The sequence below is a fragment of the Ambystoma mexicanum genome, chromosome 7p, assembly GCF_040938575.1.
Source record: "Ambystoma mexicanum isolate Mex_15411 chromosome 7p, UKY_AmexF1_1, whole genome shotgun sequence".
Lineage (NCBI taxonomy): Eukaryota > Metazoa > Chordata > Amphibia > Caudata > Ambystomatidae > Ambystoma > Ambystoma mexicanum.
The window spans coordinates 645,316,044-645,892,759 of record NC_090939.1 but is presented as its reverse complement, the minus strand read 5'-3'; the positions used below and the strand labels follow the sequence as shown (position 1 = coordinate 645,892,759).

Genomic DNA, 576,716 nt, shown 5'->3' with positions numbered 1-576,716 from the left:
AGCTTAAGGTTCTTGGATTTCCATGGCTTAAGTGGGGCGAGAGTCGCAATAGCTTTTGGTAAGCATAATATTGTAGTGAGAAACAAGTGCCTTGGAGTCTAGGTTTGTGGGTATGTGGATGGAAAGCAATGGGACAAGTAGCTCTTTTGTCAGATTGCGGCGGCTGCAAACTAAGGTCGGGGGCAATGACCGGGGCCTTTCTGGGCGGCTAGAGGAATCGGGATAGAGAAGCTAATGCAGTGGTAGTCAGTCCAGGAGAGGGTGTGTGAGAGTGGATGGAGATGTTACAATTATGGTCGAGAATCCAATCAAATGTTCAGCCATGTATGTGCTTAGGGTCTAGGACAAGTTGGGTGCATCCAAAGGCCAACATGATTCTGGTAAGGGATGCCGCTTCTGAGTCTGTGGGGTCATTGTAACCTAGATTGAGATCACCTGGCATGGTCAGCTGGTTGGATGGCTTTCAGTTGATCGGGAAGAATTGGATAAGGTCTTCTTCAAATGAGGCTAGAGGGTCTGGTGAAGTATGATGGTGGAATTAGGTGAGCAGGCTAGTTTAGCTCAGATGATTTTGCAATGTGGTAAAAAAAAGGGGGGATATAGGACGAAGGGCTAGGACACCTTTGTGAATGAAGGCAACTCCTCCTCATTTGCCTGTGGGTCTATATTCTTGGATGATAGTATATCCAGATGGTACTGCGATGGATAAAGCTGGGCCGAATGTAGGAGTGAGCCAGGTTTCGATTATGGCGATGATGTCAGTATAGTTGGATGTAATGAGGTCATGGATGTCCACAGCTTGGGCAACAATGGATCTAGCAATGATCAAGATGCTAGAGAGTGTCAAGGAAGGTGGATAGGTGGTGGATGGAGTGAGGTTGGTGGCATATTGCATGGTGTGTGGTGGTGTGAGATATACAAAAGGGTTGCCCCAAAAAGTGGTACAGCTATGGTGGGGGTCTATAATATATGACAAGAAATCCAAAAAACCTGTATGAAGTAGTAGTACCTGGATCCTAAATTAAATTTCAATTCGTATTCACATTTGGTATCTCAGATAGCCATACTTAATCAACCTTGGAAACCGAAGTACAATCAAGAGAAGTAAATAAAGAAAGATGAAACTTATATAGCAAATGAATTCTGTATTTCATAATTGGGAGACTGGAGTTTGAAAAAACACCATAATAATGATTTGATGCATTGAGTTTCAAACAAAATGGATCATATAAAGAAAAAGATCTAGCATTCTTAAATTCAGAAAATGCATAAATAGAGGATGAACAATAAATGTACAGAACAAAATAGTGAAAAAGGAATTGTCACAAATAAAGAAATGTGTCACACATGTTTGACAAACACAAACAAGCAAACAAAGTGATAAATACAATTTCACAATAATATGCCTACGTAAAACGTCACAATTACTAATGTCAAGCACGGTCAGAGATGCTGTTAGTTCGGGGAGCAAAGTATTCCATCTAGCATTGACCTGGTTACGTTTCGGCGAGCCACCTGTGAGGCCATCAATATCAAAAATGCCTTCCTTAGGGCAGGTAAGAGGTAGTAATCCCTGTGGGGAAGCAGACACATATAAGAATACTAAAAAACCTATAAGGGGATTAAGTTATTGTACACTTCTAAATTGATTGTGTTCAGTTGGCAGGGTAGTTATGTGTATTTTTTAATGATTAGGTATGACTACTTGTTTCAAGTGTCCTGAAAAATCCTTACCCAACGTGGTGCTAGGGGGATTTCACGGACACCCTTTCTTGACAGGAGCCCACGACATGGCGGGCAAGTATGCGACAGCACGTGGAACAGTCGAGACCAGCGCTCAACTACAGCATCTGTAGATTAACAAAATAGTCCACTCATAAAGCACTCCATTGGTAATGATTATTTTGTGTGCCTGAGAGTCAAAAAATTTTGAAAATGAAAATGGTCAGATGCATACCTGGTCTATGCCAGCGTAATGTCCTTAATCAGTGGAATATCCGCATGGCACCTGGTATGAGGGTGGTGCTCCAGCACGGTATTCAATCTAGTTGAATAGAGTGCTTTAACAGTTAAACAAAAGGGGAGTGTTTAACCTGTGATGCATAGCGTTCCAGGGTAGAGCAAAGTAAAATAGCAGTGCTAAGATTTCTTACTTGCCATGGAGAGCCATGCGCAGATTCTCCAATTGGTGTGGTTTTTCAATTGTTAGAAACTCACAGTGCCAGCCGCTGTGTTATTCAGAAATGGATTAAAGCTGGCGAAATGCTGTATGGAAATGGCTAACCTATGAGAAAAAATAATAAATGGAAAATGGAGCTGGAGTCACGATTCGCAAGATGGATTCATGTGGCTAAACTAATGGATCTATGTAAATCGAATCCTGTGCTCGTCTCAGGTGGTAGCGGTATCTGCCTTGTGGGTGGTGGTGTGGGATCAGGAAGGTGGCATTGAGTTGTGGTGTGATAACAGAGGAAGGAGTTGCGGGTCTGAAGGTCCTAGGGGTAGGCTAGGTGAGTGGTGGCAGGGGCATAAGTCTGACTTGAGAGATGAGCATGTCGTTTTTTTGCCTGTGTGTGACATGGTGAATGTAGGTGTCTGTGTTGAGGCATGTGTTGATAGCGCTATCAGTGGTATATGTGTATATAGAGTGGGGTTGCCAGGTAGTGAGCGCTCTGGTAATGTGTAAAAAAAAGGGCAGAAAATTCTAAGAAAATAGTCTGCTGCACCCCCGTACAATTGCAGGAAAATCCCAACCTGCAAATAACACAATTTTAAATGGAGGGGGTTTGTATAGGGTCTGTGCTGACATGGAGATCAATATCAATGAACTTAGAAAACCAAAAAGGTACAACAACACCTGTTAGGGAGAATTCCCTGTTTAGGCTGAATTTCCTAACCTAATGAGTCCCCCATCAGCTTTGCTGGATTTTTGGGGTTTATTTTTTTCTCCTGCCAAGAGTGAGACTCTTTTACCCTCATTCTTGGATATGATTTGAGTGTGTTTCTTTGAATCTAGAAGTGTTTAATGGGCTATGGGGTCTTTTACTCCATAGGGTTTCATGTGTTTTTGTGATGTGTGTTAACACAGAGGTGTCATAGTGACCCCCCAGTATAGACTCCATACCCTGGGACTGACTACTGTCTCCCAGGGCATGTAAAGTCACCATTGACTTTACTAGTCTTAAATTCTGAACAGAACCAGTACAAACCATCATATTGTGGACGTACTGGCTGGGGCAATTCGATTGCCCCAGGGTCTGTTAGTCGAGGGGGCACGTCTCCGTCCCCCCTGATCGAGTTTTGGCTGGTGGCAGTGGATACTACTTTTTATATTCAACCGCGAATATTTTCCTATGGGATTTCCCATTGTTTTAGGCTACTATCTTTATTTAATTATTTACGGTAGCCTCGAACATACCGCCGGTTTATTTAATTAATATTAATTCTCCGGTTGGTATTTTTTGCCAAAACTTGATTCTAAAATGGCGTTTGTGTTCTCTTCTGTGACTCCAACACAAGTCGAGCCCTTTGTTCCACTTTTTGGCAAGCTTCTCCACAGAAGCCCTCCAAAGTGGTGCCACTCTGTCTGGGGTACTTAGGAGGGGTGGAGGGGAATTTAGGCACCCTGGACTGAGTTGCCTAGGAAACTCAAGTCGCACTCCATCCTGATTGGCCCAAGTGGTGAGCCGGCCGGCTCACCACTTAGCATGTTTGAGTGACAGCTAGGCTGAGTGAATGGAGGTTTGCTGCATAAAAGCAGGGCTTTGGGGACTGGAACTTCAGAAGTCTCTACAGGACCTAAGAATCCGATGAGGGAGAAGCTGAGCCAACCTGCCACGACACCACCACCGGTGGAGCCCTGCTGGACCGCCTCACCACTTTTCCCAACGACAGAGGAGATCTCCCGCCGGAGAGTCTTCTTCCTTTGACTGGTGGGGATAACCAGTTTCACTGTCTTTTCACTTTCCCGACATACCTCGTGGCCGCCTTGCCCATGCCAAGCACCCCGGCAACCGGGATACCACGTTTTACCACGACCGCGAAACCAAGGTACCACCTTTAACCGGAAAACTCTGCGGCTAGTTTCTTCCCTGGTAGTGCAACGACCTTCATCTTTCCTCCAAGTCGAGATCTTCTCTTCCCCTGGACGACGACGCAACTTGCACCCACTACCAGGAACAACTGCCACCGCTGGAGGATCTTTCCCACTTAAGGTACCGTGTCCCGCCTGGCTCTGGCTTCCCTTTCTACCGACTGTATGGGGTAGATTTAGCCCCCGGCTTTCGAACCTGGGTTAGCCTGGGACACCTTGGCTAAACTTTTCTAAGCCTCTCTAAACTCTTCTTGAACCCTCTGCAAGACTTTCTAAGCCTAGTGTAACTGTGTGATCTTGGGCGCATTTGTGCTCTGCTCCCTCTAAGAGTGGGCCCAGCCTTTGGACTTTGGCTCACCAGTGACTTTTTGCTCTCTGCCTTGCTAACAGTGTTCCTGAATCATAGAGTGGTGTACCTCTTCATATTCTGTCTTTCTCCCCCCCTTTCTCCCAAACTTATAAGAGTGAAATCTAGTTAAGCGCTCACCTCTGTATGAAAATAAGTGGTGTTTTACTGTGATGTATCTAATAGGGAAAAAGGGGTGTATATATCATAATAGTAACTGTGTTTAGAATATTTTTCAATAAGAGTGCTGGAGTGTTTCAACTGTGTGTTTTTAAATAAATAATTATATACTTTGATACCAAAGCTCTGGTCAGTGTTTGCTTGTATTATTGTATCTGAGTGCCTATTGAGTATACTTTGCATACTGCCTAACTCTTCTTGAGGGAAGTCTGACTGCTCGGCCACAGCTACCAGGTAAATCTGGGTGGTGCAGACTGCTACCAAGTGGGTTTACTGCCAACACCTGTAGTCTTAAATCGTTTGCAGTGTTCCCTAAGGGAACTGCACAGGTTTCTGCCTAACAACACCAGAAGAAACAGTTTACGCCCCAGCTGGGCTAATTATTTAATACAACACAAGAAAGTCATGTGTTCAGCCCGCTTGGTAGCCAACACGTGTTTCGACCCTCTTGGGTCAACGCTTTATTTATAAGTGTGACGAGTATCCCTGTTCCTTGAACCTGCCCTTGACCTGTTTACATTCCTGATCAAAAGCTGCCTGTGTACTGCAGTTCCTTTTGGCCCTGTAAAACTCCCCCACGGGGATATTGGTAATCAGTGATCTTTTGTGACAGCTGGAAGCTTGTAATGTCGCGTTGACCGATGTTATTTTCCTGAAGGTTCGTGTATGTAAAGTATTATCTTGTATTTCGATCTTTAAATCCAAAAATTATAAAGAGGTGTTACTAACATTGCCTGAGAACTCACTCCCAAATTGATTGTCATTCAGGTATTGTGTAAAAGCCTCAAAACGTGCTGGTGTCCCATTCCAGATGATAATGATGTCATCTATATATCTCTTCCAACTAACAATTTCTGAATTGAAATCATGATCACCATAAATATGTGTGTGCTCGAAGAAACCCATAAATAGGTTCGCCAATGATGGAGCATACTTAGCACCAATGACAACTCCCTGTGTTTGTAAAAAATACTGTCCATTGAACAAAAATTGGTTGCGATTGAGTGTAAAGTCTAAGAAAGCTTTTTTCATATCTACATGTTGTCGATAAGAAGCCGAATGATTACGGAAAGTAAAGTCAATCGTATCGAGTGCCAGGTCATGTATGATAGACATATAGAGAGCTTTAACATCCAAACTGGCTAGTTTGTAATGAGGTTGCCATGTGATTGATTGTAATATTGACAAGGCGTGTGTAGTGTCCTTTAATTAGGCAGGAAGCAGGGGGACCAAGTTCTTAATAGCAGTATCAATATATTGTGCCAGTCCCTCCATTGCCCAACCCAATCCGCTCATGATACGGCGGACCTCCGGTAATTTGAGAAAGGCCTTGTGTATCTTCGGAAGAAAATAAATAGTTGAAATGGTGGGGTGAGGTTTGAATAAAAATCGCCTTTCATCCTCAGAGAGTAGACCATGTGAGTGCCAAAGTGAAATTAGGATGTTGAGTTCAAACACTGTCTCTGTAGTGTGGTTGCCCATGAGCTTCTGATAACATCCGGGTGTGTTGAGATGTAAATTGCCCATTTGGGGGATTTTGCATAATGGTGTATGTACTTCCAGGTACTGCATTGGGGTTTGGCATCCACCCAGTATTAGGTGTTAGACACCTGGTTGTCAGGCTCCAATCTTCAAGCGCAGGAGTGGTATGAACCAACCACCCCCTCCGCGGTCTGGGTGCCTGCAAGTCACAGCTTACACAGACCTCCAAGACCCCGGCGGGGAAAGAAGGTTAGGGAATCGCTGGTTGGATATGAACAGGTTTTCAGGATAACCGGAAAGAGGGCGAGGAGAGGGAAGGTGGATAGGACTGGGGATGTATGGTTAAACATGATACCAACAAAAAAACATGCGCACCAAAACCAGTCTGTCATCAATGAGGCAACGAGAGCAAAAGGACTTATCTCTGGTTTTGAATGCTGGCCTCCTGCCTGCGCACTCTCATGTCCGGTCTCCGGAGCAGATAAATGCTGCAAAGAGAGTTTTGAGTTATTACCTTGTGGGTGTTTCCTCACACACACAACATGGTGCATTCAGTGGGTAAATGACATTTCATCATGCAACCCACACTCGTCTCCGAGCTGTCACGTGCTAACTCGTATGCCCCCTTGAATGGGTTTAGCCCTGATATGCGGTTAAGCCGCACGTGGCTCCGCAGTAAACACGACTCCACGTGTTAATAAACACACGTAGACTAAATAGAAACGTGCAGCTAGCCGCACGTGGCGCAGTGCGACTTCAGTACAAGTCACGCCGCCTTCCCAATTGCGGTTCTCTTAGGTGGCGCACATGGCTAATTGTGCATGTTAATGATATGCACTGCTCGTGGGATCTCTGCGCTTCAGAGTGGCTCTTGCGCGGTCTTTAGGTGTGGATTTAAACGCTGCTGCGTGCTGCACTTATCTTTACAGAGCAAGGGGACTCAAGAGTATGGGCGGCGCCCCCTTGCGTGTGCCCCGCTTCGCGTGGGAGATTCCTGGCTGATCGTCTTCTGAACGCGGCTCGCTGGCGAAGACGTGTGTTTCCCAGCATATGCCTAAGCTCCCCTGCGCTTGCGGTACTTATCTCAGGCGTATGAGGGGCCCGGTTGAAGGCTGGCTGGGGGGTGGCCCCTCGCGTGCGTCCCCTTCCTCGGAGCTCCGGAATACACGTCCTCTTCGCTCGGGAGTGTAAGCACAAGCCCCGTGCTGTTGTGTGCGTGTGCGTGCGCGAGCGTGCTCCACCCAACGTGGGTGGGGTTTTGTAGTTTCTGGTCCAGAGCCTGCTGGGTAGTGTAGTTTGCAGGTCCTTGTTCCTGCAGAGGGGGCACAAAAGCCTTCTATAAGGCCTAATTCGTTTTTATAGGGGCTTTTCGTGGATCCCCATGCGCGGACCACGTCCACACTTCACTCCGGGCCCCTGACCACACAACCCCAATGCCTGCACCCTGACAGTACTCCCCCCCGCACAGAAGGCTCTGGGTTTAGGTTTGTTTGGGTAGTTTCGATGAAACGCTTTAATCAATCTAGGTGCATGCACATTGCAGGCCGGCTCCCAAGACCGGTCCTCTGGGCCATATCCCACCCAATCAATAAAATAATACAAACCATTTTTCCGGTGCTGAGAATTTAGGATTGCCCTAACCTCGTATTCTGGGTGTCCCTGAACTAGTATTGGAGGTGGCTTTTCAGTAGGGACAGTATAGGGTGCTGGTTTTAATAAAGACACATGAAAGGTGGGGTGGATCTTCATTTGTTTTGGCAAGGCTAGCTTTACTGCCACCGGATTAATCACTGCAGAGATGGTAAAGGGACCCAGATATCGTGGTTGCAATTTACGTGGACCGGACATTCGAATATTGCGTGTGGATAGCCAAACGCGATCCCCTTGTTTATATGGAGGGCTTTGTCTTCTTTTCAAATCGGCGTAATGTTTGTATGATTGCTTTGCAGCATCCAAATTCGTTTGTATACTAGACCAGACTTGTTGCGCATAAACATGATGCCCCCTGAGTGTGGGTATATCTTCCAGGGATGGACTGGGAGCTGTGGGCAAAACCCTAGGGTGGAAACCATAGACCCCAAAAAATGGGGTATGTTTTGTGGAACTATGAAGAGCGTTATTGTATGCGATTTCTGCTAGCCATACATACTGCACCCATGACGTTTCGGTGTCTGCAGTAAAGCAGTGCAGATACTGCTCCAGGCCCTGGTTTAACCTCTCGGTTTGTCCATCAGTTTCTGGGTGGTATCCCGAGGATAAATTTACTTCCATACCGATTAACTGGCAAAAAGCGTGCCAGAAGCGAGAGGTGAATTGTGGGCCGCGATCAGTAATTACTCGTGTTGGAAGGCCATGCAGCCGCTCTACATTTTGTAAGAACAGTTCTGCTAATTCCCCAGCTGTGGGTACACCTTTACATGGAACAAAGTGACCCATTTTTGTGAGTGAGTCAACCACTACCAGAATGGAAGTGAATTTTTGGACAGGTGGTAGGTCCACAATTAAATCCATGGTAACAGTGTGCCACGGGGTAGGAGGAGTTGGTAAGGGTTTTAGTAACCTTGCCGGTTTGTGATGGCTGGACTTTTGCCTCCCACAAACGTTGCATTCTGTCACGTATTTGCGCACATCCCGAAACAATGTAGGCCACCAAAAATGCCAAGCCACATTCCGTTGGGTTTTGGCTACACCTGGGTGGCCTGCGGTAGTGGCATCATGGCACCATTGCATAACTTCCTTTGGAAGCACTTCTGTGGGCAGATATAATGCTTTAGCATAATAAGGGAGACCATTCACCAAAGAATGTTGCAATCCCTTCCCACACCAATCCTGCAACTCTTGTGCAGTCATGGCTGCTAGTATATCTTCAAATATAGTAGGGCGTCCGACTACCCCAAATATTTGCGGAGGGGGTACAATAGGCCGACTTTCTATAGTTTCCTTATCGTCAGAATCAGGGTATCAAGACAAGATATCTGCTTTCTTATTATCTGCTCCTGGCAGATAGGTAATAAGAAAATCATAATCGGCAAAGAATAACTCCCAACTTAATTGGCGTGGACTGAGTGTCTTAGCAGTTTTGATGAACTGTAGGTTCCGACGATCGGTGATCACAGTCACCGTATGATGAGCCCCCATGAGGTAATGTCTCCAATCCTCAAAGGCCGCCTTCACTGCTAATAGTTCCCGATCAGCTATGGTGTAATTAGCTTCGGCAGGGAATAATTTGCGGGAATAGTAAGCCACGGGATGGAGCATCCCTGTCTGCACATCTCGTTGTGAAAGAACTGCACCGATGCGAGGGGAATACGAGGGGGATCGAATTCATTCAACGGTTTGTAGGTTTATAAACCATTTAAGGAAATGTAGGCTCGTATCACATTTTAAAATGAACAATGTAAAAACATGCTCAGGGGCGATGTCCTTTTTTATGAATAATACTGATGAAAAATTCTTATCTGATGCAGCTAATTTTATTAAGGATGCTTTTAAAGTAATTAATGTATTACAGAGTCATGGAGTTTAGTTTTGTGTGAGGTTTATCGCTAATTATTTTAAAGTGTCAAGGCTGTTGTATATTTTGTGGTTATGTTTTGTTGTGTTTTCAACATTTGTTAATGGATGCAATATCCGAATACAATTTTAGTGACTGACTGTAAATATGACAGCTTTATTCTTTTTCTGCATATCATGCACCAGCAGAGGGCAGTGCAATGGTCGGGTTACTTGACAGAAACCAGATTGCTTCTTTTGACTTGTATCTACATGGATGTAATTGAAGGCCATGAAGAAAAGCCTCTGAAACAGACATTGGGCCTCATTACGAGTCCAGCGGAAACCGAGGCGGCAAAACCGCCTGGTTACCACCAGACCCGTATTACCATTCCGCCTCCGTGACTCCCGGAAATACCAGGGCATTACGACCCTGGTGTCCCGGGGATTCCGGAGGCGGAATTCGGTAAATCCCCATTCCCATTGAGTCCCATAGTCCCATAGGACTCAATGGGAATGGGGAAGTGGAAACACCGGCACCATCTCGTGATGGTGCCGGTGTTTCCACGTCCGCCTGCAGGCGGGCGATGTTAAACCCTCAAGGCCAGACCTGGCGGGAACATCACCGGGATCGGGCGGTCCGGAATTAACAGTGGCGGCAGGTTTACCGCCACTGTTATTTCTGGACCGCCCGACCTGTAATGAGGCCCATTGTTTTCTCTGAAGCCTTTCAGAAAAAAAACAGCACACAGTCATATAAAGAATGATTTCTCTCTGTTCAGCTTCTGCTGTGCTTTGTGTCCAGTTGCTCAAGGAGCAAACAGAAGTGTTGTGCATATTTATTTTCCTAGCATCTTGGGATAATATAATTATTAAGCTGGAAAACTGAGTTACAATTAAGATTTTGAAAGCAAATCAGTAATGCACAAAAGTGTTTTTCAGAGTTCCTGTGCTGTGTGCATTTATCACAAAGATGCATCTACGTGGTTTGTTCATACACATTATTGTCTAAGAGAGGTTTTTCCACAAATGTAATACATGGTTTGAAACCAGATATTATTTCCTGAACAACAGTTTTGTTTATGAAGTGTCCTATTCATTTTCAAGTTTTATCATGTTTTTATTTATTTTATTTGTCAGTTTATGTCGCGCCATAGCCCTCAGGCATCAGCGCGCAGAAGTAGAAACAAGAAGCCAGAGTCATATCGACAGAACAGTTTATTAAAAAAGAAGAGTATTCACACGTTTTCTGAAGTTTAACAAATTTGTTTCTGTACATATGTCCTTCGGCAGTTTGTTCCATGCCGTGGATGTTTGCACTGGGAAAGCTCTCACAGCTCCTCTGACACTTTTACTATATGGCACAATCATACGTACTTCCTCACTAAGGGGCTGATTCATGGAATTTGTGCGCCGAAAAACGAGGATTTGTGCGCCATTCCGCCCGCAAACCCCCATTTGTTAAACAGGGATTTGCGGGCAGAATGACGCACAAATTCCCGTTTTTCGGCACACAAATTCCATGAATCAGCTCCAAAGTCTAGTGGTTCTTTTGGCAGCATGTATTTTCATTCGGTTTTTCAAATATCTAGGCGCTTGTCCATAACAGCAACTGTGTACAATAGACAGGGCCTTAAAATGGATCCTGACCTTTACTGTGCGCCAATGGAGACTTCTCCTGTGCTCTGAGATAGGTTTACGTCTATTCAAATTTCTTTCCAGACTGTTGCATCATTTTGCAGAACTTGAAGATTACCCACAGTACCTTTATTTGTGCCTAGATCGCAATTTGGTTCTGAAATGTATGGATTTATCAACCGTAACAGTCTCAGATGGTACTGAGTTTTATTCACAGTGTGTTGAATGTGGGCTTTTGAGGTATGGGCGGCTTCCAAAATAACCCCCAGGGTTTTGACCTTAGAAGTGACAAGAATATTATTATCAGTGGAGAAGCCGGCATACAAAGTCTTAAGCTTCCCACTAGCTTGAGGTTTTCCAAAGATCAGGAGCTCTGTTTTCGCAGCATTTAAACACGTCATTATGTGTCATCCAGTTTTGGATTTCTTCATAAATTTGTGTCACTCTCTTCATGTCAGTTTCATAAATGCCACTTAATTCTATGAGCAGCGAGTATCATCAGCATAGTTCGAAAAGTATACACCAAGTCTTTCAAGAAGAGCACATAGAGGTTGACAATAGACATTAAAGAGTGATGGTGACAGACAGGAACCTTGCAGGACCCCACACGTCTGAATTTCATATGGAGAACAAGTGTCACGCCAGACCACTCTAGAAGTTCTTTTTATCAAGAAAGGATGCAAACCAAGTGGTTGCTTCCTCTGTTCATTCTCAGACTGATTTTATCCTCTTCACGAGTTGTTCGTGGTCCACTAGGTCAAAGGCTGCTGAAAGGTCTAATAATATCAGTAGCCCGCTTTGCCCTTGTTTATCAGAAGGAGCAGTTCCGTCTGTAGGTTCAGGAGAGCACTTTCAGTGCCATGATGGGCTCTGAACCAGGATTGTCTCCAATGCAGAGCCTGTGTTTTTTCCAAATGTTCTCAAAATTGTGCCGTGGCAAGCTTATCAATAACTTTCAGGAGGAAAGGGGGTGTTTAAAATAGGTCTTAAATTAGAATATTCTTTAGGATCCATGCCTTTTTTTGTTGTTAGCAGAGTCACTGCCATCCTTTTAACGTCAATGAACACCATCCACAAGCTCTCATTACAAAAGTGGGTTTGATCATTGACTTGCAAACGGATAAGGAAACTTCAGAGAGGGATTAAGTTTGATTAATAAATCGATGATTATTGATAACAATTAATCTATGTCCCACCTCCATTGTGGGTTGTGGCCACGCATGCCCTTCTTGAAAAATGACTGGCTTTTGGACCATTCTGCCTACAGCCACCTTCCATAGGTGTGGAAAGTCTGCCTTTTCCAAGACTTACCATAAGGACACCACTGCTCACACCCTTCACTGGAGCAATGATGCCCTTGCCAAGCTGTGTTATAACTCAGAGAGCATGTTAATTATGCAACCAGTTTAATAATTTGATTATGTATGCACCTATTCATTGTTACATGGTGGTGTTCCCTATAGCAGCCCTCAGTGAACACACACACACCTGTGATGAAACGATGAAAGTGCTCCGAATGTAAAGAAAATATATCATACTCTTCCTTCACATCTTTTTAAACAAATTCGCCCTCCTCTTTAAGACCATGTAGAACGCTGCTGCAGCCCTGCAGGTAATACAGCCACTGAGAGTTAACGTTTGTCAACCCGGGTGTGTTTGCACGTTTTAGGTTCCTACACATGCATGCAGTGCTAGAGGTGAGCTGTTTAAATGGGGAAAGGCAGCTTGAAGTACTTCACAAAAACCATAATAGATATAGCAAATGACAATAAACGCCACTGCTTACACCACACGACTGAGGCACAAAGGCATATTTCAGAAATTCAGCAGACCTCCGTAGTCCACATAATTGTTATAGGACTGAGTAATGCAGCAAGGTTATTTGTGCCTGCCTGCAAAAGAAACTGATCGCCCCGCTGCTCCAGCTTGCAAACTGTGCTATGAGTTCTCACCTGAACGAAGAGGAGACTAACTTCACACTCAGATCAGAGTATAGCTCTTAGAAGCTGGAGTAATGCAGCATGAAGCCCTAGAGAAATCACCACATTATTATAATTATAAATTATAGAGTCAGAATCCTATAAATGTCACACCAAGCCATCTATGGAATATCACTGCAAAACGTCAAGACACAGTATTCCTTTGCCACTCCATCCCATCACTGGCCCATGCTGACTCCCAGAAACAGCCCCTCTACCTCCAAATTAAGGAGAGGGACTCCTCATTCTGGTGCAAACCATCCTCCTTCTGTGACAAGCACCCAGTGGCACTCCAAACGTCTTTTCTTATTTTAGCATTAAGGAAACACATTCCCCTATCCAGAGTTAAATCCAGAGACTGGCCTCACTGGTCTCCCAGCACCAATGGGCATGAAGCACTCAATAACTGCATTGACAGTAAGTGCCAAGACATCACAAAAGTGGCAACAATTGAACTACCTACACACACCTGATTGGCATAACAGAAATATCAGAACACACAGAATTGGAAAACAAGAGCATCTGCATTAACCCCAGGATTTTAGGGTATAGGTACCTCCTTACAAACCTATTCAGATGTGTATTTAAGAATGCAAAACAGTATGTGCCCCAGTGTAATCAGTGTTGTTAAAGAATGAATATTTACATATACAACAGGTATTTTAAAAAATACAATATTCTTGTAATTACATATTGGCATTCGCCTGTGTGTTCAAATATGCTTCTTTTTTTATTTTTTTTATTTTTATTTTTTAACTTTATTTTTGAATTTTACATACCCTCAAAATACAATCGCACCAACAAGGTGCACGAACAAAACTTGAGGAAAAGGAAACGGGGAGGTGTAAAAGGTGGAGGGTTGGGAGGAAAGGAAGGGAAGAAAGAAAGGGAAAAAAAATTAATAACATTACCCATTAACTGTTCCCCCCCCCCGAAGCCACCCTTTCCCCTCCCGCCCCCGCATGAAATTAGAGCCCAATTTAATTCTTCATTAGTGCCCGAAATTTAAGGTTCAGAGGGATGTGGGGGATCTCAGTTCCATAGTCTCCTTTCAGGTGCCAGACGAGTCAGAGCCTACAGATTCATTACTATTTAGCAGATATGCGATATACGGTCCCAGATGTCTGGAGGGCGTGCATGCAATGGTAGGGTTCTTATAAATTCGCTTTCCACATTCTGGCAGTATATTATGTCTCTTTTCCAGTCATCAAGTTTGGGTAGTGGGCCTCTGCCCCATGATATGGCGATCCTCCTCTGGGCCAGCACCAGAAGAAGGGCTGCTAATTTACGTGATGCAGCTTGAAGGTATTTAGTGAGACCCAGGAGTGGCCCCAGCGGAAGCGGGGTCACCTGTTCGCCTATGATGTCACCAGTTATTTGTAAGACTGAGTTCCAGAAACGTCGTATTCCGGGGCAGTCCCAGGCTAAGTGGAGGAAGTCCGCACGAGCCGCTGCGCATCTTTCGCATTGGGGCGACGTGTCTGGATGATGTTTGTGCTTCTTGACTGGGGTATAGTATATTTGGTGTACAAAGTTAAAATGTATTTATTTGTAACGAGAATTCAGAGCGACTTTTTGGGTTTGGTTTAAGATATAAAACCAATCTTCTGTGGATATCGTCTCCTGAATGGCCGTCTCCCAATTTCGCTGGGTTTTAGTGTTGGGTTTCCCAATATCAGCCACCATGGATTTATATAACCGCGAGACCAATCTCCCTTCTCCCTGCGCTTGAACTGTGTTATGTAGTAACTCCCAGGTGGGGGGTTGTTTAGGAAATGAGGGAAATAGCTTGTGTAAGGTATGGCATAATTTAAAATAAAGGAAAACATCTAGGGAAGTATTACCCCCCCTATCTTTGGCCATTTGTGGGGTTAGAAAGGTGCCCTCAGGGAACAGGTCTCCGAGTGAGTGGACATTGACCTTGTCAGCCCATATTAGAAACACTTTTTCATTTGTGAGGGTAATTCCGGGAATAAATCTGATTGGAAGTAGAGGGGAGAATCTCACGTCTACTCCGTATTTGCTCGCCATCTTTTTCCAGATTGCGTATGCAGACAAGACTGTGTTAAGCGTGTTATATGGGACTGGGATTTGGCTTATAATGACAGCGCTTGGCAGGTCGGGTGAGGCCAGGGCTCGTTCCACTTGCACGTGTGGGCGAACAAAATGATCTGCGTACCAATAGCTCAGGAAGTGAGCCTGGGCCGCCCAATAGTATTTTTCTATATCTGGGAGCACCAGACTCCCTTTGGATGTTGGCAACATCAGAGTGCTATACGCGACACAAGCCGGTTTACCCGCCCATATGAGCTCTAGAACTGCGGTCCTGATTTTTTGGAGAAAGGATTTGGGAAGAAGAAGTGGGATGTTTATAAATAAATACAGAAGTTTAGGAAGAATGACCATCTTGATCAAGGATACTTTGCCCCATATCATTAACAGAAATGATTTCCACCTATGGATACGTTCTTGCATTGAGTTTATAGAGTGGTGACATAATTATCTTTGTAAATCTCATGATGGTTACGTGACATGTAAATGCCCAGATAGCGCACCTTTGAGTGCTCCCATTAAAAGCCGTGATCGTCAATAAATTCAGTTGTATTGGGGGTCAAGGGAAACACTACCGATTTGGAATGATTAATTTTTAGCCCTGACATTTGGCCGAATCTTATCACTTTGTGCATTACAGGGTTAAGATTCTCTTAGGGGTCACTGACAAACAATATGACGTCATCAGCGTAAAGAGAAACAATCAATATGTGAGGACCTAGTTTAAGCCCTCAGTGCAGTTGGTTTTCTCGTAATATCGAAGCCAAAGGCTCCATGATGAGGGCAAATATCAGTGCAAAAAGTGGGCAGCCTTTTCTTGTTCCATGCTCTAGTGATATGCTCGTGGATCAAGTGTTACCCAGAGTGACATATGACCGCGGGTCGTTATATAACAGAGACACTAACTTGATAAAGAAATTACCAAAGCCCATCTGTCCAAGCACTGCCATCATGAATCGCCATTCAACAGAGTCGAACACCTTCTCGGCATCAAGAAGTACCGCAATCGCCTGTTGTGTTGGATCTATGGCCTCGATGACTCTGCACAGTCTTCTGTGCCGTATGTGGTACTGCGTCCTGGAATGAATCCGGCTTGGTCTCCAATCACCAGGGCCGGCATGAGAGGGAGTAGCCGTGTTGCAAGTATTTTGGCAAGAATTTAATTGTCCAGGTTGATTAAGGAGATCGGCCTGTAAGATGCGCATTCATCTGCGGGTTTTCCGGCTTTATGTAGTACCATAACATTGGCTTTGCGCAGTGTGGGGGAAGGCTTCCGTGCTCAACTGCTTCTTTGTAGACGTAGAGCAGGAGTGGGGCGAGGATGGATGTGTGGGCTTTGTAAAACTCTCAGATGAGCCCGTCTGGTCCTGGCGCTTTGGAGTTTGGAAGGGATTTTAGTGCCTCCAGAATTTCTTCCTCTGTTATCGGAGCGTTTAGTGGGTCTCGCTGGTCTGCCTCCACCCAGTACAGCTCAGTGTCGTTAAGATACTCCTGTATAGAGTTCGGATCTGAGTTACCTTTGGAACTGTACAGGTTCTGATAGAAATTCCGGAACGTGAGAGCGATTTCCTCCTCAGTATATACCCGCTGTCCTTGAGCGTCTTTGGCACATTGAACTCGTGTCAGGGTTTTGTCCATTGACAGTAGGCGGGCCAGCAAGGTGCCTGGTTTCTGACCCTCCCCATATTGCCGGATCTGGCAACCATGACCCAGGAATTTTATCTCCCGTTCGGCCATTTCCCTGAACTTCAGAAGTTCCTCCTTTAGGTCAGCTTGAGTGAGAGAATTTGGAGCAATGAGAACTTGACGCTCTAGAGCTTTCAAACGCTTCTCACTACTTGAGTGCTCTCTCCGGATCAGTCTTAGTATGCCGTTTTCTTTGGCCAGACATATGCCACGTACAAAGCATTTGAGAGCTTCCCAAATGGTGCCGGGGGACTCGACAGAACCCACGTTTGTCTCGATGAAGGCCATTATTTCCTTGCGTAGTTCATCTGCAAAGACTGTGTTGGCGAGAGAGCCATGTTTGAATCTCCAGTTGAGTCCCAGAACTGTTGCGCTGATCCCAGAACGTCGAGTGTGACCATTGAGTGGTCGGACAGGGTGCGTGGCAAGATTTGACTCGACCCCCAGACTAATGGGCTGTGGGAGGATGCCATTATATAATCAATCCGGGAACTGGTGTTGTGGACGGCAGAGTGGAATGTATAGTCCTTAGCGTCACGATTATGCTGCCTCCAGGTGTCAGTTAGGCCAAATGTCTGGCAGATCTCTTGAACTTGAGTGCTGGCTTTGGACGGGTTCCCCTCTGTGTTGTGGGATTTGTCTAGTCTGGGATCAATTGGTGTGTTGAGATCTGCTCCCCATATAATGGTTGCCGCATTAGTTTTTCCTAGTTGGGACATCACCCAGTTGAAGTTGTTTGGACCATCGGAATTTGGTGCGTAAGAGTTCACAATTACTACTTCCTTTCCCGCGATTATCCCCCTCACCAATAGGGCTCTTCCCTCAGAGTCTTTCTGCGAGTCTATTACACTGAAGTTCGTTCTCCTATCTATTAAAATAGCGACTCCTCTGGCATAGGATGAGCATGATGAGAAATACCTATGGCAGCCCCAGGATCTGGCCCAGTGCAGTTCCGACGATGGCAGGAGGTGTGTTTCCTGCAGTATGGCAATGTTGATATTATGCCTTCGGAGATATTGGAAGACTTTCCTTGTTTTCGCCGGCTGGTTACCACCACGAATGTTCCAGGTGGCGACCTTAAGTGTTGTCGCTGCCATCAGGGAGGTCTGGTGAATTTATATTTGATGGGTTTGGATGATGTGACTGATGAATAGATTCATGCGAGATTCTGGAGAGCTTGGCTTCTGTTCGGGCAGCTTTGAGCTGCGTGCTCATTGCGGGGTGGGGGTGCGGGGTGAAAGGCGGCTGTGTTGAACTCGATTCCCTCCCTTGGGTGGGCAACCCCCAATAGGCCCACGACAAACAAACCCTTATAAACCAAACTGTCAACATTGCTGTGCAAGGGGCGCTAGTAGCCCTCCAAGACGAGGTTGCTCCCTCCCACTGTAGCATTTCTACTTTGTGGAGATTAATGTGTTGCGTCGGCAGAGAGCGGGTGAATTTGATTTGTGTTAGCTCCCGGCGATAGCTTTATGGCGGGTCTCTCCTCTGGCGGTTCCCTCTCTGTGGGAGACCATTGTTATGGGCAGGCCTACAGCCATTACGATCCAGATAGTCACTTGTCTCTTCGGGAGTGTTGAAAAATTGGGTCTTTCCTTCGAACTGAATGCAGAGTTTCGCCGGAAATATCATTGAATACTGAATTTGGTTTTCCTGCAGTCTGCGCTTCAGAGCTGTGAACGACCGTCTTTGTGTCTGGACTGCTTGTGAAAAGTCTGGGAAGAACTGTAACTTATCACCATCGTATTGCAGATCTCCTTTGTCTCTTGCGGCCCTGAGGATTGCGTCACGATCTTTATAGTTCAGCAGCTTAGCTATAATGGGACGTGGGTTCGTCTCGGGGATAGGTCTTGAGTTAGGTATTCTGTGAGCTCGTTCAACTACAAAAAGCTTGGACAGGATATTAGGGCCGAACAGGTCAGTGCAGATCTTCTCTAAGTGGTCCTCCATCTTGGTGGTCAATTGGTGCTCTCTGACTCCGACAATCCTTATATTATTGCACCGGGAGCGACCTTCTAAATCCTCATTTTTGGCCGTTACTATTTTCATCTGCGCTTCGAGTTAGGACACTCTGGTAGCCATGGCTAACGCCCCGTCGTCAAGGTCTGAGACCCTCTGCTCGACTGCGTCCAGTTGGTTTGCATGCTCGTCCAGCCGGTGTTGGAGCTGGTCCACTTTGGAGGAAAGTGTGTCTAGTTTGCCACTCAGGCCTCCTATGGCGGCTTTGAGGTCAAGTAGTAATTCCCTGATATCGAAGTCTTGTGATTCTTCTCCGTCATGAGGTGGAGCCTGGGTGGGGGATTGAGACCTACTGCTAGGGGGGGGGCACTTTGGTAGAGGAGCAACTTTCAAAAGGCAGCTTTCTCTGCGACCTATCTGGTTTCCCCATTCTTGTTGTGGACAGGCGCATCCGCGACTCTGGAAGCTGTGTGGTGCTGGTCTGTGCGATAGGGCAGGGCGATTGTATTTATACCTTGCCAGGCCAGGCGGCGAAGCGAGCTGGCCTGGAGACAGGGCCTTGTGTCACCTCCTATGATATGGCGTCTTCGTTATGCACCGGATATTCGCTGCTGGGTTGAGGGGAGGTGACAGTGCCGTTGGGAAGTACGCTTCTGGGTTAGCACCGGGGGCCAGGCGCCACAGGAAATCTATAGCAATTCTCAGGGCTCGGGTCCATATGGGGTGCATCTGTATGATGCCTGGAGTTCCAGGGCCAGCGAGGCGTCCCAGTGTGTTTCAGCTCTGGGGCCCTGGGGTGATGCTCACTGCCGAATTCTTCTCCACGGACCCTCTGACAGGCGTGCCCGGGTCGCGCCTCCTGTCGCTTTCTGCTGCTTTCTGGACTGGGGGCAGCGGGGTTCCAGGCCAAGGTAGCCTCTGGAGTTATGCCTTGTGGTCGGGGGTCAGCGCCGTTCACTCCCGGCTCGCTGTCACGCGACCCGTCAAGGCCCTGGCAGTTCCGTTGACTTGCCCGTCACACGGGGGAGCTTGGGGATTTGCTGCCGTTCTGCCGTGCGTGTGTATGTGGCGAGGGGAAGCGTCGGGCGCTCGTACCTGGGTTGCTGCTGGTCGCGGGCGGCTGCCTCGACTTTCTTCCCTGCACCGACGCTGGTTGGGTCGCTCCTCTCAGGCCGCTCCCAGGCGCCGTGGCCTCGAGACCGCAGGGCTCATCCGGCAATCTCGGAGCCCGTCGCCTCCCGGATGTTGCAGTCGGGTGACAGGGACCTCACCGCGAGCGATTTTCCATGCTCCCAGTCCTCCGCGCCCGAGCAGAGGCCGCGACTCTGGGCCTGCACGGGAAGAGGGTGGGGTTCTTCTCCGCTGGGAGTCTCAAGGCGAAGCATCAGGCAGCAGGCAGAATAATTGTGGATCTGGGTTCGAAAGCGCCTCGCCTAGATAATGCCGGCGTCAGAGCTTAGTTTCAACAACACAATAGCAACGATTCATCAGGATTTCGTGGGAGCTTCACAGAGCTCACAGGTAGTCCGCCATCTTGGACGGCTCTCTAGCGCCCTCTCCTTTCTCCCACTGCTTCTAAGAATACTGTAGTGTATAGCAATGTAGTTATTGGCAAACAAGTTTGCCATGCTCCAAATTACTAGGCTCATTGCAGCCTGCCAAATTGCAGGCCGGGCAGATGTTCCTCTGGTGTCCCTGCGTGGGTACACGTGTGCATGTGTGCAGGAACTCCAAAGGAAGGTCACAACATGAAATTACAGCAAATGAATAGGACACACACAGGACCTGTCCTTTCTGCCCTAGTTACCAGCAGTTGGTGGGAATCCAATAGATGTTTTTTATTGAGGAAGATAAACTACAGCTTGATGGCCACATCAAACACGGGGCACAATACAGGTGCGAGCAATAGCAAAAGGCTACCCTCAACGCCTCCCTTTTCTTTCAAACGTCCAGCGGGTATGTGCAAAGGTCTAATCAGTTATTCATCAAAGCAGCTGATACAGTTCACTCTACACAAACAGCAGGGCTACGCTCAGCCCAGTGATGCACTACCTAAATGACTCTTCCCTGCTGTACTCGGTTATTTCTACTTTTCCAGCCGTGTACTGTTTCTTGCCTAAAACTGAGAGTTTGTTAAACCATCGTCCTTGCTTGAGAGAGTTAGTAACCAACAATACAATACAACTCAACCTCTGGTATGAATGTGTGATGTATCAGCTGTCCAGTGGGTTAACATGGGTAAGCTTATTATGAGAACCAACACACCTGGAGAAACGAATTTCGAGAAAACGAAAGCAAGTTGCTGTAGCATCAAGGAAACAGCACACACAAACCCCTCACCAACCAACCCAGTATACTAGAACTACAGTCCTGTATAGAGCGGGCAGATCACTTGTGACCCCTGGCGACCCCAGAATGACGTCCCTGCTTCTCACTCCCACTTCTCTTCACACAGGGCATGGAGGTTCCAGTGTCAATAAACAGTTAATTACCGGCTCAAAGTTTCAGTCTCTAAAGAGCAAAGCGCTGTAGGACGAATGCCTCCTCATGAGCTAAAACTGAAAGTAGGTGCTGTAGTTATGCTATTACGCAATCTTATGCCATCACAGGGACTCTTCAATGAACAAGGTTGCCAATCACACGTCTACAAAGACAGATCACAAAGGCCCATTTGACTGATGGAACTTAGGTACTATTCTTATACTTATCATTCCATCGGACACGTTTAGCCTTTTCAATGACCATTAAAAAGTCCCAGGGACCTACGCCCCCTTCCTGTAAGTGATCAGTGGTAATTCCGATATTTAAGAAGGGGGACAGAAGTGACCCAATTATTTACTGACTGATATTGACCTTTAAGATATGCTAGAATGGTGTATGTTATGCCAGGAATAGCTAGTTGATATAGAATTGGTATAAAAATAATTTATTTTTCTAAGGCTCAATTCCTTCTAATGATGGTTTACTGAATTTCAACTATGCAGAGCTTTTCTGATTCGAGTAAGTCTACTTATTTTGACTATCAACGTTATATTAGTTCTATCGTTGAGGATCTTGCACTGCTGAAGCAATTAACTAATTCTGTTGCATGGGTGTGGTTCTCCCACAGCTGGATTGGTGATGCAAATGCTGGGCATGTTCTTTGTGATAGGAATTTGGAATGCTGAGGCCTATGATGTTCAGGTTATATGTGAGTGTAGCTTGCACTGCTCTGGTGAGGCCCTTCATTTATCTTATCAGGGTGGGGGTGCTTTTACTGCTCCAACCCATGCAGTTCCTTCTCTATGGAAGTTGAACTTATATTGTTGTGACACACAATGTATCTGTTCCAAGTGTGGTAATCTTGAATTGTTGAGATCCACAGCGTTCCTGTTCTATGTGAGGAAAGCATGATCTACTGAGATCGCTGGTATATCTTTTCTATACTAAGAGTGGAGTGTGTACTACTGAAGGCTATGTTACACCTGTTTTAAATGAGAGGAGCTTCTACTGCGCAGACAATTTCCTGATCTCTTCCCTGTGTGGGAATCTTCTATTTTTGCTTTACCTGGCACTGATCCAATCCACCCCTTCTACATGATGAAAGTTTGCATTGTGGTTGCCCTGATTCATCTTTTCTGTTTGTGCAGGGGAAGCCTGCATGCTTCCTACTCAAGCTGATCTGCTCTGTGTGAGCAAAGTGTTAAAAAACATAAAGAGGACAAATACTCATAGAGACCGTGCGCCAAGAACATTTCCATCACCAAAATGTAATAGTAGGTTTCGTTGTGTCCTTCCGATTACACGTATTTCTGCAGTTTGCCTTTATCGAATCAGGGCATATTTCTCTATGTGTACCTTGACAACAAAACTGTATATGACTACACTGTATCAATCACAAGGAAGATATGCAAACATAGTATTGTTAAATAGTTAATAAGAATCATACATGTAAATAAATGGCATACATTGAAAACAAAAGTTAGCATAAGAAACGTATGTGACAGACATTTGGGGTTGGTGTAAGGGAGGATTCATGGGAGTTTGGAGAGGAAAAAACAAAGAAAAACTATATGAGATAACCTTCAAATAATCCAAGTTGTGTGTACCAGTCATTAGTTGGTTTAAACATTTAACATTTAAATTATGGCTGAGCAAAAACACTTATGAAACAGTTAGTATTATTATTCGATACACTCATATTGGCACATTACCAAATATCAAGGGTACCAGTCCATATTGCGCCTGATATATGCTTAAAATTGTCATATATGTATTTGAACTTAAAATAGTAATGTTATTAATATTAGAGATTCCATATTGATAGGTTACAGTAATCTTACCATTGGTCATTTTATGTTCCTTAATTGCGATTTTGATTTTAAAGGGTTAGATCCCTGAAAAAACAAGTAAGTTACACATTGGTTTTCGTGTGTGCTACCCTGTTAGATCCTTGGTTCGGTTTATAATACTAAAATGGTCATTCTTATACATCGTTTTCTCGTGTGCATCACATATGCTAAAGTTACTTATAGCTTTACTGCTCTCCTGCTTCACACTTACATTGTTAGTGACTGTGTTCTATTGCAGGGCGCCCGCTCATTATAGTGTGTGCTGGAACGCATGTCTGTGCCAGAATACTGTGTCTTCTAAAACCTTCAGATTGTTTTAATTTACTAAGTAACACTTAACTTGTGTAGTATCCCAAATATTGGTTCCACTTTACAAATAATCAGGATCTCTTACCGTTGTCACTGTATCTCAATCATACGCGTTGGCTCTTCCTAGTGCGCGAGAAGCCATCGCCATTGAACTAATGTTGTATTCTGCTGTCATGGTAACCGTGGAACAGACTCTCTGTCTTCTCTTTCCATACTCTAGTTAACGTCGCCATGTTTTGGGAACACATTCCCTGTCCGTGCTTGAATGCAATGCTCTACAGCCCGATCTGTTAGAAACTTGATAATTAAGAGTTAAGCGATTGAGCGCGCTCTTTCGGATCCGTATTGATAATGTACCTAATTGCATTCTTACATCTTTAACTGTTAGTCAAAGTTGCTGTGTGGCATCTGATTAGTTAAACCTTTTCTCACAATATATGTGAATTAAGTGTCAATATTACGAGCTGAGTTTGATTATTTGAAGGTTATCTCATATAGTTTTTCTTTGTTTTTTCCTCTCCAAACTCCCATGAATCCTCCCTTACACCAACCCCAAATGTCTGCCACATACGTTTCTTATGCTAACTTTTGTTTTCAATATATGCCATTTATTTACATGTATGACTCTTATGCACTATTTAACAAAACTATCTTTGCATATATTCCTTGTGATTGATACAATGTAGTCATATGCAGTTTTGTTGTCAAGGTACACATAGAGAAATATACCCTAATTTGATAAAGGAAAAACTGCCGAAACACGTGTAATCGGAAGGACACAATTAAACCTACTATTACATTTTGGTGATGGACATTTTCTTAACGCACGGTCCCTATGAGTATTTGTCCTCTTTATAATTTTGAGTGGTTATCTGGCTTTTCACCACCATAACTCACTGAGAAGCGACAAGAATGAGATCAACAGATTTATATTTACACCAGATACACAGGAAGCTTCAAAAGGAATAAAGCAACTATAGAGGTGTCGCCAAGCGGACCAGTAACAAAGATAAGACCCATTGCTTTCTGTTAAAAAAACATACACTGCTGTTTTATTTATTTATTTATTTTATTTATTGTCTGCTTGTTAGGCACTTATACAATAAGACGATACTGTTTCAAAGCACCCAGAGGGCAGGGAGGGAGCGAGGGTGGGAAATACTTTACAACACAATATTTAAGAGCAAAGGCGGAAGAGGGAGAGGGTCGAACCTACTATGCCTTGTGAGTATTCAGAACGTGCAAGTGCATAAAGGAGAGGGAAGAGGGGGTAATTGCTGGGGAGTACAAGCTCATGGGTGAGCCATAAATGAAAGTGCTAGGAATGATGAGTGCTACACGGCCTGGGCCACGGGAGGTGTAAGTACGAGCCTCCAGAGTGGAGGGTGTGCAGATAAAAAGTGCTGTGGATAGTTAGGAGCTGGGAACAATTGGTGTGGGAGGTCAAGGCCCTGAGGATGAATAAGGGCCAAGAACACCGATTCAGCAACTGTGAGATTAGCAGAGGGAAGAAGGAGGGAAGGGGGAGTAAAAGAGGAAAGTCCTACCTGTTGTACCCTTTCTTTGTATGCAAGGGAAACTCAAAGTGTTAGTGCTCATGTCCATTTGTTCCATTTGTGAAAGGCAGTTTGTGCAACTGCACCATGTGCTTTATCTGTTAATTGTGAGAGAAACTTGCTTTTCTGTCATGATGCAGAAAGATGCTGCATATTAATGATTTCCATACAGGTTTGACTCTTTGCACACGTCGGCTGGATGTCATACTTTTTACTCTCTTGCCAGGGAGAAAACTCATTTTTACTCTCTTTAAATCACATTTACTCTCAAAGCTTAAAATCAAGGAGTAAAATACTCCCACCTAAAAATCTTATCTGGAGCACTTGTATCATATATCATATCCACTGAGTGGTTCTGCATCAACGGCGGCTAATAACATCAATCCCAAGGACCTTGTTCCTGGTTGTTGTATTATGCCAGGTCTACACCCTATACTGCCCTCCCCCTCACGAATACAGGCTCCATCCCTTTGACTCTATCGGCGACATAATACCAGTTAATGCTAGTCTTGGTTACCTGCTCTTTCAACTGCAACTAGTGTCAGCCCCCCACAGTCCGTGGTTGTTGGAACACACAGGTTGGGCAGTACACGTGTGTAGTGGTGGGGTGGGTGTGCAAGTGAATGTCACCTGAGGGGATGTGGGTGGGGTGTGTAGGAGGAGCCAGTTGTGCCTTAGCTTAGCTTTCTTTATATTACTGTGCACATTGATGCGTTGTTATGCCTTGCCTGCCTTAAAAGCCTTGTTGTAATGTTGTATGCACTGCTATATGTTGATATATTGACTGTGCACTCTTCACTAACTTGCTCAACATTCTACTTTCCACCTCATACTGCACACATTGAGTAAGACCCCAGCACATAGCAGGTGAGAACCAGTTAGCAGCCGCCTCCGAGTACACGCTAACACCTTCATAACTCTACACCCATGCCACCAGCTTGAAGAACACATCCCCATGCCACCCATCTCCCCTTTTAGGCACACAAAGCTCTCTTCTGGGTACACGTATTAGAATTGCCCAAGCCACAACTCACCTAGAAACATCCAGCATGCATAGCCCACTTCCTGTTATGCATCAACACAACAGCAAAACATCCTTACACTATTCCCACTGTCCCAACTAATTAAACCAAAGCCAGGTTTTTTGCAGATCCCAACACACCTAGGGGCCGATTCATGGAACAAACGTGCGCCGAAAATCTACGCGCAAGCAGGCGCAAGCAGGCGCGTGTCTTCCTCGGGATGTGCGCCAAACCCGTGCATGGCGCACACGTCACTGCAACATCCCGAAAGACGTGCGCGACGCGCACAGTGAAAGCGCACAACCTCTGCGCATACACTAGAAAGTGGGCGGAACACGGGGCGTAATGCGCGGAATGGGGAACAACTCGCGAAAACAAGGGCGTAACTGGGGATGTACTGCAGGGAAGCAGACGGAACGCCCACACGCACCCGAACCACACGTATTCATGGAATCGAATAGGGCAAAGCCACGCACAGCGAAAGACACGCACAAGCCCAAACACGTCCGCCACACGAAGGCAGGCGGTAGCGTCCGTGCGCATTACAAAAGTGGCAACATACAGCAATAGTGCCTGTGTGAGCAGGGTACCCGTATCTCAGGGGTGCGCGGGAAGTTCCACACGCGATTCCATCAGGGTACGTGTATTTCGGGGTGCGCGTGAAGTTCCACACGCGATTCCATCAGGGTACGTGTATTTTGGGGTGCGCGTGAAGTTCCACACGCGATATCAGCAGGGTACGTGTATTTCAGGGTGCAGGGGAAGTCACACACGCGAAATCAGCAGGGTACGTGTATTCCAGGGGTGCGCGGGAAGTTCCACAAGCGATTCCATCAGGGTACGTGTATTTCAGGGTGCGGGGGAAGTTCGACACGTGATTCCATCAGGGTACGTGTATTACAGGGGTGCGCGGGGAGCACCACACGTGAATTGCACGTGTGGGCCCTCCCAGGTGTTCCCTCTACACCCTCCACCGCACCTGCAGGTGGCTCACACCACAGGGGCCTACCCTGCACATGTCCTGCAGGCACCCCATCCACCATGGTCATGCCCCCCAGCCAACCCACATGTCAACTTGCACTACTGCTCACCAACGCATGTCCCCCTGCACCCCCAGCCACCAGGGGCACCAACCACCAGGCCCCCACCCATGTCTCCCACCACCCCCCCAGTCACCAGGGGCAGCCTCCAGCAGGCCCCCACCCACGTCTCCCACCACCCCCACCCCCCAGCCTACCAGGGGCAGCCTCCACCAGGCCCCCACCCATGTCTCCCACCACCCACACCCCCAGCAGTGCAGGGGCACCCACCACCAGGCCCCCACCCATGTCTCCCAGCACCCCCACCCCCCAGCCACCAGGGGCACCAACCACCAGGCCCCACCCATGTCTCCCACCACCCCCACCCCCCCAGTCACCAGGGGCAGCCACCACCAGGCCCCCACCCATGTCTCCCACCACCCCCACACCCTAGCCTACCAGGGGCAGCCTCCACCAGGCCCCCACCCATGTCTCCCACCACCCACACCCCCCAGCAGTGCAGGGGCACCCACCACCAGGCCCCCACCCATGTCTCCCAGCACCCCCACCCCCCAGCCACCAGGGGCACCAACCACCAGGCCCCCACCCATGTCTACCACCACCCCCACCCCCCCAGTCACCAGGGGCAGCCTCCACCAGGACCCCGCCCATTTCTCCCACCACCCACACCCCCCAGCAGTGCAGGGGCACCCACCACCAGGCCCCCACCCATGTCGTCCAGCACCCCCACCCCCCAGCCACCAGGGGCACCAACCACCAGGCCCCCACCCATGTCTCCCACCACCCACACCCCCAGCAGTGCAGGGGCACCCACCACCAGGCCCCCACCCATGTCTCCCACCACCCCCACCCCCCAGCCTACCAGGGGCAGCCTCCACCAGGCCCCCACCCATGTCTCCCACCACCCACACCCCCCAGCAGTGCAGGGGCACCCACCACCAGGCCCCCACCCATGTCTCCCAGCACCCCCACCCCCCAGCCACCAGGGGCACCAACCACCAGGCCCCCACCCATGTCTCCCACCCCCCCCACCCCCCCAGTCACCAGGGGCAGCCTCCACCAGGCCCCCGCCCATGTCTCCCACCACCCCCACCCCCCAGCCTACCAGGGGCAGCCTCCACCAGGCCCCCACCCATGTCTCCCACCACCCACACCCCCCAGCAGTGCAGGGGCACCCACCACCAGGCCCCCACCCATGTCTCCCAGCACCCCCACCCCCCCAGTCACCAGGGGCAGCCTCCACCAGGCCCCCACCCATGTCTCCCACCACCCACACCCCCAGCAGTGCAGGGGCACCCACCACCAGGCCCCCACCCATGTCTCCCACCACCCCCACCCCCCAGCCACCAGGGGCACCAACCACCAGGCCCCCACCCATGTCTCCCACCACCCCCACCCCCCCAGTCACCAGGGGCAGCCTCCACCAGGCCCCCACCCATGTCTCCCACCACCCACGCCCCCCAGCAGTGCAGGGGCACCCACCACCAGGCCCCCACCCATGTCTCCCACCACCCCCACCCCCCAGCCACCAGGGGCAGCCTCCACCAGGCCCCCACCCATGTCTCCCACCACCCCCACCCCCCAGCAGTGCAGGGGCACCCACGACCAGGGCCCCACCCATGTCTCCCACCACCCCCACCCCCCAGCCACCAGGGGCACCAACCACCAGGCCCCCACCCATGTCTCCCACCACCCCCACCCCCCCCAGTCACCAGGGGCAGCCTCCACCAGGCCCCCACCCATGTCTCTCACCACCCACACCCCCCAGCAGTGCAGGGGCACCCACCACCAGGCCCCCACCCATGTCTCCCAGCACCCCCACCCCCCCAGTCACCAGGGGCAGCCTCCACCATGCCCCCACCCATGTCTCCCACCACCCCCGCCCCCCAGCAGTGCAGGGGCACCCACCACCAGCCCCCACCCATGTCTCCCACCACCCCCACCCCCCAGCCACCAGGGGCAGCCTCCACCAGGCCCCCACCCATGTCTCCCACCACCCCCACCCCCCAGCAGTGCAGGGGCACCCACCACCAGGCCCCCACCCATGTCTCCCACCACCCCCACCCCCCAGCCACCAGGGGCACCAACCACCAGGCCCCCACCCATGTCTCCCACCACCCCCACCCCCCCGTCACCAGGGGCAGCCTCCACCAGGCCCCCACCCATGTCTCCCACCACCCCCACCCCCCAGCCACCAGGGGCACCAACCACCAGGCCCCCACCCATGTCTCCCACCACCCCCACCCTCCACCAGGCCCCCACCCATGTCTCCCACCACCCACACCCCCCAGCAGTGCAGGGGCACCCACCACCAGGCCCCCACCCATGTCTCCCACCACCCCCACCCCCCAGCCACCAGGGGCACCAACCACCAGGCCCCCACCCATGTCTCCCAGCACCCCCACCCCCTCAGTCACCAGGGGCAGCCTCCACCAGGCCCCCACCCATGTCTCCCACCACCCCCACCCCCCAGCCACCAGGGGCACCAACCACCAGGCCCCCACCCATGTCTCCCAGCACCCCCACCCCCCCAGTCACCAGGGGCAGCCTCCACCAGGCCCCCACCCATGTCTCCCACCACCCACACCCCCAGCAGTGCAGGGACACCCACCACCAGGCCCCCACCCATGTCTCCCACCACCCCCACCCCCCAGCCACCAGGGGCACCAACCACCAGGCCCCCACCCATGTCTCCCACCACCCCCACCCCCCAGTCACCAGGGGCAGCCTCCACCAGGCCCCCACCCATGTCTCCCACCACCCCCACCCCCCCACCCCCCAGCCACCAGGGGCACCCACCACCAGGCCCCCACCCATGTCTCCCACCACCCCCACCCCCCAGCCACCAGGGGCACCAACCACCAGGCCCCCACCCATGTCTCCCACCACCCCACTCCCCCAGTCACCAGGGGCAGCCTCCACCAGGCCCCCACCCATGTCTCCCACCACCCACACCCCCCAGCAGTGCAGGGGCACCCACCACCAGGCCCCCACCCATGTCTCCCAGCACCCCCACCCCCCCAGTCACCAGGGGCAGCCTCCACCAGGCCCCCACCCATGTCTCCCAGCACCCCCACCCCCCAGCCACCAGGGGCACCAACCACCAGGCCCTCACCCATGTCTCCCACCACCCCCACCCCCCCAGTCACCAGGGGCAGCCTCCACCAGGCCCCCACCCATGTCTCCCACCACCCACACCCCCCAGCAGTGCAGGCGCACCCACCACCAGGCCCCCACCCATGTCTCCCACCACCCCCACCCCCCAGCCACCAGGGGCACCAACCACCAGGCCCCCTCCCATGTCTCCCAGCACCCCCACCACCCCAGTTACCAGGGGCAGCCTCCACCAGGCCCCCACCCATGTCTCCCACCACCCCCACCCCCCAGCCACCAGGGGCACCCACCACCAGGCCCCCACCCATGTCTCCCACCACCCCCGCCCCCCAGCAGTGCAGGGGCACCCACCACCAGGCCCCCACCCATGTCTCCCAGCACCCCCACCCCCCCAGTCACCAGGGGCAGCCTCCACCAGGCCCCCACCCATGTCTCCCAGCACCCCCACCCCCAGCACTGTGGGGCACCTGCCACCAGGCCCCCACCCATGTCCAACTCATGTTCCCCACCACCCCCACCCCCCAGCACTGTGGGGCACCTGCCAGCAGGCCCCCACCCATGTCCAACTCATGTTCCCCACCACCCCCACCCCCCTGCACTGTGGGGCACCTGCCAGCAGGCCCCACCCATGTCTCCCACCACCCCCACCCCCCCAGTCACCAGGGGCAGCCTCCACCAGGCCCCCACCCATGTCTCCCACCACCCCCACCCCCCAGCAGTGCAGGGGCAGCCTCCACCAGGCCCCCACCCATGTCTCCCAGCACCCCCACCCCCCAGCACTGTGGGGCACCTGCCAGCAGGCCCCCATCCATGTCCAACTCATGTTCCCCACCACCCCCACCCCCCAGCACTGTGGGGCACCTGCCAGCAGGCCCCCACCCATGTCCAACTCATGTTCCCCACCACCCCCACCCCCCCAGTCACCAGGGGCAGCCTCCACCAGGCCCCCACCCATGTCTCCCACCACCCCCACCCCCCCAGTCACCAGGGGCAGCCTCCACCAGGCCCCCACCCATGTCTCCCAGCACCCCCACCCCCCCAGTCACCAGGGGCAGCCTCCACCAGGCCCCCACCCATGTCTCCCACCACCCCCACCCCCCAGCCTACCAGGGGCAGCCTCCACCAGGCCCCCACCCATGTCTCCCACCACCCCCACCCCCCAGCCACCAGGGGCACCAACCACCAGGCCCCCACCCATGTCTACCACCACCCCCACCCCCCAGACACCAGGGGCAGCCTCCACCAGGCCCCCACCCATGTCTCCCACCACCCCCACCCCCCCAGTCACCAGGGGCAGCCTCCACCAGGCCCCAACCCATGTCTCCCACCACCCCCACCCCCCAGCCTACCAGGGGCAGCCTCCACCAGGCCCTCACCCATGTCTCCCACCACCCACACCCCCCAGCAGTGCAGGAGCACCCACCACCAGGCCCCCACCCATGTCTCCCAGCACCCCCACCCCCCAGCCACCAGGGGCACCAACCACCAGGCCCCCACCCATGTCTCCCACCACCCCCACCCCCCCAGTCACCAGGGGCACCAACCACCAGGCCCCCACCCATGTCTACCACCACCCCCACCCCACCAGTCACCAGGGGCAGCCTCCACCAGGCCCCCACCCATGTCTCCCACCACCCCCGCCCCCCAGCAGTGCAGGGGCACCCACGACCTGGCCCCCACCCATGTCTCCCACCACACCCACCCCCCAGCCACCAGGGGCAGCCTCCACCAGGCCCCCACCCATGTCTCCCACCACCCCCCCCAGCAGTACAGGGGCACCCACCACCAGGACCCCACCCATGTCTCCCACCACCCCCACCCCCCAGCACTGTGGGGCACCTGCCAGCAGGCCCCCACCCATGTCCAACTCATGTTCCCCACCCCCCCCCCCACCCCCCAGCACTGTGGGGCACCTGCCAGCAGGCCCCCACCCATGTCCAACTCATGTTCCCCACCACCCCCACCCCCACCACTGTGGGGCACCTGCCAGCAGGCCCCCACCCATGTCCAACTAATGTTCCCCACCACCCCCACCCCCCAGCACTGTGGGGCACCTGCCAGCAGGCCCCCACCCATGTCCAACTCATGTTCCCCACCACCCCCACCCCCCAGCACTGTGGGGCACCTGCCACCAGGCCCCCACCCATGTCCAACTCATGTTCCCCACCACCCCCACCCCCCAGCACTGTGGGGCACCTGCCACCAGGCCCCCACCCATGTCCAACTCATGTTCCCCACCACCCCCACCCCCCCAGCCACCAGGGGCAGCTTCCACCAGGCCCCCACCCATGTCTCCCACCACCCCCAGTCACCAGGGGCAGCCTCCACCAGGCCCCCACCCATGTCTCCCACCACCCCCACCCCCCAGCAGTGCAGGGGCACCCACCAACAGGCCCCCACCCATGTCTCCCACCACCCCCACCCCCCAGCCACGAGGGGCACCAACCACCAGGCCCCCACCCATGTCTCCCACCACCCCCACCCCCCCAGTCACCAGGGGCAGCCTCCACCAGGCCCCCACCCATGTCTCCCACCACCCCCACCCCCCAGCCACCAGGGGCACCAACCACCAGGCCCCCACCCATGTCTCCCACCACCCCCACCCCCCCAGTCACCAGGGGCAGCCTCCACCAGGCCCCCACCCATGTCTCCCATCACCCACACCCCCCAGCAGTGCAGGGGCACCCACCACCAGGCCCCCACCCATGTCTCCCACCACCCCCCAGCCACCAGGGGCACCAACCACCAGGCCCCCACCCATGTCTCCCAGCACCCCCACCCCCCCAGTCACCAGGGGCAGCCTCCACCAGGCCCCCACCCATGTCTCCCACCACCCCCACCCCCCAGCCACCAGGGGCACCCACCACCAGGCCCCCACCCATGTCTCCCACCACCCCCGCCCCCCAGCAGTGCAGGGGCACTCACCACCAGGCCCCCACCCATGTCTCCCAGCACCCCCACACCCCCAGTCACCAGGGGCAGCCTCCACCAGGCCCCCACCCATGTCTCCCAGCACCCCCACCCCCCAGCACTGTGGGGCACCTGCCACCAGGCCCCCACCCATGTACAACTCATGTTCCCCACCACCCCCACCCCCCAGCACTGTGGGGCACCTGCCAGCAGGCCCCCACCCATGTCCAACTCATGTTCCCCACCACCCCCACCCCCCTGCACTGTGGGGCACCTGCCAGCAGGCCCCCACCCATGTCCAACTCATGTTCCCCACCACCCCCACCCCCCAGCACTGTGGGGCACCTGCCACCAGGCCCCCACCCATGTCCAACTCATGTTCCCCACCACCCCCACCCCCCAGCACTGTGGGGCACCTGCCACCAGGCCCCCACCCATGTCCAACTCATGTTCCCCACCACCACCACCCCCCCAGCCACCAGGGGCAGCCTCCACAAGGCCCCCACCCATGTCTCCCACCACCCCCACCCCCCAGTCACCAGGGGCAGCCTCCACCAGGCCCCCACCCATGTCTCCCACCACCCCCACCCCCCAGCAGTGCAGGGGCAGCCTCCACCAGGCCCCCACCCATGTCTCCCACCACCCCCACCCCCCAGCCACCATGGCCAGCCCCCACCTGGCCCCCACTCATATCCCCTATCACCCCCACCCCCCAGCCATCAGGGGCACCAACCACCAGGCCCCCACCCATGTCTCCCAGCACCCCCACCCCCCCAGTCACCAGGGGCAGCCTCCACCAGGCCCCCACCCATGTCTCCCACCACCCCCACCCCCCAGCCTACCAGGGGTAGCCTCCACCAGGCCCCCACCCATGTCTCCCACCACCCCCACCCCCCAGCCACCAGGGGCACCAACTACCAGGCCCCCACCCATGCCTACCACCACCCCAACCCCCCCAGCCACCAGGGGCAGCCTCCACCAGGCCCCCACCCATGTCTCCCACAACCCCCACCCCCCAGGCACCAGGGGCAGCCTCCACCAGCCCCCCACCCATGTCTACCACCACCCCCACCCCCAGCCTACCAGGGGCAGCCTCCACCAGGCCCCCACCCATGTCTCCCACCACCCACACCCCCCAGCAGTGCAGGGGCACCCACCACCAGGCCCCCACCCATGTCTCCCAGCACCCCCACCCCCCAGCCACCAGGGGCACCAACCACCAGGCCCCCACCCATGTCTCCCACCATCCCCACCCCCCCAGTCACCAGGGGCACCAACCACCAGGCCCCCACACATGTCTACCACCACCCCCAACCCCCCAGTCACCAGGGGCAGCCTCCACCAGGCCCCCACCCATGTCCCCCACCACCCCCGCCCCCCAGCAGTGCAGGGGCACCCACCACCAGGCCCCCACCCATGTCTCCCACCACCCCCACCCCCCAGCCACCAGGGGCAGCCTCCACCAGGCCCCCACCCATGTCTCCTACCACCCCCACCCCCCAGCAGTGCAGGGGCACCCACCACCAGGCCCCCACCCATGTCTCCCACCACCCCCACCCCCCAGCCACCAGGGGCACCAACCACCAGGCCCCCACCCATGTCTCCCACCACCCCCACCCCCCCAGTCACCAGGGGCAGCCTCCACCAGGCCCCCACCCATGTCTCCCACCACCCACACCCCCCAGCAGTGCAGGGGCACCCACCACCAGGCCCCCACCCATGTCTCCCAGCACCCTCACCCCCCCAGTCACCAGGGGCAGCCTCCACCAGGCCCCCACCAATGTCTCCCACCACCCCCGCCCCCCAGCAGTGCAGGGGCACCCACCACCAGGCCCCCACCCATGTCTCCCACCACCCCCACCACCCAGCCACCAGGGGCAGCCTCCACCAGGCCCCCACCCATGTCTCCCACCACCCCCACCCCCCAGCAGTGCAGGGGCACCCACCACCAGGCCCCCACCCATGTCTCCCACCACCCCCACCCCCCAGCCACCAGGGGCACCAACCACCAGGCCCCCACCCATGTCTCCCACCACCCCCACCCCACCAGTCACCAGGGGCAGCCTCCACCAGGCCCCCACCCATGTCTCCCACCACCCCCACCCCCCAGCCACCAGGGGCACCAACCACCAGGCCCCCACCCATGTCTCCCACCACCCCCACCCCCCCAGTCACCAGGGGCAGCCTCCACCAGGCCCCCACCCATGTCTCCCACCACCCCCACCCCCAGCCACCAGGGGCACCAACCACCAGGCCCCCACCCATGTCTCCCACCACCCCCACCCCCCCAGTCACCAGGGGCAGCCTCCACCAGGCCCCCACCCATGTCTCCCACCACCCACACCCCCCAGCAGTGCAGGGGCACCCACCACCAGGCCCCCACCCATGTCTCCCAGCACCCCCACCCCCCAGCCACCAGGGGCACCAACCACCAGGCCCCCACCCATGTCTCCCACCACCCCCACCCCCCCAGTCACCAGGGGCACCAACCACCAGGCCCCCACCCATGTCTACCACCACCCCCACCCCCCCAGTCACCAGGGGCAGCCTCCACCGGGCCCCCACCCATGTCTCCCACCACCCCCGCCCCCCAGCAGTGCAGGGGCACCCACCACCAGGCCCCCACCCATGTCTCCCACCACCCCCACCCCCCAGCCACCAGGGGCAGCCTCCACCAGGCCCCCACCCATGTCTCCTACCACCCCCACACCCCAGCAGTGCAGGGGCACCCACCACCAGGCCCCCACCCATGTCTCCCACCACCCCCACCCCCCAGCCACCAGGGGCACCAACCACCAGGCCACCACCCATGTCTCCCACCACCCCCACCCCCCCAGTCACCAGGGGCAGCCTCCACCAGGCCCCCACCCATGTCTCCCACCACCCACACCCCCCAGCAGTGCAGGGGCACCCACCACCAGGCCCCCACCCATGTCTCCCAGCACCCCCACCCCCCCAGTCACCAGGGGCAGCCTCCACCAGGCCCCCACCCATGTCTCCCACCACCCCCGCCCCCCAGCAGTGCAGGGGCACCCACCACCAGGCCCCCATCCATGTCTCCCACCACCCCCACCCCCCAGCCACCAGGGGCAGCCTCCACCAGGCCCCCACCCATGTCTCCCACCACCCCCACCCCCCCAGTCACCAGGGGCAGCCTCCACCAGGCCCCCACCCATGTCTCCCACCACCCACACCCCCCAGCAGTGCAGGGGCACCCACCACCAGGCCCCCACCCATGTCTCCCAGCACCCCCACCCCCCCAGTCACCAGGGGCAGCCTCCACCAGGCCCCCACCCATGTCTCCCACCACCCCCGCCCCCCAGCAGTGCAGGGGCACCCACCAACAGGCCCCCACCCATGTCTCCCACCACCCCCACCCCCCAGCCACCAGGGGCACCAACCACCAGGCCCCCACCCATGTCTCCCACCACCCCCACCCCCCCAGTCACCAGGGGCAGCCTCCACCAGGCCCCCACCCATGTCTCCCACCACCCACACCCCCCAGCCACCAGGGGCACCAACCACCAGGCCCCCACCCATGTCTCCCACCACCCCCACCCCCCCAGTCACCAGGGGCAGCCTCCACCAGGCCCCCACCCATGTCTCCCATCACCCACACCCCCCAGCAGTGCAGGGGAACCCACCACCAGGCCCCCACCCATGTCTCCCACCACCCCCACCCCCCAGCCACCAGGGGCACCAACCACCAGGCCCCCACCCATGTCTCCCAGCACCCCCACCCCCCCAGTCACCAGGGGCAGCCTCCACCAGGCCCCCACCCATGTCTCCCACCACCCCCACCCCCCAGCCACCAGGGGCACCCACCACCAGGCCCCCACCCATGTCTCCCACCACCCCCGCCCCCCAGCAGTGCAGGGGCACTCACCACCAGGTCCCCACCCATGTCTCCCAGCACCCCCACACCCCCAGTCACCAGGGGCAGCCTCCACCAGGCCCCCACCCATGTCTCCCAGCACCCCCACTCCCCAGCACTGTGGGGCACCTGCCACCAGGCCCCCACCCATGTCCAACACATGTTCCCCACCACCCCCACCCCCCAGCACTGTGGGGCACCTGCCAGCAGGCCCCCACCCATGTCCAACTCATGTTCCCCACCACCCCCATCCCCCTGCACTGTGGGGCACCTGCCAGCAGGCCCCCACCCATGTCCAACTCATGTTCCCCACCACCCCCACCCCCCAGCACTGTGGGGCACCTGCCACCAGGCCCCCACCCATGTCCAACTCATGTTCCCCACCACCCCCACCCCCCAGCACTGTGGGGCACCTGCCACCAGGCCCCCACCCATGTCCAACTCATGTTCCCCACCACCCCCACCCCCACAGCCACCAGGGGCAGCCTCCACCAGGCCCCCACCCATGTCTCCCACCACCCCCACCCCCCCAGTCACCAGGGGCAGCCTCCACCAGGCCCCCACCCATGTCTCCCACCATCCCCACCCCCCTGCAGTGCAGGGGCAGCCTCCACCAGGCCCCCACCCATGTCTCCCACCACCCCCACCCCCAGCCACCATGGCCAGCCCCCACCAGGCCCCCACTCATGTCCCCTATCACCCCCACCCCCCAGCCACCAGGGGCACCAACCACCAGGCCCCCACCCATGTCTCCCAGCACCCCCACCCCCCCAGTCACCAGGGGCAGCCTCCACCAGGCCCCCACCCATGTCTCCCACCACCCCCACCCCCCAGCCTACCAGGGGTAGCCTCCACCAGGCCCCCACCCATGTCTCCCACCACCCCCACCCCCCAGCCACCAGGGGCACCAACCACCAGGCCCCCACCCATGTCTACCACCACCCCAACCCCCCCAGCCACCAGGGGCAGCCTCCACCAGGCCCCCACCCATGTCTCCCACAACCCCCACCCCCCAGGCAACAGGGGCAGCCTCCACCAGGCCCCCACCCATGTCTCCCACCACCCCCACCCCCCAGCTTACCAGGGGCAGCCTCCACCAGGCCCCCACCAATGTCTCCCACCACCCACACCCCCCAGCAGTGCAGGGGCACCCACCACCAGGCCCCCACCCATGTCTCCCAGCACCCCCACCCCCCAGCCACCAGGGGCACCAACCACCAGACCCCCACCCATGTCTCCCACCACCCCCACCCCCCAGTCACCAGGGGCACCAACCACCAGGCCCCCACCCATGTCTACCACCACCCCCACCCCCCCAGTCACCAGGGGCAGCCTCCACCAGGCCCCCACCCATGTCTCCCACCACCCCCGCCCCCCAGCAGTGCAGGGGCACCCTCCACCAGGCCCCCACCCATGTCTCCCACCACCCCCACCCCCCAGCCACCAGGGGCAGCCTCCACCAGGCCCCCACCCATGTCTCCTACCACCCCCACCCCCCAGCAGTGCAGGGGCACCCACCACCAGGCCCCCACCCATGTCTCCCACCACCCAGCCACCAGGGGCAGCCTCCACCAGGCCCCCACCCATGTCTCCCACCACCCCCACCCCCCAGCAGTGCAGGGGCACCCACCACCAGGCCCCCACCCATGTCTCCCATCACCCCCACCCCCCAGCCACCAGGGGCACCAACCACCAGGCCCCCACCCATCTCTCCCACCACCCCCACCCCCCCAGTCACCAGGGGCAGCCTCCACCAGGCGCCCACCCATGTCTCCCACCACCCCCACCCCCCAGCCACCAGGGGCACCAACCACCAGGCCCCCACCCATGTCTCCCACCACCCCCACCCCCCCAGTCACCAGGGGCAGCCTCCACCAGGCCCCCACCCATGTCTCCCACCACCCACACCCCCCAGCAGTGCAGGGGCACCCACCACCAGGCCCCCACCCATGTCTCCCACCACCCCCACCCCCCAGCCACCAGGGGCACCAACCACCAGGCCCCCACCCATATCTCCCAGCACCCCCACCCACCCAGTCACCAGGGGCAGCCTCCACCAGGCCCCCACCCATGTCTCCCACCACCCCCACCCCCCAGCCACCAGGGGCACCCACCACCAGGCCCCCACCCATGTCTCCCACCTCCCTCGCCCCCCAGCAGTGCAGGGGCACCCACCACCAGGCCCCCACCCATGTCTCCCAGCACCCCCACACCTCCAGTCACCAGGGGCAGCCTCCACCAGGCCCCCACCCATGTCTCCCAGCACCCCCACCCCCCAGCACTGTGGGGCACCTGCCACCAGGCCCCCACCCATGTCCAACTCATGTTCCCCACCACCCCCACCCCCCAGCACTGTGGGGCACCTGCCAGCAGGCCCCCACCCATGTCCAACTCATGTTCCCCACCACCCCCACCCCCCTGCACTGTGGGGCACCTGCCAGCAGGCCCCACCCATGTCTCCCACCACCCCCACCCCCCAGTCACCAGGGGCAGCCTCCACCAGGCCCCCACCCATGTCTCCCACCACCCCCACACCCCAGCAGTGCAGGGGCAGCCTCCACCAGGCCCCCACCCATGTCTCCCAGCACCCCCACCCCCCAGCACTGTGGGGCACCTGCCAGCAGGCCCCCACCCATGTGCAACTCATGTACCCCTGCACCCCCACCCCCCAGCACTGTGGGGCACCTGCCAGCAGGCCCCCACCCATGTCCAACTCATGTTCCCCACCACCCCCACCCCCCAGCACTGTGGGGCACCTGCCAGCAGGCCCCCACCCATGTCCAACTCATGTTCCCCACCACCCCCACACCCCCAGTCACCAGGGGCAGCCTCCACCAGGCCCCCACCCATGTCTCCCACCACCCCCACCCCCCAGCAGTGCAGGGGCAGCCTCCACCAGGCCCCCACCCATGTCTCCCACCACCCCCACCCCCCAGCCACCATGGTCAGCCCCCACCAGGCCCCCACTCATGTCCCCTATCACCCCCACCCCCCAGCCACCATGGGCAGCCTCCACCAGGTCCTCACAATCCCCAATCATGTGCGTTATGGTCAGCCTCCACAGCCAAAAAGCCCTACCAAGTAACCCATTCACCCACATGGAAATGGAAATTACATGTTACACCCCCAATGTTCAGAAAGCAAATTAACCCATGTCCGTCACACACAATGGTTGCAATTGAATGGGAAAACACCCAACATGACATGCATGAAACCAATGAGATGATACCACACAGTGAAGTATGAAAACAAAATTGTAAAAAAAAAAAGAGAATGCAAAAGAAATGAAACAAACTACAATGGCAATGAAAAAAAGATAAGCTGCATGTCCGTTTAAAAAATTAAAAACACCAAATCCTAATCCAAAAAAATGTTGTCCAAAGTCAAATGAAAAATAAAATCAATCCAATGAAGAACTATGTACAAAACTTCCAAGGGTCCATGAGCCCAACTGAACAAAGGAAACCTACAAAAAACCCTAACTAAAATGCAACTATATACAAAAAGTGGAGCAGTGTCCGTCGACTCCAAATCATAAGAACAAACAAAGGAAACCTAAAACTAAAGAACTATATACAAAGGCGGCGGGCAAGTCCAGCGGCTCACTCCGTGGTGTTCCGGGCCAGGGCATCATCGAACTCCTGTTCGATGTCCCGGAGGCGGTCCTGTTCCATGGCCCCGAGGGTCCGCAGGGAAGACGCCGTGTCCTCCTCCAACCCCCTGCGGATTGCCTCGAGGCACTCGGCCCACCTCAGGGCCCTCCGCATGGAGTTCTCTGCCCTGACCATTGTGAGCCGTGCCACTTCCGCCCGCCGCCGCTCCGCATCTATGGCGTGGCCCAACCGCTGCCATACGAAAGACACTCTCTGTCCTGGGTCCTCCTGCCCTCCGGCCGATGCCTGCCCCTCCGATGTCGAAGGCCCTGAGCCTTCATGGCTCCCACCATGTTGCTGCTGCTGCTCTGCCTCTGCCCGTGCACTGCCTCCTGCTGCCTGCACATCCTCCGCCGGCTGGGGTGCAGTCGTAGATGTGGCCACCCCTGCTGGACGTCCGACTCCCGACTGTGGCAGGGATGCCTCCTCCACCAGCCTGGCCGCACCGTCAGAGGCAGCTCCACAGGGCACCCAGGTGACTGATGGGTGGGAAGATGGCACAGAGGACAACTGGCGCGTAGGGGGTCCAGTTGAGGAGGGGGTCGGAGCAAGCCCCATCAGACGGAGGAATCCGGCCTGGGTGACCTGTCCCAGCAGGCTGACGTGGTCAACGAGCCATTCGAGATGACGTGCAGTCTCTCCATGAAAAGACTGCAGGTCACCTCGCAGGGCCTGTTGACGCAACGCCACACCAGCCAGGACAGGCTCAACCCGGACCTGGATAGCCACGTCCGCAGGCAGAGGAAGGCCAGTTGACGTCAGCTCATCCCCTGCCTGAAAATGGGTCTGGGCGTAGGCATCCCTGCTGGTGCAAGATGATGCAGGGACAGGATCGGGGACAGGATTGCACACAGGCACCTCCGCGGCGGCCTGTGCTGCCTCCTGTCCCTGGTCCTGCACTGCACCACTAGCACCAGTGGGATCCCCACCTCCAGACCCCGTCTCTGGTGCTTGCACGGCCTCCTCCTCCACCAAACCCCCCACCAGCCTGGATGACTCCGTGCCATCTTCCCCTGTTGGGCCCTGTGGGGTCCCAGCTGCCCCTTCTGCTGCCGAGGAGTCCAACTCCAACCTCCGCCTCTTGGACCTCCCCCCGGCAGCTGCGGCCTGGGACGCGGCACCGGACTCCTCACTCCCCGACGAGATGACAACACGGGAGGGGAGCCGGGCCTTGCGTCTCCGGCTGGCGGTGGGATCGCCGCCGCTGTGCTCCACAGCACCTTCTCCGCCCTCTTCATCAGTTGACGCTGCAGACAGGGAGAAACAAAACACAGGCATCAGGGCACTGTACAATGGACACATACACACATGACAGTTGCACATGAGTGGCATTGGCAAACCTCAGACATGTCATCACAATCCCCAACACACATGTCATTACAACTCGCACACATGAGCCATACCACAGCCATATCGCAACTGCCACCACCATCCATACACATACAACAGCATGAGCAGCCAAAGGTGAGCCAGACATCACATGCAACACAGGAAGTGCACCACACATGTACACACACCACCACACTTGCATGCATGTGTACACCTCTGCCAAGTGTCGCACTGTTCAGACGGGCATCCATGTCACATCTGCCAATCAGGCTTCCACATACCGCTGTGACATGCATCCATGTTGCATCACTGTTGCACCCTTGTCAAATACACACACATGCACATGTACACAGTGCTGATACATGCTGCCGAAAACAACATACATGCGTGACATCACGGTCATGTCTACTTACATACACATTCATCCAAACATGTGTGCCCACACAACTGCATTTGGCATGCAAGCCTACACACACAAGCACCATCCATGTCTCACACATTACAGCCCTCGCATGTGTCAGCCCCACGGCCCTGTACACCCCCACCCATACTCGACCCCATACAAACAGATGTGCAACCTGCACACTACCGAATAATCACCACACGCACTGCTCACAATCAGGATGCATGTACACTCACCGCTCGACTCCAGACGGGTCTGCTTCTCTAGGACCTGGACGTGGAGTGCTGGGGATATGCGTTCCAGGACCCTCATCTGTTCTTCCGACAAGTGGCCCCGGCGCCCCTTGGCATCCGCTGCCTTCAAGAGGCGCCGGGCCTTGTTCAGGGTCCTGGACCTGAAGTCCTCCCAGCGCTTCCTGACATGTTGTAAGTCGCGGACTGCCACCCCCTCCGCGTTGATGGCAGTCAAGATGTCAGTCCAGATCCGAGTCCGTCCTTCCTTGTCGGCGCGGGAACTTCCGAAGAGGGCATCATACTGCCCCAGGACTTGCTCCACCAGGACACCAACTTCGGTGGCACTGAAGCTGGTGCCCCTCTGCCTCTCTGGCCGGGGGTTGTCAGTGGTCACAGATGGTGTTTGCCCCGACATGACAACCCCAGAGGCAGGAGTGGGTGGGCAACTGGGTCCTGGGGCTGGGCTGTGGAGCGATGGAATCCCAGTCGGGAGTCTTCGGTTCCAGCAGGGGTGGTCACAGCAACAGCACCCCTGGCTGATGTGCAGGCAGCAAATGGCAGTGCACGTGGGCAGCAGGCAGTCAGGCAGCAGCAGATGGCAGGTGGGAGCGTGCTCGGGGCTCTGGGGGGCAGTAGTTCGGCCTTCTGGGCAGGAGCGTGGTCTTCCGTGTGCATACGCGTGGCCAGCTTGATATGGAGTGATTTGGCACGTGAAAAATCTGCACGTCAGCGTGTAATTCGAGGAAAGGCCCTTAGCGCATAAGCGCGTCTGCACGCATACGCATTTTCATTGGACAGAAGGCCCCTCAAGCGCAAGCGCCCCTGTGACGTGACGCGTACAGATGTGCATGCGCATTTCAGCGCGCGTGAAAAACTGCACGTCCGCGTGTAATACGAGGAAAGGGCCCATGCGTGTAAGCGCGTGTGGAAACTGCACGTCCGCGTATAATACGTGGAAAGGGCCATGCGCATAAGCGCACGTGGAAACTGCACGTCCGCGTGTGATACAGGAAAGGGCCTATGCGCGTAAGTGACGTGACGCGCGCATGCATTTCCCTCAGCACGGGTTAAAGGTGAGCGGGCCCAGCAGTTCGCTGTACGTGCCTTTCGTGGAGACCGACGTGTGTTGCTGCTTCCTGTTGTTTCGCGCGCCATCACAACTTCACAGCTATCAAGGACGTATCTCTTCTTTTGGCGGGGGTATTGGCTACGCGTGTTTTTCTGCATCGCGCTAGTCAGACGGTGAGTCACACACGCTATTTTTCCCACTGCGGCTGCCCCTGTGTATCGCACCCATTTTCGATGTCATAGTAGTCTGCGTGTCCCACGCGTATGCGTTATTCGTGTTACTGGGTGCCACCGCGTACTGCGGGAGGTTGAATCCACGCACGTAGGCTGCACGGTTGCGTGCACGGTTTTACTGCAGTTTTGGGGTGCTTGAGCGTTGCGTGACCCGTCACCACATCACCGGGGTCACATACAGCCTTGCAGGTGCAGGGGGGCTGTTAACATCTTGCTTCCCAACCCCTTCACCCCAATTGCCCAGGTCAATTGTGGTGTATACCTCCCATTGGCACCACTCCATCTGTGCCAGCACTACTACATCTGTGCCATGGTTGGGAGGCCACCAAAGGTGAGGGGCGCCTCAGCTGGGCGTATTCCTCGTGGCGGGCGTGGTCGGGGACGTGGCCGTGGTGACCAGGGAGTAGGGGGACTCCAGGGTGTCCAGGGCAGCCACAGAGGGGGAAGAGGCAGGGGTGCGCCACTTGAGCACAATGTTGTGCCATGTGTCGGTGCAGCCATGCCACCACCCCCTGTGGTTCCGGGGGATGCAGCTCCTGCATCTGGCACTGGCACCCATATGACCCGGCAGTCCGTTCCATCGACTGCCACGGGCCCAAGGGTGGTGGTAGCTGCAGGTGCAGCTGTGGACACCGTCACCCAGGCTCAGGGTCTGCCAGCGCAGGCTGCGTTGGCACTTGAAGAGCCCTTGGTAGATCTCCAACAGGCAAGGGGGGAAACCATAGGGGCAGGCCGGGCTGCTCAGACCAAGACACGTGTCCCTGGGGCAGTCATGTCATCTGCTGCCCCGAACAGCCGGGTGTTGGCAAGTGCAGGGACAGATGCACCCAACAGCACCCCGGTTGTGAGTCTGCCAACCAGGACCGTTGCGGCCAACCACCCTGCCACAGCTGATGTTGCTGCGCAGGGTCCATTAGTGGGCACCCAGCTGCCACTGACACAAGTCAGGCCTCTGGTCATCCCTCCACCTGCCACTCCCTTGTCTCAATCCACCGAACCCACTGGCCATGCTGGTCAGGGCGGCATTAGCCAGCCAGGGTCTGTGCCACAGTCCAAGAGGAGGAAGGTTGCTCCTGCAGCACAGGCTGGGACCCCACACACAGCCACGACCTCCTGCACGTCGAGGAAGAAGCCTTTCTGTAAGCAGGAACTGGACTTCCTCGTGGACTATGTGCGGGGCCACAGCCGTGACATGCTAGTGGGTGCCAATAGTCAGACCACGGCTGCCCAACGTGACACCCACTGGAAGCATGTTGCGGAACATGTCAGTTCATTCGGCCATGAGGTGCGCACGGCGCAGGAGTGCAAAAAGCGTTGGAATGACATCAAGCGCAGCACTAAGGCCAAGCGTGCCTCAAATTACAACTTGACTCTGGTGACTGGCGGTGGGCCTGCACCAGAGGAGGAAGAACTCACTCCGCATGAGGCTCTCGTTGCGGAGTTCATACCACCTGAATTGGTCGAAGGAGTGGGAGAGAAGCTGGACTTTGATGCCTAGTCCAGTGAGTGTTGATGCGTGTTTGTTGAGGACGTGTGTGTTTCACTTGTGGGATGTGTTGTGCATGATTGCTGCTACATGTGACGTGTACATGGTCCTGATGTGTAAGTAATGCAATGCTACCGTCATGCATGTCTCCTCTGCCTGCATGTGGGACTCCATGTAGGCATGCTCCCTTGCCCCTCCTCCGCCACTCTGCACCCCAGTTCCACCTTTGCACTGGTCTGCTCCAATCTTGCCAATGTGTAGTTTCTTGTTCATGTGTCCTGTGTAGATGCTAACTTCCAGCGTAGAATCTGCCAGACATATGCCATGTGGTACAGCCTTAGTACTCGATGCAGGGAATCTCACTTGTACTGTGCATGGGTCAGATGTCCCGCAGGGACATGAGTGCCCATTCATGCTCCATGTGCATTGCATGCATGCCCCTATGTGTCCTTGACTGGATGATCACTGTAATATAAGTCCTTGGTTACATACATTGCCTGCCATCTCATCAGCCTTCCCATGTCAACTGTGGCTCAGTCCTGCGTTGCACACATGTTTAGGCTCTGACAATCTGTGTGGCTCACAGGCCTCAGCCTGTTCAATGGCCAATGACTCTGTCCAACTCTTGTTGTGTCTTCTTCACACGTGGGCGGCCTCCGGAGTTTCCATCATGTGTCCTGCCCACTGTCCCAGCATCATTTGCAGTGTTGTAATTTGAATCACATTAAGCTGTTGATGCCAGTCAACACTGCCTGTCAATACACAGGTGTATGGTCAGCCTTTTGATACCATGCTAGGCATCCCTGCTTTGGTACTGGGGTGGAGGGGTGCTTGGCTTCTAGACATGGTACACATTGAATGCACAATGCATGTGATGTCTGATTTTGACATTGCACTGCATTCACATTTCCTGGCACACACCATGTAGTGCTTGTACATGTAGGTAGTGGGTGGCGTACACATTTTCTGCACTGCATAGACCCACTTCCATGGAAACTGCCACCTTTCAACAGGTCTGATCACAGAAGCTATTCAAAGTAGACCCAGCATGCATGCCAGGTCATATGTTGTGTGTCACATGTCTGCCTGATGCCTTTGCTGTCGGTGTGTGTGTGTGTCGTGTGCTTCTGACATGTGTATTGACCTTTTCCTCTCTATTTTTCAGGTGATGATGCAATGGAGGCAGAGGATGGTGTTGTCATGCCAGACACAGGGTTGGTAACGCCACATCAACCCGGCACTAGTGGGGGTCCTGGGGTGGTAGGCCACGAAAACCCCCAAGTGCTGCAGTCCATCTTGTCTCTGGCTGCCTATGAGTCCAGCCTTGATGACGACTCTGACGTCCATGTTGAGTTGGATGATCATCAAGTCCATGTGTCAGGGGTGAGTGATTCTGATGTGGACACTCCTCTGTCTGCGACCCCTGCACTGAGGGATCAGACAGTCTTGGTTCCTCCGCCCGTGGTGGATCGGGACGCAGGGTCACCCTCCACACCAGTCACTGATGTGCCTGGGACATCACGTCGACGGGGGCATGTAGTCGTGCAGCCGCAGGCGGTGCCAACACAGCGAGGACCCCCGGTCCTTGGGTCCCGCAGGGGTCAAGCCCGGCAACGCGGTCGCAGCGCGCAACCGCTGTATACTGAGTGGGAGCAAGACATGACTGCCAATTCCGAACGGCAGGGGGCAGCAATGGAGAACATCGCTGAGAGCATGGAGCGTGCGGCCCGATCTGTGCTCCCCACTGCTAGGCAGGTGCTTCTCCAGCAGCAGGTGGCACGGTCCACGGCCCGCTCGCTCAGGCTGGGCATGGCGGCCTCAGACAGGGCACACCAGGCTGAAATGTCGTCTCTGCGTCAAGCGATTGCTGCTCACGCAGAGGCGCACATGGATGCCTTGAGGGAGGAGTATGCTTCCCTCAGATCCACTCTGGGTGTCCTTGTGATGTCCCAGAGGCAGCGGGCAGAGGAGAGGTTTGCACAGCTTGAGTGTACCATCTTGGCTGAGCTACAGCCTTGCCGGGAGGTGCAGCGGTTGTCCAGCCAGGCCTTGCAGGAGGAACTCCGTGTTACACGTGCTACCTTGCAAGAGGAAGCACGTGTATCACGGGAGGTTCTGCATGCAGACCTACGTCACATCGCCACACAGAACCAGGCTCACCCGTCCGGCAGACTTGCTGCTGACGAGGGGCAAGCTGCGGCTAGGCGTGGCCAGGCTACTGTGCCACGTCCTCCTTTCCAGGATGAGCCAGACTCGGACGACCATCTATCTCCCACATAGGTCGTGCTGTGCAGGCGTTGAGCCCATGGAGGATTTTGTTTTGGCTCAGCATCATCGCATGTGGATGTTGAGCAGCACCCTGTACCTCCCTCCTCCTGGGTGCCTCCCCTCCCCCCCGGGTCGTATGTGGCCATTTTTGTTTTTTCTTTTAGTTTAGTTAGTTAAGTTTCTGTTTGATAGTTAGTTTAAATAGGTAATGTAGGTTTTCCATAGTTAGTGTAATTAGTTAATAGTTGATTTAGTTTAAAATTGCTAGTCTATTGTGCTTTCATGTGACGGTGCGGTGCTTTGTGGCTTTTGAAGGCATCCACTGTCTGTTCCAGCTGGGCCCATCATGGTTGTCTTGTGTATGTGTTTGCTGCTTGGGTTCCTTGACTCACATATGCCACTCCTGCCTCCCTTATCCATGGGCTCGCAAGGATGGTTCGGTGTTACAGCATTTTACACAAGGGCATTGGACTGTCATATCTGTGGCATGTCTGGTGCTGTGTGACTTGTGTTGACACCCCTAGTGGGGATGATTTAGGTGTCATTGTCCACTGTTCAGCTTTTGCTAGATGGGGTGTGTCATGATTAATGTGGACATTGATTGCTATGCATTGTGTAGTATGTTTCATTTCTTTCCTGTACATGTGCTTGTTGCAATTCATGCTGTAGATAGTGTTCCACACTTTGTAGGTGAAAGACGGACTGATGGTGTGATTTGTGATGTGACTCTCTGACATGGTCAAGTAATGAGATGCCTGATGAGACACACACAGATGACTTTGAAGCATTAATCATGTGTTTCATGCCCTTTCTGCAGGGGGATGAGCCTCCAGAGCACCTTTGCCAGCAGACATGTCCCATTGGACGACGGAATTCTGGACCCGTTTGTTGGTGCCCACATGCACATGTGTGGAGAAGCAGAGGCACAGTGATTGCAGAACCACATCCTAGAACTGCTGACATGTTCCAAGGAACTCCAGGCAAGGTGAGCATCACAGGGGGGCCACGACACAGCAAAGCTTGCACCAGGCGAGTTGCACATGCAGGCTTAGTCACAGCACTGAGGGTGAACTTAGACGAATATTGGTGTTGAAGCACACAATGCAGCTCAGATGTGTTTGTGGACTGATGGCTGCTGATAGTAGGGTTGTCTGGGACACATGCAGGGGCAGTGGCACATACCCTCCGGTACACCAAGGTCCATTGAGGCACTTGTATCAACCATGTAGCCTTCCGAGACATGGAAAGGAGCAGCTCACAGGGACATGCAGCAAGGGACATACTCGGGTGCAGTGCATGTCTTTTCCACGTACTTCATGATAAATGCACTGCCAACTTTGTTTCGGTCATGGTGGTACGCAACTTGCTCTGTAGTCATGGCTTGCTATATGGGTCTGTCTGCTTACCCAGGGAACATTGCATGTTGTGTGAATTGTGACACATTGGTGTTCCATTTGCCACGCACCCAGCAGCGGCTGCCTTACTGCATTGACTGTGTATGACCCGTCACAGGGGTGATGTCATATATGGGTACGAAGCATCAACCACAGATTGTCTGTTTGTAGAGTAGTCTGTTGCTATGGGGCATGTTTGGTGTTGTGTTTTTGTGCAATTGGCACCTACAGGTTGTTGACTGTGTCTCTCTTTGCAGCATTGCAGTGCTCCTGTAACCAGACCTGAGAGTGCGCAGGCAGGAGGCCAGCACTCAAAACCAGAGCTAAGTGTCTTGTTGTTTTTCTTACAAACTGCTCTGCATAGGCTTGCTGGGGAGTGTACTGATGCATGGATGTATGTGTGGTTCAATTTGGTATGTTTTTTTCTCCCTAATCACCCGTGATCCTATGCAATTTTGAAACCTGTACCCTCTACCCGGTGTTCCTGCTTCCTGTGCCTATCCAAGCAACGTTCCCTGACCCTCTTTCCCCACTGGGGTTGCGGATGCCTGTGTAAGCCCCGAACTTGCAGGCGCCAAAACCCTAGAGGGGGTGGTTGGTTCGTACCACTCCTGAGCCTGGACTACAGAAGGCCATGACAATGATGTCCAAGTCTGTTTGGATTGTGTATGTGTTCATGCAGGTTGTACATTTTCGTGCATTCCCTAGTTTCATGTGTCATTCCTCCTCCCCTCTCCTGCCGCTCATTCCAGTCATCCAGTGTGTCAACACCTGTCCCGACTGCATATCCCTGAACCTCCTTCCCCACCAGGGTCTCAGGGGCCTGTGTGAGTTTGACCTTGCAGGCACCCGGGACATGGTGGGGGTGGTTGTTTCGTGACACTCCCGCGCCTGTATAGGGGACCTCTGACAGTACACATCCATTCATGGTGCATCATCCTATGTCATGTACCACACATGTCTCACATCCTGTCGTGACATTGTTTTGCTGTGCTACCTTGGTTGTTGCATCATTGTGGTAGTACTTGGCCTTTGTGAGGTACTGCTACGTCAAGTCATCTACTGGAGGGTGTTTGGGTTCGTTTTTATGCCTTGGATTTTGTGATTTCGGAAATGAGTGTGGATTCTGAGGGTTCAGGCATCTTTTTACACACAAGGTGGGAGATGGTGACGAAGGGTAAAGGTGATCCTGTGTCCAGGTGGAATTGAGGTTTGGAGGCTCCATGACCCAGGTGCAGTTGTTCAGTGGGTCATGGTCATTTGTGAGGGAGGGGGCGGGGGTTGTTGTTGATAGTTGCCTTGCCCTGCAGTGTGATGGGAACTCTGACATAGTAATGGTGGTATCCCATGTACATGTTGTGTTCTGCTGATCAATGCCTGTTCATGTGTTGTGTTTTCCTTTCAGGTGCGAGGGGATAGTTGTGGTTTGACATGCTGGGGTGTACACATGGTGGATGTTCACATGTGATGTGTAGGGAACACTGATGGTCACTTGAGTGCACATGCATATGTGGAGTGCATGTCCTTGCAGAACCACACACTTGCACTCTGGTGCACTACATGTCCTCCCACCCTTGCATATCCACGTGTACACTGTTTGCCTTCTGGTGCCCACTGTGTCCCGGCAGCACATGTTCTGTGACCGATCATGGATCCAGTACATGCCTAATTTGATGTTTGACGTGGTCTGTCACTTAGATGTGATGCTCAGGGTGTGCATCACACACAATGGCTGTTCACTGTGCTGTGCGCAGAGCAGTGTGATGCAGAAGTAGGACACTGCACACATGAGCTGCAGTGTTGATTTTGCAATGCATAATGTGCATGTAGACAGGCATTCATTGTGATGTTACGTCTACGACTGTTGTAATGCATTTGGAAATGACTTATTTTGGGTGTGAGGTTGTTGGTCTGTCATTTCATCTGATTCCGGGTCAGGCAGCAGTGTCCGATGCCACTGTGCATTTAGGACATGTCAATGTGTACCTTATCGTTACTGCATTGGTGTATGGGTATTGCGTGCCATGTCATGTTGATGTTTGGGAGGGTTTGAGTGACATGACAGTGATGGCCATGGCCTGGTTTGCAGGTGTGTGTGATGCACACCTTGCATGTCCGTGTCATCCGCTTCTCAGAGCAACTAGCTGGGGGTAGATTTCTCTCCGCAGCAGGGCCCTCCCCCTGGAACAGACTTCCGGCCTGACTTGAACTTGAGGGGAATCATCTCCAGTTCTGGAAGCACCTCAAGACCTTCCTCTTTGCTTCTGCTTACTGTCTGCCTCTCCCTTGCAGAATTCTCCACTGGAACTGCACAGGAGCTGCAACTGGGCCACTCTCACCGACCTCGGTCCCTGGCCCAGCCACTCTCCACTTGCACTGCCTCCCTGGCAACCCCTGCACTGCAGTACTGTCTCTCTATCCCTACAGCCCTCCCTTCTCAGCACTTGTCTGCACTTACCTTTGTAGTTGCCACCAGGCGACCTATGTATTATTTTTTTGGGCTACTTCCCCTGTACTGGACTCCCCCCCACCTTTCCCCTTGCACTTTTCCCATTCCCCCTACCCCTGCACTTGCACGATCCCAATGACACCTGGCCTAGTCCTACCGTTCTCTGTGTTCCCTTGTTCCCCCCTCCCTGCCTCATTGCGCCTTGGAATACTTGTGTATGGCCCATATCATGTCATATGTCATATGTGTGCCTTTTGGTCACACAGGATAGCTTGTGTTTAAGTAGCTAGGGATGCAGACGATGTGGCACTTCCATGGAAACTATCTCAGGGTGGTAAGGTTGCGACAGTTGACTGTCTCTTTGTCATCATCGATTGTCACCTGGTATGTGCCAGGCCTGTGTGCACTCCGCAGGGGTGGGAGTTTAGGTGAAAAATGTGGCCACAAGCTGGGTCTGGGCTTCCTCGCCACGTGCCCTGTCCCCTCCCATGGGCAGCGCCTGTGGTTGGGGATGTGGGGGCACCACCATGTCCACCGGGACGCCCTGCCGTGTTGCAACATTGTGCAGGACACATGCTGCCACAATGATCCTGCACACTACTGGTGGTGCATAGAGTAGTTGCCCACCAGAGCGGTCAAGGGAGCGGAAACGTGACTTGAGCACTCCGAATGTGTGCTCCACTATGCCCCTGGTTGCAATATGGGCAGCGTTGTATCTTACCTGGGGTGGTGTGGTGGGGTTCCGGATTGGCGTCATCACGTGGTTGCTCAGAGGGTAGGCACTGTCCCCTGGGGAGATGATAATAGTTGAGATTATTAGGGTTTGGATATTTGTCTGTGTGTGACTTGCATGCATGTGCAAGGGCATATGTACTGACCTAGGAGCCATGTGTCGCCATGCTGCCCAGCTTCCAGGGCCCGGCTCAGGGCGGACATTCTGTATATGAAACTGTCATGGGTGGAGCCAGGGTAGTTTGCATAGACAGAGGTGATGATTCCCTTTGCATCACATACCACCTGTACATTGATGGAATGCCAGTGCTTGCGGTTTCGGTAGATGTGCTCAATGGCCCTAGGTGGACGTAGGGCCACATGGGTGCAATCTATGCCACCGAGCACTTTGGGGAAGTGTGCCACCCTGAAAATATCCAGGACAACGGCCTGCCTTTCTGCGGGTGTTCTGGGCATGTATATGTGCCTGCGGACTGAGGGGCGCGCTGTCATGATTGCCAGTACCTGGTGTAGGCAGCGTGACTGCGTGGCCTGTGAGACCCCCCCCACTATGGCAGTGGTCCGCTGAAATGACCCAGTGGCCAAAAAATGCAGGACATTGAGCAGCTTCTCCAAGGGGCTCAATGCTTGGGAGCAAAGGGTGGGGGATGTGAGGTCATCTTCCCACTCCCTGACCAGGTCTAGGATGATATGGGGTGGAAACCTATACCTGCCATTGACCTGGTCGTCAGGCATCCCAAAAAGGCTTGTCCGTGGTGCGAAAATGCGTGCCCTGGCTATTCTCCTCCTCCTGCGGTGTCCCACGATCAGTGCAGTGACAAATGGGGCATTCATCGTAGCTGTATATACGCGTTTGTTGTTTGCGCGCACTTTTATGCTGTGCGCGGGGACGCTTCCGCCTGCCTTCGTGTGGCAGACGCGTTGACACCTCTGCACGTCTTTTGCCGTGCGTGTGTTTCCCGTATTCGGATACGGTCCGAGTGTCATCGCGTGTGATCGGAGGGGAGTGTGCGTACACGCAACTGGCCTGGGTATGTGTGTTCCGGGGTGCCGGGAACTTTCACACGCGATTGGTGGAAATCCACATGTGTTCTGTCATCACGTGCAATGAGGGAAACACCTGCGCGCGTCACGTCACAGACGCGCTCACGCGCTAAGGGCCTTTGGTCCAATAAAATCGCATATGCGTGCTGCCGTGCATACGCGCATGGCCCTTTCCTCGTATTACACGCGGACGTGCAGTTTTTCACGCGCGCTGAAATGCGCATGCACGTCTGTACGCGTCACGTCACAGGGGCGCTTGCGCTTGAGGGGCCTTTTGTCCAATGAAAATGCGTATGCGTGCAGACGCGCTTACGCGCTAAGGGCCTTTCCTCGAATTACACGCTGACGTGCAGATTTTTCACGTGCCAAATCACTCCGTATCAAGCTGGCCACGCGTATGCACACGGAAGACCACGCTCCTGCCCAGAAGGCCGAACTACTGCCCCCCAGAGCCCCGAGCACGCTCCCACCTGCCATCTGCTGCTGCCCACGTGCACTGCCATTTGCTGCCTGCACATCAGCCAGGGGTGCTGTTGCTGTGACCACCCCTGCTGGAACCGAAGACTCCCGACTGGGATTCCATCACTCCACAGCCCAGCCCCAGGACCCAGTTGCCCACCCACTCCTGCCTCTGGGGTTGTCATGTCGGGGCAAACACCATCTGTGACCACTGACAACCCCCGGCCAGAGAGGCAGAGGGGCACCAGCTTCAGTGCCACCGAAGTTGGTGTCCTGGTGGAGCAAGTCCTGGGGCAGTATGATGCCCTCTTCGGAAGTTCCCGCGCCGACAAGGAAGGACGGACTCGGATCTGGACTGACATAGTGACTGCCATCAACGCGGAGGGGGTGGCAGTCCGCGACTTACAACATGTCAGGAAGCGCTGGGAGGACTTCAGGTCCAGGACCCTGAACAAGGCCCGGCGCCTCTTGAAGGCAGCGGATGCCAAGGGGCGCCGGGACCACTTGTCGGAAGAACAGATGAGGGTCCTGGAACGCATATCCCCAGCGCTCCACGTCCAGGTCCTAGAGAAGCAGACCCGTCTGGAGTCGAGCGGTGAGTGTACATGCATCCTGATTGTGAGCAGTGTGTGTGGTGATTATTCGGTAGTGTGCAGGTTGCACATCTGTTTGTATGGGTTCGAGTATGGGTGGCGGTGTACAGGGCCGTGGGGCTGACACATGCGAGGGCTGTAATGTGTGAGACATGGATGGTGCTTGTGTGTGTAGGCTTGCATGCCAAATGCAGTTGTGTGGGCACACATGTTTGGATGAATGTGTATGTAAGTAGACATGTCCGTGATGTCACGCATGTATGTTGTTTTCGGCAGCATGTATCAGCACTGTGTACATGTGCATGTGTGTGTATTTGACAAGGGTGCAACAGTGATGCAACATGGATGCATGTCACAGCGGTATGTGGAAGACTGATTGGCAGATGTGACATGGATGCCCGTCTAAACAGTGCAACACTTGGCAGAGGTGTACACATGCATGCAAGTGTGGTGGTGTGTGTACATGTGTGGTGCACTTCCTGTGTTGCATGTGATGTCTGGCTCACCTTTGGCTGCTCATGCTATTGTATGTGTATGGATGGTGGTGGCAGTTGCGATATGGCTGTGGTATGGCTCATGTGTGCGAGTTGTAATGACATGTGTGTTGGGGATTGTGATGACATGTCTGAGGTTTGCCAATGCCACTCATGTGCAACTGTCATGTGTGTATGTGTCCATTGTACAGTGCCCTGATGCCTGTGTTTTGTTTCTCCCTGTCTGCAGCGTCAACTGATGAAGAGGGCGGAGAAGGTGCTGTGGAGCACAGCGGCGGGGATCCCACCGCCAGCCGGAGACGCAAGGCCCGGCTCCCCTCCCGTGTTGTCATCTCGTCGGGGAGTGAGGAGTCCGGTGCCGCGTCCCAGGCCGCAGCTGCCGGGGGGAGGTCCAAGAGGCGGAGGTTGGAGTTGGACTCCTCGGCAGCAGAAGGGGCAGCTGGGACCCCACAGGGCCCAACAGGGGAAGATGGCACGGAGTCATCCAGGTTGGTGGGGGGTTTGGTGGAGGAGGAGGCCGTGCAAGCACCAGAGATGGGGTCTGGAGGTGGGGATCCCACTGGTGCTAGTGGTGCAGTGCAGGACCAGGGACAGGAGGCAGCACAGGCCGCCGCGGAGGTGCCTGTGTGCAATCCTGTCCCCGATCCTGTCCCTGCATCATCTTGCACCAGCAGGGATGCCTACGTCCAGACCTGTTTTCAGGCAGGGGATGAGCTGACGTCAACTGGCCTTCCTCTGCCTGCGGACGTGGCTATCCAGGTCCGGGTTGAGCCTGTCCTGGCTGATGTGGCGTTGCGTCAACAGGCCATGCGAGGTGACCTGCAGTCTTTTCATGGAGAGACTGCACGTCATCTCGAATGGCTCGTTGACCACGTCAGCCTGCTGGGACAGGTCAGCCAGGCCGGATTCCTCCGTCTGATGGGGCTTGCTCCGACCCCCTCCTCAACTGGACCCCCTACGCGCCAGTCGTCCTCTGTGCCATCTTCCCACCCATCAGTCACCTGGGTGCCCTGTGGAGCTGCCTCTGACGGTGCGGCCAGGCTGGTGGAGGAGGCATCCCTGCCACAGTCGGGAGTCGGACGTCCAGCAGGGGTGGCCACATCTACGACTGCACCCCAGCCGGCGGAGGATGTGCAGGCAGCAGGAGGCAGTACACGGGCAGAGGCAGAGCAGCAGCAGCAACATGGTGGGAGCCATGAAGGCTCGGGGCCTTCGACATCGGAGGGGCAGGCATCGGCCGGAGGGCAGGAGGACCCAGGACAGAGAGTGTCTTCAGTGTGGCAGCGGTTGGGCCACGCCATAGATGCGGAGCGGCGGCGGGCGGAAGAGGCGCGGCTCACAATGGTCAGGGCGGAGAAGGCCCTGAGGCGGGCCGAGTGCCTCGAGGCAATCCGCAGGGGGTTGGAGGAGGACACGGCGTCTTCCCTGCGGACCCTCGGGGCCATGGAACAGGACCGCCTCCGGGACATCGAACAGGAGTTCGATGATGCCCTGGCCCGGAACACCACGGAGTGAGCCGCTGGACTTGCCCGCCGCCTTTGTATATAGTTCTTTAGTTTTAGGTTTCCTTTGTTTGTTCTTATGATTTGGAGTCGACGGACACTGCTCCACTTTTTGTATATAGTTGCATTTTAGTTAGGGTTTTTTGTAGGTTTCCTTTGTTCAGTTGGGCTCATGGACCCTTGGAAGTTTTGTACATAGTTCTTCATTGGATTGATTTTATTTTTCATTTGACTTTGGACAACATTTTTTTGGATTAAGATTTGGTGTTTTTAATTTTTTAAACGGACATGCAGCTTATCTTTTTTTCATTGCCATTGTAGTTTGTTTCATTTCTTTTGCATTCTTTTTTTTTTAATACAATTTTGTTTTCATACTTCACTGTGTGATATCATCTCATTGGTTTCATGCATGTCATGTTGGGTGTTTTCCCATTCAATTGCAACCATTGTGTGTGACGGACATGGGTTCATTTGCTTTCTGAACATTGGGGGTGTAACATGTAATTTCCATTTCCATGTGGGTGAATGGGTTACTTGGTAGGGCTTTTTGGCTGTGGAGGCTGACCATAACGCACATGATTGGGGATTGTGAGGACCTGGTGGAGGCTGCCCATGGTGGCTGGGGGGTGGGGGTGATAGGGGACATGAGTGGAGGCCTGGTGGGGGCTGGCCATGGTGGCTGGGGGGTGGGGGTGGTGGGAGACATGGGTGGGGGCCTGGTGGAGGCTGCCCCTGGTGACTGGGGGGTGGGGGTGGTGGGAGACATGGCTGGGGGCCTCGTGGAGGCTGCCCCTGGTGACTGGGGGGGGTGGGGGTGGTGGGGAACATGAGTTGGACATGGGTGGGGGCCTGGTGGCAGGTGCCCCACAGTGCTGGGGGGTGGGGGTGGTGGGGAACATGAGTTGGACATGGGTGGGGGCCTGCTGGCAGGTGCCCCACAGTGCTGGGGGGTGGGGGTGGTGGGGAACATGAGTTGGACATGGGTGGGGGCCTGCTGGCAGGTGCCCCACAGTGCTGGGGGGTGGGGGTGGTGGGGAACATGAGTTGGACATGGGTGGGGGCCTGCTGGCAGGTGCCCCACAGTGCTGGGGGGTGGGGGTGGTGGGGAACATGAGTTGGACATGGGTGGGGGCCTGCTGGCAGGTGCCCCACAGTGCTGGGGGGTGGGGGTGCAGGGGTACATGGGTGGGGGCCTGGTGGAGGCTGCCCCTGCACTGCTGCGGGGTGGGGGTGGTGGGAGACATGGGTGGGGGCCTGGTGGAGGCTGCCCCTGGTGACTGGGGGGGTGGGGGTGGTGGGAGACATGGGTGGGGCCTGCTGGCAGGTGCCCCACAGTGCTGGGGGGTGGGGGTGGTGGGGAACATGAGTTGGACATGGGTGGGGGCCTGGTGGCAGGTGCCCCACAGTGCTGGGGGGTGGGGGTGCTGGGAGACATGGGTGGGGGCCTGGTGGAGGCTGCCCCTGGTGACTGGGGGGTGGGGGCCTGGTGGTGGGTGCCCCTGCACTGCTGGGGGGCGGGGGTGGTGGGAGACATGGGTGGGGGCCTGGTGGAGGCTGCCCCTGGTGACTGGGGGGGTGGGGGTGGTGGTAGACATGGGTGGGGGCCTGGTGGTTGGTGCCCCTGGTGGCTGGGGGGTGGGGGTGGTGGGAGACATGGGTGGGGGCCTGGTGGAGGCTGCCCCTGCACTGCTGGGGGGTGTGGGTGGTGGGAGACATGGGTGGGGGCCTGGTGGAGGCTGCCCCTGGTGACTGGGGGGGTGGGGGTGGTGGGGAACATGAGTTGGACATGGGTGGGGGCCTGCTGGCAGGTGCCCCACAGTGCTGGGGGGTGGGGGTGGTGGGGAACATGAGTTGGACATGGGTGGGGGCCTGGTGGCAGGTGCCCCACAGTGCTGGGGGGTGGGGGTGCTGGGAGACATGGGTGGGGGCCTGGTGGAGGCTGCCCCTGGTGACTGGGGGGGTCGGGTGCTGGGAGACATGGGTGGGGCCTGGTGGTGGGTGCCCCTGCACTGCTGGGGGGTGTGGGTGGTGGGAGACATGGGTGGGGGCCTGGTGGAGGCTGCCCCTGGTGACTGGGGGGGGGGTGGGGGTGGTGGGAGACATGGGTGGGGGCCTGGTGGTTGGTGCCCCTGGTGGCTGGGGGGTGGGGTGGTGGGAGACATGGGTGAGGGCCTGGTGGTGGGTGCCCCTGGTGGCTGGGGGGTGGGGGTGGTGGGAGACATGGGTGGGGGCCTGGTGGAGGCTGCCCCTGGTGACTGGGGGGGTGGGGGTGGTGGGAGACATGGGTGGGGGCCTGGTGGTTGGTGCCCCTGGTGGCTGGGGGGTGGGGGTGGTGGGAGACATGGGTGGGGGCCTGGTGGTGGGTGCCCCTGCACTGCTGGGGGGTGTGGGTGGTGGGAGACATGGGTGGGGGCCTGGTGGAGGCTGCCCCTGGTGACTGGGGGGGTGGGGGTGCTGGGAGACATGGGTGGGGGCCTGGTGGTTGGTGCCCCTGGTGGCTGGGGGGTGGGGGTGGTGGGAGACATGGGTGGGGCCTGGTGGAGGCTGCCCCTGGTGACTGGGGGGTGGGGGTGCTGGGAGACATGGGTGGGGGCCTGGTGGTTGGTGCCCCTGGTGGCTGGGGGGTGGGGGTGGTGGGAGACATGGGTGGGGGCCTGGTGGTGGGTGCCCCTGCACTGCTGGGGGGTGTGGGTGGTGGGAGGCATGGGTGGGGGCCTGGTGGAGGCTGCCCCTGGTGACTGGGGGGGTGGGGGTGCTGGGAGACATGGGTGGGGGCCTGGTGGTTGGTGCCCCTGGTGGCTGGGGGGTGGGGGTGGTGGGAGACATGGGTGAGGGCCTGGTGGAGGCTGCCCCTGGTGACTGGGGGGGTGGGGGTGGTGGGAGACATGGGTGGGGGCCTGGTGGTTGGTGCCCCTGGTGGCTGGGGGGTGGAGGTGGTGGGAGACATGGGTGGGGGCCTGGTGGTGGGTGCCCCTGCACTGCTGGGGGGTGGGGGTGGTGGGAGACATGGGTGGGGGCCTGGTGGAGGCTGCCCCTGGTGGCTGGGGGGTGGGGGTGGTGGGAGACATGGGTGGGGGCCTGGTGGTGGGTGCCCCTGCACTGCTGGGGGGCGGGGGTGGTGGGAGACATGGGTGGGGGCCTGGTGGAGGCTGCCCCTGGTGACTGGGGGGGTGGGGGTGCTGGGAGACATGGGTGGGGGCCTGGTGGTGGGTGCCCCTGCACTGCTGGGGGGTGTGGGTGGTGGGAGACATGGGTAGGGGCCTGGTGGAGGCTGCCCCTGGTGACTGGGGGGTGGGGGTGGTGGGAGACATGGGTGGGGGCCTGGTGGTTGGTGCCCCTGGTGGCTGGGGGGTGGGGGTGGTGGGAGACATGGGTGGGGGCCTGGTGGTGGGTGCCCCTGCACTGCTGGGGGGTGGGGGTGGTGGGAGACATGGGTGGGGGCCTGGTAGAGGCTGCCCCTGGTGGCTGGGGGGTGGGGGTGGTGGGAGACATGGGTGGGGGCCTGGTGGTGGGTGCCCCTGCACTGCTGGGGGCGGGGGTGGTGGGAGACATGGGTGGGGGCCTGGTGGAGGCTGCCCCTGGTGACTGGGGGGGTGGGGGTGGTGGTAGACATGGGTGGGGCCTGGTGGTTGGTGCCCCTGGTGACTGGGGGGGTGGGGGTGGTGGGAGACATGGGTGGGGGCCTGGTGGTTGGTGCCCCTGGTGGCTGGGGGGTGGGGGTGCTGGGAGACATGGGTGGGGGCCTGGTGGTGGGTGCCCCTGCACTGCTGGGGGGTGTGGGTCGTGGGAGACATGGGTGGGGGCCTGGTGGAGGCTGCCCCTGGTAGGCTGGGGGGTGGGGGGGGTGGGAGACATGGGTGGGGGCCTGGTGGAGGCTGCCCCTGGTGACTGGGGGGGTGGGGGTGGTGGGAGACATGGGTGGGGGCCTGGTGGAGGCTGCCCCTGGTGGCTGGGGGGGTGGGGGTGGTAGTAGACATGGGTGGGGGCCTGGTGGTTGGTGCCCCTGGTGGCTGGGGGGTGGGGGTGGTGGGAGCAGTGCTTTAAGTGGGCCGGGGCCAGTCTCCAGAAAGTGGGGCTGAGCCGGGGCCCAGCCGGGGCCCCCCGTCCCACACAACATTGGCGGGATGCATTATCCCGCCGCAGCCGCGACGGGAGATGCGCTCGTCATTATGTCGGCCAAGCTGACAGAAGTGCCAGCCAGCCAGAGCAACGCTGAGGCTGGCGGCACTTCTGTCAGTTAGTGTAACTCCCTCTGATGACCCCTCATCAGGGTCATCAGAGGAAGTTACTGTCCCTTTGTTTTCCCTCCCCAGGTCACTGACCCCCGCGGGCTCCGTGATCTAATATGCAGATTAAATCACAGAGCCCGCGGGTTCGCAGAGGGTGAAAGACGCCTCGGGCTCAGTGATCTATGTGCTCTGAGCAGATAGATCACAGAGCCCGAGGTGCCTTTCTCCGCCGGCAAAGCTTTATAAAAGATGCCTTGAACTGTGTACGTTTCAAGCCATCTTTTATAAAGGTAGAAATATTTCTATTTTTATAAAAGACGGCTTGAAACGTGCACAATTCAAGGCATCTTTTATAAAGCTTTGTCGACGGACAAAGCCACCTTGCGGTTTGTTTTGTCCGTCATCAACGCTTTATAAAAGATTCCTTGAATTGTTTACGTTTCAAGCCATCTTTTAGAAACATAGAAACATTTTACAAATATCTATGTTTATAAAAGGTGGCTTGAAAAGTACACAAACCATAGTAAGCTAAGCACACAAGTGTGCGTAACTTACTATGGTTTGTGCACTTTTCAAGCCACCTTTTATAAACATAGAAATATGTAACATTGCTATTTTTATAAAATATGGCTTGAAAAGTACACACACCATAGTAGTACGCATACAAACATATAAATGCTCACATAAATTTATATATTTGTTTGCGCACCTTACTATGATTTGTGCACTTTTAGGCCATGCCCACAATGAAAGCCACGCCCCCAAACGAGGGCCCCACCTCAATTTCTTACCCCACTTAAAGCACTGGGTGGGAGACATGGGTGGGGGGCTGGTGGAGGCTGCCCCTGGTAGGCTGGGGTGTGGGGGTGGTGGGAGACATGGGTGGGGGCCTGGTGGAGGCTGCCCCTGGTGACTGGGGGGTGGGGGTGCTGGGAGACATGGGTGGGGGCCTGGTGGTTGGTGCCCCTGGTGGCTGGGGGGTGGGGGTGCTGGACGACATGGGTGGGGGCCTGGTGGTGGGTGCCCCTGCACTGCTGGGGGGTGTGGGTGGTGGGAGACATGGGCGGGGGCCTGGTGGAGGCTGCCCCTGGTGACTGGGGGGGTGGGGGTGGTGGTAGACATGGGTGGGGGCCTGGTGGTTGGTGCCCCTGGTGGCTGGGGGGTGGGGGTGCTGGGAGACATGGGTGGGGGCCTGGTGGTGGGTGCCCCTGCACTGCTGGGGGGTGTGGGTGGTGGGAGACATGGGTGGGGGCCTGGTGGAGGCTGCCCCTGGTAGGCTAGGGTGTGGGGGTGGTGGGAGACATGGGTGGGGGCCTGGTGGTGGCTGCCCCTGGTGACTGAGGGGTTGGGGGAGGTGGGAGACATGGGTGGGGCCTGGTGGTTGGTGCCCCTGGTGGCTGGGGGGTGGGGGTGCTGGGAGACATGGGTGGGGGCCTGGTGGTGGGTGCCCCTGCACTGCTGGGGGTGTGGGTGGTGGGAGACATGGGTGGGGGCCTGGTGGAGGCTGCCCCTGGTAGGCTGGGGGGTGGGGGTGGTGGGAGACGTGGGTGGGGGCCTGCTGGAGGCTGCCCCTGGTGACTGGGGGGGTGGGGGTGGTGGGAGACATGGGTGGGGGCCTGGTGGTTGGTGCCCCTGGTGGCTGGGGGTGCAGGGGGACATGCGTTGGTGGGCAGTAGTGCAAGTTGACATGTGGGTTGGCTGGGGGGCATGGCCATGGTGGATGGGGTGCCTGCAGGACATGTGCAGGGTAGGCCCCTGTGGTGTGAGCCACCTGCAGGTGCCGTGGAGGGTGTAGAGGGAACACCTGGGAGGGCCCACACGTGCAACTCACGTGTGGTGCTCCCCGCGCACCCCTGAAATGCACGTACCCTGATGGAATCGCGTGTGGAACTTCCCGCGCACCCCTGGAATACACGTACCCTGCTGATTTTGCGTGTGTAACTTCCCCCGCACCCCGAAATACACGTACCCTGCTGATATCGCGTGTGGAACTTCACGCGCACCCCTGAAATACACGTACCCTGCAGAAATCGCGTGTGTGACTTCCCCTGCACCCTGAAATACACGTACCCTGCTGATATCGCGTGTGGAACTTCACGCGCACCCCGAAATACACGTACCCTGATGGAATCGCGTGTGGAACTTCACGCGCACCCCGAAATACACGTACCCTGATGGAATCGCATGTGGAACTTCCCGCGCACCCCTGAGATACGCGTACCCTGCTCGCTCGGGCCCAATCGCGTGTGGAAATTCCCGCGCACCCCTGAAATACACGTACCCTGCTGGAATCGCGTGTGTAACTTCCCCTGCACCCTGAAATACACGTACCCTGCTGATATCGCGTGTGGAACTTCACGCGCACCCCGAAATACACGCACCCTGATGGAATCGCGTGTGGAACTTCCCGCGCACCCCTGAGATACGCGTACCCTACTCGCACGGGCCCAATCGCGTGTGGAAATTCCCACGCAGCCCTGAAATACACGTACCATGATGAAATCGCGTGTGTAACTCCACCTGCACCCTGAAGAACACGTACCCTGATGGAATCGCGTGTGGTACTTCCCGCGCACCCCTGGTATACACGTACCCTGCCGATATCGCGTGTGGAACTTCACGTGCACCCCGAAATACACGTACCCTGATGGAATTGCGTGTGAAACTTCACGCGCACCCCGAAATACACGTACCCTGAAGGAATTGCATGTGGAACTTTCCGCGCACCCCTGAGATACGTGTACCCTGCTCGCACGGGCCCAATCGCGTGTGGAAATTCCTGCGCACCCCTGAAATACACGTACCCTGCTGGAATCGCGTGTGTAACTTCCCCTGCACCCTGTAATACACGTACCCTGCTGATATCGCATGTGGAACTTCACGCGCACCCCGAAATACACGTACCCTGATGGAATCGCGTGTTGAACTTCACGCGCACCCTGAAATACACGTACCCTGATGGAATTGCGTGTGGAACTTCCCGCGCACCCCTGAGATACGCGTACCCTGCTCGCACGGGCCCAATCGTGTGTGGAAATTCCCGCGCACCCCTGAAATACACGTACCATGATGAAATTGCGTGTGGAACTTCCCGCGCACCCCTGAAATACGCGTACCCTGCTCGCACGGGGCCAATCGCGTGAGGAACTTCCCGCGCACCCCAGTGATACACGTAGCCCGCTTGCTGTGCTGGTACAGGGTTAGCGCAGCCCTTTGCGCTGGATTGGGTATATTGATGGCTTTTCCCTGCGCGAGAGGCGTTCTTGGGGGCGTAACTGGCGCTGCTGCAGGGTCGCTGCGCCACTGTGTGCCACGGCTGGTTTTGGTGGCTGGAATCCATGAATACACTGTGCGCAGAAATTGATTCTTGCGCACGCGGCTGGCGCAGGGATTCGCACGCGCACACTGTGCGCCAGCCGCGTGCGCCACTTGTGCGCTGAATTCTATGAATTACCCCCCAAGAGTCCATGCAAATGGCAGCAGCGCACTACATTTGACGAATTAGCATACCATAACATGTACCCTATTTCTGCAAGTTTCATTAATGTGCAAAGGTTCTGCTGCAGTTCATTGGTTGCAAATCATAGTCAACCACCCCCAACCCCTTTGCCTGGTGGCTAATTGAAGGCCCATTATACTTATTCTCTCTTCCCTTCAGTCTACTTAATAGCCTTTCAGGAAGTTCTTTCTCAGCTTCCTGGCTCCAAGGTTGAATGCCTTTGATCAGCCCTGATTCCCATATCATTATGGCTACATTGTTGCACTTCGTATCGTAATGGTCTGGCCCGCTTAAATGCTTCAGCATCTCAGATAGCTTATGGAAGCGGGGCCTCCCCAGCGCTGCCTTTCAAATACATATCACAAAGCATTACTATGATGGGGAATTCTGCCTGCAGGACCAGACAAAGGGATCCTAGAGCGAACCTGTCTCCGAAAAATGGATGAGAGCCACGTAGTAATGACACAAATAACTTACAACCAGACTCCGTGCTCTCTGCTTTTGTGTCTGGTGTTAAAATCCCCTTGCCCCCCATATCTTCAGCATGGGCAGTTAATACTCTGGAGTTGCTGCACATGCTAAGGGCAAGTAATCTTCACCATGGGTTCAATACAAAAGGACATGGTCTCCTGGAGCAGTCTTTCTGGAGAAAACCACCTGCCATTGCTCCCACACTTATACCAATATATGTCCCCTGTACAACAGTGAAGCAAAGACAACCTGGCATCCCCCGCTATCCAGCCAGCCTAAGAGATTGGTGGTGGGTCATATAGAAGGGTAGCAGAGATGTTTAACGTATAGGAGCACTCTAGGGAAAGAGAAGGGTTATCGTAGACACAGTTGTACCAGTGCCTTAAACTTTCCTAATCCATAAATCACCTGTTTAAACTAAGGGGGTACTAAGGGAAAGATCTCATAGGGGCATGTGAACATTGCAATCTTGAAAGGATTCACGGCTTCTTTGATACCTTTGCCCATAATATTGGTTTCTGTTGTTGTTGGGATCTCTCTTCTTTGGTGGAGTGATAATAGCTAATTCAACAAACGGAATTAATCTATCTCATCTTTTGGAGCAAAAATAGCATTGTACTTTGTCAAACCCTGAGGAGCTTTATAACAAGATAGGTTGCAACAACAGAGTGTATTTCATTCATATATTTAATAATCTAAAACACACAGAATCTATTTCTCACATTTTCCATTATTAAAACCAAGGCATTCTATTCGCACTCATCCCTAAACAATGCCATGTTACATAAATGAAAATGTACAACATTGTAATACATTTACAAGTTAACACTATAGTCAATGCACAAACTTGTTCAGGCAATAGGGTTGACACATCATTATTTGTTATCCCTAACACTAGCTCATTTTGCATTCGTAAACATTCTTTCTATTGCTATACAGTGCCCATCATATCGTCTCTAGCATTCTTGTAATTGCCAACTAGTCATGACATTGACCACAAGACTGCTGGTCATCTCTATATAATGCAACAAAACTCGTTTTGACGATCTCTTCTTGATATTCTTAGAACGTCTTCATCGGGGCACATTCATAAAAAACACGGGTTGACATCACTGGCCACTTCACCATCTCACATTAAAGGCCACAGTTTAGACATCTTGTTGGTGAGAGGAAATAGTATAACTGTGTCTGAGACACTTCTTATTTAATGGTCAGATCACTTTGCCCGATTATTCTCCCTGAACCATCCACAGAGAAAGAAAACATTCAATACAGGTAGGCCTATGTTAGTATCTTGTAAACATTTCAGGATCTGAAGTGATTCGTGCCTTAGCTACTATTGATCTTTCACTACAAAGTGATGATTTTTTCACTTCTGGTGCTGTGATTAGGGAAGAAATATGTTCCAAAACAGCACCACTGAAACCTAATAAGAAGAAATCATCCAAACTATGGTTTACCCAAAATGTAGTCCCTCTATGTCAACAGGTCTGAATAATATACCGGAAATGGAGGACAGCAGATTAGACCTTCAGGCCAAAGTCGCCTTGAAGGAATGCAATCAAGCCATTTTGAAGCTAAGGCGGATTTCCTCCACAAGGAAGTTGGTGCAGTGAATGCTTTTGTTATGCCACTTCTGTAAAAACTCATTTTAGATCCAGCTATTTTTCAGAACTACCGTCCGGTAGCTGGTCTCCCGTGGCTTGGGAACATTCTAGAGAAGGTGATTACCCACCAGCTGCAACAGTACGTGGAGAAGGAGTTGTTGTTGGACTCCTTTTAATCCAGCTTGTGGCCTAAATTCAGAACTGAGACAGCTTTGTTTGCTGTACAGGATGATCTGCTAAAGATCGCGGATTGGAGAAGACGTATCAATGTTGGTAATGCTGGACCTATCCGCGGCCTTTGACACAGTAGACATCACATCATGATCAATCTCTTGAGTGAGATAGGTAATGTCTCCAAGCAAGCAATCAAATGGTTTGGATCCTTTCAGGTCAAAATTGGGGTTTCATTTCGGACCTCATATCTTTGGGCTGTGGAGTACCACAGGGCTCCTCGTTATCGGTCCTGCTTTTCAATCTTTATTTGCAACCCTTAATGGATATCCTGAGGAGTCATGGGGTGAACTTTCATTCTTATGCTGATGACACCCAGGGCTTCATTAAAATAGGAAAAGTTGAGGAAACATTCCTCAGGGTTAAACAGTGTCTCGATGAAGTGAGTAAGGGGATGTCGGAAAACCTGCTCCAACTGAACCCAACCAAGACTCAGGTGGTGTTATTTGGACTGAAACACTTACTCTCCATAGCAAAGTGCGTCTATGTCCCCAGCTGTCTGGGCACCAAACTCATGTTCGCTACCAAGATTAAAAATCTGGCTTGCATCTGGCAGTGAAAGCCAGGTTAGTGCCAAAGTCCAGGCCAAGGCTCAAGACGAAGGTACACGCGAGTGGATGGAGTCCACCCACTTTTTTCACAGGGTGGACGCCATCCCCCTGGGTATTTCAGAGAGCGTGTGTAAAATAAGCACACATTTCCTGTCTTTCTATAAACTTGTGAATGTACGCTGTTCTTGTGACTGGAACCGTGGTCACCAGGTTCACAGGTGAGGCACTTCTCCACAGCACCATATAAGCTGATGAAAATTAGCAAACAACATTGTTATTGATTCTTGGAGTTTAAAAGATGCACACCTTTTAACATTTTCAAAACACTATTAGAAGAAAATATCCTCTTGGTTTTTTGTGTGTGTTGATTTTATGAAAGGGAAATGCCATTCGTCCTGTGCAATTTGTATGGTTTGCAAAGCCAATTGAATGAAATGTGCATATTTCCCCTTGATATGCTAATTTCTGGTGATGTCACATGCAACTGCGTTTGTTAATGATTCCCACTTTCTTTTAGGACTTGACCCTTGGTTCAGGTGATCTTTTACTCATTGCATTTCCAGGCGAGGCCCATGCGATTGTGGTGGTGCTCTTATGAATGCACACCCGGGGCTCGGCCTGGAGGAGTGGCGTTGTGCTGTGCCCCCCCTCTGCTGGAGACGTAACATCAAGAGTTTGAAGACACGGTAGGGGGCCTGAGGGGAACTGGGGGGGCTTGGCGGGGCCCGTTGGGGTGAGCCCCCATGCTGGAAGACACACGCATTGCTGACTCGGAGGCTCAGTCAGGGGGACTTTTAACATTACAATAACTAACTGGCTGCAGCCATTACTCACCCCCACGGCCACCGCTGGAAGCGGCGCCATTTCCATTATATTAGCCCTCCCACAGTTGCGTGCTGACTGCTCATAGTGCTGCAACCCGAGTACTCCATTCAAGTGAGTCTGATCTCAGCTGCAATTTTCTACGGTTGACCACAGAGTGTGGTGCGCTACGCACCGACCCTCCACCACATTGGATACAGTGCTGTCCTGCACTCGGTCGGGTGAGGCTTTTTGCCCCAGCACCTGGTACTAACTCCCCCCCCTCAACAGAGGGCGGAGACACTACTTCTTCAGGAAAACGCTTGTTGCCCCCTGGAAGGTCTGGAATGTACCCTGCCTGAGTGGTCCTAATACAGCTCTGGTAGTGATTTGACCAGGGAATCCTTAGAAATCCTGCTGCATGCCGGGTAGCGTCAGAGCTCGGACATCTCTAGCCACCCGCTCCTGCCCATACTCCCGGAGACCCCCGCCACTGACACCATGACCAAAGGGGCTGGTGCAGGGAAGAAGCAGAGCTCCCTTAACATGTTCACGAAGACCCCTGCTAAGACAACACTTGAGATTCTGCATGAGGCCCCAGCAACATTGACCACACCGACCCCAGAGGACTTGCAAAAGATGCTAGAATATATTCGTGAGGGGTTTACCACTCTGCACACCAAACTTGATGATATGAATGGCACCATTTCATCTATAAAGGCACACATCGAAAAGATGGATGGCTGGGTGGTGGAGATTGAAACAAGGGTGGGGGCCACTGAAGATGAGTTGTGTTCCCTACGAGCCGTCTCCTCGCTCTCCAATTGAGTATTGGCGGTAGAAAAAAAGAACAATGATCTAGAATCTCGCTCGAGACGCAATAACCTACGCATAATCGTTGTGCCGGAGGACAATATCAACAAACCCATGGAAGACTTTGTCGAACACATGCTGCTGACAGTTCTAGACTCGCCTAAATTCTCCCCGCAGTTTGCAGTAGAAAGAGCCCATCGATCTTTAACAGCAAAGCTTAAGCCTGGCGCACCCCCGCGACCCATCATAGCCAGAATCTGAAATTTCCGTGACCTTGATGCTCTCCTGAGAGCTGCTAGAGTCAAGGGAGGGGATTGGGAGATATGTTAAAAAAGTCTTGACAACCACGAATGATGCCACACATACCGCAGTATCAGTACATACACATACGGTCGGGACGACATGTCAGCCCCAGTTGGGTTGGCATTGTCCACCGCCACCCAGTGGATCAGTGCGCATTCTACACCCCCAAATAAATGGTGGATAGCAGTTTAGCATTCATGAGTTGGAATGTGAGGGGTCTGGGTAACCACAAAGAAATGTGACAGATACAACTCTATGCTGAACGCCACAGCGTTAAAATCCTATGTCTGCAGGAGACCCATGCCCGCTCTAAACAATGTGAAAGGTTCGTTAGGCAGTGGGGACCCCAGAGGTACTACACCAATTACTCCACCCAAAGTTGAGGGGTCATGACCTTGATACAGAGAAGCCTTACATTTACGGGTGGTCACTCCATGGTGGACCCGCAGGGGAGATATATACCAACCATCGGCAGATTGCAAAATCAAGAAGTAGCTATTTTAAACATATACAGCCCAAACATTGACGACCCAGATTTTTACCTACAAATGGCCTCCATGTTGGAGAGTTACCCCCTAGCTCCGATCATATGGGGTGGCGATTTTAATACAATACTTGACATTAACCTAGATAGATCTGGCTCCAAACCCTGCCAGCTCTCCAAGGCAGCCTATACTATCTAAACTATCCTCCCTCGCTTGTCGGTCGTGGATACCTGCAGGCCCATGTACTCTGATTCCCGCACATACTCATATTACTCCTCAGTGCACGACTCACATTCTAGGATTGATAGGTGACTCGCTTCTGACATACTGGTCAGGTCTCTCTCTCACCTAGCAATTCTCCCCAGGACCCTATCCGACCACTCCCCAGTAATTATCTCCTTGAACTGGGGTCAAGACTACAACAGAGCGAGACAGTGGAAACTGAGGCCTCATGCCCTACTCGATCACGCCTTTGCCTCTGAACTTGAAACTTCCATTGAGGAAGTCTTTGAGTTGAATACTAATTCGGTATCATCACTAGCCACCCTCTGGGAGACCTTCAAGGCATACATCAGAGGTATAGCCATCTCCAAAAGTAGCGGCATCCTGAAAGGAATCCGCTCAGATATTGCTAGCAGCGAATCGACCCTAGCTACACTTGAGTCCAAATATGTCCTGGATCAATCCCCCGAAACATTAACGCTATTAGGGAGAGAGCTAGATACATTCCGCAGTCTGGCCGAACGAGAAGTAAAATTCCTGGAGGGCCCCATCTGGTAAGGAAATATGGCGAGGGGGAACGACCAGGCCGACTACTGGCCAGGTTGATGCGCAGAGAATTCTGAGCCCCCAACATACCGGCGATAGAGAGGCTTGATGGAACACTTGCCACATCACCACAAAACATTAACGCAGAATTTCTAACATTCTATACCTCACTGTATTTGAAAGTTGATGGGGCTCAGACATCTGAGATTGACTCTTACTTAGATAGCCTCCCCCTCTCGGTCCTCTACACTGACACCAGTATTCTACTTGAGAGACCGTTCACTCTTGATGAACTCACAGAAGCCATTGAATCTCTAGCATCGGGCAAAGCCCCTGGTCCTGATGGCTTTCCCATCGACTTCTAAAAACGTTTCAAAGCTCTCCTGGCTCCACATCTATTGGCCCTGTGGGAGGAGGCATGCGAAGTTGGCATTCTGCCCCCATCACTCCGAGAGGCGATGATAACTGTCCTCCTCAAACCTGGCAAATCCCCCACCCAATATGGCTCATACCGCCCCCTCTCGCTAATTAACTTTGACATCAAAATATATGCCAAACTATTAGCCATACGACTAGCCTCATACATGCCCCACATTATTCACCAAGATCAAGTGGGTTTTGTCCCTGGCAGATCCACCACCCTGAACCTGAGGAGACTCTTGTGATCAGCAGGATCGGTCCGGAGGTGCAGGCAGTGGCAGTCACTTTAGATATGCAGAAGGCATTTGATTCAGTGTCGTGGGAATATCTGTGGTGAGTTCTGGAGAAATGCAAATTTGGCCCTAACTTTAGATCCTGGGTTAAGCTGCTCTACACCGGCCCATCGGCTAGGGTCCGCACTGAGGATAGGTGTTCCACCCCCTTCCAGATAGCCAGAGGAACTCGACAGGGCTGCCCATTCTCCCCCCTAATTTTTGCAATAGCTATGGAACCCTTTGCTGACATGATGCGCCAGTCCCATGCTCATAGAGGCTTGCGCACCACAAACCAGTCCGACATTGTTTCCCTATAAGCCGACGACGCCCTCCTGTACATCCACTCCCCAGAAACCAACTTTGCTCTGATTCTAGAGGATGTGATCCGGTTTGGTTACATATCCGGGCTGAAGATAAACTGCTCTAAATCTATCCTATTCCCTCTTACAGACTGCACGCACCCCCCTCTGACCTTGGCGGTTTTACATGGTCCCAATCTAGCTTCATTTACCTTGCGGTGGTGGTTTCCCATCAAACTGTGAAGTTGCGCGAGGACAACTACCGGAATTACCTCACAAATGTGGCCACTAAAACCACTAGCTGGGCTAAACTACCTATTTCCTTAGCGGGTCGCATAGGAATACTTAAAATGGTTGTACTGCCCCAATTACTTTATCGATTCACCAATCTCCCCCTTTGGCCAGGCGATGATTTCTTCTGCATGCTCCGCCATATAACCAACACCTTCCTCTGGCACTCCGGCGCAGTCCGCCTCAAATTAACAACATTGACCACACCTATGGAACTCGGCGGGTTTAGCGCTCCCGACTTTTCCAGGTACTGGCTGGTTTTCCAATCCCAATTTGCCTCCTACTGGTTTAATAGCGTGGACCCCCCCCGCATGTCCGGCTGGAGAGGCTGATGGTCAGCGATCAAATACTTGGTTCCCTTATTCTCAAGCCCATCATAACTGACCCGGATTCGAGGGACCCAGTTAATAGTACATCCCTGGCTCTCGCTAAAATCTGGAGGCTGGTGGACACGCCCCATCCCTTCCATGGGGTCCTTCCCCTCTAGAACTTCTTTCCTGATGTCCCACACGTCCCACAATCCATTGTATCCCGATGGGCTGACACTGGTTTTTTGACACTTCGTAATGTCTATGACCAAGGCAACTTTATTGAATGGGCAGACCTCCCACTCTCCCTCAAACGAAGGCCACCAGCATCGTTACAATACTCCTCTCTCTGGAGGAATCCCAAAGCCAGATACCCCAACTTCCCCACATTACCACAGGATGAACCCATAATTGCTGAACTTTGTTCTTTTGATTCCTTTAGAGGGAAGGTCTCAAGGCTTTACACCCTGCTCCAGACTAGCACTGTCTCCTCCTTCACTAAACTGAGAGGCAGAAGGGAGGAGGATCTGGGAATGGAGATTACGGATGAACGCTGGTCCCGAATGTGTGCTCGCACCCACAACGTATCCTACAACTCTCGATTTAAATGAATACAATTTAAGGTGTTACATAGATATCATCACACTCCGGACAGGCTACACCGTATGTTCAATGATTTGCCCAGCAGTTGCCCCAGATGTGGAGCCGACCAAGCTCCCTACATCCATATGATCTGGTTCTGCCCTCACTTAATGCAATTCTGGTCCGAAATATGTTCCGCACTATCTGCCATGCTGGACTATACTATAGACCCTTCCCCTATGCAATGCCTCTTCCATGACCTTCCCCAGTTGGGCCGCGATTCTAGGAAACTAGCTGGACTCTGCATGCTACTAGCTGTTCGCTGCATTTTGGTGAACTGGCTGCGGCCTAGAGCACCCACATATGCGTAGTGGCTTAGGACAGTCACATGGGCGCATGATAATGAGAAGGCCTGGGGTGTGCTGCAGCATCCACAATCGAGACCGAGAGACATTTGGCAGAATTTCCCAGCTATATGTCCTTAATGAACTCAAACTCATACACTGCCTCCTCTAGCTCTACCCCTTCTCCCCCTGATGCCACCCTGTGAATAGTGACGCCTGTATTCTATATCTGTTGCCCCACCCTGACCCTTACTCTCCTCGATGGTCATGGAATCTCAGCACTGTACTGTAAAGTATGCATCGTGTAAAGCCATTTAATGTTGTAACGCTGTGAGCGTCTCTGTTTAATCGTGTGTTGTCAAGTCAAATAAATAAAGTTTTAAAAAATTTAAAAAATAGGTGCCTTAACCATTTCCTCTGAGACAGCCCTTTTTGCCAGCAAGAAATAGGTGATGCAAATGATCTTGACGTGACAGTAACTGGCACACCACAGAGAGAACGTGCCGCTGCCAATGCAAGCGGCTGCATGGATCCGCACAGAAATTCCAGAGCAAAAGTGCCAAGTCCACACATGCTCTCTCTACCATTAGCCTTTTCTCGGCAGGCGCCTAACGTAAACTCTATGAGACAGAACTCACACGGATTCTGGTGAAAAATATAGGTGTGGGTGTCATGAGAAGGTAATTAGCTAGTCAAGTGTTGTTCCTGGCTAATCTTGTTGTGCGTCAGCCTTCCGTGACTGAGGAAATATACCAGAGGAATTCAATTAAAAACATTAATGGCAAAAGCATGGATTGGGTTATGTCACTTTGTCACATAAGAGTATGTTCAATTGAAGCAAGATATGCACATTATTCAGGAATTGAGAGGTACTTACCGCAGTATGGTAGATTGTCTTGGCTTGCGGTGAGGCAACTAGCCCCAGTGGTGGGAACATCCATTATATTGCCGTAACAGCCAGATGCAGCGGACAGACCTAGGGAGAGTAAAAAGGAGACATAGTGCCCACGTGACTAGAGTTTCAGCTGCTTTGTGTGGTCATTGATGTGCCATAAAGAATACATGTTTATCACGCTGAGCCTCCCTGCTGTTTTCAGTCTGTGACTTGCTGACTGATCGGAAACTTCGTTCTGGCAGTTCTGTAATGTGCACTGTGAGGCCGAGCTTCCCACAGCAGATTCCTTCCAGATACTCCCCGCCCCACCCCCATCTTAGCTCTTCATCGTTTGAAACTGTCTCGTTATGCCTTTGGCATAAAATAGGCCTCTTCTTGAAGTTCTTACTGACATTATTCTTCTCGCACAGGAGGGCAGTGAAGATGATTTATTTACATAAACTTAAGATCTTCAATATGCCCCATCAGCCTTGTCCAGAGCTCCTTTTAGCTGACCAGATCAACACTGACCTTCTCATTCCACCCTTGTCAGCCCCACATCCACATATTACATATACATCATTCCCAGTAGCATCACATGTGCATAGACGTCAGGGTTCTTATTCACACTTTATTTAAAACCTCTATACTTCAAAAATCAACTCTATTGAATGGAAGTATGTGGAAGTCAGCTCTTAGGCCTGGCACTCATGGCGTCTGCTTCGGTGACAGTAAATCCAAGATGGCAATCCCCATTCTTAATTGTCTGGTGCACTGACCGGTGTGGTAGTCAGCAGAGCCACTCCCACCTGGATGGGGTGAAGTCATGGCCCTGCTCAGCTAACCTAAAGGAGCCAAAATCCCTGCATGTGAAAACACTTCCCCCCACTTAAGTTTCCAACTACCGGCTTGTCATGCCTATAAAAAAAGAGAACGCAAAATGAGGGCACTGAGGGTGTTTGGAGATGGAGTTCATTGGAGAAGGCTGCAGGAGACAGCCGCCGTAGCAAGTCGGGAGACCAGGAGTGGGAGAGAAGAAGTAGAGGGTGAGAAGAGAGGGAGGAGTGGAGGGGGGCATTATGAATTGGGGAGAGGAGGAGGGTGAGAACAGAGGAGAGGGGTAGAATTTAGAGTTAGAGAGAGGAAGAGGGTAAGAAGGGAGAGGAGGAGGAGGGGAGGAAAATCTGGAGTTGGAAAAAAGATGAGGAAAGTGAGAAGAGAGGAAAGGAAGGTATGATGAGCATTAGGAGTTGAAGAAAAGAGGAGGATTGTTTGGTTAGGACAAGGTGAGAGGGGATGCCACAGGATCTAGAGAGATAATGAGGAGAGTAAGAAGAGAGGCAGGGTAGTGAAGGGGAAGATCAGGAGTTGGTGAGAGAAGGAGGATGGTGAGGACGTTGGTAAGTAGAGAGTAGAGGACCTGAGGAGGGAAGTCAGGAGTTGGAGATAGAAAGAGGATAAAAAGGCAACAGCAATAGAGAGGAGAAGGCATGCTAGAACCAGAGAAATCTACAGTGATACTGTGGAGGAAGGCGGACCCTGAGACTAACAGGATATGTATAACGCGTTTAATACCCAGAAGTTTCTAAGCGCTGGCCCAAGGATCGAACCTCTGTTGCTCTGTGTCGTTGTGCCTCCAAGGCAAGCACATTGCCCCTGAGCTATCCTCCCGAGGTGAGAGCCTGTCAGAGGAGGAGGATTGAGGGTGAGGCCAAGCATGGAGGAGGTGCCGGTGAAGCGCAAGGACACAGAGTAGGGGAAGATGGTAACTAGACAATGAGGAGGAGAGAGAGAGAGAGAGAGAGAGAGAGAGTGATCTGGACCCTATAGAGCTAATACTCAGAAAAAGGGAGACGGCGAGAGGCTTGGTGAGAAGCCAGTAGAGGTCCTAGCGTGGACTCTTTTCGGCCCATGGGACTTTTTGAAGGACCAGCTCGGTTGCACCATTGGGCACAGATCCAATAGGTGATTACCACTCCAGACCTGAGACCTCAGAGGGAGGTCTCCCTAACCTACACGAGCCATAGGAAGACCAAACAAAGAAAGCAGAATGTGTGCTTTACTGGACACATGATCATGCAGATAGAAAGAATGTAATTCTAGCCAAGGCGCACACCTAACTTGCATGTTGTCGACCTGAATCTGTGAAAATAGGATAAAACACTGGAAAAAGGGAGATCATACATGTAACACTTACCAATGGACCCAGCAAGGCACAGAGCGACGAGTCGAACCAACATTGTGGCAGCTATGTTCAGTCACCTGGAACGATTAAGCACATCATACAAAACCAAATGGTATAACAGACGGAACTGAACGTATAGACACTAGTCCCATGTGTAACAAAAACCTAACATGAAAAGAGAATGCGTGGGTGTTGCTACTTGCTTAAGTGTGTGTGTTTCATGTTAAACAGATTCTTTCTGCAGACATTTAAAAACTCAAACATATGAAGTAAGGCCTCCAGGGTCCCAAAGACCTGCCCCTGTGATTTTATTTTGGAATATTTTTCTAATAAGAGGCAAGGCGCTCATATAGATGGTTATGGTTGGATGTATATGTGTTTATTGTACCCAGTAAGATGTGTCCGCCCAAGGTCAGAGGTTGCATTAAGATAGCGCACCTGTTTGTCAGCTCAGGTGTTCAGGTTGATGGGTTTAGGGCAAGTTTTCGTCATTGCTGTTTATCCTTTGGTCATGATTCAAATAAAGCGCGCGTGCGTTCTGACAACTGTTCAGACGGCTGTGTGAAATGAGTTCCATTCCCAGCGGGCAAACGTCTAAACAGCTTATTTTGTGAATAGGTCAAATGAGACAGAGGGCACTGCCTACCTTTGCACTTGGATCCTCTCCATACAGTTTTAGTCATTTGTGCTCCGAAGTGCAAAGAAAACGTGTAAAAAGAGGCGCATTCACAATTACGCCGTCTTTTTGCACTTCATAATGCGTACACCTGCCATTCATGCACTGTCAGGCAGCATTTGCAATGTACTATTCTTGGGAAACCCCCTGCTTTTAGCAGCTACACAAAGCAGGCGCAGCCCAAGGGAATGGTTTTACACCAGCATAAATATGTCATGCTAGCATCAGTCCAACTAGTGTTTGGACTGGTCGGTAAAGGGAAGCATAAACGGTACTCCACTTGCGTGCTGCCATTCTACCCCCAAAAATCCCCCAAATCCCCCAGAGTATAAGCAGGTGTGCAACGCGTTTCCCGCCCGGAATGAAACAATCTGCCACATGTGTCTAAAACTTAATGATGCAGAGCAAGTATCCTGCACGTATAAGAGGCATGCGCAAAAATCAGAGTCAATCTTTTTATTCCTAATTTGTTTACTTTAATGTTTAAGTCTTAGAGCGAACTTTCTTCTGAGAGTTCTGCAGGCGGATACGACTCAAAATAAAAATCAGTGTATTTCAAAATGGTCTTTCATTCGTAGCAAATAAATAACGTTAAATCCAAAAGCAATAGATCACTTTATTGGAACATTCTCTTCATGATCCAGTTTTAGAGTTTGATATACTTTTTTATTGACTCGTTTCATGGTTCATATACTTTTCCCCTTGTATTAAACTGCCATCTTGTAACTGCTGTTTCGTCCTGTGCTTTTCCTTGCTCAGAGTGTGCTTTCGTGCTCTGGCCTTTAACCCGCATGGGGAAGCAGAATGGAAGTCAGGTGTATTTAACGATCCGTAATTGCCTGACCTTGAATGACCATAGTGTTGGGACATGTCAGGTATACGGCTCTGGTGTTAGTCCGTTGTCGCTCATGGTGAGTTGTCAGTGAGAAAGTGTTCATTTTGGGAAAGGGGTTGGGGGTTCAAGTTGAAGAAACTTCGCAATCACTACCTCTCTTTCAACATCGACGGCAATGACATCAAGGTGGCCATGGAGGTAAAAACCTTGGGGTTCTACTTAGATTCTGCCTTGAGCTTGTGCAAACAAGTTAGTGCTACAGCATCAGTGACAGTTTACACTTGTAAACTGATCCATGCTTGTAAACCCTTTCTTTCCACAGAAAGTTGCATAACGCTGGCTAGGGTTCTTATACTTTATAAACTCGATTATTGCAATGTATTGTACCTACGTGCCAGCAAAAACATGGTCAATAAAACAAATACTTCTGAATAATGAACTTAGAACAGCCTTAAGCATCTCTAGAAGACATCATATCTCAGAGGTCAGATGGGGTAATCACTGGCTCTCTATCAAGGACAGAATACAACTCAAAACAGTCTCCCTGACTTAGAAATGTCTCAACAACTCAATATCTTATTTAGAAAAATGAATCGAAAATAACTCCACACGACCCACTAGGACTGCTAACTCCTTCTCCCCAAGAGTCCCTAGGTTCAAATAAAAAAAAAAGCAGGTGGCAATGTAATGTAACCTTGAAATGTTCATGTAATGTAACTAAGAAACTTAATATTCTTTTAATGCGCCCAGATAACCCAGGGTTGGGAGCGCTTTAAAAATAAACAAACTAACAAACAAGGAAACAGAAGACATGCAACTGTCCATGTATATGTCATGTATTCATTTTGCCTTCCATGTACGTGGTAGCACCATTCAGGATTTATGTTTCTAAAATGTCTTTGCATGACTCACATCAACCAAGGTCCTGCATATATCTAAAAATTCATCAAGGTCTACCAGCCAGCAAGACCCATCACATCAGACTCTGCCCTTCTGAAATTTCACCAGATCTTCTAAGCAAATTCTCGATGGCTATTGGATTTCTGTCCAACTCCTACCCACTGGATCCCCTTTCCCTTCAATGCCCAACAAGAAGAAAATAAGTGTCACATCGGGCAATCTCTCAAGACTCTACTCTTCCCTCTTACATTCTAAAGTCTATTTGTGTTCTTTTGCTTTGTAGCCCGGCACTTCTCTCCCATCATTTTGGCCACAAGCTTAGCTTTCCCACATGATCTGAAATAATCTTCTGGTTGCATGGGTGAGCTACAAGAAACGTAACTTAATAAATGAAAACATCACAAATTGCACTTTGGAGAATCTTGTTTGTAGTATCAGCAGAGATGGTTGAACAAGGCTGAAGGCAAAACAAAATCAGCACCTGGCTAGTGGGGTAAGTGGTTCATTCAGAGGGGTTCCCTACCCTACCATGCTACCATACGGTACCTGATCTGCCAGACCCAGGCATGGCTCCAAATTCCAGAATTGTCACTGTTGTGTGCCTAATACAAATCAGAGACTAAACAAATGACTAGTAATTTCAAATTCCGGTGCAGTAAGTAGGCTAAGAGTACCCCTCCCGAATGCCCTAGTTTCCTGAGATTTCTGAGTCAGATTCCTTTCCCGTGCTATTAAGAGTAAAGTTCGGTCAAGTCAGGATTTGTTCCAGGGCAAGTCCTATGAGTACAAAGGTTTGGTTGTAGCGGTCTGCACGCTAGGGTTCAGTATATTGTGACCGTGGCAATAAATATCATGACTTTGTACCTTGTGTCTGAGCCCGGTAAGCAGTGCACTAGCTATATTGTTTCAACTTTCTTTCTTAGATTGATGAAAAATCGTACCACATATTAATTTCAAATTGAGTGCATAGGACGCTCTGGACAACCGTATCCTGGGAATCCCCCGTTTACAAAGGGAACCAATTAATTGGTAAAGAAGAATCCAAAAGATTGGAATTGCAGCACTAAAAACAACCAACCCTCAGAAGAATCCAACAAGACAAGCAAGTAGGCTTCTCTCCTGAGGAACCATGGATAGAAATCCATGGAGAAACACGTGTTGAGAGAAGGGTACTAAGTATGGTACTAAGGACACTTATAAAAAAACCTATCAATGTAAACACAATTCGTGGATGGTGCAAATACCTAAGGCAACAAAGGAAAGTACCAATAAGAACTTAATCACCAATATAAATATGACAAATGGGTGTATACTAAACCACTAAAAAAGAAAGACAAACCAAATCAATGAAGACACAATTGATGATGGTAATAAGGATTTAATGATAAGGATGAAAGACAGTTATGGATGCATGGTGACTTGTGAATTAACCAGCAATTCAAGAAAATATTGGAAACTATCCTTTCCCGTGCTATCCTCCATGCGTTTGTGGATGGGGAAGGTTGGCTAGGATACCTCTCCAAACACCCTGTAGCTTGATAAACCTAGGAATTGATTACCTGCATGTGGTCTCTGTGATATATCTAGGATGAAGGTACCCCTCCCGAATGCCTTAGTAGCCTGAGATTCCTGAGTCAGATTCCTTTCCTATGCTACCCTGCATGTGTTCTTGGATGGGGTACCTAGGCTAGGATACCCCTCCAGAACCCCCTGTAGCATGATAAACCTAGGTATTGATTACTGGCATGTGTTCTCTGTGGGATATCTAGCATGAAGGTACGCTTCCTGAATGCACCAGTAGCCTGAGATTCCCAAGTCAGATTCCTTTCCTGTGCTAACATGCACGTGATCTTGGATGGGGTACTTCAGCTAGGATATCCCTCCAGAACACCCTGTAGCTACCATGTAGCTTGATAAACCTAGGCATTGAATACTGGCATGTGTTCTCTGTGGGATATGTAGGGTGAAGTAACCCCTCCTGAATGCCTTAGTAGCCCGAGATTCCAGAGTCAGATTCCTTTCCTGTGCTAACCTGCATGTGTTCTTGGATGGCGCACCTAGGTGGGGATACCCCTCCAGAACACCCTGGTAGTTTGTTAAACCTGGGTATTGATTAATGGCATGTCTTTCTCTGTGGGATATCTACAATGAACGTACCCCTCGTGAATGCCCTAGTAGCCCGAGGTGCATGTGTCAGATTCCTTTCCTGTGCTGACCTGCATGTGCTCTTGGATGGGGTACCTAGGCTAGGATACCCATGCAGAACAACACCTTGTAGCATCATAAACCTAGGCATTGATTACTGGCATGTGTTCTCTTTGGGATATCTAGGATGAAGGAACCCCTCCCGAAATCCGTAGTAACCTGAGATCCCTGAATAATATTCTTTTCCTGTGCTAACCTTAATGTGTTCTTGCATGAGGTACCTAGGTTAGAATATCCCTCCAGAATACCCTGTAGCTTGATACACCTAAGTATCGACTACTGTTGTGTGTTCTTGGTTGGGATATCTAGGACAATGTTACCCCTCTTGAATGCCCTAGTAGCCTGAGATTCCTGAGTCAGATCCATTTCTTCTGCTAACCTGCATGTGTTCTTGGATGGGGTACCTATGCTAGTATACTCCCATAGAACCCCTTGCAGCTTGATAAACCTAGGTAATGATTACTGGAATGTGTTCTCTGTGGTATATCTAAGATGAAGGTACCCCTCCCGAATGCCCTAGTAGCCTGAGATTCCTGAGTCAGATTCCTTTCCTGTGCTAACATGCACGCGATCTTGGATGGGGTACCTCAGCTAGGATACCCCTCCAGAACACCCTGTAGCTACCTAGGTATTGATTACTGGCATGTGTTCTCTGTGGGATATCTAGCATGAAGGTACGCTTCCTGAATGCACCAGTAGCCTGAGATTCCCAAGTCAGATTCCTTTCCTGTGCTAACATGCACGTGATCTTGGATGGGGTATCTCAGCTGGGATACCCCCTCCAGAACACCCTGTAGCTACCTAGGTATTGATTACTGGCATGTGTTCTCTGTGGGATATCTAGCATGAAGGTATGCTTCCTGAATGCCCCAGTAGCCTGAGATTCCCAAGACAGATTCCTTTCCTGTGCTAACATGCACATGTTCTTGGATGGGGTACCTCAGCTAGGATATCCCTCCAGAACACCCTGTAGCTACCCTGTAGCTTGATAAACCTAGGCATTGAATACTGGCATGTGTTCTCTGTGGGATATCTAGGATGAAGTAACCCCTCCTGAATGCCTTAGTAGCCCGAGATTCCAGAGTCAGATTCCTTTCCTGTGCTAACCTGCATGTGTTCTTGGATGGCGCACCTAGGTGGGGATACCCCTCCAGAACACCCTGGTAGTTTGTTAAACCTAGGTATTGATTAATGGCATGTCTTTCTCTGTGGGATATCTACAATGAATGTACCCCTCGTGAATGCCCTAGTAGCCCGAGGTGCATGTGTCAGATTCCTTTCCTGTGCTGACCTGCATGTGCTCTTGGATGGGGTACCTAGGCTAGGATACCCCTGCAGAACACCTTGTAGCATCATAAACCTAGGCATTGATTACTGCATGTGTTCTCTTTGGGATATCTAGGATGAAGGAACCCCTCCCGAAATCCGTTGTAACCTGAGATCCCTGAATAATATTCTTTTCCTGTGCTAACCTTCATGTGTTCTTGCATGAGGTACCTAGGTTAGAATATCCCTCCAGAATACCCTGTAGCTTGATACACCTAAGTATCGACTACTGTTGTGTGTTCTTGTTTGGGATATCTAGGACAATGTTACCCCTCTTGAATGCCCTAGTAGCCTGAGATTCCTGAGTCAGATCCATTTCTTCTGCTAACCTGCAGGTGTTCTTGGATGGGGTACCTATGCTAGTATACTCCCATAGAACCCCTTGCAGCTTGATAAACCTAGGTAATGATTACTGGAATGTGTTCTCTGTGGTATATCTAAGATGAAGGTACCCCTCCCGAATGCCCTAGTAGCCTGAGATTCCTGAGTCAGATTCCTTTCCTGTGCTAACCTGCATGTGTTCTTGGATGGCGCACCTAGGCGGGGATACCCCTCCAGAACACCCTGATAGTTTGTTGAACCTAGGTATTGATTAATATCATGTGGTTCTCTGTGGGATATCTAGGATGAAGGTACCCCTCCCGAACGCCGTAGTAACCTGAGATCCCTGAATCATATTCTTTTCCTGTGCTGACCTGCATGTGTTCTTGCATGGGGTACCTAGGTTAGGATATCCCTCCAGAATACCCTGTAGCTTGATACACCTAGGTATCAACTACTGTTGTGTGTTCTTGGGTGGGATATCTAGGACAATGTTACCCCTCTTGAATGCCTTAGCAGTTGAGATTCTTGAGTCAGATTTCTTTCCTGTGCTAACCTGCATGTGTTCTTGGATGGCACACCTAGGCGGGATACCCCTCCAGAACACCCTGGTAGTTTGTTAAACCTAGGTATTGATTAATAACATGTGTTTCTCTGTGGGATATCTAGGATTAAGGTACCCCTCGTGAATGCCCTAATAGCCTGAGATTCATGTGTCAGATTCCTTTCCTGTGCTGACCTGCATGTGCTCTTGGATGGGGTACCTAGGGGGGGATACCCCTCCAGAACACCTTGTAGCATCATAAACCTAGGCAGTGATTACTGGCATGTGTTCTCAGGTGGGCTATTTAGGATGAAGGTATCCCTCCTGTATGCCCTAGTAACCTGAGTACTCTGCATCAGATTTCTTGCATGCGCTAACCTGCATGTGTTCTCCGGTAAGGTACCTAGGCTAAGGATACCCCTCCTGAACTCCCCAATAGCCTGTGACCCCAGAGTCAGATTCCTTTCCTGTGCTAGCCTGCATTTGTTCTCCTGATTTGCCTTGTTGTCATATTTGTGTGTTCCTGTTCACCACTGTGAACTGTTTTCGTATGCGACATGGACCAGGATCCATTGATGAGCCTCCTTCATCGTTTTCCTAATCCCAGATTTGAAATAATTCCTAAACTGTATAAATGAGTAGTCAACATCAGCTTAAAATCTCAGTAAAACCCACTCACTCAGATTGGCACATAAAATGGTGGTTGACTTCAACATAATTCAAATAACGTCAACCAACACCATTTGAAAGGAAAGTAACTGCTGTATTGTTTGGCATTCTGTGTAAATTAACTCACACATGAATTATGCAGAGATAAAAAGTAAATGCAAGCTTTAATTTCAGATCTTACTCAACCCACTCCAAATGGTTGTAATTGGGTGTGTTTGTGAACAATCTCACAACATGTCCATATCCACTATAGCACACACTGCCTATTGTGATCACCTCAGACTTTCTGTGAACACGTTCACCTTTGATTATCATGATAACGTACGGGTTTCCTTCGGACTTCTGATGAATTGGATCCCCATTCAATCAACCCTGCCCCTTTTACCTGTAACAGAACAACAACTCAAACATGCTAGACTCAATTATCCTACCCGGAGGACACACTTTCTGCAGCTGTTTTAGGTAAGCAGAAGGTAGAGCGTAATATACTAAGTTGGCTAACGTCACCCGGTGCCACTTATCGAGTTGATAAAGCAGACGTCTTGTTTTCATAGAGTTGCTGATAAGAATGGCAAACATCAAGTTTGGATCCTGCCCCAAACTCAAGCTTATCTGTTTGGTATTTGAGTGGTATTGGTTCCACACACTGCCAATATCTTTCACCTCTCCAGTGGATAACCTTGCCAATGCAGATCAGATTGATGTTTTTATTTATTTATTTATTTGTTTATTTATTTATATGCAGTAGGAACAATGCTATTTTGATCACAAAAGAATATACAATAGCTAAGAAATCAGATTTGACAGGAAGCAGTGAGCTTCTCGCATGGGGTGAGTTTTAGGGACATTCTGACATAATTCCACTAGGCGCTCGCTCCCTACCACGAGTGAGGGGCTGCCAAGTGGTTCCAGCATGATTCCAAATGGGCCTCTGACCCGTGAAAAGATGGCCACCATCGCTCCCACCCCGGCACAACAGCCTCTGCCTCCTTGGGAGGCCCTTTCCCTGCCTGGGCCTGATTGGCCATGTGGCGACCAACCACTTTGCTCCGTGCACTGCCGGCAGGCTGTTCCGGCTCAGTCCCTCGCTGAAGGACCAAGCCGAAGGACCGCTCCTGTCTGTGTGTGTCTGGCAGTGATGGCCGTGGGACCCATTGCCCTGTCCAGCATGACACCACCCTCCAAATCCTTTGATGCAGACCTAAGCACTCTTATAAGGAAACAGCATCATATCCATAAGGTAAGGAGAGCCCCAATCCGGCGCTCCTTGCTTGTATATGCTCTGTACCTTTACTTTTATCAGCGCAGCTAGCTGCTAATCTACTAGCCCCCCACTCCCTTCCTCCCCCATCTGAATTCACCACTGATGGCCAATTGTCAGCTATGCTCCCTACCTCCCCCACGACCTCTTGAAGGAAACATTCGACCACCCCCCATTGCCACTATTCAACAATGCACTGTAATCAAGTCCCTCAGACCAGCTCATCACTGTTGCACCACTCTGAACCACCTTGCCAGAGGCACACAAGTTTAGCTCCCCCAAACTTGTCTCACCAGCCACATCCTCCTCTCCTGATCTATCCCCACTACATTGATTCTTTCCTAGAAGCAACGCCACTGAACCACCTGGTGCACACCCATTAAACCTCAACAATAACACGCTTCCACACACTCATCACTATTCCGAAATCACCAAGAGAAAAGCTATTGTCTCCACAGATGCAACCAGCCCTTGGCACCACTCCCCTATCACTATCATCACCTCCCAAAGAAGCAAGCATACCAAGCCCTCTCACAGACCATGCAAACAAGCCATTAATGAGCCCTTACACAGACCCCACACCCCACACACAGAGGTAAACATCCCACTGTTTATCACAAGTCCTCGGCCTCACACCACTCAATGCTTAGGCTACAAAGGTGTAGCTAAAGCCTGCCTAGGGTCCATACTTTGTTCTCGATTTAGAGCAAGAACCTTCTCCCTCAGAACTCACACACCCTCCACTACACTCCCCAGATTAGACAGACTCATCACATGCATCCACACTCAAAATATTACTTCGCCAGATGCTCCTTACTTCCAAACCAATGTGACACCTCTGCTGCAACTCACTTCCCACAAAGCCACTGAACGCCATCACACCACATTTGTTGATCCACAGTTGCAGCCCTCCAGCAAAATATCCCATTCACTTCCCTCTGCAACCCCTCTGCCAGAACAATAACTCCTAAAATGTGCCCTGATCCACTCCTGTTTCTCTAGGAGCTTATGTGATTGACACCCACGACCTGCTGCTTGAACACCAGCTAGACTTCTTAGCTATCACTGAAACCTGGTTTCACCCAGCCTCATGCCCAACCCTCACTTCAGCTGTCCCACCTGAGTATACTATCCTTAGAGCGGAGCGCCTTGATGCCCCAAACGGAGTGGTTGCGCTCACAGTGAAAACCTCTCTGCAAATCAGACCCTACCCCAATCCCACTTCATTAGGATATGAATTCCTACTCATGAAGCTAACCACCAGCCTCAAAACCACCTACAACATCCTATTAGTCTATCGACAACCTAACAACTCCAATCGACCTGTCCTTGACATCCCGCTACTTATCACACCCCTAATCAAGCCCACTATAAAATTCATGATCCTAGGTGATAAGTGAAAAAGAAATTGGGTAGTAGTTACTCAAATGCGACAACCTTTCTTCAATAATATGCACAGTGAGTCATTCAATTTGTGTCAAAACAAATTCCACTTTAATTTGATGAAAGAAAAATGTTTCCAAATCGATAATGTTGATAGTCTTCAAATTTTAATTTTTTTAATTTTTTAGTTTGCTATCTGGTGTTAACTTCACACCTTATATTCTTGCATCAAAGAACATGTGTAGATTCTTACTTCACTTCAAATTTTGTATCTATAACTCTCTTTTGTATCTATAACTTCCTTTCTCCAAGCGCTCCATAGCTGACATTATATCATTACTCTTTCTCTTCCCCTTTTAGTGCTTCTGATCTTTAAAAATCATATATTGATTAGAAGGCAATCTCGGCAAACTTTAATTAAAGAAGGATTAGGACATAACAGCCATTCACCATTTACTTGATGCAACGTTAATCATTTGGAATTTGACTCTGGAAAAATCAGTATAAACAACAGGGTGAGTCATATATAATGTTTATTGTTTAAACTGCAAATGGAACTAATTATTGATTTGAATGTGTAAACACTTTTGTTAGTATTGTTTCGCCTTTACAAGTATATCATTTTTGTTTGTTTTTTTAGAAAGTATCTCTTCTCCTGATGAACCATTGATAATTTCAATGGGGAAACACGTTTCGAGAGTTAAAGATACAGAGAGTTAAAGATACAGAATTTGAAGTGAAGTAAGAATCTACACATGTTCTTTGATGCAAGAGTATAAGGTGTGAAGTTAACACCAGATAGAAAACGAAAAAATTAAAAAAATAAAAATTTGAAGACTATCAACATTATCGATTTGGAAACTTTTTTCTTTCATCGAATTAAAGTGGAATTTGTTTTGACACAAATTTAATGACTCCCCGTGCATATTATTGAAGAAAGGTTGTCGCATTTGAGTAACTTCTTCCCAATTTCTTTTTCACTTATAATATACCTGTGTAGTAGCCTCACAGTCCTTGGGAAATACTCATGCTGACAACTTAACAAATGTACTCCTAGTTATTCAACACTTGGCTCGTTTTAAGTTTATATTAGCAGTCGCCAAGGGAGTGCTTTTTTTGGCTACAACCTTAAATATTTTTCTACAAATGATCCTAGGTGACATCAACCTCGGCTTTAAAGACCTTAATGACGCTAAAGCCGCTGTGTTAGCACCAGCCCTTGTTGTCATGATCTCTGCTTCCAAAAGGTCAGGGTTTTCCCAACTCCCTTGGAAGCAGATCCATAACCCAGGTTCCGAGTGCCAACCAGTCCCAATTGGGACCTTTTGGACCCAGTCCTGGCGCCAGTGGCACCAGGCTCATAAATATGCCCAGTCCCAGCGCTGGAAGCGCCGGGCTCATAATGCTTGGGTGGACTTACCTGCAGCAGACCATGCTGCTCACTTGCCTGCCAGTTGAGCCTCTGATCCTCTTCTGTTTGGAACTACTTTTCCTGTTGGGTGGGGCAGGAGCCACTCCCTAGATTCAGAACACTGGAACTCTTCTGGAAAGCAGGAACTCTTTTCTTACTAGGCGTGGCTGTGGAAGGAGACACCTAAGCACTACAGGAGGCTATTTAAACCACACCCGATGGATGAATCTTGCTTTGCGTTATTCTGCATCCTCTGCAGCAGAACGCTCATCGTGTCTTCTGCATCTGATCCTGGGCCGAAGGAAAAAGGCTTACCATCCTGAATCCAGTCTTCAGCAACACCTATAAAGACAAGAAAGAACAGGTTAGCATTACGGTCTTCAGTGACAGCTCTTCACTTACCTGGTCCATCGGCTGTCACCAACGCCTCGCGGTGCATTCCGGCATCTGAAGGACAAAGGCTTACCTACACTTCGTGCGCTCCGGAGGTCTTCACTCTGCATTCCGGCATCTGAAAGACAAAAGCTTACCAACTCTTCGCACGCTCCGGAGGCCTTCGGCGCTGCATCCCGCATCTGAAAGACAAAACAAGGTGCGTTTAAAGACATTGGGGAACTTTAATACTCACGTGCCATTACTCCTTTCCACATCTAACCCAGTGGGTATTCCGGCACCCGGCAGCCGCTCCGAACTTGTACCTGCAAAATAAAAAGACAGTTAGAGCGCATCGTGAAGCAGGCAACAAGCGCTTACTTACGTGCTTCCAGGCGCTTCCATTCATCACACGGGCTCCATCTTCAACTCACTTCAGCCCGTCATCCGCCATCGCCGGAACCCTGCAAAACAAGAAACATCATTACTAAAGACTTTAAAGACATTAGAGTTACTCGAAACTTACCGTTCGTGCAGTAAACGACGGACAGCAGTCCTCTGAAGTCAAGAGGCCTGCTCCCCTTATCCAGTGAAGAAACTGGTTACAGCACCCTGCCCCGAGGCAGATGGAGAGCACGGCGTTCACTTACCTAAGGTGAGAGCGTTAACCTTTGGGGTTCTACAGGAGAAGAGAAAGGGAAGAAGAGAGAGACATTCAATAACCCAGTTCCTTAATCCCATATTTTCTATCTGCAGACATCTCACCCTTCAAGTCAGACATACAGTGCACAGAGGTCCAGCCCAAAGAGCCAGCCGTGTGTTGCACATCACCTTTGAAGATACGGTATACGCCCAGTCAAGACCGGCGCCTCTACGGGAATCAGGTGAGCGTTACAGAACGCAAAGCCTACCACAAAACTCCCGTCCAGGCGCTATGGAAACCTCGGATACCGACCAGCTAGCCCAGTTACTTGGGGAACTAAGGGCAGAAGTGCATGCCGCCCGTCAGGAAACAAACGCTCTAAGAAGGGAACTGATTATTTCCAAGGAGCTAACAGATGATCTCGCTAGACAATTGCTACAGTCACAAGCGGGACAGACCCCGTTACCCGCATCTGGGGGAAATCTTCCTTCTACATCCTCTATGAATCCAGTGCAGATCAACCTACCTGGGAATGTACCTCTGGCTCCGCCCGAACGATTTTCTGGTGACCCAAAGAGGTTTGCAGTATTTATCAATCAGTGCCGGTTGCATTTCTTATGCCGGCCAGCAGCCTTTCCAACTGATCAAGCTAAAGTAGCTTTCGTGCTTTCGTACCTTAGTGGCAATGCGGCAGACTGGTCGATCCCTCTAGTGAATCAAGATGATCCGGTCCTCCATGATTTTCAAGCTTTTCAGCTCAGTATGGAAAAACTGTTCGCAAGACATTCACAGGGGCAGGCCTTGGACAATGAGCTTCTTTCGTTGTGACAAGGTAATCAAGACCTTTTGGCTTATATTGCGTCTTTCAACAGACTGATAGTGGAAACTCAATGGCCTAAGGACAAAAGGATTACGCTGTTTTATAGAGGTCTACGTGGAGAGCTCAAAGATGTGTTAGCCCAAGTAGTGAATCCCCCACAAGATTGTTCGGACTATATAGACTTAGTCGTTCAAATAGATCACAGACTGCAGAACAGGAAGGCCGATCGTTCCAAGTTTGATGCTCGAGTATTTTCCAAACCGCCAACTCCTTCCAAAGGAGTAGACTCCGGGGAACCCATGCAAATAGGGGGTCTGAAAGGTCCTCTAACACAAAAGGAGCGGGAAAGGAGAAAACAGTTGCAATTATGCCTCTATTGCGGAAACTCAGGGCACTTTCTTCGAGACTGTCCGGTGAAACCTGCCAAGAAGGCAGTAGGAGCTGCAGTTACCAAAGTTACAAACTCTGAGCAGGGAAACAACCTCGCCCGACAAGAATAGAGGTCCTCTTGCCGAGCGTGAAAACCAGTTCCGTGACCTCGCATTTCGTGATACCTATGGTCCTCATTAGCCCTGATAATCCGGATCGATTACATGCAATTGAAGCTTACGTCGACAGCGGTGCCATCGGCAATTATGTGGATCACGAAATGGTTTTGAGGATAAATCTAACTGTTTGTCCCAAGGCTGTAAAGGACGTCATTACTACGGTGGATGGTACGGAGATAGCCTCCGGGCCAGTAACGCATACCACTCAAGAGGTGACGCTAGTAAGTCAAGATGGACACCATGAGAAGATCGTGTTCGATGTGATCAAGGCCCCTCAGTTTCAGATTATTCTAGGAATACCTTGGTAAGAGAAACACAATCCTCTGATCGATTGGCGAGCAAGAACGGTCCAGTTTCCAGAATGTGTCTCTACTTGTCACCCTCCACCTGGTGTGGCACTGGCAGCAATTTCTTCAGAGACTCCCCAGTTACCTCCCGAATACCTAGAATACCAAGATGTTTTCCGGAAGGATCAGGCTAACTCTCTACCTCCTCATAGGCCTTATGACTGCCAGATAGACCTGATACCTGGATCTACTCCTCCTTGTAGTAGAATTTATGCCCTCACCGAGCCTGAGAACCTTCACCTTCGACAATACCTGGATCAATACCTGGCAAATGGGTTTATTCGTCCTTCCAAGTCCCCTGCTTCTTCAGCTTTGTTCTTCGTTCCAAAAAAGGAAGGAGACCTTAGAACTTGTATAGATTATCGCTCCCTGAACCAGATCACCGTTAAGAATAGATATCCGTTACCTTTGATCCCTGAACTCCTGGACCAAGTCAGAAAAGCATGCATATATAAAAAGCTGGATCTTAGAGGAGCTTACCACTTGGTACGAGTAAAAGAGGGCGATGAATGGAAGACGGCCTTCCGCACCAAGTATGGGCTATTTGAATATCAGGTCATGCCCTTCGGACTTTGCAATGCCCTGGCCGCCTTTCAATATTTTATGAATGATGTCCTCAGAGAGCTCATAGATGTGTGTGTTGTTGTTTACATTGACGACATCTTCGTTTATTCTTCATCGGAATCTGAACATCGGAAACACGTGAAAATGGTCCTCGAAAGATTGCGTCAACACAAACTTTTCGCTAAGTTGGAAACATGTGTTTTCAACGTGACTGAAGTTGAATTCTTGGGATTCATATTATCACCTGGCGGAGTGCGTATGGATTCAAAGAAGGTCGATGCAGTTCTCAAATGGCCATCACCATCCTCCGTAAAAGGTGTGCAAAGCATGTTAGGCTTCGCTAACTTTTACCGCAGGTTTATCCCCGAATTCTCTCGAATAGTCCAGCCCATCACTGCCTTGTTAAAGAAAAACAAACATTTTGAATGGTCTACCGAGGCGGAACAAGCTTTCCAGGATTTGAAGACTAAATTTATCTCTGCACCAATCTTAAAACACCCTCGCCCCGAACTCCCCTACATCGTGGAAACTGATGCTTCAAGCCTTGCCATGGGGGCAGTCTATCACAAAAGGACCCGGTAACCAATCAGTTGCATCCCGTGGCATTTTGGTCCCGCAAATTCTCGCCTCCTGAAATCAATTACACGATTACTGACAAGGAACTTCTGGCTATCAAGTCTGCCTTTAAGGCTTGGCAGCATTATCTGCTGGGGGCCCGACACACCGTTACTGTGATTACGGATCACCGAAACCTGCAATATTTGAAAACCGCAAAAGCCCAATCCTCTAGACAACTCCGTTGGGCATTATTCTTTGCCGAGTTTGACTTCATAATTACCTATCGACCTGGTACAAAGAACGGTAAAGCTGATGCCCTTTCTCGGATGGGAGTGGAAGAACACTTGATCAACCCTAAACCTGTACCAATGATTCCCGAACAAAGAATTCTGGGTGTAATCGCCACAGAATCCATAGAGGAAGTTAAGGATAAAGCCAGGCAACTTGTAACTCCAGCAGACATACAGAATTGGCATCTGCAGGGAAAGGACTTTGCAGTAAAGGGCAACTTATTGTATTTCCAAGAACGATTATACCTACCCAGCACAGATTTACAGAAAAAAGTAATCGCTTGTTATCACGATTCTTTAATGGAAGGACATCCCGGTATGGCCAAGACCTCAGAAAAGATCAAGCGCTACTTCTGGTGGCCGTCTTGGAAAAAAGATATCAGAGACTTTATAATGTCCTGTGGAGTATGCGCCCAAAACAAGAGTCAAAAGGAAAGACCAGCAGGCCTCTTACGCCCTATTGACATCCCACCTCGCCCTTGGCATACGCTTTCTATGGACTTCATCACCGATCTACCTCCATGCTCCGGATACAATACGATTCTAGTAATCGTGGACTTATTCTCCAAGATGGCGCATTTCATTCCGCTCAAAGGCTTGCCAACAGCAGCAACTATGGCCCGAGAATTTCTCGAAAACATCGTCCGACTGCACGGTTTTCCTTCGGTTCTAATTTCGGATCGAGGTAGTCAATTTATTTCTCATTTTTGGCGAAGTTGCTGTCGGTCGGCTCAAATTGATGTGAGACTATCGACCAGTCACCACCCTCAGACCGACGGACAAACCGAGAGGACCAATCAAACTCTGGAACAGTATTTACGCTGCATGCTGCAACAAACTGAAAAAACTTGGAAAGACATCCTTTAGATAGCCGAATATGCCTACAATAACTCTGTCCATTCGGGAACTGGGAAACCCCCGTTTTTTCTTTTGTACGGCAGTCACCCTCGAACCTCGGAGTTGGATCCCCTCCAAGATCTTGAAACACCAGCAGTAGGCTACCTGCATTCTACAATCACCCAAGCCTTTAAGGAAGCTGTTTCTCACCTTCAAAGGGCTAAAGAACAATACAAGAAAGGAGCAGATCAACATCGGAAGGAAGCCCCTCAATATCAAGTAGGGGATCAAGTCTGGTTATCCACCAAACATCTACCTCTAAAAGGGCCACGCACATTCAACCCAAGATACCTTGGTCCCTATTCCATCACTACCATAGTAAACCCAGTAGCGGTCAAGTTGGACTTGCCCCCGCACATGAAGATACATCCAGTCTTCCACGTCTCTCTATTAAAACCCGTGCAACCTCAAACCCGACTAACTAAATCTCCAAAACCTATCCTAGTTGATGGAGAACTCGAGTTTGAAGTCAAAAGCATTCTGGACTCCAAGATCTCCAAATCTAAACTATTTTACCTAATTGACAGGAAAGGCTACGGCCCCCAAGAGAGATCCTGGGAACGAGCTGAATATGTCCACGCTCCTTGCCTAATCAAAAGATTTCACCGAACATTTCCTGACAAGCCAAAACCCCCGGAGGAGCCCGGTTTGGGAGGGGCCTTGAGGGGGGGTACTGTCATGATCTCTGCTTCCAAAAGGTCAGGGTTTTCCCAACTCCCTTGGAAGCAGATCCATAACCCAGGTTCCGAGTGCCAACCAGTCCCAATTGGGACCTTTTGGACCCAGTCCTGGTGCCAGTGGCACCAGGCTCATAAATATGCCCAGTCCCTGCGCTGGAAGCGCCGGGCTCATAATGCTTGGGTGGACTTACCTGCAGCAGACCATGCTGCTTACTTGCCTGCCAGTTGAGCCTCTGATCCTCTTCTGTTTGGAACTACTTTTCCTGTTGGGTGGGGCAGGAGCCACTCCCTAGATTCAGAACACTGGAACTCTTCTGGAAAGCAGGAACTCTTTTCTTACTAGGCGTAGCTGTGGAAGGAGACACCTAAGCACTACAGGAGGCTATTTAAACCACACCCGATGGATGAATCTTGCTTTGCGTTATTCTGCATCCTCTGCAGCAGAACGCTCATCGTGTCTTCTGCATCTGATCCTGGGCCTAAGGAAAAAGGCTTACCATCCTGAATCCAGTCTTCAGCAACACCTATAAAGACAAGAAAGAACAGGTTAGCATTACGGTCTTCAGTGACAGCTCTTCACTTACCTGGTCCATCGGCTGTCACCAACGCCTCGCGGTGCATTCCGGCATCTGAAGGACAAAGGCTTACCTACTCTTCGTGCGCTCCGGAGGTCTTCACTCTGCATTCCGGCATCTGAAAGACAAAAGCTTACCAACTCTTTGCACGCTCCGGAGGCCTTCGGCGCTGCATCCCGCATCTGAAAGACAAAACAAGGTGTGTTTAAAGACATTGGGGAACTTTAATACTCACGTGCCATTACTCCTTTCCACATCTAACCCAGTGGGTATTCCGGCACCCGGCAGCCGCTCCGAACTTGTACCTGCAAAATAAAAAGACAGTTAGAGCGCATCGTGAAGCAGGCAACAAGCGCTTACTTACGTGCTTCCAGGCGCTTCTATTCATCACACGGGCTCCATCTTCAACTCACTTCAGCCCGTCATCCGCCATCGCCGGAACCCTGCAAAACAAGAAACATCATTACTAAAGACTTTAAAGACATTAGAGTTACTCGAAACTTACCGTTCGTGCAGTAAACGACGGACAGCAGTCCTCTGAAGTCAAGAGGCCTGCTCCCCTTATCCAGTGAAGAAACTGGTTACAGCACCCTGCCCCGAGGCAGATGGAGAGCACGGCATTCACTTACCTAAGGTGAGAGCGTTAACCTTTGGGGTTCTACAGGAGAAGAGAAAGGGAAGAAGAGAGAGACATTCAATAACCCAGTTCCTTAATCCCATATTTTCTATCTGCAGACATCTCACCCTTCAAGTCAGACATACAGTGCACAGAGGTCCAGCCCAAAGAGCCAGCCGTGTGTTGCACATCACCTTTGAAGATACGGTATACGCCCAGTCAAGACCGGCGCCTCTACGGGAATCAGGTGAGCGTTACACTTGTAGACATGAATCTCTCCCAACTCATCAACTCACCCACCCACAAAAAAGGCCAAACTTTGGATTGAGTGCTTACTTCTAACTCTAGCATCAACATCACTTCTATTTCAGAAATAGCATGGTCTGCTCACTTCCTGACTGAGTTCAACCTTAGTATCCCCAATCTACAGGCCACTCCTGCCCACGAACCCAACCCCATATTGGTCAGAAACACCCGCAAACTTACACTCGACAACCTCGATCCTACCCCTGCGGCATCACTCATGAACCATGACCCATCTAGCACTAACTCTGAAGACATTAACAGTCTCTACCACTCACGCCTACAACTTACTTCAAACACACATGCTCCTCTTGTCCTAAAAAGCCTGAAAACTAACAAACCTGTCAACAATATGAGGATCTCACCACCTTACGTCACAAGAAAGGTGCTCTAGAACATCTGTACAATAATAATCTTTCTGCTACCAACTGTAACACCCTAACCTCAGCCACCAAAACCTATAAATCGTCAGTTGTGGTACACAAAACTAAATCCTACAACTCTTGCATCTCCAATGCAGCCTCTAAAACGAAAGAGCTGTTCTCCATACTCAGAGAATTGGAATGACCCTTTCCTTCCCCGCTCCTATGCATGTCGACAAAGCCTGGTGCACATTCATCCAAAACGCCATGACCCATAAAATTGATTCCCTCAGGGTAAAATCCAAGCCAAAAGAGATTCACTTGCCTCTAAACCCACTTCTCCCCTCACCTCGAATCATACCAACCTTAACCCTTAACACACAATCCCCCTGTTCAAATTCAATAAAGTCTCTCAATATCAGGTACTAGCCACGATCCTTGCCTTACAACCTTCTAATTGCAAGGTGAGAATCTTACAGCATGCCTAATAAAACTCTTCACCCCCACACTGGCCCCCATCATCACTCACTTTATCAACGCCTCCTTTACCACAAATACAGTACCTACCAATATCAAAGCAGCATGGATCACCCCCTCCTCAAAAGACCCACCCTTGACCCCACCATACCACCCAACTGCCATCCCATTACCACGTCCCCTTTCAGCTGAAGATAATAGATTGTGTAGGCTACTCTCAACTCCAACCCTTTCTTGAGCACAACCACCTACTTGGTTTAAGACAATCAGGCTTTCGACCGAAACATAGCATGGAAACAGCCCTCCTGGACCTCAAAATCCAGATGGACAGCATCCGGCACTCAGCGAACCTAAGCATTCTCCTCCTTCTAGACCCATCGGCCGCCTTCGATTTAGTCAACCATGAGAAACTCTGCCAAACCCTGAGACAAAACTTTCATTTCTCACCAGAAGCCACCCTTTGGATTCAATCATTCCTTTCTGAGCACTCCACTAACGTCTTCATTGGTGAAGCGGCAGCGGGTCCCATTTCTGTACCACTCAGGGTCCCCCAAAGACCTTGCCTTTCACCTGTGCTCTACAAAACCTATACGAAAACCATCTTTGATGTCCTGGACTCCATGGGTATCACATACACACATTTTGTGGACGACACCCAAATCCTTATCCCTATCTCTGGCAACTACATGCAGGACAGAGCCACAAACAACAAAGTCTACAGCACCATCCAAAACTGGATGGCTGCACATAGCCTCTGCCTTGATGATGAAAGAATGGAGCTCCTCCTCGTCGGTTCCCCCGCCCTTCTGAAATCTCTCAATAACAACTACTCATCCATCTGCATTGCTGGTGCAGCCATCTCAGTATTGATACAGGTAAAAATGAGTGCAGTCTACCTAGAAGATGATCTCTCTCTATGACTAGGCACATCAACGCCGCCAAACTCATTTTGCTGAGCAGACAGTTCCTGTCACCAAGCAACTGCCTGGCGCTATCGTGCGCTCTGATTCTTTTCAAATTGGATTACTGCAACGCTCTCCTCCTGGGCACCTCAGCTACCAAACTCTCTAAACTACAACTACTACAGAACAAATCCTTATGAGCCGCTCTTGGATTAAAACGCAGCGACCACATTTCATCCACCAGACGAGACGCACATTGGCTGCCCATAAAAGCGTGAATCGACTTTAAGACTCTAACCCTGGCTCACAAGTGTATCTACTTTGATGCAACAACTTACCTCAATTACTGTATCTCCCAAAAAACACTGCAACGTACCTTAAGATCTGGCACCAGCATTTCCCTTGACATTCCATGTTACAAGAGTAAAAGGGTGGGAGGTTCCAGCTTTGCAGTTACTTCCCCCACTCTATGGAACACTCTGCCGTCTTACATTAGAAATGAACAGTCATATTCAGCATTCAAAAAACTTGTCAAAACCTAGCTCTTTGACAAATATGACTAATGTCCTTAATGCACCTGATTACTGTCCTTGTATCTGTATGAACAAGTAACAAACTCTGTGATACCCCTGGGTTTGAGAGCTTTATGAATTCTATAAATAAAATAATAAATACATAGATTAAGGACAATCAACATTGGACATTTGTAAGGTAGATAGGAGGTACGGCCAACTGTGCTCGGGATGTGACCATGATGGGTGAAGTGCTAGAGTGGAGGCACAGGAAGTGAGGGACCAAGGCAGGTTAGAGGTGAGTGAAAAATGTTAGCTAGCAGGCAGATGAGAGGTAGGTTAAGAGGGTAACTCAGAGGTAAGAAGGTAGGCTTTTCGTTTGGTTTTGAACAAATCCGTGTGGCCTATTTCTCAGATGTCCGGTGGAAGAGAATTCCATGCAAGTGGAGCAAGAAGAGAGAAAGAGCAGAAGCAAGAGGAAGAACAGGGAGTGTGAGGAGCCATGGGGGCAGTTGAGGAAGCAGAGCACAGATTGCAAGAAGGCTTGTAGAGTTGGAAAGAGGGGGATAGATAAAGTGGTACCTTACCATGGATAGATTTGTGAACCAGGCGAAAACATTTAAATCTGGCCCTGTTTTGCATCATCAGCCATCCAACCTGGTGACGGTACAAGGAAGTAGGTGTGAAGGGAGGGAATTCAAAGAGAGTTCTGGTGGTGAAGCTAATTGTCTTGTCAAGAGGACAGAAAGCATAGATGGAGAGACCAAAGAGGATGCTGGCACACTAGTCCAGTTTAGAGAAGACAAGTGTGGTTAAGAGATGCTTGGCAGTGTTGAAAGGAAGGAGGTGCCTGATTTTCCTAATATTTCAGAGGCAAGATGCTGTTCCAGTTTTGGAGATGAATGTAGAGAATGTGTGAGAAGGGTCCTAGATGACGCAGAGGTTTCTAGCTGAAGAAGAATACAGGAGAGTGTCAGGTGGGAAATGGAAAGGCAGAGGAAGAGAAGAGAAAGAGCTTTTGACAGGGAAGAAGAGCACCTCTGTTTTGGTAGAGAATTGGCGAGGTGCAATGTAGGATTCAATTCAGGCAATGGTTTGATCGCAAATCCCATAGAAGAAATAGAGTATTAAGAAGATTAGAGTGATTGACAGTGTCAAAGGCAGCAGACAGGTCAAGGAAAATTAGTAGGATAGAGGATAGGTTGGAGTGCTTAGCAGAGGCGATGACATTGGAACAGTTTCCCTGGAGTGACAGGAGCGTAAACCTGCTTGTAGGTGGTCTTGAAGGTTGTGGATGTATACGAAATTGGTAAGATGGTTGAACACAACTCTTTCGAGCACTTTTGAGTAGTGCAGAAGGAGAGACACAGGGCAAAGGTTAGCTGCTAGGTTGGGGACAGCTCCTTGCTTTTTAGAAGAGGAATGACCGTGGCTCTTTGTAAAACATAGGCAAAGCAAGCACAGTTGAAGTGTATAGCTCCAATGGGCAATCACATGTGGGAGGACAATTGTTTTTCAAATGTACTGGTCATGCTGAGAGCACTGAATAAGAGATCACTTCTAGTTTGCAAATGAGACATTTAATCAGTGTATTTTTAATAGACTACGAGAAGGAAAGAAGTTGGAGGTAGGTTTGCTAACTCATGCATATGCCTTCATTGCACAAATGTGTAGCCCATCAGTTGGGAAACAGGGCAGCCACTATGCCAACCGTAACATCTGTTTTTATTTGGACAAGATCTGCAACCAGCACAGGCAATCATTGTTTATGTGAAAATGATTGCTTTCATGTGACAGGTCAAAGCTCACAAACAAAACCTAACAGACTACAACTCTATGAAAGTGCCACTATGCATAACATTGTAGCCCCTCCCCATACCCTTCTCTGGACAACCAACACTTCACCAAAACCCTCCCTCTTTTCCTTTTTGTCAAAACCTACATTTGACCCTTTTCTCTTCTCCATCAAACCTGTTCCCTTCTGCCTGGCCTTTTCCTTCTCACTACGAAACTCTCCTTCACCAGGTATTTCCCAGACTAGCCAACCTATACCCACACCAGACTAACCATCCATTTGAATGTATCCACTCTTCTGGACAAACCAATTGAAACAAAAAGCAAATACCAAAACCTTCAAAAACCAGGATCCATGAAAATCCCTACGCTGCTGGAGCTTTTCTGCCCCAACCCACAACTTGTGCAATTCACCCTTTCATTTTCCGGCTTCTACAGTACGAACGAAAATAGGGTCAGATTCTCAAAAACCAAAAAGTGTGCAAATGGGAGATGCTCCAGAAATGCAGAAGGAATGCATTATGCAAAGATACACCTGATCCACAGTGTGCATCTTTGATATGTCCCATTTAAAAAAAGACGCCAAATAGTGTGCAAAGTATGACCAAGTGTTCGGAAAGCATGCAAATCATACCAGTTAAGCATGCAAGAGTGGAAAAGATTGAAAAATGTGTCATCACGCAAACCCACAAAACCTACATGGAAGATTTGCTCAAATAAATGCTCTTCTACACTTGCCTCAATCACAGAGTGGAGCATAGGCCATGAAAAGGAGTGCAACTGACTACCCACCAGAACAACAGACCTTGGCTACTCCCGTCACACCACACAACATATATAAGGCCACCATAGCAGCATGAACACTTCAGAAACATGGCTGATCTACTGGGCTTGATGTTGCCGGGAATCCTGATGAGGTAGGAATTAATATGTAGGAGAAGGATATCACTATTTCAAGCAGCTGGGTGATGTCTCCCCTTATTCTCTTCCCCTTCAGGCCTTCTGCACTGCACTGGCCCCCTACTCCTCCACCAAAACTCAGTACATCCTGTCTGCTCCTCTACATCGCTCGCCACCCCCCTATGCTCCTGGCTCCCTTGGCTCCCATCTCACCTTACACCATTCTCTCCTCCTTCTCTCCCATTATACTGGATGAGGTCCCTACAGAAGTCCTCAACTATCAACCTATCTGCAACACCCCTTTCTTGGGCAAACTCCTGGAGAAGATGGTCATCCCCCAACTGAGCAGAAACAGAGCTGTGTATTGCTACAGAGCAGGCCCAAATGCACTCTTCAGGGAAGAAAATCCATCTATTAAGGTAAGTAACTCTAATAGTTTTAGCGCCGTATAAGCGAATTTCTGGGTACTGGGGTACCTGGTTGCATGCAAACATTTAGTATTAAAAGGTAAATAGCAATACCTCATTAGTTAACAGACATGACATTTAGAAACTTCAGTACAAAATGTACTTATAAATCAGAGCTTGAATTATGGAGCTAACTCTTGAATTTATAATTTGTCAAATCCAATGAGTTATTAGAAGTGATAGGATCAAATTTACAGTGTCCTCTATTAAAGCCATAGGGAGCACATTAGTTCATGTAGCATACAATGTACAGAACTTTTATCAAACATAGGAAATGCCTTACAACGACTGCCATTGTTTAAATCAGTCACAGGAATTAATACAGAAAAGTGTCACATTCAGAATCAATAATTTAAAACAGCATAAACTTCCAGTGGAAAAGTCTCCTTTTTTTTTTTTTGGGATGTCAGAAAAAGGGAGATGACCGACGCGTTTGGGTTCAAAGAACCATCTTCAGGGTATCAACTTTCACTGTTCCTATTTCACATCAATATTCATAACATGGACCCTGTAGGGTAATGGAGAAAAGGCACTAATCAGTCTAATGTCTTATTTCATAGAGTCTGTTAAAGTGATTGGGAGGATAGAAAACACTAACCTTGCTGATACAGAAGCGAGGCGTCCAGTCAAAAGCCAGCCAACTGGTGAAAAAGCCAGAGGACAGAGCCGAGGTGGGACGCGGCCAATGGAGTATCTAAAATAAAGATCATAAAGGACCCATATATCAGAAACAGAAACCAGCCTAGCGGGCACAGGCTACTGGTCAATACGGAATAGTGGAAAAAGAGATACTGCATGTAAAGGGACATATATTACTGCAGTGCTGGCAGTTGTAGCATGAAATGGTACCCTTAAATCTCCAGAGCCCTCGTTCTCTCTAGGCTGGCTTACTGCAACAGTTCTTCCTCAATCTGCCTCTTTCCTCCCACTGCACTCTTCAACAAATCCAGAATAGGGCTGCAAGATTTATCCTTGGCCTCAAGCCCAGGGACCACTTTTCTCCAGCCCGGAAATCTCTCCACTGGCTCTGCGTGGCTGCAAGAATCAAATTCAAGACCCTCTGGACCATCCACAAGTCTTTCTGGGGCCTGGGACCCCTCTATATCCAACTCTCTCTCCCTAAATAGCTCCCTGCTAGAGTCCTTCGGACCTCTAGCTCCAACTCTCTGCAGATCAGACATTTCTCCAATCAGAGAGTGGGGGTAGATCGCTTTCTTTGGCAGGAGCCTCCCTTCCTGCCCCTCTCAGAATTCAGCCATATCTCCTTAAGTTCTGGAAACATCTCAAGACTTTGCTCTTGTCCTCCTCCTTCCCTCTCCCCCTTCATTGCTAAATGTCCCTCTGCCTCTGTGACTGGCACGTGGTCCCTTGTATGCCCTACCAGGGAAAGGCCCTCCTTGTCCAGTCTACCCCAGTATTCCTTACCAGCACTTTCCCTTGGCACCCTCCCAGACTAGCCTAATCTGATCCACACCGTTTGTGCACTAGCTGATCCTACTGCTGTCTCCCCCCTGCACTGGCCCTCCTGGAACCCCCTTAGCACTTGCCTAGCCCCTGGACCCCTGCCTTCCTGCACTTCTCCCTCCCACCGGCCCTCATCTCAGCCCTTCCGCCCCGACATGCCACCTCCCAACGGCACTTATTGTCACTGTGCTTGCATGATCCGAATGTCACAAGGCCTAGTAGGACCGTTTTCAGTGTTATTGTTTTCTCTCCTCTGTCTCCCCCTCCCATTGTCTTGTGGCGCCTGGAAACACTTGTGTATAGGTGCCATACAAATGTCCAATAAATAAAAATAAATAAATAAAATACATGTATTATGCACCTTATTGGGAGACAGATGTAGGCGGGCATACAATATATATCTTATGACTTACATATAACTTGATCCACCTCTTACCTGTCTTCAGACCCTGCTCTTCTGGGCTCAAGATCACCCCAGTGAGCCCCACCGGGAGGGTGATGATGCAAGGGGAAATCAGGAGCTTAGGGCTTAGTCCCCAAATACTCCTAAGAGAAAAAGACACAAGGTTAGAGTAAATGGCACACAAAAGGAACAGTGGACAAAGGAATGCTGGTGTATGGTTCTTTTTAGTTTTTATAAGTTTACGTTTCCTTTTGCGGTGCTCCAACAGGGTTTTTGTGAGTATTTGTGCAAAAGGGAAAATATTCAAACATGTGGACGGGGTGGTTTTTTCCATCACGTGTAGGCCTCGGCTGGTGAAAGTGACCGTTCTCATCTCACCGTTGGCCTCCTGGTAGAGAACAGGTATCACTCCCTCTAGACTTGCATCCACATGCAGGATGTGAGGCAACTGTGAATCTGCACAAGCTAGGACTGGTATGTTGTGAGAGTCTGCTTGAGCTCCTCAAAGGCCTGTTAGCATTTGTCAGTTCACCGCTCACAGAAGGGCTCTGTGGATGATATAGATGGTCCACCGAGTTGACAGTATTCATTTGACTCCTCTGGGTAGGTGGGTATCCTTTGGTGGGGTGCACAAGTGGTCAGGTGATGTTGGGGTATCCCCGATGAACCTCCTGTAGTAGTTACAGAATCCCACAAAGCTCTGTAATTCCTTGAGGGTCTGAGATCTTGGCCAGGTGAGGAGGGCGTCCTTCTTTGCCGGATCCAGAGTAATGCCATCGACGGAGATGATGTGTCTCCGATGTACTTGACAGTTGTCCGGCAAAACTGGCACTTGTACACACTGTCCTCTAGCCCTTGCTCTCACAGGCAATCCAGCACCTTCATGAGCCTACTGTTGGGTTTTTTCAGGGCCCTCCCAAACACAATGATGTCATCCAGGTACGCCAGTACCTTTAGGAGGTTCCTGTTGCTGACGGTCTTCTCCTGAGGTGCTGGAAAGTCGCTGGCACACCAGAGATCCCCCTCATGAACTGGTAAAATCCCAACAGATAGATGAAAGCCATCTTCTCACGATCTGCCAGATGCATCACAATCTGGTTGTAACCACCCAGCAAGTCTTGGACCAAAAACCATGTTCTCCTAGTCAGGCAGTCCAATGCCTCATCCACCCAGGACGTTATTATACTGGTCCTGAATAGTGCGGGTGTTAAGTTGACGGTAGTCGATACACATCCAGGAATCCCTGTTCTTCTTCTGGGCAATGATGATGAGTGAAGCACAGGGGCTCCTGGACTTTCGGTCAATCCCTGCCTGAAAGAGATCATCCAGATGGTGGTATACACCCTCTACTTTTCCTGGGGCCAGGCATCATGACCGCTCCCTGGGAGTGTAATCAAACACCCAGATCAGATGTTCTACTCCATGGGCCTTGCCGATGTCCCAGGGGCTTGTGGGGAATGCGTCATGAGCTGCTCCCTCAAGTGGTCTTTGCTCCTCTCAGAGATCGGGGAGTCTCCAGAGTCCAAGGTCTCTGGATCCAATGCTGTCCCAGATGGTCTGGTGGCCACACTCGCTGGGGATACAGAAGCGGTGAGGTGGAACTGTGCGATGATGGTGTATCCTTGTATGCGTATGGTCCTATTAGTCACATTAATGAACAGTACCTTGATTGCCTTCAGGTCCATTCCATCCATTGTCACCATGTTCTGCTGTACCAGTAAACACCTGGGGAGCTCCCCACATTCCGATGCTTCCACCAACAGGCGTCTTGGTTGTTGCTCCCTGCTGAATCGCACTCTGCCGGGAACGATCACAATGATGTGTGCCAGGATTGTGATCTGCCTGAACCAGATGGTGCAAATTTCGTCAATAGGTGCATCAGGTGGAGCTGTGCCCTGGATCTCTCTCCGTAAGTATGCCTGTTGGCACATGGGGTGCATGGACAACGTGCTGGTATATTCTGATCCAGCCATCTCCCAACATAATGCTGCCAGTGCGTCCAACATCGAGGAGTTGGTTTCAATCACCACCAGTGTTGCAGGATCTTCACTCCGACTCCTGCAGACCAGAGCCAGAGTGTTGATAGGAATGCCGACTCCAGCTGCATTGTACGGAAACTGCAGTCTGACCTGGATTTAACCCAGATATTTGTAAGTGTAATCTCCAACACTGAGAAGGTTCAGTCCTGCCAAGGGCTCCAGTGGGATATGCGCCAGGTGTTTTCTGCAGAACAGCTCATAAAAGATGGTCAGCTGTGAGCTGTTATGTTATCCAGAAGTACTTGTGCCTGTCATCCAGTGATGGCAATTGTCACGGTGGCTGGTGGTCCTACGAGCTCATCAGGTATTGCCCATGATGTTCGGGTGCTGCACTTGCTAGTAGTTTGGCTACAGGTGATCTTCCTCTCGGGTGGACTAGACTATCTGGGTGGATTCTGGTTCCCAGATGACTTGCCCACTGGTGGTGTCACTGCAGCCTTGGGCCTGTCTGGTGGCGCAGACTTGTTGTTTGTCTCTACTCGGTCAGCGCATAGCAGTATTCCTGGCACTCGCTAGCATTTCCCACCATTGCTTGAGTTGGGGTGTTCAAGGCCTGGAACCTTGATGCGACTTAATCTGGTGGATTTGTGCACACACAGAAGGTGTGGCCTTCCTGTCCACCTGTGCCAGAAATGCCAAGCCTGGAGCGGTGCTGTACACCTTTGGTCCACTTGGAGCTGCCATGGCTCTTGAGCACGGCAGAGGAGCTGGTGTTCTCTCCATGCCCATTGTAAAGCCAGCTGAAGAATCAGCTCGATCCTAGCCAGATATTCTGAGAGACGCTCACCCTGTTGGAGGCAGGTTGCGTAGTATTTCACCATCAGCTCTGCACCAGACTCGGCAGCTCCAAGCACTTCATCCAGGGTGTACATGATGTCCTTCCTTGTGGGGTCGGGATGAGTGGCAGGGAAGGCCTGGATAACTCAAAGTAGGACTGCGCAGACTCTCAATGGTGCAATGCCTCTTCTCCAGGACTGTAGCTCTGCAGTTGTGTATTATCTGGTTGGTCTTGTCCACCCAAAGCTTGTATTCTTCTTCACCCCTCTGGTAGAAGGGTCTTAGGTGGACTTAGGGGCCATGATAAAATGGTGTGACAATGGCCTCATGTAACACATCCTTGAAGGCATCCGTCATGGAGGAAGCATTTGTGTGCCTCTATCCTCTGGTGTAACACTAGTGCATGTTCTACACCCTGGTAAAATAGGGGTTCTTACAGGGGCAGTCATGATGGCACCTACACTGGGCGTTGCAGGATGACTGGGCCCAGTGCTGGGGAAGTAAGGATTTGGGTAAATCATAGGTGATGTGACTGTTGTGTTAGCATGCAACACTGTCCAGGTGGTCAATGCCCAGAGAGGATATGATGCTATAGGGTCATACCATGAATGTTAAGGGGCAATGTCTCAGGGTCGACTTCCTTAGGCCCATAGCAAACCAGGATACTGATTCCTGCTAGGCCAGGGGCTAAATTCAGGCATTTGACCTGGCCGGTGAGGGACTCAGTCAACCTGAGTACCTGGTGTAGAGGTGTGCTCCAAGGGACGTCACCTATAATAAAGCAATGGCCAGGGTAAATCTTGTCACCCTCTGCCCAGCTGGCTACCTGAAGCTGATCCATGAGGATGGTGCCTGTCTGTCGGATTGGGTGTCAAATCCGGTAAAATCAAACAATGATTATAATGCTATATACAAATACCTATCCAAAGCTTGCACAAAAAAACTGATTGGAAAAAACACAAAATTACACTAGCAAACTGTACACTACCTAAGGAATGAAAAAAGGTAGGTATAAGGTAAGTAGGTAGGATAGGGAGGGTATAGGCACATCAAAGAAGATCTCGGCACTGCCTCCCAAAAATGTAGCAGGGTGAAGTATTACGCTCCTTATTGGGAGACAGGTTTAAGTGGGCAAACAATATATATCTTATACCTTACTTATAACTTGACCCGCCTCTTACTTGTCTCCAAACCGCTCTCCTGGGTTCAAGATCACCCCGGTGACGTGAGCCCCAATGGGAAGGTGGTGATGGTAGGGGAAATCGGGAGGTTAGGGCACGGTCCCTAAATACCCATAAGGGGAAGAGAGATAAAGGTTAGAGTAACTGGCACACAAAAGGAAAGGCAGACACAGGAATGCTGGTCTACAGTTCTTTTTAGTTGTTATACGTTCACTTTTCCTTTCCCGGTACACCAGCAGGGTTTTGTGAGAATTTGTGCAAAAAGGGGAACCACAAGACACTATATACAAATTAAACTAAACCTAGCAGCTGTTATACAATATATAGAAAGAGTATTTTAAATATTTAAGAAATATAACAGGGTCTTTAAAAAATATATACAAAGTCCATACAAATTAAACTAAACCTAGCAGCTGTTATAAAATATATAGAAAGAGTATTTTAAATATTTAAAAAATGTAACAGGGTCTTTAAAAAATATATACAAAGTCCATACAGGACACTGTATAAAAGAAATAATATATAAAGTAACCTTACCTCTGAGACAACATGGCCAGGGCTGTCTCAAGGTCTCTGCTGCTGCTCCTTCGCGATGTTTTCCAATCTTGGCACACTCTCTTGATGGTCCTGGTAGGCAGACAGCAGCAAGCAACAGCAATAGTGTGTGGAGACCCCAAAGTCTTTTCTTGGACTGGGCTGCGTAGGCAAAGAACAGCCCTGCAATTGTATGCTGAGTGAGCGGGGGCCCCACAACGCTACTTCACCTGAGCCACGTCTACCAGGTGTGGCACAGGGAGTTTTGATGGGCCACCTGTCAGGGGCATCTCCCTTTATGTATATACAGCCCAAAGAGGGTTGCGGGGAGCGCTGTTAAATGAATGTGCCCAGGCCGGGCGGTGTATGATGTTCACCTGGGTGTGGCAGTGCTCTTGCCGCTTCCCTCCCTGTCAAGTGAGTACTTAAAGGCCTGGACAGCAGCAGTGAGAGGGCAGAGGGTTTTATCATTATCATCCACTCGCGCTTCAATGTTGTTTTCCTCTCTAAAGAGTAAAGGAACCCCCACGTGACCACGCGCAAGGGCCCCGTATTCTTTTTTTCCGCATCTCAGCACCAGGTATCCTTTATTTCATGACCCACGCATGGGTTACATACAAGATTTCACCAGATGTTATATTGGAGGTGGTAAGACCGCGGGAGGGGCATCTAACATCAGCTACAATGCAAGGGCATGCCTTACCACTAATAGTCAAGCTACTTTCTGCCCTGTATTTGTTTGGCACATGCCCCTTTCAGAGGATCAGTGCCATGACAACATAGTTTTCCCAATCGGCACAGTCAAGGGCATTACACCAGGTCCTCACCATGAACCGTTCATCTGCTAGACAACACATAGCTATATGCCCCATGATGCCCCCACATGGGCAGTCGTGGTAAGGGCATTTTATGACATTACCTGCTTCCCTGGGTTATGTGGTGCCATAGATTGCCCCCTAACCCTCGCACACACAGAACACCTGTACAGGAACAGACAACACTAGCATTCTGTGAATGAAAGATAGTGTGTGGTGCTTCCAACAACATCCTGAATGTCAATGCCAACTTCCCTAGTTCCACACATGACAGCTACATATACCAACTCTCTTCCACTGCATTACAGTTTGAAGCTGGATTTAACAGGGATATGTGGTTGCTTGGTAAGTCGAAACACACAATCCCAAATACACATCCCTATGCAACATGGTAATTGTAATTGGCTGTTTATAATGTGCTTAATACCCAGACGTTTCTAAGCGAGGATCCTGGAATCGAACATGCGTTTCTCAGCATCCACTCACTCCTGAATGCTCTTCCCTGTGTACCCTGATCCCCCCTCTGAGAGTCCTCTGCTCCCCCGGGTACCTCTGGCCTCCCGTCCATGGTCTGCTTGCCGTCAGTCACTTCCCTATTAGACCCGTATGCCAGCATGCTGTGGATGGCTGTCAGATCTATATACGCAGTCTGTTGATGCATTTCCATACCTTACTTCCATGATGTGTATGGGCTCTAGTCTTGCCTGTTGGTGTGAGTGTGGATGCGCCTCCCGCTGAGGCTGGGTGTTACAGATATATGTGGCATGGACCACATTGTCAGTGGTACTGTCATCCTGTGGCTGGAGTAGAATTACTGGCTCAACTGTGGCAGGAGCTGCTGCCTGGTATGTAACAATGTCTACCTCCACAACTTCGTCATTGCCCTCAAGTGGTGGCATCTCAGGGTCGACAACTGGTGCCTGTTTTCCGCATCTGAGGAGGTAGTAGATATGGAATGTCAGCAGCCCCTCCAACGTAGCTCAGGTATGCATCAGGGCTATGTCTACACAGGTTTGTGGGAGCATGCAAGTGGTTCTGGGATGGATCACCATGGATGCAGCCGGGCAGTGGTGGGACCATATTGTCTACAAGGCATTGTTGACCACAAGGGCACATAAGGGATCCCCACATTTTCTAATTGGGGAGATAATGTGGGCATAGTCCATCACATGCATTTACACAGTTAGCATAATTCAGCTGTACAGGTTTTGGGGATATTTATTAGAAAGGGTCTGCTTACATGATGCAACATATGCCCTGTGATGTACCCACTTTTTCTCACTGCTGCTGTAAAGTTCTCTGCACATTCCCTTTCAACCGAACATCAAAGGCATGCACTGCTGTACGACAGAAAGTGGGCCGACTTACCTGACTCTGGTGCTACTGTACCAGGTCTCCCGACAACTTTGATGGTGAAAATGGACAGCAGGACTGCAGGTCTGCAGCAGCCTCCTCAGCTGTGGTCCGGGCGATCTCTGCAGGTGTATCGCCCACTTTGCCACTGACTTGGGGCGGATGATCGGCACATGTCTTCTTGGTTCACCTCTTGATGTTGGCCCGTCACTTTTTATTTCCTTGGTGGTGGTGTGATTGGCAACTCCCAGGGCATTGGCATTTGCAGTCAGTTGAGCTCAAAGGGCATTTGTGACCGCTGTATTGGCCCTTTGGCCATGTAGGCTGCAAAGGGTTGACTCATGGTCAGCCATTCAATTGGTTATGATGTCCCATTCTGCTTTCGTAAAGTCTTTCCCTGTCTCCTAACCAGCCTGGTGGCCCTCGGATGGCATTCTGGTATAGTGGATGCAGGGCCGGATTAACCATGGAGCAAAAGGTCAGTCAGCACTTTCCATGTTTACTTTTTATTGAAAGACACTTTCGTTCGTAAAAACCTTAATGTGATGCTTTCTGTGCAAGCGAAAAGACACCACCACCGTCTCATAAATTGCGCAAATACAAGTCCACATTGCTTCAAAAACCCAACTCTGAAAGGTAAAATACGAGGCGTGGCAACCCTTGATGTCCTCGAACGCCGACTGCTCCAACGGGCCCCACTGCCAGGCTGTATCCTTCTTTGTCAGGGCCCTGAGTGGCTCCGACCTCGAGGCGAGGTTCCGGATGAAGCGCCCGCAGTATGTCACCATACCCAGGAAGCTTCGCACGTCCGATGCCGACTCAGGCGGTTGCGCCGTCTTGATGTCACGGACCTTCTTCGGGTCCGGCGATACACCGCCCTCCTTGAATATGAACCCAAAGAACTCAATGGTCGGGCGGAGGAATTCGCACTTGTCCTTGTGGAGGGTGAGCCCCAGCGACTGCAGCCTCTCGAGGGTCTTGGCAAGACGTTTCAGATGGTCCAGCTCAGTTTTGGCGAAGACCAGAATATCGTCACTAATGTTGAGGACGCCCTCCAGATCTGCGAGGGCGCCTCGAATTATGTTTTGAAATACTTCGGCTGCTGATGATACTCCGAAGCTCAGCCTCTTGTATCGATAGAGCCCCCTGTGAGTAGTGAAGGTCGTGATGTAGCGGGACTCTGGGTGGAGGACAACTTGATGGTATCCGGCTCGTAGGTCCAATTTGGAGAAGAACCTGGCCCCCTGCACTTCTGCAATTATGTCATCAATGGTCGGGGTTAAGTGCCGTTCTCTCCTGATGGCCTTGTTGGGCAACCTCATGTCCACACAGATCCGGACAGAGTCCGGCTGTTTCGGTTTCCTCGCCACTACGATGGGGGACACCCAGGGTGTTGGGTCCTCCACCTTCTCGATTATGTCCAGGTTCACCAGGTTGTCTAGTTCCTTGTCAACCTGGTCCCTCAGATGAAAAGGGATCCTCCTATGTTTCAGAGCCACCGGCTGCACCGACTCATCAATGTGGAGCCTCACCGGGTCACCATTCATTCTCCCAATCCCCTTAAAGATGGCAGCATACTTGTCCAGCAAGTCGTTTATGTCCTCTAGGTAGACTGAGTATGCGAAACTCACGATGCCAAGAGCCTCCGCTGCCGCACAACTCAACAGGGTGTTGCCGCTCACTGGAGTCACGTAGAAGCGGGCCTTGATCATGGACCCGTCATGCTCCACCTTTGCAACGAACGCACCGTCCAGTGGCAAGGGCTCCCGCCCCCCAAATGCAAAGATGCGGGCTCTCGGCGTCGCCAGACTCGGTGGTGGTTTGAGCGCGGCATAATGCCCTCTCGCCATTACATTGACTGATGCCCCAGTGTCGACCAGCACCGGGACAGGCGAGCAATTCACTTCCACGACGCATCTCGGCTGTCTCCTGCTCCTCCCTTTGAGGACTTCCATGCTGGAGATGAAGAAAATGTTTTCCTCGTCCTCCTCCTCAGCTTCCTCCGCCGGCGCATCCTCTTCCGCCTGCTCCACCTGAGATACATTGGGCGGGCGATTCTGGCGAGGAGTCCACAGTCGAGGTTGTCCTCTCGGAATCAGTACAGGTAGGGTCGCCCTACACACCCTCGAGAAATGGTCGGGTATCCCGCAGCGTCCACAGATCTTCCCTATTGCCATACACTCAGATGAGTGGGGGAGGTCATAGCCGCACTTTTGGCATGACTCCACGGGTTTTCCTGCTCTGTCTCTGGGAGCTCCACCGGGCCTTCGCACCCCTCTGCCGCCCCGCCAGACGGTGCACACCTCTTCAGGCCGCGCGGCGCGGGATCCGGCTTCCATTTTGTTGGCACGGGCCTCGGCCACCTCATGACACCGCCCCAGCTCCAGAATGCGGGGTAGGGTAAGGCCGGGCTCTCTCAGGACCTGCCGCCTCAGTTTGCCCGATGAACAAGCCTGGATTAGCATGGTCCGCATCATGTCCTCCGCATCCCCCCATGCACACCCTTGGGAGAGGCGGCGCAGGCGACCATAGAAGGTGTCGAGAGTCTCATCTTCCTTTTGCCTGGCGACAGCATGACGAATCTCTCGTAATCCACGTTGGCAAGGGGAATGAAGTGTGCGAGGAAAGCGGCTTTAGCTTGGTCGTAGGAGTTGTCCACCGGAGTCAGTGATTCAAATATCTCTTGGAAGGCGACTCCGGCTGAATACAACATAGTAGCCACCATACTATCATTGTCCGTCACCTGGGCGGCCCGGAAGTACATGTCCAGGCATCCGATCCATCTTCTCCACCGGGGGCCCAGGCTGGACGGGGGACCCGCAGTGTCAAATTCTGGAATGGGCTGCAGGGCCGCTTGCGCCCTGGCCTGGGCCATGGCCAGAGGGGGTGATTGAGCGTCCTGTAAGACCCCAGGCCCTGGCTGATTCGGGGGGGCAGCGGCACCTACCGTGGGTCTTGGCAGTCCAGACGTCGCAAGTTGTGGGGGTGGCTGTGGGGGATTCTGCCGAAATAGATCTGCCAAGCCTTCGCCCTGTGAATCCTCCGAGGTCGTGGCAGCCGCACCCTCCAGGGCGCCGATATCACTCATAGGCCCAAGCGCACAGGCACCCTCGTTCCAGTCCTGAGGGCCGCAACTTGGACCACTCCCCACACTGCCACCACCCTCGTGATGATGAAGGGGTTAAAGAAGCTTTCTTGAACCGGAAGTTCCAAAAATTGAGCTTGAAAAATGGAGTGGGCTGAGAAGGCCCAGCCACCTCAGTCCGTCTCCCAGCTACTACACGACGTCAGAGATCCAAAATTGGTCAAAACATCAAAACCCAGGCATGGGCCTGCAGGTTAGGCTGCCCACAGTCAGCATATCCAAAAATTTGGCTCGGATCACCTTCCGACTCCAAACCGTAGCTCCTGGAAGTTCCGCAACCACGTGTGCAAAATGGCCACCAGCCACGTGTATGGTCCGCGGCCACGGCGTGAGACGAAACATCCGCGGATGTTCCGACGTATGGAAAAATTATCCTGGATGACTCTCACCGCCGGGCCCGGGCGTCCAGTATCACTCGTCGCCACTGTTGGGGGTCTCAGGATGCCCCCATGCGTGCCCGTGAGCCCCTCCACCTACAGACCTCACGCAGGACACGTCCGTGTGTTTCGGGCTCCCCGGTCGCTCTGTCGCGGCCGGGAACGCCCCGTTTATTTAAGCCGCACGCGGCGACGTGCAACATCACGCCGCCGCGCGCGCATACCCTCACGGGGCAACGCCACAGCAACTAAGGTATCTATAACAAGAGGCATTTCTAGTCTTCAGCCACGAAAGGTTGTACAGATGTATTTATCCGATTTTAATTTACTGCAGCTCCTCTGAAGAGTCAGCAACAGCACCTATATCCAAGATCCTCAGGGTGACACACGCATTTGGAAACAACTAATATTTCTCTGTATGGTGATACATTGCAACAAAGAAATAATTCACTTTCCACATCCCAAAATTGTTGGTTTTGCCAAAAACTATAGTCTAGTAACCTTGTGTGAGGTTTTTTTTAATAGTGTGCACTGCAACCTGAACCACTTCCAGTGAATCCCAGTGTTGTTATGTAAGGCGCAGTGACGTTAAATGAGGTTACATGGTTTGCCCACAATCATACACTTTGGTTACGTGGTGAAGCTGAGATTGGAGCACAATCTGCCATTTTTAGGCACTTGACCACATTCTTGCCAGCTCTAGTTTGTCAGGATGTATGTGTTAAGGGGAGCCTTTAAAATCTTCCCTGGATCTTACAGCAGTTCTATGGAGGTTGTAAGGATGCAGTAGGAGGAGACTGACTGACAGTTGGCATAGTGAGTGCTATAAACTTTTACTCAAGGTAACAAAAAAAGAGAAAACCTTTCTTTCCTTATATCTATGAGGGGTTTCCCTGCCACAACTAAAGTGCTAATGGTTCTGTCAGCATGTACCTTATAAGGTATGGAGTCCAAACGTCCCTATCTCTTCCCTTTAGCCATATAACTAAAGGGTTTGCACCAATGTTCTTGGACCAAGAGATAACCCCCTCCTCCTGGACTGGATGGGACAGTTCTGGTTGTAAATTCTTCTCCAGGGGGAACGACTCCCTTCCCCTGGTTTTAGTATTTCACAAACAATGGATTATTTATCTCCAAATAATTTGTATCAAATGTTCAATCTTCTTCCCACTAGTGGGAATGACTACCTTCCCCCTGCATCATTAGTTTGATCCTCTGTATGTGTTTATTTGCCAGGGGAATGGCTTCCTTCTCCTGGCTTCCTCAGCTTGCTTTAGCATGGATCTTACAGTTCAGCACAGCAGCGTAATGACACCCTTCCCCTGGTCTTTTTCAGATGTATCTTGCTTCTGACAATTCACCACACCAGGGTACTGACTCCCTTCCTCTGGTCCTTCTCAGACTTAGATTCACAGTTCGCACCGCTTTGTCTCACAGTTCACAGCAGCAGGGGGAATGACTCCCTTCCCCAGACTTTCCTTACACTTTGTTTAACAGTTCACATCACCAGGGCGAATGACTCCCTTCCCCTGGCTTTCCTTCACAGCACCAGGGGGAATGACTCCCTTCCCCTGGTCCTTCTCAGACTTAGATTCACAGTTTGCACCGCTTTGTCTCACAGTTCACAGCAGCAAGGGGAATGACTCCCTTCCCCAGACTTTCCTTACACTTTGTTTAACAGTTCACAGCACCAGGGGGAATGACTCCCTTCCCCTGGCTTTCCTTCACAGCACCAGGGGGAATGGCTCCCTTCCCCTGGCTTCTCTCTTGCTTTCAGACTTTCCAGCAATAGAGATCACATATTGGTAGGGTCATCCACCTGTGTTCCTCCCCTGTGGCCCACTTGGTGTACTATCCTGCTAAGTACTGCCACAAGGAAGATGGCTTGTATTTTTCTTCTGTTTTGAGTGCAGATCCTACACCCGTACCTCTATATTTCTTTGCTTCTGCAGATTTGGTTTAATCTCCTGCCAAGTGCTGCCACAAGGAAGATGGCTCATGTCCTCCTCTTCATCTGTATCTTTAAGGTTAGGGTCCTGCTCCATGCCCCAGATTGGGAACCACTTCACCTTATGGTTTTCTGGGCGCCTTTCCAGCTCAGGAATCGCACCTCAGCACCTGCATTCTAGAGCTCTCCTTTCTTTATGGTTATCCGGTAACCCAGCCCGCCTGGTAATCCCACCGGCCAGCCCATTCAGTCCTGTACCTTCCGGGACGTCTCTTGTGGGCTCCAGTCTGCCCCAGGGTTTATCTTCACTCTGTTCGGGTCTCTCTGGTCTTCTACCGGTTGCTCGAGTACTGCAGCGGCTCTGCAGCTTCTGGCCTTCCGCAGTACGCATATCCTTTACAATCTGCTCGGTCCACCTTCCCTGCAAGGTCAGGTTACACCAAGGGTACTTCAGCGTCAGACCCACTGGATATGCCGTCTGTGCCTTTTCGGCTTCCTGGACTGCAGCCATTTGAATTTATTTCCTGCAACGAGCAGCCTCCTGGACCTCGGTTCTTCCTGGGATGGCTGAGTCCTGTTGTAAGACCTTCATCGCTTCTTATTTGACCTTGCAATGGATAACTAAACTGCTCAGTTCAGTTACAATGAGCGCTTTTCATGGCTCTGCACTTCCTCCTCGTCCCAGTACTTATCTGATACACTTCTTTTTGGTTAGCCCTAATCTTCCTCGTCTCAGTATCTCTGAGAGTCACAGATGTGCACAGTATATGGGAGTATTGGAAAAAGCATGAGAATCTATGGGACATGGAGCTGTGTGGGGTGTTGGGTGAGGGATGTTATACCGCAATCTCCTGAGATTGTCTCTCGTTTCCCAAGAGGGGAGATCCCCTCCCATGGGATCCTCGTACTGATTACCACCCGAGGGGGACTATCGGGTCGTGGCCTCATGTGAAGGGGCTCCCCCTTGGTGAAAAGTGACAACATCTTGGGATTTGTTACAAGATTTAAAGTCACACAGTGAAATTAAATGCTAGATGAGGTCACCTGCTTGTAGTTATTGTTTTACACAGCATGGCGCTTATAAGTCACCACTCTTTTTGCTAATCACACAATATTTTACACTTCTTAAGGGACATGCCACTAACCATAGTGACTGTGAATTATCCACTCACAGTTATGTCTAAATCTACATCTAATTATGCCATATTCAAAATACTCAGCTGACAACAATGGCATATACAAACATATTTGACAGGCTCTCTGTCATTCTGTTTCTTTCCTTCTTTGTGTTGAGATGCAAAGTTAAAACAAACAGGCAAACAGGAACATAACTCATGAATCAGTCTGAGAGTGCTGTCTGGGAACAGATAATCCTGCGCTCTCAAAGTAACAGCATCCTGGGCAGTGTTATATCCTCACCCCAGATGGTCGGGGTAAGGATCCGCACTCACGCTTGCATCCACACACGCACACCGGGCACACATGCAAGGACTACGCGGGACGCATTGTTGCCTGGTCCGCGTCCCGGCGGGAACTGCCGCACGGGCGCCGTTTATTCCTCTGCGCATGCGCGACCCGGGAACGAGGCTCGCGCATGCGCCGCACACTACGGGGACGTCACATCCCTTCTTTTTTTTGTAACACCAAACAGCAGTGTAGTACGAACATAACTTGTACTCACGTGATCAAAATGTAACAGTAATACAAAAACATGGCATAACCAATGTAGGCTTCAGGACTTCCTCGATCAATCACCCGAGTCCATAACATAGTCTCTGAAGTGTTCTGGAAGTCTCCGTCCCCCTCGAACTGGATATCTTGGCACGACCGTGGGCACGAGACAGTTAGCGCCCCAGGTAGGGTCCGGATCTCTCAACGGCTCGCTCTCCTGGATCTCTGGGCTTGAGGCCCGCATTGAGGACTCCTCTGATGTCCGAGCTTCAGGCGCGACGTCCACTTTCTTGAAGAACGATCTATTGCGGGTGACGGTGCCGCTTTCACTGGCTGCAGTCACCATCGTGCCTTTCACATGGGTCACCTTCCAGGGCCGTGGTTCAAATGGCAAGGACAGTTTCCCTTCCGGGTGTCGATTCTTGACGAGCACGGAGACTCCGACCTGTACCTCCTTCTCTTGCAAACCCCTCCGTTCGCTCTCCTTTTCGTTGCATTCTGCCCTTTCCTCTCGGACTTTCTCGTTATCTATAACTCCGGGACTTCGGTTGTCCACTTCCGGTATCATCCCTCTCGGGCAGCGCCCGAAGAGTGCCTCTGCTGGGGCAACCCCGGTGGACTGGTGAGGGGTTGTGCGGTACACTCGAAGGAACTCCACAATTCTCCTTTGAAGGGGTTCTCCCTTGCTGGCTGAGATTCGCATCACCTTATTGAGCGTACGCATCATTCTTTCGGCCTCACCATTTGCTCGCGGCCATAGTGGGGACACTCTCCGATGTTTAATCCCCCTCTCACTCAGATACTGGGCAAATTGGCGACCGGTGAAATGCGGTCCGTTGTCTGAGCACACAATGTCGGGAAACCCATGCGTTGCGAACATTCTTGCCAACGCCGCCGTGGTGTATTCGGTCGCCGTCGACTCGACCACCTCCACCTCGACCATTGATCCACTGCCACCAGAAAATACATTCCTCGCCCCGTCGCGCCAAAATCCATGTGCACCGTACCCCACGGCTTTGTGCTGCGGTCCATCGAGCTGATGGGTGGTGCTTTGTCCCCTGGCGTGGCAGCTTGGCAGACCAGACATCTCTTCACATAGCGCTCGACCCTTTCTTCCAGGCCTGGAAACCATACTTTCGGCCTCAACCTCGCCTTTGTTTTCACGACCCCCTGGTGGCCAATGTGCGCCAGCTCCAGTACCCTCAGCCTGAGTTCCCGCAGGATGACGATCTGTCGGCGCCTGAGCAATAGTCCATCATCGGAAATCGACAACTCCTCTCTCACTCTCCAGAGTGCCTGTAGATCTTTCTGGGCCTCTTCCTGGCGCCGTGAATTATTGCGCAGTACTTCCCTCCAATCTCCGCTTCTCACCGCAGCCTTGATGATGTCGAAGACCTCGTCTTTGCATGACTCCGTGGCGATCGCCAGTCTTGATAGTGCTTTGGGAAGCGCACCTTCCCCTATCTGGCAGAGTAGGCCGTTGCACTCCATTTCACCGCCGTCACCTTCTGCATTCACTTTGTTGGGATGCCTTGATAGATAGTCCGCGGGGTTATTGGTCCCGGGTCGGTATACCAACTTCACCTACATCCATCTCTCAATGCGGGGTGGGGGTTTTGATGATGCGCCCGCGAGTATTGGCAGCAGCGGCTTGTGGTCGGTGACCACCACTACCGGTTTGCCCAATATGTACAGGCGAAAATGGCGACATCCCCATAGGATGGCCAGGGCTTCCCTTTCTATCTGGGAGTATCTCCTCTCTGTGCTGGATAGTGCTTTGCTTGCGTAGGCAATTGGTCTCATGTCTCCACGCTCATCTGGTTGTGATAGCACTGCCCCGACCCCGACTGGGCTCGCATCCACCACTACCTCTGACTCCACCGCTGGGTTAAAATATGCCATGGTGTCACCATCGGACAGAGCGTTCTTTAGGGCCTGGAATGCTTCTTGCTCTCGTGACTCCCATTTCCACGCCACCTCATTTTTTGTCAGTGCCCTCAGAGGTTCCGCCATCGACGCCAGTCCTTTTATGAAACGGCCACAGTACGTCACCATCCCTAAGAAGCTCCTCACTTCCGTAGGGGACTGTGGTGCCGCCGCTTCCCGAATGTCTCTGACTTTATCCGGATCAGGAGATATTCCTGCGGCCTGAAAGATGAAGCCGAAAAACCCGATCCGGTCCTTGAAGAACTCGCACTTTTGGCGATGTAACGTGAGACCCAGGTATTTCAATCTCCTTAGAGTACTTTCCAGACGTTTCAGGTGCTCTGCTTCTGAGTTTGCAAATACTAAAATGTCATCACTCATGTTTAGGACACCTGTCAGCCCCGCCAGTGCTTCTCTGATCGTGTTCTGGAACACTTCAGCTGCCAAAGATATCCCGAAACTCAAATGTTTGAATTGGTAGAGGCCCTTGTGTGTTGTGAAAGTTGTAATGAATCTTGAGTCCGGGTGGAGCTCCAGCTGGTGGTATCCTGCTTGTAGGTCCAGCTTGGAGAATACACGTGCCCCTTGAAGCTCGCCTACGATGTCGAGGGTTGGCGTAATGTGCCTCTCCCTCTTAATCGCCGCATTGGGGAGGCGCATGTCTACGCAGATCCTCACTGCTCCCGGCTGCTTAGGTTTGGGGGCGACTACTATTGGTGAAACCCAGGGTGTGGGCCCTTCCACCCTCTCAATGATATCCATATTAACGAGCGACCGCAGCTCTCCTTCTACTTTTTCCCTGAGATGGAACGGAATACGCCTGTGTTTCAGAGCGGTCGGTCTGATGGTGTCGTCGATGTGTAGCCTTATCGGGGGCACCTTCAGTTTCCCTACGCCTTCGAAAATGTCAGCATATTTGTCGAGCAGGCACTCGATGTCTATTTGATGCACCTCCAGTGCGAAATGCACCAGTCCAAGAGCCTCAGATGCGGCGCAGCTGAGTAGAGAATGAAGACTGATGTCCGTGACAAAAAAACGTGCTTTGATTGCTTTATCGCCCTTGGAGACCGGCGTGACGAACACGCCCTTAATGGGTATCGGGGTGTCGCCTCTGAACGTAAATATATTCGCCGCAGAGTTGTCTAGCGCCGGAGGTCCTGGAAGTTTTTGGTACTGCTCTTCGGCCAATACACATACAGAGGCTCCAGTGTCAATTAGAACCTGTGTTGGCACGCCTTGTATGTCCACCATGCATTTGGGTTGCCTCTTCTTCCTGGTTCCTGAAGCTAAATTAGATATGAAGAATACTTCTTCATCCTCTTCTTCCTCTTCCTCCGCTAGCTGCAGTCTTTGTATTTCTTGTTTGAGAGCCGCAATGCTTCGTAGTCTTCTGGATCCGCCACCGCGACTTCTTGCAGGGCCTCTCTGTACAGATACGGGGGCTGGAGCACGGCACATACGGGCATAGTGCCCTGGTTTATCGCACCGACCACACGATCTTGATTTGGCCGGGCATTCCTCCGAGTGTGGCAGGTCATAACCGCAGTATTGACATATGGACTCCGACCCTGGGGGATTTCGAGTTTCTGGCTTCTTCTGGTCCCACTTATCTTTTGTGGCCCTCCGTCTGCTAATAGCATACGCCTCGTCCGCCATGCCAGGGCGCCTGGCTGCGTCCATCCTTGCACCCCTCGCCTCCGCCAGTTCAAACATCCTGCCACTGTCTAGTATTTGCGCCAGCGTCCACCCCGGCTCTCGCAATACTTGTCTCCTTAGCTTGCCCGAGCAACAGCCCTGTATTACCTGGTTCCGTATCATAGACTCATCATTGTCCCAGCGGCATGCCGTGGCCATCATTCTCAACCTGGCACAAAACTGATCAAGAGGTTCTTCATCTTTTTGCTTCTCCCAACAGAACAGGAATCTCTCATAGTCCATATTCGACTGAGGTATGAAGTGGTTTTCCAAAGCCGTCTTGACCGTAGCATATGTGACTATCTGTAGATTGCAGGCCTCAAAAATGCGAATGACATCCAGCCCTGCCGAATACAGCAAGGTTGCCCTTTTCGCGGCATCATCGGTGATACCGGTCGCTGCAAAGTACATTTCGAGCCTTTTAATCCAGAGCAACCATCTTGGCCCCAGTTTGGATGGGGATCCCAACACGTCAAACTCCTGCATCGGTAACAGAGACCCTTGTTGTGGCCCCGTTGTGCCACGTGCAGTCTCCGCTTCCCCATCGCTGTCCGCCATTGTTGCAGGTCGCACAGACACCTCTAGGTCTCACAGAGGCCGCAAACCTGGTATGTGGGGCTCCAACGCCGTGTCTTGGCCACTCCTTTTCGTGTAACAGTTGAGGGTCGTCCCCAGGTGGGTGGGAACGACCAGGGTTCCAAAAATTTGCCGTGAGGCAGAAGCGCGACAGCGCACGAGCACCTGTGCAGGCTGCTACTGTCGCTCAATCGTGGCGTTCACGCCGGGTCCGTGTCGTGCCACGATACGCAGCACCGCTGATCCGACGTTCGGTGCGTGTCGGGGCGAGCGTAATCGTGGCGCTCCTCCTCGTCGCCAGTTGTTATATCCTCACCCCAGATGGTCGAGGTAAGGATCCGCACTCACGCTTGCATCCACACACGCACACCGGGCACACATGCAAGGACTACGCGGGACGCATTGTTGCCTGGTCCGCGTCCTGGCGGGAACTGCCGCACGGGCGCCGTTTATTCCTCTGCGCATGCGCGACCCGGGAACGAGGTTCGCGCATGCGCCTCACACTACGGGGATGTCACAGGCAGCAACCCCCTTTTCCCACCACAAGAAACAGCTCTGACACCCATGTAGAGAACCAGAAAGCTGCAAACATTCAGTAGTCAACTGTTAGACACGTTGTTCATTGTTGATTCTGGTTTACAATCACTGTCTAAAACAGCCCACAGAGTATTCTTATGAGATTATTGTTCTAGGTGGGTCGCTTTATGGTTTGTTTACAGCACTTCTTTAAACCTGCTCTGCCCCATTGCCGATCATGCTCCCATAGTCGCAATCTCCGGAGGCCCTCCTGACAATGAAGCATTGAGTGCCTTGTATGGCGCAGGCTGGTGAAGTGGAGTCAGATCCATAGAGATGGCATGGGGCTGATACTATTTACTACAAACACGAGAGCTCTGCGTAGGTGGCCCGCTAGCCAACTGTGACTTTACCTTATTGGCTGTGCCACTGTATTCATAACTCGTTTCCAGTTTTGTTTTTTTTTACTTGCCAACTCTATTACAATGTGTGTGATGTTTTCAAACTCCTCAAAAATCAACCTTTCGTTCTTCACTGGGAGTAAAATGAGTACAATTATGGTGGTTACTAACACCTATTAGGTTAGGCTTCATGGGAGTTCCCGTCAAATGTACTTCACAGTTGCTATTTTATCTGACTTTATCAGTGTGTCTATAACGTGCTGCATAGCATGCTAGTAACCAATAGCCCCCAGCCCTAGTAAAACAAAGAGGACTAGGCACCTTATAAAACAAAAAAATGGTGGGGGTGATGAGATAGCTCAGCAGCTGATTCCAATCCTAGTAGGCAGCTCTGTATCTTAATGCGCCTGCTGAAGACATGTGTGTAGCCTGCTTGTTACAGATTTGAAGCCTAATCAGATAGCTCAGCTGGTTAATGTGTTTGCGGCAGAGCTGCTCTTACCATCCCCCTACCCCCCCAAATGATTGCACACTGGAGCCCACAGAAACGTAATCCAGCCCTGGCCAATGGTACATTCATGATATTCATGAATGCACGTATGTGTTCATTGCAAGACATCTAAACGTGTTAGCTATGTTTTAAAGAGCGACTACAATTCTCAATCTGCCTGGCGAGTGGGTGGCCTCTTGTGCTCTGCTATATGCATAATCTCGTGTATGTGCTTGTCAGTGTACATTCTGAGTCCAAGGAAATCACGTTCCAGCGCAATGAGTGGAACATTTTATTTTTAATCACCTAGTCACGTGTATCCAACATTACAGGTTGAGGTGCCATGGAGTCTTGCACGTGCAGCTATTTTTTTAACTCACCTAAGTACTGATGTAGTGTTTAATCTAGATAATAGAATACACCCAGCCAGTGTACTTTTGATATGACCAACAGACAAACAGAAATGTGATTACAAATCTCCTTGGGGAAAACGTACAAAGGAGATTTTGTTTTCTTCAAACTTTTATTTATTTAATTTTCAGTCGATGCAGGGACAGACAATAGACAGTACATTATTCATTATCAACCTGGACGCTGGGAGACTGGCGGAGTGCATCAGTGCCAAAAGGAGATCCTAAGAGTACCATATTGGCGTGCCCCAGGACCTTCCCCGCCTCTGTTCCTTGCCCACATTACCTACTTAGCTCCCGTGTTCCTTCTCGGTGTTGCCCTGCTGAGTGTCCGCTTCGGGAGCCCTGTTCTTGTGCATTCTTTTGTTATCGCCTACTCCTGTGTTCCTGCTCGGTGTCGCCCTGCTGGGAGTCCGCTTCGGGAGCGCTGTTCTTTTGCGCTCTTTTGTTATCGCCTACTCCTGTGTTCCTGCTCGGTGTCGCCCTGCTGGGTGTCCGCTTCGGGAGCACTGTTCTTGTGCGCTCTTTTGTTATCGCCTATTCCTGTGTTCCTACTCGGTGTCCCCCTGCTGGGTGTCCGCTTCGGGAGCACTGTTCTTGTGCGCTCTTTTGTTATCGCCTACTCCTGTGTTCCTACTCGGTGTCGCCCTGCTGGGTGTCCGCTTCGGGAGCACTATTCTTGTGCGCTCTTTTGTTATCGCCTACTCCTGTGTTCCTAATCGGTGTCGCCCTGCTGGGTGTCCGCTTCGGGAGCACTGTTCTTGTGCCTTCTTTTGTTATGCCTACTCCTGTGTTCCTGCTCAGTGTCGCCCTAATGGGTGTCCGCTTCGGGAGCACTGTTCTTGTAAGCTCTTTTGTCATCGCCTACTCTTGTGTTCCTTCTCGATGTCGCCCTGCTGGGTGTCCGCTTCGGGAGCACTGTTCTTGTGCGCTCTTTTGTTATGCCTACTCCTGTGTTCCTGCTCGGTGTCGCCCTAATGGGTGTCCGCTTCAGGAGCACTGTTCTTGTGCGCTCTTTTGTTATCTCCAGGCCATTCCTATTCAGGGATGGCTTATTAACCAGTTGCGAATAATGCTCAAGTAATTCAAGAAGGGGGACAATGTTCGCAAAGGCGTCCTCCAGCAGACCTGTTATTTTTTCCGCTGCCATCACCTCCCATATTTCGCTCCACCACAATGTTTACTACCAGCCAACCCCTCCCTGCGCCCCCTACCCCCCTCATGCTGCCATCCTCTGGCTGGGGCTAATTTCGCAGCCGTCAGCAGGTGTGTGATTAATTTCGTGTCCGAGTCCCCCAACGGGTATACGCCATCTCCCATACCCCCTAAGATGACCATCAGTGGGTCCATTGAATCCCCACTATATCCATTATCCTCGCTAGCACCTCATTGCCGCAACTGTGCGTACTGAAATCGCTCCCCTTGCCCCAGTTCAAAGTCCGCTTGACTTTCCGCAAAGGATTTGGCTTAGCCTTCTCTGTACAGCTGTGAGCGATCAGCCTGATCCCCCTCCAGCCAATGCTCTTAATGAACCTGTTCATTCCTGGTGAAAAATCTGGGGTTCCCAGGACTGGTGACAGTAAACCCAGGCCCCTTTTATGGCCCGACAGCGGCCCCTCCTTATAACAGTAATAGAGCAATGTTCTCGTGGCATTAAGCATCCTGCCTCCATCTACTCTGGGCTATGAGTTTAGGAGTGGTAGTATGCACAGATCGCAAGAAAAGGCCTAAGCAACAAGCCTGCAGTGAGGGCTGCACACCCTAACAATCTGAGGTTACAACGTGGTCATTCAAGGTACATTACAGATGCTATATGTACTGAAATACAATACCTAATGCACATAAAGAGTGTAATCAAAAAGTTACCAACTTAATTAACAAATAGTGACAGATGCCAGTGGCCAATGCATTTTGGACTCAACCAGTCCTTCATCAGGACATTATCTGTCAATCCTAGTGCTAAATATCAAGGTCACGTGCAACAACCAAACTGGGGGAGTTATCAGAAAATGATGCCCAGTTCGGGTGTGCCCAGATAGGGATCTGGCCACAATTGTAAAGTCAGTCGGAAACCGGAACTAGCAATCAGTTAAATAGATGGCACAAAAACAATGAGGTCATCAAAACCGTCAGTGCCTGCCAATAAAACGGTTAGCGACGGAAACTTTAGGCACCAACATAGTCAACCGATGTCAATGATGCATGCACAGATCAACCTGGAGTGCTTCCTGTTCTAATTCCATCCATCCGGTCTATGGGTGCGTTCTTTCGATCTCAGTATCGGGGCTAGCTGGGCTGCCCCGATATATCCTCTGACATTAGGGACCCCCAGCCGCTCTAGGAATGTATGTCTCTTCATTTGCTGTACACTGATTCTCGGACGCTTATATGAATTTATACATTTTTATTTGTGGCCGGGCTATTACTGTTGCTCCATTTCTTATGGGGAGAGCCAGACCCACATATAGCAGGCAAGGTATTATATTTATCTTTTACAGCATTTATGCTTCCCAGCCATGAGATCTCTTGGGCTGCCCATCGTTCCATGTCCTGCATAAGCTCCCGGAAGAGCGGTTTTATATTTACTGGGCAAGGTCTTTGAGGCACAGAGTGATCTTTATGGCCAGATAATCTAAGGATGTTAGCCCACTAAAACGGCTCAATCTTCTCCAGGTCGGCTTTGTGCTTCACTGGCAGATTTATACTCAAGCATTTCAATGTATCAATATTAATGGCGAACCCAGTAGCCTCCTCAAAGATTCTCTATTCCTCCATGTCTCGGGAGGATAACTCAGGTGCACACGCTTGCCCTGGAAGCAAGACGACGTGGAGCAACACAGGTTCGATCCCCGGGTCCGTGCTTAGAAACCTCTGGGTATTAAGTGCGTTTTAAATAACCAATAATAATTACAATAACCAATTACAATTACTTTGGGCAGCCTCCTGGCGATGTCGGTCATGAAAAGCAGGAAATCATCTGCATATCATTTATTATTTATGTATTTATTCACTATGGCTATTGCAGCAACTTCTTCCTTTGAGGAACCAGGAATGAGACCCGGACACAGAGGACTTTTATTAAACAATAAAGGGGTTGGAAAATGCCTCCCTGTCCCTATTCTAGGAGGTATTTGCCTACCTCATCCAAAACTAAGGGTATGTCCTATGTCAAGATGTCCAAAGCAAAAATGTCCTGTGTCCAAAATCCTATCCTAGCCCTCAAATTCTAAAACTAACTCTCGGGGGTTAAGGGTATTGTCTCTAGCCATAAAAGTGCACACATGTTCAATTTCAACAAAAAGATATAATCCAACACAAGTTCCAAGTGGATAATGTTCACAGTTCCTTGGAATGGCTCCCTTGCTCAGGTTTCTCTCCACCAAAACAAAAGTTCCAAAGAGTAACCAAGCTGCTCTAAGGCCCAAGAGGATGTCTACCCCCTCTTGGTTTTACGATCCACTCCATGGGAAAATAATTCCCTTCCCCAAGTCTTTTCCACAAAGACTGTAGTTCAAAACCCAAGGGGCATAACTCTTCCTTGGGATTCTCTTTACAAAGTAACACAATTTGTGTGCGGGTCCTAGACTCCAAACACACCTGGCATACTCTCCTGCCAGGCTCTCGCATGTAACTCCTTTATACAATTTGGGTGCGGATACCAGACTCAGCAGACTCCTGGTATACTCTTCTGCCAGGTCTTCTTTTTATTCCTCTATTTCTTGAATTCATAGTTCCAATATTTTGTATTGTTTTCATCAAAATACTGGTTCTCAAACCCACTTTCATTTACTTTCTTTGTCAAATGTCCAAACATCTGGTATACTCCCCTGCCAGGTTTTCTCTTTATTCTTGTATTTATTGTATTCACACAGTTCCAAAATTCTGTATCACTTTTATTAAAGTATCAGGTCTCAAACCCACTTTCATTAACTTTCTTTGTTAAATGTTCCAGTGACCCAACCTACTTGCTCGGGGTCAACCGACTCATGTAACTTGCACTTATCAATAGTTGATGGAGCTGCTGCAGCACTATGGTGACCCAGCTGCCCTTCTGAGGGCTCACCGGCTTTCTCTGGCATTCTTCGGACCTCTCACTGCAAACACACAGAAGCGCGCCAGCGTTCAGCCTTCACTTCACAGGCTTACCAGCTTTGTCTGGCATCTTCCACTTCCTTCGCGGCTCATGCTTCACTCCTGAGCCCTTATCTGTGTTCAGGCAGCATTGGTACTGCTTCTCAGTCCTGTGGTTGCCAGAAAAGTCCTCTCCTCTTCTTGCTACGATACCAGCATGGCAGACCAACTCCTTCAGTCCTTCCTCTCTCACCATCTCCCTGCTCGCCTGTGGGCTTCTCAGCTTGGCTTTCCCAGCAGTAAGAGCCAATTTCATCAGTTTGTTACGTTCAGCTGTTCCATCTTTAAACTCCTGCTTCAAGGAAGGGAGTTGCTTGGAGCCAATCGGCTCCCTCCAAGCACTAGACTGCTCCTTCTGGTTCTGCTGACTTTTTTGGCATTACTCGGCCCCTCTTCCTCATCTCAGTCTTTTTTATTCTGTTGGTTACAGAATATTGAGGGATACTATCAGGCTTTAAGTGTTGTTGAAGAGGGTGATCACATTATACCATCAAGGTATGAGGAGTGGAAGGGGTATCCCTAAAAGGGAAAGGGGCATTCCATGTCTTATCTGTTGATGCTGGGCCCTCCCCCTAAGGTTCCCCTCCCCTCGTGTGATCCTCCCTCAAATAGCCATCCCCAGGGTCAGGATCAGGTAACAGCTACCGTCCCCATGGCCACATGAGGAGAGGCTACCTCTGGGAAAGGAGTGATGACATCATCAGATTCATCCCATTCTGTTTGTTCCTAATGTTGATTATGTGGCAGTACTGGCAGCCTTAATTCATTCACAGTTGGATTATTGTAATAACCTTCTTGCAGGCATCCCTGCCAAACAATAACAGAGATTGCAGAGAGCACAAAATGCTGCTGTAAGATTGGTATGCCGGGTGGGGAAGTCCACCCCCATCTCAGCATTTCATCTTTCTCTTCACTGGCTGGCCGTGAGGGATAGAATTGACTTCAAGGTTATCTGCTTGATATAAAACTATCTGAAGAATCTTGCTCCCGCATACTTGGTGGAAAGAATCAGCAGATACCAACCTACAAGTGCTCCTCATTCAGCGGATCAAGTGCTCTTGACAATTTGATCTTCAGCTTGTGTTTCCAGGGGAAATAGGAGATTTGCAGTATATAGTCCCAGATTGTGGATTAGTCTCCCTCTGAAGATTAGAACATTAGAATCTTGGTGTCAGTTTCGCAAAGCACTCAAAAGCTATCTCTTTAAATAAGTAAAGGGAGTGGCACTAGGGTTCTGATATTGGTTGCTTTTTGTGTGCAACACCCTGCATGTGTTGTTCCTGTGTGAATCATATGCGCCTTTATACGGTTAAGTCTATCATGTTTGTGCATTATAAATGCTCAAATCAAATCAAATAATGCTATTTTGTGGTCCCTGCCTGGGATTTCTCTTATCTCGACATTCGCTCGCACCCGTCTGGCAAGTGTCTCAATAGAGAGTGCAAAGACAAGTGGTGATTGGGGGCAACGCTGTCTTGGCCCCCGTGTGATTAATGTGCTCTCAGTTAGGTCCCTGTTCAATCTTAGTTTTTCAGCCAGCATGTGAAAGCTTGCCATAATGTGTCAGAGAAATCGTGGTCCGAACCCAAAGCCTATAAGTGTTTTTTGCATGAAGCTCCAGTCGAGCCTGTCAAAGGCCTTGTGTGGCTAATGCCAGGAGGCCTACCAGGATCTTCTTTATTTGGCTAATTTCGAGGAGGTCCAAAACTCTCCTAATATTGGCTTGCCTGCTTTGCTCCAATATAAAGCCGGTTGATCTGACTGTACCATGGCCGGGAAGACTGGTGCCAAGCAGTTAGCTAGCACTTTAGAGTACATTTTTGCATCAACATTTAGTAGACTGATCTGACGGTAAGACATGCAGTCTTCCGCCAATTTTCCGGTTTTCAGGAGTGTTGTGACCTCCTCCGCCATGGTGAGGAAAACCCTAGACAAGCTCGCAAAGGAGTTAAATACCTGTGCAAGCGGGCCTAAGCACAGATTTTTGAATGTTTTGAAGAACTGGGCGGAGAACCCATATGGATCCGGAGCCTTATTGTTTTTCAGGCCTAGAATTGTTGTATTAATCATACATAAAGCACACCTGAATCATAAGACTTAAGCTGTACTGAGAAGGATGTAATTCAAACTGTATCTACAACAAATAACACCAAAAGAGATTTTCTGGAAGAAATAAGAGTTCTCTCTGCAGATAACGGAAGTCAGCACAATAGAAACAGAGAAAATCCCACAAAATCAAGAGAGGCGGCAAGGGGACCATACAAGCAAAGAGGGAGGGGAAGAGGGAACGGCAGAAGCAATCTTCCACAGACATACCTCAAAACTCAACCATCAATATTTACGAGATCACGAACAGGACAGCCCTAGAAGTAAAAAATCCTGCAGTACTAACTGTTGCTGATAAACATCCCAGTCCAGGTATTATCTAACTGTTGGAAAAAGGTTTATCATTTGTACCTTCCCATAATCTGGATTTAATTGATGCTTATATTGATCTATTAAAGTGTTGTTGTAAATTACATCTTCTTAAATACCTTAAAATGTTTCTACATCATCTGAGAATCTTATGCCTAATACTAATATGCTAACTATCAGAGTATGAAGCTATGGAATGTTTGGAAATGTTTTCCTCTGAGAGTCAAGTCCAGACCTCAATGATCTTCCCATGTACCCACTGAGCCATGAGGCTAAGCACATGAGTAATTTCAAACCTAACCCAACCTTTGTACCTTCCATCATGGATGATCATAATATTTCTATTTTTGAAATGCCAGTTAAGAAAGATCTAACTAAGATAAATTGTCACATGAAAGGCAAATGAAACATCTCCAAACAAGATGAAATTATTATGAAAGAACTGATTAACAACAATGATTGGGTTATTAAATCTTCTAATAAAGGAGGCAATGGTGTCCTTTGGGGACATGATAAATATACAGGAGAGGCAATGAAACAGTTAAGAGATGGATCTTGCTATCTTATATTGAGAGAAGACCAAACAACTACATACAATGAAGATTTAATGTCAGGAGTCAGGGGTTGTGCAGGAAAAGGCGTATTATGTATAAATGCGTTGGGAACTACACTTCCCAGCAGGCATAGGGAGTATGTGTAGTTCTCTAAGCGCGCCGTGCTGCAGACAATCAGGAAGGCGCATTTATAACGGCCATCCGCCCGTGCTTCGGTGCTGATGATTAATGTTGGAGAGCACAGGCGGCGGGGAGGCAGCAGACGCTGGAGGAGGCTGGCAGGCAACACGAAGCGCTGGAGGGAATGCTTGCAATGGAAGTCCTCAGGATCACGAGTCGGGATGTGGCGGTGCAAAACTGCTCAGGTTTTCCTACATTTATTCTTCAGGTCCGGGGCAGCCGTGGGAGGTGCCCGGACAGCCAGTTAAGTGTTCCCTGTATGTGGTTGTGATGTGTGATAAGAGCCTGATAATACCCGGGTCGCAGAGATGATTGAGGCGGCCAGACGCTACCTTTTGGCTTCATTCTCTTTGGGTCCAGACGTCCGCAGCAGACGTCCGGACAAGCAGTTAAGTGTGCTTTTATAAGCATTTATAAGTCATGACTTGTGTGAGGTGATGCTAGCATCTCATTAAGACCTGGTTACAGCGTGTTACGGCACCCGTGGGGGTGATATGCCTTCTGAGGCTTACCAATAGGCATTTGTGGTTAAGAAGGGCTCCTGTTACACGAGGGGCCCATGAAAGACTTTGGTATCCATCCACAAGCAACAATGACGTTCCCAACACGTGCAGTGTTATGTTTCATGTATTGTTGCTTGTGCTTGCCCTATTAGGCTCATTTTGTCTCAGTCCTTATTCTGTCATGACAGTTCTATGTGTGTACCATATGCTGCGCATTGTTATGTTACATGTAAGAAGATTTGGCTAGGGATGTTTGTTGCATTCAAGTCCTTATCACTAACATTTACGGTCTATGTATTGTGCTTTGTGAGTTTGTGAGAATTATGTCATGCTTTTCAAGTTCAAGTGGGTAAGTTAAGGCTCAGGGGTGTATGGTTGGATTTCAGAGGTATTAAGTCAGGAATTACCAGGGTAAGCCTAAATTGTGTTTAGTTCAGTTTCTTTGCTATGTATGCATATTGTTTTACCCTTCCTTCCCTTTGTCATTCCATCCCCTTTCCCTAACACCGTCTTCCCCCCATTGGCTGCCACGTGGCTTCCTGTATTTTATATACTCAGGCGCCCGTGCCAACCACGGTGGGAGGGTCGATCTATTCAGCTTCTGTGGTTCGGGAGAGGGGATTGATATCCTCCTCCTTTAAGCTTTATTGACAGAATCATCAGCCCCTGATTTCGGGATTACTGAACCACCCAGGCCAAATGGAGAACCCTCTCTCGTTAGCGGAAGTGCTAAATCACTACAGACATTCAGGTGGAATTAGTACATGTGAGACAGGAATCCAGCACGCTGAAGCCACAAGTGCCGGGGTTAGTAGCACAAGGGACCCCGTTGGAGGAAGCAGGATCTTCTACAGGAAGGGCAGCAGCTAGCCCACCCACGGTAATTGTTCAACCTCTAAGTAGGGTGCCTTTGGCTGCACCTGAAAGATTTCAGGGGATCCCAGGAAGTTTATGATGTTTTTGACGCAGTGTAGATTGCATCTCTTGTGTAAACCCTCAGCATTTGAGACTATTCAAGCTAGGACCGCATTTGTAATATCATACTTAACAGGAGATGCAGCAGCTTGGGCGATGCCATTGGTGCAGAAAGATGACCCGTTATTATATCACTGGGACAATTATTTGGCGGAATTTGGTCGATTGTTTGACCGCAGAGAAGTTTCGTTAGCACAAGACAAAGAATTATTGGCGTTAAAACAGGGTACACGAGACTTGGCTTCTTAAGTCACACAATTTAATAGGCTGGTAATTGAAACAGATTGGCCGGAAAATAAGCAGACACTTCTGTTTTATCAAGGTTTGAGAGAAGAATTAAAGGATGCTATGGCACAGGTAGAGCCCCAGCCCAGTACTTATACGGCCATGATTGATTTGGCGTTAAGGTTGGATCATCGGAAGAGAACATGGCCTGAAACTGTGTTGGAGGAAGAATTAGTCGCCACCATAGATGTGATATATGACATAGCTGAGGGGGATCACGAGATTTCCAGACTGTACGAGATGTTGATGTCTAAAGTGGGGAAGGAGGTCACGCAGTTGAGACTAGACTGGGAAATGGAGGTCGGGCCCCAATGGTTGATGGGATGTGGGAACGGGTGCAAGGGTATCATAAGAAGGTGTCCAAAAACGCAAGGCTGAAACAGATACAGCTGTATATAACACACAGGGCCTATATGACGCCTTGGAGGATATCGAGGTTTGAAAATGCAGGACGGCAAGCATGCCCCAAGTGCGATGAAGACAACGTGGGCATGGTGCACATGTTCTGGCCATGCCCGATCATAGAGGGGTTCTGGAGGGGAGTGAAAGAGAAACTAGAAGAAAGAGGGCTCAAGATAGTAGTGGATACGGTGTGGGCTTGTCTGCTGGGGGGGTTCCCCAGACCACAGAAGCTCAGGCATGTAAGCAAGCTGAGGGACCTGGCTTATGTGCTTGCAAAAAGAAGGATTGCCATGGGATGGAAGTCATGCCATGTGCCAAAGATAGAGGTGTGGTGGAAAGACTTGCAAAAATGGGCAGAAGCCGAAACCATGGCATGGCAAGAAGCGTGTAGCAATGGGGGGAGGAGGAGAATGAGTCCCTGATGGCCTGGAAATCACTGATAGCCGAACTGTTTGGGTTATTAGTCGACCTGGTTGAGCCTGTGGAGGAGGAGACCGAACCACAGGATGCGGAAACTGAAGGTTTAACGCAATAGACTCGCAATGGGGGGTGGGTTAGGGGGAGTAGTGGTTAGGAATTAAGAAAAGTGTAATGAAACTGTTGGAACATGCACTATTTGTTTGGTTTTTATTGTTTGTTTGTTTGTAAAATTTAATAAAAACTTTAAAAAAAAAAGGTTGGATCATCGGATGAATGAGCGCAAGGGAGACAGGAAAAGACTGGTGGTGGTACCATTTGTAAAATTGGATAGAGGAAAAATGAACAGAAATGGTGATGGAGAACCAATGCAGATCGGAGGGGTTAGAGGACCACTATCGGCAGTAGAAAAGGAGCAGAGAAAAGCTAATAATGTGTGTCTGTACTGTGGGCAACCCAGACATTATATCCATACTTGTCCAAACACACCAAAGAAGGTTGCTGGTGGGGAAAAGAGCAAGGGGGAGTCGGGAAAAGGATTGGGCCAGCCTTAGGGGGAACTCAGGTGTCAGGCTCAGTGGTAGGAAGGTTCCCCACTTGGGTAGCAAATACTACACGAAGGGGTAACTCCCATTTGTATATTTTGGTAACTTTATTTTTTGCATGTACAAAACAGATCGTGTCAGCTATGGTGGACTCTGGAGCATCCGGGAACTTCATTGACATTAGTTTGGCCAAAAGGTTGGGGTTACCGTTAAGAGAGAGACACAGGTGGAAGGGGTGCAGTCGGTGGATGGTTCCCCTTTAATTTCAGGCCCATTTGTCAGCAAACTCAACCTATAGGAATGAGGTGTGGGTCAGGACATGTGGAGCAGATAGTACTGGATTTGATAGCAGCACCCCAGTTTGGCTTTATTTTAGGCATTCCTTGGTTAACACAGCATAATCCAAGGATTGATTGGGTTACTAGGGTGTTTTTTTTTGAGAATCGGGAATGTATGGGTCATATGGAAGAGGAGTTGGGCCCTGCTTTATTTTTGGCGGACCAGCCATCTGCATCCAAAGTGGTGGGTGCTGTGGGGTTAAAGGTTCCTGATCAATATCAAGATTATGCGAATGTTTTTGATAAAGGAGGAGTGGAAAGATTGCCACCCCACAGACCCTATGATTGCGTAATTGAGTTAGAACCAGAGGCCAAATTGCCTTGTAGCAGAATATATGCGTTGACAGAAACAGCAGTGGTGTATACAAAACTTGATTTACGAGGAGCATATCATTTGTTTCGTGTTAAAGAAGGGGGTGAGTGGAAGACTGCATTTAGGACTAAGTTTGGATTATTTGAATATTTGGTTATGCCTTTTGGGTTATGTAATGCTCCTACGGCATTTCAGTATTTTATGCAGGAGGTATTGAGTGAATTTTTGGACATTTTTGTTATTGTATATATTGATGACATTTTGATTCACTCCAATTCAAAAGAACAGCATGTGAGTCATTTGAGGGCAGTGTTAAAAAAATTCCAGGACTCAGTTATATGTAAAATTAGAAAAATGTGCCTTTCACGCGACACAGGTGGAGTTTTTGGGGTTCATATTGACCCTGGAAGGAATAATTATGGACAAAAGTAAGGTGCAGGCAGTTCTTGATTGGCCCACACCCCAGTGTGTTAAAGATATTCAATCTTTTTTGGGTTTTGCTAACTTCTATAGACGGTTTATTACCAATTTTTCAGACTGTGGCACCTATAACAAAACTATTAAGAAAGGCAACATGTTTTTGTTGGAATCCAGAAGCTGAAGGGGCTTTTCGGGAATTGAAGAAGGCGTTCACGTCAGCACCAGTATTGCGACATCCTAATCCTGAGAGAATGTTTCAAGTGGAAACTGATGCGTCAAATGTGGCGGTGGGTGCAGTGTTATCTCAAAAGGATCAAGAGTGGATTTGGCATCCAGTGGCTTACTATTCACAGAAACTCACTCAATGTGAGCAAAATTACCCAATCACAGATAAAGAACTACTAGCCATAAGGGCAGCCTTTCTGGAATGGAGGCATTACTTACTGGGAGCCAAGCACCAGGTGTTGGTGGTGACGGACCATTAAAATGTACAGTATTTCAAGACAGCCCATACATTGAGTCCCAGGCAATTACGTTGGTCCCAATATTTCAAAGAGTTTACTTTGTGGTGACCTTCAGGCTGGGGAAAAGAAATGGGAAAGCAGATGCCTTATCTCGCCAGCAAAATCTAGAGAATATGGTGACGGAGGTAAAGCCCATAATCCCAGCAGAAAAGGTGGTAGGAGCTGTGGTGACCAAGTTATTGAACAAGATGCAACAGAAAATGAAGAAACAAAAGAATCGGAATTGGGGAGTGAATGATCCTTTGGAAACCTTCAGGGAAAAACTTCCTTATTATGATGGATGATTATATTTGCCCACTTTGGATCTACAAAAGAAAGCAATGCATTGGTGTCATAATTCACCCTTGGCCGGTCATTCGGGCAGTAAAAAAACACAGACTCTAGTAGAGAGATATTTTTGGTGGCCCAATTTGAGACAGGAGGTAAATAAGTATGTGCAAAGATGTGAAACATGTGTACGAAGTAAGGCTGATCACACGAAGAAGGTAGGGCTACTTAAACCATTGCTTACTCCGAGTAAAGTATGGACACACATATCCATAGACTTTATCACAGATTTACCTCCGGATGATCAGTATGACACCATATGGGTGGTGGTGGACTACCTATCTAAACAAGCTAATTTAGTGCCTTGTAGAGGCATTCCAGGAGCAGGGAAGTTGGCGGAATTATTTTTGCAACATGTGGTCAGGCTCCACGGATTACCTCGTAGTATTGTATCAGATAGGGGTCCGCAATTTACATTTAGGTTTTGGCCACCTTCTGTCAGAAGTTAGGAATTAATTGTGCCTTGTCCACCAGTTATCATCCTCAGATGGATGGACAGATGGAAAGAGTCAATCAGAGGCTTGAACAATACTTACGGTGTTATTTACATGAAGGCATGGAGTCATGGGTTCAGGCATTATGGTTAGCTGAGTTCAACTACAATAATACGGAGCATGCATCACTGGCGATGGCTCCCAATGAGTGTTTGTATGGGCAGGTAAAGGAAACGTTGCCTGAGCAGTTACCTGAGTTGAAGAACCTTCCAGTACTCCAAGACAGAAAACAATTGCTTCTGACCATCAGACAGAAGGCTCGAGACAATCTTGAACAGGCAAAGGCACAATATAAAATATATTCAGACGAAAAGAGAAGGAAGGCCCCTCACTACAAAGTGGGGGATAAATTATGGTTGTCCACACGAAATTTGCCCTTAATCGGATCTCGCAAATTTGCCCCCAAGTTTATTGGACCCTATGAAATTGTAAAATGTGTGTCAGAAGTTGCTGTGAAGTTACAATTGCCTAAAACCTTAAAAATCCACTCAGTATTCCATGTGTGTCTGCTTAAACCCACAGTGCCTGGGACACGTGTGCAGAGACCTCCAGCCATCCACAAGGAGGGTCAGACAGAGTATGAGGACTCAAGGAGAAGACAGCAAGGTTTGTGGTATCTTATCCAATGGGCGGGATATGGTTTGGAAGACTGCTCCTGGGAACCTGCCAGTTTGGTTAATGCTCTGTGCCTGGTAAAACTGTTTCATTTACAACATCCTGAAAAGGCAGGTCCTGGGAAGAGCCCTGGGAGAGGAGATACTGTCAGGAGTCAGGGGTTGTGCAGGAAAAGGCATATTATGTATAAATGAGTTGGGAACTACACTTCCCAGCAGGCATAGGGAGTATGTGTAGTTCTTTAAGCACGCCCATCAACAGCTGCAGGCAATCAGGAAGGCGTGTTTATAACAGCCATCCGCCCGTGCTCCGGTGCTGATGATTAATGTTGGAGAGCATGGGCGGCGGCGGCGGTGAGGCAGCAGACGCTGGAGGAGGATGGCAGGCAACACGGAGCACTGGAGGTAACACTTGCGAAGAAAGATTTCAGGCTCACGACTCGGGCCGCGGCGGTGGGAAACTGCTGAGGTTTTCCTGCATATATTCTTCAGGTCCGGTGCAGCCGTGGGAGGTGCCCAGACAGCCAGTTAAGTGTTCCCTGTATGTGGTTGTGATGTGTGATAAGAGCCTGATAATACCCGGGTCGCGGCGGTGATTGAGGCGGCCAGACGCTACCTTTTGGCTTCATTCTCTTTGGGTCCGGACGTCCGCAGGAGACATCCGGACAAGCAGTTAAGTGGGCTTTTATAAGCATTTACAAGTCATGAGTTGTGTGAGGTGATACTAGCATCTCATTAAGACCTGGTTACAGCGTGTTACAGCACCCGTGCGGCGGTATGCCTTCTGAGGCATACCAATAGGCATTTGTGGTTAAGGAGGGCTCCTTTTAACACAAGGGGCCCATGAAAGACTTTGGTATCCATCCACAAGTAACAATGATGTTCCCAACACGTGCAGTGTTATGTTCCATGTACTGTTGCTTGTGCTTGCCCTATTAGGGTCATTTTGTCTCAGTCCTTATTCTGTCATGACAGTTCTATGTGTGTACCATATGCTATGCAATGTTATGTTACATGTAAGAAGATTTGGCTAGGGATGTTTGTTGCATTCAAGTCCTTATCACTAACATTTACGGTCTATGTATTGTGCTTTGTGTGTTTGTGAGAATTATGTCATGCTTTTCAAGTTCAAGTGGTTAAGTTAAGGCTCAGGGGTGTATGGTTGGATTTCAGAGGTATTAAGTCAGGAATTACCAGGGGAGGCGTAAATTGTGTTTAGTTCAGTTTCTTTGCTATGTATGCATATTGCTTTACCCTTCCTTCCCTTTGTAATTCCATCCCCTTTCCCTAACTGTCTTCCACCAATTGGCTGCCACGTGGCTTCCTGTATTTTATATACTCAGGCGCCCTTGCCAACCACGGTGGAAGGGTCGATCTATTCGGCTTCTGTGGTTCGGGAGAGGGGATTGATATCCTCCTCCTTTAAGCTTTATTGACATTTAACAGCCAAATGAATGTATTGGTGTGATGAGGGTCTTCTAAGCAAGGAGGAATTCAATTACTTACACATTAAACATTCTACAATTCCAGTTCTATATATTTTCCCAAAATTGCATAAACATAAAGATTGCCTCCATGGAGACAATCTTTGTTAGCTCATTCAGATCCCTTACAGAAACCATTTCAAGTTATGTGGATTTTTTCTTGCTGCCTTTTCATGTCCAGTTTTCCTTCATATGTCAAAGACAGTGGAGATGTGTTTAATAGATTTGTGGACATCCCATGGGAATCAGATCAGTTGTTAGTAAACTTGGACATCGTATCCTTATACACTGCCATCTCTCATGATCAAGGCATTAATGCCGCAAAATTCTTTTTTAAGAAATCGATCAGCATCATTTCTATTACTTACAGAAATTATATTACAGATGATTTCGTTTGTCTTGACACCTAATTATTTGTGTTCAATCATATTTTTTATTTACAAAAAGGAGGTACTGCCATGGCCACAAAATGTGCTCCTTCGTATGCCAACCTCTATATATACTATTGGGAAGAGACTTGTATCTTCCAAAGTGAAGAAAATGTTTGGAATGACAACATAATATTATGGTTAAGATATACTGATGATCTTTTTATCTTATGGAATGGTGATGAATCATCATTAAAATACTTTTCTGCTATGTGAACAAAAATAATGTGAACTTCAAATTCAGTCTGAATTTCAGTAATTAATCAATTGAATTCTTGGATCTAATGGTGTTGGTTCAAAATTCTAGTATACATAGCAAAGTTCACCGTAAAGCTACAGTGGTCAATTTCATTCTAGAAGCCTCTTCTTGCCATCCACCACATAATATTCGACATATTCCATACTCAGAATTATTTAAGGGCAAAAAGAAATTGTTCCAAATAAATAGATTATGTACATATATGTCCTGAGATGTGCTCTCGTTTTATTTCAAGAGGATACTCAAAACAAAGATTACAAAAAGCCTTTTGCAAGATGGAGAAAAAAATCCAGGTCAGAATTACTTAAATCCAAGGACAATTCTGAACAAACTAATTATTTATGGGTTACAGACTAAGGCAGTAAACAAAGTCATTAAAAAGCATTGCCATTTTCTTTTTAAATATCTGAAACTTAAATCAGTTCTAAATGATGTGCCACAGTTCAGTCTTAGACGAGGTACAAATCTGGGAAAGCTTTTAACACACAGTCTTTATCTCCCACCAATAAAAAATAGAGCATCACATACTTCCAGTGGTTCCATTCCATGTGGCTCATTCACAGTTTGTACTATTTTTTTTAAACAAAATGCATTTCAGGTAAGTGGTATCAATTGGATTCATCACATCAGAGATCTCATTAATTGTAATTCAAACCATGTGTTGTATGGCCTTATATTCCCACCTTCAAAACTGTACATGGGTAGTACCACCAGAAAAGTTAAGATACATATATTGGAGCATATAAAAACCATCAACAATAAAGACAAAAGCTACCCAGTAGCAATGGATTTTCAGGAAATACATAACAGTGATAGTAATCTGCTAAAATGGGTTACTTTAAGTACTATTAAAATGAACCCTTGAGGGGGAGACAAGGGATTGTTACAGTGGAAATTTGAAGCCAGATTCATTTTTCAGGTTAAAAACTAAAATTCCATATGGCCAAAATGTAACTGAGGGATACAAAACAGGGAGTGGGGGGGGTCTGGGAAACTCTCTACCAGCACAAACACAGCCAATTGACTTGTTCTTGGGTGGATGGCCCCTGGGAGAGTCTCAACCAAGTCTTTAGCTCGCTGTTCTTTTCACAGAGAAGACATTTCCCCACATATCAGTCTTTGTCCTGTCCAGGGGCAGTCCAGCACCGAAATGCTAGGCAATTCTCCTCTGAACAAGAGTACTACAGCAACCCCATACACGTGTTTCAACCCTGTTGGGCATCATCAGTGAGGTGAAGCTGTGTCTCTCTAAAAGCAGTGAGCAAGGGGTCCACGTCTGGAGTGCCCTGGTAACTTAGGGTGAGACCCAAAGTTACTTGGTATGCAAAAAAGGGGGGGGTCTGGGAAACTCTCTACCAGCACAAACACAGCCCATTGACTTGTTCTTGGGTGGATGGCCCCTGGGATAGTCTCAACCAAGTCTTTAGCTCGCTGTTCTTTTCACAGAGAAGACATTTCCCGACATATCAGTCTTTGTCCTGCCCAGGGGCAGTCCAGCACCGAAATGCTAGGCAATTCTCCTCTGAACAAGAGTACCACAGCAACCCCATACACGTGTTTCAACCCTGTTGGGCATCATCAGTGAGGTGAAGCTGTGTCTCTCTAAGAGCAGTGAGCAAGATGTCCACGTCTGGAGTATCCTGGTAACTTAGGGTGAGACCCAAAGTTACTTGGTATGCAAAACAGGGGGGGGGTCCGGGAAACTCTTTACCAGCATGAACACTTTTTTTTAGATAATTCTTTATTGTTTGTTATATTCACTTGTGTACAGGCGCGTTATAAATTACTTATATCATATCATATCTTTCTCTCTTTTCATCTTTCACTAATTGTAATTTTGTATTACTCAGAAGACCTATTTCTATTTGTTTGTTATTTTATATTGTAGTAGATATTTGCTGATATTTTAAGAATTAAGTAAAAAGTTCAGATATGACTTTCATTGGAAAAGTCATTACATTTCTACTTTTAGATCAAGTTGTACTTTATGAGCTATTTTGCACAGTATAGTAAAATCAGCAAGAAGTGTTCTCTATATACTTTAATAAATTCATTTGATGGTTGACCAGCAAATATGTAATAAAGCATTTAATATGATGTAGATGAGGTCCCAAATAAAGCCTGCACACCAGTCATCCCTTTTGAAGTACCATGAATGTTCACACCAAAATATGTGACGTATGATGAGCAGATGAATCAGCAGAGAGCTGCAGTAGGGCTCTGCCCAGTACCTATCAGAAGACCAACACCTATTGAAGTATCGATACCAAGCAAGAAAACCATGGATAGTAAGGTATCCATTAAGGAAACCTTACCAGCAAATGAGACGAAATGAAGATTGCCTAAGTAATGTCACGGAAGAAACCAAAAAGGTCTTAATGGAAGACGACGGGTGATGTCACGAGGACCCGAACTGACGTACAAATAGAAGAAATGACAACCCGAGAATGACACCCAGAGACGAAACGCCTTGAATAAGGATGTCGTGAACCTGAAAGGGGGGAACGATGTTGAAATACAAAGAAGCTTAAATTGTAAACAGGATGAAGATATTAAACCAGCTAACACCTGTACATATGCTTGGAACCGCAAGAAAGCTAAGAAAACAATGCGGCTTGCAATGCTAAGTAGAAAGATAGTGCGGCAAGCGCCGTTATACATAATCTACCTCAAAACGAAGCACAGTGTTATAAGTATAATTCCACTTTGCAAACAAAGCAGAATCAACCCAGGTTACTTAAGGCCGAATGAGCAGAGATTCATATTCTAGCAAAACGAGAAGAAACGGCTGAATCGAAACTCGGCAGATGCAACTAGTGCCAGGAGAGCCAAGATCATACCAATAGTAGGAACGAACAGTAGCTACATATAATTGAAACTTAAGAACAGAATATCCTGTCTCTGAAAGGTCAAGATAAGTAGGTGTAGGCAGGTGGCAAGCTGAATAAGAATCAAATGCACAAATTGAGAGAAACTAGACAAATTCATGGTGTGGGAAGCACGTGACCAGCCGAGCGAGGAGAAGCACAGGCAGAGATATCACAACTTTTCCAGACAGAAGATGCAGTTTCGAGGCCAACCACAGTAAAATAATTGACACATAGTTGCTGAAGCGATGGTTGATTTTAACCGTAATTGGAGGAAGGCCGGGTAACTAGGGGGCCCCCTGCACCTGGCTGACCATTCTGCGTGCTGCTAAGCAAAGTGGAAATTTATGCCTGGGGTTGGTGCCAACCCAATCACAATGGACCAAATAATCTAGGGTCCTATAGTTAGTAGAACCAATGGGACGTCGTACTTTTAGTGACGTCTACAGTAGTCATCTTTGAAGGAAGGGCTTAGACGCCCACCTGACAGTGTTTACCCAATCCCCTCACTCCGTTACCATATACAGATATAGTACCTATATTAAAGTTACCTTTTCCTAACCAATAGAATTGCATATTAACTTTTGAGTGTTATACGTCAATTATGACGAGTTTTCAGTATAAATGCCATGATTTTTATGAAGTTCGTTGGAGTTGAAGCGAGAAGGATGATCACATCACTGCTGATTTCCATGACTCCCCGTTTTTTGTACTTGTCATTAAACAGACTCCCTTTGCCAAACCATTGAGTTGTCCTTATTGATTGGTGTAGGAGTAATAGATCTGCACCCGCATCCATCGCAAGGGTGCAGCTATCTCGTCTTAAAAGTACTTAGTCAATAGTTTGCCATTGAATTGCCATTAATCAAATTCCAGATTTCAGCCTGTTGTTGCCTTGCCAGCATCTGTTGGTAAGTCTGTAACCCATGTGCAACTTCACAGAACACGCTAAGACTGAACTCAGACCTAATGCTTTGTAGACAACTGTCTTATCTCAAACCTAGATGCTACCAATGTACCACAGTCATTCTGTCTGACGTTAAATCTAGGTGTTGCCCTTAGTCATACTGCTGTACTTCAAATCTAGGTGTTACTAATGCATTTTTGCCCTGCTGCCCGATGTTAAATCTAGATGTCACCTAATGCCTCCAGCCATACTGCTGTACCTACCTGAATTCTAGGCGCTACCACAGGACACTGTACGGCTAAGCGTCTCCCCAGCTCATTGTATTTTGATCTAGACATGCTGACACAAACCTAGATACGGCCACAGGGCACTGCACTGCTAAGTGTATCCCTAGCTTACTATATTTTGGTCGAGAAGTGATGACCCAAACCTAGATATCACCACAGGGCACTGTACAGCTAAGTGCCTCCCTAGCTCATTGTATTTTGGTCTAGAAGTACTGATTCCAACCTAGATTTTGCCACAGGGCTCTGTATGGCCATTGCCTCTAGCACTCCCACAATGTACACTACTAGGAGCCCATTGACCTGCATGACCCTTGTCCTAGCCAACATGCTGTTAATAAACACATTGGTAAACTATTACCATCCCACCATCATAATAGCACTACACCCACTTGGGATCAATGTAGAAAGGCCTTCCAAATTAACCATGCAAGAATCACTGTTATCTCTACCGTGCACGACCCCTGTCAGAAATAGCAAACTCCGGGCAAGTTGCCTAAACTGTATGAACCTCTTGCCAGAACACTAGCACCTAGTAACAACAGATCCTGAATCTCACCTGTCACCAATATTAGTAAAGCCAAAGGTAACCAAACACAAATAACACAGACCACAGCACCAGCCGGCCTACCTTGCCATACTCTTAAAGGAGCTTTAATAAATGCTAGATCCCTGGTAGCACATGCCATCGAGATATTGGAGATCTTACAGCTAGAACAACTAGACCTATTAGCAGTCACTGAATCCTGGTTGCACGCCGCGGCAGGCCCGGCACTATCACTAGCTATCCCTAAAGGCTACACTATCCTTAGATCAGACAGAACTGAGGCACGAGGTGGTGGAATTGCACTCATTGTAAAAGATAACCTACCTATCAGACTTATACCACACCTGGATACCAATTCGTGCGAGAACCTATCAGCCAAACTTAACTTAAATTGCACCCAAACTCTTACAATCCACCTAATACACAGGCCTCCAAATTCCATTGGTACCTTCGAAGATGACTTATCTAATATCATATCAAACAATTTAAAAAACTCTTCCCAAGTCATTTTATTAGGAGACTTTAACTTAGGATATAACGACCCAAAAGACGCACATGCCTCTACTGTGGCAAATATCCTTAAAGAACAAGGTCTCACCCAAAAAGTACTGGACCCTACACATTCTAAAGGAAGAACTCTGGATTGGATAGCGGACCATATATGTAATGCGACCATCTCTTCCAACTCACCTGTGCTATGGTCAGACCACCATCTGATAACCTTCACCATCAACACTGAGAAAACTATTGCCCCGCCCGCTCCCTCAGTCCCGACTCGCAACAAGAAAAACATCACTTGCGATAAACTACTCCCCCTCATCTTACCCACCCTCAATGCCCTCCCAGAAAACTTGGGACCAGATGCCCTGATCAAAATCTTCAACAATACCATGACCACCTCCCTGGATACAATTGTGCCACTTAAACTCAGAAAAAGCAAACCTAAGGCGCACCTCAACTCTTGGTACACACCCCACCTAAAAACATTACGTACCAAAAAAAGATCATGCCAATTACTATGGAAAGCTCACCCTTCTGAAGAAAATAAAACTAATCTGCGCGCTATCTCTGCCCTCTACAAAAAAGAAATTCTCTTAGCCAAACGTGAATCTTACAATTCAAGAATAGCCCAAGCTAATTCCAGTACTAAGGAACTCTTTGCTATCCTCAAAGAACTTGAAGCACCCATCCCCGTACCTGAAAACTGCATTAAGGACAAACCTTGGTGCTCGAATATCCAACAAGCATTGACAGGTAAAGTTGCTACTCTTCAAACAAAAATTAAGAATAAAAAAGCCTCACTATCAACCAACTTGCCCAACAATACCATTATAACCCCGCCCACTATTTCTGACACACTAACACGATTCAAATTCTCAAAAGTTACTATTCTCGAAACAGAAAAGACAATACTCTCACTCAAACCCTCTAACTGCCATGGTGATCAGTGCCCTGCCCAACTCATAAAGGATGCAGCCAGAGAACTGTCACCTTTTATCACTAAATTGATCAACGCATCATTTAGGACCAACAGCATCCCCACTAACCTTAAGGAATCCTGGGTGCTCACTTTACTAAAGAAACAAACTTTAGACCCTCTAATTCCCACGAACTACCGACCCATTACCATTCCTCCTCAAAATCATAGATAAAATAGCCTATCTACAAATCCAAAAACATTTAGAATCCAATTACCTGCTGGGATCTAGACAATCAGGCTTCCGGCCCCAACACGGGACTGAAACTGCGTTTATTGACTTGAAGGCACAGATCGATGACCTCAGTGACAGAGGCGATCTAGCTCTCCTCTTGCTTCTGGACTTATCGGCCGCGTTCGACCTGGTCGATCACCAGGTCTTGTGCAGCCACTTGGACTTGGCAGCACACTTCTCCCCAGAAGCTATAGCTTGGATACAATCTTTCCTCAGTGATCGTACCATGAGAGTATTCTCTCCCATTGCTTCAGCTGACCCTATCCCTATAACATGTGGTGTTCCCCAGGGTTCATGTGTCTCGCCTACCTTATATAATATTTTCACCAAGCCCCTTTTCGATGATTTGGATCATCTGGGTATCACCTACACTAACTATGCAGATGATACGCAGATCCTCCTACCAATTACCGGTGATTATGAAAAGGATTTGGCCTTGGTAAATAAGGTTCACCTCATCATCCAGGCATGGATGGCCTCTCATGGACTATGCCTGAATGATGACAAGACAGAGATCATCATCCTGGGTACACAACTATCGTTAAAGAAACTAAGCCCAAATTATTCTTCCGTTAGCGTCGACAATAACATTATTACAACTGCTAAGGAAGTAAAAACATTAGGTTTTTACTTGGATTCTGCCTTAACGTTTAACAAACAGGTAAACACGTTGTCCTCGGCCACAGCCTATACCTGTAAATTAATCAGAGCGGGCAGAGCCTTCCTCTCTAATGACAGCTGTATCACCCTTGCTAGAGCTCTTAAATTATCAAGACTTGATTACTGCAATGCTATGTACATTGGGGCGAGTAAGCATACCAATAATAAAATCCAACTCCTGCAAAACAACGCCCTTAGAGCCGCGCTCGGAATTGCCAGGAGAGACCATATCTCAGACACCAGAAGAGCTTACAACTGGCTGTCGACAATGGACAAAATAAAACTTAAAGTCGCCTCCCTTACACATAAATGCGTAAACAAAGCGGCCCCTCGATATCTTATGGACAGAATCATCACTAAATCTGAGACAAGACTAACCAGACAGTCAAATACTAATTGCCTCCTGACCCCTACATTAAAACTGGCCAAAGTGGGAGGTAACAGCTTCCAGGTCAAGGCTACCCAACTATGGAATTCACTCCCTACCCTACTCAGACTAGAACCATCCTTCACAAAATTTCGCCACATCCTTATAAAAATGTTCAAAGACTCTGATGGCTAAGCGTGATTTTGGCGTTCGCCCTCTTCACCTAGAACCTACCCTCCTCTACTCCGGACCCCATTCGGTATGCCGCTTGCAAAGTTTTTGCATAAATTCATTTTGTATATAATGTATAAATATTCTCTGTGCTATTACCATGTAAATTGTAAAAACGTGTAAAAGTGCATTTTGTATATAATGCATATTGTATTGTATTGTATATTATGTACAACTAAGCTGTGAGCAATCTTATATGATGCGCCCGACTACCTGTGGGTTTGGTGCGCAATACAAGTAATAAACTAAACTAAACTAAACTAAAGTTCGGAGCAAACGTCGGCTCTATGGGCCGGCCGGGGGTCTCCGGAGTGCACTTGGTAGCAGAGGATGGTTTATCGATTATTGGTTATTGATTAGAATAAGACACCCATTGACCGTCGACATAAAGTAACTCTAGCTCTTCGGCAATATCACAAGTCCTTTGCCATTTGGCTGAGTAGACCATGAAGCTCCCCGTAGACAGTGGTAGTGTAAGAAAAACTGCAGACCAGGGCCTGAAGGGACCCGTGTTCGCCACTCTATCCCTTCCCATTCCTACGGGCAGCTGAGTGGGTTAAAAGCCAAAGAAGGCGGTAACAAAGGCGGTGATCCCGAGGGTCCAGAGAAGAAATATGAGAACGGTGAGTAAAAAAGAATGAATGTTTTGGCAAAAGTGCATGCCATAGAACAAGTAAAGGGAAAAGGTAACGGAGGGAGGTGGGAAAAACAAAATATAGTTAGAAGTAGAGAAGAATGTATATATATATATATATATATATAAGGGGATAATGACAGAGAATAATTAAGTAAATAAAGGTTACCGGGGAGGACACCAGAGAAGAGAGAGGATTCAACTTATTCCTTCGCTTTTAATACAAGCGTCTACAAGAAATGTGTACCCAGAGTCCCAGCTAAAGGGCGAACGATTAGACTACTACAACGGTTAAAGACGTTGTGAAAGGGGTACTTTTAGAATCTGTGAAGGGGTAAGGATTAGAGGCAGAGATACCTGTGACCAGCTGGTGTTCGTCTAGTCTGTTAAGCATTTGTCTTACATGTTTTTTTGTTGTGATGTCATACATCGAAACATTTTCTTGGAGAAAACTAATTTCAATTTTATGTGATTGAATAGCTAAGATAATATCGCATATGAATTGATGTTTTTTGAGTAAAATAGAAGGTATGAAATTTGGTGAAAATTCAGGATTGAAGCTTGTGGTGTTTGGTGCTCGCTCATATTGTTACTGTTTAAGCCACACAAAAGTGTTGGCAAGTGTTACACAAGAGGAAAGGGAACAGATTTAAGCATGGAAGACATAACTCCATTGACACACTTATGCAAAAAGTTGCCGAAACACGCACCCAAACTGAAGAAATGCAGTACAGAGTGGGTTAAAGAAACCACACACAAGATGTTCATGCCATAGCCACAGGGCGGGTCCTTATCTAAATCTGTCTTGCAACACATGACGACATATTTGCATGCCACATACACGGGCAAAAAGTTAGACAAACGCCTCGCTGTTCTAGAACTTTGGAAAATGTATGGACAGGGAAAGGAAGAGGAGCCGCCAATATATTGGATGCTTAATATATGCTCAGAAGGTGGTGAGATGCCTACCGCGCCACCTGCCGCATCCACAACAAAGGGTGAAGAAAGTAAGGACGAGGGATTATACCCGTTGAGAGAGCTTAAAGCAGCCACAGGATCCAGGAACCCGGCATATGAGTCACCTACGCATAGTAGTGACGAAAATCAACAGAGAGATAAGGATAAGGATATTGCCTCCACGATCCTAAGGGACAAGGGGAGACGCGATGACAAAAGAAGGGTTCAAGCACAGACAAGCGCATCTCTCGACAAAGAGAGAGAAGCGAAGAGAAGGAAGGGAAACAAAGATTGAACCGATGAGATAGCATTTGCAAAAAACGAATGGATAGGAGGACCAATTTTATTGAAACTTGACGGCAAAGGCATTAATGACGTGAAACAAAAGGAAAGGATAGAGGATGTACAGAGAAAGGGAAAAGAGAAGGAGCTGAGAGATGAAAAAATAACAAAGAAAGACAGTCAAAGGCGAGAACAGCTATATCACGAAGAGCAAGAAAGACAGCTCGATCGCAAACAAAGAGCAGTAAATGATCATGACAAACAGGAACAGCAAAGGTCAGAGGAAGAACAATGAATAGGAAAGAAAAGAATAAAGCGACGAAGAGATGAGGAAATTCAAAGGACAGATGAACATAGAAATGAAAAGAAAAAGAGTGAGAGAAGAGGCGAGGAAGCGCAGAGAATTCGATGACCACATTGAAAGTAAGCGGAGACAAAGGGCACGTGACCTTGAATATCTAGGGAGAGAGGTTAGAAAACCCGCTCCAGTAGTAGATTGGAAAACATAGAAGAATGTTTTCCTGCATACGATTCAGTACCAGGCACGTCTAGGAGAAATATGGAAGATGACTTTGACACTAGAAGCATCAGAGAAACGATCGATAAAATATATGATGAAATGGAGCTGGAACAAACACCCCGAGGGGAGGGTAAGACGAGCGCCTGGAGAGCACCCAGCTCTACGACACTGAGGATGTCACCCGAAGTAGTGGGAATAGGCAACTATCCCTGGATAGATTAGAAATCAGTAGAAACAATGAAGATGCAAGAAGTTACACAAATTGGGGACAGACGATCTCTGACTCGGAAAGGGAGGAGCGCCAGAAAAATTAGGAAGGGAGACGGAGCGAAGGACGACTCCCAAGAGAGAAAGGAATAAGATGGTTAGACACTAGTGAATCTCTACCAAGGGCATCAGAATCAGCAATGCAGTCAGACCAGCATGAAGAAGTATCACATGGCCAGAGGGGGGTGTCTTCACCGCCCTATGTGGACAGACTTAAGTCCCTACCAGGCAGGTGACGATGCAGGAATAATACCCCTGCCATTGAAAGAAGAACCATGAGGGAAGAGAGCTATACATCCCAATTTCCGTTGCTCCACAATGGGGGAGTAAGACCACAATATATTCCATGACCACACATGGATCGAGAACATTTGGAAAACAAGCTTCCAATGCTGACATTGGGAGCCGGAAAGTGGATACATGAGTTAGAAAACATGACAGGAGGGAACACGTGAGCTATAGGGGATATCAAAGGTCTCCTAATCGCCATACTTGGTGAGAGAGCAGACGATGTGTGAGCACGAGCAGGCTACCCTGGTGTAACCACAATTAATACCTCGCATGACGGAGCTCCATTTAACAATTGTAGAGCTGCAGTATGGAAAGCGCTACGAGTGCTATACCCAGATACTTCGGATATGGGAGCTATAATGACATGAAAAATGAAGGAGTCTGAGGATCCGTTAATTTATATACAGAATTTTCAAGACGCGTATATGCTCGAAACTCATGAATCTTGGACGAAATCTATACCTGTGTTCTATCATAGTGCCAAGGGTTGCCAGAGCCGGTGCAGAAACAGCTCAAGAAATTGGTGGGAATTGAAGCCAAGCCTTGGGCTGAAATACAGCTGACCATCGCACACTATTGCAGATTTCTGCAAGAAAAGAATCGCAACAAGGAAGCTGCACGTAAGGGTGATGAAGCGAAATTGGTGCAGAAGAAATTGTCAAAATATGCTCTTGAGGGAGCCATGACAACCAGCGCAGCTGAATCAAGCATGCAACAGGTGACTAATCCACAGCAGAATAATCAGGGCAATGCAGGGTTTTACCCCAGGGGAAGAGGATTTAGGGGAAGAGGATGGCAGAGCAATCAGGGAGTTTTCCAAAATAATCAATGAGGTTTTCAAAATATGCAAAATGGTAATCAAGATATTTCAAATGGGCAAATGATATGACCACCGCCAGTATGTTGGTTGTGTGGAATGACAGGGCACTTAGCTCGCACATGCAGAAACCAAGGCATGATGCAGAATGGCCAAGGAGCAGTAGCAGGCATGGCGAATCCACATGCAGTTTTACAGCAGGGTATTGCACAGAATTACACGGTGCAACACCAAGCGCCAGGAGCGCAACAAGGTGTGCAACCTCAGAGCATGGGGAATTTTCCACAAGGACAATCCCAACAGGCACTGTTGCAACTATCACAGACGATGAGCACAGGGCAGACCATGAACCCTGGAATGGGAAGTAACAATGGGAATGGGGGAAATCCACCAGCACACAGTGGGCCAAATTTGTATATGGACTAGGACAGCTCACTGGGAACCCTGATGTGTTCTATCCTATCAGTGACACCAGACCCTCACAGGGAACCTATGGTGGATGTCGTTATAGGGGATAAAGAATATTCCTTCTTAGTTGACACAGGTGCAACACGCTCGTGCATACGTGAAGGCAAGTTTTCCTTATTCGGCGAGGCCATAAATACTCTGTGTTTTACAGGAGCTACAAGTCGTGTTCCCTTCACAAATGCACTTCCAGTCTGCATAGGAGAATGTGAGATGAATGTGCCTTTACTTTATTCACGTCAGACCCCAGTAAATATTTTGGGTTGAGATTTAATGACAAAGTTAAACATGACAATCTCATTCACGGAGGAGGGCATAATATATTCAACTCCAGGAATGCACTATTAAATATATGCAAAATGATCAGAGCGTACGCAGGACACAGTCATGAGGGCTATACCATTAGAGCCAGAAAAATTTGCATATGGTATGTGTGTGCTTATGGCAGGATTGCCAGGCCTTGCAGACAGAATCATGAGAACCCCTAATGAATTCCTATTCAGGCCAAGAATACCGATGCATGAGGAAAAGGGACAAGTATTTCCCTTGATGATACACACAGCTGCAATACGAGGGAGGGTGGCCTTGATTGACGGTTATAATGACGAGGGCTGACAATGGTGCGCAGTGATTGCCATTGAAGAAGGTTATCGAATGACTGACGTCACCGATGACGATCTGTTTGAAGAACAGGCAGATATGGGAGAGACAATGGTGGAAGTGAGTCTCATCTTTTGGGTAAAAATGATCAAAAGAGAAGTACCTCAGAGAATGATGTTGGCACGAAACCGTCCTGAATATTTTGATGACGACATGGCCCAAGTGCCTGTCTCAGTATGGACTACAGGACCCTATGATGTAGGGCTTTTGAAGGGGGTTGGAGAAGTGAAGATTAAACTGAAACCAGGAGCAATTCTACCAAAAGCCTGACAATATCCCATGTCCAGAGAGGCAGATGAGGGGATTTTTAAGACAATTTCTGCAATGATAGAACAGGGCATTTTAGTGACGTCAGATTCGTCATGCAATGCTGCGGTTTATCCGATAAAGAAATCAAAGGGAGGGTCTTGGAGGCTAATTCAAGATCTAAGGCCAATAAATGATATTGTTGAAGCCGAGTTCCCTCTAGTCCCTAACCCGTCTACAATTCTATGTAATATACCCGTTGAGGCAAAATATTTCACGGTGATTGACTTGAAACATGCATTTTTCTCAATCCCAAAGCTAAAGAAAGATGTAGAACAATACAAAGAGACCAGAACATACCCCTACCTCATAGAGACTTACTATGATGATATACAAAAAGCTAGTCAGGGGAGACATACAACACTGGGAATAGAAGAAGACCGTTCTTGAATTTTTCTAATTCATCAAACGCATCAACAAGCAGGGGGTCAGATACAGGTCAGCAAGGACCTACAGGAGCAGTGGAAATGCGGCCGGAACAAACATCAAGGCCCTCCTCGGATGCAAACGAGGAATTGGCAGGGTCCTCCTCCACAAACCTGGTAGTCCCAATCTACAATCTAACTTCGTACGTCCTCTCCGAAACTGAGATAAGTGTTCTCTGCAAAAGATTGTCCTTTGTTCCAACTATGAGAGCCAGACCCTTTGAAAAAGAAGTATAACTACAAAAGTTCTACAGAACAATACACCTAAAATATTTCTTCAGAAACTCTACGCCGTCGAGGAAAGAACCGACGATTACAGGTCTTAAAACTCCTTCTAAATTTATCCCTACAAATGCAATGGTGAGGCCAGCTATTGTAGCATTCGAACAAAGAATTTCTCATGAAATTCAGGGTGTGATAAAAACCAAAAACAATTCAAAAGACAATTTGACTAAAGCTGAAAGAGAAGCATTGAAAACCCTACAATTGAACGACTCCTTTATAATTAAGACCGCCGACAAGGGGGGAGGGATTGTCTTGTGGGAAAAAGGTGCTTATGAAATTGAAGCTATGAAACATCTAAATGACACAACTGCTTATAAAGAACTGGCACGAGACCCCACACCCAGGCTCCAAGAAGAAATAGAAAGTCTCATGAAACATGCAGTGGAAGAAGGCTGGATAGATCCTGATGAAAAAGATTTCTTGGTTAACCAACATCCAATTACGCCAGCTTTTTATATCCTCCCAAAAATTCACAAAAATTACCAATTACCCCCGGGAAGACCAATTGTGGCCGCCATCAATTCCATTCTCGAACTACTGTCAATCTACTCTGACTGGCTCCTCAGACCCTTTGGGCCCAAAATGGCATAATATGTGAAAGATACCACTAGCATGTTAAAAAGATTGGAGACTATCCATCAGACATCTTGGATGTGGTCAGTCTCTACACCAGTATTCCTCAAAATGACTGTTTAAAGGTGATGGCCAAATATCTGGACACACGCACCAATACACTTAACCAAGTTCCAACTGCATTCATTCTAGAATGTATTAGGCTAGCACTAACAGAAAATGTGTCCTGTACAATGAACACTTCTACAACCAACTACAAGGGACCAGTATGGGAGCGACATTCGCTCCAGACCTTGCAAACTTGTACATGGACGACCTTGAGCAACAATTTATTTTCAGTCCCATCAATCCATTTTCCATCTTCATCAAAAACTGGTTACGGTACATTGATGATATCTGTTTGATCTGGAGTGGCACATATGACCAACTTTTACTGTTCCACAAGTGGCTAAATCTTCAGAACCCTCACATTCAATTCACAATACATATGGACTTGAACAAGATACCTTTCCTAGACCTTGAGATACAAAAACAGCTAGAGGTAACATAGAAACTGTGTTATATAGAAAACCTACGGATAAAAACACTCTCCTTAACTACCACAGTTTCCACCCATTAAGGAGGCCCACAAAGAAGGCCTACCATATGGCCAATTTCAGCGAATTCGCAGAAATTGTACGCAAGTGGAAATGTATAGACAACATGGAAAAAACCTCAAATCCAGACTTAAAGATAGGGGGTTCCTAAAACCACTGTACAAAGAGCGTATAAAAGAGCATTACATACGAATAGAGCTACCAGCTTGGAACCGGTTCACCGGTATAATGAGGAGAAAATAACATGTGTTAGCACATACAGCCCGATCAGTAATAATCTGAGAAAGATCATTCCAAACATTGGAAAATGATCCAAACGGAGGATTTTAATCCTTCAGTTCCTCGGTGTGCATTTAAAAGACAACGAAACATTAAAGACACCTTAGTACATACATACCCCAACACCAGGACAATGAGAACATCACAAACATCGCTATGGGGATTACCCGCTGTAGAAGGTCACCACCATTGTGGTCAATGTTCAGTTTGTGCACAAACTGCCACGATGAAGAACATCACCCTCTGTAATACGGTAGTCCAACTAAAAGAATTCACTAATTGCCTAACCCAATGGGTTGTGTACGCCATTAAATGCCCTTGCGATTTGGTGTACATCGGAAAAACTAAAAGGCAAATACGCCAAAGAATTTGGGAGCAGAAGTCCTGTATTTGCAACAAAATCGAGAACAAACCGCTCGTGGCTCATTTCACTATGAAACAACACAAATGCACCGACTTGTTATGGTGCGTCATTCAGGTCATTAAACCATCCCCAAGAAGGGGGAATAGAGATATGATCCTCACCAGAAGCGAGCAGAAGTGGATTTATAATCTCAAGACAGTGAAAAGCAGGTTAAATATTGCCGTGGAGTGGACTGCATTCCTTTGATTCAATCTGATTAGTTTACACTTTTTCGCTGCACCATGAAATTTGGGCTTGCTATCACCCGTGGCTTTGATAGGTTTTCCACCCAGTCCGGGCAACAAGCTCTACCACAGAAGCCTTTTCATCATCACCTAGGCCCCATTTAAAGTTGTTTGTCCACTAACTATTGAAGAAGTAAATAAGGCAAGGGACACAGATATCACCAGGTGGGTATTCATTCAGTGTGTTTCACCTTTATACCCTCAACCCGTAAATATGTTCAAAGGTTGTTCCTTTTCAATGCCACATCAATCATGGAAAGGACCACTAATAACAGAGTACTTATTCCGATAAAGTATGTGCCCATTAGTATTTTTTGTCACACTTTAATCACATAACGGGAAACATAGAGCACTATCAGCTGTTTGTTAGATATTTAAACAAGCAGACGAGTAGTAGCGTACATACTGCATCGCGCTCCGTCACGTGATTTTTTACGTTCAAACACCTTTAATCAGGTGACCTTCAAAAGGGCCTGTGCGCCATCAACAATCCGTTGCGTGTATGGAAGACACCACGTCCGTCTTGCCGACTGCAGCGAGCAAGTTACAAACGAGTGGAGTTTCGGAAACAGATAAGCCCTCATGAGTGCGTGAAATTTAAAGCGTATGCTGCAAATCAATCTTGTCACACACATACAAAAAGACATGCAGTAACTAAAATTAGAATAAGCAATGCTTTGCACGTTTAGCTGACTGCCATTAGAAAACAAGATAAAAAGCCGATGGTTATGTCTGAAATTTAATTTGCATACAACAACATAGAGCCCTCAAAATATGTCGGGGCTAAGTTACTAGTTAGAACACTTCTATAGAAATATTACACAGCAAAATGCTGTTAGATAGTCCGAATGGCGACTTGGATACATCCCGTGAAAACATAACATAACCATTATTTAGTTAAGTTAGATGCAGTAAGGCAGCACGACTAATATTTTGAAAAAGCAGACATGGAATGTTATATAAAAGTCCATCCAAATGCCCAAGCTAACAGGATTATTCCTGCCATTTGTCAACAGGCATCATCACAGTTACCAGCAGTGGATCGAGCCTCTAATCAGGGAAGCTGTCCACTACTTACCGTCACTAAACTAAGAGTGGCATCGAAGATACACCTACAAACAGGTGTCCTCCGCAAGTTCCCCAGTCATTAGGAAACTTCTTTCACAGAAGTAATAAATAGGCAATTAATTAGGTCCTTATCTCTTTCTGTTCCCTTTGATGTAGGGTCCTGGACACTGGATGATAAACTATACACCCAGCAGTCCCAGCTCAGTGGTCCTAACTATATGGTGCGGATCACAGGTGGGTACAGTGCACTTGTCTAGAATAAAACAAACTAGCCATCACCTTTAAACAATCAAACTGGGAAACACTTTTTCACATTGTAATATATGTGTAATTTATGTTTTAGATCTGGCACTTTATGTGAATGGGGAACAAAATTAATCTTCTAAGAAAAAATGAATGTCCTGAAGATGGGCCAACATTTGTTTTACTGACCACCACAGACAACGGCGGTACACCATCAAGGGCCGAAACATATGTCGACCTAAAAGGAAAACTAAATGTTTTTTCCTATGTCATGCATATCAAAAATAATTACTATGCTGGAAGAAAATTTGAGTTGTAGAACCCTGTTTTTGTAAAAAGTATGAGTGGAATGAAAGGTATGACTGGTTCAAGTAGAAGTCAATAATGTGTTTTAAGATGCTTTTATGAATTAACATTAAAGAGATTCATGCTTTTGCTACATTGCATTCAGTTGAAATAATTTTTTCCCACAAGGTGTTCAGTCTGCACAATATGTAAGCAGTCTCTCTGTATCTAAACCTGTGTCCACACAGGACTTCTAGAGAGGGGTAGTCAGTCTGTCATGTATTTTTTCTCTTCATAGACTCTCCCTTCCAACAGACCTGACCCCCTTTAACAAAAATAAGGGAGTACCCACTTACATAGCCCATCATTCACATTCAGACAGATGCATCTGAAAAGCACGAGACTACCCCCTGGGTATTGTGAGTCTCCATCTATTTTTAACAGAGTCCTGCAGATGGACTTGCGCAATATTGCACTAAAAAGTGTCGTCCTGCAATACGTGGATGACATCTTAATTTGAAGCACCACAGAAGAGCAATGCAGGTACGATTCTGTTCAGCTATTGACTACACTGGCTGAGAAAGGATATAAGGTTGACAAGGAAAAGTTACCATATTGTCAACAAGAAGTGCTGTACATAGACCAGCTGATCTCACATGAAGGAAAGAGAATGACCACAGAAAGGGCTGAAGCCATACTGAACACGGCTAAGCCACACACGATAAAACAGATGCAGAGCTTTCTAGGCCTATGCAACTACGTTAGGGCATGGGTCTTCGACTATAGCTCTTACACTAAGCCTTTACTTCAGGCCCTAAAGAAGGTCCAAGTGACGAAAGAAAAGATTGAATGGTCTGAGAATATGGAGAAAGGATTTGCTGAACTCAAAAGAGCTATTTGCACAGCACCAGTTCTAGGGATCCCCAATTATGCAGAGGAATTGTACCTGTTTTCACACACGAATGGCAGCGTTATGACGGCAGTACTCACACAGAGAACCACGTTGGAGTACAAGCCCCTAGCATAATACAGTGGGAATTTGGACCCAGTAATGAAAGGTCATTTTCCTTGCAAACAAAGTTTAGCTGCCTCAGCGTTCGCCATAGAGAAGGCTACAACCATTTTGATGGGATGCTCCATGACGTTGTATGTTGAGCACTCACTATTTGCCAGAGAGATTCTGCTTATGAAGTGATCATATCAAATTCATTGATTACGGTAGTCCAATGTAAGATAGCGAACCCAGCTATGTTCATAGCCGAGCCAGTCACTGAAGGAGAGCCAATACATGACTGTGCGAACTATGAAGAATTCTATGATGAAATCCCCAGGGTGAAAGAAAATGCCTTGGCAGAAGGAGAGATCGTCTTCATTGACAGATCTTCGAGGATCGATCAAAGTGATGAACAAAGATATACTGGCATTGCTGTGGTGAAGCACACAGCAAATGGAGAATTTCGAGTGCTTATTAGTGCGCGAATACCATCTCATTACTCAGCACAGGCTACAGAATTATTGGTGTTTATACTTGCCATTGAGAATCACGCAGACCAGGTAATGGTGTACAGTGACTCCACCTATGTGACGTCAACAGTGCACGCAGCCCTAGCGTGCTGGAAAAGGAGAGGCTACCTCTGAGCGGACAGCACGCGAGTGCAGCACGCAGCCTTATTGGACAGACTCATCAAGGCACTACAGCTCCCAGTGGGCATACCATTCGTGAAATGCGCCACCCACACAAAGGGGACAGATTTGATCTCACACGAAAATCAAGCAGCAGACACAGAAGCCAAGTGTATGGCATCCAAAAGTGAAACGATCATGGAAGTGGAAGTTAGCCATGCCAATGAGCGGATGATGGTTACACGAACTGCACCTGACAGTTACAGTAATTTGGGGCTAACACAGCTAATGTTTCCAAGCGGAGTCACCATGGGAAGAAAAGAATATTTGGAGACGTTGAGGGTGTTCTTTAAACCCCTCTGACAGCTTGTGGCGACAAGACAGCACTGGTAAACCAGTAATGCCTGTAGCCCTATTAAAGATAGCGCTGGAGCAGTTACATTATCAAGCACATATGACAAAAGAGAATCTAGCAGCAACGCTCACTGAAGACTGGTTCATACCGAATTTAGCTGAGCCATTTGCATTCTTTATAGTGAACTTCATAATCTGCCAGCAATTCACGGCTGGGCATACATTAAAATTAATGAGAGGAGTCATCCCAAGGCCAAATGGGCCTTTTCAGCACTTGGATGTCGATTACGTCGACATGATTCAAGTATGTAACGGATACAGATACTTAATTGTTGTGGTGTGTCCATTCTCTAGATGATTGAGGCAGGTCCATGTACCCACCCAGACTCTACCTGTGTGGTCACATTTTTAGTGAGAGAGGTTTTCCCCAGGTGGGGGGTGTGCGAAGTCATGAAATCAGATAACGGAGCTCATTTTGTAAATGAAACATCTTAACAGATTAGCTTGCTGCTTGTTATAAAACACAATTTCTCGTCGGCGTATCATCCGCAAGGTAACGGACTCTGTGAGAAGCTTAACGGCTTGTTAAAGGAAAGGATAGCCAAGTTGAAGCTGCCTCTAAGGAAGGGATGGTTGCACTGCCTTCCTTTGGCACTATATGCACTTCGGAACCAACCCGGTTCTGACCATCATCTTACGCCACACGAGATAGCCACAGGAAGAAGAATGAGAACTCCCTTGACACCCCGAGATAGAGCTAGATGTAATGAAAAAGGAGTGGGGATTTGCAGAGCCTGGGTGATCACTGGACTCTACAAAGAAACTGTTGACATTGTGGCCGAAACTTGCAAAACTATTGACATGGGTCGGAGACAGAGGAGGACCCTTGCAGATAGTGCCACTAGAAAGCCCAAAATTCTGCTTCAGGAATAATGGCACTAGAAAGATGGGAGAGAATAAGAACTGTGGACGAGTTTTTGACGCTCCAGGAATGGTGCATGGAACTGCATTAATTATGGATCATTATTGGGCATGTGAATCCAAGGCATACATCAGACTGCCAAGATACTGGGGAAGTATATGCACAATAGTGAATGTCCACGTTCCAGCATTAGTGATCCCGAAAAGTGACCTGAATATTGACAGTTTCCCGAAAGCAGATGCTCACCTGAGGAAGAAGAGATCTGTGTAACTGGTAACTCGGATGAAGAGAGAGAATTACTTCTCTGCTAAATCGGAAGAAGCCTTTCATGTGATCCCATATGAACACAGGCTGTTCAGCCTCGCCTAATCAGTGTTCACAACGTTTTTTATACCAAGAATCCAAGTTAGAGTAAATACTAAATGGTTGCAGATAACCAGATGGGAGTTACTGCAGACCATCAACACAACCATAAAAGGATTCAATGCGATTAAGGAAGAGTTAAGAGACATCCGACTGATGACTCTGCAGAACAGATATGTCCTTGACATGATCACAGCCATGGATGGAGGAGTTTATGCAAAAATCAGAGAATCATGTTGTACATTTATACCATTTCACAATGAGGAGAATGGAACCTAAACTGAAGCCATAGGTATGCTGACAAACCTGCAGAACCAGATGATCAATGAAACTGACAAAGTTGATGATGACAGCTGGTTTGGATCACTGTTTTCATGGGTTGCACAATGGATGGCAGATGCATTCAAGTTCTTGGGAGCCCTGCTAGTGATGATATTGCTTGGAGTTTGTGTTATCAAGATAATAATCTCGCAATGCCAGAAGACTGCGAAGAGAGCCATAGGGATGAAGATCATGAAGAGATATGGAAGCCTAAAGACATGACTGATGAAGAAATAAGAGACTTTGTGAAGACCAGTATTTACGCACCAGAAGGAGCAAAGTTTCTCTATCCCAGGAAGCACAGAAGTGATGTGGGAAGATGGGTTTACTGCAGCCCAAATGGACAATGTCAACTAGTGACATGGAATAAAGATGAACATGTAAGGACAGCAGGAAGCCTGAAAGGAGTAATAAAAGTATGGACTCCAAAGAGACACTTCTTCAAACCATCATGTATAGACCCATAAGATGAAGAAGGGATGAACCCAGGCGATGGACTGAAGAGAAGTACAGAAGAATTGTGTAAATTGAATCCAAAGATGGAGGTGAAAGTGGTTGATGAATCGCCCAGAGGGGGGAGTGTAGAGGAGGTCCCAAATAAAGCCTGCACTCCAGTCGCCCATTTTGAAGTATCAGGAATGTTCACACCAAAATATGTGATGTATGATGAGCAGATGAATCAGCAGAGAGCCGCAGTAGGGCTCTGCCCAGTACCTATCAGAAGAGCAACACCGATTGAAGTACCAATACTCTTGTGTCTTGACTGTCATGTAGCCGAAGAGTCCTCTTTCCACAAGTGCCGCACAGAGAGAATCAAGGTCACTCTCTGTGCCGCCTTTGAGGCCACAGGTGGGAGATGTTCTTTCCGGAACTGCGGTACTCGTGGAACCCCGAACCACTGTAAAGGAAACACCGGTTAAGTGTCAAGCCAAAACAGAATCAACAACCAATCAACAAGTAAGTGGAACGGTCTTACCAAAAGGTGTCTGTGGAGTGGCGGTTGTACCTATGGGGGAGGTTCCGAGACCCACCAAGGCAGTTCTTTCAGTATGTAAGTATCCCAGCAAGGTTGCAAGTGCCAGGCCCACCTGATGCCAGAATCCGCACAAGAAGGATGGAAAGTAGTAGGAGTCCGTGAAGCAGTCCGTGGTCGTAACAATGATCCAAAAGCAAGTACCAAAGCCAAGGGTTATCCGTTGCCAGTCCGTGAAACAAATCCGAGGTCAAGATCCAAAAGGCGTGAAACAAAAGGTATGTAGCGCCGTACAGAAATCTGAAGAAACAGCTGTGAAGCACCGAAGCACCACAACAGAGCCGTTTAAATACTGGCGCTGCTATTTCCTCCCGGTCACATGACCCGCGAGCGCATCACGTGAGTGTAGTCCAGAAACACGTGAGCGAAAGGCGGCGGTCATGTGACACGGAAGAAGTCGGTCTAGCAGCCGCCACGGAAGACACCAAGGGGGCAAACATCTCCGCGGCAAAGAGCATGCCGACCCAAGCTTTGTGGCAGTCGGCGCCGTGGCAACTGGGGCGAAGAGAGAACCTGTGAGTCCCGGAACCGGGCAAGGGGGCGAGGGGTGTTCGGGGCACGGGGAAGAGGAATGGGATCCCCAGAGGGAGTGGAATGCATGACAGAGCCCCCCCAAAGGCCCACGGCCCCGTGGGCACGAGGGATGGTCCCTATGGAACCGTGCCACCAAACGGGGAGCCTGGACATCAGTAGCCGGGACCCAGGACCGCTCCTTGGGGCCATACCCGGACCAATCTACAAGGTACTGGAGACACCCCCTAGAGGTACGGGAACCCAGAATGGCAGAGACCTCAAAAACATCCGGAGTGGATAGAGACACCGGGGCCCCAGGAGAGCGAAGCCGTGTGGGAGCGGGACAGGGCTTGAGCAGAGAAATGTGGAAAACAGGGTGAAGCCACCAGGAACCCGGGAGAGCAAGTCGATAAGACACAGGGTTGATAACACGAGTAATCGTATAGGGACCCACAAAGCGAGGTAGAAGCTTGCGACAACCCACCAAGTGCAGATGTCGGGTGGATAACCAAACGCGGGATCCTACAGTATACAACGGGGCCATCACCCGTTTCCTGTCGGCCTGCGCCTTCATGGACGCCTGGGCCTCGACAAGATGAGTCGACACCCGAGTGTGGACGGAGGCCAGGTCCCTAATACATGCAAGGGCAGCTGGATTGGCAGAAGTAGGCAAATCCGTGAAGGGCAGAACACGAGGGTGCTGACCATAAAGTACATAGAACGGGGAGAAAGCAATGGAAGAATGGACAGCGTTGTTGTACGCGAATTCCGCAAGATGCAGTACGCTCAACCAGGAAGACTGCAGCTGTAGGGTCAGACAACGTAAGTACTGCTCCAGCGTCTGGTTCAGTCGCTCGGTCTGACCGTCCGTCTCAGGGTGATATGCTGAGGAGAAACGGACGTCCATTCCGAGCAACCTAGTCAGGGCCCGCCAGAAACGCGAGGTGAACTGCGAACCCCTGTCCGAGACGAGAACCGAGGGAAGCCCGAAATGACAAAAGACATTCTCGAAGAACAACCGGGCCAGTGTAAGCGCCGAGGGGATGCCCTTACAAGGGATAAAACTAGCCATCTTAGAAAAGGAATCGATGACCACCCACAAGGTATCGAAGCCCCGGATCCGGAGTAGGTCAGTGACAAAATCCATGGTCAAGGTGTGCCACGGTTTGGGAGGGACAGGTAAAGGAAGCAAGAGACCTACAGGACGACCCCTACAGTGCTTACACTGTGCGCAAACCGCACATGCGTTAACATAAGATTCAACATCCTTTCTCATAGGCGGCCACCAGCACCACCTTCTCAGCAGAGCCAAAGTGCGTTTCTGACCAGGATGACCATGAACCGTAGCGTCGTGAGACCATTCCAAGGCCATGTTGCGGGTGTCTACCGTGGGCATGAATAGACGATCAGAAACAAAGGGAAGACCATCGTGAACCACCAAATCCCAATCGGACAACTGGCCTGGGTGTGAAGTAACCCAACCCCTTATTGCGTCAATTAAGGGCAGGGTTGGAGTACACAAACAAACCACCTTGCCGACATCCAGAAGGGTGTCTGGAAACATCGGCAAGGCCACTCCCCCAGGGGAACGCGATAAGGCATCGGCTTTGCCATGGGTATTAACCGGGCGATGTTTGATCACAAAGTCGAAGGTCGCAAAGAAGAGATGCCACCTGACCTGCCTGCTGTTGATACACTTCAGAGATGCCAGGTCTTGCAAGTTCTGGTGTTCAGAATAAACCGTGACACGGTGCTTAGCACCCAAGAGGTGATGCCTCCAAACGCGGAAGGCGTCCATGACCGCCAGTAGTTCCTTTTCAGTCACGGTATAGTGGGATTCAGCATCTGTGAATTTACGGGAATGGAAGGCCACAGGGTGAAGGTGACCAGAGGTAGGGCAAGTCTGTGACAATACAGCACATAGGGCAAAGGATGAAGCATCAGCTTCCACTATGAATGGCAGTTCTGGGTTTGGGTGCTGCAAGATGGGAGTAGTAGTGAATGCTGTCTTTAAAGCCGCGAAGGCCTGTTGATGTGTGTCCGTCCATAGAAAAGGTATGCGAGGGCTAGTCAGGGAAGTGAGGGGAGCCACCAAAGAAGAAAACCCAGAGATGAATCGCCTGTAGTAATTAGCGAAACCAAGGAAAGACTGGTGCGCCTTCAATGAATCGGGGACCGGCCAATCCAGCACTGCGCGAACCTTGGAATTGTTCATGGCTAGCCCTCCAGACGAGATGTGAAAACCAAGAAACTCTACGGAGTCGGCATGGAACTGGCACTTCTCGGGTTTGGCAAACAAGGAGTGCGTCCGTAGACGAGACAACACTTCTCTGACGTGCTGTACGTGGTCCTTCATGGTCTGGGAGAATATCAGGATGTCATCCAATTAGACCACCACAAAAACGTCCAGGACGTCAGAGAAGATATCGTTCATGAACCTCTGAAACGTGGCCGGAGCGTTGCACAAACCGAACGGCATGACCGTATACTCATACAAGCCATAGCGAGTACAAAAAGCGGTCTTCCATTCGTCCCCGGAATGCACACGAACCAGATTGTAGGCACCGTGGAGGTCTAATTTGGTAAAGACCGTGGCATGTGTGAGACGGTCCAAGAAGGGCGTGATTAGTGGAATGGGGTAGCGGTCTTTCTTGGTGATGGCATTGAGTCTGCGGTAGCCCACACAAGGCCGTAAGTCACCCTCCTCCTTGGGGACAAAGAAAATGGGACTCGCCGCCGGGGATGTGAAGGACGTATCTGGCCCAGACGGAGGGACTTTTGAATGTACTCCTTGAGGGCTAGATCTTCAGTAGGAGACAAGGAGTAGATACGACCTGTGGGGATAGTGCTGTCCGGAACCAGATCTATCGGGCAGTCGTACAGGCGATGTGGTCGTAGAACTTCTGATGAACCATGGTCGAACACTTCTAGATAGTCTTCGTATTGGGCCGGAATGATTGTGGAGACCAGTCCAACCATGTGGTGTTCTGTGGAGGGGACAACGGGATCCTCTAGAGATAGTTGAGCCATGACCCCCAATGCTTGAGCGGGTGTCTCAATAGTGGTGGCTGCGGTTAGACAGAAATGTTGACAGAGATCGGATTCGAAATGCAACGAACCCTCTTTCCAGTCAATTAAGGGGTTGTGCTCCCGTAGCCAAGGTATTCCCAATATTACACCAAACTGGGTCATTGAGATGAGATCGAAACTCAGGGTCTCCCTGTGTATAGCCTGTATGGTCAAGAGCATCAGGGCGTTCTGCTGTTTGATTGGTCCGGAAACCAGAGCAGTCCCATCCACTGCCTGTACTGGTTCCGGCCGGGTTTTGGCTAGAAGAGGTAGGTTCAGGGTTTGGGCCAGTGTGATGTCCATATAATTACCTGTAGCCCCGGAATCTATGATAATCGTAACTGGGTGTGAGATGTCAGGTGTGGGTTGTAGAATGGCCTGCACATATATGGGGCTGATGCGGCTGAAAGCAAACACAGGGTTCGGGGTATGACAAGGAGCGCTCAACCCGAGTTTAGGGTCGAGCACTCCGAAAACCTGATGGTTTTAGCTTGGGGCGACGGGGACACTCCTTCACGTAATGGCCAGGTAGACCACAATAATAGCAAGCATTGTCCACCCTCCTACGTTCCCTTTCTATGGGTGTGATCGGGCTCCTGATGCCCCCGATTTGCATGGGTTCGGAACTGGTGTTTGAGGGGGCCGAGGTGGAAGGAGATGGGGCAGTGGTGTGCAGGAAACCGGCCTCAGCCCTACGTTCAGAACGTCTGGCGTCCAATTGCAGAGTTAAATCGACTAGATCATTGTAAGAGGTCGGTAATGAGGGAACAACCGCAAGGGCATCCTTCATGGCGTTATTTAAGCCGCGATAATACACTACGGCTTTTTTGGATTCAGGCCAGGAAGTCTCGGCTGCAAGCTGATTGAACTTAGTAATGTATTCGATCAAAGACCCCCTACCCTGCACCAGGTCCAGGAGTTCCAGGTCTCGGGACTGGACTTTATGGCGTGTATCGAACACTCGGGACATCTCAGTGACCAACAAATCAAAGTCGTAAAGGGCTGGGTTGCCGTTTTCCAGGAGTGGATTGGCCCAGGCAGCAGCAGTGCCTGCTAAATAAGAAAGACTAAAGGCTGCCTTAGAGGTGGAGTCTGGAAAAGCCATGGGTCTACACAATAAATGCAATTTGCATTGATTCAAGAAGGTTCTGAACTTGCCTGGATCCCCATGATACCTCTCAGTGGCAGCCAAAGGAAAAGGAGAGGGCAGTACTACAGGGATGGGGTTAGGAATGGGTGGAACGGGAGGTTGGACGGGCGGGGGGCCTGGTGGGGTATCCCCAAATTCAGCATCTGAGGGTAGAGGATGTCTAGCACTCTGGATGGTGTCCAAGCGTTGGTGAATGGCTGTATTTGCTGCGGCCATGTCTGCACGTAACACGGTTATGGCCTGAACCATAGTGGTCAAGGGGTCATCCGCAGCTCCCTCCATAGCTACACAACAGGATGGCTTCACAGTCTGTTGTGTCTTGACTGTCGTGTAGCCGAAGAGTCCTCTCTCCACAAGTGCCGCACAGAGAGAATCAAGGTCACTCTCTGTGCCGCCTTTGAGGCCACAGGTGGGAGATGTTCTTTCCGGAACTGCGGTACTCGTGGAATCCCGAACCACTGTAAAGGAAACACCGGTTAAGTGTCAAGCCAAAACAGAATCAACAACCAATCAACAAGTAAGTGGAACGGTCTTACCAAAAGGTGTCTGTGGAGTGGCGGTTGTACCTATGGGGGAGGTTCTGAGACCCAGCAAGGCAGTTCTTTCAGTATGTAAGTATCCCAGCAAGGTTGCAAGTGCCAGGCCCACCTGATGCCAGAATCCGCACAAGAAGGGCGGAACGTAGAGGGAGTCCGTGAAGCAGTCCGTGGTCGTACCAATGATCCAAAAGCAAATACCAAAGCCAAGGGTTATCCGTTGCCAGTCCGTGAAACAAATCCGAGGTCAAGATCCAAAAGGGGTGAAACAAAAGGTATGTAGCGCCGTACAGGAATCTGAAGAAACAGCTGTGAAGCACCGAAGCACCGCAACAGAGCCGTTTAAATACTGGCGCTGCTATTTCCTCCCGGTCACATGACCCGCGAGCGCATCACGTGAGTGCAGTCCAGAAACACGTGAGCGAAAGGCGGCCGTCATGTGACGCGGACGAAGTCGGTCTAGCAGCTGCCACGGAAGACGCCAAGGGGGCAAACGTCTCCGCGGGCAAAGAGCATGCCGACCCAAGCTTTGTGGCAGTCGGCGCCGTGGCAACTGGGGCGAAGGTAGAACCTGTGAGTCCCGGAACCGGGCAAGGGGGCGAGGGGTGTTCGGGGCACGGGGAAGAGGAATGGTATCCCCAGAGGGAGTGGAATGCGTGACAGATACCTAGAAAACCATGGACAGTAAGGTAGGCATTAAGGAAACCTTACCAGCAAATGAGACAAAATGAAGATTGCCTAAGTACAGTCCCGGAAAAAACCATAAAGGTCTTAATGAAAGACGAATGGTGATGTCACTAGGACCCGGACTGACGTACAAATAGAAGAAATGACAACCCGAGAATGACACCCAGAGACGAAACACCATAAATAAGGATGTTGTGAACCTAAAAGGGGAGAACGATGTTGAAATACAAAGAAGCTTAAGTTGGAAACAGGTTGAAGATATTCAACCAGCTAACACCTGTACATATGCTTGGAACCGCAAGAAAGCTAGGAAAACAATGCGGCTTGCAATGCTAAGTAGAAAGATAGTGCGGCAAGCGCCATTATACATAATCTACCTCAAAACGAAGCACAGTATTATAATTGTAATTCCACTTTGCAAACGAGGCAGAATCAACCCAGGTTACTAAGGGCCGAATGAGCACAGATTCATATTCTAGCAAAACGAGAAGAGACGGCTGAATCGAAACTCGGCAGATGTAACTCGTGCCATGAGAGCCAAGGTCATACCAATAGAAGGAACGAACAGTAGCTACATATAATTGAAACTTAAGAACAAAATATCCTGTCTCTGAAAGGTCAAGATAAGGAGGTGTGGGCAGGTGGCAAGCTGAATAAGAATCAAATGCACAAATTGAGAGAAACTAGACAAATTCATGGTGTGGGAAGCACATGACCAGCCGAGCGAGGAGAAGCACAGGCAGAGATATCTGAACTTTTCTAGACAGAAGATGCAGTTTCATGGCCAACCACAGTAAAATAATTGACACATAGTTGCTGAAGCGATGATTGATTGTAACCGTAATTGGAGGAAGGCCGGGTAACTAGGGGACACCCTGCACCTGGCTGACCATTCTGCGTGCTGCTAAGCAAAGTGGAAATGTATGCATGGGGTTGGTGCCAACCCAATCACAATGGACCAAATAATCTAGGGTCCTATAGTTAGTAGAACCAATGTGACGTCGTACTTTTAGTGATGTCTACAGTAGTCATCTTTGAAGGAAGGGTTTAGACGCCCACCTGACAGTGTTTACCCAATCCCCTCACTCCGATACCATATACAGATATAGTACCTATATTAAAGTTACCTTTTCCTAACTAATAGAATTGCACATTAACTTTTGAGTGTTATACGTCAATTATGACGAGTTTTCCCTATAAATGCTATGATTTTTATGAAGGGCACTGGAGTTGAAGCGAGGAAGACAATTGCATCACTGCTGATTTCCATGACTTCCCGTTTTTGTACTTGTCATTAAACGGACTCTCTTTGCCAAACCATTGTGTTGTCCTTATTGATTGGTGTTGGAGTAATAAATCTGCACCCCCATCCATCTCAAGGGTGCAGCTAACTCGTCTTACAAGTTCTTCGGAGCAAACCTCGACTCTATGGGCCGGCCGGGGGTCTCCGGAGCACAATGATATTGGCCGTCAATTCTTGTTTGGTTACATTAACATACATACTATTAAGGTATCCTTGATACAGCACTTTATTGTAATATTTGCCATAAATTACATGCAAGGCATTTTTATGAGCAGCAAGGTTCTCTGTATAATAGTCACTATGTCGCTTTATGGACTAATGGTTGCACTGACTCTATGCACTTTGTCACTTTAAATGTAAACTTCCTGTTATTTACAATTGATTAATATCATGCATGACATATGATGTATTTCTTTGCAGTTGCTAGTCTTATTTACATGTTTACTGGCGGAAACAGGAAATGTAAAAAAGAGAGAAGCATTTAAACATTGTGTCCTCTCTTTATGTTTATGGAGCTCTTCTTACCCTTACCTAAGCTGTGGAGGCAGCGAAACATTGGTGGTACGACAGAATGATCTTAATAAAATGAGATCTTGCAATTCTATTCAAAGTCCATTGTCTGCTCTCTTTACCCCACAAAATGACTAAGCAGGCTGTTCCGTTGCAACATGCGCCCGTCCACTTTTGCCGTACATCACCTGGGGAGCTGTTGGTTTCAGTTTTAAAATGATAATATATTGATAACATTGTAGCATACTTTTACATACTTTACATACTTACTCAATTTCCTGTGATTTTGATTATGGTACTCAAAACTATTTTGAAGAACTACTTAAAGGTATTTATAATATAACATGTACAGTAAAAGAACCTTTAGTTGGTATTTTTTTCAAATTTAATGTCCATAAAGCGTACACAACTGAGGGTGTTGCTATTTAAAGTCGGGCTTTTTCTAATTAAACTAGTTCTTATTAATATTGGAGTTATGGGGAAGCAGATAGTCCTGGTAGATCTTTGGCCAGGGTGGTAAGGGCGAACAGCAAGGCACAGTCAAATACTGGCATTTTCGGGGAGACTAGGGAAGCATTGATGTCTGAGGAAGGCATAAACACGGAATTCTTCCATTTTTATAGGATTCTATATGCTAACGCCGACAGGTGCACTGATCCTGACCTGGACCAGTATCCTGACTCTATATATTTACCACGTCTGCCAGAAGAAGCTTCCCTGGTTCTGGACCAGCCTGTGTCGGTAGAAGAGATTAGCACTGCAATAATGTCATTGGCGTCTGGTAAGGCGCCTGGATCAGATGGGCTAGAGATAGAACTTTATAAAGAATGTAGGCATTTTCTGGCACCACGACTGTTACAGGTGTGGGAGTAGTTGCTTGAACTGGGTTCACTCCCACCGTCCCTTAGGGAAGCGATTATAACAGTTGTTGAAACCTGACAGGCCGCCCCACGAGATGCTCTCGTATAGATCATTGTCCCTAATTAATGCAGATGCTGAGGTGTTTGCAAAGATAATGGCCGCTGACTTCTTCAATATATGTCCTTGTTAGTGCACCTGGATCAGTCAGGTTTTATTCTGAACATGTCCACAGCTCTAAACATAAGAAGGTTGTTCTGTATCATTTAACAAATTAGCCTGCAGGCCAGTGCAGTGCAGTGTCCATGGACGCTGAAAAAGCTTTTGACTCAGTGTCCTAGAACTACTTGGTATCACGGCATTTTCACTTTGGCCATTACTTTCTCAGCTGCATATGATTGCTTTATACAGGAGCGGTAGCTAAGGTCTGCACTAATAACACCCTATCCCAGTCCTTTCACCTCAGATGGGGAACATGACAGAGTTGCCCCCTATCCCCTTTATTATTTGCTCTCACGATTGAGCCCCTGTGGCAATCATGAGGCAAAAACATGGACACAGGGCAATCCGTATGACAGGGACGCCTCAGTTAATCTCGCTGTACGCTGATGACACTCTTCTATATCTTTGTGACCTGGAGAGAAATACCCCCCCCCCATTCTGGATGAGGTGTCTGATTTTACAAGACACTCAGGTTATAAGGCAAATAGTGCTAAGATGGAATTGTTTCTCCTTATAGAAGCTATGCTGGAACCGGGTGACCTCCTGGGTTTTTGGTGGGTTCCCCTTCGGTTCAAATATGTAGGTATAATGGTCTCCAGGGTAATAAATTAACTATACGCCGACAACCACAAAAGTCATCTGCACCACCTTGCCAGAAGATTGAATGTGTGGGCTGGACTTCCCATTTCAATGGATGCATGGCTTTCCCTTCTGAAAATGTCTGTGGTCCCGAAATTATTATTTTCATTTTTGATTCTGTTTATTGTTTTCAACAAATAACAATACAAAAAAAGAAATAACAGTGCTTCAGTGAGCCCCCCCTCCTATTCTCCATACTCCATGTATTTCCCACTTCCTCAAAAACAATATCAATTCCTCCCATAAACACCGGCCCTCCTGTCACAAAATGCTCAACCCATTACACTTTTTCCGATTGATGTTCACTCTCTTCCCTCCCTCTACCCCTTCAATTCACCACTCCTCCATAAATCAACCTCTCAGAGTGCCACTTCTCGAGGATCGGCCTCTGTCCATCGTGCCTGCGCAGTTAGATATTATTTAGAAGGGACCCACATGTCTTAAGGCTTAGCACAAGGATGAACAATCATTCCGTATTCAGCCTCCATCTCGTTACAATAAAGAATATCTTCTTTCCAACCTTGGAGCCCACCCCCACAACATCGCCACCCAAAACCGATGCACTGGAGGAAGCCTGCTGGTATAGCCGCACATCAAACACATTTATCTGCGGTTTCAGGGAAGATTTTATGAAAAACCACAGGAGTATGATAAAATGGGTACATGTATTTGAAATGTATCAATTTCAACCTACTATTAAGGGCTCTTTTCTTAATCTGTACACAGCAATACCGCCACATTACATCAGTTATAGCAATACCCAGTGTCATCTCCCACTTCTCTCGAGATGAATCCGCCCAGCCCCCACGGCTCTCTAACACCTTATGATACAGAGTAGACCCTATATTCCTGGCATCCTCCGTTTTCATCATTCCATCCAGCAAGATGGCAGTCTCTGGTTCCCTCGGAAAAGCTGGAAACAACCCCTTCAGGGAGTCCCGAGCCGGTAGTATAGGAACACCTCCAATGAAGTAACATTCCCCCTACTCTTCCAGCCATCTACCGACATAAACTGGCCCTCTGGGAATAGGTCCTGAAAACTTGAAAGGTCCAACCGCTGCATAAACTGCACATAACCAGGCTCTCCTGTCAGGGGTAAACACAGAATATGAATAACCGGCAACTCAGGGGAATAAAGTATCTCACCCTTCCTCTTCACATTGATATGCACCTATGCCCTCCAAGTTTGCTCCATCATATTCCGTGACTTAGATGATCTACCCGGAGTCATCAGTATGACTGCCCGGAGTAGGGAGGGCGCTGCAAGGGCTCGCTCTAACTCCACATGTCTCCTGTCCGTCCCCCTTACCAAACCAATATACCAGAAATCCAGCCTGAGCGGCTTCATAATATACTTCCAGATCGGGGAACGTTAACCCCCTCTCTCCAATGGCGTGACCAGCTTCTGCCAAGCCATTTGAGGTTGTTTACCCACAGGGACGTCATTTAGGGGTTGCCAGAGGTCGCAAATGCGACCTCTGTGGTCTCCCTTGTGACCTCTAAAAAATAAAAAATAAAATAAAAAAAGGGTTTTTTGTTATTTTTTTTTCTTTTTGTAATGCAAGCTCCTGGGCTCTGGCCAGCACCATGTGGCCCTTTACTTCTGGAGTGGCTGGCTTTCTTGTTCAGGCCCCTTTAAAAAAAGAAGAAAAATAAGAACAGGAGTGCCACAAGTCTAACACTTTCAGCACTGACCCTAAATAAGATAGAATAAGAATACCAAATAATGTGTCTTTCTGGAATTCTATACAATAATTGCTAGACTCATTAAAGGTTTATTTCAGGCACACTTCAGGGGGTGAGTCACTGATTTAATCTGTTCTTAAACGCCTCAACCCAGCCTTTCATCCTTCTGAGGTCGATAAATGAGTACCAACACAGGTTGGGTGATATTGGGTGTATATTTTTTCTATATAAAGTGCTTAAGCGTAAGTGCTATATAATAACACTTCATTATCATTTAGTCATGGGTGTCTGCTTGCATTCACAGTAATTTGGTAATATGGGCCTATACACACTGATCTTAACAATACATATGGCGATCCATTCTTGTATGAAATGTACATCACATAATAGTGGTATCATACCCATATTTTTCGTAGTGCTATGCTATGTGATGCCACTTCCTGTTTTATCAACGGGTGAAAGATTGTGTTCCATTGCTTCAGGGTGAGGTCAAATGACATCACTTCCTGTGATGTCATCACGGTCAAGAATCTTGTGATGTCACTTCTGCTGCCCCTTGCATTTTGGTGAAATGACGTCCCTGTTTACCCACTAAAATAAACCAGGACAACGCCTACTGTACATCACGAAAATAGGATTGGGGCACCACCAGTGGCACATTAAAAAAAAACCATACAAAAACCGAGGTAGCAACACCATTTTCAACAGTGAGATCCTACCATACCCACCATCCTGGCTTTCAACACCCTTATGTAATTACGTTGGTATAACACTGCTGGGGCACGAGCCACATGAATCCCTAAGTACCGCGTCCAGTCTGTGTGCCACTTAAACCCCAACACCTCATCAAACTGCTCAGTAGAGTCAGTGAGAGGGAAGATGTAATCCGGAAAAATCTCCAAACTCCCTTACATCCGCCACAATCGGCCAGGTTGTCCTGTGTGTTCATAACAAAAATCACTTGTCGTCTGCATAAAGAGAGTCCACAACCTTAGGACTATAAAGCTGTATCCCTCTGGGTATGTGGTTATCTCTAATAATTTGTCTAGAGTCTCAATTGCTAATGCACACAATAAAGGTGAGAGAGGACCCCCCCCCCACCCGGCCTGGTGCCCCTCCCCAAGGATATCTCAGATGTTAACTGGCTGTCAAGTCTGATTCCGACGTTAGCCAAAGTGTTAAGCAACGATACCATGGATATAAACTCGCTCTGCAGCCCCATCCTCCACAAGACTGTGAAAAGGAAGGGCCACTCAACAGAGTCAAACACTGTCTCAGCATCCAGCAGCACTGCCACCATGGGGTCATCCTGACAGACTACTGGCATCAAACCAAACATGCGTCACAACCCATAAGAGGTAGAGCGTCCTGTGATAAATCTAGCTTCATCCGACCGCGCAGCTAACAGTTTCGACAGTACTTTGCTATCTAAATGAATAATTGAAATTGGGCAGTAGGAAGTGCATTCATCAGCGGCCTTCCCAGATTTCAACAATAGTGTGACCACAGCCTCTCTCATGGTATCTGGTAGGTGCCCAGCCTGCAATTTCTGTTGGTATACCTTCAAAAGATGCAGAACCAACTGGGTCACAAAGTACTTATAAAATGTGGCTGTAAAAACATCTGACCCATGGGCTTTCCCAGATGACAACACCTTAATTGCTACACGAATGTCCTGCTCCGTGATGGGCCGGCAAAGCCTTTCCCTTTCTACCCGCTCACACCAAAAGGGCGCCACCCTCTAAAGTAATTCATGTTCCTCAGTCTTCGAGACATACAAGCAGGTGTAGAACGCCTGTATAATATCCCTGTCCGCATATTGCAGGGTCCCTTGTTAATCCTAAATAGAGGTAATGTGTGATCTAGGAGCATCAAGCCTGGCTGCCTTCGGAAGTAATTTCCTGGGGCGCTGACCTTCCCTGTACTGTCCTGCAGCCACCTATTTGGATAAAAACGTCACCTCCCTTCAAGCCGCATCCTCAAATTTCATCAGTTCTTCTCCAACCGTAATCTGCTCAATCGGGTATTGCAGTAAACCTATGTCCCCCTGTAAGGCCCGCATGCGTGCCTCACTGTCCGCCAGTTCACCTTGGAGCAGTTTGACATCCCAGACTCCTTTGCGGTAAATTCCCCCTGCACCACGCATTTAAAGGCTTGTCACAGGACGAAGTACAAGGTGACCAACCCTACATTTTCAGCAAGAAAATCATCAGTAACTTGTGTGAGCTCCGCCAAGAACACCATGTCAGACAAACCCTCAGTCTTGAACACCCAAGCTGGTCTCCCACCCATTCCCCCCGGAACATCCAGCACCAACACTACCGGTGCCTGGCCGATCATTGTATGCTCCAATATAGTGACCTCCTCCACCCACCCTGTAATGCTCTACGGGATAAAAAAATAATCCAACCGGGAGGTAGACTGACGAACCGAGGAGCTAAATGTATACCCTTGCGCATGCCCATGCCTAGTCCTCCAAATGTCGTTCAATTCCCATTCCCAGCACAATTCTTGCAACTTACTGGTTGATTTCTGGGGGGGTTGTAGTACCTCCCCCATAGTTCTGTCTAGGTCTGGCTCCAGCGCTGGCCTAAAATCCCCTGCCCAAATGAACTGCCCTGAGGGGTTCTGATCTAGTTGTTGAGCTACCCATTCCAACATATCCTGAGTGTCAAGGTTGGGGCCATAGTAGTTAACAAACTAATTGCCTGACCCAGATAAGCACTAGCACCCATCCCTCTTCATCTTTAATCGTGCGCCTTAGGCAGAAGTCGACGGAACTATTTAACAATATACTAAATGTGGTCCGGGCAGCCCAAGGCATTGCAAAAAGAGAACACATCTCTGAGGCAGGAAAACTAGCCCACTGGCTCCCAATAAAAAGAAAGGATCTTATTCAAAGCCCGGACACTGACCCACAAGTGCATCCACCTCACTGCTCCTGCATACCTCTCACAAAGGATACACCCCGTTTCCACTACCAGACCAACCAGATCACCATACACCAACATGCTCTTGGTGCCACTAGTAAACAAAGTAAAAGCGGGCGGATCCAGCTTCCCTTATCTCGTGCCCTCTCACCGGAATGCCTTACCACCCACTATCCGTGGCGAGGCCTCCCTCACCACCTTCCGCAAAACGCTGAAGACTACCCTCTTCACATAAGGCCAGACACACCAGCACGAATACTTTTCATGTATACTGTATTATATGACCAGAAGCAATATCTGTAACAACAGTATGTTTTCCTGTAACATTCACAATGTGTCAATAACCGCTATCATGCCTGTACCATGTAACTAAGTTATTGCAAGTAACAGCACCTCAATGCCCGTGGGCTGCTTGCACGCTATATAAATGTAAATAAATAAATAAATAAATAACTCCCCATCGAGTAAGAGGAGTAAAAAGAGTAGTAGCAATGGCATCCCCATCCTTGCACAAAGTGTGCCTTCACTTACGCAGTCAATTGCATCTCCTGCAAAGATTCCACATCAACGTGATGACGTCTCATGTACAATAACACCTTGCAGGCTTTAGATGGGCAATTCATCCCCCCTAATATTCCAAGTCATACATTTCAGCCCTCTAGCAATCCAATACAGGCTATTCACATTGTCACCAGGTTTGCTATAACACAGCTCTTCATAACCTCCCCCCTGAAAATTAGCCACATCCCCTCCTAGCCCAACAGTGGTCATCCCCTTCTTGACTATATCACCTGGAAAGTAAGACCCAAGTATCAATCGAGGATAACCCCCCGAACCACCGATCTGCCCCCTTAACAATTCCAACCACAACCCCCAACTGCCCCCCTCCCACCAGCAACCCAAACAAGCCAGTCCTGTCCCCACTCCCCACCCCATTAACAAACTTATGCTTCCGCATGAGAGGCAGCTTAGCACCCAGCCGCCCACCCCTTGCACCCATAGTATGGTAATAGTCGCCTCCCGGCCACCACCAACTTATATATCACATCACTTGTCATCTGCTGTCAGTAAATAAGCTCTCTGGATGTGGATGAAGACTCATCCTTAACTGTGAAAATATGCCCTTTAACCTCATCCAGCCGCTCCACATGTTCATCTAGGCAGACCTGCATGTGGTCTAGTTTACATGTCAGCATGTCATCTCATCTAGTGATTGTATGCTGGCCTGCTGCTGATTAAACATCACCTTAAACCATGAAACGTCCCAGAGGCCTCATGGGAGGAGGTCTGGGATATTACGCCTGGAGAATCCGCCATTGTGTTATGACCTTTGGTCTGGATGGGTGTGTCAAATTGTAGTTTAGACTGCTGTTTCCCAACTTTGCTCGCTTTGGACATCATGCTATGTTTCCAACCCAATGCCGGTGGGACACCCCCAGCATACTGCTGAGTTCACATAGGTATCGACCCCAAATGCATAGACAAAGATCACATTACTCAATGCCGCCACCCACCGGTCCGCAGCTTGTGCCTGTGACTAGTAAGTAATCCTTCCCACTGACAGTGCCTGGGCTAGCCCGGCCAGGAGCATGCCGCCTCGGGTCCACCACCTTCCGTGCCTACTCACTTCACCAACCTGCTTGTCCTTTCAGGAGGTGCCTCAGCTTATGGACCAATAAGGGCGACTGACTGCAACACTCCTACCTGAGCAAGAGTGTCCACACAAGTACCAGCTATCTGAGAATCCTGATTTACCTGCCCTGCAGTTCCAGAGACCAAAAAGATATCCCCTTGACAAGTCACCCCTCGCCCACCACAGCCCAGTTGGCAGTCTGCAGTTGGAGCTGTGCTGCAGTAGCTTCCGAAATGACCCTCGTCCACTCCGCACTGCCGCAATCTGGGAGACGACTCCGTCGCACTATGCCACTACCGTGATGTACTTGGAAAAACAGCAGCCTCCCTAATATGTCCCCAACTATATGACATCCATCACACTGCGCCACCTTCAAATGGTCACCATGAGAAGACAATGTTAAGAGCAGAGGAAATTAAAGTACACTTCAAGCAGCAGCACCGCCCTCAACTCTGAAAAAAAGCTCTTGGCACACCCCCTTGCTGTTCTTCCGAATGTAGCTCCCCCAACTGATTTTCGCCACCCCTGGTGGTTCCACAGTGCCCAGCTCACCGGAGTACACTGCAGGTTTCAAGGAGATGCCCAGCTGCACTCCAACGCCCCACACACGCAGGTCACGCCCACAGGTACCATCCAAGACCTCCCACAACTCAGTGAAGTGGACACATGGGGAACAGCCTTATGTCCTCCTGTACTCCTTGCCCTCAAACTTGTGGCACATGAAAATTCTGGTCTTTGGGATAATTGTGAGATATGTGGGAGCAAAAGGGTAAAGCAGGCACCAGGAACCCGGCAATCACTTAATATATTGCAGCTGCGAGTGAACACGTACCAGAACTGCTGCGAAATAATCCGGGAGGCGCAGGAAAATCCGTCTCAGATAATGGCAGTACTAGGCTGCAAAAGTCCTTTCCCACATTCCTGACACTTGAAGAGCTTTTCCGTGGGGTAGACGTACCTGTGGTCAGTTAGGTGGTCCTGCCTTCGGAATGATTGTGGCAAATGTCAACGTTGTAAGGCCTGTCACCTGAATCAATGAATTAACAGGTTATAAGGACTATTAAAGTGTCAGCCGCATAAATGACACACAAACTCATTTTGAATCTTAAAAGGCTGGTTTCTTCTCAGATGAGAGTTTGCATCTTGAAATGGCCGTCTTGGGTAACTGGCACCAGTTCAATCAAGCTGTGGTTCACTTCAAGAGGCCCTGGCAGACTCCTGCTGAATGTAAATCAAGTGCTGGCGAGCGGCACCGCCTCCGAGCAGGGCCGCCCCTGGAAGACGGCAGCTGTAGTCAGCTGACACCAGGACCCAGATCAGCGGCAGCCCTCTGCCTCTCAAATGCTCCCGCTGCAGCTCTTTGCTCTGCAGCCTGCAATGGAGCGCGCCCGGGCACTCCTGGTCGATCGCTGCTTGGAAGGCTGGAAGGCTGCTGCGGCCTCCAGAGCGATGTTGCTGGCACTGGTAGCTGGAGGTATCCTCCGTCCCTCACCACTGTCTTGGCAGTCCCCCTCAGAACAGGGCCGGCCACCAGATCACACCTGCAGGAAAGGCCCAGACATGGGCAAGCCCATCCACCGTAGTATCCTTGCTCTGTTCCACGCCCACCACCTGAGGCCCTCTTTCCCCTGGGCCAGCGCACAAACGTGTGGACTGCCCATTCAACCAGCAGATATGCCCATATCAAAACACCAGCGTGCCAGGAAGCACTGGATCATGACCGGATTTGTGTGAAGCGTTTAGGAGCTCACAGGCCCATGGCCATCTTGGCTGGGCTCTCTAGCATCCCTCCATGTTCCCTTAATGGTTGTATTTATTTTGTAACATCCTGATATGTCTTGGTCGAGTGTTCTTCACCAAATTGGGTTCTCTGGCCTTGGAGTTTTTGTGGGGATCAGGGCTAGCCAGGATTATTTGGGAGAAACTTGTGGAACCCTATGAATGTGGGGGGCTGGCTGCACCGGATTTTGAATTGTACTACCTGGACGCACAGGCACAATTTACTGGACACTGGTACTCTCCAATTCTAGGGTCGGTGCATCTGCCGCTAGAGCCATATGGGGTGGAGCCGACAGCCCTTAATGTGGCAATATTCAGTGACCGATATGTAGACTCCTGTACATTCAACCCTGTTAGAACCACAGTAAATGCATGGTCAAGACTGTTCCGACAGCTGGATGTGTCGCCCCGAATAATGGCAAGGTGCCTTTATGGAACTTTCCTGGTATCCCCTCATCATATGATGCAGATTTGCAATCAGCCTGTGACGCTGAGGGATGACTAGTTCTAGGGGATCTGTTCCCTGAAGGTAGGTTTGTGTCATTAGCAGAATTTACAGACAAACTGGGAATTAACCCTATCAAATTGTACAATACTATCGTGTGAGAGCGGCGGTCCATCCCATATGGCCGTCGTTTCCACAAGAACCAGAAACGCAGGCTATCATTGAAGCTATTTTGGCGGTAGGTGAAGCCAGGCTTTGTAAAGTGGTCCAGTTTAGGCAAACCCCCAAGAACGCGGCGCGATTGAAGTGGGAGCGAGAACTTGGCACCGAGTTGCAGGCTATTCAGTGGCAGAAATGTTGTCTTGTCACTAGGGGGGTCTCAATGAACGTGCGACAGTTCAAGGTGCCAAATCAGCTATATTATACTCCAGCCAAACTTGCAAAGTTTTCTCCTGACATGAGTGATGCGTGTGTAAAGTGCGCAAGGGCCACGGCAGATTCGTGTCATATGTTTTGGGACTGCCCACTGATTACGCAATTCTGGAAAGATGTAGCTGAACTGTTGTATGAGGTAGTAGATATTCCCCCTGTGCTGTCTCCCTTCTCCAATACCTACTTGGGGAGCACCCTCCATCTGCGCTGGACTGACAATCACACGGCGCTATGCTGGGGGTAAGGTATCTGGAGACATTATCATTGACTTTGCGTGGCAATGCGAGTGACTTTTCATCTTGGTCGGAATGCTCACGAATCGATCGTGAATTTGAAACATATGGCTGCTGTGTCCAGCATGATGCGTCCATCTCACTAGTTGCTGCCTGCACCTTTTGTTTCATGTGTTGCCCTGCTAAACGCCACCTTGCCGAGGCCCTCCAAGATGGCCGTTCTTTCGTTTTGTTTGCCATTTTGAGGAATATGTGATTTGTTTCCTGCTTTGGTGGGCCAGCCCCTGCCCCCTCTCCCATTGGTTGCAATTGGCCCCTTTAGCCAATGGCTGCAACCGGGAGGCGGGAGCCGGCCGCACCACCTAAGGCCCACAACGGGGCCCTGCCTCCATCCCTCTTCCTCTCCCACTCTTCACCTCGAGCTGGAGCCTTGCCCTCTGCCCTCCAGCACCCTCCATCTGCGCTGGACTGACAATCACACGGCGCCATGCTGGGGGTAAGGTATCTGGAGACATTATCATTGACTTTGCGTGGCAATGCGAGTGACTTTTCATCTTGGTCGGAATGCTCAGGAATCGATCGTGAATTTGAAACATATGGCTGCTGTGTCCAGCATGATGCGTCCATCTCACTAGTTGCTGCCTGCACCTTTTGTTTCATGTGTTGCCCTGCTAAATGCCACCTTGCCGAGGCCCTCCAAGATGGCCGTTCTTTCGTTTTGTTTGCCATTTTGAGGAATATGTGATTTGCTACCTGCTTTAGTGGGCCAGCCCCTGCCCCCTCTCCCATTGGTTGCAATTGGCCCCTTTAGCCAATGGCTGCAACCGGGAGACGGGAGCCGGCCGCACCACCTAAGGCCCACAACGGGGCCCTGCCTCCATCCCCTCTTCCTCTCCCACTCTTCACCTCGAGCTGGAGCCCTGCCCTCTGCCCTCCAGCACCCTCCATCTGCGCTGGACTGACAATCACACGGCGCTATGCTGGGGGTAAGGTATCTGGAGACATTATCATTGACTTTGCGTGGCAATGCGAGTGACTTTTCATCTTGGTCGGAATGCTCACAAATCGATCGTGAATTTGAAACATATGGCTGCTGTGTCCAGCATGATGCGTCCATCTCACTAGTTGCTGCCTGCACCTTTTGTTTCATGTGTTGCCCTGCTAAATGCCACCTTGCCGAGGCCCTCCAAGATGGCCGTTCTTTCGTTTTGTTTGCCATTTTGAGGAATATGTGATTTGCTTCCTGCTTTAGTGGGCCAGCCCCTGCCCCCTCTCCCATTGGTTGCAATTGGCCCCTTTAGCCAATGGCTGCAACCGGGAGGCGGGAGCCGGCCGCACCACCTAAGGCCCACAACGAAGGCCCTGTCTACCGCTGTCCACCGCGGTACGCCGGATCGCAGGCCCCTCCGTGAGTGCCTGTGTGCCCCCCTGCCCCTCTGTGAGTGCCTGTGTGCCCCCCTGCCCCTCCGTGAGTGCCTCTGTGCCCCCCTGCCCCTCCGTGAGTGCCTGTGTGCCCCCCTGCCCCTCTGTGAGTGCCTGTGTGCCCCCCCGCCCCTCCGTGAGTGCCTGTGTGCCCCCCTGCCCCTCTGTGAGTGCCTGTGTGCCCCCCTCCCCCTCCGTGAGTGCTTGTGTGCCCCCCCGCCCCTCCGTGAGTGCCTGTGTGCCTCCCTGCCCCTCTGTGAGTGCCTGTGTGCCCCCCTGCCCCTCTGTAAGTGCCTGTGTGCCCCCCTGCCCCTCCGTGAGTGCCCGTGGGCCCCCCTGCCCCTCTGTGAGTGCCGTGTGCCCCCCCGCCCCTCCGTGAGTGCCTGTGTGCCTCCCTGCCCCTCTGTGAGTGCCTGTGTGCCCCCCTGCCCCTCTGTAAGTGCCTGTGTGCCCCCCTCCCCCTCCGTGAGTGCCCGTGGGCCCCCCTGCCCCTCTGTGAGTGCCTGTGTGCCCCCCTGCCCCTCTCTAAGTGCCTGTGTGCCCCCCTCCCCCTCCGTGAGTGCCCGTGGGCCCCCCTGCCCCTCTGTGAGTGCCTGTGTGCCCCCCCGCCCCTCCGTGAGTGCCTGTGTGCCCCCCTGCCCCTCCGTGAGTGCCCGTGTGCCCCCCTGCCCCTCCGTGAGTGCCTGTGTTCCCCCCTGCCCTTCCGTGAGTGCCCGTGTTCCCCCCTGGCCCTCTGTGAGTGCCTGTGTGCCCCCCTTCCTCCCCTGAGTGCCTGCTCCACCCTCTTTGCTCTGCGTTCAACACCCCTTCCTGCCTCCTTCCCTTCCCACCTCCTCACATCCATCCTCTTCTACTACCTTTCCTACTCCCCACTCCTCCTCTCTCCTCTCAGACTTCCCCCGCCTAGCACTTACTCCTATCTTTTGTTCCGTGACTCTCGATAGCAGCTTGTCTGACCCCCTCCACCCCCCTTGTTCTCTTCCTCCCCCCTCCCCTACTTTCAAATTTGTCACCGACATTTTTTTTTTCAGTATCGTGCCTTGTTCTCCTTTCCCCTCCGTACCCTTGCCCCCCCTTCCCACCCCTCCTCTTGTTACCACCTGCACTGCGTAAATTGTCGTCAGACATAGTAATGTTACTGCTTGCTTTGTTCTCCTCCTATCCATTACCTCTTGCCTTACTTGTTCTATGCACTTGCACTATCAGAAATGTCGACAGGCCTATTATGATAGTTATTTTTACATTCTATACTGCTTCAAGGACTTTGCTGAATGTAACTGTATTTTCCTTTGCTCCCCTCCCTCCTTGAAGCGCTTTGAAACACGTTGTGTATAGGCGCTATATAAATAAACTATCATATCATATCATATCATATCATATTGGAAAGGGATCGATATCTGTGATATCTGTACGCAGGCTTTTCACTACAGCCTGTGTAGTAGCGAAAAATGTATTTTGAGACACTTGAAATGAAAACTGGCTCCTACGAGCACGGAATGACTTGGAGATCTAGTGTATGCCAGTGAAAGGGAAGAAGGGTGTGTCGTCATGATGGTGTCGGCCTGCAGGCCAAAAGACATTTGGAACCCTCTTCGCAGTTACTTGTCCCAGGCTGAGCACTAGAGGGTGGCGGCCCAAGTGTGGTTTACGGTGGTATGTTGGACCCACTCTTTTATGTGATGTTACACACCTGTTTGGGTAATGCTGGCTGTCATCCCGCACTTCTTGTCTGTAACACTGGATCATTTGTGGTAAGCTGTGTGGAAGTGCATTGTACGGCATGTCTGTCTATGTATTAAATACAGTTTAGATACTGAAGTGTATTGTTCAGAGGTGGACATGTGCCTGGCAGATCAATAATGTAGCAGACACTGATTCCCACTGGGAGAGATTCCATAGATTGGCTCCAGGTGCAGAGGCAATACCGGAGAAAATGCCTGCAGAAATGTGGTCCTTTGGGGAATTAAGGGGTTACTTATTTCAATTTTTTCAAATTTTATTTTGTTAGTTTGTTACAAACTTTAAAAAAACAAAAAAAAGTACACACAATCATTACGATTTCTCCTACCACCAATGGTCTATAATTCTAAGCCAGCTTCCAGTGATTTTGTTTCCTTTCCAGCATTATCAAGGGGTTACAATTGATAGAGAAACAGCGCCATATTTTCCAAAAAGTATAGGGAAGTTTTGGCTCATTTTCTGGAAAAGGGGACAGAGTGAAACGAGCAAGGCCCGGCCTATGGTAAGAAACAAGAGCTCACTGTGCAGTTCAAAATGGCCTTCAGCAAACACTATTACAGGGAGGTTGGCCAGCAGTGCTTTCTATCGGAAATGGTTTCATCATTGAGTCATAAGTCAAGTATTCCCCATAGACCTGACCCCCTGCACATTCTGTCTTGGAAGCTCAATCTCAGCTGTTTCCCTGCATGAATTCCTGCTAACTACAGTATGGAATGTCTGGAATGTTTGCAGATCCAGATTTCTGGCATGTCACTGGTTGCCCCCAAACCAACTTCTGTTCATGAGTGCAATAACATAAAGGACGGAGGTAGAGAGACATTTCGATAGTGGTCTGCAACCAGTGGCTCTCCAGATGTTTTGGACTACAACTCTCATGATACCCCACCTTTGAGTACACTGGCTGGGTTAATGGGAGTTGTAGTCCAAACATCTAGACAGCCAAATGTTGCAGACCCCTGCATTAGGGAATCAAGCACCTAAAGATGCAACCGTTTTCACTTAAAGAATAGGTGTGTTTGTTAATAGCACCAACTTGTCAAAATAATGGGTTAGTGTTCTGATCTACTGCACATGTGTATAATTAGGGCATCTGCATTTTCCAACATGACTTGGTAAACTTGCCTCCCATTTCTTTGCTTCATGGAGTGTATTAAAAATACATTGAGATAAATGCTTGTTTTCAGACAGAACTACTTTGCTGTTTAGTGCCCTCAACATGCCCATTTGCCATGAAAAAACGACTTTGCCCCCAGAAGTGATTACCCGTATGGGCTATACATCAGTCTGTCTGCGCTGGCAAGGTTATCTGCTTGAGAGGTGAAAGATATTGGCAGCGTGTGGAACCACAACTGCTCAAATGCCAGATTGATAAGCTTGAGTTTGGGGCAGGCTCCAAACCCGATGTGTGACATTCTTATCAGCAACTCTATGAAAACACTTATTAAGAAGGCTCTTTTATCAGCACAATAGGTGGCACTGGGTGATGTGCGCCAGCATAGTATATAAGGCTCTACCCTCAGCTCATCTAATGCCGAAGGAAGAACAGGTGCAGAAAGCGTCTCCTACAGGTAGGACCATCCAGCGCTCAAGCTGCTGTTCTGTTGTTCTGTTAGAGGTAAAAGGGACAGGGCAGATTAACTGGGGATCTCAGAAGTCGGAAGGATGCCTGTATGTTATCATGGTATGGTAACCAAAGGGGGATGTGTTCACAGAAAGTCTGAGGTGATCACGATAGGCAGTGTGTGCTAGAATGTATAGATACACTTTTGTCAGATATCTCACTTCACAAACACAACCCATCACAATCATTTGGAGCGGGCTAAGTAAGATATGAAATGAATGCTTGTATCTACTTTTTATCTCAGGATAATTAATCTCTCAGGTAAGTAACACAGTTTGCCAAACAATACTGTGGACTACAGTTTTGGATGCCATTTCAAATCTGAGATTAGAACATCATTAGGCAGGTCGACAGTGGATCTGTGTATGCGGCATACAAAGAAAGGGTGCTTTGGGGAATAGAAGACGAACGACCTGACAATAGGGCTAAGCAGGAGAAGACATGCAGGTTACCACAGGTAAGGACTCAGAACTCCTGAAGGTTAGCAGAGGCAAGGAATCTGACGTGGGGTTCTCAGGCTACTAGGGTTTCAGAAGGAGTACCCTCAGCCTAGGCACCTGAACCAAAAAACACATGTAGGTTACCACAGGTAAGGACTCAGAACTCCTGAAGGTTAGCACAGGCAAGGAATCTGTTATGGGGTTCTCAGGCTACTAGGGTATTCAGAAGGAGTGCCCTCAGCCTAGGCACCTGAACCAAAAAACACATGTAGGTTACCACAGGTAAGGACTTAGAACTTCTGAAGGTTAGCACAGGCAAGGAATCTGTTATGGGGTTCTCAGGCTACTAGGGTATTCAGAAGGAGTGCCCTCAGCCTAGGCACCTGAACCAAAAAACACATGTAGGTTACCACAGGTAAGGACTTAGAACTCCTGAAGGTTCGCACAGGCAAGGAATCTGCCATGGGGTTCTCAGGCTACTAGGGTATTCAGAAGGAGTGCCCTCAGCCTAGGCACCTGAACCAAAAAACACATGTAGGTTACCACAGGTAAGGACTCAGAACTCCTGAAGGTTCGCACAGGCAAGGAATCTGCCATGGGGTTCTCAGGCTACTAGGGTATTCAGAAGGAGTGCCCTCAGCCTAGGCACCTGAACCAAAAAACACATGTAGGTTACCACAGGTAAGGACTTAGAACTCCTGAAGGTTAGCACAGGTAAGGAATCTGCCGTGGGGTTCTCAGGCTACTAGGGTATTCAGGAGGAGTACCCTTAGGCTATGTACCTTCCTGCGAACACATGTCGGTCAGCACGGGAAACTACCTTGGCTGGGTGTTCTCAGTCTACTAGGGCATTCAAGAGGGGTACCTACACCCTAGGTACCCCATCTGAGAACTCCTGAAGTTAGCACCGTCAAGGAATCAGACTCAGGGTTCTCAGGACAGTAGGAGATCCCGGAGGAGTCCGTTCAGCCTAGGTATCCTGTCTGTGAACACAAGCTGGTTAGCACAGGCAAGGAATCTGACTCGGGGTTCTCAAGCTACTAGGGTATTCAGGAGGGGTACCCTCAGGCTATGTACCTTCCTGAGAACACATGCCGGTCAGCACGGGATATGACCTTGGCTGGGGGTTCTCTGTCTACTAGGGCATCCAGGAGGGGTTCCTTCACCCTAGGCACCCCTTCTGAGTACACATGGAGGTTAGCACAGGTAGGAAAAAGGATTATGGGTTCTCGGGCTACTGTGTAATTTAGGGGAATATCCTTTATTATAGGTCGCCTGTATTTGAAATGACTATTTTCTAGATATGTATCAGATTTTTGTGAAATACACATGGGTGTCACTGTCTGAATTCTAGGGAATGCATGGGTCTGACAGATCAGGAACGGCATAGTAACTGGTAGGGTAGAGACCCCCTCTGAGTCCACCACATACCACGTACCAAGGTGACAACTGTGTTCTGATTCCATCCCATTCAGTTCTCTCTGCTGATACTGGCAACAAGGGTCTCCAACCATACAATATGTGATGATAGTTTCTATTTATTTAGGCTTCTTGGAGTGCACCTACAAAACCAGACAATCACTTCAGATTGTGGGAGCAAAAAATGCATACGGCCAAAGAAATGAGACAGAAGTGCAGGGACGGGAAGGAGAAGCAAAGTAACAGAAATAGACGTTATGATGCAAGAGAGAAGAGTAGAGTCTTCGGGGTCATCGGATGTGGCAGTAAATGTCTTCATGTCGGTGATAGGAGGATAAGGAGTTTCATAGGGTAGGAGTTGGGCAGCAAACCATCTGCCTCCCAGGTATTGCTTTGAGGCTCTCGCAACATTTAGAAGGGCCGAGTCTGATGATATGGGGGGTCTTGCTGGCTGGTGGGCCCTGAAGAATTTCTTAAATATGCAGGACTTTGAGGGTGGCGTAGCTTTGTGAGTCACGCTAAAATGTTACCCTTAAAGTAAGAGGAATACATTATATATATGGACTTGTCTTCTGCTGTAGAAGAGTTTCTACATCTTGAAATTAGTTGAGATAAAAAGAACATCCAAATCTGATACTGGATCACAGGAACACTGTTCCAGTTAAATTATTTATTGTTTTTTGATTAAACATTGTCTGTTTGACACTAATCAAAGATTTTTTTGAACTGCATTTTTAATTTCATTTTAAGTTTGTTATCAACTGAAGTGATGAACACTCAGAACAGAGTTATTAAATTAAACAATTGAGGAATAACAAATGCAGTCAGATTTGCGCACATGCCTCTTATTGGTGCAGGGTTCCTGGGGTGCATTCCATCGTTGTAGACACTTTAGGGCTAATTTTCTAATTCCCTGGAGCATACAAATATTCTGAAAGTTAGGTATACAGTTTACAACTGTATTAAAACCTTGTACATGCTCTGGTGGAGTTTGGTGACTTTTGGAGACAGAACTGGGGCTTCCGACGGAAATGCCTTCCCACTGGCCTTTTCGGTGCCACATCCGATAACCAGAGCTGGCTTCACACCAGCATGCATGACCTTGTCATGCTGATGCAAAATCAATTGCTTCCCATGGAATCCGCCTGTTTTTCCATGGGAATTCATTTAAAATAATTTCTGCCAGTGCACAAACGGCAATAAGAAAATGCAACAAAACATGTCCATGTGTGATTATACCTGCTTCTATACTTTTTCTTTGACATTCATAGAGCAAAGAACTCACACCGCCTGGGGGACCTTTTTGCATGCAAGGGATAAGGGCGGCGGCCCCCTCCATGCAATTCCACTCTTTGCAAATTGTGCTCCGTGGATCTTGGTGACATAGACTCAGACGCGCAGCTGATTTCACACAGCTGTTTCAACAGTCGCTAGATGGCCACAACAAGCCCGGGGGTTGATTTGAATCACGACGAAAGACTAAGCAACCATGGAACACACTGAGACAACCACTTTCCCTGAACAAGAAACCCATCCACTTTAACACCCGTACCGACCAATGCCAATGTGATCTTCTACCAGAAACATCTGTACAAAACACAATGAACACATGTACATCCGACCAGGACCACCTTTGGATGATGACTTCCTTGTATAACAAAGATAGTGAAATACAAATTCAAAGGGGTGGAGTTTTTCAATGGAGAGCGAGAAAGAGAGACTGACATGAAACCCACACATTCAAGTGCCAACACACATGCATTCTATTTTCATTTTAGGATTGTATTGGTATCTATACTTTTAGTTCAGTATATTATAACATCTAGGTTTTGTTTTATTTGCTGTACCATTATAGGTGATATTTAAAGAAGCTGTCACGATGCTGGCTCTACTCAGCGCTCTGTGTCTAGCTGGGTCCATTGGTAAGTGTTACATATATGTACTAATTATTTACCAGTGTGTTAGCTTATATTTTCAGGTTCAGATCAACACCATGCCATTTAGGGGTGGGCCTTGGCTGAATTATCTTTTTTCTATGTCTGCATGATGATGTGTTCAAAAAAGCAAACATTCTGACATATAGATTTTAAGAGGATTTCCTTTTGCTGTAGGTTGAGCAGACACTCGCCTCGTGACATGCATTGAGTCATACAATCAGAGCATCTTACTCACTAAGAAATGGTTTGAGGCGCAGCCATACACACATGGTGGCAATTGTTTTTTGGCATTCATTTTCCTATGCATTCTGGGAAGGATACGTTAGCTATGGAAGGGGTGAGCTGTTGCGACAGCCTACTTTGCCTGATACAATAGAGCCAACTAAGGTACCTCCATTGCCAAACAAAAGGTGATAAACTCAGTCTACTATTATTTCAATGGTGGCAAATGGACCCCATTTGCTCTTACTACAGTCTCTTTGAAATACTACCTTTTCCAAGTATCATCACTGAACCATTAATTCCCTTTCCTCTGCTCAGAGATAGGCTCCCACCGTGACTGCTGCATCCTCTTTTTCTGTTACTACATGGGAAGGTGGTACTCAGACTCTGTTAATGTGGGGGCTCTCAGTGCAACCATACTGACAGCATTCTGTCCTACACCATCCTGAAGGTCCTGTGTCTCTATAGCTCTAATTGTTCAAACTGTGCTATGTCACGAAGCGTACATGGATTAAATATAGGCCAGGCATGAAAGATCTCTCCCAAAACCGCGTTATTAGTATTTCCTCTCAGGGTAACACAAACTAATCTCTTGGAGGCAAAGATATGTAAAAATATAAACTTAATTTTAATCCAGACAGTGGTTCAGTTAAAGGTGCTCCAAAACCCTGGTTAAACTCCAGAATGGTTTAACAGATCAGTGTCAATGGATGAGGGTCAAAGGGTCAAAAGCAAACATCCTCTCCTCACCCGGGTCCTGCTCTCTTTAACTCTTGTTAATCCTTCTCTCATCTTCCACCTCCTCTCTTGAACTCCTGCCACTCCGCCTCGCCTCTCTTCTCGCCCCTTTTCTCCAACTCCTAATGCTCCTCGTCACCTCCTTTCCTCTCTTCTCACACTCCTGCTAATTTTTCAATTCTTGATGTTCAGTCATCCTCTTCTTGCCCTCCTCCTATCTCCAACTCCTGGTGCTCGTTACCGCCTTCTGTTCTCTCTTTTTTCCCTCTTCCACTTCTCTCCAACTCCTGGCCACCACCCCTCTTCTTCAGCTTTCTTTGAATAAACTCCTTCTCCAAATACCCACTCTGCCCTGATTCAGCTTTCCCCCTTCATAGTCCTGACGCGCCAGTGATTGGCGGGCTAATCAGAGTAGCGTTTTCACATGTGGGATTTTTGCTGTGGAGCCTTCGGATTGGCAAAGCGGCACTGTGACTTAATTCCATGTAGATGTGCACGGCTCTACTGACTTTTGCGTCGATGGTCAGTGGAGCCAAAAACTTGGACTGGTCACCATCTTCGATTAACTCTCTCCTGCTATAGAAAGCTGAAGCAGACATCATGAGTTCCAGCCTCTAAGAGCTGAATCCTACATACTTGCATTTAATAAAGTTGTATTTTTGAAGTATAGTAGAAGTCAAACATAAAGTGCAGATACAAACTCTATCTTCCAAGCACATGTGGGTAAACGCATCATAAATGGCCTATTTTATGCAAAAGGCAAGGATGGGACGGTCGGCTGGGCATGCTGAAGGTGTGAAATCAAGGGGCATCCAACAGGAAGGCGCTGTGGGCAATTCTGCCTACCGCTGCACTTTCCAGTCACTGAGCAAGCTGGTACAAGTGTCCCACAGACTCCCAAAAGCAGGAACTCATAACAGTGGTGAACATGTATCGCTCAAATGCATTGCCATACAGATGTGTCACTTCATGACCAGTGAAAGAAGTTTTAACTCTGACACTAAGTTTCCTTTTTACTCTCCCTAGGTCTGTCCGCTGCATCTGGCTGCTATGGCAATATAATGGATGTCCCCACCACTGGGGCTAGTTGCCTCACTGCAAGCCAAGATAATCTACCATACTGCGGTAAGTACCTCTCAATTCCTGAATAATGTGCATATCTTGCTTCAATTGAACATACTCTTATGTGACAAAGTGAAATAAACTAGTCTCTGAATAACACAAACCTAGCCATATTCCACATGTTTGAATTGAGTTTGTCTAGTATATTGCCTCAGTCCATTGAAGCTGATTTACAACAAGAATAGGCAGGCACAATATTTACCTATCTTATTACACTGCAATCACACCCAACATAATCCCTTTTCAGTACCTATCCTCTTTAGTTCTGTCTCTTGGAGGTGGCTTCAGCCACCTGCAAAGAAAAGGATAATGGTATAAATGAAATGTGGCACGTTCTCTGGCAGTTGTGTTGGGATCCATGTGGCCATCAACGTCACCAATGGAGCATTGCCTATGCTATCTAAACGTTTGCCACAGTGAGGTCATTTAGAACACCACCTCTGGCTGGAAAAACAGCTGTCTGAAAAGGAATGGTCAATTGCAGCTTCTTGATAGTCTGCGTTACCTAAGTCTTGTCATACTAAAATGATTTAGAACAGCCATCGCTTCCTGCAAGCGCTGCTCTTTGAAAGGTCATGCGCCATGAAGCTGCTCCTGGGGTAACAAATAAAACGCTTCCTAGCCAAGCGTCCCTTTAAGCAATATAGTATCGCCACAAACAACACTGAATGAAAGTAGTTAGCTTTACTTATTTGAGGTGAAATATTTTTAGTTCCAATTTATGGATGACTTAACTTTTTTCTACATAAACATGCATGAAGATAAAAGAAAAGGTCCCACCTGTCTAATCTGCAAACAACGTGTTTCTCTCGTGCTTGTTAGTACGGTGATATGTTGCACTGCAGTACAGGCGTATAATTACAAACTCACTGATTCAAACACACATGAGGCAGCAATTAAAGCAACCTAAAACAAGTAATCTAAAGTAATCTGAAATAAACAAATGTCACCCAAAGTGATCAGAATCAATGTAAATGAGTCCAAATGCAACTCAAAATAATTTCATGTGAAGACATATAAAGTAACCTGAAGTAACAGAAAATACCGAAGTAATTAGCAATAAAAAAAAGGTAATCAAAGTAATAATCGACAGTAACCCAAAGGAAATTAAGTGATGCACAGTATCTGAAATTAAATTAATATGGATACTCATATTCAATGTCAAATATGGTGTCCGTTACTCAGAATAGACTCCACCTCAATAATCTATCCTCTGCTGCGAGCACAAATTCATTGGCCTGTAAATAGTGATAAGGATTGGCAAACTCAATGTTTTTGCCCTAGCTATACAGCCTTACCCATTGCAAATGGTATTAAAAATGTAGGTAAAAGGTGATTAGATTGGTTATTTTTTTGTAAAGAAAAGGTAAAGACTATAGGTACCATATCACTTTGGTTTGTAAAGGAAAGGTCAAGACCTGTAGTAAGATGTTGTTATTATCATTTGGATTGTTCATAGAACCTTTGAAAATGCAAAAGTTGTAATGTGAAAAATATATGAATCGGGGGATCGTGGCAAGTCTCAGGTCTGGTCTGTCCACTCCCCCTTTCTTTCCTGCTCTTCACTCGGGCCCAGGTGTGTGGTCTCGCAAGCTCTGCCTCCTTGGATTCTTGAAGGTTGTGATGACAGATCAAGCAACTAATCCCAATTAGCATTTGAGTTTAGAGCAGGTGATGTCTCTGCTTCCGGAAACGGTGGCCGGCAAGGTGTGGTTCATGTTTTAAGAACGCTGTAGCGCATCTTGACGTGCAATACTGTCCCTCATTTATGTGTGCTCAGGCTTATGGTCCTAATTTCCAATTTTGACCCATATTTTGGAAATGGGAACATAATAGGACATATAAGGCCTCATTCCAATTCTGGCGGTAGCCGTGCCGGTAAAACCGGCAGGCTGCTGCTGGACTTGTGTTTTTTTCCGGCGCCTGGCTTCACGGAAACACCAGGGCATTACAGCCCGACGGTCCGTGCACTCAGGCACCGGAAAATGTTACTCCCCATTCCCATTTCAGTCCCATAGTACTCGGGCGGGACGCAGCCGCCCGCAGACTCGGAGTGTGCCGGTCCGGTAACAACGGTGCCGGTAGGCTTACCGGCACCGTTGTTACCAAACCGGCACACTCGTAATGAGGCCCATAGACTGCATACACTGTGTGGTCTATACCAACATTATAACATACACATAAAATAATCACATTGCTTGGACTGTGGTCAATAACTTGCCAGATATTGTAATTGGTCATTTATAACAGCTTAATACCAAGAGATCTCTACGCGTGGATGCAGGGATCAAACCCATGTTTCTGCACGTCATCTTGCTTCCAAGACGAGCGTGTTGCCCCTGAGCTATCCTCCCAGATGGCTGCATAGCAAGCACTCTTCCACCAGGAGGGAGCAGGCAGGAGGGTTTCTCAAACAGGGCATTGCAGGTTGGAAAGTATGCAGAGGTGTCCCTTCGTGTGGGTGATTCCGATGGTAAGGAGATGAAATGGCGAATTCCCTGATGGGGAGCTACTGGTAGGAGGGGGCCATTCAGGGAATATCGCATGCTGGGTGAGATCTGATGGTGGGAGAGACCAGTGGCTTTCCCCTATGGAAAGCTGGCAGTGGGGAAGGAGGGGCAGTTCCTAGTCAGGAGCTACTGGTGGGAGAGAGCATCCAGGAGGAATTCCCTAATGGGATGCTTTGAGTGTGAGGGACCACGCGAGGGATGGTTAGTGAGAAAGAAGAGGCAAAGCTATTCCCAGATTGGGAAGATACTGAAAAGAGTGAGTCATGAGGGAATTTTTTCTCCAATCACCTCCTCTGCTCAAATCACAGGCGCAGTCTTTGAGATTACTGAATGTTGTGTCTGTATAGACAAGGAATAATTGGCCTTCCATTCTCATGGTGCCACCACCTGCAGCTCCTATCATCTTAATCCGGGGAACAGTTGATTACCAATAGTGTTTACTAATGCAATTATGAAAAATAGTACTGCACTTATGTCATCATTTCATTACTTTTGATATCACAGGCGTTGCAGCGTCCCAACAGATGGCAGCAACTGACCTCCCTGACATGAACCAGTACAAAGAAAAGATTTTGGCTGTTGCACAGAACTTGTGCATGGATGGAGCAGTGATTGCCGGGATCATTTCCCGTGAGTCGCGTGCGGGGGCGGTCCTGCAGAATGGATGGGGCGACAACGGACATGCGTTTGGTCTAATGCAGGTCAGAAACAAAAGGAAACTAGCCCTGACATTGGTTACATATGCCGACCCCACTGAACGTGCACTCGTTGCACTTCTCCACTTTTGTCTGATGGGATTAGTTGCCTGTAATATTAACAGCCTTGCCTTGTGTTCTAGATCGACATTCGTTGGCACTCAATTGAGGGGGCCTGGAACAGTCAAGAGAACATCAATGAGGGCACAGGGATCCTGATCAACATGATTGTAGCAATTTCAGACAAGTTTCCAAGCTGGTCTGTGAATGACAACCTGAAAGGTGTGTATCCAGGACAGAGAAATCTATGACTGTTGTTGCATTATTGACATTGGTAAAAGTCATGAACCCCTTCCTACCTGGGTATTAAATAATCACACTGTTGTCCAGTCCTTTTCTTCCCAGGCCCTTCCCCTTAAGTGTCCTTCCTTAAATCTGCCATCTTCCATCCTCCTTCCATTCTGCTCTCTTTTCTGCTCTCGATACTGGCACTATATTTGATCCCTCTCTGTCTTTCTCAAATCATATGCCCTTGTCCACACATGAAGATTTGCACTCCATAATCTTCATGAAATAAGTGCTTTTCTTAGGTTTTCAATCACTACCACTCTGATTCCGTATTATCCTTTCGTCTTGACTACTCTTCCTATCTTTTATTTATTAATTAATTCATTGGAATTTTTGTTCAACACTGATCCTATCCAGAGGCTCTCAGGGCACCTTACAGGGTTCAGAGTTTGAAAAGGTGGAGAGTGGCACAGATGCTACAAAATATGTTCAGGATAGGATAGGAAGATTAGGCTAGACACTCAGTAACAGGGGAGATGGAGGGGCAGGATTATGTGCGGGAATACAGGTATGTCTTTTTGAAAGTGATGATGGAGGGTGCAACGCAGATGTAAACAGGTAGGGTGTTCCATACCCTGGGTGCCCGCTGGGTAAATGCTTGTTTTTGTGTTCCTGTTAGTTTGCAGAGTGGAATGTGTAGGAGATGATCGGTTGCTTGTCTGCTCTTTGTGTGGGTGATGGGTTTGTGTTTGTCGTAAAGGTAAGATGGAGTTTTGTGGTGGATGGCTTTGGAAGCAATGCAGAGTTCTTTGAAGGCAATTCTTTGGGGCACTGGGGGTCAGTGGACCTGGGCAAGAACTGAAGTGAGGTGTGAATGTTTGGGTAGATGCAGGATGAGGGGCATGGGTGCTATTGGGGAGTACAGTTAGTAGAGCATTTCCGTAGTCCAGCTTCGAGAGTACCATTGCTTGGATTGCAGTGTGGGAGTTGTGAGGAGGAAAGATGTGTCTGATCTTTCGTAGGTGGCGTAGTTGTAGGATGCATGTTCTGGTGAGTTAAGAAAAATGGGGGTAGATGGTGAGCCCAAGGGATTTGGCAGGTGTGGAGAGGGATATGTGTGCGTTGTCCATGGCGAGTTCTTTGATCTAGGGTGTGAGTTTGGGTTCGTGGCTAGGGGGCAGATGAGGCGGTATTCTGTTTTGGAAGGGTTGAGCTGAGGAGGTGGTTGGCCATCCATGTGGAGATAGTGGAGAGACAGCTTTTGAGGATGTGGAGTTGTGAGGGGGATACGATTTGGAAGTATATTGGTGTGTCATCTGCGTACTAGTTGAAATGGGCATTGTGTTTCTTAAGGGTCTGTCCAGGGGATTCAACATATAGGTTGAAGAGGAGTGGAGATAGTGAGGAGCTTTGCAGTATGCCATACTTGTGCAGGGTGGGCTTGGATCAAAAATGGGGCATGGAGACACATTGTGCCTGTCAGTAAGGTAGGAGGTGAACCAGTCAAGGACGATGCCGTAGAGTTTCATCCCGTGGGCTAAAATGTCGGGTAGAATGGTGATGTTGATGGTGTCAAAGGTTGCACAGAAGTTAAGGAGTACTAATAGTGCTGTGTGTCATTTATCAGTGATGTTGTGGAGGTCATCGAGGATGTGAAGCGTAGCTGTCTCTTTGCTATTTTTAGGACGAATGTCAGATTGGAAGGGGTTGAGTAGGTTGTTTGTGGTGGTGCTAATGCAGTTGGGTAGTGACAAATCATTACATGATTCTGGGTAGGTATGGCAGGATAGAGACAGGGTGGTAATTTCCATGGAGTGTGGGGTCGAGAGAGGTTTTTACATCCCTCTTATGATCTCTCACCTCTACAATCCACTTCTGATTCTGCCATGCAATTATGTTTCCTTCTTCATCCAAACTCCTCTAATCCACACTCTTTGCTCCACCAGGTCTTTTGCCCTGGCCAGCTCAAATTTTGTTATATCCGTAATGTATTCAAATCTGTTCATGGCCTTGATCGTTCTTATTAATAATCTCATCACTTTTTTACTAATTTTCTTTGATTGTCATCTCACCATTTGATAACTGTCTTTCATCCCTCAATTACACTTCTGCTCGTTCTCTCTATTTGCCACCACACGTTGGAATGCCCTCCCCTTTCTTCATTTTCAGTCTCCAACACTGAATACATAACTTACTTAAATCTGACCTTCTTTCTTATTCCCACCTCTAAATTTCATAAGCTCTGTTACTCTGTTTTTAATTTTCTCCACAGCATTTTAACAAAAGCACTGTATACATTAAAATACATAAATAAACATTGTAGAAGTCATAATACCCTGTGTTGGTGCATACAGGCCTTCACATTGCTCACACATGTTGACTTGTGCTTACAGTCGTATCCTTGGGGTGATTAATGGCTCGATAAAGATCTAATTATGGCCCAGTCTGGTTATTTTCTCTTTGTAATGCAATGCAATGAGTCACACATTGCTCACCGAAAGATGGGTAAGAACTCTCCAGAATATGTCTCCTATTTCAATTAATGTTAGTAGTCAATATGATAAGATTGACGGAATGAGTTTGGAACGTTGCAATGATTTGAAGAACAACATTATTTGAAGTGGTACGCATCCTATTTGCATGACTGAAACCATACCCCGGAAGCAGGCATAGTATCGGAAGTGTGTGGTTTAGGTAAATGTTTGCATGCCATACCACCACGTGAGAGACCACGAGCAGAAGATCGCCAATCTGCATGACAGTGAGTGATTTCTTACACCTAGTGTATAACAACGCTATTGGCATGAGAGTGTAGACTGAGAGAAAAGGGCTAAGAGGAAGGTTACAAAAGGTGCTTTTAGTAAATACAGCAGACATTTTGGAAAGGAGAGTTTCCCAGCCTGACTTAATGGGGAATTCTCTATCGTAAAGCATCTAACACAAAAATGGTGTTAAAATATGCGTCGCAACACCTGGAAATGCTCTTCGTACCTCGCCAAATGATGCCAATTCCTGCAATATGACAGAAATACCAGCCAGTCATATTCCATATGATGTCAATATCTGAGAAAATCATTAACATACCTAGAAAATGCTGGTAGCCAGACAATGGCAACAACTGATATATTGTGTAAGTACATGGCCATATAATTGTATTGTCGGGCAAATACCTACGCAAGAGTCACAACCGTTGCCTTTGCCAATGTTTGTTTCACTCTATGTATCTCTAGAAGAGTGGGCATTTAACAAAGCAATGCCTCAGTTATGTATGTCCATTGGCTAGGAGCTCCCAAAACTGTTAGCCAGAGAAAGTGGTCAGCAGTAACTCTGGATCTGTGGCCCTTTCTGGTTTGCCCCGCTGGGGTGCCCAAGTTGTTGCAGGATAAGAGGCTACACCCTTCATTTGTGTAGGTTCAAGAAATCACAGAGGCAAGAAGTGGGCTCAAAGAACTTAGGTTGCTCACTCGTACCTGTAGGCAGGGCAGGAGTTGTGCCCCTGATTTGCCTCAATAGTGCCAATTTACAGCAGTAAAAGAGCCTGCTCTATTAGCAGGTTTGCCTATAAAGCCAAGTGAAGCTGCTAACATTGGGCCCCATTAGGAGTTTGGAGGTAGCCATGCCGTTTTTTAGCGGCATGGCTACCTCCAAACCGGGTACCAGGTCCGGGTCCCAAAAATAGGGAATTACCGGGCCATGCCGACTTCAGCGGGGCCGGTAATTCCCATTCTCGGGACCCGCTACATTCCAATTCCCATTTGAGCCCCCATAGGGCTCAATGGGAATGGGGAGAATGCTAACAATGGGCCCGTTAATGATGGGCATGTTGTTAGCATCCTGGTCTGCTAGCGGGTCCCGCTCTGCACATCTGGTCTGACCAGGCGTGAAGAGCAGGACCCGCTGCAGACATGGTAATGTGGCGGCCCAGAATGAACGGTGCCAGTCCCTTACCGGCACTGTTCATTCTGCGGCTGCCAGCCTCGTAATGAGGCTCATTGTTTTAATATGTATTTTAGGTCTTGGTTTCATATGCTCAAACCTGGAGGTCCTATAGCACTGTGTCATAAATTATAAAAAAAAAAACTCTCATGGGCGATCTGTTTGCCTATCCTGAACACACAGTAAATCACAAAAAGTAAAAACATTTTTTGCAATTCAGCTTGTCCCTGTTTCTTTGGCTAGGAGATTAGATAGTACATTAAGCAGTGGTCCCAGAAGGATATCTGTGATTTGATCGATAACGAAATGTCAGAAGGGGAATAAAACAAAAGATATTTGTTCGAAAATAACTTTCGTCTTTTGTCACCCATGGACATTTCCAACAACCTGCTCCCTACCCCCACACCCTTCCTAACCTTTAGGCGGCACACCTCTCTGTGTGCGACGCCTCTGCCATTCCTCTGCAACGCCAGTTCCCTCCACTTCGTGCAGGGGAACCGGCGTGGCAGGGTCCTTTTTTCTCTTTTACTTTATGTCGTAGGCCACGGGGCACACCCCTGCAACCTCTGACGCGATTACAGTGAACAAGAGAGAGGGAGACACCCCAGTAATAGCAGCGAATGGTAGAGGTATTCACATGTTTTAGCTTTAAGTAATTATCATAAATATGAAATTCAAACACATTTACGATTCAAATTATTATTTTTTTCATTTTTTTACGGATTCCGTCCCAGAAATATGTGTGTAATCTAAAGTCACAGTTTGAAATCCTAACTAGGCTGCCTCAGCCCTTTATTCTTTCGATGTCAATAAAATGAGTGCCATTAATTTGGGTAAAGTGACTATTACGGCTTTTAGAAGCAGAGCAAATCTAGCACGAGGTGGTATACAAAATCCTTAAAAAGCCTTAAAAAGCAGTGTGCCACTCAGCACATCAGGTGCTACTCGATTGACTGATCTTGTCCTTGGTCTTCCCACTTACATGGGCTAGCCGAACTACACTCAAACAAACCCACCCAACATAATTAACACTTTCATAGTACAAACCGTCGCAGGCACTGGACCTTACCCCTACGGGTACAAGAAGCCAGTGCACATAATTGACCCATCTGCAACCCAACACATACAGATGCCAGTTTCTCCTGGTTCTGGACCTATCCTATCCCTCTACCCTCTCTAACCAACCCTGTCCTCGTTCTTACAGAGCCACATGAGCGCCGGGAGTCTGCCCCTGTTTGGTAGCAGTATAAGTCTACATAACATTACATAACAGGGTGTTCCTCATTCCCATCACACCACTTCCTTCCCGCCTCTGCCTTTAGCCACAGTGCCTCTGAGGTACTGCAATGTGCTTTCAACCTGACAGTAGTGTGGGCACAAAGCCACCAAGCTTTGATTGCTCGGTGGCAGTATTTTTATGGCTTTTTCTAGTTTGACCTTCAGTCTTCCTAAAGTTAAGGCAATTGGTAAGCACCCAGCCATGCAGCTGGGTCGTAACAGAGTTATACCTGCAGTCCTGCTGGCAACATGGGCAAGTATGTGCTCTTTGAATTCCTTATGTGCATTCAGTGAGGTCCCAGAAATCGGGCTTCAGGGTACATAACTGTTCATACTGCAACGCAGGGCCGCGCTTTAGCACTTAAATAACGCAACACACTCGACTTCTGCGCATCAATCTGTTATTTTTTCCAGGCAAAATTCATCCGAGAAGGGGAAGAAATATAGGCCCTTACACTTACTTTACCCATATACCCAAGTTAGCTTATAAAGAGGCAAGTGTTATCTGAATCCCTCTGTGTGCCCTTATTAATCACTATCACACCTCCAATCACAACGCTTTATTAAAAGTGAAACCTGGCCTTTATTCTAGAAATACCTCGTTTGTTATAGGATATTTGACTGCTACTAACTGCCAGAATACTCGGTAAAGCAAGTACGCCCGCTGGCTATTAAAGAGCAGAGTTGGAAACTCCTTCATATAGACTTAATTGTGAATGTGAGGTACAGGGCAGGTTCACTGAGCAGGTTCCACTGTAGTGACGTCATAAACCATCCAGGTGCAGCTCAAGTTATTTACGCTCTCTTGGGAATTTGAGGGGGAATTCAGAGGCCCCAGTTCTAGGTGCAAAATAACATGAAATTCAATAGCCTATTTGAACCCTTGTGCAGCTCCCCTCCCACTTCTTGAGCTCTCAGAGTATTGCAGTGAGTAAGAAGCAGAGGAGAACAAGCAGTGGATGAAATGTACCTGAGACCACACCCACTTCCCGGCTGATCTCTACCCCTGGCCCAGCTCTTTCTTACTGGCCATTGATTCTCTGGTTTCTCACAATGGAGTTGGGGGGAACAGTGGGCACGACAGGTACCTGTACTTGTGTGTGAACGGCTTACCTGTGGCAACCGGTTTTGGGGTCTCGACCACCAGCCTCCAAGAAAGCCACTGGGGCCAGGCTGCAGATGGTTACATGTATCATGGGTCTGGGTAAGACAGTGCAGACAGCAAAAGCCAATGAGTCAACTTTATGCAGAAGGGAAGGCCTCAAGGTGCAGTGTGTGTAGCATGTGCATTGCTTATTCTTGGGAAAATCATTGAGTTCCTGCTCATGTTCTTTCATCTCCCTTTTTATTTTTAGGAGGAATTGCTGCATATAATGCTGGTCCTGGGAACATCTACAGCTACTCTCAAGTAGATCAGTACACAACGGACGGGGACTACTCCAATGATGTGGTTGCCAGAGCCCAGTATTACAAGACTCAGGGTTACTAGATGCTGATTTGACATAACCTTCCCTTTCTGAAAAGCCATAATCTACTTATTACTTTACCATGAAAATGATTTAAAAATATGATTTTCAGAATTCACTTAGAAAGTCTTAAGTACTGTCATCAAAAATGCTAACACTTTTTTGATCATTCCTTGTTAATACTCTCAACCAATAAAAGTTATTTCTGCATTATTGTTGGTGTGATTGGCTGGCACTCCACACTCTCTATTTATTGGTTCCATGTAATAATGTCCCCTCAAAAATATCGGCATGCAAAGAAATCACGGAAAATTGCAGTTTTTTGGGGGGACATTATTACATGAAACATGCGGGGGACACCCCCGCAACCCCAAACCCTTTTTTATTTTTCATGGGAAGCGGGGGACACCCCCGCAACCCCTGTCCCTATATATATGGTCACCTATATAATGTCACCACAACCTTTTCCCGGTGACATTATATACAGCGACCATATATAGGGATATTATTACCTGATGCCTATTTATTGTCGTGCAACTTCGATAAATGATTTTAAAGAATTGTCAAAGAAAAAGCTAACATCCTGGTCAAATCCACGGGGACATAACTTGGAAGGTTCCCTCAAGTTTTCTTATAACTCCTGTCCAACAGTACATGTTGTACGCATTTCGATGACACTAGGTTGCAAACCTGCTGTAGCTCATCAGAAGTAGAGAAGGTCTTCACTTCTGTCCTGTTACTTTATTTGTATTTGTGTTTATTTATTGAGGATACTGGTGTTTCAAAAGGAAGCATGTGCAAAAGGATTAACACTCAATCCTTAATCAGAAGCCATACAATTTAGGGAGCGAAAGATGGTGGCAGGCCATTGGGTGATGCAGGGCATGCGTTAGAGAGACTTCAGACAGGAAAATCCATGATACCAATTGGATATGAACAGGCTAGAATACATTAATAATTGGAGAGCAGAAGGGTTTAAGCTCAAAGAGGAGGAATAATGTTAAGAATGAGGAGCTAAAGTGCGGTTTTGAATGAGTGGATAATGGGAAAGTTTTCACATGGAGAATGTCGTTCCTGTAAAATGGGACAAGGAGGGAGAAGAAGCGGAGTGTGCGGGAACAGAGGGAAGATAAGGACAGACAGATTAGGAGGTGAAGAAGGCCAGCGGGTGCTCAGCAGAGCGGTTTGAATGGGCCTCATTACGAGTATGGAGGTAGTCATGTCGCTTTTAGCGGCACGGCTAACCCTATACCGGGTACCGGGTCTGGGTTCCAGGAATGAGGAATTACTGGGCCCTTCCGACCTTGGAGGGCCCGGTAATTCCCTTTCCTGAGACCCGAACCCGGTGTATCCCCATTCCCATTTGAGCCCCCATAGGACTCAATGGGAATGGGGAGGATGCTAACAACGGGCACATTAATGACGGGCCCGGTGTTAGCATCCTGGTCTGCTAGCGGGTCCTGCTAAGGACGCCTGGTTTTACCAGACGTCCTTAGCGGGACCCGTGAGCAGACCTTGTAATGAGGCGGTAGAGGGTTAACGGCGCCGGCAGCTCTACCGGCGCCGTTAACCCTCTACCGCCTTCCTCGTAATGAGGCCCAATGTTTGCAAGGCTGTGGGGAACAAGTCCATGTAGGGATCCAAAGACAAGCATTAGAGATTTGTAGAAAGATGCACTCGCATAGAGGGCCAATCCACATCAGGACAGTGTTAGTAGATGGCAGAAGAGTGGAGGAGAATATATGTTTAGCTTTATCTTGGCTACATGGGGAGACCTCGTACTTATGCTCCCCTGACAGCTTGCAAAAATCAGTTATTGGACTCAGGTAGGCAAAAAATTACACATAAAACGTTGGTTATAATTACAGTATAAATGGTGTGTTATATAGGCCCTTTATTCACTCATAACATACATCAAGAAAAATAAACACATAATCAGTTATACATAAAAGATTAAAAGCATCACTGTTAAGATAGTTGCTGAAGACACCTTAATCTCGGCCACTATGACACTGCTTAGTCCCACAGCAGGTAGGCAAAGAGACTGCTCGTCCTAACAGGATCTGGAGCAGAGCGTCCGCCTTCTCAGAGAGACTGCATCACCCGGGGTCCAAATTCTAACTGCTTTCCCAAGAGGAGAACCTCTTTTCTTTATGGGGCTACTTTCGATCCCCGCCCCTCATGGGTTACCATGCTGCCCTCGGTCGAAGAGCAGACAATAAGCATGAGGTGCACAAAGAGTGGAATATTCCATCTAGAAGCGGAAAAAACATAGCTTCCCTCCTTGCTTTTGTTCCCATTACCCCTTTTCACTGCACCTGCAGAGCGCTCCGACTCCCTTTCTGGCTCGTACTTCAGTGGACAATACAACTATTCTCCCCAGCGTGGTCATCTGACATAAATATGTGACCTTGTCTTCCCTGCAGAAATACATGTTTACTTGCTGAACCCACGAAAACGTAGGCTTTCATTGCTGTTTCATTGCGGTGAAAGGAAGTGAATATACAAGATGGCCGCGCATGGACGCCATGTTCTCTGGCTCATTTCGCACACGCACTTCAATATAGAATGTATGGGTGGCAAAGCTGAGTACCTTGTCGAGTGGAGAGAATGAGTAGAGCAGGAGGAGAAGTAGGAGCTTCTCACAGGAGTCGAGGTGGCTAAATACCATTGTTAGAATAAGGATTTTAAAGAAGTAGTAAGTAAGGAGGGGCAGATTGTTTGCAATTCTAAGTAGGTTGATCCTAGCTGCAGATGAGGAGGGAGGGGAAATAGAAGGTGAATAGTAAGGAGCCAAGGACAGAACCTTGAGGGACTCCAACAGCAAGAGGAATTTGTCCAGGGGTCTCCATGTTCCAATAGATAGAGAAGGACCAGAGGTAAGAGGTAACACACGCAAGAGCAGTTCCCTGAATGTCAAAGTCTTTGAGGTTCAGGCAATGAGGAGTGTGATCGGCCATATCAAAGGCAAGTAAGGAAATACTGCTATCAGCTGCATAAACATTGAACATAATCAGATGCAGGCACATAATTTCCAGAATGTATTTCTTGAAATGTTTGACAGGACCATCACTTCAGATATGTTTTACTAAATCAGGAAGAAAGTCAAACTTTTGAAAATTGAAACTAAACATCAGATTGAATAAGCAATGTTGGGAGATTCCCTTAACTTTGATGGAATGCACACATAGATAAGAAAAAGCTGTTGGACTCTATCAAGCACCTTCGTTTGGCCTCTGGAAACAATATTTTGGGGAAAGATTGAGTCACATTTTAGGCACACACCCTCTGGAACTGCACATGCTGGCCGCTACACCTTCATGCTCTTGCTAAAGTTAGTTGAAGGACTGAAGATTTACCTCTTATGACTCTTGTGACAGTTGTAGAATCTAGCTGGACCCCAACTAATATCACTGCCACAGAAGTGACTCTTTCTGCGCCTAGAAGAAAGGCTCCTCTTTAAATGGCTCGGAATCTACTGCTATAGAGAACATTAAATTAATAAATAAACATAAACACGGACTTCAACATCCCAAAAACATTTTACATTTGTGACTATTTCCAAACGTCTCTTTAAAATGCACAATAGCATCCTACAGTTGTGCTTAATTTGTAATGTCAGACCTTATGCACGTATTTATTTATTCATTTATTGCAATTGTTATACGCCCAAACCTGGGGGTGTCACGGCGTAGTTACAGACAGCTTGAATATACAGTTACAAAAAGGGATTGACATTATATTTCCAAAAAATTGTACAAAGTACAGTTAAAATAAGGTAGAACATTCTTACAAAGTTAGAGAGGTGGGTGTTGGTGAGAGGCAAGTTGCATAATAAGTCTCTGTGGTTGATATGGTATGGGGAGGAAGGACTAGCATTAGGTTAGAATTTGTTGAATAGACAGGTATTTAGCATCTTTTTAAAGCACTGGTGGGTTAGCTCATTTCTAGCATGCGGTGGGAGGGTACTCCAAAGTTTTGGTGCCATTACTGAGAAACTGCTTCCCCCTGCCCTAGAGCTTTTATAGCGTGGTACAAAGAGTTGTGCGTTGTTATTCGATCTCGTGGTCTTATTCAGTGTGACGGTGAGTTTGATGTATGTGGGGGCCTTCTTGGCGAGGCATTTATGAGTGACGCAAAGTGTTTTAAATATAATTCTAGCTTTGACTGGTAGGCAGTGGACTTTCGTTCTAATAATAGAAATATGGTCAGATTTTTTTAAGCCAAGGGCTGCTCGCAGTGATTTGTTTTGCAACAATTGTAGTTTGCCCATGTTGGCGTTCGAGGTGCCTAGCATTAGTATGTTACAATAATCTAACTTCGACAAAATGAGAGCACGGGCAAGAGTAGTACAGTTATGCGGCACAAGGAATTGGGAACTTAAGGCAATCAGTTTGGATGTGTAGGAGGTGGCCGATGAGAGGGTGTTCACGTGTTTAGTCATTTTTAGATTTGCATCTAGATGAACACCTAGGGTTTTAACCTGCTTGCGGACTGGACTAGAAGCTCCATCAATGGGAATTGATGAAAAGTCGGAGTGGAGGGCATTCATTTTGGTCGGAGAGCCCACGACGAGAATCTCCGTCTTATCATCATTGAGGCAGAGGCTGTTGATAGCCATCCAGTTTTGAATTATCGCATAGATTTTGTTAACGGTGATTGTGTCCTGCTCGTAGTTACCGGTGATGGGGATGAGGATTTGGGTGTTATCAGCAAAATTCGTGTAGATGACACCCATAGCATCCAATGCAGCGAATAGCAACTTAGTGTAAAAGGTGGGCGATAAACAGGATCCTTGCGGTACTCCTAGCAGTACAAAGATAGGATCTGCAGCTTCCTTTCCAATGGTGACTCAGGATGTGCGATCTGCAAGAAGGATTTGATCCAGAGGGTGGCTTCATGCGAGAATTGAAAATCATTTGCCAATGTGGTGCATAGTTTGTCATGCTCCACTAGGTCAAATGCAGCGGATTAGTCTAATAAGAAGAGGATGTAGGGTTTGCCAGCGTCCCTTATGGATTTTGGGGTCCAGATGTTGCCATTTCAGTGCTATGGTTAGGCTGGAAGCCGGGTTGTCTGGCTCCTAGAAGATGTTTTTTTTCGAGATGGGTTTGTATTTGTGAATATGCTATTTTGTCAATTATTTTCAGCAGGAAGGGAACAGTGGTTATAGGGCGGTAGTTTGTAGGGATCGTCGAGTCCAAGGAGGGCTTTTTTAGAAGAGGGGTGGCCCAAGCTTCTACTTGCAGGTACAGTATTTGTGCTAAAAGAGGCATTAACACATTTTGTAATAATTGGTGTAAGCGTGGGAGCACACAATTTGGCAAAATGTGCAGGGAAGCTGTCTCCTTTGCAGTTAAATAGTTTTAGCTTAGAGATGATGTCTAGCACTTGGTCTTGGCTTACTGGAGTGAATTTGAATTGGGTGTTTTAGTTTTCATCGATTCTGTCCATAATTGGTGGAGGCATGCTTTTATTGGGCAAGAGCGTTCTTTTAGGTGAGATTTTGCCTTGGAGCATGTCCATTTTTGATGCTAAAGCATTCTGGATGGTGGTACACCAGGCTTTGCTAGAGTTAACTGGGGTAGTATATGGGATGGGGTTTTGCAGTTCTCTAATTATTGTAAAGAGTTCTTTGGAGTTTGAGGAGGCATTACTCATGCGGGTGTTCAGGGTATTAGCTTTCTGCGCTATGATGGCTGATTTGTTTGCTTCCAGAAATGCTTTGGAAGAGTCAGTGGTGAGAGATGTTTTAAGGATGTGTTCCAAGGATCTTTTATTATGCCTGTGTAACACAAGTTCTTTGTAAAACCAAACGTTTGTGCGTTTGGCTGGGCGCCGTGTTTTAGTTGTAACTGGGGCTAAGGAGTCAATGGTGGTTTTGAGACAGTTGTGATATATTTTTGCAAGACAACTGGCAGTAGTGTTTGAGGGAGTGTTGGTGGAGAGGGCTAGAGGACTTCCTTCAGAACAGGGGTAAGGCTGTCTACTGTAAGGTTACAAATGTTTCTTATTTCAATAGTAACCAATGTGATAGGGGTGGGGAAGAGTGTTTCTTTACTGTTTAGTTTAAAACGGATTAAATGGAGGTCAGTCAGTCAACTGTTGTGATGGAATCTATTGAGATGTGGCCATTTAGTGTCTAGTATCCTACCCTTATCATGTGTGGGTGCATTGGCCAGCTGGGTGAATTTCATATCCGTAAGGGAAGAATGGAAAGCACTTGCTTTGAGGTCTTGTTTATCATTAAAGCCTAAATTGATGTCACCTAGGATTATGAATTTGGTGTTTGGCTTGAGGTGAGGAGTAAGGAGAAGTGGGTTATCCGATTCCGGGTGGTTGTTGTTATTGGGCGCTCTGTAGATGACAAGGATATTGGTTGTAGTTTTAGGGTCTGTTGTGATTTTGACAAGGAGTAATTTGTAGCCTTCCATTGAGTCAAGTGGGCAAGATCTGAGTTGAAGGCAAGTTTTGGCTATGATATCCACACCTCCTCCCAGTGCATTTAGTCTATCAGTCCTAAAGATGCTGAATTCTGGTGGGATAGCCAACGCAAGTAGGGGTCAGAGGCTTGGTGCAGCAAAGTTTCAGTAACAACTAATAAATCAAGTTGTTGCTCTATAATAAGGTCATGAATCTCAATGGCATGGGCTCCAAGTGAGCGTACATTGAGAGTGCACCTTTAATGCTGGGAGAGGGCTCTGGAGGAGGAGATGGGGGGACTGTGACCTGAGACCGGGAGGCTCTAGGCAGTGTGAGTTGTTTAGTGATAGGATGATGTTGTAATGTGGTCTTGTTAAGTTGAGGTGCAGGGTTAGCCAAGATTGGCTTCTTTGTAGGAATAGTTATGAGTGGCTTCTGCGGTTGTGAATGGCGTGTATGCCTTATGATAGTATTATCAGGGTAGTGGTGGGAGGTTTGTGGTGCTAGTCTGCTTGGCCTAGCGATTCCTAAAATAGGGCTCATGGTGGTGTAAAATTGTGATGTTGGGTCTGGATCTAGGTTGCATGCAACAGGAGGATGTATGAGTGGGGGTGGTCTTACACACTGTAGTTAACATACTCTTATTGTTGGCAATTTTGTTTGTCAAAGTTTTCATGTTACTGTAGTTGTTCTGAGTGCTCTTCTGGGCTGTAAAGGGCTGATAAGGGGAAATTTTAGCTAAGAAGGGGGAAGGGCATGAGAGAGGGTGGTGCCAGTGGCAACCGTGCTGGCGAGGCCATTGCCCACTGGGGTGAATGCGCCTCCTGTGCAGCATATTGAATCATCTGTAAGGCGGTATGGGTCATATTGGTAGATATCATACCTAAGTGCCTTGGGGCAATTGGGTGGGTTGTTTACAGTGGCAATGGTATGCAGCACTAAAGGCTGGTTAACCCTACCCACTAGCAGCAAATGGATGAAAGAGGCCAATATTGACTGGATGTCGGGGGCAACTGGCTGCGAGCTCAGGGGGTGAGGTAATATGTCACAATCCGTCAATTGTCAACATACTAATCATAAAATTAACATGGGAGGGAAATGTACTAGTTCTCGAGCGCGGAAAACCGTTTACTAACATTGGGCATTGGGTTCGGCAACAGAGTAAAAAACAAAGTGCGCATTTCCTGGCTAGTGTAATAACGAATCATACATTGTTCCACAATAAAGTACAGTGGTATAAGAGGAGGGTAGCAGCATAGTGGTGATTAGCTTTCTAAGCCCGATCCTATGTACACCAGATTTGCTAGGAGCACGAATTAGGGTTTCTAAACAGTCCTAAATATAACTCTGTTAGCATGCGAAAGCACTTTTAGATCGAAAAGGTGGGGCTCAGTGACGACTGGTCCCATAGGTCCTATGGTAGAAAGCTTTTCAATTTTCGAATCGCAGCGGTGCAATGAAGATCAACGTAGTGGCGCGTGGGGGCCTGGGTTGATAACAGGGAAGCCGCGCACTTTATAGCAGGCAAAGCATGCACAGATCTATTCAATACTACAGCCAGGCTAACAAGAGCATAAATTCAATACAGGCATAGCAGAGGCAATGGCAAAAGCGAGAGTTCAGGGGCTAAGCGGCGTAAGAGTGAACATAATAATGGGAACTTTGTGTTAACAGAAAGAGCTTACAGTGCATTGCTACAAGTCTGGCAAATCAGTGGACATTCAATGCAAATAAACGCTAGTGTTTGCACAAAAACAGAGTGGGAGTGGAAAACAGGAAATCTGCTCAATGATGCTAAGAAAAATAAAGAAAATTATTGTTTATGAAGCTATAGCAAATTACAAGGTCACATGTGAAATTGCACAAATTGTAAAAGAGTGCAAGTCTTTTCCAGGGAGTGCCACTCTCAAGAAGCACCATACCATTGATGTAACCCTTACGTTGTAAAATCACACAGAGACCATGTGGGGACCAGTCCTCCAGTCTCCCTTCACATGCCACATGACGGCAAATGTCCCAGGTGCCACCAATACAAACATTTCATTCTCAGCACATAGAATACAGCTGTCATGGCCAGCATTGTGAAGGCAGTAAACTCAATAACGCAAATAAATCTGTAACATGGAGCCACTGGACATCTCACTCTGCAACATGAAAAGTGGTGGCAAGCTGTTATTCATCAATGTGTTGGGTAGCCCAATGACTCGCATGGTAGATGGGCATCTATACAACTAAACAAGGCTTCCCGTTCGAGGGGGAAGTACTGGTAGTACTGGTTGTAATACCAGTGCTAGTGATTTTATTTATTGAACATTTGTATGGCTCCTATCCAGCAAAAAGTGTTTCCATGCGCCGATTCAGGAAATCGCATCCCATGGAGTCCTATGGGAAACTTACCGGTGTCTCTGCTGCCTGTAATATCCCTGTGATACCGGGATATCGGGTGGCGGAGACGGTAGGGCCAGTCTGCGGGTACCCGGCCGGAATTACCGGAAAACACGTGATGAGAGCTCTTGGGCTGTTCCTTGATTATTCCCATTTCCTTTACCTTGCTGTGTATCCCTTAAGCAGCATGAAGCAAAATAGCTAGTTTTGTGTGCAGCACAACTATACACAAATCATAATTAAATAAAGCCCAGTGTTTATAACTCTATGAAAAAACATTTACAATAAAAATGTATGATGACTCACAAAGTCGGAGTGTAAACTCTGTAGGTTAAAGCAAAGTGAATTGCATTTACTGAAATGGAGCTCAGTGTGTATATACAGATATGCTGCAGTAGTTGAGGGCCCCATAAAATAAATCAGTGTTAAAACATTTAGAACTCAAAAAGCATAATGAAATACCGTTTGACATAGCCTTATGGGCTCAGAAAAAGAGAACAGGGCATTAATAAAAACAAAATACTATTAGACGTGTGTATGGCACACTGGGAAAAATAACTTTGGTATATCGGATCAGACCCTGGTTGCCAAATGATGGTGAGGTTTGCCACAATCGATCCCTGGTGCCCAGTTTATTCAGGGGTTTACCCGGCAAGTGCTCTGACTTGGTTACATGTCTTTATACTGTAAACTTTTATAAAGAATGAACATATATCGAATATTTTATAACTTAAAATCTTATAGAGAATGCACATATTTTTGGGGAGGAGGGAACCCCGAAACTCCTGTTTCCCCATCCCTAAAAACCCACCCCAACCGTTTCCCCAAAAAATGTAACCCTTTACCCCACCCCTAAATGCATTCACTGTAAACATTTTCGTTATCAAATATTCAAAAAATGTTCATTCTATATAAAAGATTCGATATAAACACTGTATACCTTCTGACTTCAGGGCCACCAACGCTACGGGGCAAGGCACATAGCTGAAGGCCTGCCTGAAACGGTTTATCTGTTATGGAAAGGGCACACAGGGGCCTTTTGACCCTTGCTGACTGACAAAAAGACACATAGTAGGGAAATGATAGACCTAGTCTCAGGAGGCTACATCGGGCATGCACTGAAGATAAATTGGGCCAATAGGTTTCTGCAACATAGAAGCGTCAAAGCCGGCAAGATAACATGCAGGTTTATTTAAGTTCCAGCGATAAGCACCACAGCACAGTGGCCGAGTGGAACATTGGAAGCACACCTTCAACTAGGTGTCCATCTGCTCAACCGTCACTGCTGGAATGCCTAGACGTAACCATTCTAAGTGACATCATGGAAATAAGGACATTAATAAAGCACATAACATGCATGTGCATGCATGGTACACACAAGCATACAACAGATGGGTTAGGGAGATGGCCAGTTCAGCAGATAAAAAAAGAGTAATATGTAAATATGTCCCTCTCAGGACCAGTAGTACCTGTGCAAGTGAGGGTCATTTGTAAACCTTGCTGGCCTAATTGAAGAGCAGCCCAGGCATATTTGACGAACATCATTGGCATATTAAGCAACCATGGCCTCTTTGAGCAGGGCATACCTGGGACAGCCTAGCACACTGAGTAGAATAGCAGGCTGGAAAATTGAGGGGCATTTTATGAGCAACTGTAACAAATATCTGGGTACAGCCAGCTATTTCCAAATTCACTGAATGGGTGGAGTTAGCAGACACATTTCCTCCATTTGATTTCAGAGATTTCCTTTTTCAAATACTTAGGGTCCTATTCATGAAAATGTGAGCAGAAATCCTGCAAGGGGCGCATGCCGAGAAGAACACTGCGCGAGCCAGCACGCAGAATAGTAAATGCGTGCCCAACGTATTCCTGGGATTCACTGCGCAAAGTAACTGTATTCGCAAGTCGCGCCCAGAATGCCCCCGACACGCCCACGAGCAAAGCATTAACAACCAGAACAGCTACCTTTGTGCGCACCCCTGGACACGAATACATGCACCCTTCAAACAGTGTGTGGGGTCCCCCGCAAGCAGGCCTGCATCTCAGGGACCCTGGGCAGGGTCCTCCGTAACTGTTGCTGGCACACCAACAACATGCGTACGAAAAATCATAACTCAGTCTAAACTCAGAAAATCTGTGTGCAAATCCTGTAAACCATTACTGCACCCCGTTACACTGCTTACGCGCACCCCTAAATTAGATCAGAACCCCGGTTTCGTACATGCACCCCTAAATCCGACATGCAAACACACCTCCGTGCTGTGAATCCATTGCGCAAGTGTACTTATGCCTGCCTTCAGGCAGTGTAGTAATTGAGGGATTTGCATTGCTATTCCTATGCCGAGAGGCTGCGTAGGTGTTTCCATGAACACATGTTATTTGGTGCAAATGTGGGCGTGCGAGGGACTGCTTGTGGGCCGTCCCTTCGTTACACCCACTTTTTCGCATGTTCTTCCCCATTCTCTGATTTCCCAGCCCTCTGCGTAAGCCATGCACATGCTCTGCGTGGTGTCTCCTGCAAGGCACCCAAAGGCACGCACAGACGTTCCGGGCCTGCGCGAACTCCACTCAAGTGCCAAGAAGGTCCAGCGCAGTCGGTTACATGAATCAACGAATGAGAGTTTGGTGCGCAAATTCCCTATTTCCCGTGCAGATTATTCCATGAATCGGGCCCTAAGCGGTCAGATTCTCCAAAAGAAGCGCGGATAAAAGGAGTGCAGAGAATGTGCTTTTTCATTTGCACTACTTTCACAAATGCTCGGGTCACCGTATTCTCAAAGGAGATCTGAACATTTCAAGAAAGGCCGGACATTCAGCAAAGAGATGCCGTCCCTTGCACTAAATTAGTGTTGGCGGCGTGCTCCTGACACTAATGTATGAAATGCTCCAGCAACCACGTAGTTGCTGGGAGCGCATTTCACAGAGACAGGCGGTTAAAGGGCCCTTCTCAGTGAAATGCTAAAAAAAAAAGCATTTCCATTCCTGTTTGGGGGTGGAAATGCAAGAGTGATTGCGGCTGCCACACTTGGAAAAAAAAAATCATGACAGGTTCAGGAATTACAGGGGATGACCCTGAAGAATTCAAAAAGGAGGATGTGCTTTTAAATGCCCAGAAAGGGCTCCTGGTATGCACAGATGTGCAAAGGGGTGAAACGAGCATCTGAACTTTGAAAATAGGCCAGCTTCTTATTTTTGGCTCGAATGCTGAGAAACGCTGCACATCTCCATCACTTGTGCCGAATAATGTTTGAAGATCTGGCCCTTAATGTCAGTACTGCTGTCCTGTCACCTTGCAGATCTGTGAGAGGAACTAGTGACAGCGTTGCTGGATCACGCCCAGCCCTGTCCTGCCTCTGTGGGATCACTCCACTACTGTGATGCTACTTCTGCTTCTGATGCTCAGGGCTATCAGCCCGGCTCCCTTATCGCACGGCTCGCGGTGTTCTTACTTAGCTCATTGCCTTCTGTTCCGTAAATCAACCTTTACCTTATCGTAGATCTTTTGTGTTCTGTAAAGCGTACAAACTTGTCTGATTTTTATCTTGACAGCAGGACGTTGTGTTTCTGATATTGGTGTTTTAAGGTTTGGGATTTTATTTCGTTTTGGGGAGTAAATTATGATTTCACTTCCTTCCCTGCCTCCTTCATTAAATCTATTTGCCCTCTCTGCAAAGGATCGACGTGCACTGGGAGGAATCCATGGCAAATGTCATGTATACACCATCATCATCCCCGGTGGATTATCAAGAAGCCCTAGATAACAGTGGCTTGCCAAATATCCTAATAAAAGGGCCACAACATGCTGGGACGCCGAACTCCCCTCCCGCCTAACATCTTTGCTCTTCCAAGGAGCATTTCCAAAACCCAAAGCCCATATATCTGGCTTTCTTGACGCGTATGCGTAATGTGCATGCATACATGAATAGTGGGTGAATGTGTGTTTTGGGGTCTGTGTCATTGTTTGGGATTTTGTGTGTATGTGGGTGGGATCCGGAGGAGAGGTTGTCCTAATGGATGGGTATGTGGTTGAGGTACTCACTAAAGGAACATGCAGGTCATCACACCGTATGCAAAGAATTACCATCATTATTTGAGCATACCCGTTCTAGGGTCTTCATGCTGTAACACAAGTCGGCTTATTGATCTAGGCCTGCATACCGTGACCCCATACGTGCATTGTGACCCACTAATGTGTGTCTTTCGGATATGTGCATATTATCACCAGTAGATGCCTATTGTCACCATCAATTAAACATTGTGATCTTTGCCTCTGTGCACACTGTAGTTTATGCATGTAGATTCTGATAAAGGTTTGCATTTCTTTCAATTTGCTGTGGATATTGAGATCTGTGTCTGTATTGGTTGTGCCCAGTGAGCTTTTTGTGCCCTGGGTGTAAATAATTCGCGAGATCTGTCTCTGCTTTTACATCTACGTGCATAACGTGATCTGGGTGCACGCTGCTTCACTTATCAGAGTTTTATGATCCATGATTGTATATAGTGACTTATGTGCAGGATGTGATTTGTGTCTGCTTACTATAGTTTTTATTTTTGTAATTCTTTTATTTAAAGCATTCAGCGTACAAAAAATACAAGCTTTTGCTTATGTACAATTTCCCTCCTCCCCATGCACAAGCCAAACCTCTCCTATTTCTTCTTTCTTGTTTCTACGTTGGTTTCAGTCCAGGTTTGGCTGTGTGTTTTCGATATTCCTCGTTAATAATGGTCTTAATTCCCTTCCAGTCTCTTTAGCATAGATTCCAAGAAAATACCCAAGCCTTTGATGGTTTTCTTACTTGGGTCGTCATATAGAGCTGACCACCATAAATCAGGATCCAGATCGCATGATGGTGACAGTATTGGTAGTAATAAACAACCCCTTTCAGATCTAAGTTCAGGGCATAACAGCATTAAGTGTCGAGACGATTCTTCTTCTTATTTGCATAGTCTGCATAGTTTTTCCTTTGCCAGGCCATATCTGAACAGGTTGATCTTTGTTCTTAAAATGTTCAGACGAAAGCACATTATTAAGTCTCTATGATTCCGATTGGCGATTTTTTCTAGATATCCAGGCAAAAACTGTGGGCATCTAGTTATCTTATCAGATAAGGTTTGATAGTTCGAAGCTACTGTCGCTCACTCTGTTTCTGCCCAGTCAATTGATAATAAGAGTAATTTTACCCTCTTTGGGTGTTTCAGAAGGGCTTCTGTCGTAACTTTTAAGTTTTGCAACAGCTCATTACATTACACTTTCCATTCATCCAGTGTCCAAAAGGGCATTTTTCCTGCTTCCTTATTCAATATTTGGTATTGAGGTGGACAATTTTCCAGAGTTATTTTTCTGTAGGTGGCCAATGTTTTCCAGACGATTCGAACTTGCATAGAGTACAATCCCAGCTCATGTCGTATAATGCTTATCGGAACACATATGGGAATTTTCAGCAATTTACGCCAGAATCTGGCTTCAAGTTTATCCCATGTTTCCCAAGGGATTCTCATGGACGTTTCGCCAGCATATGTTACAGTGAGGATTACTTTTGCATTATAGAATTCCACAATCGGGCACATAGAAAATTTACAAAACTTTCTTTTCAATATTAATGCCTGTGATGTTAGTTGATCGATTTTCCTCTGCAAATGCTCAATCCACAGTTGGCCACTCCAGTTGGCACTTACAATTGCTCCCAGATATTTTATATTTTGTACTGTTGTTATCGGGTCATTCTCTATGCGCCATCTAAAAGCTTTTTTACTTGCAGGACCTGCTTTTTTAATTATCATTATGACTGATTTTTCTGGATTGATTTTTTGTTTGATTTCTTTTAGATGTATATTTAGAGCTTCCAGTTTTTTCTGTAGACCCATTTGAGTTTTGTCCATCACTATGAGATCGTCAGCATATAAGAGATGACCAATTTTCATTTCTCCTATTTTAGGCGAACACGCTCTTGGTGGTTCCAAGAAGTCTTTTACTTCTAAAATATAGAAGTTATAGGGCCTCATTACACGGAAGGCGGTAATCCAGGGTGCTATTAGCACCCTGGACCATGCCGGTAAATTACCGGCACCGCCTTGGCGGAAAGGGGATTTACCGCCCCATTCCAAGGTTGGAGGGGCGGTAAATCCCCTTTCCGCCATTGCCCTTCCCCATTCCCATTTCTGCCCCATAGGGCTCTATGGGAATGGGGAAGGCGCTAATTACGGCACCGCAATTTTGCGGTGCCGTAATTAGCTCCGAGGTCCCTTAGCGGGTTGGTTTTTAACGCCTGCAAGAAGCAGGCGTTAATTCCTCCAACCCGCAAAGGGACCTCGTAGTACGGCGGTAAGGGTTAACGGTCACCGTTGCCATTAACGGTGACCGTTAACCCTTACCGCCGTCCGTGTAATGAGGCCCATAGAGTATGGACGCTAGTGGGCATCCTTGTTTTAGCCCACAATTTGTTGCTATTGCCTTCGTTAGGTTTTCCTTTTGGTCCAGTCTCACTCGCATCGATGTATTTGTGTGGAGAGTTTTGATGGCTTCTATCAGGTCTGGTGGACAACCTTTTTCTTTCATTTTGGTCCAGAGAATTTGGCAGTCTACTCTGTCATAAGCTGCCGCCATGTCTATTGAGGCAATAAACAGTTTTTGATTTTCACGAATGGTCTTTGCTTTTAGAAGGTTGAGACTGCAGTCTACGTTTTCTACAAAACTCGCTTGTCTATGATCGAAGTTGCCAGATCTTTGTATCCATTCCTTTAATCTTTTTAAGAGTATGCCAGCAAAGAGTTTGCCTAAAACGTCCAGCAAGGATATTGGACGATAGTTCTGCGGACAGGCTCTGTCTCCTTTTTTATGGATCGGAATAATAATTGATGTTGTCCAGGATTCTGGGATATGACCCATTTTTACTATTCGTATAAATAGTACAAAGCACTTGTGTGCCCATACCTCTGGTGCTTGCTTTAAGATTTCATTCGTGAGGCCATCCGGCCTTGGGGCTCTCGATCTGCTTGCTTTTGTGATCAATACCAAAATTTCACTTAAGTTGAATTTAATGCCCCAACCTTTTTAATTTCTGAAATCTTGGGGCAGTAGATCTGTTGCAAGCTCGCGATTATATTTTTCTTGAAAGTATTGTTCCCACGTTGTTTCATGTATAGGGTTAAGTTGTTCCTCACTTTGTTGATTTCCTTTTTGGTTTAGCAATGTCCATAGATGTTTTGCATTTTTATTTCGAATCGCCATTAGCATATGTTCAGAGTCTTTTTGAAATAATAGGGCTCTATGGGATTTAACCCAATTTCGATAACCTTTTTTCAATTCTTTTCTTTTTGTTTGCATGTCATCATAGGCAATATTCTGTTTTTTCAAGGCTCTTAAATCTCTAGCCAGCTGTCGTTTTTTTTCCGCTATATCAGTATTGAAGTGATGCGCCCTGATTTTTGTGGTTCTTCTATTTGTTTCGGTGGTCACTTTAAAGATTCTGAGACAAGATTCATACTCCACGTCTTTTCCTGTTGAGGTGGCCCATTTGTTTATTGAATTTGTTAGCATGGGAATCACTTGTGTTGTTAATCTCAGTCTGTTTCGCCCCTCATTTGAACTAACTTCAGTAGGCCAAGTACTCCTTGGTACCACGTCCCTTTTATGCACTGTTGCTGGGTCTGAGCATGTGAGGATTAGAATTTTATGATCACTACTTTTTGTTGGTGTGATTTCTCGATCAACAGAAAAGTAGTCTAATGTTGCGCATGAATTATGCGATGACCATGTAGGTTGTCCTTCTAGGTCTCCTTGGACATTACCATTTACTTGCAAGAGATCACGGTTCTCCATTTCCATCTGCCATTCTCTTGCTCTTGATTGTTTTTGTCGATTGTAACTGGACGTATTTGGCTGTGAATTCTTGATTTTTCCAAAGGAGATGTTTAGATCACCACACAGAATTAATGCCGGGTTATCGTATTCTGACCTCCATTGGTCTATGTGGTTGGTTAGTAATTCCAAGAATATTTGGCCGTCTTTTGCTTTTGCATTCCAGTATAGGTTACAAATGATTAGTGTATTTTTTTCTTTTTGTGTGTCGCTTCCTTTTGGTTCTTGTTGCATAATTTTTATTTGTATCAATAGTGAGGGGTGGATCGTGCGAATTACATTTCCACCATATGTATTCTTTATGATAGTTAATAAGCCTGCGGAAGATCTGCCTTTTTTTCCTTTGAGAGCTTTATTCAAGTAACAAGTTGCTCCATGTATGTATGGCTGTTCTTGAAGCCAGCACTCTTAAATGCAGATAATATCTGCAGTTAGAATGTCTTTATTTAACTTTTCAATCAAATGATCTAAAGCCTCTTGTGTTCCAGGAAGCAAAGCTTGTTGATCCTCGTAGCCCTAGTGCTTCGGTCTAATATTTTTTTTCATTTGTTTTTGTGTTCAGTGTTTCCGCTAACCAGCCCCATGATCTTTCTGTATCGATTTTAGTTACAATAGGACGGTCATTATTTGGTTGATGGACCAAATTCACTTTCTCATTTCCTTTGATTTTCATACATAGAGCATATGGGCCCCGTAATACTGTTGGTGAGAACCGTATAGGTCTGTAGTCCACTTCCTCTTCACTTTGATTCTCACAGGCATTTTTTTGTTCTTCAAGGCTTATTTTCTTGATTGTGTCCTTTTTTATTTCCTTTTCTCTCTGTTGTCGACATTCTGTTTTAACATCAAAACCCAATACCCGGAGGTCATCCGCAGCTAGCCATATTGAGTTCATAACTGCCTTTGAGTTAAAGTGTACGCAAATTCTATCTAAATCTTCTTCATTTGGAAATTCCAAGATTCGGATGTCTTTTGGTTCAATCACTCTCAATTGAGGCACGTTATGCAAGAGTTTCATTAGGTTTGATCTGTTTAGGATCAGGCCATACTGTGCTCTTACGACTCTCTCCATTCTTAATTTGAAAGTGTTGTTCTGATTGCCATGAGGCTCAGGTTTGTTCTTATCACTTCTTCTGTCATTCTTTTCGTCACGATTGTTCCTGTTTTTCATTCTCGAGCTCTTAGGATCTTGTGTGCTCCAGCTTTCTCATTCTTGATTTGATTGTTTAATCATGGCTTTAAGCACATGGCGTTGCTTTTTTTCCAAGTCCTTTTTTGTTGCAATATGCATTCTTTTTTCTTGCAGAGTTCGGAAGGTCAAGGCTGGAACTTCAAGACATTCGGGAGCATTGTTTTTCTTGCTCACAGACTCTTCACATTCCTCCGTTGACTCTTGCTAGCTGTCATCCTCATAAACAGATAAGAGTAACAAAGACTCTTGACCATAGGACTCATTTATGGAGCTTTCTAATGTACTCTCTAGTTCCACGTCTTTGATGTATTCTCGTGCTTGTTTCTTTGTTTGACATACATCATCCTTTTTTTTAATTAGTGGTACTTGTTGAGTGGGCTTCGTTATCTCTTTTCCCATAGGCTTTAAGTTTCTAATGAACTGCCGTGTTCCTTCACTTGTCATGCATTTTTGGTTGGGCAAGTTTTTAGACTTTTTATTTGATTGTTCCATGGCATCTTTTGATCTTTTGTATAATTTTTCTGAAGTTTCGTTTAGTTTTTCCACCTTGTCTGATCTGTTTGGTTCTTTTAGATTATCAATACTGAATAATGGATAAGTACTATTAGGCTGGTTTTCGCAGTCATTCTTAGGAGTAGGCTGTACCGGTTGACTGTTTACCAGGGACTCTCCCTGTTTTCCCTCTGTTCTCTGAGTGCCAGGTGCCAGTGCTCGACTGACTGTAGATTCAGTCTTTCTTGTGTTTTCTGTTTCAGTTTTTTTACTCCGGTCAACCATCACATTTGCCTTTCTTTGTTCCTCACTTGGCCTTGACTCTATGTCCATTGTATCTGTTGAGGTACTTTTAACCTTGTGTTGGACATTGTTTTTGTAGCTCTCTGTTTTAAATAAGTTGATAGTATCACTGAAACAGTGCAAAAACGCTCTCTTGTCTTCCCGAGCCTCCTCGATTAGCTCGATTAGCGTCTTAACTATAACATTTTCTGACGCTTTTTCATGGATCCTTCTTTCTTTTTCAACCTCAAAGTGTTTTTCTACACATGTTAGCTTGGATGGATTTGAGCCAGTAGATGGGATTGGTCCCTGCAGTTTTCGTTAAAATATGGTGCAAGTGCTATGGTCATCATAGATCCTACTGCAGCTTGCATATTTGCACAAATGTCTGTAATTGGCCAAGGGTTATGTGACAGAACTTGCTCTCTTCCAAGATGTTTTTCTTTAAATTCGGCCGAAATGGGGCCGGCACAGTTTGCTCCTCGTCTTCCAGCTGCGAGTCCGGAGTCAGGGTACTGCTTAGTTCCTGAGGGACATCTTCCTTTGCTTTTTGGGGATGCAAAGTTAACGCCCCTGGATGTTCTGAGATTGTTTTTTCACTTGAAACCTCTTCGATACTTATAACTCTTGTTTTTCTATTTTGTTTTTTTTTCCTTTTTACCGGGACCATGTTTGCACTAGATTTGTTTGCATCCACTTCTTCGAAGAATCTTTTTGCTCGCGGTATCTGCGGAGTTGAAGTACTTCTTGGTTCCTTAAAAGACAGCTTCTGAGATTCTTCCAGTTTTTCTGAATGTTTTTGTTGAGGAAAGATTACAATTGTTGCAGGGACATTTGTATTTCCAATGCTTGCTGTAGTCGTAGCATCCTTTGGTGAGTTGCTGTTACCGCTTTTGTCTGGTTCTGTCTGTACATTGTGGGAGCTTAACTGCTCACATCGGCCAGACACTAACAGAAGGTCATGATCTGACATTTCCATTTCGTCTAGTTATTGTTTGGCATCCATGATCCCAGTTGCCAGACTCATGTCTTTCTGTAAAGTAGGTAAGTCTTTCTTTTTGAAGTGCCATCTGATGGTTCTTATCCCTGAAAGGGACTTGGCACGCGGTCTAAATTTCTGAATGGAGGGTGGTTTCAGAAGGTCACCTGCCCCATTTGATGGATTATTTGTTATTTTTGTTTTTCCTTGTGTCAACGTTTTTTGTGTATTAACTTGTGTGTGTCCCTTTTCAATGTCACACATTGGGTCTTTGTTGTGGGAGGACAAAGTATTTAGTTTATCGTTTTCGCGAGATTTCTGTACATTCTGTTTTATAAAGGAAGTCTTTGTATTTGGGGCTTGTGAACTTTCCATGCCGTCCAAGATGACTGATGCTTCAATACCCTCATAGAGTATGCTTGGTATAAACGTTTTTGGGGCTTTGTTTTTTAATTTGTTTTTGCTGATCATTTCGTGGCAGGCAGAAAGCATCCTTGTTTGCCGCATTTATTACGGGCGCTGCTTCCCTCCAAGGAAGCGAGTCTCCCGCCTGCAGTGGCCTCCCCAACATACACGCTGGCTCCAGAGTTCCGCCTGACCCACTCGACGGGACTCCGGTGCCGCGCGCATGCGCAACTCCACAATGCGCATGCGCATCGCAGGCGTCCCCGTCACAGCCCGCAGCCCGCGGCGAGCCCCGGTCAAGCAGAGACCCGCACCGCGGCGGACTGCGGAGCCCGTCCACCACGGGTAAGAAGTTTTCTGGGAATGTAGGAGAAGGGAGGGCGGGTCTTTCATTTGGGGGCTCCATGCAGTCATCAGGCCAAACGGAGGGCACACCAACTAGCCTAGCATCATCGTACGTACTACTCACCGCCTCTGCTTTATCCCCTGTAGAGCCCCCAACACCAGGCAATTTCGAGCGGCTACGGGTACGGTGTACCTGAGGAATTGCTGCATCACCAGGGATCATGGCGGGTGTATGGTCCATGTTTGTCCTTCTGCCTTACACCACGCCGAACACTCGCCAAAAACTCCGCAAATGCTCTGCTAGGAGCTGTGGTATTATAGGGGAGGGCCCGCCTCCAGTCCAGCCTCCCACTGGTGAGAATGGAGGTAGTAGAGCCACTCAGGTGCAGGCAGCAGAAAATGGAGTGGTGGCAAGTCCCAAGTCCAAACACTCGCCAAACACATAGTACCCGTCTGCATACTGCTACACATGTGTGCATATTGTGATCAGTGTGGTGTGCACATTGTGATCTATGCCTATAGCATGTGGTTACTCATGGGCATGTTGTGATCTGTTTCTGCATATTGTGATATGTGTTTTTGGGACCCATATTTTGACTTGTGTGTTTCTTGTAGTCTGTATGCCAATACTGTGACACATGTGTGCATTCTGTAGTCTGTGCACAGATCTTGTGATCCATTTTCACATCTTGTGATCCATGATTGTTTTTAGGTGAAGAGGCCTACTAGGAAATCTCCATACTTCCCTACAGGCCAGTCCACTCATGAGTGTGGGAAAGGATCCCAGCCACCAACCCACCCACCCACATAAATCTGCAATTATCACTAGTCCACTTCACAACACACATCACCACTACCATTAGAATGCAGCTAAGTCCCAGGAAAAAGTGTGGTCCAGCTCTGCACGTAATCAGTCTCCTTGACTCGCCTACTCCCCTGACTGTTCACCACATTACCCATCCACTACTCAGATATCCCTGGGTCGCTAGCAGGGACATAGCACCCTTCCTACCTTGGTACTGGCTAAAAATGCACACACGCATTGTATAATCCTCCTTCAAATCTCACATCTCGGACTTCGGTCCTCCAAGGGCGGTCACTCCACAGCACTTTGAGGCCATACCAATGGCAGTAGGTGCTATACAAATATCACATAACATAACATAAACACGGAAGCAGTGCTGGTTTCACTGTATGATACACCTTCCTCCCATTCAGATCTTAAAGATATACACTTACCTGCAGAAAACTCGGATTTTCTAGCCACAGCCCCAAAGTCCCTTTGGTCTAAACATGATAACAAAGTGGTATGTATTCACAAAGCGATATCAGAATGAAATAAGGTACCCCATTCAAAACAGTTACCCAGAATTCCCCAATATCAACTGCACCCAGAATCTAGAGAGGGTATAGGCCCAGGTATACTCATTGTATATTTGCAGTGCGCCTAACATCTTGTGATTCATTTTCTTCAATGACAACGAAAAGGTTTGGTTTCAATGTTTTTCGTTTCCATTTTGTTGCAATTTTTCTTTAGGAAAAACATCTTTTCTTTAAAGAATATTTTTTCTCTACAAGGAAAAACTTCCACTGTGAAACACACGGATACCATTCCAAGATGGCAGCACTTGAGCAACATGGATGACATAGACGTTGCCATAACGTTCATTGGCAGCATTATCATTAACTCAAGTAGGCGTATACAGTGAAGCTTTTGGTGAAATGGGATTATTTTTCAAGAATTAAAATATTGTGTAAATGTACATTTTCTTACGAAATAAAATGATTTGGGGCCTCATTACGAGTGAGACGGAACGGGTTAACGGGCTCCGCGAAAGGTGGCGGACCTGTTAAACCCGTTCCGCCTCATTGCAAGCTCCCCTTGCGGGACCCGGTAAGTAACGCCTGGTCAAACCAGGCGTCCTTACCGGGTTTCGCGAGGGGAAGAGGGTGCAAACAACGGGACGCTCACAATCGGCCCGTTGTTTGCACCCTCTCCCCTTCCCATTGAGCCCTCTGGGGGCTCAGATAGGAATGGGGAAAGTACGGGCCCGGGTTCCTGGAGGGAGGAATTACCGGGCCCTCCAAACTCGGAATGGCCCGGTAATTTCCCATTCTGGGAAACCGGACCCGATTTCAGCAGCAGCCATGCCGCCAATAGCGGCATGGCTACTGCCGAAGTCGTAATGAGGCCCTTGATCTTGCACAAAATAATGAAAAAAATGCAATACGGTGGTACGGAATCGATGGATAGTACATAATCACGTAGGCATTGATGAAATAGTTTGTAGAAATATGGTTTATTAGAATGGGATCAGTATTTGTGCAGGTTTTGTAACAACCCTAACGAGAGTGAAACTGCAAAGCATCTTTCGGTGTATTGTCCAGCCCTCCATGGGAAGAAAATCACTTCATTTAACTTTGTACACTGGTGTCTAAATAGATTGTGAAGTATTTTGGGACAGATGTCTGTCAGAGACTTCCAATTCAATTGTTTTGGCAGTTGTGGATTTTATGAACTCTTTGAATCTGGTTTACTGTTTCGAATTCTTTTTCTGTTTGTGGGATGTTATATTTTGTTGGTTTTAAGACAGGTTTTTTTTTCTTATTATGTTTATTTGTCAAAGATTGTGTTTTAACCAAATGACAATAAATGATAAAAGTAAAAAAGAAAAATTAAATAACACCATATCGCACCAGCCACAATGAATGGTGATGAGTTCTGGCATTCCACAACAAAGGCAGTACAGGTATCTGATCAGCTATTTCTGAACTATTGGTCAAAAGCTCAAAGCACCACAACTAGTTAGCACACAAATCTGTTGGGAGGTGGGAGTAATTTTCCCATCCCAATATAATTTACCATTTCTTGTGTTTTCTTACCAGCAGATGGATGCTAAGCAAATCACAGACTAAGGGCCTCATCACGAGTTGGGCGGTATCCCAGCGGTATTACTGCCGGTACACCGCCGGGGCTAATAGCATTACCGCCAAACCCCCTGGCGCTATTAGCACCAGATCACGGGTTTGGCGGAAACGGGTAATTCCCCATTCCCCATTGGGCCCAATGGGGAATTTTCAGCACAACTACAGTCAGTGGTATTGCCACACGGTCATTTGCACAGAAAATCAGCAAATTGCCGGCGGATTTACCCCCAGCTAAGAGATGGGGGTAAATGCTGCCAAACCTGTGATTTGGCGGACGCTTAAATGCAGCAGTAATATTGTTACCGCCACATTTAAGGCTAACCGCCAAATGAGGCTGTAAGAATACGGCCACCTCATTCTGTTGAACGTGGGTTGTTCTGCTCTTCAACCCATTTTTCGGTAATCCAAAGGTATCAAATATAAGCTATGAATATATTGCCTTATAATTACAAATTTTAGAGAAAGCTTTGTTTGTTTCTTATGTTTACCTCTAGAATAAAAGGAACGACACAGATCACTACAGCAGAGTAAATAAAGTAACTGCACTACACCTACAAATAAAACGCTCCCAAAACAAAGGATGGTGAAGGTTCTAAAGAATGCGATTGACTAACTGGTATTGCAGAAACTGGTTGACCAAAAAAATCAGATATATCCTGTCTTTGCAGATGATACCCTGAAACTGTAAATATAAGGAATTCATAAAGGATTGATGAGAGCTCCCTCTTTTCCTTTTTTAACACCTCACAGGAACATTGTTTTTGTTTGTCCAGCCAATGCAGCTTTAAACTTATTTTGTATATTTGGAATAGCTGGTGTACAATAGTAATGGTGCTTAGAGGCAGTTAGATTGATTTCAATTCTCTTCTATACCTGTCTATATAGGTCACACACCACTGCATGCTAGGGAAGACTCATACCCAATAGGGATAGTTTAGCACCTTTCTTCAGGGACACAGTTAGTGACTCTATGCACCATTTACTATCCAAAGTGATTCTTTCTGAGACGCGTTAAGCCAGTCGTATTCAAACATTTTTGTACTGAGCCCCCCTCCTTGAGTACAAATATTGTTTCTGGGTGCCCCACCTAGTGGTTGGCTACACGTAGGTGGCCCAAAAGATGCACAGGGGTGCGGTGGTTCAGGCTCTTTAAAATATAAGCGTATTCTCTACTACTTATATTTTTATATAAGCAGGCCCCTTAATCCTTTTTTATATTTAAAACAGTCATTTTAATCCCTTTTTAAAGAGTCTGGGCCACCCCCTGGAAACCCTCTGGGCCCCCATAGGGGGGCCAGCTACCCAGTATGAAGACCACTGCGTTAAACTAAAGATTTCAAACATTGGAAGAATCATAGGAATTGATTGGCCTTTTTTGTGTTGATTGCTTAAGGTCAGTTTACAGCCAGATATGCAATTTGTTTACCCCAGGTAGTAGTAGAGAGTGGTAGGCTACCCAATTTGCATTCAGAACAAGAAGCAGAATTGGTTGAACGTACACATGCTTACAAGCTTGCAGAACAATAGAGCCCCTATTTGTTCGGTGTGGCACAGGGTTTTGGAAGCAAAGAGACTTCCTCACAGCCTCAGGAACCCTGATTAAAATCCATCGCTATAATAGCCCTTTTAGATGCCATAATGCTTCCCAGTCAGTAAGCAATCATGAAGTATGCTTCACACCAACTGGTTAATGATGAGATTACGCATGGAAGCATCTTAACAGACACTGCTGCTAAAGAGCCAGCTGTTTCTGATTCTCAAGCTGAATACATCCTTTGAACTAGGAGTAACACAAAGCCTTCATCGTTCACGTTAGTAGAGGAATCATTAGGCATTCAAGATGCAGCCATAGACTCAGAAAAAAACATTTGTCACCGAGAGATTGTTGTCTACACTCTGATATCCTTTGTCGAGATGAACTTATCTTGCTAAAGGTACTGTTATCCTATTTGGCTTGTATTTATCATGGACGCGCCCATGTAGGAAAGGGGGCTATGACTGCCACACTAAGACAAGAATGGTGTACTCCACATTTAATCTACTGTAGCACAGGCTTTTTGTAGACGGCATATCATTTGTCCACAAAACAAAGTTGGGAAATCCATAAAAGGGATGTCAGGAGTACATTCACAACCTTATGGTCCCTTCGCAAACCTGCAATCAGACTAGATCCAGCTTGAGAAATGCAACATTTACCAATATGTAGTTGTAATAGTGCACACCTTTTCAGGTTGGATCGAGGCATATCTGCGCCGTCAAGCAGATACCATACTTGTATCTAAAGTATTGATAAAGGACTGTATAGCATGATTTCGGGTACCTGTGAGTATAAACAGCAGTGATAGGAGCACCTACTTCACTAGGGAAATGAAGGAACTGTACACATCAATACAAATAAAGCACAAGCTACACTATGCACGTTACACCAATCTACCAGGACATTGTAGAGGCAGAACAGGATCTTGAAGAATAAATTAGATAAGATGAGTGCAGAGACAGGCCTTAAATGACCTGATTCCCATTGTTTGATAGTGTTTAGTATGTACAGCACAGCCAACAGAAGAGAAGGATTCAGCCCCCATGAGATATTAATAGGCTGTCTACTGTGTCTTCCCTCATCACCACCTGTCAGCAGTGCATATTCTAATATTCATGTGAGTGATGATATCATGATGAATTACTGCAGTGGACTCTTATCTATTTGTAAGCTTTTTCATTCACATGTATGTGAGGTGCTACTCAAAGTACCCAAAGAGCCCTCCCACTTCATCAAGCTTGGGTATTTTGTTTTTGCTAAGGAACACAAGAGAAAGAGAGTGCTGGCTCCCAGTTGGCATGGGCCTTTTCAGGTACTACTTGTAACTAGAGAAGTAGAGTATAGGTGCATGTTTGTGGATGCCACACTACAAACTATCACCTTTTCATTGCCTTTGTCTCCCTCTCAGGTTATTTCTTAATTTCCAAACTGCTCCCGAGGTGCAGCAATATGACTAAAACAGCAGAAATAAGTAAAGGTGTCACTAAAATGTAAGCAGGATTTGGGGGGATCATGTGTGGGATGGAACAAACACTGCCCTTGCAGCATAGAATATTCACAGGGGCCAGTCAATTAGTGACTGCTTGTGGAACCTAGAAAAGGCAAATGCACTTATCACTGGGGCACAAATGACCAGGACGGATGCAAATATTGTTGAATTGAGAATAATATCTGCCATGAGCACAATGACTAAGATCTTACTGGTGAACCTCATGTGGAATTTAACCTCAGCTGGGAAAGCCCTAGAGTCACACTTTACCTGTGCAAAAGTCCAAGACTTCGTAAATGGACAGATACTCAGAAGCTGTGCGGACTGTGACAGAGTCAAGGACCTGACCCAATCTGGTTGCACAAGGTCAAATAGGGTGTCTGCCAGAGCTAGTCCTCTCACAGTGGCGAGGCGAGGGAGTTGGGAGGGCACCAGTCTCTGTCCCTTCTACCTGTGCCTTGCTGCAACTATCAAGTACCAGTTGTTATCACCCCATACCTGCAGTGCCATGATCTGGCCATTGTTCTTTTTCCTCTCTTCCAGAACTTCAGAGCCCAGAAGACCTTGAGGCAGAGGCAGGAACATGTAAGGCAAAGGCAAAAAAGCTGGCAGTGAACAGCAGGCCAGCTGAATGGTATGCACTGCAGACGGGAGACCAGGAATCTCCATACGACATACATAAGAACTTTGAGAGCGACTGAGTTTATTGTACGTCACCAGTGCAGAACTCCAGCAGACTCACGTTTGAGGTGGGGTGGGGCTTCAGAAGCACTTTAAAGACTTGCACCTACAAGACACGACCACAGGGAAAGAACAAGGTAGTGACCGGCATGAGGAACCAGGTAGGTGGAAGGCCCAATGGGAGGGCAAGCAGGAGTATAAAGGGGACACAGGAAACAGGGCTAAGTGGGTTGTTCCGGTGAGGTCAAGGGAGAAACCAGTGTCAAGCTCAGTCGGAAAGTAAAGACAGAAACAGCAGCAAACCCAATGGTGCTCCCATACAGCAGAGCTTGTTCCCTGACTTATCAGCCTCCCAGATTACAACTACGTAGATGGCCAATGAGTCAGGTAAAAAGGCTGGTGAACAAAGCCAGTCGGGGATGCTGTCCATTGATCTGAAAAGAGGGGACACAGGCATGGTAAACACAATGGATAACAAGGGTCTCACTACCTTCCCTCCTCTCTTGCTCTAGAAAAAGTACATTTACTTCACATGGCAGTAGAAAGGTGGAAGCACTAACTTCTTTCTTGAGGAATTACGATAAGGAAGATTCAGAAAAAACAAGATGGACTCTAACCCAGGTGGAACGAGGGCGACGGCCTTACAGAAAAAATCCATGAATCCAAATGCGAGTCTCAGGTAAGTTTTGATAAATGTACATCAAAATCCAACAAAGCACAAAAAAAGGAAGGCACGCAAAAAGAAGTTCACCTGCACCAAAAAAAAACACTCCAGAGAAAAAACCCAAAACAAAGAAAATAAATCATAGTAAAAAAGAAAATAAAAAGCAATCCAACGCAAACCAATCAGAGGGATGTTCAAGGGGCAGTCTGGGAAACAGGCAGGGTATCAGCACGCATGAAAGGCAGTCAGACAGAATGTGATCCCAAGACAGGAAGAGAAGAAGACAATGGCCCGAGGTCAAAGAGAGGGAGAGCAAAAGGGGGGTAGGAGGACATATCAGCAGAGAAACGGGATACACAGCAATGTTGAGAAGCGCAGAGGTATGTTTCTCCAGTTCTTTTATTATCATGCCATGCTGCAGTAACCATTCCAGATGGAGACATGATGATGTCATGATATGACGAGCATCGTTGCAACAAGGCATAATGGGAAGTGTATTCCGCAGCAGTCCGTGATGCCTGAATTGCCATGGCAACATCCAGCAAAAACCATGGGGGGAACCAACCCTGCAGTGGATGCAGGGGTGAACTCTGACAGTACCCCTCCAGAAGAACCACATCCCAAGCGATGAACCTAGTCACCAAAAACTGATGCAATAGTTTGAGTGCATGGATATTGCGGGCAGGTTCTCAAGTGCAGTCCTCAGGGACAAAACCCTTACAATCAACCAATAAGTAACACAACCCCGAGCCACCCGGTTGTCCAGGATGGCCTGTACCTCATATTCATCCTGTACAACTAGGCATGGAGGTTTCTTGGGAAGATGCGAGTCAGGGGCATGGTTTCATGAGAGTGACATGAAACACCGGGTGAATGCATCACCATTGCAGGATTCTCATCTGAAAAGTAACTAGGTTCATCACATGCGTGATCTCATATGGTCCAACATAAGTAAGAAGGAGTTTCTGTTTGCCTGGTATGGTGCCAGGGATCTATGGAGGTCAGCATTTTGTTTGGTGGTTCTCTGGGCATCTCTAAAGGGAAAAATCACAGAGTCTCCGATCCATTTCAGATTTGAGGTGCACTCAGTCACTTCTAGAACATTGCTAGGAATCGGTAGTTCCACAGGTAGGAACCTAGGATGTGAGACATAAAGAGCAAAGAAAGGTAAGCACCCAGTGGAACGGTGTATGGGGTTATTGTAGGCGAATTTCGCAGCTCCAATGACTTCTAACCAGTTTGCCTAATGTTGCAGGCATAAACAACAAAGGTATTGTTCCAGAGTGGTATTACCCTTTCAGTCTGGCCATCCGTCTAAGGGTAATAGGTTGAAGGTAACCTGGTGTCGATTCCTGTGCCTTTCATTAATGCACAACAAAAAAGTGAGGTGAACTGGAATGCACAATCCTTTATTATGATGGATGGGAGACTGAAGAAATGAAAGACATGCGTGAAAAACAAGGCTGCCAGGGCTGGAGCCAAGGGCAGGACACAGCAGGGGACACATCTGGCCTTTTTTGTAAATGCATCGATGACCACCCATATGGTGTTGTGGCCATTCATCTCTGGATGCTCTACCATGAAATCCATGGATACCATGTACCACGGTTTGTGGGGTATAGGCATGGCTTGCAAGAGACCATGTGGATTCCCACCAGAATGCTTGCATTGGGCTCAGGTCGCACACTTTAGTACACAATCCACCACGTCAGGCTTCATATTAGGCCACCAACACCACCGTCTCAACAATTCTAGGATTTTCCTCTGTCCTGTATGGTCGGCTAGCTTGGTATCGTGACACCATTGAAGAGCATGTAAACGAGTTTTGTTAGTAGGCATAAACAAGCATCCCTACATGTAAGGAAGTCCATCCGTTACTTCAGCTTGCATGTCGTCCAGTTCTACTGTATGATGGCAGCCCAGGTGTGCGTTTCCTCGATGAGCACCACGTTATGCGTGCATGTGCACACGACCCGATGAGAGGCAAGAAAATGACAAACTCATCTTGTTTCAAGGGAACCATATCTCCTCCCTGTCTAGAGAGAGCATCCGCTTTTCCATTTTGTGCTCCAGGTTTATAAGTAACTAGGAAGCTGAAAGGAGTTATAAGGGTGCAGAAGTAAAGCTTGGACACAATGGTGGCATGTTTTTGGATATACACTTTTATTAAGTAAGAAAGGGGTTGGAAAAATTCCTCTCTCTCACCCCAAAGCTAAGAGAGGTTTCCCTACCTCTAAGAAAATGAGTGAAATTGTCAGGAAGTCTGAAACTAAAAAGCCTGTCACTGTCGTGTCTCAAAACCTACCTCTGTCTCTAACACTAATAATCTAAAGTAATTGTGCAAGTATGATCTCTGCTCAAAGTAACAAGAGAAAAGTTCCCAGTCTCTCTGGTAATAAAGTGTTGCAAAACAATGTTCCAAAATACAAGATTGCAATGCTAGGGTGTGTGCTCCTTTCCCCTAGATTTCCTCTTATCTTATGCCTATCCCTTTAGGGCTTCTGAGACCCTTTTCTTTTAGACAAAATGTAACTCGGCAATTTACAAGGTAATGAGCCTTGTATTTGTGCTTCTTTATCCTACCAACTTGGCACAGTTCGCTATCAAGCATAGTATTTCTTTTGTCAGTTTCAGGGTTCTTTAGCCTCTTGTTTTCAACCTCTCTCATCAGTTCAAATCCCAGACTTGAAACGGCTTGTTTCACTCCCCTGTCAAGCCAGTGTTCTTTCATGGACGGTCTTTCTTTCACTCACAGGGTCCCAGACCCGCTTCACTTTAAACTCTGGTTTCTCATATGGGTGCAGGTCCCAGACTCGCACTGCAGCGTAGTGCCTGCTTGCTTTACTTCATTGCCAAGCAAAAACCTCTTCCTGCTTTACTTCTTTTATATTCAGGGTCTCAGACCTTCTTGACTTCTTATTTGGGTGCAGGTCCCAGACTCGCACTGATGCATTGTCTACGCTTGGTGCCCTCTCCTGCCAAGTATACAACTCTTCTTTATTTATTTTTGGGTCCCAGACCCTCTATTTCATCAGGGTCCCAGACCACCTTATTCTTGGGTTCAGGTCCCAGACTCGCACTGTTGTGCTGTACCTGCTTGGTTCGCTCTCCGGCCAAGGATGCAGCTCCTCCTCGCTGGTTTCAGGGTCCCAGACCCTCTCTTTCAATCTTCTACATTCACCCCTGTGCTTCCCCTGACCACCAGCAGCTCCCAGGCAACCCACATATCTATTTCCTTCCTTCTCGCAGGTATCAGCGGCTTCCACGCAGCTGCATCCCTTTCTGAGGCTATTGTAGCGTGCGGGTCTCCAATGTGGTCTGCAGAAGCTCTGCAGCCTTCCATCGCTTCCTGGATGCATGTTCTCTCTCTCTCGCATGCTTCGTTGGTGCCTGGGGTACTTGGAGGATTCACTCGGCGGCAGCCCGAGTAGTCCTCGCCTTTTGGACCACATTCAGGTTCTCCCATTCTTCCGGTTACAGCTTTCTCTCTGGCCCATGTCAGCTGCTCCCATTGTTAATCCTCAGAGGACTGCTCTCTCCTCCCTGTGTCCTAGCTGATCTGCTTACAAACTCCCGCACGGGCTTGCTGTACTGCTTTGGGACAATCACTTGCATTGAGAAACCAGACCACTCACCCTGCTTCTACCGAGGGATCCTTGGACTCCCAGTCATCATCTTCTTCACAGTACCAGTTTTAAAACTATATGTACAACAGTTTGAACTTTCTGGGGTTTCAATCTTGTCATGACTTGGCAGCAAAACATGTTGGTTCTATCTGAAAAGAGGGAAGGGAGTTTTAGGGTTGGAGAAGGGGTTAAGTATATTGAAGCAAGGTTATACCGCATTCTCTGGTGATGGTCTTCATCAATCGCATAGAGGGGTTTGTGTTGAATACGATGGTGTCATCACTCCTTTCCTAGCAGTAATCTCCTCCCATGTGGCCAGGGGACAGCAGTTGCTACCTAATCCAGACCCAGGGGGAGGCTATATGAGGGAGGATCACATGGGGGCAGACAATCTCTTGCGAAGTACCACGGCATCATCGGATGAGACATGGTATCCCCCTTTTCCTTCTGAGGATATACCTCCCATCCCTAATGCCATATTATCATCCTTCCCCCTCATCTCCCTACAAATGGTATTGACAATCTTCCTCCAAGACCCATGGGTCAACCTTCAACATCGGACCTGCATCAGACTCTACATACCAATCATCCAGGACTGACTTACCCTTGAACCCTAATAAGAACGCTCACCCAAGTTTTCCATGCAAGTTATCAGGAATGGAGTTCCATTCCCATAACTGCCACAATACTGGGACGAGGAAGAGGAGTAGACTAATGCAGGGCAAAGGAGGCCACGAGCGCAAGCAGCGCTCTGGTTGTTGGGAGCAGACACCTGTGGCCGGCAAATTTAAACTGCAGCAACAGAGAATGCAGGTATGCTGCTGCCGGGAGATAGGTGCTCTTCTTGGTGTGAACCGAGATACTGGAGGCCTGAAGGAAGTGCAGCAGAGCCGACCAGCTCACGGAATAGGAGAAAGGAAGCTGCTTTGGGGAGAAGACATGCTGCAGAAATGCCAGAAGTCAACGGAGGACTCCAGGGCATTCGCAAGTGTTGAAAAGCAGCCCTTAACCTACCGGAGTCTGAAAAGGAGCAAGCAAGCCCAGCAGAAGCCACAGGAAACAGGAACAGAAAAGTTCAGCAGTTGCAAGAGAGAAAACATCGAAAGATCGTCATCCGAGAAACCAAACATGCCTGCCAGTGAGTCCATAAAGGTACAGCGGAGACACTGAAGCGTTTGGGCAGCTACACCGAATGCAAATAAGTGTAAATGAAGGAAATGGGAGAGACTTAGCGAAGAAGCCTTTTGTTGAAAGGGAAATGAAACCAAAAAGGAGAGACTTTGAACTTTGCTAGTGTAGGCAATACGTGTGTTTGGGAAATCATGGCAAAGGGATATATTCAGCAGATAAATTAGCAAACCAAGCAAAGGTGCAGGACTATACGATTTGGAAGTGTGCACAGAGCCCATGTATGAAAAGCCCTGGCAGGAGACTATACTGGCCAGTTGCAAGTATGCACATGTGAGGAAATCCCTGACAAAAGAGTAAAAAAACAGTCTCAAGTGTGTGTTTTCAAGAAGCCCTGGCAGGAGAGTATACCTGGCATTTACATGTATGTAATGTGAGGAAAGCTCTGGCAGGAGAGTAAACCAGTCAGTCTCAAGTGGGTTTTTTCAATAAGCCCTGGCAGGAGAGTATACCAGGCAGTTGCCAATGTGTGTCTAAAGGAAGTCCTGGCAGACACATGTACCAGGCAAGGACAAACTGACTAATCTACAGAAAACATAGATACTTAGGAGATTTTGAGAAGGATGTGTCAGGGACAGAAAAGAAATCTGTGTTAATCAAAGAAAGGGGAGCAAAAGTCCTGGCAGGAGAGTACACCAGGTATCCTGTCAAGATAAATACCAAGAGGCAGCCAGTTTTGCATACCAGTTTTGTTGTTGGACAAAAGAAGCACAATAATCTGTTACTTGTGAAAATACAAGGAAGTAGAGAGGAATCCAGAGGAAGGGGACCTCCCCTCCCCCGGAGCAAGGATCCTTATCCTTATGAAACCTTTGTGTTGGAGTTCTGCATCTTAATTTGTGAACATTTCTAATCACACAAGGCCAAAAACATTACCCCTTTTCATGTTAGACTTCATGTTGTTAGAGTGTGAGGGTCAGAATAGAACTGTGGACATAGGACAGTTTTGTTGTGAACATTCAGACATCGACAGATGCTTTAGTTTTGGTTTAGGTTGGGAAACACCTCTAGAGCAGGGACAGTGAACCATTTCTCTGCCACCTTTTCTTTTGAATAAAAGTCTTTAGCCAAAACCATTTCTACCTTGTGTCCGAGTTTCATTCCTGACTCCTCACATGTTCCTTCCTCATGTGATCCTCCCTCTGTGCACCACCCCCAGGGGGAATATTGTACTGTGGCCTGAAGCACCACCCTGGCCCTAATAGAAAGGTCTCCCCCTAGGGGAGAAGGGATAAACATCCTCAAATTCATCACAGAGCAAAAAACATATGCCAACAGGCTTGGCAGGTGCTGGTGCTTTTTAGAGAGGCTAATGCCTGGAGGTTACAATAGTCAGTATAGACCAGCAGTTCATGACGTGCCACCAAGAAACGGTGGTGCCATGCCTTAAAAGCGACCCGTAGAACCAACAATTCCATTTCCATGATAGTGTAGTTGCATTTCGGTGGTGTCAAGATCCTAAAGGAAAAGCTACTGGATGCAAGACCTGGGTTGCTGGACATTGCTGAGACAGAATAGCGCCTATGGCTACAGAAGAGGCATCAGCTTCCACTATGAAAAGTTCATGTAGGTTGGGATGTTGCAAGACAGGCAATGGATGAAAAGAACCAACAAAGGGCCTATAAAAATTGGCGAGACATAGACATGATTGCAGAGCTTTTCTCACAGCATGAACAGGCCAATCAGGAACTGCCTTGACCTTGTTGGAGCTCATTTATATCCATTTTGGTGTGAGGATATTTCTCAGGAACTCCACTTGCAGGTTATGGAGCACTCACTTTCCTATTTTAGCATATAGCGTGTTTTCACATAGTCTTTGCAGGATTGACCAGACCTGGCGTACATGGTTCTTCACAGAGTCTGAGAAGATGAGGATATCATCCAAGTATTCCAATGCATATTGGTCTATCATGTCTTTGAAGATATTGTTCATAAAGGTTTGAAATGTGGCTGGGGTATTACAAAGAGCAAAAGGCATGACTTTATATTCGATTAGCACATACTGCATTTTAAAATAAGTTTTCCACTTATCCCCCTCTCTCATGCTGACCAAATTATACATGCCGCATAGATCTAGTTTTGTACAGACCATGGCCAAAGAGAGCTGGTCCAGCAACACAAAAATTAGAGGTAGCGAGTACCCATTCTTCACTGTGCCTGCATTAAGCTCCCTATAATTAATGCATGCAGTGGTAGTCTTCCTGCGTAGAGTTTGTCAAAAATCTCAAGGTAGTATGTATATTCATCAGGAAGTGAAGCCGGGCCCTCTCTGATAACTGCACCTATAGCTGTAACCCCAGATACCAAGGCTTGGCAAGGAGAACAATTTGCAGTGATCCCTGCACTATATTGTATTAAACCATACAGTGTCTGTTGTCCAGTCAATACTGGGCTTGAGTTGTTGGAGCCAAGGGCTCTCGGAATCCCTCCAGACTGTGGTGCTGCAATGAGATCGTACAAAATGGTTTTTTGGTGCCCAATGAGCGTACTGTGAGGAGCCAGGAATAAGACACACACACAGGGGATTCATGGTTTGAGACAAAAACGTTTCTCTCTTTCCCTATCCTAAGAGGTGTTTCCCTACCTAAAACCAAAACCAAGGGTCCGTCCAATGTCATGATGTCCAAAGCAAAACATCCTGTGTCCAAAGAACCATTCTAGCCCTCACATTCTATAAATCAACTCCAAGATGAAAATGAAAATTGCCTTTGGCCTTGTGTAGTGTATAAACAACTTGGTGGTTAGTCTGTGTCTTGGCAGAATACCTGGTACACTCTCCTACCAGGTTTTCTCTCCTCTTTGAAATGTTTTAACTTCAGCCTTTTGCCAGACCTGCTATGGCCTTATCAGGACTTTCTCGGGTGGTGTACTTTTACACACTGTATGCTTCCTTACAATGGTTTTTCTCACATGAATACTTTTGCAACTTGCATCTACCTGGTATACTCTCCTGCCAGGGCTTTTCTTTTGGGTCTTGAATGTGATTGGTAATTCTCCTGCCAGAGATTTCCTTATATGCCTTGAATCTGCCTGGTATACTCTCCTGCCAGGACTTTCCTCATATGCACACAGCGTGCACTTACAAACTTAATAGTCTCTTATATTCACTCTGTTCTGTCTTGATTCTGCCTGGTATACCATCCTGCCAGGGCTTTTCTTATAGGTATACGGCATACCGTTACAAACTTGACAGTCTCTTATATTTTCTCCATTCTGTCTCTTCAAGTAATATTCACTTGCTTGCTCTTTCTCATATACTTCATTCAATGTTATTTGCTTTCAGCAGGATTGCCCATATGCCCCAGTATCCCTGCTTCGCTGGGGTGGACTCACCAGCTCTTGATGGCCTGTATAGGCTTTCCCATAGCAAGCCTGCAGCTCTGCAGCATTCCGTTCCTTCTTGCTGCCTCAGCTTTGCAGCTTCTGTGCCCCTTGCTGCTCCCGCTCTTCTCTTCTGAGTCTCTCTGGGCTCATGCAGTGTGAGACTGCCTTTCGGTACCTGCGAACATTCTGAAGATTATCTTCTCCTTCTGGCATCCTCGCAGCATACCACCCCTGCAGTCATATTCCTTTGGTTCCTTCGGTGCGCTGGTTGGTTCCACAAACCTTGCACCAGCCCTGCAGTCCCTTGGTCGGCAAAGAGAGGTCTAGAGTTCTCCAGCCAGCATCTCCCTGTCAGCTGGTCTGCCAATTTAAATCTCCCAGCATCAGTTTTTTTATTTTTTATTTTTTATTTCTTTATTTTCCTGCAACAACTAGAGTGCAGCTTGTGCTCTTGGCCTCCATCGATCTTTATCACTTGGTTCATCTTCCTATTTACAGTACTTTTTTGTTTAAGGAAGGGGAAGTCAGTTCTTGATAACTTGTATGAAAAGTCTGGGAAAGTGCTCTCACTAGTCTTGAAAGGCAAGTCAATTTTTGATGATTTGTATACAGAATTAGGGAAAGTGTTTACAGTAACGTTCATAGGTGGGTAAGGGGAGGTATGACAATATGCCATTATGGCATGGGGAATAGCTGGGATATCCTCAAAAGAAGGAGGGGGATACCATGTTTCATTCGATGTTGTCATGTCACTTCCCTGGGTTTTGCCTCCCCATGTGATCCTCCCTCGTATAGCCACCCCCATGGTCAGGATCAGGTAGCAGGTGGCATCCCCATGCCACATGGGGAGAGGTCACTGCTGGGAAAGGAGTGATGACTAAAGGGAACTAAACTAACTATAGGGAATCTGGGGTTGCCATGCCTTTCCGTCATTCTGGATTCGAGTTGTATGACAAGGTCCAACATCTCTGGGTAAGTATTGGGTACTACTGGTACACTGGATAGTTGTCAGGTTACTATGAATGACTTCTGCAAGGATTGCCCTACCCATCCCTCCAGACACACCCTGGGAACACCAACGGAAAACATAGGTTTCCCAATGTAAGCCAAAAGGACGGGAGGAAAATTGATACCAATGACGAGTAACCCCCAGGCTGTGAAAATAAAGGAGGACAGTTATGAAACAATTACAGTGCAGTATGTAAGGAAAACAACCTACCGATGGCAAGTACAGCAATCAATGAAGAACCTAACTGTTATCAATGTTCCTCCCTGAGCAATGAGTCCAGAGAACCCGCACAACGACACACGGCATGACAAAAATCAAGAAGGCTGTGGGACCAGACACACCGACACGTGGACGATTTTAGGGAGTGAAGGGGGAAGTACTAGTAGGTATTCCATGTTATGGAGAGCAGGAGTAATCCGGGATCCTTTGAACACTGTAATAAGGAAAGGAAAACACAATTGAATTCCAAAACGAACATGTAAAAATCCAACAAGAAGCATGCCAAAACCCAGGAAAAGCTAGAAGAAAGCATAGATCAGTACACAGAAGAATCACCAGGAAAGGATATTCCAATTCAAGGTAATAAGCAGGCACGGGTCGGTACACAAGGAGCCACCAAGAGGCAGGTAGGAGGCAAGGAGCGAAGGGCCCAAAGGAAGGAACACACATGGGAAGGATGGATATACAAGGAACAGAAAAGAGGTAATACCAGGCAGCAAGAGGGGATCCAGTCAATAGAGGAACACATGGAAACAAAGGGGCTCAGACACTTAAGGGGATTGGAGAGCGCCGTCCTTACCCTGCCAGTGCTTCTTATATTTTTTTTGCGTCCCGTATTGCATGGTACACAACTGCAACCTACCGCATCACGTGAAGGCTGCATCACAAAACAGAGGCACTGTGCGGCTCGGCGTAATTGCCCCTCAAGCCGCTGGGATATGAAGTCCCTTCGCGCCCGTAGCTGCCACAGCAGTTGTCAATGCCGAGGACGGTTGCTTCTGTGCGGGGTCATGACAATAGAGCATCCTTCAAGTCATCAGGTCATCAGATAAAATATCTCAGATTTTTTATTTTCAGGCCAGTTGGTTTCAGCTGCCACCTGATTAAAATGAGCTAGATACGAAAAAAGATCATCTTGCCTTGGGTGAGGCCCAGCAATTCCAGGTCTGTGGCTTCTGCTTTATAATGGGTATCAAACCCCCTGTTCATGGTGGAAAAAAAGTAATCGAAGTCAAAGTGAACAGGGTCATTGGTCTCCAATAACCGGTTAGCTCATGAAGCGACCATAAAACAGCATAAAATCTGCTTTTGTAGCTGTGTTGGGAAAGGCCGCAGGATGCCACAAAAAGTGCAATTTGCACTGATTCATCAATGTGCGATTTTTCTTGGTGTCACCAAGAAAATGTTTGAGTGCAGCCAATGGAAAGGGCAGTGGTAGCATAAAAGGTACTGGTCCCGGGGTGCTGTGAAGGATTTAGGAGTGGGGCTGAGCAGCAACAGCTGCTCCTGCGAACGAGTTTCCCACTGGAATCGGATGGATCCTGCTATGCAAGCATCCATACTCTGGTTAATGGAGGTGTGGGCCGCACTCAGAGCTGACATGGCTTATATAAGGGCGGCTGCCACTGTGAAATTGATCTAAGCTTCCTGGTTTCATAGAGTGTGACACACACTTTGCTACTCTTATTAACTGGTTTGATCTTGATTAGTATTGGAGAGATTTTTTGTTTCTTATGACTAATTCTTCTTTCATAGGACGTATGACTAATTTTGCTTAAGGGTTTGATTGTATGAAATCAAATGCAAATTTAAAAAAATATAGATAAGGGCGGCTATTGGATCGGCTCCCGTCTCAATTCCTAAGGTAGGCTTCTCAATCTGTTGAGCTCCGTCGGGAAGTAGAGACACAAGAAGCAGCATTCCCAAAGGGGCTCCCATACAGGAGGACTTTTTCCTTGACCTACAACCTCTCAGATTATAACTACTTAGGCTGCCAATGGTTCAGGTAAAAAGGATGGTGAACAGAGCTGGGGCGGGGGCGTGCCGTCCGTTGATCAGAAAAGAGGGAAAGGGGACACAGTGAACACAATGACTAACAAGGGTCTCACCATCTACCCTCCCCTCTGTCTCTAGAAAATGTAGATTTACCTGACATGGCAGTAGGTAGTGGAAGACCTAACTTCTTTCTTGAGGAACTATGGGAAAGAAGATTCCGAAAAAACCTGGTTGGACTCTAACCAGGGCGCAATGACAGCACTGTCCCTACCGAAAATATCCAGGGAGTGTCAGGTAAGTTCTGATAAATGTACATCAAAATCCAACAAAGCACAAAAAAGGAATGCACGCAAAAAGTAAGTCCATGCGCACAAAAAATAAACACTCCAAGGAAAAATCCCAAAACAAAGCAAAGGAAAACAAAGGCGAAAAGAAAAATCAATCCAAGGCAATCCATTTAGATGGATGTTCAAGAGGCAGTCCAGGAAACAGGCAGGTTATCAGCACACATGAAAGGCTGCCTGACAGAACGTGATCCCAAAACAGGAAAAGACAACAATGGTCCGAGGTCAAGTAGAGGGAGGACAACGGGGAGTAAGAGGACACACCAGCAGAGAAACAGGCTGCTCATGGGATGCACTAGCGACCTTGAGCAGCACTGCAGTATTTTCATTCAGCGCTTTTATGATCACGCTGTGCTGCTGTAACCGTTTCGGGATGGAGCGTATTTCGCACGTGCTGACATCATGAAGGCATAATGGGAAGTGCAGTCTGCTACAATCCCCATGCTATATTCGCCACAGCAACCTTCAGCTAAAACCATGGGGGACGCCGGCCCTGCAGTGGACGTGGGTGAACCCTGACAGCCGGACCGAGAGACCAGGCAGAGGAAGGACGGTGTAACAGAGTGTGAAGGAGATAATAGAGTGCATGTGGAAGATGAGGTATTGGCTGGTGAGAAAAAGTGGTACTTAGGTGTCAGAATATTAGAGTGCGTGTTGTGAGAAACCAAAGGGTCTCTCACCGACCAAACCCCTGGGATCTGTCATCCAGATGGCCGGGGCACGGCCATCACTATTGGATCCAGACCCCGGGAGTGGACCAGTCCGGGAAGATCACCTGGATAGAGGGCCCCTGTGAAGTGGGAGTGGAGCACCCAGGGGAGAGACCCAGTATCCCTGTTCCCATTTTCCGGTAGAACATCCTCATTCCATTTTCTAACTAAGAAGTTTATCTTCCCCCCTCCTTTCCTACACACACTCTGCTACACGGACCAAACCCTTGAAGGGAAGACAGACTTACACACAGCCATTCTGGTTGACATGTCCCAGTATCAGGGGCCGGAAGAGTCAGGCACTTGATCCCAACCACTCACACCTGAATTCTGTTACCTTTCCCCACTGGGATAAAAGGCAGAGCATGAGAGCACCCGTAGAGCAAGACGAGAAGGGCAACCGAAGCGAGCAAGACCAGCAGAATGGAAGGGCAGGAAATCCCAGGAAGGTGACGCGACCATGGAAGCAGAGTAGAGGTGACCAGGAGGCGAATGAAAGGATGTGGTCCTACCAGCTGCAGGGTGAAGGTCGCTGCAGAATCCCAAAGGGGCAACTCCCTGCTACTGCAGAAAGTCACAACGGTACCTCCTTCATGTGTGGTGTGAGGACATGAAAGGAGGCGAGCAGCGCTGGGCCAAAAGCCTTGACTAGACAAAAGGACTTGATAAACTGTATCAGCCACTGCCAATGAGTAAAATGGGAGACCAGCTTGTGTTGATAAATGAAAAGGACATTAACGTTTGAAGTGCTCGTTGGGTCCAGAAATCGCTAGCGAAAGCACATTTTAGCAAGAATGAAGAATGCTGAGATTGTGCGTGTGAGAGAAGCAGTGAAAGAAATCTGAAGCACTTGAGAGTGCAACCGAGAGAGGAGGTGAGTAGTCAAAGTGGTCATATGAGGGTAAAGTCAAGGGTACAAACCCCCCTCGTACAGTCGAAAGTCATTGACAAAAGGTGAAACAAAGTATAAAGCTAACCTAAGGAATTATTAGCCCTGTGATGCTAAGAACTGCAGATACCAGAAGGCCTTGGGAGAGGAGGCCAGTATAAACCTTTGCACTGTATCCAGTATTGTGTGTTGAGCGTAGGACGGCAGTCATGAAAAAGAGAATCCTGATTATTGAAAGTAAACGCACTTGACGCAATCGCCTATTGGAAGTCTCTGTATTGAACTGGCAGGTACTTTGAAGTGAAAGCGCAAAAGATTGCAAAGTAACAAGTGTGATACTAGTGGGTTGAAGTATTGCGCCCGATCGAGGGAAGCTAGAACTGCCTACAGAGGAAGGTCTGAGCCCGGAGGAGGAGGACCTGAGTGAATTGGTGAAAGTGAACCAAATATTTGTTTAAAAGACATCAAGAGTTCCTGAGTGTTATAAGCTAGCAGAACTGGTCAAGTTAACTGAACTGTGATTTGAAGGCCACAGTGAACCTGACGGACTGATGCCAAGCAAAAGACACTGGCCCTCATTCTGAGTATGGTGGTAGTCATGGTGCTATTTGTGCCATGACTGCCTCCATACCGGTTCCGACTTCGGTTTGGTTCAAGGGGGACTTACTGGTCCATTCCGACCCTGGAGGGACCGGTAAGTCCCCATTTACCAAACCATTCCCCATTCCCATTTGAGCCCCCATAGGGCTCAATGGGAATGGGGAGGGCGCAAATAACGGGCCGGCGTATGCCAAGCCTGTTATTTGCGCCCAGGTCCCTTAACAGGTCCCGTCCTTAACACCTGGTCAGACCAGGCGTTAAGGAAGTTACCCGCTAAGGGACCTCGTAGTAGGGTGGTTAGGGATTACCGGCACCGGTCTCATTACCGATGCCCAGTATCCCTTACCGCCCTACTGGGAATGAGGGCCATTGAATCGAGGGATCCTGCCTTTTCTGAAGAAACTGCTTCCTGATATATATAGACTCAAGGGGTGCTCACAGTCATGCCACTGTTCCGCCTTGTCCCGTGGTGTAAGGTGGGGAAGGGAGTGAACTAGTTCAGCAATCCTGAACTAGCAAAACCCTTTTGGACCTTTCAGTTTGCACTACACTCTTTTGTCATACATATCATTGTCCCACAACCTTTTGTTATATAGAGTAAGGATTTGGTAATAGGTTTATTAGTGTAGGCCATTTTGTTTTGACAAAAGACCACTATTACAGCGTTTTCTTTACTTTGATGGTCGTGGCTTGCTCCCATCTTAAATTTAGGTTTAGACTAGGCGCTGTTCTCACCCATATACCGTTCAATAAACACCCTTGAATTGTACTCCTTGTTTCTGGCGTACTTCTGATAACCATTCCTTCCTTACATAATATGGTGGGGAAGTTGAGTGAGTGAGACTATGTCTAAGTGTAGCAGAGTAGGTGAGGCGGAGTGAGAAAGGTTATTGAAAGAGTGAAAAGAGGTTGACTGTGGAAGTAGGAAGGGGTGGTGTGTGTGTGTGGAGTGGAGAGTAGTGGGAGTAGAAAAGGGAGATTAGTAGAGTGGAGAGTAGTAGAGTGGAGAGTAGTAAATGGGAGAGTACTAGAGAGGAGGGGGAGTAGTAGAGAGTGAAGGAGAGTAGCAGTAGGGAGAAGAAGATCAGAGGGACAGAGAGAAGAGAGAGTGAGAGAAAGAGGAGGGTGGGAGGACGAACAAGGAAGAGAGTAGAGGGAAGGAAAATAAAGGAAACATCAGGTTGAGGAGTACAAGAGAGTAAGAGGTAAATCCTAAGTCAGACCTGTGTGATTGAAAGCACCACTTACCGATCATTGTTCCTTATTTTGAGACCCTAGGTTAGGTCCCACCTCGAAAATTCCAGGGAGAGAATAATAGACATAAGGCAATTGCTTTAAGGCCCTCATTATTCGCCAGCCAGATCAAAGATAGTTGGTGTTACCAATCTCTATTGCCCACCTTGGGGTTTAGGGAAAAACCTACAGGAGACAAAACAGAGAAGGATGGTCCTTAGTGAGACCCTATTCAAACCTTTTCATTAAAATCCTTGTAACATATTTTGAGAGCTGGTGTGTTCCCGAGGCCATCTGTGACAGGATGTGTACCATCAGGCCTGGCCACAAGAGCTAAGAAAAAGATCTGGAGTTCCTGCAGAGCAGTGGCCATTAAGAAAACTATGTAAATACAAAAGCATGAGCTGTCAAATGATGCTGTACTAATCTCAAGCTCGGGGCCATCGACTGAGTCTGGGCCCAGACAAGTCAGATTCTGCCAGAACTTTGGAAAGGTGGTACTTGAGTCTGAATGACACCCTGCTATGTGTGGCTCAAAAAGGTGCCCGGACTACCAAGCTGATTCTTGTTCAATGTCCCAGGCAAAACTCTGGATGTGTGAATAGGATTAGAAACCGACTGATTGTTATGGTCCCTCAAACCGTCCCAGCTGAATTGTATAAGAAAATCAAAAACAAATCAGGTGAAGCTGGTAGGAAATATAATCTGTTGGGATGGGTGTGTAACTGGGGCCTCTATATGAGGAGTTTAAACTATTAGATACCAATGATAGCTGTGTCTGGATTAATGGGACACTTTCCGTGGACATACACTTCTTGTTAGGACTAGCACTAGGATGCATAATGCCCTCTGGCCAATGAAGAGGAATAGGTTGGTATGTCTGGAGTATGAAATACTAGTGAGTTGGTCCACGTTGTTGCCACATAGGTTTGCAAATCTTCTAGAGGTTTTACCCCCAATTCCAAAGGATTATTTACATAAATTGAATTCCTTCTGGAGAACCAACTGTATCATTTATTTAATAGGTTAGAGCTTCTGAGGAAGCAGTTCTGTGCCAGGCACCACATGATATGGATATTTCAGACTGAGGACTTGCGCAGGTAATAATGGAGAGTTGGAGCCAAGTGTGTGATGAAAGACGCTGATGTTGTTGTCTCTCGGGTGGGAATCGTTCAAAAAAATCGGAGTTATGTAATCAGGGCAACAGAGACATCTGCGTAGACAACAGATTTGTGGGTCTATCCACTATGAACTGTACAGGGAAGGAAGGCTTCCTCTTAGGGACCGGACAGTATATTTTGATTCTCGAAGGACCTTTGGTGGCTTTGGTTTGGTGACAATCATTCCCTATATAGGTGGAGGTCTGGTGGGTGGAGCAGACTGTTGCAGTATTGGTCTAGCACAGTGAACATGTATTTCTGCAGACTTGTTTTGCAAGACAAAGCTGTCATAGTCTTTGCTACTACCAAAATTATGGTATGAGGTTTGTTGTTCTGACAATTGCCTAGATAGCCATAGAAACTCTGCCAAGGGCTACATTGACATTGAATAACGCAAAGGTGATAATGGGCATTCTTGCCTGGTGCTTGAATATAAGCTAAAGGGTTGGTATGTTAAACCATAAGTGTTAATTATTGTACAGGGTGCCTAGTATAATATTTAAGATCGAGATTAAAACATTAATTCTGCCAATTACACCAAAAAGGAACCCCTATTTGACAATATCAAAAGCTATTTCAGCATCAAGTAACAGTATTGCAAGTTCTCTTTCTGTTGTATTGCTAATAATGTTTAATAGACATCTGACATTATGCATGGAGTGTCTGTGCCTTATAAAGCCTGCCTGGTTCTTGTGGACCAGTCCAGGTACTACCCTCTCCAGTATTGTTGCTAAGCATCTCGCAAAAACTTTGCATCAGAATTTATCAATGATATTGGTCTGTAGAATACACATGAAGGAGGGTCTTTGACGTCTTTAGGAAAAAGGACTAAACTTGCGTGGTAAAATGATGGTGGCAGTTCCCCAGAAGTTAGTGCATCATTGAAAATAAGTGTCAGTTTCAAGGCCATTTCTTTCTTCAGTGATTTAAACAAGTCCGTAGGAATAGCATCTGGGCCACTCGCCTTCCCCTTTGCCAGGAAAGAAATTGCTGCTATGTCTTCCACAGTCAGAAAAGCTGGTATTTAAGGCTGACACCTCCTACCTTTAGACCTTGGGTAAGTTAATAGCTTCTAAAAAGAGTTCTGGTGACACTCTCTTTACCAATTCTATTGGGCAGTAAAGGCCCTTATAAAATTCTACGAATTGAGAGTTCATGTCATAATCATCTGTTACCAAAGTTCTGTTGGTTTTCTTAATTTAATGAATTACATTTGTTGTTGCAATTTCAGTTTGAAGGCCACCCAGCTGGCAGATCTAGCCCCTGTCTGAAAAAACCTTTGTTTAGTTTCCGGAATATATGTCTCTCCTTTACATTTATGTATTTATGTATGTTTTGTCTGAGCCCTATCTAAATTGCATAATGTTTTATAGGATCCCCTCGTTTATGTATTTGTTGTGAGTATGATTTTTCTCTCAATAGAGCAGTTCTCTGTTTGGTTGCCCATGAGGAAATACACATTCCTCTCAAAGAGGCCTTCAGGGCATCCCATTATAATTTGCAGAGAAAACTCAGTGGAACCCTTCATGGTCAATTATTCCTCTATCAATACACAGAGTCTATCCATAATGTCTGGGTATTTAAGTGTTGCCAGTTTTAATTTCCACCTGCATAGGTGTCTGGTGGACCCCAGGATTAGCATGGATAATATTATAGGCAAGGTGTCAAAAATTGCTTTTGGTAACATTTCACAATGAGTCATATTAGGCATCATGAATAAACCCCATGTCTAGTCTTGAGTAGGTCTCATGAGATGAGTAATAGAAAGTATAATCCCTAGTATTGGGTTTCAATGATCTCCATCTATCCACCACGCCCACTCGCCTCATCAAGTCTCTCAAACACCTTACCCCCCTGGAGCAGTGTGAAAGGGATGGGGGGGTCTTGTCTATTGTGGGAGAAAGTATCACATTGAAATCCCCACAAATCAAGGTCATATAGGAGAAATATTGGAAACATATCAAACATTATTTCACAAAGAAGGAGGGGGTCTATGCCCTAACGGGATATAAACATTAGGAAGGGTCACTTTATGTGTTTTTATCGAACCGCATAGGAACAGGTTTTGTCCTTCCGATCTTTATTCTCAATTTCCTTAGTAAATGTGAACTATTGTGCTATTAGTATTGCCTCTCGTGAATGGTCTGATGTAAAGACATTGGGCCTCATTATAAGTATGGCAGTAAGGCAACAACGGTGCCGGTAGCGATATCAGCACCGTTGCTACCGTACCGCCATACTACGAGCTGTGCTTGCGGGTGCCTATCAGCCTTCCAGGTCTGACGTGGCGGGTTGTGCGGCACCCGCGAGCACAGCATGTCGGATGCACCGGTACATTGTAAAAGGTGCCGGTGCATCCGACATCCCCATTCCAATTGAGCCCTATAGGGCTCAAGTGGGAATGGGGATGTACCGGGCCCGGCACCCGCGAAAGGGCAATTACCGGGTTCGGCTGGCCCGGAATAACCCGGTAATTGCCCATTCGTGGGTGCCGGGCCCGAATGCGAGTTTGGAGGTAGCCTTGCTGATTTTACCGGCAACGCTACCTCCAACCTCGTAATGAGGCCCATTGTGATAAAACTGGGATATCAAGACCTTTGAAGCACTTGGTGGATGTATTTCAGTGTCATGCACCTCTTCAAGGAAAGAGCAGCCCACCTTATTTAATTTCATGTGTCAGAGCGCTCGATCTCTTTGGCAGGCTACCCAGACCCTTCAATTTGCTCAAGGAAAACTTAAATTCAGCCACAATTTAAATGTTTCATATGGGATGTAGACATCACCTCTTGACCTTGTGTGGCAAGAAGCAAACAATCATCATACCTGAAATAACATTGCTTATATATAACACACGATTACACTCCTTTAAAATGGACCCAGGATCACTATGGGACTGTAACACAGGATGTGTCACTTTATGTTAAATCAATGTATTAACATTTCTGGAGCTGAGAGGTCTGTTTCTTAGACTTCTTACAGACAGGAGGAGGTGTTCTACTAGTGGCACCATAGAAATTAAAAAGTTATGTACTTAACAATGGCTATAGACTAATGGGCTTCAAACACAACTCTCGATGCATCCCACATCAAAATAATGACTGTGAAACATTTAATATGCCCTTTTTAGAGGGTAGTCTTCATACAAGTAGGTCAGAATTTTAACAATCTATTAACATAAACCCATCATATATTTATTACCTGACATTATTTGTCAGAAAATTATATGATGACTTTCACGTTGAAGGAAGGTTGACACTCCCGCTTTCGTGCAAACCAACTTTAACTGCCTGACCCTGTCCCCGATCATCAGGGATATCCTCCTCTTCTTTGATTGGCATATTTTTCCTATTCTCTATAGTTTTTGCATCTTTGAAGGACTCATCCATCACTGACTTACCTTGTGTCCATGAGCTGGTACTAGAGAAAGATTCTTCCAATGAGTTCTCTGATATATCCTTGGTGAGATCACACGCTTTTAAACAGTCCTGTGCTGCTTTGGGTTCCTCAAACCAATGCAATTCCTGTTGAATTTGAATATTAAATACCGCTCTCTCTACCCTCACCCACGCCCCCACCCCACTGTGTCTACCCCCACCCATGTCACCCCACAACATGGCATTTGTGATGTGTGAAGCGATTATATTTACTACATGTCCACAAGCCTTATGTTCTTTTGTCCCTCCAACCTGACAGTAAAAGGGACTGACTCCCCACACGGGCAAGCAATGAGGCAATGGGAAGAAGTGCAACCTGCGCATGTGCAAATGCACCAGATTCAGACAGCTGTAAAGGTTGGGATCCACTTGCGCATCTTAAGCCACGCTTGCTTAACTGCCAATGAACACACAAGGGCAAGTAGGACAAGTGTAGAGCAGTGAGACGACCACACCGGCACAAGAAAATGGCTGTGCCAGGCAGTTCAAATGAGGGAACACCTTATAGAAGAAGTCTTACTACCAGAAAAGGTTCTGGTTAGCAGAAGTGCACCGAAGGATTTGGTCCGATATTCTATGATTCCAAACCTCCCCTGTTCCGAGCTGGAATAATGTGTCAAGAGCGCCACTATGTCTGATCCGGTCAGACACCCAGGCATGATGCAAAAGGTAAAGAAGGGCAATGATGGACATCATTCTGAACATTAAAAGTATGAATTCATCATTCAATCCAGTGTTATTGATTCCAGGAGAAATGTATCTGTGTTGCTTCAGAATGGGTTGCTAGCTGACAACATGGGGTAAGCATGCAATTCGCAATTAAACACCCTGCAGGACTGACTTAGCTCAAAAACATCCTGAGGTCGATAAAGTGAGTTCCCGTAAACTGGGTAACAAAACAGCTATCATTACAGTGTTTAGAAATGGGAGGAACCTGGAAGGGACCTGGAAGGGAGTACTATACAAAAAAACAGATATTATAATCATGACCTTGCTTTCCTTCTGTCTGTCGAGGAAACATACGTCAGACTCTTGTAAGGGTCACTGTTGATGACGGTGACTGTCGATAAATGTGCACGTGTTATAGCGCATTAGGGGAATAACACAACTGTTTTAGGGTGTCAAAGAAGAAATGGGGCTAGTGGAAAAAAGATGAAGTGTGGGCTTAATGTTCCTCCAGGCATTTTATATGCTCTTTTTGAGAACAACTCATATAGTTAAACAAGATTATAAATGTATAAATACTTCAGCTAATGGTTTTAAAAGTTTGTTTTACTTTAGCATCAAAGTGTTCCTTTGTTTGGAGTATTGCAATGTTTTTGATTTGCAGTACATCATTTTGATGTGTTCCAAAGTGAAGATATGCCTCTTTTCCATCAAATGTACACCAGAATTTGAGAATTAGCTATAATCGTTTGAATGAAATTTCATAACAGTCAGAGTGATAGTGACATATAAATGCACATACACCCATACATTATACTACAGTTAGGGGACAATTCAATGATAATGGGGTTCCTTTTTCAAATTCTGTGAGTTCACTAAATGTATTGATGGTGTGTCCTGATTGTTAGCTTTATTTTTTTGTCAGAGTGAATACTACTGAAGTCCCCTTTTAGTTGCAACTCCGTTTTGATGTGCTGCCCTTAGTAGCCCATATGGCCACGAAGGCACAGCACCCCACAGCACCCCACTTGGCCCATTGGGTGAGTTAGCACCACGAAATGTGTGTTGGGGTAGGCTGGTGGCAGCTCTACGATGAAGCCTTTTTCAGTTATCATCTAAATGCTGATATATGGTTGCCACATGGGATGGAAAAGCATTTTAGTAGTCCTGTACCCAATCTCGTTTGTGGTCTTTGTTTATTTGGACTACGAGGAACAGCCAAAATGGATATCCTGGCGATTTAGACTCTTTTAGAGCCCACAAGAGCTTTTGGTTGGCACAATATACAGTTACACCTGCATAAATGTACTTCAGACACCTCAATACACATCGGTGTGGGTGTGTCTGAGTGTACGTACGTTTTCCTGGTCAGCCCTGCTAGACGCCCCACCAAAAATGTTAATGCTGCACAGATGCGGATTGCTGGGCAGGATTATCCATGCATCTTCATGAGTATATATCAGGGGTTACCAGGGGTGTTGCTAGGTCTGGAAAAGATCTGGGGCTATGCTAATGTCAGGACTGCCTGAACTTGGGGCTAACTAGCCTTTTGGTTGCAGCCCCTGAGATTCTATCTGGGGCTACAACCAGAAGAGCCAGGGCTATAGCCACCTCATCCCCCCGAGCAACACCTCTGGGGGATACCCTGTGCCATTGGCAAACGATCTGCTAAAAATGACCTGGAAGCTGCTGGCGACATGGACTGCTCCTAAATATCCTGCCTTTGCTGTTTGCTGAGCCCCATCCTTTTGTGGTTGCCTCTATGCCACCCAGTGCTGCAATAATCTCTTGCTGGGCTCATCATCTGCTTCTCTTCAGTGCTGTATGTCAGCACTCCAAATCTGTGGTCACTGTTGCTCTTTTAAAGTCTTCAAGTCTCCATTGCAGTTGCTGGACTGGAGATGAGAGCCCATCTGCTGCTTTGTTGGGACTAGAGGGGCTTTCTGCTATGCCGCCTTGGACTTTGCTGCACGGTGGGACACTTTGTTTCACCTCCTGCGGTTGATCTTCTTTAAAGGATCTTTCCTGCTGCCTGGCTGATCGTTGTATCCATTTGAAGTACATGGGACCTGATACACTCAGAGAGAAAAGAGGTAATTTGACCAGGGGGTCGGTAGAGAGTAGCAACAGTGAGAGAGTGGTTAGGAGAGAGGGAGAGCCTGCAGACAAGGCATTCGAAAGAGGAGTAAATCTGAGTGGGGATGATAGAGGCAGGAATCCACTCAGGTAAGATCAGGGCTATACCCCCTCCAGGCCGGTTGGATCTGGGGCAGAGAGGATCTTGTAGCCGTCAGGGAGGAGAGTGTCAAAACCTGTGACAGAGATGGCCGCGAAACAAGTTTTGGTAAAACCAAGAACATGAAGGTCAAGTTCTTCTAGGAGGTGGCAGATGTCACAGGAGTGTTTGACAGCAGAAAAAGAGTTGAGAGTGGCAAGATGAAGAAGGTTGCCAGCCTTAAAAAACCTTCCAGGGAGGGGTACAAATCAGGGGTACGCCCTGCAGAGGTGTGGAGGGAGCTTGAGATGGGCCACAGACGGAAGGAGATGAAGGCAAGGTAGCCAAGGGAGGAAGGTAGGGGACAGCTGGAGATGAGAGGAAGTTGATGAGGTGGTGGAATTGTCTATCAAAGAGGAGGAGATTAGCCTGAGGGCCTTGCACCATGACAGTGCCATTCAGGTAGACATTAATGATGAATCTGGAGGAGTTAATGTTAAGCAGAATTATATGCAGTACCCTTTGGAAACACTACACACAATTAAGACTACAAGTCACAGTACAATTACACCTTTGGTACAAGCCTGTACTACACAGTTATAGTGGTAGCATTAGCGGAGAAGCCAGATTTAGCTCAAGAGTAAGTGAGCAGTACAAATAGTTACACAAAGGACAGCAATTACTATGATTCAGGCAAACACTGACTCAAGGTTTCTAAGTAAAAGAATATATATTTATTTACTCAACAGTTGTATAACATTTCACTATTCTAAGCAAGTTAAAAATCACAATCATAAATACACCACACCACTTCCCTTCAATTCCAGACAAGTTAAGCTCACAAAATGAAGTGGGAGCAAAATGGCACTCCAGCAATTTAAAAGGGAGGGAAAGACAAAGTTATTAGAAATTAGGCAAAACCAACAGGTAACTAATCAGAGCAATTGAGCAAAAGAGACTACAGTGAGGAGATCAGCTAGAAAAGGCTTAGGGCCAAAGTTAATGGGTTAGAAGTCTTTTGCTCAAGATAACACAATTCAGGGTAGTTTGCGGTAAAGTTTGTGGCACAGATTCCGGACGAGGTTGGTTCCCATTTGTCCTGCAAGGCCCTCTGGCTTGTTGGCACCATAACTAATACAAGCTGGTCTTGAGAAAACTCAACCATGCTGGCCTTCTGGTCATGCCAATGTTTGACCAGAGCCTGATCTGCTTTCAAGTTATCACTTGCTTCTGCCATCTTGTGTGACATTCTCCTCACTCTGACTGGCTTGGGGGAAGGAGCACCCTCCAACCTCTCCTTGATCAGGGCCAATGGACCTCTGACTGGATGGCCATAGAGACATTCAAAGGGACTGTAACCAACTCCCTCCTCAGGGACTTCTCTATATGCAAAGAGAAGGCATGGCAGTAGAAGGTCCCACTTTTTCTTAAGGGGTTCCTCTAAAGCACCTATCATGCTCTTCGTAGTACAATTAAACCTCTCTACCAGTCAATTTGTCTGTGGATGGTAGGCTGTAGAGAACTTGTAAGTGACACCACAGTTTTCCACATGGCTTGCATGTAGTGGGACATAGAATTGGATCCCATGTCGGATATCACTTCCTTAGGAAACCATACTCGGGTAAAAATACCAAGTAGAGCCTTAGCCACAGCCTGAGCCGTAATAGTTCTCATAGGTATGGCTTCTGGGTATCTTGTATCATGGTCTACTACAACCAGTATAAACCTGTTCCCTGAAGATGTGCGAGGGTCAAGGGGACCGACAATGTCAATGCCCACCCTCTCAAAAGGAACTCCCACCACTGGGAGAGGCACCAGGGGTGATACATTCTTGGCTCCACTCTTGCCAGAGGTTTGGCAAGTGTGACAGCTCCTACTGAATTTGTCCACTTCTGAACCCATCTTAGGCCAGTAGAAGTAGAGAGAGAGCATGTCCTTGGTCTTCTTGAAACTCAAGTGACCAGCCAAAGGTATCTCGTGGGCTAACTGTAGGAACTGGATCTGTTGGCAAGGGGCTCTACAAGTCTTTTGCAGTCCCCAGGGGTAGACTCACTTGGTTCACTGTAGAAGAGGCCATTTTCCCAGCTTAACCTGTGCTTCCCAACTTCATGCCCATCAAGTTAGTTAGCAGTCTGCTGTCGAAGACTTTCGACAGTAGGACACTCTCTCTGTCCTTTGCTAAAGTCTGCCCTGTTTGGTTCACCTTCTGCCAGTAAAGACTGCAGCTCAGGATGTTCAACAGGGTCAAGATCTCCAACTAAGACAGTGTCTACTTCCAGGTCTGACTCTTCAGATGCTTGTTCAACCAGAACCATACAAGGTTTCCACTTGCCATAGGTACTTCTTCCTCTGAGGAGAAGGCTAAGGAGACAGTGTGGACCCCTGAAGGTTTACCCTTACATCTGGGATCCCCTTTCACATGGTCAGTTGACCCAAAAACATAACATTTCCCAAATGTTTTGATGAATGAGGGTTTGCTCTGACCTTGATTTGGTTTGGGTCCCGATGGTGCACTAGCCTGATTTGGTTTCCCTTGTGGTTTACCCTTATGTTGTTGTTTGTGGCCCTCTTTTGGATTGTCGGTATTGGAATTCTCTTTGTTGTCTTTCTTTGGCTCTTTCCCCTCATCCTTTTTCTGAGTAGCTCCCAAATCCTTGTGAGTAGCCCTGTTGGCAACCCACAACTCAGCAGCCTTAGCTAACTTCCTGGAATCTAATTCCTTTGAATCAGCCAAGTGCTGTCTGAGCTCAGGAGAGCAGGCATCAAAAATAGACTCCAACATAACAAGATTTCTCATTCCTTCATACGTGTTTTCTCTGTAACCCTTAATCCAACCATCTAAGTTTTTCAAACACTCACATACCCAGGTAGCCCAAGGGGTACCATCATGCTTTTTGAGGGGCCTAAACCTCATAAGGTACTGGTAAGGGGTCCTCCCAAATCTAGCAATTAAAGCTAGCTTCACACAATCATAATCTATCCTATCCACCTCCCCCAACTCCATTACAACATCAGATGCAACAGTGGGTAGCCTACAGAAGAGCCAGGGAAGCAATTGATTCCCTGTGAGACCTTGAATACCATGGTTATATTCAAACATTGCCAACCAACAGAAGCGTTGCTAGGGGGGGGCTTAGGGGGCTATAGCCCCGGGTCTTTTGGTTATAGCCCTGGATAGAATCTCAGGGTCTACAACCAAAAGGCTAGCTAGCACCAAGTCCCGACAATCCCGACATTAGTGAAGCCCCGAATCTTTTCCAGACCTAGCAACAACCCTGCCAACCAATCTAAAATGTCAAGCTTAACTTCATACATACCCACAATTTCTTTAGGCATACGGGGTCTCTTAGGACTGGAAGACCTGGAAGACTCTGGGAGAGAAGCATTTTCAAGAGACAATATTTTCATTTCAAGTTCATGATTCAATTCCATTTCTCTGAGCTTAAGTTCTTGGTGTTTTTGTTCAGTTTGAGCATTTAAACGTTTGAATTCCAGTTCAAGCCTCCTTTTCTCTAGAGCAATGAATTCAGGGCTGAGTGTAGGACATGTGGGGGTCCCAGTGGATAATGGTTGAGGTTGTTGAGCAGGCAAAGGAGCAGAGAGACCTACATTAAGAGACACATCTACCTCTTCCAACTCATCATAAATAGACATAGTATCATCCTCAATACTTTCCACATTTGCTAGAGAGGTGTTTCAGACCCACTCCCTAGACGTTGGTTCTTTAACAACTTTTCAACTAATTCAATCTTTTTTCCTTTGGCAGAGTTTCATTTCTTTACACATGTTTCTTAACTAATCAGCAGTGTAACTCAAGAGGGTCTCCTGGCTGTGGCTTTCCATATCAGACATGATTAATGTTGCTTTTTATTGATGTTAGCCTTGTGGTTAGTTGATCCGAGGTAATAGCAGCACTCTAAGTGTAATTATTATACTTTTATCCTCACCGCTGTACACCAGTTTTAGGGAGAATTATATGCAGTACCCTTTGGGAACACTACACACAATTAAGACTACAAGTGACAGTACAATTTCACCTTTGGTACAAGCCTGTACTACACAGTTGTAGTGGTAGTGGTAGCAGTAGCGGAGCAGCCAGACCTATCTCAAGAGTAAGTGAGCAGTACAAATAGTTACACAAAGAACAGCAATTACTATGATTCAGGCAAACACTGACTCAAGGTTTCTAAGTAAAAGAAACTATATTTATTTACGCAACAGTTGTATGACATTTCACTATTCTAAGCAAGTTAAAAATCACAATCATAAATACACCACACCACTTCCCTTAAATTCCAGACAAGTTAAGCTCACAAAATTAAGTGGGAGCAAAATGGCACTCCAGCAATTTAAAAGGGAGGGAAAGACAAAGTTATTAGAAATTAGGCAAAACCAACAGGTAAGTACTCAGGGCAATCGAACAAGAGAGACTACAGTGAGGAGATCAGCTAGAAAAGGCTTAGGGCCAAAGTCAATGGGTCAAAAGTCTTTTGCTCAAGATCACACAGTTTAGGGTAGTTTGCGGTAAAGTTTGTGGCACAGATTCCGGATGAGGTTGGTTGGTAGAAAAGTTAGTTCAAAGAGAAGAGAAGGACAAGCCCTCGGTTTGGAGAAAGGTTTCAAACACTTTCACTGCGGTTGAACGAAATGGACAACCGGATTTGCACAGTACCTTGAAACGGAGAGGGAGCTGTAGCTGAGGCAGACGTTCCTGGTGGTTTCTGCAGGCTCACGGTTCCTGAAGTGACTGTCGGATTGACATGAAGTAGGAAGACTGGAGGGTCCTGCGCCACCCAGGGAAGAAACCAGCAGCAGAGCAAAACAACAAATAAAAGGTGAGCTCCTTAAAACCAAAGCAGGGTCTGACCTTCCTGGCTATCCGGCCCACTGTAGCTCTGTACAGCGAATTCGACCAAGGAGGGGTCCTGGCTTGTAGCTTGGGTGAACAGGTTGGTCCCACCAGCTCAAGCGAAGAAGTTTCCTGGAGGATCTTGTCTGTCGTTGGATTCTGGCAATTCGGACCTGCAGCAGGGCTTCACCGGGTGGTTCAGTCGTGGTAGGGGTCCTCTTCTTCCAATTCCTCATTGGTTCTTTCGTTCCAGTGGTGACTCTGCTCTTCCAGAACTGCTTTTTATGCAGTTTTTCCCCAATCATACAGCCTGGCTATCAATCACACAGCAGGGTGGCTGGCCTGGCAAGGCCAGTCCCCCTAGCCAATCAGACAAGTGTGCGACTTGGGTTACCAAGGGAACCCATGGCAGGGGTCCGAAGATCCCTCCCTCACATCCTGCCTACCTAGACTATCAGGTGCCTTAAGGAGGGCTTCTGTGCAGAAGCCCACGAAAAGACAGCGAACAAAGGAGTGATCCCCGGTTTGACACGCAGAGAGAAACACGAGAAAGACATTAACAAAAAAAATGGCGAATAAACCCAGCCGGAACCAAAATAAAATGTATTTGGTCAAGCGGGTTTATGTTTGAGGCTAATATAATAGCCTAAAACATTACCACGTTTATATCAGATAATTGCGGTAGAAAGGTTAGGGTAGATACCACTGCCACCAACCAAGTCTTAATGTTAAGGGAGCGAAACAAGGCTCCAAGAGGCACAGGCAAAAAGGGATGAGAGTTAACCCTTTCCAATACTCCATGTAAGATGGGGTGTACTGGGTGTGTGGTTTAAAGTGACTATATAAAGTTAATGGCAACTTTACCTGTTTCTGGGGGACAGTAGTCAGCCCCAGAAAAATGGAGTCAGTAGGAAGTCTCAAAGACAACCCTGTGTCACTGCTCTGAAGGTGCTGTATGACACACACAAAAAGTGGTGCACATGGAATAGGTGAGGCTCCAGTGCCCAAGATCACACAGAAAGTAGAAATGCACATAGCAAAACACATGTAAGAGTGGGAAAAAACGCTCACACTCTTACCAAGTGAAAAAAATAAATCCTAGAAATCCAGCAAAGCTGCTGAGGGACTCATTAGGTAAGGGAGATCAACCATTTATGAGAATTCTCCCTAACAGTCAAAGAAAACCATGTGGACTTCTCAGTGTGTGCCACCATTAATGGGAGAGGAGGAGACAGGACAGAGCACATAGATCATATGAGGGGTCCATATATCTGGCGAAGGATCGAAAAAGAGAATGTCAGTGAGGGTTTGTCTGGCAGATATGCTGGAATAGGTATCAGCAATGGGAGGCCTGGGTTGGAAGCCAAGATATCCTTTTTGAATTTCTTCTTGCCAGACTTAGTGAGAAGGGATGGATAGTTAATAGAGAAGCAGTTAGAGTAGATAGGAGAGACAGATAGCGCCATGAGCAGGTAAAGAGAGGAGGCAGTAAGAGAAAATATGCAAGTACAGCGGTATGGAACAGTCACTGGGCTAGCAGGTGCAAATGAGGGCCTAGCTAATGAGAAAAACAACCCAAATTTGACTTTGAAAACACACCCAAAGTTGGATTACAAAACACGCCCAAATTTGAATTACAAAACACACCCAAATTTGACTTTCAAAACACACCCAAATTTGAATGACAAAACACACCCTAATTTGAATTACAAAACACACCCTAATTTGAATTACAAAACACACCCAAATTTGAATTACAAAACACGTCCAAATTTGAATTACAAAACACGTCCAAATTTGAATTACAAAACACAGCCAAATTTGACTTACAAAACGCACCCAAATTTGAATTACAAAACACGCCTACATTTGAATTACAAAACACACCCAGATTGGACTTTCAAAAGACACCCAAATTTGAATTACAAAAGACACCTAAATTTGACTTTCAAAACAGCCCAAATGTGACTTTCAAAACACGCCCAAATTTGAATTACAAAACACACCCAGATTTGACTTGACAGAATTACCTCTTTTCTCTCCAAGTGGGCAGACCTCTCCTCCTCCGTCCTGACCTCAACCACTCAACTCATCCTCCTTGGTGACCTCAACATCCATCTTGATTCTCCCTGTTCCTCATCTGTGCTCTTTTGTGCTCTTTTGTGACCTCTGTGATTCACTCTCCCTCTCTATCCTCCCCTCTTGCCCTACTCATTCCACAGTCACACACTGGATGTCTTGATCTCCTCTGGCCTCCCCATCTATACTCCCCTCACCACTGCTCTCTCTTGGAGTGATCACTGCCTCCTCTCCTCTCATCTTTCCATCTCCTCCCCCCAAGCCAAGTCTACCCCAAGATTGTCATCCACCTTCTCGGACATCTGGCCCATTAAGCGTGTGTCAATCAAGGTTTTTGCTGCCACCTTCTCCCCCCTCCTCCACCTCAGGCTGACTCACACTCTGACAAAGCACTGCCCCTGCTATATTCCTATATTTCCACTACTCTTGATGTTCTTGCCCCTGTCATGAGGATCCGTTTGAAGTCCAAAGCCAAGTGTAATTCCTGGTATGATTCTGACCTAGCTACACTTAAACGTAAGTGTAGGGCGGCAGAGAGGAAATGGAGGGCTTACTGCTCATTCTCTGACAAACTGGCCTGCCGCCTGCTCCAAAGGCAATACCGTCTCGCTGTCCGCTCTAAGAAGAGAGGCCACATTCAAGCCTGCGTCTCTGCGGCATCAAACAACTCAGCCAAACTCTTTAAAATCTTCAAGGAGCTGGCCAACCCTGCTGCAGTCTCCACTCCTCCTCTTGCCTCCCAGGCTCTTTGCAACTCCCTTGTCTCTCACTTTAATTCCAAAACTCAGGACATCTTCTCCACCCCTTCCACTCCCCTCTCCGTCCCAGCCAACTGACCCTCCCTCGGACACCCCTCCCCCACCCCCTTCTTTTTCCTCCTTTCCTTTTTTCTCCTCAGATGAGATTGCTAGACAAGTCCCATCTAGGAAAGCCTCATCAAAACAGTTTCATCCCTGTTCTTCTAAAACTATTAAGGACCAAATCGATACCCATGCTCCAGCCTTGCCTATTTCTGTAACCATTCCTTTGCCTCTGGATCTTTCCCCTCCCCTCTCAAGCACTCCCTTGTGCATCCTCTCCTCAAGAAACCTACAGCTGAGCCCTCCTGTCCAGCTAACTATCGCCCAATTTCCATTACTCCCTCTTTGGGGCAGCTCAATGAAATGCTGGTCATTTCATAGCTCAATCTTCATTCTGACTCTGTTGGCTCTCTCCATGACCACCAATCTGGTTTCAGAGCTGCCAGAAGAATGGAAACTGCTCTCCTGAACATCCGTGAAGACCTGCTCTCCAACCTTGACTCTAGCATTCCCTCTGTCCTCATCCTACTTGATCTCTCCTCTGCTTTCCACATGGTCAACCATACCATCCTGCTCAATCGTCTTCGTGACAACTTAGGTATCACTGATCAGGCTCTGGCCTGGCTGACCTCTTTCCTTTCTGATCAACCTTCCCAGGTACAACTTGGGTCCTTCCTTTCCTCTCCTATCGCATTTCCATTTTCTGCTAAAACTTCCAGTGCTATGCTGATGACACCCAATTCATTTTCAGGCTTCCCTCAGAGACTGCCTCTCCTTTCCTCATCTCCGCCTAATCGCCATTCAAAATTGGTGTGCCGCCAACCATCTTTGTCTAAATGCCAGCAATCCTGAGATCCTCCTCATTGGAACACCTGCACCATTCTTTCCCCTCACTCTCTGGCTGACCTCCCCTGGCCCTCCTCCTACCCTTTCCTGCAAAGCTAAGAATCTCTGGGTCATCTTTGACTCCACACTTTCTTTCTCTGCACACATCTGTGACGTCTCTAAAAAGTCAAACTTCCTACTGCACCTCCTTAGAGGTACTCTGCCTTTCCTCTCCTTCCCACAGAATCTCACTGTCTCCCAAGCTCTGGTTCTCCCTAGGTTGGACTCATGTAGCAGCTTCTTTCTAAATCTACCTGCCTCCACTCTCTGCCCTTTACAACTAATCCAGAACAGGACTGCGAGACTTGTCCTTGGCCTCAACCCCTGGGAATGTATCTCTCCAGCTATGAAATCCCTTCATTGGCTCCCGGTGAACGCAAGGATTACATTTAAAACCCTCTGTATTGTCCACAAGGCTTTCTGGATCTGGGTTAAAAATACCTTCCACTATCCCTCCGTAAATACCTCCCCTCTCGAGCCCTTCGTTCCTCTACTTCTAACTCCCTCAGGGTCAGTCGTTTTTCAAAGAAACGAGCTAGGGGCAGATCCCTGTCTTCGGTGGGGGCATCTCTTTGGAAAAGCCTCCCGGCCACTTTGAAACTTGAGGAGAACCATCTCTGGTTCCGGAAGCACCTCAAGACCTTCCTCTTCGCTTCTGTCTTTGCCCCTCTTCTTCCCTGCTGATCAGTTTTCTCTGTTGGCATCATTCATCCAGCCTCCCTCGGGCCAAGGTACCTGCTCTCCCTCCTGTACTGCCTCTGAGCCACCCCTTGCACTGAGATCTGTATCTGTACACATACAGTCCCCCATTTTTTCTCCTGCACTTATCAGATATACCCTATCCTACAAATCACGCACTTGCCGCTGCCTTGATTTATTTATTGCATTTATTTATTGATTGCACTTATTATTTATTGTGTTCTCTCTTTTGTGTCGCACTTTTCCACTTCTCCTCCTTCCTCGCACTTTCCCCCTTTTTCCCTTTTCCATGAACTTGCACGTTCTTAATGTCACTGGGCCTAGTAAGATCGTTGTTTTTATTCTCCCTTGTTCCCTTCCCTTTGCTTGGTCGCTCTCTGAAACACTTGTGTATGAGCACGATATAAATATTATATCATATAATTTCTGGCTCCTTCTCGAACACCTTTAGTGCAGTCACAACCCTCCATCATCAAGGGTTATCTGCAGGAGGTCCTCCATCTAGGTTCTCGCGTCCTGGTCAGCCATCTTCTGGGGCTTTAACCTTCATAACCGTCCAGACCCATTCCCAAACCTGAAACCTACCTCTGCACCTGCACTTACTAGGCCATTTCCAATGCACCATCTCGTTAAAAAGGGTCAACCCTGTGTGCCCGACCCTGATTCCATCACTGGTCCTGTCTGTTCTCCAGGCTCTGAATGTAGAGTGTTTTCTGTGCCAAACAGGCTGCGACCATGTGACTTTTTGAGCTTGAGCCTAACAACACAGGCATCCTTCCCCAGGCCTCTGGTACTGGAATTAGGGTCTAGTTCTCCTCTGCTAGGTGCCCCTGAGACTCTGCAACATTGTAGTCGCCACCTCCCTTGCACCTATGGACTGCAAGCAGTATTTACTTACCTCCTCATCATAATAGCCAGAGAACGATTAGGATTGTCTCATTAAACCTTATATACAAACCTTCGGTGATACTAAAATCTCTGAAAGGATCAATAAGTGCCACTGGGGCCGATTCATGGAATAAACGTGCGCCGAAAATCTTCGCGCAAGCAGGCGCAAGCAGGCGCAAGCGGAAAAAAACAGGCTGCGCGTGTACACCTCGAGATGTGCGCCAAACCCGTGCATGGCGCACAAGTCACTGCAACATCCCGAAAGGCGTGCGCGACGCGCACAGTGAAAGCGCACAACCTCGGTGCATGCACCAGAAAGTGGGCGGGACACGGGGCGTAACGCGCGGAATGTGGAACAACGCGCGAAAATAAGGGCGTAACTGGGGATGTACTGCGGGGAAGCAGACGGAACGCCCACACGCACTCAAACCACACGTATTCAGGGAATCGAATAGGGCAAAGCCACGCACAGCCAAAGACACGCACAAGCTGAAACAGGTCCGCCACACGAAGGCAGGCGGTAGAGTCCCAGCGCATCACAAAAGTGGCAACATACAGCAATTGGGCCTGTGCGAGCGGGGTACGTGTATTTCGGGGGTGTGCGGGAAGTTACACACGCGATTGAGTGGGGTACGTGTATTTCGGGGGTGCGCGGGAAGTCACACACGCGATTGAGCGGGGTACGTGTATTTCGGGGGCGCGCGGGAAGTCACACACGCGATTGAGCGGGGTACGTGTATTTCAGGGGTGCGCGGGAAGTTACACACGCGATTGAGCGGGGTACGTGTATTTTGGGGGCGCGCGGGAAGTTACACACGCGATTGAGCGGGGTACGTGTATTTCGGGGGCGCGCGGGAAGTTACACACGCGATTGAGCGGGGTACGTGTATTTTCGGGGCGCGCGGGAAGTTACACACGCGATTGAGCGGGGTACGTGTATTTCGTGGGGGCGCGGGAAATTACACACGCGATTGAGCGGGGTACGTGTATTTCGGGGGTTTGCGGGAAGTCACACACGCGATCTCATCAGGGTACGTGTATTTCGGGGTGTGGGGGAAGTATCCCACGCAACATCAGCAGGGTACGTGTATTCCAGGGGTGCGCGGGAAGTTCCACACGCATTCTCATCAGGGTACGTGTATTACAGGGGTGCGCGGGGAGCAGCACACGTGAATTGCACGTGTGGGTCCTCCCAGGTGTTCCCTCTACAGCCTCCACGGCCCCTGCAGGTGGCTCACACCACAGGGGCCTACCCAGCACATGTCCTGCAGGCACCCCATCCACCATGGCCATGCCCACCAGCCAACCCACATGTCAACTTGCACTACTGCCCACCAACGCATGTCCCCCTGCACCCCCAGCCACCAGGGGCACCCTCCACCAGGCCCCCACCCATGTCTCCCACCACCCCCACCCCCCAGCCACCAGGGGCACCTGCCAGCAGGCCCCCACCCATGTCTCCCACCACCCCCACCCCCCAGCAGTGCAGGGGCAGCCTCCACCAGGCCCCCACCCATGTCTCCCACCACCCCACCCCCCAGCACTGTGGGGCACCTGCCAGCAGGCCCACACCCATGTCTCCCAGCACCCCCACTCCCCAGCACTGTGGGGCACCCTCCACCAGGCCCCCACCCATGTCTCCCAGCACCCCCACCCCCCAGCAGTGCAGGGGCACCCAACACCAGGCCCCCACCCATGTCTCCCAGCACCCCCACCCCCCAGCAGTGCAGGGGCAGCCTCCACCAGGCCCCCACCCATGTCTCCCAGCACCCCCACCCCCCAGCCACCAGGTGCACCCACCACCAGGCCCCCACCCATGTCTCCCACCACCCCCACCCCCCAGCAGTGCAGGGGCAGCCTCCACCAGGCCCCCACCCATGTCTCCCAGCACCCCCACCCCCCAGCCACCAGGGGCAGCCTCCACCAGGCCCCCACTCATGTCTCCCACCACCCCCATCCCCCCAGTCACCAGGGGCAGCCTCCACCAGGCCCCCACCCATGTCTCCCAGCACCCCCACCCCCCAGCCACCAGGGGCAGCCTCCACCAGGCCCCCACCCATGTCTCCCACCACCCCCACCCCCCAGCAGTGCAGGGGCAGCCTCCACCAGGCCCCCACCCATGTCTCCCAGCACCCCCACCCCCAGCCACCAGGGGCAGCCTCCACCAGGCCCCCACCCATGTCTCCCACCACCCCACCCCCCAGCAGTGCAGGGGCACCCACCACCAAGCCCCCACCCATGTCTCCCACCACCCCCACCCCCCCAGCAGTGCAGGGGCACCTGCCAGCAGGCCCCCACCCATGTCCAACTCATGTTCCCCAGCACCCCCACCCCCAGCACTGTGGGGCACCTGCCAGCAGGCCCCCACCCATGTCTCCCACCACCCCCACCCCCCCAGTCACCAGGGGCAGCCTCCACCAGGCCCCCACCCATGTCTCCCAGCACCCCCACCCCCCAGGGGCAGCCTCCACCAGGCCCCCACCCATGCCTCCCACCACCCCCACCCCCCCAGTCACCAGGGGCAGCCTCCACCAGGCCCCCACCCATGTCTCCCAGCACCCCCACCCCCCCAGTCACCACGGGCAGCCTCCACCAGGCCCCCACCCATGTCTCCCACCACCCCCCCAGTCACCAGGGGCAGCCTCCACCAGGCCCCCACCCATGTCTCCCAGCACCCCCACCCCCCATGGGCAGCCTCCACCAGGCCCCCATCCATGTCTCCCACCACCCCCACCCCCCAGTCACCAGAGGCAGCCTCCACCAGGCCCCCACCCATGTCTCCCAGCACCCCCACCCCTCCAGCCACCAGGGGCAGCCTCCACTAGGCCCCCACCCATGTCTCCCAGCACCCCCACCCCCCCAGCAGTGCAGGGGCAGCCTCCACCAGGCCCCACCCATGTCTCCCACCACCCCCACCCCCCCAGTCACCAGGGGCAGCCTCCACCAGGCCCCACCCATGTCTCCCACCACCCCCACCCCCCAGCAGTGCAGGGGCACCCACCACCAGGCCCCCACCCATGTCTCCCAGCACCCCCACCCCCCAGCCACCAGGGGCACCCACCACCAGGCCCCCACCCATGTCTCCCACCACCCCCACCCCCCAGTCACCAGGGGCAGCCTCCACCAGGCCCCCACCCATGTCTCCCAGCACCCCCACCCCCCAGCCACCAGGGGCAGCCTCCACCAGGCCCCCACCCATGTCTCCCACCACCCCCACCCCCCAGCAGTGCAGGGGCAGCCTCCACCAGGCCCCCACCCATGTCTCCCTGCACCTCCACCCCCCAGCCACCAGGGGCAGCCTCCACCAGGCCCCCACCCATGTCTCCCACCACCACCACCCCCCAGCAGTGCAGGGGCACCTGCCAGCAGGCCCCCACCCATGTCCAACTCATGTTCCCCAGCACCCCCACCCCCCAGCACTGTGGGGCACCTGCCAGCAGGCCCCTACCCATGTCTCCCAGCACCCCCACCCCCCCAGCAGTGCAGGGGCACCCACCACCAGGCCCCCACCCATGTCTCCCACCACCCCCACCCCCCAGCAGTGCAGGGGCAGCCTCCACCAGGCCCCCACCCATGTCTCCCAGCACCCCCACCCCCCAGTCACCAGGGGCAGCCTCCACCAGGCCCCCACCCATGTCTCCCAGCACCCCCACCCCCCAGCCACCAGGGGCACCCACCACCCGGCCCCCACCCATGTCTCCCAGCACCCCCACCCCCCAGCACTGTGGGGCACCTGTCAGCAGGCCCCCACCCATGTCCAACTCATGTTCCCCACCACCCCCACCCCCCAGCACTGTGGGGCACCTGCCAGCAGGCCCCCACCCATGTCCAACTCATGTTCCCCACCACCCCCACCCCCCAGCACTGTGGGGCACCTGCCAGCAGGCCCCCACCCATGTCCAACTCATGTTCCCCAGCACCCCCACCCCCCAGCACTGTGGGGCACCTGCCAGCAGGCCCCCACCCATGTCCAACTCATGTTCCCCACCACCCCCACCCCCCACCACTGTGGGGCACCTGCCAGCAGGCCCCCACCCATGTGCAACTCATGTTCCCCAGCCAACATGTCATCACAATCTAGATCCCTGGTCCCTATGGTCAGCCTCCAAATGCAAAACACCCACCCGAGTATTGCATCCACCCACTCATAATTTGCAATTACATCACAGAACACCAATTGCAAGTTCCGAAACAAACACATTTCCCTCACATACACCCAATGGGTGTCAGTGAATCTCAAAACACATATCATGAAATGCATGAAACCAATGAGATACCACACATTGAAGTTCACCAAAAAAAATATGTATTAAAGGAAACATAAATAGAATAAAAAATGAAGAAACAGAAATGTGAATGTACAAAAATTAAAAGAAGCATGTCCGTGAAAAAAAGCTAAACCAAAAATAAAATTCCAAAGTAATGTTGTCCAAAGTCAATGTCCACAAAACAAAATCCAATGGGAAATAAAAAAGAAAGCCATTGCTGCATAGTTAAAAAGTGAAAAAAAAATACAATCCAACAGTGAACTATGTACATGGGAACAAGCCAGGGTTCATTATCCCAACAAAAGAAAGGAAACCTATCTAACTACACTAACTAATAAAATAAACTATATACAAAAATGTGGCCAATGTCCGAAAGGTCCAAATAAAATCAAAACAAAAATGAAACCTAACACTACCTACATAACTATGTACAAGGGCAGCGGGCTAGTTTCACGGCTCACTTGTGGATGTCCTGGGCCAGGGCATCATCGAACTCCTCATCAATGTCCCGGAGGCGGTCCTTCTCCATGGCCCCGAGGGTCCGCAGGGCCGTCGACGTCTCCACCTCCAAACCCCTGCGGATTGCCTCGAGGCACTCGGCTCGCCTCAGGGCCCTCCGCATGGAGTTCTCCGCCCTGACCATTGTGAGCTGTGCCTCTTCCGCCCGCTGCCGCTCCGCATCTATGGCGTGGCCCAACCGCTGCCACGCGGAAGACAATCTCTGTCCTGGGTCCTCCTGCCCTCCGGCCGATGCCTGCCCCTCCGATGTTGAAGGCCCCGAGCCTTCATGGCTCCCACCACGTTGCTGCTGCTGCTGTGCCTCTGCCCGTGCACTGCCTCCTGCTGCCTGCACGTCCTCCGCTGGCTGGGGTGCAGTCGTAGATGTGGCCACCCCTGCTGGACGTCTGACTCCCGACTGTGGCAGGGATGCCTCCTCCACCAGCCTGGCCGCACCGTCAGAGGCAGCTCCACAGGGCACCCAGGTGACTGATGGGTGGGAAGATGGCACAGAGGACGACTGGCACGTAGGGGGTCCAGTTGAGGAGGGGGTCGTAGCAAGCCCCATCAGACGGAGGAATCCGGCTTGGGTGACCTGTCCCAGCAGGCTGACGTGGTCAACGAGCCATTCGAGATGACGTGCAGTCTCTTCATGAAAAGACTGCAGGTCACCTCGCATGGCCCGTTGATGCAACGCCACACCAGCCAGGACAGGCTCAACCCGGACCTGGATAGCCACATCCGCAGGCAGAGGAAGGCCAGTTGACGTGAGCTCATCCCCTGCCTGAAAAAGGGTCTGGACGTAGGCATCCCTGCTGGTGCAAGATGATGCAGGGACAGGATCAGGGACAGGATTGCACACAGGCACCTCCGCGGCGGCCTGTGCTGCCTCCTGTCCCTGGTCCTGCACTGCACCACTAGCACCAGTGGGATCCCCACCTCCAGACCCCGTCTCTGGTGCTTGCACGGCCTCCTTCTCCACCAAACCCCCCACCAACCTGGATGACTCCGTGCCATCTTCCCCTGTTGGGCCCTGTGGGGTCCCAGCTGCCCCTTCTGCTGCCGAGGAGTCCAACTCCAACCTCCGCCTCTTGGACCTCCCCCCGGCAGCTGCGGCCTGGGACGCGGCACCGGACTCCTCACTCCCCGACGAGATTACAACATGGGAGGGGAGCCGGGCCTTGCGTCTCCGGCTGGCGGTGGGATCCCCGCCGCTGTGCTCCACAGCACCTTCTCCGCCCTCTTCATCAGTTGACGCTGCAGACAGGGAGAAACAAAACACAGGCATCAGGGCACTGTACAATGGACACATACACACATGACAGTTGTACATGAGTGGCATTGGCAAACCTCAGACATGTCATCACAATCCCCAACACACATGTCATTACAACTCGCACACATGAGCCATACCACAGCCATATCGCAACTGCCACCACCACCCATACACATACAACAGCATGAGCAGCCAAAGGTGAGCCAGACATCACATGCAACACAGGAAGTGCACCACACTTGTACACACACCACCACACTTGCATGCATGTGTACACCTCTGCCAAGTGTCGCAGTGTTCAGACGGGCATCCATGTCACATCTGCCAATCAGGCTTCCACATACCGCTGTCACATGCATCCATGTTGCATCACTTTTGCACCCTTGTCAAATACACACACATACACATGTACACAGTGCTGATACATGCAGCCAAAAACAACATACATGCGTGACATCACGGACATGTCTACTTACATACACATTCATCCAAACATGTGTGCCCACACAACTACATTTGGCATGCAAGCCTACACACACAAGCACCATCCATGTCTCACACATTCCAGCCCTCGCATGTGTCAGCCTCACGGCCCTGTACACCACCACCCATACTCGACCCCATACAAATAGATGTGCAACCTGCACACTACTGAATAATCACCACACGCACTGCTCACAATCAGGATGCATGTACACTCACCGCTCGACTCCAGACGGGTCTGCCTCTCAAGGACCTGGACGTGGAGCGCTGGGGATATGCGTTCCAGGACCCTCATCTGTTCTTCCGACAAGTGGCCCCGGCGCCCCTTGGCATCCGCTGCCTTCAAGAGGCGCCGGGCCTTGTTCAGGGTCCTGGACCTGAAGTCCTCCCAGCGCTTCTTGACATGTTGTAAGTCGCGGACTGCCACCCCCTCCGCGTTGATGGCAGTCACAATGTCAGTCCAGATCCGAGTCCGTCCTTCCTTGTCGGCGCGGGAACTTCCGAAGAGGGCATCATACTGCCCCAGGACTTGCTCCACCAGGACACCAACTTCGGTGGCACTGAAGCTGGTGCCCCTCTGCCTCTATGGCCGGGGGTTGTCAGTGGTCCCAGATGGTGTTTGCCCCGACATGACAACCCCAGAGGCAGGAGTGGGTGGGCAACTGGGTCCTGGGGCTGGGCTGTGGAGCGATGGAATCCCAGTCGGGAGTCTTCGGTTCCAGCAGGGGTGGTCACAGCAACAGCACCCCTGGCTGATGTGCAGGCAGCAAATGGCAGGGCACGTGGGCAGCAGGCAGTCAGGCAGCAGCAGATGGCAGGTGGGAGCGTGCTCGGGGATCTGGGGGGCAGTAGTTCGGCCTTCTGGGCAGGAGCGTGGTCTTCCGTGTGCTTACGCGTGGCCAGCTTGATACGGAGTGATTTGGCACGTGAAAAATCTGCACGTCAGCGTGTAATTCGAGGAAAGGCCCTTAGCGCGTAAGCGTGTCTGCACGCATACGCATTTTCATTGGACAGAAGGCCCCTCAAGCGCAAGCGCCCCTGTGACCTGACGCGTACAGACGTGCATGGGCATTTCAGCACGCGTGAAAAACTGCACGTCCGCGTGTAATACGAGGAAAGGGCCCATGCGCGGAAGCGCGCGTGGAAAACTGCACGTCCGCGTGTAATACGAGGAAAGGCCCTTAGCGCGTATGCACGGCAGCACGCATATGCAATTTCATTGGACCAAAGGCCCTTAGCGCGTGAGCGCGTCTGTGACGTGACGCGCGCAGGTGTTTCCCTCATTGCACGTGATGACAGAACACACATGGATTTCCACCAATCGCGTGTGAAAGTTTCCGGCACCCCGGAACACACGTACCCAGGCTAATCGCGTGTGGAACTTCCCGCGCACCCCGTAACACACGTACCCTGGCCAATCGCGTGTACGTTCCCTCCACCAGATCACACGCGATGACACTCGGACCTACAGTCTTACCACGTATCCAAATACGGGAAACCCGCGCACGGCAAAAGACGTGCACAGGCGTCAACGCGTCCGCCCACACGAAGGCAGGCAGAGGCGTCCCCGCGCACAGCATAAAAGTGCGCGCAAACAACAAACGCGTATATACAGCTACGATGAATGCCCCATTTGTCGCTGCACTGATCGTGGGACACCGCAGGAGGAGGAGAATAGCCAGGGCACGCATTTTCGCACCACGGACAAGCCTTTTTGGGATGCCTGACGACCAGGTCTACGGCAGGTATAGGTTTCCACCCCATATCATCCTAGACCTGGTCAGGGAGTGGGAAGATGACCTCACATCCCCCACCCTTTGCACCCAAGCATTGAGCCCCTTGGAGAAGCTGCTCAATGTCCTGCATTTTTTGGCCACTGGGTCATTTCAGCGGACCACTGCCATACACCAGGTACTGGCAATCATGACAGCGCGCCCCTCAGTTCGCAGGCACATATACATGCCCAGAACACCCGCAGAATGGCAGGCGGTTGTCCTGGATTTTTTCAGGGTGGCACACTTCCCCAAAGTGCTCGGTGCCATAGATTGCACCCATGTGGCCCTACGTCCACATAGGGCCATTTAGCACATCTACCGAAACCGCAAGCACTGGCATTCCATCAATGTACAGGTGTTATGTGATGCAAAGGGAATCATCACCTCTGTCTATGCAAACTACCCTGGCTCCACCCATGACAGTTTCATATACAGAATGTCCGCCCTGAGCCGGGCCCTGGAAGCTGGGCAGCATGGCGACACATGGCTCCTAGGTCAGTACAAATGCCCTTGCACATGCATGCAAGTCACACACAGACAAATATCCAAACCCTAATAATCTCAACTATTATCACCTCCCCAGGGGACAGTGCCTACCCTCTGAGCAACCACATGATGACGCCAATCCGTAACCCCACCACACCACCCCAGGTAAGATACAACGCCGCCCATATTGCAACCAGGGGCATAGTGGAGCGCACATTCGGAGTGCTCAAGTATCATTTCCGCTCCCTTGACCGCTCTGGTGGGCAACTACTCTATGCACCACCAGTAGTGTGCAGGATCATTGTGGCAGCATGTGTCCTGCACAATGTTGCAACACGGCAGGGCGTCCCGGTGGACATGGTGGTGCCCCCACATCCCCAACCACAGGCACAGGCGCTGCCCATGGGAGGGGACAGGGCACGTGGCGAGGAAGCCCGGACCCAGCTTGTGGCCACATTTTTTACCTAAACTCCCACCCCTGCGGAGTGCACACAGGCCTGGCACATACCAGGTGACAATCGATGATGACAAAGAGACAGTCAACTGTCACAACCCTACCACCCTGAGATAGGTTGCCATGGAAGTGCCACATCGTCTGCATCCCTAGCTACTTAAACACAAGCTATCCTGTGTAACCAAAAGGCACACATATTACATATGACATGATATGGGCCATACACAAGTATTCCAAGGCGCAATGAGGCAGGGAGGGGGGTACAAGGGAACACAGAGAACGGTACTACTAGGCCAGGTGTCATTGAGATCGTGCAAGTGCAGGGGTAGGGGGAATGGGAAAAGTGCAAGGGGAAGGGTGGGGGGGAGTCCAGTACAGGGGAAGTAGCCCAAAAAAATAATACATAGGTCGCCTGGTGGCAACTACAGAGGTAAGTGCAGACAAGTGCTGGGAAGGGAGGGCTGTAGGGATAGAGAGACAGTACTGCAGTGCAGCGGTTGCCAGGGAGGCAGTGCAAGTGGAGAGTGGCTGGGCCAGGGACCGAGGTCGGTGAGAGTGGCCCAGTTGCAGCTCCTGTGCAGTTCCAGTGAAGAATTCTACAAGGGAGAGGCAGAGAGTAAGCAGAAGCAAAGAGGAAGGTCTTGAGGTGCTTCCCGAACTGGAGATGGTTCCCCTCATGTTCAAGTCAGGCCGGAAGTCTGTTCCAGGGGGAGGGCCCTGCTGCGGAGAGAAATCTACCCCCAGCTAGTTGCTCTGAGAAGCGGATGACCCGGACATGCAAGGTGTGCATCACACACACCTGCAAAACAGGCCATGGCCATCACTGTCATGTCACTCAAACCCTCCCAAACATCAACATGACATGGCAAGCAATACCCTTACACCAATGCAGTAACAATAAGGTACACATTGCCATGTCCTAAATGTACAGTGGCATCGGACACTGCTGCCTGACCCGGAATCAGATGAAATGACAGACCAACAAAATCTCCCACCCAAAATAAGTCATTTCCAAATGCATTACAACAGTCGTAGACGTAACTTCACAATGAATGCCTGTCTACATGCACATTATGCATTGCAAAATCAACACTGCAGCTCATGTGTGCAGTGTCCTACTCCTGTATCACACTGCTCAGCGCACAGCACAGTGAACAGCCATTGTGTGTGATGCACACCCTGAGCATCACATCTAAGTGACAGACCACGTCAAACATCAAATTAGGCATGTACTGGATCCATAATTGGTCACAGAACATGTGCTGCCGGGACACAGTGGGCACCAGAAGGCAAACCATGTACACGTGGATATGCAAGGGTGGGAGTACATGTAGTGCATCAGAGTGCAAGTGTGTGGTTCTGCAGGGACATGCACTCCACATATGCATGTGCACTCAAGTGACCATCAGTGTTCCCTACACATCACATGTGAACATCCACCATGTGTACACCCCAGCATGTCAAACCACAACTATCCCCTCGCACCTGAAAGGAAAACACAACACATGAACAGGCATTGATCAGCAGAACACAACATGTACATAGGATACCACCATTACTATGTCAGAGTTCCCATCACACTGCAGGGCAAGGCAACTATCAACAACAACCCCCCCTCCCTCACAAATGACCATGACCCACTGAACAACTGCACCTGGGTCATGGAGCCTCCAAACCTCAATTCCACCTGGCCACAGGATCACCTTTACCCTTCGTCACCATCTCCCACGTTGTGTGTAAAAAGATGCCTGAACCCTCAGAATCCACACTCATTTCCAAAATCACAAAATCCAAGGCATAAAAACGAACCCGAACACCCTCCAGTAGATGACTTGACGTAGCAGTACCTCACAAAGGCCAAGTACTACCACAATGATGCAACAACCAAGGTAGCACAGCAAAACAATGTCACGACAGGATGTGAGACATGTGTGGTGCATGACATAGGATGATGCACCATGAATGGATGTGTACTGTCACAGGTCCCCTGTACAGGTGCGGGAGTGTCACGAAACAACCACCCCCACCATGTCCCGGGTGCCTGCAAGGTCAAACTCACACAGGCCCCTGAGACCCTGGTGGGGAATGAGGTTCAGGGATATGCAGTCGGGACAGTTGTTGACACACTGGATGACTGGAATGAGTGGCAGGAGAGGGGAGGAGGAATGACACATGAAACTAGGGAATGCACGAAAATGTACAACCTGCATGAACACATACACAATCCAAACAAACTTGGACATCATTGTCATGGCCTTCTGTAGTCCAGGCTCAGGAGTGGTACGAACCAACCACCCCCTCTAGGGTTTTGGCGCCTGCACGTTCGGGGCTTACACAGGCATCCGCAACCCCAGTGGGGAAAGAGGGTCAGGGAATGTTGCTTGGATAGGCACGGAAAGCAGGAACACCGGGTAGAGGGTACAGGTTTCAAAATTGCATAGGATCACGGGTGATTAGGGAGAAAAAACATACCAAATTGAACCACACATACATCCATGCATCAGTACACTCCCCAGCAAGCCTATGCAGAGCAGTTCGTAAGAAAAACAACAAGACACTTAGCTCTGGTTTTGGGTGCTGGCCTCCTGCCTGCGCACTCTCAGGTCCGGTTACAGGAGCACTGCAATGCTGCAAAGAGAGCCACAGTCAACAACCTGTACGTGCCAATTACACAAAAACACAACACCAAACATGCCCCATAGCAACAAACTACTCTACAAACAGACAAACTGTGCTCGATTCTTCGTACCCATATATAACATCACCCCTGTGACGGGTCATACACAGTCAATGCAGTAAGTCAGCCGCTGGTGGGTGCGTGGCAAATGGAACACCAATGTGTCACAATTCACACAACATGCAATGTTCCCTGGGTAAGCAGACAGACCCATATAGCAAGCCATGACTACAGAGCAAGTTGCGTACCACCATGACCGAAACAAAGTTGGCAGTGCATTTATCATGAAGTACGTGGAAAAGACATGCACTGCACCCGAGTATGTCCCTTGCTGTATGTCCCTGTGAGCTGCCCCTTTCCATGTCTCAGAAGGCTACATGGTTGATACAAGTGCCTCAATGGACCTTGGTGTACCGGAGGGTATGTGCCACTGCCCCTGCATGTGTCCCAGACAACCCTACTATCAACAGGCATCAGTCCACAAACACATCTGAGCTGCATTGTGTGCTTCAACACCAATATTCGTCTAAGCTCACCCTCAGTGCTGTGACTAAGCCTGCATGTGCAACTCGCCTGGTGCAAGCTTTGCTGTGTCGTGGCCCCCCTGTGATGCTCACCTTGCCTGGAGTTCCTTGGAACATGTCAGCAGTTCTAGGATGTGGGTCTGCAATCACTGTGCCTCTGCTTGTGCACACATGTGCATGTGGGCACCAACAAATGGGTCCAGAATTCCGTCGTCCAATGGGCCATGTCTGCTGGCAAAGGTGCTCTGGAGGCTCATCCCCCTGCAGAAAGGGCATGAAACACATGATTAATGCTTCAAAGTCATCTGTGTGTGTCTCATCAGGCATCTCATTACTTGACCATGTCAGAGAGTCACATCACCAATCACACCATCAGTCCGTCTTTCACCTCCAAAGTGTGGAACACTATCTACAGCATGAATTGCAACAAGCACGTGTACAGGAAAGATGTGAAACATACTACACAATGCATAGCAATCAATGTCCACATTAATCATGACACACCCCATCTAGCAAAAGCTGAACAGTGGACAATGACACCTAAATCATCCCCACTAGGGGTGTCAACACAAGTCACACAGCACCAGACATGCCACAGATATGACAGTCCAAAGCCCTTGTGTAAAATGCTGTAACACCGAACCATCCTTGCGAGCCCATGGATAAGGGAGGCAGGAGTGGCATATGTGAGTCAAGGACCCCAAGCAGCAAACACATACACAAGACAACCATGAAGGGCCCAGCTGGAACAGACAGTGGATGCCTTCAAAAGCCACAAAGCACCACACCGTCACATGAACGCACAATAGACTAGCAATTTTAAACTAACTCAACTATTAACTAATTACACTAACTATGGAAAACCTACATTACCTATTTAAACTAACTATCAAACAGAAACTTAACTAACTAAACTAAAAGAAAAATCAAAAATGGCCACATACGACCCTGGGGGGAGGGGAGGAACCCATGAGGGGGGAGGTACAGGGTGCTGCTCAACATCCACATGCGATGATGCTGAGCCAAAAAAAAATCCTCCATGGGCTCAACGCCTGCACAGCACGACCTATGTGGGAGATAGATGGTCGTCCGAGTCTGGCTCATCCTGGAAAGGAGGACGTGGCACAGTAGCCTGGCCACACCTAGCCGCAGCTTGCCCCTCGTCGGCAGCAAGTCTGCCGGACGGGTGAGCCTGGTTCTGTGTGGCGATGTGACGTAGGTCTGCATGCAGAACCTCACGTGATACACGTGCTTCCTCTTGCAAGGTAGCATGTGTAACACAGAGTTCCTCCTGCAAGGCCTGGCTGGACAACCGCTGCACCTCCCGGCAAGCCTGTAGCTCAGCCGAGATGGTACGCTCAAGCTGTGCAAACCTCTCCTCTGCCTGCTGCCTCTGGGACATCATAAGGACACCCAGAGTGGATCTGAGGGAAGCATACTCCTCCCTCAGGGCATCCATGTGCGTCTCTGCGTGAGCAGCAATTGCTTGACGCAGAGACGACATTTCAGCCTGGCTTGCCCTGTCTGAGGCCGCCATGCCCAGCCTGAGCGAGCGGGCCGTGGACCGTGCCGCCTGCTGCTGGAGAAGCACCTGCCTAGCAGGGAGGAGCACAGATAGGGCCACACGCTCCATGCTCTCAGCGATGTTCTCCATTGCTGCCCCCTGCCGTTCGTAATTGGCAGTCATGTCTTGCTCCCACTCAGTATACAGCGGTTGCGCACGGTGACCGCGTTGCCGGGCTTGACCCCTGCGGGACCCAAGGACCGGGGGTCCTCGCTGTGTTGGCACCGCCTGCGGCTGCACGACTACATGCCCCCGTCGACGTGATGTCCCAGGCACATCAGTGACTGGTGTGGAGGGTGACCCTGCGTCCCGATCCACCACTGGCGGAGGAACCAAGACTGTCTGATCCCTCAGTGCAGGTGTCGCAGACAGAGGAGTGTCCACATCAGAATCACTCACCCCTGACACATGGACTTGATGCTCATCCAACTCAACATGGACGTCAGAGTCGTCATCAAGGCTGGACTCATAGGCAGCCAGAGACAAGATGGACTGCAGCACTTGGGGGTTTTCGTGGCCTACCACCCCACGACCCCCACTAGTGCCGGGTTGATGTGGTGTTACCAACCCTGTGTCTGGCATGACAACACCATCCTCCGCCTCCATTGCGTCATCACCTGAAAAATAGAGAGAAAAAGGTCAATACATATGTCAGAAGCACACGACACACACACACACCGACAGCAAAGGCATCCGGCAGACATGTGGCACACAAGATATGACCTGGCATGCATGCTGGGTCTACTTTGAATGGCTTCTGTGATCAGACCTGTTGAAAGGTGGCAGTTTCCATGGAAGTGGGTCTATGCAGTGCAGGAAATGTGTATGCCACTCACTACCTACATGTACAAGCACTACATGGTGTGTGCCAGGAAATGTGAAGGCAGTGCAATGTCAAATTCAGACATCACGTGCATTGTGCATTCAATGTGTACCATGTCTAGAAGCCAAGCACCCCTCCACCCCAGTACCAAAGCAGGGATGCCTAGCATGGTATCAAAAGGCTGACCATACACCTGTGTATTGACAGGCAGTGTTGACTGGCATCAACAGCTTAATGTGATTCAAATTACAACACTGCAAATGATGCTGGGACAGTGGGCAGGACACATGATGAAAACTCCGGAGGCCGTCCACGTGTGAAGAAGACACAAGAGTTGGAGAGAGTCATTGGCCATTGAACAGGCTGAGGCCTGTGAGCCACACAGATTGTCAGGGCCTAAACATGTGTGCAACGCAGGACTGAGCCACAGTTGACATGGGGAGGCCGATGAGATGGCAGGCAATGTATGTAACCAAGGACTCATATTACAGTGATCATCCAGTCAAGGACACATAGGGGCATGCGTGCAATGCACATGGAGCATGAATGGGCACTCATGTCCCTGCGGGACATCTGACCCATGCACAGTACAAGTGAGATACCCTGCATCGAGTACTAAGGCTGTACCACACGGCATATGTCTGGCAGTTTCTACGCTGGAAGTTAGCATCTACACAGGACACATGAACAAGAAACTACACATTGGCAAGATTGGAGCAGACCAGTGCAAAGGTGGAACTGGAGTGCAGAGTGGCGGAGGAGGGGCAAGGGAGCATGCCCACATGGAGCCCCGCATGCAGGCAGAGGAGACATGCATGACGGTAGCATTGCATTACTTACACATCAGAACTATGTACACGTCACATGTAGCAGCAATCATGCACAACACATCCCACAAGTGAAACACACACGTCCTCAACAAACACGCATCAACACTCACTGGACTGGGCATCAAAGTCCAGCATCTCTCCCACTCCTTCGACCAATTCAGGTGTTATGAACTCCGCAACGAGAGCCTCATGCGGAGTGAGTTCTTCCTCCTCTGGTGCAGGCCCACCGCCAGTCACCAGAGTCAAGTTGTAATTTGAGGCATGCTTGGCCTTAGTGCTGCGCTTGATGTCATTCCAACGCTTTTTGCACTCCTGCGCCGTGCGCACCTCATGGCCGAATGAACTGACATGTTCCGCAACATGCTTCCAGTGGGTGTCACGTTGGGCACCGTAGTCTGACTATTGGCGCCCACTGGCATGTCACGGCTGTGGCCCCGCACGTAGTCCACGAGGAAGTCCAGTTCCTGCTTACAGAAAGGCTTCTTCCTTGACGTGCAGGAGGTCGTGGCTGTGTGTGACCCAGCCTGTGCTGCAGGTGCAACCTTCCTCCTCTTGGACTGTGGCGCAGACCCTGGCTGGCTAATGCCGCCCTGACCAGTATGGCCAGTGGGTTCGGTGGATTGAGCCAAGGGAGTGGCAGGTGGAGGGATGACCAAAGGCCTGACTTGTGTCAGAGGCAGCTGGGTGCCCACTAATGGACCCTGCGCAGCAACATCAGCTGTGGCAGGGTCATTGACCGCAACGGTCCTGGTTGGCAGACTCACAACCGGGGTGCTGTTGGGTGCATCTGCCCCTGCACTTGCCAACACCCGGCTGTTCGGGGCAGCAGATGACATGACTGCCCCAGGGACACGTGTCTTGGTCTGAGCAGCCCGGCCTGCCCCTATGGTTTCCCCCCTGGCCTGTTGGAGATCTACCAAGGGCTCTTCAAGTGCCAACGCAGCCTGCGCTGGCAGACCCTGAGCCTGGGTGGCGGTGTCCACAGCTGCACCTGCAGCTACCACTACCCTTGGGCCCGTGGCAGTCGATGGAACGGACTGCCGGGTCATATGGGTGCCAGTGCCAGATGCAGGAGCTGCATCCCCCGGAACCACAGGGGGTGGTGGCATGGCTGCACCGACACATGGCACAACATTGTGCTCAAGTGGCGCACCCCTGCCTCTTCCCCCTCTGTGGCTGCCCTGGACACCCTGGAGTCCCCCTACTCCATGGTCACCACGGCCACGTCCCCGACCACGCCTGCCACGAGGAGTACGCCCAGCTGACGCGCCCCTCACCTTTGGTGGCCTCCCAACCATGGCACAGATGTAGTAGTGCTGGCACAGATGGAGTGGTGCCAATGGGAGGTATACACCACAATTGACCTGGGCAATTGGGGTGAAGGGGGTGGGAAGCAAGATGTTAACAGCCCCCCTGCACCTGCAAGGCTGTATGTGACCCCGGTGATGTGGTGACGGGTCACGCAACGCTCAGGCACCCCAAAACTGCAGTAAAACCGTGCACGCAACCCTGCAGCCTACGTGCGTGGATTCAACCTCCCGCAATACGCGGTGGCACCCAGTAACACAAATAACGCGTACGCGTCGGACACGCAGGCTACTATGACATCGAAAATGGGTGCAATACACAGGGGCACCCGCAGTGGGAAAAAGAGCGTGTGCGACTCACCGTCTGACTAGCGCGATGCAGAAAAACACGCGTAGCCAATACCCCCGCCAAAAGAAGAGATACGTCCTTGATAGCTGTGAAGTTGTGATGGCGCGCGAAACAACAGGAAGCAGCAACACACGTCGGTCTCCACGAAAGGCACGTACAGCGAACTGCTGGGCCCGCTCACCTTTAACCCGTGCTGAGGGAAACGCACGCGCGCGTCACGTCACTTACGCGCATGGGCCCTTTCCTCGTATTACACGCGGACGTGCAGTTTTTCACGCGCGCTTACGCGCATGGGCCCTTTCCTCGTATTGCACGCGGACGTGCAGTTTTCCACGTGCGCTTACGCGCATGGGCCCTTTCCTCGTATTACACGTGGACGTGCAGTTTTTCACGCGCGCTGAAATGCCCATGCACGTCTGTACGCGTCACGTCACAGGGGCGCTTGCGCTTGAGGGGCCTTCTGTCCAATGAAAATGCGTATGCGTGCAGACGCGCTTACGCGCTAAGGGCCTTTCCTCGAATTACACGCTGACGTGCAGATTTTTCACGTGCCAAATCACTCCGTATCAAGCTGGCCACGCGTAAGCACACGGAAGACCACGCTCCTGCCCAGAAGGCCGAACTACTGCCCCCCAGAGCCCCGAGCACGCTCCCACCTGCCATCTGCTGCTGCCTGACTGCCTGCTGCCCACGTGCCCTGCCATTTGCTGCCTGCACATCAGCCAGGGGTGCTGTTGCTGTGACCACCCCTGTTGGAACCGAAGACTCCCGACTGGGATTCCATCGCTCCACAGCCCAGCCCCAGGACCCAGTTGCCCACCCACTCCTGCCTCTGGGGTTGCCATGTCGGGGCAAACACCACTGACAACCCCCGGCCAGAGAGGCAGAGGGGCACCAGCTTCAGTGCCACCGAAGTTGGTGTCCTGGTGGAGCAAGTCCTGGGGCAGTATGATGCCCTCTTCGGAAGTTCCCGCGCCGACAAGGAAGGACGGACTCGGATCTGGACTGACATTGTGACTGCCATCAACGCGGAGGGGGTGGCAGTCCGCGACTTACAACAAGTCAAGAAGCGCTGGGAGGACTTCAGGTCCAGGACCCTGAACAAGGCCCGGCACCTCTTGAAGGCAGCGGATGCAAAGGGGCGCCGGGGCCACTTGTCGGAAGAACAGATGAGGGTCCTGAAACGCATATCCCCAGCGCTCCACGTCCAGGTCCTTGAGAGGCAGACCCGTCTGGAGTCGAGCGGTGAGTGTACATGCATCCTGATTGTGAGCAGAGCGTGTGGTGATTATTCAGTAGTGTGCAGGTTGCACATCTGTTTGTATGGGGTCGAGTATGGGTGGGGGTGTACAGGGCCGTGGGGCTGACACATGCGAGGGCTGGAATGTGTGAGACATGGATGGTGCTTGTGTGTGTAGGCTTGCATGCCAAATGCAGTTGTGTGGGCACACATGTTTGGATGAATGTGTATGTAAGTAGACATGTCCGTGATGTCACGCATGTATGTTGTTTTTGGCTGCATGTATCAGCACTGTGTACATGTGCATGTGTGTGTATTTGACAAGGGTGCAACAGTGATGCAACATGGATGCATGTGACAGCGGTATGTGGAAGCCTGATTGGCAGATGTGACATGGATGCCGTCTGAACACTGCGACACTTGGCAGAGGTGTACACATGCATGCAAGTGTGGTGGTGTGTGTACATGTGTGGTGCACTTCCTGTGTTGCATGTGATGTCTGGCTCACCTTTGGCTGCTCATGCTGTTGTATGTGTATGGGTGGTGGTGGCAGTTGCGATATGGCTGTGGTATGGCTCATGTGTGCGAGTTGTAATGACATGTGTGTTGGGGATTGTGATGACATGTCTGAGGTTTGCCAATGCCACTCATATACAACTGTCATGTGTGTATGTGTCCATTGTACAGTGCCCTGATGCCTGTGTTTTGTTTCTCCCTGTTTGCAGCGTCAACTGATGAAGAGGGCGGAGAAGGTGCTGTGGAGCACAGCGGCGGGGATCCCACCGCCAGCCGGAGACGCAAGGCCCGGCTCCCCTCCCATGTTGTGATCTCGTTGGGGAGTGAGGAGTCCGGTGCCGCGTCCCAGGCCGCAGCTGCCGGGGGGAGGTCCAAGAGGCGGAGGTTGGAGTTGGACTCCTCGGCAGCAGAAGGGGCAGCTGGGACCCCACAGGGCCCAACAGGGGAAGATGGCACGGAGTCATCCAGGTTGGTGGGGGGTTTGGTGGAGGAGGAGGCCATGCAAGCACCAGAGACGGGGTCTGGAGGTGGGGATCCCACTGGTGCTAGTGATGCAGTGCAGGACCAGGGACAGGAGGCAGCACAGGCCGCCGCGGAGGTGCCTGTGTGCAATCCTGTCCCTGATCCTGTCCCTGCATCATCTTGCACCAGCAGGGATGCCTACGTCCAGACCCGTTTTCAGGCAGGGGATGAGCTCACGTCAACTGGCCTTCCTCTGCCTGCGGACGTGGCTATCCAGGTCCGGGTTGAGCCTGTCCTGGCTGGTGTGGCGTTGCGTCAACGGGCCATGCGAGGTGACCTGCAGTCTTTTCATGAAGAGACTGCACGTCATCTCGAATGGCTCGTTGACGACGTCAGCCTGCTGGGACTTGCTACGACCCCCTCCTCAACTGGACCCCCTACGCGCCAGTCGTCCTCTGTGCCATCTTCCCACCCATCAGTCACCTGGGTGCCCTGTGGAGCTGCCTCTGATGGTGCGGCCAGGCTGGTGGAGGAGGCATCCCTGCCACAGTCGGGAGACGGACGTCCAGCAGGAGTGGCCACATCTACGACTGCACCCCAGCCAGCGGAGGATGTGCAGGCAGCAGGAGGCAGTGCACGGGCAGAGGCACAGCAGCAGCAGCAACGTGGTGGGAGCCATGAAGGCTTGGGGCCTTCAACATCGGAGGGGCAGGCATCGGCCGAAGGGCAGGAGGACCCAGGACAGAGAGTGTCTTCCGTGTGGCAGCGGTTGGGCCACGCCATAGATGCGGAGCGGCAGCGGGCGGAAGAGGCACGGCTCACAATGGTCAGGGCGGAGAACTCCATGCGGAGGGCCCTGAGGCGGGCCGAGTGCCTCGAGGCACTCCACAGGAGTTTGGAGGTGGAGACGTCGACGGCCCTGCGGACCCTCGGGGCCATGGAGGAGGACTGCCTCCGGGACATTGAGGAGGAGTTCGATGATGCCCTGGCCCGGGACATCCACAAGTGAGCCGTGAAACTAGCCCGCTGCCCTTGTACATAGTTATGTAGGTAGTGTTAGGTTTCATTTTTGTTTTGATTTTATTTGGACCTTTCGGACATTGGCCACATTTTTGTATATAGTTTATTTTATTAGTTAGTGTAGTTAGATAGGTTTCCTTTCTTTTGTTGGGATAATGGACCCTGGCTTGTTCCCATGTACATAGTTCACTGTTGGATTGTATTTTTTTTCACTTTTTAACCATGGAGCAATGGCTTTCTTTTTTATTTCCCATTGGATTTTGATTTGTGGACATTGACTTTGGACAACATTACTTTGGAATTTTATTTTTGGTTTAGCTTTTTTTCACGGACATGCTTCTTTTAATTTTTGTACATTCACATTTCTGTTTCTTCATTTTTTATTCTATTTATGTTTCCTTTAATACATATTTTTTTTGGTCAACTTCAATGTGTGGTATCTCATTGGTTTCATGCATTTCATGATATGTGTTTTGAGATTCACTGACACCCATTGGGTGTATGTGAGGGAAATGTGTTTGTTTCGGAACTTGCAATTGGTGTTCTGTGATGTAATTGCAAATTATGAGTGGGTGGATGCAATACTCGGGTGGGTGTTTTGCATTTGGAGGCTGACCATAGGGACCAGGGATCTAGATTGTGATGACATGTTGGCTGGGGAACATGAGTTGCAGATGGGTGGGGGCCTGCTGGCAGGTGCCCCACAGTGCTGGGGGGTGGGGGTGGTGGGGAACATGAGTTGGACATGGGTGGGGGCCTGCTGGCAGGTGCCCCTGCACTGCTGGGGGGGTGGGGGTGGTGGGAGACATGGGTGGGAGCCTGGTGGTGGGTGCCCCTGGTGGCTGGGGGGTGGGGGTGCTGGGAGACATGGGTGGGGGCCTGGTGGAGGCTGCCCCTGGTGACTGGGGGGGTGGGGGTGGTGGGAGACATGGGTGGGGGCCTGCTGGCAGGTGCCCCACATTGCTGGGGGGTGGGGGTGGTGGGGAACATGAGTTGGACATGGGTGGGGGCCTGCTGGCAGGTGCCCCACAGTGCTGGGGGGTGGGGGTGGTGGGAGACATGAGTTGGACATGGGTGGGGGCCTGGTGGAGGCTGCCCCTGCACTGCTGGGGGGTGGGGGTGCTGGGAGACATGGGTGGGGGCCTGGTGGTGGGTGCCCCACAGTGCTGGGGGGGTGGGGGTGGTGGGAGACATGGGTGGGGGCCTGGTGGAGGCTGCCCCTGGTGGCTGGGGGGTGGGGGTGCTGGGAGACATGGGTGGGGGCCTGGTGGAGGCTGCCCCTGGTGGCTAGGGGGTGGGGGTGCTGGGAGACATGGGTGGGGGCCTGGTGGTGGGTGCCCCTGCACTGCTGGGGGGTGGGGGTGCTGGGAGACATGGGTGGGGGCCTGGTGGTGGGTGCCCCACAGTGCTGGGGGGGTGGGGGTGGTGGGAGACATGTGTGGGGGCCTGGTGGAGGCTGCCCCTGGTGGCTGGGGGGTGGGGTGCTGGGAGACATGGGTGGGGGCCTGGTGGAGGCTGCCCCTGGTGGCTGGGGGGTGGGGGTGCTGGGAGACATGGGTGGGGGCCTGGTGGAGGCTGCCCCTGGTGACTGGGGGGTGGGGGTGGTGGGAGACATGGGTGGGGGCCTGGTGGTGGGTGCCCCTGGTGGCTGGGGGGTGGGGGTGCTGGGAGACATGGGTGGGGGCCTGGTGGTGGGTGCCCCTGCACTGCTGGGGGGTGGGGGTGGTGGGGAACATGAGTTGGACATGGGTGGGGGCCTGCTGGCAGGTGCCCCACAGTGCTGGGGGGTGGGGGTGGTGGGGAACATGAGTTGGACATGGGTGGGGGCCTGCTGGCAGGTGCCCCACAGTGCTGGGGGTTAGGGGTGGTGGGAGACATGAGTTGGACATGGGTCGGGGCCTGGTGGAGGCTGCCCCTGCACTGCTGGGGGGTGGGGGTGCTGGGAGACATGGGTGGGGGCCTGGTGGTGGGTGCCCCACAGTGCTGGGGGGGGTGGGGGTGGTGGGAGACATGGGTGGGGGTTTGGTGGAGGCTGCCCCTGGTGGCTGGGGGGTGGGGCTGCTGGGAGACATGGGTGGGGGCCTGGTGGAGGCTGCCCCTGGTGACTGGGGTGGTGGGGGTGGTGGGAGACATGGGTGGGGGCCTGGTGGAGGCTGCCCCTGGTGGCTGGGGGGTGGGGGTGGTGGGAGACATGGGTGGGGGCCTGGTGGAGGCTGCCCCTGCACTGCTGGGGGTTGGGGGGTGGGAGACATGGGTGGGGGCCTGCTGGCAGGTGCCCGACAGTGCTGGGGAGTGGGGGTGGTGGGGAACATGAGTTGGACATGGGTGGGGGCCTGCTGGCAGGTGCCCCACAGTGCTGGGGGGTGGGGGTGGTGGGGAACATGAGTTGGACATGGGTGGGGGCCTGCTGGCAGGTGCCCCACAGTGCTGGGGGGTGGGGGTGGTGGGGAACATGAGTTGGACATGGGTGGGGGCCTGCTGGCAGGTGCCTCACAGTGCTGGGGGGTGGGGGTGGTGGGGAACATGAGTTGGACATGGGTGGGGGCCTGCTGGCAGGTGCCCCACAGTGCTGGGGGGTGGGGGTGGTGGGAGACATGAGTTGGACATGGGCGGGGGCCTGGTGGAGGCTGCCCCTGCACTGCTGGGGGGTGGGGGTGCTGGGAGACATGGGTGGGGGCCTGGTGGTGGGTGCCCCTGGTGGCTGGGGGGTGGGGGTGCTGAGAGACATGGGTGGGGGCCTGGTGGTTGGTGCCCCTGCACTGCTGGGGGGTGGGGGTGCTGGGAGACATGGGTGGGGGCCTGGTGGAGGGTGCCCCTGGTGACTGGGGGTGCAGGGGGACATGCGTTGGTGGGCAGTAGTGCAAGTTGACATGTGGGTTGGCTGGGGGTCATGGCCATGGTGGATGGTGTGCCTGCAGGACATGTGCAGGGTAGGCCCCTGTGGTGTGAGCCACCTGCAGGGGCCGTGGAGGGTGTAGAGGGAACACCTGGGAGGACCCACACGTGCAATTCACGTGTGGTGTTCCCCGCGCGCCCCTGTAATACACGTACCCTGATGGAATCGCGTGTGGAACTTCCCGCGCACCCCTGAAATGCGCGTACCCTGCTCGCACGGGCCCAATCGCGTGTGGAACTTCCCGCGCACCCCTGGAATACACGTACCCTGGTGGAATCGCGTGTGGAACTTCCCGCGCACCCCTGGAATACACGTACCCTGCTGATGTCGTGTGTGAAACTTCCCCCGCACCACGGAATACACGTACCCTGATGAGATCGCATGTGTAACTTCCCGCGCACCCCTGAAATACACGTGCCCTGCTGATGTCGCGTGTGAAACTTCCCCCGCACCCCAAAATACACGTACCATGATGAAATTGCGTGTGGAATTTCCCGCGCACCCCTGAAATACACGTACCCTGCTGAAATCACGTGTGGCACTTCCCGCGCACCCCTGAGATACGCGTACCCCCAATCGCGTGTGGAAATTCCCGCGCACCCCTGAAATACACGTACCCTGCTGAAATCGCCTGTGGCACTTCCCGCGCACCCCTGAGATACGCGTACCCTGCGGAAATCGCGTGTGGAACTTCCTGCGAACCCCTGAAATACGTGTACCCTGCTCGTACGGGGCCAATCGCGTGAGGTACTTCCCGCGCACCCCAGTGATACACGTAGCCCGTTTGCTGTGCTGGTACAGGGTTAGCGCAGCCCTTTGCGCTGGATTGGGTATATTGATGGCTTTTCCCTGCGCGAGAGGCGTTCTTGGGGGCGTAACTGGCGCTGCTGCAGGGTCGCTGTGCCACTGTGCGCCACGGCTGGTTTTGGTGGCTGGAATCCATGAATACGGTGTGCGCGGAAATGGATTTTAGCGCACGCGGCTGGCCCAGGGATTCGCATGCGCACACTGTGCGCCAGCCGCGTGCGCCACTTGTGCACTGAATTCTATGAATTACCCCCACTGTCTCTTCGTTCCCGCTGGGGTCCAGAGCAATTCCTGTATTTTTATATATATATTAGTGCGTACATCATTGCATTTTATTCCGTCTGTAACTTTCAATGTAAGTAATATTTCGTAGGAATGTACTTTTCTGTTCCCATTGGTTTTAGTAGTGACCATGGTCCTTCATAGACTTAGCACTGTATTTATAAATACCTTTTTTGATTTTGAGTGTCTTATTACTTAATCACTACTGCTCAACACTTGCAAGCCTGCGGATATTATTTTACTTAAATGTACCTGTGTGAATCTACTGACTTTAGGAGTGAGTTGGGGCTCTGTTGAGGGCAATTTGCTGTTCCCCTACTTAGCTTACAGTACTTATTTCAACTGTGGTCTTAATGCAAGTTTGTGTTGTTTAGTTTCCAGTGTTCTATGTCTGGCGTACAAATGTTATGTTATTTGATATTTGTATAGCGCCTACTGCCATTTTTATGGCTACGACAAGCTTTGGGTGGAAGGCCCTTCGGAAGACTGTAGTCTGTGCAAGTACGGAAATAAAAGAGCATTACATTGCATGCAAATCGTAATTATACTTAGATGACTATTCCATTACTAGCAGAGATGAATAGTTTACAACATTAGAAAATCATGCAAGAGCATTGTGTTCCGGTGCAGAGATGACTGCTATGTCAGTGACTTGTATTTTTGTGTGGGACTCAGCTGTTTTTTCTGTGTTGCATGAATGTGTGATGTCAGTGCTGTGGTGTTCTGGTGATGTCACTGAGGAATGTGTGTGTGTGGAATGGTATTCCCCTGGAGTTCTGCCCAGGAAAGTTGTTTCCTGGGTAGAGGTGGTGGGCACCAGTGGGTCCATGTACGTAGTTACACTTATTTGTAAAATATAACAGAAATAAATGACTCACCTCTAAACTGGATGTTTACTTTTAGTTAGGCAAGGTGATGGGCACCCTGAGTACGCACAACGGGAGTGGTCTTCTGAACGCCTCACCAGACGGATTCTGAGAAACCTCAAACCTCTCTAAAAGGAACTCAACCTAACTTTTCAAATTCTGCTGGCGGAGTTTCAGCCTAAAATGAATCAATGATTCCAATATAGTGCAAGCACTTACAAACCCAAGAGCACCACTAACTTCAAAGGACTCTTCAGAGAGCTTCCAGTTAAGATCTCCAAGCTTCCTACATCTCAGTCTGTCTTTCTTGAGGACTCAAATATTCTGCGTGCATATCATATGTCACTAGCCGGCCAATCGAGGATAGCCTCAAAGACATACGGCAGAATACAATACGCGACTGATCCCTTATCTACTTGCGTGGTATGATGGGTTCATATTAGACGAGCAGACACCTAACATCATCTTTCCAAAGCCTGCTGACTCGGAATTCAGGGTGATAAAGCAGCAACCCGATGGAAGTCTCTACCTCTTCTGGTTGCCCTCAAAGCTGACTTTCTCAAATTTCGCAGGGTCTGACAATAGTTCTTTTCAGTCAAGGGTTTGAGCCAAACTGTGCCTAATGTTTACACAGAAGCATGCCCCCCTACATTTCAAATCACTGGCTACAAACATTCACCCACTGCACCCCTTCCCAAAAATCAGCTCAAAGCAGTTGTCCAAGAATGAGAGTTCCTTGCAAAACCAACTAATACAATACTGTAAAATAGGAAAACATCAGCCAAGGCAATCACTGAAGTCAAAGTGTGTAACAAAGTAATGAAATAATATCTTTTTCTTTATAGAAACAGTGCAATAAACATCCCCTACACCCTATGAGGGGCTTCTTGCACAGCATTTTCACCATGATCAATGCTCTTGAAAAACCTAATTTTACGGCTGGGACTTTGCCAGCCTAGGTTACACATTAATCCGTCCCAGCAAAGGTTTCAGCTTTAGATCTAAACAGGATTGTCGGTGTGCTGAAATCATTGCCACACAAGAAGGGGGCGGATTAGCTTATGTACTTAGCCGAATCCAAAGGTGATATTGCAAATTCATATCAGAGACTTCAGGAAACCTTTCACGGATCAGGTGTCTTCACTAAGCAGGTACGTGGGGCCAGTCAATAAAGTATTTAAAGCCACTCTGTCCTAGAGGGAGAAAAGCACAGACCCGAGTCACAGGTATGCCAATGCAACAATACATTCTTGAACTCTTGCCAGCTTACTAGGTAAGTACCATACTGGAAATGTAAATGTACCATTCTTAGGAGCTATTAGTTTGGACTGTGAAAGAAAATACTCTGTCATCATTGCGAGCAGTGTATTTGATAATATATTCCATTGTTATGATGTTTCCCTTAATGGTCAATCATTTCCAGCGCTTATAGTACAGTCTACCATTAGCTTTGATCTCATCTTTTATTTTTTTAGAATGCTCATATCTGGCATTATTTACATAAAACACCAAACAATGCAGATATTCCTTCTCCATCAATATTGTATGTAGTCGCCATTTTCTAAAGGATGCTGAGAAGAACCTCAGTTGATTTACATAACTGTTGCTTGGAGAAGAGACCTGAGATTTCTGATGTGTTTTTGTCTTGGAGGTGGCAGTCCAGCTTCCCTAGGAATGAAGAAGCAGTGCCAGGAAGAAGGGTTATTATTCTCCACTCCAGAATCGTCTCTATTTATGCCGCACAGTGTTATGCATTTAGATGTGGCAATGCTTTCTTTACCTCGTGGTTTATAGTGTGCTTTAACTTTAATATTCAATGTTATCTTATTGTAAGCTCCAGTTTCTAGCCTGAGAGCATCCCCCAGACCCTCATCCCTGCTCTCCTGCCCCATTGATTCCCTCGATGCCGGAACCCCCTGCCTACCCTACCCAGGCTTGATTCTTTTGTACAAATATGGAGTGTACAAATATAATTTCATACTAGGGCACAAAATGTATATTACATTTATGTATACTCCCTTGTCACCTATGGTCCCTGCGATATCTCTGATGGCATCACCCCTTCACCAACCGATCAACCGATTTGCTCTCATATTTGTTTACCTTGTAAAGGCAACCCACCCAGAGACTGCCTCTGCCATCTGCACTACTGCTGCTTTATACGGCAGTCTTGTCAAAATGTCTGCCAAACGTTTTGAAAGACTACAAAAACAATTATAATAACGTGTTTTGTTTAATTGCTTTATGTTTTGTTGTACTGTATGGTGTTATGTTGTGCTGTGTTGCATTGGGTCGTATCTTTTAAATGTTATGTTACATCTGCCCTTCTTTGTGTCGTACTTTCCCTGCTACAAGTACATTCATTGAATAACACTTTCCTTACATGACCTCACAACAAAGGATGACTTTGCATTGATAGATGAGCTTCACGATTATACACTGACGATTTATACGAATAATGGGATGTGTTGAATGTGTACAATTGCCACAACAGTGGATGTAATGTAGAGGGATGTGTCACACATCCATCCTCATCTATTACATACAGTATACAAGGAAACAATGGAATTTACAAGTAGTGAAACAGTAGCTTGTTCAATGAAACAATGCAGCTCTGTGCACTCGCCCATCCAATGAGCAGATCTTTGTGTAACCTGGTCACATCACTCTGCAAATGGACAAAATAAAGGCTGTTCAGTTGGGTAATAACATAGCCTTACAGACCGAGGGAGGGGTCATTATCATGGGATTATGATTAGCCTCGGGCCATATATTTGGGAACAGTCATTATCCCAAGAGATAATGACCTCTCGCAAAGTCTATAAGGCTATTTGCACTTAGTGGTAATAGCAATACATGTTTTGCAGTTTTGGTGGTGAAGTACAAATGTTACTTTAATAATGAGTAAAGTAAATATACAAACTGAGTTAGTTAAGTAAATGAGTTTTTATTTTGTAATAACAGCATTTAATTGCAAACCTGGTAAAACAGGAGCGGTGTAACATGAGCATGCATTATGTGTCATGTAAAAGAAAACAGTTTCTCTGTAAAAAAGTAGACGCATCTTTCCATGTTTAAGCTTTCTCTTTGGTGTGTTAAATAGAATGTTGGCGAGAAAAGAAATGTAGGCCCTCCTATATTCTTGCCTGGAAATTGAATTATTGTTTCCCAATTTGCTTATGAAGACAAAGGGCTAGATTCTCAAAAAAAGTGGGCATCGCAATGAGATGCCCCCTGGTGCAAAGATACCCCTGCACCAAAAGGCATCTCATTGGAAATGGCAAATTCATAAAGAAAAACCCAAAAATTCCCAGCATGCAAAGATGTGCAAATTGTAGCGCAAAAGAGGTGCAGAAAAGTGAGCGTTTAATGGTGCATCTGAGGAGATGCACACATTTTTGATGCATCTGTCAGATGCCCATTTTCGTATGTGCAAATGCTGACATGAGCATCACTTTGCACCAAAAACGTGTGCATCACTTTTTGCCAAAAACATGTACATCTCATCAGATAAACCAAAAATAGTGCATCTACCCTAAAAAACACAAGCAAAGAATTTTGGACAATTTTTTAATGTTCATGCTCTTTTTTTGTGTGCCTTAAGCGAATAATAGGTCTGAAAATAAGGCAATGCGTTTTTGTTAACTTCAGCTATGTGGTGAGTTTACTTTGCAAAGTGGATCACTTCCCATGGGACTAAGTGTATACCATTTAAATTTCACAGGTGGTAGTTTTGCCATGTGATTATATGATTGTGTTGATGTATAGCTGGATTATGCATTTCATTCCCATAATGGAGTGATTGCTAGACAGCCACATGGAAAGTGTTCTACTTACTAGTGTCTTCTGACTCCTGTATGAGTGTTCTATGGCTGAAGGGATATGAGGGCCACATGGGTGCAATCAATGGCAATGCAAATGCATAGTACCCAACTATGTAATAAAATGCCCTTACTAATCCTGCCCTGCTACATGTATAAGGAGGCATGCCTATATACACCCGGCAGATGTAAGGATCATGTTGAAGACCTTGCAAAGGGCCTGTGACTGTGACGATTATGATATCACCACAATGATGCCACTGGTGGTCTGGAAGGAGCCTTTTGAAAAGAAGGAGAGGCCCGACAGTGCATTGACTAGTGGTGGTATGGAATGGGCTGCCAATGGTATGGTAAGGGCTCCTCTCACTGACTCACCATCTCCGTTATGATATGGGGTGGGAAGTGGTACCGCTGGTACTAGCATTTTTTTGTCCATAGGACTCCATGGAGAGTTTGGCGGAATAACCGTCTTCAGTAATTGGCCGAAATGTGGCCTTAAAGTGGGAGATGGACTTCCAGCATGATAAAAATGGCAGTAATTCCGTTACCACCATACAAAATGGCAGTAACGAAATTACCACCGTCTCCTACACCCCCCAATTTTCACACAGTGTTAATGCTCATCTGTTCCACTTTGAGAAGGTGTCTATTCTGCTGATGTGGACCACTGCCGCATAATGACGATTTCCATACAGTTTTAACTTTTTGCATGTGTCGACCACATGTCACATACAAATGACTCTCTTGTAAAAAAAACATTAATTTGTACTCCCTTGAAATCACATTTACTCTCAAAGTTTAAAAATAGTGAGTACAATACTCCCACCTTAAAATATTATCTGGAGAACTGTGAATACCTGTCTGTTTGTGCTGTGCTTTTATACTGTGTTATTGATTGTGATTGCGGATAATTGTCTTGCACTCTTGCAGCAAATGTTAAAGGGCATTATTTTAGTAATTACTGTGGTCTGGGTTTTATAAATCAGGATTTTGGTGCATCTTTACTCACTTTCTGCGGTCACTCCCCCATTGCATGCTTAATTTGATATATTTGCATTCTTATCTCCCACTTTGTGCATCTTTTACCCACATGTTGCACTCCTTTTCAAAAGTGGTGCATATCTTAGAGGCCCACTGCTGTGAATTTGGAGCATCAGTTTGTGGCGCATTTGTGGTGCATCTCAGATTTGCCCACTTTTATATTTTTGAGAATCTGGCCCAAAAAGTATCTACTTCATAGCTTTACATTTGTATTCTTCTTATAGCACACATGCATGTTTCTGTATGAGACAGAACACAGTCCAATGGGGATGTGGGGAGATAACAGTAGTGTGGCAGGAATAACACCAAATAAAAAAAAAACACGTGGAGTCCTAAAAAGGGTGGCTTTCGGTCTTTTGCAATTATTGAATATAATCAGCATTGCAGGAAACAATGCAAAATAGTTCATGCAATGCATAGTCCAAATGAACCCTGCTGCATCTATGTTAATGAATTCCTCTTATTTCCTCATGCTTTTTGGTTGTTTGTCTTAATTTTGGTTGCATTGCCCCTTTACATTTCATCATGTTAAGGATAAAGGCTTTTTTTGCTTCTTTCTCAGTGGTGTTTATGAGCAATAGTCCAGGCTGGAGGATAGTTGAACAAACCAGATCTGGGTCTTCATTATTAATCCCTTTTAAGAGATGTAAGTCATTACTGACCTCCTCTGAGCTAATCAAAATGCACCAAATGCAGTCAATACTACTGTTATTGGCTGCTTTCCGAGCATTCTGATTTCAGAAGCCCACTGGGAAACCGCAGACAGCACTTCTATGCATTAAAGAAATAGTCATTCAACTGCCCAACAAGACCTCTTTCAACAAGGCAGTCACTTATCTGCATGTGTCTCATTGAACCTATCAAGTGATGGGCAACATGCAAATTAATGCACCAAACTGAAAGCTAAAATGTGGAAAATGTAGTGCATGCTCATGTTTAAACAATTCCAATTCAACCAACCCTATAGTTAAAATGTGTTCCTTATAAAGGCAACCTTGTTACTTAAATACTACAAATTAAAAACCACATGTAATTTACTAACAACGTTTGTCCATTCGCTGTACTCGCCATTAAACACGCATTTGTACTTGCCCACAACTCTAAAACCTAAGTACTGCTATCTGCTTATAGCGATATAGGCCTTGGGGAAGGTCAGTACTTAGAGGTGAGTTATAATCCCCCAATGATAGCCCGTCTCTCAGTCTATAACATTATAATATCACTCACCACCATTCTGGTAAAGCAAAGGTGGGGCATATAAGGATTGTGCCAACTATCAACCATCTAAGAATGCAAGTTTGAAATAGTCGGGTGATGAAAAGAAAATGTAATTGAATCCACTTGGGTATATAAGCAATTGATTGTGTCATCAAAAAAGAAAAGGTGAGACACAATAGTTTCCATAACCACAAAAATATTTGCATAACCTCAACACGTGTTTCTTCACAATCCTTCTAGTGCGTCATCAGGAGGTATTGTCAAACTACTATTTTACATGTATATAAAGGAAAAAAACAAAAAGCAAATAGACACTGTTTTAAAAATTGGATAAAGCAAAACCATTTGGATCACATCTGTGTGCTTACATTGGCCCTCATTACGACCCTGGCGCAAAGCGAAAAACGATGGCGGTAAACGATTACCGCCATCGTCTTCCGCTCGGGCCGATTACGACCCGTGACCGTAAACTACGATGTCACTAGCGGCATCGTAGCTAACGCTGCCGCTGACTGCGCCAAGGGCGCGCGCACGCGAACATCCACACCGTACTTAGCGCCATGGCGGAAAGGTGCGGGAATGCCGACCCAAGCGGACATGCCCCTAACGCCATCACCCAGGCCGTTAAGTACCTTACCGCCATGGTGCAAATTACGCCATCGCGAACCAACCGTAAAGGGCCATGTAAAGTGAATGCAGCTGCCACAGGTGCACAGAAACAGCACAGGTGAAGGCAATACAGACACAGGAAGTACAAAAAGAGCACACCCCACCCCTTCCCACACCCAGTCACACTCCACAATGATACCAATAGGACTAGCAATGTTGGGGCTGGAGGACCTGATAGCAATGCGAGTGCTACAACAGCAACTACAACAACCACAACCACAACAACAACAACCACAACCACAACAACAACAACAACAACAGGCTGCACAGAGGAGACGCAGGAGGAGAAGGAGGGCAAGGCAGGCCCAGCAAGCCCCACCAGCACAGCCAGTGCCACCACGCAGGCAGCCCCCAATCCCACGCATCAGACCCAGCCCATTCAACCTCACCGCTGAGCAGATCCACACCCTGTACCGACTGGACCGGGACACCCTCACCACCATTGTGGACATGATACACAACAACATCGTCAGCATGATTGATACACCCACTGCCACCCCCCCCCCTACTGAAGGTAGTGTCCGTGCTCCACTTCCTGGCCACAGGCACCTACCAGCACACAGTGGGGCACTTGCATGGCATATCACAACCATTATTCTCGCGGACACTGATGCAAGTGCTCGATGCCCTCCTCAAGCACACAGATGACCACATCTCATTACCACGGTCTGCCCAGGAGATTGCCAACACCAAAGTGGGTTTCCATGCACTGGCCGGCATACCTGGTTGCATTGGTGCCATTGACTGCACCCATGTTGAATTGGTGGTCCCACATGCCATGGAGGTACCGTACCGCAACCGTAAACATTTCCACTCAATCAACGTGCAAATGGTCTGTGACTCCAACAGGATCATCACACATTGTTGTGCCAGATTCCCCGGATCAACCCATGATTCTATGATCCTTCGGAACTCAACAATACCACGCTACATGGAGCGACATGCAGGCCAAGATCCTACCTACTCGGTGAGTCTAATGACATGAGCATGGAAATGCAAAGTGGGTGTTGAATGACGTACCAATGCATATTACATCTGGCAGATACAGGGGGGTGGGTGCAACTAGCAGTAGCCAGATCATTCCCTGTGGCAGCACTGACGTCAACAGAGAAGTGTACACATCATGCCTGACCTAATCATCCCAACATGTGAATGAAAGTGCATCCCAAAAACGACACAACCATTTGCAAGTGCATAGTGCAAATTGTGGCCGCATTGACCCTAAAGAATAACACCAACATGCACGTCACCATGCACCAACTACTGAAAGGCCTGTCCCCCACAACTGCGCACAAAGGAGGCACATGACAGACAGGGACATCAATGCACCACTACAAGACCCACAAACTGTCCCCATTGACACCAGTAATGCTCACTGGGGTCATAATGAGCCAGACATCGATGTTGCTATCATGTGAGCTTCAAGCTCACAGGACACGTGCAAGGTCACATGAATGACGGCCTGAACGGACACAGTGGATGGCCACTCACAAGGCAATCGTCCCCCCTGCATTGTGTTTTAGCACGCAAAACAGTACATGAGAGCCATGAACACATACTGGTTGCACAGCGTAAATCCATAACCACAACTCCAATTGGTGCACAGTAACAGTCAGAATCAAGGCATGGTTGTGCGTCATGTTCACATATCAATCTCGTTCCTGACACATTCTTTTCTCACATTTTACAGGTGATGCGGGCTATCCCCTGAAGAGGTGGCTCCTCACACCAGTCCGGAACCCATCGAACCAGCATGAGGAGGACTACAACCATAACCATGCACGTACCCGTGTGGTGATAGAGCATGCTTTTGGCCTACTGAAGGCACGTTTCCGCTGCCTCAGCAGGTCTGGCGGGGCACTCCTGTACCGCCATGAGAAGGTTGCAAAGATCGTCATGGCATGTGTCATGCTGCACAATATGTGCATCAGACGAAACGTGCCTCTGCCCCCTGACGCAGAACCACAACCACCTGATGATGGGGATGATGATGATGGGGATGGGGCAGCACCTCAGGGAGGCAGCGATGCACAGGAGGGCCATATCATGCGTCAGAATGTCATTGACCGATACTTCTAGCACACACAGCGAGTGTGTGACATATGGATGGCACTTGGGGCACTGTGTGTGTCTGGTATGTCAACACTGTGGACTGTAACAATAAAGCACACATACGCAATGAGCAATGTCCACACTTTTAGTTTGTGAGAAAAGAAAAAGTGTATTGTACTACTGAATAGGTATAACAGTGCCCCTCCCCCTCCCCCTGAACACTCCAACACACCCAATACCCCCCTCCCCCTCCCCCCTGAACACTCCAACACACCCAATACCCCCCTCCCCCTCCCCCCTGAACACTCCAACACACCCAATACCCCCCTCCCCCTCCCCCCTGAACACCCTGCAAACATGTGACAGTGCCCGTGGTGAAGTGAGTATAGTTCAGCACACTATTGACTGCCCCCTCTCCCGGAACCTGGGGCCCCCCTGCCTGTGCTCCTCAGGGTCCTGGATGACCTGCGGACGGGAGAGGCTTGTGCTGAACTTGCAGCCGAGGATGTACCGGGCTGCTCAGTACGGCATGTGTCCAGAATTGTCTGGATGAGCTGGCTCATCATCTGCCGCCCTGCAGCAAGTTCGGTGCAAATGTCCCTGCTGGCAGTTTGGATGGCAGCCCTGATGCCATCAGCACTCCTCTCCATGGCTGCACTGGTACTTACACATTCTGCTACATGCTGCGTGAGGAGTGTGCCCAGTGCTTCCTGCCTGTTGGCAATCTGCTCCAGCGACAGCTGGAATTCTGGCCCAATGGGGGGTGCCAATGGGGGACCAATGGGACTACTCCCATCTTCCACAACTCCCACTGGGCTTGGAGTTGCTGGTCATGAATTAGCTGGCGATGGGCCCAGGGTGTCATCTCCATGATGGCTGATTGGGGATAGGTGTGGTGAGTGCAGTTGTGTGTTGTGGTGAAGTCCGGTGTCATCCTCCACATCACTGTCGGAGCAGGCAGCGATGGCTGCAGTCTCCCCAACAGTACTGCTCCCTGCTGACGCATTGCCCTCAGTGGGCAACAGTGGGTGTGGTTGGGCTGCAGGTGCTGTCACCACCCCTTCCTCGGGGGACTTTGCTGCCCTGGGCTCTTCAGCCTGGCGTGGATTCTGCCTGGGTCCAGCAGAGGTGGATGCATGGTTCCCCTCTCCCACTTTCCTGGCCTTCTTGGCTGGGGTGCTGGTGCTGTCGTCCCTGCCAGTGTCCGATTGCGAGCCTGTGGTGGAGCAGAGGAGGGTGACTGTTATTGATGGTTCAGCGGACATTGAGCAGGCATTGTGAAGAGTGAAATGGATAGATGGTGGAGTTAGTAGCCCGTGACGTACAGGTTGCCTCCCTTTAGGTTCGGTTTTGCATGCAGGTGTGTGTCTGCCTACTGTACAGTGTACATGCTGCATGTGCGCAGGGTGTGGCTCATCTGCTGATGTGTTGCGTCTGCCACATTGTGATTGTCACGTGCAAGTGTATCAGGGTGTCTTGCAAGGCTGGATATAAGGCACCTACCTGTGTCTCCAGATCTCGGGGCCCCTCTCTCCATCTCGCCGACACCTTCGATGCACTCAATGCCAATCAGAGAGGCACATGTCTCCTCCCATGGCTGCATCTTCAGTGGGGAGTCTGCTCCCCCGCCAGTTCCCAGGGCCAGGTTACGGTTGGCAGACATAATGCCCCGGACCCTGATCCGCAGGTCGTCCCATCTCTTGCGGCACTGTTTGGAGGTGCGTGGGGTGGTTCCAACAGCACTGACACGTTGTGCCACAAGTTCCCACACCTCCTTTTTGCGGCCTATGGCTGTTCGGGTCATCTCATTGGAGAAGACAACATCAGCCTTCTCCTGGAGCGTGTCTGCAAGCATTTGCAGTTCTTCTCGACTGAAGCGCTCCTGCCGCTGCCTGTCACATGCCTTCTTGACAACTTTAGGCATGGTTGGCTGTGGAAATGGGTGGGTTATGGGAATGTCAGGGTTTGAGGGTTGGTTGTGGTGTGGTTGGGTAGGATGGCAATGGATTGTGTTTATTAAGATGGCCGCTGTGCTGTTTCCCGTTCCGCCGCGATTACGCTATTTCCGGTTCCGCCTAATTGCGGTCACCGCTAATTACGGTGACCGCTGACTACGGTCGGCGCAATGATGGGTGGCGGTAGGTCACCCTGCGCTGTTAACGAGGGCGGTAAGGGCTGTTTACGGCATGGCGTAGTTTACGTTACCGCCATGGCGTAATGCTCGTGCGCGATGGGTCGTAATGTGGCGCTCTTATCGCCATCGGACCATGGCGTTAACGCTCATTACGCCATGGCGGTAATTTCAATCACTTACCGCCTGAGTCGTAATGAGGGCCATTGTGTCTTAAAAAACAATATTTAATTAACAGTTTCTGGTAGTTGCTCACCCTTTGTTCTGGTTCATCAAAAGCAGATTAACTTTTAGATTGTCCTCTGAAGAGATGTTTCATTTTAGGTATAGCGTTTCCTATAAATAACACAGCTACATCTATTTGTCAACGTAGCAGTATGGCATTATACAGACTACAGATGCATTCTTAGTTAACAATAAGTCAAACCAGCATGTTTCCCTTTTGGTTACGTAAGTGTCTGGGAACATAATGATACAGTTGTCCTCCTGGTGTCTAGCAACGCCGACCCGTGGAAGGGATCAGCCTATCAAAATGCCCACAGTTTTGTTTACCTTCTCGATTACGTCATTGCACATGTAGGTGGAAAAGACTTGATTTAACTACCAATTGCAACTATAAATTTGTCATGTATGGCATTCAGTCCCTATGCGACAAATTCTACATAGGAAGCACAATACGTGCTTTGAAACTAAGAACAATGGAAAATGTTTGAGCTATTAACAATCGGGACCCCAAATATCCCTTGGCCAACCATTTTCATACAGCCCATCCTACTGGCAAATTAGAAGCAATCACCTTTATTGGAATAGAAAAATTAGAGCTTCCACAAAGAGAGCAACTCCTTAGAAGAAGAGAAGCCAGATGGATACACCTTATGGATGTTTGTATGACTGGCCTTAATCAGGACAGTGAAATGTGCAGTTTTCTTTAATACTCTTTTTCTGAACTCAACTTAAAAACTGAAGATTAAGGACACCATCCCAAAAAGTAATGCCTTCGCATATTATTGCTAAGAAGTTTTTGTCAAACAAGACATTCCAATATTAAGTCTATATTCATAGATGATGTGCGCGAATTCGGGACTTTTTCTTTCCCTTTCTTTTCTTTTTTTCAACATTATATTCGCATTAGGCAAATTACTACATTTAAGGATGATCGTGTACGTGCGCAATGGCATAATCGCATAGGTAAACAACACGGCAGCCATTTTGAAATGCCTGTCCCTTCCCTGGGTCGGTGTTGCTAGAGACCACAAGGACAATTTCATATTTGTCAGTTTTCCATCTCAGATTATTCAACACTGAGGTAGTGGTTAACTTTGGACACTCACTAATTCTGTCACTAGGGACCCTTGATACAAATGAAGAGAGATGTTTATTATGAAAGCCTATTTCCTTAATGACATGGTATTGAATAGAGCTGGTTCTTGTCAAACTGTATTCCCCATTTGCTAAAACCTTTCATGGGATGATCTATCAATCTTTATGATATTCAAAGACTGGGCTGCATCCACTAAATGAGGTATAGGTTTGCAATCCGGGCACAATTTCTCAACAGTTAATGCCGTAAAAGACAAATAGTCCCTATTCTGGTGTAACGACTATAAAGTTCCCAATGTTGCGCAGCTAGCCTCCATAGCTGCAGCCCTATCTGTTAAAGATCTAAACAGAACGTCATTAGTCTGCAGAGTTTTCAAATTCCCCTGTCCATATGAAAGACCCCTAGTAACAGTCATAATTATGAGCCACAGCCACTGATTCAGTAAAATGCTTTGATATTTTACCTTTAGCTATTCTTTTCATGGGTATTTACTTGGAATTCAAATATTAGGGCCCTTAATTATTTTTCCAGTCATTTGATTAATATCAGCTGTATTTGAAGTTTCTGCATTAAAATGAGCTATAGCTGAACTACCAAGATGTATAGGGTGCTGTAATGGAGGGTAGGTGAGATACATAAGGACGCCTTTTGTAAAATGTTTGCATACAACATAAACTCGCACCATGTGTGTTACCTGGACAAAGGAGGGAGAGTTTCCATCCCATAACAAGTTAGTTCATGAGCCCTCTGTGGAAACTGTCACAAAACTCTTTGCTGGCCCAAATTTCAACAGTGGTTCTAGTAGAATGGACATTTGCCCACTGGGAAATGGACCAAGAAATAACACCAATAACGCCTTTCCTATTAATTTCTCTGAATAGCTGCCTTATTGTGATTACGAGGCTAATCTTAATTTGAATCAGCAACAAAGTAATAAAAGCCCAAAGCACCCTGTACTAAACTACGGAGGCAAACAATACCCAGAAGAAGATCCAAATCTTCTATGTGAGAATTTTATTACAAAGTTTGGAACTGCCCTCAAACACAGGTTTACTAAAGCAAACAGGAATATATCCACCCATGACCTGAGCTCTACATTTAGGATGTCCTTAACAAGTGCAAAACATGCATGATGAACAGTTTCATTTTAAGTCAGTAGTGATTTCTTTAATGTTATGACATTTTATAACGTATTGAAGAGACTTCACTTTTAAAAGCTTTATTTCAGGAATACTGGTGTCTCCCTTTCAATATCATGCCATGTGTTGACATGTTTAGCTCAATTGTTACAACTACCTTTTGAACTACTAATGTTTTAATTGCTGTTTTAATTGTCTCTAGTATTTTTAGGTGATTGAAAAAGAACCACCCCAATGTTTGCTGCACTCATGTGTCTGTGTTTAGCTGGCTCCATTGGTAAGTTCCATCAATCCTTTCTGATCTTGCATGCCACCTTCATTGGTTGAGATCAATATGTACACTTGATAGCAGTTCTTAACTTTATCAACATTATCTATTGGTTGACTGATTGCTCTGACGTTACCCTAGAAGTATTCTGAATCAAAACTGTCGCAATAGAAAACGTTCATAACGCCAAAGATCATTTAGTTGTCAGAGGAAGATCCATCACAGTTCCAATTTAATAATAGGGTTACAACCTGCAGCAAAAATCCCCACCACAAACTTCACAGCATCCAATATCCACAACACAAAACATTTCTGAGGGGTTATTCACCAAGAAGCATTTTGAAAAATACCAATCCCACGATTTGAACCTCTGATCTTTGTGGTTATCACTGGTACCGAAAATATCACCCACCTCTTTCAGAAATGTTCATTATATTCCAAATCAAATGTTGGTATTATTATAGCCATGTGATTACAACCAGATTTTCCACATGTGTGATGGATAAATGTTGTAGGAGCAGTACATTGTAATACATTATCTTCCCGTATGATGACGCACCATTGTTGGGAATCGGGTGAGTGCAAACTATCAAAGAAATAACATGGATCATCCTTTGAAAAGCCTTACACACATTGGGGCTTTAGATAGCTAGAAACATTGCGTGAGTTATGCATATAATATTCTCCCATGAAGATGTTCATGTTTGTTCAGGGCTGGTGCAAGGATTTTTGGCACCCTCGATGAAAGGTAATTTCGCCGCCCCCACCACCAACCCCATGTGCCCTGACTATTCAATCCACTCACCACTTTACATGCATGTCTGGCCCACCATGTTCACAAGCTGCGGTTTCTCCATCAGGCGCTAGATTTTTAAATAACAAGGTAAAATTAAATCACTCTCTCCTTCACAGAATATATAATATACCGGTCTGAGTAAAAACTATGACTAGATCAGGAAGGATGAGAAATACAAAAATGCAGAAGCACGACAAATCTATGATATCCGTAGAAAAGAAAATAATGACACTCGGACATCCTCCTTCTTCCCCACACACACACACGTGTGGGCCGCACTGAGGCAGTTTTCTTGGCCGTGGAAAGGGCTACCATTAGGGTCGGATACGAAAACGGGGAAGTGGCTCCGCCTCCTGGCCAGGCCGCCATAAGATGGAGGGAAGATGTGGTGAAAGCTCTGCTTACACCAGGTTTTTTAAATAGAGGCGCTAGTGCTAGAAAAGCTAAATAATGCTTGCAGCTGCAAATTCACCCAGGTATAAAGAAATTCAGCTTTCAAATAGCGTGTGTGGCCAAAATAAGGTCTATTTATTCATGGTGTAGTTTTAAAGTTGCATGAACAAATATGCATTACTTCCACTTGAAAGCAAATGCTAAAGAAATTAATTGTGGGGTCAGTACTCAGAGGCAGCCCTTCCAGCATTGCTTAAAAAGTGGTATCTATCCGGTTGATCATGCTAACGAAAAAGTGTGAGTAAATTTGCTGCAATCCCAGCACACCTTGGCCTATTCTGAGATGTTGTGGATAAGGCCCCTTACCCCTGTTGCTGAACTTGCATGAGACGCTTCACCCACCCCATCTCCCTTCTGCTCCTACCTGTGAGGTGTACTTCACCTGGCCCATGCTCTGCCGCCAGAAGTTCCAGAAGGGTTCTACCAGCACTTGTGACTTTCCCGGTGTGAGTGCCCTGGTTCTGAGCATGTTGTTTTATCAACATTTCTTCTTGCTAGGCCACAGTGCTTTTATTTGAGCCACACTAGGTACTGTGCTACTCATAAACATGTGTTAATAGGCAATGGCTGTGCTTCCACTACCATATTAGAGACTCTTAGAACTGTGAGCATTGTGATTTGCAGCAAGGCACTCCCTAATTGCATAAACACATAATGTAGCTACTTTAATTAGGATTGGCTCACATCGCTTTTGTAATTCATGAAAGCAGAGGGTAAAAACTGGTCTTTGGTGCTCCCTACTGGCGAACACAATAGGCAGCCACCTAGTTTGCCTAGTTCTTGCACCTGCCCTGATTGTTCTCTCCCTGCTGGTCTTTAGCCCTAGGCTTCCAATAATAATCAATTGGAACTTGTGGAAATAATGGCTCAGTGATGTGATATATGCATAAGCAGCCACGAAATGGAGATGATCCTTAACTGCAAGTAGAACAGTCTTGTTTATTTAGCAATGATGCCCAACTCAGATTCCACCTCAAACAACACGTTTTGCCCCAGCAATCACTTAGCGCACAATGGACGTTCCCTTTGGATGGCAAACCGATTCTGCAAATCATCGGAGAATAACTCCGACTATAAACATGAGTGGAGAGTTGACACCCCTTATGGGGCATTGCCAGAGCCCCAATTCCATGATTACAGATCCAGTCCATATTCCTACAGAGGATCTACACAAATGGAGTGACAACACACGCAGTTCCCAATCGTGCTAACATCACACTGACTGTGTGCCACAAAACAGGACCCTGTCTGCCCCCATTCTGCTCAGAGAGATTAAAACAGTACATAAGAATCATTTACACAAAACCTACAACACTGCAGAATCAAACAGTCTAAATACATGGAACCATGATGGCTTGCGAGAAGCCATATATCACAGCATAACAAAGATGCTCAGCCGAACCGTTCCCCTACCAGAAAGAAAATAAGAAGTGCCAGCGAGTAAAGCTTGTAAACAATTGTACAGTTCAAAGCTCGCAAAACTGAAAAGCCTACCATCCTTGCGGTGGGCACTGTACACCCCCATGTAGTCTTACTTGGCACTTCCTGAGCTTACTGGTGCTGGGCTTTACACTAGGTTTTTAAATTCCACATTATTCTAATTTAATATAATTAGCTTTGTTTTCTTGGATCGCCTGGAACGCTGCTTAGACTGACAGCCACGATTTTTGGCTCCCTGAAACCAAGAGACTTAGGGCCTCATCACGAGTTGGGTGGTAACGCGGGGGCACGCTAATAGCGCTGGCGTTATTAGCCCTACCGCCAAACCCACCGTCGCTATTAGCACCGGATCACGGGTTTGGCGGAACGGGTATTGCCCATTCCCCGCTCAGCCCATTCGGGAATTCCCCATTCCCCATTGGGCTCAATGGGGATATTTTGCGCTTTTACCGCCGGCGGATTTCCCACCGGAGGTAAAAGCGCCGAAAATCGGCAAAATCCCCGGCAGATTTCCCCCCAGCTCAAAGCTGGGGGGAAATCAGCCGAAGCTGTGATTTAGCGGACCCTTAAATCCGGCAGTAACAGTGCTACTGCCGGATTTAAGGGCAACCGCCAAACTCGTGATGAGGCCCTTAGTGTGGTGTTGGACCTATTTTTGACTTTGCCGTCATTTATTAGATTTATGGAATCTGCTGCAAATATATTATATTCACTTGACTTTTCCTGGCACAGCACTCTGTTGGTTACACTGGAAATGTGCAGTGCATTTCCACTCAAAGTTGATTGAGAGGTTGGTGAGCCAGCATCAAGAGGATATTCTATTGCTAGGTTTTAAGAGCTACCACCCCCGACAACTTCATAAGGAGTTCAAGGCAGTGGTTGAAGTGTACAAACAGAAGTAGAGGAGCTATGCTCCCTGCTGGCTTGTCCCCACTCCATGGCCACGCCCCCTCCCACACACAATCCAAACCCCCAAACAAACACACCTGCTATTTAAGGGAATGTTCAGTGCAATGCACTGAAGTGCAAGTTTCAACTTCTTCCTACACTTTTATTTTAGAATGCAACAATTCCAGAATGGTTCCTTTTTCAAATAAAAGTATAGGAACAGTAAAACGTTTTTTTTTTTTTTAAAGTAGAGGAGCAATGCTCCCATCAGCTCCCGCCCACTTCGACCACTGGTTCAAGGAGAGAGTTTGTGAAAACCTAGCAATTCAGTGCTACTTTGGAAACAGACCAGGGAGGCAAGCTAAGAGAGCATCCTCTTCTAGAAGTTGGGGATGGCTTACATCTGCCCTCCTGGCCACCACGGGCACGAGACCCGGCTTTACGAGGAAGTAAAAGGGTTACTCTATGTTGGAATTCACGAGGGTTGAATTAATTTATGAATTAAAAGGTTAAGGAGTTGTTTGACGAGTTTGATTACATTCTCTTGCAGGAAACGTGGCTCAGAGAAATGCCTACGATCAATGGTTATATGGTCAATTGTAAAACTGCTAAGAAAGGTGTACGAGGGAGACTGCTACTCTCCCTCCAACGCCATCTTGGCTACGCAAGTTGTTGACCAAAGTAGCACTAATAACATCTGCATGTTATAACTTAATATTTTTAATCCAGCTTGTATGAAAATAGATAATGTACTGAACGATCTTGAAGATGTTTTATCAAGGTGGCAAAGGGTAAATAGCTGTAACTCCATAACCCTGGGGGGAGATTTTAATTGTAGGTGTTAGGTGAGCGAGTATGAGTATGATGAAAGTGAAAATGTCAAAAAAATAATTGATCTGTCAGAACGGGCAAGGAATTAAAAAAGCAACAACGGGAGAGTGTGGTCGAACTTTTCATCTAGATGGCGGTTCCTACAGACCAATCTGTTGTTTGGCGAAGGGCTGACAAAAGAACCGACGCGGTGTAATGCAGTGACCTCATCCACTATTTACTATATTTTTCTTAAAAATACAGGCAGTGAGACCGTCCAGAACCTTGAAATAAAAAGAACGGAGTCAAGTGATCATGTAAGATTAGGATTGACACTATGGGAGGATGCGCAAGAGGACAGCCCGGCACAGGGCCCGCAGTGCTTAGTTGCAGCGGAAGGTAGAAACAGGGTAGCCGTGTTTTGTAGTAACTTTGAAAAGGTGAATCATAGCTTGGAGACGTGGTGGGACGACCTCTCAGCGGAGGAGAGCGATCGGTATTGTGTCCCATTGCAGTACCCAGGAATAGAAGCCAGATTGGGACAGTGGATTATAGAAAAACCTGACTGGACACAGAGACCATTTACCTCGCACAAGAGGAAGAAAGATGATAAAGATATGAATCTCAAAAAATGTACATTTCATAAAGCAATAAAATCACTGAATAAACGTTCGGATCTGTCCTGGGAAGAAAGAGGGAAAACAAAAAAAAGGTTAAAACAAAAATATAAACTTGATATAGGAATCATAGACTCCGGAATTATATCAATAAGAACCAGGATATATTTGTTAAAATCATTAGGGAAGACTCAAGGGGAATTTGGTGTATTGTAAACAATACAAGTGAATCCCAACTTAAATACCAATTCTGTTGTGTTTCAGAAGAGGTGGGGGTGAACTTCTTTACAAATAAATTCAAATGCAATATAGATCCACAAGCATTACATGATTTGGATAGGAGTAGGCCAACTGTGTGAGCCTTCAAGTTCGAGAGGTAGGACATTGAGACTGTTATCACTAATCTGAAGAATTCACGACCCTGTGGGCTGAACAGTGTGGTGAATGGGATCTATAAAACAGCCCTCGTCTGTGGGCTGACATTTTGTTTAGTTTGTTTTCACACATTGCTGTTTTTGGGCAATGTCCAGAATCCTGGTTAGAAGTGACCCTAGTACCCATATTTAAAAAAGGTAGCACAGATGACCCTATGAGATACCGTCCCATTTCATTCATTGATTGCTCTTCAAAGTTTTTTGCCACGCTGGTATTGAAGGAGCTTAAGTTTTGGGCAGAGAAGACCCAAAGATTTAACCCGGGGGTGGGAACGCTTCTGAATGGTTTCTCTATTTCGCCTTGTATCTCGGATATAGGAGGTAACTTTGGCCAGTCAATATATGTTGCAGAGATACATTTATCGGCTGCCTTTGATAGTGTGAACATATCACTAATATGGAAGAAACTAAAGTGTTGGGGGATCGACTCAGGTCTGCTACACATGATACAGATGCTCTACAACAGGAATACTGCTAAGGTGTGATTAAATACGTTGGGAGACTTGTCACACAGTTGCGCTCCCGGGGGGAGTCCTCACCCCAACTCTGTTCAATGTATACTTATACAGGCCGATTCATGGAATAATTAGCGCGGCGCAAGTGGGCAAAAAAGTGCGAATCGCAGTGGAATAGCGAAAATCGCAGTGCAATTGCGAAAATCGCACGAAAAGCAGCGCACGTCGATTCATGGAAGGCCGTGCGCGAGAAAACCAGCGGATGTGCGATAAAAAAGTGCGCGGCGCACGTTGGCGCACAGGCCATCTAACAGCGTGCGCCAGGTCACAGCGAAAATCGCACAGGCCACAGCGAAATTCGCACATAGCGCGGCGCACGCAACAAAAGTAGGCGGAACACGGGCGTAACACTCGGAATGGGGAACAACTTGCCAAAACGTGGGCGTCACGGGGGAAGTACAGGGCACAAGTGCGCGGAACACCCACACGCTCGCCTACAACACGTATTCATGGAATAGAATAGGGCAAAAAAGCGCACGCTCAAACCAGCGCACAGGCACAAACACGACCGCCACAAGAAAGCAGGCGGTAGCGTCTCTGCGGCTGTAAGAAATGTGCGCCAAAAGGTGCGCCAACAAATAGCACCTATATACTGCCATGATGAATGTCCCATACTGTGGCCCTCCAGGAAAAATGACGTGCAAAGGGGTACCCACAAATACGGACACCAGCTGACAAAAAATACGTGTGCGTGTATACCGGGGTGCGCGGGAAGTCTAACACGCGATTTCAGCAGGGTACGTGCATCACAGGGGTTCGCGTGAAGTTATTCACGCGATCGGGCCTGGGGGAGCGGGCTACGTGTATTTCAGGGGTTCGCGTGAAGTTTCACACGCGATCGGGCCTGGGGGAGCGTGCTACGTGTATTTCAGGGGTTCGCGTGAAGTTTCACACGCGATCGGGCCTGGGGGAGCGGGCTACGTGTATTACAGGGGTTCGCGTGAAGTTCCTCACGCGATCGGGCCTGGGGTAGCGGGCTACGTGTATTACAGGGGTTCGCGTGAAGTTCCTCACGCGATCGGGCCTGGGGGAGCGGGCTACGTGTATTTCAGGGGTTCGCGTGAAGTTTCACACGCGATCGGGCCTGGGTTAGTGGGCTACGTGTATTACAGGGGTTCGCGTGAAGTTCCTCACGCGATCGGGCCTGGGGTAGCGGGCTACGTGTATTACAGGGGTTCGCGTGAAGTTCCTCACGCGATCGGGCCTGGGGGAGCGGGCTACGTGTATTCCAGGGGTGCGCGTGAAGTTCCACACGCGAATAGCCTGGGCGCGTGTATTTCAGGGGTGCGCGGGAAGTTCCACACGCGAATAGCCTGGGGGCGCTTGTATTCCAGGGGTGCGCGGGAAGTTCCACACGCGAATAGCCTGGGCGCGTGTATTTCAGGGGTGCGCGGGAAGTTCCACACGCGAATAGCCTGGGCGCGTGTATTTCAGGGGTGCGCGGGAAGTTCCACACGCGAATAGCCTGGGCGCGTGTATTTCAGGGGTGCGCGGGAAGTTCCACACGCGAATAGCCGGGGCGCGTGTATTTCAGGGGTGCGCGGGAAGTTCCACACGCGAATAGCCTGGGCGCGTGTATTTCAGGGGTGCGCGGGAAGTTCCACACGCGAATAGCCTGGGGGCGCGTGTATTTCAGGGGTGCGCGTGAAGTTCCACACGCGAATAGCCTGGGCGCGTGTATTTCAGGGGTGCGCGGGAAGTTCCACACGCGAATAGCCTGGGCGCGTGTATTTCAGGGGTGCGCGGGAAGTTCCACATGCGAATAGCCTGGGCGCGTGTATTTCAGGGGTGCGCGGGAAGTTCCACACGCGAATAGCCTGGGGGCGCGTGTACTTCAGGGGTGCGCGGGAAGTTCCACACGCGAATAGCCTGGGCGCGTGTATTTCAGGGGTGCGCGGGAAGTTCCACACGCGAATAGCCTGGGCACGTGTATTTCAGGGGTGCGCGGGAAGTTCCACACGCGAATAGCCGGGGCGCGTGTATTTCAGGGGTGCGCGGGAAGTTCCACACGCGAATAGCCTGGGCGCGTGTATTTCAGGGGTGCGCGGGAAGTTCCACATGTGATTTGACAGTGTGGGTCCTCCCAGGTGTACCCTGTACACCCTCCACGGCCCCTGCAGGCAGCCCACACCACAGGGGACTACCCTGCATCCCTGGTCATGTCCCGCAGGCAGCCCACCCACCATGGGCATGCCCCCCAGCAAAGGCACATGTCTCCTTGAACTAATGAACACCAACTCATGTCCCCTTGCACCCCCACCCCCCAGCACTGTGGGGCACCTGCCAGCAGGCCCCCACCCATGTCCAACTCATGTCCCCCACCACCCCCACCCCCCAGCACTGTGGGGCACCTGCCAGCAGGCCCCCACCCATGCCCAACTCATGTCTCCCACCACCCCCACCCCCCAGCCACCAGGGTCAACCTCCACCAGGCCCCCACTCATGTCTCCCACCACCCCCAAACCCCAGCAGTGCAGGGTCACCCTCCACCAGGCCCCCACTCATGTCTCCCACCACCCCCACCCCCCAGCCGCCAGGGGCACCCTCCACCAGGCCCCCACTCATGTCTCCCACCACCCCCAAACCCCAGCAGTGCAGGGTCACCCTCCACCAGGCCCCCACTCATGTCTCCCACCACCCCCACCCCCCAGCCACCAGGGGCACCCTCCACCAGGCCCCCACTCATGTCTCCCACCACCCCCAAACCCCAGCAGTGCAGAGGCAGCCTCCACCAGGCCCCCACTCATGTCACCCACCACCCCCACCCCCCAGCCACCAGGGGCACCCTCCACCAGGCCCGCACTCATGTCACCCACCACCCCCACACCCCAGCAGTGCAGGGGCAGCCTCCACCAGGCCCCCACTCATGTCACCCACCACCCCCACCCCCCAGCCACCAGGGGCACCCTCCACCAGGCCCCCACTCATGTCACCCACCACCCCCACCCCCCAGCCACCAGGGGCACCCTCCACCAGGCCCCCACTCATGTCTCCCACCACCCCCAAACCCCAGCAGTGCAGGGTCACCCTCCACCAGGCACCCACTCATGTCTCCCACCACCCCCAAACCCCAGCAGTGCAGGGTCACCCTCCACCAGGCCCCCACTCATGTCTCCCACCACCCCCAAACCCCAGCAGTGCAGGGTCACCCTCCACCAGGCCCCCACTCATGTCTCCCACCACCCCCAAACCCCAGCAGTGCAGGGTCACCCTCCACCAGGCCCCCACTCATGTCACCCACCACCCCCACCCCCCAGCCACCAGGGGCACCCTCCACCAGGCCCCCACTCATGTCACCCACCACCCCCACCCCCCAGCCACCAGGGTCACCCTCCACCAGGCCCCCACTCATGTCTCCCACCACCCCCACCCCCCAGCCACCAGGGGCACCCTCCACCAGGCCCCCACTCATGTCTCCCACCACCCCCACACCCCAGCAGTGCAGGGTCACCCTCCACCAGGCCCCCACTCATGTCTCCCACCACCCCCAAACCCCAGCAGTGCAGGGTCACCCTCCACCAGGCCCCCACTCATGTCTCCCACCACCCCCAAACCCCAGCAGTGCAGGGTCACCCTCCACCAGGCCCCCACTCATGTCTCCCACCACCCCCAAACCCCAGCCACCAGGGGCACCCTCCACCAGGCCCCCACTCATGTCTCCCACCACCCCCAAACCCCAGCAGTGCAGGGTCACCCTCCACCAGGCCCCCACTCATGTCTCCCACCACCCCCACCCCCCAGCCACCAGGGTCACCCTCCACCAGGCCCCCACTCATGTCTCCCACCACCCCCACCCCCCAGCCACCAGGGGCACCCTCCACCAGGCCCCCACTCATGTCTCCCACCACCCCCAAACCCCAGCAGTGCAGGGTCACCCTCCACCAGGCCCCCACTCATGTCTCCCACCACCCCCAAACCCCAGCAGTGCAGGGTCACCCTCCACCAGGCCCCCACTCATGTCACCCACCACCCCCACCCCCCAGCCACCAGGGGCACCCTCCACCAGGCCCCCACTCATGTCTCCCACCACCCCCAAACCCCAGCAGTGCAGGGTCACCCTCCACCAGGCCCCCACTCATGTCTCCCACCACCCCCACCCCCCAGCCACCAGGGTCACCCTCCACCAGGCCCCCACTCATGTCTCCCACCACCCCCACCCCCCAGCCACCAGGGGCACCCTCCACCAGGCCCCCACTCATGTCTCCCACCACCCCCACACCCCAGCAGTGCAGGGTCACCCTCCACCAGGCCCCCACTCATGTCTCCCAGCACCCCCACCCCCCAGTCACCAGGGGCAGCCTCCACCAGGCCCCCACCCATGTCTCCCACCACCCCCACCCCCCCAGCACTGTGGGGCACCTGCCAGCAGGCCCCCACCCATGTCCAATCCATGCCCCCCTGCACCTGGGTCCCAACATTCCCCAATCATGTCCGTAATGCCCATCCTCCCCTGCCAAAAGGCCCAACCAACTATCACACCCACCCACATATCAAAGGCAATTACATGTTACACCCCCAATTTAAATAATGCAATTGAACACATGTCTGTCACACACAATGGCTGCAAGTGAATGACAAAACACCCAACATGACATGCCTGAAAGCAATGAGATGATACGACACATTGAAGAATAAAAAAATAATATGTATTGAACAGCAAGTAGAATGGAAATGAAATAAGAAAAAACACAAAGCAAATCAAACAAAACAAGATGAATGTCCAAGAAAATAATCTGAAAAATTAAAATAAGCCACTGAAGAACCATGAAGAAGATCATCCTAGGTCCATGAGCCCAACCAAATTAAACCTAACTATGACTACTAACTAAAAACTGAACTATATACAAAAAAGTGGTGCATTGTCCAATCGCAACCAAAAAAAAATTCAAAAAAACAAAGGAAACCTAACCCTAACTATACAACTATATACAAAGGCAGCGGGCTATTCGGACGGCTCACTGGTTGTTGTCATGGGCCAGGGCATCATCGAACTCCTGGTCAATGGCTTGGAGGCGGGCATGTTCCCTGGCCCCGAGGTCCCGCAGGGATAACGCAGTGTCAAGCTCAAACTCCCTGCGAAGACCCTCGAGGCACTCAGCCCGCCTCAGCGCCCTCCGCATGGAGTCCTCCGCCCTGACCATCGTGAGCCGTTCCTCCTCTGCCCGCTGCCGCTCCGCACCTATCCGCTGGCACAACCGCTCCCACACGGAAGCCACTCCCATTCCAGGGTTCTCCTGCCCTCCGGCCGATGCCTGCACCCCTGATGTTGATGGCCCCGAGCCATGATGCCTCCCACGTTGAGCCTGCTGCTGCCTCCGACGCAACTGCCTGTGCCAGCACGACGGCATCCAGGCTGATGGAAACCACCGACGCCGTCGTGCACGTGCCCTGCCCGATGATGCCGTCACATCCTCCATCTGCTGGGGTCCAGTTGCTGTGGTGTCCACCCCTGCTGGATCTCTGACTCCCGACTGTGGCAGGGATGGGATCCCCACCGAGCTGGCTGCATTGGTCGGGGCAGGTCCACAGGGGGCCCTGGTGGCATCTGGGCTGGAAGACGGCAAGGAGAACGACTGGTGGATAGCCTGCGCAGAGGAGGAGAGGGCCGCCACATTGGCCAACACATGCAGGAAACCCCCGAACATGGCCGATCCCAATTGGGCCACGTCGGCACGGTGCACTTCGTGATGACGTGCGTGCTCCTCCCGGGAAGCACGCACGGCATCACGAATCACAGCCGTGCGCATCGCGACCCCAATCAGGACCTTCTCCGCACGGCCAGGGGTTCCCTCGTCCGCAGGTGGAGGGGAGTCAGGTGACATGGACATCCCCTCTACCTGCGGACAGGCCTGGGACGGGGCATCCCTGCTGGTGCATGGTGGTGCACTCACAGGGTCAGGGACAGCGACATGCACAGGCCCCTCCACGGTGACCTGTGCTGCCTCCTGCCCCTGGCCCTGGACTGCACCACTTGCACCAGCAGGGATGCCCCCACCAGGCCCCATGTGTGCCCCAGTGGCGGCCTCCTCCTCCTCTGTGCAAACCACCAACCTGGATGGCTCCTCACCATCTCCCACCGTAGCAGGCCCCTGTGGGGGCTCACCCACCCCTTCCGCTGCAGCCGTGGGGGCATCCCCGCCGCCTTGCTCCACAGCGCCGTCTCCGCCCTCTTCTTCACTAGCCGCTGCGTAGAGGGAGACAAAGAACACAAGCATCAGGGCACTGTACAATGGTCCCCTAGACAGGAAGCAATAGCAGATGAGCACCACTGTCAAAGTACACTTCCATCATGTCCCTCCACAACACATGGGTCAGTCCAGGCAAAACACACACAGTAACAGGCATGGTGCATGCCATGGACATTTCCATGCATGTCCAATGGACTCTTGAAACCTTCAATGATATGTAACTCACATGCATCATGGCTCATGCCTATCACATGCACACACTTCACCTCAGTCACATCCATCTGGCCCCAAACACACCAAACACAGCGGATACAAGGGTAATTTGGCTGCTTTACTGAATCTGTGCATTGTCACACACATGTGTCATGCATCCATGGCATGCACAAGTCACAGACACGCAGGTCAGGCACACAGACATGGCTACCATATATGTACCTGGCATCAGCACCCATCCCTCACCCCCACCCATGTCCAGGTAGAGAGACTGGCATGCTCTCATGTTCAAAATCTGCATAGGGCTCCCCATGCGGCATTTCAACACATGCAACAACCATGTGCATCACACATCACTGGTCGCACATGCATTACCATGATGTCCCTGCACACATACATGCATACATGGCCTATGGCACACATACAGGCAAGTATCATAGAACCAGCACACCGCAACATGCCCTGTCTCACACAGTAATGCATGGACACTTACCGCTCAACTCCAGACGGGCCTCCCTCTCAAGGATCTGGGCGTGGAGCGCTGGGCGTACGCGTTCCAGGACCCTCATCTGGATGGAACTCATGCGGCCCCGGCCCCCCTCCACGAGGCGCCGGGCCTTCACAAGGGTCCTGGACCTCAAGTCCTCCCAGCGCTTCTTGATCTTCAGGACGTCGCGGGTTGCCACCCCTGGCTGATGTGCAGGCAGCAAATGGCAGGGCACGTGGGCAGCAGGCAGTCAGGCAGCAGCAGATGGCACGTGGGAGGCTGCTCGGGGCACTGGGGGGCAGTAACTCGGCCTTCTGGGTGATTTGGCACGTGAAAATCCTGCACGTCAGCGTGAAATCCGAGGAAAGGCCCTTAGCGCGTAAGCGCGTCAGCACGCATACGCGATTCTATTGGACCAGAGTCCCTCAGCGCGTAAGCGCGTCTGTGACGTGACCCGCACGGGTGTTCCCCACTCAGCACGTGATGACGGGGCACACGTGGAGATACTGCACGTCAGAGTGTCATCGCGTGTAATTGGACAAAAGTGCGCGTACACGCGATTGGCCTATGTACATGTATTTAATGGGTGCGCGGGCACTTACACACACAAGTACGTCAGCGAACCTGTATCCCGTGGTGCGTGTGAATTTCCACACGCTATTGGACTGGGAACTGGATTCCAGGGGTGCGCGGGTCACACGCTGTATCCCGTGGTGCGTGTGAATTTCCACACGCTATTGGACTGGGAACTGGATTCCAGGGGTGCGCGGGTCACACGCTGTATCCTGTGGTGCGTGTGAATTTCCACACGCTATTGGACTGGGAACTGGATTCCAGGGGTGCGCGGGTCACACGCTGTATCCCGTGGTGCGTGTGAATTTCCACACGCTATTGGACTGGGAACTGGATTCCAGGGGTGCGCGGGTCACACGCTCGCCTAGAACACGCGCAAAGCATAAATTTGCGGACTTTAACAATAACAAGCTCAGACGCCAGGATGAACATACCGTTCCTAGCAGCAGTGGCAGTGGGCTACCAAAGGAGGAGGAGGAGGATAGTCAGGGCCAGAATATTCACACCCAGAACCAGCCTTTTCGGGATGCCTGATGACCAGGTGTATGGGAGGTACAGGTTTCCACCACACATTATACTGGACCTGGTGAGTGAGTGGGAGGATGACCTCACATCACCCACCCTGTGCTCCCAAGCACTCAGCCCCCTGGAGAAGGTCCTCAATGTACTGCACTTCTTAGCCACTGGATCATTTCAGCGGACAAGTGCCATAGTGGGTGGGGTGTCACAGGCCACCCAGTCACGCTGCCTACACCAGGTCTTGAACATCATCACTGCACGCCCATCAGTCCGCAGGCACATATACCTGCCCAGAACACCTGCAGAAAGGCATGCTGCCGCCCTGGATTTTTACGCTGTGGCACGATTCCCCAAAGTGCTAGGTGCCATCGACTGCACCCATGTGGCTCTACGTCCCCCCAGGGCATCTGAGCACATCTATAGGAACCGCAAGCACTGGCATTCCATCAACGTGCAGGTAGCATGTAATGCCAAGGGAATCATCACCTCAGTATATGCCAACTATCCCGGCTCCACCCACGACAGCTTCATTTACCGAATGTCCACCCTAAGCCGGGACCTAAAAGCTGGGCGGCATGGCGATACATGGCTGCTTGGTGAGTATGTATGCCACTGCACATGCATGCATGTTGGATACTGAGCAAGGTCACAACCCCACCAATTATACCAATCACCACCTCCACAGGGGACAGTGCCTACCCTCTCAGCCCCCACATGATGACGCCAATTCGGAACCCCACCACGCCACCCCAGGTAAGATATAACACAGCCCACATTACAACCAGGGGCATAGTGGAGCGCACATTCGGAGTGCTAAAGTCACGCTTTCGCTCCCTTGACCGTTCTGGCGGGCAGCTGTTATACGCTCCCCCAGTAGTGTGCAGGATCATAGTGACAGCATGTGTCCTGCACAACGTTGCAACACGCCGGGGCCTGGCCGTGGACATGGTGGTGGCCCCACATCCCCAACCACATGCACAGCCGCTGCGCATGGGAGGGGAAAGGGCACGGGGGGAGGCAGCCCGTACACAGCTAGTGGCTAATTACTTCACATAGAAATCACACCCCTGTGGAGTGCACACTGCCCTGGCACATTCCATCTGACAATCAATGATGACTCAACCTGACACTGATCCTGAATGTCTGGAGAATGAACCGGGAATACCATGTCAGCCTGAGATTGTTCACCTGGAAGTGTCACAATGTGTGCATCCCTACCCACACAGACACCACCAATGCAGTTTTGTGAAGTTACACATTGAAGCAGCTAAAATGAATACCCACTTGCAAAATGCAACAAGAGGACAGTGCCATGTCAGCCAACCCAACCCCAGCACCGCCACACGACACACCGTGCCATGTCATGCTAATTGCAGGTAAACAAAGTAATCCCCACAACATGACATCAGTCTCACTATGTACAGTGGCACTATTAGAAACCTGCAACACCTGAAATGCTCACAGCAATGCCGGACCAACAACATACTTGAGCACGTAGTACCATTAACATGACATCACAAATGTTACATATTAGTAGTCTCACCACCTGGAAATGCCTGCACTCCCACCACTACCAACTGTGCAGTGTTGTCGCCATGTAGAGTTGTAGGTGCACTGCTGCCAACATGGACCCCATCTCCAGACTAGAGGTCCTTGTGTGGACATGAGGAAGGGACCTGCAAATTGGGAGGTAGACACAGAAGAAGAGTTACACATCAATGCAACATGCAGTGTACAACACAACAGCAATATGCACTAGGAATGTATACACAGTATTGACTACAGACTGCCCACACAGCTCATGGGAGTCCAACGTCACTGTGTAATTCACTGTCACTTGGGCACACCCTTTGCAAGCCCATGGAAACGGGAAGCAGGAGGGGTGTGTGTGACTCAAACCCAAGCATCTGAACCAAATACATTACAAGCCTGCATGTGCCCAGCCACAATGCAGCGTATGCCCACAGGAACCACGGAAGCCAACAGATCGTCCCAAAAAAATTGGGAATAAAAGAATTCAAAATAAAAATAAAAATAAGAAACAATCAAAAATGGCCATTGATGGGCCCGGGGGGGTTGGGGAGGCCACCCAGGAGGTCCGAGGACAGGATGCACACCAGAACCCACCTGCGTGGATCCTGGGAAGATAAAACACCTCCATGGGCTCATGGCCCACACGGCTACCCTATTGTGGGAGTATCACTGCTGTCGCTATTATCACCCTGTGCAGCTGCATCCGGAGGTGGTTGCACTATGGGAGGCAGCCCACGCAAGGCCCTAGTCTGCTCCTCCATGGCTGCAAGCATGCGGGTGTGGTAGGTCTGGTTCTGGAGGATGAGTGTGCGGAGGTCCCCATGCAACAACTCACGGGATGCCCGGACCTCCGCCCTCGTTGCCTGCATCTCAGCTGAGAGCGTACGGGTGAGATGCTCCAGCTGCTGTTCTGTCCTTTGGTGTGTTGAAGCCTCAAGCTCAACAAGAGTCGTCCTGAGGTGAAGGAGCTCCTGCCTCAGGGCTTCCCTGTGGCCCTGGGACTCAATGGAGATGGCCTCCTGCAGAGTCGCCAGTGCCGCCCGCCTGTCCCTGTTGGACCCCAACATGTCCTCCCTGTGTGACTGGCAGATGGAGTCGGTTGCCTGCTCTAGTCGCTCCATCAGCCTTTCTGGGGGGACAATGGAAGTGGCCACCCTATCCATGGCCTGAGCCATCATCTCGGATGATGCAGCCTGTTGGGTTGCCATACCGTAAATGGATTGCTCCCATGCGGTATTGCCGGGTGGCGTACGGCCACCACGTCGGCGGGCACCACACCTGTCTGGGGCAAGGCGAACTGCGCCTTGCTGTGCCGGCACTGCCTGAGGCTGCAGGACTGCATTCCCCCTCTGATCTGCTGGCCCAGGAACAGGATCAGATGTCGCGGAGTGTGACCCTGCATCCGTAACCACCGAAGGCGTAGCTGCCAACACTGACATCCCCATGGAGGGTTCTGACCCTGGTGCAGGTGGGTGAGACAGAACAGAATCCCTCCCTGGAACACTCACCTGCGACGGCACGTAGGTCTCATCCGAATCAACACCTGAGTACAGCTCGGGGGAGGTGCAGCCAGAGACACCCCTTGAGAGCACGACCTGCAGCACTTGTGGGTTCTCCCCCACCACCACACCACGTCCCTCACTGGTGGTTGGTCGGCCCTCGGACCCCTCCTGGGTCTGCACCATCTCCACAACCCCAGCAGTATCAGGTGCGTCTTCCCCTGCAAAGACATGAAAACAAAGAAATGGAAACAGGCATTAGCACCATGGCACACATTGAGGGCTGAGAAGCAAGAGAACCAGTACTTGATTGACACATGTCCCACATGACTAAAACCCTCCCATGCATGCACCCTCACTGCGTATGAAGTGCAGGCAAATGGCACACACTGATGACACCAAGATGGAAGATTAACACATTTTCTGCATGCTGCCTGGCAGTGGCATCACACATTGGCCTGTGATTGGCAGGTGAAACACACATGCCATCACACAGATGGCATGTACCATTGCTATTGAGTGAAGATGGGGAGGAGGGCAGCACCTATTCATTCAGTCCAGTTCCCGCATGTAATTGCTTTTCTAATTCTAACAGGTCAGATTTTTCACCTGGAGCTGCCAGTCTGAAATGGTCCAATTGCACAGGGACATGTGTGTACAAATGATATCCAGGTGACAAAGTCACTCCACTTTACCATACCCATGTCAGACATGTGACTAGTGGACAGCGACATGCCTAGTGAAAGTGGTGGAATGCAAACAAACTGAATGAACAGTGAAAAAGAAGCAAATATGTTGTGGCAAGGTGACACTTCAAGGGCAACTGGCGTGCAGTTGGGCTAGATGTCTACTGTTGGCAGAAGGGATACTGCTATGGCCAAATGCAGCTGCGCAGGAAGGATTGCATGAAGCACATGGCTGACCCATACGACTCAGGCGCACACACTCTCACCTGGCACCCGAACAGAAGCCCTCACACACACACCATGCACATGGATGACACACACATGCATGTGCACTCACCGGACAATGCCTCGTAATCAGCCAGATCTCCCACGCCTTGGATCTGTTCCTCCGTGACGTAGGTCCCAGCGACTGACTCATGTGGAGTGAGTTCCATGTCTACTACTGGAGACCCACCTCCAGTCACTAGAGTTGCGGCATGACTTGAGGCCAGCTTACTCTTTGCCCTGCGCTTTAGGTCATTCCAGCGCTTATAGCAATCATTGGCTGTGCGCCTCACGATTCCAAGGGCACTTACGATGTCCGCAACGGTCTGCCAGTGTGCCTGGCGTTGTGCAGGTGTGGTCTTGGATCCTGCAACAATGACCATCTCGTTGTCATGTCCGGACACATACTCGACAAGTGCATTCAGTTCGTCATCCGTGAAGCTGGGCTTCCTGGACGGGCCGGACTGTGTAGCCGTGTCTGGGGCATCAGCCTGTGCCGGACGAGCACTCTTCCTCTTCCGCTTGGAAGGTGGTGGTGATCCTGAGTGTCCTGCGCCGCTCTGGACACTAGGGGCAGGAGCCCTGGTGGACTCTGTATCAGGAGTGTGGGATTGCACACTCAGCATGGGAGTTGGTGCAGGCATTAGCTCTAGTGTGATGGTGTCAGGGGGAATGTCAGCAGCATGGACTAGGACCGACACTGTCCTGGCTGGGTGTGTGAGGGCTGGGGTGGATGGAGCCGCAGCTGCCCCTGCAGCCTCTCCGCCCTGCCTCCTTGGTGCAGCAGATGACCTTGCTGCCCCAGATCCACGTGGCATGATGGCATCAACGTGCACCAGTGCACGTGTCGTAGCCCTGCTGACCTGGAAGTCAGCCATGGAGTCAGCCAGGTCTGGTGCCACAATGGGCTGGTGCAACAAGGGCTGAGCATGGATGGTGTCAGCCACATCAGCCTCAATGGGAGGGGGGGAGGGGGGGATTATGGGTGCCCGTGACTGGTCCTCCACACATGGGGGGACAGGCTCACCCTGCAAGTTACGACCACGTCCCCTACCGGATCCACCACGGCCACCACTTGTGGCTCTTCCACCTTTGCCACCCTTACGGAATCCTCGCCTCCCAGCCATGGCACTGATGTTAATGTGCGTATGGGAGTGGATGTAGACTATTGTCCTGGGCAATTGGGGGTCAAAGGGGTTGGGTACCAGATGGTAATTGTACCCTAGTGCTCTAGCAAGGCTGAATGTAACCCCTAGGGAAAGATGACGGGTCACGCAACGCACAGGAGGCCCAAAAAAGGGAGATGACGTGCACGCAACCCCTCCTAGACCACGTGTGCAGAAAGAAAAACCTGCACTACGCTGTGGCACCCAGAAACACAAGAATGAACGTATGCGTGTCACACGCAGCCTAGAATGACCTCTGAAGGGGTAGGCTACACACGGGGCAAGCACAGATGTTAGATACGTGCGTGACTCACCGTCTGCCTGGTAAACGAGCGTGTAAAAGGAGCACGTTTGGTTGGCAACACCCCCGCCAAAAGAAGATTTGTACGCTGTCTGAGGAGACAGGACAGCAGTAGAAGGGAACACTGTTTGAGGGAACAGGCCCAGGTAAACCAGTAAAAGAGAAAAAAGAGAAAAAGCTGTCAGAGGTAACAGGGAATACGAACTAGAAACGCCGTGAAGTAAATCGCGTGTGAAACGACAAGAAGTACAGAATTCACCCACTCGCTCTCCACGAAAAGCACGTACAAGGAAAACGTGTTCTACACGTACCTTTTATACAGGCCCACACGTCCAGCGTCACTTACGCGGCGTGTACGCGCTAGGGCCATTTCCACCTATTACATGCTTTGTCACTTCTGCGTGTAGGGCCATTTCCACCAATCACACGCTTTGTCACTTCTGCGTGTAGGGCCATTTCCACCAATCACACGCTTTGTCACTTCTGCGTGTAGGGCCATTTCCACCAATCACACGCGATTACACTCTGACGTGCAGTCTTTCCACGTGTGCTCTGTCATCACATGCTGTGTGGGAAACACCTGTGCGGGTCACGTCACAGACGCGCTTACGCGCTGAGGGCCTTTCCTCAGTTTTCACGCTGACGTGCAGGATTTTCACGTGCAAAATCACTCCGTACCAAGCTGGCCACGCGTACGCACACGGAATACCACGCTCCTGCCCGGAAGGCCGAACTACTGCCCCCCAGAGCCCGAGCACGCTCCCACCTGCTGCTGCCTGACTGCCTGCTGCCCCTGCACTGCTGGGGGGTGGGGGTGATAGGGGACATGAGTGGGGGCCTGGTGGGGGCTGCCCCTGCACTGCTGGGGGGTGGGGGTGGTGGGAGACATGGGTGGGGGCCTGGTGGAGGCTGCCCCTGCACTGCTGGGGGGTGGGGGTGGTGGGAGACATGAGTGGGGGCCTGGTGGAGGGTGCCCCTGGTGGCTGGGGTGTGGGGGTGGTGGGAGACATGAGTGGGGGCCTGGTGGAGGGTGCCCCTGGTGGCTGGGGTGTGGGGGTGGTGGGAGACATGAGTGGGGGCCTGGTGGAGGCTGCCCCTGGTGGCTGGGGGATGGGGGTGCAGGGAGACATGAGTGGGGGCCTGGTGGAGGCTGCCCCTGGTGGCTGGGGGGTGGGGGTGCAGGGGGACATGAGTGGGGGCCTGGTGGAGGCTGCCCCTGCACTGCTGGGGGGTGGGGGTGGTGGGAGACATGAGTGGGGGCCTGGTGGAGGCTGCCCCTGGTGGCTGGGGGTTGGGGGTGATAGGGGACATGAGTGGGGGCCTGGTGGAGGCTGCCCCTGGTGGCTGGGGGGTGGGGGTGCAGGGGGACATGAGTGGGGGCCTGGTGGAGGCTGCCCCTGGTGGCTGGGGTGTGGGGGTGGTGGGAAACATGAGTGGGGGCCTGGTGGAGGCTGCCCCTGGTGGCTGGGGGTTGCGGGTGATAGGGGACATGAGTGGGGGCCTGGTGGAGGCTGCCCCTGCACTGCTGGGGGGTGGGGGTGGTGGGAGACATGGGTGGGGGCCTGGTGGAGGGTGCCCCTGGTGGCTGGGGTGTGGGGGTGGTGGGAGACATGAGTGGGGGCCTGGTGGAGGCTGCCCCTGGTGGCTGGGGGATGGGGGTGCAGGGAGACATGAGTGGGGGCCTGGTGGAGGCTGCCCCTGGTGGCTGGGGGGTGGGGGTGCAGGGGGACATGAGCAGGTGTGCAGGGTAGTCCCCTGTTTTGTGGGCTGCCTGCAGGGGCCGTGGAGGGTGTACAGGGAACACCTGTGAGGACCCACCCAGCCTAATCGCGTGTGTAACTTCCCACGCACCCCTGTAATACACGTACCAAGCCAAATCGCGTGTGAGAATTACCGCGCATACCTGAAATACACGTACCCTGCTGAAGTCGCGTGTAAAACTTCCCGCGCACCCCTGAAATGCATGCGCCCAGGCTATTCGCGTGTGGAACTTCCCGCGCACCCCTGAAATACACGCGCCCAGGCTATTCGCGAGTGGGACTTCCCGCGCACCCCTGAAATACACGTAGCACGCTGGGAGACATGAGTGGGGGCCTGGTGGAGGGTGCCCCTGCACTGCTGGGGGGTGGGAAGGGTGGTAGACATGGGTGGGGGCCTGGTGGAGGCTTCCCCTGGTGGCTGGGGGGTGGGGGTGCAGGGGGACATGGGTGGGCGCCTGGTGGAGGCTTCCCCTGGTGGCTGGGGGGTGGGGGTGGGGTGGTAGACATGAGTGGGGGCCTGGTGGAGGCTGCCCCTGGTGGCTGGGGGGTGGGGGTGATAGGGGACATGAGTGGGGGCCTGGTGGAGGGTGCCCCTGCACTGCTGGGGGGTGGGGGTGGGGTGGTAGACATGGGTGGGGGCCTGGTGGAGGCTGCCCCTGGTGGCTGGGGGGTGGGGGTGGTGGTAGACATGGGTGGGGGCCTGGTGGAGGCTGCCCCTGGTGGCTGGGGGGTGGGGGTGGTGGTAGACATGAGCAGGTGTGCAGGGTAGTCCCCTGTTTTGTGGGCTGCCTGCAGGGGCTGTGAACACCTGTGAGGACCCACCCAGCCTAATCGCGTGTGTAACTTCCCACGCACCCCTGTAATACACGTACCCAGCCAAATCGTGTGTGATAATTCCCGCGCACCCCTGTAATACACGTACCTGGCCAAATCGCGTGTGATAATTCCAGCGCACCCCTGTAATACACGTACCCAGCCAAATCGCGTGTAAAACTTCCCGTGTACCCCTGTAATACACCTACCCAGCCAAATCGCGTGTGATAATTCCCGCGTACCCCTGTAATACACGTGCCCTGGCTAATCGCGTGTAAAACTTCACGCGTACCCCTCTAATACACGTACCCTGGCCAATCGCGTGTTAAACTTCCCGCGTACCCCTGTAATACACGTACCCTGGCTAATCGCGTGTAAAACTTCCCGCGTACCCCTGATATGAACGTTACCCGCTTTGCGTTCCTTGTTTGGCAGCCCTGTAAACTGGTCCAGGGTTAGCGCAGCCCTTTGCGATGATTTAGCGATTTTGATGGCTTTTCCTTGCGCGAGGGCGTTCTTGGGGGCGTTACTGGCGCTGCTGCAGGGTCGCTGCGATACTCTGCGCCACGGCTGGTTTGGGAGCCTAAAATCCATGAATACGCTGTGCGCGGAAATCGGTTTTAGCGCACGTGCCTGGCGCAGACAATCGCACGCGGACACTCTGCGCCAGCCGCTTGCGACACTTTTCTGCGAAATTCTATGAATTACCCTGATAGTTTTTTGAGATGTGGCCTGGCCCTGCAGGTGTACTCGCCCGAATGGTCCAATTTGAAGGTCAACTGCATAGCTTATGCGGACATCATTAACTGGACTATACCCCGGTGGGGCTGAAAAGAATGATATGTGGCATCAAGATTTACTTTGAGACTAATCAACTGGTCATCAATGAGAGTAAATCCTATATCATGACCTGCTCGAATCAAAGGAAAAGTAAGTCTTGTGTGTGAAAGTTAAATAACGTGAAAATATCAAGAGTTAAGTCACTGTATTATTTGGGGTGCCATTGCCGCAAAAAAAGAAAGGGAAAAATGTAAACTTAAGATGGAGGATAAGACTCACTCATATAAATCTATGATGAAGATGGTAAAATGTAAGCTGTGCGCGCAGTCACTGAAACCTCTGTCCAAATTCTATAAGTTAAAGGTTTCAGCCATAGTCCCATATGGGAGTGAATTGCTGAATTTCAATACATCGTAGAATTTTCTGTTTTTAGAGGGTAGAATTCTAAAATACACACTAGGGATTCCAACATCACTTCCAAACAGCGTTGTTAAGCTAGAGCTAGGACTGACCTCATGGTGGGCACAATATGTTAAGCAAAATGTGTCACTACAGAATAAGTTAATGACAGCCAATTAAATTAATGGGTTCTCATCTAAAAGACATTTTATTGAGCAGCTCTAAACCCTGTCTAAGGAAATGTAAAAAGGGATGCGATTTATTCTCCAAGGTGGCGGATATAGAGGGTTAGGAATCAGACTATGTGATAACGAGTAAAATAAAAAGATGGGGCAAAATGATGGATATTCAGGATTTGGGTAGATTGAACCTATATAAAGACAAAGACTATACTCTGTCACTTTTAACTTAAAGAATATACTTTAAAAAATGCCCACGCAGGCGTATCGGATTGGTATTTTAAGTTTCGCTTAAACTGTTTTCCAACGTTGGATGCCATTGGTCCTAAACGGGGTGTACCCAGAGAATTGCGCAGGTGTCGGATGTGTGGTATGACCCCCCACCTTGAGTCTTTGTTTCATCTGGTATTGGAATGTCCAAAGTTTGGGAACGACAGGATCTTGAGATTGGGTCCATTTATATACTAAAGGGAACAGGCAATGACAACAAACTTATGGTAGAGGCTAATGTTGCAACTTGCTTTGATTTTGTCACTGGTAAAATTTCTGCAAATTTCTTTTGGTTATAGCGGAACTGTGATGAAACAGGGTGAAGATGAGCTGTGTAATGGATGGGATTTATAATGAAACAAGTTGCACAGTGAAACGGTATCGGATTCCGAGCATTGTCTGAGAATTGTATAATTGATTTGAAGTTCCTTTTTATCTTATGCTGGACTCTGTATGAAGTTGAAGGAGTAATTTGAAGGTATATGAAATCGATTATAAAATAATCGTTGATTTTAGGGATTATAAATGTATTTTAGTGTTTGTATTGTATGATCAAATTTGTGTAAGGTACTATTTGTACCAAAAACGCAAAAATGAAAAAAAATAAAATTATTAATTTATTGGATATTTGTAAGGCGCCTATACAACAAATGGTGTTTCCAGGTGCCACAAGACAAAAAAAGGGGGGGGGGTGACACAGGAGAAAGATAACGATAATGGTCCTACTAGGCCTTGTGACATTCAGATCGTACAAGTGCAGGAGGTGGGAGGGCAAAAAGAGCTAGAGGAGTGTGAAGGGGAGGCCAGGAGGGCAAGTGCCTGGGAATTGCATGAGGTGCAGGTGGAGAGAGTCCACATGCTAAGTGGGAGGAGCGGGGTGGCAGGAAAGGGGGGCCTGGTGCCCTGTAGAACTCAGAGGGAACCAGGCAACAAGTCACTTCAGCAGGCAGGGGTGTTAGTAGGGGACGGGGAGAGAGAAGGAAGAAGATAAAAGTGGGTCTTCAGAAGCATCCGAAACTTAAGGAGATCCGGCTCAAGCCTGAGAGGGACATGAAGGGACGGAGACCATTCCAGAGGCAGGCTCCTACAGAGGAGAGAGATATACCCCCCACTCTCTGCTTAGCAAAGCGTCTGATCTCCAGAGAGTTGGAGCTCGAAGACCAAAGGTCTCTAGCATGGAGGTACTTAGGGAGAGAGAGTTGGATGTAGCCGAGTCCAAGGCCCCAGGAAGCCGTGTGGATGATGTAGAGGGTCTTGAATTTGATCCTAGCAGCAACCCGAGCCAGTGGAGAGAGTTTAGGGCTAGAGAGATGAGGTCCCTGGACTTGAGGTCACGGTTTAGTCTTGCAGTGCAATTCTGGATGAGTTCAAGGGGGCAAAGGAAGGATAAAGGAAGATTGAGGAAGAGGATGTTGCAGTGGTCCAGCCTAGAGAGGACTAGAGCTCTGGAGACATTGAGTTTCTGAGGGAAGTTGAGGAAAGAGAGAATGCCTCTGAGGAGGTGCATTTGATAGTGTGCTTTCTTGCCATGGTGCGCAATGTGAGGGGAGAAGGAGAGAGAGGAATCAAAGATGACATCAAGGTTTTTTGCCTCAAAGGAGGGTGAGGGCGGACCCATAGAGGGCGACCAGTGGGCAGGGGGGAAGGAGGGATCAGGGGTCTCAATGAGAAGGATCTCAGTCTTACTGGCATTAAAGCAGAGATAATTGGCAGCACACCATGCCTGAATAGAAGTCAGACAATCAGGGATGATAGAGGAGGAAGAGGAGGCAGTAGAGGGAAGCTTGAAGGAGAGCTGTGTGTCATCTGCATAACACTGGAAGTGAAGATAGAAGGAGGAGATCAGATGGGCCAGAGGGGAGAGGTAGATGCTGAAGAGCCACAGTGAGAGGATAGAGTCTTGAGGGACACCGCAGGTGCAGAGTGTGATAGGAGCGAGAAAAGGGCCCAGTTGAACCTGGGAGGGACGGTCAGAGAGGAATGAGGTCAACCAGTCAACTGCGAGGCCCGTGATGCCAAGGGTGTCACAGAGCCGATTAGTCAGGGTGGCATGATTGACCATGTCAAAGGCAGAGGAAAGATCTAGAAGGATAAGAATGAATGAACAGTTGGAATTGGGATTTCAGAGCAAGTCATCACTGGTGTTCAGTAGACCGGTTTCTCTGCCTCTGGCTGCTCTGAAGCAGACTGGAGGTCGTGGAGACAACCAACAGATTCAGTGTGTTGGATCAGTTGGGATATGACCAGCTTCTCCAGGAGTTTGCCCAGGAAGGAGGTTATGGAGATAGGGTGGTAGTTAGCAGGGGAGGAGGGGTTGGCAGGGGGCTTTTTAAGGCGACAATGCACATTGGAGTGCTTGAGGGGTAGCGGAAAGGAACAAGTGGCAAAGGAGTGTTTACAGAAATCAGCCAAGGCTGGTGCAAGGGAGGCAATGTTGTCCTTGATGGTCTTGGAAGAGCAGGGGAGCAACTGTTTGGAGGAGACGTTCATAGAGAGGACTTGTCTAGAGACCTCATCCAGTGCTATGGGTGGGAAAGAGGCGAGTAGGAGGGAAGGGCAGAGGGGGGCCAAGGGAGGCCTAAGAGCAGCGGAGGGAGGAGAGTAGAGGAGAGTGAGGACAGGATGTCCTGAGTTAAGTACAGAGGGCCAGGGATAGCAAAGGAGAAGTGGAGACTGCAGTAGGATTGGCGAGTTCCTTGCAGGTTTTAAACAATTCACCCATGTTGTTAGTAGCCCCAGAGATGCAAGCTTGGATATGGGCCCTCTTCTCTGAGCAGATGGTGAGTCTGCATTACCTTTGGAGCAGGTGGCAGGCCAGTCTGTCAGAGGATGTGCCTGATGTCAAAGCTGGCACAAGAGAGGCAATGTTGTCCATGAAAGTTCTGGAGGAGCAGGGGAGCACCTGTTTGTAGGAGACCTTAATAGAGAGGACTTGTCTAGAGACCTCATCCGGTGTGATGGGCGAGAAAGAAGAGAGAAGGAGGGAAGAGGAGAGGGGGGCAAAGGGAGGCCTGAAAGCTGTGGGTGGTGGGGGAAGAGTGAAGAGAAGAGTGAGTTTTGGTTAAGAAGTAGGAGGCCAGTAATGTACAGAGGGTCAGGGATGGCAGGGGGGAGGAGGAGACTGCAGTAAGATTGGTGAGTTCCTTGCAGATTTTGAACAGTTCACCCATGTTGTTAGTGGCCCCAAAGGTGCAGGCTTGGATATGGGCCCTCTTCTTCGACCAAATGGAGAGTCTGTATTGCCTTTGGAGCATGAATCAGGACACTATGTCAGAGGATGTGCCTGAAACTCACTACTTCCACTCAGCAACTGTGCACTTGCATTTCAGATAGACTAGGTTGGAGTCATACCAGGTGTTATAATCGGAGGCAGGATGCATGCAGATCCTCATGATAGGGGCAAGGATATCCAGGGTGTTGGTGATAGCAAGATGACGATTAGTAAGGTCAGAGTCAGTGTGGGAGTCTGAGGAAGGCGTGGAAGGGGGAATGAAAGTGGTTGAATGATGGAGAAGGGGACAGGCAGTGCAGGCAGAGGCTTAGTCAAGGGACCTAAGAGATCCTGGTGAGAAGACAGGAGAGCATGGTCAGACCATGAGAGTGGTGTTGTGAGAGGGTTGAAGATGGGGATGTCTGCTGAGATGAGAGCATCCTAGTTATGTCTTGCTGAGTGCGTCAGACCGGAGGGATGAATGGGGAGGGAAAGAAAGTCACAGAGGCTGTGGAAGAGTCCAGTACCCAAATCAGGAGAGTCAATGTGAATATTTAAGTCTCAGAGGAAGAGAGGTTTGGAGGTGGAGGCAAGAAAAGAAGAGGAGAGATCAGACCACTCCAAGAGGAAGAGGGAGACCGGACCAGGGGTCCTGTGGATGGTGGCGAGAGGGTTGGGGAGACACCAAGCCTGCAGATGAGTCACTCAAAGGAAGAATAGGTCTGAGTGGGAATTATAGTAGCAGGGACCCATTCAGGGAAAATCAAGGTCCCTCAGTCTCCAGACCGGTTAGGCCTGGGCTTGAAGAGGATCGTGTAGCCCTCAGTGAGGAGTGTGTCAAAGCAGTGACAGAGCTGGCAGTGAACCATGTCTCAGTAAGAACGAGTACGTCAAGTTCAAATTCTTCAAGAAGGAGACAGATATAAGAGGAGTGTTTATCAGCAGAGCGAGTGTTGAGGGTAACTAGATGAAGCTGGTTGCCACCTTTGAAGGTCTTCCGAGGAGGGGTACAGGGATGTGTAGAACTATCGGTGATAGAGAAGGGGTAATGGGGGTGGCAGACAGAGGAGAGGCAGGTGAAGTGAGAAAGTTTATGAGAGACAGAAGACACCTATCAACAAGGAGAAGGTTGGGCTGAGAGCACTGGGACATGACAGTGCCATTCTGATAGAGATTAATGATGCACCTAGAGGATGAGAAGCATGTCAAGAGTACTTCCCATCTGGTGCCACCATAAATGGATGACAAAGAGAAAGGGGAGGGGACAGAGACCATTTGTGGAGTCCATAGTTTCGGAGAGGGAGCGACAAAGAGGATGTCTCTGACAGTCTGCCTGTAAGAAGTATTGACATAGGTGTCAGCGATGGGCAGGCCTGGGTTAGAGAGCAGGAGATCTTTCTTGAACTTTTTCCTTCCAGACTTCAAAAGATGGTTAGGATAGCTGATGAAGTAACAGTTAGTGTAGATAGGGGAAATGGAGAGCTCCGTGGAGGGAGAGGGCAGGGAGATGGGAGAGGGATAGAGAGAGAAAGGAGACTGCACACAGCACAATGAACACACCAGGTGGCCTAGCAACAGGACAGGCGCAGACAAATCAGGTGCACAACATCAACCAGGTCACAGTGGGGTATTGCGCAGCTCCAGCAATAGAGGAGGAAGGCCGCAGTTGGGGGAACAGGCAGCTTATCATCATGGCAAGAGCAGACGAGTCAGGAGCACAAGAGGGACATCCTGTGCAGTGGAGAGAGTCAAGCGTAAGGTTTAAGAATGCAAGAAGCAGGGGGGCCATCAGATCCCTGGGGGATGAATGTGATACCAGGCCCTAGCATCAAGCTGGTTCTCCCCAGACAATACAATCCCCTCCAACAAGACAGCCAAGATGCTTCCTACTCCACCACACCAATCCTGAAAGTAGCACAGACCCACTGCACACACAGGTCTGCAGATAGCAGGTGAGGCACTACTTTCAGCCACCAGGACTCCAGGGGGAGCCGGTATACAATCCACTCCAGACCTCTCAAGGATGTGCGCTGCAGCCAACTCTGTGGCCAATATAAAGGAACTGCATCTCCCACAAGGTAACTAATTGTGTATGACTCAGAGCGCTTCACAGCAATCAGTCCCTCTCTGTGAAATTATCCTCAGCTGGGCACAGCATTGTCGGCTCCCTGCTGTCTCCCTCCTATTTCAGATCTGGAATGCAATGCCAGTGGGCCGAGTGGGATCAGGCTTCAATACCGCCTTAACAGCTCTTCCAGGAGATGCGGCTCACGTTCACGGCCTCCATCTCAGCCTCAGACCCAGAGTGCTCCTCCTCCGAAACTCCTGGCACCAGTGTCACCGAAATTGCGGGGCTGGGTCTCGGCCCTTAATAGACCCCCGGGTGCCTCTTCAGATGACCAGTGGCATGTCTCCACCGATCCTTGCCAGACCAGTTTTGCCACTGTAACTTTCTCCACGCGTCCCGACCACAGTCCGCAGGCTGAGATGGCTGTCAAGCCGCTCCGGGGGCTGGGACGACTCCTCGCCCGGCACACTCCCCGCACTTCACAACATGAGGCAAGCTGTTACTGGGTGTCTCATCGACCATCCTGTGGCGGGCTTGACCTTTTACGGCTCTATACAATGGCGATGGTGACTCCCCTGCAATAACCCTCCTCCGTAGCACTAAAAAGGCACCTCCAGCCCATTGGCCATCTTGTATCCACCCTCTGCATTCACTGGGATTATGGATATCACGAAGTAGTCACTTTGCAAAGATTCTTATCACACAATGCGTTTCCCTGACCTTCTTGAATATTCAATAGTGCTGTGCTTTATCCTGTAACACTGTTGGAGCTAGCCAACGCTTCTTAGTACTGTGGTCTCATGCTTGTGTCTCACCTATCACATGACCATCACGTGACATTTCTTGTCACTCCCACCATTATGACCAAAGGAAACTTAAGGTCCCAAGCCAATGCCTACTGGTCCTCCACATATTTTGTCTCAACTCATGTCCCAAGCCCGCCTCATCAGGAATCTCTGTCCACAATATAACTCCCCAACCACTGCAATCCATAACATGTTCTCCAGTAATTGCAGCTATAGCTTCTAAACATAATAGTAATTATTCACTTTGCATGGAATTCAGAAAAAAGTGCACATTATGTTTGTCGTGGAGTTGGCCTAAATTCTACTTGCTTATTTTCTATTAGCACACTGCGGGTTGGAGCCAGACAATCAGGAGGCTGAAAACGCAGGCTGATACTCCCTATCTAGCCCGAGTTCCAAAACACCTGATGGCAGGCTCTGCAGACTGCCATCTTCCCTCCACACTCTGTTCCCCTTTTTTCTATCCCAACCTTTCTTTTTATCCCAATCCCCCTTTACCTGATTGTGGTGGCGAAGAGGCACGATTGCCTCTTCCTTTTCCAGCTGCCATGCTAATGGAAGAGGGGCTGTCTGTGGAGCCCCGCCTTCTACTACCATGGCAGCCATCTTGGTAATGAATTTTCATTAATTGAACACGGCGTGCGCAGCATCCCATTAAATGAATGAAAATACTTTTTTGTTTTTAACACCCCGGGTTACCGCTTTGGTAACCGAGTGCTAATAGCAGTTTTAATCCGTTCCACGTTCCATACCAGGAGGTATGTCCCAGTGCCCTCATTAACAGCCCTTGCATCACTCAGACTGTTAACTTGGGCTGCCAGGCTGTTAACCCTGGTATAGCCCGTGGAACGGGCTAAAGGTGCCATTTTATAGACAAGACTCCCGATGGATCCAGAATGATCAAACTCTGTCAGGCTTGTCACAGTGGACGCCCCTAATTTTTTTCCGCCATGCATTCTCATTCCCCAAAGTTTACCATAAACCTAGCATTTTCTGTGAATCCTTGCTTTATAACTATTTTGTGGCCTATATAGTCTTACACGCTTCTTTTATTTCATGCTTAGTCTGCTTTCTTTATTGATTCTCTGACATGCTTTCCAACCATCACAACCAATCATCTCACAATCTCAGGTGAAAGAAATGTTCTGGAATAATTGTACAGCTTGCCCTAACACTAAGCTACTACTGAAAAGAATAAACCAATTAGTTGGACCAAATTGGTCACAGGTCTGATGCATCCAAAGTTACATACTGTCGACTTGACCTTTAACAGCGATGATAAGCTTTTAGGTGGTCTGACGTTGCCATTTCACATGGTCAGACCAGTACGCAATCTGATATACACTATATTTAACTAATCCACATACCGGTACAGCATATTTTGAAGCCAAGACAGCAACATGTGTTTGGAAACATATCATTTTGAAAACTGCTGCAGAATTTCTCACTCTAAGTACTCTTGATTTCGCTTGTCTGCATGACTTCAATGGATTGGTCATGAGAGCCTTTGACAAAATTACCCAAGCAAAACAAATGTACTGATTATGCCACTTGTAGCCTTCCTTTCACACTAAGCCCAAAGATAGCCCTTACTTACCAGCTCCATGGCCAATTAGTACCACCCTCCCTCACCCTCTTTGCTTCTAAAATCAATCTTGCTTATGGCAAAATTGCCACAGAATCCTACAAGGTAACAGGCTTCTCCATCCCATCAAGCCCATTCGGAATCATTCTTAGCCTACCTTTCATGCATAAAGCTCTTGCAAACCAACACATAAGAGGTGATATTCCTTGGGCTTTTTCAGCAATGCCCTGACCACTGAAAACGTTTTATGTGAACTCAAGAAGGTTGTTGTTCTTCCACTGGTGAAAGAACCCATTTGGATCTTTAAAAGTTGTCCAACCACAGACCCATTACAAATATGTCTTTACTGGGATAATTGCTGAAGAAAGGAATTATTTATCATTTTCAGCCATTCAAGAAAAACAAGAGTTTCTTGGATTCCACTGAGGTAGGCATTAGGTCAAGCAAGGCAATGCATCTGTGATTGTTTCAGGCATGGATTTTATAAGGATGCAGGAACATGAGGAAGCATGCCAACTTGGTGCTCCTTTACCTCTGCAAGCTTCAACATGATGAAACAAGTAATCTTACTAAGTTATTTCCTTCATGCATGTGCTACATCTAGAGCTCGTCTACTTTCCATCCTTTTCTCTCAATCTCCAGAACTATCATTTGGCCCCTTCCAACCTGCATTTGTCCTTGCCACATGTGGTGTGTAATGTGGAATCCAAACTGATTGGATTGTGATGCTCCATTCTTTTCCAGGTGAATTGTGGAGTGACACTGACTTTAATGATATGTCAGCTTCCATTGTTTTGCTTCTGGTGTCTACTGTTATTATTGTCCTTCTTCCAGTAATGAATGACTTCAAGGTGGTTGCCAGTTGGTTTGCCTAATTTGGCGCCCATTTAAAAGACTGCAACTGTTCAGGCAACCAGTTGTATTACACCCCCTTCTTAAGCATCCCATCAATCAATTCTGCAAAGTTGTGCACATATTTTGAATATAATGTGCGTGAGAAAGGGTTTGCCGCTGTGTTAGTCAAGTTGTAAAATCATGCAAGATCCAGGTTTTGATACTTTTTATTGGACAAACGACATATTATACTAAAATGGTAGTTCCGAAGTGCCAGAGATCTTTTAATCTTATGGTAGTCACAAGACAAATGAGTAACAAAAGAAAACACACAGAGTTGGACAAAATGTATGGCTGAGCATTATGCAAAAGAAGCTAAAAATCTATTTTTGACGCGGTTAAGAAAACAGCACTGATGCACACTTTGCAGCTAAACCTATGCATGGAAGAATTGATCCTAAACCCGAACAAAGCAATTACTTTAAAAAAGAAAACTTGAGACTTTGTTATGAGAACCAATATTGATAAGCTGGCTAAATTGAAATTATGTAAGGAGTATATGTGGCAGGGCATTACGCAATTGTCCCCACGTTCATCTCTAAGTTGTATTCTATCAAAATACACAGATATATCACATATTTACGGTTTAATATCTTACCTATGCTGGAGCATACGGGGAAATGGACAAAAATACTCTATGTCGATTATGTTCATTGGACATTGAAACTGCCCGCCATCTCCTGACTCAATGAAGGAAATTGGATAATATATATGTTAAAAATTACTCTAGATTCATTGCACACATTGAATGTATCGAAAATAATCAATTTTGGAGCACTATCTATTGTGCAGACTCCATTGTCATAACGGCAGCAGCTTTTCACATGGAAGAAAGTCTATTTCTTGTGAAAACTATCATTGGACGTTTTTCAAAAATATTGCCATGTGTTGGAGATTGTTATGCTACTCTTGATATTGGTTTTAATCCTGTAGAGTGTATCAATCCTATTCATTATTTATTGCCTTATCTACAAATCACTGATCATGTCTACTATTGGATAATAATGGACTATGCTAATCTTATTTTAATTCTTTTTTGCTTATGTTTTTATGAAATGTGCAAAATTTTGTTTTAAATATAAGCACAATAAATACATTTTAAAAGAGAGGTGGACATACCTTTTACATGGAAAAAGGCAAGGGATTCTACCACTTCAAACTCTATTGGCTGCAGGAAAAAGCATGCCAGGAATTGAGTCTGGCATGGCCCCTGTCTCTAATGGGTCATAAATTGGAAATCAAACAGACACATGTTCAACCACAACGTGTCCAAATGTTCAAAAAGTGTAGTGTCTAAATACGGTAATGCTATTGTGGAGGAATTCCAAAATGTTACATTCAAAGGCACACAGGTTGAGAAGAGAATTATATGTTTCTTCACAGCATCCTTGCGCAGTATGCTTCTTCAAATATACAGTGGAACGCATTTTCCATTGTTATAAGCAGACTGATGTTTTTCCAATTACAATGTGTATAAGCATCTTCCGTGGGGGGGTCACAGCCAAATTATTTCTTGCAGTGTTTGCAGGGCTCAAGTCGAGGGTACATGCGGGGGGACTGAGTCCCCCCACTTTATTCAGAAGGTGGACTCAGTCCCCCCAGCTAAAAGAGAAACATTACATTGGATGTCCTCTTTGAATTTATGAATTAAAACCGACCTTGGGGATCAAACCGCAGTCTTCAGGTTTGTAGCCGGACACTTCACCACTGCACTATATAACCTGATCAAAAATAACAAACAACTAAAGGTGAAATATCCCATTTCGGTACTGCAAGACCCAGGGGAAAACATTTGTATTGGTTCTTGGAGTTTAAAACATGCACGCATTTTAACATTTTCAAAAACACTATTAGAAGAAAATATCCTGTCTTGGTTTTGTGTGTGTGTTGATTTTATGAAAGGCAAATGCCATTCGTCCTGTGCAATTTGAGTGGTTATGCAAAGCCAATTTAATGAAAGGTGCATATTTCACCTGGATATGCTAATTTATGGCAACGTCTCAACCGATTGCGTTTGTTGATTAGTCCCCCCACTTACATTTTTAGAACTTGACGCTTGAGCGATTGTAATACCCTACCTCACTAAGAAAAACACTGTGCACCTGTCTATGGGCACTAAACACTGTCAGAGTTTGCTATATGTTTCTGCAGCCTCCAGGCTGTGCTAGGGTGGTACAATAGGTTAACTTGAGTTACTTAGGCCTACCTTTATGCATATGGTAGAACTAATACAGAAATAACCCCTGAGCTTCCAAGGTGCTATGTCCAAAGGTAGCCTAGTTGTGCCTCATATTTGAAAGTGCCTTAATGACTCACACACAAAGTGGCAAATAAAAAAATACTGTACAGCTTTTCCAGTGGTGAAGTTTCCACTGTTTGCTGAGCATGCCTCTTCTTTAATAATGTAATAATGGGTACCAATATTTTCGGCTCAGACATCCAAAATTACCATACATGATGCCTGTGTCCTTAACCATTCAAGGGTCTAAATATTGTGACTAAATGTTGTATCTGAGAGGTAGTAGCGACAGGTAATATTTTGGTACCATCGATGTGGCTATTTTGAAGGTATCATCCTCAAAGTAGGCCATAGTGTGTCATAAATCCTGTGTCTATGTTCAGACCAGCATTTTCAGGTTGAGAATCTTTAAGTACTGTTGCATCTCCTAGCATTTCATGGGGATGTTGCCTGTCGTCTCTGTTCTTGATCTGGTAGAAATGTGCTTCTGGTGAAGGGTCGTGCAAGGTTTTTGGTTGTTTGTATGCAATTAAAGGGGTTTCCTTGAAGATGACACCAAGCTCCTAATGTCTGTTATATATTGATTGTAGGTCCTTAACAATTCTATTCCGTTGTGGTAGTGTTGGATGATATGTGAAGATCAAGGGTGTTTACATGGTTTCCTTGCCTCAGTATTGAAGCAGGTCATTTCTGGGTATTGTCAATGCCCCATCAAATTCCCTGTCAATGTGTCTTGCTGAGTGGCCATTTAGCAAGAAGTAGGTACAAAGTGTGGCAAGTTTTTTGTCCCTGGTCTTCCTGTTGGCACGTATACATTGTGGTATTGAATGACTTGGCTGTAGATGATAGATAATGTTGTGTGGCTTGGGTGAAAACTTGTCCTGTGTAGGTTTCCTGTATACAGACGTTTCTAGGCAGCTGTTGTCCCCAACAGAAATGGGTTTGCCCAGGAAGCATATGCTCACCTTGGAGTATTCCATGGCGAACTTAACACAGTGGTGGAAGCGATTTAGGGATTCATAGAATAGTTTCAGGGAATATTTGCCTTCTGTCCAAATCAAGAAAATGGGCCTCATTATAAGTTTGCCGGTCCAGAAACAACGGTACCGTTAAGCTTGCCGGTAGCGATGTTTCTGAACCGGCAAACTATGAGTTCTGCGAGCGGGTACCTTTCATCCCGCCAGGTCTGACTTGGCGGGCGGAACGGCACCTGCTCGCAGACCTTGACGGATGCACCGGTGCCACTCATGTATCGCACCCAAGACTTCACAGAAGGTATGCTAATGTTCCTGAATAGTCTTTGTAAAGATGTTAATTTCACTTTGAAAAATTGCCACTTCATGTATGTCTTTTCCCATCATTTTCTGTAACACAACCACTGCTGGAGCGAGCCCAAGAGGCACGTGTACAAAATTAAACGCCCCAAACAGTGTTATGAAGGATGTTTTACACCACGAGTTAGGTGTTAACGCAATCTGTTCATATACTGACGTCAAGTCCAGGAAGGAGAACATGTTTGCACTAATGAACATGCTGACCATCTCATTTATGTTGTGAACAGAGAGGAAGTCAACTAGAATGCTGCTATTGACACTTCTTAGATTTATACACAAATAGATGTCTCCAGGTGCCAACCTACGACTCTGAGGATCCTGCACTCTTTTCCTCCTTACAGACCCATTAGAAGTTCTACTCATTTTCATTTGAGCTTCAATAGAACCTTGAGTGTGTGTTTCATTGGTGTCACATAAGGTTTCAATATTACGTATTGCTTGACACATATCTTTTCCAGTTCTTTTGAGAATACTATGGGATAATTGTGCACCTGACTGTGTACAAGACCATCAGCTGATTCTTGTAAATCATTGTGTAGCAATGTTCAGGTTTGCTGTTGTTATCCAGAATGTAATGTGATTTTAACATTCTCCGAGTGTTTCCAACCCAGAATTGACACAGTTTTAGAGGCCAGATAGACTACCCCAGTTATTTGACTTCAACTGTAATTCTGTTCTTATATTCCATCACTGAGTGCAACTGGAGAAAAATCCCAATGACCACATATCCTAAGTATGCAGAGGAATGTTGGTGGTGCAAGCATATGCACCACATTCCGATATTTTTATTCAAACAACATGTTCAGTGTCACTGTGTACAGGGAGCCTGGGCCTGCAATGTTAACCTCCGCTTTTAGTTAGACTTTTTTTTACTTTAGTTGTCACCAGCAGGATCATTCCCTTGCAATGCTCTACACTCCTGGGAAATCCCTTTTTTACTATGCCATTTTTGCAAAACATGGGCAAAATGTTTGGGATTGCCAGAAGATGAATACTTTTCATATGTGTGTGGCTTTATATAGCACGAACGTAGCAGTGCAGCAATATTGCACTTAAAGAGAAGGGCAACAAAAGGGTGTACATCCAAGGTATGGTGGGAGGAAGGGGCGTTACACCTATATCATAGGCCAGGCAGTGCTTCTCACAAGGTAGGAGCTAGGTATTTCTGATGTCTCTTGAGCATTCCTTAATAAGCAAAGACTTAAGCCTTGCCTGCAATGAAGGCTTGTTGGAGCTGTTTTAATGGAACCCAACATGGACAGTTAACTTGCTGAAGACTTGTTCAATTTACTACCATGCGCGCCTATCACATTGACTGACAAGGTCCTGGGTCTGACTCGTGAATGTAGTTCTGACTTGGAATCTCTCAGGCTGTGGTTTCAGTTTCATATTCTCTGAGGCGGATACCAAACTGTAAGCTTCCAAGGACCCTTTCAGCTCCTTGGCTGGGATTCAACCAGTGTAAGGGGTGTGCCAAGGAAAGTAAGGGAGCTGTGGCTCCAGGGAGTTGGGGGTTTGGAGGCGTGGGGGGAGCAGTGTAGGCATCAGGAAGCAGGGTGGAACACATGTTTTAAGGGGTTCTGGAATGGCCAGGCTGACAGCGAAGTGGGTTGTACAGACAACATAGGGAGGAACGCTCTATTGTTTCTTTCAGTTGGTCAGTCTGTTGGAACACTTATATATGGCCTTTGTAAAATAAGTTCTCTCTACTCACTGATATTCCCATAAGCAATGTTCTTCATAATAGTTTTGCACACTGTGCACAAATAAAGATAATTTTACAATCAGATGCAAATTGCACCTGCCGCCGTTTGTTGCTTTTAAGATCTACATTTAGAAGTAAGGCATAAGAGAAGAGATCTTTGACTATTAAACTTAAGTTAGAATACACATTAGCTTAGTCGCATGATGCACATTCACTTACAGGACGCTGCTAAGGAGACCTTTGCACACTCACTGATAGGACGCAGATAGGACGCAGATCTGGAAAACTCTGCTGCCCGGATCTTCAAACAATAAATAAAATATAGTACTACTACTGATCGGACAAGAAATTTGCTGAGATTTGGATCAGGATCCCATCTGGGAATTGAGAGAATGCCAAAACAAACCAAAAAGCAATACAGAATGGAGGACCTTGCTGCTGCTTAAGGTTCAGAAACAGAGCTGGGGAACCTCTTGGAGTGATCCAAGAAGAAACTGCTGGGGAGAGCCACAGACAGTGATGCTGCTCCAAATTCTGAGCTTCCCAGGGTATTCACAGAGCGGCAAGGAATGAAGGCTGTGTTGTCAGGGAAGGTGGATGCAGTTAGTACTAAACTGGACCTAGTCCAAACCAAAATTGATACAACGGTGACCAGCATTTTAGAATGTAAAGCATGCGTCGGCAACGTAGAAGATATGGCCATGACTCTGGAGGAAATGAATAACCTAACTAGAAATATGAAAACAGCAAGGAGGGAAGATCAAGAAAGTCGTTCACATAGAAATAATATAAGAATACTCAGATTGGCTGAGCCAGCATCTAAACTCAAAACCAAATCAGTGTCTTTAAATAACGGACACTCCCGTCCCCTACACACCTTTATTACTGATGTATGATCAGTCAAAGGTTAGTCTCATTCATATCTCTCAATCTTCATAGTTCAGAAATTGTATAGTCAGTACAGATTTCACATATATATTATAATGGACCTCATTACGAGATGGGCGGAATGGGTTTAATGGCACCGGTAAAGGTGCCGGTGCCGTTAAACCCATTCCGCCCTATTACGAGGTTCCCTTTGAGGGAACCGCTCTGGACGTCTGGTTTTACTAGACGTCCATAGCGGGTCCCGCAAGGGGACCAGGGAGCTAGCAACGGGCCTGTTGTTAACGGGCCCGTTGTTAGCTCCCTCCCCATTCCCATTGAGCCCTATGGGGGCTCGAATGGGAATGGGGAAGGTCCGGTCCGGGTTCCCTGAAAGGGGAAATACCAGGCCCTCCAAGGTCGGAATGGCCCGGTATTTCCCCATTCAGGGAACCCGGACCCGCGTTTGGAGGCAGCCATGCCCTTGTTGAGGGCATGGCTACCTCCAAACTCGTAATGAGGCCCAATGTATTTTAATTTCACATAATCCATAAAAGATCATCAACAAAAAGTGCTCAACGCATTTCGGGGTATCACTTCATCAGGAAAATAATTCACTTTTTAGCTTTATACTCTTCTGTGTGCTTCAACCATCTGCGAAATAATCAGAAAATAACCATCAATACTTCTTAAGAAATTATATATATATATATATATATATATAGATATATATATAGATATATATGTATATATATATCTATATATATATACATATGCCCAACTTTGGAGTGCCTCACTGTAGGCTACTCCCCCCCTTTCCCCATTTATGGGATTGGGTGTGAGTTTGCTCCTTGCAAACCTGATGACTACAGCTACCAGAAGTCCTTGCAGCAGAATTATCACTAAGTGTTAACACCTGCACTTGCTGTGAGCTGCAAGTTAAGACAGCCTCCCTGATGACGTGTATTGGCACAGAAACCGGTCGGAGGAGAACACCTGCAGCTGAGAAGGTTTACTGTGCAGGGAACTGGAGTGCGCCCCTCTCCTCTTTTTCATCACATTTGCAAGTTTTCTGAAGGGTGGAATCTTCAGAAATCTTATAGGGTGCTGCACCGGGGTAACATATGCCCAACTTTGGAGTGCCTCACTGTAGGCTACTCCCCCCCTTTCCCAATTTATGGGATTGGGTGTGAGTTTGTTCCTTGCAAACCTGATGACTACAGCTACCAGAAGTCCTTGCAGCAGAATTATCACTAAGTGTTAACACCTGCACTTGCTGTGAGCTGCAAGTTAAGACAGCCTCCCTGATGACGTGTATTGGCACAGAAACCGGTCGGAGGAGAACACCTGCAGCTGAGAAGGTTTACTGTGCAGGGAACTGGAGTGCGCCCCTCTCCTCTTTTTCATCACATTTGCAAGTTTTCTGAAGGGTGGAATCTTCAGAAATCTTATAGGGTGCTGCACCGGGGTAACATATGCCCAACTTTGGAGTGCCTCACTGTAGGCTACTCCCCCCCTTTCCCCATTTATGGGATTGGGTGTGAGTTTGTTCCTTGCAAACCTGATGACTACAGCTACCAGAAGTCCTTGCAGCAGAATTATCACTAAGTGTTAACACCTGCACTTGCTGTGAGCTGCAAGTTAAGACAGCCTCCCTGATGACGTGTATTGGCACAGAAACCGGTCGGAGGAGAACACCTGCAGCTGAGAAGGTTTACTGTGCAGGGAACTGGAGTGCGCCCCTCTCCTCTTTTTCATCACATTTGCAAGTTTTCTGAAGGGTGGAATCTTCAGAAATCTTATAGGGTGCTGCACCGGGGTAACATATGCCCAACTTTGGAGTGCCTCACTGTAGGCTACTCCCCCCCTTTCCCCATTTATGGGATTGGGTGTGAGTTTGTTCCTTGCAAACCTGATGACTACAGCTACCAGAAGTCCTTGCAGCAGAATTATCACTAAGTGTTAACACCTGCACTTGCTGTGAGCTGCAAGTTAAGACAGCCTCCCTGATGACGTGTATTGGCCCAGAAACCGGTCGGAGGAAAACATCTGTAGCTGAGAAGGTTTACTGTGCAGGGAACTGGAGTGCGCCCCTCTCCTCTTTTTCATCACATTTGCAAGTTTTCTGAAGGGTGGAATCTTCAGAAATCTTATAGGGTGCTGCACCGGGGTAACATATGCCCAACTTTGGAGTGCCTCACTGTAGGCTACTCCCCCCCCTTTCCCCATTTATGGGATTGGGTGTGAGTTTGTTCCTTGCAAACCTGATGACTACAGCTACCAGAAGTCCTTGCAGCAGAATTATCACTAAGTGTTAACACCTGCACTTGCTGTGAGCTGCAAGTTAAGACAGCCTCCCTGAAGACGTGTATTGGCACAGAAACCGGTCGGAGGAGAACACCTGCAGCTGAGAAGGTTTACTGTGCAGGGAACTGGAGTGCGCCCCTCTCCTCTTTTTCATCACATTTGCAAGTTTTCTGAAGGGTGGAATCTTCAGAAATCTTATAGGGTGCTGCACCGGGGTAACATATGCCCAACTTTGGAGTGCCTCACTGTAGGCTACTCCCCCCCTTTCCCCATTTATGGGATTGGGTGTGAGTTTGTTCCTTGCAAACCTGATGACTACAGCTACCAGAAGTCCTTGCAGCAGAATTATCACTAAGTGTTAACACCTGCACTTGCTGTGAGCTGCAAGTTAAGACAGCCTCCCTGATGACGTGTATTGGCACAGAAACCGGTCGGAGGAGAACACCTGCAGCTGAGAAGGTTTACTGTGCAGGGAACTGGAGTGCGCCCCTCTCCTCTTTTTCATCATATATATATATATATATATATATATATATATATATATATATATATATATATATATATATATATATATATAGCACAATATCATTAATCCTCAATGGGTGTCTGTTCCCATTTACCTGGCTGGCTCTTGGTATATGTGAATTTGTCAGTTGATCAGCCTCAAATTCTTAAGTGGCTCTCCCACAAGCAGCATTAATCTCAATCTATATGGTGATAGAGTATGACATAAGCTTACTCACAAATTAAGCTGCTGTCTATAATATCCACAGTATAGCCTATATCTTACCTCACTTGAGATAAAGTTGTAGATCCAGGAGGAATCTCCAAAATTCTATAATCAGTATTCTTAGTATCAAACCTCAGTCATCTATAAAAATATATATACAACATCTATATGCAGAAATCTGTATCTTTAAAAGTACCCTGGATGTATAATATACTCACAAATGTATCTAAAGGGCACCTGGAAGGGTCCTGTTATGCCCAGGTGGGTACATATATGAATATCAAATGGAATCAGGATGTGAGATCACCATACAGCTATATAGTATTGTAAACATTTATTTTAATCTCAAAACAATTTTTTCACAAATAATGTTTTAGGTATTTATATCACTTTCGATAAGCACGAAGGTGACACGGACAGGTTTGGTATTCTAAAAATGGGGGGTACAACTACGTACCAACCTCTGGAATGTGGAGGTAAAGTTCCCAACAAGATGCACAAGTAGATACAACAATTAAGTCAAACAGAACTTGAGAAAGTGCTACCCGAACTGCTTTTGGTCCAGGGGTATTTAACAGACAGTGTACACAACACTATGGGCCTCATTACGACCCTGGCGCTAAGTGGTTAATGGCGCCGTTAAAGGCTGCGGCGCCGTTAACCACTTAGCGCCTTACTACGAGGTCCCTTTGCGGGACCCGACCTGAACGGCTGGTCTAGACCAGCCGTTAAAGTAGGGACCCGCAAAGGTACTCTCGACGTAAGTACGGTACCGCAATTTGCGGTACTGTACTTACCGCCTTCCCCAGTCCCATTGAGCCCTACGGGGCAAAAATGGGAATGGGGAAGGGCCAATGTTTAATGGGGAATTACCACCCCACCAACCTTGGAATGGGGTGGTAATTCCCCATTGAACATTGGAGGACTCGTTACGATACCAGCACCAACCATGGTGCTAATAGCGCCATGGTTTAGCGCCAGTATCGTAATGAGAGCCTATATATAAACATACAAGAGGGGTTAAACAGTTGTGTCACAGATCATCGACACTGTAGTGTTTCGGCCAACGGGGGCTTGATTCGAGCACGTTATTATGGCGGCCTTCATTAGGAGAGACGTGAAGCGTGGTTCTGACCGTGAGTGTTATCTGTAGGGGAAAGGATGGCTGTCAGGATCTCGGAATTTTTACAGTTTCTTATTTAAGGTTACTTAATAATGGCTGAGTAGTGCCTAGAATGCACACATTTGTGTGTAATGAAATACATCTTACCATCAACGGAGAGTTCGGCGGTGTGGCTGTGCTTGAGAGTCCCTCATTTCATCGTGGAGGACTGTCGTGTAATGAATACACTGGAGCGAGTTGACCTGGGGTTCCTGGATCAAAGGTTTCAACAGGATCCTCAAGGCTTATTATTGGCCTTTTTGGGTCTCAGATCTGTATGGGGGAGGCAAAATGATGTCTGTATGTCGAGACTAACTGGTACCGTGAACAGGAGGGTCAGGGCATTAGTTGAGCGTGACAGTCATGTCTAATGCTCTAGGTGTGGAAGGAGGCAGTGAATTCTACTCTAAAAACACATGGTGGTGTGTTTTATTAAAAGAAATAGCGCCATATCAATTGTTAGCTATGCCTGAGAGGCATGTGACGGTCGTCCCGTACACCCCCAGTGCGCGTATAAGTGAAGCAAGGGTACGGTAAGGTGCAGGCCCCTAGTAGTGTGATCGGCCTCTCGTGTTGTTGGCACTTACCAGCATAATGAATAAGGCGATCTCGCTGCAGTCACGGCGTGTGTGGAATGATGGTTGCCATGAAGATCCAGGAGAAAGCTAGTGCTAAACCACGCCCATGGGTTCGCGTGGCATATGGCGAGTATCTCGTGGACCAATAGGATTGGAGGTGTGCGTGTCAAATGACGTGTGAGCACTCTGTGAAACCGAAACCTGGCTGGATAGGCTAAAGAATCCGCCAGTAGCAGTGGGTCAAAAACTGTGTCCCGCCCTAGGACGACATAGGCCAATAAGTGTGGAGGTGTGCGCGTTGGCAGGCATGTAGCCGCAAAACAAAAGTGAAACCCGACTTGATGGGCTCACGGCTCTGTCAGTGATCGCAGCGCTGGGGAGCCCGGGAATGGGCCTAGCTCCGTGTATCCTGGGGAACGTAGTCAGATACGATGGTCCTCGCAATGGAGATGCGCACTGTGTGTGGGTAGTGCTTGTGACTACTGTGAGATGCATACGTGATGGAGTGTTAAATAGAAGCAATTCCATGGTAATTAAGCTATAATACATCAAGTGCAATTTCGAAAGCAAAAGTATAGTCCCTGAACACGCTGGATGTTTTCCAGCTATACATGTCTTGTGCTGCAATGAGCAAAACACAAACCTTGGTAAACCATGGTACATCTAGACATCCATTCACTGAAACATTTTTGAAACATTTTTATGCTGATGGTCGACAATGTTGGGGATGTGATGTGACAAGTTATATAGTGTGGGCCATAATGTGCACAGTCTTTAGTTTGGTGGCTAAGGCAGGAGCATATGAATGTTGGTGATTCATTGAAGAAGCCCAATTGCTTTTATATTTGAGACAAAGAAGATGGTCTCAAGGGGATAGGATTAGTCCCAAAAATGCTTCCACTCGACTGTAATATTCAGTCCATTTTTTACTGTGTCAAGTTTGTGGACCCATTTCTGTTCGGATCTGGTATGGGCTAGGTTAATGTCTCCTCCTCTTTTTGGTGGAAGTAGTTGGTGTAGGATGGTCCATGAGAATTGCTCATGGGTGTGTTCTTTTTTGCTAAAGTGCTTCACAAGTGGTTTGTCTTGTATGCCGTTTTTTATGCACGATCTATGCTCATTTATCCTCTGTTTCATGGGCCTGATAGTCTTGCCAATGTATATGAAGTTGCAGGGACATCTGATGACGTAGATGACATGTTTACTTTCACAATTTGTGAGGTTTCTCATTATCCAGTTGAAATCCTTATAGCTAAAGGTTTTGCTGGTTTCAGTGTACTGGCATGCCATGCAATGGCCGCAGCTGTAGTGTCCCACGACAGGGGGTTAATTCCATAGCGTTGGTTGTGCTTTTGCAGGTTCAAGGAAAGTATGTACCAAAGTATCTCTTAAGTTTTTGTTTTTTCTGAACGCAAAAAGTGTTTTTTTGGATAGGCTTCCTTTGTTCTTGATTAGGTGGCAATGTTTATTGATTGTTATCAGGTTGTTGATGGGATTGAAGGTGGTGACACAGACGGGTCCTCTCTATGGGATCCTTGGTTTTAGCTGTTAGACTAATGGTGCGGTCGGTGTTGGCTGCTCTTTTCTTGGCCCTTTTAATAGATTTCTTAGGGTAGCCTCTTTCTACGAGACGTGTTCGCAATTGTTTGGTGTGGTGTTAAAATTTCTCTTTTTAAGTACAGTTTCTACGTATACGGAGAAATTGCCCATAAGGCAGGTTATACTTGAGTCCTTGTTGGTGGTAACTGGCAAAATGGAGGAGGCTGTTCCTATCCGTCGGTTTTCTGAAGAGTTCGGTTTTCAGTAGGTTTCCAGACCGGTATATATGCAGGTCCAGGAAGTTGATAGATTGAAAGTCCCATTCAATGGTGAATTTGATGTGTGTATTTCGTAGATTGAGCCAAATGTGGAATGCTGTCAATAGCTCCATGCTGCCTTGCCAAATGAGGAGAACATCGTCGATATAGCGACGCCATACTCTGATGTGATCTTTGTAGGGATTGCTGTCGTGGTATATGTGATCTTCCTCATATTGGGCCATGCATAAATTGGCTACATCTGGCGCAAATGTAGCGCCCATGCTCACACCTTTGACTTGTTGGTAGATTTGGTGTTCAAAGAAGAAGAAATTCTCGTACATTGCTCGGCGGATGCATTCAAGAATACAATTAGTAGGTGTCGAGGAAACGTCAGCTCTATTGTTTAGACAGCCAGCAAGTGTTTCTAGCCCTTCTTGGTGTTGGAATCGAGGTATACAAAGCCTCTACATCCATGGTGACCAGGATCGAGTTTGAGGTCAAGTCCAAGGTTTGTAAGATTGTGATGGTGTCTGTGCTGTCCTTGATGTACGATTTCATTGTGCAATGAAGGGTTTCATGAAGTGGTCAGTGTAGAGTGAAAGCGGTTCAAGTAATGAATCGCATGCTGAAACAATTGGTCGGCCAGGTGGTCTTGTTGCATGTTTGTGTATCTTGGGCAAGATGTAAAATGCCGGTGTCCTTGGGTGTGTTTTGTTGAGGAATTTGCATTCGTCCTCACATATCCATCCCTCGTCCTCTGCATGTCTGGTAAGGCTAATGATCTCTTCTTGTAGTCGTTGGGTAGGGTCTCTGTTTAGCTTCTTATAGGATGTAGTATCTGCTAAAAGCTGCAGGCATTCGTTGTTGTAATATGTAGTGTTCATTACCACAATCCCACCGCCCTTACCGGCTGGTTTGATCGGGATGGATCTGTCCATGTTGAGTTCACTGAGGGATGTCCTTTCTTCTTTGCTCAAGTTTTCTTGATAAAAGTTTTTTTGTGCTAGTCCAGCGGTAATGGTTTTGATTACTATTTTCTCAAAGGTGTCAAACTCTCCAGGAATGGTGTGTGGAGGTGGCATACAATTGGACTTTGGTTTGAAGCCAGTGGTGTTGTCTCGTGGCGTTTCTGGTTCCTGTGGGATCGCATTTTCAGAGTCCCGTCTCTCCGGTATATATATCTCGAAGAAGTATTTGAGTCTGAGGTTCCGAAAGAACTTTTTTAATTCTGCTTCTGTTTTGAAACAGTCTGCTTTGGTGGCTGGGACAAAGGATAAACCTCTTTCTAGGAGTGTCTGTTCTGAGTTATTCAACATTCTTGATGATAAATTGAAGATGGGGATTGATGTCACGGCTGGTTGGAATACCACTGTCTCGTGCGCATGTACTGGGCTGTCTGTTGTGGTCTCCTTTTCGGTCTGCCCCGTTGACCTCCCCTCTGAAAAAAAGGGTGTTGTGGTGGTGGTCTAGTCGTCCTATTTCCGCCTGGGGGACGTGGGAGGCTTCCACTTGATGAGCTGGATCCTTCAGAGAAATTGACTATTCGGTTGCGTCTGTTATAGGTGTTGTGCTGCTGTTGTTGTAAATCACTGTAGTAGGTGTCTTTTAGGTAGGGGTATGTTTTTTCCTCTGCATAATTTGAAAGATCTTTCCTGAATTTCTGCACCTTCCTGTCTATTGTGATCTGTTTAAGTCCTGTAGGACTCCATGGGGATGGGGACAATGGAAACACTGGCTCCGTCTATGACGGAGCCAGTGTTTCCATTTCCGTCTGCAGGCAGGTGCCGTTACTCCCGCCAGGTCAGACCTGGCAGGAGTGACACCTCCCGCCTGCAGAACTCGTAATCTGCCACTGCGGAAACAACAGTGTCGGTGGGTTTACCGCCACCATTGTTTCTGGACCGGCAGACTCTAAATGAGGCCCAGTGTCTAAATATAATGTTGGTTCACTCACCCTTAATCAATTAGGTGGTGAGATGTTCAGATGATGGTGATGGTTAGTTCTTGTTCAATGGGCTAATGCTTATAATGCATGTGCTGTCAAAACATGTAGACAGTATTGGAAACATGACTCCATCTGGTAGTTCTAGTGGTTTGAATATCAGTATGTTAAGTTTAAGCAATGGGAGGTTAAAAACCTCCACATTTAGATAATTTTGTTTTCCCTCTAAGCGTCAAAAGTCCACATGGTAAACTTTGTGGAGATGATGCTGAGCAAACTATTACCTAAATCACAACTGCCTGATGTCTTTCTGATGGAAAGTGCATGTGCAGCATTAGGTCTGAAGCCACCACCCAATGCCACCACCAGGACAATAGTAGCTGGCATCATGCACTACAGTAAGTGCAGGGCCATCTTAAGCATTTTTGGAGCCCGGGGCATGGGCATCTTTGGGGCCCCCTCCACCAAATCAAAGGAATTAAGTGATTAAGAATATCTGGTGGCACCCACCCTCCCCCTCCACCATGCGCATAACCTATAGGTTGATATGCTGCCTCGCAGCATTCAAAATAAGCGTGTTTACTCCCTTTAAGTCCCCTTACCCTCTTCATTCTTGCTCTAATCAGAAGGATAAACAAATAGCATTTGAAGGCCAACATTAGCAATCTACGAAGAGTTTACTTCTCTTCTTGTATAGAAACAGGATACTTTTTATCAAGAGCATCAGGAAAGGTATGCAGCCTGTAGTATTAATGCAGGACTGTATGTAAAAGGTACATGCAACACAGAATAGGCAGATAACTCACATTAGCTGCCTCAGAGAATACAAAAGTGTTCAAGCATGGATAAAGTAGACCAATTGTAAGGAAGGAGAAAGCTACACATAGCATAGCATGGATAGGGAATGCAGATTAGAAGATACCAGGAAGGTGTCTCTATCCAGACAGACTGAGATTAGAAGTGGGACATGCTTTTCAAATAGTGTTGCCTTTAGAGATCAAGGGAACAAGTGCCTGTGGTATGCAGTATATCAATGCTCACTATTATATTGGATGCAACCCTATAGCCAGTGAAACCATGAGTAAGGATTTTATGAAGATCATACCCTGAGAAGGAAATCACTCTGAAAGGCTGATAATTTTAAAAGGTTTAGGGACTGGCAATTCTGAGAGATTAGGCAATACAAGATTAAATTAGATGTGCCGGATCACACATTGCTCAAGGAGTGAAGCTGGGATTTGTGCCAACTCTGCAATTTCTGCATTTGAACACTTTCTTTTCTAGCTCTTACCATGTACTAAACAATCTAATTTTATAAAACTGACTTGCAAAGTACACAAATCACATTTCCAAACCTGACATTTTTAAAACCAAAATATTACAGAAGGGTTTTACACAAAATGGGAATGATTCTAGCGTCATTCTCTCCATCATCAAGGGAAGTATACAAATACCAGCATACCAATCGATGTGAATTAACAGATTTAATCTAGGTAGTCTTTTGTCATTTTAAGCTTTAAATACTTCCAATACAATGGCTTGTGAAATTGTCATTCATAAAAGTGCAGAAAAACCTTTGAATTTTAGAAAAAAAGCAAAAGTTTTTTGTATGTCAAACGGGCAGACCTTAAAATATGCTTGCCAAGGCCTACAACATCTGGTCCACGCTCTCCTGTCTACCACCCCTTCCACTCCAAAGGCCTACATAAGAAGAAAGATCAAGTAATGAGCTAAACAATGCCACCCTCATGCAAGAAGGCAAACCTCACAGAAGACAGCACAGTAATGCAAGAGATATTATATGATCTGACCAGTATCACTGTATCTTCTGCTGGCACGCCAGGATACCAGCATGAACACTTTGGTTCTGCAGTCTGTTATTCACCTCTTGGACTAATTGTTTATGCTCATCTTTGGAGGGGATTGTCTAGGCTTTAGAACGCCCCATCTGAACAAACCAATTTCTAGACCTTCACCATACGAATGACATGTTCGTTTTTACAGCAACCCCTATCTGGTGCAGGAACATTGCTGATAATAGCACCTCATACACTGCAAAACCAAGTACATATGCAGGCAGGTTTATAAACGTCAGATGTAGGAAAGGTTCAGCCAGCCTTGCTGGAATGTTCTCTTCTAATCTTTCATATGAACACATATCTCTGCAATGAGTGCTTAACACACTGAGCTAACTTCTGAACGACTGTGGCACTCAATTTATCAATATGGATTACAACTTTGGCTATTGCACATGATCAACCTAATTGCTGCAAGAGGGAAAGAATGCTACAGAACTTGTGTCACATGGAACACATAAACTATGTATTCCACAGTGAACACAGAAAGCATTAAATGATTAATTGATGAAGGCAGAATGTACTTGTCAAAACAGACAGGCAATAGTATAGCGCCTTAGCAGCATGCCATAAAATCTCCTGGCTTGTGCTGTTTAAATCTGGTGAACAATGTAATTTTACTTTACATCAGACAGCCTTGTGGGGGCCCCCTCCAAGGTGGGGGCCCTGGGCAAGTGCCCCTTTTGCCCTCGCATAAAAACGTCTCTGCCAGGGTTGCCCTTCTGAGAGCAGAGAGACAGGAGAGCTTGCACATGGGAATGACTTAACCCTGATGATGAAAAGGGGGAGAAATGAGTTTGCAGGAGGGAAACACGCACTGCAAGATGGCGGCCGGAAATAAGCAATCTGCAAAGTTAAAAATAATGGTCAAGTGTAAATCCTACTTGTATCTGACTCTTCAGCTGCCCTGGACTATGTTGAGTCAGAAATCCCAGTCACACGCATGACCACTGGCACCCTACAATTCCCAGTAAATGGGGCAAAGAGCAAAGGATTTCAAGATTTGAAGATGTGCACTGAACATTAAGCAGTACGTTTGTATGCGTCAGGAGACATGATTTGGGCATGCAGGCCATATAGAATAGATGGGTTAGTGTATTTGATGATTGAATGGGCCGATCATTGTTTGCCCCCACCCCTTTCTTTGTGGTGGTGACGCAGCCCATGGTTAACTATATGGGCAATCTGTATACGGTGCACTGCCATGGCCGCCACAGTTTCTACCGAGCTGGATCATATGGGATAGCACATAGCAATGGTGGAGGTGGTCCCTGGTCTTCCATTGGGCCAGAAGGCAAGGGTATTTAGGGGAATGACAGGAGGAAAGTTCAAGGTGTAGAATGACAATATTGTGATTACCGTGGCACTCCATTACTGTTTTTCTTTTCTTCACATTCGTAGATGAGGGCATTCCGGGAGGAGGGTGGGGTGTTTGCCTATACAATATACAAGGGGCTGCCCCTGCACAAAACATGCAACAACAGTAAGGTTTGCTCAATATACCCAACAAGTATAGAGGGTGTGACAGATGGCAGTGGTCATCAGTGGACAAAACATGTCAACACTGACTTGTTGCAACTGCGGTTCCCAGTGTTTCCCAGATGGGGGCACAAGATATGCTGAAAGCTTGACCTGAACTCCCAAACAGTAATTTCAGGGACCCCCGCTGCAACAGACCAGCCGTGAATAGACACGACTGTGCAGGACATGGATCAGAACAAAGGAAACACATGCACAGAAGGATTTCTAAGCAGCTCAACTGGCTTGATTGAGTCAGGCTAGTGTGAAAGCGGATCTGCTAAAATGAGATCCCGCTGATTGCAAGAAGGACCAATCATCGACTATTTTCTGGCAAGCAGAGAGCATGGGACTTGTAATGAAGGGTATGACTAAACATTCAAAGTGTCAGAGTTATAATTATGCGAGTAAGAGGAGAAGTTGGTCCGCTCTTATCAGACACCAGACTCTTAATGGCGTCATGCCTAGTAGGGGAAGTAGTGCCTGAGGCACGCGGAGTGTCACATGCACAACTCCAGTGAATATTCATGTTAACTTGAATAGTCTATTTGGATAACTGTTGGGTTAGGGAGGTGAGAGGGCACCTCTGAAGAGCTTGGATTCGGATAAGGAGTGGAGATTGGGAAGGGCAAGAGCAATGTTATGATCCACTCAGCAGTGTTACCGGATTTACCCAAAAGCAACTTCCAGCATACTTTGTGGTGCAACTTAGTAAATTCTTTCATTAACATTCATCTCCACCATGTGCAGCCATTCGCTCGTGCAGATCGCCATACTCCTTGCGTGATCTTCCTTTTGTCGAGCTCTCACCAGACTGCACATGCTTTTTCTTTCTTCATGCAGAGCTCAAGAGACACTGGTAATTTGCTGGTTCATCCTGCAAGACCCACAGCCACGTTCCTCTTTTCCTTTGGAGAAGACCTTGAACCTCTCAGGCCCCCTTCTGATTTGTAGCAGTCTGTATTTTTCAGATCCGGAATTGCTGTTGTTTCAAGGGTATCGCACCTAAGAAAGCAAGCTGCTTTTTAAGGTTGACCCCCAGACTCTTGATTCACTTGTGGGCCTTCCTTTTGCAGTACCCTCTGTCTCAAAGGAAGTGATGTTGTCTGCAGGTTCTTCCTTGGCTGCAGTTGAGTCTCCTACATCTAAGATTCCCTCTGCCCTCTCAGAGATTGCAGTTTTTGCATCAGTTCCTGAAAACCCTGCCATCTGTTCCATATTCCACTTGCGCCCATCTTCAGTACAAACGTGGTTGGCACCTTTAGGTCATACTCTTGCTGGTATGCTGAATTTGGACCCTATGACTGGGTCTCTATCATTCATTTGAATTTCTACCAGGTTTCCTTCTCAAGGTCTCCATGCCTCTTCATGGCACTCCTCCCGTCACCACCAGGATTGTTTTTTGTCCTTAGATGTTCTCATTCTCCACACCAAATACTCCATCATGATTGTGGCATCTTCTAGCAGGTTTGGTATCATACAGGAACAATGGTGGATGCTGCATGTTTGCCCCACATCTTTTAAAAAGGGGACACCACAGACGTAGCATTCAGAGTCAGGCAATGAGCAGCTACAGCTTCAAGAGCTGTGTCAAGGGTTCTCAGCAAGCTATCCGGACCAGCTGAATACTTTTGTGAATGTGTTCAATTGCTCAACCTGACCCTGCTGACAACTGCATATCATTATCTTTAACAATTAATTTGTGTAATCCTTCTCGTATTGATACTGTCCCCTGGCGTTTGATGACTGTCATTGCGGTAATATCGGCGACAAGATCCATCCATTTAGATAAATTGTCCATGATGGCAATGCTGAATCTGTGCTCTGAATTCAGACCTTCCGGTGGGCCAATAAAGTCCAACCCTTTTTTCTCGCATGCTCTTAATGGTATTTCAGTTTTTGGTAAAGGTGCTTGCCTAAGTTGCAGGTGCTTGATACTATTCAATCATTTGTGACAGTTCATCAATGCAGTCCTGATTTCTGTGCCCATTCGGGGCCTCCCGTCTCTTAACCTTCATTTTATTTTTGAGGATCCTGGGTGGGGACTATTCACGGAGGTGGTATTGCTTCGTCAGCTCGGAATAGCACATCTCCTTCCAAAAACAGTCCTGGGGAAACCTTCCAATAAAGACTTAAAACTTCTAGAATGAACATTTCATCTGGCCAACTAGTTTGGATCCATTGTTCTAGTCTCACCATGGATGTGACACTGTCCATTTCTTTAATCCAATGTCATCTCTTTACAATGGGAATCTCTTCCCGCAAACATTTTCCAATGAAGCCACTGAGCATTCCAAAATATGTAATTTCCTGCCCGTGAGGGCATCCTGGTCATGCCATAGGCTTTCTAATTTTTCCAACGTGAAATGTGAAGTATGGCGCAGGTATATTTTTGAAGTTTGCTGACAACTTGTCCAGCCTTGGTGTCATCACCATCTTTGTAACCGCATAGATTAAAATATGAATCAGGGGAGTATAGTCCATGACCAAGAAGAACTTTATGCCCCGCACATATGTGCAAAGGTATTCTGTCGCTCAAGCCCAAGCAAGCTTGTCTTTTTTATTGTGGAGCCATTATTTTCAGCTTTTGTTACAACTTTCAACACAAACGCCACAATGTTCTCCTATTTTCTGTGTCTCTAAATCATAGTGGCACTAGGGCCATATGTTCTGGCATCTGTGGTGATGTGCATATCCCATTCTTGATTAATGGCCCAATTCACAGAAAAGTCTGCATTGATCCTGCAAAGTCCTTGTGCCGAAAAAATCACTCTGCATGGCCCTACGTGAAAAGTATACAATGTGAATCGTAAAGCAACCCGATCTGCAAACAAAACCTAGCTGCGCCAGGAACGCCCACAACACGACCCAGGCAAACCAAAACCATAGCCATACACCAACCTTTCTGCAAACCTCCGCATCCACCGCTGACCCAACATCCAGCACTTAGACGGTACTGCGCGAGGTCCCCGTAAGTAAAGGCTGCACCCCAGCTAAACTGCACAAGTCCCCAGTGTGTAAAGGCTGCACCCCAGCTAAACTGCACAAGTTCCCCAGTATGTAAAGGCTGCACCCCAGCTAAAACTGCACGAGGTCCCCCTGTAAGTAAAGGCTGCACCCCAGCTAAACTGTGCAAGGTCCCACGTAAGTAACAGCTGCAACCAAGCAATTCTGCGCGAGGTCCCCTGTAAGTAACGGCTGCCCCCCTGCGATTCTGTGCAAGGTCCCACATAAGAAACGGCTGCACCCCTGCGATTCTGCATGAGGTACCATGAAAGTAACAGCTGCACCCCTCCGAATCTGTGCAACGTCCCACATAAGTGACGGCTGCACCCATGCAAAACTGTGAACCGTCCAGCCTACTCCCAACGCACCCAAACTGATGGCTACTACACAGCAGCCCCCTCAAGCCGAGACACCACTCACCAGCCCCCCTCAACTCTGCCACCCCCCCCTAGGCAGCCTCTCAGGTCCTGACACCCCCGCCAGTAACCCTCACCTCTGACACTACACCCAGGCAGCCCTGCCACCACCCACCAGCCCCCCTCACCTCTAGCACCACCCCTAGGCAGTTCCTCAGGTCCTGACACCACCCACAAGCCCCCTCACCCAGGGAGCCCTGACACCACCCACCAGCCCCTCACCTCTGACACAACCCCCAGGCATCCCCTCAGGTCCTGATACCACCCACCAGCCCTCCTCACCTCCGGAACTACCCCCAGGCAGCCCTGACACCACCCACCAATACCCTCACCTCTGACACTACCCCAGGCAGCCCAACACCACCCACCAGCACCCCTCACCTCCGACACAACCCCAGCCTGGCCCTACCACATTACACCCCTACCAGTCCAATGTTGACCAACAACTTACCTCAATTCCACTGGCCTGCCTCCAACCTTAAGCACACCAGCCACATATCCACCCCCAGCCTGAACAACTGGGGGCACTGCTGCAGAATCCATGTCCGTAGCTCATCACAGGACTCCCTGGTACATCACAACCAGTTGTACAGCAACAGAAAAGCAGAATGTAGCACCAGCTACACTGTGAATGCACCATGTACATGTGACATAGTAAAGCAATGTAATGCAATGTGATGTATCATTGTGCCCATGTGCCATTGCAATGGCCTGAAAGTGCTGTAGGCAAATGACCTAGGAGGACACAAGTCCAAGATATCACTGATATGACAGAGTCACATGTAATGTGTGTGTGCATAGTAGCATGTACAAATCAATGAATAAAGGCAGTCAGGAAGGAAGGTATAGCAGTCAAAGCCCCTGCAACTAACACAAGTTGAACGGCATGTGTTTGGGTGATGTGAAGGATGTCAGAGTGTGTGAGCCAAGGAGATGGATGATGTGTACAGTCAGACTTAAACTCTCACGTGAAGATGTAGCATTTGAGTGGCAGATGTGTAGCATGACATGAGAGCATCTACTTGGTGATAGCTGATATGTGCAGGTGAGGGGGCCATTCATGGGGAGGGACACATCAACTGAATAACGACTGCACAAGTGATGAGTGAATCCCACACATCCACAGTGAGGCCCTCAAACTATGAGACAGTCACAGAACAAATGCATTCCAAAATCATAGTAAACCAAATTCAGCACATGAACAAAGAGACAGCAACAACTGTGTGATCAACAAACTTAAATCTGTATTCAAAATATGTGCACTACAAAAAACAACTATGTGGAAGGGGAAATGTCCATGGTTCAAAAATGAACAAAAGTCAAAAAAGAAAATCCACACAAAGAGCTATATACACAGGTAACAGGCTCAATTGTTTCTCATCATGTCCTCTAGGGCATAGTCACATTCCGCGTCCTTGACATGGAGGTGGGCCTCTGGTCTTTCCTGGATGGCTTGTAGGCCCCCTAACATCCTCCTCCGCATCCCTGCAAGCCTCCTCCAGGATGTCAACCTGCCTCAGAGTGCATCTCTCCACCACCTCTGCCCTGGCCCTAGCAATCCTTGCCTCCCTAGCCCACTGCCTCTCTGCCATCAGCTGGCTTCTGAACTCCATTCGGACGCACACCATATTGCAGAGTCTCCTCCGTTCCTAACTGCCAAGTGTCAGAACTGTCCCGCCTGACTTGCCTCCTCAATGTTGAATGGCCCTGCGAGGGTTGCCCCTGGGCACTCCTTATCTGCTGCTGCCTGGCTGAGCGTAGGCTGCGCAGGTACCCCCGCCATCTGGATGTTACACGTTGGGGGGGGGGGTACATTGCCAAGCACTGTCCTGACGCGCCAGTTGTCCCACTGCTCCCTGTCCCTCTGTTGGTGTCTGGGCAGGCACAGTGACCACCCCTTCTGTAGTAGGTGGGACTTCCACCGGAGGCAGGGACGTGCTTGCCACCAGACTGCGCGGTGTGGGTGGGATTGGTGTAGAGGGAGCCTTGATATTAACCAGCACACAGAGACCACCCAAAAGTAGTGCACATGCCAGCTAGCCCAGGCAGAGGCACATTGACTGGTGATGCTGAGACAGCTCCTCAAGAGTAGCGGTCACAGCATCACAAATCGTGACTGTCCGCTTTGCCAGACTAGCCAGCAGGCCGCGCATCAACTCAGGGCTGGTCTTCTTGGGCACAAGGGGGGGCTCGGTCTAGAGAGAGGCATTCACGAAGGTTGGCAGTGCTGCAGCAGATGTACCAGGGACTGGAGGTTGTGCATCTACCTCCACAGTGCACTGCACATCCTCGTGTCCCTGGCCCAGGGGTGTAGCCTGAACACTGTCTTGGATGCCCCCACCAGACCCCGTGTGCTTGCCTTCACATGTCTCCTCCTCCACCAACCCCCATCTCCATGGATGACTCCCAAGAGCTTTCCTACCTGGATGGCCCCTCTGTTTCCGCACCCTGGCCCACAGCCGCTGAAGAGTGCCCCACCACAACAACCTCAAGTGACGTACCCCCAGCAGCTCTTCCCGATGTTACTTGCACTCCCCTAGCCAACTCTCCCTCAGATTAGGTGGCCTCAATGGTGGCTGGCAAGGGTGTGCGCTTCAGTCTGGTGGCCCAGTCCCCACCCTTCTGCTCCATAGTGATGCCTCCGCCCTCTACACGTGCTGCAGCAACTGTGGAAAATGGGACAAAAGACATTAACATCAGTTATCGTTGTCAATGCATGAGTGGCATACACACCATTAACATCACCAATCATGTAGCATGTTGCAACCAGGAACTGACACACACACAATGCACACACACATGCATGTGCCCATACAAACTGCATGTCAACTGCTGCATGACTGTAGTGTGAAGGTTGAATCACAGTCATGACACATGCATATGTCAACACTGCACATTGTTGAGTGGCCACCAACACATCACCAAAAACATGCAACGCCACCATACCAATGACCAACCAACACAAGTATGACATCCAGCCAGGGGCATGGGAACTGCACCAGGGCACCTGCCCACACAAACACAGACAACAACATGCATAAGTGACAGCATGACCTGCAAGCAAGCAACATGTACCGCCACACATATCTGGGAATCAATTGCTCATGTTGTGTGACCCAGTATACACATATTGCGTGCACACACATACACTTGTGCTCCAAATGCAGTGGGATGAGACATCACATCCCTGTCCTGGAGATGTCAATGCTACAACTTGCCATTCACAGACATCCATGCACATGTGTCACACTCAACAGATGTGTCTGCAAGGATGCACTTGCAGGTGTGCCACACATAGAGGTGTCCATCATGCAAGACCCTCACATGCCCACAACATAACATGCCTACATCTTTACTGTCCCTGCACTTGGTGCATGATCTCACACAGTATGTGCCCGAGTCCAACAAGTCACTGAGGAACGATTCAGCCAATAACCATGCATATGCCAGTACACAATGTCTGACGCCACATATGCCCAGCATTGGCATGAAGCAGCAAGCTGCTGCGTCTCACACCTACACACAAGCTGCAAACAGAATGGGGCAACTGCAAACATGCATGCCACACATACAGTATAGAGCATTGCTCCACATGGGTACTCACCAGCTGCTTCCAGAGAACTTCTCCATGCACAGAACTGACCATGAAGGTCTGGATAGAACCTCTCAAGGGCCTGCAGCTTTACCTGGGAGAACCGGTGGCAGCCCGCATGGTACACCTCCATAGTGGGCTCCTTGGCCAGTGCTGCCACCACCTTGTAATGGCTACGTGACTTGAGGTCGTCCCAATGTTTCTGGACCATCTTCATCAGGTAGTCTACCACCTTCCCCCGTGTTGATGACAGCCATGATGTCGTCCCAGATCTGTTGCCTTGCGTCGTTGCCCAGCTGAGTTGCTGGGTTGTAGAGCGCATCATAGGCTACCAGGACCCAATCCACTAGGATGCTGACTTTGGTGGAGGTGAAGTTGGCAGCCCTCTGCATCAACGCGGGGGTGCTGCACTCTTCCGAAGATGTCGATGGTCCAGACATGGCATCCCCAACGCAGGTACGGCTTTGCTGGGTTCTGGGAAGGTGCTGTGGAGCTGTGGCAGGGAGGGGTGGAAGTCCCAAATACAGAAGAGGAGGTCACAAGCCCAACACAGGAGTACAGGCAAAAATAGGATAGCTGGCACTCTGAGACAGTGCTGGTTGCAAGCAGGCACTCACACTCAAGCAGGCAGCAGCAGATAAGGAGTGAGTGAGGCAAAGCAGAGCCAGAGGAGGCACAATCAGCAGTTTGTGTGCAGGAGGAACTCTGGTGTGTCTCTCTCATCCGTACCAGCCGTAAACAGAGTAAAGGCCCTTAACGTGTAAGTTACGTCCTACGTGCTGGATGCAGTGCACCTATGCAGCATGCCTACGCGGCTCACAGCAATGACAGTGTAATATAAGGCACGCGAGGCGCATCACTGATACTGCGCACAAAGACGCATGAGACAGGTGAGTATCGCATATACGTATTTGGGAGTGCTCAAAAGCCATTTCCTTCAGGTAACGCATACTGCAGTTTTATTATTTGGGGTTGCCTCTGCGCATACACGGATGTAATGATAGAGGGCTACCGAGTGTCGTAAATTAAATCGTTCTGTTTTGGGGTGCCTCTGTGTATCGCATATTTTTGCTTTTGGGGAACATTGGAGCCTTGCTGACCAGGCATCTACGTCACACATCACATAGACTCCTCCCTTCCCCATATTGCCCAGAATAATAACATGGTGCGCTTTCCATTTCTACTCTACATCTGCAACATTAGTTGAAAGGCTCCAAAAGGGAAAGGAAGTAGACAGGATTGGGGACGTGGAAGGAGCACATCTGTCCCAGCCACATCTGCCCCAACCCTTGGACGTGGAGGGCATCAGGCCACAGGTGACCAGGCACATGGACATTGACGTGGCTGCAGCCAGACAGGTGATGCACCACCACCTAGGGCCACTAGAGCCAAGGTGCAACGCCCTTCTAAGCAAAAAGAGGCTCTGCCACAAAACACGGCACAGGAGCCGAGTGCGCAGAGGAAGAGGCACTTCACTGATGAGGAGCTCCATATCCTCATTGAGTATGTAACTCATCACCATCGTGAGATGGTCTCAAATGCGGGGGGCATGTTCACAACAGCACAACGATTGGTGGCGGCATGTCAATGACCTCATCAAAGCCTTATGTTTGGAGAGGTGCAATGCTGAACAGGTCCAGAAGCGATGGAATGATCTCCCTTGGAGGACCAAGCACAAGCTCAGTGCCAACCTGGCTTCTGCATGGCAATGGAGGGGGGCCAGCAGAGGAGGAGGAGCTGACTCCAATTGAAGAGGACACGCGTCAACTCCTCAGCACTGAGCAGGTGCAAGACGTGAGAGGTGTGGAGACCCATGAGGACACATCTGGTGACATTGTGTGAGAAACCTGAGGGTATTCTCCCAGTAAGACCCCGGAAACCCCTTATTCAGGTGGCCAGGATACGGCCATCACTGTTCCTGGTGGTGGACTAGTGGGGGGTACACCTGAATAGGGGAGCACAGGGTTGTGCCCGGGTAAATACCCTGGGTGAGACACAGTATGGCACAAGCCAGGGAGAAGGAGAGGAGGGCAAACTCCCTCAAACCTTTATAGGCTATCATACATCTGCCCTGTTTCCTCCATTCAATCCCTCCTGTCCGGATCCAATGATCTCTCTGCACCAAACCAACACCCCGTTACATCCAAAAACGATCCCCCCAGAATCCCTGTTTTGCTGCGTTCGGCCCGAACATTCCCAGACAATCTTCTTCACGTCCCCATGATTATTCCCATCGAAATACTCCCAATCATTCCTCTTCCTGTCCTTTTGATGGTCATTTTTTGCACTCCCATCCTGCTCAGGTAAAATACTAAACTTCCTACAATCCCCCTTTTTTATTTTTGCCCCACAAACCTTACCAATTCTGTCACTCTGATTATCACTTTCCGAAACCCCAGGCTGCTTTGACAACTCACTACCGTTCCCACAATCTCCTCTGTTCTGTTCACATCCCGGTCATTCTCGTCCATTTTGTAACCTTCCCCATCATATCCCATAGGTCAATCAGACCCTCCAACCCCTCCCTTTTTCCGACTCACACACTTTTCCCAGATATGAATATCAAAGGACTAATCCTAAAGTTGTTTACCTATCATGTTCCAACCCCAGTGTCAGGCAAGGGCAGGTAGTTAACCTGAATCACACACACCTCACAGCCCTTATCTCTCCCCACTGGGATAAAAGGTGGAGCAAGAGAGCACACTACGAGCAAGGCGAGCATGGCAGACAGCACTATGAGATGGCTAGCAAGGTGCAACAGATCAAGAGAAGGAGAAAGGCGGAAGGAAGCGAGAGAGTGACAAGGAAAGAAGAGACCTTGCCCTTTTCGTCCCAGACCACCAGAACATGCAAGGAAGAGAGCCTAAAACCGCGTGTCTTGCAGCGGAATTCAACGGTACACAGAGCGTATCGATGCTGATAAGCGAGAGCGAGGTCAGATCCTGCTACCGTGGTACCGGCCTTGACTCCAGTGAAGCAGAAAGCCAAGCGGTTCATCAGAGCGGTTGAGTCGAGGGGAGAACCAATAGGAACCGGGCTGTGTCGAATGAGGCCCGCAAACTGGCAAGTTTGAACCTAGTTCAATGAACTGTGAAAGAACTGTGAAAGTGTTGAGGGGAGACCAGCTGCATAGGGAATCGGCACCACGTGGGTGTTGCTCTGAGAGACTCTGGTCGGTCCCCGTGTAAGTAAAACTACAGAAACCAGAAAGCCGTAGGAGAGCCGCCAGAAGAGGTCAAAGTGGTATACTGGAGGTCTAGTAAAATCCTTGTACCATCAAAAGACTTTGATCTACAAACTTGAGAAAGCAAGGGAAGTGAATTCCGTATGGTGAAAGTAAAAGGGGAAGTGAATCCCATGAATATTATAAGTGAAAGTGAATGTGAAGTTGGCAAGAGTGAACCCAGAAGAGGGGGCTAAAGAGAAGGAGCACAGTCTAAAGCCCTGAGAAACAGTGTGTTCACAAAGGCAAGGAATGTCCACTATGAACTGTTTGAAAAGACATTGAGAAGTTAAGGAGGGGACAGGAGAAGTACACTGTCCCGCTGGTCATTTTGGAATCCGAGCCCGAAGAAGGGCGAAACCAAGAGACGCTGTAACACAGGAGAAGTACACTGTCCCGCTTGTCAAAGAAGGGTCATTGCACAGAAGAGGGGTGCCCAGGGGTGAGCCGTTATAACCCTGATCACGTGAACCTGAGAAAGGGAGGTTCACAGCAAACTATTGAACAGACTTTTGTGAGAACCATAGCATAAGACTTTTGAACCATAGGGAACGCAGCGGAGGGAGGCCAACAGTCGAGATGGGTCCGAGCCCGAACGATGGAGATCCAAGGGTGAAGACATCACCCAAAACCTATTAAGAGAAGGAACTGTTTTTGAAGAGTCAGCCCTAGAAGAGGGGGACCCAAGGGTGAAACCATCACCGACATGAACTGCAAAGAGAACTTTGTGTTTGTTTGCGAATACATCAGGCCCTCGAAGGCAAGGGACTTTCAAGAGGAACAAGACTTGGCCATCGACGGTCCTGATTACAGCTATTGAAACTGTGAACTTGTGCTGGGAAAGCTTGAGTGTGTGCTGTGCTCCAGACTCCCACCTTACCCTGTGCATAAAACGTGGGGAAGGGAGTCCCCAGGGTACCGCATCCTTACATATTATTTAAAAACACTTCTTTCTTCTCCTGAAAACTATCCCACACCCTTTTTGTATTAGTTGTGAGGTTTGGCAATAGGTTTTTTACTATAGGCCCTTATTATTTAGCATGACGCCACAAGGAATGCCTTATTTTTTAATAGATTGGCGATGTTTGTTCCCATCTTAGATTTAGGTTTAGAGAAGGCGTTTTTCCAACCTGCATACAAAATTAATTGTTAAATAAACCCCCTTGAACGGTGATAGCTTGTGTCGGTCTTACGTGTTGCCACCATGAGTTCCTCACAATTGTATGTGTGGACAATCATGGTTGACCTACCCATGTTTGTGTAGCATTACAGCAGGCTTCAGTTGTTAGCCATCCTTGGACAATGCATGTTTGCAACCTGTACACTTCTGCCACATGGCCTGTGTACAGTGAGTTTCCTGTGTGGACCACATGTGTGGCACATGTTAACGTGACTTTTCACATCACCCTCTGCTGGCCCACATAGCCATGCCAGTATGTGCATGCAGTGTTTAATAGCTCGACACATGTGCAACTAGCAACACCCCATGACGTGCACCCCTGACAGTCAAAATCACCCACAGGGCACACCTCTGTGTCATGCAAAACAATGCCAAATCCACATGTAGCGTTCACTGTCACAGTTTTGGTGCCTATCTCATTGCATAGTACATCATGTACATGTGATATACGTCGACCACACACATCATGTGCTGCAGCGTTTCATGTTTGTGTTGTCACCTGCTCTTACGGAATTCCTTGTCAGGATGCATATCCAGGCTTCCTGCCATGACACTGTGTGGTGTGTCCAGCCTGCTAGGGAATCAATGCCCACAGACCAATGCCCTGTGTAGCAGGCATTGTGAATATACAACTAGACTTTTGTAATGCAAAGGGCAACAATAGACAAAACATAGTGAATAATAGCTGATGGTGGGTCATCATGGTAAGGTGGGCAGTCAGTTACAGTCCAATAGATATGTCTGTAGACATCCCATGCAAAAGGTTAGGGGCATGAATAATGCCAATGAGTGTGCCTGTCAGCATTGCATGTCATGTAGGTGCATGGCCGATTTATAGATGTGTTAATATAGTTCAAAACAGTAATACCAGTCTCACATGATAGCCCTGTATGTGTCTGTCAATCGATGCCTGACAGACGCATGCCTTATCCCTTGAATCATTGTGTCCACCGCTTCAGCACATCTGTGTGTCCACAAACGGCATGGACTGGACCAAGGTTGGGGAGGTGCTGCATGTCAGCAAATGCCATATAGCCATGGCTTACAGCTCACAGTGGTCCAGGTCACGATTTCAGATGCATGGGTGTCCTGCCATTTTGTGTCTGTCTGCCCTTTGATGCACATGTGCATGTCAGTCAGGACACACATGACTCCAAATGTCAATCTCTGTCCATGTGCAAGTGATGATGCAGCAGGTTCAGAGGAGGAGGTGAAGGAAGAAGAAGTGGTGGTATGACAGTCCACCAGTTGAGGCCGTTGTGTAGTACAATGTGAAAACCCACAGATGCTACAGGCCATTATCAGCCATGTCCCAACCTCTTCAGATTCTTCTAACGCTGCTGATTCGGACACATAACCAGACATGGAGGACTCGCTGAGGGAGAAGATGATTGCCTCAATGGGCAGGTCATTTTAGGCTGTTAGTTCTGTGGCGGTGCTGCTGGCTTCATAATGCCAATCAATGGTGGGCCCCATGTCTGCAGTGGTTACAGCTGCAAGGCCACCCTCCCATGAGTTGGTGTCAGGTTCTGGGGCTGACGTCCAATAGACGGTTGCAGACCTGCAGCCAACGGCGGAGGCACCACAGCAACGGGCTTGGTCCCTGGCATCACACCGCCGTGGGCCCTGCACACATGGTGGACGTGTGCAGGCTGGAGAGACAGTGTGGGTGAAGCAAATGTTGCATAACGCCATCATGGAAAGCAATGTGTTGGAAAGAATTGCAGAGGGCATGGATCAACTGGCCAAAAACATGATCCCACTAGCGGCCAGGGATGCGCAGTGGCTGCAGATCATGTGGTCCTCAAGCTGCTCCCACAGACTCAGTGTGGAGGCCTAAATCAAGGGCCAACAGGCTGATCTGAGATGTCTGCAGGAGTCCCTGCATGCAGATGCTAGGGCACAGAGAGGCCCTGAGGCGTGAGATGTTGGCATCTCGTAGATCGAATCCCAGTGAGATGGAGAGCTTAAGGACTGCACTGCATGATGAACTCTCAGCCACAAGGACACAGCTCCACGAGGAGATGGATGCCTTGAGGCAGACACTGTCCCAGCAACTCAATGCATCACATGTGAGCGCGCATACAGACTCTGCAGCCATTCTTCAGCAAGTGCATTGTGAACTCACCGCCATTGGGATGCTGGTGCATGCTTCAGTGTCACGGCTGGCCCTGGCCAGTAAAGACTAGGCATTGACACTGCGTGGGTTGAATCCACCACCACAACCACCTACAGATCAATCGCAGGGTGGGGGGTCCAGCACACCCACGCCTCCTCAACCACCATTGCGTGATGTCCATGAGCCCATGGAAGGTTTTTATTGTTATCACTCATGTGGATATTGACATGCACCCTTCCCCTGCCCCTCCAAGGTGGATTTTTTTTTTTTACCCCCAGTCCAGGATGGCCATATTTCTTTTTTACCTGACCGGTGTGGTCTGATTTTTATTTCACCCCTTGATCAGGATGGACCCATTTTCTTTGTTTTTTAATACCCCTGTCCAGGATGGAGGCATGTGTTGTTTTTGCCCCAAATCCAAAATGCGCTTTTATTTGTTTCTTCCTTGAGAGATGTGCTGTTGCCCTCTCAATGGAATGATGAGTGCAGTGCTGGAGATGCAGTGGTGTTAACTGCCATGGCAGGTAACAATGACTTGATGGAACTTTCCCACATATGTGCTGGATGCATAATTTGCTACTATGGATGGTGACATACCATGGTCGGAACACCGAACAACGGAACGTTTATCCAGCACGCCTATATTGGCTAATCAGCCCGCCACCCTTAAGGACTAAGATGTTACTTACCCGGCAAACGTATCCCGCTGCAGGACCACCCATCATTGCCCATGCCTTGAAAAAGACCACGGTCAAAACACGTGTTGGCTCCCTTCTCATATAACCTAGCACATCTGCTAGGCCCTCAGGTATTTTGTGCCATAACATGAAACCCTCACGTATGACGACAATTTAAGAGTCCTTCCTTTATTTCCAACTACCAAGAATCAAGAACTACATGGTTATAACCAACGATTTAAACCAACTATCAGCGCCTCCACCAAACAAGGTTTGACAAGCAACCCATGTCCCATGTTGTTTCAGTGATCCTGATTAATCCAGTAACTGCACTCCATGGGAGGTCCGCCCTACACCCTTTCTCCTCCCTAGTCCCCATGCCCTCTGCCTGGCACTGGTCCTCCTTTCACAAATGTGGAGGTACCGTTTCCGGTGGAGGTGATGGAATCACATCAAGGCAGCTCTGTCACAGGTAAGCATTAGGACAGACTCTCGTGTTGTATCTGTATTAGACGTCACCACGATATTTGCATACATTCTGACAAATTTATTTTCTAGGGGTGTAATGTTTAAGTCACATTAAAAGTAAGTGCAGATGTGTGTTTGTCCACATGCATGTGATACATCGTCCACTCCACCCACCTTCTGTTCATCTGTTGTCCCTGTGTTGCCCTTGTATCCTGTGATCCACGCACACTTACTGGGACAGTCATGTCCAGGGTGTGTGGTCTGTTGGAGGGTGATTGAACAGCTATGTATTGTCCTCATGTCTATTTACAGTGGTGTCCAACAAGGAGGAGGTTAGGTGGAGTTGGTGCAGGGTATGGGGATGTTGGTGGAGGCACTTATTTGCAGGGATTTTGCGGACATCGGTGGGTTCTGTATTTTGTTTCTGTGATGTGAAGCTGCTTAATGACCTTTCACAGGTGGCCTTTGTTTTCCAGTCTGCCCTTCTCCATCACCCACTTTTGTCCTTCCTCACCCCCTACTTGTGTTAGTTTTCCATCTATGTTACTTCCATGGTCTCTGACCATGCTGTTTATTAATGTGTTTCTGTGCCTGTCTTCCTCTCTCTGCCCTCACCCACTGTAATGTCCTAGATGTCTCTCCTCATCCCCCACCAGCCAGTCTCCTCCTTGCACTGCGATTCCCCTATCCATCTCTCTCCCTCCACTCCACTGCTATACATTCATCACTCTGTGTTCTGGCCGCCTCTTACCTCCTCTGTCATCCTTCTCATCAGCTACCACACTTGTGTACTTCCACTCCCAAGACCATCGCCTCATCACTTTCCTTTTCCTCCCCTGTATCCATAGGTGACCCTAAGGCACACGTGACACCTGACAGTGGGTGTGCAGGACTTGTATGCCTGCAAACAATGTACTCACATGTGGCCACATCCCGGGGGGACTGACGCCTGTTTCCAGGGTGCATGTCGTGCTGTGTTTGTAATCCGTTTGCTTTGCTGCCAGTGATGTATCTGTTGGTGAATTTTGCTGTTGGTATGTTCATAGTTGAGGACACTTGGTTTTTTGTAGTTCCGGACGTGGACTCTGGATGTTCCATGGTTATATCGTTGTTCCATATGGGAGTTGACATGACTGTCCAGTGTCTTTACATTGATGCAATGCATGTCTTTGCAAGTTCAGAAAGTTGTTTCAGGTGGGTTGCTGAAGATGCCAGACAGGTGGATGCCGTGTGCAGGTAAGTCAAAGGCACCCAGGGTGGCACTTGTGGTGTTTTTGGTGGCAGGGAGTATGGCACTGTTTGGGGTGTATTTGTTGTTTCCTTGTACTGATGTGAGCAGGTCTGGCTTCATTGGTGTGGGTACACATGGTGACGGTAGGCTGGTGGTTGTAAGCTTGCTGTTTGTGCATGTCAATCAGGGGGTGAACTGGTTGCAGGGGGATTGTTGTGAGGGAGGCTGTCACTTGTAGGGAGTTTATTGGTGAGTTATCATGAGGGTGGCCCATCTGGCTGCATAAGTGTTGGTACAGATGGTGATGGGAGTCTAGTGAGCAATTGCTTTCAGTTTTTGCATGTGTGTTGCCTGCCGCGTGGCCTCCCGTTCACTCAGCTGTTCATGGCATGTCTACCCACGCTGGCAGTCCACTCTTGGTACTTCTGCCCCTTCTGGTGTGGTGTCCTGCAGCAGCTCCACACACAGCACAGCATTGCAAGCCATTTGGGTGATGCCATGTTCACCACAGACACCAGGCACACGGCATGGTGTTGTTGCTTGCCATGAGAACTTGTTCCATGCACAGCACACCAGCAGATATGTTGCTGCCTGCTGCTCACTGCATCTGAACACACACTTCAGTTTCCCGGACAATGGTCCCTGTTCAGTCCTGTCCCTGTGAACTCTGCCTTCCCTTCCTCTTGCCTGTTCCCTACTCCCTTCTGTGTGGCAGTCTCCTTGGCCTCCTTTTCTCATTCCGTTGTCTTTTCTGATTGTCTCTTTTATGCCAGTTGCCTCTGTGCCCTGCCTTCCTGTATGACTGCTGTCTCTGACCAGCTGCGTTGTGCCAGATCCTGTCTCCACTGCAATTGATGTGATGTTTGCATTCCGTCATCTTGGACTATCCATCATTGGCTCCCCTGCCAATGTTTACTGCACTGTCCTGATGCCATGTTAACAAGGGGATACCATTTCACTGCATTGGGAGTGCTTCCAAGGGGATCCTGGGTTTCCAAACTCTCTGTTATCTCTATTTGGGAGTCCTCTGAGTGTCATTCTGACTCAAGCCAGATCGGTGTGTTCACAATGTACCCTCACAAGGACAAAGGGTGCGTGGTACCCTGTCCTCCACTGCATGACACTCTTGGGGCCAGGCAGTGTAGGTGTTGTGGGTGTGGAAGGTGTCACTGTGTGGGGTGATAGAATTGCATTTGCCTGAGGTGTGTGGATCTGACTGCATGGGTGCAGGGACACATGGTGATGGGTGGCTTTTTTTTTTTTTGCATTTGTTGCATGGCATTCCGTTGGGCACATGTTACAGTGGTTGGGGACTTTGTCCACAACAAAGCACACAACACAGGCAACAATGTAGGGTAACCTTACAACAGACAGACATTGGAATAACAGCCCAGTAGGATAAAAGGCTAGGAGCACCCTTTTTCGGGACGAACAAGAGCTTTGTTTTATATACTGAATATGAATATGGTGACAGGGTATTAATAGTGCACTGCCACAGAGCTCTCTGTCTTATTCAAAACAAGCAGTGTGTTATGTCCATGTTAGCCATCATGTGTGCCAGATTTCATGTGCAGTGTTCAGCCACCGCCCTCATTCACTACCACCTATTTACATGCTTATGCTCACATATTGTCCAGTCTCCCGTTGGCCGTCTCATCTTCTTCTCCAACTTCTTCACACATGGGTGACGGTCTCTTCACCTTGGGTCACTGTGAAATGATTGGTTAGGCTTTCAATCACTCCACCCTATCTTGGGGTCCAACCACGTGAAGGAGCCTGTGGCGATGAAATGTAGTGCTATCAGCACCTTTTCAAGGGGTTAAGGGCCTGGGAGCAGATTGTGGGTGATGCTAGGTGTTGCTCCCAATCCCCGTCAAGATCTAGGATGATATGGGGCGGAAACAGGTACCTGGCATACATTTGCTCCTCAGGCACCCTAAACAGGGCCTGGGCATCCTCCTCCTCCTTCTATATCCATGTAAGATGGCTCCCACTATTGCTCCGACTATTGCAGCATTCATCGTGGCTGTGCGACGTTAGTATTGTGTGCTTTAAACGCATTGGATCCTTTGTGGGCTGAATTGTAAACCTGCTATGCCCTCAACATTCCCACATTATTCCTCATTCTCTGAGGAGAATCGGGCATATGCATATTCCACCCCCCTATTTTTATCTCTGTGCAGGCCCCACCCATGTTCTGTGAGGAGTCTCGCACAATGCGCTCCACTGCACGCAGGGACGGGCCAGAACAGCACAGAGTCCCAGCAAGGTCCGGAAAAGTCCAGAAAAGTAAATTCCATGAATCAACGAAGTGGGGTTTCGCGCGCAGAATGGCCCACAAAGTCCCTATTTTAACCGCAAAGTATTCTATGAATAAGGCCCTAAACAGTTTAAGACAGGGAGTTTCTAAGATCATACTTTTGACTCTCTCATATTCATCCTGCAGCAAGGCTGACCATGCATACTCCAATCCTTTCTTGAGAATGGATCGCATATGTTTGTTTTCCTAAAACACAGGTACTCATTTCCTGTAATTACTGTTCAGCCCTGAAAATGATTGAATTTATTATTGGTGCCTGGGATTTGTGCATTTGCCGTTTCTTTTAATGAGTTTAGTTTGGATTTGATGCCTAGCATGGTTATTGCATAGCTCTGGCATTCAACTGCATCAGTCTTGTAAATGCACTGTACATACTTCAGTTTGATGCCAACTTGTGTAGCACTCGCTCCATTGCCCGGTCATGTGTAATTTCAACTTTGCCATATATCAAGATGTCATCCTGAAAATAAAACACATTTTGTTCAATTTTGCGCAATATGGAGTCCATCAGCCTTAGGAAGACTCAAGCGGCAGTGGTAAGGCCAAACAGCATGCAGGTGAACTGATAAGAGCCAGATAGTGTGATGAATGCCTTAAGCGGCTTTGAATCATCTTGCAGTTTGATCTGATGGTATAAATCGCAAATGTCAGGTTTAGAGAACACTTTAGCGTCCTTCAGGATCCTTGCTACTGCTGGTAAAAAGTAGCTGTCAGTTATGATTTCTCTGTTCAAGCCTCGAAGATCAGAACATATCCTAATGCATTTGACTGTTTTTTCTTAGGAACGGCTGGCCTCAGCTGCTCTGAGGACTCAGACCTTTCTATTAGTTGCCAGCAATGGACCAAACTTGTTTTATCGGTACAGCATAAGTCTTCACTTGCATGCAAAGAAGATTTTTCTTCACAATTCCCAGTGTTTTGGAGAATGTGAAGTTGCTCTTCATTATTGGGTTCAAGCTTAAGGTCCAATAAAAAGTAAAATAAATAAAAATGTAAGGTACAATTTAGCCTGGTCATCCCAGCCCAGGACTGAATGGCCATTTTCTGAAAAAGTACACCTTCCTTTAGGAGTCTGTCCCCTGAACTCAATGTGGCAATCATGATATCCTAGCTGGGCCATTCTGGCTCTTCTGAACCTTTGCACTTTGACATTTTCATCTCCCAACATTTTCTCATAGGTGCTAATGGGGATTACCGTCAAGTCAGATCCAGAATCTGCTATTACTCTAGTTTCCCATTCATCTATCTTGATATCAGAGCGTGGCTTCTTTCTTCTAAGTCCCTTTAGTTGCACCAATAAAACTGTGTGTTAATCGTGATCTGAAAAGGAATTTTCAGCGTTGTATGTTTCTGCACTGCTGCCTACCATCGGCACACTTTTGCAAAATAACCTATTTATTAAAAAGTTTAATTCGGCTAACTAGGTGCACAGCGATCGAGATGATCCTCCTAGCATTCAACATCTCCCCCATAGTTTCATAGTTTCATGCGTAATGATGTGTTGTTGAACAATTTGGTGGAAACTTTACAACACTCCCGCAGAATCCCTTTTGGCTATGATGGCCAATGCCTTTTCCACACGTGAATCTTTTTTTTTTTAAACTTTGGTTTTATTGGCAGTTTTTAGAAGAAAAATACAGACGGCAACGCTGGGAGCGTTGTAGTTATCACTTTTAACATTGTCATCAAGCCCCCAGGTTCCCCCTCCCCCCTCTCCCCCCTCCCCAACTCCACCCCTCCCCCCAGATCAGTGTCTCATCAAAAGTCGAACCGCTGGAGCTGTCGTCGTTGCTCATTGTTCATTGCCACAGAGATATGCTATACTCTCGCGTCCAAATTGACTGGGTCAGATCCGCTGTCTCCCGGGTCCTGGGCTACTCCTTCATCCCTGAGTAGAGCATTCCAGACCCCCCCCCACCATCCTGCCAGAGTGTTCTCATATTGTCAGTGGGGGTCCCATCCCCATGCCCCGTAGACCCCATACCAGTTAGCCTGAAAGGTGCTCAATTCGTTATTTACCATGGCCGTCAGTTTGTCCATTAAGAACATGTTTTTGAGTTTCTTAAGCCAGTCTTCTTTAGATGGGGTCTCTGGGCTCTTCCACCTTTGTGCCAGGGCCACTCTGCCCGCTCGCAACATCGTCTCCCACATTCTTGGGTACCTATACAGTTCGGTGTCCTCCGGGGGGAGGCCCAGCAACATCGTTAGGGGGTTGAGTGGGATTAGTTCCTCGGTGACCTCGGCCATTCACCCCCGTACCTTCTCCCAGAACCCCTGCACCTTGGGGCAGAAACACCACATATGACCCCTCGACCCCACTTGGCCACAGCCCCTTGGGCATCTGGGGGACACTCCCGAAAACATCTTGGACAGTTTCAACGGGTCCCTGTGCCAGCCCTGTAGAATCTTGAAGTTGTGCTCCATGTCCGATGTAAATAGGTTCCCGTGAAATGCTATCTTAAAGACTTTGGACCACGCCTCCTCTGTGAGTGGTTCTCCTGCCAGGTCGTCCCACACACGTGAATCTTTGATGAAAAACAGCAAAGTGGGAAGAATTTGCTACTGTGCCAAGAAGTGGTTAAACTGGAGAACAGAACTTGTACCACCCTTGCCTCTGCCCTTATAAACTATGAATGGTATAGTAGCAAAGCATGATTTTGAGCAGGCCATGATCAACCTGCACACAAAAAACGCTGCCATAGAATTTGTGAAGTATATATCCCTTAGAAGGGAATTACCCACCTATGTTGAGCAATTTGTTGGCAGCTACTTAGTCTGGGATTACTTGCAACTAAAATTTAACATGGCCAAAACTGGGGCAATCCAGGGTGCCTGGCATCGGTGCTTGTGGGCCAATAGGAACTATTGTTTATGTGGGACAAACGCACTTGAAATGGTCAGACATCTGCTATGTGACTAAAATGCGTATAGTGAACGTGCACCACCCTCTCTTGTTAGATAATCCTTATAGTTTGATCACCATTCAATGGAATTCAAAGAGGGGTGCAAACCCGCTGGAAAGGTGCCTCCGTGGAATGGCACACAACGAAAACAGGGGGTATGGACCAAGGCTGTTAAGCCAACGGTGCGGCTGCACTCCCAAACACCACAGCGTGGTGTGTATATTCAATGTAGTTCGGGCAAAAAAGTAACAAACTTCCGTTAACTTGTTGCGAAGTGCGACTGTTTAATTTTTATCTTTATATTCAACAACTGTACATCTTAGTAAAAGCAGATGTGCAGGGCGAGCTTAAAAAATGGCCTGCTATGTGACTGTCACTCTCTGAAAAATCTAAAGATGGAAGCAAGGGGAGCTGCTGCGATGGTGGGTGATATATTGGGAAACCCTCTTTGGTGCGAATCTATGAGTGGCAATAATCATGCTTGCACCATTTATTTAACCTTACTCTGGAGAAAAGTTGAGTCGATTTTTTTTTTTAAAAAAATTTAACTTTTTTTTTTTTAAGTCTTTATTTAGATTATTCAAAAATAAATACAAGTCAGAACAGGCAATCAAAAATGGAACAAATAGAGCATAACAAAATATCAAATGCAATAACTATACTAAGACAAATAGTGAGGGGAAAAAAAACTACATTCTTTAATTACCAATTCACCACCAACCAATTAACCTAAACAGCACTTTTACACTTAACTAACAAAAATACAACATCAAAGACACGACAATCATCAAGCCTCCCCTCCCACCACCCACAGCCCAAAAATATAACACATTCTGACAGAGCATCAGACATAAAACTCATTGAATTTACACCATTGTTCATTGTAAATTTCCTCTTTGTGTAATTTACTCAATTTCAATTTCTCGAATCGAGAAAGAATTTGCAATTGAACTAACCAATCTTCTACACATGGCTTTTTCCTAGTCTTCCAGATTCGTAATATCAGTCTGACAGCAACTAAAAAGACTTTATGGATCCAACACAACATCAGATATTCAAGATGTCCCACACAACTCAAGGATTTCAATATCACCGCTAATGGGCTTCTAGTAAAAGCAATCTCACACACCAAATCAACCCTATCCAAAACTTCTTTCCAAAACCCCACTACCTTTCCACAATCCCATAACATGTGTAACATAGTACCCTTCTCTCTCAAACAACCCCAGGATGAGTCGATTTTTATTATGTGATTATTTTATGGTATTAGCCCCATCACCTTTGGTGGCAATGTGTGTGTAATGTACGTGATTTTGTTTTCTGTGTATATTGTGCAAAGTTGAATAGACTACATCACAAAAAAATAAAAAATAAAAATAACCTATTGCCGGTTTATCTCCACGACCCACACAGCCACACTTTCGTTGGAGAAATGAAAGAAATTTGTCCTGGAGTTCCAAAGGCAAGCTATGGGTTGTTATGGAGGATCCAAAACATCAGTGTAACTGAGTGCAGTGGGCGAGGCATGTCACTAAGACGAAGATCGCAAACCTGGACATTACTGCAATGTGCATTCAATGGGTTTATAGATTCAGACCTATGGATGAAGCACATAGAAAGTGCAGCATGAAGATATTTGTTATTGGGGGGTGGACAGAATGTGACATGGGGTCTTTAATGTGCCTAGGGATTTGACCACTCATGTGGTATAACGTGTTTATCTTGGAATGTTAGAGGGTTACAAATAATTGAGCAAGCTTAGAAAGATATTACCATATGTGAATAGGTTGGGTGCGAAAATAATCATGTTGCAGGAGACATACTTGATGGTCACACAGAGTGCTAAATTTATGACACACTTGGCCCGCACAGATACAGAGGGCCTCATTAAACGGATGGCGGAGAACCATGGCGCTATTAGAGCCATGGTTCATGCCGGTAAAATACCGGCACCGCCTTGGCGGAAAGGGGAATTACCGCCCCATTCCAAGGTTGGCGGGGCGGTAATTCCCCCTACCACCATTGCCCTTCCCCATTCCCATTTTTGGCCCATAGGGCTCAATGGGAATGGGGAAGGCGCTAATTACGGTACCGCAAATTGCGGTACCGTAATTAGCTCCCTGGGTCCCTTTGCGGGTTGGTTTTTAACGCCTGCAAAAAGCAGGCGTTGAATCCCCCAACCCGCAAAGGGACCTCGTAGTAAGGCGGTAAGGATTTACCGGTACCGGTATTTTACCGGTACCGGTAAATCCTTACCGCCATCCGTGTAATGAGGCCCAGAGTGTCAGTACCTCAAAATCAAAAAGAGTTATATTGCTTATAAATAAGTGTCTGATTTAAGTTGTTTGCACATAAATCTGATCCAGGGGGAGATGTGTGGAGGTTAAAGAGGCCATAAGATAATCACAAAGTGCCCCAATTATTAATGTCCAGACTGTTATAACTGATCTAATGTTGGATAAGTGATCAACTAGGACCAGAATAGTCTCTAAAGAGGCAGAGTGTACTTTGAGGGTGATAAGCTTTCATGAATTATTAGCTGCTTGGAGATCATGTTGACGTAAAACAGTATATAGTTTATTCGGGGGTCATAATTATTTCTCGCTTATTGATACATTCCTGAAATTGGTAAAACGGCAGTATGCATGATTCTATCCACAACATCACCCGATCACTGGAACTGGGCAGAGGGCAGTGCAAAAAGAACTGATGATGTACTGCAGAGATGGGAAGAGACATAAAGTGCTCCTTTTTTTATTTTAACCCTTGGAGAATGAAAAAAGGTGTCAAACACAGACGTAAATCTGCTACGACTGTATCAATAACGCTTTAATGCAAGTGGCGTGGGGCAACCGATCATGATATACGGTCCCACTTTGCATTCCCGCTCATCCTTCAAAAACATTTGGTTTTACTCCAGCATGAAATGTCCATGCTAGAGTAAACCAAGGGATTCCTAAAAGCAGGTTTATTTCATCAGAATCCATTACAAATGACTCCTGCAAGTGATAACTGCAGGGGGGGCATTACACTGTTGCACATAAAGTAGGGGAACAAGGGTGTAAAGGTGATTTTGTCTCTTTTAACACGATTTAAATGATGAAAACTGAGGAAAGGGGACAGATTTTACCAGAGTCAGAACATTGGTTGTCCATGCGATTCCTGGAAAGTGAGGGCCACTCGGTTTCAGACAGCAATGGAAAAGAAGGGAATCAAATTGTTTAAGACTTATATGAATAGGAGCTAGGGGCAGATTTAAGGTATAAATAAAAGGGATCTGTATAGGGCGTGGAGGTGGGCTTTTAAAAACTACGTGCAGAAACACCAGACGTGAAGAGGAAAATGAAAGAAGCAGATCACTAAGATCCAACTTTGAGGAGCTGGACCTGAGGGAACTCAAACCCCAGGAAGTGAGGGGCAGCTGAAAGCGCAGGCAGATCACTGGCATGGCTGCTGAAACAAGAACAGGCTGGCACGTGCATAAGGAAGCGGTTGACACATTCTTGGCTTTGCATGCAAACAAGTCTGATATGCAAAGAATTGCCTATCACATACCTTGGTGATGACGCAATGACGATGCTGAGAGTAGAGGTGCGCGATGAACTTGAGCGCTAAAATAAACAGGGATGTAATTATTAGTGTGTATTAATTATGGAGGGATCCAATGGGCTTCATTCTGGGAATTTGCTAGGCTCGAATGGCGTTAGAATTGTATAAACACTCTGCCTAAATCTCACAGCTATGTTAGTAATAGATTAACACAATGCCCTAAAAAAGGTATCCTCGCTAACACTATGCTTGAAGCATGTATTATTATGTTGACCAAACCATGATGCTACCATACAGATTGCAAATCATTCGACCTTTATCGCTTCTCAGTCTCTATTACAGGATATTGGCTATGATTGTGGCCACACAACTGACCCCCTTAATGACTCACTTGGTTCACCCTGACCAAGAGCGTTGATTACTGGGCAGATCAGCCAGCAGTACCCTACATAAACTATCTGATGTAATGTGTACACCAGGCAACGAGTCTGGGGCAGAGTGGCCTCACTTGATGAATAGAATGCCTTTGACTCAGTGTCCTGGGCGTATACACTTACATTGCTGGAGGGAATTAAAATGGGGCTTAAGATAATAGACACAGTTAAATTACTATACGTGCCATCAGTGCGAGAGTGAGAGTGAATGGGAGAAGATCTCAGGCCTAGTCACTGCAATGAGGTACTAGCCAGGTACGACTACCTCCATGCTACTCTTCGCCCTAGCCATGGTGTCACTTGAGCAGAAGCTGTTCACTTCATTAATGGGAAAGGGCATAGTGACTTCCCGAGTGGAGTCAATCATTTATATGTATGGGGACTAAATACAGTTACGCATGCAAAACACATCTGATGACCTCCAACTAAACCTAGATCTAACAGATCAATTTGTGGAAGATTCTTGGCTTGAAATTCATCAGGACAAATCTACGGACTTCCCACTGGACAATGTAAAGGAAGACTGTTTAAATGGCACTGACCTGGCAGGGGGGACAGATTTAGTTAAATACTTATAAGTTAGGATATAACACAACAAGGCAGACAGCGTGAAATTCAACATCATGGGGGCCATATATGTGCAACAACATAAAGTCACTAAATTGGTCTCAGTTCCTGTTTTAATAGTAAGTGGGATTGTGATAGCAAATATGGTGTTGCTACCAGAACCCATATCCCATGAAGCCTCCAGAAACAGGTTTTCATCCTAGGCAAAACCATGGTGCGGTACCTGGTACAGGAATTACATTTATCTAGAATGGGAACCCAGAGGCTTGTTGGAGCGGTTCTATGTTATTTCGCCGAACGAAATTTCATCGTGGGACAGTTCATCGCCAGAACACTCATCGCCAAAAACCCTGTTTTTCTGTTTTTTTTTATTTATGGGGGGGTTCTCCCCAGAGCCCCCCTACTTTAATAATCATACCCCAACCCCTACAAAACACCCCCCAAAAACAATTTTTTTTAAAAAGGGTTTTTGCCGATGAGTGTTTTGGCAATGAAATGTCCCACAATGAAATTTCGTTCGGCGAAATGCGTGTGTACCGTTGGAGCACGCAATTGGGGAGGCATGACAGAACTAGTACTTTTTCCTGTATCACTTAGCGGCACAACTGCAACATGTGATCTTTCGGACAACCAAGGAGAGTGGGATGCCACATGTACTCATGGATGGAAACTAATGTACCCCGCACAAAGCTAGTGCGTATCTAGCATTTCCAGACTGTGAAAAGGATACAGCTGAAGCGCTGTGCAGTTCACAATCAAGGCATGGTCGCTGGCAATGGAATACACAGGGGTGGCAACACTGTACTCCCCACCAATTAATCAAAAGGGGGGCACCGCACAGAGCCCTCATTATTAGCTTGCAGCATAGGGATGATCCTACCCCCACACTCCACAACCACGGAGATGCCAAAATATATTATTACTTCTTCTGAGCACAGGCTATTAGTGTCAGCTCTATATAGTATCATCATTGATGAGGGATCCAAAGAACCTATTCAAGATAAACAGAAGTGGGGGGGAAAGAGGAAGGAGTCCCCATAAAGGATTGGTCAAGAGCATGTAAACTAACAAGCAAAGTATCCCTAAAAGCAGGATTCTGTTTAATCCACTACAAGACTTTAACAAGCTATTACATGGTGTTACACAATACCTATTGGTTGCATTCAGTGTTCCTGGAGGTGGCGGCACACACTGTGAAATGTGGACAAGTTCAGGGGTCCTTGCTGCATTTACTATGGTGTTGCCCGGTGATAGCCTATTTTCGGGATACTATAATGCGTTTGATTGTTTGATCTGTTAAAGGGGGGGCTTGCCTGGAGACTACTTAAGATATGTTTGCAGGATTGACCACCCTTCTGGTGAAACACTAAATCGTGATGTGCAGATTAAGACCTAAAGGGCCTGACTTTGCCAAATGGGTCCATCATCTGGTCTACTGTAATGAAGTGGTACAAGGTCATAGGTTTATATAAAATACGAAATGCTGTCCTAAAGATATATCGTCAGACTTCGCGATGCAAAGATGACCCCCACCTGTAAGTGTAAGGGTCCTGAGAATGCTGTCCTAAAGATATATGGTCAGACTTCGCGATGCAAAGATAACCCCCACCTGTAAGTGGAAGGGTCCTGAGAATGCTGTCCTAAAGATATATGGTCAGACTTCACGGTGCAAAGCTGACCCCAACCTGTAAGTGTAAGGGTCCTGAGAATGCTGTCCTAAAGATATATGGTCAGACTTCACAGTGCAAAGCTGACCCCCACCTGTAAGTGTAAGGGTCCTGAGAATGCTGTCCTAAAGATATATGGTCAGACTGCACGATGCAAAGATGACCCCAACTTGTAAGTGTAAGGGTCCTGAGAATGCTGTCCTAAAGATATATGGTCAGACTTCACGATGCAAAGATGACCCCAACTTGTAAGTGTAAGGGTCCTGAGAATGCTGTCCTAAAGAAATATGGTCAGACTTCACGATGCAAAGATGACCCCCACCTGTAATCGCAAGGGTCCTGACAATGCTGTCCTAAAGATATATGGTCAGACTTCACGATGCAAAGATGACCCCCACCTGTAATCGCAAGGGTCCTGACAATGCTGTCCTAAAGATATATGGTCAGACTTCACAGTGCAAAGCTGACCCCCACCTGTAAGTGTAAGGGTCCTGAGAATGCATGGGTTTGTTGAATCAACATTTCGCATTTTGGGCAAAGGACATTTATATTTGTATGTACGACGTGATCATTATCAGAGCAATTCGAGAAAACGTGTTGTATGGGAGTGCTAACCCTGCTATTTCATTGGTATTTGCATGTACGAAGATTCTGTGAGAATCCTACGCGGATATGTTTAGTAATATTACATGTGCTAAGTCTGATTACTGGTGCTGCAACTTTGAAATATTGTAAGCAGTTTATTTGCCCATGAAAATGGTTAAATACTTTTTTAAAAATCATATTAGCTGCTTAAGAGGATTTGTATAGAAAAAAGGTACAGGGTAAGAACTCCTGCAGTGGAAAGGGAACTGCTGAGGCACTTGGTTAGTAATTAAGCAGGAAGCTCAGGTTTGCATGCTGTACCTATGAAATACAAGAGAGAATGAACTACGTCTAAGGGACATGGCGTGATAGGACACGGCTAAGAACATTGAGGAGCGCTGCGTGCACACAGAAGGTGTTCACAGCGTCCTGTGACTGATGCAATGAAGGTCTTTACCAATGAGTCACAGGTGCGTAGTAATGTCTGGCGTTCAGAAGTTGAACGTTTGGGCATGTGGTGATTAAGCGTACAGGGTACTGCCTTGCTCATGGAATACCACATTGAGGTTGCTGATGGGTTATGTGGCACTTGGTTTTAACGGTTTTGTTTGTATGACTACTTTAATTATTTTTTAAATTAATTTCACAGAGTTTTGTTGACGACTTTGCATTCAAGTGATTTCCTTTGGCTTTTTTTTCGAAACGCATTAGGTTGCTTTATTTCCAAGGGGTTGAACCCGAACTTGCAATCCCTCTCCTTTTCATTCTGGCCATTCTATCTTTTAGGATTTATCATCCTGTTCATCGTTCCCGTGCTTTCTCCTTCTCTTCTAAATCTAACCCTTTGGAGCACCTCTCTGCCCACTCCCCCATACAAAATGTGCTTACCGTTCATTTCTTATACCTTCCTCTTGCCCTGTAACCCTAACTTTCCCACGTCTGTCTTCATTTCGAATAACTGGTTATGTTTTACAATTGGAAGCTATTTCTTTCCTCAGGTTAGCATGCATCAACACTTCAAAGTCGTCACAGATGTAACTTTTAAAAATTGTTCAAAAATATATGTTGAGCAATTTGTCATTACAAAATTGCCGTTCAAACAGAACACGGTTCTTACACGGGTGCAGAGTGGAGATGGGGAGGCTACAGGAGAGGAGAGGAGAAGCCCTGCGCATTACATAAACATGGCCAGACATTGAGAGAAGCATACTTTCTTTTTTTTCCCCAAGCTTTATTTATTTTCTTTTTCCATTGCAAACAAAATGTGTGATACATTTTAAGTACACCAGAAAGTCCCACCCCCAAAACCATATCAACCCCACCCCATTACCAAAAATCAACTGAAATCGATAAAGTACTAATAATATTCGACAATGCAATAATAAAACTCCCAGTTCGTTTTCCATCCATCTCTTCGACTCTGGATTACTTGACCAATCCATCATAGATGAAATCTGTGTTACTATCAGATATCTCCATACGGATGGGACTTCCATACCTCCCATTAGGTGGGGGCGCACAAGTACATTAAGTGAAACTCTTGGTCGTTTCCTCCCATATTAAAGTTAGAATTTCACTTTGCAGGCATCCAACTATGGCTACAAGAAGCTTAATTGGTAACGCTCCAAACATATAAAGGAGTCTAGTAAGAAGGGTCATTTTTACAGATAACATCCTCGCAAACTTTGACTGTCCCTGCAGGTCCCACCTTTTTAAGTCTTCAAAGCATGGTTTAATTCCGTTTTTACTCTTAAATACTCTATACCATCTTTTGCCTGCGTGAATGGAAGAGTGTCCTCCAGGTTCTCTACCTCCTCTTTTCCTTCTGAGATGGTCAAAGCTTTGGATTTTGTATAGTTAATGGTGAACCCGGACACCTATCTGAATCGGTTAGGTTCCTGTAGTACCGCTGGCATTGATCTCCCCAGGTTCCTCAGTGTGAGGATATCATCAGCATATAGCACCAATTTATGTCAAGCTTCCTAACACTCCACCCCCTGGATCTTCTCACATGTTCTCACACGTTGTGCAAAGGGTTCTATTGCCAGCACGAAGATTAGGGGAGTGTATTGCTCTCCTCTGAAAAGCGCACAGAACTACCATAAATCACCAATGCAATTATAGAGCAAATACTTCAACCCAAAAACAGACAGACACAATAACTCACAGCCACGCACCCTTTAGAAGATAATCAGCTCTTTACGGCTATTTATTCAAAGATTACAGGTACATAGAAATAACTCATAAAACTAACATTGCCATAAGTAAAGAAAGCAAAAGAAATACATCACCGTGAGCGTAAATTTTGTCCTCATCTCGTCCAGAAGCGGCTGGAAGACTCCGGGGGGACAGCCAGGAAGAGAGTGCTACAGCTCACAGGAAGGCCAGACGGAGCGTCCTTCTCTGGCTGAAGTCTCACCTGAACCCTCCAGGTTTCCGCCTATATAGGAACTCCAAAAAAAGGAGTTAATTCTCGAACCTTCTGGAATTGCACCTGCGCAGTTGAGGAACAGCCGTCGGTTGCCAGCTGGGTCAATCAAGAGCTCCCCCCAAGGAATGCAGGGCCTCCCTGCTCTAAAAACATGCTCCACGGAGAACAGTAGCAAGTCATAACAACGTTAGCTTTTCCCAGCAGAAATGGCCTTGACTGCATACTAAGTTTGAAAAAGCATGTTTGTCTCAGCACTGTGAATATAACACTTCAGCAAAATGTGTGCAGCCTTTCACTGCGGAGTGAAGTAAATATCCAACATGGCTGCGAGCACTCCCAGAATGCATTGTGCACCCGCGCCATCTTAAACCAAGCATAAATTAAGCAGAACATTCCACCCTTTGGATATTTATCTTCCGTAGCCAGGTGGCACTGGAACTAGTCTCTGAAACCTACGAAATGGTCAAACTAAATTGGGAATACATTGAAGGCAACAAGAACAAGCAATTATAATAGTCAATATAATAAAAATGCAAGCAAAAATATAATGTAGTGTACTCCCAATATCAGGTATCCATGAAAATAACCAATCCCACCAGTTTCTGTTTTGATTTTGAGATACTTGAGAAATGAGATCCCTCAAACCTCTAATAAGACTTTCAATGGATCGTGAGTGGTCACTTAAATTGAAGCAACACATACCTTCAAAGGCATTACACACTAAATTATGTTTCAGCAATAAGTAATCAACAGCAGCTCTGTTCTGCAAAGTTGCTTTTCTAATAACTTGACTATCAAGGAGTAATTCTTCTAGAGCTTGCAAAGTATGATTAAGACTTTTAACTACTAAACACGCTAATTTCATCAAAGATTTGTAACCTCCAGCAGCTAAACCCCAAACACCTACTAATGAAAGGGTTAATGCTAAAACCTCAGCTTCTGATAGCAAATGTACATGTGAATCACAGTCAGGAGATAATCCCATAGATTCAAAGGTTGACCTTTTAACTCGAGTTATCGCTGAGTGTAAAGGAAACATCATTAGTCCTAATCGAGTCAAAGCACATGGACCTCCAGAAATGTTAGCTGGAATATAAGTATATATAACGTTACCACATGAAAAGAGCCATCCTGTCGGAAGTTTCACATGATTCAAATGACTAGCAGTTATCGCTGTATGATTGCAAGACATAGTATTATTTACACTGGTACATTTGCGTGACATTCGTGAACACAGTCTCCTCTCGAATGTGATGTGGTTGTATTGATCAGTCAACTCTATTTGTCTACATTTACCAATTTCTTGTGCCTTGCACGTCATAATATAACATACATCACCTTGGCTTACATTGTACGTGATTACACGTGTCAAATTTCTCCACTTCTTGTCAGTTTCCTGGCAGAAGCGGCAATATTCGTAGACTGAAAAAGATTGTCTAATGTCTGAGACCTGAACTAAAGAATCATTATGTGTGACGCCAAAACATGCTTTAAAACCGGAACAGGTGTCTGCACTGCTACTAAACATGTAGTCAATAAAGCTTCAGCATTGGGTACATCAGATAAACAGAAATGTGATATGTTTAGCACTTGCTGTGCTAAGTAGACCCACATATTTTCTTCTTGAGTGATCATAGGAGAGTGTTTCCTCCGTCCTACAAAGGGCTCCTGCACCACGGGCATCAAGGTTGTTTTCACTTGCTCCTGATGTGTTTGTCGCAATTCACGGATCCATGTCTTCGGTCTGGCGGGCTTGTCGGCACTGGCATAGGTTTGCTTGGGGACAACATTATTCATCACTATCAGTATCCCCTTGATCACTGGCACAGATGTAACATTGTTCAGTGGTGACAGAAGACTTTTTAATCCGTCCAAATGGAGTCCATTTATTGCCACAGTCACACCAACCAGACCCAGGATCTACAAAGCAAACCCAGAAAAGAGATATCAGTGTTGCACATCACTCTCTTAGGTAACATTTGTTGGCGGGGACATATTGCCATTTCCTTCTACCAGGCTCCATGACTAAAACCACTTGATCTTTGCCTGATGCAATGATATCTGCTGGCACTGGTGGACCACTTGGCTGTTCCACCCACACCTTTGCACCCGGTACCATGATGTCTGAAGAGCCAAACCCGCAATCCCCACGGGTAGTTAACACTGTAGGAGGCTCCCCCTTTTTAATCACGGACAACTTAATAGGAATGACTATCAGTTGGGCCACTCGATCACCCTTGTGGATTGATAACAATTGATCCCCACTATTCATTAAGATGACTTTAATCTCGCCTTGGTAATCAGCATCAATTACCCCTCCCAACACTTGAACTCCCTTCAATGCTAGGCCAGATCTAGGGGCAATCCATCCCATATGCTCTGGGGGAATCTCCAATCCCTGTTTCAATTACAACTATTCCTCTTGGGTCTAATCTGATTTCTTCATTAGAATGCAAGTCTAACCCTGCTGACTCTGGGGTTGCTCGATAGGGAGCTAAAGAACCTGGTGTAATTTCCCAGTACAATAGTGTTTCTCTGACTGAATTGGGTTGAACCTGCAAAGTAGGAGTCATTAATCGCATCAAAGGAGTTTCATGTTCATACACAGGTCTATTGTTTAATACCTGCACCGCATCAAACAGACGATCACGCCAGCCCTAGATTACCATCTCCAGATTTGCGCAACTGTTCTTTCAGTAACCCATTCATTCGTCCAATTAGCCCTGCTGCAGCTGAGTGGTAGGGTATATGGTATATCCACTCAATGCTTTTTTCCTGACAAAATTCCTGGACTAATTTGCCTTTTAAATGTGACCCATTGTCACTTTGAATGTGTAAAGGCACTCCATAATGTAACATGATCTGGTCGAACAGTCTGATGGTGTTCAATTGGGTTGCACGTTTGCACGGCAAAACTATCAAATATCCCGAGTATGTATCTACAATAGTTCATGCATACTGACATACTGACAACCTCTGCTGATTGGCATAGGACCAATATAATCAATCTGCCAAATTTGACCTGGTAATTTTCCTCTTCTCAATGTGCCTCGAATAATTTGAGGTATAGGTCTATGCAATTGGTGTTGGCACACGGGACACTGCAAAATAATGGTTTTCACTAGTTCTAAAGGAAGACTGATGCCTCGAGCTTGTGCCCACCTGACGGCAGCCTTTTCTCCAAGGTGCCCACATTTCTGATGGGCCCATTTGGCCAAACCCTCCATATCGTCTTCCCGAGCCTCTGCATCCACTGAGGCAATCTTGGTGTGTTCATCTGCAACAGAATTAAACCAACGTTCTAATGAATCTGTGGCACAATGCGCGTCCACATGATATACAGTGACTTCACTTTGTAACAACATTTCTGCAATATCTTGCCACAGTTCTTTTCCCCACAACTCTTTTGAATGAATCTTCCATCCATTCTTTTGCCAAGTTGGCAACCACAATGCCAATCCATTCGCCACTGACCATGAATCTATGTACACGTAACATTGACCAGGGGTCTCTTGTTTCAATGCTTGGTAAACTGCGTAAAGTTCTGCAAACTGACTGCTCTTTCCTTTCCCTTTCGTTGTCAACATCTTTTTGGTTTTGGGATTGTACGACACTGCTTTCCAGTACCGCTCAGTTCCCACGTATCGGGCTGAAACATCCGTGAACCAAGCATGCTCTGTTTGTTCCACGGTCAAATCGCTGTAAGGTACTCCCCATTTCACAGGAGACTCACGTTTTTCAGGCACTTCCGGTGGCATGTGATCTGAGGGCGGTATGTTGGCTACTTGCTCATGTAATTTTCCCACTCCACCCTTTCCTGATTTGGCTCTGTCTTGAATGTACCATTTCCATTTAATTATGCTGGCTTCTTGAGCATGTCCTATTCTCTGTGTTTTAGGAGAGCTCAGTACCCATTGCATGATTGGTATTCCTGGCCTCATCAATACATCATGGCCCACCGTCATTTGCTCAGTATCAACAAGAGCCCAATAACATGCCAGCAATTGTTTCTCAAACAGAGTATATGAGTTACCAGCATCGGGCAACTTACGACTCCAAAACCCTAATGGCACAAGTTTTCTGTTTTTTTTCTGCCACACACTCCAGTTAGCATAATTGTCCTGCACAGACACATTTAATTCCACTTCACCTTCCTTTAAGGGCCATAAATCAAGCACCTGCTGCACGGTGTCTTTCGCCATCTCAAAGGCTCTCTGTTGCTCTTCCCCCCACTGAAACTCATATTTCTTTCGTGTCACCTTGTAGAGGGGGGGCAATATCTGCCCTAAATGAGGAATGTGTTGTCTCCAAAGCCCAAACAGTCCTATAAACTGCTGAGCTTGCTTTTTGTTCGTTGGAGTGGTGAATTCAAGTATTTTCTGTCAAGCTTTTGGCACCATTTCTCGATGCCCACGATGCCACTGGATCCCTAGAAATATCACTGTTTCAGCTGGACCTTGAATTTTACTCGGATTAATCTCCCACCCTTCCTTTGTCAATCCTTCCATAAGGACATCTAACGGACTTTGCACACTGTGCTCATCCTTGCCCTGAATCAAAATGTTATCAATGTAATGAGAGATTTGTATGTCAGGTTTACACGGTATCTTGTCTAAGTGCTCTGCCACCAGCCGGTGACAGATAGTCGGACTGTGCATGTACCCCATGGGTAGTCTCGTGAAAGTGTACTGACGTCCACACCATGTAAATGCAAACTGTTCTTGACACTCATCAGCAATTGGCACAGAGAAAAATGCGTTGGCTAAATCAATCACTGCATACCAAGTCCCCTCGAACTTTTGAACATTTTCAATCAGAGTATAGCATCTGGGACTGTGGGCACCAAGGGAGGAGTATGTTTATTCAACTCCCTGTAATCCACCATCATCCGCCACGACCCATCCCCTTTTTTAATGGGCCAGAGCGGATTGTTCCATGATGTGGTAATAGGGCGTAATACACCCGCCTCCACCTACTCTTTGATGGTGTCTGAAATTTCCTTGTGCCCCCCAGGAATGCGATATTGTTTCATTGCTACCCGCTTGGTTGCTATTGGCACTTGCACTGGGGGCATCTTCAATTTGCCTACAGTAATGGGTGTACAAATAAATGCACTCACCCCAAACTGGTACGTTTTACCGCCAAGTCCCAAGGTTAGCCCTTCCAAAATGTCAAAACCAATTATATACTCAGGTATCGGGACAATCAACACTTGGTATTTCTGCCTCTTTAAATTGCCTATTTTCATCTCCACTCGTGTTTGCATTGCGGGGGTCTCCTTTCCCCCTAAACCTGTGATCGTGAACTGTTTGCCTTTAAATCATGTCTGATTACCATGAATCAAAGAGGCCTCCGCTCCGGTGACTATCAATGCTCGTACCCCTTGTGTATTTCCTGGCCTCCAAAAAATCTTAACATCAACATGAGGCCGCCTATCCACTTTTATGCGGGCAGACGCTGCCGGAGCTTGGCCGAAGCCCTAGTCAAACTTCGAAGGAGTGTGACTTGACTCTGCCTCTAGCATTGCACTCACCACCTTTCTCAAATCAGCGTATGTCGGTTGGTACGGGGAAGGTGTCCCCATAGACCCTTCCTCTTGTTCTTCTGCAGGGGGAGCGGAAGGTGAGGCATCCCCCTTTGGCGTGGTGACTACTTGTTTCTTAACCTGTTTATAGCGCTCTTTTGCTGCAAGTCCTCGTTTTTTGTATAATTCATACATTACTTTGGTTTCAATGCCATCAATTTCTTCATGTGGCACATCATCTTTTAACAAAGCCAGAAACATGTCTTTTCGGGACACTCGGGAGTCTCTGCTATCTTGCCGCCTGCCATCAGTTCTTCTCTCACTACGCCCCTCTCGCTCCCGTGGCTTGTTATCGCTCTTGTCCCACTCTCCCAAATCTGCAAGTTGCCTAATGGCATCTGCTACCTCATCAGTAGCCTTGCCCGTCATGCCTACGAGCAAAGTCATAATGATACTTTTGTATGCGGGTGGCGCAGTTCTAATCACCATGTTTCGAGTGGAAACTGAGAGCGGCACGGCTCCCATGTGATCAGGAGCATCTATGTGAATCGCCTCTTTCATGGCATGCTCTCTGACTTTTTGAATTGCTTCTCTCAATGTATACCACTTCGTTTCTTCACTAGGCCAGTCTGTGGTAATGGGGTATTTACGGTTACATGCTTGGGCTATCAGGTGCAACAAAGACACCTGCGTATCTTGACCATTTGCATCAGGGGGCGGTCCTGCTCTTAAGACCTCCTGTACATTGGTGTCAATTGACAGGGGTAAAAGACGCGGTGAATCAGTAGAATCTACCAACAACCCTGCAGCACCCCCATCTAGCAAACTCACCATCCATGTCAATAAAGCTTCCCCTGATTTTTGCCTCAAACGGGTAATCATTTCCCCAACCTCCTGTTGTGTGTAATCCTCCAGCGTAGTTAAATCCACCATACCACCGCCAGGATTCTGCGGGTGTGGTCCGGCTCGCCACCTTCTAACAGGCTTCGCTGCCACTGTTTTTTGTTTTACCTCTGGTTTGGGGTCAGACTCTTCTGCAGAACTACTTTCTAGACTGGTGGAATCAAAAATATCCCCATCCCATTTGTCTGGATCCCAGTCGGCGCCAGCGGTAGCAATTACAGTTGCCACCTTTCTTTTGGTGACCCCTCCCCGTCTTTTCCTATATTTGTAGCGAGCTACTCTGACTGCTGCCCTCTCGGCCACCGCCTGATATGTGTCGGCCTTATCTTTAAACAGTTTCATTTGAATCTGCTGCATTAATGCTGTTTGCCTTTCTGCAGCTAGCTCTCTCGTTAATCTCAAAACCTCATTTTTCATATCCATTTGCCTCTGATGTATTTTCCTATAAGCATGCAAAAGAACCCAACCTCGCCTCCCTAATGCCGCACATTCTTTACCACGTTCTACTGAAACTTGTTGCAAGCATGCAATTACATCAGCCGGATCGGCATTCCCCAATCCTTGATCCCAAGTTTGACGTAGCCCGGCTCCACAAGCCCATGCCTGAGCCAATTTATCATATGGACTCTTAGCCCAGCCTGAAATGACAATATCAGAGCATTCACCGCCAGCGGTAGAACTCTTTTTCCTGAACAAACTATTCATTACTGCAAAATGGTACAAAACCTCTTTATATCTATTTTTGTTTCTTTTCGGCAATCACTCCCACAAGCACGCACACACCATCAAGGAAAAAAAAACAGCTTAACACAGTTCAACACTCACTGCCAACTTACTTTCGCTTGCAAGATAACCGAAGCCTATCTACGTTCAAACAGATTATTTGGAACACTTCATCCCAAATAACCCTGCTCACAGCGCCATTATGTATTGCTCTCCTCTGAAAAGCGCACGGAACTACCATAAATCACCAATGCAATTATAGAGCAAATACTTCAACCCCAAAAACAGACAGACACAATAACTCACAGCCAAGCACCCTTTAGAAGACAATCAGCTCTTTACGGCTATTTATTCAAAGATTACAGGTACATAGAAATAACTCATAAAACTAACATGGCTATAAGTAAAGAAAGCAAAAGAAATACATCACCGTGAGCGTAAATTTTATCCTCATCTCGTCCAGAAGTGGCTGAAAGTCTCCGGGGGGACAGCCAGGAAGAGAGTGCTACAGCTCACAAGAAGGCCAGATGGAGCATCCTTCTCTGGCTGAAGTCTCACCTGACCCCTCCAGGTTTCCGCCTATATAGGCACTCCAAAAAAAGGAGTTAATTCTCGAACCTTCTGGAATTGCACCTGCGCAGTTGAGGAACAGTCGTCGGTTGCCAGCTGGGACAATCGAGAGCTCCCCCCAAGGAATGCAGGGCCTCCCTGCTCTAAAAACATGCTCCACGGAGATCAGTAGCAAGTCATAACAACATTAGCTTTTCCCAGCAGAAATGGCCTTGACTGCATACCAAGTTTGAAAAAGCATGTTTGTCTCAGCACTGTGAATCTAACACTTCAGCAAAATGTGTGCAGCCTTTCACTGCGGAGGGAAGTAAATATCCAACATGGCTGCGAGCACTCCCAGAATGCATTGTGCACCCTCGCCATCTTAAACCAAGCATAAATTAAGCAGAACAGGGAGGAGAGTTGGTAACCATGTCTGGTTCCTTGATTATTTGCATGGGACCTGTTAAATCTTCATTGATACTGATTCTTGTGGTAAATTTTTAAAGTTTGCCAAGATCATCTCTGGTCTATCATGTATGCCTTCAATACTAATTCGATATATGTCCAGTCTATCCTGTCAAATGCGTGTTATACATCATGGGTTAATATGGCAAGCCTTTGTACCATCCTCGTACCACACTCCACTGTATTTATTACCCTTCAGATATTATCATGGTTGGAGCAATGAACTATGAACCCAATTTGGTCTGGGTTTATAACCTTTGGCATTACCCGCATTAGATGTGTTGCCAGTATCTTTGCATACTTTTATGGAGAGTTGTGGGCCGATAGGAGGCACAGGCCTTCGGATCCTTACCCGGTTTTCCCACTTCCTCAGGGAGTATCTCCCTCACAAGTTCTTCGATTTTCTTTCCCTGTATGTGGGTTAGTGGGATGAATGCCAAAAACTGCTTTCGTTGGACAATTCATAGTTTCTCTGCTTTTAGTAGATTTCTATAGTATTTCTCTTTTAGGTCTTTTTGCCAGCTTCTATCCTCCTTACTTCCTCATTTGTATCCCGTAGTCACGCTGTGTAGTGTCTCCCTTTTAATTTCCGTAGCTTTGCTGATAGGAAACTATTTGCTCTATTACCCCTTGTATAGTATTATTGTTTTGACTAAAGGATGGATTGGGCAGATTTGTCTGCTAGCTGGGCTTCCAGCTGATTCTGAGCTATTGTTGGCACTCTGAGGGCCATCCAAGATCCTATCTTCTTATGTCTTACTTCTGTTTCCCTGTCCTTTGTTTCCAGTGTCATTCAAGTAGCCTCTCTTGTTCTCAGGAAAGTGGATGTCTTACTAAATATTTCCCCTCTAATTATTGCCTTACTAGTATCCCATATCGTTCCCCAGTCCATATCCCAGGAATCGTTCTCCTCAAAATATTTCTGTAGGACGTCAGCAATATGACTGCAGATTACAGCATCTCTGAATATAATTTCATTAAGTTGCCATGGTTTCCTTCTATTTGTGGAATGGGTAATCCTATCTAAGTGGTCCGATAAGTATCTTTGGCCAGTTTCAATAGAATGTACCCATGGTATTAAAGTAGGCAAGGCTAAAATCATATCCATTCTTTAATGAACAAATGAATAACGAGTAAAGTCCCTCTCCTCCTGATGAAATAATCGCCAGGTCTCAATTATAGAAAGATCTATGACAATTTTGACTGGTGCCTATACATTTCTCCTATCAGCCCCTCTTATCAGCACTGGTTGGATGTAAGATTTTATTCAAGGTCCATCATGCTATTGAAATTTCCTCTGATAACTGTCTCCCCATACAGAAATTACTCAGTACTGAAAGGATTTTCTTAAAGAAATGATCCTTACTTTCATTTGGTTCGTATAGAGCACCCAACACAAATAATTGGTTATTCAGCATCCTTTTTGCCAAGAGCTATTGACTTTCTGGATCCTTCAATATTGCCTTCTTCTGAAATGTAATCCATCGCTTTATCAGTATGGCTACACCCTCTCTCTTGGATCCACTTGAGGCAAAATATTGCATTGGATACGTATTGTGTTTCACTTAGTCTGTTTTCATCCTGTGCAAGCAAGTGTGTTTCTTGTGGAAAGGCCAATGCTGCTTCCATTTCTCATATTCTTCTTATAATAAAGCATCTCTTCGTCGGGGAATTAAGACCCTTATATTCAGGGTTACAAAGTGTAGGTTATGCATTAAATACTGTATCTCCTGTTCTGTTCTGATATTCCCAGTCAACTCAAAAACCAGGTACCTATTGGGTATCCCATATCTTTTGTCGTAGAATTTACATAAAAAGAAAAATGATAAAAAGAAAACTTCCCCCATTATTCATAATTCCTACGTTTTTAGCATTTAAATGATTAACTCTAACCCATAAAAAAGCCTCTCTAACACCCCGAACCACACAGAGTACAACAGTCCCATCACTACACCGTAATCAAGATACACGCTTTAGCTTCTCTAAAGTTTCTATCATTGAGGTGGAGAAGGTCATACTGGGACTCAAACCGTCCAACTGCAAGGGCGACCATTGCCCGGCGCAACTTATCAACGATGCCGCAAGAGAACTTACGCCCTTCATAACCAAGCTTATTAATTCCTCATTCACAACTGGTACTGTCCCGAACAATTTGAAAGAATCGTGGGTATTACTACTTCTCAAAAGGCAAACCCTGGACCCTGCCATTCCAACAAACTTTAGGCCCATCACGACTGTGCAATTTCTTTTGAAAATTTTAGACAAAGTAGCCTACATACAAATACAGAACTTCCTGGAATCTTACTCCCTACTAGGCTCGCATCAATCCGGATTCCGTCCCCAACATGGTACAGAGACGGCTTTAATCGATCTTAAGGCCCAAATAGATGAGTTCAGAGATAAAGGCCAACTAGCCTTACTTCTCCTTCTAGATCTCTCGTCTGAATTTGACTTGGTCGATCACAAAGTCTTATGCTGCCACCTAGACTCCGCAGCTCACATCTCCGCCACTAGAAGAAAATACAAATGGTTATCTACCGTGGATAAAATCCAACTTAAAACCGCCTCCCTCACATACAGGTGCCTCAATAACAGAGCACCGCCTTACCTCACCAACAGAATATGCAGGAAAACCTCCTCCAGACCGACCAGAACAGCCAATTTCCACTGCCTCCAAGTACCACGTTTCAAACTCTCTACTATCGGAGGACATAGTTTCCCAGTCAAGGCTGCACAACTGTGGAACTCCTTACCTCCTGGTATCAGAGAACCCCAGTCCTTCCCTAAATTCAGACAAAACCTAACTAACTGGCTAAAAGAAAATGATAAATAAATATCGGATAATGAGTATCCTGAAATACCATTCTGCATACTGATCCACTTACCAATTGTTAATCCCCGGGGATTAACAACATTCCCTGAAGTACTCTGATTACGTTAATTTCACTTGATCATGCAAACTTACACTGTATACATATTGATATATCTCATGCACCATTGTCGCCTATGCATCTTGTGCCCTATGTAATCACACTGTATATATGCAAATGTATCTCATGTACGTATTGTTGCCCATGTATTTCATGTACCTATGTAACTAAGCTGAACATTTCCTTGTATCCTGCGCCCTGATGCCCCAGGGTCTGGTGCGCATTATAAATAATAAACTAAAACTAAACTAAAAAACTAAGTTTCTCTTCAACCTTTGAAACACATTCATTATAAATGGTTTTATGTGACGTCTATCCCATGCATCCACTAACACATGAAATCCCTTTATTATCTAATCTCATATTTACTCTCATCGTTTAACTTCACCCAACTTATTCTTCTATGCTCTACATTAGGTTATTTGCCTCCCCCAAGAACAACACTTGATTTGACTCAAACTTGTATCAACTTTTGACGTTTCATTTTTAACTGTTTGTTGAATCATTATTCCCGTCGGACAGTCCCGTATTGAGCCCTCATCATTCTCTTCCCCGTGGACGTTTTCTTCTCCTTTCCTGTCTTGTGTCGAAGTTGTCTTCTGACTGTGTCTTCTCTCTCTGTTTTGCCATTAAATCTGCTGCTTCCTCTTATTTTGTGATATTGTAGGCTAGACCACTTTAGGTTGTAAAAGTGTATTTGTGTTAGTGCATCAGTGTTTAAGTCCCTCTTTTGTTGATTATTGGTAAATGTGTTCTATCTGTGACAATTCCTGGTTCTTTTGGAAGATCTAGAATACTTTGGAAAAGGGCTGTGACTAATTCTTCTAGCTCATTGTTTTAATGTACTTTGGTATGTAACGGATTCTAACATTATTACAAGACTTATTTTCTGCATCTTCCTGTTTGGATATTATGTTTTCAACTTGTGCATCCAGTTCTTGTTCCATCAGCATGAGCTGCAAGTCCCTTTTGGTGGCAGAGCCCTCCTTCATGATTACTCGATCCTGCAGACGGTGTATCTGGGCTGTAACCTCTTGGGTCGTTTTCTTACTTACTTTCTGGGTTTGCATTAGAGTCTTAATGTCCCATAATTGGACACCTTTCTGTTTAACTTGAGCTTTTGCCATCTCTGCAAAGCTATTTGTGTGGCTTCACCTATTGTTTAACCCAAAATTTGTTAGTTTCACAGAGTATATTCTCACCACTCAGGTAGGGAGACTGTTTATTTTCCTGCTTTCCGGGTGACTTATAGGGGGCAAGCATCTCTTTCAGTTCCTATGCCACCAGAGCCTTTAAGGTTCACCTTAAAGGTTGTGCTATTTATTTTCCTCCTTTTGATTGCTAGGTTAATTTGTGGTGACTTTATCCCCCTCGGGTGAAATCACCTCCTGTTTAATTTTCTCATTCTGTATATATGAGGCATGTTCTCCTTCCAAGGCTTTGATATACAGGGTCATAGCAGTGGGGATCACTTATTTCAGGAGAGGCCTGAACTCCACTCCCTATGAAGGCCTCTTCCCTCTTTCCAATTAATGCTCCTCACAGTCTCGCTTTCAGTGATTAGGTGTTGCAGGGGTCTTCCTTACTTCTAGCTCACAGATCGCTTTCCCATTCCATCCCTTTGCATTGTTGTGTATTTTAAGGGCTGCTCACCCATTAGAGGGATGGCCCATCCGTAACATCAGCACCATCTTCAGTGTCCCATCTGCCGTTGGTGTGATACGCTCTGTGTCTTTCTCGAGGAGCTGGAAATGCACCCAGATATATATCAGGGGCATCACTCTGTCATAAGGAGATACATTGGCTCTACAGTCTTCATTTCGGGTTTTTCAGATGTTCTCTCATGTCGCAGATGCCAAGCAGCTCACAAGGAGACCGTCTGCATCGTCTCCCTGGTTGTCCACGGCCTCGCCAGATACGAACTTTCTTACCCACTAACATTTTTGAATATTGCATTTAATGCAATAAGACAATACAACACATTAAACTGTTGTTTATTGGCTATTAGTGTTGGTTCTACTTATGACAACAGAAACTGGTAAAAATAATAAAAGATGCATCTGTTAATCTCAAATTTTTATTTAACCACGATGTTCAGTAGGTGGACAGCTTAGCTAGGACCCACCCAGATCTTCTTCACCTTCTAGAGACCATGTACTAGCATCTTGAATCGCATTGGAAAAGCCATGGAATGCCTTGAGAGTACATTTGATAAGCTAAATAAGAAAGTTGCTCAAGGAAATTCAGAACTTGTACCCCTGAGCAGGGTACTACGGAGTTGGACAAACAATTTGTCCAAACAATTCCAGCAATGAAGCAGATGACAAAATAATGTTTTAATAAATAAAATAAGGCCATGGAAATTAAGCTGGCATACTTGGAGAAGGTGATGCAGGTATCCGCAACCCATCTGGGTAGGAGGTGATAATCCGTTCCATTAAATTGGATTCCTGATTTACTAGCTTTTGGAAGTGGACGACGATCCTATATGTGTTGATAAATGCAGTAGGATCAAAATGTGCACCACTGCCAACTTCCAGGAATCCGAAATTGGCCAAATGGCTTTTCATCAGGGTGTCACACGCTATGCAAAAAGAGAGGATTTTGAAGGTGGCAAATGTGAAAGTAAAACTGGAATATCAACAACCTTAAATTATTCTTTTCCCAGATCTGAAACCTGTGACAGAAAGGAAGAGAAGAAGACTGAACACTCAAGAAATCCTTCCTGGCCTTGGGTATAAGAGCTGGAATGCTTCGTTCAACAAGGCTGCAAATCTCATGGAAGGATAAGAACATCTCTTAGTACATTGGGAAGGCAGTGGAATTATTAAAAGCTGTTCCTGAGAGAGTCAATCCTGATATAAATAAGGGATTATAGGAAATGAAGCCACTTAGGGTATCATGCTAAATAACAGCAAAGAATACATTTGGACTCATCAAGTTCCTGTCAAGATCAATGAACATCTAGTGTGGGTTTGATTTAAGTACTTGTTTGCATAGATATTTTTGGCTGTATCGCTACATTTCTTAAGGTTTGTAGTGTGAGAAACCAAAGGGTGTCCCACCAGCTAGTCCTCGGGGACTTGTCATCCAGGTAGCCCGGACACAGCCATTGCTTTTGGATCCAGTTCCTTGGGGTGGACCATTGTGGGAGAATTACCTGGGTGAGGGGTCTTTGGGGAGTGGGGGTGAGGCAGCCGATGGTGAGACGCAGTATACCCCCTTTTTTTGCTCATCTACCCCAACCAATTTTTTTTAGGATACTCCGAGGTCCCACCCTCCCCCCCTTCTTACACAAACACTGGAACTAGGAAGAGGGTGACAGAGTAACAAGACTAACTCTCATACATCGTACTGGACATGTCCCATTAATAGGGTCAGGTGAAGTCAGGCACTTGACTTCAAGTGCATACACCTTATACCAATTAGCTCTCCTCACACAGATAAAAGGCAACACTTAAAGACACACTCTGAGCAAGGCGGAACACAAATACGAGCAGAACTTCCAGGAAGAAGGCAAACCTACTGCAGCAGAGCGATGGACCAAGGGACGAGAGCTGTAGGTAGAAAACCCTGAGAGTTCCCCACTGGAGGTCTTTGCCTCCGACAGGTCACGAAAGACACGTGGAGAAGGCCAGATCTCACAAGCAAAGACTGCATTGTGTTTCGAAGACACCAGCAACCCACCCGGGTGAATGGCAGAGTTGGCGAGGCGAGGCCAAGCCTGTGGTAATAACCTTGACTCGTGAATTAGAAATCGCAAAGCCCAGAAAAAGACGCACAGAGCCGGTGAGTTGGCGAGAGACCGATGCATGTTAAAGTTTGAAATAGAAACATTATATCACAAGTGAAGGCTGCATTTGTGTGAATGAGGTGCGAAGAAAGGCATACCTGTGAGTGAACTTTGATGTAAAGGACAACTGTGAAATCAGCGATACTAAGTAACAGAGTGGTCCGGTGAAAGGAAGTAGCCCACTCGAAAGTCTCAGTGAAAGGTACTTTGTTTAAAGCGAGAAAGCGAATGAACAGAAAAAGTCAAATAAAGAAGATTCATTTCTAGAGAATGGGATAGTGAAAGTTAAACCATGAACTTTGAGTCGAACTGGTCCTGCGGTGGTCTGTAATGAAAGCCACGCACATTTCAAAGTCTTCGACATCCGAAAGTGGTCCCAGCCCAACTGATGGAGACCCAAAGTATAATAAGCTTGGGGAAGGGAGCCTCCTTGCAAGTTTGTGTTGAACTTTATCATGAGAGGTCTGAGCCCGACAGAGGGGGACCTACGAGAACTGTGTGGTCAACGGTCTGAGCCTGACAGAGGGGGATCTTTTTGAACATGTTGGTTGAAACATTATCTTGGAAGTCAGAGGAAGAGACTTTAACATGGAAGGCCATGCAGGTCTTGATCCACGGTTTTGAACTGTGTATTGTGTTGGAAACTGAGCCAGATTGTGTCATCCTGCCTACAGGGATCGTTTTACTTCGTGAGGCCTAACGTGGAGAGGAAAGCTGGTTCAACAATATTATCATTTGAACACTGATTTTTCCTTTTGCATACATTTCTCCTTTTTACACTTTTTTGTACAAGAGATAAGGCAGGCATTAGGTTTTGTTAACATAGGCCATTTTGATTTGACAGACTCCACTAGGACTATGTTATTTATTATTTGATGGTGGCGACTACTGCCATATTAGTTATAGGGTAAAGTAGGAGTTTCTCAAGCACCAACAATTTCAATAAAGGTTTTACAAATTGTACCCATTGTGTCAGTGTCATACTTGTAATACCATGCCTTCCCTACAGTAGGCACTATTCTACTGTTAAAGGGATACGCGGGTTGGATGAGTTTTCATTCATAATACATTAATTTGGTGATATCTTCACACATCTATATACTAGACATGTTTTAGATCTTTTCACATCTTCAGAGCTGGAATTCTGCAGTAGTAAGAGGGTCTCAACATATGTGTAACCCAAAAGCTACTTACCAGGTTTGGCTTTCTATATAATAGAACAGTAACATTGAGGATCCTATGCCTCTAAATAAATTGTTATATTTGTTGGTGTTCCTCCTCTCTGTAACACATGGGCCGAGGGAATTAGGCATTGAATGGACTTTTAACTCGGAATTCTCACCCCACTATGAAGAGGGCATCCAGAGACACCCCATGATATATTTTGAATGTAAAGAGTTTATGTTACTACATGCAGGATGGGACCTATCACATTGTGGGTTTTGCTCTTGTTTCTGGTTTTCATTTAAAACTGCAATAAAAAGTGTGAAATAGGGTATGTTGTGGGTCAAACAGTAGCAACCTCGCATATTGAGTAGGTAATCTCTTTCAAGATGTCTTTGAGCATATCCCCTTCAAACCACAAATAATATTTTTTAAAGTGTGCCAAACTGCACATTTTAAATATGTTTGAATATTTTATCTCAAAAACGACCTCATACTTACTAACTTTTCAAAAGAAAATGTGAATGGCAATCACCCACTTCTCCAAGGCTCCATCTGACTGGGTCCTAGGATTTTTAGCATTCAGCATTCACTCATATGGGGCTTTGATATAGCCAGGATTACAAAACCTAGATTCAAAAACATAAAACAGGAAATTAAAGTATGCAACACTCCCCATCTAAATAGTGCAGGTCTATGTTCAGCCAGGTAGATAAGTTAGCTAACCACTTGCTCACCTCCCTAGCCTCATGGGTCAGGGTGCTCCCCCTTTGGGGAGATGTGGCAAATTCCCTTAATTCATTGTACAGCCCACCTGGCGGACAGATTGACACAGTCTAATTTAAAAAAGGAAACAATCTTACTACATAATGGGTAATAAGGCAAACAGGTTACTAGCAGCAAAGCAACAGAAATTAAAAGGAAGAAATGGCATAGCAGGACTTAGGGATAAGGATGGAAGAATCTGGGGAAAAGGACCTAATGGAGGATTATTACCAAACCCCTTGGAAGGGGAGAAATTAGGAATTGATTAGAAAAAGGAATTCTTGGCATCTACCCCACTGGTACACACACAATCAGAGGAAATGAAAGAGCTTTAGGGGGAAATACTCCCAGAGGAGGTGGAAAAGGCCATAGAACCATCCACACTGAACAAAGTGCCACAACCTGAAGGGTTCGCTAATCCAAACTATACAATGTTCAGAAAGGTACTAAAAACACTGCCAACAAAATGATTTAATAGCTTATTAAGCTCTGGCACATTGTCACAATCGTAGGCAGGCTCAACTACAACTCTGATACTGAAACCGGGAAAGGACCCGAAGGAATGCACTTATGCCTTAATGGAGATGCAAAAATGTACAATACGATACTGATAAACGTTTGCTCTAGACGCAAAATAAAAATTTGACAGTATAAACAGGCATACATTGAATTAGTGCTGAAAGCATACAGAGTGGGTCATAGATTCTCTAAGATGATTTTGCCGAACTTTAAAAAACCAATGACAAGAATAAGTGTTAATGGGGAATTAACAGCTCCTATCTAAATAGCCAAGGGAACTTGACAGGGCTATCCACTAACCTCACTAGTCTTTGCGATAGCAATGGAGCCCTTTGTTCAATGTGTGGGAGATATAGTGGGTGGAATGTAAGGGTTCATAATCCAAATTGGTGTGATACACCGATAATGACAACCTCATGCCGAGGAAGCCAGCGAGCTTGATACCGGAATGTTGATGGGCACTTAAAAGATTCAGGGGAGTATCCAGTTTTGCAATGAACTATCCAAAATCGAAAGTGCTGAACATCTCAGAAGGGAAAGAGGTCATATAGAACAAAGATGGTACTCTTCGGTTTACATGGGCAAGAGGCAGTGTTGAATATCTATGAGCAAAGATCACAACAGCATAGAGTACTTCCTACCTTAGCTAAGAGTCAAGAGGTTTGGAAAGTATACTCTGAAAACTGAAAAAGGTGGGACCTGCAGGAACTGTCATGGTTCGCGAAGATTATAGCAGTGACAATAGAATTGCAAACTAGAGTCTTCTCCATTTTTGGAGATTTACCAGTTAATATTTCTGTGGTCATGGTCAGGGTGAAATATTACTTTATTATGGGGAAAGAAGTTCCACGCAATGTACTTTTGCGTCCTCCACTATTGAGGGGTTTGGGAGTTCCGTCCATCCAGAGATATCTGGTTGCAGCACAGATTAAACCTATGATGGACTGGTTAGATGCCACATAGACGAAAGGATGGAGGGATATTGATCCGAGTGGCACAGACACCCCATTGGCTTATTTACCGATCCTGGGGAAAAGGTCCAGAGAGATTGTAGAGTGGCTACTAGACACTTCCAAATATACACTGGCCTATTGGGAGTAGGGATTGAAAATGAAGGAAACAAAACTAGGATTAGGACCACTCTCCCCGATAACAAGAAACCCAGAGTTTACCTCAGGGATGGCTAACAACAGGTTCAAAACTTGGGAGCAAAATGGAGCACTCATCTTATCAAAAGAAAAAGACAGACCTCCTGGCAGGTAAGATTATATACAACCAAAATAACTTGATTTACAACACTGGTCAAAGATCAGTTTTCATCATTACAAGATAAACATTATCTTAATACATTACACATAAAAACTATTATTAAACAAAACATTATAACATGAACTGTGGTGGGGTAGACTGAATGATATGATTGAAGAACATGGAAGAATGATTTTGGCATTCATGGCTAGGGTCTGAATTTCAGATAAGATCGTGTTAGGGGATACCAATGGTACGATGGTACGACTCTTGCATGAGTTACCAGTTCCTCCTCCATGTAGTGGAGCAGAACGACCTTGACGCCCCTGATTTAGCAAGTTGCACAATATGCTCTCTGGCACTGCTCAGTAGGCCTCGCCATTTACTCAGACTGAATTTGCTCTAAAAGTTCCAAAAATCACCAAGCCCAAATTACACTGTTGCAGTTTTATACAGGGCAGATAGCTTACCTCGGCATGTGGACCAACTGTGGCATTCAATGCTATTGTCTCAGGAGACCCTATTTCTGCAGCACGGTGCCTAACACTTATCATTCTGATATACTGGAAGGGATTTTGGAAGAATCCTACTTCCTACTAGTCAATCTTCCTTCTAGACACTAGTTCTATGATTTTAGCAAGGTTCTTTATTTCAAATAGATCACAAAAGTGTCTAATCATAATGTCATCCCCGATCATCCCTTCTGGCATCTATTGACATTGGATCTGCTTTTTAAAACTTTTGTTTATTGGATTTTCATATGCAGCACTCAATATGCAATACATGAAGAATAACATGACTTTATTGAAAATCACGATCTAGAAACAAAAAGAATTGATCGGGAAACTGCAATTGTGCAATAGACTAACATCATGTCCTGTCCAGCCATAAAAGATTAGAGTGTGCTACGATCCTTGGATTAAATGAAACAGTCTTGCATATAATTAACAGTTAGGTACTAGTCATTGGAGGACAGGAAGTAACATTGAGTTGATAGGGTGTTGCCTACTATTGATGAGTCTAAACCAGAAGCCACTTGGGAATGAAGAAGGTAGTATTTGTAATCATCTCATGTGTCATTTGGTTTAAACAAAGGAGACACTTCAAGATGTATAGTTTTCTTCAAGCTCATTTCACATTGTGCACAGATGTGGTTGAGGGGTGTGGCAAAGTGCAAAGCAACAAACTATTGTCCAATGAGTCTCCTGTTATTTCCACAGTTGCCTCCAATATATCTTACCACAATGTTCTGATTGTGGCACATTCCCAGACCAGAAGGAGGAACACAGTCAACATGTATTAGCATTACAGACAGGCTCTCTTGTACTCGATAGATGTTGTATGGGGACATGGCGATAGGATAAAACCGGTCAATGAACTTCAAATGAGGGTGCCCAATGAAACGTACACCCTAAGGCCCCAAGCCAATTTTTTAATTTCTCATGGAGCAGCATAGGTTTGAGAAGCATTGTTCCTATCATATAAAGTTGACAGTAGTCTACGAGACTTGCAATCTCGAATCATACTATCCAATGGAACAAAACTCTTGGGAATTAGGCTAATACATTTCTAATGGTGTCTCTCAGCTAACGGTATACAAACATGGCCAGGAATGAGAAAGAGCCGCTTGCCCAATATGAATTCATCTTTCTCACATAAGTCGCTCCATTTTTGTGTCCCGGGCCTAGGCATTGCTTTGCAGAGTAGACGATCTATGGTCAGTTATAGGTCAGGTGTACAGCAATTCTGTACATGTACAGAGATCGTTTTGTCCCCTCGGCAAACACGAATTAATCATTGCCAAGCAACCACAATGGCAGTGACTGATTTCATAGAGCCCCTTACGACCTCCATGTATCATGCACTGCCAAGCTGCCACAGTGGCATGCATTGTGTGAACTGAGTCTCTTCCCATCTCCATATCCCCAGATTTAGCTGTTCTAACTAACGCTGGCACTACCACTGTTCTCTCAGCCAGGGGAGTTGCTAGGTCTGGAAAAGACCCGGGGCTAAGCTGATGTCGGAACTGTTGGGACTGGGGCCTAGCTAGTCTTTTGGCTGCAGCTCCTGAGATTCTATCCGGGGCTACAACCAAAAGATCAGGGGCTATAGCCCCCTTAGCCCCCCCCTAGCAACGCCCCTGCTCTCAGCTATGACATGAACACCCTCTCATGGACATATATAATATGATGAGCCCGCCCAGCCAGCTAACAACTTTCAAAATCAGACACTGTAAGGTCGCATCTCGAGTAGGGAAGGTTCAGAACCACCCATATAAGTGGAGCATAAGATACATCCCATATCAATCTGTGCACTACACTCTGCAATTTATTCAGGAAGGTGCTCATCAGGGTTAAGCGGATATTCATGAACAGGTAGAGAATGTTCAGGAGATCAGACAGCCCTATTAAACAAGGAGATTATGAGAGTTCATCCATCCTTTGACCTGCTTCACCAGCCTAAGCAGGGCAACCCCATACTTGGCTTAACATGATCTCTAGAAACATGTACGCCTACATATTTGACAGGCTATGGCACTGGACCAGCATTCAGCACATGCAAGGTAGGAAGAAAGGCTAGTCAGATGAAGAGCCCCACGCCAGCACTCACACAGGCAGGTACCAGCACAGGATCCAATGTTGACATCTTTGGAGCGTCAGAGTGCCATCACAAGAAAACTGCGCCAAGAGTCAGAAATATAAAGAGCGTTGAGATCTGGGTGCAAGTCCAGGCAGGGACTCCACTACTATGTCATCTCTGATCAATAAGGAAGCCTGACAATAGGCACCTACTGGAGCGGCAGCAGGGCTCAGCCTCAGGTGTGCCATGTCAACATGCCTCAAACTCATCAAAGCAAAGAACACCAGAAAAGCATGCTTGCCGCTAGCCCCTGACACCGGCGGGTTTCTGCCCACCACAGAATGGGTGTTGGGGGCCTAATAGGGTTCACAACAATGTATCCATGCATACTGCTCCCTGAAGCACTGCTGCAATGCTGGTCACAAAAGCCTAGCTTCCTCTGCCTGTTCATGCAGCATTGATTAGGTAGGTTAGGATACATGAAGGCTAGTCTTTAACCCCTCAGACCAGCAGGAGTTTCTAGGCTGTGCCTATCTTGATTCCCGGTCATGGAGCACCCTATTCATTGTGCTTTCAAGATCATAGGTATCACATCTGGCCACTGAGATTTGCAGAATAAGCTGCTCCAGGCTAAGCAAGACTTTCTGAATAGCACGTGCTTTTTTTGGGGGTATATTGTTCATCCATTGATTCTATGGCACGGCACAGAGGCTCCTATTATGCACTTGTCCTGCCTTTTAATCATTTTAAGCAGCATGAAATTACAAAAACAAACCTATTACAACTCCAATAATCCCCTTTCCCCAATATTCCCCTCTCAATAACATCCTCCACTAACGGCGTGTCATCCTTTAGTATATCCATCATTTTAGGGAATAGCAAGACCTCCTTTCTTGCAGCTCCTGCACCCTATCAGGTGAGCATTGTTCTTTTATGTTATACGTTGTACTGTTGGATTGTTGGACTATGTGCTCTGTTTCCTTACAGCTTATTTAAAACATAAAGTTATTCCTATACAAAAGGTTACTGCTGTGGCATACTGGTTAGGGAGTGCGAAACCGCTTATGATCTGGGCATGTTTATCTCTGTAATGTGCCCATGTGTGTGGGGATCCCCCAGCGTGGCAGACAGAACTTCTATCATTCTGGTACTCTATATTCTGATGGTGAGTGTGTGTTATTAATGGAAATGACCTTATGCTGACCTTCAGAACGCCTTCCAACCCCAATTGAAGTTCTTGCTGCTTATAGATACTCTGTATTAAGACAGAGGGACCATAATCATGGAAATCAGGCTGTCTCTGACGCTAACCCAGAGAAAGTCTCTCAAGACAATGAGGAGACTAATTAGACGGACAACTAGCAATCTAATTACATTGCATTTGCTTCTGATTCTGTTGCTAATGCTTTCAGCTCCACTGTAGGCCCACAGGTGAGAGCTATTACTTCCTTGATGGCAGCCTTATCACTTAGCTTTGAAACATCTAGGGTTATGGCAGTAGTAACCAGAGGTCTAGCTCAAGGATAGGAACAAAAGCAGGGTAGATCCTTGTGATATGATGGTGGTGATGTGGGATCCTATTTGTCATATGTAATACTAACATGAAGAAACATCACATTGCATATAGAGAAGATGGACTGTTCTATGATTACAAGTCTAGTCGCCCCAAGACTGCAGCCTATCAGGGTATGCTTATGGCAGGTGACGCGGGATCACCATGTGAGCCAAATGTTTCATAACAATCTAAGAGGGAGACTGGATCTAGCCCCAGTGCCATTGCCATGGGTGAATGGTTGTAATTACTCAGTCAAGTGGTGGCCTTGGACATCCATGACACTATGCCAGTTTACAAAGGTGGTGATGGCCAGTTACTGTGCATCTCTGTTTTTTTTATAACCTATGGGTGCCCCCCTGTTCTACCCCTTCAACATGGCTCATCCCAGTACTTCTGAGTGGCATACACTGCCACAGGTGGAGGGGTTTGCACACACTTTCTTCACAAAAAAACATGAAATAATATCAGGAAATAAAATAAAAGCAAAATGTCCCATGCCTGTCATGAGTGGGAAACAACATGTGATCCTGGTGGTGGACCAGCATCTGAATATGTTTTTTCCTGATATGGAAAGGACATTTCAAAAGGGGTGGGTGAACCTCGGCCCACCTGCCATGCTGCACTGCTCAATAATAATTCCCCCTCGTACATGTTTTGGACATGGCCAAGAGGCAACAGCTAATGTACAACCACTTGATCCTGCTCTCATAAATGGTTTGGCCAATTGCGATTTATGCTTCATTTGGGATACTAATGCATCAAAGACAGTTGTAACATCTGCTAACACACAATGAACTATTTGTCAGAAGTCACTCGGCAAGACAACAGGTCTTGAGCTGTGGCAGTGCAAGGGTGAAAGTACAACAATCAACAATTATAAACAGAGGAGTCCCTTGTTACATGTACATCACGGCTAGCAGTCCTCTGGAGAGGACTGTTAGCAACTGAAGCTGTATTACAGCTCGACATTACTGCAGGAGCTACAATGTCACCAGAGTTTGTTGTGGTTGTGTTTGGACTGAGTACTCTTTGACTGAAGTGTTAAAGAGGTAAACACAGTTAAATCAATGGTGATGTTGGTGGTGGTGTGAACAATATTGCATCCACTAATATTGACTGACTAGGGACTTCATGTGCCTTTTGGGCAGACACAGATCCCCTCCCAACATTTTGTTAAGATAAACATTGCCACTGGGGGAAGTTGAACATAGCTCCGCAATTATATGCAGAAGGAAGTGATAGCCACAATGACTTGACTAAAGAGAACCTCTTCCTTAAATCATCCCAAAGGTTAAACACTAGGAGAGATTTTGTGAGGCTAAAATAAAGTTGATGGACTGTATAAGTGTTCATACCAATGTCAACAACATCTTCATGTGGCAATCTCTCCCTCTCTCGCCTACCTTTACCATGGAAACATCTAATAATGTGTGAGTTTGCACTTTACTCTAAGTTACCCATCACCATAAATATACTATGGTGACATTTGGGGTATTGAGACCACCTGTCTGGCGTAGGTTTTTCTATTTGCTTCTTGGGAGGACATTATAATAAGATACCAGGAATATCTGCAGGGAGCAGAGACAGTTCAGGCACAGGAGAAAGTGTAGTACATATTAATGTATCAGTAGGGCAACGTTGTGACACTATTGGTAAAAAGTATGCAGAAATGCTAAAGTGATCTTCTGCAAATGTACATATTTTTGAGAAGGGTCCTTTAGTTCGATCGGTTACATGCACAAACAGCATTTTATGTTTGCTTCAGTATCAATAAAGTATGACCATTTATAAGTTCTGAACATATGGTCCTTAATAGGTAGCATGTCATGCAGTGCATGGGATGCAGAATATCTTACTCCAAATAATCTGACCGACACAGGAAGTTGGCAAAGTTCACTTTACTACTTTAATATCAATTGTCTAAAACAGGGAGTTACAACAGACATTAACGGACGTTGCACAGCACATTTCAACGCAAATCACATAAACACAGTCTTTTATATTATACATTTGTCATACGTGACATCATACTACGTGGCAAATAGGAACAATCTATGAGGCATTGTGATTGGTTCAAGGGGAACATCCAAGTATACTTTCTATACATTGTCGGGTTGTGATAGGCCATCTACTATCAGGTGGGCAACTTAAGCCTGCCTCTAGTGCAAGTCATCCTCAACACTTATTAAGTACACAGAATACTATTGGCTTTCAAACTATAAGACCCACAGTTATATGGCCTTCTGCAATTGGTTGGTATGCTCATGCCATGTCTGGAACATTCGGCTCACTTAGCAGCACATGCCAGGTGGTTGATTTGACTTCACCTACCCACCCAATTAGCCCAACATATCTCATCGTCCATGCCTTCTGCCATGAAGATTGTCTTTGAATTTGACCTTGCATTGTACTTTTGTCTCTGGGAATATAGAGGGAGTGAGGGCACACGCTATCATAGTTTCTGGGAGGCAATGCCCAACTCATTTTCCATCCTTGGCTCACATGACAGGATCCCACGATCTGGTCCATTTTACAATAATCAAGTGTCTTAATTAAATAAAACTTATTATGTTGTGTGGGGCTCCTTCTATGCACCTTAACAAGGAGCAATTCAGCTTCTCACGTTTTACTGCCTTGAGAATAGATAACTGGCCTTAGCGTGCCTTAACTTTGATATCAGGCCAAACAGCTTAACCCTTGGAGTCTGCGATCCTCAACTTAAGCCTTTACTACAACCCAGCTCTCGACCCTTCTTTCTCCGTGGGTTTGAGCTTACTAAAAAGTTTTATGACACTGATGTGCAGTTCCTATATATAGGAACTGCAACACCTAGGCGTCCTGCTGTTGTTTTGTTTCTATGTGCTGCTTATGTGTTGTGCATTTGTTTTTGCACGATGCAACTTTTAAAATTTTGTAAAACATTAAAGACATAAGTAATTTTTCTACTGTGTCCGGTGTGTTTTGTCCAACCATTTTTGAACTTGGCACTAGTTTATGTGCCTGCGGGAGTGCGGTTCGCCTTTTCCTCCTTCTTTTGAAATATATATATATATATATGGCAAGATTGCTATATGGTACCTAGCACTTTACTTATATCATTAGTCATTTACATGATATAGAATATTTGCTGCTATTGTACATATTGCACTTTATCCTGCATTGAAGCAACAGTAGAAGGGATGAAATATTGATTATTATGTTGGCTACTGTACTATATTCTTAAGGATGAAAAATAACTATGTTTTACCCCCTGTAATACTGAGAGATAATTGTGTTGTAAAAAAAGCATTTTAATCGATGCTATCGTGCACTAAGCACTTTATTCAAGATATTAGAGACTTGACAAATTGGAAACATTGGCAGCTATAATGCACTTTGCACTTTTGGTAATGGCATTTAAGATTTTATGCTGTGGTAACTTAAATGGAAATGGCTTATTCTTAAAAGAATGTTTGGTCATATTTTGAAGAATTTGGTAATATATGACCTACAACAGTACAAACGTTTTGAAATGTGTGGAAACACACATGGTCATACTGCACAATGCACCTTATAAATATGGGGATAATATATTAGCCCATGATGGGCTTTTTTTGTAACATTTTTAGAAGTGACACATTGGATGCAGGACATATATGCATATACTGTTTACCATTCCAAGATGTCACTCAAAGAAACATACATTGGGTCTGAGAAGGAAACATAAGGGAAAGTAAAGAAGGACTTCTTACTTGCATGCACGAGTGTTTAAATGGGAAGCCTGTCATTGATGTTTACAACCAGACGAAGCCCTTTCGGGTGAAACGCGTAGTTGTTTTTGTTCTCTCCTTTGCAACTTGTCCACCATGCTTTACAAATAAAGGACGTTTGATGGAGATCCTTTTTTGACGTGTTGGATGATGTTTAATGATTCAGGAAGAGTGCCGTCCAGGAAGCGATATTTCGCTTTCCTTTTCCCTTTTCTTTTTGTATTAACGCGACCGACCGCGTATGGGACGGGCACCCATGCACTGCTTAATGTTTTTTGAGCAAACAAACTAAGGATTGAGCGCGTCGCAAACAAGTCGGAAGAAAGTGCTGTTTTTTGATATATATATATATATAAAGGCGGCTCCGCCTGCAGTCAATTCACTACTTATAGCCAGCTTCTACGATCACTTAGTCTACTTGCGTGGCTGCATCTGTACATTCATTGAACGGTTTGCATTTTCTTCAGTGCATCACACACATGCAATCTTCTTTCCGCTTAGGAACATTGACTTGGTTCCTTATTTCATCATCAGTTTCTATAAGGTCCATACATCTTCTCCTTCTTCTCTTCTGTGTCAATCTTGCTTATTGTGACGTCACCAGCTTCTTCTATCGTTTTCATATTTCTTCAGGTATATCTTCGGGCATATGTCTGGTATGGTTTGCTTAACAGATAAACAGATACCTTTTCTCGAAGACTCGCTGTGGTATGGTCAGAACTACTGGTGTCAAACATGATGCAGTCTCAGGCATCCAACATATCAGAAGGAGGGGGGTGGGACTTCCTGCAGAGGCAGACAGCTGCTCCTCTACACACACCCCTCTGGTCGAGTCCTCGACCACTCCTTCATTGTTCTCCACATCTTGATACCTTCTTTTGAAGAAGTGCTTCTTTGGAGTCCAGATTTTCATTAATCCTTTCAAAGATCTGGCTGACATCATATGCTCATCCACACTCCATGTCACGTAGCTGCACTGTCCATTCGAATTGCAATACACCCAGCCTCCCATATACTTCTTGTGATTCTTTGGATACAGGAACTTCATTCCCTCAGGTGCCATATGCTGGCCTTTATGTATTCCCTGACTTCTGCATCGGTCCATTCATTGGGTCTGAACCCTGATTCGACATCAGTGATGATCTTTATCCCCACTGCTTTCTTGGCTGTCTTCTTGCACTATGCAATTATTATCCTTATCACACAGAATCCAAACATCACCATCACTAACACTGCTCCAAGAAACATGAAATATTTGCCATCCATTGTGGAACCCATGAGAAGATCGATGCAAACCAACTATCGTCTGCAACATCCTCTGTCTCGTCTTCCATCTTGTTATGCAGGTTCATCAGCATCGTCATAGCCTCCGTCATCATGAGACGGTGTGAATGTGCAACATGATGACCTGATTTTAGCAGAAACACCTCCTTCCATCGCAGTGATCATATCAAGGTATATCTATTCTGGAGAGTCATCAATCGTATGGGCCTCAACTCTTTCTTGATAGCATTAAATAATTTTACAGTAGTGTTGACCGTCTGCAGGAGCTCCCAGTGAGTGATTTGTAACCACTTCGCATTTGCCATTGTCTGAATCTTAGGCATAAATATAGTTTTAAAATTTAAACAGTCTTGCTGGACAGCCTATGCTCATATGGGATGGCCTCATATGCATCTATTGATTAAGCTGAAAAGTAGTTCTCTCGCTTGGTTCGATTAAGGAATTCGAACTTCTTCTTCTCAAAAGGGCATCTGCCTTTGGGAATTCACCAATGTGCAGGTCACTTTGGGAAATCACTAATGCTGCAACATGGATGAGCACCAAGGAACACATCCCTCCCCAGTCCTTGGGCAACTTCATGTAGGCTCTTGGCCCACATGCTCAATAATGATCCATTAGGACTGCTGTCCCTTCCTTAATGCCTGGTACATAAAACATTCAGCCACACTGGAGAGTCTCTCCAACTCTCCTCGTACCTTTATTTCTGAAACAAAACGACTCGTCCTGCAGGGGTAATATCTGCAATGGTCCTCCCTTATCATCGACCCATGTCAACAATCTTGCGATCTTCGACCATTGATCTTTGCATTCCTTTTCTGCATTCATCACAACTTCTTCCCACTGTCCAGTTAATGCTGCCGCTTTGCACACAACCAGTCCATCAGCTCATCCTTCATGAGTGAGCACTGTTCGTTTGTTTTGTAATTGACCAGTTTCCCAACATTCTCGTATTTCCTTCCCATTCTTATTTTTGCACTGCAGAATCTTGTTTTCTTCAATCTTGATCCCTGCTTCGTTTATTCCAGGCTGTTCATGTCTCATTATTTGAAGCTTTGTTTCTGGCTTCTCTCTTGTCTTTAAATCTTGCACATAATTGTCTTCTCTTTGAGATGTCACCTTATTCATCCATACTATGGATGCTGTTCTTCCTTGGAACTGTCCTCTTGTCAGGAAAAGCGCAAGATGTGTGAGGCAATGTGCTCTTTTCACTGCTACTTCTGTGGCTATGAACATTTTCGAGGTTCCCAAAGCATACGGTATCAGGTAACACACGTAGCAACTCTCTTTAGAAGTTATCTCTCCCACCTCTTTCATGTGCTGGTACCACATGTTATTACCCACGTGTGCTGTATTATCTAGATATGTGTTTATCTCTTCCTAAACTCACTCTGCACTTCTTTTTCATCTCCCTAACAAAATATTTGTGGCCTATGGAAACAGCTCTAAAGCAGCTCTACTACGGGGAGAGATCACAAAGGGTGTTGTCTCATCAGTAATGGGTAAACCAACAGCAGTTCCTACAGTGGAGGAACCTATAAATGTCTCTGCCTCTGCGGAAGTATTAGTGTAATAGTGACTGTGAAATGTGAGGAATAGAAATATAAAAAGTGTGGTCGTGCAGGAATACATGATACACCAAAATATGAGCAACTATCCTTTGCGAGATTTAACCACTTTTTGTTAATCTTCTAGAACCACATCAATTCCTCTGTTTCTCATTTTACATATGCTTACCCAAATAGATGTTTTACTCTTGCAGTTGAAATGCGTGCTCAATAATTGCCATCAGCAACCTTCTAATCACTGGCCCATTCTTGGGATCCTGTAGAAAAGTGTGAGCATCAACATTTCTCCTAACAAGAGCAGGATAAGCTTGGAGAATAAACACAAGAACAGCAAGCACAATCTGATGCATATCGCTATCGGACAACACCATGAGATTTGGATACCGAGAAGAGGTATGCACCAGGAAATTTATCCGGATACTGTGTACATTTGCAGTTCCAAATTTGAAATTGTTGTTTAGGCATAATTTTGATTCGTCAATATGATTCTAAAGTTCCTTTTTTCCAAAAGATTCCTAAGGTTCTCAGAAAGGGTTTGCACTCCTGCTACAACATCTATAAGGAGTGTCTGACTGTACCTTAGTCCAAACGCACAAACACATTTATCAGCCAGCGGCTTTATTGCGCTTCTTCTTCTTTGTCATTGATCGAGTCTACATACGCTGAAGTTCTTCTTCTTTTCTTGCTTCTGGATCGGCAACGGTGGGAGGTACGATCTCGTATTTGTATGGCTTTGTGTTGCTCAAATGAAGCCAAGCTCGCCTGCCTTGGACTTGTACTGCTGAAGTAGGTTACATTTTTGACGATAAAAGGCCCATGGATCCGTGGATCATGCCACTTTCGTGTTAAGTTTTTAATCAAAATGGTGTCACCAATAAACTGTTTAGGTGCCAGTAATAGTTCAGCCGATCCGGTTGCTGAATGGTCTTCATCTATGTTCTGAGACCGACCCCCTTGGCGCTTCAGTTTATCTGAAATGAGATGCTAGACGTCATAAATGTCAAATAATCATTTAATTCATTTCCTAACAATTTTGCTGTGCTCTGGGCATCACTTCTACTCCTCGATGGAGGGGTATGAGGCGTTCTCATCCACCTCCCTGTAACTAGTTTGTGCGGGGTGAGGTGGTGGTCTGAACCATGATGATTCCGTAGGGCATATAAAGCTAAGGGCAGACAATATAGCCATCCCATTTTCAAAGTCAGTTTGATCCTGTTTTTAGATAAAGGGTTTTGCTGGTCAAAAGAAACTTTCCCACGGTGAGTCCACAGTATTCTATTTTTCATCAGTTGACAAGCAAAGGTATATACCGCTATTATGACAGCCTCATAGCAAAAACACTTTTAAAACAAAGGGTATTGTGTCCTTATGTGCCAACTGGTTTTCTTGTTTCAAAAAATATTCAAATGCTTTTCACCTTTTTAAATTTGTTTATTTTTGCCATATAAAGTAATTCATGTGTTAATTCCCAATATTATAATACGAAGAGTGCCATGGCTATATCAATCTTAAAAAAAAAATACTATCATTGAACAACTCCTAATCTGGCCTTCAAATACAGGATTTTCACCTACTTGTCTTCAAGAGACTTTAGACTTTATACAAAAGTTGAACACACGCTGATATTCCAGTAAAGTTTATTGGGGGTTATGGTCATTTGAATTGTACATTGCACGGAGGGGACTGCTTCCATGTACAGGTCTCCTCCATGCAATCTGAAAACATTTCAAGCATTTACGATTAAAGTTAACACCTTACTTTACCACTTCTTTTTATAAAAAGTGTAAATGCCACCTGCAATTACTGACTGTGGGAGGCATTTAGAAGGGATTCCTATAGAATCAGCTTGATTTTCACCAGTTGCAAAATAGAAATCCATTCATTACTGCCAGCATGAAAATCGCATGATAGCTGTACGGAGCCGCATTTCTCGGGCAGAGTGGAAAAAGCATGCAAGTGTGTTACGTCCGTTCATACCTGACGAATGAATGAAAATCTGGTGGATTGGAAAAAGTTGAAGTGAAGGTGTACCTTCAAAGGGAGTGAAAAGTAGGCATTTTTAACGCAACCTTCTCACCAACATTTCCATGTAAAGCACAGAAGGGTCAGAACTTAAACTTTTCTGCATTTCAAAAATTTGCAATAGTGATATGAGTTACTAGTATGTACAATCCATGTCCATAAGGGTGGCAATGGATGAAGGAAATGAGCAAAAATCGTTATTTCTCAAACTCTGCATCCATTACCACCAGCCCAGCAGATAACATATTCAGGTGGTAATGTTATTTACCACATGCAGTGTTTAGATCCTGAAATCCGTCAGACGTATAATTAGGGCATTCGAAGAGGTAAGACGCATACGTCAAATGCATAATAACAAAGTACATCTGGCAACTCATTGACCATTGACCAAATGCTGTAAGCCTTGAATTTTAGAGAAAAAAACATTGTTTTTCTTTCCCTTCTCAGGTCTTTCCAGAGGAATTCCTCCATGTTATGGCTACGTAAAGGGTGTTGCCACCTCTGGAGCTAGTTGCCAAACGGCAAAGCTGCACAAATTAACATATTGTGGTATGTATTATTTAATTCAGGACCAACGTGCAGTGATTAAAATGTGTTATATGTACTGTCATTGTATTTCACGACACAATTGCATTAATCGTTTAAGGTGATACCTAGTATCAGGTCTATGGTGTGCAACATCTCCCTGCAAACATTATTTTCAACCCTTCCATCAAACAGAGAAAGACAGAGCAAGGTATGCCATTGTAACAGAATGCCATCTGGGATGGTGTACTGGCCAGATCTTTTTTGTTGTATGCAATGCAAAGTGAAGGTGATTGCTCTGCAGGAAAGTGTGCTATGCTGAACAGACACACTTTCCACATGTGCTCGCTCGCTAAAAAGCCAAGTCACTAGTTACCCATATGCTGATTTCCGGCTCTTGAGTACATAACATAATCATTGTCATGCATACAGTGGCTACATGTATGCTTCCAGTGTTCCTCATTCCTTAGACACTATGGCAGCAGAAAGGTTAACTGGCAACTTTCCAGATACAAAAGTTACAAGAAAGTTCAAATGCGTCAATGAAAATCCTTTAAGCTGTTTTTCATGTTACTTCCATTTAAAAGCACATTTAACACTCGGATCCAGTAGAAGCCAACTCAGATTTCCTACCCTTGTTTCAATTCGGCTCTGCTACCCAATGCTTTTCACCTGATAGCAGGGTGCCCTGGTATAAATTCTAGCAGTTGCACTTTAGATGCCGTGGCTCTGGAAGCCCAAGGCACAATAGGTTGCGCACAAAAGGTTGGCGTGCTGTGCTTCTGGCATCCAGGGACATAGTGTCTAGAGTGCAAATGGTGAAGGAAGGAGGCAGCTGGAGACCCGAGCCCAGAGCAGGTAAGTGGGAAAGGGAACGAATGGAGGGGGGCAGAAGGTACCGCAAAGCGGTTGGGGATTCGGGGAGGGACCGGGAGTGGACCGGTACAAAAGGCTGCAGCTGCGTAATGCCGCCTTTTGTTTTGGAATCCACGGGTACAGACCTTTGTAACCAGCCTTTGGACATAGATCCAAATTCCCGTTAACAATTTCCAAATGGTTTCTACTGGATCAAGTTGAGCAGAAATTAGTGCCTGCATATTGTCTGAATTTCTATCAAGAAAGGTCTACAGATGATTTTATTTTGGTAGGTGACTTCTATTATAAAAACCCTGGATGCAGTAGAAATCATGTCTTAGATGTCCCGTGGATGTTTCACTAGTATGAGCTACTTAGAGCCGTCATAGTACCAATTGAAATACCCAGTCTGGAATCAGACTTTGCTTTCTCAGGTTTTTTACTTAAAGGTAGGGTGTCCTGGGTGGATATTTTACTTAATTATTTCTACATGATTTCTACTGGATCCAGGACATACAATTGTTTGTACATCTCTTGAACTGCAAAGAAGAAAAATGTTGTGTTGTTTGACCACCCTTGTACAGTGCAACACCCTCCATCTCCTTGTCTGTACATCTGCACAGTCCCATGCAAGCACCAGTCTTTGCATCGCTAATCAACACCCTCTGTTCCTCGCTCGTCCTTATCTTTCTTTCTCTCAGCACTCCTCTTTACGTTGCATACTATTTACCTCACTGATCACTGCCCCTCAACTTCTCACAGCATGGTTGTTCTTTCTGGAATTGTTTGCTGCTGTTGAGAGCACTGATCAAGATTGATGATCGCCATAAGTGGCTCGATCCATTGAAGTCACTGCCATTTATTTACTCAATTATTTATTTCTACTGCGCCAGAGTCCGCAGTCATCGGGGCACCACACGTACACGAAAAACTTTAAACATACAGGTCACAGGACAACACAGATCATCAAAATTCCAGGCGGGATCTTGATTTGATTCAGGGATATTACATTCAGGTCGGTCTTGAGTTTTTTTTCTGAAAATACTGTATGCGGACTCTAATCTTATTTGTGGTGGCACCTTGTTCCTTAATGTGAAAGGCTTTGCCTAGTCCGTTTGTTTTCCTAAATCTGGTGATTACGAGTTGGCCCTGAGCTTCGGATCTAAGGGCACGACCCGGCACATAGGTAACCAGTTTCTTCTTGAGATATTCCAGGGCTTTCCCATGGATGCACCTATGTGTAGGTTTCTCCTGTCTTCACTAATGTGTTCTATTTTCCTTTTTTCTTTGATAATTCTCACAGCTCTGTTTTGGATTTTTGGGCATTTTGCAATGTGCCCTTTATTTGCTCCTAATAATAGGGCATTACCATAATCCAACCTGACCTGGACAGTAGGGTGGCTCTTGCGACTTTAGTGCAATTTTCCTCACTTAAGTAGGGATGTATTCTATGTAAGAGTTTCAGGTAATAGGAGCAGTTCTTATTCAGTTGCATAACCTGAGCCTCTTTTGACTTTATTTACGACCCTTATTTGGGACTCATTAACGTTGAAAATCTTGCATTGATGGTTCAATTTGGCCCTGGCTGCATGAGTCCCGAAGATGATTAATTCTGTCTTCTTGACATTTAGACATAGCCAATTGTTGGTCATCCAAATTTTGATTAGTTTGTAGAGTTTTTCCATGTTCTGGGAGTAGTTACCGCTTAGTTCAATGAGCAGCTGGGTATCATCGGCGTAATTGGTGAAAAATACTATGATTTTCTCCAGGATGATACAGAGGAAACTAATATAAAGATAGAAAAGAAGCGGCGATAGGCTGGCTCCCTGCGGTACACCACAGCTGATATTCTCCACTATGTTCAGCATGTGGGATTGGAGACCGAGCATTGCCATTTCGGTACTATGTGCCGCAAGGAAAACAGACTGTTGACTATGTAAAATCTCATTGGCTTCAACAAATGCCTGTAGTTGGTTTATGGCAATTGTATCTAGTACCTTTAGTATAAAGTTACAATTGGTAATAGGTCTTAAATTACCAGGGTCACTTTGGTCTAGTTCTGGTGTTTTTGCTAAGGGGGTGATTATGACCTTTTTGATGTCAGTCGGTACATGGCCATCCCGAAGAGAAGCGTTCACCATCTTGGTGAGTAGGGGGGCGAAGATGTTTGCATTCTCCAATATCAGTTTTTTTTTTTTTAATTATGTTTTCGGCACATGTGGTAGGTTTAATTGATTTTAGAGTTTTTAACATTTCTTTGGTCGTGATTTCGTGGAATTTAAAGGTTCCTTGCTGTAATGTGGACTCGACTCCATTAGCTGGCTCAGCCTGGCTCAGTGAGATTTGTTGAGCCTCTCTTAGTACAGCCCTGGCTTTTCTGATTTTCTCTGCAAACGCTTTTTGTACCTTATCACAGTTGTCACTGGTCGGTGAGAAAGGGGGAGTGGGTCAACGCTCTAGGTTGTTCTATTGCTTTGAGGATTTCGAATAGTTTGCTGGATTAACTTTCTGTTGATTTTATTTGTTCATTGAAATAATTCCTCTTGGTGTCACCAGATGGGGTGGGTGGTTTGCCTCTCTTTTTTGTTAATAAAAGACCAAATCCTTGGTATGCCACTCATATAACGAGTAACATTAGTCTTTACACCAAATGAAAGACATGGACAAAGTAAGGATATTGGGGCACATCGTCTTTGGTACCTCCTAGCGCTAACTTTAAAGTGTGTGGAAGTTGTTTCACTGTCCAGTCCCATTCTGGTTTTTGTCAACTATTTTTGGCAGTTGTGTCAACTGGTGTATAATATGTAATCATGTTGGTTATTCAAAACAGTTGTACTTACTCTAGGTCACCTGAGTGCTTTGTGTGCCTCAGTGACATGTCCTCTCTTTACCCCAGGAACAACCAATGGCTAGAGGTACTCAGCACTGTTCACCTCATTGCTTCCGCAGTGGAATGGACCTATTTGAATTGGATGAGTTGTTATTATAAAACTACAATTGTTGGGCCCTTGTACAAAGTTAGTGCTTTTTTAAATGTCTTTTAAAGAGGTTTCTGCTAGTAAGGAAATCCAAGTTCTGTTATACTTTACTCCATTTTCTATAAAGTTACTTGAAATGTAATTAGTCCGTGAATGTTTGTTTATGCTGTATTAGAGTATGAGGCCACCGCCAGCCTCTCTATAACCATGGCACGTCAAAGCACTTAAGTAACCAAAGTAGGCAAAAAGAGCAGCAACCAGGAAGGCACCAGGTGGGCGGGGCTTCCTAAGTGGGGAAAAAGAGTGGATGAATGTATCTGATGGAACAGAAACTGCTGATTCTGCTAACTAAAGACATTTTTCATGCTAGGCAACTGATCTGTGTTATGATGTGCGTACTTTTAAAATTGTAAGTAACTATTTATTAGTCAGCAAAACGTCGGTTCAGATTTACCATGTCGATACAATTATTTAAAACAATGAAAAATGAACTTTGCTTTTAATGACATGTCTTCACTTTCATTGGCACAGGGCACATTGCATCCCTTCATATAGCAGAGTCAGACTACCAAAGAATGGCAAAATACAAAGTGAAAATTGGAATTGTTGCTCACAACTTATGCATGGATGCGGCGGTGATAGCTGCAATTATTTCACGCGAGTCTCATGCAGGCGCTAACCTGATCAATGGAGAAGATCCCGATAAAAGACTCTACGGATTAATGCAGGTCAGGACCAAAAGCAAAGCAGCCCTGCCCTCGGCTTCGAGGCATGGCTGCCTGTGAACTCTTAAGCATTGAATGTGTCCTTTTTTGTTTGGTTAAGGTGGCTCTGATAAGAAATTGTAACAGTCCTCTCTTGTATTTCAGCTCAACAAACTATGGCACCCTCCTTTGGGGGCATGGGACAGTGAAGAGCACATCTCACAAGCTACCGAGTTTCTCATCACTATGATTAACACCATTAAGGCAAAGTTCCCAAACTGGACTGTGAATCAACAATTGAAAGGTCTGTATCAAGCATGGAGCATATTAGTGATTGCTGTGAGGGCACTGAACTAATGCTTATCACAACCACCAGACTCTGAAATCCTGGCCTTACTCTAGAGCAGGGGTCTGCAAACTTTGGCTCACCAGAAGTTTTGGACTTCGATAATGATCAGCCGTAGCCAGCCTAGGCAATGGTGAGGGCTCATGGGAGTCAAAGTCCAAAACATCTTGCAAGCTGCAGATTACAGATCCTTGCTCTAGAGCAGTAGTAGAAATAATGTATGTTCTTATAAAGCACTTCATGTTTGATTCCTGGGGCTTTTAGGTGTCGCAGTAGTATGTGTTATTACTAAAGCAATTCAAAAATGTGTTTGGATTTTACCTACCTACAACCACTGGATTGACTTTCGCAACCTGGCTGTGTTTTGCATGTACCTACCTGCAACCACTAACCTTGCTGTGTTTGCATTTTACCTACCTGCAACCACCAACCTTGCTGTGTTTGCATTTTACCTACCTGCAGCCACTAACCTTGCTGTGTTTTGCATTTACCTACCTGCAACCACTAACCTTGCTGTGTCTGCATTTTACCTACCTCCAAGCACTGGATTGACTTTTCGCAGCCTGTGCTGTGTTTTACATTGTTTAACCTTGAGGTGATACTTGATGTAGCCCCTGCACCTTGTTGTGAGGCTTTCACAAGTTATGCACCCACTCTTCATTCCAGCCGTGTGCTGTGCTCTGTTCTGCTCACCTGCACTTCTTGTACCTTTCCCCTCCCTCTTTTTATATTTCTCCCTTCTCTGTGTCTTGCACGTCGCCTCCTTCCCCCTCTCACCTTCATTTCATGTTATAGCACTTGCACGATCTGAATGTCTCAAGGCCTAGATGGAACACTTTGGGCCTCATTACACGGTAGGCGGTAAACCATGGCGCTATTAGCGCCATGGTTCATGCCGGTAATTTACCGGTACCGCCTTGGAGGAAAGGGGAATTACCGCCCCATTCCAAGGTTGGCGGGGCGGTAATTCCCCCTACCACCATTGCCCTTCCCCATTCCCATTTTTGCCCCATAGGGCTCTATGGGAATGGGGAAGGCGCTAATTACGGTACCGCAAATTGCGGTACCGTAATTAGCTCCACTGGTCCCTTTGCGGGTTGGTTTTTAACGCCTGCAAAAAGCAGGCGTTAAATTCCCCAACCCGCAAAGGGACCTCGTAGTAAGGCGGTAAGGATTTACTGGTACTGGTAAAATACCGGTACCGGTAAACCCTTACCGCCTACCGTGTAATGAGGCCCTTTGTTTTGTTTTCTTCACCCTTGTTTCCTCCCCTTCCAGCACGCTCCCTCTTCCCCTTCCCCCCTTTCAATGTCTCAAGGCCTGGTAGGAACGTTATTTGTTTTTTTTCTACATTCCTGCCCCCCCCCTTTTTTGTCTTGATGCGCCTTGAAACACCTTGTGATGTGTAGGCGCATTATAAATGACAAATAAATAAATAGTGCAAAGACAATAAAACATCCCTCTGTACTGCTCTAGGGTTAATACTGATCTGACATGGCAATAAGGAGCAATCCCACTGGTCAGCTCAGAGTACTTCGCGAATCTGACGAACGAGTTGTTAAGCCAAGAAAAAACAGAAGACATCTCCACCAAGCATAATATCATCAGCAAATAATGAAATCATCACAAAAACAACCAGCATGTCAATTATATTGTCAATGTTATGATTACATACTGAATCCCAAAACAGTTGGAATCAATTCAGGATGAAATTGATCTGCGTCTTATATACGTCGTATATTTAGCACCTTATGGTAAAAGCATTCTTATGTTAGGGCAAATAACGCCTTCAATGCAAGCTTATACCAGTAAAGGTGATGCCGACACCAAGGACGTCATTTGGGGGTCGCCAGAGGTCACAACAGCGACCTCTGGCGACTCCCTTGCGACCTCTGTAATCTTTTTGCAACCTCTGATTAAGGCCTTGCTGCATAATTCCTTTTAAAATAATCAGAGGTTGCAAAAAAGTTTACAGAGGTCATGGAGCTTGCCTTGCAAAGTTGCGGTGCGCGTAAATCAACCTGCCAGTGCCTTCGACCTCTGATTATTTTAAAAGTAATTATGAGGCAAGTCACTGGCAGGCTGATTCGCGCGCACGGCAACTTGCAAGGCAAGCTCCATGATGCCTGCCTGGGGGCGGGTGCGGCTCCACTAGGTCTGGAGGCTGGCACTCAAGGTCATGGTTGCCTGTCAACCATCAACTTTGTCCAACCTCGCCTCCGCTATTTGTCCTGCATACTCTGTAAGCAGGGCACCCTCACCGGGACACAAAGGATTGCCCGGCTTTTGGTGACTGCAGCTGGCAGCAGTGCTTGAAGGCTGGTCTGTGCTGCTGAGTGCCACCGTCCTCGGGCTGTGTGTGGGGAGTAGCAACATAAATAATATTTATTTTAAAAGAGCAATGTATTCCTATACCTATACTTACAATTTACCCAGCATGGGTTGCCTTGAACTTCTTTCTAGCAAATCATTTCCCATTAATAGACACTTGTCATAAACTCTTTACATGCCCTGATTCCTTGCCACAGCTTCTCAAAGAAGTAGTGCAGTGGATGTGCTGATTTTAGATTCCTCTATTCTCAAAGTGACCTGGATATTTCCGGGGTACGGGGCTGCAGTGTAAGTGATATGCTGGCAACCCTGCTTGCATACATTGGTGTCAGTATAGACTCTCTGCACCCACGTGGTACTGGGTATGCATTTCACAGCTATGGGCCCTTTGTCAACAAAAAAAGGATTATGTTCCTGCTTGATGGATAAAAAGGGAAATGAAAAAATTAAGAAGGCGTGGCAGGGTCAGTAATGACCCTTTTGTGCATTACAAAGCCCCTCAACTCTGTTTCAAACAGAGGTAGGATAATGCGTTTCATTCCGTACCTTTCAAAGTGCATCCCATTTATGAATTTGGGATGTGCATTGAATTGCACAAGCATGCCCCCCACCAACCACTGCTGTGTGCATTTGCGCGATGTAAGGGGATTTTAGGGGCATCAGAATGTGCGGATCTCTGAGGCCATCTGAGAATAGAAAGAATGCTTTTATGGTCCAAAAGAAGAGCCTATCCAGTAGCTCATCTCTTCCTTTTGCACCAGACAATCTGCGAGAATGCGGCCCCTTGAGTTTTGGGGGTTTCTTCGTTACAGCAGGGCAGGGTTTCTCAAGTCTGCAGGTCTACTTGCAGAATGGGCAAGCAGCGCGGCGGCGGCGAGCAACCGGGGTTTCCTTCCCCTCCGTCCGCGCAGACCTTGAAATGCTGGCAGAGTAGCAGTTTGATGGCCAGGATAACAAGAGGAGGGGTAATTCATTCCTGAGCCCGGCTTTCGCAGAAAGCCTCCTGTCATGTACAGCTCGAGGGCGTATGCCTATCTGAGCTTTATTTGACAGTTACCACTTGCCAGCGTAATTAAATGATCATTTATAAATACTGAGAGCGCATCGTTGGGAAGAGCAAATAGGCGGTTATCAGGGCACTGAATAAAAGGGATCTGCTTGACTGGTAATTGTCTGCTCCCGTCTCGGTAGTTAACTATGTTCCCCGTTTCTTTTTTTGGGTTTGATAGCCGCTTAGTATTTGGCATTGCTCTACAAGTAAACACTTTATAGAGTGTCTCTGTTTCGATGTCAGAGACTTGTGCTGTCTTTATGTGTCACTCGCGCGGGGCGTGGTCAAATGATATCCCTTCATGTGATGTCACGTGGGGACGTGGTCATATGACATCACTTCCTGTGACTCACTCTTGGGGGCGTGACATTGTGATGTCACGTCCGCGACCCCTGGCATTTTGGTGAAATGAGGTCCCTGGCTGACAAGGAGCTGGAAGGTGAACACAATCAGCCATCTCCTTATGCATCTTCTTCAGGGCAAAGTATACTTGACTGGTTGTTTTTTCCATGAGGTAGCAAAGTCGTGGAATGTTCTCACGGCAAGCCCATTCCCACCTTTATATAATACAGATGCCACAATGCCAGAAAGATGGCATGTAATCAGCCTCATTTTAAACCAATTTATCATTTTTTAAAAATACAGTCAAAAAATCATGCATGTCTCAAATGAGTAAATGTATTTAAAAACGTATTTGTGGCATGTTGATTTTTCATGCAACTTAAGTTTTAAACCACCAGTGTGTTGCCCAACATCCTCACTGTGGCATCCAAACGATTAATGCACATGATTGGATTCATTAAATAAACGTAAGAGGCGGTTCCTGGAGGCAAATCACAGAGGGACAGTGCTTTGCATTTTTTTTTTATTTTACTCATCTAACTTTGCCATGCCACACTGTGCATAGATGTCTACCGGTGCAGGCAGGCTAATTGCGTATTGTCTTTGAAGCTGTAATACCTTTGATAAGCATCCCAAGTGCTCAATGCTATGATAAAATACATGACAGCATCAAGATAAGATGGTATCATGGTGACAAGAGGGATGTTGTGGAATCTTAAAAGAATTGTCCCATACCCCGGTGGGACATCCTGGTCAATTCTCATTTCCAAACCCAATACATCACTTTACCGTCACCAGAAGATGACAGCAAAAGGCAAAGAGTTGTTTTGTTGTCACGTTGAGAGAGCATTGGGAATCAGTTCTTGGAGTTCATTAGAATTAACATGTGAACATTGTTTTTAAAGAATTGCTCCAATCACTAGAGCTTGCTAAGGGGGTTTGCCAGGCTAAATGGCAGCAAACACACTGGGGCCCAAGATACATCACAGTGTACATGAGATAACCCACCAGAGCATAAGCTCTTTCATTAATGAGATACTTACTATCTCCTTGCCAGTCACTGATTTCATCCAAGAGAGTGGCCAACATTTTACACCTTCTTTCAAATCATCAAAAGACCTTGGCAGTTAAGATACCCATTGTTTTCATAGATGCAAACTCTAGGCTCTAGGTAATTCCCGCTGCATCTTCATGGCACAAAGCACATTGCCCATACCACACTGTAATGTGCACCCCTCCAAAAGTTAATCTAGTGATATTCTTTTTTTATTTTACGCCTTTGGGTGTGATCAATACAGATATGAGTTTGAAGAGCAGCAGATTAAAGAGCATGCTATTTATCCATTCTCATGGAACTGCATTTCTCCATCAAAGTTATTTTTCATAGCTCATAGCACACCTTTTCAGTGTTTGAGATAGAAATCTGTAATAATGTTCATCAGAACAGATTCTCTCTTCAAGAGCTACCACTGTGTTGCAAGTGTTTCACCTTGGCCGTTGTTGTTTCATTGACCTGCCTGTCTCTCCATCACAGTTCCAAGGCTCCTCTGAGCTTTCTCCATTTATTATTTTGCAGATATCCTGCCTGGGAGAGAGCTTTATAAAGGGCAATTTGGGTGCTGTTATCAATCTATGACAATGCGCCTCACCTGTGTGAAGACGACAATCGAGCCTCATTTTTTTACCCTTTCAATGCGCGCGTTGCCCACGAATCGCTGATAGTTTGCAGCAATGTCTTTCATTCTTTTCATTCTGAAGCTGTTCTTTCGCTGTTTTGGCTTTAATAGCTGGTGACACCTTTTTTGCCAATCCATATGGAGCAGCATTGCAGTGGGTTTGGAAGAGATGAATGAGGTAAATATAATTAACTTGAAATGACAACAACATACATCACCCATTCCTGCCATTAAAAGTTGTGATCAAATACAAGCCATGCTACAACCCACCATTATTCACCTTGTGCATTAAAAAATACCAAGCGTAATCCCACATGCCCTTTTGAAAAACCTTGGTCTCCTCTCAACGTCAGAGGAAACACACTTTGGCAGGTGCTGTTACCTATTCCTGACTGCTTCATCTCTTTCCCTCAGAGTGCCTAGAGACACAGCGTTAGCACCGTTTAAAATCTACAGCATTTTCTCAAGCACCGACTGAGCCCTGCTGCTGTGCACAGCCATGCTCTGTGAGCACTCACAGAGCTTGGCCCAAACCCAGTAGCAAGAATGTGTGGGTAACTGCTGCAGAGTCCAAACACGGTTTGCGAAATGTGTCTGTAAGCCATAGAAATTGGTACTCAGTGTATCAATCAAGTAAGAATGAAAGGCTGGATCAGGTTTGGTGGTATTCAAAAACAGCGATCTGATGAGACCACATAGACACAGGCTTTATGTGGCCTATATGTCAGTGCCCAATGTGGCACAAAATCCTGCTATTTTGGGAAACATTTTTTGGGATATAGTGGGACAATGTTTTAAGTCAGGCCACTGTAAGGTGGTAGTTCTAACCAATATTAGACATTGGGCCTCATTATGGGTGTGCCGGTATCCCATCGGTAAAACCGCCGTATACCGGCAAATGGTAACACAGTTACTGACATTTGTCTGCCAGTAATACCGGCAGATTACAAAAAGTCCCCATTTTCATGGAGTTCAATCAGGCTCCATGGGGGCATTTTGCTGCAATTACTGGCAACGGTTTTACCATGCCGGTAATACAAAACAATTTTTGCCGGTAGGGGTCATATTTTGCCTCATCTCTGCCATTATTACCAGCACTTTTACTGTGTACCGGCCAACTCTTAATGAGGGCCAATCCACCATTAGAAATTGAACATACACATATGCCACAGAATACCTCCTCAATTTCCAACTACAAGCATTGTACATGGTCTATCATCAGGTGCAATTTGAAAAGAGCAGTGAATGGCTGAAGGAGTAACAAGACACTAAAATACTACTTTTTAACATTTTTAATAGCAATATGTTAATATAAATATATACAATGAGGATGGGCAGATTACCCTTCAATTATTCTAATTAAAAACAGTAGACCATTTAGATCTTTTCATAAAGTATTGTTACATGGACATCTCCTAAAACTGAACAAAGTTAAGAAGAACTTGGGAATTCTTTGCAATAAAACGTAGAGTACAAGCAGGGATCACTCGATGTGCTTTTGTTGCAAGTCTGGTTCGAATCCACCAAATATGATACAAGCTGGTACCATCTGTTGAGAGGACACAACATTTTCTTTTATTTGATCAAAGGCATATACAATGGATGAAGTTAGTAGCAAGATTTAGAAAGTGTTTGCTGAGACCCGTTATTACCCAAGGCAGACATCACTTGTAGCCTGACTTCTAACCACTAGGTGAGATCAGGCCCAGACATGCCTCCAGGGCAAGGGAAATGCACAAAGTGCAAGGCCAACATGCTAGTGTGGCCCTGTTCTTTTGTCAATATGGGGTGCTTTGATGAGTTACGTCACTGTACAACTACAACTTTTGACCAGCGTCACTGAACTATTATTATTTAAAATACACACTTAGGAAGACTTTTTACCCAATCATCTACATTTGGCACTACTCAAACAATCTGTCTTAAAGGGATTGTTCGATATTTCTGAGTGTAGGCAACTATAACATTGTTAACTGATCAGATCTGAATCCCCCTGTCTTAGTCTTGGTGATACTCCCAATAGCCTTTCTTATTTAAGAGCCATTGACAACCATACATGCGAAAGTAAGATACAGTCATATTATAGGTGAGGATGAATAGATGGGAATGTGACACACGTCGGAGAATTTGGGCTAGTAATGTAAAACATTGGTCCAGCGAACAGAAGACAGCCAGTTGAGCTGGTGCGAGTACTGTAATGTTTGACAAATAATTGTATTAATCTAATGCAATGTGATTCTCATTAGTGGAGACCCGCGGATGAACATTGTCCCCCAAAATCTTACCAGCTTATGAAGAACCGAATAGGTCAGACATGCTGCCTAAAGTCCTTTCAATAAGTAATTCACTGTTGACAATGTATACCCCACACATCAAATTCTTTTGGCAACAGTTATTGCGGGTCATTACGGGTAGGGTGGTGTGGTAAAAAATGGCAGTAATGGGATGGTAGGTAGTTCCATTACCACACTGCCATACTATAGGCTTGACAGGGAGGTGGATGATTTTCCCCCAACAAAAGGCTGGGGGAAATCTGCCACCTTACCACTAAAACAATCAGCAAAATCAGCAGAATTACTGCCGGTGGTACTTCCACCGAAATCCCAATGGAGTCCTATGGAATACAATAACTGGGGACTAACACAGCCCACCAGACCTAGTGGCAGTAACAGTAATTCTGCTTGGCTATTCTGCTTGGCTGTAGTTCGGTAGAATTACTGCCAAACTTGTAATGATCACCATTTTCGAGCAGGTAAATGCCTCTTGATGTAGAGGGAAAGGCCCCTGTGTTAATATTATGGGTGATTCCACATGGTAATTGAAGACTGGCCTGAATGCCTCTTCAGTAATGTCTTCCTTGTCTATCGTAACTCTTGCAGTCTTCCCCTCCACATCTAGAGGCGTTTATCTGCTCAACTTATTATTCATGCCTTGAGGAAGAGCTGTATGGTCGAAACATGTGTCGGCAATCCTAATAAACACTTGTCTATATTACAATGACCAAGATTTACTACCGCTGGGGAGATGTGATGACACCATGCAAATCTTCACAGCATACAAAAGTAAGTAATGAGCTGCAGAACACATGGTTACAAAGCATTGCTACATGGTGTGGCCCCGGTGTACCGATAACTGATTGAGAAACAGTGAGAGGGATCACTATTACCTTAAGTCTGCCAAGACGTTCTTTTGTATTACAAAGTCTATAAGTTCACTCTAAATTTTGAAGAGCTCATATGTTAAATTGCGTCTATTTATGATGCAGCTCAAACAGTAAGTTTTCTTGGCTTTTCTGACAAAACCAAGACACTTTCTCAGGTGGATCTTACATAGGACTCTGTCCTTCTTAGAGAGAGATTTATTCCATTTGCATTAAAAAGCATTGTCTGAGGAGCTCATGTTCTTCAAATGAGTAATTTGGCAGCGCAGAGATGTTACGTCTTACAATTATAAATAAACGCTGCCCGACATGCTCGCATGTCAGGCAATGGTTATTTGTAATTCTAAATGCTGCCTGCAATGCGAGCATGTACCCCTATGGGGTCCGACTGCTTTATGCTCCAGCATTTGCGCCGGCATGAAAATCCATGCTGGCAAGAATGCTGGAGCATTTGTATGGCAGACAGGAAGGGAGGCGGCAGAAATGCTAGTTGCGTCCCGCCCCTCCTCTCTGCCATTCAAATGTATGAAAATGTGCCGTGGTGTGATTGAAAGTCGTAAAAGCCTTACTCAAGGTTTTTACACCATTTATTCACTTTAGGCCACAATAGAAAAGAGCTACTGAGTGTTTCAAGTTGAAAAGAAGTTCTTTTTGAACCCTTGATGCTGGTTTATAATCTGGGTGCGTTCTTTATTCCCTAGGTGCAACTAGGTAAATGGTTAATGTGAATCATTCCAAGGTACTCATCAGGGTTGGCTCCAGGAAGATCAGTAATGTTATGATGAAATCTTTCATGGAAAGCAGGTTCTGTCCTTTCTTTATAGGCTGAACCAGGATTAGGTGTGATCGTTTGATATGCCCAAAGGGCAGAGTTTTTATTACATAGCCCATGCTCTATGATGCATGCTATGAGTAGATAGACAGTTCAGTATGCTGTGTTTTTAATTGTTAAATTGCCTGTGAAGTTAAGGTCTCGATTATGACTAGCCTTATGATTAGGGAAGGGACATGATGCTTGAATTTTTCAAGAATTCAGAGATTCCTGTTTTCAAAATAATGATTGAGATCCCCCTAAGAAAATAATTGATTTACCAAAGATAAATCTGTTAGACTGAGTCAGAGAATTGTTAAGTAAAGGAGAGGTTTTGGACGTTGAGACTATTCAAAGGACGTGCCTGTTGGTAAAATGGAAGAGAGGCACAGAAGTCCTTTGAACATATCAAAGCCAAGCTGCCCCCTTCTCGCAACTGATATGTAACAACCCATTCTAATATGCATCAGTGTATGTAATTGCTAATTTCTCATTCAAATACATCACACCCTTTACTTGAAATGCCTTTCAGGCAAATGGGTTCAATAAAAGCAATTTGAACATAAGCCACCCTCTTGACTTATTGTCTTCAAAACAAGCCACATAGGCCTTAGCATCACTACTGTGAACAAAAAGGAGCAAATGTAGGCTAATTCCCCTGGACTCGTTATGTTCGGTCACCCTACAACTCAGTATCAGGTGCATCTGAATTTAAAAAACGGTCTTAAATCCACCCTGATATCTTGTGGTCTACATCCAGGTGGTTGTGATTCCCCACAAATGCCCTCATATGCATTGCGTAGGGCACTTCTGATGGGGCGCGTCTCTGTACCAAGAACTGGCAACTCTGCTCCTCGGTACTACTGAGGCTATGTCTAACCACATTTTAATGTTTAGAGCGAGCTAGCTGCCGCATTTGAAGGGCAGCAGGATTGGTTCCGGGACAATGGCTTCGACCATTATGAGCACCTGCTCCCAAAATGGGCCAATGTATTGACAACTCCAGATCAAGTGCAGTAAACCCGTTTATGGAAATGCTCATCTGGAGCAAACAACACTGATAGAGGGGATTCCCATTTGCTGGTACTTACCACTGAATAGTGGAATTGCTGTAAGTATTTATAGTGGGTCAGGTTGCACTTATAATAAAGGGAAATTGTTTAAATGTGTCTGCATGCTTGTGTCTGGTCTTCCTCCAACAGCGGGAAACCTAAAGCAGAGGTCCATCTGTCTCATTCTCCAGTCTGAGCTACAATCCGTGCAGTAGCCATCATACTGTACATCATGGAAACCCACTGTGTAAGACTTGCCGGGTTGATGATAAATTGGGAAAGTGTTATCCTGGGGGCTCCTTGGGCGTGGCAGGAATGTGTGTTTTAATAGCGTGGAGTACCCTAAAGTACAAAACTATTATCAGTGTCAAAACCTCACCCCTAGTTTTCAATTGGTTCATGTTAATACATGAGCAATCAACATACAGTTGCCTTGTTTCATTTTGATGCCCAACTTTGTCAGCTTGAAATTGCTCATCAAATGTAACGTCCAGGATTCCCAAGATGGCCGCCGGCACAGGGAGACGCGCTTGAGTCTCGCTCCTGCCGGGCCACTAAAAAGCACCTCATAAAGCTGATGATCCGATCGACAACCCAGTAAATATCCCGGCTGATTACCTGCAGAGACTGCCTGTGTTGAGGAGAAGGGAAAACGTCCCGCAGAGCGGACAGAAGAGAGGCCAAGCGAAGCGCCTTGACAAGGGCGCCCCTCCCCCTCCGAGGACCGCTGCTGAGCCGCACCACTGAGAGAAGCGACGGGGTGCGGAGAAGGAGGCTGCGACGGGGAGCCCAGCAGAGAGGTGCGCACGGATCGGTGCCCGCCAGCGGGGCGCAGCCCATCTCCCATCTGAGCCGCGCAGATCCCGCGGCTAATCCGGCGCCCACAAGACAGAGCCTGGGCAGCTTGCGCACCGCAGGCGGAGGACGTTGAGCACCAAACTCGAGTAGAGAGGCACTCCGGGGACAGGCGCCGGCGGCGCGTGCAGAAGGTGAGCGGCTCCCCCAGTGCCCCCCCCCCCACAAAGAAATCAAAGGGGAAGCACTACCTGGAGAAGGACACCCCCCCAAGCATTTACATACCTGGAGAGAGACTCCACCCTCCAAATCTATCAGCAAGGCCACAGACAGCGGGGGAAGGATGTATAAGAACCGAAGAAGCAAAAAGGTAAGGACATCTAGAGCAGAAAGTGAATGACTCCTCCATCCAGAACCACAGCCCCCAGGTCTAAGAGGCAGGAGAGGCTGTACCCTCCCCACAACAACTTCAGGCAATAAGGCCTACCCCTACCCCCCCCCACAGCTCCTTCCGTTCACAACTGGAGGAGGGCAGCAAAGACAAGAATCCAAGGGCATTACAGAGACGTTCAATCAAGGCGCCCAATTTCATAAGGGGAACATGACACTGCAGCTTTGTCAAAGGCAAAGGGGAAAGCTATACCAGGACCTGGCTTCAGTCACATTACTGAAAAGGAGAGAGATGGCCCCACTGATAAAGGCGAAGGAAATTAGGTACAAATGGACGTTTCCATTTGGACTGCTGTTCGAGTGGGAAGGAAAACAAAGAAGAGTGACAACCAGTGAAGGAGGGGTCCACATTATGGACCTGCAAGTAGAAGGGGCAGAAAGCAGAGGTGGCAAGGCAAGGGGGGAACCTCACAAGAGGCCGAGAGGATGGGAAGAGGTATGGCAAAAGAAGAAACAAAATGGAAGGGGAGGCTCCAGGAAGATAACACGGCACTAGAGGGGAAACACAGGCAAGAGGGAGTTGTAGGGGATAGAATCTAACAGCAGAAGGCTGGAGAGATGAACACTGAAGGTCGTTCGGAGAACACAATACCCAGCGGCCCAGCACAGGACCAGGACCTGGTACACAGTAAGGTCTGAGGAAAATGCGGGGTTTAGGATCCCCTACACAGTTTAACCCGAGTTCACTGAGGGCAGGGAGCGATAGGCTCAACGCCCAAGCATCCTTAGGTACCCGGGCCCTCCTCGGGATCACAGTTGGTTCAAAGTTACGAGTTGGGGGGGAGTTGGGGAGTTTGGGGGGGTGGCGTGGGGAACTTCGGAAGGAAGAAGGGCTTACAGCACTCAGGATTTTAGGGCATCCAATCTGGGCTAAAAGAAATGGGGAAACTAAGAATTTTATCATACAACGTAAGGGGCCTGAACTCCCCAGTGAAGAGGAAAAAGTTAGAAAGCATGCTCAGGAGGGAGAAAGCGGACATACTGCTGCTCCAAGAAACTCACATAAGAGCCCAGGATAAAAAGAAAGTATACATCAGAGGGTACAAAGTATGGGCACAATCTAATGCCATGGATAAAAGGGCTGGGGTGCTGATAGCAATAAAAGGGGGAGTGGACGCAGCACTCATAGACAAGCAAACAGATAGGGAAGGGAGGTTTGTGTTTGCCAACTTTATGCTAGACTGTAGCCGGTTATCCCTGGCAGCGATATATGCACCAAACACAGGCCAAGAAGGCTTTTTGTGGGTCACGATGGGGAAGCTCGAAGGTTTTGTAAAAGGAGAGGTAATACTAGGGGGAGATCTAAATTTAGCCTGGCACCCACAATTAGATAGGAGCACGGGGGACCCTATAATCAGGGTGCACAGCCCAAGCATCTCAAGCAAAAGATGGACCAGATGGCACTATGTGATGTATGGAAGGAATTGAAGGGACAAAACTGTGGATTCACATATTATTCGCATGTACACAACACAATGTCGAGAATCGACTACTTCTGGGTGTCGGTGGGGCTGAGGGGCAAAATTCAAGGAATGGAAATAGGCCCCAAAGGGTTGTCCGATCACGCCCGCTATGGCTGGAAGTGCAGACCCCAGGGAAGGGGGGAGGACTCTGGCGGTGGAGGTTGCCACAAGATCTTCTCACAGACCCGGTAGCGGGAGAAGCGATAAAGGATAAAATCATAGAATACTTCGCACAAAACGATACTGGGGATGTCCCTCTGGGAACAGTATGGGAAGCTTTTAAAAGCAGTGATCCATGGTCACATGATAGCACTGAAAGCCTCCAAGGACAAGCAGAGGCACAGCTGGAAAAGAGAACTAGAAAAGAAAGTAGCAGACATTGAGAGGAACTAATGACTCACCCCACCAGAAGTCTCAAGAAAGCTTTGAGACATGCGCATGGGCAACTGGAAATGTTGCGCAATAAAAAGGCAGAGAAATCCCTCCTCTATCTCAAACAACGATACTACATCAAAGCAAATAGGGCAGACAGATTCCTAGCAAGACAACTCTGCGCAAAACAAAAATCAATGTCCATCATAAACATCAAAAACGCACAAGGAGAAACACAAACATGCACCAAAGACATAGGGGAGGCCTTTAAGGCATTTTACCAAAAGTTGTACGCTACGGAGGGCCCAGATGAAGGCAACCAAGACAGGCTCCTACAATCCCTCCCCATCCTAAAACTTTCTAAGGAAGACAAACTGGCACTGGAGAGCCGGATGAGTGAAGAGGAGGTGAAGAGGGCAATTGCAGAGCTCCCAAACAACAAAGCACCCAGTCCAGATGGCTGCACGCCCCCTTTTACAAAAAATATGCTGGTATACTCACCCCAGTTCTGACAAGACTGTTAAACACCTTCAAAGAAAGTGGAAACGTTACCCTGTCCATGAATGAAGCTAAGGTTCTGGTGTTTCATAAATCAGGTAAAGATCCCTCCCTCCCTGCCTCATATCGTCCAATTGCCTTGATAAATTTGGACTCTAAGATATACACCAAGATTCTGGCCGCTAGGTTATCCCTGCTACTGCCTACCCTAATAAACACTGACCAATCGGGTTTTGTTCCGGGCAGGCAAACACATGACAATCTAAGAAGACTAATACACCTAGTGGAAAAGATTGGCATCACACACACACCAGCATTCCTGCTTTCATTAGACGCCGAAAAGGCTTTCGACCAGGTCAAGTGGTCGATACTTTTTAAAACACTGAAGCACACGGGATTTGGAGATCACTACATAAATATGGTTAGAGCCAATTACAACTCCCCATCAATAAGAATAGCAATTAACGGTAAGGTCACGGACAGGGTAAAGATAACAAGAGGAACTAAACAAGGATGCCCTCTTTCCCCCCTCCTTTATGCCATTTTTCTGGAGCCACTACTGATTAGAATCAGGGAATCCACTTAGATAAGGGGGATTGAGATGGAAGGTAGACAACACAAAGTAATAGCCTATGCAGATGACATGCTGTTGGTCCTAGAAGACCCAGGGAGGACCCTTCCACAGACCATAAAAGAACTGGAGGCTTTTGGGACGATGTCTGGCCTTAAAATAAACAAGAAAGATACTGCAGTTGACTGGGGAGAGAAAAGCACTGGAAAGGGAGGCAGCCTCTCTAGGCTTACAAATTGCTGAAGAGGGTATCAAGTACCTGGGTATAACACTCATGCACAAGGTGGACTTGCTATATAAGGGAAACTATCCTCCGCTCCTGGAGCGAGTGAAGAGGGATTTGGAACAATGGTGCCCATTAATGGTCTCATGGTGGGGTAGAATCCAATCGGTAAAAATGAATATTCTCCCCCGGTTACTGTACTACTTTCATGCTCTCCCAATAACAATTCCAAGATCTTTCTTCAAGGCACTGTCAAAAGCAATCTCGTCCTTTATTTGGAAGAGGAAACCCCCAAGGGTTGCCAGAGCCATCCTCACGGCACCTATTAGAGCAGGGGGAATATCCCTCGCACACTTCAGAAAATACTATCAAGCAGCGCAATTATGGGTGCTGAAGGAATGGCTGGGGGAGGATCAACAAACAATGTGGGTAACACAAGACAGGGCGGTCACCAGAACTCCGTTAGAGGACTTCTTATGGAAACCTAAACAACATAAACACCCAAATCTTCGCATCAGCGATATCATGAAAACCACACTGGAAGCTTGGGATGAACAAACACTGGAGGGCGTCATGACTACAGTGGTTGCTCCCTTCACACCAATTTGTAGGAACCACCAATTCCCGCCAGGATTGGAGCGTGGGGCCTTTGAGAAGTGGAAAGCTGCAGGGTGCAGGAAAATAGGGGAAATGTTCCAGGGCAAAGAAATAAGATCATTCAAAGAGTGCAAAACTTGGTTGAACCTGACAGAGGCGGATAGGTACAAATATGAGTAGCTCAAACATTGGCTGGTGACACCAGAGATCACTCAAGCGACTACAAGGGACTTACCTCCATTTGAAAGGTACCTTCTAACCAACTCCGGATCCAAGAAGTTAAACTCCTCTCTCTCTAACTTTATCAACACACAGGATGAAGAAGTCAAATGGGCTTACATGATCAGATGGGACAGAACACTTGGGGAAGAGATTCCAAAACAGCAGTGGATGGAGTTGTGGACAAGCATACCAAATCTGAACCGGCCAGTGCAAACCAGGGAAATGTGGCTAAAAATTGTTATCCAACGGCACTACACACCTGAAAGGCTCAGCACTATGTATCTGGAATCCTCTGATCGCTGCTGGAGGGGATGCTCAGAGGCAGGTACGTGGAAGCACATTTGGTGGGACTGCCAAGGTGTCAAAGGATTTTGGTCTGAAGTGAAGGCAGAGATGAAAAAGATGTTCCCAGAGGTGGAACAGCTGGGGGAGAAAGTATGGCTATGTGGAATGAAAGATCAACAGGCCAAGAATTATAATAGGGCACAATGGGGGAGTTTCACGGGCCTGGTCATAGCGGCTTGGGCGACTATTGCCCAAAACTGGAAAAAGCGAGAACCACCTCTACTCTACGCATGGCTGTAGAAGGTCTGGTCACAAATGACCATGGAAAAGATAACACATATCTTACAGGGCTCGAACAAATCCTTCATGAAGGAATGGGAGGGGGGGTTTGGAATACCTACAATCAGACTATATGGAACAATGGTGCCCGCACAACATCAGAACAACAGACATATACAGCTCATAGACGTTTCCGAGAAATAAAGCAACATAGAACAGTACTTCCGGGAGGGAGGGGAGAGAGGGAGGGGCTTGAGGGATGTTACTCAGCTAAAATGCACGTTGTTTGTATGTGAAAACAATAAAAATATGTTTTTTAAAAAAATGTAACGTCCAAATATTGGGTGTTATACAGAGTTGCAGTTGGACAGGACATGAGTAGTTTACCAACCTTTCTCCCTAGTGCATGCGAAGCAGCCCATTTTGCGTGTGTCATCTGTAAATCTGCCCTAGGACACTTACTTGTGCACCCCATAGCATGGATATCAATGCAACTAGCTAAGTGGCTGCTTTTTCGATAAATAAGTGGGTATCTGTGTGTCAAGTGAAACCAGCATATTCAATGTGTTAGTAGGCTACCTGGTACTATAGTTTGAGAACCAGGACTGCCAAACCACCATTCTCATCAGGCCTGGTCAGGGTCTTCTCTGTTATACTAGGTTGCATATGAACCGAAATGGCAGATGTCTTCAGTCTCTTAAAGTGATAAAAAATAATTGAATTATGGGAGTACTTAAGAAAACATATTACTTATGGTCTACTATAATGTCACAAGGGCATGTGACTCCAGTTTCCAAGTTTGATTTCTAGGGCATTTAGCATTTTCAAATAATTCATCAAGAACAGTTTTTTCATTTCAGCCACTTGACCAGGAGGATGCAGGAGGTGGGAACGTGGCAGTTTCTTCAGACAAAAGTACGGATTGGCACCGGTATCCAACAGATTCTGGTGGGCCAAGACGGAGCTCACCAGCTAGGCAGCTATTTTCCTCGGCTGCTGAACAGCACCCCCACAACCGTCATTTATTATACAGAGCATAATATACAGACCATAAAGTCCCCAAAGTGTAAGAATCTTAATACATCGAACGGCTTTGTAAATATTCGTGATTGTAAAAGGGCTAGCATTGTTAGGCAATTATTTCGGCCACCAGGTTTAAAAAAACTGAGACAGGAAAAACATTTATTAGGGGAGTGTAACAACTATATATTATGATGCCAGGCTTGTAGATTGAGATGCAGCTTTGGTAAAAAATATTTAGTATCTATGTGTAAGTGTGTGTCTAAGGCCAAACACGTCCTTTTCACTAAGGAATCTAAAAACAAGGTGAACACCCCAGCCAAAAAATAATAAAGAATTAAAGAATCCCTAACTCTTAAAGCCAAACTAAAAAAAGAAATGGTTGCATATACATATAGCATATACATAACCGGCCTGTTTTTGCAGACCCCCAGAGTCTTTAAGATTAGGGGTAGACCCCGGGCTGTGTACAGACGATTCCTACTTAAGCGCAGAGTCTAAGACACCGCTGCTAGTGTTGAAAGATACAAGCACATCCTCAAACCCTGTTAAAAAATTACACATACCTGTAAAAGTGATCACAGGCTGGCTTTCACACATCTTATCCATAGCCGTTGCATCATGAGGTTCCCCTTCGATGGCTGTCGTAGTTTCCGGCGGACTTTCCGGGCTGTAGTATTTTTGAAGTTGTTCAAATCATCGGCCTCTGTATTATTCTTAGAGTAGTAGCTGTAGCGCTTTCTCATTCCCGGTATCACAGTCGCTGAGCTATCAGATTTTTCCAGAGCTACAGGAGCGGCTTGTACCTCCCTCCCAAACCCCAATTTTATATATACACCCTGCACGCCACACCCTTAAATTTGGGAATAAATCAGCGTTTGGAACCGGCACAATGAACGTTTGGAAACTGCGGCGCAGTGTGGCCTCCTCGCAGACCTTGAGCGTGCCCACCTGTGGCCCTAGCTACGCCCGGCTCCTGGGGAGCTCCCCGGCCTGCCCCTGGGACGCCGCCGCCTGCGGGCCCCTGGTGCTACTCCGTTGCCTGGGGAGATCGGCTTCCCGATCCCCTGCTGAAGCCCTGGGGTGCAGGCTTGGACGCCGGTGCTACTTGCCTGCGGCCGGTTCCCAGGCCTGGACGACCGGACCGGTAGCTGCCTGGACTGTGCAGTAGCCAGCCGGCTTATACTCCTGCAGGCTGGGCTGGAGCCCCCCCATGCCAACACACGACCGCGGCCCCCCTTTCCCATGAAGCAGGGGCCGCTTGCACTGTACTGCGCTGTCCCCCTGGATGAGGATTGGCTCCCGACATTGCTCGCCTGCAGCCGGCTGCAGCGCCTGGGGACGGTGGCAGGTGACGGCCAGTCGGCTGCTGCTCCTGCGGGCTGGGCTGGAGCCCCCCCGCGCCCACACACAGCCGCGGTCCCCCGTCCTGCCTCGGTGTCCGGCGCCAGTGGAGCCGCCGTCATCGCCCCATAGGCGGCGCCGCCTTTGCGGATGCTGGGCGCTGCCCCCCCCCACAGCCCTCCTCGGTCTCCATCGGGGGCCCTCTGGCGTGGCCCTGCTGACACACCTGGCACCAGACTGCTGGGCTTCGGCTGTGCCCGCTGAGTGTGGCGCAGAACGCACGCCAGCTGTTCCCCATCGCCGCACTGGCCCCGGGCTTGGGGCTGACCAGTGGGGCGAGGTGCGGCCCTTTGGGAATAAAACTCTGCGCAGGAGCACACAGATCCGGCCGCCCTGGAAAACGCGAGGTGGGTGCTCAGAACTGTCTGATATTCTCTCCTTCAGCCCCCTCAGGCCCATGCACGCCCATCCGTCCCCGTTTCAGCCGAGGTGTTTCCGTGAGGGCCTGCCTGGGCCCCTCCCAGCTCTCTCCCCCCGGGGCATCCACCACCCGAGGACCCCTTCCCAGGGACAGTGGTTCCCATCACCCCTTGGAGCGGCAGAGGTACAGGCGGATGTCACCCATGAGACTCCACATAATCGTGAACCGAAGCCTGTATGCGGCACTATCACTGCTCCTGCAGGGGGTAACTGGAAGCTGAGCCCCCCACCTAACAACATTCATAGCGGCACGCTGCGGCATTTCCCTAGCCTGTAGGGGACTTGTTTGCCTCACCAACGGCTGATAGCCCTGTGTACCCGGACACTATCCAAGGAGACGCTCTCCATACACGGCTGTTGGCCCTTCCCGTCTGGTCTCCCCCCGGCCCCCTAGACTGCGACTGGCTAACCATTGCTGCCTTGCTACAAACTGCCGCCTTCAGCCCTCCTCGCACACTGCAACCACCATCCTACTGCCATCCTCTCTTCCGGGGGACATCCCCGGCCCACTGTCGACCCTAACTGACCAGGCATTATCATTCACGGTTGCGATGCCCGGCAAGGCGCGAGTGTAACGCTCACCTGATTCCCGCAGAGGCGCCGGTCTTGACTGGGTGAATGGCGTATCTTCAAAGGTGATGTGTAACACACGGTTGGCTCTTTGGGCTGGACCTCTGTGCACTGTATGTCTGACTCGAAGAGTAAGATGTCTGCAGATAGAAAATATGGGATTAATGAACTGGGGTTATTGGGTGCCTCTCTCCTCTTCCCTTTCTCTTCTCCTGTAGAACCCCAAAGGTTAACACCCTCACCTTAGGTAAGTGAACGCCGAGCTCTCCATCTGCCTCGGGGCAGGGTGCCGTAACCAGTTTCTTCACTGGATAAGGGTGCAGGCCTCTTGACCTCAGAGAACTGCTGTCCGTCGTTAACTGCACGAATGGTAAGTTCTGGGCACTTCAAATGTCTTAAAAGTCTTTTGTAATGATATCTCTTGTTTTGCAGGGTTCCGGCGATGGCGGATGGCGGGCTGATGAGAGTTGAGGATCGAACCCGCGTGAGGAATAGAAGCGCCTGGAAGCACGTAAGTAAGCGCTTGTAGCCTGCTTCACGATGCGCACTAACTGTCCCTTTTATCTTGCAGGTACAAGTTCGGAGCTTTAGAGAAGCTGAAGGGTGCTGGAATACCCACTGGATTCGGCGTGGGAAGGAGTAATGGCACGTGAGTAATAAAGTTGCCCAATGTCTTTAAACGCACCTTCTTTTGTCTTTCAGATGCGGGATGCAGCGCCGAAGGCCTCCGGAGCGTGCGAAGAGCTGGTAAGCTTTTGTCTTTCAGATGCCGGAATGCAGTGCGAAGACCTCCGGAGCATGCGAAGAGTAGGGTAAGCCTTTGTCTTTCAGATGCCGGAATGCAGCGCGAGGCGTTGGTGACAGCCGATGGACCAGGTAAGAGATGCGCTGCCACTGAAGACCGTAGTGCTAACCTGTTCTTTCTTTGTCTTTACAGGTGCTGCTGAAGACTGGATTCCAGGATGGTAAGCCTTTGTTCCCTTAGGCCCAGGATCAGAAGCAGAAGACACGATAAGCGGTCTGCTGCAGAGAATGCAGAATAACGCAAAGCAAGATTCATCCATCGGGTGTGGTTTAAATAGCCTCCTGTAGTGCTTAGGTGTCTCCTTCCACAGCCACGCCTAGGTAAGAAAAGAGTTCCTGCTTTCCAGAAGAGTTCCAGTGTTCTGAACCTAGGGAGTGGCTCCTGCCCCACCCAACAGGAAAAGTAGTCCCAAACAGAAGAGGATCAGGGGTTCAACTGGCAGGTAAGTAAGCAGCATGGTCTGCTGCAGGTAATTCCACCCAAGCATTATGAGCCCGGCGCTTCCAGCACTGGGACTGGGCATCTTTATGAGCCTGGTGCCACTGGCGCCAGGACAGGGTCCAAAAGGTCCCAATTGGGACTGGCTGGCACTCGGAACCGGGGTTATGGGTCTGCTTCCAAGGGAGTCGGGCAATCCTGATCTTTTGGAAGCAGAGATCATGACAGCAGCCCCCCTCAAGGCCCCTCCCAAACCGGGCTTCTCCGGGGGTTTGGGCTTGTTAGGAAATGTTCGATGAAATCTTTTGATTAGACGAGGCGCGTGGACATATTCTGCAGGTTCCCAGGATCTTTCTTGGGGACCGTAGCCTTTCCAGTCAATCAGGTAAAATAGTTTAGATTTGGAGATCTTGGAATCCAGGATGCTTTTGACTTCAAACTCGAGTTCTCCATCAACTAGAATAGGTTTTGGAGATGTAGTTAGTCGGGTTTGAGGTTGCACGGGTTTTAATAGAGAGACGTGGAAGACCGGATGTATCTTCATGTGAGGGGGCAAGTCCAACTTGACCGCTACTGGATTTACTATGGTAGTGATGGAATAGGGACCAAGGTATCTTGGGTTGAATGTGCGTGGTCCTTTTAGATGTAGATATTTGGTGGATAACCAGACTTGATCTCCTACTTGATATTGGGGGGCTTCCTTCCGATGTTGGTCTGCTCCTTTCTTGTATTGTTCTTTAGCCCTTTGAAGGTGAGAAACGGCTTCCTTAAAGGCTTGGGTGATTGTAGAATGCAGGTGGTCTACTGCTGGTGTTCCAAGATCTTGGAGTGGATCCAACTCCACGGTTCGAGGGTGACTACCGTATAAAAGAAAAAACGGGGTCTTCCCAGTTCCCGAGTGGACAGAGTTATTGTAGGCATATTCGGCTATCCAAAGGATATCTTTCCAAGTTTTTTCAGTTTGTTGTAGCATGCAGCGCAAATACTGTTCCAGAGTTTGATTGGTCCTCTCGGTTTGTCCGTCGGTTTGAGGGTGGTGGCTGGTCGAAAGTCTCACATCAATTTGAGCCGACCGACAGCAACTTCGCCAAAAATGAGAAATAAATTGACTACCTCGATCCGAAATTAGAACTGAAGGAAAACCGTGCAGTCGGACGATGTTTTCGAGAAATTCTCGGGCCAGAGTTGCTGCTGTTGGTAAGCCTTTGAGTGGAAAGAAATGCGCCATCTTGGAGAATAGGTCCACGATTACTAGGATCGTATTGTATCCGGAGCATGGAGGTAGATTGGTGATGAAGTCCATAGAAAGCGTATGCCAAGGGCGAGTCGGGATGTCAATAGGGCGTAAGAGGCCGGCTGGTTTTTCCTTTTGACTCTTGTTTTGGGCGCATACTCCACAGGACATTATAAAGTCTCTGATATCTTTTTTCCAAGACGGCCACCAGAAGTAGCGCTTGATCTTTTCCGAGGTCTTGGTCATACCGGGATGTCCTTCCATTAAAGAATCGTGATAACAAGAGATTACCTTTTTCTGTAAATCTGTGCTGGGCAGGTATAACCGTTCTTGGAAATATAATAGGTTGTCCTTCACCGTAAAGTCCTTTCCCTGCAGATGCCAATTCTGTATGTCTGCTGGAGTTACCAGTAGCCTGGCTTTATCCTTAACTTCCTCTATGGATTGTGTGGCGATTACACCTAGAATTCTTTGTTCGGGAATGATAGGTACAGGTTTAGGATTGATCAAATGTTCTTCCACTCCCATCCGAGAAAGGGCATCAGCTTTACCGTTTTTTGTACCAGGTCGATAGGTAATTATGAAGTCAAACTCGGCAAAGAATAGTGCCCAACGGAGTTGCCTAGAGGATTGAGCTTTTGCGGTTTTCAAATATTGCAGGTTTCGGTGATCTGTAATCACAGTAACGGTGTGTCGGGCCCCCAGAAGATAATGCCGCCAAGCCTTAAAGGCGGACTTGATAGCTAGAAGTTCCTTATCAGTAATAGTGTAATTGATATCAGGAGGCGAGAATTTGCGGGACCAAAATGCCACGGGATGCAACTGATTGGTTACTGGGTCCTTTTGTGATAGAACTGCCCCCATAGCAAGGCTCGAAGCATCAGTTTCAACGATGTAGGGGAGTTCTGGGCGAGGATGTTTTAAGATCGGTGCAGAGATAAATCTAGTCTTCAAATTCTGGAAAGCTTGTTCCGCCTCGGTAGACCATTCAAAACGTTTGTTTTTCTTTAACAAGGCGGTGATGGGCTGGACTATTCGAGAGAATTAAGGGATAAACCTGCGGTAAAAGTTAGCGAAGCCTAACATGCTTTGAACACCTTTTACGGAGGATGGCGATGGCCATTTGAGAATTGCATCGACCTTCTTTGAATCCATACGCACTCCGCTAGGTGATAATATGAATCCCAAGAATTCAACTTCAGTCACGTTGAAAACACATTTTTCCAATTTAGCGAAAAGTTTGTGTTGACGCAATCTCTCGAGGACCATTTTCACGTGTTTCCGATGTTCAGTTTCCGATGAAGAATAAACGAGGATGTTGTCAATGTAAACAACAACACACACATCTATGAGCTCTCTAAGGACATCGTTCATAAAATGTTGAAAGGCGGCCGGGGCATTGCAAAGTCCGAAGGGCATGACCTGATATTCAAATAGCCCATACTTGGTGCGGAAGGCCGTCTTCCATTCATCGCCCTCTTTTACTCGTACCAAGTGGTAGGCTCCTCTAAGATCCAGCTTTGTATATATGCAAGCTTTTCTGACTTGGTCCAGGAGTTCAGGGATCAAAGGTAACGGATATCTATTCTTAACGGTGATCTGGTTCAGGGCGCGATAATCAATACAAGTTCTAAGGTCCCCTTCTTTTTTTGGAACGAAGGACAAAGCTGAGGAAGCAGGGGACTTGGAAGGACGAATAAACCCATTCGCTAGGTATTGATCCAGGTATTGTCGGAGGTGAAGATTCTCAGGCTCCGTGAGGGCATAAATTCTACTACAAGGAGGAGTAGATCCAGGTATCAGGTCTATCTGGCAGTCATAAGACCTATGAGGAGGTAGAGAGTTAGCCTGATCCTTCCGGAAAACATCTTGGAATTCTAGGTATTCAGGAGGTAACTGGGGAGCCTCCGAGGAAATTGCTGCCAGTGCAACACCAGGTCGAGGGTGACAAGTAGAGACACATTCTGGAAACTGAACCGTTCTTGCTCGGCAATCGATCTGAGGATTGTGCTTCTCTAACCAAGGAATTCCTAGAATAATCTGGAACTGAGGGGCCTTGATCACATCGAACACGATCTTCTCATGGTGTCCATCTTGACTTACTAGCGTCACTTCTTGGGTGGTATGCGTTACTGGTCCGGAGGCTATCTCCGTACCATCCACCGTAGTAATGACGTCCTTTACAGCCTTTGGACAAAGAGTCAGATTCATCCTCAAAACCATTTCATGATCCACATAATTGCCGATGGTACTGCTGTCGACGTAAGCTTCAATCGCATGTAATCGATCCGGATGTTCAGGGCTAATGAGGACCATAGGTATCACGAAATGCGAGGTCACGGAACTGGTTTTAACGCTCGGCAAGAGGACCTCTATTCTTGTCGGGCGAGGTTGTTTCCCTGCTCAGAGTTTGTGACCCTGGTAACTGCAGCTCCTACTGCCTTCTTGGCTGGTTTCACCGGACAGTCTCGAAGAAAGTGCCCTGAGTTTCCGCAATAGAGGCATAATTGCAGCTGTTTTCTCCTTTCCCGCTCCTTTTGTGTTAGTGGTCCTTTCAGGCCCCCTATTTGCATGGGTTCCCTGGAGTCTACTCCTTTGGTAGGAGTTGGTGGTTTGGAAAATACTCGAGCATCAAACTTGGAACGATCGGCCTTCCTGTTCTGCAGTCTGTGGTCAATTTGAACGACTAAGTCAATATAGTCCGAACAGTCTTGCGGGGGATTCACTACTTGGGCTAACACATCTTTGAGCTCTCCACGTAGACCTCTATAAAACAGCGTAATCCTTTTGTCCTCAGGCCATCGAGTTTCCACTATCAGTCTGTTGAAAGACGCAATATAAGCCAAAAGGTCTTGATTACCCTGTCGCAATGAAAGGAGCTCATTGTCCAAGGCCTGCCCCTGTGAATGTCTTGCAAACAGTTTTTCCATACTGAGCTGAAAAGCTTGAAAATCATGGAGAACCGGATCATCTTGATTAACTAGAGGGATCGACCAGTCTGCCGCATTGCCACTAAGGTACGAAAGCACGAAAGCTACCTTAGCTTGATCAGTTGGAAATGCTGCTGGCCGGCATAAGAAGTGCAACCGGCACTGATTAATAAATACTGCAAACCTCTTTGGGTCACCAGAAAATCGTTCGGGCGGAGCCAGAGGTACATTCCCAGGTAGGTTGATCTGCACTGGGTTCGTAGAGGATGTTGAAGGAAGATTTGCCCCTGATGCGGGTAACGGAGTTTGTCCGGCTTGTGAGTGTAGCAATTGTCTAGCGAGATCGTCTGTTCGCTCCTTGGAAATAATCAGTTCCCTTCTTAGAGCATTCGTTTCCTGACGGGCTGCATGCACTTCTGCTCTTAGTTCCCCAAGTAACTGGGCTAGCTGGTCGGTATCCGAGGTTTCCATAGCGCCTGGGTGGGAGTTTTGCGATAGGCTTTGCGTTCTGTAACGCTCACCTGATTCCCGCAGAGCGGCCGGTCTTGACTGGGTGAATGCCGTATCGTCAAAGGTGATGTGTAACACACGGTTGGCTCTTTGGGCTGGACCTCTGTGCACTGTATGTCTGACTCGAAGAGTAAGATGTCTGCAGATAGAAAATATGGGATTAATGAACTGGGGTTATTGGGTGCCTCTCTCCTCTTCCCTTTCTCTTCTCCTGTAGAACCCCAAAGGTTAACACCCTCACCTTAGGTAAGTGAACGCCGAGCTCTCCATCTGCCTCGGGGGATGGTGCCGTAACCAGTTTCTTCACTGGATAAGGGTGCAGGCCTCTTGACCTCAGAGGACTGCTGTCCCTCGTTATCTGCACGAACGGTAAGTTCTGGGCACTTCAAATGTCTTAAAAGTCTTTTGTAATGATATCTCTTGTTTTGCAGGGTTCTGGCGATGGCGGATGGCGGGCTGATGAGAGTTGAGGATCGAACCCGCGTGAGGAATAGAAGCGCCTGGAAGCACGTAAGTAAGCGCTTGTAGCCTGCTTCACGATGCGCACTAACTGTCCCTTTTATCTTGCAGGTACAAGTTCGGAGCTTTAGAGAAGCTGAAGGGTGCTGGAATACCCACTGGATTCGGTGTGGGAAGGAGTAATGGCACGTGAGTAATAAAGTTGCCCAATGTCTTTAAACGCACCTTCTTTTGTCTTTCAGATGCGGGATGCAGCGTCGAAGGCCTCCGGGGCGTGCGAAGAGCTGGTAAGCTTTTGTCTTTCAGATGCCGGAATGCAGTGCGAAGACCTCCGGAGCATGCAAAGAGTAGGTAAGCCTTTGTCTTTCAGATGCCGGAATGCAGCGCGAGGCGTTGGTGACAGCCGATGGACCAGGTAAGAGATGCGCTGCCACTGAAGACCGTAGTGCTAACCTGTTCTTTCTTTGTCTTTACAGGTGCTGCTGAAGACTGGATTCCAGGATGGTAAGCCTTTGTTCCCTTAGGCCCAGGATCAGAAGCAGAAGACAAGATGAGCGTTCTGCTGCAGAGAATGCAGAATAACGCAAAGCAAGATTCATCCATCGGGTGTGGTTTAAATAGCCTCCTGTAGTGCTTAGGTGTCTCCTTCCACAGCCACGCCTAGGTAAGAAAAGAGTTCCTGCTTTCCAGAAGAGTTCCAGTGTTCTGAACCTAGGGAGTGGCTCCTGCCCCACCCAACAGGAAAAGTAGTCCCAAACAGAAGAGGATCAGGGGTTCAACTGGGAGGTAAGTAAGCAGCATGGTCTGCTGCAGGTAAGTCCACCCAAGCATTATGAGCCCGGCGCTTCCAGCGCTGGGACTGGGCATCTTTATGAGCCTGGTGCCACTGGCGCCAGGACAGGGTCCAAAAGGTCCCAATTGGGACTGGCTGGCACTCGGAACCGGGGTTATGGGTCTGCTTCCAAGGGAGTCGGGCAAGTCCTGATCTTTTGGAAGCAGAGATCATGACAGCGAGGTAACGGCAAAGTAGGCACCATGGACAAGTTCACCAAGATGGCGCCTAGAGCGGATCAAGCATCGTCTGCTGAGACACAGGAGAGAGACGAAGACCTGCCTACCCCCCTACAATCAGACCTATCCGCGATGATGGAATCTATGGCCAAGACCTTCGCTGCTTTACATGAAAAGCTGGACGATATTAATGCAAATGTTGCCTCACTGAAGGCGGAGCAGAGAATAGGCACTAATGAAGACAACGTTCATACACTACAAAACACAGTTGCTGACCTTGTCCGTGACATGAAACAGGTCAAAGCTAAGTGTGACGACCTTGAATCGAGGGTCCCGAAGAAATAACATTCGTATAGTAGGGGTTCCTGAATCTGCGCTGAAGGGTCGCATGGAGCTGGCAGTAGAACAACTCATCAGAGACCTCCTTGGGAACCCAGAGCTCTCCCCTTTCTTTACAGTGGAAAGGGCACACCGCTCCCTGGCACCTCGGCCGAAACCGGGAGACTTTCCCAGGCAAATAATAGCAAAATTATTGAGTTATAAAGACAGTGACCATATTCTCCGTTTGGCCAGGGAGAAGGGGGAATTGAGGCTGGACTCGCAGATCATCAGGATATTCCCAGATTTCTCGGTGGTCATCCAGGCGGAGAGGAGACAATTTGGTGGGGTGAAGAAAATGTTGAGAAACAGGAACATTGAGTATGCGATGCTGTTCCCTGCTCGCTTGAAATTCACCTATCGAAACAAACTCTACTTTTTCACAGTCCCGGACGAGGCTGTCAAGTTCATTGAAGCGCAGATCCCACTGGTGGCTCCCCCGGAGGAGCGGATAGACAATGACTGATCTCAGAACTCATGTGCTCCTCTGTGGATCCCAGAATTCATGGTGGTTTACCTTCGGCCTCCCTTTTGGGCTCAGACCTTCCCCTGTGGTCCCGCAGGGGCCTAGTCTGGCCTACCATCACCGTGGTGGGCACGCAACTCTTCTGGGGGAAGCAACCGGAGTTCACTTAACTATAACACCATGCACTGGGCCCTTATTACGCAGAGCTAAGTGTCACTACTGTACTCTGGCTAAGGCAGCTCAAGCCATGATTTTTCTATTCTGGAACAGGTATATCCTTGCTTTGTAACCTAAGTTTATTAGCCAAATCCACACATTTAATGATGTATCATTCACAGAAGCATTAATGTATGTGGGCCGGATGGCAGCGACAGCCCCCATTGCGACTGCAATGCCCCCCAGGGCGAAGGGTTTGTGTTTAAGCCCCTGTTGGGCTGTTTCTCAGGTGTTGCCAGGTTGGGGCTGGTAAACGGCTGATTGTTTCAAGGGAGGGTATCTCTACACTGCTAGGTTCTGCATTGCGGTGAGGGTGGGGGGTGGGCGAGCTGAGGGGAGTTATACACAAAATGGCAGGTTGGTTGCGACTGGTTTCACAGAGGGGCGCTTTAACGCCACTACAGTGCATATTTGGGCAATAGGAGACGGACTCTACACCAGGGATGATCCATAAGGTACGGCATGTCTATTAAAATAATGACATCGAACATACGGGGGCTGACGAACTTTACAAAGTCCCGTAAAATCACAGCGTATGCACAAAGGCATGGGGTCAGGGTGCTTTCATTGCAGGAGACCCATGCTTTGAATCTCTTGGCCTCAGGCCTCGCACAAACCTGGGGCCCTAATAGGTACTATACCCAGTACTCCACTCAAGCCAGGGGGGTCCTTACTCTCATCCATAAATCGGTAAACTTTACACTCCACACATCCCATATTGACGCAGAAGGTACATATGTGATCCTACATTGCACCCTAGCCAATGAAGAATGTGTGCTTGCGAATTCCTATGCGCCGAACACAGACTCCCCCGAATTTATGGATACAGTGGCCTCTATCCTTACGAGATACGTGGGAATACCCATTATATGAGGGGGGGTGAGATATGAATCTCATACTCGACACGGCCCGGGACAGAACAACCACTGCTCGTAGGATCACTTCTCGAGCTGCCAGACAACTACATACACACATAACCTCCATGAATTTACATGACGTTTGGAGAACGTTCCATCCCCACGACAGAGACTATACATTCTACTCAACTTTCCATGACAGCTCCTCAAGAATAGATTTGTTTCTCCTGTCTGGTGACCGCGTGGGCAGGGTCTTGGAGGTTAAGATCCTCCCACGCACGCTCTCGGATCACTCCCCCGTACTGATGCAGATCCGATTGGGTAGCACACTGTTGACCCGTCCCCCCTGGTGCTTCAAGGTGGAAGCCCTGTCTGATATCGTCTTCAAGGCTGAGATCCTGGCAGATATCAACACTTTTTTTGACACTAACAGCACAGCCGATACAACCGAGGGGACTCGCTGGGAGGCATTTAAAGTGTACATCAGGGGGATGTGTATCTCCAGGGAAGCAGGGGTCCTCAAGTCCATAACACAGGCCCTAAACAACTCCGAAACCAACCTCAAAACCCTAGAATGAGAGTACGTCTCCAAACCCACTCCTGCAATCCTTGCTAAGATTAGAACAGAACTGGAACAATTTGAGTCGCACGCCTTGAGTGAGGTGCGCTATCTTGCTCGCCCTATAGCAGCCCGCATATATGGGGAGGGTAACAGACCGGGCAGAACTCTGGCCAGGCTGGTACAGATAGAGGGCGGCAGGACCAGAATTGACAGCATAATTGACGAAAGGGGTGTAAGACACTGGGCAGATCAGGCCATCCTTGACACCTTCACCAGTTTCTACGCCACGCTATATGGTCCCCAGCCCGAACACACTGCCCAAGACCTGGATGACTTGCTGGAGAACATTCCTATGACCCTTATCTCTCAAAACACCAGGGACTGCCTCGAAGCCCCGTTCACCTTGGACCAGATAGTCCAGGTCATTTCTGACCTCCCCAAGAACAAAGCTGCAGGCCCTGACGGACTCACATCTGAGTTCTGTCAGGAATATGTCGCCATATTAGCACCTGTACTGCACGGGATCTTTACAGAGTCACTCCGCCTACACACTCCCACCCCCTCCTTGAGAGAGGCAGTAATAACGGTTCTTCCCAAACCAGGGAAACCCCCGGACGAGTGTGGGTCCTACAGGCCGCTGTCCCTTATCAACACGGACACGAAATCTTTCACCAAGGTAATCGCCAACAGGTTTCTTCCATTTATGCCCCATCTGGTTCATGCCGATCAGAGTGGATTTGTCCCCGGGCGATCAACGGCTCTTAATATCCGTAGATTATTTAATGTACTGTCCAGAATAGCCCCGAATGCGGATGCAGTTGCAGTGACTCTGGACGTCCAAAAGGTATTTGATATGGTATCCTGGCAGTACTTATGGGCCGTACTGGGGAAAATGGGAGTGGGACCACATATGATTTCCTATATAAAACTACTATACACGGGACCACTGGCTAGGGTGTTGGTCAACTCGATTCCCTCCTCTCCTTTCGCACTATATAGGGATAACCGCCAGGGATGTCCATTCTCACCTATCCTTTTTGTGCTTGCCATTGAACCTATGGCGGAACATATAAGGGAACGACATTCCAACAAGGGTATTCGGTTACAGGATGCGCCGGAAATTATTTCACTATACGCAGATGACGTACTTCTGTACGTCAGAAACCCCTCTGCATTCCTAGACCCTATTATTCGCGATATAACTAGAATTGGCACATACTCCGGTTTCACCATCAACTATTCTAAATCAGAAATTTTCCCTCTCACTACATCCACCCAACAACCGACATGAGAATACCCCCTACGTTGGTCGCCGGGAGGCATAAGGTACCTTGCAGGTGTCACTGTCCAGAGCTTCTTTGCTGGCGGACAACTATGAGACTGTTGCACAGCTTGTGGAATCCAAGATGCTTAAATGGCGTACTCTCCCATTGTCTCTTGCGGGCAGGCTCTCCCTAATAAAAATGGTGTTGGTCCCCAAGCTCCTATACATCTTTGTGAACGTACCTGTTTGGCCTGGGAAGCAATTCTTCAGGCGGCTCCACTCAGAGTGCGGCCAATTTCTCTGGCACTCCGGGGCGGTCCGCAAGAAGTGGCAACAGATGACCTTGCCCTATGAAAAAGGGGGGTTTGCGGCCCCGGACCTTCTATTTTACTGGACTGCTGCACAGGCTCAGCATGCCTCCCGCTGGTACGAACATCTAAGCCCGGCCCCGCATGTAAAATTAGAGAAACTCGCAGGAGAGGGGGCCAACATCATGACCTTATTACTGCACTGTGCCTACCGAACGGTTGCCCCAGCAGACCCAGTGGCCAGCACGATCAAGGCATGGAAGAACATTTTGCAGTCTACACAAGAGCAATGCCCATATTATAAGTGGCTTCCCATATGGCAATTTCCCGGCCTCTCCCCCACACACGACCAACAACTCTCGCAGCACTGGGAAGCCCTGGGGTATTGTGCTCTAATTGACCTGTTCCCGGAGGGCACAATTATCACCCCTCAAAATTGGAGGCCTGACCACTCTAATTCGGCACTAGAGATGCTACAATATTACAGGCTTAAGGCAGCGATACGGGCATTGTGGCCTTCATACCCAGATGAACCACCAGACTCACCTGAACTCCAATACATTGCAAACTCCACAGGTAGCAGGGGTATTCTATCCTCCTTATACAAAAAGCAGCTGGCGAAAGAGGCAAACACATCCTTCAAACCACGGGAAGCATGGGCTAGGGAGCGGGAAACGGAAATGACAGAGGAGCTGTGGAATAAGATGTGTGCACATACGCGCAAGGTGTCCCTCAATACCAGATTTCGCTGCAAACAATATAAACTCCTAAACCGGCTCTATTACACACTATATAGAGTGGCGAAATTCACTCGCGCCCGACTCACACATGCACGAAGTGTAGATCAGAGGAGGCAGATCATCTACACATGTTCTGGTCTTGCGCTGCGATTGAATTGTTTTGGGTGGAAGTGACAAATGCACTTTCTGAAATAATTGGGTCCCCAGTAGACCCGGACCCATTAGCATTACAGTTTGGAATCTGGGTTGGGGAGAGTGAACGGAAGATGTTGAAATTTTTGAATGTAAGCACTATTGTAGCTAAAAAATGTATACTGCAGTGCTGGAAGCATCGCCATCCCCCTACCCCACAAATGTGGTTGAAAGCACTTACCTGGGTACAGAGGAGTGAAGAGAACTATATCGCTACCCTGCCTTCCTCTTCGCGCCCCAAAAACGTATGGTCAGAATTCTGCACTTACTTGAACAACAGGGATGAGGTAGAATGGAGTTCCACCCCCCCACCAACTCCTCCTAAGTAACTGTCTTGCTCGCCTGTCTATATTTGCAATCCCCCCTACCAGACGATGTCTGCAATGAATATGTTGTACTACCTTTGTATGTTTTGCGATGTCGATTGTCTCTGATTCCACTGTACTGTACTTGTTTTGACCTCCTGCCAATAAATAAAAATAATAATAATAAATGACGGTTGTACAGTGCTGTTTGTTTATACCAATGGGACCTCGGTAGGAAAGATCAAGGGGTTTTGGGATATAGCCTGATCCACAGATAACAGAGGCGTATACGAAGTCTTGAGACTCTGTTTTTAAGGACGAGCCTGAAATAAGTATGACCGCCTCTTTTATGGGTGAATCAGTAATTATTATAACAGGCCCAGAATCTAGGACGACACTGGCGCTCGGGTGAACCAGCAGCCATTCCATATCATCAGAATTAGTAACATCTAGCTCATGGTTGGGGATCGTTGGTGAGAACGCATGGGGCAGTGTGATCTCTCCACAACCGGGGGAACACGGAAGGGGGCTTCCCGAGACTCTGGCTAAAAGCATTTCGGAACTCCCTACCGGGTGCCCAGGGTCCTGTGTAATGACCCCCCCTCACCCCCGAGCCATGTCTCCTGGGGAGGTCTAACATTCACAGGTGGTACAACTGGTGGGGTATGCACAGGCATGCAAGGTTCACCAGACTGGGGTAAATGGCTGTTGGGAACGATAACATTGCTGGTTAGATGTAACTAAATCATTTGCACGCCCTTCAGACCACTGCCCCCTGTTAAGCGATAATCGCCGTCTTTTACTTAAGACCGTATTCAAAGCACCAGCTAACACACAATCAATGCTGTTTGTGCTGTTTGCGTTGTACAATGGCTTGTTATGCGGCTGACCTGTAGACGTCGGGGTGAGCGAGGGTGGGGTCACAGAGGTTGTTTGCGCTATAACTTCTTCCTCCGTCGCAACACAAGCCCCTAAATTTAAACAAAAGAAAAAGTAGCTTTAACGTGGAATTACAGAAAAAAATAGGCCAGGCAATACATTAAAATGAAATGCTATGGTACGCCTAGATGGTTAAAAAAAAACTTGAAATATTAAAGTGCATAGTTGGTAAAAAAAATAACCCAATCAATATGCTATAATGAAATGAGAGGGTCGGCCTAGGTCGTTACAAAGACACCTTCAAATATTATCGGTCATAGCTGTGGAAAAAGGCGCTTGTTTGTTAGTCATACAAACGTACAATGTGTATCCCCCGCAGGTGTTTCCGCTTTAACAATGGGGCAACAGTTGGCGTTAATCCTCCAGAGTGTGGATCTCACGGGGCAGCTGATGGTGCTGATCCTCCAGAAGATGAATCTGTCAGGACAGCCGATGGCGGTGATCCTCCAGAGTGTGAATCTGAAATAAAATCAAAGAGCCCGTTTACCAACATGCTCTACATCAAGGATCCACATGGTCGCCATCTGCTTCAACTGCATAATCATATTTTACACAATAGACCAATGCTTGGTAAACAACCGGTACCAATTAAAAAGCATACATGCTTTACAGGGATTGACCTTTAACTAGCCTATCTAGAGTGACAGACGCCATTACCTGTTACAATGACTGATGCCTCTCTCCCAGTCTCAGAAGTTCTAGTATCAATCTGTTGAGTATCAGCGTCATCGGTCTTGGCATAATCATGGTCATCAGCCACTGCAAAAAAAAAAAAAAGAAACAGCATACATTATTGTACAAGGGGCGAAAAAGCATTATTTTTGAGGAAAAAACAAACAAAATCTAATAACAAATAAAATCATAACAGATATTACATTTATTAATATCAGATATTAACAGATATTAAAATGATTACAGATTAATTTCAACATATTCATACCAAATAGTACATTAAATATTAATATCAGATCTCAATAACAGATAAACGTTATTACAGATTGATCCCACATATTAAATAAAATTAATAAATATTAATAACACACACCAAAAGTCTCAACATTTATTTCATTTTCGTGCACAACGGCGGTAAGGGTTTAAGAATCTAGACAGACGGCCTTCAAATGTGCTGTCCATGTAGCATATTACTCTGCTAGATAAAAACAATAAAAAAATTAAACAAGCATAGACTCTGGCCGCACATACTTCAAATGCTCAATCCTGGGTAAACAAACACATGGACACACCAGAAACATATGTACGGGTGGGGCCCTTATTAGCTGGTCAATGTGGGGCAGTTTGCTGAGTTACCACCCTATGAGGCTAATTCATAGCTTTGACCAGCGTTGCTGAATAAATATTCTTTAAAATATACAGGTAACATCAAACCTCCTCCTTATTGGGTGCTAATCAAACACAGCCACAAAAGGCATGAATGACCATTTATATTTGCTGACCATGGAGGCCGGCTTGCTGTGTTACTTCACTATGCAGTTTATAGTTTCTGTCCAGGGTTGCTGCATAAATGTTCTTTAAAAATCTACAATTTGCATCCCACTTGATCCAAAACGGACTCCTTGGGGCCTGTTCAAACAGTGTCAAAAAGAAATGAATTGCCATGTTGCAATGGTGGTCCACATTTTTCGTTGGTGCCTGAGACAATTTTATGCCCCGGGTCGTCCCTGACTGTGGGGCTAGTAAATTTGACCAGTGCTGCTAGTTAAATAAGCTTTAAAATACATAATTACTCCTCAACTAATTATGTATTTCAAAGAATGTTTATCAGCACATACTGCGCTGATTCTTTTTTTTTCAATGGGGGCTGCATCGTCTGTGTGAAGTTAAGTAATTGAATTCTGTGTTAACTTAACATTCTGAATTATACATTTGAAACATTTGAAAATCTTTCAATCTCCTGCTGTTTGATGTGCTGTGTATTTTAGGAAGCGCCAGTGGTGCCAACAATGTATGTTTTGTATTTTCCTGGGTTGTAATTTTCATGCACGCTATCCCCAGGGCCACATCAGAGCCTAAATCAGCATAACTATTAGCAAGCGTTGGTATGTCCCGTGAAGCTCAAATGTTTCTCTGCGCTTTCTAATTGGCATGCTGCTATAGGCTCTCACAGGCCCCTGGCACACATATGTCTGCAAGAGATCTTAGCAGCATAGCAATTAGACAGCTTTGGGGAATCATTTGAACTACTTGGGATTTCCCCAGCACTGGCTAATTGTTATGCTGGTAAGTGCCCTTAGCCATTCTGCAGCATGCATTTTAGGAAAGGGCTGCAGGACACCTTTTTTCCTTTTTTTTCATTTTAAAAAGACACTACAGGCTGGGAATTTTTTTTTAAAAAAAGCTAATACATGGCAACTGTGAAGTTGTCTTCAAAACAGCCAACACTAACAATTGTTTTAAACATAGATGTTCCCAGCCCACATTTTTCCCCAGAGAATAACAAACATAGGGGCCCTATAACTCTGTAGATATTTTAAATACATCTAGGATTTAAAACATAGCAACCTGTAAATATTTATAAATTAAATATTATCTGGAACATGGATACAATTTAATTCAGCATCATAGAACGTAGGGGTTTGATACTGCGTCTATAAGCAAATTAAATAAATAAACAGTTAGTATGGCTTTTACACAAAACTATCCGCTGCTCCAGCATTTCAAAGAGTATACAAAACTTACATGAGAATCTGTTACTTGAGAATCTGGCTGATCCTGATCCTTCATGGCCACTGTTGCAGGCACACACACAAGGGCTGTAAATGGTTATGACTGCCGTCTGTAAAAGATCTTGCAACACCTCAACCCCAGGGCTGTAAGGGGTTAATGCTGCAGTCTGTAAAAGATCTTGTAATACCTCAAGCATGGTATTTGTAGGGGTCTTGGAAGTGGCAGGCTTTCAGAGTTAGACTTAAAATCACCCACAAGGTCAACACATTTTGACACTTAAGTAATTGCCCAGCTGTCTTCAGATCCACGCACTTCCTATGCGTTGGCTACTGTGGAATGCTGTGGAATTTCAGTTTGAGCATGAGGTCTCCACGTGAATTTTTGGGGTCACATCAGCTGATGCTAACAGCTGTTTTTAAAGCCATATATATACACCAGCCATCCTTGGGGCTTATACTGTTTGAGCAGGCCGGTGTCCCTGCAGTAGCTGCTGTTTGTAGAATCTACACACAGGCCAAAGCATGTTGCTGAGCCCCAAGGACCCCTACAGCCTGGCCCTTGTAAAGAACACATGCATTGTTTCACATGCCTGATGGGCTCAGGCCTAGCACCCCATCACTGTGTATGAATATTAATATTCACATATGCATATTCATATTACTATTTCTTTATTAATCTTTATATTAATATTTCGAGAGCATTTTTTTGACATATGAAATATCTAATTATGCATATTTTATATAATTTTATATAAAGATTTTTGTTCTCCAAATCTTAGTATATACATGCTAGACTTTTCTTTAAGCCATTCTTATTATAAAGAAACAGACACCCCAGCCAATACTAAACATGCTCTTTAGCAACCTCCAGGCCCCATACTGGTTAGAAAACAATATAGATATATTTAACAATTGTACAGCTACACCTTCAGCCATGGTTTAACAACAAGGCCAGCCCCAAAACATCAGCACTGTGCATTTCTTCCCACACCTGCAGGTATCGTGGTTGCTTTGCTATCAGATTTTTCCAGGGCTTCAGAAGCGGCTTGTACCTCCCTCCCAAACCCCAACTTTATATATACACCCCGCACGCCACACGCCTAAAGATGGCCCCCACGCATACATCATCTCCAGGCGCCCCACTGTGCAAAACACTGCGACACACTTCCGGGTCTGTGTGGTGGCTATCCGGGGGAAGACCCAGTGGGGGCCCTAGGGACTCCAGGCTTTGGGGGGACCTCCCCGCTTACCCCTATATCATATCATATCCGGTGAGATACCCCCGCTGGGCCTATGTTCCTGTTAAACACCCCTGCATCACTTCCAGGATGGGATTTCCGCTCAGGCAGAACTTCCGGGTAACCCCGCATGACCTCACTTCCGGCACAGGACCTCAGATAGGGAGGGACATCTGGGTTAAAGGAGTGTGAAAACCTGTCAAGCTTATTTTGATGAGTAAAGGTATCATTTCCCCCCAATGAGGACCTTGAAAAGGAATGGCCACTCCACAGGATCAAATGTCTTCTCAGCATCTAGAGTATTAAGCATTGGAGGAATATTGGGATATGTATTTTGCATGATGTAAAATGGGTATCTGAAATCATTTTGAGTGGAATCTGGCCTGGTCTGGTAGAAATAATAATGACATTGGAGTGAGAAGATGATGTGTGATAATTTTCACCAGAATGTTGTTGTTTGTATTTATTAAGAATAAGCAGCAGCATGTGGAGAAATTTTGTGGGGGGTTATTCGGCTTGAGCAACACTTATCAGGGCTGTTTGGGTAATGATAAAGTGTCAAAGTGTGACAACAATTCATATATATATATATTCAACACAAATGGAGAAAGCACATCTGAACTCCTCATGCAATTCAGCCATGAGACCATCCAGTCCCGGCACCTTACCACTCAGAAGAGATTTAATGAATGCTTTAATTTCATCCAGAGTTGTTAGTGTATTAACAAAGATACCCTTTTCCTGCTCCAACCAGCCCAACAATAGTTGGTCAAAAAACCTCTCAATGTCTGCAGAAGAGCATGACAATTTGAAGGTTCACACAGCCCTAGAATGGGTTTCAAAAGATCCAGTAATGGCTGTTACCAAGTTTCAGCACCCCTTCTGCATTTTCAATCCCTATATTTGTCCACGCTAACAACTAACCTGGAGGGTCTCCCTCACCAGAACATCTAGCCATATATTGGTATCCCAAGTATCTAAATTCCCTGGAGGCCTCCCCCCTGAAAGTATGTATGGTCTCCCTCAATCATCCCAAGCTGTGTGGATCTTTATCATTGGGTAATTGTAGCTCTGAATATGTTAGTTGATTTTACAGTTTATTAAGTGTGTGTGTTTGGTGCTTTTTGGGCTCCTGCTTTCCCTAGAGATGCAGGCACCCATAATGAATAGTTTAGAAAATGTCCAAGAGAGTCCTAGTTTCAGCTATCAAACCTTTGTTCATTTAATAAACAATCTTCACTTTCACAGCTACTGCTTGTTGGAAATTCAGCTCCATCAGAAATGTTAAGAGCGGTTAGCCACTGGACGTTGTCCATGGGGTTGAGAGCTGCAGTTGACTGCAGCAGCCAGAAAGCAATGTGACCTCCACATCCTGATTGTTTAGAAAAGGGGGAGGACAACAGTGTCCAAGCAGTGGACACATGTATAGTTAAAGCATTGTATCTCAACTACACATGATTGGGAGAAAAAAAACACCATCCCACAGCATGTAATCACTTGGATGCCTTAGGGCTACCTTTTGAAGATGCCGACAACCACGGATCACCATGCTGTGTCTTTGAAGATGGGATGTCATCTAGTAGTTCCTCTTGCAGTGGTTATTTTTCAAGGAATTCTGTTTTATTTTACTTTGCCTTTCTTTTTCTCCAGTCTTCCTGCCACACACACAACACACATAGAGGGAGAATCCCTCAGGCAGCCCCTGTGTCAGGTGGCTACCTCCAACAGCTAGTCAGCATAATCAGTGTCTAGTTCATGCCCACTGTTCCACTGATGATTGTTTATGGTGGCATTGTTTATGCTGGGGTTGTTTATGCTGGCGTAATGTGGGGGTGATTATCAAACCTGCAACAAATGAAGAGGGACACCTAGGCCGAAAGACAATTGGCCACTGTAATACCTTACCACTTGCCTGCACTCCTAGGGGCTGGTGATGATTGCAAGGTGACTGAAGCAATCCCTTTAGAAGATGGCCCCCACAAGATTGCCCTTTTCCAGGTGGATACATAGAGGATCAGGAGGCCTGTCCCCCACTCATGGCACTTCAACCTGCCTGGTCTCAAGCAGGCAAAGGGGCCTTTCAGCAAACGGTAGCACCATAAAATCCCTGCTTTAGTGTCCTATGGCAGTTTTCATCACCCATGGCACCGTTTTGCACCAGTATAAGAATAATACTTCAGTATGTCCTCTCTAGTTGCAGAGCACTTCCAATGAGCATTGTTGCATCCTTTGAATGAGTGCAGCTGGAATACATGACAGGCATGCATGGAGCTGAGTGTAATATTGAGAATGTTACCTGGGTTAATGTTCTCAGAGAGTCCGTTGGTTCCTGGGAGCTGAATTAGGAAGGCTGCCCAGTGTGTCTGTCCTTCGTATGATTCAGAAATTGAATCTGTGACCTGTAAACAGAAAACTAAAATAAAGAAACCAAGAAGAACCTGAAGATTCTGAGCTTCATGCATGCATGCCATGCATTCCAGCTGTTCAAAACCAGACTCAATATTTTGGTGACAATCTTAAAAGGATCAATGTGTACAACCAGGACTGTGTGAGGGAGCAGCTAGCGAGAAACATCATCACCAAACATTCAAGAAATACTGCATAGCTCTCCAAGCAGCTCTGGACCGCAGTGTCAAGGTATTTGTGTGGTAGCTACTCCGATCATGCTGCTTGAGCTCCTTTGCTGCAAGGGTAGAGTTCACCCCAAACAAAGTGAAACAGCCTGTAGGATAAAAGGGAATACGGAAAATTCACCCCAATCAAGTGTAGCCTGCGGCCCTGTGAAGCCTGGTCTGGAAAATATTTTCCTAGACCCCTTAAGAGACTGAAGATCCCTTAATCTGATCTACACCTTCAACGGAAAAGCGCATGGGAAGAAGAACTCATACAAGCGGTCCCTGCTGAAATCACTGCACACAGTGTTAGGAATGTCAGACATTTCTTTAAGATCTTTTCCTCAGTTCGATTCGTTCCGATTGCGTGTTCTGTGGGGGTTTAATCTAAGATTTGGTTTTCACAACCCCCATTTCGGAGCATTCCCGATTCAATGGAGCTGCTCCCCACCCTATGTTGTACCCACACGAAGCCCCCACCTGACATCCCAAAATAGAGCCGGTCACAGATTGGGCCTGGTGACTCCCTGGAGATATAGCAGGCCACCCGAGGCGGATGACAGTGGGTTGGATGCGTACCGTGGGCCAGGTCAACTGACAATAGTGAAAAATGCAGCAACCCAGGCAGGCTCCTCTTCCTAGGAGATTATGAGTAGAAGGGAGCACAGCAATTGATATTTTATCAAAGCAGCTGGCTGACCAGAATGAGGCAGGTTCCCAGCATGCCCTGGAGCAAGAAAACAGCCTTACAGTTATGCATGCAAAATTCAGTTCGAGACGCAGGCGTGCTTGTGAAATGCAGATCTGTTCATCACAACAGTACCATTCTCTTCTGGCACAGGATTTCATCTTTCTGTCTTCAACGATTTCAACATTGGTGATGTGGACAATTGCGAAAGAAAGGTGCCCAATGTTGCTTGCATGTGCTGGCCCAATTACTACACTATTGCTGGGAAATCAGCCAAGATGGCGGCCTTTGAGTGAGTGGAAGAACTTTGCTTAGTTGGAAGCAGATCCCTTGGAGCCCCAAGTAGATTGACTGAGTAGAGAAGCAGGGGCGGTAGGTGCGAGAACCCCTGTGGCTTTTTACCTGACCTGAATTCACTTTTTGGGGACTTGGCCCTCGTGCTTGCCCTGGGGATTTCCCCTCTGCCCCCACTGAATGCTGCGAGAGCAGCACGAAACCTGTATTCAACAACCTTATGCACATGACTCATCTGCGCCTGCCTTGCTGCTAGGCCACCTGCTGAGTTTGTTGCGCATTGTGCAGTTCCTCTGTCTCTATGTCTCACCTTTCTGTCTTTCTTCTCCTTCAATGTGGCTCTCCATCTCCCCTATTTAGTTGAATTGCTACTCTTTCACCTATCCTACCCCTCTTTCGAAGCCTGGAAGGAAAATGTTCAAAAAACATCTTCTGGTATCCAATCCAGGCCCGCCCATTGGTGACACCTACATCAATGCTTCTTCCAGGCAGGCTATCACTGACATCCTCTTTGTCATTCCCTCTCCGAACATATGGACTCCCCACATGGACTCAGTCCTCTCCCCTTTCTCCTTGTCGCCCATTAATGGGGTTACCAGATGGGAAGTACTGTTGGCATACTTTTCATCCTCTAGGTGCATCATTAATGTCTATCATAATGGCACTGTCATGGCCCAAGGTTCTAAGCCCAACCTCCTCCTCCTTGATAGGTGTCTTCCATTTCTCATCAACTTCCTCCCCTCTTCTGCCACTCCTCCATCTGGCACCCCTCTTGTTCCTTCTCCACCACTGATGGGCATACCACATCCCTGTACTTATCCTCGGAAGACCTTCAAAGGTGGCAACCAGCTTTACCTAGCTACCCTCAACTCTCGCTCTGCTGTTAAACACTCCTCTGATATCTGTCTCCTTCTTGAAGACTTTGACCTAGATGTTCTCGCTCTCACTGAGACATGGTTCACTGCCAGCTCAGTCACTGCTTTTGATACACTCCTTCCCGAGGGCTACAAGATCCTCTCTAACCCCAGGCCTAACTGGTCTGGAGGCGAAGTGGCCTTGATCTTCCCTGAATGAGTCCCTGCTACCATCATTCCCAATCAGACCTACCCCTCCTTCGAATACCTCATCTGCAGGCTTGGGGTCTCTCCAACCCTCTGGTTGACTCTCACCACCATCTACAGGACCCTTGGCCTTGTCTCCCTCTTCCTCTAGGAGTGGTCTGACCTCACCTCTTCTCTACTTGCCTTCTTCTCCAACCTTCTCCGTCTTGGAGACTTCAATATTCACTTTGACTCTCCTGACTCAGCCGCTGGACTCTTCCTCAGTCTCTGTGACTTTCTTTCCCTCGCCATTCTTCCCTCTTGCCCGATGCACTCAGCCGAACACACCTTGGATGTTCTCATCTCAGCAGACCTCCCCATCTCCAACCCTCTCACAACACCTCTCTCCTGGTCTGACCATACTCTCCTCTCCTATCTCTCAGGTCCCATGGCTAAGCCTCTGCCGGCACTGCCTGTCTCCTTCTCAGTCATTCGACCGATGAAGCGAGTGTCAGTTGCTGCTTTTGCCGCCACTTTAATTCCCCCTCCCTCTGCCATGGACGCCCACACTGACTCTTCCCTTGATAATCTTCACCTCTCTATCACCAACACCATGTACATCCTTGCCCCTGTCATGAGGACCTGCATGAAGTTTGCCTCCAAGCACAACATCTGGTACTACTCCAACCTGGCCTCTCTGAAATGCAAGTGCAGAGTGACTGAGCGGAAGTGGGGGCTTGAGGCACATCCTCTGGAAGAGTGTCCTGCCGCCTGCTCTAATGGCAATACAGACTCTCCATCTGCTCGAAAAAGTGGGCTCATACCTAAGCCTGCATCCCTGGGGCCACTAACAACACAAGCAAACTGTTCAAAATCAGCAAGGAACACGCCAATCCTACTGCAGTCTCCACCTCCCCCATGCCATCCCTGACCCTCTGTACTTCACTGGCCTGCCACTTCTTAACCAAAATTCAGGTCATCCTGTCCTCACTCTCCTCTTCAGCACTCCTCCTTCCCCACTCTGCCCCTAGCTTTCAGGACCCCCTTGGCTCCCCTTTCCCTTCTCTCTTCTTTCTCGCCCATAGCACCAGATGAGGTCTATAGATAAGTCAGCTCTATGAAAGTCTCTTCAAACTAGGTGCTCCCCCACTCCTCCAGAACTTTACAGGACAACATTGCCTCCCTTGTGCCAGCCTTGGCAGATTTCTGTAATCACTCCTTTGCCACTGGCTTCTTACCACTACCTCTCAAGCACCCGCTTGTGCATCCTCTGCCAACCCCTCATGCCCCTCTAACTACCGCCCTATCTCCATTACACCCTTCCTGAGCAAACTCCTGGAGAAGCTTGTCACCTCCCAACTGATCCAGTATCCAAATCCGTTGGCTGTCTCCATGACCAGCAGTCTGGCTTCAGAGCAGCCAAAGGAATGGAAACTGCTCTCCTGTGATGACTTGCGCTCAAATCTCGATTCCAACTCTCCTTCTGTTCTTATCCTTCTGGACCGTTATTCTGCCTTAGAGTCAATCTTGCCACCCTGACAAGTCAGCTCTGTGACAGCCTTGGCATCACAGGACTGGCACTGAATGGTTGACCTCCTCACTGGGGCCCCTCCCCTCACCCTCTTGTGAGGCAAAAAAACATTGATGTCACATTGACTCCTCTCTCTCTCCTTCTCTCCTCACATCGCACACCTTGCCAAGAAGGCCCACTATCAGCTGCACCTCCTCAGAGGCATGCTCCCTTTCCTCACCTTCACCCAGAAACTCAATGTCTCCAGAGCTCTGGTCCTCGCTAGGCTGAACTAATGCAACAGCCTCTTCCTCAATCTTCTTTTATCCTCCCTTCACCCCCTTCAACTAATCCAGAATAGGAATAAAAGACTTATCCTTGGTCTCAAGTCCAGGGACCGCATTTATCCAGCCATAAAATCTCTCCACTGGCTCCCGGTTGCTGCTAGGATCAAGTTCAAGACCCTCTACATCATCCACAAGGCTTTCTGGGGCCTAGGACCATGCTACGTCCAACTCTCTCTCCCTAAATACATCCCTGCTAGAGCCCTTTGTCTTATAGCTCCAACTCTCTTCAGATCAGATGCTTCTCTAAGCAGAGGATGAGGGGTAGATGTCTCTCCTCCGCACGAACCTCCCTCTGGAATTGCATCACTGCCCCTCTCAGGCTTGAGTCGGATCTCCTCAAATTCTGGAAGCTCCTCAATATTCTCCTTATCTCTACTTCCCACCCTCTCCCCCTCGCCGCTTATGCCCCTGTCTGCCGCAGTGACTGGATGCCCGGTTTCCCTCTGAGTTCTATGGGGATCCAGGCCCCCCCACGCCCAGTCCACCCCCTTCTGCGCACTTAGCATGGGACCCTCACCTCCTGCACCCCATGCAATCCCTGGCACTTGCCCACACTTTAACACTCCCCTAGCCCGTGTGGCCTTCTCCCCCCTTTAACTTGCACTTTCTCCTCTTGCCCTGCACTCCCCTTTCCATCCTAGCACTTCGCCTTTCGCACAAACCAGCAGTCCCTGCCTCCGCACTTCTCGTTACTGCACTTGCGCAATCCGAATGTCACAAGGCCTAGTACGACCGGTACTGTTATTTTCTCCCTTGTATCCCCCCCTTTTTTGTCTTATGGCACCTCGAAACACCATTTGTTGTATAGGCGCCTAACAAATATCCGATAAATAAAAATAAAAATAAATACATATAGGGAAGCACTTGCTGAAATGGGCATAGAAGTCGTTTTAGATGTAAAAGCTATATCATTTTCATGATTCTTGGATCGAGGCGTTGGTCTCGTTCTCAGATCTTAGAGGCCCTAAGTTGTTGTCACCCACTAATCAAGAATCAAATATAGCTAATGTTTCCATTTTGGACCTACCAGCAGCAGTGTTGCAAGGCCTGTTGCTGATGGAAGAATCATGTATTTCTCTGTCTAGACAAGCTTGCAATACTGTTTTTAGCTGCATGACTCATGCTCCCCCTATGCATCGGTAACCCCCCAGATTGTCTGTTCGCCTAGTTATTTGTTATTATATTATATTGCTGGGCTGAGAGCCAAAATGCTGGATGGGCAGCGGCTCTCTTATATTACACAATTTGATAACTGTTAGCAAGAAACCCGGGCAACTGAGAATATTCGATTACATGTATACGTGGGTTTTACAAATTTGGCAAAAAAGTGTCAAAGATCATTTGAGTGGTGGTTTAGTAGGCTGAGCTTGCACTTCATTACCTTTTAAACTAGTCACGTTGCCAATTGACTCAGACTTGGTTATTGCAATTAACCTGAATGTCTCAGCTGGATCCCAGAGCTTTAGAATTGTCAATGTGTAGCTCCCCCCCCAAATTAGTGACTCCCTCACCTATGGTATAATGAAAATGTTTGACCAACTAGCTAATGTGAATTGGGGGGTGAACATTTCAATTATGGGTAACTTTAATGCTAAACTCAGCCCAATCCCTGGCGAATGTGAAGAAAGGGATATCCTGAGATCTGACTTGTTTAACCGAAAATTGGATGCCAACGGTCGTAAATTGCATAGTTTTTTGCAAGCCCATGATCTGGATGAACTGAATGGTAGGTGTGTGAACGATAGGCCCCCCAAGACATACGTTCCCTAGAGGATTGTCCTCTTCGATTATAGATTAATGTATAACAGATTGTTACTCACTACTCCAAGTAGTTACATTTTTAATAATGAATTGTTTGGATAGCAATCATTTTCCCCTCTCACTGGAACTGTAATATCACTCTCAAAATGAATCAAAACAGGAAAAAACCCTTTTCAGTCAAAATATCATCTGATTACATAGAATGGGTAGGGTGGAATACAAGAAAAATATATAATTTGCAGAAATTATGAGAGACACAGACAGTTTAATGTCTATAAATGTAGATTGCGCTCCAGTAGGGAGGGGTTTTGACCGCCTGATTGACAATGTTCACATCAATTTGAGTCTTTGCAGCCGTAACTATACCAACAACGATTTGATACGTAGAGGAGACACATCTTGGTTTGACCAAGAGTGTCGATCTATGAAGTCCCTAATCTATAAGTCAACTACGGAGGGGGTTGTTCATGCAGGGATGTAATTTAGTCTTAAGAAAAGATATTTATGAAATGTAAAGATGAAAAAAAGTGGATTATGTAACTAATTAATGGGAGGATCTAGAGAGGGCAGCCCAATCTAATGATTCCAGATTATTCTGGAAATTGGTGTGCAGGTGGTTTGATAGCCCAGGTGGAAAGTGAGTCTGAAATTTCTCCCAAACAGTGGATATCCCATTTTCAAGGGATTTTCTTTGAGAAAGATCACGCCGCTGGAGATAAAAGGTACTGATTTAAGTGCACAAGATTGTAAGATTTTTATGGTGCAGAATTAATGTGCCGGTAATTCCGTTTACTGGCATGTTTCCGCACTGGCAAACTCCAGGTTTGCCGGTGGGGTGGTTGAAATTACCTCCTGCCAAGAGCTGGAGGTAATTCCACCACCCCACCAGCAAGAATTGCTGGTATCACCAGCAGTGGTAAAACTCCCACCATGGAGTAGCTACCCTTAGAGGCACTTGTAATCTTCTGGTAATTCCGGCAGACCAAGTGCCGGTAATGGAAATCTCCCTCTTGGATATTTCAAGCAAACCTTTTGCCAAATACGTGCTTACAAGAGTAGAGAAATTGGCATTATCACACAATTTACTGAAGGCCTCCCAGGCAGGTTTTCGTGAAGATTTCTACACGTTGGACCACTGTTTACTTTTAAATATTTGAATTGACAAACATTGCTCTATCAGAGGGGATAATCTATATGTAGCTTTTAGCCCCACTAAACATGCCTAAGGGGCTCTTAAATTTAATTCAACTCGACTACTGCGACACACATGCTGCTGTAAGAACTACATTATCTGGCTGCTGGTCAGAGGATTTCGTAACAAACATAGGGGTTAAGCAAGTTTGCGCAATAGCTCCCCTTTCATTTATACTATTTCTCTCCGATTTTGACCCCCACCTATGCAGGCTTAAAAGTTCATCCCCCGAAGCTGAACAACACTTGCTTTGGGGCACTTTTAAAAGCTGGCGATAGTGCATTATTAGATCCGAACCGTCGGGGTCTACACCAAGCCCCCACTTACTCTGATGAGTACTTCAATACTCAAGGTCACTTAAGGTGACTATGATAAAAACTAAAATGGTGGTGTTTGGCAAATGCACAAATCGTTTCTCATGGTATCTAAAGGGTGTGAAAATTGAGGAGGTTGAATGTTATTCTTATTTGGGTGTGCATTTCTCCAGAAATGCTAAATGGTTAAATCACTAAAAAGTGATTGTCACAAACGTCTGAGCAAGCTAGTGGGTCTTCTCAGATTTATTTACATGTATGGCACCCGTATGTTTGACAAATGTCTCAGTGTATAGAGGGCTAAGCTGGGCTCCCTTCTGCTTTATGGGAGTGAGACATGTGGCTACTCTGATTGCTCTCAGACTGAGGTCATACAAAATACAGTTCTAAAAACAATATTATCTCTCCTGCAAAGCACTGCCTTATCTAGGCCTTGCAGAAGCTCAAATATGAAAACTGTAATGGAGGAAAAAGAAGGGTCCCCTGAGGTCAGCAAATATGGCTGGTACAGGGAAGGCTGTACATTACTGTCCAGCTGATGGATACTTAATTTGACTATTGGTGAACTCTCTTCGTTGACCCAGGTCAAAAAAACGTAAAGCAGAGGTTTCTGTGCCAAGATCTGAGCAGGCTAAAAGTGAATACTAACTTCTCAGAATCTCTACGCTAGTTATCATGTAAAGACAGTGCATGGAGGTGAAACATGTAACATGAGATCTGCAGAGTGTTTAAGACTGATGCCGATAACTAGACTGAATTTGCTTCCTTTAATTGAGCAGAGAAAATGTGATATGTCGGAGCACAACAAAAAATGTGTTTGCAACACAGGAACTGTTGACAATGTTTCCTAGTGTTTTAATGTTTTGCAGAAAATTCTCTAATATACGTAGAAAAGATGTATCCACCCATTTTTGGAAATTTGATATTAGGCATTATTGTGACGTGCTATCTTTTATAATGAACCATAAGGACTAACATTTTATTTACCGTTTATATGAATTTGTGAAGGAGTCTCTTTTAAGACGTGCAGACTTATTAAGCCACACCCAATTCTACATTATATCATTGCTTGCACGATTCCAGGAAGGCCTTTTCATTTATGCAATTTGTTTATTCTTAACATTTTTAGGCTGTTGCATTTATTTAATGTTTGTTGGAGCACTCCAAGCAACAAGAGTGAGGGACGTGTCCGCCTCACTGCAGAGACAACCCTTAGGAGGAGTGAGGGACAGGGAGTGCCGACCCGAATATTCACGGAGCCGAATCTCGTTGCTGTGCCTGCAAGAAGTAATCTTCTTGTCAAGGGACATCCTCTAGTGATAAAGAACCTGGGAAGTTCACCCCACTCGAAAGAAAGGGAAAACAACTCAAGATGGTGAGAAAATGGGGAAGAAAACCCCTCACACGAAAAGGGACTACCCGCTAGATTGTAAGGGACAGTGAATGTCTGCCCTACCGTGAAGGGCACAACCCACTAGGCTATGAGGTAGAAGATGGAAAGCTGAACCAGTTAACCTTCAGTAGTGAGGACTGAGGACAAGCATCATCTTTGCATGTATCCCTAATTGATAGGGTTAGGGTCATCCTGCAACACTACTGCTGAAGAGCCAACAGCTCAAGGTCAGACACAGAGCTAAAGCTAATTGTTCTTTGTTACTGCTCCCAGGCTTTTCTGCTAAGCGGACTACTTATGCTGTGGATAAGGAGCCGGGGTATAGGTAAAGTACCGACCACTGTGCGCCACCATCCCCCTGCTACGTGAATGAAGTGCTTCTCTTTTCCCCATAGCACATGTACCACCCTCACCCTAAGGGCAGCACAACAACGCTCAAGCCAGTGGTTCTGTGAGTGTCGGGTGCCCCACACTGGTGACAGCTTTGGACGTTAGCGCCTTCTAAACTCTTCTCCTATATCCTTCAGCGCCCTCTTGTGGCCTCAGAATGCCCACCATTCCCTGAAGAGGGATACAGTAGCATATCCCGGTGGTACAGGAAGAGTGCCCCATTAGCACAATGATAACTCCTCATTGCTGGAGACACTTCACATGTGATGAAGGGGCAGGATTCCTCACAGGCGCTCACAAACCTCAGCAACAAAGACTCTAGCGTTCTGTAAGCAACGGGCAGCTGCTTGATGATTTGCTTAGGCATCAACCTCTTCATTCTGTTATCGGGATGTGTGACTCCTGCATCTCCTTGGATAAAGGACCGCGCTTCCTGTGTTTTCCGTTCTTTCCCCCTGTGCTGTTCCATAATCTCCCAAGGGGTGCCTGCGGGGTTCCCTTAGCTGCCGCCCTGCACCTTAACAGGGTGCCAGTCCATGCATTATCACCATACTGTGTCTTCACGTCAGCTCGCTCAATGGGCTGTTGAGGGTAAGCCCCATGACAAGAAGAATGACTTAGGGGGCATGACCTTCATTTGTTGTGGGATTAAGTTCCACAGTCCCAGTATTCAGAAGTGATGTGATTCTTAACCATGGTTCCATTTTAGCAAGAAAGTAGTGTTTTCAGGGTGCATAGAATTAGCCAAAACAGAATTTCGAGGTCTGAGTTCACTTAAGTACAAATACCACTCTTCACTGTTTACACTTTTGTTGTCCATTTGCAACTTGCTTTCATAGATAATATAGTATAACAATCACTTTCAACATTGTCTAAAATGTATTTCATCCGGAGATCCCAGTGGTACACACAGGGCCATCTTAACCACTTTTGGGGCACTGATCATGGACATCTTTGGGGACCCCCCTCCACCAAACCAAAGTAATTAAGGGATCACGAATACTGGTCGTGCCCCTGCCCTCCACCCATCACGCTCACAACCTATAGGTTGATATGCTGTCTCGCGGCATAATAAGCACGTTTACTCCCTTTAAGTACCCTTACCCTCTTCCTTGTTGCTCTAATCACAATGATAAACAGGTAGCATTTGAAGACCAACATTAGCAGTCTACGAAGAGGTTACTGTTCTAGTACATACAAGATACTTTTTATCAATAGCATCCACGAAGGTATGCAGCCTGTAGTATTAATGCAGGACCGTATATAAAAGGTACATGTAACCCATACTAGACAGAGAACTCATATTAGCTGCCTCACAGAATGCAAAAGTGCTCATGCATGGATAGAGAAGACCAATTGAAAGGAAGGAGAAAGCACGGATAGTGGATGCAGATTAGAAGCTACCAGGAAGGTGTCTTGATCCAGACAGGCTGAGATTAGAAGTGGGACATGGTTTTCAAATAGTGTTGCCATTAGATATCAAAGGAACAAATGCCAGTGGTGTGTGATATAAATATGCTCACTATTAACACAGTGAAACCATGAATAAGGCTTTTATGAAGATCATACCATGGGAAGGAAATCACTATGCAGGGCTGACAATTTTGAAAGGTTTGGGGACTGGCAATATTGAGAGGTTAGGCAAGACAAGATTAAATGAGATTCCCAGGATCACAGATTGGTTAAGGGGTGAAGCTGGGATTTGTGCTAACTCTGTAATTTCTGCATTTGAACACTTTCTTTTCCAGTTCTTACCATGAACTAAAACAATCTCATTTTATGAAAAGGGACTTGGAAAGTACACAAATCACATTACCAAACATGACCATTTTTAAACAAAATGTTATAGAAGGGTGTTATGCAAAATGGGAATGAGTCTAGCTTCATTCTCGACATCATCAAGGGAAGTATAGAAGTACGAGCATACAAATCGATGTGATTTAACGAATTGAATCTGGGTTTGTCTTTTGTATTTTAAAGCTTTAAATACTTCCAAAACAATGGCTTGTGACATTTTCATTTATAAACGTGCATAAAAACCTTTGACTTTTATCAAAAAGCAAACCGTTTTTGGTGTCAAACAAGCATACCTTAAAATATGCTTGCCTGAGGCCTGCAACATCTGGCCCGCTCTCTTCTGTCTACCACCCCTTCCACTCAAATGGCCTATATAACAAAAAAGATCAAGTAATGGGCTAAATAATGCCACCAGCATGCGAGAAGGCAAATCTCACCAAGACAGCACACTAATGTAAGAGATATTAGATGATTTGACCAGGATCACTGTATCATCTGCTGGCAAATCCAGGATACAAGCATGAACGCTTTCGTCCCATAGTCTTGAATTTGGATACTTATTCACCTCTTGGACTAACAGTTTATACTCATTGTAGGAGGTGATTGCCTAGGTTTTACAACACCCCATCTGAACAAACCAATTTGTAGACCTTCACCATACGGATGATATGTTAGTTCTTATAGCAACCCCTATCTGGTACAGGTATATTGCTGCTAATAGCAGATGTTGTTCTGCAAAACCAAGTACATATGCAGGCAGGTTTATAAACTTCAGGCATAGGAAAGGCTCAGCCAGCCCTGTTGGAATGTGATATTCTAATTTTGCATATGAACACATATCTCTGCAATGGGTGCTTCACGCACTGAGCTAACTTCTGAACCATTGTGGCACTCAATGTATAAATATGCATTTCAATGTTGCCTATTGCACATGTTCAACATAATTCCCACAGGAAGGAAAGAATGCCACAGAATTGTAGCATAAGGAACACACAAACTATGTATGCCACAGTGAACACAGAAAGCAATACATGATTAATTGATCAAGGCAGAATGTACTTGTCAAAACAGAATGGCAATGGCTTTAGAGCCTCACCACCATAAAATATCCTGACGTGTGGTATTTAAGACTGGTGCACAATGGAATCTTACTTCTTCAGGTCAGGCAGTCCTGTGGGGATCCTCCCCAAGGTTTTGCACAGAGTTCTTTTGAATGGATGTGTGCCTGTGAATGATGGCAGCTGAAATGTATGACAAACCAGCATGTAGCTAAGTGGAATGCTGACAGTGTTGCCTGGTGAATGTTCTGTGAGCATACAGTGGTATCTGGGAGATGGATGAGAAAGTGTACCCCTGTGTGCCTGCCCTTACTAAGAGTTATCCTGAAACTCAACCTGTAACCTGACATCTAAAGCAAATAAACCAAGAAGAGGAACCGGAGGTTCTGGAGTTATTTGTTCACAACCAGACCTTTACATGTGGTCATTTTGTTAGTCGCTATCTGGTGCCCCAGCTTCACTTTCACCTTGTATTTTGGTGGCAACAGATCGGCCAGGGTTATGAATGAGCAGTCAGCGAAACAAACATCTGTGAGGCCTAGAGGTTAGACCTTAAATATGTCATAGATTTCTAAGGCAGCTTTGGTTGCAGAGAGAGGATTTATCAGGGCTATTTTGAAGAATTGATTGCCCATGAACAATGCCTCGAAGTCAGTCACCCTGTTTGAGGAAAAGTCCCACAGGAAAGTATTTATCTTTGTTGCAACAGAGACTATTTAACCCTGTAGGTGGAATATACTATGGTGGGCAACTTTGAAATGGCAAGTGGGTATCTAATCTGTATACTAAGGAGAGTTGTATCCAAGTTGCTTTTTCTGGAGCAGGACCAAGCTGGGTTAACTATCTTGAGAAAGCCTTGTTTATGAATTGTTCCTACAGGTAGTGCTTGGGCTTCTGCAGGGTAGCATTATCATGTAATGTTGATCCTGTTCCTTGTTTCAGGGTTGTTATAGCAAGAGGGTTAAACGGCCTCGCCTGGTGAAAGGGATGGCACTCTCTGGAATGGCCATGCCTCTTAGTCTTACTATTTTGGTGACGTCACATTAGTTGGTGTTCAGGTCATACAGGTTGGTGGAAAGACAGTCAAAACCTGCCTGATTGTCCTTAATAGCTTAGATATATAGGTGCTGGAGTCTCAAAAGCTTATGGACCAAAGAAATGGCTTTTAGGTGCCTAATGTAAGTTGCCTCTGCAGTGAAAATTTTGAGAGCACTGGAATTGGGGAGGGTTTATTTCCATTTAGTTAAAGACGTGTTTAGAGTAGTAGTAGTGTAGTTGTACAGTTTCATTTATTCTACTGAAGGCATGATCGGCCACCAGTGTTTTAAGATGGTTGTGCAGGAATGAGGTTTTGAATTTTCTCTTGGCTCCGTTGGATGCAGATTGATTGGGTCAGAGTGCGCCTGTGTTTTTCCTTACTTGAGAGTTTGTGCTGTGAAGATTTTGCGAAATGCATTGTCAAATCAATGATATTGTGCCTTAGAAAATGGGGCTTTGGGTAATGACCATGATTTGAGAAGACTTTGAAATGTCTGATGGTTCAGCTGAATGGGGTTCTGAGAATAGAAGGTGGTGGCAGGGCCACCTTAAAGGTTAAGGTCTGGGCACAGAACCCCTAGCCCCATCAACGAACCATAGAAATTAAAGAATGTAAGAATCCCTGTTCACCGCCCTCATACTTAGTCCCATTCACAACCCCTGGCTGGATATGCTACCCTGGCAGCAATCGAAGCCAGCATGAGAACCCATTTGAAGTCTTTCATGCTCTAATCAGAATAATAACCACTTTGCATTTGAAGAGCAACATTAACAATCCACAACAAAGGCACTGTGTGCTCTAGTATAAATACAGCACCTGCTTTAACAATAGAAGGCACAAGAAAAATATATGGCCTTTGGTATAGTCACAATATCCATGTCAGTAGTGGTATGCAACTATGGACATATACCTCAGCATAGACAAATTAGATTAAAGGATAGTTCCGGGACTTTTTTTTTATTGTCCCTACGGTTCGGCCATGTGTTTTTAAGCATAAATCGGTAGATCGTAGAAAACTTTCCCATGGACCTTACCCGACTTTTCGTCCATTAATGCACTCGAAATCAGCCGCCATTTTGTGATAATCCTATCATTTCCCCCCATCGACCTGGCTCACCTGCGTTTGCGGCACTAAATTAAATCCCCCGCCCCTGAGCCTGACATCAGCAGACGCGTACCGCCCATTTCCCAACGCCAAAGCACGTTTCGTGTCAACAATCGCTGCGCCTCAGCTAATGAAGTGTCGCCATGGAAATGGCAGGACGCCTCTTTCCTCAATAAGTATAAACACAACGTTTCACAACACACAGCAGCAGATTTTCGATTCCATTCCTCTCTCTGTGTTACTTTGAGTATTCTGTGACTCGTTTCTGTGCTCTGGTCAGCTACCTTCGCCGCTTCTAGGCCTTGTGAACACCTGTACCATCTCTGTAAATTATTTTACTTTCTTTACCACACAATGGCTACAATAATGCCGTATATGTACGAGCCTGAGTACACCAAGGAGGAACTACTGGAAAGGCAAGCACGCAAAAACGATGGGGATTCGGACGGCAGTTGGGAGGACCAGTCAACGGATGAAGAGCCTGGACCATGTCGCATGGACGGCGTCTCCACCTGGTGCACGTGCAATCGGTGCGAGCTAATGCCAACTGAGGAGGAGAACTGCTGCTGCCGTGAAAATTCCGGGTGCTTGGCCTACATTTCGGAAGGCGAGCCAAGTCCGCAATGCATCACCGAGCTGCCAGAGTTCAGGGAAGCCTGCCTCTCACGGACCGTGTTGAGGATGATGATGGTGCTTATGCACGAACTTCGCGGCACTGTTCGTCCGCGTAATCCGAGTAACGAGTAAGTATACTCTGGTTGTGATGTCAGTGATGCCACTACTATTTCATGGTCGTCTCAGTTTGCATCTTTCTTTTTCACAGGTGGTACAGGCTGGTGGCCTATCGTTGCTTCACTTGGTGGCTTCACGGGAGGCTCGGACACCGCGTTCGGAGAGTAATACCTGCCTGTGCGGTACTTGCCATTAGACAACATTTCCCCAGCGACAGTGGACAATACCGCGGATTTTCCCTGGATGTGCTGCAACCGGAACTTTACAATGTGTAATGTTTATTATTTATGTTCAATTGAAATTAAGATCTAAAATAAAACCCAACATATATTTTAACAATGGTTGTTTTGATTTTTTAAATGAATCTAGTGTGTCTCCATTGAATAGTCTTCCTGTGCCTTGTCTTGTCACACCACATGTCTCCGGCCAGCATCCTCCCTCACGCTGGCCGCCCACCTTCAATCCACATAAGTGTGTCTCCATTCACGAGTCTTCCTGTGTCTTGTCTGCACGACCACCGCCCCAATCCACCCCCCGCCCTATCAAAGGCAGTTCGCACCGGGGTACTTGCGCTGGCAAGTGGAGCTGTCAGGGAGCGATAAAGGCCAAGAGGTGCCAAAGACCATGTACACTACAAAGTGGTCTATAGAGCATGGGTTGTTTTTCCCATGTCTACCTCCAGACCCTGTGTCTCCTGCCAAGCATCCTCCCTCACGCTGGACGCCCACCTTCAATCCACATAAGTGTGTCTCCATTCACGAGTCTTCCTGTGTCTTGTCTGCACGACCACCGGCCCAATTCACCCCCCGCCCTATCAAAGGCAGTTCGCACCGGGGTACTTGCGCTGGCAAGTGGAGCTGTCAGGGAGCGATAAAGGCCAAGAGGTGCCAAAGACCATGTACACTTCAAAGTGGTCTATAGAGCATGGGTTGTTGTTCCCATGTCTACCTCCAGACCCCGTGTCTCCTGCCAAGCATCCTCCCTCACGCTGGACGCCCCCCTGCAAACCGCATAATGCCACGACATATACACGTCATTCATTCACAAACACACCCCTGTTTCGAATTCTTTATAACCCACTTCATATTTCTAATGAGAACTTCTTTGCGCTTTGCTAGTCAACCCGTGAAGGTGCTGGTTATCTGCTCTTCGTCTCTGTGAACTTCCGTGACCACTTCGAGCAAACTCGTCAGTTTGCAACCTGTGAACTGCTCCCTGTTCTACGACAAGAAACTACTTTGATCCCTGCATCTAACTGTTTGTTCGTCAAGGTAAGGCCATGTACCATAATCATTTTGCGTCCAATTTTTTAATTTATATCTATTAGCTAGTAGTCATCAAATTGCATCCATGTTTTCTTTTCGTTCAAGACAGTACATGCAAGGAACTAGTCACATGTTCTGAGTTTAGTCAAATTATTTTTCTATTTTTTTAAAGTTATTCAAATACTTATCCGCATGTGAATAACGTGTATAGTTCCAAGAATCAAAACGAACCTTGCATTGGACCTTTTATGTGTCATTTAATTTTTTAACACATTGGTATTCATTGAGAATTGTTGATCTTTACTTTTCAGAACTTTCCACAATGCCTGCCTGTTCCATTGGCGGTTGCCCTTCGAAGACCCATAATAAATCTGAAGGTACTATAATGCATGTTTTCCCTAAAACAATAGATCAGATAAGAGAATGGGTCCGATATTGCGGATATCCACCGTCTGAGCTTGAAAGTAGAGTCCTAGAAGTCTTTGCGGACAAGAGGGGTGATCGATACCGCATCTGCAGCAGGCACTTTAGCTCAGACATGTACTCCACATCATTGCTAATAAAGAAGAAAACACCGCGAGCGACGCGAAAATTGCTCTCAACCGCTATTCCCACTCTATTCGTCCACATCCCTCCACTGGTGAGTCAAGTTTACGGATTTAGCTCTCGGCCTTGCGGTAGTGTGTAGCATTAGCTAACAATAATTTCCCCATTAATGTATCCACTCAATATGAAGGCGGAAGATTCTCCATCCGTGTCGTTATTGCAGTCATCAGCCACTTCAAGCGCCTATCGGGTAATCTTACTTAGCTATTCTGCCACTGACTTGTTTTAGGCATGTAAATCAATAGTTTTCATTTATCGTGTAATTATTTTACCTAATGGTACACCCTAGTACTCGTCCTCTAGTCTTTGTTTTCAGTTATAATTATTGTTATCCAAAATAATGCAAGTACTGTCTTTCAGGGAGATGCTGAGGAGTCCAACGCATTGACGACAACCGTTGATGTCACTCAGATGCTCGAGGTACGTTTCCGGACAGTTCCATCGATGGAGATCATCAGATCTTGCATTCTTGTAGCGTGATTGTTACACACAATGTTTCTTTCGTTTTTAGCCATTGATATGTCCTTCTGTCGTCGCCCTCCTATGTGTCTTCTTTTTTCAATATTGTGTTCATTACTAATGAAAGTCCTATGTTTCAGGGAGTCGATGGAGCATTAGTCCAAGAAGAAGGGGGAGCATGCAGTTACGGGTCGGCGCAACAGCTTGCAGAAGTGTGCACCGCAGTTACAGCGTCCCTTGATGTTCTTATGCATTTCGAGGTATGGATACTGACAGTTCGATCAAGCGAGATCATATGACGTGATTACATCCGCTATACTTCCTTCTTTATTAACGCAAGTACTATGTTTCAGGGAGATGACGGAGCTTCTTCTACAAGAACATCACCCCTAGTAGTTGATGCAGATCTCTGGGTGGTGACACTTCCAACGATCGAGCAAATCGAATCATATTTAGATATTCATTATTTATTTGAGACAACTGATCATTTGTGCAGGTCTATTTAGATGAGCCGTTGACGCCTGCACAAAGTTTATGTTCTTGTTAACAAAATAGAAAACCATACTAATGCAATTACTGTGTTTCAGGGAGTTGCTGAAGCGTCATCTTCAATAATATCATCAATGGAAGTCTATGCGGAGCCCGAGGTATGGATCTTGACAGTTCCATCTAATTAGATCAACAATGCGTGAATAATTGTTGTTTGAATGTTCTACACAATGCGTTCATTCGTGTTTTGCTATTGAGATGTACGTGGGTATTGGTCTCCAAGTACATTTTGTGTTTTCAATATTATTATACATACTAATGAAAGTTCTATGTTTCAGGGAGTCGATGGAGCGTCAGTGCGTGATGGATGTGCTTATCATCAAAATATAGTCGTTGCAGCGCAAGAGGAAGTGGAGACATGCACACACGAGTGGGAGCAACAGCGTCCAGATGTTGAAGTTCGAGGCAAGAAAGTTTCAAAGAAAAGAAAGCAATCGAAGGTTAGTGTCCTGGTCACTATATTATGTTGTTTTTCACTGTTAATAGTTCAATACTGTAAGTTGTGTTTAAACTGAACATCCCTTTTCCAATCTGTCCTCTAGTTGCGAGTGGGTGTACGAACTAGATCTACACAGACAGTGAAGCGAACGAGAGATGTTGCTTGTCAAACCTTTTGGCAGGGACTTGAGACTGGAGATGCATCGTGCCAATGGGAAGAATATGAAGTGATTGACAACGGAGCTATACCACCACCAGCCATTGATAGTGAATGTCCTCCTGGTAGTTCGGATGCAGTCGGAGATCAATTCACAGAATCCACACCCGCAAAAACTAAGACCGCGAGAAAGTTGAAGAAATTGTTTTATTCTCCCATCGCCGGAGAAGGAACAGATGTTGCAATGGAAGAGAATGAAATGGACGACAATGAAACACCATCAATATCACTGAACATAGCGGAAGACGATATCAGAGATTGTACCTTTAATGTGAGTGACATGTCCTCAACGTTACAGGCCGAACCAGCTGGGATGCAGAGTGACAGTATAAGGAAAGAGGCCAAATTCATTGTATTCGATAGTTGTTTGATTGATATTATTATTATGATGAAATGTGGGCATTCGGTTGGTGGGGAAGTATGTGGGGAGCCATTGATTAATGTGACTCGTGTAATTCGAGGCACTAACCTTAAAATACATGCCACCTGTACACAATATCATCCGTTCTCATGGTCTGCACAACCCATGCTGGGGCAACTGCCAGCAGGCAATCTACTTTGTGCAGCGGCCGCACTTTTTAGTGGTTCAAGTTTTAAAAAGTTAGAGTATTTCTTTCAGTTTGTGGGAATCCATTTCATTGCGAAAACTCAGTTCTACAAATACCAAACCGATTATCTATTTCCAGCCATTAGCGAAGCTTGGAGAATGGAAAAAATGTCTATTGAAAGTACATTCGCGGGCAAACGGTTCAGGCTAGCCGGTGATGGACAGTGCGACAGCCCAGGATTTTCAGCCAAGTACTGCACCTACCACTTTCAGGACATGGAAAGTAAGAAAATTGTGAGTTCGGTGGTCGTGCAGGTGTCACAAAGTACATCCTCAGTGGCCATGGAGAAAGATGGCTTTGTAGCATCATTGCAAGAACTACAATCGCAGGGAATGGTGATCGACCTGATAGCCACGGACAGATACGTTTCAATTGCCAAGACAATGAGAGAAGAGTACAAAAATATAAATCACCAATTTGACGTATGGCATCTTGCAAAAACAATCAATAAAAAACTGTCGGCTGCAGGTAAAAAAAAAGATATGCAAGGTATTTCACAGTGGTCCAAGTCAATCAGCAACCATCTTTGGTGGAGCTCAAAAACATGTGAAGGGTCGTTGGAAATTCTACTGGAAAAATGGCGGTCAGTAATGCTACACTGTAGCAACGTTCACCGCTGGACCACAAACCAACATTTCCACAATTGTGAACATGGCCATTTGTCCACAGAGGAGGCACGGAAGAAGAAGTGGTTGATTCCTTCATCACCCACTCACAAAGCCATTGAAAGGATTGTATTTGATAAAACTATAACAAGAGATTTGAGGGGACTCACGGAATTCTGCCACACAGGAGATTTGGAGGTGTTCCACAATATGTGCCTAAAGTACAGGATAAAACGATTGCATTTTGGCATGGTGTAACGCTCACCTGATTCTCGCAGAGGGGCCGATCTTGACTGGGCGACTACCGTATCTTCAAAAGTGATGTGCACCACCCGGTTGTCTCTTTGGGCTGGACCTCTGTGCACTGTATGCCTGACTCGAAGAGTGAGATGTCTGCAGATAGAAAATTTGGGATTAATGAACTGGGGTTATTGGGGTGTCCCTATCTCTTTCCTTTTCTCCTCTCCTGTAGAACCCCAAAGGTTAACGCTCTCACCTTAGGTAAGTGAACGCCGAGCTCTGCATCTGCCTCAGGGCAGGGTGCTGTAACCAGTTTCGTCACTGGATAGGTAGCGCAGGCCTCTTGTCTTCAGAGGACTGCTGTCCGTCGTTTACTTCACGAACGGTGAGTTCCGAATATTTCAAATGTCTTTAAAAGTCTTTTGTAATGCTGTCTCTTATTTTGCAGGGTTCCGGCGATGGCGGTTGACTGGCTGAAGTGAGTTGAGGATGGACCCGTATGCGGAATAGAAGCGCCTGGAAGCGCGTAAGTAAGCGCTTGTTGCTTGCTTCACGATGCGCACTAACTGTCCTTTTATTTTGCAGGTACCAGTTCGGAGCTGCTGAAGGATGCCGGAATGCCCACTGAGTTCGGCGTGGATGGAGTAATGGCACGTGAGTATTGAACGTTACCCAATGTCTTTAAACGCACCTTGTTTTGTCTTACAGATGCGGGATGCAGCGCCGAAGGCCTCCGGAGCGTGCGAAGAGTTGGTAAGCTTTTGTCTTTCAGATGCCGGAATGCAGTGCGATGACCTCCAGAGCGCGTGAAGAGTAGGTAAGCCTTTGTCTTTCAGATGCAGGAATGCTGCGCGAGGCGTTGATGACAGCCGATGGACCAGGTAAGGGATGCGCTGTCACTGAAGACCGTAGTGCTAACCTGTTCTTTCTTGTCTTTATAGATGTTGCTGAAGACTGGATTCAGGATGGTAAGCCTTTTTCCTTTAGGCCCAGGATCAGATGCAGAAGACACAATGAGCGTTCTGCTGCAGAGGATGCAGAATAACGCAAAGCAAGATTCATCCATCGGGTGTGGTTTAAATAGCCTCCTGTAGTGCTTAGGTGTCTCCTTCCACAGCCACGCCTAGGTATGAAAAGAGTTCCTGCTTTCCAGAAGAGTTCCAGTGTTCTGAACCTAGGGAGTGGCTCCTGCCCCACCCAACAGGAAAAGTAGTCCCAAACAGAAGAGGATCAGGGGTTCAACTGGCAGGTAAGTAAGCAGCATGGTCTGCTGCAGGTAAGTCCACCCAAGCATTATGAGCCCGGCGCTTGCAGCGCTGGGACTGGGCATATTTATGAGCCTGGTGCCACTGGCGCCAGGACAGGGTCCAAAAGGTCCCAATTGGGACTGGCTGGCACTCGGAACCTGGGTTATGGGTCTGCTTCCAAGGGAGTTGGGTAAATCCTGGCCTTTTGGAAGCAGAGATCATGACAGTACCCCCCTCAAGGCCCCTCCCAAACCGGGCTTCCCCGGGGGTTTTGGCTTGTCAGGAAATGTTTGATGAAATCTTTTGATTAGACGAGGAGTGTGGACATATTCTGCAGGTCCCAGGATCTTTCTTGAGGGCCGTAGCCTTTCCAGTCAATTAGGTAAAATAGCTTAGATTTGGAGATCTTGGAGTCTAGGATGCTTTTGACTTCAAACTCGAGTTCTCCATCAACTAGGATAGGTTTTGGGGATTTAGTTAGTCGGGTTTGAGGTTGCACGGGTTTTAAAAGAGAGACGTGGAAGACCGGATGTATCTTCATGTGAGGGGGCAAGTCCAACTTGACCGCTACTGGGTTTACTATGGTAGTGATGGAATAGGGACCAAGGTATCTTGGGTTGAATGTGTGTGGTCCTTTTAGAGGTAGATATTTGGTGGATAACCAGACTTGATCTCCTACTTGATATTGGGGGGCTTCCTTCCGATGCTGATCTGCTCCTTTCTTGTATTGTTCCTTAGCCCTTTGAAGGTGAGAAACGGCTTCCTTAAAAGCTTGGGTGATTGTACAGTGCAGGTAGTCTACTGCTGGTGTTCCAAGATCTTGGGGTGGATCCAACTCTGAGGTTCGAGGGTGACAGCCGTATAAAAGAAAAAACGGGGTTTTCCCAGTTCCTGAGTGGACAGAGTTGTTGTAGGCATATTCGGCTATCCAAAGGACATCTTTCCAAGTTTTTTCAGTTTGTTGCAGCATGCAGCGTAAATACTGTTCCAGAGTTTGATTGGTACTCTCGGTTTGTCCGTTGGTTTGAGGATGGTGACTGGTCGATAATCTCACATCAATTTGAGCCGACCGACAACAACTTCGCCAAAAATGAGAAATAAATTGACTACCTCGATCCGAAATTAGCACTGAAGGAAAACCGTGCAGTCGGACAATGTTTTCGAGAAATTCTCGGGCCAGAGTTGTTGCTGTTGGCAAGCCTTTGAGTGGAATGAAATGCGCCATCTTGGACAATAAGTCCACGATTACCAGGATCGTATTGTATCCGGAGCATGGAGGTAGGTCGGTGATGAAGTCCATAGAAAGCGTATGCCAAGGGCGAGGTGGGATGTCAATAGGGCGTAAGAGGCCGGCTGGTCTTTCCTTTTGACTCTTGTTTTGGGCGCATACTCCACAGGACATTATAAAGTCTCTGATATCTTTTTTCCAAGACGGCCACCAGAAGTAGTTGTCCTTTCCCTGCAGATGCCAATTCTGTATTTCTGCTGGAGTTATTAGTTGCCTGGTTTTATCCTTAATTTCCTCTATGGATTGTGTGGTTATTACACCCAGAATTCTTTGTTCGGGAATGATAGGTACAGGTTTAGGGTTGGTCAAGTGTTCCTCCACTCCCATCCGAGAAAGGGCATCAGCTTTACCGTTTTTTGTACCAGGTAGATAGGTAATTATGAAGTCAAACTCGGCAAAGAATAGTGCCCAACGGAGTTGTCTAGAGGATTGGGCTTTTGCGGTTTTCAAATATTGCAGGTTTCGGTGATCCGTAATCACCTTAGGTAAGTGAACGCCGAGCTCTCCATCTGCCTCGGGGCAGGGTGCCGTAACCAGTTTCTTCACTGGATAAGGGTGCAGGCCTCTTGACCTCAGAGGACTGCTGTCCGTCGTTAACTGCACGAACGGTAAGTTCTGGGCACTTCAAATGTCTTAAAAGTCTTTTGTAATGATATCTCTTGTTTTGCAGGGTTCCGGCGATGGCGGATGGCGGGCTGATGAGAGTTGAGGATCGAACCCGCGTGAGGAATAGAAGCGCCTGGAAGCACGTAAGTAAGCGCTTGTAGCCTGCTTCACGATGCGCACTAACTGTCCCTTTTATCTTGCAGGTACAAGTTCGGAGCTTTAGAGAAGCTGAAGGGTGCTGGAATACCCACTGGATTCGGCGTGGGAAGGAGTAATGGCACGTGAGTAATAAAGTTGCCCAATGTCTTTAAACGCACCTTCTTTTGTCTTTCAGATGCGGGAGGCAGCGCCGAAGGCCTCCCGAGCGTGCGAAGAGGTGGTAAGCTTCTGTCTTTCAGATGCCGGAATGCAGTGTGAAGACCTCCGGAGCATGCGAAGAGTAGGTAAGCCTTTGTCTTTCAGATGCCGGAATGCAGCGCGAGGCGTTGGTGACAGCCGATGGACCAAGTAAGAGATGCGCTGCCACTGAAGACCGTAGTGCTAACCTGTTCTTTCTTTGTCTTTACAGGTGCTGCTGAAGACTGGATTCCAGGATGGTAAGCCTTTGTTCCCTTAGGCCCAGGATCAGAAGCAGAAGACATGATGAGCGTTCTGCTGCAGAGAATGCAGAATAACGCAAAGCAAGATTCATCCATCGGGTGTGGTTTAAATAGCCTCCTGTAGTGCTTAGGTGTCTCCTTCCACAGCCACGTCTAGGTAAGAAAAGAGTTCCTGCTTTCCAGAAGAGTTCCAGTGTTCTGAACCTAGGGAGTGGCTCCTGCCCCACCCAACAGGAAAAGTGGTCCCAAACAGAAGAGGATCAGGGGTTCAACTGGCAGGTAAGTAAGCAGCATGGTCTGCTGCAGGTAAGTCCACCCAAGCATTATGAGCCCGGCGCTTCCAGCGCTGGGACTGGGCATCTTTATGAGCCTGGTGCCACTGGCGCCGGGACAGGGTCCAAAAGGTCCCAATTGGGACTGGCTGGCACTCGGAACCGGGGCTATGGTCTGCTTCCAAGGGAGTCGGGCAAGTCCTGATCTTTTGGAAGCAGAGATCATGACACCTCCAGCCCCCCACACATCACCACCGGAGTGCGCCCTGGTTCGCCTCCCCCTAGCCGCCCCAACCACTAATTCAACCACATCCAGGCCAACTGCCACCCGCTCCTCATAATTCCTGGCCCCCTTCCTGGACTATCGCTCCATAGACCTGCAGGGGTTGCTACCCCCAACATCCTACCAGGCTGCTCCTGGTCGCAGGAAATCCACGTAATCACTACAGCTGCATAACACCCCAGCACCGGGGTCGGGAGGTAAGGAGTCGGGGGGAGAGCGGGAGGGCAATCTACCCACCCTGGGGGTGTGGCGGAGCGGAGCCTCACGGACTTGCTGGCCTGACTTTCTGGGCCCTATATCACCAGATCCCTCCTGACCCACCTGGGATTCCGGTGTAGCCACTACCCCATTAACTGCGCCTTCACACCTCCGGTACAGACAACTTCCGCTATTGGACTCAGGGACCCGGCCCTAGAATCTCCCGGGCATCTCATAGCTCTCATCACCTCGCTAATACTGTGCTACTGCCACTCTCCGCAATCCCCCACGACAATGTCTAAAAGCGGGAAGGCACCTAAACAATCGGACATTATCACCCTCATATCTTCCGCTGCTGCCGAAAGAGCTAAGAAAGCCGGCCCTCTGGGGGATACTATCAAAAATAGCACTCCACCAGCAACAGAAACAGATCCCACTCCGCCTCAAGCTGCAACCAAGGCGGACCTGCAAGAGCTATTAGTAGCCCTAACCAGGGAAATCCAAAAAAGCTCTGAGGAAATTACTAAGAAAATAAACACACTGGACAAAAGAATGGGGGAAGTGGAGCATCGGACCGCCGAAATTGAATCCGAAATCTGTGACCAAAGATTCGAAGATGAACATAACAAGGACCGAATAGCTGCCCTCGAAGCAAGATGTACCATCCTTGATGCAAAACCGGAGGATTTGGAAAACCGATCAAGGAGGAACAACATTAGAGTCCGAGGTATCCCAACCACTATCCCGGAGCCAGACCTGAAAGCTTTCATATCGGATCTCTTTCGATTCATGATCACCCTCCCAGACACTTCCCCCCTAGAATTGGACCGGGTGCACAGAACTACTCCAAGGAAAACCTCAGCGCTCCTCCCGGATGTATTGGCCAGAATACACTTCTTTCAGATAAAAGAGGACATTATGGGAGAAGCAACGCAAACGAGACAGATCACCTTCAGAGGTTCTACGATCTCTCTTTACCAAGACCTAGCGAGCACAACATTCTTGAAACGGAAAGCAATGCGACCCCTGACAACCTGGCTACAAGAAAAGAAAATCCCATATCACTGGGGATTCCCCCACCTCAGTGAAATTCAAATGGGACGGAACACAGAGACAAATACAGTCATTGAAAGAGGCGGAGAAACTCATGGGCATAGGCAGTACCCACCCCAGCGCCGAACCTGAAGAGTCAGCTCACCCTCCCCGAGACGATTCCCCAGGAGGGTCATGGTCCAAGTCCAACAGACGGCGCAGACTCAGAGGCCCCCCGAAAAAAGACGGCGACAGGGGTTGAGCACACAGCAGCAGCTCCCCGGTGCAGGAAACAATGGTTCCCTCAAGCAATGTTCTCCCAAGGCCAAATGAGACCCCTCTGATACCATCGTAAACAACTCACACGCACCGATACAGAAATGTGCCCTCTGACGAGCTTGCCCCCGGTTCATCCCGACGGCCCAGTTGGCCACACCGAGCGCATTGGTGTCGCAAGTTCCCCAGTGGCAGTAGGTAGAAGTTCCATCTACCAGTTCAACGTTGGGAAAGGAGAAAAGACACAGAAAGAAGTACAAAAACTTACAAGAATGCTTTATTCAGTACGGTTACTCACCGTTCCCAGAGTCATCCAAGGACTCTGCAGCACAACATGCAACAACATACGAAAACAAGCCCACAATTCATTACACTCAACAGGCCTTATTCAACCCCCACAGATCAGTCCAGGGATAAATTCCACGATACAGCCTCATCGCAACGCCACCAGAGATGACTAATACTAGCGAGTTAAGATTTCTCTCCTGGAATATTCAGGGGATGAACTCACCAAGAAAACGCAGATCGGTAGAGCACCGCCTGAGTCAACTGGCCGGAGACATCGTCCTACTGCAAGAAACGCATCTACTCGCAGAGGATGAAGGCCGCATAAAATTCAAGAGATACAAACAGTCCTTTTTCGCCACTTCTGGCTCAAAGAAAAGGGGGGTGGCAATTCTTCTCAGCGACAAAATTCCACTACTCAACATCACTATAAGAAGAGACCCAGAAGGCCGTTACCTGCTTCTCAAAGGCACCTTCGAAGAACTTCCCATCACGCTAGCCTCAATTTACAGCCCCACTTCCTCCCAAAGCAAGTTCTTAAATGACATCCTACCAACAATCCTATCATTCCTGGAAGGCCACCTATTCATCGGCGGAGATTTCAATACCATCCCTAACCCACTACTAGATAAAACTCTCCCCGCCATGAATAATGATTACGTGCAGGCCCTTGCCTTACTTAAATTGTTCAGAGAAACAGAGACAGTAGACGCATGGAGAATACAAAATGGCAACACAAGAGATTACACACATTTCTCCAACGTTCATAAGGGATACTCAAGAATTGACTTAATTTTAATCCCCGGCATCCTATTCCCATGTGTCATCAACACGGAAATCCACACACGCATGATCTCCGACCACTCCCCGATATCTGTAAACCTAGCTATCTCAGGCCAGAAAGCCCCCCCTCAAAGATACTGGAAACTGAATGATTCACTCCTTCTAGACATTAGTATAAGGGCCGAAGTGGAGGACTCATTGATAAAATACTTTGAAGAGAACACCACACAAACATCTCCCATCAGTATAATCTGGGACGCAATGAAAGCGGTGGTTAGGGTGTACTAATAGGGGCCGGAGCAGAGCAGCGAAGGATATCAAACATAGCCTCCTCCAAACTGGAAAAAGAAGTAGCCCTCCATGAATCACAGCTAAAAACGCAATACTTGAGGAAAACCGAGCGAGCCCTGAGGAAGGCAAAAACGGCCTTGGAAATGCACTGCGCTGACCAGACAGCCAAGTCCTTAGCGTACACAAAGCAATTTTACTACGCCAAAGGAAACAAAGCAAATAGGATATTAGTACAGAAGCTAAAAGTGCTCCGTAGTCGGAATAACATACTCAAATGACGAGGGGGAAATGGGAAACTGCTCTTCTCCCAGTCGGAGATAATAAACGAACTATTGAGATACCATACCTCTATAATGTCCAGCGATCCGTTAAAACTAAAAGGTCTACCAGAATACTTAAACGCACTACCTCCCCGCAATACGGACCACCTGGAACATCTGGAGGCTCCCATCGGAGATGAAGAAATTATCGAAGCCATCAAAGCTCTCAAACCCTCCGCGCCAGGCCCAGATGGCCTAACCGCAACCTTCTACAAAAGATTCGCCAGAGTCCTTGCCCCACAACTATCCGCCTTGTTCAACTCCTTCCTATCCACGAAAACCGTCACTAAATCCATGGCTGAATCAACCACAATCCTGCTCCACAAACACGGAAAAGACCCCGAACTGCCAGATTCCTACCGACCCATATCGCTCCTGAACAACGACGGGAAGATCTTTGCCAAAGTGCTAGCCAGAAGAATGATTTATCCCTGGCAGAGGGGCCCATGACAACATACGGCGAGCACTAAACCTGATTGAATTCGCTCATAATTCCAAAACAAAAATGGCTGTAATTTCACTAGATGCCCACAAAGCCTTTGATCGAGTGGACTGGGGATACATTCACAAGGTCCTCCAACGCTTCGGCTTTGGCCCTAACTTCACATCATGGGTCATGGCCAACTATCAAATCCCCACTACACAATTCCGAGTTAATGGCACGAGATCCGAACACATCCGTATCACGAGAGGCACTAGACAGGGCTGCCCGCTCTCGCCCCTGGTCTTCGCCCTATCCATGGAACCCTTCGCCGCCAGAATCAGACAAAGTGAAACCATAAAAGGTATCCAGGTGGGAAACCGCGAGTATAAAATCGCACTCTATGCCGACAACGTCATGTTAACTATGACAGACCTCCCAGTCTCCCTGGGGACCCTATGGAAAGAGATCGAGACGTTCGCCACCATGTCAGGATTTAAAGTCAACCTAACAAAATCCTCAGCATTACCCATCAATCTATCTCACCTAGACGAGGCCGCACTCGCGCCACTCTCACCAATTCCCTGGGCCAAAGATGCCATAGAATACCTCGGAGTACAGATCACCGGAAATCCAACGCTATACTCAAAAAACATCCCACAATTACTCAGCGCTCTGCAAAATGATCTCAAAAGATGGAAACAACAAGAAATCTCATGGTTCGGGCGAATCTCAGCAGTGAAAATGAACCTGATACCCAGATGGCTATATCAATGCGCATCTCTACCACTACAAATACCACCCCCTGCCATACGAGCACTACAGAAGAAATTAATGGAATTTGTCTGGGGAGGGAAGAGGCCCAGGATCAACAAGCGAATCATGATGAAAGGCAAGCCACTTGGTGGAATGGGTTTCCCTGACCTTGCCGGATACTCGCTAGCGGCTCAACTATCCCACGCCTTTGCCTGGGTGCAAGAAGTAGACCCCCCGTTATGGCGTCAAATTGAAGAATCCTGGTGCCCGGTCCCACTACATGATCTCCCACACCTGCCAACACTAAAACCACAACCCAATTCAGGGCCACTATCTGCCACGACCATCACAACCCAATGCTGGAAAACCGCAGCGCGGAAATGGGGACTTCGCAGCTACCTGGGACCCATGTCCCCCATCTGGAACAACCCAGACTTCACCCCTGGAAACCCACCTAGAGACTTCCACGCATGGAAAACAGGGGGCCTGGCAAAAACCAGCGACTTCATGGAAGATGGCTCCCCCATCACCTTCGAGAGATGCAAAACAGAATTCGGAGTGGGCGAACGGGAAATATTCCGATACTCGCAAATTAGGCACTGGCTGTCCCACAGAAGGACTCGGGACAAATGCTCGAGAGAACCAACAGCCCTGGAGCTCACGTTAACATCCCCGACCAACAAAGGCAGAATATCCACCTTATACCGGCTCCTAGACAGATCGGATCCAGCAAAGAAAGAAAGATATATGACGGAATGGGAAAGGGATATTGGCCGGGAGATAGCAGTAGAAAGCTGGGAACAAATTTGGGCCAGACTACATAAGAGCTCACAATGCGTCACGAATAAGGAAGGAGGCTACAAACTGTGCTACAGATACTACATCACCCCACCCAAATCAATAAAGCCAACCCGGACTTTCCCGCCTCATGCTGGCGAGGTTGCCAAGCCCCCGGATCCCTCTACCACTTAGTATGGACATGCCCAAAGGCAGAAATATATTGGAAAGAAGTGCTGAAGCACATTAAGGAAATATCTGGCCTCTCAATCCCATGGGACCCAGGAATTGTCCTTTTGGGCGAAACCGGCGACGGCACATTCCCAATTTCAGGCCATATCTCCCGCCTCTGCAACCACCTACTACTGGCCGCGAAGATTGCAATGGCACGATTAAGGAAAGACAAAAATGGTCCCTCGATTGCCCTATGGTGGGCCAAATGCTGGGAGATTGCAGTATCAGAAAAAATCTCTGCAATTCGCTCGGACTCCTTAAATAGAACCCTGAATATATGGGACCCATTCCTTGACTACGCGGCCAAATACCCAGCCCTCACCAGGAGGCCTCCGCTCACCAGATGGCTCCAATGCAGCCCCCTCTACTAACCCCTGACCAGACCCCGAACACTCCAGAACATAGGGGAACATTCACCCAGAACTTGTCCGCCCAACCGCCAAACCCAGGAACCTTCCACCTTCTCCTCCACTCTACAACTCACAATAGACTATAAAGGCTCTAATTAATGCTTATATTGACATGTATTGCATTGTTGCATGTAATATTTTATCTTGTAAAATCAATAAAATGTTGTTGGAAAAAAAAATAACAGGTCTATCCCTTTCTTTTTTGTTCACAGAGGGTTTGGGTTGAACTGGGCTAAATAATATCAGAACACAAAAGCCAGCACACACTACCCTCTCCTCCTTTTCCCTTTTTCTTTTCAAAATGAGTTACCTCGTTAATCATGTAGCTATGTGCAAATGTTTTCACTACACATCAGACTCCACCTCATTATTGGAAATTTATATAAATCCGAATTATATTATTTTTTTCTGGGAACTTACATAAATATTTTATCTCCTTTAGACAATTTTTAATAAAACCACAATACATACACCAGCCGCCTACCTAAGTTCTACCCTCAGTGTATAAGGCACCAGCAGGAGCGCCTGGAAGGGCAGGAGCCCCCACCTTCATCTCGCATCCATCCGATGCACGCGCTGCGGCTGCAGCAAGAAGACATACCACGTGATACGACCCGCTTTGACCCGTTCCATACCACCCATCTGCCTTCACACAAGCTCTGAGCAGGTGAGCTGTGCCGGGTACCATAGGGAACGTATTTTGCCTTCATCAACGTCCGAGGCCCCAATAGCCCTCTTTGTCTCCCCTGCACCGTGCCATCCTGCCCGCAACAGTGATTCCTGTTTAAAATGGCGGATTAGTCCTGTTTACGGGTGCCTAGCAACAAGAGTCTGAGCGTACAAAGCACGCTGAACACCCGCCGGCAGGCGGAAGCTGGCCATGTGAGCGAAGGCCCACGGGAGTTAAGGCCCTGTTTGCCCCCTGTTCGCCACAGGGCGCAAAAAAGCATAACAATAACTCTCTCCATTCGCCGTATCTTGCTGCCAGCTCTATGAGGTAACTCTCCACCCCTACCTACCTCAGACCAACACTCAGCCACTGACTTTGCCTTTACTGGCTTCCAGACTTAAAGATCCGAAATACGCTTGCCACATAGTACCCTGCGCACGCTCACGTGCCTCATAATGTGCACTATCACAGTGAGCACACTGGACAAACAATTCAGCTTGTGTAGTCCTGCGTTGCCATCACCTAGCCATTGTGATGCCCAAATCCAGCCATTGTGTAGCCATTGTGTTGCCCTAGCCATTGTGTAGCCATTGTGATGCCCAAATCCAGCCACTGTGTAGCCATTGTGTTGCCCTAGCCATTGTGTAACCATTGTGATGCCCAGCCTCTGCGTAGCCATTGTGTTGCCCTAGCCACTGTGTAGCCATTGTGATGCCCAAATCCAGCCACTGTGTAGCCATTGTGTAGCCATTGTGATGTTCAAATCCAGCCACTGTGTAGCCATTGTGTTGCCCTAGCCATTGTGTAGCCATTGTGATGCCCACATCCAGCCATTGTCTAGCCATTGTGCTGCCCTAGCCACTGCGTAGCCATTCTGTTGCCCTAGCCATTGTGTAGCCATTGTGATGCCCAAATCCAGCCACTGTGTAGCCATTGTGTTGCCCTAGCCATTGTGTAGCCATTGTGATGCCCACATCCAGCCACTGTGTAGCCATCATGATGCCCTAGCCGCTGCGTAGCCATTGTGATGCCCACATCTAGCCATTGTGCTGCCCTAGCCATTGTGTAGCCATTGTGTTGCCCTAGCCATTATGTTGCCCTAGCCATTGCACAGCCATTGTGTAGCCATTGTGATGACCACACCTAGCCATTGTGTAGCCATTGTGTTGCCATTACCCAGCCATTGTGATGCCCACATCTAGCCATTGCACTGCCCACGCCTAACCAGTATGCTGCCTATACCTAGCCATTGTGCTACCACTGCCTATACTTAGCCACTCTGTTGACAGCCATTGCATGTTCTATAGAATGATCCCCACCTTCATCTTCCTGATCACCCTTTGCTCCACAGTGACAACAGCAAACCACCCACTTCAATCTATGTCTACTGCAACATCAAACTCTGATCACAAGCCCCGACCGACCAGCGCCCCAGACACTAACCCACAGCCTATAAAGATACCTATCCCCCACAACCCCATAACAAATATCCCTTGCGATACCTTAAGTAGAAATGCCAATCTACGATCAAGACTACCTAAAATCTATGAACCCCCCAGCCAGACTAGCCACCAAACCTAGCAATACAAGAGACCACCAACGCAATGCCCCCAAACTAGACACCTCCCCCACCAAAAGAGATTGCCACGCTAACAGTCCCATTAACAACTACCGCAAATCAAGCAACAAACCCACCAAAAAGAAAAGCCATGTCACCCCTGTGACACCCAAACCAAACATACCTCTGAAGGGTGCCCTTATAAATGCTAGATCATTAATAGCACATGCCACCGAAATTGCTGATCTCATCCAAATAGTGGATTATGACCTGCTAGCCATAACGGAAACTTGGCTTCACCAAGCAGCAGGACCTGCTCTGATGCTTGCCCTGCCCCCTAACTACAACATTCTCAGAGAGGACAGAACCAACTCTCGAGGAGGCGGCCTAGCCATCATCGCTAAAAACAATCTCGCCATAAAAATAGAAACACCCTCAATCACCAAATCTTGTGAATCCTTAACCGCCAAACTCTCAACATCTCCTTCTCAATCTATCAACATACACCTCATCTATAGGCCACCAGGTCCCATTGGAACCTTTGAGGAGGACATCTCTATGATCCTCTCAAACAATCTAAAAAACTCATTGCAAGCCATCCTCCTGGGAGACATGAACTTAGGTTTCAACGACCACAAAGACTTGCAAGCGACTAACATCGCCAATGTCCTCACAGAACTGGGATTTACCCAAAGAATCTCACAATCTACCCACGAAAAAGGTCGAACACTCGACTGGGTAGCCAACCACAACTGTGATGTAACAATTACCTATGTCTGCCCACAAATCTGGACAGATCATGCACTAATAACCTTCCTCATAAATGAAAACACCACCCAACCGAAGGAAAATATATTGCCCCCCCTACCAACTAGAAATAAAAAAAACATAACTATGGACAAATTGCTACCACTTATGCTCCCAACTCTAAATTCCTTATCTGAATCACTAACCCAACAGCCCTAGTGAACGAATTCAACTCAACCGTGGCCATAGCCTTGGACACGATCGCCCCGTTTAAAATGAGAAAAAGCAAGCCCAGAGCACACTTAATACTTGGTTCACCCCTCACCTCAAATTCAGAGACGTTTTTGTGGGAGGGCAACAGGGGCACATGCCCAGGGCCCCTACCTTTGAGTGGGGCCCCTCAGGGCTGCCTGATGTGAAGAAGTAAGGTTCCATTATTCATCAGCCTTAAATAGCACACGTCAAGATATTTTATGGGGTGCTGCTGAGGCTCTAAACCCATTTCCTTTCTGTTTTGTCAAGTACATTCTGCCTTGACCAATTCATCATGTATTGCTTTCTGTGTTCACTGTGGTATACATAGTGTGTGTGTTCCTTACGGCACAACTATGTAGCATTCTTACCCTCCTGTGTGAATTATGTTGATCATGTGCAATAGGCAACAGTGAAATGCATATTGATCAATTGAGTGCCACAATGGTTCAGAGGTTAGCTAAGTGTGTGAAGCACCCATTGCAGAGATATGTGTTCATATGCAAAATTAGAATATCACATTCCAGCAAGGCTGACTGAGCCTTTCCTATGTCTGAAGTTATAAACCTGCCTGCATATGTAATTGGTTTTATAGCACAACAGGTGCTATTATCAGCACCAGATAGGAGTTGCTATAAAAACTAACATATCATGTCTCTGTCTCTTGGAGTTGCCCACAGATACGTCCTTTCTGGGGAAGATTGAGACGGCTATGTCGCAGATGTTTGAAACCCCAAGGCAATCACTCCCTGAACTATGGTTACTGGCCCTGGTGAAAAAAGGTCATGGGTGGGAAAAAAACTGTTCGGAATGGCACCGGTAGTCACTAGATCCCTGGACGTGAAGACATGGGGAACAAGTAAGGCCCCCAGATTTCAGGAATGGTTAAACAGTATGAATATGTGTGAAAGGAGAGAAACACAATATGCAGCGACCCTCACAATGCACAGCAAACCATTGGACTATTGGAGTCCTCTCAGAACCTATATGTCCAGGGAGACCCCTCATTACCTGTGAGAAACAAACTGAGAATATGGTACAGGTTTAGGATTGATCAAATGTTCTTCCACTCCCATCCGAGAAAGGGCATCAGCTTTACCGTTTTTTGTACCAGGTCGATAGGTAATTATGAAGTCAAACTCGGCAAAGAATAGTGCCCAACGGAGTTGTCTATAGGATTGGGCTTTTGCGGTTTTCAAATATTGCAGGTTTCGGTGATCCGTAATCACAGTAACGGTGTATCGGGCCCCCAGAAGATAATGCCGCCAAGCCTTAAAGGCAGACTTGATAGCCAGAAGTTCCTTATCAGTAATAGTGTAATTGATCTCAGGAGGCGAGAATTTGCGAGACCAGAATGCCACGGGATGTAACTGATTGGTTACTGGGTCCTTCTGTGATAGAACTGCCCCCATGGCAAGGCTCGAAGCATCAGTTTCAACGATGTATGGGGAGTTCGGGGCGAGGATGTTTTAGAATTGGTGCAGAGATAAACTTTGTCTTCAAATTCTGGAAAGCTTGTTCCGCCTCGGTAGACCATTCAAAACGTTTGTTTTTCTTTAACAAGGCGGTGATGGGCTGGACTATTCGAGAGAATTCGGGGATAAACCTGCGGTAAAAGTTGGCGAAGCCTAACATGCTTTGAACCCCTTTTACGGAGGATGGTGATGGCCATTTGAGAATTGCATCGACCTTCCTTGAATCCAAACGCACTCCGCTAGGTGATAATATGAATCCCAAGAATTCAACTTTAGTCACGTTGAAAACACATTTTTCCAACTTAGCGAAAAGTCTGTGTTGACGCAACCTCTCGAGGACCATTTTCACGTGTTTCCGATGTTCAGATTCCGATGAAGAATAAACGAGGATGTCGTCAATGTAAACAACAACACATACATCTATGAGTTCTCTGAGGACATCGTTCATAAAATATTGAAAGGCGGCCGGGGCATTGCAAAGCCCGAAGGGCATGACCTGATATTCAAATAGCCCATACTTGGTGCGGAAGGCCGTCTTCCATTCATTGCCCTCTTTTACTCGTACCAAGTGGTAGGCTCCTCTAAGATCCAGCTTTGTATATAAGCATGCTCTTCTGACTTGGTCCAGGAGTTCAGGGATTAAAGGTAACGGATATCTATTCTTAACGGTGATCTGGTTCAGGGCGCAGTAATCTATACAAGTTCTAAGGTCCCCTTCTTTTTTTGGAACGAAGAACAAAGCTGAAGAAGCAGGGGACTTAGAAGGACGAATAAACCCATTCGCTAGGTATTGATCCAGGTATTGTCAGAGGTGAAGGTTCTCAGACTCGGTGAGGGCATAAATTCTGCTACACGGAGGAGTAGATCCAGGTATCAGGTCTATCTAGCAGTCATAGGACCTATGAGGAGGTAGAGAGATAGCCTGATCCTTCCGGAAAACATCTTGGAATTCTAGGTATTCGGGAGGTAACTGGGGAGTCTCCGAAAAAATTTCTGCTAGAGCAACACCAGGTGGAGGGTGACAAGTAGAGACACATTCTGGGAACTGAACCGTTCTTGCTCGCCAATCGATCCGAGGATTGTGTTTCTCTAACCAAGGTATCCCTAGAATAATCTGGAACTGAGGGGCCTTGATCACATCGAACACGATCTTCTCATGGTGTCCATCTTGACTTACTAGCGTCACTTCTTGAGTGGTATGCGTTACTGGTCCGGAGGCTATTTCCGTACCATCCACCGTAGTAATGACGTCCTTTAAAGCCTTGGGACAAAGAGTTAGATTCATCATCAAAACCATTTCCTGATCCACATAATTGCCGATGGCACCGCTGTCGACGTAAGCTTCAATCGCATGTAATCGATCTGGATGATCAGGGCTAATGAGGACCATAGGTATCACGAAATGCGAGGTCACGGAACTGGTTTTAACGCTCGGCAAGAGGACCTCTATTCTTGTCGGGCGAGGTCTATTCCCTGCTCAGAGTTTGTGACCTTGGTAACTGCAGCTCCTACCGCCTTCTTGGCTGGTTTCACCGGACAGTCTCGAAGAAAGTGCCCTGAGTTTCCGCTATAGAGGCATAATTGCAACTGTTTTCTCCTTTCCCGCTCCTTTTGTGTTAGTGGTCCTTTCAGGCCCCCTATTTGCATGGGTTCCCCAGAGTCTACTCCTTTGGAAGGAGTTGGTGGTTTGGAAAATACTCGAGCATCAAACTTGGAACGATCGGCCTTCCTGTTCTGCAGTCTGTGATCTATTTGAACGACTAAGTCTATATAATCCGAACAGTCTTGTGGGGGATTCACTACTTGGGCTAAAACGTCTTTGAGCTCTCCACGTAGACCTCTATAAAACAGCGTAATCCTTTTGTCCTCAGGCCATTGAGTTTCAACTATTAGTCTGTTGAAAGATGCAATATAAGCCAAAAGGTCTTGATTACCCTGTCGCAACGAAAGAAGCTCATTGTCCAAGGCCTGCCCCTGTGAATGTCTTGCGAACAGTTTTTCCATACTAAGCTGAAAGGCTTGAAAATCATGGAGAACCGGATCATCTTGATTAACTAGAGGGATCGACCAGTCTGCCGCATTGCCACTAAGGTACGAAAGCACAAAAGCTACTTTAGCTTGATCAGTTGGAAAGGCTGCTGGCCGGCATAAAAAATGCAACCGGCACTGATTGATAAATACTGCAAACCTCATTGGGTCACCAGAAAATCGTTCGGGCGGAGCCAGAGGTACATTCCCAGGTAGGTTGATCTGCACTGGATTCATAGGGGATGTTGAAGGAAGATTTGCCCCTGATGCGGGTAACGGGGTCTGTCCGGCTTGTGACTGTAGCAATTGTCTAGCAAGATCGTCTGTTCGCTCCTTGGAAATAATTAGTTCCCTTCTTAGAGCATTCGTTTCCTGACGTGCTGCATGCACTTCTGCCCTTAGTTCCCCAAGTAACCGGGCTAGGTGGTCGGTATCCGAGGTTTCCATAGCGCCTGGGCGAGAGTTTTGCGGTAGGCTTTGCGTTCTGTAACGCTCACCTGATTCTCGCAGAGGCGCCGGTCTTGACTGGGCGACTACCGTATCTTCAAAAGTGATGTGCACCACCCGGTTGGCTCTTTGGGCTGGACCTCTGTCCACTGTATGCCTGACTCGAAGAGTGAGATGTCTGCAGATAGAAAATATGGGATTAATGAACTGGGGTTATTGGGGTGTCCCTATCTCTTTCCTTTTCTCCTCTCCTGTAGAACCCCAAAGGTTAACGCTCTCACCTTAGGTAAGTGAACGCCGAGCTCTCCATCTGCCTCGGGGCAGGGTGCTGTAACCAGTTTCTTCACTGGATAGGTAGCGCAGGCCCCTTGACTTCAGAGGACTGCTGTCCGTCGTTTACTTCACGAACGGTGAGTTCCGAATATTTCAAATGTCTTTAAAAGTCTTTTGTAATGCTGTCTCTTATTTTGCAGGGTTCCGGCGATGGCGGTTGACTGGCTGAAGTGAGTTGAGGATGGACCCGTATGCGGAATAGAAGCGCCTGGAAGCGCGTAAGTAAGCGCTTGTTGCTTGCTTCACGATGCGCACTAACTGTCCTTTTATTTTGCAGGTACCAGTTCGGAGCTGCTGAAGGATGCCGGAATGCCCACTGAGTTCGGCGTGGATGGAGTAATGGCACGTGAGTATTGAACGTTACCCAATGTCCTTAAACGCACCTTCTTTTGTCTTACAGATGCGGGATGCAGCGCCGAAGGCCTCCGGAGCGTGCAAAGAGTTGGTAAGCTTTTGTCTTTCAGATGCCGGAATGCAGTGCGATGACCTCCGGAGCGCGTGAAGAGTAGGTAAGCCTTTGTCTTTCAGATGGAGGAATGCTGCGCGAGGCGTTGATGACAGCCGATGGACCAGGTAAGGGATGCGCTGTCACTGAAGACCGTAGTGCTAACCTGTTCTTTCTTGTCTTTATAGATGTTGCTGAAGACTGGATTCAGGATGGTAAGCCTTTTTCCTTTAAGCCCAGGATCAGATGCAGAAGACACGATGAGCGTTCTGCTGCAGAGGATGCAGAATAACGCAAAGCAAGATTCATCCATCGGGTGTGGTTTAAATAGCCTCCTGTAGTGCTTAGGTGTCTCCTTCCACAGCCACGCCTAGGTAAGAAAAGAGTTCCTGCTTTCCAGAAGAGTTCCAGTGTTCTGAACCTAGGGAGTGGCTCCTGCCCCACCCAACAGGAAAAGTAGTCCCAAACAGAAGAGGATCAGGGGTTCAACTGGCAGGTAAGTAAGCAGCATGGTCTGCTGCAGGTAAGTCCACCCAAGCATTATGAGCCCGGCGCTTGCAGCGCTGGGACTGGGCATATTTATGAGCCTGGCGCCACTGGCGCCAGGACAGGGTCCAAAAGGTCCCAATTGGGACTGGCTGGCACTCGGAACCTGGGTTATGGGTCTGCTTCCAAGGGAGTTGGGTAAATCCTGGCCTTTTGGAAGCAGAGATCATGACACATCGAGGGCATGATAAATCGGACTCTTCTAGCGGTCTTGGCACATAACCATAATGTTGGCCGTCAACAAAGTAGGACGACCGGAACTTTAGGGACGCTTCGCTACAATAAGGCCTTCACTAAAAGAAGTAAACAATGGGTGATCAAACCAGTGTTTGAGGATATGCAATATGAGTTTATTGAGAGACTTATTGTTGATGTCCTAGATAGGCACATACATGGAGTTGTGAACGAACCTGTGCAGGGGACAACTGCATTGCCACCCCACATTGCCTCTGTTCCATGTCCACCTAAAGCAGAGCTCATTGAGAAATACGCATCACGGTTTAAATGATTGTAATTTGATTGTCTGTTCTCTCGAGTCTCCTCATGTTGCAGGCCCATTGAATATGTGTATCTATGTATTGTGTAAATAAAAGTGATTGCTCAGTGTACATGCAATGTGTCTATCCAACCTTGTTCATTTGCGCATTAAATTAAACCAAACAGTAATATAAATCATTTTTCAAAAAATATAGAATGTCTCCGTATTTATGGTTCTCTGGGGCTGCAAAGCACGCAGACAAAATGCAAAGATGGAGTGTAAATTTCAAGTCCTGTGAGATGGCCTTACACTGAATGTAGCTAACTAGGAATGTGTGCTCGTTCAAAGTGAAGGTCAGCTGCTTTGATTTTTTGCTCGGGTGCCGGAATGGCCCACGACTCAGTATAAGGTTCTATTGTTATTTGACCTTGACAGGCCGGGACCATCCCGAAAGACTTCTTTTTGGGGGTGTGGTGCAATAACGTAAGAAACGATAATGAATAAAATTTCAGAAACGATAGCCATTTAATGTTCGTTCATTAGAAGAAATAACGTCGGCATAGAAGGAGTGGTATTTCGGGGCTGCCCTACGCACAGACACAATGGAAAATGCAAATATAATGTAAGTAACTCTTTAGATGAGTTTATACCGCAATTTAATTACTATACAGTAGCTTTAAAGACGGGTTAAGTTGTACTTGTTCGTTCTATGTGGCATATTGTTTTGTACCGCGCACTATCTTGAGGAGAACCATCTCCTTTTACGGAAGCACCTCAAAACCTTCCTCTTTGCTTCTGCTTTCTCTCTCCCTCTCCCCTGCTGCAACTGGTCCACTGTCTGCGACCTCGGTCCTGGGCCCTTCCACTCTCCACCTGCACTGCCTCCCAGTCAACCACTGCACTGGGGGACTGTCTCAGTATCATACAGCCCCCCCTTCCCAGCACTTGTTCTGCACTTACCTTGCACTCGCCACCAGCTGGCCCTGCAAATGCCATATTATATCATATCAGTGACGAAGTGGTCCACTGGCGCTCAGGCGGCTCTGAAAAAGGCGGAGGAGAGTGGGTGGGTTACTGGAAATGACGTATAATACCCAGTTGCACTGTCCTAGCTATGAAATAATTTCCCGACCTAATATATAAAATGAATAATTTTAATAAAGATCTGATGGTGAGACTAATTTCATTTTTTATGTTTTTTACACAGGTACATCCTTCATTACTGTCTGTGTCACGAGTACCAGACACCGGCGGATGGCTTTTACAACCGCCAGTTGCTTCTCCGCGTGAACAACGTTACCACCCTGACCATTTTATGGGACGATCGCCAAGTACAAGTATGCCCTTACGCGGTACTAATGGCTAGATGCAACATACATACCGTTGTGGTGGCCTAGTGCCTCGTTGTTGGAACAGCCATGCGATTATCAGTGCGACCGAAGAGCTTATTTTATCGTAAACCAACACCCTGTGTACTGCACACGAACATCGCTTGCCTCAAGACGAACTATTTTGGATCGAGAGCAAAGAAAAATGCAAATCGCTGAATATTCTCTAAACATTTGATGTCCAATAAATGTACTTTGCCAAATGTACAATCTTGCGGTTTGATTTAAAAGTACAGTTTCATATTCCGAATTGTGGCGCGCTGTGTTGTGAGCTGATCTGTGTTGGTTTCCGGGTTCTGTGTGGAGTCGCGTAGAAGACGCCTGGGCGCTTTTGCCTACGCAGCACAGTCACGTCACGGATAGAGGCGGGGAATATGAATGTTTTGATAAAGTCTGTTTCAGGGGCGGGGGATATGATTTAGTGCCGCAAACGCAGGTGAGCCAGGTCAATGGGGGGAAATGATAGGATTATCACAAAATGGCGGCTGATTTCGAGTGCGTTAATGGACGAAAAGTCGGGTAAGGTCCATGGGAAAGTTTTCTACGATCTAACGATTTATGCTTAAAAACACATGGCCGAACCGTAGGGACAATAAAAAAAAAGTCCCGGAACTATCCTTTAAGTATCATAAGGTGGGTCCATGTACTAGAGCATGTGGTTTGAGCTATGAAGCCAGTAGAAAGGTACATGTCCCCTAGCATGGACACAGGAGACAGGTATGAGAGCAGTATACATAGATCTGTCATAGATGCAGGAGACAGTCATGGAGGCTCACAGACTTTGCAAGTGCTTGAACATGGATATAGGAGAACGCTTGGAAACAACAAAGAAAGTTTGCATACCATAGACATAGGATCTGGAATAGAAGTTACCAAGAAGATGCACATTCCCTAACACAGACAGATTAGAAAAAGACTGAAGCAGGCCAAGAAGCACCTTTCTTTGTGGTGTTCAAAGTTACGAATGACCACTCTAATTAAACTCGAAGCAACACGCTAGTCTGTTAAACATCCATGATTTGTTTTAAAGAGTGAGAACTAAATCAATATTGTTGGCAAGATGATTTTTATTAAGGGTTTCAAGTAACATATAGAAATAATCTAATATTACAGAAGAGCAAATATCAACATTTCATAACACCTTGCATGTAAGCATACCCTGTGCTCTACCCTGCTCCATCATCTTGTGGCCACAGAAACCTAAAGAAATATCAAATTCGTACCATGCAAGGAGAGAGACAGCTAGATATCCACACTTTAACTTCCCTGAATATTATTATCTAAACTCTGCATCTCTCATTCAGGCGTGTGAAGTCTATTTGCACGTTTAATACAGTCCTGGAATGGGCCCAATTTCTTGGAACATTTAGGAAGGCTTCTTTGTAGTGAATAGGTCCGTTTTTCACTCATGGGCATCATCAACATCTTTGAAAACCAGTCGGTCATTGGTAGGGATAGAAGTATATAATTAGTAGCTATTGTTGACCTTGACATAAATAGGTCTTTCGAAAAATAGATTGCTACTTTTGGAAGCCATCTGATAATCCACTCTGACTGCTTCACCCAATAAGCAAAGTGTGGGGTAATGGTGGCAAACTGGAAACCGTGATAACATGGTATCCAGTGATTTCATAGAATACAAAGCATAGAATGCAAAAGCATCGAATTCAAAAGCATCGAAAAAGTTCATTTTTTTAAAGGTAAAGGTTTTATTTTTATTATAATGGGTTTTAAGGGCTTCAAAAAACAGGGGTTAAGGGGGGACCCTCCCATGAATTTTTTGTTTTACAAATAATTCATTTTTTGATGCATTTTTCAATACTTTTGCATTCGATGCAATCACTAGGAACCAACAACATAGATATCTGATATAACATCACCCCAGTTTAGGATATCACCAGATATGACGCAAGGTGCCTGCCTCACACAGTCTCAGAATAACAGCCTGGGAAAAATGCATTGTAACATCTGAAGTCAGATACCACTTTGTGACTATTTTATATGATTCTTCTGCCGGTGAAAACTTATTGGCCCACTGCCAGATACACTCCCATGCTTGTTCATTGCAGTCTCGCTCTATGTAAATCTCTGTGTAATGCAGTAGTGTAATTCAGGAAGCCAGATTCCTGGAAAGAAGTGTTTCATATATATATATATATATATATATATATTTTTTTTATTACTTGTGTTTAATCTATAAGATTTTTACAAGACTGCAGAGAGGCAAGAAAGAAGAAGAAGAAGTAGACGAGGAAGTGAAGAAAGGAAAGGGATACTCCAATACGTGACATTGGTGAACCGCAACTGTTGCAGTTTGTAAAAGAAAAAATATTTGGGGCCAGCAAGCTGCTAGACAATGTTACATTGGGGTCGTTCCTTGGTTGATCTTTTTTAATGCTATGTCTACCAGCTTTACGGTTGCCAAAGTCCATCTTGTGGTCTCTCCCGCGATCAATCGTTTCCACACGGTGTCTTCTTCGACAATGAAAGATCCTGTCAGGAGCGGTGATAGGTATTTTGTTCTTTCTTGTCTCATTTGAGCGCACGTCAACACCAAGTGTCTTAGTGTTTCAGGTTGATCCATTAGCAAATTCAACCGTGCTCTCATGAACATTTTCCTCAGGGGTTTATCTGGAAATTTTACACAGTAGTTCAATGGGACTTTTGCTTTGTTTAAAGTTGGAGGTAGGTGATCCAACAGTTTGTTTCCTTTTGCTTTCTCGTTTGTGATGATCCAGTCTTGGTTTTCCATTTTGACTTTCACTCTTTGGCGGTTGTGTTTTAGATCTTCTGTGCATGCTACATTGTTCAGTTCGCCTTTTTGAGTTGCCACCCATGCATTTAGTGCTTTGCACTTTCCCCCTTTGATTTCATCTGCAATCAGTTGGTAGATCAGCAGAGTGTCCCCCAACAGTGGCTTCCTGTAGAGTTGTATTGAGCTATGCTCCACGGTTAAGGCCAAGGACAGGAGCCCCAGCTCGTGCCCGATAGCTGCCATAGAGGTCGACTTGGGAACTCCCAGGACTGACTTCCATACGACTCCTTCCAGTTTTGGCCATATCGTTGTTGGCATGTTGAGGGTGGCATCAATTCCATATATGAGCGAAGGCACTACTTTAGTCTTGTAGAACTGGATGGCAGGGAGAAGTGAAAATCTGCCGAATTTGGTGTCGATGGCTCTTGTTTGTGCAGTCAGATGTTTTACTTTTTCCCAGAGCGTCTTCTGCATTTCGGTCTCCCGTATAGATCCATTGATCAACACTCCTAGGTACTTGAAATGAGTCACAACTTCGATTTTGGTTTTGTCTAAGAACCATTTCACATTGCCGTTTGCTGGCTTTGAGGTTTTTCCCTGAGTTTTTTTGATGATCAGAATTTTTGTTTATCTTTTGTTCATTTCTAAGTTGTTTTCTTCTATGTATCATGCAAGGTTTGTAATTTTACGCTGTAGACCAATTTGAGTTGGATCTACCAAGATCAAATCGTCTGCGTACAGGATGCGTGAAACTGCTACTTTGCCGATTTTTGGTGGAAAAGATCTTATCTTTGCTTCAGAGTTTTTGTAGTCCCATAGGAAGGCGATGAATAGTGCTGGAGCTAAAGGGCAACCTTGCTTCACTCCTCGTTCTGATGGTATTTCGTCAGACAAAACGCCTTGTCGATTTAAGCGGACACGTAGCTTTGTGTTCGTGTGAAGGGCAATCACTGGCTCCAGAATTGAGTATGGGCAGTCCCAAAATTTCAATTTTGACCATAATTTCGAACGGTCAACTCTGTCGAAAGCTTGTGTTAAGTCGACAAATGCTAGATAGACTTTGGGAGCTCCAGACTTGATGTTGGATTTCAATATGTTCAAGAAGAGGATGTTTACAGCAGTACCTGCATTTTTTTGGAAGTGGTCTGCAAACAGAGCATTTCTGGCCCATTTCTGAAATAGAGCAAGCGAAAGGGTAGCGTAGATCTTCCCGATGATGTCTAGGAGTGCGATTGGTCATAGTTCCCAGCTCTTCGATGCACCCCGTTTTTGTATATTGGTACAACTACTGCTTGAAGCCAGGAATCGGGGATCATCTTTACATTCCTGCTATGGGCAAACATTTTACTGATCACGACGGCCCATTCGCTAGGGTACTGCTTTAAAACAAGGTCTGTCAGGCCGTCTGGGCCAGGTGCTCTATAGGATTATAGCTTGAGTATGACTGATTTGATCTCCTCTACGTCTGTCAGGTCAACCCATGTCGCTGAGGAATCATCGTCAGGGATTTGGGTACCAAGTGTTCGGAGTGCAAACAGTGACGAGAAATAGCTTATCCAATTTGCTTCTGAAGCAGCGTATGATAAGCTCATTTTTAGTTTCGGTATCCGTTCTTTTGACTAATGCCTTCAAGTTACGCGATTTCTCAGTGCTCAGCGTCCTTAGCATTTCCTCAGAGTCCTTTTGGTATAGTGCAGCTCTCTGATGTTTTAGCTATGCAGTATATGTCTTTGATTCATTTTTAATGGCCGTCCACGCTTCTGCTGTGTTAGTTATTTTGACTGTTTTTTTTAGTTTCCGCAGGTGCCTTCTTTTCAGGACCACGCTCTTGTGATAAACGTGCCTGAATTGCCCCATTGTTTATTTGCGTCCTGTGGTCCCAACTCTATAAACCAGAAGCAGAGATAGGTAGTTTGGTCTTGCTGGTGTTTTTAGCAGTGAGTCGTTTGCCAGGGGTGAGTTGTATTTTACATTTAACTCCATCACGTCAGCTGCTGTCAAGCGCTGCCGCGTTTGCTGGTTGTTTGTTAGTACATTCAAGTTGTATTTCTTTTTTTCCAGGCGGCTACCCAACCATGATAAAATCAGCAAGTTGTGATTGCTGTGTTTGGTTCTTTGCACCTTAAAAGTCACCATGTAAGGTAGTAGTCCGTGGCTTACAAATATATCGTTGAGTGTTGCTTTGGAGTTTAGGCGTTCCCAGGTCGGAATAATATGTTGGTGTGGATATAGAAAGGCTACGTTATGAACATTTCTGGATCTCATTAAGCTCATCCATGCTTTGCCTCTCTCTTCTGTTGCGGCGTGTAGTAGCTGCGTATTGGGGTTTGTAGGATGTTCCATACATTTAGCCGCATATGATGACATCAGTATCTTCGTAGTCAACGTAGATTTTATCAATAATTTCGGCGACAGTCACGCAGAAGTTTTTTGTCGTTGTTCGCTGAGGGTTCCAATATAGGTTGATGACGGCTAACTGCGTGGTCGTCCATTGTTTCGATCCTGACACTTTGTGGGACCATGATGTTAAAACAGCCAGCATTTCATATGATTCCCCCAGTTTTACTTTTGCATTAATTCCTAATCCTGCTCGTATCGCTGTTAGAAGGCCTGAGGATGGACGGCCCAAAATGCCTTTTGAGGCCGATGATATCTCTATAGTGAAGCCATCGAGTGAAGGTTTCTCCACCAGCCATGTCTCCTGGAGGCACAAGATGTCATAGTCCCCCAAGTCAACGTCCCCCATGCTGGTTAAATGAATATGTCCTCTGCTGTTCCAGGACCCCATAGTGATCACTTCCTTGGGTGATGTTTCCGGTGTTTGTTGGAGTTGAACAAGGACAGGTGTGGTGGACGGGGTTATTGCTATCTCCCTCCATTGGGGTTGAGGGCTGTTTTAAGCCCTTTTCAATGTCCTGTAGGAGTTGTTTCATCAGGGGACTTTTTTTTGTGCTTCAATGTGTGTTTTGTTGCTTCTTTCTGTCGGCTCCTCGAGTGAAAGCGAAGTTGGGCGACAGCTGAATGGCGCACGTGCGTTGGTACTTGTGATGCGTGAGAGTGGGGAGGTATTGTAACTCCTGGCCCCATTGTGGGTTCTATATTTGACGTCATCGTATGGGGACTGGGGACACCTGATGTATCTATCCTCCTGGGCCATACTATGTCTATGATGGTTGACAGCAGTGGGTCTGGGGGTGTTGTCTCCGTGCTTGTGTCAATACAGGTCCTCTGTTCGTGAAATGTATCGATACTTGGCGTGTTCATTTTCTCTGTCTTTGCCAGAATTACGTGGTTTTGTCAGAAGGCCTTGCAGTTCCGTAAGGAAAAAAAACCCAAATGTTCGATTTCTCTATAGGCTTCTCTTGGGATGTCATCTAGCGTGTACGGTTTTCTGTGGAGGTAGGCTTTAGCTCTTTGCTCTCTGTGATATGGCTCAATTAATGCCAGGTCTTCTGTTTTTAGTGTTCGCAAAGTTTTCAGGACAGCTTTTCTGTTTAGGACCATATATCCGTCTTTGCTCAATGTCTGTTCCGGTTTGAAAATCCGCATTTCACCTAGGGTCTTTTCGACACTTTTTACTTGGGGCTTATGCCTCGGGGTTGGCGTAGAAACTTCTGCGGCTGAATGTTTGTCAGTATTTCCAGTCACTTCATTATCTAATGTGTTAGATGGATCCCCTTTCTTGCTCGATTGGCGAGAGGATTTGGTATCTCTGATTGATTTGTTTTGGGGCCTTTCATTATTTGCAGGTCCCTTAATGGATTTGTTTAGTGTCTGTCGTAAATTCTTCGGGGTCTTTGGTGCCGCTGTTTACTTTTCCATTTGGGAAAGTGGTTCCAGTCTTTCAACTGATCTTACTCCTGTTTCCCAATGCTGGGACGTGTCCATCAGGGCAGGGTTTGCCATAAATTTGTCGGTGGTTCTGGGCAATATAGTTAGGTCTACCACCTTTTGGGGCATCTGACCAGCGTCGTGAAGGCCTTCACCTTTTATAATGGTTTTTGAACTCTGTGGTTTGATTAGTGGTAGCTCCACCATGCAGTCGTGTCCGGTTTTATCCACGGCGGCTAGTTCGGCTAATTTTAATATGACTGTTTTTTCGATGCAGTATGTTTCAGAACTGTTTTTGTTGGCGATATGGTTCCCGTTGAGGCTACATTTGTCGTGTTGCCCTGCAGTTGGTTTGGTGAAAATTGGAGCTAGTTTGTGGTAGCTGCTTACGTTTGTCATTTGCCTTTCTTTCGGCACCCTCTTTGGTTGCTCTACGGCCGTCAATCGTGCTGCCGTTGGCAAATCTTCTAAAGCAGCAAATTTTAGTTCCTATGACCTTTGTTGGTCGACTCTTCTTGACTCCATTGCTGTTATGTAGCCTTCTACGTATGCAAGTTTGGTGTTCATGGCCAAAATTAGTGTTGTATTTTCTTGTAGCGAGTCGTTAATTGTCTCGTATAGTTTACAGAACAGCGCTAGGGCATTTGTGACGGCCGACATGATCGTTAGGAGATCTGTTTTTTTATTTGGGGAATCCTTTTACATTGCTAATGAAATTTCACTGAGTCTTCTGTTTTTTGGCGACGTCTGGATGGAAGCCGTGCGCCGAATTGCTAAAGGCGAGTCTGGAGTAGGTGTGTCATCTAAGTGACTGGTCTCTAGGTCTGGATCTGATGTCACTTCAGGCAGTAGTTTCTTGAATCTTGAAATCTCCGGAGTATTCCCTCCAGCGTCCCCTCTGTTGGAAAATGCTTTGAGTTCTCACCTTACCTGGAGATGGGCTTTTGTCTAAGCATACCGGGAGTTTCTCTCCAAAAATGCGCCCTCAGGCCCTGTGGACGTGTCTGGCTCTGATGGAATGTCGCTTGATTGTTTTCTAATAGATTTGTTTACCTGCCCGGCCAGACCAACGGGTTCGATTGTTGCGCTTTCTTTGTCATCTTTCCGTGTGGGTGTAGGCACTTGGTCCAGTGGCGAAGAGGACTGCTCAGAAGCAGTCATCTCCTGGTCAATGTTTGCAGTTTTGTCGACTGAAAGGGCTGACAATACTAGACTTGGAGTCAGCAATTTTGGCTGAGTGCCATCATGTTGCTCCAAGGTTCTATCAGTTTTGCACGATTTGTTTGCAGGATGCGGGTCTTGATTGGCCTCAAGTATTTCAGCGTCGGACAGTTCTATGTCTGTGTTGAGTTTGCGTTTTAGTTGTTTAGTGAAGAAGTCTTTTAGTGAGCAAGACATCAAAGGGTTGGGCAGGAATTTAGAGACTAAGGTCGTCTTCCTGAGCAGGTTAGATGTTTTTTTCCTTAATGCTTTACATGGGACTGGTTTGGGTTCTAGCATTCCTTGTTTTCCTGGACATTGCTGTGCGTTTGGGTTCTCTTTGGTCTGTTTGACTTTGATTTTGCGTGTTCGTTTGTTCTGTGCCAGAGTTTTCTGTGGCTTTGATCTCAAGGAAGGCTGAGTCTTCGCTGGCTAGTGAGGTGAGATGCTCTCGTCGGGATCGATTTGAACCCACTCTTCCGAGTCTCATGTTGCCACTACTAGGTGTAAACAGGGGGCTTTGGCCTCATCGCCATCTCCTTGGTGATAGTGATTGTCCCGCAATAAGGTTTCATCTGACACCGGAGGGGCATGGATCAGAACTGTAATATTTTTTGAGGGCGTGACCGGTGGCCCCCCTGCCTTTTCTACTTCCTGGTTTAAGTAAGTCCTGCATTCATCAGTGGGATAGTACCTGTCTTAATTGATCCGATGGTACTCGTTTTTTTTAGAGTGGTAGGGTTTGCTTGGTTTGTTTGGCTCGGCGGGTGTTTGTTCAATGTCCGGAACGATATGTGGCTGACTCTCCACTCCCACTCTACAAGTTGCCAGCTCCCGCTCAGAGGTAGACCCTCTGGTAGACCCTGCAGACACCTCGCTCGCCTCTGCGGTAGGCGTGTAGCTGGTTAGTGCAAGGGGGAGAACTGGAGTTCCGACAGGTCCCGCAGGGTCCACAAGTTCCGCTGCGGCGAAAGCCATTGTCCTAGGTGTTACGGTACAGTCAGACTCACTGACTGGATGGGCGGCTTCCACTGCCTCGCGAGTGGGGGGGACGTGGAGCACTGGAAGGGAGCGCCGCAGCAGTTGTGGGCAAAGTATCAGGTGCCACTGCGGGTGTCGATGTCTTACCTCCCCCAGAGAATGAGCTGCTTTCAGGTTGATTTTTGCAGCTTCGCAGGCTGCGCTTACTCACGTCAGCATCATTTGTAGAGATCTTTCCTGGTTCCAAGTCGAAATCGAGCTTCGGCATTCCATGCATTCCAGGTTTGCCCTTCGGCGGGCATGGGGATTGTGAGGTAGACGGCTCCATCAGCTCCATCGGCTCTGCAGGCTGCTGTAGACTGCTGGTGACTGCACACACCTCTGCGCACAGCTCCGCGTACCGCTTCTCGGTATCAATGGGTATTTGACAGTCCACCCACACAGTATAAATGAAAGATAGACTTCCAGCCAGGGAAACACGCTGAGAAGAGCGTGGGCTGTCGACTGCTGGTGACTGCACACACTTCTGCGCACAGCTCCGTTGTAAATCAGACCCTTTTGGACGTTGAGGAGAGTAGTAATCTATTTGTATTTATTTATTTGTTTATTTTATATAGTTCTAGCAAGAACTTTTACAATTTCAACACTTATACAATTCACATACAAGCTTGACAATATATCAACAACTTTACAAATGCGGTACAAAAATATACAAATCATCCTATATCATTGACACACAAATACAATCTTTCCTGCTTTTCATTCTTTCCGTTACCCCTTAACATCCCACCACATCTATACATCATATAAATAAAAATACATCATATAAAAATACATCATATACAAATTAAAAAATCTATCCTATCAAAACCTTCTGAATAAAATGACATCAAATGTTTCTTATTTTCCTCGTTTTGTATATCACAAAGATATGGTTGTACCCCTTTCCATACCCTATAAAGTGCCAAGTGCGTCCTATGATTCAGTATTTAAACAAAAAGCCCAGTAATCTATTGAACTGTGGGACTATTCTCGTAGCTCCAGCACGGAGTGTACTGTCCATAACCCAGTGCCTATGCTGATAATGGTATAGGCATCCTCCTCTCTACCACCAAACATGTTCTTCAATAGATCAAAGTTCATAACTTTTTCCATCATGGAACAAGTGTGGTATAAACTTGCAACCCCATCTCCTCCATTTCCAAATGACTGCTCGATTATATGTCAGAGTAAAGTTCAGGTTAAAATGAATTGTCATTGCCAGGATTGGAAGTAAAGTGAAATGGACACTGTCAGGTTATCCCACACATTTATAGGGGCCTGAAGCATGGGTAATTCATACAGAGAACAGCCAGCTACAGAGTCTTTATTGACACACAAAATAAAATGATTTTTTTTTTTTTTAAATGATTATCCACTCAGGCTCTCCATTACTTCTTCAATAATTCCACCCTTGGAGTATTTGTTGGTTTCCTTGGAGGGTAAGGTAGAAACCTGGGTTTAATCCTCATAGGCCCAGCTGTATGGGGCTGCTGTCTATTCGCTTCCAATTCGATTCTGCAAGATAGAGGAGAATTCAACATCAGTCTCTCCTCTCTGTCTGACTTATAAAGGGGCTGAACACCCCTGGACCAATCAGCACCCTCCACCCAGTTTAGGCTTGAAAAACCCCCCCAAACCCTGCCCCCTTCCTGCTGGGATGCCCGTCGCCATGATGTAATCCACACGTGGGCCGCGAGGTGAAGTCTGGTTCTCATGCCTCCAGAGCCCGTAACGTTTGGTAAGTTATACAAACCTTTAACATCCTTTCCACTCCTGTCGGGCTATTGTTTTTCCATTTTGTCATTAGCCGTTCGAGCGGCAATTCATAAGGGGTTTCCGCCTTCCCCCCTCGACGCAGCCGTGCTGCGGCGTCCTGTCCGTATAACGCCTGCACGTTCTTTGCTTCGCTGGGCAAAGAGTATCCGCTGGGTGTTTTCATGTTTTGTTCATGGCCGTACTGCAGCGGCGATTATGTTTCTGTCCGCCTGAATGATTTTCTCCTCACAATGTGGGCAGGCTGCAGCCGCGATTATGTTTCCGTCAGTCTGAATGATTTTCTCCTCACGTTGTGGGCTATAATTCCATGTCGGCAACGGTTCTTGTCAGAGTTTATGTTTAACATGTTATTGTTAGTGCTTATGTCTGTCCTCCACCACGTGGGTTCTAATCTTTCCATGTCCCCCTTGTCAGCCATGTCGCCCTCAGACTTCAGGTTGTCACAGCAGGTTCAGGCACTTGCGTCAGATTCTTAATTGGGATGGCTGAAAATACTTAAGGAACAGAGTGTATGCCATTTCATCCCTTTCTTCTAAGTGATAGACAGTAGCTCCCATGACACTATGAAGGGACCCTTCAGAATGGAGGTCATAACCTCTCATTGTAAGTGTTTGAACCCGTTTTCTGGGACTAATTCAGGCAGTGGGCCTAATTACGATTGTGGCGGTAAGGCAACAACAGCGCTGGTAGTGCTACCGGCACCATTGTTACGATGCCGCCACATTACGAGTTCTGCTTGCGGGTGCCGCTCTGCACGCCTGGTCAGACCAGGCATGCCGAGCGGCAGCCGTGAGCAGAACTGGATGGTTGCAATGGTACCGTAATGCACTGTACTGCTGCTACCATCCTCTCCATTCCCATTGATCCCTATGGGGGCTCAAATGGGAATGGGGACGTACCATCTCTGGGTCCCGTGCAAGGGCAATTACCAGGCCCACTGAGGTCGGAATGGCGCGGTAATTTCCCTTTCGCGGGACCCGGAGCCGGACCCGAGTTTGGGGGTAGCCATGCCGGTCTAAACGGCATGGCTACCTCCAACCTCGTAATGAGACCCAGTGTCTGAAAAAGATACAACCACATTCCCCCCACTGTCGAAGAACTACACTGGTTACCCTTCCAAGATTGCATCACCTTCAAGATAGCCTGCATCACCTAAAAAGCTCTAATATCCAAGACACCATCATACTTAGCTGAAAAGGTCACCATTTTAGGGGATCATCCAAACACCAGGACCAGAAAACCATAACAGAAAGACCAACCCAATCTCTAACTGCTGGCCTGAGCACACAGTGACGAGGTGAGCATTTCTGCTCATGTTTTGCATTAGTAGCGATTCCATCTGCCGCTGTAACTTATGTATTTGAGCAAATCCTTCTGCTACCTTGCTGCCTCCATGCCTCTCGGTTTTCTTTCCCTCTCCACCCCCATTGGTTCCCCCTCCTGTTCCCTCTCTCTGTCTGCCCCTGATTGTCCCCTGGCACGCTGTCCTTCTTTGCTGTATCTAGACCATGGTGCTCGGCACAGCTCATTCTATCTGCTGGCCCGAGCACACAGTGAGGACGTGAGCATTTCTGCTCGTGTTTTGCATTAGTAGCGATTCCATCTACCGTTTTAACATTTGTATTTGTTCAAATCCGTCTGCCGCCTCTGTTATTTTCCTCTCCCGCACCCCCATTGTTTCCTCCTCCTGCTCCCTCCCTCTGCCCGTCTCTGACCCTGATTGGGCCCTAGCCCACTGTCCTTCTTTGCTTCATCTAAACCAGTGGTCTTCAAACCTTTTTGGCTGGGGCCCCCCTGAGCAAAATTTGGGCAGGTCGGGAACCCCCAGAAATGCCAAATGGACAGTATGTATTGCGCTTCGTCACCTGCTCCCATCACAGTCGCTGGGCTCCCTCATACCACTCCTACCCAGTCCCTGGTCTCTCCCCACCCCATCACACATCCTGGGCTCTCCCCACTCTGCTCCCACCACTATCCCATGGTTCCCGCTCATTGTGCTCCCACCATAGTCCCTGCGTTCCCCCCATCCCGTTCCCAACACAGTCTGAGGGCCAGTGGCGGCTGGTGATTTTTTTAAGTGGAGGGGCATAACTATTTCCCCCAAAAATGCCATAGCGACCGAGCATAGTGAGGGAGCCCGAACCAATAAAGGAGGGTTCGGGGGGGTTTCCCCCTGTGAATTTTTGTTAAATAATGGGTTAAAATGTTGCATTGTAGAGCATACTTTTAACAAAAAAATGGGTAAATAACCAATCAGTTTGCAAATGGTGCTGGGGGGACCAGGGGACAGGCATGACATTTTTTACTGGACATCTATGATAGATGTCAAGTAAAAGGATACCATCCCTGTCTCCTGGGCCCCACTGGGCCTAACACAATCAACATGATTCTGTGTGTATGCAAGGCGCTGCACATTCATACAGCAATCACTCTATCATTCATACGAGCATCCATCACCATACACTCACTCATAACATAAGCATGCACGCATCCATACACATGTTTAAATAAAAACAATGAACATAAACATACCTTCTGCATTGGCCTGCGTGTGGGTGCTGAAACGTCCTGCTCCAGGCTGCTCTGTCTGTATATGCGAGGAGGCGCAGGAGCTCCCCCTCGGACATACAGACATGCAGTGCCCCAGCCAGCATATCCAATGAGCTATGCAATGCTGGCGAAGCAACACACCCCAGCACTTGCATGGCTCAGTGAGCATGTGTGGCTGGGGAACTAAACTGAACTGTCAAAGCGACACAGTGTTTCCCTTTGACAGTTCAGCCAGCCCAGGAGCACTCCATCAGCTGGAAAAAGCAGCTGAGGGAGTGCTCACTGTTTCACTGGGCTGGCTCCTTAGCTCCTCCATAATGGGTGAGGGGCCACTGGGTGGGCGTCCCCTCGCCATTATGGATGAGCCGCCAGCACCGACTGGCCTATAGGGCAATGCCTGTACCAAAAATGTAAAATGCTAGTGTGGGCCAGTCAAAATGGGCCACCATTTTGGCCAATGTGGACCAGGTTTATGAGTTACTTAACTATGCAGTTAGTAATTTTGACCATTGTTGCTGAATATATCACAATTTACTTACATTTTAACACAAAGCACCCCTTGGGTACTATTGAAACAGTGGGCCTCATTACAACCCTGGCGGTAGCTGTGTCGGTAAAACCGGCACGGCTGCCGCCGGAGTTGTATGCGGGTCTGCCACCCGCAAATGGGCAATTACCGGGTCATGCCGAGTTAGGCAGACCTGATAATTGCCCTTTCGCGGGTGCCGGTACCGGTAGATACCCATTCCCATCTGAGCCCCACAGGGCTCAATGGGAATGGGGAGCTCGGATGCACCGGCACCGTTAATAATGGTGCCGGTGCATCCGACGAGCTGTGCTCACGGGTACCACACGGCCTGCCAAGTCAGACCTGGCGGGCTGTCAGGCACCCGCGAGCACAACTTGTACTATGGCGGTACGGTAGCAATGGTGCCGGTAGCTTACCAGCACCGTTGTTACCGTACCGCCATAGTTGTAATGACTAAAGGAATGAATATCCATTTACAATTGCGGGCCACTTTTTCATTGTTGTCTGAGACAGTTTCATGCTTCAACCCAACCATGTCCATTTCTTCCAATCTAAAAAAAAATTTTTTTTAGAAATATTTCTTGCTGAGCTCTCAGGGCCCCCCAGGGATGCACCCGCAGACCCCTGGGGGGTCGCGACCCACAGTTTGAATACCGCTGATCTAGACTGTGGTGCTTGACACAGCTCATTCTATCTGCTGGCCCGAGCACACAGTGAGAAGTTGAGCATGTATTCTCGTGTTTTGCATTAGTAGCAATTCTATCTGCCACTGTACAATTCACATTTGTGCAAATCCTTCTGCCGCCATCTGGCCTCTCTATTGTCTTCCCCTCCCCACCCCATCTTGTTTCCTCCTCTTGCTCCTTCCCCCTGCTCCCCCTGACCCTGAGTGGGCACTGGTCCGCTGTCCTTCTATGCTGCATCTAGAACATGGTGCTCGGCACCGCACATTCTATCTGCTCACCTGAGCACACGGTAAGGAGGTGAGCGTTTCTACTCGTGTTTTGCATTTGTAGCGATTCCATCTGCTGCTTTAACTTTTGTATTTCTGCAAATCCTTCTGCCGCCTTGCGGCGTCGGCTGTTTTCCCCTGCCCACCCACCTTGTTTCCTCCTCCTGCTCCCTCTGCCCATCCCGACCCTGATTGGGCACTAGGCTCTACTTAACATTTGCTCTCAGGGCAGCCCCACTACCTGTTGCAGCCCCCTTTGCTAGGGGCCCCGAGGCAAAGGGCAGTTCCCACAGTAGCAGCTACAGAGGGTATTAGCCGGTGTTCGCTATGGGAGCATGCAGCGCAGCAGTCAACCAGCAGCAACTGACAAGGTAAATAAAGGTGCAGGCAGTGGGGGGGGGACAGCCATTACAGCTCCCTAGTTTACTGTCCCTCGCCTCACATTACTTCTATTATCTAATACTGCAGTCTGATGCACTTGACAGTTGTATGATATCCTTATCTGGCATTGGTGAAATTATCCTGGAGGGCTTTTCCCCACCTCTAGGAAAGTTGTATCTGTGTGTTCTTGTTAGGGAGAATTCTCCACAATGGCTAATTTCCCTTACCTACTGAGTCCCTCGGCAGCTTTGCTGGATTTCTAGGATTTTTTTTTTTTCACCTGGTAAGAGTGAGCCTTTTTTCCCACTCTTACATGTATTCTGCTGTGTGTGTTTAACATTTTCTTGTGTTCATAGACTGTGGAGCCTTACCTACTCCATAGGCATCATCTTTTTACTGTGTGTTACACAGCACCTTCAGTGCAGTGACACAGGGTTGTCTTTTAGACTTCCCAACTCAGACTCCTTTTTCTGGGACTGACTACTATCCCACAGAACATATAAAGTTACCATTAACTTTATTAGCCTCTGTAAAACCACAGACCCAGTACACCCTATCTTACATAGAGTACTGGAAAGGGTTACTAGTTCTCCCTTTCTGTCTGTTTCTCTTGGAGCATTGTTTCGCTCCCTTTTCATTAGGACTTGGCTGGTGGCAGTGGTATCTATCATATTTTTCCTACCTCGGTTATATTACATAGCCTTGGTATTGTTTTAGGCTATCTTGGTAGCCTCGAACTTAAACCCGCTGGACCATATTAACTTTAATTCGGTTCAGGCTGGGGTCAGTCGCCATTTCTTTTTGTAAAAGTATTTCTTGTGTTTTACTCTGCGCGCCAAACCAGGTTTGGTTCCTTTGTTCACTGTCTTTGTGCAGGCTTCTACACAGAAGCCCTCCTTAGGCGCCTGTATCTCTGGGGGGGGGGGGGGGCAGGATGTGAGGGAGGGGTTAAGGACCTGCATGGAGACCCATGTTGCACTCTGATCTGTTTGGCTGGGGTGACTATCCCAGCGGGACAGCCACCCTGCTGTGTGAGTGACAGCCAGGCTGTGTGAATGGGGGAAAACTGCATAAAAAAGCAGGTCTCTGGGGCAGGAAAGGCAGAGTCGCCACTGGGACAAGAGAACCGAAGAGGAGCTGACATAAGAGGACCCCTACAACTATTGAACCGCCCGGTGTATCCCTGCTGCAGGTCCGAATCTTCAGACTCCAATGACAAGGAAGATCTGCAAAGAATCTTCTCCCCTTGAGCTGGTGGGAACAACCAGTTCGCCAAACTGTTCGTCAGACCTCCCTTCTTTGGTCGAATTTGCTGTACAGAGCTACAGTGAACCGGATAGCCAGGAGGAGTGGACCCTGCTTGCGTTTTAAGGAGCGCACCTTTTATGTGTTGCTTTGCTCTGCTGCTGGTTTCTTCCCTGGACAGTGCAGGACCCTCCAGTCTTCCTACTTCATGTCAGTCTGACAGTTGCTTCAGGTACCGTGAGCCTGCAGGATCTTCCAGGAACGTCCGCCGCAGCTATAGCCTCTTCTCCATTTAAGGTACTGTTCCAAATCCGGTTGTTCGTTTCGTCCAGCCGCGGTGAAAGTGTGTGAACTCTTTCTCCAATCTGAGGGCTTGTCCTTCTCCATTCTTTAAACTAACTTTTCTACTGACCAACTTCGTTCTGAACTCTTGCCAAAGACTTAACTGCGAACTACCCTGAACTGTGTGATCTTAAGCAAAAGACGTTTGTCCTATTGACTTTGGCCCTAAGCCTTTTTTATTTGATTTTCTCACTGTAGTTCCCTTTTCTAGAATGCCCTGCTTACTTACTTGTTGTTGCTACTCATTTGTTGATAACTTTGTCTTTCCCTACCTTTTAAATTATTGGAGTGCCATTTTGCTCACACTTCATTTTGAGCCTAACTTGTCCAGAATCTATTGGGTGTGGTCTACTGTATTAAGAGTGTGATTTTTCAACTGCTTTACTTTAGTGAAATGTTTTATAACTGATGTGTAAATAAGTGTATATTCTTTTACTCAGAAAACTTGAGTCAGTGTTTGTTTGAATCATAGCAATTGCTGTCCTTTGTGTAACTATTTATACTGCTCACTTGCTCTTGAGATAATTCTGGCTGCCCAGCCATCGCTACCACTTTACTGTGCAGTACAGACTTGTACCAAAGGTGAATTTGTACTGTCACGTGTAGTCTTAATTGTGTGTGGTGTTCCCAAAGGGTACTGCATATAATTCTGCCTAACAGTTCTTCCATAGGCTTCTTTCCCCTTTCTAGGAAAGTCTAATCTGTGTTCTTTCATTTTGCTGCTGTTTTGGAAGTTGGGCTTTACCCTCTATCCCTCTATGTAGGTTCTTCCCTCTGTCCTGATAACCGGCTTCTGGGTGTTGTGCTTTCTGCTATAAGTTGTAGCATAGGCCTTTTCCCTTCCTGGACACTTGACTCTTGATTGTGTCATTGCTGTTGGTTGTAGCTGGTGTCGTGCTTTGTAGTACCTTGCTCTCTCCTCCCCTCCTCCTCTCTGCGCTCTCCCTCCATGGTGCTCGCAATCTCCCCTATCTTTCTAATTGCTTTTCTATCACCTATCCTATCCCTCTGTCAAAGGCTGGAAGGAAATATTTTAAGATGGATCTCCTGGTGTCCAATCCAGGCCTGCCCATTGCTGACACCTATGTTAATGCTTATTCCAGGCAGACTTTCACTGACATCCTCTTTGTCCTCCCTTTGCCGGACTTTTGGATTCCCCTTATGGTCTCTGTGCTCTCCCCTTTCTCTTCCTCTCCCAATAATGGTGGCACCCATTAGGAGTTACTCTTGGCATCCTTCCTGTCTTCTAGGGGCATCATTAATGTCTACCTAAATGGCACTGTCCAGGGCTCTCAGCCAAACCACCTCCTTCTTGATAGGCATCTTCCGTATCTCATCCTACCCTCTCCTACCACCCCTCCTTCGGCCACCTCACAGACCCCTCTGCCACCTCCAGCGGGTGTACCACACTCCTGTACGCCTCCTTGGAATACCTTCAAAAGTGGCAACCTGCTCCACTTAGCTACCCTCAACTCTCGCTCTGCAGTCAAACACTCCTCTGACATCTGCAACCTCCTTGAAGACCTTGAGGTCCTCGCTCTCACCAAGACGTTGGTACACTGCCAGCTCTGTCACAAGTATTGACACTCACCTCCCTGTGGGGTACAAGAGCCTCTCTAAACCCAGGGGTAACTGGCACTGATCTTCCCTGAGTGGGTCCCTGCTACTATCATGCCCATCATTCAGGCCTACTCTTCTTTTGATTGCCTTGCCTGCAGGCTTGGTGTCTCTCCTGGCCTCTCACTGACTCTGGCCACCATCTTAAGGCCCCCAGGCCAGGTCTCCCACCTCTTCTCTCCTTGCCTCCTCCTCCAATCTTCTCCTCCTCAGAGACTTCAATATTCACCTCAACTCCCCTGATGTGGCCTCTGGGCTATTCCACAATGTCTGTGACTCTCTGTCCCTCTCCATTCTTCCCTCTGGGCTGACACACTTAGCCGGTCACTCCTTGGATGCTCTCATCTCTTCAGATATCCCCATCTCCAACTCTCTCATTACTCCTCTCCCCTGGTCTGATCATAGTCTCCTCTCACCTGGACCTCTTTGGTCCTGTCTCCACCTCTCCTCTGCCTTCCATGGCACTCTGCACTACTCTGGCCTCTCACTTCATTTCTAGAACTCAGGACATCTTTTCCTCACTCACCTCTACTCCTCACCCTTCTCTCTTACCCACTCCGAGGCCTCCCTTGCCCCCCCCTTGCAATCCCGTCCTACTCTCTTTTTCTCCCATAACACCTGATGAGATTTCTGGACAAGTCAGCTCAATGAAAGTCTCATCCAAACAGGTGCTCTCCTGCTCCTCCAGAACTATCTAGGACAATATTGTCTCCTTTGCTCCAGTCTTGGCTGATTTTGGCAATCACTCCTTTGCCACTGGATCCTTCTCCTCACTTCTCAAGCACTCCCTTGTGCATCCTCTCCTCAAAAAGCCTTCTGCCGACCTATTCTGTCTGGCAAACTAGCGCCCTATGTCCATTGCCCCCTTCCTGGGTAAACTCTTGGAGAAGCAGGCCTTCTCCCAGTTTATGCCATGACACTAAATCGGTTGGTTGTCTCCACGACCACCAGTCTGGCTTCAGAGCTGCCAGAGGCATGAAATCTGTTCTCCTGAACACCTGTGAAGACCTGCTCTCTAATATCAATTCCAGTTCTCCTTCCTTTCTCATCCTTCTTGACCCTTGCTCTGCCTTTGATATGGTCAATCATGCCACCCTGATAAATCAGCTCTGTCATACCCTTGGCATCACGCACCTGGCACTGGACTGGTTGACCTCCTTCCTCTCAGACCGACCCTCCCAGGTTCAACTGGGCCCTTTTCTCTCCACCTCCTCACTCTCCAGCTGCAGAGGTCCTCAGGGCTCTATCCTCTCACGTTGGATTTTCGACATCTACCTGGCCCCTCTAGCCCATCTGATCTCCACCATCTCCTAACTTCCAGTGTAATGCGGATGACATGCATCTCTCCTTCCAGCTTCTCTCCTATGCCTCCTCCTCCCTCATTCCTGACTGCATGCCTGCTATTCAGGCATGGTGCCCTTCTAACAATCTCTGCCTTAATGCCAGTAATACAGAGATCCTTCTCATTGGGACCCCTACTCCCTCTTTCCCTTTCACACGCTTGACGCCCTCCATGCCCCCCCCCCTGCACGCTCCTGTGAGGCAAAAACACCTTGGTGTCATCTTTGACTGCTCACTCTCTTTCTCTCCTCACATTATGCACCTTGCCAAGAACGCCCACTTTCAGCTGCACCTCCTCTGAGGTGTTCTCCCTTTCCTCACCTTCCCCCAGAAACTCAATGTCTCCAGAGCTCTGGGCATCTCCAGGCTGAACTACTACAACAGCCTCTTCCTTAATCTGCCTAACTCCTTCCTTCACCCCCTGCAACTAATCCAGAATAGGACTGCAAAACTGCATCATCCACAAGGCTTTCTGAGGCCTGGTACCCCTCTACATCCCACTCTCTCTGCCTATATACCTCCCTGCTAGAACCCTTCGGTAGTCTAACTCTCTGCAGATTAGACTCTTTTCCAAGCAGAGAGGGGGGTAGATCTCTCTCCTCCGCAGGTGCCTCCATTTGGAATGGCTTCCCTGCTCCTCTCAAACTTGAGCCGGATCCTTAAGTTTCAGAAGCTTCTCAAGTCCTTCATTTTCTCTTCTGCCTTCCCTCTCCCCCTCCCCTGCTAATTTCCATGACTGCTTCTTGACTGGCTGCCTGGTCCTTTCAGAGTTTTACAGGGCACCAAGCCCCCCTAATCCAGTCTACCCCTGCACTTGGTCTCCCCTGACCCCCGCCCCCTCTCAACCTGCACTTACCCTTCTGGGTCACACTCCGCTTGCACTAGCCTGGCTGGGCCTGCACCCTTGTAGCCCTTCCAGCCCCTTACCCCGCACTTAGCTCGTGGACCTTCCTTCCCCTGCACTCTCTGCTTTCCCCTGGCTCTGTCCACCTGACCTCCCTGGCACTCGCTTCTCTCATGGGCTCTGCCACCCTGACCGGTACTTCCTCCCTCCTCCCCTTTCCCCTGCACTTACCTTTACTGCACTTGCACAATCCGAATGTCACAAGGCCTAGTAGGATCGTTTTTGTTTTGTACTCTATGTTTTCCCCACCCTCTTGTTTTGTTGCGCCTTTGAACACATGGTGTATAGGCGCATTATAAATACCCAATAAATAAATAGTGCCATCAAAATGTTGTTGTACATGAATAGAGCAATATGATGGTACTCTCCTGCATAGTGAACTCCCATAAGTATTTCTGACTGCCTTAATCCTCATCACTTAAACAGCCCTGTCTCGATTGACTGGAGAGCGGGAATGGTTGTGACAGAAAGTCATTGAAATGTACACTCATCGTAGGAGAGCTACACATTGCAACGAAAATGCCTAAAGAAAGAGGTCTCCAAGACCTATTGTGAGAACATTTCTGATATCCGTATGCACATGTATTCTAGATAGACTGTTCAAAACGTAAACCTTAGAAACGATACATTTGTTGTTTTATTGTTGTACACATTTTTCACTCAGAGTTTCCCAGGGCTTATACTATCCTCTACTTATATAAATAGATTTAGTTAGTCATTGGGCTGTTAATTATTGAACAACTATACCTGCATACATGTTCTTCATGGTTATGTAACAAGTGTCTCATCAAAGTCAATATTTTGCTTGTTAGGTAAACAGTAAGTCCTACTGGATACCAGTCATGAGCACCCATGTGTGTATTGATATTGTATTGTATTGTATTGTAGTAGTCATTTCTTTAGAGCCTTTTTTCCATTACTATGGTCTCAACGACCTTGTGGTAGCAACGCCCTCAGTGACCGCAGTCCAGAGTATGGGACGTTCTCAGAAAAGAATTAGAATGCACATGTGCATTTGACCACGATAAGGAATTAGGGGGGCTGGCTGGGCCCCAGCAAGCAACCCAATGGATAAGGCATATGGATGGGTGCTGAGGGAGGTCAGGGAGAATCTAAGAGAGCAAGAGACTCTTTATATGTCCATCTGGACCAAATATTGTCATAGGTTGTTGCTGTATTGTGATGGCAGAGGTGTTGAACCTTAATCTGGTGTAAGGAGGCAAAAACGTTATGTGCCCAGCTATACCAAATTTGTCGTAGGTCCTCGCTACAGCCATTCCTGTGGCAGCTGTCCACCGAAGTGGTGCATTTATACGTACCTTGAGGCACAGATGGAGCTTTGTTATTGACGCCACAGTTTGATCAGGTTGTCTGTGTGAGAGAGTCCTCTAGGCGCACATCTATCTGCAACACATTTCCTGCACGCCAAATATGTCTATGTGCAACACCTTTCCTACCTCCAAAATACATCGGAGTTCAACACATTTTCTGACCCCAAAATCATCAAGTGCAGCACATTTCCTACCCCCAAAATAGATCTAAGTCCAACATATTTCCTGCACCAGTTACATCTAAGTGCAACATATACCCTGCCCCCAAATACATCCATGTCCAACACATTGCCCACGCCAGAATAAATGTAAGTGCAACCCGCTGCCCACCCCCAAAATGCCTCAAGTACAGCACAGTGTCTGCCATCCAAAATACATTTATCTGGCTATGTAAGGAGTGCAGGAAGAAGTGGTAGGGTTTTAATTGAGCATAGTAATGGCTGTGCTCACCGCCCGTACCACCTTTCCTTAGTTGTTGCTGTAGGGTGCAATGTCAGGTGTTCATAGGGATCTCTGGGATTGTCAGCAATCACATGCCCATTGCTTAGCCCTCACAACCCCAATGTGCTATGGTCTGTCCCTGGAAACCCAGTCTAGAGGCAACTGCCCAAAAATGGGGAGAAACACATCCCCAGAGGCTGCTGCCCAGGATCTCCAAGCTAGAGAGGTAGAAAAGGGAATAAGGTTAAAAAAAATGAAATGACACCACAGTATCTGGGTGCTGTAATTGGCAGGGTGAATCCTTAAGGGGGAAGAGTGGTTCTTAAATTTGCAGGAGTCCAGAAACTTGAGGATGCGAGGACACGAGGATGTCCACACAACAGCATGAGTACGAGGAAGGGTCCAGGGGGGGTAATAAGTCAGAGTTTGGGGAAGAGTCTGTCACAGTCCACAAGTTCAGGTAAGGTCCAAAAGAGGGTAAGTCTGAACACAATGAAGAGGGTGAAGGCAACCAGAAGAGGAACCAGCCTGGGGTGCGGACTAAGCAACTGGAAGGGTCAGAACTGCAGTCGGGGTAAGGGGGCCGCAAAAGCAGTGAGTTCTGAGTCCCTGTCACAAAATGTTGACGGGAGCCTTAGGGCTAAGAAGAAATTACCTAAATGCAGTAATGTCAAGTGCCTGTCAGGATGCCGGGAATCATTTCCTGTTATGCACCCGCAGAGCATCCCCGCATGCTTTCTATATGCAGTGCACCAGGGGATGAAAGGTCCCACATCTGGCTATGGAAGGATGCCTGACGGGTATCCTAAGCTCTTAAACATTTTCTGCAGAGTAGAAGAAGGCATATCATTTCTGAATTCGCCTGGCTTCCGAAGATACCACTTGCCCGGTTAAGTTTCCTGACAAAGCTCGATCTAATCCTGAATATCAATTTGTAGGCTGACGTTTTGTATGCTTTTTTTAACCACTTTCATAATATTGTTATTAAACTTAGCGTAGGGTGTGTTCAGTTCTGTTCCAAGCTAGGGTACTTAGTGATTGCAGATTAAGTGAGGCCTTCAAGGAACCCATTACCCTGAACTTTATTTTCCATATTGGCAAAATCGCAGAAGAGTTTCTTGCTAGTGGTTTTTCCAGACTGGAGGCTTTTTCTTTATGTAGGGCCTGGCTGTACATTTTAATGTGTTTTATTGGATTGCAGTCCAATGTGTTAAGGGCCTATATTGCAGCAAAGACATTCGATATGTCAAATTCAGTTTCTTTTTGCATTACCAATTCCCAGAGTAATGGCAGGTTCCATTCCCATGGCCCAGGCCGCCTTTATCCCGAAATGAGGCTCACCTCACAAGACCAGGGTGTGGTCCGACAGTATAATGTGTCCTATGATTGCTTCATGCACTAAGTGTATCATTTCATCATCTACCATGATGTGATCAATCCTCATGTATACACTGTGCTCTGAGATGATGATGGTGAGTTTATAGAACGCTCGTTCGCTGAGAGGCATCATGGCGCTTAAGCAGGAACAACCACCAATAAAGTACACAACTGACCGAGATCTTATTGGAAGTAATAGGTTTTCAATTGTCTACGAAAAGAAAAGTGATTATGTGTGCCCCGAAGATGGAAAGGAAGCAAATTCCACAGTTCAGCAGCGGCCACTGAAAAAGCACGCCCTCAAACACGGGAGAAACGCACCCGTGGCACCGAAACCAAGCACAACATCAGAGACCGGAGAGGTCGATTGGGGACATAGGGGCAGAAAGTATCCCTTAAGTATTCGAGACTGAGCCAGTAAAAGGCCTGTTGCACAACACACAGGGTTTTGAACTGAACCCTTTTGGTCACCGGCAGCCAGTGAAGCTGGCACAGAACAGGAGACATGGGTGTACGATGGGGAGTACAAACCACCAACCTCGCTGCATAATTTTGCAGGACTTTCAGACGATTAATCAAATACAGAGGTTGGGCTAGATAAAGGGAGTTGCAATAATTATTTGCACTCAAGACACGTGTCCTCACAACCCGCGCATGGAACTGGGAAGGAATAAAGGCTAACACCTTCTGCAGGATCCTCAGTTTGAAGTGGCCAGATTGACAAACTGGTGCCACTTGTGCTTCCAGTGGCAAAGAAGAGGACATTTTCACTCCTAAATGTTTACCAACCAGAGCTGGACTAGGACAGGTACCAAATGAACCAGGCCAAAAAGAAGTAGTCCATAAAGAGGCAGCAATAGAAAAACCCACCACCAAGATCTCAGTCTTATCCCCATTCAGCTTAAGCCAATTTTGGCCCATCCACCCCCCACGTCCTCCAGGCAACTCCTCAGCTGAGAAGCGGGATCAAGATGTAACTGATCGAGTCACACAATAATTTGTGTATCATCAGCATAGGAGTAGCACTGGAGGCCGTGGGAGTGAATGAGCTTAACCAAGGGCTGGATGTAAACATTCAACAAAATGGGGGAAGAGAGCTGAGCCATGAGGGACCCGGCAGGTGAGAGAGACAGAATCCAATCAAAAATGTGGAAGCCAAAGAGTCTGTGAGCGTCCATCAAGAAAAGAAGAGAATCAAGATAACACCTAACCAGTGATCCCTGCTCCGGCAAGCCGGGCCAGCAGGATGGGATGATCCACTGTATCAGAAGCTGCTAAAAGATCTAATAGCACCAGCGCTCCCATCCCACCCTGATTTGAGAGTCGAGCCAGGTCATCAACCACAGAGACTAGCACACTCTCGGTGCAACGCCCGGGGAGAAAACCAGACTGGAAAGAATCAAAAAAAGAAGAAGCTTCCCAAAAAGAGCAAAGCAGAGCCGATAGCAAAGACTCCAGAAGTTTCATTAAAAAAAGGAAGAAGTGAAATAGGCTGAAAATTAGATGGACAGGATGGGTCCAATGTAGGCTTTATTAGCAGACACGAGTCACTAGAGCGTGCTTCAAATGAGAACGAATGCTACCAGATCGACAAGAATGGTTGACGGCCTGAGTCAAGAAGGGGGCAATCCCAGGTAGCATCTCCTTAAAAATGGTCAGGGGAATAGGATCTGAAGCTGAAGCAGATTTCAGCTTTAGTGTAGCCTTTCTAATATCCTCAACAGAAAAGAGGGGAAAAAGAGACCACTTTTCCCTGGGAGGAGAAACCATAGCAGTGGAAGATACTACACCATTGCCAGAAACTGAAAGTGTGATAGAATTGCAAATCTTTGCAATCTTCTCCACAAAGTATTTAGAAAGGGAGTCACACAGCTCCTGCAATGCTATAACGTCTGCATGTGAAGCTGCAGGAGAAGACCGTGATCGCACAAGCCCAAACTGTGATAGTGAAATAAATGTAAACTCGTTATCATGCTGATGAAAAGACCTCCAGATGTCCCCAATGTCTAAAATGTGCATTGTATCTTTCAAAGATTGTTTGTCCCCCTATTGGGTGTTGTTGGATCACGTTCTACATCAAAATTGAAGTTAGAATTACTTGTCACTATGAAGGACATTGAATGAGGGATAGCCTATGCCAAATTAGGTTTGAAAAATGTCTTTCATCGCACATTGGGGCACATGCAGTAGCTAAAGTGATGGAGTAAATAAGAGGATCCTGCTTCCCTTATCCACTAATAGATCTGTTAGGTTGAAGCAAACATTGAGGCTTGGTTTCCATACATGTTTGTTTTGCAAATCTTCCAGGCTATCCAATGCCAACTCCAGTATTTGTCTGGGGTCGCTTGGGCCCAAGTAGGTTTGGGTTAGGTACTGCTGGAGAGACAGAATTGACTGCTTCTTCTAGTCTACTCTGTCTCCAACCTGCTCCACAGCTTGTTGAATTTCGGAGTTATTTGAGCAGTCCCATAGCCGCCAACTGAATTGCCTATTTGATAGAGCTTCAGAGAGACCAACCACTGATGGACTAGGCGACCAGGCGATAAGAGCATGTGTCATCTTTCTGGTATTTGGCTTCATTTTCTGTCTGTAACTTCACTCCCAGCGGCTATCTTGGATTGGTGACATCCCTCACAGTGGCCATATCGGATCAGTGAGATCACTTCCTGTGGCCAGCTTGGATCAACCCCATCTCCAGGTAAAGGCCACAAGAGTCTCTTTGAGAACACCAATCAGGAAGAAATCGCCTCATCCCAGCAACACCAGGGGCAATATCGGAGAGACCAGCCAGTGAGTGACTAGGCGATCAGGTGACAAGTGTGTGTGTCATCCCTTCTCAACGCCATGTGTGCCCTCAGGCCTACGGGCATGAAGTGCATAATAAGAAATAAAATAAATAAATAAAATCACAGTTAAGGGAAGAACAGTGAAGGGTGAAGATCAGCTGTTGACCAGCCTCTTTGCCTCTTATCAGCCTTTGCTTTTCTGATTCCTGCTTCTTGGCTGTAAGTACCCTTAATTACTTCTTCTCAGCTGTACCCTCGACATGCACTTCTCATGCTATCTTTTCCTTTCCCAAGTCTACCTCGAGGAGTAAATTAAGGCATTCTTCTGAACACTTGCTAAGGAGGACAGCCCCATCAGACAGATCTCAGTTTACCCAGTGCTTCCCTGTGCCAGTATATATGTGTGCAGACCTCTGTCTACAGCCTTACCTCTGAGAACCAAAACTTGGCAGTGTTTTCAGTCTCTTCCAGAGTCCACTGAGCCAGTGTGGGAAGCTGGCAGCAAATGAAAAGTGGCAGCTGCAGGCCGAGGACTGAAAAATGAGCAAAGACCATGCGTCCCTGTGAGCGGGCATCGCCCCAATGATAAGTAGCCGCCACAGGACCAGGTGGGAGAGGAGAGAGAGATGCCTTCCGAAGCAGCATGGAACCACCACATTGTGGCCTGACCAGTTCTTTGTCGTGTGATGTCACAACCCCTTCACTGTCGAATTTCATGGGATCATTTTAAATAATGGCCTCTATAAAGAAGGGCCAACCTCGAATAACAAAAAGATCTTCTATTATCAATTCAGAACTTAATATCTCTTTATAATCCTCAACCTTCATCTGATTGGTGCTCGCTTTTAACTAAGTCAGTGACATAGGGGGATTATTGCATCATGAATTACCCAATATACAAATGGTTTCCAATGCAAGATCCATATTCCTTTTCTCTCTATATTCCACATTGGATGTTCAATCAACCAGATGTATCTTATGCTGTACAACCCCAATCTTACTGCAGTTCAATTGCTTTCCTTATCTTTCCTGGTTATTTTTTAAATCTATTTATGACACTTCCTCTCTCAATAAGACACACATCTACTGGCTCCTGGTGTTTTTTCTTCTGTTAGGACCAATAGCAGTCTTTCTTTTGTCATTATGATTTGTATTGACTTTTACAATTCTAACAACTAACTTACTAAGACGAGTCATGTTGTTTCAAAATACATTTAGCCGGTGTCTTTACAATGAAAGAGAGTAATAATAATAATAGAGAAACAGAGGAAGGAAGAGGGATAAGAAGGAAGAAAAGAAGAAGCATTTAGTCCTGGTCTGCTTTTGTGAGCAGCTTCCCAATGCGGGCTACGTCTGATGTCTCGCCCTTCCTGATGGTCTGACCCTCATGCTATTAGCCCACTTTTCTGTAGACTGTGCCAGATTCCAGCATGAGTCTGATCCTGCTTCAGTGTTCAGCTTCCCTGATCCAAACCATTCGACCCCTACCCAACATATGTGGACACGGCTCAGTAGTCATTCGAACGGTATAATGACCTGCAAACAATAGACAGGGTCTAGGTAGCCCTGGTCCTTACCGGAACAAACAATAACAGTAAGAAAGGGAAGAAAAGTAAGCAATGCAAACAATGTATATAAACAAGCGTGTGTATGAAGCAAGGGGGTGGCAACTGGAGGATATGTTGGTTATGGAGCTTCCTAAGAGGGGTGTGGTTTGGCAGACCTCCCCTGGGGCAGGGTGAAGATTGGGGTGGAAGGGATGGGGAGGATTCTTTGAAGATAGTGTCCTATGGCTACCATCCATCGGGCTACTATACCATGAGTTAGTTCCCCCAAGTCTGTATAAAGTCTGTTTCCTTATCCTGCACCCTATGGATAAGTCTCTCGTAGGTCGCTGTCATATCTTCTTCGCAGTCCCTTATGCATGATATGATATATGATTGTTTATTTATATAGCGCCTATACACAATGTGTTTCAAAGCGCTTCAAGGCAAGGGAGGGAACAAGGGAAAATACAACCACATTCTTACAGGCCATGAACAGTAAGGATGAGAAATTAACTATCGTACTCGGCTTGACAACATTTCTGGTAGAGCCGGAGAAAAACAATAGGTGAGGGAGAGGGGTGCAGAAAGGGAGAGGAGGAACAAAACAAGCCACTATCATAATAGGCCTGATGACATTTCAGATAGTGCTGGAGGGGTGGTGGGGAGGAAAAAAAACAGTAATGGGAGGGTGGAGGAAACAGGCGAGGTTGCTATCATATTAGGTCCAGGGACAATTCTGATAGAGTAAGTGCATAGAAGAAAGTAAGGGGAGGAGATAGGAAAAGGGAGAAGGGAAAGGAGGAGAGAAAAGAGAGTAAGCAGTCAAGAGAGTAAGTGGTTTAATCGTAGTTCTCCATATTCTTAATATAATGCACTAGGCAGAGTTTCGGTTCAAAAAGGAGAACATTTCCTAGTGTTATTTGCGCCTCTCTGAATATGCTCCGTCAGTATCCGTGCAGAATTTTCATTTTGCACTACATCTAAAGTAGCATCTTACCTTTGTATAAGCACAGAGAACTATCTTTGTGTGCACACTTCTTTACAATCTCTTTATCGGCTCCTTTTCCGCTCCTTTGTTGCAACATATAATATTCAGCATTGGTTTTGGTCCTCTTTTTTTTCTGTCCCATCCACAGAAGAACCAGTAGTATCCTCCATATATACATGTTCTTCCACCTCCCCTTTTTCATGCGAGTATGGTATCTTTTCTTTGCCATTCAATGACTCTTTATACAATGTTCTCTTTCCCTCCATCAACATGGTTAAATGATACCTCCTCTAGCCATCTATCCCTCTCTATCTCTGGTAATGATGTAACATTTTATGGTCAATAACTTCAAGATGCAAATCTGTAACACCAAGGAAACTATTAAAAAAAAAATTGTACTGCATGCAGTCCTTCTTGCTGAATCTGCAGGGCGCTACATTTCTCATCTACAACCACTAGAATTTCATTGTGACATTTTACCTCATCTGCTATGTTATCACATAAGTTAATTCGAGATTTCAAAATCAAATGCAGCTCCCTGAGAGAAGATGGAGAGGGTGCTGTCATTCTACCTAGTTCATAGTGTGAGTCTTTGAGAGTTTCATAATCTTCTATACCGTTTAGAAAGATCACTACTCTACAATTTTGTCAGCGACTGGATATCCAACCATCTTGATATCCAAGTTGTTGATACCAAGGTTAACCACTTGAACCCTTTGATTACTCAACAAATCTCCATATTATCGACCAGATTCTTTTCCCTCTCTGTATAAAGATAATTATGTCCAGGAGTTCCATCATCCCCCACTCTCTTATCATTCAAGTCAACTGATACAAAGTAATTTTGAATAATTTTCTTGTTGATCTCCCCCTTATTCTAAGAAGCAGAGTCTGAAACTTGAATGTTCTCCTCAAAACTAAGTTAAACTTGAAATAGAGGGTGATCCAAATACATGTTGCTGAAAAACTATTTCTTTATTGTCTGTATTATCCAACTGTAGAATGTGCTCCTTTATCTTTTGCAACTCTACCCCACTTTCGGGTCCCTGTAATCCAGATACTTGCAAGAGTTCCCTGTGCCTTCAGTCAGAATTTGGCTGGGAAGAAACTATTACATTTCATGTGAGGACCTAATAGAGAATTCTAGTGTGGTTGAGAGGTCCCCTGGATATCATGGGTAATTCCTTCTCAGCCAAATAAATTGCTTGCAATAGTTGAAACTATTCTACCCCTTAGTTTGGATTGAATTAATTGCTTTTGAGTTTCCTTTTGACTTTAACTTGACTTTGCAAATTATATGTTATTGTCATAGTGCATCCGTTCTCAAACTGGGGAACCGGATACCACTTTACAATCTATTCTTCTTGTGGAAGGCATTGCATCCGTACTTCCTGATTTACCAGATAGCATGTTTCTAGATCAGTAGCAATATATATTTATTTTGTGTAGTTCATTTATTACGCGCCTATAAATGTGTGTCTCAAGGAGCAACAGGGCAAGGGAGGGTAAGGGGGGGAACGATCCTGCTAGGCCTTGTACATTCAGATCTTGCAAGAGCAGGTCATTTATAACGCGCTTGGTTTCAAGCACGGATCCAGGATTCAAACCTGAGTTGCTCAGCGTGGTCTTGCTTCCAAGAACCTTGCTTTGCCACAGAGCGATCACAAATATAAGCATAACTTAAACTTGCTTATCAGTTTAACAGTTTAGTTATCCAAAAAATTATTAAGTGCTCATCCCAATGAGGGTACTTTATGATTTAAAAAGTACTTTGTAAAGTGCAAATGAAGTGCAGACTTTCCATGGGCGTAAACAGAAATGTAACAATTTATAGTTCATCATTAATTTATGTTTTATTTTATTGTTTTCTTCATTCATTACTTTGAGCAATTACTTATGTATGACTTGGGTCTCAGAGGGATCAGTACTTACACTCTGCTAACGAGAAGTGATAGCAAAAACTCAAATCGCAGCTCTCACCATCATCTTCCCTCATTTGCTTCTGTTGTCTAGCCTTCCACGACAAAGCCAGAGTCAAGTCCCCTCTGCTAAAGCCTTTGCTACTCTTCCGCTCATTCTCAGCTAGGCTTATCATAGAGTCATGCAATCAGTCTCTGAGCTGATGAGCTGCAAAGCAACCAAGAAGCCATGAAGCAGCTAACCTGAGTAGCCAAACTGCTGCTCAACTCTGCCGCGAGCACTAAGATTCATTTTTTAAATGTAGGTCAAGTAAATGTGGCAAACAGAGAAGGCATCGGAAGCACGCCTCACTCCTAGAACTGATCAACTGCTGCTTGCTCTTGCCATGTTAGTCTATGAATACACTGCACCAGTGTGTAAAAACAATATTCTAGTCTAAACACACTGGTATAGTGTGCCATTCTTAGACTGGTTGGACATTGCAATCATGGCAGGTAATTGTATGGGTGTGCACGTCAAGGGGATGCAGACACACATTTTATCTAGAACAGCTGGTTGAAAGAACTTTAATTTTAAGCCTATTGTTCCTGTGAGCATACTTAGGCTATATTGTAAAGGTATGAAACGCTACTTGCCCTTTTCAAAATGTTTTTCTTTTTCAATCTTTGGATTTCTCTACAATACTTGTACTTCCTTGGGCCCGCTTATCAAACATGCTGAACTTAATTGTTAGGACATATTACATGCAAAACATTGGGTAAATAACAGTGCTTCTTCTGAAACGGTTATTTCCAGCACTCCTGGTGTTGAGAACTGTTTTCCAATGGGTGAATGTATGTGTCTATTTGTTATTTCCTATATATAACCCTGTACATGGGAGCCATCTGAAGACTGAATTTGTAGCATACATGTTCCTGCTGTCAATGGAGTTTAAAGTGAAACACTATCTCTCCCTTTTTTCTCTGTAAAAGATATGTCCAGCACTGTGTTTATTTGCTGCCCATTTTGTTCGGAGACAACCATCTGATGAAGAAGTCTATGGGGTTTTGACTGCCTATTTCTTTTTTACCATTTGAGCATAATAATTTCAGTTAGTTTAAGAAGAGCTTACAAACTTGGATTTTGGCCGATTTGTGCAAAATCAAAGATCCCCAAAGAATGTTCATCTTATAGACCCATAGTGTGGCTCAAATGTGACGTGAAACTATTTGCTAATATTGTCACATAGAGCTTTTTCGCTCGTCTCCTGCAACTAGTTAACCCTGGCCAAATGGGCTTTGTATGGGGCACAAAGGCCGAGACAATCTATTCATCTGTATTTGTAAAGCACTTGCAGCCGAGGAATCTAAGTGCTATCTCAAAGTGTAATGATTACACAGAAAAGGCGAAAGACTATTACCAAAAAAGGAAGGTTTTCAGTCTTTTTCTGAAAACAAGGCATCAAAGTTCACAAGTTAGCGCATTCCATAGTTTACTGGTCATAACCTGGAGAGACCTCCCCCCATTGCTCTTTCCCACCTGAAGCGATACGCAGGCAGAAGGAGCGCATGGGAATATCGAAAGACATGTGAAGGGGAGTACCATTGAAACTTTCTAGATAGATATTTGGGAGAAATATTCTATAAGGCCTTAAAGACCAGGGATCTAAACTGCATCCTTGAACTGTCAGCTCCAGGGATGGCAGCTTGAAGGCTGTGCTCCTGTGCCCTGAAACTTAACCTCTCTTACATGTATAATGTCTGACACCAGTACTGCGGAAACATCCCAACCAGCTAAAAGACAGAAGGGTGGAGAGGAGACCACTGAGAAAGAAAGGAGGGATGACAAACCTTCCTTGAATTTGGACATTGCTGAGGTCAACACCAAGTTATTTAATTCTGAAGAGAAATATGTGTAATTGTCATCTAAATTGAACTCGGTAGAGGTGCATCTTAACTCTGTGGATGCTAAAACTTTAAGGATGGCTGGATATTCTGAGAATGTGGAAAGAGGTAATCCAATGGATTTCTCAGGGAAACCCTGACTACTCTGCTCAGACTCCAAAATACCTTTGAGATGGAGAGGGCAAATAGATCATTGGGACCGAAGTCCGCACTTGGTCTGAGACCAAGACACTTTATTGTGAAGTTTCTGAGATTTCCTATTAAGGAGCTGGTTTTGAAAAAAGTGTGTGAGATATGGGATCTTGTGTGGGGTGGGCACAAGATCATGATCTTTGGGGACTTAAGCAGGGATGTGCTGGAGAACAGAAGAGCATTTAATGTGGCAAAAGAGAAGGCGAGAAGTCAAAAGTTGAAGTATCATATGATTTATCCAGCAATATTTCAAGTTGTATTGGATCACCAGCTATACTCCTTTAATGATTACAGGAGTGCTGAGGCATTTCTAATGGACCTGGACCAAGAATTTATGGAGGAGGCGGCTTCCTTTGCACAGAGGGGCTCAATTGTAATTACTCTGATTCCCAAGCCGGGTAGGGAACACAAATAATTGGCGATTATTGACCAATTTCCCTACTTAATGTTGATGTTAAACTGTTTACCAGAATTATGACTCATAAACTGGATAGGTATATGAGGGATCTAATAGATCTATCACAAGTTGGGTTTCTGAGACAAAGGTCTGGTTATGACAATATCAGGACGCTTGTGGATATTTTGGATTTTCAGGAAAGTGAGATTGCAGAGACTGTATTGGTTTTCATGGATGCTGAGAAGGCTTTTGATTGGGTCAACTGTGAATTCCTAGAGTATTCGTTGCTAAAGATCAGGGTTGGCACTGTTTTTTTTGTTGAGGGGAGTCAGTTACTTGCATTCATCCGTAACTGCGAGGATCTGGGTGAATGGTGAGCTGTCAAACACTTTTCCCCTAAAAAGGGGTACTAGGCAAGGATGTCCGCTATCATTTTAAACTGGCTTTGGAACCATTAGCTGTTTATATTAGGCAGGAGCAGGGTATCCGTGGTCTACGGATATCGGGTAAAGAGATGGAGGTTTTGTCATACACTGATGATATGACTGTGATCCTGACTAATCCAAGCGAGGGTACTGCATTATTGAAAAATATGTTTGAGGAGATGGGTCGTCTGACAGGTCATAAAATAAATTGGGACAAGCCAGAGGTTTTTCCGCTTGCTGCGTCCTGTCCGCAGGGGATTTTGCATTGTGGAATTGTAAGTGGGCTGATGCCTGTGTTATGTATCTGGGGATCTACCCAATAAATGATTTGGAAAAGATCGCAGAATGTAATGTGAATAAATTGATAGAGGTGTTACTGTTTGTAATGTGGGGAAGAGGGGAATGTTGCCCTTGAATATTTGGGCTAAGATTAAACCCATTAAGACAATGCTCCTCCCGAAGGTTCTCCATCTCATTCAGTCTCTCCCATTGGAATTTCCTGAAATGTTACTGTGCAGGGTTGATCGGCTCTACAGAAAATTATGTGGGTTGACAGGAAGAGACTGAATATTCCATGCATAGTATTCGAGGGGGTGGTTTTGGAAACCCTGATCTTGATAATTGATCACAAAGATTCCTTGCTTAAGAAGTCTGCTTACTACATTGTGGAAGAGGGGGCATTGACACTGCTTTGAATGACTGTAACGCTCACCTGGCTCCCACGGAGGCGCTGACCTGGTCTGGATTGCGGTGACCTCTTCAAGCGTGATGCGCAGGATTCGAAACACCGACTGAACTGGACCCCCAAATCTGGCTTGTCTGGCCTGTAGAAAAAACTTTCTCTAGGTGGAGAAAGGGGATTAACTGACTTCAGAGTATTGTAATTGCTTCCCACCTCCCCTTTGCTCTTCTCTGACCACCTCCGAAATCCCCAATCAAGGCTCACCTTAATGTTTGAATGGATGAGCTCTCCATCCTGCTTCTGGTGCAGGGGCGCGTATTTGACCAGTTACCTCACTGGTTTCGGAACGCGAAATGCCGTAAGTATGCAGTTTAAAAAGTTCCAGAGTAGAGTCTTCTCTTTGTTTGCTTTTCTTAACCTGCGATCTGTCCTTATTTTCAGGTGCAGAGTGGAAGTGATGCTTCGAGGGATATTGCCGGAGATAAACTCAGGTGAGTTTGTGATAAAATGATCCCTTTAAATGTCTTTGAATCCCTCTAGTAATGTCTTTCTTTTTTCCCCTTAGGGGCCAGGGTGCGGTACCAGGCCAAGAAGTGGCGCCGACCCGAAATGAGTGGTTCCGTCAAATATGGCCAGGTAAGTCTTGTGACAGAAAATCAGGCTTTCCTCATTTGCTCCTCCTGCTCACCTTTTGTCTCTTCTTCTACCCTGCAGGTGCGGAGAAGTGGCGGAATGCCCAGAAGGTCGCGGTGGACAGTGAAGAGCCCACGAGGCAGGTGAGTGATGCGCGGCGCTGCAACAAGTAGCGCGATGCTTTTAAAGAATGTCTATCTTCAGGATCGCTGGCGTGATGGTTCCGGACACAGGTAGGAAGTTAGATTAAGTTCTTGGTTTTCACCTTTTCTCTTCCCTTCCTTCCTTTCAGGTATCCCAAGATCGAGGCGGGCGTGGCTGGAGGCAAGATGCAGGAGCAGGCACGGTGAGCGTTCAGCTGCTAGATGCAGAGCAATGCGAACCACGTGTGGCAGTCCGGGCGTGGTTTAAATAGCCTTGGAAGAAGTTCCAGATAAGTATTCTTCCACGGTCCCCACCCAAGTAAAATAGTTCCTTTGATAAAATAGTCCCTCCTAAGCCTCATTTGGCTTGAGGCTTCATGCAGCATGGTCTGCGTCAGGTAAGTGCACCAAACACCCTCTTTTATGATCCTGGCGCCTATGGCGCCAGGACTGATGTCCAACATGAGCCTGGCGCCAAAGGCGCCAGGACAAAGTCCAAAGAGCCCCTATTAGGGGCCGCTGGGCTTTTACACGAGGACATGATGCCTGCTCCCGGGGGTGCTGGGCCTGTCCTGGTGCTCCGGGGGTAGGCATCATGACAGCACTCCCCCCCAAGGTCCCTCCCAAGGTCGTTCCCTCTGGAGGTTTCGGTTTGTTTGGGAAATCCCGATGGAACTTTTTTACCAGCCGAGGTCCATGTACGTGGTCGCTGGGTTCCCAAGACCTTTCCCGAGGCCCGTACCCTTTCCAATCAATTAGATAGAAAAGTTTTGATTTTGAAATTTTATAATCCAAAATGTTCTTCACCTCGAATTCAGGCTCCCCATCTATCTGAATTGGTTCTGGTGGCTTTATTAATCTGGTTCCTGGTTGCACTGGTTTCAAAAGTGACACATGAAAAACGGGATGAATCTGCATGTTAGCTAGCAGATCGAGCTTGACTGCCACTGGATTAATGATCGCTTTGATCGAATAAGGGCCCAAATACCTTGGATTAAAAGTTCGAGGTCCCTTGAGCAATAAATGTTTGGTAGCCAACCATACTTGGTCTCCTATTTGACATGAAGGCGCCTCCTTCCGATGCAGATCTGCATTTTTCTTGTATTTTTCTTTCGCTTGCTGCAAATGGGCAGTTGCATTCTTGAATGCTTGAGTTATAGTGGAATGCAAATGGTCTACTGCGGGCATTTCAAGGCTCAGAGGAGAGTTTAGGTCTGAAGTACGAGGGTGATGTCCATATAGGGTGTAAAAGAGGCTTTGTCCAGTTCCAGAGTGCACCGAGTTATCGTATGCATATTCAGCCACCGATAACAAATCCTTCCAATTACCCTCCGATTGGTGCAACATACACCGTAGGTATTGTTCAAGGGTCTGGTTCGTTCTCTCCGTCTGACCCATCGGTCTGTGGGTGATGGCTGGTTGAGAGTCTTACGTCGATTTGTGCCAGTTGACAACACCTTTTCCAAAAATGTGAAATAAACTGGCTTCCCCGGTCGGAGACTAATATGGACGGGAATCCATGCAAGCGGATGATATTTTCGAGGAATTCCTTAGCAAGGACAGAAGCTGAAAGTAATCCTTTCAACGGAATAAAATGAGCCATTTTAGAAAATAGATCCACCACAACCAGAATAGTATTGTATCCATTACAAGGGGGCAGGTCTGTGGTAAAATCTAGTGACAAGGTGTGCCAAGGCGCTGGTGGAATGTCTAAAGGCTGAAGAAGACCGGCAGGTTTTGACTTTTGGCCTTTGTTTTGGGCGCAAACTCCACAGGACATCACGAAAGATTTAATATCCTTTCGCCAGGAAGGCCACCAGAATTGTTGTTTAATTTTTTCCTCAGTTTTGGCAATGCCAGGATGTCCTTCCATCAGGGTATCATGATGACGGGAAATAACCAGTTCTTGTAATTCCTTTTCTGGCAGAAATAAGTGTCTTTGGAAGTAAGGTAGGCCATCGTTGACCGAAAAGTAAGACCCCCTTTGGATCCAATCCTGCAAGGCGGTAGAGTCCAGGAGTTGTTTTACTCGTGCTTGAATGTCTTCAAAGGTTTGTAAGGAGGTTAATCCCAAAATTCTTTGTTCGGGAATGATCGGCACAGGTTCTGAATTAGTGTCTATTTCTCCCATTCCTATTCTAGATAGAGTGTCTGCTTTGCCATTCTTACAGCCGGGACGGTAAGTGATTACGAAATCAAACTCAGCAAAGAACAAAGCCCATCAGAGCTGACGTGATGATTGAGCCTTGGCAGTCTTTAAATATTGTAAATTTCGGTGATCAGTGATCACGGTGATGGTGTGCCTGGCGCCAAGAAGATAATGCCGCCAAGCCTTAAAGGCGGACTTAATGGCTAATAATTCCTTATCGGTAATTGCATAATTTACCTCAGGCGGTGAGAACTTTCTGGACCAAAATGCTACAGGATGCAGTTGGTTGGTTTCAGGGTCTCTCTGAGACAGGACAGCTCCCATGGCTAAACTGGACGCGTCAGTTTCGACTATGTAGGGGAGATCGGGACGCGGGTGCTTCAAAATAGGTGCAGACGTGAATTTAGCTTTCAATTCCTGAAAGGCCTGTTCGGCTTCCTTGGTCCATTCGAAACGTTTATTTTTCCGCAAAAGTTCAGTGATGGGTTGTACTACACGTGAAAATTCCGGAATAAATCTGCGATAAAAATTTGCAAAACCAAGCATGCTTTGGACCCCTTTTACCGAGCTAGGAGATGGCCATTTGAGGATGGCCTCCACTTTCCGTGAGTCCATTCGGACCCCATTAGGTGTCAGGATGAATCCAAAAAACTCCACCTCGATGGTATGTAAAACACACTTTTCCAGCTTAGCAAACAGTTTGTGCTGGCGCAATTTCTCAAGGGCGGCCCGGACATGCTTTCTGTGATCAGATTCCGAAGAGGAGTACACAAGAATGTCATTGATATATACGACAACACAAACATCGATAAGTTCCCGAAGGACATCGTTCATGAAGAATTGGAAGGCAGCAGGCGCGTTGCACAACCCAAAAGGCATCACCTGGTATTCAAATAAATCATATTTTGTACGGAAGGCCGTTTTCCATTCGTCGCCTTCTTTTACTCGCACCAGATGATAAGCCCCCCGGAGATCTAACTTGGTGTATACGCAAGCGTCCTTCACCTGGTCAAGGAGTACAGGGATCAAAGGCAGAGGATAACGGTTTTTAACCATTATCTGGTTCAATGCGCGGTAGTCGATACAAGTTCTAAGGTCGCCTTCTTTCTTGGGCACGAAGAACAAAGCAGAGGATGCCGGGGACTTTGACGGGCGAATGAAACCATTGGCTAGGTATTGATCTAAATATTGTCTCAAATGCCGGTTCTCAGGTTCAGTAAGGGCATAAATCCTGCTACAAGAGGGTTGTGCACCGGGCACCAGATCGATTTGGCAATCGTACGATCTGTGGGGGGGTAACGTGTTGGCCTGTTCCTTTTGGAAGACGTCCTGAAAGTCTTGGTATTCCGAAGGTAGTTGCATGGAGACAAAGGTTACAGATGCTAGACTAATCTTCAGATTTTCTGGGTAGCAGGTTTGTGCACAATCCGGGAAGTTTATTCTCTTTGCTCGCCAATCAATTCGAGGATTATGTGTCTCTAACCAAGGAATTCCAAGAATAACCTGAAACTGTGGGGCCTTGATTACGTCAAACACAACTGCCTTCCGATGGCCGTCCGGACCAATAAGAGTCACCTCAGTAGTGGAATGTGTTACCGGTCCTGAGGCAATTTCAGTTCCATCGACTGTGGTGATGACATCTTTGCTGGTTTTTGGACGCAGAGGGAGGTTAATCCTAGAGACCAATTCACGATCCACATAGTTTCCTATAGCCCCACTATCGATGTATGCCTTTATTGCATGCAACCGCTTAGGCTGTTCCGGATCTACGAGAACCATTGGCACAATGAAATGCGAGGTCTGAGAGTTAGTTTTCAAGCTCGGCAAGCGGACCCCTACGCTTGACGGGCGGAGTCGTTTCCCGAAACAGAGTCTTCATGGTTTTTATCAGCGACTCCTACCACCTTCTTGGGCGGTTTTGCCGGGCAATCTCGTAGAAAGTGTCCAGATTTCTCACAATAAAGACATAATTTTAACTGCCACCTCCTTTCACGTTCCTTTTGGGTTAAAGGTCCTCTAACCCCTCCAATTTGCATAGGCTCGGAGACATCGGTACCCTTGGGAGTGACGTGGGTCTTGACCAACACCCGGGTTTCAAACTTGGACCGATCCGCTTTTCGGTTTTGGAGCCTGTGATCCAATTAGACCACTAAGTCTATATATTCTGTGCATTCTTGGGGCGGATTTACAACTTGGGCCGAGACATCTTTAAGTTCTCCGCGTAGACCCCGATAGAATAATGTGATTCTTTTATCCTCTGGCCACCCAGTTTCCACGATTAGTCTGCTAAAGGTTGCTATGTAGGAGAGGAGGTCTTGGTTGCCCTGTCGCAGGGATAGAAGTTCATCATCCAGAGCTTGTCCCTGAGAATGTCGAGCAAATAATCTCTCCATGCTTGCTTGAAATCCTTGGAAATCCCGGAGGATTGGGTCATCTTGAGTAACCAGTGGTACTGACCAAATCGGCAGCACAGCCGCTAAGGTATGACAACACAAAAGCTACCTTGGTCTGGTCATTAGGGAAGTCCCCAGGTCTGCATAGGAAGTGCAAACGACATTGATTCATGAATACGGCGAACCGTTTGGGGTCCCCAGCAAAGCGTTCAGGTGGGGCCAGCGGCATTTTTCCAGGTAGATTGATTTGCACAGGGTTACTTGAAGCCACAGGAACAGAATTCCCCCCGGAACCAGGTAGAGGGGTTTGCCCAGCTTGACCTTGGAATACCTGCCTAGCCAGGTCATCAGTTTGTTCCTTAGAAATGATTATTTCCCTCTTGAGGGCATTAGTCTCTTGACGAGCGGCATGTACTTCGGCCCGTAATTCCCCCAGTAATTGGGCCAACATATCAGTCTCAGAAGTTTACATAGCGCCTGGGTGGGAATTTGTAGGAAGGCTTCGCGTTCTGTAACGCTCACCTGGCTCCCACGGAGGCGCTGACCTGGTCTGGATTGCGGTGACCTCTTCAAGCATGATGCGCAGGATTCGAAACACCGACTGAACTGGATCCCCAAATCTGGCTTGTCTGGCCCGTAGAAAAATCTTTCTGTAGGTGGAGAAAGGGGATTAACTGACTGCAGAGTATTGTGATTGCTTCCCACCTCCCCTTTGCTCTTCTCTGACCACCTCCGAAATCCCCAATCAAGGCTCACCTTAATGTTTGAATGGATGAGCTCTCCATCCTGCTCCTGGTGCAGGGGCGCGTATTTGACCAGTTACTTCACTGGTTTCGGAAGGCGAAATGCCGTAAGTATGCAGTTTAAAAAGTTCCAGAGTAGAGTCTTCTCTTTGTTTGCTTTTCTTAACCTGCGATCTGTCCTTATTTTCAGGTGCAGAGTGGAAGTGATGCTTCGAGGGATATTGCCGGAGATAAACTCAGGTGAGTTCGTGATAAAATGATCCCTTTAAATGTCTTTGAATCCCTCTAGTAATGTCTTTCTTTTTTCCCCTTAGGGGCTGGGGTGCGGTACCAGGCCAAGAAGTGGCGCCGACCCGAAATGAGTGGTTCCGTCAAATATGGCCAGGTAAGTCTTGTGACGGAAAATCAGGCTTTCCTCATTTGTTCCTCCTGCTCACCTTTTGTCTCTTCTTCTCCCCTGCAGGTGCAGAGATGTGGCGGAATGCCCAGAAGGTCGCGGTGGATAGTGAAGAGCCCACGAGGCAGGTGAGTGATGCGCGGCGCTGCAACAAGTAGCGCAATGCTTTTAAAGAATGTCTATCTTCAGGATCGCTGGCGTGATGGTTCCGGACACAGGTAGGAAGTTAGATTAAGTTCTTGGTTTTCACCTTTTCTCTTCCCTTCCTTCCTTTCAGGTATCCCAAGATCGAGGCGGGCGTGGCTGGAGGCAAGATGCAGGAGCAGGCACGGTGAGCGTTCAGCTGCTAGATGCAGAGCAACGCGAAGCACGTGTGGCAGTCCGGGCGTGGTTTAAATAGCCTTGGAAGAAGTTCCAGGTAAGTATTCTTCCACGGTCCCCACCCAAGTAAAATAGTTCCTTTGATAAAATAGTCCCTCCTAAGCCTCATTTGGCTTGAGGCTTCATGCAGCATGGTCTGCATCAGGTAAGTGCACCAAACACCCTCTTTTATGAGCCTGGCGCCTATGGCGCCAGGACTGATGTCCAACATGAGCCTGGCGCCAAAGGCGCCAGGACAAAGACCAAAGAGCCTCTATTAGTGGCCGCTGGGCTTTTACCCGAGGGCATGATGCCTGCTCCCGGGGGTGCTGGGCCTGTCTTGGTGCTCCGGGGGTAGGCATCATGACAATGACTATAGAGAGAGATAAGTTCTCTCCATATGTATTGAGTAATGTGTACTCCATATGGCAAGTTTGGGTACTAAATTGCATTCAGGAGATGCTACTCAGGTGGCTCTTGCCTCATGGTTGATTGATAATGGTCAAAATCTATGGCTGCATTATGATGCCTCATTATGGCACAATCCTGTGCTGCAACTTGGGAACAAAACTTTATGTTGGCATAGTTGGGTCTCGAGGGGGATACTTAAGATAAGTTATGTCTTTAGTGAAGGGAAAATTGTGTCTTTTACTTCTCTTTGTCATATGTTTCACCTTGGAAAGAGAGAGTTCAGGAGGTATCCAGAACTGAAGTCACTTTTAGCACACAGATGGGGTATGCCAGCTGCTCCGTTCTAAGCTAGGCTGGAAAATGGTGGTTTATTTGACTCACCACTGCGCATGGTCTCCACTTTCTTTAAGATTATACCTATGAATCCCACATATGTTGAATCCTGGGAGAAACAGACAGATTTGGGCTAGTGATTTGGAACAGGATATCTCTGTCAGGGAGTGAGACTGTATGTTGAGAGTGGGTGTTAGGTCAAAATTAGACTTGAATTTATGACTCATTCAACAGAGTATTAGGACGATTATATTGGACCCCTTTGCAGATGCACAGATTGGGTTTGTTGAACAATGATTCATGTTGGGGTGGTGGTAGGGAAAGAGGTACGTTGTTGCACCTGTTGTGGGATTGTTCTAGAATCAGTGACTTTGGGGGGGGGGGGAGTGTTGAACAGATTGGATGCGATTTTAAATATAACCTTTCCTGGGTCGCCTCCTCAGGTAATTTGCTATGAACTAGTAGGAGATGTGTGATTGCCCAGGGATTTGAGTGCTGGATGAACAAAGCCTTGGTGGCGGCAGCTAAGCAGGTCTTCAGAGTATGGAGGACTAGGAAAAGCCAAGGGTGGAGGACTGGTTGTCCGACTTACAGGTTTTATCCAGTTATGCAAAGTTTATGCTTCTGAAACAAAATCGGGAGAACTTTTACTTGGTAATGTGGGGGCCTTCTAATGATTTATATGGTATGGGGGCCTCTGGGTTGGGTTGTGAGTGGGGACTTGGTAGAGGTTTGGTTGTGTGTTTGGGGTGTGTTTTGGTGTCTACTTGTGTCAGTTTATGAAATGTTTTCATTTAGGGGTGTGTATTGGAGATTATCACTTAGTTATATGGCTGTGATGTATTTATAGCTTGTGAATAGAAATAATTGTCATTAATGCTACCATGATGACTTTTACATTGCTTAATGTATTTTACTCCTATGAATGAGCTGTGTTTTATCTTTCAATGTGTATAAATAAATAAATTTAAAAAACGGAATCCTTGCCACAATGGGCAGTCACTGTAGATTTTTTAGAGTGGGAGAGACATGCATTTTGGATGCTAGGCCATCTACAGCCTGGGCAGCCATGTTTTGAATCATCTGCATTTTATTCACAGCACATTTAGGGGCACCGAGCAACAGAGAATTGCCATAATCGAGGCACAGACTAATACATTCCCAGCAATGTTAGCTGAATAGACTTCTGAGATGAATGGCCTATTTGCTTTAGAATCATTAAATAGTAGTAGTAAATAATAGTTAGTCGTACTAATCAGTTTATCAACATGTTTGGCCACAGAAAGTTGTGAATCCATATGGAACCCTAGATTTGTCACTGATGGTAGGAGTTTAATATTGGCTTTGTCTAAGCAAAGCTGCTTGTCTGGTTGGTTAGACTTAACAGTCAGACAGGTGTTGAGACCTTATGTTTTACCTGTACTAAGCCCGAGTCAGTTTTGGTCCATCCAGTGTTTGATATAACTAAGAGTGTTGTTTACATCCGCATAGACGTGTTCGCTGTTAGAAGATGGCATATAGAAAATAAGCTGTGCATAGATGTAAAATAGCAAAGTGGATAAAGAGTATATCTTAGACCCAGATTGATTGATAGGAGTCTGACAAGGAGGAGAACCTGAAAAGGGCATTGTCATAGATATTTGCTATTTTCTTTAGCCTGGATAACACGATGCAATGGTCTAGGGTGTCAAATGCCACAGACAGGTTGAGCAGTTGGAGCATAATGTTTAGCAGTTAAACTAAACATATATGAGGGCTGATTTGGCCCGACCGAAACCTAGATTGAAACTCCCCCCAGCTCCTGTAGTTGTATTGTGGCCACTTTATCAAGTATCTTTAAAAGGATAGGACTGTTAGAAATCAGCTGGTAAATTCCAATGTCAAGTGGATCTAGAGATTTTTTTTAATTAATAATGGTGTAATCCAGGTGCTTTTAATTTCCTTTTGAATGTATCCTTCAGAAAAATACCTGTTTATGAAGTGTGTTATGAATGAAATTACAAAAACTCTGCAATGTTTGATTAAGCTAGATGGACACATATCACCTGGGCATGTAGTCAGATTTATGGATGAGATGGCTGAGGATGCTTGCTCAGTGGTTGCTCAGTGGTTATTGATTTGAAATTAAAAATGGGGAGTTCTTAGCAGCTCTTTTATCTAGAGGAGAATATATCCTGACTGGGTAGTTTCTCCTTTACTTTCTTAGCTTTGTTGTTTCTTATGTTGTGTATTTTGTTACTATATGAAGGGGCCAGAGCCCCTTCAGTGGAGGCAGATATAGATTGTTACTGTTGATTTGACTTTCATAAAATGTACATTTGGCCTAAAAAAATTGCGGGGGAAGGATATTTCCTCCCAAAACGCTCAAGGACTCTGATTTTAGTTTTGATAGAACTGAGATGTGAATTATCCCACTTGTTCTCCACGCCAATGATTCAAATGGTTTCTTTATTATGTTGCTTCCATATTCATCACATTGTTAACTTTTCAGAAATGATTCTTTACTAATTGATCCAACGCCTGCTAGAGATCAAACGTGTCTATACTATTTTTAAGTGCATCGGTCTGATTGCCTTTAGGTAAAGGTTTAGGGTTTTGATAAATGTCCTTTGCGGGCTGACATGATGGTGGGTGGTCAAGGGCTAAGTTAAAACTGATTAGAAAGTGATCTGACCAGCTAAGGGGAGTTAAGGTACTATGAACATGTGCCAGGTATCTCACAAACCAGTCCAGTATAGGTCCCTTATTGTGCATTGGGCCTTTAACCATTTGGGAGAAGCCAAGAGAATACAGAATTAACCCCAAGTCAGTTGCCTTGGGATCAAAAGGGTCATTAAATCAAAGGTCAAAATCACCCATCATTTTTAATTGGCCCTTTTGGACATTCCTGTGCTTATGATGGAGGCCAATATAAGATTATTCACTACATGGGAGAGGAATTTATGGTATAGCTCTTAACACATAGGCGTTCACATCCTAGTATCATCAGACAATTTTTCGTCTGAATTTTGAGTTCAGATTTGTGGATGAGAATGAACCTGCCTCCTCTAGACTTGGGTCTATTTTCTTGCAGTATAATGAACCAGTCTGGGATGGCTAGATCATTGGTTGGTCCCGAATGGTCCTGTACCCTTGTCTTGATGATGGCAAATAAGTCAAAATCATGAACGGTAAGAATGTCTGCAATGTCAAAAGTATGCACAAGAAGTGATCGCACATTTAATAGCGTGCAGCTTAAATTATGTGGCTTGCCATAGGTCTTGTTAGTTGACGTTTTGAAAAAAAGTTTGAATGTGTAACTGTCACCTTGGAGCTGGGGTTGCTTAAGGTGTGAACAAGATGTGTCTGACCACGTGATGTTTCTTTTCGTTCTTCTCCAAAGCCACTATGATACTCCTTGAAGGTCCTGAAATGGCCTGAAATCGAAGACCTTCAAAGGAATTTGTTGGAGCTTTTGGTTCAGGTAGATGGTGATGCACTTGTAAACATACAGAATGTCCAATTTCTGGGATACAAATGTTGCCCGTGTTGTGTGAGGGGTTATTCTTTCCATGCGCATTGTTGTCAATGGGGTACTAACTATATGTGTTAGAGGTTTTGGAATAGAGTGCGAGTTCAAATTGGAAGGTGTGGACCTTTTTAACATAAGGATGGTATTTGTTTTACAAGCACAGGCAACATCCAGTTTGACTAGTTGTATGTATTAATTCAGTACAGCGTTAACTCTTCAAGTACTCATTGTAAAACAAACTCACAGAAAATTTGAAGAACAATTGGCAGAGTAAAATAGATATATAACGGACCTGAAGAAACTGACTGAAAAGACATACACATTTTCAAGCGGCACACTGGCTAAAGGAGACAGGAATCAAAAAGCTCTTAGCAAGCAGTGAGGATGAAGAGAGCAACTCGATTGAACAGAATTGACACAGGTGGGGTCGGGTACTGATTAAGGATGCAAGTTACCTAGCCCGCAGTATGCATTTGCACGCATATACATGCTTGCGGGCATTTCGTGCCTGTACGAGCAATTTATACTTTGCGCTCAGAAGGACAAAAGAGCGTGAAGCGCATGTGACTAAGGCCAGGAGGGAGCCTAGGGGGTGAAGTTCGGCAGCACTAAACTGTTTGTGATGTTTTACAAAATATAAGTGTACAGCTAGTGCAAAGTACAAGCGCTATATAGAAATGAGGGAAAATAACATAGGCAAGAGCTTACAAACAATACTAATAATGCTAACACTCACATGGTTAAAAAAATATAAAAGCATAGGCAGAGCCAGGGACGTTATAAATATTCATTTCGAGCAACCAGAAATACAGATAGTACAAAGTCCTATATATAGGAGTTTGGTGCAGCTGAGCTGCCAAGAAGACAACACCCCTTTTGCGCCCCACTCTTGTTTTGCCGAGAAAGCCTTTGGCCAGGTCAGCAGAGCTTTTTTTCTTCCACTATTGGTGAAATATATCTTTAGTCTCTATATGCTCAAGTGGAATCCAGCCATCTTTCAGGGTTACCTGCGCCAGTATGAAAGTGAACAAGTGAATCCACCAGAGTTGCCCATTGTTCTCACTGATGTTTTCTCTGACAATGGACCCTGTGACTCGAACAAATAGGTCCAATTAGGATATTTTGGGAGTTGTAGGCAGTGCCATACAACAAAAGGTAATTTTACGAGTTGATGACTTTATTCTTCATTAAGGACTGTCATCACTGATCTCCCTGGGGTAACCTCCTCTCATGTGGCCAGGGGACGGCAGCATTGTTTGAATCTATAATGCCCAAATCGCCACCGACCGACCATGTTGATTGTCTGGTGACAGAACATACCAATACGTTCAGCAAAATGCTAGACAACATTGCCCCTGTACAAACATAGTCAGAGATAATCCCAAACACCAAAGATGGTTCACACCAGAGTTGGTGGCCATGAAAAAGAAAAAAAAAGGGCTTTTAACAACTATGGATAAAACATCCCTCTGACACCACCCGGCTGGAGTGGAACAATGGGATGAATCCTATAAAGCACTAATTATGGATACAAAGGAAAATGTCTTCAATTTGCAGGTACAACAATCCTCTAGTTCAACTGGTAAACTATTAAGTGTTCTGAAATCCCTGCAAAAACCCACAGTTTCAGAGGCTTCTGTTATAGTTACCGATCAAGATTGTTTCTGAATAGCATCAGCTTTTAAAGCAAAAATCTCTATGGCTAGGGAAGGAATAGTGCTAGCCCAGGGCCCAGGGGTTAGCCACCTCTATAGGAGCTCCAACTAACATGGTAGGGGACGGCGTACCTTTTCCTGGCTTCTCTTTCTCCCCAATCTCTCTTATGGATATGACAACTATGCTCTCATCTATGCATCCAAGCTCCTGTCCTTTCAATCTTTTGCCCTCTAAACTCATCTTGGAATATAAAGATCTGTTTGCACCCTTCCTTAAACAGTTTGTTAATGCCTCTTTAGAGAAGGACAGGTCCCTTCAGAACTTAAGAAAGTTACCATTACTGCGATCCCCAAAAAACACTGATTCTAATAACCTTAGGCCAAGTACTTACTGCCAGTTTTTATTGAAAATCTTGGATAAGGCTGCTACGGTTCAGCTACAAGCCTTTATGGAACTAAACAACAATCTCTATAACCGACAATCAGACTTTCGCCCCTCTTGCAGCAAAGAAACTGCCCTTGTGGATCTCCAATCCCATCTATTGGAAATTTGTGGAGAAAGGGAAAGCCGGGATGCTGATCCTGTTGGATCTGTCTGCAGCTTTCGACCTTGTGGACCACAAGCCTTTGCTCCTGTGCTTATGACATCAAGGGGCTTGCTCCTCTGATACAGTAAATTGGGTGAAGTCCAATCGCATGTCCAACATTCAATGGGGCTCAGCCTCTACCATTAAATACGGGGTCCCTCAGGGAGCATCTATGTCGCCACTTCCTTTCAATCTCTATGTGCAATCCTTTTGCTCTCTGTTGGAAGGCCTGGGGGTATTTTTTACCAACTACTCCAATGACATACAGTTGGTCATCGAGCTGAGTGGGGACCACTCCCATGACTCATTGATATTAAACATCTATAATTCCATAGAGGGATGGATGTCCACCAATTGCCTAAGTCTTAATGGAAATAAGACCAAGCTCCTTATCTTTGGATCTCCCCAGGCCCACGCAAAATTGGACTTCAACTATGAAACCTTTATGATACAAGTTAACAAGATCAGGACCCAATCAAAAGTTAAGACTCTGGGGTTTTTATCTAGAGGCCTCTCTGAATTCGGATGCCCAAGTGCAAAACTTTCGCAAAACCTGTAATCATCACCTCAGGCTCATCCGGACCATTCGCCCTTACCTCAATGAAAAGAATTCAGCGACCATTGCTCGTGCGACAAATTTGTCATAGCTGGATTATTGTAACCTCTTGTTGTGTGGAGCCTCGAAATCTAACCTCCAGGTCTATCAGGTTATTTAGAACGGCGCAGTCCGCGTGACCATGGACATCCCTAGAAGATCACACATATCCAACTTTAGGAAAGAGCTTCATTGGCGTCCGGTGCAGGAACGTATCCAGTTCGAAATGGGACTACTTGTACATCATTCCCTTTATGACATGGTCCCGAAATACCTTAAAGCACTGGTCCTGCCCCACAAACCGATCAGAAAATTGTGATCTTCCTTTCTCGCTCAGTTGCAGGGAATCAGGGTACATGATCTAGGGGTCTAGGCAGGTCTTCCCAGGCTATTGCGCCCTCTTTTTGGCACACTCTACCCTTAGCCATTAGAGCGATGTCCAACCTGACGCATTTCAGAAATACCCTGAAAACACCTTTTCAGGTAAACTCATAGGACTACATGCCCTCTAAACTGACCCCGATAATAACTAGGGTTCACTTGTATTGTCCACTGTCCCGTGCTTTTGTTGTCCCTTTTGTGTTGATGTTGCACCCCAATGCCTGCAGGCTATTAGGCACATTAGAAATAAATAAATTGGTGCAAATCCACATTCAGAGGCTGAAGATTACTGAGGTTCCATCATGACCAGAATAGATGCTGGTACATTCTGCAAGGGATCAGGTGTTTTATTCAGTGCAATTTGAGCACACTATAAATCACATTAAGCAATACACAAATTATAAAAACATCAAGTCATGGGGGACATTCGAAATCCTGAATAAGATGGTGGCTCCACTGCAGAGCTCCAGACCACGAAACGAGGCTGACGCTGCAAGAGGCTGTGTGTCTACATCTTGATGCAGTGTGGCTGCCTTGGGTCATTTAATACCCTGTGGTGCTGCTGTAGCCGAAAAAGCAGAGAGATTGACCCCTCTGGCGCCGAGATTTAGCCTGTAGTGGTTGGTGCTGTGAGTTGGGGAGAAACAAAGTGTTGGAGCGGCAGGAGTGCACGGTGGGTGCATGCCGGGCGAGCCCCGTTAAAGACGACTTACGGTGGGGTAAAGTGTCCTGCCGCTTGGCACACTATCTGCCACTCCCGCAAGAACCACGTAGTCCAGCTGGAGTGAAAGGCAAGCAGCCACAGACAGGGCAGCTGTAGTCGGAGGGAGCAGGTTGAGTGAGCACCTGTACATACATAGCAAGTGGCAGCACTGTAGAGAAGTTCAGTGGAACACCAGGGACCAGGGGAGCTGAAGGACTGAAAGTGGGGCCCAAGCAGAGTGGTTCAAGGTACTCGGCAGGAATGTGGCGGCGCAGTGAACGCCAGTGCTTTGAATCGCCTGAGGATGAGTATCCAGCTGCATGATCATAGGTCTGCAGTGGGAACAATGTGAAGTCCTTCGTCCTCGAGGTGACCCCCCTGGGGTCCAGTACTTAATTCAAAGTCAGCCGGTGGCATGGCAGTGGAGGAATAAAAAAGAGCCTGTCCCTGAGGACTCTTGACTTTTTTGTGCTCTGCAGTGGCCAGCGCAGTCAGGAAAAAACTGCATCTCAGGAACCCATTATGGCTGCATTAGGCCGGATCGAGCAGTCAATCTCCAGACTGGAGGGCAGGTTTGATAAGCTATCAGAGTGGGTGACCCAGCTGGAGACAAGCAGCCTGATTCATGGAATTATTTGCGTGAAAAACGCAGATTTGCGCGCCTTTCTGCCCGAAAATCCCTGTTTGAAATATGGGGATTTTCGGGCAGAAAGGCGCGCAAATTTGCGTTTTTCACGCAAATAATTCCATGAATCAGGGACAAGATCTTCCACACTAGAACAAAGGACCAGCGAGTTAGACAAACAGTGCTCTCAGACCTTACCTCTAGTACAGAGAATCAGTCGGGAGCTGGAGGTAGCAGTAAGGGTAGCAGGGCAATGGAAAAAATAATTGAAAAACTTGAGAACGCAGTGCGGGCCCCACAGTTGAGGGTCCTCGGACTACCAACTGGAGTGGAGAGGGCAGACCTGTTCGACTTTGTCACTACTTGGCTGCCACAGTTGTTAGACCTTGAGGTGAATGAAGACCCCCTCTATGTAGACAAATGCTATAGGCTCACATCACCGACCTCCAAAATGAAGCTGGCGTCAGCTAGCGGACCCACGCTCCTAGTCTGGCTTAGCAACACATGCAATAGAGACAGGATCCTGAAGGCAGCAGCGGTGAAGAAAATCTTTGAGTATCAGGGCCACAGAGTCCACCTCTTTCTGGATCTCTCGCCTGTCGCTGAAAAGAGAAGGAGGTCACTGAACGCAATCAATACAGAAGGATTATTTGGGCTGTGGCGTTAAAGCAGGACTGCTCTTACCTGCCACACTCGGGGTTTCCTGGAATGGGAAAGAGTATCTATTCTGGGATGAGGAAGATGCTGAAATCCATCACTGCAGAGAAGTCACCTGGCAATGGCACCTGATAAGGGTCCTGGGGCAGGAGTGAACCGCCTCCCTTTTTCATCTCTTGGCACAGTGTGGTTGATGTTGAGAACCATATGTCCTCTTGCTGGTTTCTCATTGATATCTGCTGGTTAGCTGTTCGCTTAATGTGACATGTTTTCACAATCTTAACATACTGTCATGGGGGTGCCACAGCAGACTCCGTTTTGGCTTGTTCCATCCTAGTGAACGTGCCCCGGGGTGCCACCTTAGAAGGGCACTGTACCTTTTAGTTTATACCACCAAGACCCCCCACTAATTGATGCAGACTCTCATGTTTGTATCCTGTTATTCACAAAATATTTTCATGTGTATGTGGTTGCACAATGTCAGAGCTTCCTACTGTTGTTTCCTTGTATTGTTTGGACAAGACTGAAACTAATAAAATGTAAATAAAAAAATAAATCATGTCACAACAAATTGAACATTTCTTCACAACTACATGAACTACATCAAGTCAAAAATAAAATCACAGCATTAAAAACATAAGCATAATCTGCAAACACTGCCAATATATACCTCTCTAGTTGAATCAATAGCAGGCCAAAATAGATATTTCATCAATAAAATGGGCCTATGCCCTTCTGTGACAGGCTGTTAACACCCTCACAGTTGGCATTCTACATTTTCTTTATTTTCATTTAATAAAACAATGCATGTAATTCAGACTCTGAAGGTGAGCACCCCTTAAGAAATGCTCATGGCAAAAACTATACTATAATCATGCAACCCTGATGGGCATAGCCTCCTGACAACCCGTCCCGGCAGCTGCCTCACAGTGGCAACAGGGCAGGCCAAAAGTCACATGTACACTCTCAACATCAGTTTTTCTGGAGACCAAAGTTAACCTTAACCAGTTAACCAGGGAACAGGGCACCCAGCTTGCACAAAGGGACAGTATTTCAAACTTGATACGCTCAAGGTGCAGTGTGGCATACTAGAAGAAGGACTCAGACTCAGATATGTCATGTTAATTGGATGTTTATTCAAATAAAAAGAAGGCCTCTATCTAGCCCTACTGCTATGGGGGAAGTTTCCTGCCTAACCAACTAAAAGTTAAGGTGCTCGTCAGACTCCAAAAGAAATAGTCCTTAGACCAAATCCTATTTGCTAACTTGTCCTACCACTTAGGAAATAAATAAAAGGCGGTTGCGGAGCAGTAGCCTCTGTCCTTGGCTTCTGCCTGCCCAATCACTTGGATCACTTTTCAATAGGTTTTAATAAAAGTTCATCAGTTTCTCGCAATGCAGTCCACAACCTCTATGCATGTTATGTATAACAAATCTCAATTCTATCTCATTCTCTCTGCAGGAAGAAGAATTTCCACCATTTCCAAATTGGTGCTTGACAACGTTCCCGTTTTATACTTTAGGACTGCAACCCTCCAGGTTCTCTCTCTCCCTCTCTCTCTCACTCTCTCTCTCTCCAGTTCAGTTCAGTTTGTTATTTTTCATGGTTCTTGATCTTCCCAAAGTCCACTGGGCCCCTTACAGGCTTACTTTAACTCAGTGGGTCGTCTGCACGTTCAGGTTTTCTTGGCTTCCATAACCTTTGTGGCTTTCCCAGCCTCGAATGTCACTGTTCCCCATTCTCAACAGCGTTACCTCCTCGTGAGCATTTGCTTCCATTCCGCTGCTCGGCAGCTAATGCACCTCTCGTGCGGAGCTCAGGGATCCAGGCTCTCTGCTGCAGTCTGGTCTCAGCATCCGCTAACGGGCCACGAATCCACCACGGCTTCCGTGTGGTTGCGCCACTAGGTGAGATGGTCGATTTACCATCTCGGTCTCTCTCTCTCTCCCAACCTTGGCTTCTTGGTCAGTCAGGATGGCAGTCTTCCGGCATCTTGCTAACAAGTTGTTCACATCCAAGCTACCCAGGCTCTGCGGTCCATCAGGTCTCTGCACTCTCCAGGACATCTTGCCATCAGAGGCTCGCCTCTGCGTAGTATTCTCCCTAGTCCATTCAAGGTTCCTTGTGGTTTTATGTACATCTTTACAAACAAAAGGGGTGTGTCATTCTTCTTTGACTGTGGCATTTAGGGTGGATCCAGCATTACCTGAAAGCTATTGAAGAACTTTCACTACTGGGTGAATCAAAAACAGGGTTAACAGTCTTTACGATTCCCATGTAGGCAAATAATATGCTCTAAACAGCAAGTTCCTTACCAGAATGGGAGTCCTTGTCCCTGAGGAGAGTAACTGCCAGAGAGGTCTCACTTGCCCACACCCCTATGGAGGGTCTTGCAGAGCGGGCTCACCATGGAGGGTCTTGCAGAGCGGGCTCACCTTGCTAGCCTCAAAGGAGGTGGTTCACCTCTGGGGAGAAGGGACAAACAGTCCAGACTTGTCACAGTTGCCAGAGGTGCGCACCATGAATTCCAGAAAAAGAATGCTGGACAGTGTGAATTTTTTTTTCAGGAAAGCATGGACAATGAAAGGGGAATAAACGGCACAGAGGAGGATGTGAGTGGAGTACAGTATGGGAGTACAGAGGAGAATGGAGAAGAGGGGAAGAGTGTTCCAGGGGTATCCCCAGATTAGGTGAAGGGGGTGTGGAGATAGGCAGGTGTTTCCAGGGGTGTCCCCAGATTAGGCACCGGAGGTGGGGAGAGAGAATAGGTGGGGGTTTGGGGATGTCCCCAGGGCAGGGAGGTGGGCAGGGGACATGGCTCAAAGATGAATCCACTTTGCATCTCCTGTTGAGCAACAGTCCTGGTAGAATGGGAGGTGTGAAATTGATTAATTTAGCAAAATTAACATAGGGCCGCAGCCAGAGGCCATATGTGCAAAATATATGGGATCTTTCAATCTCAACTTGAAGGTAAAACCATCTATTGAGTGAAGGGGCACATGTAATTGGGATATGAAGTATAGGAGGAATCTTGCACCATCATCATGAAGATGGCATTCCTTTCCTCCAAGTATTTCCCCCATTGGGTGAATGCGTACAAAGTGTGCTGTAAATGGTATATCACCATTGTCAGTATTGCTAACAGGCTCCCTGGGACTTCTAGAGAGTGACTTGAGGAATCGCTGGAAAATGAAGGCATGGTTTTATACATGTTGGGAGTGCATCAAAGTGCATTAAAATGGGATTTGGTGGTCAGTTGATCAGGCACACAGCCTTGGTCAAACTCCCAATGGAACCTGTGGTTATCCTATGCAGAGATGCGAATGAGGGTGACGCCTAGTGTGAAGGATCAGAAGAAGGAAGAGAAGCGTACTTGCTGAGGACATCTTTACAATATTTTTCTTAAATAATGACTAAGGTGCTCGTCAGTCGTCTTGCAATGTCCCAAAAAAGAAAGAAGTAGCTGTCCACTGTCCAAAAAACAAATACAGTCTGACTCTACCAGTAAGTTAAACAAAATACTATCAGGAGAATGACTCTTCTCCTGATGGGTACTCTGGCACTGATCTCCTTAGTCTTTTACTTCTGGTTAATATCTTTCCTGAGAGTGTAGCTTTCTCTTTTCTCTTGCGAAATAGCTCTTCTTGATTTTGGCCGAATCCTTAGCTCTGTACGATTCCTGTCTCTTCGATGTATGCAATTCACATTTCTCCCATCTGGTCTCTCTTGTGAGATATTATGAAAAAGGCTTCTTGGGCCTTCAGTTCCTTACTTTCAGTCTCTTTTATGAACCACTCTCTCGTTTCTGACTTAGGGTTCACTTTCCCTTCTCAGGGTAATGAGGTTTCTGTTCTATGAATCACTCTCTCAGATTTATTATTCTCTTACTTCCATTAAGGCAGTTTAAGTTTATCATTTCAGTTCCCCAGTCTTTCGCTTGTCTTTTGGGATGGCTTTCTAGGGATATTCTATTGATTTCCATCTCTGTTAATTTGAATTCTTCTTCTTTCAGTAATACAGCTCAACTCTGTTCGATTTGTTTGCAAACATTTCTTGTTTCTACTGCAATGTGTTTCCCGGGTCATGTAATGATTCCTTCTTGGTTTCCTGTTCCTTCAGGGGTCCCCATAACCATTCTTGTCGTTGGGGAACCTCTGCGCAACTTTACGGGCTGGTAACGTCTATTGTCCTCCTTTCCTTGTTTGCTGTGTCCTAACCGGCGTCTTTGCCTAGCGGTTCTCATTCTCTCTCTCATACTTCATTGGGTATACGGGTAGCTGGTTGCGGTTCCTCTGCGGCAGTCTCAGAGTCATTATACAGGCAACATGCCCAACACTCCGAATTCATGGTCATGCCACCACAGACCACTTGACCCTAGTCGGTTCTGCTTCTCATCATTTTCTTATTCTGAACTACCAGAGTTTGTGTCACTGGTCTCAAGCAGTTTAGGATTTCGCGGGCTCTGCACTGGGCGGCGGCTCATATTGCAGCTGGCGTTACGTTTACAGGGGTCCTCCCCAGCGGCAGTCTGCGATTCCTCTTGCCTCACTCTCTCCTCCATCTTCGGGATTAACGAGTGTTCCTCCTTCAATCCACTCGTCACAGCGAAATGCGGATTACAAATTAATGAGATAGTGTCTCTTTCTTCCTGATGACCGCATATTTTAATGTTCCCTTCCACCAAGTCTTGGTAATTGGAAATATTTGATATTTGAGTCCATCCCGGTGAGGTCCCATTATCCACGGCCCCTGACGAGGGTGTTGCGGAGCAGGATCACATCCCGAGCCTCACAGGGTAGACTCCCCCAAGGGGAGAAGTGACGAGTTCCCTCAATTTGTCACACTGCCCCTTACACTCTAATATAAGCAGACTGATAACTCATTGTCTAGTCTCTGACAGACTATCTGATATGGATGAAATTCCCCAGGCAACTCTCTCTTGGACCTCTGGTGGAGCAAAATCTGAAATATCTCAACTATGCAGAAAATCACATCGACAGCCAGGGTTACCGTCCAGAGATTTTTCTCTATTTGGGCTCCGTTTCTTAGCTATCAACTCATGTGACGGCCCATCTCCTTTCTCCACCCTGATTAATCCTGTGCTAGTCAGATCTGTAAGACTATTTCTAGGCAGCGTTATTTGTCCATTACAAGTAAACTATGTCACTATATTCTCAAACCTGTTCTGTTAGGGTGAATGGGAGGTAGACGAGTAAACGGCCAGAGGTTGGTTGATTATTATACATAATTATGTTGCTGGCTGTTTTTCTTTATTTGTATTTGTTCTCTTGATAGTTGTTTTCTGCTGTGATCTTGAACATGAGATAGCTGCTATGCAGACAGTGCATGTATGTTTTCAGGGTTAAAGTCTTAAAAGAATGGACTCTAAACTTTATGTTGTTTTATATATAAACGTCAACAATTAGAGGATGGGGTGGTGCACGATACGAAAAAAGTGAAAAGCAAGCCTATCCTCAAACGAGCTAAATATGCTAATACAACGTGATACAATATGTGACAAATAGCCTGTTGTAATGAAAATGAACAGGTGAGCATGGTTCTGGAATAGTTATGGCCTAATTTAAGGTCTGGCACAGATTGTAAGGCCAATAAACACTTTGTGAGGAGTCAGGAATGAAACTCAGACACAGTGGGTTGCCCATAGACTTTTATTAAACAATAATGGGTTTGGAAAATGCCTCTCTGTCCCTGCTCGAAGAGATATTTTCCCTATTGTAAGAAATCCAATGGGCCGATCTTTTGTCAGAATGTCCGAAACAACCAGTCCTGTGTCCAAAGTCCTATTCTGACCCTCACATTCTAAAATCAACTCTAAGGCAAAAGGGAAATGTCTCTGACCTTGAAACGTGTTTAAATGATCAATGGAAGAAACGTTTAACTCCAACATAAAAGTTCCAGGTAGATACGGTTCACAGTTGAAAAGGGTAATTCTCTTCGCCTGGATTTCTCTTCACTCAATAGCAATTAATTTTCATATACTTGGTTTCATAAACTTGTAACTTGAAATGCCTGGTGTACTCACCTGACAGGACTTTTCTTTACATGCATTCTGCGCACTCTTGCAAACTCGACAGTCTTGTATTAATATACTGTCCTGTGTCTTTAAGGCATATGTTACCCTTTGTCCCGTCTCATTCATATCATTGGGGTAGTAAATCAAGCAATTAGAGCTAGAAAAGTCCTCTTTTTTTAGGGGGCTGTGGGGCTGAGGACCAAGTGCAAACATGTAGATACAGGAATGCCACTAAGAACAGCTACCCGCCTACACACGTGCTAGGTGTGTCTAGTTGCACCAAGTGTTAACGGTCAATAGATCCAGACAGGAAAAAATAGAGATAGACATATTTTAATTAGTACATGAAAAAGCTCAACACGTTAAAAAACAAAAATGCATTTTGTTTACACAGAACATAAAAACATGTTGTGGAAATCAACATTTTTTCCTAACCAAGAAACAACAACCGCAGTCGCCATATTTCGACAGTGTTGTGAGGTTAGTAAAAGTGTGGTATAGACATTTCATATATCCTCAATTCTTATTAGTTTGTCCTTGACTCTGTCGACACAGAGAAATGTGTTTCTGGGTACCAGCAGATGTTTTTACAAAACACTCTATAGCTGACTTAAACTGCTGTGGGAAGTGTGCTGGACCCGTCTTCAGGACGATGAGTGGTGGCACCACAGATTGAATGTCAGGGGCACAATGGTTGGGCTAAAAACCAAAAACACACAAGAACATGTTAGTGGCGTCTTAAAAACCAGGTGGGAATCTCTATAAATGTACACGTGCAACTGTTGACACTGACCTTGCAATTACTTTGTAGCCGTGTGTGACATCGAATTGGGTGACCATGTAGACCGAATTCAATTGTTGTAACTGTGGGAGCTCGCAGTTGAGGTGACTGAAATGAAAATGTAAGCTTTAACTGCTTATTTCCAAAGAAATTTTTGAAGTATACTTTTCATTTAATTTATAAAAAGTGATGCATGCTCACTAAGTGTGCAGCGTTAGATGTTGATTTAATTTTTAAACACTTCCCGTAAGCTTTGATTTTTAACAAACCTACAGTTGCACGTATGAAATTGAAACGGACTGAAAAACGCTGTTACCTTCGTGCACAATTGGATGTGTGCCTGTTAGTTGGTATCGGTCGCCGCGATGTTAGCGAGATGGATGCAGATGATGCGAAGTCTGCCGTGTGTCTGTTTTTTGAGAATGGAGACTAACGGTTAGTGACTAGAAGCATTTTGATATATCTCTTTGTGGCTTGCAAAAGAGCGAGTGTGCGTCCGCTTACCGCTTGATCTCTCGGTGTTCACTGCCAGAGGCTTGCTGACTACCGAAGTGCCGAACGCTTAGTGAGGAACTGGAAGGAGTTGCCGCGTGTGACTATGTTTGAATACCCGACACTAAACTGTAGTTGTGCTGTCAGAGTGGGTCGCAATGTACGCCATCTTGGAAACAAAAATGGCGGATCTCAATGCTAAAAATGTGGTAGAAAAGAGTGAAAAGATGTATGATACTAAACACATTTTATTTATTCTTGTCGCATTGTTAATGGCGCACAAGAATGGGTTCTTTAGGAATGAAAACAGTTTTGTGATTACGCTTTATAGGCGACCACGGGCAGAAAAACTGGGCTCCACGAACCTCGCTTAAACCTGGCAGTCTCTCAGTCATCATCGAGCAGACAGGAGCTCTGCGGGCAGGCTCTACTCATCAGCTAATTTCCCTGTTTAAATGTCTCGCCCGCCGATGTGTGCTTGCAACAACTAGAGCACAGCGTGTCTGTTCCCAGCCTTTGGTGATCTACATTACTCAGCTCCTCTTGCTCGTGGCAGTATGTCCATCATTAGAAAAAGGAAAGTATGTTTGTAATAACCTACAGGTATAGTCTGAGGAAGAGTCTTTAGATGAAAACTTGATGACTTGCAGAGGGTGTAATGGCATTACACCCATTTAAATGGTAAGTTAGATAACTCAGTGGAGATAGACGTTGAGTTACCTGGGGAGTAATCCTCACTACTCCCTGCCTCTTCCTCGTCTTAGTGGCCTGCATGTTTTCCCTAGTGGGAGTTTGGAGTTTAGACATACCAACCCTACACTGAGGTGGGAAATTAGGGTAGCAATATGCCATTAAGGCATGCGGAACTTGGGAAGCACTCTTATTAGCAAAAGGGGGATATGCGATTTCCTGAGAGCTAACTCCCCCCCAGGTGGTCCTCTCTCATATAGCCGCCCCCAGGGTCAGGATCAGATAGTGGCTGCCGTCCCCTAGCCACATAGAGGGGCTGGGGAGGTCCCCCATGGAAAGCAGTGATGACATCCTTGGATTCATCACAACTTGTTGTAACAATTTGCCCCATTAATGTGTGGGTAGCAGCACTAGAACCGTTAGCCATGGTTGGAAGAGTAGAGCATGATTAGCCAACTTGTCTAGTTATCCAGAAGATCTCACTCAGTATTATAAGAAAGAGGCTGGAAAACTGAAATGGAGTCTACTTGTGTAGGCCTAAAACAGGATCGCATTTTCACCCCCACATTGTTCAATCTATATTCAATCACAACCGAAGTGAAATCGGACAAGGTGACTCCTCCTATACCTGGCAGAGAATCTCTGCAACTGCTGGGTTATGCTAATGCCCTGATTTTAATGGATTAAACTCCTAAAGGGCTTCCACAGCAGCTCAATGTATTAGAAAATTACAGCCTCAACATTAAAACCAACAAGACCAAAGTCATGACATTATGACCCATATTTCGACCTAACAATAGGCATACTGGATTCAAATACTGATGGAAATTGAATGACAAGGAGGTGTAGATCGTACCCTCCTACAACTACTTGAGAGTCCAAACTGATCAACAAATTAAATGGCATCATCAAATGGAAAAGGTTAAAAGTTGTGTTAGACAACATTTAGAGGCCATTAGAATGTTTGCGATAGTGCATGGTGGTTATTCTGTGAACTTGTTGAAAACAATATATAATGGCAAAATATTTTCCATTATGATGTATGGTACTGAAGTATGGGGAACTGACCTTACAAGAGAACTAAGAAAGCTGGAACACTATTGTTTAAGATTGCTTATGGGCCTTGCAGGCAACCTTCCTGTGGAATATTTGACTACTGAATTAGATGTACGCTCTTCATTTTTTTTTTACCAGGAAGCTTTGCAGGTTGATTCTTTTTTGGAAAATCTTAACTCCGCCGAGAATACTCCCACGAAAAAGATAGTGAGAGATCTTTTTACACAATAGGTATTACGGGAACGACTATTTGTTTTACTCTTGAAGGAGGGCAAAGATTTGTACACTCATATGGACATTAATCCTTGGAAGATTTTGGTTACCAACTTTAATACCCTAATAAAAAGGAGCATTAGTGAACTAGAAAGGGATGAAAATATAGTTGATTTAGTGAGCAAATCACACAGTAGATATTATGTTGCATGTATAGTCAAACTAAGTAACACCCACGTATGTTATTGCATATCCTAATAGTTACATTTGGCGAGATTATTTGAGAATTGAATATAATATTGTGGAAACTATGGATGTTATTGAGGCTAAATATTTAAATCTGATATCTGTCTACAGAATCAGTTAGTAGAACGGGTACTTCTGCTATGATAACACTGATCCTGTGGGTCGCTTTCCGATTCGCTTATCGCTTGATGTGCTTTGCACCCTGAAGTAAACTGCACTGAGAATGGGCGCTTGTGGCTGGCTGACATACCGCAGAGCAGACTTAGGGGTGAGGCGAGAGTTTGTGTGCTTCTGCATACTGGACCTATTGTGTTCTCTCTCTAACTGTTGGCTCACCCTGATGTGGTGCAGTTTGCTGCAGTGCTTATATCTTGGAAACCATGCATCCTATGGCCTGGACCTCGAGTTTTGTTCCTCGTGTCGGGCCCGTCCTTCTACGACTACATGGATGTTTGCCGATTTCAGACAACCATTTTATGTGTGAAGGTGCTCAAATCTAGGGAAACGGGTGGGATGTGCAAACGGCATGTAGCTAGTAATGTCCAGAGAGTCCTAACAGGTAACTAGCACAATTTGGTGCAGAATGGTGAAACAGTGTCGAATTGTATAAGGAACAATGCTTCGCAAAGCCACAAACCCACAAACACATTTTGGCGTGTGCTGAAATCCAGGGAATGGGGTGGGTGTCCAAATGTCATGTAGCCAGTAATGTCAGGAGGTGCAAAATGTGGTGCAGATTAGTGAAACGGTGTGGAATTGTGTAAGGAACTACTATTCGCGCCTCAAACTCACACACAACCTTTGACTTAGATAGATAGATAGCTAGATGAGGACATTAAGATTCTGCTTCTCTCGCAACTTGGAAAGGGCTAAACATCTAACTGCCTGTGAATACCTGAATACTCTGCGTAGGAGGCGTTTGTTATAGGATGACAGATGACAAATTGTGTAATAGTGAAAAATTATGGGATCGTTTCATGCAGGGTAATATTTGCTTCATTTTTAATTTTATGACATTTTGGTATGTGATTAAGTCCTTCCTGGATTAATGTTAACATATGACTTTAATGATTATTGTAATTATTGTTAGATTCTATTTCTTATTATGGTTTTGATTTGAGATCTGCATGATATGATTGTTGTTGTATAAAATAAGTGAAATAACTGACTGTATTATACTAATTTATTTTAAAAGAAGTCTCTCGTGCAGCTTTCCAGACTGTAGATGTGCTGAGGAATGAGAATGTCAGGAGAGGAGTTACACAGTGGCTTATATGGGCCACAGTGGTCTCCTTCCCAAGGTTCTCTACCATCATCATGGTTGTAGGCAATATAGAGACCAACAGAACACTGCCTTAGAGAAAGAGGGTAAAATAAATACTGTCAAAAACTTTGGCAGGAAGTGAAAACAAAAGGTCAAGAGCACAGTCCATCATGATTGCCGAGTCAGGGACAAAAGTGAGGATGAGATAGTGAGTAGGCTAGGAGTGTGAGAAACCAAAGGGTGTCTTCTGACCTGCTGGCCCTCGGGGACTTTTCATCCAAGTGACCAGGACACGGCCTTCGCTTTTGGATCCAGTTCCTGGGGGTGGATCAGTGCGGGAGGATCACTTGGGTGAGGGTTCTCCGTCGGGTAGGGGTGAGGCAGCCAATGGTGAGACACCATATTGGCAACTTTTTTGTACACCTGACGCCTTCTATTTTTTAGGATTCTCCGATGTCCCAACTCTCCCTCCCCCTTTCTACACAAACACTGGGCCGAGGAAGAGGGAGACAGAGTAACAAGAATAACTCTTATACATCGCACTGGACATGTCCCACTAATCGGGTCAGGCAGAGTCAGGCACTTTAAGTGCATACATCGGACACCAATTAGCTCTCCTCACACGGATAAACAGCGGAACATAGAGACACAATCTGAGAAAGGTGGAACATTAGAAAGAGCAGAACCTCCGGGTGAAGGCGAACCTACTGGAGCAGAGCGACGGACCAAGGGACGAGAGCAGCGGGTCGAGAACCCCAGGAGATCCCTACAGGAGGTTGTTGCCTCCAAAAGGATTACAAAGCCACATGGAGAACGCCAAATCCCAAAGCAGAAGGCTGCATTGTGTTTCAAGGACAACAGCAACCCGTCCGGGTAAACGGCAGAGTTGGAGAGGAAAGGCCAAGCCTGTGGTACTAACCTTGACTCATGAATTGGATAACCATAAAGACAAGAACGAAATGCACACAGACGGTGAATTGGCAAGCAACCTGAGAGTAAGGAAAGATTGAAGTTGCATAATTATATCGCAAGTGAAGGCTGCATGCGTGTGGATGAGACGCAAAGAAAGGCAGACCTGTGAATGAACTATGAAGTAAGGATAGTTGTGAAACCAGCGATACTGAGTAACGGAGTGGTCCGACAAAAGGAAGTAGCCCACTCAAAAGTCTCTGTGAAAGGTGAATTGTTTGTAGCGATAAAGTGAATGAACTGTAAAAGCAAAGTGATCAAAATTAACCCTGAGAGAAGGGCAGAGTAAAAAGCTGAATGTTGAACTTTGAGATAAAGTGGTTCTGCAGAGGTCTATAGAGAAAGGCACGCACATTCGAAAGTTCTTCGAAATCCGGAACCGGTCTGAGCCCGAGTGAGGGAGACCCGGAGTGTAATAAGTTTGGGGAAGGGAGCCCATGCATGTATTGTTGAACTTTTGTTGTGAAAGGTCTGAACCCGACAGAGGAGGACCAAGGTGAACTTTAGCTTTGAAGAGGTCTGAGCCAGACAGAGGCAGACCGGCGTGAACTTTTTGTTGAATGTTGTTTGGAAGACTGGAAAGAGGGACTTTAACGTGGAAGGCCAGGCAGTCCTCGATCCACATTTTGAACTGTTTTTGTGTTAAAAACTTGAACCAGAGTGTGCCATCCTGCCTACGGGAACCGCCTTACTCCATGCTGTGTAACACGGGGAGGAGAGCTGATTCAGTCACATTTATTTCCACACTGATTTTCCCTTACATATATATCTCTTTTATACACTTTGTGTACACAAGATTGCGCAGGCATTAGGTTTTGTTAGCATTGGCCATTTTGATTTGACGGCCTAAACTAGGACGGTTTTATTTATTATTTGATGGTCAAGACTACTCCCATCCTAGTTATAGGGCAAAGTAGGAGTTTTTACAAACCCAGAAACTTTAAGAAAGGTTTTACAAACTGTACCTTTTGTGTCAGTGTCATACTTGTGATACCATGCCTCCCCTACAGGAGGCACCAGCAGTCTGCCGAGAAGAACTATGGAGAACAGCAGAGCAGCGTTCATATTAGTGTCCGGTCTAAGCCCATAGCACTGTGGAATGCCAATGATAACTAAAGTGTCATCTGAATGGCTGTAATGGACATTGATCACAAACTTTCCCATTCACAATTGTACTTGGAGTTTTGCTTTCTTGAAATTTGTATCACATAATCATGAAATTATGCAAAATTCACATCCCAGTTACTTTCAAAACAGGTTCCAAAATGGGGTAAACCGCTGTGAAACAGTTCCTGTTGTGGTTTTCAAAGTATATTGTTAGAAAATTCTAAAAGATACTGCATTGTGTATTTCTATCCATTCTGAACAATGGCATATTTTCCTTCTATGATTGTACCACGAGAAGAAACACAATCTGAAGGCAACATAAATCAATGAGCATAAAAGTTTAAGACTGAATTGTACATTTGTATTCAGGTGGAGAACAGGGATGATTATTATAATGATGAATTGATTACAATAACACATTTGCAGATGGCAGAGCAGTTCCCCACAAGGTGCCTGTGCAATGGCATAAATGTGAACAAAGAGAACCAGAGACCAGCAAAAAAAAATATTAAGTGAGGAGTACTGCACAACTATACAAATTATATTATTTATGTGGGAATGGATGGAGTGGGGCGATTAGGGAGAATGAGTGAAAGTGAAATGAGGCACATGGCGGGCATGTCCAACGAGTGCAGAGGAGAAGCAGATGGAACGAGTTGGTGAATAGACATATAAAGTAAGTCAGGTACTGAAGAGCAAGATCGTTGATAGCTTTGTAGAGAAGGAACTTAAAAAAAAACAGTAGTTGTTCATGGAGCGCATGGTGTTGGTAGGTAGAAGTGGGGGATGTACTGGGAAGGTTTGTTGGGAATGTTAATATGAGCAGCAGAAGCAGTGCTAGTGATGAATTGTTACAGTTGGTGTTCTCCATCAAAGAAGGCAACAAGGCTGCAAGCATTGGGCAAGGGAGCAAGATCAGACAGGAAGACGATAGAAGAGGGTAGGGATAGCGTTGGAAGCCGGGCGAAATACATTTGTTTATGGGGAGGCGGCGCAGTGAGTTTGTTTTCATGGATTGCAAACAAACCATAAACAAAAAATGATAGAATGCATTAAATACATGTAAAATATTAATATGAAAAAAAGAACAAACTTATATCCTTCCAATTAGTACTAAAAAGAAAAAAAGAGAAAGGATATGGTTAAAATTCAATGTGGATCAATCGTCGATCAATAATTATTTCTTATTGTTTAACAGAAAAGCATAATGTCCTATAACATTCTGTGGCTTATAAATCATTCTATTTATAAATGCATCAAATCCATCCTATGTAAAAAGTGTACAGAGCAAATGTAATTGCAATCGAGATACCACTAAAAAAAAGTAATCCTTTCCAAAGAGTCACACATCACAAAGACACATAGGGCCTCATTACAAATCGCCCGGTATGGAAACAACGGTGGCGGTAAACCCGCCGCCACCGTTGTTTCCATGCCGGGCAGTGCTTAATTTGTGGGGGTGGTTGCCGGTGCCCAACACCGCCACTCTTTTTTGGGCACCGGAACTCATGCGGGGGCCAGTGCACGTGCAATTGCTTTGGTTGTTTTTCCACTTCGCTTTGCTTTGATTATAAATCATTGGGATTTGTCATTCTGACCTCGATCTCTCTCGTGCTTGCAGGCTGCAGGCGATGGCTGGCTGGGCCTGGGAGGGGCCAGCAATAGCAATGAACAACAAACTGTTACAAACAGCCAATGAAAACTACCATTCTGTTGTTACTATGCAGTATTTGATGCATTCTGTATAGTAACACAATGTGCATTTTTCATTGGCTGTTCTTCTGAGCCAGTGAAATTACATGGTGACGTGTTGGTGTCGCCACAGGAGGCAGCGCAGCGCCACCTTCATTTCACAAGTTACTTTGAAGTGAAGGTGTCGAGGTGTGGCGTTGTCTGTCCTGACTTGTGAGAGAGAGAGAGCCTGCCCTGCTGCACTGCGTAGTGCGGCCTAGTTGCTTCCTGCGGCCCCCTCTGCCTGCTTTTTTCATTTGTGTGGGTGCCAGTGTGCGCACCCGCCCCCCCCCCCCCACCCTGAGGCCCCGACAGGAGACCAAGTCCCAGCCGGCAAAGCAGGTAAGTCACTTGTTGTTGCGTGCGGTGCCGCCTGAGCCTGTCACAGTCAAGTGTTCAGGCAAGGAAGGCCCAGGTCGGGGCCCGGGTGGCGGCAAAGGCCCCTGGTGGCATCTTGACTGCCCAGGAGTCAGGACCCCACCAGGGACCCATCTGCACCCAGGCTTCTGTCTCTGTGACCTGTGTGCAGTGTGCTGTTGACTGCAGTCAGTGCCAGTGTGACCAGGGGCACCGGCTGCCGCAGACTGAGTCGGATGACTCTGCCGCGGGCGGCCGGCCGGGCCCATGGATTGTGCCCAAAGGTATGTTTTTTACTTTTTTCTTTGAAAACCTGACCTTCCGTGGGGCCGGTGGCCGGGGCCCTGCCCCACAGAAGGTAGGTTTTAAAAGAAATAACTTAATTTGAGTGGCGGCTGTGGCCCATCACTTTGAAAGTGATGGGCCCCAGCCACCCAAATATATGTTTTTTCTTATAAAATCCTACCTTCCGTGGGGCCGCTGCACCGCGCACCCATTTTTGTCATCAGGCTCAGCATGGCGGTGGCGATGGTGGCCCCACCGAAGGTAGCCTAAGTGATTGAGGCAAGGCAGGGCAAAGCCCAGGACCGGGCGTGGCACGGGCGGCAGCGTGGTCCCACTAGTGTCTGTCACAAAAGGAATGAATTGTCGTTTGCAACTTTGGCCACTTTTTCATTGGTGCCGAGCACGACTCGAGACAATTGTATGCCCAGTCCGACCCTGGATAGCATTCATCTAAGCGAAACATGAACTTTGAATTTTTGCCTGAGTGTTTCCGTTCTTCCTTTTAATGTTATCGGCCTCATTAGTTCACAAACGAGCTTCAGCGAGGGGACCCGGAACGGTGCACGTATTCTAACGAAACTGAACCGGCTGCACTTCGCGAGAAAAGCCCATGCAAAGACGAACTTCTGAAATGCCATTTCAGGCTTAAAGATACACACATTGAAACTAGACTGGGATAAACATGGTGCACATGCCCACTAATCAGTCGTCATAAATAAAAGCACTAGTTGAGTATTCATGAATAATTCTCAACCGTCTTTTGCTGTCATTTTTTTACATAATTCCAGCGCATGTTTTATATCCTGATGTGTGGTTTATACACCAGATGTGACCCCTTAACCTGGGTACAATACGCTCAGAGCATGTGCTCCGAATGAGAACACATGCAACCCCCAGATAGGGAGGTGGGTGTCTGTTACACCCTGCAGTTTAGTGAAGTATGTCAAGAACATGTCAGTGGGAAGGAGATATCCGAATATGCATTCTCCTCTGGCTCCTGAATATTGGATGACAAAACATATTTAGTTTTTTAATATGTGTTAAGGTGGAAAGAGGCCCTAAAGCAGAAGTAGCACAGGCCGTTGATTGAGAAATGACTTTTTCCAAGTTATACAACACCATGCTCATGCCTTAAGGAAGGGTGAAGGGGGATGCATTTATGAGATGTGATGACTGATAAGGGCTTGAGAGTAAATTGATTACACAAAACACCTGGATGAGGTGACTGAAGAATGGCCTGAGGGGAGGGTGCTCTTCCTGGAGGTAACCGATTAACAATACTGGGTGTACTTTAACAGACTGTCAGATGGGGCAGAAGGGGTAGAGACAAATACAGTGCAACAGTGACTGAAACAGAATGCTTTATTTATTTGCATTTTTAAAGCGCTCACACAGCCTGGGCGCATCGAGGCGCAGTTACAGGAGGAGCATGTCTTAGTTGCGTATTTACTACTAGCCTGTGCCAGCAGTTGCTGCAGCGCCAAACATGTGACATGGAGCAGCAGCAGTGTGATGGGCTGGTGGTGGGCCGATCTAGGTAGGTCTAGCACTGAACTGGGGCGGCCGGCACGCCCTCGCTGAGGGTGGCGCCGCACCCGGAATTATGGGGGCCAATATTTTTTGGGCACTGGCACTTATTTTTTTACAAATTAAGCACTGATGCCGGGCGATCACAACTCCTGCAGGCGGGAGGTGATGTTCCTGCCAGGTCTGACCTGGCGGGTGTAACACCGCCCGCCTGCAGGTGGACGAGGAAACACCGGCAGCATTACGAGATGCTGCCGGTGTTTCCATGATCCCCATTCCCATTGAGTCCCATAGGAACACCATTCCACCTCCGTGATTCCCGGGAAACCGGGGTTGTAATGCCCCGGTAATCCCGGGAATCACGGAGGCGGAATGGTAATACGAGTCCGGCAGTAACCAGGCGGTTTTACGGCTGCGGTTACCGCCGGACTCGTAATGAGGCCAATATTCTCTTTTGCCTTGAGGAGGGTTAATCGAAACCTCCTTAACGTGGCTCTAAGTTGAAGAGATGGAAGTGTATCAAACAGGGGAGTTGGGTGCCTAATTTATTTTATATATGGCTGGTATGTCTTTAAAGCGCTTGCATTTTTTAAATACCTTGGCATGTCCAACACCAATCATGAAGCCAAAGCCTCTTTTCAGTTGATCCATATTTCCTATACTATTATCGAGGGGGAACTGTGACAAATCCCTCGATATCATCACTTCTTCCCAGAGAGGTGAGGCCACTACTGGATAGTTCCCCTAGGGTGGCACTCAGTGGAGGATCCCATGGGAGGTGTCCCCTTCTATGGGAGAGAAGAAGACTATTGAGGGAGAAAGGGTATGTTCACCACCATGCCACCAGACACGACTTGCCCAACAACAGAGATACGGCCCAAGCACCCCACCTTCTCAGTCTCCCCTTTCCTCTGCTAATTACTTAATACATAGCAGCCAGGTGCATCAGGTAGATGATAAAGTGACGAGTAAGAGTGAGGTGTGAGCATGGTTGACTTCAAAAGTACTGACATGAGGAAGAGAAGGGCGATGAAGCCATACGAACATGCTAGCTATCCAAAACTAGAGTCTATCAGTCACAAAAACTGACTCTCCTCAATGTCAGTCCTGCCCCAGAGGAACATCGTGCTGAAGAGCGAAGCCACCCAGAGAGGACGCGCTGCACAACCGAACGCCTGGAACAGAAAGGCTGGATCCGAGAAGGCAGAGAAGAGCCAAGACTTACCCAAAGGCCAGGGAACCTGACGTCCTGTGACGAGAAGGCAGCCAGCAGAGTGGGCTGGGGTGAGATCCAACATGAGGTGAGAAACCAGCATGGCAGATCTGCCGAAAGGCAAGAGCAGACTACGAGAGCCCAGGGGAAGCCAGAGAAGCTTACCAGTGTTGCCAAAGACCAGAACCCTTGCGGGCCAAGTTAAAAGGTACGCAGAGAGGGACCAGGAAGGCACTGGGAGACCCCAATGGCTGTAGTTGGGAGGAAGTGCAGGACCATCATCTTCGTCCCAGTGGAACCGAACGGAGAGACCAATTGAGGACATATTGGGTGAGGGAACACCCCAGAAAGACATGAAGAGAGGCCTGGCAGGGTAGTTAACCAGGCCTAATTAAGAGACACTATACATCTGGGAAAGGGGTCTGAGACCCGAATACTGAGAAACAGAGCTACACATGCGAGAAAACGCCTGGCAGGATAGTGAACTGGCCTTAATTAAGAGACATTTCAAAGCTGAGAAAAGGGGTGTGGGACCCGAATATTGAGAAACAGAGAGTTATACTTGCGAGATAACGCCTGGCAGGATAGTGAACTGGGCTTAAGTAAGAGACATTACAGAGCTAAAATGGGGGTCTGGGAGCCACATAACGAGAAAAGAAGGCCAGGGGGTGAGAAGGGTATCCTTTGGCAAAAGACAGAAGATGAACAAACGAGAAGCTAAAGGCTCTCTAATAAAAGTTAAGAGAAGACCTGGAGAAGAGAAAGAGATCCTTTGGCACAAGGAATGAGAAAACCAGTGGAAGGAAGACATATCCTTTAGCAGGAAGATAGACAAAATTGATGCACTTAAAAGAGAGTCTGGGAAAGGTTTGGGGAAGGGCGACACCTTCTCAATCTTGTTTTAGAACTATAAACAAATCACCTAATGGAAAACCCTAGTGAAGGCTAGGGGTAGAAGGATATTCCCCCATCATTTATGAACTGTCTAAAAACATCCCGAAGAAGGGAGTCATCCTGATTTGAGTCAGGATGTAGCTTACTTTATAGATTTCTTTTGAAATGTAAGGGACGGAAATAGGTTTGGACATAGGATAGTGGACTATTTGCTTTTGACAGACATTCTGACGTTATCCTTAATGTTGTTTGAGGCAGGGAAACCCCTCTTAGTTATAGGGACAGGTAGGGTTCTTCCTTATTTCATGTTAAATAAAGGTTTGTGCCAACAAGCATGCCACCTTTGTGTACCAAGTCTACTTTTGCACCCTTATAGAACCCTCTTCGATTAAGTTCTTCTCCACAATTCATCACAAACATTTCTTTCTCTCTTCATGGAAGAAAGAATGCTTCATATAATGAGTTTGGTGGGAGTTCAAGAAATGTCTTGCACACCAGGTGACGCTTCCAAATTAGTCTCATGTTCAGCGAGACAATACCTGATTCAAAATTAATCACTCACATCGGGATCCCTTTAGGTAAAAGTAAAACAATTTTCTACACAAAGCCTTCGAAAGAAGTTAGGTCAAGGTCAAAAAGAAGATGTTGGATTTCTAGACCGTACATGGGAGCAGGAATTACTTTTCCTTGATAACATTTTATTGCTGAAAACATAGAAAAAGTTCCGAAACGATTATGAAAATACTTCATTTGATTCATCATAAGTGATGCTTTATTTTTTAGGTAATTCATTAACAGTTTATGTTAACGCGGAGTGGCGGTGAGTGGCAGTCCTGCCGTCATGGCTGGCTTGGCTGCAAGGGCTGCCCCGCCACAAACATCCCCTCAAAGTGAAGAAGGGAGATGGCTCTGCAGCACCCGTCTGTGCGCAAACACTGATATAGCGCCTATACTTGAAGCACCGGCATGTACCCCTCTACCTCGGAATCAAAGTAAAAATAACATGCCGAAACAAGAGGCACAGGATGGAAATGTCACGCCGGGAAGCGCGTCCAGGCTGAGCACCGCCACGCAGGAGATGCTCCCCATGTCTCAAATCCTGAGTCAGAGCCATCAACATGAATACTCAACCCTTGAACAACCATCCCAGCTTTCCGCGGCCAGTAACCCACCCTCAGTTTGCTTAACATTTACCCCTGGAGGGGAGTCCGTGGAGGCAGCTGACGTGGAGTGCAATGCTGCGGTCAAGCTCTCCTCTGATAACGCTCTACACCAGGCGGCGCCGAGGGACAGGACGACCACTACGGCTAGTGGCTTCGAGCTTGGCCCGATGACACAAACCAAAACCCTGTCTCCTACGACATAGGGGTTTCAACATCCATGCCGGCCGGACTCGACCTGGAGCGGGCCCCATGTGGACCCATAAATGGATTGTTGTCCCCCATTGCTGTCTGGGCGCAGATCCTCGCAGCTGCGGCGGAAGGACCGCCCCTCCGGCTTGAAGGAGAGCTGTTGGATTTTGCAGTGCTGGACCCGGCGCCTAGCCCCTCCCCTGTGAGGAGTGCTGAAAACAGAGACAGCATCTTGGGCTACAGTAACTATGGATCTATGCAGACTTCAGCAAATGAAAAATCGGGGGCACCGGACTTAGCCCCAAGCACTAATCCCAAAAAAAGAGATAGACCAATGCTGGAACCACTGTTTTCCAAAACAAAAAACGGGAATCCAGTGAAAATGTTGCATAAAAGCAAAGTTCACCCTACTGGAATTAAAAAAAAATAAAACAAGCTCTTACAGCAGAAAAACCTTAACCTCGAATAAAGGTATTAGGAAAACATCTCCATTAACCCTGTTGGCAAATTGTTCTAATAAGCAGACAAATCAGCATACCGGCAATGGAAGCGAATTGTCAGATGCAGAGATTCTAGAGGCAGTCCTGGAAAATCAACCACTCCATAAACTTATGAGAACCGATGATAAGATCTCAACAAAATCCGGATTCTCCAGTACCAACTCTGAATTAAAGGAAAGTTTGATGACATCTTCAAACTTCTCAGAAAATCTGGAAACTTCGGATTTGGGAAATCTTGCCCCATCGACAGACCCTCTCACAATGGACCTGGCACTAAAAACTACACCAAGTCCAGTAACATTGCAGTCAAAAAGCCATGATCCATTGACTGTCGAACTAACTGATCAGCAAGAAAACACCATCAAAGATGATCATGTTCCTGAGTTGTCATCACTGGACGCCCTTTCTACGTCCAGCCCAGTCTCTAACCGGAACAACTCTCTGTTACAGGAAAGCCAGCTTACCGGCAAAGAGTCTACAAATCAACCAAGGTTCCAGGAGCCCCGCGACGTTGGCCCAAATCTATGGCCACAAGAAAAGAGACCACAGAACTGGAGGACCAAGCGATTTCTACACCAAAAACGCCACTGGTGCGTGGCAACAAACGCCCAGAAACTATGAAAGACTTGTCTCAAATAAATCCTCGCTGGAGCCCTCTCTGAAGACTCTCTCTGGACTGGCCCCCCAGCCAGAAGAACTCTAGAGAAACCCTAGGATCACCAGCCTCTCCTCCACTTTCTAACCCCAAGAACAGTCTCAAGCAACCACTAAAGACACCCTGTTAAAGAAACCAGACATTTTCTCCATTATGTCAGCAATCACCATCTCATTGGTGCCCTTCATGAAGCTTTATGAATCTATCCATGATACACTCAAAGACAATACAATGCTCCAGCCCATGATCCACACTAAACTGATCTATCTAGAAGGCTACACAATGGTGCAAGATGAAAGAGCCAAACACTCAAACTCAATTCTTGAGGCTCTAACAGTACAGCTCCAGGCCATGGAGAAGGCCCAAGTACAGCCGGATAAACCTGCTGACTTCTGCTCAGAAAAACCTGCCTTACCTACGGCGCCCGCTTCATTGATCTGACTACAACAAATCAGGCGCCCACAGGTTTAGTTACTGACGAGTCTGATACCATTATAGCAAATAAATAAATAAACTCAACTCCAATTTCAATGGCAAAAGACAAAGGAGTCGTACTTATTGTTGATGAACGTGCCCACCAACAAGCCAACAAGCACTCACAAATTGGGGCCGCCGACCAGGCATATGCAGTATTTGATAGTACCAAGCTAAGGCCCAAAAAGAGCCAAGAAAAGACGGCCAGCACTAGGCCAAAACAAGCTTCTAAAGCTAAACTAATACATTTTTGCACAGAAAGCCAGCCTAAAATCACGACTTTACCATTGATATCGTCAACGATCAATCCGGACCCTAAAATCTTAACTCAGTGCGGGATGAATCTTTCCTTAGGCCAGCGTGCTTCCCCCACAACAACACATGATTTCCTGAGGAATTATACCTTAATGAACATTAGCCAACACCTTGAAGATGACCCTCAAGCGTGTCCTAGCAAGCAAACATATCATGAAATTTTGAGAAAAGTGATGTTTGACAATCCACATCCTGACTTGAGAGTCCCCAGCCACGAAGATATTTCCCTGACACCTTTTCTCACATTTGAAGAACGAAGGAACAAATTGAGCAAGAAAGTGGTCCAGGGATCGGATAACCCTCAAAGAAAGCCCAAGGAGTCACAAAATTAAACGGACACGCAGAGCAAACGGAAAGTCAAGCATCCTTGTCCTGAGACAAACGATCAAATAAACAAGAAATTTGAAGAAAAATTGCGGAGTCAACACTAGCCTCTAGATCACCCTTGCATAGGAAAGACTCAACGAACCACAAAAAAGTAACTTCTGAATTCTGATACAGATCAAGAATGGAAAAATACTGGAAGCCCATGGTAGCGGACAAGGTCCTCCCCAAGTGGACCTTGAAGCTAGAACAAATTCCAGGGAATCATGACGATGTAACTCTAAATAGAAGATCGGTATTGACGCTGCTCCACTATATTCCAAAGCTACAACAAATCAAAACTGATGACTTGAAGATAGTGGAGCCGAGTCATAGACATGGCAAGGCAATACGCTACTTACATATTTCATCAACGACAGTTAGAGAACTTTTAAGGCATGAGAAAGACGAAATTTTAAGATTGAGCTACTCTCTAACTGAATGTAAAGATCTAAACTCAACTTCAGATAGAGCATCAAAGGGGACTCCATCCAGCAAACGCCTATCCAAACGATCGATAACTGACGAATGGCAACCACAAGCAAAGAAACATATGCATCGCCAAGGTGTACACACTGAAGATAACGAGGATACCGGAGCACACACTCTGACGATGCACCCTCTACCAAATCACGAATCGCGTCTTGTCTCGAAAACCTATCTGACATCTACTAGAGGAGTCGAACAAAACATTTTACGTTCACAAACAAAAAAGGCAGAACCTTCAAGCTTACAGATAAAACATAAGGATTATACAGAAACAAAAATAACTATTACTCAAGTAATTCCTGGAAACAGTGCCCCGGGTGCTCATAATGAAACTAGTTTGAACAAACAAGGCTTTTGGCGTGGCTCCCGAAAGCCTTAACATTACAACGACCACAAAAGTGATGGGTGGAAGGTTTTGAATAAATCTGTACCACTGGCGTTGCTCTGGGCAACCTTCCACACCACCGTTTTGCATATGGTCTTTCCCCTTCTGTAATGGCTTGGCAGGCAAAGAACAATGGTCTGGAGGGTTGCCCAGAGCATGCCAGAGGCTAAGATTCATTCTAAACCTTCCAGCCATCACCTCTTTTGTTTTGCTATTGTCACCCCGAGTGGGACGGGTATGCCTAGACATGGGTCCCGTGCCTGCTGGGCCTAGAGACGCAAGCTACTCCTGACTGATGACACCCAACAAGGCTAAAACATGTCTGGGGATGCTTGTGGTCTCGTGCAGAAGGGATGTGACCTAGCAGTTCGGCTGGACTACCCCTTTGGGAGTGGGCCAAGCCTGATTTGCATATGGTCTTTCCCCTTCTGTAATGGCTTGGCAGGCAAAGAACGATGGTCTGGAGGGTTCATTCTAAACCTTCCAGCCATCACCTCTTTTGTTTTGCTATTAACATTACAACAAGACAAATAGTAACCTAAGTCCTTGGAACCACCTGGACAGGAAGACGTAAGGCACAACACTGACAGCAGCGATTTAAGGCTTGGATCCTGGAACATGATTATATTGATCAGTTACAGGAGATGTTGACCTAGCCTCCTATGATATTCTGTGCTTCCAGGAAACATGGCTAACAAAACCCCCCATCTTGGATGGATACAAAACTACTCTGGCTCCTGCTAAAAAAGGATTGATGGGCCGCCCATCTTCAGGCCTTCTCATAGCATGTGAGAGTGGACAGGGCCTTGCAGTGAGAAAAATAATAGTTTTGAATGATTCTCTACTAGCAGTGTCGCTGATCTGGACTCACAAATCGGCTTTAACAATCGATAAGCAGGAGATCCGCATTGCCGTTCTCAACACGTACTGGAATCCAGCAACAATCACGTTTACACAATTCCTTGAAACAATTGAGAACGCGATTGATGAGATAGTAGCAGTGCAACAAATCTACCATATTCTAGTGCGCGGAGACTTAAATGCTACTTGCAATACACAACATCTTAAATCTAAAGCACCTCCAGCACAACTTAGCGGAGCACTATGGCTTAATCTGATGAACTCAAGAAACCTGCACAATTTAGACCGTGTCTTCAAAACTGAAGATCGCCTCCCAACTTGGAATAACGGCAAACTCTACTCCACTATCGTCCACTATTTTTGTCTCAACACCACTCTTACAGATGACCACATCTTTTGAAGTCGTCCAAACCAAAGCCAGCGATCACAATATACTGCTGACGGCTTGGATGAATACCATCCGGTCTGTTCAAAGGATGAAACCCCCATTGGAAGTAAGTAACCAAGGGAATAGGCTAAAACAGATACATGAGGGAAAAAAGACCTTGATCACTCTAAAACGGTCGACTATGGCCCTCTTCTGACGGTTTATCAGAAACCAGATAACAGGAAACTCTCGACGACTCCAGAGAAAAAGCATACGTATGACAAGACTCTGGTTCTCAAGCGACGAGAATTTCAGAGAATTAAAAGAACATCTGCTAAAATTGAATCATCCCAGGCAAAAATTGTCATTACTGATGCCACAAAATCTTATCGTCTCTGGGAAAAGGCACATCGTTGGAAACTATACCAACAAGATGCTGAGGCCATTTTTAAAGCTATCTGCAGCAACAACTACAGGGAATTCTGGTCCCTTTTGGGATCCACTGCTCCAGCAAGCAAAGATGCTATTCTGAATAGAATAGGGGAAGCCACGTGGGTCAGCTACTTTAGAAACCTTTTCCAAACCCCGGCTGACTCTACACTGATCAGACCAGGACAAGCATTGACCAAAGATCTTACACGCTTTGATCTTTCAGAAAACTTTAGCCAAAATGGATAAAATTTGACAATCAAACTGAAATAGTTGACCTATTAAAAAAGCTGAAAAACTCCAGGGCGCCTGGACCAGATGGCATTACGAGCCTGGACCTGAAGTCCCATCCTGAAGAGTGGCCAAAATTTATGTCAGAAGTATTCACGAGACGTGCAGCCTCAAAATCTGTTACGGCCTGATGGGCTTCTGCCATTGTGGTCCGATTTTCAAATAAGGGAATTACAACGATCCGGCAAACCATCGCCCAATAGCGCTGCTGGACCAGTTGGGAAGATCTTAGGTTCTTTGTTGCTAAAAAAATTTCAAAGCTGGGCCTCAAACACCGCCTGTCACGATGAGTTTCAGTCAGGATTTAAAATGAACACAGGCACTGCAGTAAACATCCTGCTGTTAAGTATCTTGAAGAATAATGTGATAGAGGGTGGACTAAGACTGTTCACTGCATTCATAGATTTATCCAAAGCATTTGATCGGGTTGACAGGGCCCGCCTTTGGGAGAAGCTCAAACATTGGGAATGCCCACAAAAATTCTTGAGCCCATAAAAGCCCTGTATACAACACCAACACAAGAGTTCGCCTGAGTCAACAAGGAATCTTGTCAGCAGCCATACCAACGCAACGGGGCATAAAGCAAAGATGTCCCTTGGCTCCAGCCTTGTTCCTTGCCTACATTGGAGACTATAAGCAAACAGAGGATTCTGTTAGATCATTTCCACCAAATCTAGTCCAAAAATCAGTAGACTGCTGTATGCAGATGACTTAATCTTATTTGATCAGACTCTGATTGGGCTCCGACGTCAACTCGACAACTTGTTAAACTACACCTTGGAAAACAATCTGGCAAACATCGAGAAGATGAAAATCATGATATTCAAAAAAGCTCCCAAGAAGACGGAAAAGCTAAACTGGACTCTTGATAAAAGGAATATAGATAAAGTAAAGAACTTCAAGTACCTCGGTATAATCTTGGACAGCACAAAAAAAGACAAACCAATGCAGGACAACCTTCTAAAGATTCGCAAATTGGCCACACAAGGCAAGGCCATCGACTGAAAATTTGGTAGATTTTCCACCATTCCTGCTCTAGACTTCTATAAATTAAAAGGTAGAGCCCATCATCACCTATGGAGCTGAAGCAATGCCATCTATCCCCAAAACAATATGGGCAAAACTTGAAGCTGAAAATTGGAGACCAGTGCTGGGCCTCCCAAAATCCACACCGGCTGCTCTAATAAGGCGCAAACTCAGCCTACTCTCCATGAAAGGCACGGTAAACTGCAACTCTTTGATGCTCTATAGGAAATGTGTGATGACAGGTAATACTTAACTCTACACTTTGATAAATAGAACCTTGAGAGCCTCAAATTGTGAAATGCTAAAATCTTGAAGAAATGACAACCTGGCACTCCTAGAAACTATAGTGTGCGGAGAAGAACTAATTAGCAATCCAACTAAAGTCCTAAAAAAACAAAGAACTGGCATGGATTGAGACACTTGCAGTTGCGGGCAGCTATAAACTTACATCGCATTTGCCCCTATCTGGAAAAAGCTCAATGAACTACAAGGATACATTAAGAAATTCCCAAGTAGACCAGCATACTAAAAGCAAGGCTCAATCTCTTGGACACAAATGAAATTTGTCGACGACGAACATATGCAAAATATGCAAAGATACAAATGAGAAAGAAGCATCGACCATCTCCTCTTGTCTTGTCCAGGTACCAAGTGTGTGAGGTGTGTGAGGTCTCAACATATCAAGTCCTTCAACATAAACCCTTTGCTGGCAGAGGAATAAACTTTGTGGTTCAGAATGATCAGTGGTGACAGAACTACCTGGCAAATAGCAACTTTTAAGATTTTGCAGCATGTAACGTCAATTCTACAAACGCTAGCAACTACTTCGATACAGGATGCCTAGAGCTGCGCACCGAGAATAGCAATTTTTTGGTGACCCTTCTGCTACATATGCAGTTGACGGCAAAATCCATTGGCTGATAAGAGTCCAAGAGGACAAAGGTTAAAAGTTGTAAAAATCAATTTCTTTGATTAAAAACAATAATAAATTAAAAATCTTTTAAAAAAATTAACAGTTTTTTATTGGGTCTTGCAGTAATAATGAATCCAAGATATTGCATTCATCCAACATTTCTAAGTTTTGATCTAATGTTATGTTATGTGCAGGATCTTCATTTTCTTACTATTTATGACTAAATCATATGTGGATGTATAGTTTTGAAAATCAGTTAATCTTCTCTGCAATCCTACTTTGGTGCAATCCAAGAGGATAACGTCATCTGGATATACAGCCAAAACAACTTAATGTACTTTTTTGGGGAAATAAAGGCAGACTAAGCTAACCCTAATCCTTCTTCCATGTCTAAAAAGGTATAAATTAAAAAGGAGTGGGGCCAAAATACATCCTTACCTTAATCCTGTGTGTGTGTTAATTTCTCATGCAAGATGGCCTGTCAGGTTTAGTCCAATTTTTAAAATCGCCCCTATGAGGAGGTAAATACAAATATTAAGTAATTGGTATGGAATACCCAGTATCTTCAATTTTAACCATAGAAGATTTCTATTAACTTTATCAAATAAGAGTGATACGTCTATACTCACAACAAAGACATGGGGAACCCCTTGATTCCATGATGATCAAGATATATAATCCAAAATAAACCCATGTAAGTTGGTTCTGACTCCTCTTCAGAACCCGGTTTGATTTATTTTTTTGGGTTAGCCATTTTATTTGCCTAGTGATTCAACTATTTTAATACAAGTGATTAAGAGATATTTGTGTTAGCATTGAATAACACAACGGGCCTATATTTAATGGGATCTATTTTGTTTCATTTCTTAAAGATTAGTACCACATGCAACCGTCCATGTAGTTGGTGTGCACTTCTCTTTTAGTATATTTCAAAATAGCATGTGTAGGATGTTACCCACATCACAGGGCTAGGTTTCATTCCTCCTCATATTTATGATGGTGACAGTATCATCAACTTCAAAGTTAAGATGCCACCCTTCATATGAGGCTCAGCATATAAGTGTGAATAATGTGCTACCTAAGTTGATTCCAAGATTGGGATCTCTTGTATTTCTAATTGATATGGACCCATGAAGTAAGCCATTCTCCAATAATTAATATCAGATTTTTCTATCCTACATTACAACATATTTTCCCCTTCTTGATGAAGAAAGTAATTCAATATGACTTTCACCCTATTTGTATATTTCTAGAGAATAACCCGGAAGGCTTTTTTTTCATTGTCCTGTCCAAATGTTTAACAGCTAATTTGTTGTGGGCTTGCATCTCTTTCTTACACTTCTGAATCTCGATGTTAAACACATAAGGAGGTTTGGTATGGATGTCGGTGTTAGGGGAATTGCTCTCTATAATTTTACATATGACGGTTGGATAGTTTGATGGAGTAAAAATGCCAAGTTTATTCTCAACCGATAAATGGTCAACGCTCGAAATCATCTTGGTATTGTACTTATATATGTTCTGTAGATACCTTGTCACTCCGTTTTGCTCCAGAGAGATTAACACTTTTTTGGTACTACTTCCTTTCTAGTAGTCTTACTCCAATCATTTAAGAAGGCGCATAGCATTTTATGGTCACTAGCATAGCAATCTAACACAGAAAAGTGGCAATACCTTTTAAACAGTTCTTCTGAGGATGAACATGTAATCAACGCAATATTTTTGGTGACTTCTCCGACAGGTAAACTTACCCGACAAATCGCCCTCTATATTAGCATTCAATCGAAACAAGTTCCATTAATTAAATAAATATAACCATTGTTTCCCCCGTTACGTTGATTGATATGATAAATCGTGTCTGAAGTTAGTGTATCAGAATGTCGATTTTGATTGACAAGGCAGTCAGAATTAAAATCACATGCTACTATTATAAACTAGTATGTGAAATCATCACTCCTTTAACTAAAATATGTACCAAGTTAAAAATAAACATATTTAAGGTAATAGTCACCACATTCCAATATACATTGTACAAAAGGAGGTCCTGCAAACATTCTTTAATAGTTATATGTAAAGCCAAACGACTTGGACATCGGTTTTTGAAGAATTCAGCACGAGGCAACCGAGAGACATCCAGTGACAGATTACAGTGAGACAGTTGGTAATGTGTTCCAAGGTGGCAGAGGTAAAAAAGATAATAATTTGAGTGTCATCAGTAAATAGGTGGTAGTGAAAACCAAAGGACAAAATACCAAGTGCAGCGAAATAGAGTGTGAAGAGCAGACCCCCACAGGGGGAGGGATGGGGCAGAGCTTTGCAAGTTCCAGGAGATGGTAAAGGGGACACCTTCCACATAGGAAGCAATCCAGGCTAGACCAGATTTGCAAAAACCCAAAGTCTTGGAGAGGAAGGAGGAGAGAGAATGTGTTGACGGAGGCAAAAGTAGCTGAAAGCTCCAAAAGCATGAGTAATGAACAGAGTTGAGAGGTGAGCATCAGAGAGAAAGTTGCCCAGGAAGCCAGATTGAAGTGGATATCCAAGGCCATTATCCTTAGGTACTTAGTGATCTGGTTGAAGACTACCCATACAAGGACCTTTGACTGGGTAGGAGGGAAACTGGGCGATAGTTTACCAGGAACGTTGGGTCAGCAGATGGTTTTATCAGACAGGGAAGGTCAGGTGCAGATTTGACGGAAGCGGGGAAGAGTCCAGCAGCATGAGAGGTTAAAGAGCTCAGACGGATGAGGGAAGGCGGTTGAACAAAGTGTTTGACTCTTTGAGGAGCATAAATTGCATTAGTACTGTGAAGGACAGGTGGTAAATTCAGTAGGAGAGGAAGGGGAGAACTAGCCAAAAGTAGAATGGGTTATCCATTTCTGTCTCTACCCCTTTCCTCCAGGCAATAGTCAATGATTGCTACAGGAAGAACATTAAAGAGTAGTGGCACAGTTAGGCTAAGGCACACGGTCTCTAGACACTATCTCAAATCCCTCATTCAACTTCCCATTGCCACATCCTTACTATCTTAATGGATACTGCTCTTCCATGGTGACGTTGACAGGAGCAGTGGCTGCGTTCAGCATCGGTTCTTGTGCTTGAGCTGCTGGAGAGCGGTGGAAGGTTCTGGGGTCCTAACCACCAACACAATGAGAGCCACTAAGGCCTGGTAACAGAGTAAATGCCCATGGAAGATGCAAGTAATCCGTGGTTCCAATCTTCTGTAGGACATCAAGCATTCCCCAGGTTTATAGAAAACATATATTGCCATTTTTATGATGTGAAAACACATGAGTTACAAAAAAAATTGAAAAACGTGCCTTTGTCATCTAGAAAACTGACCAAGTTGCCCATCATCTTTTTTTTATTTTGTAGGTGGAATTGCTGCTTACAACGCTGGACCTGCAAACATTCTAAGCTACGCAGATGTGGATAAGCACACTTCAGGCCACGACTACTCCAATGATGTTATTGCTCGAGCCATATTTTTTAAGGCATATGGATATTAGATGCTCCCTTTTACCCATCACTTTTGGAAACCAACAATAAAGCCTCTTAGTTTCACATTAAGCTGTAAATAAAACGGATTGCCAGAATGCATTTCAATCGACAGAAGTACACCAATAAAAACATTACATGATTTGTTCCCAAAACTGATGTGATGGATTTAAAAAGCTACAAAATGAAAGTAAGCACAGCCACCATATGACTTTGCATTGCATTGTTCCCCAAGTATATGTTAAAAAAAAGTCTATCTGTGCAACTGGTGTGGTCAATGGCACTGTTCCTTTATTATTCATTTAGAAAATTAAAATGGAATGGTT

General features: G+C 47.5%; 2 protein-coding genes across 2 annotated transcripts; both read left to right on the top strand.

Moving 5' to 3' along the window:
• The first annotated feature begins 186,149 nt into the window (after positions 1-186,149).
• On the top strand, positions 186,150-198,691 carry LOC138525547 (lysozyme g-like). The gene is made up of 5 exons (XM_069635593.1): positions 186,150-186,208; positions 188,210-188,308; positions 191,320-191,516; positions 191,654-191,792; positions 198,368-198,691. Exons 1-5 carry the CDS (start codon positions 186,166-186,168, stop codon positions 198,499-198,501), a joined length of 612 nt encoding a protein of 203 aa, XP_069491694.1. The 5' UTR covers positions 186,150-186,165; the 3' UTR covers positions 198,502-198,691.
• Positions 198,692-285,248: 86,557 nt separating this feature from the next.
• On the top strand, positions 285,249-576,406 carry LOC138525546 (lysozyme g-like). The gene is made up of 6 exons (XM_069635592.1): positions 285,249-285,285; positions 297,729-297,803; positions 410,132-410,233; positions 414,574-414,770; positions 414,912-415,050; positions 576,268-576,406. The coding sequence occupies exons 2-6, from the start codon at positions 297,761-297,763 to the stop codon at positions 576,399-576,401; spliced, it is 615 nt and encodes a 204-aa protein (XP_069491693.1). The 5' UTR covers positions 285,249-285,285; positions 297,729-297,760; the 3' UTR covers positions 576,402-576,406.
• The last annotated feature ends 310 nt before the right edge of the window (positions 576,407-576,716 follow it).

Coding starts and splice junctions, on each gene's coding strand:
- LOC138525547 (XM_069635593.1), top strand. CDS start 186,166: ATGCTGGCTCTACTCAGCGCTCTGTGTCTAGCTGGGTCCATTG. Junction 188,309..191,319: donor AGATAATCTACCATACTGCG/GTAAGTACCTCT, acceptor TTGATATCACAG/GCGTTGCAGCGTCCCAACAG. Junction 191,793..198,367: donor TGTGAATGACAACCTGAAAG/GTGTGTATCCAG, acceptor TTTTATTTTTAG/GAGGAATTGCTGCATATAAT.
- LOC138525546 (XM_069635592.1), top strand. CDS start 297,761: ATGTTTGCTGCACTCATGTGTCTGTGTTTAGCTGGCTCCATTG. Junction 297,804..410,131: donor GTGTTTAGCTGGCTCCATTG/GTAAGTTCCATC, acceptor TTCCCTTCTCAG/GTCTTTCCAGAGGAATTCCT. Junction 415,051..576,267: donor TGTGAATCAACAATTGAAAG/GTCTGTATCAAG, acceptor TTTATTTTGTAG/GTGGAATTGCTGCTTACAAC.